The 496,835-nt window shown below is 51.0% G+C and overlaps 5 protein-coding genes and 7 long non-coding RNA genes across 33 annotated transcripts; 4 read left to right on the forward strand and 8 right to left on the reverse strand.

Annotated features, from left to right (window-relative positions):
* The first annotated feature begins 13,969 nt into the window (after positions 1 to 13,969).
* Positions 13,970 to 23,717, forward strand: LOC111771108 (uncharacterized). Of its 2 annotated transcripts, none has more exons than XR_011433729.1 (4): positions 13,970 to 14,199; positions 14,663 to 14,822; positions 15,383 to 15,437; positions 23,617 to 23,717. It is a non-coding gene; the product is annotated as an uncharacterized lncRNA (long non-coding RNA). The 2 variants fall into 2 exon arrangements; XR_002804765.2 differs by having other exon boundaries at positions 14,028 to 14,177.
* Positions 23,718 to 25,281: 1,564 nt separating this feature from the next.
* LOC138921281 (uncharacterized) lies at positions 25,282 to 32,896 on the reverse strand. The gene is made up of 3 exons (XR_011433730.1): positions 30,296 to 32,896; positions 28,733 to 28,825; positions 25,282 to 25,389 (listed from the first exon to the last, which is right to left on the reverse strand). It is a non-coding gene; the product is annotated as an uncharacterized lncRNA (long non-coding RNA).
* An 815-nt stretch (positions 32,897 to 33,711) lies between these two features.
* On the reverse strand, positions 33,712 to 41,071 carry LOC138921280 (uncharacterized). Its single transcript, XR_011433728.1, has 4 exons — positions 40,611 to 41,071; positions 39,625 to 39,782; positions 34,948 to 35,187; positions 33,712 to 34,194 (listed from the first exon to the last, which is right to left on the reverse strand). It is a non-coding gene; the product is annotated as an uncharacterized lncRNA (long non-coding RNA).
* A 5,000-nt stretch (positions 41,072 to 46,071) lies between these two features.
* Positions 46,072 to 55,106, reverse strand: LOC138921279 (uncharacterized). Its single transcript, XR_011433727.1, has 3 exons — positions 54,968 to 55,106; positions 46,780 to 46,859; positions 46,072 to 46,209 (listed from the first exon to the last, which is right to left on the reverse strand). It is a non-coding gene; the product is annotated as an uncharacterized lncRNA (long non-coding RNA).
* MPPED1 (metallophosphoesterase domain containing 1) lies at positions 54,905 to 135,023 on the forward strand. Of its 6 annotated transcripts, XM_070254478.1 has the most exons (8): positions 56,301 to 56,450; positions 58,188 to 58,368; positions 68,688 to 68,995; positions 78,018 to 78,199; positions 107,826 to 108,051; positions 127,797 to 127,912; positions 130,502 to 130,615; positions 132,666 to 135,023. In XM_070254478.1, the coding sequence occupies exons 3-8, from the start codon at positions 68,772 to 68,774 to the stop codon at positions 132,782 to 132,784; spliced, it is 981 nt and encodes a 326-aa protein (XP_070110579.1). In that variant the 5' UTR covers positions 56,301 to 56,450; positions 58,188 to 58,368; positions 68,688 to 68,771; the 3' UTR covers positions 132,785 to 135,023. The 6 variants fall into 6 exon arrangements, with proteins under 6 accessions (XP_070110578.1, XP_070110576.1, XP_023487640.1 ...); XM_070254477.1 differs by lacking the exons at positions 56,301 to 56,450; positions 58,188 to 58,368 and adding an exon at positions 54,905 to 55,171; XM_023631872.2 differs by lacking the exon at positions 58,188 to 58,368 and having other exon boundaries at positions 56,202 to 56,450.
* Positions 135,024 to 147,315: 12,292 nt separating this feature from the next.
* EFCAB6 (EF-hand calcium binding domain 6) lies at positions 147,316 to 379,555 on the reverse strand. Of its 6 annotated transcripts, none has more exons than XM_023631419.2 (33): positions 379,125 to 379,555; positions 377,631 to 377,819; positions 371,829 to 371,935; positions 358,462 to 358,610; positions 349,980 to 350,191; positions 341,443 to 341,531; positions 335,420 to 335,486; positions 317,694 to 317,830; positions 313,696 to 313,808; positions 303,498 to 303,622; positions 299,204 to 299,352; positions 272,281 to 272,391; positions 269,978 to 270,083; positions 263,978 to 264,145; positions 261,609 to 261,668; positions 261,359 to 261,519; positions 256,184 to 256,357; positions 254,441 to 254,609; positions 232,765 to 232,879; positions 231,182 to 231,312; positions 225,307 to 225,539; positions 216,547 to 216,643; positions 211,312 to 211,430; positions 202,269 to 202,463; positions 197,969 to 198,124; positions 191,925 to 192,120; positions 188,675 to 188,866; positions 166,871 to 167,098; positions 157,951 to 158,166; positions 155,460 to 155,628; positions 153,715 to 153,899; positions 150,155 to 150,304; positions 147,316 to 147,705 (listed from the first exon to the last, which is right to left on the reverse strand). In XM_023631419.2, the coding sequence occupies exons 3-33, from the start codon at positions 371,897 to 371,899 to the stop codon at positions 147,583 to 147,585; spliced, it is 4,566 nt and encodes a 1,521-aa protein (XP_023487187.2). In that variant the 5' UTR covers positions 371,900 to 371,935; positions 377,631 to 377,819; positions 379,125 to 379,555; the 3' UTR covers positions 147,316 to 147,582. The 6 variants fall into 6 exon arrangements, with proteins under 6 accessions (XP_023487187.2, XP_005606820.3, XP_070110269.1 ...); XM_005606763.4 differs by having other exon boundaries at positions 378,996 to 379,136; XM_070254168.1 differs by lacking the exon at positions 379,125 to 379,555 and adding an exon at positions 378,996 to 379,109 and having other exon boundaries at positions 377,631 to 377,761.
* LOC138921222 (uncharacterized) lies at positions 212,592 to 226,627 on the forward strand. 2 transcript variants are annotated; one of them, XR_011433632.1, is made up of 6 exons: positions 212,592 to 213,438; positions 214,224 to 214,446; positions 217,351 to 217,550; positions 218,253 to 218,407; positions 218,657 to 218,773; positions 225,937 to 226,627. It is a non-coding gene; the product is annotated as an uncharacterized lncRNA (long non-coding RNA). The 2 variants fall into 2 exon arrangements; XR_011433631.1 differs by lacking the exon at positions 225,937 to 226,627 and adding an exon at positions 224,454 to 224,773.
* A 13,867-nt stretch (positions 379,556 to 393,422) lies between the features above and the next one.
* Positions 393,423 to 428,351, reverse strand: SULT4A1 (sulfotransferase family 4A member 1). 5 transcript variants are annotated; one of them, XR_011433634.1, is made up of 10 exons: positions 428,026 to 428,295; positions 408,671 to 408,801; positions 407,233 to 407,313; positions 406,503 to 406,629; positions 401,983 to 402,077; positions 397,444 to 397,582; positions 397,142 to 397,322; positions 396,677 to 396,748; positions 396,427 to 396,560; positions 393,423 to 395,023 (listed from the first exon to the last, which is right to left on the reverse strand). XR_011433634.1 is itself a non-coding variant. In XM_023631138.2 (7 exons), exons 1-7 carry the CDS (start codon positions 428,192 to 428,194, stop codon positions 394,911 to 394,913), a joined length of 855 nt encoding a protein of 284 aa, XP_023486906.1. In that variant the 5' UTR covers positions 428,195 to 428,351; the 3' UTR covers positions 393,423 to 394,910. The 5 variants fall into 5 exon arrangements, 1 of the variants encoding a protein (XP_023486906.1); XR_011433633.1 differs by having other exon boundaries at positions 396,677 to 397,322; XR_002804510.2 differs by lacking the exon at positions 397,142 to 397,322 and having other exon boundaries at positions 428,026 to 428,264.
* A 7,614-nt stretch (positions 428,352 to 435,965) lies between these two features.
* On the reverse strand, positions 435,966 to 450,162 carry PNPLA5 (patatin like phospholipase domain containing 5). 3 transcript variants are annotated; one of them, XM_023631225.2, is made up of 11 exons: positions 449,909 to 450,137; positions 449,144 to 449,395; positions 448,567 to 448,799; positions 446,629 to 446,694; positions 446,144 to 446,353; positions 444,736 to 444,796; positions 443,427 to 443,612; positions 441,275 to 441,407; positions 438,912 to 439,028; positions 438,381 to 438,521; positions 437,126 to 438,240 (listed from the first exon to the last, which is right to left on the reverse strand). In XM_023631225.2, the coding sequence occupies exons 2-11, from the start codon at positions 449,334 to 449,336 to the stop codon at positions 438,156 to 438,158; spliced, it is 1,425 nt and encodes a 474-aa protein (XP_023486993.2). In that variant the 5' UTR covers positions 449,337 to 449,395; positions 449,909 to 450,137; the 3' UTR covers positions 437,126 to 438,155. The 3 variants fall into 3 exon arrangements, with proteins under 3 accessions (XP_023486995.2, XP_023486993.2, XP_023486994.2); XM_023631226.2 differs by having other exon boundaries at positions 438,381 to 438,518; positions 449,909 to 450,135; XM_023631227.2 differs by lacking the exon at positions 438,381 to 438,521 and having other exon boundaries at positions 435,966 to 438,240; positions 449,909 to 450,162.
* A 7,445-nt stretch (positions 450,163 to 457,607) lies between these two features.
* On the reverse strand, positions 457,608 to 462,638 carry LOC138921175 (uncharacterized). Its single transcript, XR_011433522.1, has 5 exons — positions 462,235 to 462,638; positions 461,003 to 461,189; positions 460,467 to 460,605; positions 458,251 to 458,436; positions 457,608 to 457,762 (listed from the first exon to the last, which is right to left on the reverse strand). It is a non-coding gene; the product is annotated as an uncharacterized lncRNA (long non-coding RNA).
* A 1,666-nt stretch (positions 462,639 to 464,304) lies between these two features.
* Positions 464,305 to 468,059, reverse strand: LOC138921174 (uncharacterized). The gene is made up of 3 exons (XR_011433521.1): positions 467,861 to 468,059; positions 467,595 to 467,701; positions 464,305 to 465,883 (listed from the first exon to the last, which is right to left on the reverse strand). It is a non-coding gene; the product is annotated as an uncharacterized lncRNA (long non-coding RNA).
* A 7,382-nt stretch (positions 468,060 to 475,441) lies between these two features.
* On the forward strand, positions 475,442 to 493,984 carry PNPLA3 (patatin like phospholipase domain containing 3). 4 transcript variants are annotated; one of them, XR_011433808.1, is made up of 10 exons: positions 475,445 to 475,730; positions 478,462 to 478,694; positions 479,860 to 479,925; positions 482,700 to 482,909; positions 484,025 to 484,085; positions 486,925 to 487,128; positions 488,608 to 488,740; positions 489,724 to 489,828; positions 491,185 to 491,534; positions 491,933 to 493,984. XR_011433808.1 is itself a non-coding variant. In XM_005606765.4 (9 exons), exons 1-9 carry the CDS (start codon positions 475,544 to 475,546, stop codon positions 491,300 to 491,302), a joined length of 1,317 nt encoding a protein of 438 aa, XP_005606822.4. In that variant the 5' UTR covers positions 475,459 to 475,543; the 3' UTR covers positions 491,303 to 493,984. The 4 variants fall into 4 exon arrangements, 2 of the variants coding, with proteins under 2 accessions (XP_014592422.3, XP_005606822.4); XR_011433809.1 differs by lacking the exon at positions 482,700 to 482,909 and having other exon boundaries at positions 475,459 to 475,730; XM_005606765.4 differs by having other exon boundaries at positions 475,459 to 475,730; positions 491,185 to 493,984.
* The last annotated feature ends 2,851 nt before the right edge of the window (positions 493,985 to 496,835 follow it).

The following is a 496,835-nucleotide window of genomic DNA, read 5'->3' on the forward strand; positions in this document are numbered from 1 at the left end:
AATAAATGGCCCCTCTCAGCCCCAGGCAGGACGCTTTGAGCAAGAAAGTTCAGCAAACCCCGAGGCCCATCTCCTTGACAACCACCAATAAGAGCTCCTTTTTTCTTCTCCTGCCCTCCAGGCCCGACTCAAAGACAAGGCTTTCCTCTTTTTGTCCACTCTGCCTGCACCAGTGTGCGCCCAACTTTCCTCTCCACACCAGCTCCCCTCCCTGCCTCCGACACACACACACACACACACACACTCCACACTCACACCTTCCAACACACACCCTCAGACATACAGGCGCATGCTCTCACACACACAGAATCACACCCTCACGTTCATTCACACGCTTCACACGTGCAGCCTCTCTCACAGATGCACACGCACATTCACACACACACACCCTCGCACAACCTTCTGTAGAGGGTCTCCTCAGCACTGGAAAGTTCGATCTGTGCAGCGTCCTTGTTCCCAATCTGACTTCATATTGTAAACAGCTTGTGACACTGTCCTGGTGGCTGAGGGGAGGGGTTCCCCAAATGAGGGGACCTGAAAGGGCCAGCCATGGCTGCCTGGGAATCAGCAGAAGCAGGCACTGCACTTTGCCTCCACTGAGCCGCTCCCCCCATCACCCCAGACATTTCCTTCTGCACGGTTGCTCTTGGCTGGTGGCTTAATTTGGGAGACCCTGTTATCAGGCTGTACTTTGTCCTCTTCCCAATTGTGTGGCTTTGGGTTTCTCGGGGCGAAAGCTCCCTCAGAACCACACATGTCTTATGCATTAGGTACTAGGGCAAGACACGTAAGTTTGAGGGGAGAGAGTCCTTTCAAGGGGGTCTAACCGACTAGAAACAATGTCCTTTAATGTGCCTTTTCATCGGGGACCCCCACTCCTGGCCAGGTGCCCCCCAAGCTTGATGGCAGCAGGGGAACCTTCTTCCAGGCTCTGTTCCCCCAAATCAAGGAGGGAATGGAGGCAGGGCAATGGGCTGCTAGGCTGGGGACCCCTGCAGCCCGGGGGCAGCTCTCACACATACCCAGTCCTAGTCCCCAGCCTGCCCCTTCTAAAGTGTGCAGACACAGAAAAAGTGGTCCTTCCGGAAGGAGGTCATGGTCTGTGAGGAGTTGTTGGGGAACAGGGGAGAAGGGAGGTGGAGAGGAGAGGAACTTGTAAGCCCCCCATGAACGCACTAAAGGAGTGGCTTACAGGGCAGAGAAAGAGGTGGTCACTTCAGCCCCGGGGCAGTCAGGGAGGCCTTCCAGGGCACGTGACCCTAGAGCTGGGCATGAAGTGTGAAGAGGAGATTTTCCTGCTGGACAAGAGAATGTGCCAAGGTCCACGGGAGAAGGGGGGGGACCGAGGAGTGAATGTTCTCGAAGCGCTTTGCAAACTGTAAAGCACTGCATGTGTGTGCCAGTGACAAGATGGAGGGCTGCTCGCAGAAACTGTGGTCTGTGCGGGTGGGACGGGCTGGCGGGGTGAGGACCCGAAGGCCGGGGCTCCAGCCGTGCGGTCTCGCAGCCTCTGGAGACTGAGCTGGGAGAATGGAGGCCCAGGGATGAATCACTTTGGGAAGGAACACTCTAAGCCTCCCCATCACCTTCAAACAACCTGTGAGCACTTTGTGGGGCTAACCAGGTGCCCCATGCCCTCCCCAGCGGTCCCAGCTCCACAAACCACTGGCAAAGAGGGTCCCACAGACATCCTGCTTTTCACATCCCTGAGCCTTTGCCTGTGTGTCTTCCTCTGCCAGGAGCACCCTTCATTCTCTTCTTCACAAGGCTCACCCCTCCTCTTCGGCCCACACCCCAACCCCTGCCCCCAAGCGGGATGTAGGGCCTCCTCTGGGCTCCCCCATCAGACTCCAGCTCACCCTGGGTTTCACATCTGCTTCCTCCCAGACTAGGGGGAGGTGGGACCTGAAGGTGGGACTCATAGCTGATCCGTGTCTGGGGCCACAGCTCCTAGCTGGAGCCTAAGAAATGATAGTTGAATGAATGAGGGAAGGAATGGACAAAGAAACAAGACGGACAGCACTTGACTGAGAGTTCGTATTATTCCAGGGAGTGGGTCAAGATTCTTCGGCTGTTTGACGGGTCCCTGGGGAGTGCATCCAGCTGCCCGCTCTCTCTGGCCACCTCCATCCTCTGTGCCCCCTGGGGAAGCTGAGCCGGCTGGCAGGACCGCTGTCCCTCAGGGCCCTTTGGCTCCCCCTGGTGACGCCTCGCAGAGGTCTGGGGAAGAGCGGAGGGGAGCGAGGAGAGCTCCTCTCTTCCTTCCAGGCACACACACACACACAGACGCGCACACACGCACACATAGACACACATGCACACGTAGACACGCACACACACACATGGCCTCGGCGACCCCAAGTCCAGCCTGCTGACCCCAGTCCTCAGTGTAAGAATACCTTACTTTTTTTTTATTTCCTTAGGAAGAATTGTCTTGATTAATAACAGTTGTGACAGTTCTTTGAGAAAATACAGTTCTCTGAAAGCATGAAATGTCATTACAGGGCTGTTAAGCCTCAGTCTTGACGACTTTACAGGCTTCTATCATTCTTTCTTAATAAAAATGAACTTTCACAATAATACACTCATGGGCGCAATTTCTTTAATCTTCGAGGGTAGTCTTTTTTGCAATCGTTTGGTAACCCTGGGTCCCACAGGCCAGGTCTCTTAGCTTGGGCCCCCACCTATCAAGTGAGGGTCTCTGTCCCTAGGACCCTGGGCATCTCCAGCTCATGCTCCAGACTCCTCCAAAATGAGTTTCGACACTCAGTGTATTCTGACTCCTCGCTGCCTCCTCCCCCAGGTCCAGCAATAGCTACCCCATGTTGAGTGTCCCTGTGTGCCTGGCACTGTGTTCAGATGTCTGGTGTACTGCATCATATAATTCTGAGATGCAGAAACCGCCACCATCCCCACTTGACACCTGAGAAAACAGAGACTCAGGCCGCTTGCCTGGGATCACAGAGCTAGCAAATGGCAGAGGTGGGATTTGAACTCAGGTCTGTGTGACCCCTGAAGATGCACTCTTCACAATCACCCATTAACGAAACCCCTTCGAAGGCTCACAGGGCCTTAGGGCGCTCCTCATGTAATGCGCAGTTTCACTGTTGTGGTTTCAATATTGAGAAAAGTGGTTTTTATATAGCGGCCGGAATTGTAACAGCTCACAATTCACATGGTTGATTTTAGGAGATATCCAGTATTATGTTCTCTCATCTTTCTAAAAGGTCCAAAACACCTTTTTTCCCGGTCTGGAATGGTGACACTCCCCTTTAGGAGGGGTTGTGTGGAAGTGGAAGTGGGGGGTGATATGACACACACATGCGCCCCCACACCCCGTGCCGAGAAGGCACGTGAGATGAGCGACACGGAGAAGGGCTTCTCAGAGCCTCCTAAACAGAGCTCGAGCCCCGGACGGTTTTCCCCATGCCCGCGCTCGTGCCGAGCTCCGCGGTTCAGCAGGCCTGTGCCCACCCGGTGTCCTGGGGAGGACTGACTGGTGCTGCCTGTCCATGGGCGCATGGACAGGAAAAGCTGCAGATGAATCCTGGAGACGGCCCAGCCCATGCTTCTCGTTTTGCAGATGGGGAAACTGAGGCTCAGCCTCACAGATCTGCTGCTCCTTGGACCTGTCCACCTGGAGCCCCTCAGGCACCTCGAACTCCACCAAGTGGGTCGCAGCTCCTCCTGCCTGAGCCCGCTCCTCCCAGGGCTCCCTGTCTCGAGGCTGCAACTCCCTCACCCCCTCACCCAGTCGTGTCAGCCACCGCTGCACGCGTGACCTCTCCTCTCCATCCCCTGGGCCCCCGGCTCTGTTGAGATGACTCCAGCTCTCACCCAAATGACTCCACGGAGGCTCAAACTCATCTCTGCCAGGGCACCTGGAGTCAGCTCTCAAAATGCTGACCTGACCTCTCTACTCCCTGCCGCTTACAGAACACAGTCCACTCAAGACTCTGGCAGATGGGGCCCTGGGGACCTCTCCATTCTCGACCCTCTGCCTGGTAAATTCCCGGGCTTCCCCTCCACTCCATGCTGCCTCACATCTCTGAGCTACAGCTTGCTCCATCCCCTCCTCTGGAAATGGCCTTCCCTGTCCCATGTGCCTGGCAGGCCCAGACTCAAGGCTCAGCTCAGGTCCTCTGTCCTCAGAGCCCATCCCTGCTCAGGGCCGTGAGGGGTGAATCCAGCTGTCTACTCTCTCCCGGCCACCTCCATCCTCTGTGCCCTCTGGGGATGCTAGGCAACCAGTAGGAATGCCATCCTCAGGTGCCCTGATCTAGGGCCCTTTAGCCCTGCCTGATCCCCCACCACGGGCACTGGTTCAGCTTTGAAACCTGGAACTTACTTGTCAGTAGATCTGCGCTCTGCTGAGGTGAAGATGTCGGGGTATGCAGGTTAGTTAAACCTCCTAGTCCCCTAGTATCCATCCTAGACCTCAGCCCAAGGCCTCAGTGGTGAACAGGTGTCCCTGGCTGGGCCCGTATCCCATGTCTCTGGCCCTATAATTGGTCCAGGCAAGGACATGTGATTAGGCCAGGCCAGTCAGATGCCTTCCCTGGGATTCTCTAAGCGAGGCTGGCCAGATGTGTCTACTTTCCCATGTGGGCATGGAGCAGTAAGGACTATATGAGCAGGATGCAGTAAGTAAGTAAGCAGGACAGAGCTGCCTGTCACTGTGGCTCTATCATGGTACAGACAGCTGGCCTGAGAGAATGGGTCCACCAGTCAGAGAGGAGGAGAGGCGAGAGACAGAGAAGGAAAGAGAAGAGAGAGAGAGAGTAGAGAAGGAGGGAGGAGGGGAAATGAGGGACCTGACAGTGTTTGAGGCCCTGGTTGAGTCATCCCTTCTCCTCTTAAGGCAGTTCTGTTGGTTTCTGTCTCTTGAAGTCAAAATAGTCCTATTTAATCAACAGGCAGGTTGGGGGTGTCTCCATGAAACGATACTGTCGACAAATAACACATGCCAGGCTTTGTTCCTAACACTTCGCATATGTTAACTTATGTAATCCCACAACCACCTCGTGAGGTAGGTGCAATTATCCTCATTTACAGATGTAGAATGCAGCACAGAGACGTTAAGAGGCCTGCCTAAGTTCACACAGCAGAGCCAGGAATGAGTGAAAGAATGAATGAATGAATGGGAAATGTTTCTCTTGGTCACCCAGCGGATCAGAGTCAGGATGAGAAAGAACTGTGGGCTCCTGGTTCCCTGTCTAGGATTCCTCCATCCTCCTGTCCTGCAGTCTTACATGTTCAATGGTGGGGTGGAGGGAAAGACCAAGGCCTTGGTAGATCAGGACTTCAATCCCTGCCGTGCCTCTTGCTTGCTGTGTGGCCTTGGGCAAGCCACTGTACCTCTCTGGGACTCAGTCTCTTTACCTGTGAAACCGAGCTAAGAATGCCTACCTCACAGAGTGGGTGTGAGAATCTCATAAGATCACACCTGTAAAGTGCTGGGCACAGGGTTGGCATTGAACACATGGCAGCCAAGTGGTCCATTTATTCAAAGGATGCTGGTGGGCACCTGCTTTGTGCCAGACTCTGTTCCAGGTATTGGGGATACGGCAGTGAGCGGGCCAGACATTCCTGCCCTCCTGGAGCTCACAGGCCGTTTGGGAGGGACAGGGGCAGACAACAAGAAACAAGGAACAAGAAAAGCCTAAGGAGGTGAAAGGGCTGTGTGGAGGACTAAAGCAGGGGGTGGGACGCAGGTGACGGTGGGTGGGGCCACTGCAGGGGATGGGGTGGTCAGTGAAGGTCTCTCCCAGGAGCCACCGTGCCAAGATGGGCTGGGGGCGGTGTGTCGGGGAGCGTTGGAATTCTGTCTCACGGAGTCACAGGTGAATTTGGTCTCCAAATTCTCTTAGAATTTTTTTTCTTTTTTTTCTTTTGCTGCAATGGAGCCTGTCCCAAGTTGCCTGTACCAGGTTGACATGTGCATGGGGGCTGGGGCTGGGGGTGTGCCTCCAGTGCAGGCATGAGTGTGTGCCCACCACAGGCCCTGCGAACGCCGGCTGGTACAAGCATACCTTTTCCACAAAGACTATGAAAAGTCATATCTGCTCAATATAGAAAAGACCCAGAGAGGATGACAATCAATTTCCTGCTATATTTCCTTCCAGTCTATGAGAATATAAATTTTAAAAAATAAAATTAGATCATGTTAGACACACAGCACATTTTTCTGACCTCTAGGTTTGTTTTAAAATTTTATTTACATGATCCTCATAGAAGCATATTTCACATCCAATGCACCATTTTAAGTGCATAGTCGTGGAGTTTAAAAATAATTTGTGGTGAAATATACCCAACACAAAATTTATGATGTTAACTATTTTTAGGTGCACAGTTCAGTGGCTTTAAGCACATGAGCATTGCTGAGCAGCCATCACCACCGTCCATCTCTAAAACTTTTTCATCTTCCCCAAGTGAAACTCTGTTCCCATTAAACACTAAATCCCCTGCCCCAGGCCCGGGTAACCACCATGCTACTTTCTGTCTCTATGAATTCGGGGCCTCATATAAGTGGAATCATACAATATTGGTCCTTTTGTGTCTGACTTCTCTCACTTAGCATGATTTTTTTCAAGCTTCATCCATGTGGTTGGTATGTATCAGAATTTTATTCCTTTTTAAGGCTGACTGATATTCTATTCCATGTAATGCCACATTTTGTTTCTCCGTGGATGGACTTTTGACTATTGTGAATAACGCTGCTGTGAACATAGGGGTACAGCATCGGTTCGAGTCCCTGCTTTCAAGTCTCTTGGCTATATACCTAGAAGTGGACTTGTTGAATCATGTGGTAATTCTATGCTTAGTTCTTGAGAAACTGCCGTAGTGTTTCCCATAGTTGCTACACCATGCAAAGAGTTTGACAAGTGCACACACCTGTGCAATTTCCACCACAGTTAAGGTAGAGAGCATCTACAGCACTGCCCAGATTTCCACCTGCCCTTCCTATTCATTGCCCCTAACTCAGGCAACCACCGGTCTGATGCCTTTGACTCTGGGTTAGTCTTGCCTGGTCTAGAATTTCACGCTATGGAGTCACGCATAATGACGCGCTCTTCTGTCTGACTTCTTTTGCTCAGCACGCTTTTCAAGTTTCATCCAACCCTTAAAGCTTTGCAACCTGTTTTCTCTCATTTCCTTCAAATGAATAAGCATTAAATCTTCTTTTAAAATGTGATTTTAAAATTAGCTATGTAGTATTCCATTGCACGGATTCACTACAATTTATTTTCTATAAACCAGTCTAAGCTGATTCTAATATTTTGCTGTTATAAACACGGAGTGGAACATCCGTGGACCTAAATCTTTGCCTGCATCTCTGATCATTGTTTTGGAATAAATCTGTGGAGGTGGAATGGCAGAGTGGAAGGGGATCAGCAGTTCTCATCTCCTTATACCTATGGCTAAACTGCTGCCCTGAAGGGTTACCACGCCCTGTTGATTTCTCCTAGGTATCCCTCCAGCCCATGGCTCCTTCGTTGTCTTGGTCTCCTCTGCCCTCTGGGTCACTACCTGGCACTCTTCCCAGTGCTGCTGCCCAAGGAGGCCCTGCCTGATCTGCGAGCAACTCTCAAAACCCGAGACCTACACAGTCCTCCGAGGAGCAGAATCATCAGGAAGCCAGGCAAGGACTTCACGGCTGCAGGCAGGGCAGGAGCCTTGATGCTATGTACAGAGCGGGCACCCCATGAATGAATTCGGGGCTCACTAGTCTCCTTCCCTCCCTTCCACTGCCCATGCCCAGCGAGTGTTCTGGCAGAGTGGGCACTGAGAATAAGTAGGGCCCTGGAGACCTTTGCCTGGAATCCCCTCAAACGTTTTCTCCCAGGCTCATTGGTGGCAGCGATGATATGCAATCAGGAGGCCATGATGCTGGTCAGCGACATCCCAGGGTGAGTCTCCCAGGATCTGGAAAGAAGTCATGGGTTTTCAGCCCAGAGACCCACAACTTTCCCATCCTCTGGGGCCTTGCCCTGGTTTGTCGTTTGAATGGAAGATGCCAGACCTTCTCCCGTCCCAGGCCTAGTCTAGTTCAACTCCAAGAACGTCCCCAACACAAAGGGAGAGGGGCTTGTGTGACCATGATAAAGGTCTTCCCACAGCCACCCACGCCTGGCTGCAGACGGCTGCAGCTTCCCATGCACAACCAGCCATTATGGCATTCTTGCCTGACGTCCTTATCTCCCAGGAATGTTGGGGGAGTAAAGGAGCCGGCCAGAGAGAGCTTGACCAGGGGGCTTGAGCTCTCTGGCTCTGCCCCCAAGGTCAGCTTTGCTCTTTGATAACTAGCCTGTGGGGCAGGTCACGGTGATGGTGACAATGCGCATTTGTGCAGGACTTGTTTACAAGACCCATTCACACCCATCATCTTGTGGATCCTCATAGTCAGAGGCTGAGATCAGGCATCTCATATCTTCCATCTTGCAGGCAGAGAAACTGAGTCCAAGAAAGGTTAAGTAGCCCCCTCCCTAGGTTGTGCCAGTCCTACCTAAGTTGTTAGAGAAAGAAAAAGAGCTATTCAGTGGTCAGGCCAGTGCCTAACAGAGAAGGGGGAGGATTCATTTCATTTAGAAAGACATTTACTAAGCAACGATTCCGGCCAGGCCTGTGCGGGACAACAGGGACAGAGAAAGAGACCTGGCCCCTGCTCATGATGAGCCCAGGCTGGAGATGGAGACTCTAGCACACAATTTCTGCAGGAAGTAGCTAAGATCCAGCCAGAGGGGCCTGCCTCTCAAAGCTTCCCTTGTCTCTCTTTGCTGTACTGCAAGTCTCCTGCAACGGACCACAGAAAGTGGTTTTAGACCTGAGTGGACACGACTCTGTAACCAGCTGTGTGTCCTCAGGGAAGTTCCTTAGGTTCTCTGAGCTTCGGCTTCTTCATATGTAAAATGAGAATAAAAAGCTCTCATCACGGGGGCCCGGAGAGGGAGAGATACGATACATGTAAAATTCATGGCATGGTTGTTGGCATACAGCTGGCACTCAATAAATACTGATATAAATCTTAGAAAGGATAGAGTAAGTGCCAAGAAACATACGTAGAGAAAAATGTAGGGAGTGCCATCCTGGGTGGGATGAGAAGCCTGGCTTAGAGGTCGTTGGTTGCAAGCGACAGGGTGTGGCTCTGGATAACAAATGACACAAAATCTGTTGGAAGGAGGTGGACATCTTACTGAAGAAAAAAAGGACGATCTAAGACACAGGCCTCAGAAGGGACAGGACCAGGACAGCTCAGGATTCAGGCAGCAGGAACTAGGGCCGTGCTCTCCAGGGCCGGGACGGGTCCGCTCCAATGCGTCTCTGTCCTTGAATCAAGATTCCAGTCCCCAGGAGGGGGTCTAGTGGGTCAAGCTAGGGTCGTGTGCCCACCTTGGGCGGGCTGGTTCGGATGCCTTGTCTGATGAACCCCCCAGCCTGCAGGCCACAGGAGGTTGGTGAGTTTCCAAAGGGAGTGCCATGGCCAGAAGGGGTCCTGGAGGCCAGGTGCAGGCACAGCAGCTGTCTGCTCTAGGAGACAAGGAAGAAGAAAGGAAACCTCTGCTGAGAACCTGTTGTGTGTCTCCTTGAGGGCTTCTTGGAGGAGGTGGCATTGACACTAGGCCTCGAAGAGCAGCCAGAACTCCACCCTCCAAGAGTGGGGCATAGGAAAAGGGATGCTGTCCTCTGCTACCGTGACATTCCCAGGAAGGACTTGCTGAAGGACGCCGCCTCACCGGAGCCTAAGGGACAGTGGCATTTTTGGAGATATCTTCTCTGCCAGACCAATGGGTGGGCTTTAACTTCCTCTTCGCGTTTCTGGTCCTGAATAATCGATTCTGCAGAGTTCAGTGAGAAGAGAGTCACGTAACTACCATCAAAGCACTGTGCTTTTGTTTGGGTGACATTGTGTTAGAGCAACGTGCGCTCAGTCATTCAACAAACATTTACCAAGCACCTGCTGTATGCTGCGCACTGTTCTGGGCACAGCTTCTGCCCTGTGGGAGCTTAGAGTCTAATCAGGGACAGAAATGAGTAGGTAGTTACCTCTCGGAGAGATATCTGAGGGCTGTACAAGGTGAAGTTTTAAGATAAAGGAAGGAGGCGTCAACTCAGGCCTGGCGAGGTGAGGAGGAGGGCGTGTGTGAGGGTAAAATTTCCCAGAAGAGGTAAGTCGGGTTTTGTAGGATGAAGAGGAGTTCAACAGGTGGCTGGGGATGAAGAGCGTTCCAAGTGCAAAACACACCAAAAGCAGAGGAAACTGCAAAGGGGTTGGCGGGCCTGGAGGCAAAGGCGTGGAACAGAGAGAGGCTGGTGGGTTACCCAGTGCTCTGACTTCATCCTGGAGGTGGTGGGGGCCACAGGGGGGCTCTAGACAAGGGAATGACAGGACAGATTTGTGTTCTAGAAAGATCCCTCTGGCCTGGGTGGGGTGCTGCAAACAGGGTTAAAGCATTTGTTTAACTCCACCCGAGTCTTCTCTGCAGGCAACTTTCTCTGAGAGAGTCCAGGGTCAACCCACCTGGGAGCCCCCTCGCTCTACCTACACCCCATCCTCTTGGAGGGTCCTCCCAGCTGGTAGCATTTTAAGGGCTCTGGGAGATCCTGCGGCAGAGCTCTCCTCCGTCTTTGCCCGGCTCAGGGTGCTCCAGTGGATCTGACCAGATTCCCCCACCTCCTCTATTTCAGCCATGTGGTGCCTGTTCAGGCTCTTTGGAACACTCTGGGAAACAGCCTAGACCTTTTTCTTTTTTTTTTTTTGAGGAAGATCAGCCCTGAGCTAACATCTGCTGCCAATCCTCTTCTTTTCGCTGAGGAAGACTGGCCCTGAGCTAACATCCGTTGCCATCCTCCTCCACTCTATATGTGGGACGCCTGCCACAGCATGGCTTGCTGAGCAGTGCCGTGTCTGCACCCCGGATCTGAACTGGTAAACCCCGGGCCGCCGAAGTGGAACATGTGCGCTTAACTGCTGCACCACCGGGCCAGCTCCCAGCCTAGACCCTTTTTTGATCACAAGGGTCTGAAAGAACTGGTTTCAAGTAAACTTTGGGGGCCTCCCCACTATGGGGCCCGGAGCCTCTAAATCCCCAGTCCTTCCTTGCCTTCTGGCAACAGGAATCCAATTCCAGGGCTCCATTTTGGAACCAGAGACAGGGCTGGGAGAACCCGGTAAAGGCTGGGCTGGCCACCCTTCCTGCGGGTACTGTTCACTAAGTTCTTGATACTGGCCAGTCGTTCACAGCCTCACTCCACTCCCCAAACACGCTTGCCGTGAGGATGTGACTCTCCCCATTTTACAGCTGGAGAAACGGAGGCTCAGAGAGGGGAAGTGATGTGTCTGAGGTGTTTCAGGGTAAAAATACCAGCAGACAAAGGAGGACATTTAAATTCTTCTTTAACTCACAGGGTGAAGAGTTTGGACATGTGAAGCAGACTGCGGGGAGCGGAGGGACTGAGCCCAGCCCCAAGCTTCTGGGTGGCCAAGACAATAATTCTTCGGGGACTACAGTAAACGGGCAAAAGATGTGAACTGGCAATTTACAGAAGAGGAATTCCCAAAGGGTAGAGTATTGCTGGGGAGAAAAAAGTCCAGCTTCACTCCCACCGAAAGGGCCATCTAGGTCAATAGGATCAGCAAAAAAGACCATGGTTAGTAACACCCAGTGCTGGCGAGCTTGTTGGGAGACAGACAGTCCTGGACACTGTTGTGGGAGGTAAACTGGAGCAGCCTTCGTGGAGAGTTTATCTGTCAAAGTTTTAAATGTGGGGCCAGACAGTGGAATAGTGGTTAAGTTCGTGTGCTCTGCTTTGTGGCCTGGGGTTTGCAGGTTCGGATCCTGGTGGCAAACCTACACACCGCTCATCAAGCCATGCTGTGGAGGCATCCCACATAAAATAGAGGAAGATGGGTACAGATGTCAGCTCAGGGCCAGTCTTCCTCACCAAAAAAATAAATAAATAAATAAATGCTCCTTCTTTACTTCTAGGGTGGGGGATGGACCGGGAGGGAGCCTTCTGGAGGTGCTGTAAATGTTCTGTATGTTGGTCTGGGTGGGATCACACAGATACATTCCTGTGTAACATGAATGGAGCCGAATAGTTAACATGAGTGAATCTTATGCACCTTACTCCATAGATTGTATAAAAAGGAAAAATAAAATAAAATGCAACTACCTTCGAGTTCACGGTTGCCCATCCAGCGATCTCTACAGAAATACTTGTCCATGGACAGAGACACCCGTTTGAAGGTACGCAGCACATGATCATTAAGCCACAAGGGAAACCTGAAGCCACCTAAATATCTTTCAGTAGGGGAATGGCTGAGTAAATTATGGTGACATACAACGGATTATTAATGTCCAGCCACTAAGGACCATCTTGAAAAGAGGTTCCTGCTCCATTGTGACGAAAGCAAGCTTTAAAACAGGATCTGCCGGTGACCCTGTGTTTGCAGAAACACAACAAACTGAAAAACCTCTCTGCTGGCGTGTGTGTATTCCTCAGAAGTCTCAAAAGGCGACACAGGGACACATGCAATGTGAACAGCAGTGTCCTCCAGGGAGCGGAATGAGGAGGACCCCAGTGGGAACTTTGACTTTTTATTGCGTCCCCGTGTGTGTCATGGAATTGTTTTACAGTCACTGCTTTTGCAATTTAAAAGAAAAATCCATAAAAATGAAATGATTCAGTAGAGACACCCAATAGGTGCTCACCGATTGCTGAAGGCGGGGAGTCGAGGCTCGTGGGCTCTGGTGTCCCCTGCCTCAGACTGCGTGCTCCCACCGGTTGGGCGGCCCCGCGTGATCCCGTCTGGGTCCCTCATGCCCCCCGCCCCGGGGCCTCGGGATGTCGCTGGAAGGGACGTTAGCGGAAGCTTGAAGCTGGCGAACACATCTCACTGGGGGACGGCTCCAGGGCCCGAGCTCTGTGTGGTGGACCCCCGTTTTTATTTGTGGAGAGATTAAGAAAAAATAAAATAAAACATTTAGAGCAAGCAGCCCTGCCTTCCGTCCAGGCGGGTGAACGGGGGGGCTTCAGCGGGCGGCCCCGGCGCCTGCAGAGTCGCTGGCCGCAAAACAAACACGCAGATGGGGCACAGAAACAGGCTTGATGCGCGGCCCCCCTCCCGCGGTCCCTCCCGCGCCGCCCGGCGGCCCGAGACCCCCCCCCCACCCCCACCCCGGCCACCCCGCTCCCCGCCCCCCGCCCCCCGCAGCCCCGCCGGGACTTTTTGAAGTTGATCAATGAAACATGTTTTATTTACGGGCCCAGCCTGAGCAGGGCCGCTGCGAGGCCTTCATTAGTTCCACATAATGAAAGAATGGGCCGATTCAAGGGGGCTCGGGAGAGAAAAGGGGGAAAATTAGAGTTCGGTCTGCTCACTTAAAAAAAAAAAAAAGAGGAGGGGGGGTGGGGTGGAAATTGTGGATTTGCTAAATAAAGCTCCGGGCTGCATTAAGAGCCCGCGGAGAGGTCCCCCGCTCAATCCTCTTAGTCCAGACAATGTCGGGCCGGAGCCCGGCCGGCCGGCGGCTCGCATTCCAGCCCGGGATGGGAGGGCAATGGCTGTTTAAATTGCTACTTAGGTTTCCAGCTGTTTTACCAGCGATTTGCCCAGCTTAATAGCTCTTTAAGGCTTTAAACAAGAAAATAGCTCTTCTCACGACTCAAAGAAGCGGCCCTGGTTAGTTCAGACGGCGCCCATTGTCCGAGGCTTAACCCCTCTCTCTGGCCGGGTCCCCTCCCCCGCGCCGTCCCAGACTTTGTCCGGCTCTTGGAGACTCTTTATTTATCCTTTTAACATTCTGGTTTTCTGGGCCTCGGTCCAGAGGACTTCTAAATAAGTCCTTATTTGAGGGGACTGCCTGTCCGCTGCCTTTTAGCATCCTCCAACAAATTAGTAACAAGTAGCGATAAGTATTATGACGATAGCGCCTGTGTATTGAGCGCCTACTCGGTGCCAGGCCTTGGGTTCAGCGATTTTCTACACTCATCCCATTTCATTCTCACACTTGTCTAAAAAGGAGGGGGGTCTACCATGATGGCCATTTTAAAGACGGGGAAACTGAGGCACAGAGGAAGGAGTCCCTTGGCCAAGTTCACAGAGGGGCAAACCGCAGGGTCAGGGCTGGTCTCATTTCCAGGGCCAGGACTGCTAACCACCACCCTGCTGCCAGGTAGCCCCAGAAGCTTGCACAGGTGTGGGGAGGAGGCTCCTGGGAGGTGGGGTCCTAGTTTGGTGCTGACCTGGGCTCTTGGAGGCAGGTGTCGGGCCCAGTTTGCAGGGAGGCTGCAGGGGTGGGGGTATGAGCAGGAGAGGAGGGGACCATGGGGAAGTTAGGGGGTCTGACCTCATCCGTCTGAGTCCAGAACCTACCTTTTAATTGCATGAAAATAATTCTCCATCTATCACTATTTAGCGTGAATCCTCTAAAAACGAAAGTTGTTCTTCGGATTATAAAAGTCCTACGTGTAAATTGTAAGTGTCAGCTATCCTTGTCATCATCATCCATGTTATTATTATAAAGGTACTCGAAGATGAGAGCATTTTGGTATACTGTATTTCCTTCCGATCTTTTTTCCACACATATATACGTACCCAACCTTGATGGGAATTATACTTTGCCCTATTATGAATATTCATGCTTTTTTTTTCTCTAAGGTTCGCTAAGCCAAAAAGGTTTGACGAAGGCTTGTGGAATTTTCCTGTGGATCCTGTGCCCTTTGATTCTTATGCCAGATTACACACCGCAGATTACGTGCAAGGACGCAGACAATTGTGTCAGAGGAAGTCGTTAGAGGTACACAGGAGAACTTCGCAGGTGAGCCAGCACAGGAGGAGGGAAAGTCCCAGATAAAGTGTGTGTTCAAGGCTCAGTTTGTGGGTGGTGGAGACCGTGTGTCTGGCCAGACCACAGAGGGAGGTGGGGCCGGAACCTGGAGGCTCAAGGCCGGAATCAATCAAGGGGTTTAGCTTTCCTCCTGCAATCACTGGGGAGCCACCGATGGTTTTTGAGCAAGGGCTGTGACCAGATCAATGCTGGATAGCACACACCTGAGACGCCGGGAGAGCCAGCCCTGCGGTCCAGCCTTCCTCCTGGCAGAAAAACAATAACCTCTCTAACAGAGTAGAAATTGGCTTCCTGACCTTCCTCGTCCACAGATGGAGAATGAGACCCAAGCCCTGTCTGCCTGGGTGGGCTGTGCTGCAGACCCTGAAGTGGCTGTGTCTCTGGTGTGTGGGATGGAAGAGTGGTCAGGGGGCACCTCTCACCTGCCTCACCACCCCGGACACTCACAGGGAACACTGACTCGCTCCTCTTCGTGATAGGACGAGTAGGCTTGAGGAGCGTCAATCTATTTCATTCCTCTTATTTTACAGACGGAGATACTGAGGCCCAGAGCAGGGGGGAGACGCCCCAAGTATCTCGTGGCAGGTAAGTGGCAAAGGCAGAACTAAAAAGAAATTTCTTACGTTTGTACCACAATTTGTAATTCCTGTCCATTCCTGCCCTGTTCTTTGTTTTTTAAAAACATACTTAACAAAACAATCTTTGTTTCCTCTCTTTTTTCTGTTGAGATTGGCACCTGAGCTAACGTCTGTGGCCAATCTTCTTTTTTGTTTTCCTTCTTCTTCTCCACAAAGCCCCCCAGTACATAGTTGTATATTCTAGTTGTGGGTCCTTCTGGTTGTGCTGTGTGGGACGCTGCCTCAGCATGGCCTGATGAGCGGTGCCATGTCCATGCCCAGGATCCGAACTGGTGAAACCCTGGGCCGCCAAAGCAGAGTATGCAAACTTAACCACTCGGTCATGGGACCGGCCCCACAAAACAACCTTAATGTTATAATTCTAAGTGCTGGAGAAGATATAGGGACACAAATGTTCTCACACACAATTGGCCAGAGTGTAAATTGGAAAAACGGTTTGGCAGTATCTATCAAAACTTTTAATGCAAAGGTCCATTCATTGAATAATTCCATTGCCAAGAATTGTTCCTACAAATATATTCACATATGTATGCAAAGATGTGTGTGCAAGGATGATCATCATAGTACTGCCTTTTATACCTAAAAAATAGGGAAAAAAAACCCACCCCAGCAACCCTAAATGTCTGTAAATGGAGACTCAAATAAGATGTGTGACATCCACACAGGGAGTATTATACAGCCAAGAAAAGGAATGGAGTAGACCAATTTATACTCCCTCTAACAGTCTTTGAGTATGGCTATTTCTCCATAAATTTAGGTATTTTCAAACTTTAAAATATTGGCCAATTCGATAGGTAAAAAAGTGCATCTTATTGTTTTTACTTACATTTCTTAATTATGAGTGAGGTTGGACATTTTTCATATAGTCCTTGTTCATTTTAAATTCTTTTTCTGGGAATGTCCTTTTCATGTACAGCTTTTGCCCATTTTTCTGTTAGGCTTTCACTCTTTTTCTCACTTACTTGTACGAGAGGTTTCTAAATTCAAGCAGTCCAGCCTATGAAATGTCCATCCCTGTTTAGCTTTTGTCATGACTTTGCTTATACTTTTTTTCACGTAGAAATTTAAAAATTTTATATGTCATATTTTAAAAATTTTGATTTGTTGGTATAGAAGGTTTTTTTAAAAATAGTTAAATCAGTCTCCTTTCCCTTTTTGATTTCCTCAGTCATTTTAAAGACTGGAAGGTTCTCATCCCTCCAGAGAGCTGGGCAATATTCACTTATATGTTTGGCCGGTCTTTCTAGGATTTGATTTACATTATAAATAATTTATTCTTCAGCTACGTGAAAATGGATTTAAACTTATATTTTTCCCGACGTGGTCTCCCAACTCCATTCATTCAACATTCCTCCCATTGTTCATTAGCTGGAGAAGACACTGTTATCATGGTTTGAGTTACTTTATGTAGGAAAGACTGTTTCTCAGCTCTCGGTTAATTGTGTATGTTAACATCAAACGGGCTTTTTCCTTACCTTTTTTTTCTCTCCCCAAAGCCCCAGTACATAGTTGTACATCCTAGTTGTAGGTCATTCTAGTTCTTCTATGTGGGATGCCACCACAGCATGGCTTGATGAGCAGTGTGTAGGTCCGCGCCCAGGATCCAAACTGACGAAACCCGGGCTGCCGAAGCGGAAAGTGCAAACTTAACCACTAGACCACTGGGCCAGCCTCTCATCTTTCTGAAAATAGCCTTTGGCTTTCTCACTCATTTATTTCCTCAAATGAATTTTATTATGGATTCTGAGTATCCTGTTTAGGAATATCTTTCCTTTCCAAGATTATAAATAACTTCACCTATGTTTTCTTTTAGAATTTTTAGGGTTCATTTTTGTTTGTTTGTTTAAATCTTGGATCCATCTGGAATTTATTTGGGTAGAAGGGGTGAGGCAGGGGTTCAACTCTATTTTTCCCAGGTGGCTGACTACCCAGTCATCTCAGTGCCGTGCTTTGACTGACACATCTCTTCCCTCTGATGTGAAATGCCCTCCCTTTTTTCACATGCTCAGTTCCCACCTTTCCGTCGATTTCTCTTCTCTGGGCTGGACTGAGCATCCCGTTCTTTTCCAGCACTAAACTTTGACAATGATTGCACTTTCGTAATACATTTTAACATCTGGCAAACCCAGTCCTCCGTCATTACTTTTGTTTTTTCTTAGAATTTCCCTGGCTGGTCTCACATGTTTATTTTTCCAGAAGAAATTTGGTATTATTTTGTCAAGTTCCAAAAAATAAAAGAAAACAAAAACCCTGTGGCTTTAAGGCTTTTCTTACCAACGAGTGTAGTTTTTTGAGAGATTATTGTTATTAACCTTCGCCCATTTGTTTGGTTGTCAGCCTATTTTTCTCCCTGCTAATTTTTTTCTGTGGTGCAGAAGACTTTTTGTTTTTATATAATCAAATCTGTTCTCTTTTCCTCTTAAAAAAAAATCTCCTCAATGATTTTAAAGCTTGGAAATGTCCCATTCCTCCAGAAATATGGTCAATATTCACTTGTATTTTTGGCCAGTCTCCCTAAGACTTTATTTGCTCTGTAAACCATCTATTTCCAGTCTCTGTGAAAGACGGGAAGAATGCATCTAAAGTGACTTCATGTGCTACTCCTTCCATTGTTCCTTGTCTCCTGAGAACAACTTTATCATATATTAAGTTCTTTTATACAGGAAGCCTTCTCCGCTCCATTCTGTTCTGTCTGCGCCGGCTCTGCTGTTTAATCTGGGGCTTATTCATCTATTTTAACATCTGAGAGGGCTGATTGCTTGCGTTTCTCAAAATATTCTTTGGATTTCTCGCCCTTCTATTTCCCAAAATACCCCAGCCTGAATGATTCATGTGGCCCTCACAGGAGCCCTGCGAAACAGGCAAGAAGATTTAATTCCACCAGCTCGGCGTCCGCTTGGACTGTGAGGGGCCAAGGGGCAAACTAGAGGACACACAGTTGTCACAGCTCTGAAGGAACCAAGGTGCTCCTTTAGGATCTGAAATGCCCCTAAGGAAGGGAATCCTCTGGTCAGCAGCAGCGTCTGTCCGTTGTTGAGTTTGACGCAAAGAGGAAGAGCGGGGATATGTATGCAGCAAGCATCCCCTCCTCAGTCTCCGATGACCAGGGGGCCATCACCTGGGGATCTTCAGTAAAAGCTGCCACCCACAACGATGAGTCTGCGTGGGGGCGTCAGGAGAAAGGCTCAGGGAGTCCCATCTGGGCTGGGGTCGGGGCGCGAGATGGGATGAGGTCTCCTGCCTGCCTGAGGCAGCCCCCCCTGGATGGATGCTACTTTGTCTCTGTGACCTCAGGTGCTGAGCGTGTCTCTTGAGAGTCTCTTGACGTGTCAGCCTGTGCCTGTGTCATTAGTGTGTGTCGTGACAGCCCTCGGCAGCCTGGCTTCTTTTAGGGTTCTGGGAGGAGAGGCCAGGCAGGGCGTCCCTTGGAGGATCCTTCATTTGCAGTCGACGTGGATCTGTCAATACGAGCAGCCTCTGATTGAGCTGGAAGGTGTATGCAGCTGGGGTCTCGGCAGGCGACTCCTTGCTGGGGTCTTCAACCATAACTCACACGGGGAAATGGCCCTGATGATGCTGGAGGGCCAGAGGGGCATCTACCAGGTCAAAGGCAGAGTCAGAGAAACAAGGAATAAAGGGACGACTCCCCACCCCAGGCCCCACCCTGGCAGCCCTGGCGTGCAGGCTCTGTCTAGGATCAAGGGACGTTGTTTATTTCTTTTCTTTATTTTTAGCTTTTATTTTGAGCCAACTTATACAGGCAAATAGTTCTAGGGGGTTTGTTAAGAAAAACAGCAGTTTCCTGCCACTTTCTCCCCAACTCTCTCCCATATGCCCTCCTCAGAGGCAGCTGTCTCACCTCCTTTAACTAATTATTTTGGTTTTTACCTTTGTGCCTCTGGGACTGAATCTTGATTTTTGTACAGATGGTCTCCAACTTGCGACGGTTTGACTTACGATTTTTTGACTTTACGATAGTGTGAAAGTGATACGCATTCAGTAGAAGCCGTACTTGGAATTTTGAGTTTTGATCTTTTCCTGGGCTAGCGCTGTGTGGTACCAGACCCTTCTGATGCTGGGCTGTGGCAGCGAGACGCAGCTCCTAGTCATCAAGGTGATCATGAGGGTGAAAGACCAATATGCTCAGGACCATTCTGCACCCGTACAGCCATTCTGCCTTTCACTGTCAGTACATGTTCAATACACTGCAGGAGATAGTCAACACTTTATTATGAAATGGGCTTTGCATCAGATCATTTTGCCCAACTTTAGGCTAAGGGAAGTGTCTGAACACGTTGAAGGGAGGCTAGGCTAAGCTATGGCGTTCGGTAGGCTAGGTGTATTAAATGCATTTTCGACTTACGATATTTTCAATGTACGATGGGTTTATCAGGACGTAATCGCATCGTGAGTGGAGGAAGATCTGTGGTTGTCAGCCTTATGGGTTGACTTCTCATTCTGGAAAGTGAGGATTTTGTTGTTTCCTTCCTCCCCCCCGCCCCGCCACACCTTCCCGTGTCCTCAGAACTCTCCAGACAGTCTGAGAACGTCAGTCGCTTCCATTTTCAGAAGACGTGAGTCGGGAGCCACCTGCCTCATTCCAGTCCTCCCTCTGCCCCCTCCCTGCCGTGTGATCCTGGACAGGTTACTCACCCTCTTGGTTGATAGCCGTGGCCCCAGCCTGGCTGGGCTATAGCTTTAAAAGAGTCAAGTCATATAAAATGTTAGCTTCAAACAGGGCCGGATAGAGAAAGTGCTACACAAGTGTTAAGACGGAGAAAAGGCCGTACCTATGACACCCTCCCCCACACAGTGCTACCCTCGCCCCAGCTCAAAATTGTCGTGTTTCTTCTTTGCTTAGTTTTCTATGCGATTGACAATAACTCAGCCCCAAACTTTCCTCACAGGACTTGCAATGCACCAGGCCTTCTCCACTGCTGGAGGAACCTGTGTCTGGTGGACTGGTCTCTCCCCAGGCCTGGGGCATGGCTGCTGTCCTGGGGTCTCCTTCCCCTAGCAGCCTGGGGGTGCCCCTGCCTCCCTCCTTTTTCCCGTATCCCATATTTTCCCCTTTCTTGACTTACTCCCTTATCTAACGCACATATTTTCTCCATACAGCACATCACAGGCTTCTTGTGCTTGGGAACCCTAGATAGCCCTCAGTACTACATGTGAGACCAACTTCACCTGCGAAATCACCCACAAAAAGCACAAAAATGCAAAAGCCATGGCACTAAATAGACTGTGAGAAGGGCTCTGGTTGACAGCATGAGAGCTGAAACAAGAAGGCAGAGCATTACCTGAGGTGTCTCAAATTTTTTGCCCTCTGCCTGTGTCTGTGAATGACCACAAAAATCACCGTATCGATTTAGAGGTTACATGTGAATTTTAGGGAGTAGATGAATTCTCAAATAAGGAATCCTCGAGTAATGAGGATCGACTGTACATGTTTCAAGACCTGGCATGTATAAAAAGATCTTCATTCTGTCCCCACATTGGATTGATAGCTTGGCTGGGTAAAGAAGTCTAGCTTGGAAATACTTCTCCTCCAGCATTTTGCGGGCTTTTCTCCTGTGCCTGCCAGCTGCTAGCGGTGTTGAGGACTCCAAAGCTCTTCCTAACCCTCCCCTGTGACCTTTTCCTCTCCCTGGAAGCTTGTGGGATCTTCCCTTTGTCCCCAGGTCTCAAGTTTTACCATGATGTGTGCCTTCGTCTGAGTCTCTTTTGATGCATTGCCCAGAGGGGTGCTTGGTGGGTCTCCTTGAAATCTATATTTTGTTTTGGAAAAATTTCTGGAATTGTTGATGAATTCTTTCCTTCTGTTTTCTCTGGTGTGTCTTTCTGGAAGTTCTGTTAATTGGATGTTATACCTCTCCATTTTTTTCCTCCTGTCTTATCCAGAGAAACAGAACCCATAGGATCTATATCTATAGCTACATCCATCTTCATGTATATATCTTATTGGCTCACTCTCTCCCTCTATCCTCACACAATTATGGAGACTGAGAATTCCCACCAGCTGACATCTGCAAGCTGGAGACCCTGGAAAGCTCGTGATGTAGTTCCGGTGCAAGGGTGGGGCAGGAGAAGATTGATGTCCCCGCTCAACAGCCAGGCAGAGAACAAATTCTCCCTTCCTCTGCCTTTTCATTCAATTCAGGCCCTTAACGGATTGGATGAGGCCCACCCACACTGTGAAGGGCCGTCTGCTTTTCTCAGTTTACCAACTCAAATGCTAATGTCATCCAGAAATGTCCTCCCAGACACATCCAGAAATAATGTTTAGCCAACTATCTGGGCACCCTGTGATCCCGTCAAGTTCACACATAAAATTCACCACCACACCTCCTATTTTCCACTTCTGTCTTTTTGCTCTACTTTCTAGAATATTTCTTCAAATTTAAAATCCAACTCTTCTACTGAGCGCCTAAATCTCTGCTGTTTTTTAGTTTCCAAGAGCTCTTTTTGAATTCTCTGAATGTTCATTTTTCATAGCATCCTGTTCTTGTTTCATGGGTCCAATATTTTTCTCTAAGAATGCCATTCGTAGATTTTTTTTTTTTAAGTTTTCTTCCCCCGAAATAGTCTCTATTTCCTCCAAGTTGCTTTTCTCTGGCTGTTGCTTGTTCGGTCTTCACTGTTCAGGAGCCCTGCTCTCCTCCCACATCTCACACAGTTTGGTTGTCTGCTCGCTGGGGCTGGGAGCTGACTGGTCTTCCTGAGCGTGTGGGGCCTGGTGGGGTGAGCTTCTCTGAGCCCTTTGGCTGGGTTGCTTAGTTTGGGAAACATTAATATCTGTATCTAAAAATCTCTGCCCTTGGGTTGGTCAGATTACCCAGAGAAAGCACTTCCAATCTCTTGCCTGGAGGGTGAAGCCAGGCTGCTACTAGTGCGTGGGGATGAAATCCTAGGATTCGTAACGTCCCGCAGACAGCTGCCCAGAGGGTCTCTGTCTAACGCTCCCCAGAGGACAAACCCCAAGGCTTCTGCCGGGGAGCAGTCGTGGGGGTTTGTTACTTGGTTTCCTAGAATTCGGGAGAAGATTCTGGGTTTTTAACTCTTCCTTGAGCAGAGGACCGATCCGTGCTCCTCTTCATTTTAGCCAGGACCCACTCACTTCCCGGGACTTGGGATTAAGTCCAGTCGGCCTTAACTTTCCTCACCCTCAGTTTACGATTCGGATTCTTCACCCGCAAAGTCAGTCCGTCTGCTTTCAGCTTCCTAAATTTGGTTAATGCTGTCTCCTCTCCCATCTTCTTTGGTTTTCTGAGTCTCTGGCTTTTAAAGAAGTCCCTTTACTGTCCTTCTAATAGGGTTTTGGGAGGGGAAAAAAGTAGATTCCGGTGTTGAATCCGCCATGTCTGTTGGAAGCCTCTGTTTATTTCTTTAATGTCTGTCTGGCCTGTTAGCCTGTGAGCTTCCCCAGGATAAGGAGTGGCTCTGGTTCATTTCTGTGTCCCTGGAGTGAGCACAGGACCTGGCCTCAGTAAATATTAGTTTGATGTTTTAGAAGAGAAGAGCAGGGCTGACCTTCCCACAAAGGAGGCAGCTCTTGAGCCAGGAGATCTGAGTTCGAATCCCAGTTCTTTTTATTTTTCCTTTTTCTCCCCAAAGCCCCCCAGTACATAGTTGTCTATTCTAGTTGTAGGTCCTTCTGGCTCTGCTGTGTGGGACGCTGCCTCAGCATGGCTTGATGAGCAGTAGTAGGTCCGCGCCCAGGATCCAAACCAGTGTAGCCCTGGACCGCCAAAGCAGAGCACACGAACTTAACCACTCAGCCACACGGCCGGCCCCCAAATCTCAGTTCTGATGCTGACTTGCTGGAATTGGACAAATTATTTTATTTCTCTGTGCCTCAATTTCTTCATCTGCAAAATGGGTATACTGAGATTCTGTCACAAAATCGACATAAAATAGAAGCAAGAAGATGTGTGTAGTAAGCAGTAAGCCACTTTAGAGGTTTAGTTAATGGTAATAGTAAAAGTATGACTACAGTATTAGAAATGGGCAGTGGTGTTCAAAATACAGGATTGGGAGTCAGGAGAGCTGGGCTGTCATCCTACTTCTGTCGGGAAGCAGCTGACTGCTTTTTAAAATGGTTCCAATTACATCTCTTTCTCTCTCAGGTTCAATTTCTTCTCCGCCGTCACCATCATGATCATCTCGTAAGTGTGGATACAACAATAAAAATATAGCGTGTCTCACACAGTGAGCACTTAGCTTGTGTTAGAGTTTCACTAAATGCAGTCATTATATACAATTACACGTATGATGTTACTTGATTGTTCTGACAGCATTATGAGGTAGGGTTATTAACATCAGCTCTGTCTTGTGTTTGGAAATGGAGACTCAGAGTGAGTGACTAGCCCAGGGTCGCACAGCTGGGAAGAAGTGAGGATGGCCTGGCCCGGTTTTGTCTGACTCACAGACTTGCTCTTCACTCCGAGGGTCGCTGTCCCCAGGGCCCTCTGGGCCTGCCTCGCTCCAGTGTTTCGTGATTCTTCACGAGCCCTGAGGCCACATGTTCACGGGCTGAGAGGCGGCCTCACATTATAACTGGTGAGAGTTTCCTTCCTGACCCTCGTCTTCGCTGGTTTTACGTTGCGAGCGTTTTAAGGTATTTTTTTGTGAAGGGAAAATACGCTTTTGCAAGGTTGGCGGATCTGATGCAGACTGTTCGACACTGTTTGGCTTGGCACAGCTTCCGAATGTCTCCCAGCCACGGTTGCTCTATATTTCTTTTTGCCAGGACCAAGATCAGAAATAACTTAGCTGTGAAAAAAATCTGTCAGCTTGCCGGCAGCCCTTGAAGAAGATGAATTGCTGGTGGGTTATTTTTCCCCCTTGAGTCAGAAGTGTGAAGGTAGGTGGGAGAGGAGCAAAGTTTTGAAAGACCCGTGTATATTTAGGTACCAGGACTCGTTCCATTTTAAGAAAGATGAGGCTTGAGGCAGTCACCCTCCATCAGACAGTCCAGCTTATTCTCTGCCAGGCTCTGACACCCGTCGGTGGGGCCTTCTGGTTAGGGCTGCTAAAATCCACAGGCCCCAAATTTGGTTGGTGTGATTCCAACTGGCAAAAAATATTTTCATTTTGTGGCATTAAAACTTATTTTTTACTGTCCAGTTTTGAGGCTCTCTGTGACCATATCCTGGTTGAGACGTGGTCCTCCGTCCCAAGGTGACGCTGTAATTAACAGTAAGTGACGTGCAGATGTCCTGCACGCATCCCATGCTTCCTCCCAGCACACTCGGAGATCCCATGAGACAGGCCTAGGGCACTGGTTGTACCTGAAATCCAGAGTGTGCCGATGAAGCCGGTTAGATGTTATAACGAGGATTCATTCATTCATCTATTTGTTCAACTTTCTCCACACATTTCTCAGGTGCCTTCCTTGTCCATGCCCACATCAGCATTGAGAATGCTGACCTCCCCTTCCTCCTGGCCCTTGAGGTGCCCGTGGTCTTGAGGGGAGCACCACCACCACAACAAACCCATGGATAGTTACAGTAGGCTGTAGTGTATATTAGTACAGAAGAACTGGCTAAAGGCCAAAGAAAGTTCTGGAAAGTGCTCAGAAAGAACTGTTTCTGGCACTCAACCCAATTAGATACCTTTAATAGCTCCCCTGACTATAATTAACATGCTGGATAAAATATTTTTGTAGAAAACTGTTTTTTTTACGTATTACTTACTTGGCATGAAAGTAGAGAAATGATGGCTCTCCAAAATGGAGTGAAAGTGGAAGCCTTTGACCTTCTGCTTCTGTGGCTGCATGAGGTGCAAGGCACAGGAGATACGCTGGGCGCCACGCCTGGGGGGGCCAGGAGACCCCTTCAGAGTTAGTGTCCAAAGGGCTGTGTCCAGAGTGTAGGAAAGAATGAAGAGTCAATGTCACCCTGCAGGAGAGAACAGGAAGGGAAACCTGCATGTTCTGACCTTGACGCTGGGTTGAGAGAAAAAAGATCTCTCTTGGGAATTTGTAATCACAAGCTGGCCCTCGTGTGATTCTTGGTTTGCATTCCTGCTACTTGCATGGTTCAAACAAACTCAAGTGGAGAATTTAAAGTGGCCCCTGCTTGTTAGAAGCCGGGTTGAATGGCAGAGGCAAGCCCTAAACCTCTTTCGAGGAATTCAACTACATGTCAGCCTTATAGAATGTCCACAAACAAAGTTCCAAAGAAAAAGAACAGCTCACAGTGGAAAATAGTAAACTTCACCAGGAGAAAAAGAGAACCAGCAGAAACAAGAGACGATAGAAATAGATCCTTAAAGCCCTGAGATTTGAAATGATCATACAGAGACTACAAACACATTTAAAATAACTATTTTTGTGTTTTTAAGGAAATAAGAGAGAAATCTGAAAACGTGAGCTGGGAATAAGAGACTATAATGAACAGTCAGATTTGAAAATGAACCAAAGCAAACTGGCAGAAGTGAGAAATACAATACTTGTAACTTGGAACTCAATGGACAGATTGAACAGCAGATTAGATACAGCCAGAGAGGAGTGGTAAACTGTAGAGCCAAAGCAATGGTCCAGGAGAATAGAGTGAGGGGGCCTAAGGTACACCTGTTCAGAGTTCCAGAAGTAGATCATGGAGTAGGGGAACAGGCAATGTATGAAGAGATAATGGCCGATAATGTTGTAGAATTGTTGCAAGTACCAAACCTCAGATCCAGGAAGCCTGGCGAATCCCAAGCAAGGTAAATAAAAAGAAATTTGCATCTAAATACATATTGCTGAAATTGCAGAACATCGCAAAAAAAGAGAAGATGTTAAAAGCATCAGAGGAAAAAGGGTCATCTCCAGGGGATCAACAGATCTACAGCTGACTTCTCACTGTTATCACTGGAAGCCAGAAGACAGTGGAATTATGTCTTCAATGCCCTGAGGAAAAATGACTGTCAGCATAGGACTCTAGAGTGTCCTTCGAGAACGAGGGTGAAATAAAGACTTATGCAGACAAATAAAAACTGTGAGATTTTACCATCCAGATATCCTCACTAAAGAAAAGTCTAAATGTAATGTGCTTCAGGCAGAATAAAAATTATGCCAGAGAAAAGGCTAGGTACATAAGGAAGTGTGGGCAAAGACATTGGCAAATATTTGGAGAGAAACTAAAAAAACATGGAGTGTACGACTCCACAATAATAGTGTCTAATTTATGGTAGGACAAAAACGGTCAGTACTAAAATACTGGACACCACCATGTAATTTGGGGAGGGATGGTCAAAATTAAGTTTTTCAATCCCTCCCATTACTTGGGAGGAGGGCAAATACATTGATTAAGTTTAAACTTTGTTAGTTAAGTGCTCAGTGTTGAAACAGCTAGGAGAAGCAGGAAGAACTATTCACAGAATGCATAACTTCTAAACAATTAGACAGAAAAATTAGGATAAGAAAAGGTGATAAAAATCTCAAATGACTGAAAGAAAGGCAACGAAGAGGGCTGGGGGCAGAAACAGTTAGAATGAATAGAAAATACATTATAAGACTATGGAAATTCTTCTAGATATATAAGCTATATATTAGTACACATAAAAAAACTGGATTTTTCCAATATCTAGATTATGTTCTGTTTACAAGAGATATACCTGAAACATAAGGACCCAGAAATGCTGAAAGTCCAAATATAGAAAAAATATTCTAGGCAAATAGTAACTCAAAGAAAGCTGCTGTGGCTGCATTCATAAAAGATGAAAATAGACTTTAAGGGAGAAAAACGTTGTTGGAGATAAGATGCCACTAGGTCATGATGGCAGACTCAAGCCAACCTGAAGCTGTAACAGTTCTCAATTTATAGCTACCTAATATCACAGCTGCCAAACATACAAACAAAAATGGAAAGGACGAGAATAGACAGATGTACCTTCAAGAGGGGGTCCTTTTATACCATCTCAGTGAAGACAGAGAAGATTTGAGGAACACAATTACAAGTTTCATATAATTGACATGTGGATATGGAATCCCAAACGCACTCTTTTCAAGCATACCTAGATCATTCAGAGAAGGTGATAGACTATAAAACGAACCTCAGCAAACTTCAAGGCTTGGGGTCACAGATTGGACTCTGAGATGGAGATTAGGGTGCAGGAAGCTTATACGGAACGCTCTTGGGATTGGCCCCTGGGGAAGGGAGGGGATGAAGCAGCTTCACACAGCTGGAGGTGTTGAGCTGCAATGCAGAACCGAGAGAAGCCTTAGCCAACTTCGTGGAGAGCTCTGGAGTTGGGCCGGTCCTTCCGAGTTGTCTTGGGTTGGGGCCTTTATCCTCCCACATTGACTGGATGCAGGCTGCTCACTGAAGGAGGCATGACCTCGGTCGGGTAAGGCAATTCCTTCAGCCCAGGCAACTCCCAGAGGCTGACAGCTGAGGGTCACCTTCCAGCAGCTCCCACAAGAGCTGGGGGAATAAGTCCTTCATTCCTTCAGGGGGACTGGGGCAGTAATCACAGCATCCAGCACAATTTTTACACAGATTATATTCTCTGATCACAATCCAAATAAGTTAGAAGTTGATAACCAAAAAGATAACTAAAAAAAGCTCAAACTTTTGGGAACAGATACCTAAATGACTCACAGGCCAAAAAAGAAATCATAACCAAAGTTAGAAAATACTTAGTATGTACCAATAACAAAAATATTTGTATCAAGACTTGTGAGATGCAACCAAAGCAGTATTTAAGGGAGAGTTTATAACCTGAGATGCTCATATTAGCAAACAAGAAAAGCTCAAAATTAATAAGCTAAACATCCAATTTAAAAATTTAGAATAAAAAGAGTAGAATAAATCCAAAGGCAGTAGAAGGAATGAAATGATTAAGAGTAGATTAGAAATTAATGAAATAGAAAACAGACAGAGAGAGAAGGAAGACTGAAAACGAAAGATGATTCTTTGAAAAGACTAAAAATATTAGACAAATTGCTTAGAAGATTAATTAGGATAAAAGAGAGAGCACAAATAAACAATATTAGGAATGAAAGAAAGGATATAATTATAGATGGAACATACTTTAGATGGGTAATATAAGAATATTATAAATGACCTTTATGCCATAAATTTGAAGTCTTAAATGAAATTGTCAAATGCCTAGAAAAATAGAAAACCTGAATTGTCCTATAATTATTAGATAATTAAATTAGTAGGTTAAAATCTTCCTATAAAGAAAACGTCAGTTCCAGATGCTTTATAGGTGAATTCTGCTGAGCATTCAAAGCACAGATAATTTCAAGCTTACCCAAATTTCGACTCCAGGGTGGAGAAGCAGTCAACACTCTTAACTGACTTTATCAGGTTAGCGTAAGCTTGGTAATCAGATGACGACAGTACACTAAAGAGAAATTTCAAGTTAATTTCATTCATGAATATAGATCCAAAATTCTTTTAAAACATCAGTGCAGTGAATTCAGTAATAATAATTGAAAAATATAGTGCTTTATGATTAAGTTGAGTTTAGCTTATGAATGCAAGGTTGGCTTGTTATTAGGAAATTAGCGTAATTCATCATATTAAGAGTTTTAAGGAAAAAACATTAAATCATTTCATTAGATGAAGAAAATTCAATAAAATTCAATATTCATTCATTATAAAAATTCTTTACAAACCAGGAATTGAAATGAATGTCCTTAACTCGATAAACGGAGATAGAGATAGAAGTGACATCAAACATAATAATGAAATAATGACAGTATTGCCTTTGAGATCAGAAACAAATCAGTGATGCCAGTTCTTTCCAACATTGTGGTTAAGTTCTAGCCAGGGTTGTAATACAAGAAAAAGAAACAAAATGACATAAAGATAGGAAGGAAGAAGTAAAACTAACCCTATAAACAGCTGATAATCTTCTACACAGAAAATCCTAAAAATCTACAAATAAATTACTAGAATTAAGTGTCTAGCAAAAGTCAGTTGTATTTTTATCCATCATCAACAGTCAGTCAGAAAATGTAGATACCATTTAGCAATAGTAACAAAAATATAAAGTCCATAGGAAAGTATCTAGCAAAGGATGTGATAACACTTTATAGAGACAATGATAAACTATATGGCAAGATTTTTAAATAAAATCAAAATAAATGCAGAGATATACCAAGTACTTGGGTAAGAAGACTAATTATTTTAAAGACTCAATTCTCTCCAAATTAGTATATGCAGATTTGATGCAATTTCAATCAAAATCCTAAGAGAATTTTTCATGGTATTGAAAAGCTGATTTTAAAACGTATGTAGAAGTAAGAAAGTCTAGGGCTAGCCAAGACTTTCCTAAGATGGAGAACAAGGAAAGACTTGCTCTATCAGATAAAAAGTTATAAAAATTAAGAGACTTCCAGTGTTGTTACACAGACAAAGAGACCAATGTAACTGAATACAGAGCCCAGAAACAGAACTACGCATACATGGAAAGGATAAATGGCAGAGCTAGGATTCAGGTCATTGAGGAAATGGCACTGGGACAATTGGGTGTCCATATGGAAACAAAAATGAGTTGGATCCCTACCTCACACCATACAGATCTGATGTGTTGTACTAACATGTAACAGGCACTTATGTAAGAAGACAATAAAAGAGACCACCTTTCCAACTTTGAGTAGAAAGGTAAAGGAAAAGTTGATAAACTTGACTACATTAAAATTAAGGATTTTTTAAATCAAAAGACTGTAAATAGATGGAAAAGACAAGCCATGGAGTAGAAGATGCTTGTAATATATAAAATGAACAAAAGGGTATTATCCAGAATATATCAAGAATTCTTAAGAACCAATGAGAAAAAGTAAACAACTCAATAGAAAAACAGGCTCACAGTGAAGTGTGGAGCAAGCTTCACTGGACTAGGAGCTGGGTCCACCATGGTTCCAGCCTGGGTTCCAACATTTTCTTTGCTGTGTGTCCTTGGCCACATTACTTGGTTTCTCTGAGCCTAAGTGTTCTCCACCATAGCCTGTGTCTTGCTGCTTTGGGGTGAGTGGAGCCCGCTCCTGGTCCTGGGCTGTGGGGCAGCATGTGGTCCGACCATTCTTCCTTCTGCTTCCCCAACACCAGAGCCGTGATCGGGGTCAGGTCTCAGACCTCCTGGCTGGGCCTTGACCATGATCACCAGGCCACTGACCTTGAGTTTCCCCAATCCTCGGCCACAGAAGGGACCTCCTGGGACTGTTCATACTTTCCCTCCCTTTCACTGGGGTGTGTGGTGTCTGCTGGCCTGGAAGACCCTGTCTGGACTCCTGAAGGCCGGCCTTAGGCCCCAGGGGTGGAATGTGGGGGCTTGTTGGTGGCAGTTGCTTCCTTGGGAGCTAGGGCCCAAGGAAAGGCTAGGTCACGGAAGGCCAGCTCCTCCGTCAGACTTTTAGTGTCCTCTTGGGGGAGGACAGGCCCCAGCCTGTCCTGGAGCTCATGGTGCTGGGGGGTGTGGGGCAGGGGTCGGGCCTGCAGTGAGCTGGAGCAGGGTGGCTCCTGCAGTGTCGATGGTGGGGGTGCTGTGTGACTGGCAGGAGAAGGTTCCGAGTTGGGGAGGCTGCCCTCAGGACTTCCAGGGTGAGTAGCCCATGGATGTCCCTAGCAACACTGAACTGTGGGAACCTCTCCAGCCACTGCTGTCCTTTGCTCTAAGCTGGTCCATCTGTCTGTATCACGGAACTGTCTCCTGGTGCCCTTGCCTGGGTATGGGGTGGGCTCAGTGACCCCCACCCCATGCTGTGTCCCTCTACCCCAGTATTAGGCACGCTCTGCTGCAACCCCACCCTACACCTCCAGACCCCGGAGTTAGGAGGATGGAAGGGCACTGGTCCAGCTCGGGCCCTGGGGTGGCCCTGTAGCTCAGGGACCTTCCCAGAGGGGTGCTGGCAGTGTTTGCTGGTTCTGCGCCTGGAGGCAACCCATGCCTTCTCCCGCTTTCAAAGGCTCGAGGCAGTGTCCCCAGGGACATGGGCAATGTCTGGAGACAGTTTTGGTTGTTATAACTTGGGGGTGTGGGTGCTGCTGACACCTTTCAGCATGCAGGACAGTCCCCAGACACCAAAGCGTTATCTGATGCTCAGTGTCCATAGTGCTCAGGTTGCGAAGCTCACTCACAGGACAGCACCGCTGGGGAGCCCCCAGGGTCTCAACCACAAATGCCTCCTGAAGCCCAGGGGCCACATTAATGAGTGTGTGTGGGGAGGGGACAGAAGTGCCCATGGGGATGAAGCTGTCCAGTCTAGCTCGTGGCTTCCAGGCAGCTAGAGTGGGCTCCCAGGGTTGACAGATTTTCTGGGTTTTTCCAGAAAGCCTAGAAATCTGGATTTGGGTATGAAATCTTCTGATTTTTAAATTCCAGCAACCAGTTATACTTTTTTGAAAGACTCTGTGTAGATTAAACAAAGCTGTAGGCTTCTCCTGTGCCTGGTCCTGGGCAGTCTGGGTTCCCCTGCCGGCTGACGCTGTGCTCCAGGCGGGGCGGAGGTGGGAGAGCCGCTGCACAGCGATGGCCGGGACGCTGCTGCCCCCCTGTGGCCGCAGTGAGAAGGTGCACGTGTGATGCTGATCAGGGGATCTCTGATTTTCCACCAGGACCCGGGTCCAGGGTCAGGCTGCTCCCCTGGTGAGTTGATGCTGACATTCCCCAGCGACCAGGGCTTGATTCTAGAGCTTCCAGGTTTGAATCCAGCACTACCCCAGCACAGTGTGACCCCGGGAACGTCCCTCTCCCTCTCTGGGCCTCAGTTTCCCCAACTGAAAAATGGGGATGGAAGTGGGTTTTGCTAGGGTTAGGTGAGATGACGGATGTAAAAGTGTCAAGGGTTGTGCAAGGTGATTGTGCAAGGTGTGTGCAATCAATGTTTGCCCATCCAGTCTTCATTGCACGTCTGGGGAGACCAACACAGGCCGGCCTGGGCAACACTCACCATCAGACTAACTCTTGGTGAGCACTAATGATGCCCAGGTGCCCTGCCCTCTGTGTACAGGGTCATCTCACCTGGTCCTTCCACCGCAGGGGCCAGACACTGCCATCATCCTCGTTTGACCAGTGATGAGATGGGACACCAGTGGACATTTTTGGGAACCTGCCCAAGGGCTCTCAGCTATTAAAACAGGGGCGCCAGGATCAGGAGCTGGGTTCCAGCCTGCCCCCTCCCACCACATTTGTAGAGAACTGCATGATTTACCCTCAAGGGGGCTTCAGATACCAGCTCAAAGAGCGTCTGCAAATGGTGTGAGGGGCCAAAATTCAGAGAGGGAGGGGACCTGCCCGGGAGCCTGGCCCATCAAGCCCTCCGGCGGCTGGCGGGTTGCGTCACTGACCCAGAGGGAGGCAAGGCTGTCCTGACTGCCGCATCCCTGAGCCGCCATGTGGCAGGGAGTCCAGTTTGCCTGTACCGTCTCCAAACCATTTTGGCTTTGGTCTCCCAAGACGAGTCACCCTGTGGAAACTGAGGATGCCCAGCATCACTGAGAGGTCTGTGCGTCTCTGTGCTTGCTGACGAAGGGAGGAGGAAGGCTGGCGAAGAGGATTTTAACACTTCAGATCAACCGAGGTCTTCAGAGGAGTCAATCTGACCTCTCAGTAGACAGGAGGGGAAACTGAGGCCGGGAAAGAGATGGCAATTCCCAGGTGGCCCAGGGACGGCCACATCTTACTGCAGGGCCCTCTTCTCTCCTGAAGGATGGTGGGATCATTAGACGAAAGGAGGTGGGGGGAGGGGAGAAGGTCTGGCTGACGGCATGTGAGGACTCGGGGTTCTGTCTACTTGTCCCTTTAGACGGGAGAAGAGCGCAGCTCTTGCAGGGGGCCAGGTCTTAGTCCTAGCGATGGCAGAAACCCATTGAAACCAGGCTTTGGAGACACAGCTGCTCTCTGGGCCTTGTTAGGAAGGGAGTTGGGGACCATTTCTGCAGCCTGGCAGTGGGCCTGCGGGGGAGCCTGCACCCTCCCGCCTCCGGTGGCCTGGCAGCCCTGGGTCCCTGTCTGAGCTGCATCTCCTCCTGCCGCGTGGACCACTCCACCTCTCTGAGCCTCGTCTGTAAAGCAGCAGTCACATCCGTCCTTGCAGAGCTGGCGAGGGGGCAAGTGACGCAACGTTCCCCTCTCCGCTTCCCCGTTAGCCGTGATTACGCTTGTCACTAAATGGGCCCTTTGTGACAGTGTTTAGTATTGGCCTCCTGCCCTCAGAGCCCGCAGGGACCATGGCTATCTGGCTGGTCACCATGTCACCAGTGCCTAGCACAGGGGCCAGCCCTGTACCACGTTTGGGGAGTTTATGAAGATTTATAGAGTATCTGACACACTTCTGACATGTAAAAACATCACGTCTATGAAAAGCACGTGAAGCAGCTATTTGGAGAAACTCGTGGGGAGGAGGATGTTGTGCCTCGGGTGGGAGCCCAGGAGTCACCGCCCAGGGCTTCAGAGTCCGGAGCACGGGCTCCTCCAGAAGGACCAAGTGGGCACCAGGTGCACTTCTCATCTGTGACCAGCAGGTGGCGCCCACCCCTGCCCTCAGGCCACTGGCTGTCCTGCTGCTCTCGGTGGCTTGTCCTGGCGCCCATCGCAGTGTATTTGTTTTTTGGGGTGTGTCTGCCCACAGCTCCCTGCAGGGAGTGGTGGACTTTGCTTCTCCTTCAAGGCCCAGCTCAGGCCCAGCTCAGGCCCAGCTCAGGTGCAAGCAACCCTTCCTCGGTGCCCAGCCTGGGGTCTGTCTGGGGAAGGTGCTCGGATGTTGTGACCTGAAGGATGGAATGAGACAGATCAGAAAGGAGGGCTCCGGTCGTGGGAAGGAGGGAGGAGCCCTGGGTCACACGTCTCATTGGTTAAAAATGAATAGATGCATAAATGTAGAAAATCATGTTTTTGAGTAAGTAATGGGCAGACATAAAAGGAAGGAAAGAAGGAAGGGAGGGAAGGAGGAAGGAAAAAGGGAAAGAGCGAAGAAACCCAAGCAGTACAAAAGGGTAAAGTAAGCACTGGGTCTGTCTGTCCCCACCACCTGGCTCCCCACTCAGACCCCGGTGGTCCTGCCTTCTCGAACATTCTTCCAGAGACATCTACCCAGATCTCTGTGTGTACACACACGTGTGCGCATGGAGGGGGGATGCCCAGAGCCACAACCGTGTGGGAAGACATTGCCTTATCTGGAAAGGCCCCTTAGCCAGAAAGATTTGGGTCCAACTAGAGAAAGAGCTCCTTGGCAGTTTGTGGGGGTGGGGAGGAGGGTGGAAATCAGACCCCCAGTGGGTGCTTTAGGGTCTGACTCCCAGCGCAGGCACACTCCACGGGGCACAGTGCCTTGTAGTTGGCAAAGCCCCCCCATTTGCTTTATACTCAATATTGGGTTTGGGGCTCCCAGCCGCTCAGGATGGAGAGTGTTATGGTTTCCACATTGTACAGATGGGGACCAGGGCCCACCAGGTAAGGGACAGCCCCCTGCCACACAGCTGGTGACAGAGAGGCTGGAGTGCAGGGCTGGGTGTTCCGATTACCTGTGTCAGGACAGTGACTTTCCAGCTTCCAGATGGTTCAGGAAAGGGCAGAGGACTGGGGGGCTCTGACCTGTGTGACAGTCTGTGGCCCAGCGATGGGCGGGAAGGTGGGCACCAAACCAGCTGACCTTGTCCAGGCCATTCTGGCTTAGTGGTTCCTAAAGCCACTTAGAGACCAGCCTTCAAAATATTTTCCTGTTCTGCCTCCTCCTCGTCCTCCCCGCTCCCGCTGTCAGGAATCTGGAAGAAGAGTGGAGAGCGGATTATAATTGCCCCCCGCAGAACTCACCTGCCATGTAAGGGTGTTAAATAATACGCAATTTACATGTCTTCCCTGTAGGAAATTATAGAATCAGAGCTTTCAAATTAGCAATAGATTTTTCTAATTGAATCTCTTTCCCGTACGGCAGGTGGAGTGAGAAACGCTCAGGTAGTTCAGTTTCCCCTGCAAATGGACCACCAGACAATTGAAGGAGTTAAATGCTTATTAAAAGTGCAGGTAAAATTGATATTATGTTTCTGGGAAATATGTCTGCAGAACGGTATTGCGGGGGCCTTCGTGTCCATACGATCACTTTTGGGACAAGATAGACGGTGTCTGCACCCAGGGAGGAAAGGGGAGGGATCTGAGAGGAGAAAGGGAAGTGGGTGGTTGTCCCTGGGTCCCCTCCCCTTTCTCCAGCCAGCTCTGAGCACACAGCCAGGCTCGGGATGTCCCAGGTGTGTTAACCTTTCCGAGTCTCTTTTTTATCTATAAATGATAACCGTGAGATGGTTGTGATGAGTGTGAGGGATAAATAAGACAATGCGTGTGAAGCATTTAAAATGGTACCTGGCACACAGTAGGTGCCCAATAATGTATCTTACTACTATGACTACTTCTTCTTGTGTTTGCCTGGCGCATAGTTGTCTACTGCTGCATAATATGTCACCAGCTGAAGGCTCAGCTGGAGCAGGATTAAGTTCCAAGCACACAGCAGCTCACAACGTGGCAGCAGCCATCGTCATGGCCAGCCAGGGAGGGAGTTTGCTAGCAAGACAAGTCACATCTTGCGTAGCCTCACCACAGAAGTGGCATCCCATCGCCTTTGACATAGTCTATGGGTTAGAGTCGAGTCACGCGTCCCGCCTGCACTCAAGGGGCCTTCTTGGAAACTGCCCACCGCAGCAGTAATCAGGGGCCTGAGGCAGAAGTTCGGGCAGAGAGGACCAGCACCTAGCTGGTCGTGGCTCCCCGCCCGGTGGGGTGACCCAAACCTTCATTCCTAAAGGTCCGGGCCATTAGTCGTCCTGCCGGGGCTGGGCTGTTGCCATTGGCCACGGATGTTTTCCCAATCCTCACTCTTCTGTCAAGGGCCTGGGCCACCTCCAGGCCCAGGCGTTTGGACCTCCGGGGTGTTCTGACCCCACCACGTGCCTTGATGGCCAAAGTTCCTTGCAGCAAGGAGTCAGATCACAGCCTGAGCCCTTTCTCCTGCAGGAGAATTCTCACCCCCAGATCGACCCCCCGCTCAGGGAAACTTCTGGATGTAGGGGTTGATGGAAGCCTCAAACCTTTCCAACCCAATTGGGAACTGGCGATATTGATTCAAGGATCACTGGCCTCGGCAGAAAAAAATTGCCACCAAAGAAAACCCACAGCGGCAGAAGTGATCATGGGCGAAACCTGACATGGCTGAAAAAGCGTTAGGAAGAGGAAATCGTCAGCGGAGATGTCGTGTGGGAAGATAGTGGGTCCTAATGAAAACAAGTTCAGTAAAAGGAAAATGAAAATAAAACAATAAACTGAAAACAGGTTAACCGCACTTGATGGAAGACCCACCAAGAAACTAAATTAACGTCAAGAGCTTTAATCCGGAATATCTTGCTCTTAAAAATTATATAGTATTGATAAAATTCCGAAGAAAATGTTCAACAAGGGGTCAGAAGGCTGGACCAGACACCCTGTTGTCCCTCACCCCCACACTCTGCCCCGCCAAGCCCCACGCTGTTCCCCCAGCACGCTGCTGACCCTGGCGCTGTCCCCATCCCAGAGGGAGGGACCTGATGGCAAAGAGAGGTGCTCCACTCCTCAGGGACCCTCAGGTAGGGGACGGGGCGTGGTGCTCAGGGCTGGAGCAATAACCAGGGGCCCAGGGCAGAGGTTCGGGTGCAGAGACCGGGCGGATCTGCCCTCGGTTCCCCCATGAGGATGGAGGTCCTCCTGGGCCCACCCGGTCCTGAGCTCGGGAGCCCAGGAGGTGTGCTGGGGCCCCAGCCCAGCCGGGGGACCCTGGAGGAGGGGCCCTGCCAGACTCTGGGCTCCTGGGGTCAGCGCTGGAGTGGGCAGCTTGGGGGGTGGGCAGCTGAGCTTGGGAGATGGGAGGGTGAGGAATGAGGAAAGTCTAGGAAAGAGGGTGGGGAGAAATGAGCATTTACTGAGTACTTACTGTATGCTCGGCACCTGACATCTGTTATCTAGTACAGACCCGTGACGATCCTATGTGGACGGCAGTATTATTATCTGGCCATTTTACATATAAGGACACAGGCTCGGGATGAGGAAGTCACTGGTCCAAGGCCACACAATGGGCAGGTTTCAGGCCCAGGTGCGTCTGTCTGTCTGTGTCTCCAAAGTCCTGCTCAGGCACGTGGCCTCCTGTCCCAGGCTTCCCTCGGGGTCCTTTCTTATGGATTAATCCCCCCACCCCCACCCCAGTTATTCTCTTTAGTGAAAAGCACCCTTGTCTTACCCCTGAAACCCTCTCTCTCAGGAAGAGCTTCAGCCCCCGGGCCCTTTGTCCCAACCACAGCTGCCAAGCTTTTCCCAACCTGGGCCTGGCCACCCCCCACCCCGGGCCCCATCTCAGCCGGCCCGGTGAGGTCATCCCTGAGTCACGGGAGCTGCACAATAGGGCCGGGCCTTCCTTTCTGCTGAAGAGGGAGATTCGGGGTGGGGGGAACAGGGCAGGAGACCGCAATTACAGGTTCCACAATGGGGCGCCATCAGGGGGGCTTGGCCAATTAGGGCTGCTGCTCTGGGAGGGGGAGGGGACGGGGAGGGTGCAGGGGGCCAGGCAGGGCCTGGGAGGATCGGGCCAGGTAAGTTCCGACATTCATTGTCTGTTCATTCATTCATTCACTCATTCCTTCCTTCCTTCATTCATTCATTTATGCTGTTAACATCCTCTGCGCACCTACCATGAGCCAGGCACTGTGCTATAAGCAAAAGGGACACAGCAATGACCGAGCCGAGGAGGCCTGGCTTCGATGGAGCAAACACTGTGGGAGGCTAGACAGATAATGAACAGATAAAAACACATGACAGAGAAACGTGTGTCACACAAGTAGCGTCGAGTGCCTTGATAGAAATAAGACGGCATAAAATCACGAGTGGCAGGGGTGTGTGGGTCAGGGAGGGAGAGCAATATTACCAAGGTGGTCAGGGCAGGCTTCTTGGAGAAGGTGACATTTGAGCTGAGACTTGGAAGGCAAGACAAGGCCAGCCATGCCACAACCAGAGGAAGAGCATCCGGGTGGAGGACACAGTACGTGCAAAGGCCCTGAGGCAGGAACATGCCTGGTGTGTGTGGGGACCAGAAGCACGGCCGGTGTGGCAGGAGAGGGGTGGGTGAGGGGAGAAGAAAGGTGGGCTGTGGGGAGCTGTGGTGTCATGGAGGTGGCTCTCACCGGCTCCCGAGAGCCAGCTGTACACAGCTGTTCCGAACTCTGCGTGTAGGTTGGTAGCTGGAAATGGATCACGGTGGAAGTATTTGCACCATGGAAATTGGCACGTGTCACAGATCAGGGCTGTCCCCCTAGAGAAGCCCTCAGCAACGGCTTACCAGCTCACTGCTGGGGTTGGGGGCGCGAGGGGCCCCTGTGTGGTCATGGAGAATCAGGATTTTATTCTGTGTATTTACCTGATCACCATCCCTGAGGCCCCCCAGGGGCTCCTGCCCATTGCACATGAAGGAAGACCGAGGCCCAGAAAGGGAAAGAGCCCTCCAGGGCGCCCACTGCCCCCGCACCCTGGCCTCTGGCTGGGGGTGCCCCTGGGAGACCAAGGCTGCTGTCTTCTGCGCTCTCAGCACCTCGCCCTCCTCCCACCCGAACCCCAGCCTCTCCAGAGACTCCTTCTCGGTGGGTCCAGGCAGGTGTGTGGCTTCATGGTGTCTTAGGGCCTTGGCAATGGAAGCCGCTAGTGGACACTGACCCTCTGTCTTCTGCAGCACTGGAGGGACCTACGTGTGCAAGTGCGTGTGTGCACGTGTGTGTGTGCATGAGACAGAGAGAGAATGCATGAGCGAGTGAACGAGCATCTTTTCCCAACTATTCACATTTCAAGGAGTGAAGTGCTAATGAGACTGACATTCATGAAGCTCCTACTGTGTGCAGACACTCCATCGACCTCTTCCTACACTTTTTCCCATTTAATCCTTGCCAAGAGGTTCAGAGAGGTTAAATGACAGGGCCAAGGTCACCCAGCTTTTACATGATGGAGTCAGTGCTTGAATCCATGTCTGTCCAACCCCTCACCTGGGCCCTTCCCCTTTGCCAGGCCTCTGTCCCGCATACCCACCCTTCTCTGTAGCCCCTACATGCACCACCGCATGGCCACAGGGCTCCACCATCATTTCGCAGGAGGACTCAGGGAGCGAGGACGACAAGCGTAGTTCATTTCTGCTGAGCACTTACCACGTTCCTGTGACCCCACAGTCCCAATGTCGGGCATTTCTCTCTGCGGTCCTGTGACATGGGCCTGGAGTCATCAGCCTCGGTTTACAGATGAGGAGACTGAGGCTCAAGGTGGTTCCCTCAGGACCCTGGGGCTCCTGTAGGTGCTGTGGCTCTCGCTGCACGGACGAGGAAACGAGGCTGGGTCCCAGCTGCTCCCAGGCCTCGGGGCGGCCTGGGCTCCTTCTACCAGCACCTCCTCTTTGTTTCTGCTTGTCAGAGATCCACCACCCTGCCGGGTCCTGGGACTCAAGACACCCAGGGGGACTCGAGATGGGTCTAAAGGGAAACCTGGGCAGGAGGCCCTGGGAGGGGGCTCTGAGAGAGGACAGGAGTTCCTCGTGGCTGCCTCCCACGTCGTCTGGTCTGAGTGATGACAGAGATGACCTCGGCTGAGACACGTCTCACCAGCCTGGAAGGAAGGCCTGGAGGGCGCTGTCCTTTGGGGCTGGTGCCCTGGGAGGCTCAAAGGCCTCTCCGAGGAGGAGGGGACAGTTGGGCCAGAACCCGAGGACCAGTGGGCAGGATGGCTGGCCTGGTCCTGACCGAGATGAGGCCACAGGGCTGCCGGCCTCCTAGGACACAGGGACACGGGGTCCTGCAGAGCCCCCAGGAGCCCCCTCTCTGACAGCGCACTGCCCCCCTCATCCTGCCCCATCCTTATCACCGGGCTAGGTGGGTCGAACACAGGCTTCACGCACAGTGTCTGGTGGCTTTGGTGTGACCTCAGTTTCCTATTCTATTCTCTGGGTCTGACAGTGGCCTTCTAGCGGGGTTGTGAGGATGGAAGTAATGAGCATAAAGCAGCATTTTCTCCTCATCTGGACCCACTGTCCCAGCACCGAGGGTGACAGCGATGGTACCAACAGTGACACCTACTCAGCCCGCATGCTGGGCCCAGCGCTTTCTGAACACTTCACCTGCCCTGACTTATATTTAATACTCACACTGGTCCCACGAGGGGGAGGTTAGGGTTGGCATCATCCCGTTTTACAGATGAAGAAACAGGCCCAGAGCAATGCAGTGACTTGCCCGAGGTCACCCAGCAGGGGAGCGGCGGGGCTGGGTGTCTGGCTGCTGGCCTCTTCTTACAGCTTCTGTCTCTCCCTGCACAGGGACCCAGCTCCTTCACCTGCACCCACTGGCTTGAGCACAGGGCTTGGCGCAAGGGCCAAGGGATGTTAAAGGGATGAGGGATGGAGCGGGGTTTGCTGGCGCAGTCCGGGGTGGTGCTGAAGGAGGGAGGCAAGGCCAGAGAGGGAGTGGGGCTGATGAGGCTGGAGTAGCAGGGCTGGGAGCCGGGCTGGCCCCGCATCTCTGCTCACTTGCTCAGCAGGGCCAGGAGGATGCCAGCTCACCGAGGGACGGCACAGGCTGCTCCCCCAACAACATGGACATAAAGTGTGTCTCTCCACGTCACACTGGGGGAGAACAGATAGAGACAATCAAGCTCTGGGCTGTGGGAGGTGGCCAGAACCCCCGGGGACCAGGACAAACATGCTGCCTGGCCCCCGGGCGTCTGTAGCTCCCCAACGCTGAGTCCCCAGCGCAGTCTCCCCTCAGCCCCTGTTTGCAGTGTAAACACCCGGCTTCCTGCATGGGGCTGCCCGGTCCTGCCCGCCCTCCCTCGGTGCCAGGCAAGAGCGGTGGGGGGTCCCCTTGGCTCCCTAGGGCCTCCCAGGCCCGTGGGTGGCTGCTTGTTTGGAACATGAGCTTCAAAGGGGCCATCTGTGTGGTACCAATGACCCCCGTCAAAGAGAGAAGCTCAGCTGGAACAATGTGACTGTCTCCGTGTTAAGACATGTCAGCCAGAGTGTGCAGATACCGGCCTCGAAGGACAGGTACCACCCGGGCACACCAGCCCAGGGCACAGCACGGGCAAAGGCAAGGAAGCGAGGAGTGCTGGCTCATATTTATAGGAAAAGGTGGGCCCTGGAGGTCCCACTGCACCGCCCAGCTTACTGTTGCCTCCAAGTGTGCGAGTCTGCTGCAGCTGTGCGAGGGCAGATCCATCTTCATCTCTCTTGCTGGTTCTTGTTGGTCAACGCCCAACATGAACAGGCTCCTCCCCCTGCTTCCAGGTGACTGTTCGAAGGGCAACCTATCTAATCCTGCCAGCAGCCCTGGGAGATAGGCACATCGATCCTCTACAATACAGATGAGGAAATGAAGGCTCTGACATGCGGTTCACACTTGTCTGAGGTCATTCAGGTAGCAAGTGGAAGAGCCAGGATTTGAACCTGGCCCCATCAAGCTCCCGGAAGCCATGACGGCCCTGGAATTGTGCCCATCTGAGAGCCTGTCTGCCCTTGTGCCTCCTTCCTGAAGTTGCTGGTGTGTGGGGAGTCTAGATGCTGGCAACTGACCAGAGTGGGCATCCACCCAGGACATCCCAGCCCTCGCCGGGAGAGCTGGGGCACCTTCTTGACCTCATTGGGTGGATCCAGAGAGAGGGCATCACGGCCAAGCAGAGGCCCAGCTCAGGCTCCTGGATGGAGGGGCTGAGGCCTGGGGAGAGGAAGTCTAACCAGAGATGCTCTTACTCCCTTGTGGCGGTGACCTTCACTCCCAGCATCACCTGGAGCGCGGACAAGGTCAGGAGGAGACAATGCTGGGTTGGCTACCAGGGTCCTTAGCCCTGGTCCCAGCTCTGCCTCCCATGTGCTGTGTGTCCTTTGATGAGCTGCTTCTGCTTGTTTTCCCTTCTGTAAAATGGGGTAACCTCGGCTTACTAGGGAGCCCTGGGAATAGAAGGTGGCTATCTCCCAACATGTTTCAGACGCTAACTGAAGAAATCTCTGCCCCGATGGACATTGGGGTCATTATTCTCAACACAACGGAGAATTGCTCCCAAGTACAGAGAATCAGGGGCACAGAGAGATGCCCTGTTTGGGTGGGTGTCTCCTGTCTCACTTCCATAACCCCAGCCCCTGTGAGGGGACCCTTCCTCAAGGCTTCCTCTGGCCTCCTGGTTGTCAGGTCCAGTTCTCTTCCTGGGGCCCTCCCGGTCTAGCCCCCTGGCCTGACTCTCGCCCCTCCCCACGCTCCTCCGCTTCCCCACTGCTCCTCCGGCACTCCTCTCTTGAATGCTGCGTTCCTCAGGACTCAGTCCCGGCCTCCCTTCTTTTCCAGGCATCTCCCATGTTGTCTTGACCACTCTTCTGACCTCGCAGGCCACCTCTGTCCATGTCAGTCCCCCCCAGTCCCCAATGGCAGCCCAGGCCTCTCTCCCCTGTGGCCACCACCCTCTCACCTTCTCTCCCAAGTGGACCACAGAACCTCGGGCTCAAGATGTTTCAGACTGAACTGTTGGTCCTGCTGCTGGCTGGCTTCCCACTCGATCCTCTGTGTCACCCAGCAAGCACCATCGTGTGTCCTGGAGCCCTGGCCGGTGGCTCCTCTCCCTCCACCTGACCCGGATGGCCCAGGTCATGCTCTTAACCCTCCTCACCCTGTCCTGCATCCACTCCCTCCGTCCTCCTGGATCAACTCCTGGCCTCATCACCAGCGTCATTGCTCAAAACAGGGACCTCATCTTACCTGCCTGCTCCCTGCGCTGGGGCCCACCTGGGAGCCTTGCCCCACCTCTCCTCCCTTCAGGAGCACACTGGCTCCCTCCCACCCTGGGCCTTTGGGTTGGTCCAAGGATTCCGGGACACATTACCGAGGGACAGTTGCCCTGGGGGCCTGTCTACCTCCCACCTGTAAAATGAGGAGCCACCTGTCAGTGGCTGCCCCGCCCACAGTTTCTCCCCTCTCTGGGATTGGCCAGGCTCACTCTCTGCTGTGTGACCCCAACTCCACCTTGGTTGATTGGTGCAGGCTGGACACATGACCCAAGCGCAGCCCAGTGGGATTCTCTCCCTGAAGCTGAAGCCGGAACTGGGAGACCCGGAGTCTGGAGTGGGCCGGCCTGGTGGGCACTGATGGCTGCAGGGGCCAGGGCCTCGGAGCCACTAGGGTCTCTCCCTTCCACATGCTTCTTTCTCACTCTTCCTTCAACTTACTGTCCTCACACATCACAGCCCTTTTCCTTAGCTCCTCAGATGTGGTTCCTGTTGCAGACACTCCCTCCCTCGCTGCCTGGCCAGTGCGGCCAGCCAAAGACCCCTGCCGCCAGGAGGTACCCTGCCTCCTGCCAGTCTTGGACTGCCTGCTTTTCTCCATGACGCCCGGAAGGGGCAGAGGGAGGCCCCAGAGAGGACAGGCTGGCCACCTTTGCCTCTCTCCAGGGGCTCTCACCCAGCTCACAGCTTTCTCACTCTGAAAGGAGGGCAGCAGGAGGGCGCGGAAGGGCAGGGCCTGTGTCTATCACCTTGGCTCACCTGTCAGCAGCCTGACCAGGAAGAATCAGAATCCGTTTGGCAGAGGAGGAAGTGAAGGCTCAGAGACCCAGGACGGACTCTATGGAGGTGATCCTGGAGCCAGGGCTGGGCTCTCTTATCCTCACCTCAAAGCCAAGGGCGTGGGACAGAGTTTCCTGAGGCCATGGGCATCTCCGTGGAGTTGGGTATCCCCCTGCCCAGCTCTCGGCTGCCTCTGGGTGCCCGGAGTCAGGATGGGGACAGGGGTCCTGCCTCCAGGAGCCAAACACGGAAGTCCTGGAAGGCCAGCCTGTGCCCACATGTCGGGAGGAGCAGGACCACCAAGTGGACCCACGGGGAGCCCTGCGAGGTCCCCCGTCCCTCCCCCAAGCTTCCTTAGCTTAGGTGCCCATCTGGGCTGACAGCCAGGCGCCTGGGCTGGGTGCTATGAGTGCTAAGAGGGAGCTTGGCCCTGGGTGAAGGTCAGGGCCTCTGAGGAAGGGCCTGCCCTCGCTGAGCCCTGAGGGGCTGGCCGGTGGGGGAGGGATGGAGAACATTCCAGCAGAGGGAACCGCCTCCCATGGACATCTGATCGCCACTCTGACGGGCTGATTTGGCTAGACAGTTTCAAAGGAGGCCTGGCTGATCCCCAGCCCAGGTTTCCTGACGTGTAATGAGGGGGCTGGGTCCCCCAGTGACCCTTCCTTGTTGCAGCCGTGGGCTCGGAGCTGGGTGCCCGCCCCGCTGGGCTGGCGTCTGTGTCTGAGAACACGCCGGGAGTGGCCGGAGCGGGCGTGTGCCAAGGCTGCTGCTGGCGCTCCCTCTGGCTGCCTTGGGGCGATGAAAGGAGCTGACGGCTTGGCAGCGGCTCCCGGAGAGACAGCAGCCAGGCTGGCGGCCCGGCGGTGGGGATAGTCTGGGCTGGGGGGGGGGCGCCCAGGGAGGAGAACAAAGCACTGAGGGTGCTGGGATCCAGGGGCAGCTGAGGGGAGTGGGAGGTGGGGGGTGGGCAGCGTTGGGGCTGACTTGGAGCAGGTGGCCCACAGGGAGGCCATGGCACGGGGGCAGGTGTGGATGTCACACGTGGAGCCCACCTCATGGCTGTGTGAGCCCAGACAGGTCACTTAGCCTCTCTGAGCCTCAGTTTCCACACCTGTACAATTGGAACAATAATGCCTACAGCTCAGTTGACAGCCGTGCCCTAGTGCTTACAAAGGGATGCGGCACATTGTAGATGGTCAGTGAAAGTTTCTGGAGTCAATGAATAGAAGGGATTGATGGAGGACGGGATGGGCTAAGCTCTGCTCACCACGATGCCCGGCCCGCAGTCGTTCTAAATAAACCGTAGCTTATGGTTGCTGCTGGGGTTGTTTCCCAGGGGGGCAGAGGACTGAGCCGGCATGGAGGCCCAGAGCCAGCGAGAAGGAAGTCGGTAGGTGTGTCTAGAGAGTAGAGTGAGGGTGGGGCATGGGGATGTCCCCAGGATTGGGACAGGCAGAGTCAAGGGCCATGGCTAGGAGGCCGGACTCTGTCCTGAGAGCAGGGGGAGAGGCCCACATGGCTGGGGACGAGCAGGACCGCGGTGGACACCAGGAGGCCATTGGTGACCTGCCTTGTCCAAGGAAAGGGCTGGGATGGCAGCAGAGTGGAGATGGCACGCGTCAAGGCCTTTCTCAGGAAACTTGGTTGAGAAGGGGGAGGAGATGGCCGATGGCTGGAGGGTGATGTGGAAGGGGCAGAGGTCTTATCTCTTAGGTCAGGAGACACGAGCAAGTTTGAATGCAGGTGAGGAGGAGCTGGTCCGCCGAGGGTGGGGAAGATGTGGAGGAGGGGCGTGCTGGCTAGAGGGGTCCCTGAGGGAGGCAGAGGCTGGAGGGGTGGCCTCAGTTTTGGCTTTAGGCCAATGGGGGTCTCTGTGGTTCTGTGGGGTACCAGGAATGGTCATCTTCAAGGTGAGGAGGTGGAGGCCCCAGAGAGCTGTGAGGAGAGAGAGAGGGCATTGTGGGTGTTGGGGAGCTCTGCTGGACCACGGGGAGTCCTGGGTCAGCTCCAGGCCCAACCCTGCGGGAAGTGACTGCCTCTGTTACCCGGCAGGGCAGAGATGCCTGTCTCGGTCCTGTGGGCAGGTAGGAGCTTAGCGGGTCCAGCAGGTCCTTTGGAAGAGGCCAGTAGATGATGTTTCCAGGGCCAACCCTTCCCAGTGGCTGCCAGGAGCCCTGTGCCAGGATTCTGAAGCTGCATCCTGGTAACAGGAGAGAGCAGCGCAATTGATCAGTGATGTCTGCTCTGGGCACACAAGGGAAGGAGTAGGGCTCGAGCTGTTTCCGGGGCTGCCTTGCTGGCCCAGGCACAGTAGAGCGCCAGAGGCCCAGGGATGGAACGGTGCCGGAACAGGGTGTCACTCCAGTCCTACCAGGGACTCAAGGTGTGACCCTGGGCAAGTCCATTCTCTTAGCCCCCGCTTGTCATCTGTAAACTGGAAATAATGCCACCTTTCCCGGTGGTCATGAGACTCAAAGGCAGGCTGTGTGTGCTGGAACACAGCGGCTTCTGTCGTCTCCGGGAGTGGCTGCAGCGCAGGGCGGCGCAGGGTGCCCCGCGTGGGAGTGAGGAGGAGGCCGAACAGGTGATGTTCCATCGGGGCGGGGGCCTGGGGACTGCACGTGCACACACATCTTCCTCTTCCCCCCCACGCTGCCTGCGGAGCCTGTCAGGGCTGGAAGTGCCTGGAGGTCGGGGTCACGAAGATCGAGGCAGTTGCAATGCACCTTTTGGCCAAGTCACTCAACAGCTCCGACCTCACTTTCCTCACCTGTGAAATGGGTGACTATCCTGATGAATTCGAGCGGTAAGGTTTATCGGCAGCCCCTGTGGTCTCTGGCATCCACGATCCTGGATGGAGAAATCACAGAAGTCTGCTTTCGGCCTCCTCCCCTCTACCCTTGACCCTCCTCTTCAGGACCGTTTATCCTTCTTCTAATCTGGGGACAGAGAATTCCCTCTCCTCGGTTCCTTTCTCAAGCTGGGCTTTGTTTCCTATTCGTACAGTGAGGGAATAGGGTGAGGCTGGAGTAGAAGGGCCTGAGATCTCTCCCTACCTATCTGTGATGATTCTGAATCAAATCTACTGGTAGGAAATGGCAGGAAACATTCAGACTAGGGTGTGAATGACTGCCACACAGCAGCAGACACTACTTAGCTGGCTTCTTCCCTTGCCTCGTGCCCGTGTAAGAGTTGCATTTGATTTCAGTGCCAGTCTGGATGCCACACCTCGAGGGGAGAGAGAACGTGGGGCTCATCTGGAGAAGGGGACTGAGGTGGGCAGGGGGGTGGCTGTGTTAGCTGGGGGACAGCTGCAGGATGGGGCTGTGGGTCTGGGGGGGAGCAGACTCAGGGAGTTCTGCTGACGGCCCCAGGCCTGCTCAGGGCCATCCTGGAGAGAGCCAAGGGTGCCGTGCAGCCCTGGAGGTGGGGTGGCGAGCAAGGGGGGAAGAAGCTGTGAGCTCAACAGAAGGAAGAGCCTTTTGACAGGTAAGACCCCAAAGATGGAACAGGCCCCTGGGGAAGAGGGAGCCATGGGCACGGGAGACACGCAGGTGGAGGCCTGAGGGCCTGCAGGAGTGCCGGGGAGGGGCCTCCTTTCCGAAAGAGGTGGGCTGGGGGGCGTCTGCAGGAGGAGGCTGGCACGGCCCCCACGGTCCCATAATGCCTCCCTGGGATTTCCCCTTTCACCAAGGATAACGGGTCCAGTGGGGGGTTTTCAGGCACCAACAAAAGTGGGGGGTGCTTCCTGGGGTTGCTGTGTCTGATGCATCTGGTGCATCAAGTGTCTGCTGAGCGCCTGCTGGGCGGCGGGAATGAAGCTGGGGTCCAGCAGTGAGTAGCATGGGGACAACCAGTGGTCAAGGAGGGGCTGGGGCAGGGGCCTGGGGGTTTCCTGGGGACTGGCACTGGTTTGTACTTACTGAGAGTCATAGCCAGCACTAGGCAGTTCACACTCCTTATCCCAAGTGATCGGCACAGACTAACGGGGCAGGTAACCCTTAATCTTTAACCCTTAACCTTTAACCCTTAACCCTTGTTTCACAGATGAGGCAACAGGTCAATTCCCCTGCCCAGGACCCCAGTGGCAGGTCTGACACCCCTCCAGCCCTGCTCTCCCAGGTGAAGGGTGCTGGGGAGGTGACTTCCAGCAGGAGGGAAATGAGGCAGGGCTCGAGATGCTTCAGGAGTGGGCTCCAGGAACGCACCTGGGGGTCAGGAAGCCCCAGCCTCGCCCGCTGCTGCACCGCAGGTCTGCCCAGCTGCCCCCTTGCTTCTTGAGCCCATGGGAAGTTCACAGCTCAGGGTCCTGACACTGGCCATGGGCCGAGGTAGAGGGCAGAGCAGTTACCGTCCTGGGGGGTGGGTGGCGCCCAGGAGAGGTAGGTTACTGGCAAAGTGCATCCTGGGCGAGATGGGCAGAGCTTCCCCCAACCCCACCCCCTGCCAGCAGGATACAGACTTAAGAGCAATGGGGAGCCATCGAGGTTTGCAAGTAGGGGAGGTGACCTTGACTGCAGTGTGGGGAGCAGGGAGCCCAGGGAAGGCCGTGAGGATGGGAGGTACTGGATTCAGGAGGCAGGTGGACAAGACCTGGGGTGCTGCCTGGCACAGGAGTAGGGGACTGGAGGCAGGGCATGGGGATGCCCAGGTTTCAGGTCTCGCTGCCTTTGAAGCAAGTGCCCTCTGAGCTGCTGCCTAGTGCTTGTAGCTCCCAGCTCTCTACTCCCCAGGCCATTCTTTCCGGGGTCTGGCTCACCCTGGGGCCCTGTTATCTGCTGGGTTCGGGCCGGGATACCTGAGCCGAGACCCAGGCCCATGCTGTGAGCATCTCAGCGTAGCCTCCCACAGGCCTCCTGTGTGGGCGGGGGCAGCGGAGCTCTGCATCTGGGCTTCCCCGTCTGAGCTGGGACCTCTTTCGCTTGTCCCTTTCCTGGGTCCCAGGAGCAAACCCCACGTTGTTCCCTCCTCTCTGGGTTTGATTCCAGCACTGCCATTGACCTGCCTCGGAGGTCAGAGAGCCTGACTTGAACCTGGTACTCCTGCTACTGGCTGTGGCACCTGAGCCCCCTGTGGGGTCCTTGTGGGGATGGGGTCACCCACATCCTGGTCCCCTTAAATCCAAGCTGCTTTTGCACAGTTATTGGGGTGGGGCAGTTCCTGAGAGAAAGGAAGACACAGGGGACCCAGAAGATGCCAGAGCTGCCCTGAGAGAGGTCTGGTGAGCACCAGCAGTGAAGTCAAATGTCCCCAAGGACAGAGGGCCTGGTTTTCAGGGCCCACGGACAGTCCACTTCACCTGGTCCTCAACAGGACCCCACGAGGCAGGCAGTACTCTCACCTATTTTCCTGGTGGGGTCACAGAGCTCAAGGACATTGAAGGAATCATAAGCTCAGCTGGAGGGGGATGTTGGCCGCCTGTGGACCCCACTGTGCCGGGATCCTGCCACCTCTGCCCACCACGCCACACTGCATTGGTGCGGGGGCCATGAGGATTGAAGGAGGACACGCAAAAGTGCCCAGGACTAGCTGTTGTTTTTACTATTGTCAGTAAGTCACGGAGCCCTGGTCGTACTCCCTCCAGGGCCCCTCTTCACTATCCCTGTCCTGGCTTTGCACCATCCACTGTGAGGGATCTGGCCAGGCCCCACTGGCCTCCCCTGGGGCTCTGCTCTGGGCTCACAGGTGGAGCTGGGAGAGGTGCTGCCTCTGCTGCCCCCTCTCCCTGCCCCGCTCTCCCTAGGCTGCCCTTAGGCTCCTACCTCCAGGCCTTTGCTTACGTGGCCCCCCAACCCCAATGCACTTGTCACCGGGCACTCTCCGAGTACCTCCCCTTCTCTGCCCCCAGGAGGGATGGGAGGTCCCCTGCACTCCCCCAGCCCATGTCCCCCTCTGCTCAGCAGTGTGTGGTCACCGTCAATTTCCAGGCCCTACACCATCTGGACTCCTCGCTCAAGGGCAGGGCAGGGTCCGAGTCCCTCTGGGTCTCTGACTTTGCCTGGCCCAGAGGAGATGGCCGTGCTATCTTTGGAAGTTTATCGAATATGAACCACCTCCTGGCCTGCCCCACGTTGCACCCATTTTCCAGAAAAGGAAACCAAGGCTTTGAGGTTGAAGTGAGGTATCCAAGGGCCCACAGAGAGTGCAGGCACGGGAGCCCTGGGGTGGGCCCAACTTCACCTGTTCCCACTTCTCTGAGATCCAGGAGGTGAGAAGAGGTGGCAGTCTGGGGAAGGATGAGAGAAGGCTGCTGGGCAGGGCCGGGCCTGGCCAGGACCCTGGACAGCTCAGCGGAGCTCAGCAGCCCCTGGCAGTGCTGGGATGGTTCCTAGATGTATTGGGGGCCTTTAGTCGTGCTGGAAGGAGATGGACTGGCACCTGGATGGGGGCAGGGTGGATGGGAGAGAACAGGTGTCCTAAAGTCTGAAGACTGGCCCTGCAGTTCCAACTTGACCATATACTGGCTGGACAGGTCTTGAAATCTCTTGGGACCTCAGTTTCTTCATCTGTAAAAGGGGCCTGCTAGTCTCCCTGCACAGGGGAGGTTGCCCCCAGCTGAGGTCCCACCCAGGCTGTTGTAAGAAATAAACTAGCTGCAAGGAATCTGGAAAAGTTCTCTAAAAACAACAAAGGCCTGGCAGGCAGCGTGGAGGGGCCGGGCCAGGGGTGTTGGGAGCCTAGGCCACCCACACTATTGGTGACCAGGAGTGGCACCAGGAGCTGACCCCTTCCTCAGGAAGGCTGCGGGCTGCAGCATCCTTCTGGCTCCTGCAGCCTGCAGGGGGTGGCTGGCCCTGCCTGAGCTTGGCCTCTGTCCAGCTCCTGGGGACGCCAATCCTGGGGCAGTCTCGCCTGGGGTAGGGGACACCATTTCTGAGACGTATCTTGGGCCACTTGTCCAGTGACAAATGCCTCACCCTCCAGGCCACCTGCCTGGGGCAGACCCCTGTGGAATGATCAGCTAAGTGTCCTGGAGCTCACTTGACGCAGGGCCCTTCTCTGTACCTGGCTTTCTGGGTCCTATGGATCCAGAGGGTCTATGGGGGGTTGTGCCCTGGAACGGATCGGGGCAGGGGACTCATCTGGACAACAGTCTGGGCAGAAGCTCTGCTAGGAGCAGGAGGAGGGAGCTCCTGGGGTCTTCCCACATCTTGTCATTTCGTCTTGAGCAAGCCTGGGAGCGAGCTGTTACATCACTTTTCTCAAGTTGAGAAAACAGAGGCTCAGAGACACAGGAGAATGTCCCAAGGTCCCAAGCAAGTCAGTGGCAGAACTGACTTAGAATCCAGATCCCCAGACTTGGTATCTAGACCTGTGACAGTGTTAACAGCCACCACTTGCTGAGTGCCAACTGTGTTCCGGGCACTCTATGTGCACTGCCCTCAAGGCAGAGATTGTTGTACCAACTTTACAGTGATCAAGGAGAAGAGACTGAGGTTCAGAGTCATGAGCTGTGAGAGGCAGAGGCAGAGGCAGGATTTCAACCAGTGGTCAGGGCCTGGTGCAGGAGCTGGGGCAGTCATCCGAGGCTGTACTCGAGCCCGACCAGAGGTGGGCAGGGTCTGGGGTCCCTGACAGGGCATGGCCTTTCCACCTGGGCTCTGGGCCTAGATGAAGGTCAGGGATGAGGCCCATGCCAGACAGCTGCATTGAAGTTGACCCGCCTCTGGGCAGTGTCAGGATCCAGACAGACCTGGGCTGGCAGACAGAGACCCTGAAGGGAGTAATGGGGCAGAGGTGGGGATGCAAAGCCAGCTTCATCCGTCCGGCCCAGCCCAGGTGACCTCCTCCGGGGAACCTCTCCCAACCCCTCCGGCCCATGCAGACTGCCACCTCCCTTGAAATCCTCTGGCCTCCCCTGCCACGTGATTTCCAGGGCCTGACACAGCACCTAGCAGGGTGTAGGAGCCCAGTGAATATCTACTGAATAATAACTACATCCTGCATGCCAGCGATGAGCCAGGCACCATGGAGCACCCGAGGACAGAAGGAAGACCTAAGATCTCTGTCAATGAGGCACTACAGGTCCCCCAAGGCCTGGGCCTTGCCCAGGGCTCCAGCTCAGCCCAGCTGCCCTACAAGCACCCCACACTCTCCTCACACCCCTCCCTGAATGTGGCCCTCCATCCCTCACGATACTCTGATGATCATAGAAAACCTGGAGACAAGAAGATCCTGTAAATAAAGTTAAAATTCACCTAAAATCTTACCCCCACAATCTTATCCACCATCTTTTCTCATTTTTCAAAACACAGAATCAAGTGTTGTCTTGTGTAGCCTCCTTCACTTGTTCACGAGATGTGTGATGAGCACGGATATCATTTTCCCGCCATATCACATTTCAGCAACGTGATTTGGCTACTTGAAATTCCCTGGACATACCATAATTTTTGAAACTGATTCCCTCTGGCTGGGCATTTAGCTTGTTTCCGATTTGGGGCTACTATAAACAGCCTGCAGTTACTGACTCGGGGCACCTTCCTGGAAGGTGAATTTCTTGGCTAGGGGATATCACACCATCTTCCTTTGAGACTCTGAGGCTTTGCACAGGCTGGTCCCTCTGCTGGCCTGTTCCTCTCACATTTATCCTCACAGTAGAGTTGTATTCCTCTGGGGCACACACATCGCCTCCTTCTAAGTGTCCCTGGGCCGCATCTGCTGCCCGTCCCCCTGCCTCAGGTGCCCTCTTCTCCCTGTGTCACGAACATCTGCCAACCTTCCGCCTCTCTGAGGCTGACAGTCTGGCTCTCCTCTTTCTCTCCCCCGCCTCCAGCACATAGTAGGTGCCCAGGAAATGCATCGCAGCGGAGGAGCCATCCCCTGGCTGGTTTCGCAGTGTGGAATTGGGTAGTGTTTCTATTAGTCTCCAGGAACAAGTGCCACTGTGTTATTAAATTTTTCCAAAAGCAGAATGTCTGCTGTGTTTGCCAGATTGGTTGCTCTTTTAGGAGTGGGACCATCCTGCTCACCCTGCGCTCCTCGTTCCCCATCTTTCAGAGCCCATTCACTGGGCACCTGCTCAGCCCCAGGCCGTGTGTGATGAGTGGGGCCCGAGGGAGTCCGACCTCCAGGAAGCAGCCCGGACCAGGGTAGTGTGGGTCAAGCTCAGAGCTCAGTGCCTGGGACTGGTGATGCAGGCAATGGCAGGCCCCTTTGGTGGGGAGCTCATGCTTTGTTCCAAAGGAGTGCTAGAGTGCTAGACACACAATAGGTGCTCAATAAACGCGTGTCCCGGGAAGGTAAGCGATGGTGTTCTGGGAGCTGAGGGGAAGGCTGGAGGGACTGGAGGTGTGGTGAGGAAGCTGGCCTTGGAGGATGGGTGTCACAGGAACTTCTGTGCTCTCGCCCCGGGGACCAGGACCAGAAATTCTCCACTATCTCAAACCATGTGTCCTCCGGGGGCTCCTGAGACCACGGCCAAGCTATGGCTCTGTCCTTGGCGGGCAGCAGGTGGAATCCGGTGGGCCACTGAGCTAAAGCCCTGTCTCCCAGGACAGCATGGTGGTTTTCCGTCACCTCCCTCGGAGACATTGTGCTCAGGAGGCCTGCAGCCCCGGGAGAGAAAGGTGCTCCCCGCCGAGTTGGGGACGGTCCTTCATACTCCACATTCATTCATTCATTCATTCACTCACTCACTCAATAGACAATGGCCTTGTCCTGGGCACTGGGACACAGACACCATGGAGCACCTTGCCCAAATGTCCTCAGGGACTCCCGTGGCCCACTGAGTATGGCATTCAAGGCCCCATGTGGCCTGCCCTATGGCATGCTCCAGTCCTATAGGGGTCCGCACCTGCCTGTCCTCCCCGTGCTTCTCCTCCTGGGCACCTGCAGCTCTGACTGTCGCTCCTGGCAGGCTCATCTCCCCTGTCCACCTTCTGCCTTTCTTCCAGGCCCAGCCCTCACGCCCGCTTCCAGGATGCCCTGCTCCGCCCCCTCCACCACCCCATACTTGGTCCAGGCTGGGCCCTGGGTCTGTCTCCCCTTTGGCCTTTCACTGGCCACGGCTGGATGGTAGGGGCTGCATGAGGGTGCCCCTTGTCTCCCTGGCCATCCAGTGCAGGCCTGGCACTTGCAGGTTCCTAGGACGACACAGGTGCCAATGGACGCTGCAGCCACCTGAGCAGTGGGGCTGACAGTGGATCTCTCCTCAGTAGCAGTCTGGGCTTTGTCCCCTAAATTCCCAGGTGGCTCCTCTCGCCCTCCTCTCTTCTTGGTTGGGAAGTCCCCACCTTGGGGCTCTGACACTCACAGGGCAGGCAGACCCCAGCTGGGCACCTGCAAAGGTCAGGGTGGCTCCTGGGGGCAGAGTGAATAACTGTGGGGGGACCTGTCTGGCGGGGTGAGGGCACTGGGGAATCCGCTTCCCAGGACTGACCCTGGGGGGAGACGGTGTGGCAGCTCCATGCTCCAGAGGAGAAATGCAGGCCTCCTCCCCTGCATGCTGTGCACCCGCCCCCACCAGCTGCTCCACCACTCCTTCCACTAGCCTGGGTAGGGGTGCATTTCCAGCCTGGCCCCTTCACTCTGCCCCAGAATTGCCCCAGCACGGGGGGATAGAAGTGAGGTCCACAGACAAGGAAGAGGAGGAGGGTGCCCGCCGGAGGCTCCCTCGGCCACCTCTGCCCCCCTCTCTGGCCTCAGGGCCGCAGCCCAGGCCTCCCTCCGCCGCAGCCCCAGCCCCTCCACTCCAGCCCCTCCTCCTCCTCTGTTAGGGCTACCCGAGCAAACTCCAAAAACATAAACCTGACCATGTCATGCCCCTGCTCAAAAACTTTCTATGCCTCCCCACTGCTCCTAATAAAGTCTACCCCCTTAGGCAGGCAGCCAAGGCTCCTCCTGACCTGGCACCTGCCCCTCCCCCCACTCCTTTCTCCGGCACCGCTGAAGCTGCCATTCCAAACATGCCAAGGCCTTTGCATGCACTCTTCCCCCTGCCTGGGATGTCTTTTCCATACCTTCTCTCCTTGGCAGGCACTTATTCAGTTGGGCTGTATCCACCTTCAAGAAGACACCCCGAGTAGCTGTCCCCACGTCCCCTCTTGCACCCGTGAGGGGAATTTTCTGCCTCCTTGTCTGCCTCTCTACCAGACTGGGCTCTCCCCGAGGGCAGGCCAGCCTGAGGGTCTGGCACAGGGGGTCGGGGGACTGCCTCTGAAGCGGTAATGAATGTGGGGCGGGGTGGGGGGGTGGTGGGCACGGTGCGATGTGAGTGTGGTGGGGGAAGGGGACCCGTAAACATTTGTTGAGGTGCCTTATATGGGCCTCAGAGGGGCCATGCCCCCTTCTCACCTCCTCTCAGTAGAGGGGCCGGGCCTGTGTCCTGACTACCTGACTACAAGGCTCTGTGGACACTGCGGCCCCTCCCTCGCCCCCCTCCCCGGTGGCAGGGGGACAGAGGTCACCCAGGCCTCTCAAACTCCTCGGGTGGGACCCTGCGGCCGGGGTGTTGCTCTCCCTTCCCCCATAAGGCAGGGCCTTCCTCAGGCCGGGGTCTCAGGTCCTGACCTGCCTCCCTGCCTCCCTCCGGGTTAGGCCCCAGCCTGCCACCCACTGCACGTGGGGACTGGGGACCTGGGACCCCCAGGCGGAAGAGATGGGGGCGCAGGAGGGGGCCCCGGGCCTATTCAGCTTAGGAGCTGGGGTCGGCGTCTCCCCAGAAGGGGGCGGAGGGGGTATTCTCAGAGCCCCGCGGGAGGGGTCCGGAGCAGGGGGCCCTCGCGACCCCCGAGAGGGTCTGGGCCGGGGGCGGGGGCCGCGGCGCTCCGGAAGGAGCCGCGCACGCCCCAGCACGCGGGGCCCGCTGCGGCGGCCGCCGATCCGGAGGTGAGGGCGCCCCCGCCCGCCCCCGGCCCACCGCGCGCCGCCGCCCGGGGCCGGGGCCGGGGCCGAGGCGGGCCGGAGGGGCGCGGGGCGTGGGGCGCGGGGCGGGCCACCCGGCCCTTTTCCGCAGAGCGGGCAGCTCCTCCTTCCCCGTCCGGGCCGCCCGCCCCGCGCCCCTCCCCTGGGCGGCGGGATGCGGGCGCCGGGCCCGCGCGGGGGCCGGGGGCCGAGGGCCGAGGGCCGAGGCCTGGCCGGCCCGGCGGGGGCCCCGGCGGGCGGCGGCGCTGGGCCCGGGCCCGAGGGCGCGAGCGCGTTCCTCCCGGCGCCGGGGCGGGCGGAGGCGGGGGGAGGCGGGAGGGAGGGCGGCGGCGGGAGGGGCAGCCGGGGAGGCTCGGAGGCGCGCGGCGGGCGGGCGAAGGAGGGGGCGCCGGGGAGCCCCCCGCCCCCCGAAGGAGGAGTCTGGCTCCCACTTGCTGCCTCGGCCGCGCGGCGAGGCGGCCGCCGCCGGAGGAGCCCCCGCCCCTGCGCGCCGCCCTCCCCGGAGCCGGGCCCCTGCCTCCCTCCGTGTGCGCTGCTGCTCGCGGCCGCCGCGGCCGCCGAAGACGAGCCCGGGGCCAGGTAGGGCCGGGGCGGCGGGGCGCAGGCCGGGGCGCGGGCGCGGGGCGGGCGGGGGCGCGGCCGGGACCCTCTCCAGGCGCGGGGGGCCGCTCGCGGCGCGGCGCAGGGGCGCCCGCAAAGTTACTTTGGCTGCCTTTGCCGGGTGCCCGCGCCCCGGCCGGGCACCCCCGCTGCCCTGACCGCCGAGCGAGCGCCGCCGGGAGGGGGCTTGGTCGGGGCGCTGGACTCTGACTGGGGCCGAGGGGTCAGCGAAACTTTTCCCCAGCTCGCCAGTCGCTGCTGGCTGCTGGCGGAGTAGCTGGTGGGGAGAAGCGAACTGGTGGGGTGCAAGTGATGATGGTGGGGATAACAATAGCAGCCTGTGGTCGTTGAGAGCCTACTGTGTGCAGCGAAGCCCCTCTGGTACTTGGGGGCAAGGTAACAGGGGACTAATGCTGGTCTAGTGGCCACTTCTGCTAGGCATTGCTGGAAACTTCATCCATCCATCCATCCATCCATCCACTCACTCATTCCAGACATATTTATTACTGTCTGCTATGTGCCAGGCACACATAGCACATACATGCCAGTGGCTAACCAGGCAGGTCCTAGCCCTCAGAGGCAATATTTCATGGAATGCCCCTGCTAAGGAGTCCTGTCTCCTGTGTGTTTATTCTGGGGCTTGTTACAGGAGAGTGAATTTATGCAGTCTCCCGTGCCCAGGGTGGAGACAGAGAAGGGTCAGTCTGAGAGCTGATGTGTCCAGGGGCAATGGCAGGCCATGGCTTGGGGTCCTAGGTCCACCATTCTCCATCCCCTTTCATTCCCTCTCCACTTGGGCTGGGTGGCCCGAGGTGGGATGAGGAGGCCCCACCCTGGAGCTGGCCCCCAAGTCCGCCCAGCTGGCCTCTCTGGGATGTCTCTCCCCCAGTGCTGGATCCGAGCCTCTCTCAGTTCCTCTCCAGGAGCTGGTTGCCTCCCCCTCCCCATTTTCAAGGCCCCTGTCAAACAGCCCAGAGGAGAGCTTGTTAAGTGGCAAATAATTATGAAATTAAACCAGGGAACAAAAGTGGGCCGGCTGGCGAATGGTTGAGCTGGCTCTACAGGGCTTGACTGGTGGTGGAGCCTTGGCAGCAGGGCTCTGCCACGCTGGGGGGCTCAGGCAGACACCATCATTGTCAGTACCCTGACTGGTCTTTGCAAAAAAAAAAAAAAAAAAAAGAAAAAAATTAAACCAACTTCATGAATAATTTGTCACGTCAGCTAAAATGCTTTGGGGGATGTCGAAGAGGCCACCGGCTGAGTGCCACATCCAAGTTGGAAGCCAGGCCCTGGTCCATGGAAGCTAAGGCACTAGGAGGCCTTTTGGGGAGGGGGTGGCGGATTTGGCTGGGCTGAGGCCGGGCTTCTGGCGAGGGGGAGCACACGGGGCTTTCGAGCCAGCCGGTGGTGATCCGGAGGCATTCTGGAGCCGGCACAGCGTACAGGGCACCGCTGTGTGGGAGCCATGCATAATAAACTGCTTCACGACGCCGGCTCCCTGCAAATTGGCTTTCCGAGTGGCAGCCCCACAACACTTGTAAAATCTTTTTTCTCAAGATGGGTTTCTGCGAAATGGTTACATCTATTTGAGTGCTCGCTCGCTGGAAGTACATTAATTGGCTGATGGCTAGTCAAAAGGCCGTAATCCAGTCACAGAGGTTTAATTGTGTATTCGGAAGTAGTTCAACTGCCTTCCTATTTATTTCTCCGCCCCAGGAATTTCAGAAGACCCGGACTGAAGTAGATCTGTAATGTCGATGTGGGGAGCCTACATGTGGGATTCGGTATCTCGGATGTCACTGCGGTATGTGCACCTAGAGTCGTGCACACCCCCCACCACCCCAGCCGATGCCTGTTGGGTTGTGTTTATGGACAGATGGAACAGTTCTAAGTTTAGGTAAAAAACAGGCTTTGGGGTCTTTCTGCTAGTGCCCAAACTGTGTCAGGAATGCATAGACCGACAGATAGAATAGCCTTTCAAGAAAAGCTTGCTTTTTAAAAATTTCCCAGTCCACCCGTGAGACTATTAAATCTTCAATGAAAGTAATTTAAGTTCATTTGTTTTTCTTGAACTTGCTGCATTCCCTTGCAGGCAGTGATGGCCCCTCATGTGCTCACCTAACCCAGGACACATCTTTCTGTACTTGTCTGAGGAATTCAGGACGGTAGCAGGAATTCCCTGAGGGGTGGCACTCAGGGAGAAAAATCAGCATTCTGGGAGCCGGTTCCGGACGAGTGGAAAAAAGAAAACCCTCCCAGAGTGCAATCCTCTTTTAATCTATCGAAACGATTCCATTTTTCCAATTTCAGGCCTGTGAACTGATCATGAATAGCAGGGCAGAGGAATGAATTGGCCAGGCAAAGACTTTTAACAAGTAAATATTATGCACAGCAAAGCATGCAATTAGTGGAGGTTACTTAATGCTTTTCAAGTTGCGGCGAGCTGCAGTTAGGGGTGGAATTTCTGCGTTATCCCTGAATTGTCTGTCAAAATCTTTAATGTGACAATGTGACATGTCTCTCCCATCGCCCCTCCCTCGCCGGGAACAGAACAAGGGTCTTTTCAAGCATCCCCCCGCTTTCCATTCTTCTTCTCCCTGAGATCTCTCCGTTCGGCAATTGGTACCTTTGTCTGCCTGCACCTCTGGAGCAAGGGACCCTGGGGAAAGGGGCTCCCCAGATGCAGCAGCCCAGGAGTGGGTTCTCAGGCTCGCTCTGTGGCCGCAGAGCACAGTTAATGGCATCTCAGATGAGAGAGGGGCTGCTTGTGGGCTCTTCCTTCTGGCCAGATGTCTCACCCTCTAGGATAAGATGTGCCAAACACTTGGGGCGCAGGAAGGTGAGGGGCAGCAAGGTTTCAAGTAGCAAGAGCCATTGAGATGATGCTGGGCCATTCTGAAAGCAATTCCCTGGTTCCTGGGGTGTGGGTGTCCCCACGGAGTGAGACCACCAGCTAGCTTTCCCTCCAGACTGCCAGTGAAATTGTTTGACTTGGGTCTGAAGAAGTGAAGAAAATGTAAAAAGCAGAAGCAACCCCAAGGAAAGATGAAAACGAGAGGCCCCTTTTCGGGGGGATGGTGTTGGAGGGGAGGCATAAATAGTCACTCGGATCATTTGATTCAGTGTGGCTCTCCCTGGTGACCTGGCCATTCTGCTGCCAAAGCAAATGTTTTACTTTATTTTGACTTTTCCCCCCCCTAATGAGACAAGATTTAGTTATGTCCTTTTATCATTTAAAATATCTATGGCCCTTGAGGGCAGCCCGTCTTATGAAGAAAAAAAAACCAACCACCTTAACAAATTAGGATTATATGTTTTAATTTGGAACTCAGGTAGTGACTTGAGATGTTCTTTGATCTTCCCGTGCCTTTCTGTGAATTACTCTTTGGGGGTTTTCTTGCATGTGAACTTGGCCAGCTGAACGTCACAGCCTGGTCATACATCATAAATAGAAGCAGCTACAATAAAAAAAAAGTCTGCCTCTGGTTGACTGTGCTACGGGGTGAGTTCAGAGCCAAGGATGGAGTAGGGTCCCTCTCTCCCCCATCCAGTCCACGCCGAAAGTTTCCTTCTGTGACAGGTCTTCCCATGTTCATCCCCTCCTCCAAGACACGTTTGCGGCCCAGCGTTGATGCACACGGAAAGACTCTTGGCATCGCCTGTGCTAATTTCATCACTTTAAGGAGACCCTGATGCCTGATTCCGGCTCCCAACACCCCCGTCGCTACCCCTTCATTTCATTCTTCTGCATTTCCCCACAGCACCGCAGCCTGCGAGGCTGCAAAGCATATTGCACCGGCTACCTGAGAAGTGAGTCCTTCCCCGCACGCTCTGCCTTTCCCCGTCACAGCGAAGCGCGCTTTGGCGGTGCCGTGTTCGTAGACAAGGCAGGCCTTTTCTCCCCCACCCCACGCTCTCTGCACCCGGCGGCTGTGGGGGGCGGAGAGAGGAGTTTGGCTCGTGTAAGTTTGTCATTCACACACCTTAGTTAATTGATCCTCCTTTGGAGGTTTAATCCTTAATTGCAAATTCCCACATGATCACAAAAAAATACAACTTAAACTGATCATAAAAATGGCAAAACCCCAATCTCAGAGTTAAGTGTAGGATTACCATAGTGCCGATTTGATTATGCTTCAGTGACATCTGTTTAATAGATTTCCATGAGAACTGTAAATCCACGTTCACTTTCTTTGCAAATTGTGTTTGAACGCTGTGCCACCAAGACCCGCTTGCTTCCTCCCTCCCCACCCATGTGTCCCCCAAATCCCCGTTAGGGCTGAGTGTGACTTGACGTGTATGTGGGAAGGCGATGCAGAAGGCTGATTTTTACACATCTACCTCTTATTTCCTTTTGTGTGCGGGCATCTCCGTGTGCATGTTTGAAACAGATCTGAGCAGCTCCGTATTTCGACTCCACAGATACGTGAATCTCCGGGTGCTTGATTTTTGAAAACTAGGACGTAGCACTTTGCAGAAGAAAAATCAGTCTATTCACTATTATTTATGTGATTGCTGATCTGCTAGACGGATATAGAAAAGCACCAAGAATTATAATAATTTATGGAGCAGAGCGCTGGTTTACAAACATATTTCTCAGCCTGAGCCTTGTAGGTTTCTTCGCATCTTGGGCCTCACTGGGCGCTTTGGGAATGGAGAGGGTTCAGAATCTGAAGACCAGCCGGGCGAACTGACTGCCTTCATATCTAAAATTAAAGGAATAAGTGAGCAGCTATTTGTGGCAGACAGGACGTGGTCCAGTAAGTAGTGCTCTTCATCATTCTGAAATAAAAGTACATAATTGGAAAATGAAGCGGCAGCGACTGCTGGGGGGGTGCGGGCGAGGAATTAGAAAGTGTAATTTAAAATCATGTAGTCATAATTCAAAATGGGCCCAGCTAAAAGGTTTTTAAGTGGCAAATGCTTTAAAGTCACTCGTGGTTGATCCTTTTTCAAGGACTATGGTCTGATTTTCATATTTGTGGATTCCTTCATTGACTCAGCCCGTCAGCTCACTCACTTGGCTGCTGAGGCCAGGGCGGGCCGGTCTTTCTTTCGTCGGAAATGCCCGGCTGATGAAGAAGGGGTCAAACACGAGGCCTGTCATCTTAGGGACATGTGGGACTGGCTCTGATTTTTTTTCCCACTGGACTATTTGTTCTTTTCCCTTTTCTTTGAGTTCTCTGTTTATTTTTTACCATTTATGACATTTTCAAGTGTCGACTCATCAATTGCATGTTTTCAGGCTCAAGCAAAACATGGAAAAACAATATCATTTTAAAGTGATTTTGAGCTTGTATGGAAGCCTGGCTTGCGAAAGAATTATTCCCAAACCCCCACACCTTGAGACTTTTCTGTTAAATATTATTTCTCCTGCGTTTTGCTTAGAGGGGACTACTGAGGAGGGGTTAGCGTGGTTTTTGGGTGACATTTCGCCACATTGCAACTAAGTTCTCAACAAAAGCCTCCGTGAGCAGCGCCTTCCGCGGAGCTGCCTTTCTCTCAGCTCTGCTCTGGGTGGCGGCCGGGGACAACCGCCTGCACGCTGGGCTGGCCAGGTGGAGCGGCTGGGGCTGCCGGCTGCCCCCACTCACAGTTAAAGGAGGAGAGGAGGAGTTGGAGAAGAGATGCGGCTGCAGTCCTGGAGAGAGCCTGCCAGGCATCGGGCTCGGTCGGAAGGCCTGCCGCTGGAAGCTGTCGGGACAGGGGTTTCTCTGTGGCTTCTGTTACTAGACAGTTGTCCCCGTGCAGTCAGTGATTGTCATCTGAGTTTTGGACTCAGGACAACACGTTGTCCTAGCCTCACAGTTACAGCTACAAACATGACAATGACAGGAAGAGAAAGACGGGGTGCCTTTTGGGGGTGGCTGCCTCAATGGGGGGGGTTGGCTTTGATTACGGTCACCTTTCCCCTTTATGACATTTTTGACTGTTGAAATGGGGGGACTTTTTTTTTTTTTTTTAATACAATCCAACCTGTATTTATTTATTTATTTATTTATTTTAAAGATTTTATTTTTTCCTTTTTCTCCCCAAAGCCCCCCGGTACATAGTTGTATCTTCTTTGTTGTGGGTCCTTCTAGTTGTGGCATGTGGGACGCTGCCTCAGCGTGGTTTGATGAGCAGTGCCATGTCCACGCCCAGGATTTGAACCAACGAAACACTGGGCCGCCTGCAGCAGAGCGCGCGAACTTAACCACTCGGCCACGGGGCCAGCCCCTGAAATGGGGGGACTTTTGAGAGCCAGAGAGGATGTTGGTTGTAATGACAGCAGGCGTTAACTGGGACTGTCCCGGGCCCACCCTGGCTTTGAATAGCCCGTACTGGGTGGACGTGGGTGCCTCATGCTGCCTGGCAAAGGCCATCTCTCTGGCCGGCAGATCAGCAGCACGTGGCAGTGCAGACGCTCGTGGATTTCCCTGTGTGTCTGGTGGACGTATTTGCGCTCCTGGAACGACCCAGGTCTCACTTTTGCAAAAATCCACCTGCTGTTGAGATGCTGCGTGTCAGCCAAGGCCCTGTCAGCCCCTCCTCCCTGGCACGTGCTGGCTGGCCACAGAGTTTGGTGGGGCCTTCCTCTCGGAGACGACCCTCTCCTCAACACCCTTGTCACAGGCTTCTGAGCGGCGCTGGTATCTGTCTGGCTGCTCCTGCTGGGCCCCAAGCCCTCTGAGGGTCAGTTTCACATCTGAGTCATTTGGGTCCCAGAACAGGGTCTGCTCTGGGGTGGGGGCAGTGGATGTTTCAGGCTGACCGGTGCTTTGCGGTGCCCTGCTAGGGGGTGGTGAGGAGTTTGTCCAGAAAAACTAGTCAGGGGCAGGTCGTCCTGGTGGGTCCGATCACAGCACCCTGAGAAGTGAAATGACCGGTCACTCACCCTGTCACGGGCTGGAGGGAAGGGGCCTGGAGCCCTGGCTTCCAGGCGGGGAGGAGGGGCCCTTGATTATCTGAAAGTCTCTGCTCCATCAGAACTTCCTAAGCGCATTGGAAGAGGCATTTAGTGAGCACCTGCTGTGTACTGGGCCCCGGCCAGGTGCCTTGCAGGTCCCATGTACTGTTGTCATCCCAGTGGCTCTGGGAGGGCGGTTTTAGCATCCTCATGTTTAGAGATGAAAAACCCGAAATCCAAGGAGGGAGGCTGAAGCCGCTTTTGACTCCTGGTGTGAGACTTGAGGGCCGTGCAGTTTCTCTCTCTCCCTCGTTCATTCGTTCATGGATGTTTTATTCTCTGGCTTCTTGTTCAGCTCAGAGACGGGATGAGACTCTGCTGGGAGGCTTGGCAGGAGAAGCCCTGGGGAGTGTGGGCAGAGGTGCCGGATGCAGCCTGGGGAGGGTGGGGGAATAGGTGTGCATGCACAGAGGAGGGGGTGGTGCAGAGCCTTCCAGGCAGAGGGAACAGCATGTGTGAAGGCTCAGAGGCAGGACTCCCGGTGTGCCAGGGAAACCCAGAGTGGCGAGCTTGGCTGGAGTGGTGAGAGGGAGGCTGAGGGCCGGGTGGGCCTCCTGAGCTGGTCTAGGGAGCAAGGCTTCCCACGGGGCAGCAGGATGCTCCTGACTTGTGCATCCCCACGTGTGAGAGCGGATGGCTTGGTCAGAAGCGCATTTTAGGACACTTGTCCTGGAGGCTGGTGTGGCGTGTGGCCTTGACGATGCAGCAGGAGGAGGCCAGCCAAGGTGGTGGGCACGGTCAGAGAGATGGGCCTGGAGCTGGCCTCTGTCCTAGACAAGAGCTTTCCGGACAGTCGGTCCCGGAGAGCTGCGTGCTGCTTGGTGCCCCAACCGGTGTCCACCTTCCTCTGCGAGAGCCCTGGCCTGACTCAGCTCAGTGCCCGAGGACTGACAGAGAAGAGCCTGTGAGGGGAAATGGAAAGAGAAACCACCTTGTGAAAGAAGACGACTTTTGAAAAGGGAGCCCTGAAAAATAGACTTTTTCAACAAGAACTTTTCAACCCTCCCGATCTGGGCCAACTGGGCCTTCGTGGAGGGGCAGGCACAGGCTAGTTCATCCCATCTGTTACCGCGCGGTGGGCCCAATGAGGAGGTGGAAGCACAGAGAGGTTAAGTGACTTGCCCAGGGTCCCCACAGCTAAGCAGCACCGGAGACCGAATTTGAACCCCACTTCCTCTGATCTCTTCTTCAGGCTTTTCTCCATCGCAGAAGTGTACCAGTGGCCAAGTGCAATAACAGTAAAAGTGAGATGTTTGCTTATTGATGCTACCTCTGCCCCAGGGCCTTTGCACTTGCCGTTCCCTCTGCCTTGGTTCTCTTTCCCTGGATTTGGGCATGGCTGGCTCCCTCTCAGCATTCACATTTGAGGTGACGTCACCTCTTCAGACACCCCTTTCTTGATCACTCGGTTTTAAAGTAACCATCCTCCTCCCCCCCATTGTTCCTTGTTGTGTTACCCTGTTCTGTCTTCTTCCAGGTACATATTAGTATCTGAAAGTATCTTTCTATCTATTTATGTTTTGCTTCGTTGCCCGCAGTTCCTTGAGGGGTGCGACCTGTTTATTTCTTTGCTGTTCTTTCTGGGACCTGGGACAGTGATGGCATGTGGGGCCGTAGTAAATGCTTGTGGAAGGAGGAAGTGCATGAATCCATTCATTCCACCTTCCTCTTTGTAGTTCCATTTCCTTCCCACCCGCTAGCACAGAGGAGGCACCTGTGGGCCGGCCAGGATGTGGGACTTGCTCAAGGTCACTCTGCTGGCCGGAGAGCCAGGACGGAAGTGCAGGCGGTCTCCCCACGCGGGCCCCAGCGGGTTCTGGCACGCCCGCTGCCTGCTGCGTTGCCTGCCTGCTGTGTTGTTTTGTGGACCAGGTGTAAATGTTTCCCAGCTAAAAGCCGTTTGTTTGGGAATCGCTGCCCCCCCCTCCGTGGATCGGCTGCATTCTCCGCACCGTGGCTGACGCTTACTGCGGCTCCATAAATATTAAATGGGTATTAAAAGAAGGCTCCGCGTTCCCAGTTTCCTGATTTCTCCGAGCAGGGCCCCTTGCGAACCCCCTTTATGTGAAATGCAGCGTTTCACTGCAGAGAGCCTCCCGGGAAACCTCGCCGCTGCCTTTTCTAGCTGAGTCCCCTGGTGTAGAGCGGCTCTCCCCCCACTGCGGCCGACTGCAGGGCAGGCAGGCGCCCGTTTCTCGGGGGAGGGATGGGTGGAGGCCCCTGGGACCCTCTTTCACAAGGCCTGTGCCTGGTCTGGCCAGCCTCCTTGCAGGGTTGTGGGGTGGGTAAGGGGGAGAGGGTGGATGCCTCTGCAAACTTCAGCTGAGCCCCCTTGACACCCACCCTATGCCAGGCCTGTGCTGGCCACTAGGGAAGGAGACTGGCAAGACACATGCTCTATCCCTCCCTCCATCCCTGCATCCATCGCTGCCGCCCCCCCCATCCCTACCTCCATCCCTACATCCATCCCTGCATCTCTCCATCCCTGCATCCCTCCATCCATCCCTCTGTCCATACATTCACTAATTCAGTATTCATGAAGTATCTGTGATAGGCCCTGGGGTGATAATAGCTAACATTTACTGGGCACTTACTATGTGCTGGACTCTGTGATAAGCAGTTTATGTGTGTCATCTCATTTAATCTTCGTGACTGTATGAGGTAGCTCCTATTTTTCTCTCCATTTTGCGAATGAAGAAACAGAGCCCCTGGCAGGTTAAGCCACTTGCTCAGGGCTGCAGACCTGGTGGAGGCTGGAGCTGACAGACCTAGGTGAGTGAGGGAGACCCAGGCAATGCCCCCAGGGGACATCCAGGCTCTTCCTGGGACCCTGGAGCAAGGATCCCTGATCAAGCCCTCTCTGAGGAAATTCTGGCTTTGTTGAGGGGTGAAGGGTGAGTCGGCTTTAGCCAGCTGGTGAGGACAAAGTGGTCCACGAGGAAGGAGCCAGAACCCTGAAGCCAGGCTGCCTGCGTCTAGATCTCAGCGCCACCCACTCTCTGTTCTAGGCTGGGTGAGAGGCTTCCCTTCTCCATGACAGACCTTTCTCCTCTGTGGTGCCACCTGTCTCAGAGGGAGGTGGTGAGCCTTAACTAGAAACTTAACTAACTGGAAAACCAAAGTCTTTGATTTCGGTGGCTCTGAACAAGCACACAGCACCTGTTAGCTGAAGGCCTAGGCCCCTAGCACCCGCCAGGCCTGGGCCTGTGTGGCTGGAGTGTGGGCAGGGCCTAGGGGCCATGGGTCCTCATCAGAGGAGCCATGGCAAGGATTTCAAGCAGGGGTGTAATGTGGTCAACTTGCATTTGAGAAAATTCAGGTTCTCCAGCTTTGCTCACACTGGACACCCCTGTGCCACAGATGCCCCGGTACCCGGGCAGCACTTGCTCACAGCGGGCCCTCGATACACAGGTATCAAATTGAACATCACAGTGATTATGACAGTTACAGTGAATATTAGCTGACACTTGGTACCTGCCAGGCACTGTGCTCAGGATTCCCCTTCGTTTAACCTGCGCAGCTGCCCTGGAAAGTGGTGTCACAATTATCAAACTCATTTTCCGGAAGAGAAAGCTGAGGCTCAGAGAGGTTAGAAGTTGGCCTAAGGTCACGTAGCAAGTCAGTACGACATTGGGGCTCAAACTTTTCTTCAGATCCTGGCCTTTGGAGCCCTGGACCTCGGCATCTGCTGCCCGAGGCCTCTCCCAGGGTTACAGACAGGATGGATATGGGCCCCAAGGCCAGGACACCCCGACTCACCCGGCTCAGAGGCCTGGCATGCTGTATCACTGTATCTGCCGGGAGACCCCAGCAGGACAAGGACAGGAGCAAGTGCGTCCTGGAGGGAAAAAGCAGATTTGTCCCCTTGTCTCCCCAAGGAGAGAAGAGAGAGATGAGTTGTGAATCAGGATGCTTTTCTGAGGGGTGGGGGTGGGGAGGAGAAGGATATTGCTATTTATTGCACCTCGTATGGGCATGATTGTCTAGATTTAAAAAAAATTAATAATCCATTTCTCCTTTGCACATAATTAAAATGTTCTCCGGCCTCTAATTTTTGTCATTTTCCCAATCTAATTTGTTTTCTGACTGTGTCGATTCTTCTGTGCGCAAAGCAAAGGGGGTTTTTCTTCGTTGACCGTGACTGGGGTACGACTGTCCAGGACTAGTTTAGGTTATGTTATTTTCTCCTTGGTTAAATGCAGTGCAAATGGAATCATGGAGGGTCTCAATGCCCAGAACCCAAACCAAAGCAAAGCAATCTTCAAGGCCTTTCCTATGTACACAGTTAAAAAAAATAATTGTGGAAAAGAATGAGAAAAATAGGTGGTCCTCGTAAGGAAGCCGTGGCCACCGCATCACGTGTGTGAGCGTGTCGGGGGAGGATGTGGGCTTTCCCAGGGCCCCTGTTTCCAGGATTCCGCATAGCCGAGTTGGAATCAGTTAAAGGGACATTTTATTCCAGTAAACAAATGCAAACCACGCTTTCCAATGAAAGAAAGGAAAAAAAATTGTAGCATTTGCAAGCTGCAATTCTAAGTGGACTCAAGGTTTGACTGGGAACATCAGAATTCCTGACATCCTTATAAGGCACTGGGGGAGGTTTTTTTTTGAAGTAGATTCCCCACCTCCCACTACCCCCTCATGGCCACCCCCTGAGCTGGTTGGTGTATGGCAATCTGTCGGGAAAATCCCTTCTCCCGAGGCTGCTAAAAGATATCTTTAGGCAAAATTGATGTTGAGGAAGGAATCTGCGCGGTGCTGTCTCCACCTGCTCGGGCTTGCAGGGGGTGGGGCTGTGTGGGAGTGGGCGTGGGGGGGGGGTCTGTGGGAGGGCTGGGGTTGGAGGCGAGTCCTTCCTCTTCCCCAATTCCGAAAAGTAAAACTTACCTGTTTGCAGAATGCCAGCCGTTGTCTTGCCCCATCTCCGGGTCCCCCTGTGGGCCCTGGAGAATTTTGTCAAAGGACAAAAAAAAAAAAAAAAAAAAAAGTGCCAGAAGTATTTAAACACGTTGGACCATGCATGCCTCCGTCCACGGCCTGGTGGGGTTTTTTTGGGGGGCCTCCCCCTCCTCTTCCCTTTTTCTTTTTACCAAAGTATATTCATCAAACTGCTGAGTTGGAAAGATTTGTAATGAGTTTCTGAGCTGTACGACTATGTTTTTTCCCTCTCCCCCCTCCCTCTCTCTCTTTCTAAATCTTCATCTGACATTAAATAAAGCAAATCCCAAACAGATTAACTGTCGCATGGTTCTGCTCCGTCTCCTCAGTCTGTTTCCAGGTCTGGCGCGGGGCCAGGCGGCGGTGGCAGCGGTGGCGCCGGCGGGAGATGCCCGGGCGGCCAGCGGAGGTCCATGTGGCGCGCTAGGTGGGACCCCGGCGTCCTGAAGGCAGAGGCTCTGGCCCTCCTGCCCTGCGGCCTGGGCATGGCCTTCTCGCAGTCCCACGTGATGGCCGCTCGGAGGCACCAGCACAGCCGGCTCATCATCGAGGTGGACGAGTACAGCTCCAACCCCACCCAGGCCTTCACCTTTTACAACATCAACCAGGGCCGCTTCCAGCCACCGCACGTGCAGATGTAAGTGGGCGGCTCGCGGGGGGACCGGCTGGGTGCCAGGTGCGGGCGGTGACGGCTGCCCAGGGTGGGCTCACGGACCAGGGGTGCCTCCTGGCTTCTGGGTCCAACCGTTTCATGCTTGTTGGCTGAAACAATCTGGAATCCCAGGATCACTGAGGATCCGAGTCGGGAGGGACGTGGGAGAAGTTGCAGCGTGATGGCCTGTGGGCCGATTCTGGCCCGGAGTCGTGTTGCATTTGGCCAGGAGAATGTTTTACAAATATTTAAAAATGAGGTGATTGCACATAAAAATCTAGACTTCTGGCTTTGCTTTACAAAACCAAAAGGGCTGGCAACCCCAGGCCCACACGTTCTCATGGCAACATCGGGGCCTGAGTCCCAGCTGCCCCCTCTTGGTGTGTGGGTTGGTGACCCCAGGTCTGATGCACGTTCCTCGTTGTACAGATGGGGAGACTGAGGCCCGGAGAGGGGAAGGGACTTGCTGAGGGCCCCGTGGCGTTAGGACCTGCTCTTGGGCTGGCCGTCTTCCCTTCCCTCTGCCCCTCTCTTTTGCCCAGACCCCCGTGCTTCTGTTGAGAAGGCAGCGATGCTCTCCAGAAGGACTGGGGAGTTCTGCCACCTGCCCCTTGGGGCTGAGGGAAAATACCAGGGTGCCCCAGCAGTGAGGCCATGGCGAGAGCGCAGACTAGGGACCCCTCTGTGCCTGGGGGAACCTTTGGCCTCCCTGGATGTTTCCTGCGCTCTGGAGAGGTACCAGCCATCCAGGGTGGAGGTGGGTAAATTCCTGGCCCTGCCCCGGGTGGCTCCCTGCGTTTCTAGAAGACCCTTCTCCTCCTTTATCCCCCTGCCCCTCCCATCAGCCCTGCACTGCAGGGCTTACCTGTTGAGGAAACAGAGGCCAGGACAGGTGAGGTGACCCACTCAAGCCCAGACAGCTGGTAAGCGCCAGAGAGGACTGGAACGCAGGCCACCTGCCTCCAGTCCAGGGCTCTCTGTGATGTCTGTGGATGAACATGTGTCCACTTGAGAGTGTCCACATGAATCCGCTTCCTCGCTGAAACTTCTCTTGGCCCCTGTGCTGGATCTGGGTCAACGACGAGCCCCTGAGTGTGGGGGGGATTGGCAACTCCCCAGTGACAGCACAGGGAGGTCAGAGCTGTGATGGGGACACTCTGGGGCCGTGGGGCCCAGCACAGGCCCTCCTGGCCACCAGGCTGGGTCAGAGTCCTCGGGAGGGCATAGTCCTGGACTTCCTCTAGGGCCCTAAGCACCATCTCCAGGGAGCAGTGCTAATGTGGGGTCCTAGCGGCTGTCCCTTTGGGGAGACCAGAGAATCTGGCGTGTGGACCCACCTAGAGCAGGAGACGTGGGGGTCTCCAGACCCAGGCCTGGAGGTGGGGGGGGCGGGTCGCTGCCTCTCATTCTGTGTGGTTCCCTCAGGAGCCGTGCTGTGTTGTAAAGGGTGGGTGCAGAGAGGTGATTTGTGGGAGGAGGGGCTCTGGAAGGCAGGCGGGTGCCGGGCCTGGGTCTGGGAACTGCCTCTTCCTGTGGCGCCTGCTCTGGAAAACGCTTGTTTCCATGGGGGCCGCGGGGCTGGCGCTGTTGGCAGCTGCCTACTTTACTTTTCGGTAGATTTCTCTTTGGGAAACTGCCTCTCGTTTCCATTTCGGAGTCAGACTGGTGGATCTGGGCGGGATGGAAGGCCCTGGGTCTCGACCACGCTGTTCCTTCGTCTCTGGACCTTGAGGCCTGGCAGGGCTGCTGCAGGGCGGGGGGCCTTCACTGGCTCAGTTTTCTCTTTTGTTGATGGGCTTAGTCCTCCCCGTGTGGAAGTGGCCATGTCTCAGGTCCCTGGATGCTGGGCTGGACTCCTGCCCCGGCAGGAGTGGGCGAGAGCACCGGGCCCTCAGGCAGAGCAGGTGGGTGTGTGTCTGTGCCCCCGTGCACGCCCGTTTGGAGGGGCCCCCCGGGCGCTGTAGGGAATGCCGCGTGGTACCAGGTAGAGCTGTGACCTGCAGCGTCTCAGGACAGAGCTAGGGCAACAGGAAGTCAGGAGGGAGGAGGGCCAAGGGGCTGTGGAGGACCCTCTGGAGAAGAGGACTTCTAGCTGGAGATCCAGAGGAGGAGGAGTGGGGGGCAGCGAGTTGGCAGAGGGCCGGGAAAAGGGGGCATTGGAGAACGGCAGAAACGCCCAGGTGGGCAGAGGTCGCCCCGGGTGGGAGGCCAGGTGGCGTCCTGAGGAACGGCTTGGACTGACGGGATGAGGGGGGGATGGCCCCCGTGGAAGCCAGGAGCATCTGTGGGTCGTTTATCCATCCATTCAGGACGTTTGCGAGCAGTCGCGTGGCACGGCCCGCTGATTGGTTAGGAAAACGGGCTCTGAGCTAGCCTGCCTGGGTTTGAATCCTGCCTCTGCCACTCACTTGTGGAGTGGCTCTTCATGCCGCCGCTTCCCCATCTAGAAGATGCCGCTCTGAGTAATGCTGAGGATTAAATCGGTAAGTCCACGTAACACAGGGCCAGGTCACAAATGTTTGGCGGTGGTAGTACTCGCTGGGCTGAGCTAGGTGCTCAGTGGTGATCAAGACGCACCCGCTGCCCCCACCCCGTGCTGAGCTGCCGTGCCCAAGTGGTGGCCGACAGTTAGCACACATGTCATAAGAGTGTGTAGTCGCATATGAGGCTGCTGGCAATAAGTGCTACGGAGAAAAAGCTTAATGGCTTTCTTGTGGTCACTCAGCTGGAGTGAGCAGAGCAGATCCACAGTGGCAGGCCCCACTCCCATCCCTCCCGGCCGGCTGTGCCCTGCCCCCTGCCCCCCACCACTGAGGCCAGGGTTCCGGGCTTCCTTTGCCACTGGGGCTGGGAGGCAGCTGCGGGTTTGGGCCAGGCCCTGGGAAGAGCATGCACCGAGCCCCGGTTCTGGACTCCTCGTCCAGTGCTCCCTCACTGCCCACTTGGGCCACCCTGGCTTTGAAACACAACTTTGCACAAAGCTCAGTGAAGCCAGGGCTGGACAGCGACTCTGGGAGGCGGGGTGCTGCCTCCCACCCTCCTTCTTTCAGGCTGTGGGGCCGCGAGTGCGGGGGAAGGGTGCGTGAGGCGGCCGTGTGCGGGTTTCCATGGTGAGGAGTCTCCACGAGGGAGGGATGGGAGGATGGAGGCCACTTCCTGACTCGTGATTTACCGCTGCCCTGGGCTTCGTCTCTGGGGTGAGGGAGCGAGGGGGCCTTATTTCATAAATCCACAATTTATATTTAATAACAGCAGCGACAGGCTGAACATGGCCTCCGATGGAGCCCGTGACTCATGCAGCGGCCCCCAGAGACCCTGGTGGTGCCGAGGCTGCCTTTGCCAGAGTTATGAATCTTGGGATCTGGGCCCCCAGATTTTGGGCCCTTAGACCGGAGACCCCTCACTCTGGGGGCAGAGAAACCCTGCGGTGGCCTGGGGAGAGCCCCTCTAGGCATCAGCCCTCCCCCCCCCGCCGTCCTGGGTGGGCAGGCGGCCGTGTGGCCAGTGGTCAGCAAGGAGGCAAGTGAAGTGTCTGAGGGACAGGGTTATCCTGGGGGTCTGCCTGGTGGGGGCCTTGGGGGCTGGTGCCAGGCATAGCGTCGCTTCTCTCTGGCCCTTAAAAGGAGTCCTGTTGGTGGAGATGTGAATTATCCCCTTTAAAGACCCTGCTAGCCCGTCAGGCTGTGCGGGGTCCTTGAAGAAGGTAACAGAGCGGGAGGCGCTGCTGTGTGCCTGTTTGGGCCCTCCCAGCCTGCCAGATGGGTATGCTGACCCCTTCTCTGGATGAAGAGACTGAGGCTTCAGAGGGGACCCCGTGGCCCCTAGCCCTCCCGTGCACTGAGAGGCCTCCAGGAGACAGTGAGGGTGAGCCTTGAGCCCGGGGACGGGGATAAGGGGGCAAGGCAAGAGGCGAGGACTAAACCTTGAACCTTCTGTTCTTCCTCCTGCCTCAGGCCTTTGCACATGCTGTTCCCTCTGCCTCCCTTACTCTTTGCCCTGCTAACACTGACTCATTCTTCAGCTCTCACCCAGATGTCACTTCCTCAGGGAAGCCTTCCCGGACCCCTACCTAGACCAGGTCTCTCCTCCTCCCTGCGCCCCCCCGCCCACACTGTACGTGCTGGCTCATGCTTCAGCCTGTGGGTATACCTACAGTCTCCCTTCCACCAGCACGAGCTGGTCCCTCGAGCCTATCACAGCAGACAGATGGGAAGAAGAAAGAAAGGAGAAGTAGGACGAGGCAGGGAGCACGGCTCAGGAAGAGTGCTGGGATCAAGGAGGGCCTCCTGGGGGTGGCGGCATCCCCTGGGCTTGGAGGACCAGCACAAGCACAGACTGAGGTGGGAAGGAAGGGCCAGCACAGGGATGCAGGAGGGCAGTGTGTGGGGATGCAGGAGGGCAGTGTAGGGGGATGCAGGAGGGCAGTGTTTGGGGATGCAGGAGGGCAGTGTGGGGGATGCAGGAGGGCAGTGTGTGGGGATGCAGGAGGGCAGTGTGTGGGGGATGCAGGAGGGCAGTGTGTGGGGATGCAGGAGGGCAGTGTGTGGGGATGCAGGAGGGCAGTGTGTGGGGATGCAGGAGGGCAGTGTGGGGGGATGCAGGAGGGCAGTGTGGGGGGGATGCAGGAGGGCAGTGTGTGGGGATGCAGGAGGGCAGTGTGTGGGGGATGCAGGAGGGCAGTGTAGGGGGATGCAGGAGGGCAGTGTGTGGGGATGCAGGAGGGCAGTGTGTGGGGGATGCAGGAGGGCAGTGTAGGGGGATGCAGGAGGGCAGTGTGTGGGGATGCAGGAGGGCAGTGTGGGGGGATGCAGGAGGGCAGTGTGGGGGGGATGCAGGAGGGCAGTGTGTGGGGATGCAGGAGGGCAGTGTGTGGGGGATGCAGGAGGGCAGTGTAGGGGGATGCAGGAGGGCAGTGTGTGGGGATGCAGGAGGGCAGTGTGTGGGGGATGCAGGAGGGCAGTGTAGGGGGATGCAGGAGGGCAGTGTGTGGGGATGCAGGAGGGCAGTGTGGGGGGATGCAGGAGGGCAGTGTGGGGGGCCGCCTCAGAGCCAGTGCTTCCTGTAGAGAGCACTGGCCAGCTATGCGACCCTGAGCCCACCAGTCACTGCCCCTCCTCCTTGCCTCAGTTTCCCCATTTCTAAAATGAGATGAAGGGACTCGTGGGCCCTCTTGTCCTAAAACTCCATGGCTGATGCCCAGTCACAGGGGTAGACGTGTTGTTAGAACCTCGCTGACGGGATGAGGCTTTGGACCCCGCAGACCTACAGAGCCCCTGTTTCCCCAGAAGCAGAGATCGTGGGGGATGGTCTCTGCTCCCGATGCCCTGCAGTCTTCGGTGGAGACAGCGGCTCACGGGAGAGAGAGCCTGAGAAGGGGCCGGGGCACAGGAAGTAGGCTGCGGGGAGCATTCACGTTGGGGTTCTGAGCAGTGAGGGTCATGTGAGTTCTCACATCATCTCCGAGAGAGAGAGAGAGAGAGAGAGAGAGAGAGAGAGAGAAGAGAGAGAGGAGAGAGAGAGGGTCGTCCCTACCTTCCAGAGCTGGACTGGAGGCTGGGAGGGTCCGGAAGATAGCGAGCAGATCGCTGAGCCGGGTGCTGGCCTAGGTCTGGGCCCCAGGGGCTGCCTTCTCTGTTGTGCACCATTCCTGCCGCTGTGACTCCTGTGGCAAGACCCCGCGTTAGGCTGGGGAGAGGGGGGGATGGATGTCAGGTCTCAGAGAGAGCCACAGCCTTCTCTCCGGTCCCTACAGAACGTCACTGGGAAACAACCATTTTGCTTTGTTTTTTTCTTGTCACAAGAAGGTGTGGAAGTTACATACCCCAAGTCCTCTTGTGAAGACCCAGGTTGAACTCTTCTCTTTAACTTAGTAGCTGGGGCCTTGGACATGGGACTAACTTTTCGGGGCCTCAGTCACTTACTCCACAAGGCTGTTGTGGCTCAGGTGTTAGCCAGGGTTTTGCCATTACGAGTGTCAGAAACCCAGTTTAATTGTCTTAAGTATAAAAGAGAGTTTACTGGCTCATGTAATTAGCTGGGAAGTCCAGGTTTGGCTCCTGCTTCAGGCACAGCTGGATCTAGGGGTCAAATGATGCTGCCAAGCCCTCCCCGACTCTTGTATGCTCTCTTTCTCTTTCTCTTTCTCCATATCTTGACTCTTCTTGTTCTTTTCCTCACTTCCAAACACAGGCCGGGTTTCTGGGAGCCCCATGAGGTGGCCTCTGTGGGTGTCCTGTCCACAGCTCTATCCCTGGTGCCTGGCAGGTGCCTGGCATTTAGGAGATGCTCAGTCAGGATTTGTCCAAAGAGTGACTGGATGAAATGAACCAGGGCCTGCAAATAGTCCAGCCTGGTGTGGGTTCTGAAACCAAAAACCAGCTTCAAATTTGAGCTCCACCGGCTTCCACAGCTGAGAACTTGGGCAAGTCAGCCTTTCCTGAGCCTCAGTTTCCTCATCTGCAAAATGGGCCTAGCCACCGTACCCCACCCCGACGGTCATTGCAGCGTGGAGAGAGTGAATGCGTGTGGCATGCTGAGCACCCGGTGGGGTCTTCATCCACGGGCTCATCGATCTCGTTACTGTTATTGCCTCAAGGTTGAGCATTTGTTACGATCCAAACAGCCGGAGGACAGTGCAGAGAGCCGAGTCTTTATTTGTTTCTCTGGGGATTATTAGGTTTGCATCCTCACTGAGCTGAGAAGCCTCGGGGTGGAGGGAAGTAAGAACAGAGTTAATTAAAGAGCTGGGGCTCCGGCAGCAGGCCCAGCCCGATGAGAGCCTGGGAGCTCGCGCTGATCTTGGGGGGCTGACGATGGGGGAGATTGTTGGGACCAGAGGCGGCTCTGCAGCTGGCATCTCGCTCCCTGTCTCTCCCTTCTTTGTCTCTTTGACTTTGTCTCTGTCATCTCGTGGCACGCTCAACCTCAGTGTGTGTGTGGGTGAATGAATGAAGGGATGAATGAATGAATTTGGGGGGTTCACTCGTGTTCCTGTGCCAGGCCGATAGCCCCGTAGTGATTGGCTGCCCTTGGCCCAGTCGGCTGTATTGGGGGTGGGCAGGTGTACAGGTAGATTCACAGGTGGGTGGCCTGCGAACCTGTCTGTCACGTGGGGGCGGGACCCAGAGGACAGAGGATGGTGGGAATTACTGGGAGGGGTATTTTAGCTTCCAGACCAGCACAGGTATCACCTCCTCCTGGAAACTTCCAGGGGGCCCCAGACCAGGTTAGGGCCTTCTCTGACCTCCAGGTCCTCTGCTGCCCCATTAAAGCTGGTGGCTTTATTGTCACTGCCTGGCCAAGTCTGTCTTCACCATCAGTCTGGGGTCTCCTGGCTGGGGACCAGGTTCGGTTCACCCCTGTGGCACCAGCATTGAGCTCAGCGCTGGCGCACAGTAGCTGGTCGGAATGTGCTGTGTTGAATGAAGGAGTGAGTGAATGAATGAGTGAGTGGAGAGGGAAGAGGGGGTGCTCCCAGTGCCTTCCTGTGGGTCATCACTGCCCTCACTCGGGGAATTTTCCTCTTCTCCCTGGTCCCGCCCAGCTCCGACCTGCTGGCTTCTAACTTGGCTTAACAAACCCCGGAAGGGGGCCAGGTGTGCCCCCCTCCCGTCATGGCACCGTGATGGGGAGAGGCTGGTGTGGCGCCTCCCGCAGTAGCGGATGGAGGGTGCCAGTGCTCCCTGCACATTAGCATGCTGAACCCACGTCTCTCGTAAGGTGTTAATTAAATTTCTTCGAAGTATATTGTCTGAAAAAAAAAGGATAATTAGAAAGATGTCTTTAAAAGTATTTATGTAACTGATATGGTACTGCGTTTGGTTTGCCGCATAATTAGATTTAAACACAACTCCTCGAGCGGCATACTCATTTAGAGAGAGCTGCTCATTGAAATGTCATTGCGTTGTTTTTCAGAGTTTTGAGACTGGTGAAATCATTCCGCTGCGGTGGGGAGAGGCCTGGCGGCGAGCAGGGAGCTGGGTCCCTCTCCCGCAGTCTGCGTCCATTCCCTGCGCCACCGGGGCCCCTTGCTCAGTGTCCGCCTCTACGATGGCCCCCCAGGAACGACAGCTTACGTTTGTGCTGCTCTTTGTAATTTTCTGAGTCCTTTGGCTCACTGAGGGAGCTCCATTTTACAGACAAGCAAACCAAGGCCAAGTGTTTGCTGAAGGTCACACGTTAGTGACAGGTCGCAGAGCCGGGATTGGAAGCCTGGTCTCCTGATTCCGGGACCGTTTTCTTACACAGCCTGGGAGAACCTCATTCTTTGTGTGATCAGACCGTCTCCTAGTTTTGCAAAACTGCCTCTGATCTTCGGTGCCTTCATTCTGCGGTTCGCACGTGGCGCTCCTTGGATGCTGCTCATGCTCCGCATGGCGCTGGGGCTGGCGAGTCGGTTCTTTCAACTGGACCTCGGCCTGTGGTCCATGCGTTCTCGATGGGGCCGGTAGCACCCCCAAAGGGGGCAAAACCTGGTTTTTTTGGGGGGTGAAAAACGTACTCTTCTTGTTATAAAGCACAGATACACACGCAGTAAATGAACAGATAAACAACATATCCGTGGTGCTAAAATTTCATGGGAGGAGGGAGAAAACCTCTACACAGGCCCCTCGGGGGGTGATAGTGATAAGGGCGTGCTGGGGCAAACAGCAGGTTAGTCCTAGTGATCCCACGAGCTACATGCTGGTAAGTTGCCAGGCTCTACCCGCCAGTCCTTCCCCTTCACGACCTCTTTCAACCCTCACAACAGCCCTCCGAGGTTCCCAGGTTACAGAGGGGCAACTGAGGCTCAGGGGCGAAACCGCCTTGCCCGGCTAGGGACCGGGAGAGTGAGGACTCAGCCCCAGCAGGGCCCGCGGGAAGGCCGGGCGCTCGGTCCTAGTTGGGCTCCATGTGGTCTGCGTTGACAGGACCATGACCCGCGGGCCCAGCCGTGTGCTAGAGCCGCACCACCGCGCAGGCTCACGGCCCCGGGGCCCCGTGACCGCGGTGTCTTCTCTCCCCGCAGGGTGGACCCGGTGCCTCATGACGCCCCCAAGCCGCCTGGCTACACCCGCTTTGTCTGTGTGTCTGACACCCACTCGAGGACGGACCCCATCCAGATGCCCTACGGCGACGTGCTCATCCATGCCGGCGATTTCACGGAGCTGGGGCTCCCGAGCGAGGTGAAGAAGTTCAACGAGTGGCTTGGTAGGTGCTGGGTGGGAGGAGCCTTCCTCCCTGTCTGCCTGGTCCCCCTCCTCGGCCCTGTCTGCCTGGTGCCCCTCCCTGGGAAGCCTTCACTGACCTCCCAGACCAGGTCGTGTCCCTCTCACTCTCCTGTCACCCTCAGACGTCTCCTGCCCAGGCACTCATCTCAGCAGTGACTTTCCATTTGTTTGTGGGATATTTTTGGCCTGGGAGGCCCCCTCTCAAAGGACTTTTGCCCAGGTTTGCTTTTGTCCACTTGCATGTTCAGCCCCCAGGTACTCAATAAATAGTTGATGAATGAATGAATGAATGAATAAACGAGTAAGTGGCTGAATGGATGAGTGAATGAATGACTCTCTGGGAACCATGATGCCAGGTACTTAGCGGCTCAGCCGCCCACCACCATTGAGATGGCTTCCCCAGTGAGGAGACCCCCCCCCAGGCCTCGGCGGCCCCCAGCAGGGGCCTAGGGGACCAGATGTGGGCTCCTCCCGTGGGCAGCTGTGGGCGCAGGCAGCGGAGCGCTGTCCCATGTGATGGACGACCGTGGGCGATGATTTGCAAGCACGCCTCGAGGGTTTTGTCTTGGCTTTTTGCTTTCTTCTGAAATAAGGAAGGCATAAACCTGGTATGCCCCCTGGGAAAAGCCACTTGCTTGGAATCCAGGGAAATCTCACAGCAAATTTTCTCTGCCAGGGTCCCGGGGGACAGATGGATGACCCCTGGGCGGCCCTGCGCACTGGCCTGCTGTCTCAGATGCGTGGGTGTGGGGCCGGCCCACCTCCATGTGCAGTGCCACGCGGCCGCCAGACGTCCCCGCCTCCCCAGGGACGTCCCGCTGTGCAGTTGGCTGGGAGCTGCGCGAGCAGAGGGCCAGGAGCGAGGCGGGTAGCTGCAGTGAGCGAGAGGCCGGGCTTTGCCAGTCGAGACAAATATTTACAAGCAAGGCCTTCCCCTCCGCTTGGCAGGCTCGGAGCTTTAAATATTGATTTTTCAAACGGGAAATTCTAATCGAGGGCCCCCTTTGGGCAGAAACTTGTGAAGGCTGGGGTGGGAGAGGGCTCCTGCGGGCAGGCCTGCCCCAGCCTTCTCACCTGGCTGCGTCTGGGCTGTCTCCTAGGAGGGGACCCTCGCTGTGGCTGGCTTCTTATCCCCCCTGCCGTAAGGCTCAAGAGACGTGAGGCTCCACTTGGCTGAGCCGAGAGTCTGAGTCCAAGGCCGATGACAGGAGTTGCTGCTGGCCGGGCACCTACTGTGCGCCAGGCCCAGCATGGGGAGCTCCTTATTGCCGCTGCCTGGTTGAGTTGTGGGAATAGCTGTTTGGGACGGGTGCTGTTTCAGTCGCTGTTTGACGATGTCCGGCCTGTGCACGGAGGTTCTCGAGGGTGGGCCTGTTCTGACCTAACCCCTGGCCCATGACGATCCCCTCGCTGCGGAGTGAGTAAGTGAACCAGATGCTGGCAGGTGCAGTGGGGGTGGCTGCCGAGTGTCGTGGGCTGTCCGCATGGGGACTGACGATGGCCCCCTCCCGGGCTGGGGGCAGCTTCTAGGGGGGGCTGACTTTGGGCTGGGCCTTGTCTCAGGATTGGCAGTCTGTGCAGGGGACGGAGCCGCTCCAGGCCTCGGGTCAGCTGAGGCCACAGCATGCCCGTGGATACTCAAGAGGAGTCATGATGTGTTGTGGCCGGAGTAAGGGGTTTGGAGGATGTGGGGGTGACAGGCCTGGAAAGAGGGCTGAGGCCTGACCGTGACTCGGAAGGTGAGGGGAAACCAGGGGCTGGCAGGGCCAGCACGGCGAGATGGGCGTTTTAAGAAGCGCTCCCTACCGGCCTCTGAACAGAAGCCAGGCCGTGCGCGGGGGCAGTTGAGGAGGCCTGCTCCGTGGTTGCCCTGGCGGTTGGATCCATCTATGTGCCTGCGTTATGGTGGGCGGGAAGAGTGAACTTACAAAGGGGTCTTCCTTTCACAAAAGCTCCCTTCCCCGGGCCTCTCCGCTTCTCGGCCTTGAAGTGTTTGCAGATGTCAGTGCTTGTCACTCAAGCGGAGTGTGGGGGCTTCAGACTGAATAAGGAGCCGCTCTCCATCCTGCCTCAGCGGCAAGGAATCTGCATGGGAGTGAGAGCTGAACAGGAGCCGGTTTGTGGAAGTCTGTCTGCATCTGGCTTTGGGGGAATTTGTCTGAGCACGGTGAGGCTCACCTCTGTGGGCTGGCCCTTCAGGTCCCCAGGGCTGCGGTGGTCATGGCTGAGGGGCGGGCCGTGCGCTCCTTAGGGCTGTGTTGGTGCATCTGCGCGGGTGTGTTTCTATACGGAGCTAGTGTCTATTGAGTGTTACTATGAGCCGGGCTCTGTTCTGTGCCCTTCGTGTGCATTTTTAAATCATTTAATCCTCCTGATAACGGAACGAGGCAGGAGCTATTGTCATCCTCATTTTACAGAGGAGAAAACTGAGGCCCAGAGAAGGAAAGTGACTTGCCCAGGGCCACACAGCTAGTAAGTGGCAGAGCTGGGATTCACGCCCAGGCTGTCAGACTCCGGAGCCAAGATCCTGGCATCTCTTCTCTTGTTCTTCTCGTGGTGAATCCTCTCTGATTCAAAGGAAAGGCGTGGACTGCGCCGTTCGGGGCCAGACGTCCTGGGTCTGCTTCCTGGCCAGGTGACTGCGGCAGCCACATGGCCTCTCTGAGCCTCCGCAGCCTCGTTTTCAATGGGGGTGCTTGGGCTCCCCTTGCCCTGCCGCCTCCGGAGCTGGTTCCGAGGCTCCGTCGGGATGGAGGAAATGATCAAGTTTTGTATACTGTAAAGCACTGTGTAGATGTTATTATTGCCGCCGTGAACTGGCGTTGGCCAGATCAGGGCTCCCCTTGGGGTAGGGGTGGGGGTCGTGGGTTGATCCCACAGGAGGAGGGATGTTTAGGCTGGGAGGGAATATTCACTCCCAGGATGCCTCCCTGACGACTCCTATGTGTCCCACATGTCCCGGGCTCTGGGTGGCAGTGGGGAGTGACGGACAGGTATGCTCAGAAGCCATCAGAGAGCCGTTAGAGCGACACGTGTCTGTGGAGCCCTGGCCCAGGGGACGTGATGGTGACCGAGTGCCCGTTTAGCTTGGTGGTCACGGGAGGCCTCTGTGACGAGGGGACCTTGGGAAAGGCATGGAGGGTGAGAATGAGGGCATGTAGCAGGCACGTTCCAGGTGGAGGGCAGGGTGGCTGCAGAAGCCCTGAGGCGGGAACAGGGAGGAAGGGAAGTGTGGAGCCAGGAGGGTTTGGGAAGGCCGGCTGGCGCCAGTTCTCACGGGTCCCTGGGCCAGCGACAGGAGTTTGGGATTGATTCTCAGTCTGAAGGGAGCTTCGGGAGGGTTTATGGAGGGGAGTGACCTTTAGAAGGGTGTTCAAAGGCCTGGATTCCAGAGTAGAGTGGAAGCAGGGAGGCCATGAGGGCAGAGGCTCTGGAAACTTCTAGGATTGATGTCTGGGTGGTGGGATTGTGGGGGATTTAAATTTTCTTCTTTATGGTTCTGTCTCTCCTTTTCCTGCTGATTTTCTACAGGGAACATGTACTATTCTGGTAGCGTCGAATGAAGGCAACGCTAAAATCTCATTATTTTTAAAGAGGTGTTGGCCTCTCTGGTGTCTGGTGCACTGTGCGTCCCAGGATGGGGTGGGCAGCCCTGGCCTCAGGTCAGTCCTGGTGTCACCCAGCCCCGCAGATGGTCTCCATGAGCCCCTTCCCCAGGCCAGCAGGGCCCTGCTCTCCTCGTCCCGGTTGAGAATGTCACAGGTTTGAAAGTCACAGCCAGCTTCGTCCATGCTCACTGATCTCATGGAAAGCATGGAAAATCATATTCCAGGGGCCACCTCCAGACAGACAAGAGGAGAGTTAAAAAATTAGTACAGGCCCTATTTGTAAGACGGGATCAGGCCCCAACTGGGCATGTGCGTGGCTGGGTTCATGCTGGCTAATTTGCTGCTGGCACCTTACACTCGGTGCGGCTGCGAGCGGTGTCAGCGTCTTGCCCGTTTACAGGCTTCTGTCTGGTCTGTGTTCATTGAAGGGCTGGGCTGGGGGTGACAGGCCCCTCTGAACACACCTTCTTTCCCACTGGCCATTCATATCCCGAATATATTCATGAAATACAAATGCCAGCTTGGTTTGTAAATGTCCCAGCGAGCAGCTAAAACGTTGCTGAGGACAGGCTTTCCCAGCTATAAGGAATGAAAGGAAAAGCAAAATGTGCTGAAAATGGAAGAGAATGTGTGAATGTGCTGGAAGCTCCTTGCTCCTCCACAGCTAATGGCGTGATCATGGACGGGCAGCATGGCACCCCCAGACTGGTTGGCTCATAAGTCTTGTCTGTGCAGGAAGGTGGCCATTGGAGGTTAAGAGCCCCCGCCTGGAAGTCAAGCAGACCTGTCTTCACCCCTGCTTTGGCCTCTTAGTTGCTGTGTGATGTTAGCTCTGTCATTCAACCTCTCTGTGCTTCGTCTGTAAAATGGGGAGAATTGTTTACCTACCCCACAGGGTCAGGGAGGATTGAAGAATAATGTCCCTGTATGGTGCTTCGCATATTCAGGCCACAAGGAGAAGCCCGCAGGAAGTGGCAGCTGTTATTTATTGTGAAAACCCTGCCTTCTGCCTGATCTGAGACCACCCCCCCCACCCCGGCTCCCCTCTACAACAACAAACAGACCAGTCACCCAGCCTCAGTGCCTGCCGAGCCCGTTCCTTCTGCCGCACTGGCCGACTCCACTTGTCATCATAGAACTGGGTCCCACTCTGGGCTTCGGCTCACGCTCCATCTGGGAACGCTCTTTCTCCTCCACGAGGCAGAGTCCTTCCGGCCCCGAACATCGATCGCCTCCAGTGAGGCCTCCCCTGCCCCGTCCCGGGCTGCATTGGTCCCTCCTCCCTCTGTGCACCCGAGCTCCCTGCTCAGGCCTTGGTGGTGGCCCTCCCTCATGGCAGGGAATTATCTGTGTCCTCACGTCCCCCTGTCCCCCGACTTAGACCGTCAGCCCCTGGAAGGCAGGGTCGAGCCTCGTCCCCGGTGCCAGACAATGCTTGGCCCAGGGAAGCCCTGGACAGAGGCTGTGGCCTCGGGGTGGACAGGAGTGAGTGGCTCGCTGGCGTGCTATGAGCTGGTCGGGTGGGACAGCAGTAAGTGGGGGCTTCGAGGAAGGCAGGGCTGTGATGCAGACCAGTGAGTGTGAGCCATGGCTGTTGCAACACAGGACTCGGGAGGGTCTGAGACTCAGAGGGGGAGGCTGAACTGGGGTCTCAAGGATGAAGCGAGGGGCCGAGGCCAGCAGGTGATCTGGGCCCGACCAAGGAGACCAGGTGTTCCAGGCAGATGCGTGGGCTCTCCGCTGGAGGCCAGGGGTGCTGAGGGCAGGAGGAGAGGCTGAGTGACCAGCAGCATGCACCTCCCGGGATGCCAGCTGCAGAGGCAGCAGCTGACCCCAAGGCTGACTCCACCCACATCTTCCCCCAGGCAGGAGTGCGGGCTGAGTGACGGCCATGCCCCCTAGAACTGTCAGTTCGTGAGCTGCGACTTGCAAGATGCCAGGAAGCTTGCTCCCTGGGACTGGCAGGTGCCAGGCTGGGCTCCCCTCCCTGGCCGGGAGCAGCCTGCAGCCTCGGCAGCCCCGCAGCCTCAGACCCCTGAGCTGGTCTTGTAGTGATTGCCCAGAGCTCACAGGCCGGTTTGTTCTTGGCCCTTCTCCTCTGGCCTCTCCACCTGACTGGATGCCGCCCTGTCTAACTTGGGGTCTCCTCCTCAGCTTCCACACCAGCTTCCTCTGTGGGCTCTGCCTTCTCCATCTCCTCCTTTTGTTCCTTGTTCTCCTCCTGCTCCCTGAAGGTGGCTCCTCCCAGAGCCCAGCCCAGCCTGGCACCTTGGGCCTCCCAACCACCTTCTTTTCAGACTACAGTCAGACCCCCAGCTCTCGCTCCCACCCAGATCTGCAGATGCCTCCATCTCTCTCTGTAGCCCGGATCTCTCTTTGAGATCTAGCTGGTGTATTGTTCAGTCTTCTTAGAAGACACCTCCTCCTGGCTGTCCACCAGGATTTCAGACTCATTCTGCCCCAAACTGAACTCCCAAATCTCAGACCCATCCCCATGGGCTATGTAGTAAGGTGCAGCCCCCCAGCCTCGCATTTGAGACCCTCCCAAGCACATCGCCTGTGCTCCCTCCACATTCCCTCTGAGGCTGCTGTCAGCCGCTATTGTTATTCTGCCCCCGCCATTGTCTGTCCTGCCCCCCTTTGCCCCCTCCACTCACTTACGTCACCTGTGTAGCTGCTGTGGGCACCCGAGCAGGCCAGCCTGCCAGGGCCCCCTTCCTCCTTCAGGATCCTGTGGGCTCCTCAAGCGTGGGGACGGTGCCCGGGTCAGCGCAGGTTGTCAGAGCCCAGCCCCGCTTGTCACCCCGGGGAGCTCGGCGGCTGTTTGTTGGCTGAAGCATGGAGAGGCCTGGAAAGCACGCGCACCAGTTAATTAAGCGGCGCTCCCCTCGGCAGAGCCAGGCAGGGGCGGGAGCTGAGGGCCCGGTAATGGAGTATTTAGAAGTTATAATTAACTTTTTACTGGCGCCCTAGCATAAAACGATATATAAGACAATATAAAAGGGGTCCGAGGATTTAGTTAAATAGAGCTAGGCCTTGTAGCAAGAAAACCCTTCATTACAGTCTGTGCGGGCGGAGGGGTGAGAAGGGAAGCGGAGAGCCGGCCGAGGCGGTTTCTTCGCTGCCTCGCTCGCCACGTGCTGGGGGCCCCGGGCCGCGGGGGGGGGCCTGGCCACAGAAATGGGCTGCACTCATGCTGTCCCTTGGCCACTGTGACTCCATTCAGGAGCCGGCGGAATGGGCTCCAGGTGGGGGTGGGGGGCTTCGAGAAGGAGCTGGGGGGCCTCACCTCCCCACGCAGGAGCAGGAGGCTGCCCACAGGCACAGAAATTGTCATTATTTGTGGGAAGCAATTTTTTCAGATGCGGCTAGAGGCTGACCACCCTTCAGCTGCTTCTCTTCACCCCACAGGCGATGGCTTCCCACCTCCGGCTGCTTCCTTCCTCCTTCCTCGCTTCCTCTGCGGGAGGCCAACCTGATGTACACGGCCGGGGTGTAGGGGTATCGCTCTCCACCCCCCAGGGCCGTCCCCAGCAGCTTGTGCAAGTCCCTGCTCTCGTCTTACTCCTTCAATTTTTTTTGCCTCTGTCCTTCCCGCCTCCACACGCAAGGGGACACAGTCCTCTCGGTGTTCCTTATCTGTGTGCATGTTCTCAGGCCACACCTCACTGTCATCTCTTTATGCTCAGTGCTTGTCACACGGCTGTGGAATGGTCAGCGGTGGGCACCCCACGTTTTGTATCAGGCCCAGAGACAGTCCCTGGGCGGCCCCATCCCTGGCTTTCCAGGGCCCTCATCTTCCATGTCTGGTCCCTGCAGGACTGCTGGGGGCACGCTCCAGGGTGGGGCAGGACATCTTCTGGGCTTCCTTGGGCAGAGCCAGTCCACGCTCCTGCCCCATGCGGGCACGGGGCAGAGTGGAGGCGGGATGGAATTTTCCTGGGAATGGCCGCAGTACCTGGGGTGTAAGCAGCTCGGGCTGGGCGGGCAGGTCCGGTGTGACAGGCCGCACTGTGGCCTGTGGTCGGGACTCGCAGCCTCTTCACCAGAGCAGAGGACGGAGCCCGCGTCAGGGGTTCCTGGGGCCCACTCTGGCTCTGCCCCTCCGCAGCCCGGTGATCTCTCTTCTCCCCCACTGAGTGTCCACACCTGTAAGACGTGACATGTGGACCGTGTGCTAACTAAGCCCCTCCTAGTGCTCCTGCTGGGCCCCTCCTGGTCCACACCCCTCATGGCCTCAGGGCCTGGGCATGGGTTAGGGTAGTGTCCCCCTCTCTGGCCGGTATGTGACTGCTGGAGGACAGGGGAGGGGCCTACAGTCATCCCAGGCAACACGTATCTTGGGGTGAAGGGGTGCTCTGTTCACTGGCTTGAACGAAATGGCTCTGTTCACTGTCGGAGGTTTGGTGATGACCAATGCAGGTGTGGGCCCTGCCCGAGGGGCCCGAGGGTGAATGCAGAGTCTGGCAATTAACCATTAAACAAAGGCAATAGACAGGACCATTTGAGGTGATTGGATCAATGAATCAGTCAACGCACGGGGCTAGGTGCTTGTGCTGAGAGTGGGAGGTTTCTTGACATAGGTGGCCTAGATTCCCTCCGAGAGGGTCCTGAGCTGGGAAGGACACAGCCCTGAATTGCCTGGTGTGCAGCCGGAGGCCTGCAGGGTTGAGTCCAGTGGTGGCGGAGGCCAGGGAGGGAGGCCCAGGTCTGCTGACCGGCGGGGCCCAGCGGCTGGGGCGAGGATGTGGATTTTACTCTGAGTGTTAAAGAGGCCACTGGGGGTGTCAGCAGAGGAGTGGCATGGCCTGATTCAGTGTTTGGAAGGACCCCTTTGGCTGCTGGGTGGAGCATGGCTGCAGCAGACAGGGGAGGACGCCAGGCCACCAGGAGAGGCTGGTGCAGGCGCCAGTGAGAGCCGAGGGAAGCTGGGACTGGACCTGGAGGCGGCCAAGGGGACTGAGAGCAGTGCCGGGGTTCAGCCATAGTTTGGAGTGAAATGAACGGGACTTGCTGATGGGAGCTGTGGGGTGGAGGGGGAGGGCGGTTATTGATCTACAGAGCCCAGCAGGCCTGGCAGGGGGAGGGCATTCAACAAGTATTTGTTAAGGAAATGAGAAAAGCAAAGAAAAATTTTATGATGTGGTCACGTCAATCAAAATATCCAACCAAGGGGCCGGCCCGGTGGCGCAGCGGTTAAGTGTGCACGTTCTGCTTCGGCGGCCTGGGGTTTGCTGGCTCAGATCCCGGGTAAGGACATGGCATTGCTTGGCAAGCCGTGCTGTGGTAGGCATCCCACATATAAAGTAGAGGAAGATGGGCATGGATGTTAGCTCAGGGCCGGTCTTCCTCAGCAAAAAAGAGGAGGATTGGCAGCAGTTAGCTCAGGGCTAATCTTCCTCAAAAAAAAAAAAAAAAAAATCCAACCAAGAGGTGATAGTCATCTTCACTAAATGTGTCCAGTAGACCCAAGATGGATGCCGGTTCCTTGGCTCATTCGTTGGATGCAATGGCCTGCTTCAGATGTTTTCAGAAACACGTTATTCTCACAAAGATTCAAGATTGAATCTTTCGTACAAAAGTTTCTTTGACTCTGGCCCTCGTGTCGTTTCTGGTACTCTGCTCAGAAGCTGGTTGTGTCCAGGGACCTTGGTTGTGGGTAGTCACAATGGCCAGCATGACTGATGAACAAGTGGTTGCCTAGAGAAAGCGAGAGTGATGCTCGGATAAAAAAAGGAATGTGGAGGACAGCAGAGGTTAGGTTCATGGGAAAAATTAATTTTCTATATCCTTCATCACAAAAAAGTCTTCACAAAGCCAAAGTGTGTTTTAGGGGCTAAAAGGGAGAAAATTAACTTCTAATAAAGATGAAAAAATCTAGAATTCCGAGTTGTAGTCAAAGCGATTTTGGCCAGCAGTAATTACAGTATTTTCACGGTAACGTATAAACCCCTTGAAAGGTGTGCTTACATGCTAATTATCTATTTACAACGAAATGGCTTTGAACATGAAATGAGACCAGTGGGGGTGTGTGTGTGTGTGTGTGTGTGTGTGTGTGTATTTCAAACATGTTTGCAGTGGTGTTTCTTTTTTTTTTTCTTAAAGACCATCGTCCTAAAAATCTGCCTTAAATTAAAAACAAAATTGTTTTTTATGTTTAAACAGGGTAGAGATGCATTTCTCTGGGAGCTTGGGGCCCCCTGAAAGTTCTTCTTTGGTTTTATTTTGTTATTTGTTTGGATGTTTTGCTTGCTTCTTTGTATCCCGCCTTACGCCAAAGGATTAGAGATGGTTTATAAAAACAAAAAGAATAGTCAAATGGTAGAGTGGTGATGATAAATTAAAAGCTAGGATTGAAAAACTCCAGGAAATCAGAGCAGCTCAGAGGGAGGGCCTAGAGTATCAGCACCAGGACTCTGTGGGCCCTGTGAGCTGGAAACTGGAGTCTGAGCTTCCTGGGGGCCAAAGGGAAAAAGGGATATTTATTTGGCATGTGGCTCTGATCACTGGGAAGAGGAAATGTGTCGGCCTTTCTCACTGGCCCATCCTCTGTGACGTGCTTGGGCTCCATCTCGTTCAGCTGTCAGTACGTTGAGGCTCAGCCCTGAGCCCCAGTCAATTTGGAGGACCTTGGTATAGATTTTCCTACTTGAGTATAACAATGCCTATTTGTTTAGTGTTTCCTAGTATGTAAAACACGTCCGTTTCTGTCATTCACTTTGTGCTGTCTCCCCGTCTCTGCCTTCTTTCAGATTGATTGAAGTTTCTTTTTTTCCCCTCTGCTGGTTTGGAAACTCTACATTCTTTTTCCATTTGTTTAGTGGTTATTCATAAAATTTTAATATGCATATCTGACTTAGTCTCAAATTAATCAGCACCTCCATTCTCCCCGAGGGTCCCTGGCATGCACCCACCTACTCCCGTCTTGCCGCTTCTTATGCATCTCTGCTGGCTGGTGTCTCACTTCTAGCTGGTTTTTGACCCTGCCCTGAAGTAGTCATCGTCATCTTGATTTGCTTTCTGGTTCCCATTCAATTCTTTACTCAGCGGATGTTTGCTGAGCACTTTTTACCTGCGGGCCATGATTCTGGGCACAGGGCATGCAGCAATGAACAAGCGGAAGACAGGCCACGGATGAACAGAGCTGTAGCGTGCGGGGCTCGGGATAAGGGGACAGGGCGGGACCCTCTGATGAGGAGACGTTGGAGCAGAGACCTGAGTGGAGAAGCCAGCTGTGCCCATGTTTGGGGAGGGCGTTCTGGGCAGAGGCAGCAGCTCTGAGTCAGGGGTATTGATGGCACATGTGAGGACCAGCAAGGAGGCACGTGGCTAGAGTGCCACAGAGGGCCCGAGGGGGCGAGTGGGAGAAGCAGAGGCGGGATGGGGGGTGGGAACCAAGTAGGGGAAGTTGAGTGGCTGCATGTACGAAGTGGCAATTGAAGGGGACTTTGCAATTTGGGCAGTGTTTGGACAAGTGAAGGGTGGGTGCAGGCCTTCCAGCTAGAAGGGGCAGGCTAACCAAGGGTCTGAGGCGCAAGCTCCTCCTTGCCATTGGTTTTCAATCATTCACTCATTCAACAAACATTTATTGATCACCTGCCTTGTTCCAGACTCTGTGCTGGATGCTGAGGATACAGGGGTCTGCAAAACTAGCCAGATTCCTCCTCAACAGACTTATAAACGAGGAAACACCGTGACATGATGGAGACAGAACAGGGTGAAATGGTAGCCTGTGATGAAGCGGGAGCCATCTGCGTTTAAGTCACAGCTCACCTGCCTCCCAGGGGACTGACCTGCCCTGGGTCTCAGGTTCCTCGTCCGTACTGTGGGGATGATGCGTTCCTCCCAGGCCGGTGGTTGTGTGGAGGAGAGACAATGTGTTGAAAACAGCATGAGCTCTGAGGTTTTGCTGAGTTTCCCCCCACGAGCCTCCTCTTCGCCCTGAAGCGCATATTCGCCCGTTGGCTCTCGTGTGAGGCGATGGAACCCTCGGCGGAAATTGTTGGTTGGTAGAGAAATAGCTGGTTGGTCATTCACGAGTTGGGGGAAGTAAGATTTTCTTTTCTTGTGCTTCTTTTCTTTTTTCTACAAACATGGAGAGATGTGTTTGGATATGAAATAAGCCTGTGGGTTTTTTAAAATGTCATTTTCATGCTGGACTTTATTCCAAAACAGGAATAATCGATAAGCCAGAAAATCCTGGCCAGCGCAGAATTGTGCACGCAAACTCCTGAAATGTTGGGAAGATTCCACCATTTCCCTGTCCACACCAGCTTCCCGCCCCTGCCTCCCATACCTGGACTCAGCATAGACTTTGTCAGAAGCTTCCTGACTGTTTTGGAGTTTGGGATCACCACTTAGAGGGGTGCGGAAACCGCCCTGTCCGGCTGTCCTTGTCTGTGCAGATCTGCCCCTTCTCGTGGGGTGTCTCCCCACCTGGTCTCTCAATCCTCACAGCCAGCCCTCTTCAGAGTTCAGGTGCATGAGATCCCCTGGGTGTGTTGGGGGGTGTCTCATTAAAAGACAGATCCCAATTCAGCACGTCTGGGGTGGACCAGAGAGTCTGCATTTCCAACAGGTTCCCAGGCAACGAGTAGCAAGACCTTAGACCAGCACTATCTGAAAGAACTTTTTGAGATGATGGAGATGCTCTAGCCTGTGCTGTCTGATATGGTAGCCACTTACCTCTTATGGGTATTGCGCTCTTGAAATGTGACTAATGCGGCCAAGAAACTGAGTTTTGTATTTTATTCCATTGTAATTAATTTGAAATTAAATAGCCACAGTGGGTTAATGGCTGCTGTATGGGACAATGCAGCCAGACAACTCCTTATGGTGTCTGCTGTTACTGTCTTTACAGATGAAGAAACTGAGACAGGGAGATGAAGAGCTTGCCCAAGATCGTACAGCAAATAAAAGTGGAATCAGGATTCTAACCCAAGCTCTATGATCTTTTAAAAATTTTTATTATTTTTGTAGTACCGCAGGTGATGATTTTATGCCGGAACATCCTTTTGTGTATCCAGAAAATCCCAGCCCTTTCTAGTTAGCAAATTCCTCCTTTCCAGGATGATTTTGATATTCACGATCAGGAGTAACTTTATAGCAGCCGGGCCAACTAAACAAGGCCAGGCTTAAGTTGCTGACAAGATATGAGGGCTTCCCACATCCTCCATTTCATATGTGAAAAACATGTTTTGCTACAAAGCCTGGTATCCAAGTCGCACAGAGACTTCACGAGAATAATGACTTCCTCTGGACAGCACTTCACAATTTAAAGGTGCTTTCTTGTTGTCCACTTCTCCCTTGCAACAAGCAGCCTGGATCCTGAGTAATGTTGTCCCCACTTTACAGATAAGGAGATCGACACCTAGTGCAAGGCTGTGATTTCCGGGCTCTCAGATGTTACCTTCCCAGAGAGGCCTTCCCTGTCTGCCCTGGATCGATCAGCTCCCCCACCCCGATGCTCCCTGTCCCGCTCACCCAGTTTTATTTGTTCCATAGCTGTTATCCCCACCGGACCTGGTACTTATCTGTTTCTTCCTTTTTTGACAATATCTCACGAAGGTCGGCTTCTTGAAGGCAGGGATCTTGTCTGTCTCGTGCACCGCTGCATCTTCAGCACTACGGACAGCACCTGTAGGCACGCCATATTTATTTATTATTTATAAATTAAATTAAATTCCTGAAGTGAGAGAGGGGCCAGTGGAAAGGATGCAGACTTGGGAGCAGTTGGACCCCGTCTCCAGCCCTGCCTGGCCACATGCCTGCTGGGCAGCCTTGAGAAATTCAACACCCTCTTGTGTCTCAGTGTATCATTTACAAAGTGGGGGTAACACACTTTCTCTGTGGAGCTGTTTGAGGATTGAATGACACTGTGGTTGGGACCCTGTTTAAGATACCTCGGGTTTGGATCCTGGCTCCATTCTTCCCAGCCATTGGGCCTTGGGCATGTTATGTCTTCTCTCTGAGCCTCAGTTTTCTCATCTGTAAAAGGGGGCTGATACTGGAAGGGCTCAGCGAGCCAGGGGGTGATCTGGGCTCAGCAGAGGGCCTGGCATGGGATCAGCACACAATCAATGCAGCCTTGTTTTCGTTGTGGTCATTCTATGGGTGCGGTGCAGTGCCCCAGCGCAGAGCCGGTGCTCAGCGGATGGCAGCTTTAATTCCTATTATTAGTATCTTCCAAGGGTGCCTTCCTCTTTTTTTAATCAGATATTTAAAAGTTAAGACTTAGTTCTTTGAAATTTGTGTTAAAGAAACGAGATTTAAAAAAGCGTATAGGTTTGTTTCTTTGATTTCTCTTAAGAAGAAGAAGGATTTCACACCTTTCGGAGTGTGCACAATGCAAATGAAGATCTGAGAGCTCGCGGAAGGCCGTTTGGAGCTAATTCTGGGCTGGTTTGACAGCCACGACACTGACGGGGAAGCATTGAGCTGACAAAGTGGGGCTTTCTTTGATAGCGTCCCAACCTTTCAAAACAGTCACTGCCCAGACTAACATTTGTCATATTGGTGTTTGAAAGAACTTTTTTGTTCATTGCTCCAACTGTGCCCCCTCCTGCCTTGGCCCCCTTCGTTGGCTCCCTGCTGTGTCCTGGGTGAAGCCCAGACCTTTGCCTGGCAGTCAAGGCCCCTCAGGTGTGACCCCAACTGTCCCTCCCAGGCCTGTGTCTGCTTGCCTGCTCACTGGCCTGGGCTTCTAGGCAGTTGCCAAATACCTTGCAGGTGGATTTTCCCACCTCTGTGCCTTTGTGCGTGGGGGGTGCTCTTCCTGGATGCCCTTCCCTGCCTTGCCTGCCTGGGGTGCTGCTATTCAGCCATGACACCTATGTCTATGGTGATCCTCTTTTTCAATTTTATTGAGGTCATAATAGTTTGTAACAGTGTGGAATTTTGTTGTACGTTATTATTTGTCAGTCACCATATACATGTGCCCCGTTACCCCTTATGCCCCACACCCCAGCCCCCTTCCCCTCTGCTAACCGCCAATCTGTTCTCTTTGTCCATGTGTTTGTTTATATGGTGATCCTCTTTTATCCACTTTTTTGGAGTCCCTCCCTTACTCCTGGTCAGATAAAGGAGAACTCACTGCTGTTTATGATTCCCTGTGACTCAGAACCACTCCAACTACAGATCCCAAATTGCTTGCGTGTGTCTTTCTCACACTAGACAGCAGAGAAGGGGCCGTGTTGAGACCTCTCTGTTTCAGCTCCCGGCACAGGGCCCAGCGCTTATTAGGGCTGAGGGAAATGACTGTGGAATGAATAAACAGAGGGGGCAAGATGATTTCACTTTAGTGTATCTTAACATCCCAAATGTTTATTTAGCTTTAAAACACTTGGTTTTACTAAGAAAAGTCTTAAAAATAAGAACCTTTAGTTTTAATCATTTTCAAATACTTATTTCAGCTGCTACTGCAAAGAACATTGCTTAGGGCCAATTTCCCCCTTTTTAGATGGATTGTCTGTAGCCAGAAGGCACCTGCGAAACCTTTTGAGAAAATGTTTGTTCAGTAACATGAGGGCCAAGTGTCTGGCCTTGTAGTCATGCCTTTCATCCAGTGCTGTCAAAGCCCGGTGAAATCATGCTGGAATTTTCTAGTAAGGTGGGAGCAGGTGTAGGCTTCCTGGCCTGAGGCTTCTCAGGTAGGACTTTTTGATGAAGGAGGGTGAGGGGGCCAAGACTCTAGATGGCCACCTAGTCCCTGTTCACCTCTAAACCTCAATGACTTCTAAAACTCTAGAATTGTTTGCTTCCAAGATTAGAATGATTGGCGTCTGGGGTTCTAAGATTCTGAAAATAGCATTTCTCGGACTCTAAAAGCCCCAAGAACCTACCGTTCTACCTGCTCACGCTTCTAGTTGTCGAGGATTCAGGTCCTCAGTTCTCTTCTTCTAAGGTTCTGTTTTAAAAAAATTGTGGTTAAATATACGTAACGATTACCATTTTAACCTTTTCACGCATACAGTTCACTGGCATTAAGTACATTCACACGGTGCGACCGTTGCCACCATCCGTCTCCAGAACTCTTTGCATCTTGCAAAACTGAAACTCCGTACCTATCGAACACCAACTCCTCGTTCTCCCCCCAGCCCCTGGCAACCACCATTCTACTTTTGGTCTATAAATTTGACTACTCTAGGGACCTCATATAAGTATTTGTTCTTTTGTGACTGGCTTATTTCACTTAGCATAATGTCCTCAAGGTTCATCCATGTTGTAGCATGTGTCAGAATTTGCTTCCTTTTTAAGGCTGAATTCTATTCCATTGTATAGACAGACCACATTGTGTTTATCCACTCATCCGTTGATGGCCACTTGAGTTGCGTCCACCTTTTGGCTCTTTCGAATGATGGTGCTATGAATGTGAGTGTACAAATACGTGTTTGAGTCCCTGCTTTCAGTTCTTCAGGGTATATATCCAGAAGTGGGATTGCGGGGTCATGTGCTAGTTCTATTTTTAATATTCTGAGGAATTGCCATACTGTTTTCCACCGTGGCTGTACCATTTTACGTTCCCACCGACAGTGCACAAGGGTTCCCATTTCTCCACATCCTCATCAACACTTGTTATTTTCTGGTTTTTTGATAGTAACTCTTCTAATGAGGTGGTATCTTGTTGTGTTTTGATTTGCATTTCCCTAATGATGAGTGATGTTGACCACCTTCATGTGCTTATTGGCCATTTGTATATCTTCTTTGAAGAAATGTCTATTCAAGTCCTTTGCCCATTTTTTAATTGGGTGTTTTGTCTTTTTGCTGTTAAATTGCAGAGTTCTTTCTATATTCTGGGTGTTAACCCCTTAGGACAAATAGTTGCAAATATCTTTTCACATCCTGTGAGTTGCCTTTCACGCTATTGCTGATGTCCTTTGACGTACAGAAGTTTTTAATTTTGATATGCTTTTTCTTTCGTTGCTTGTGCCTTTTGGTGTCATATCCAAGAAATCATTGCCAAATGCAGTGTCATGAAGCTTTCCCCACATGTTTTCTCCTAAGAGTTTTATAGTTTTAGCTCTTGCCTTTAGGTCTTTGTTCCATTTTGAGTTAATTTTCATGTATGGTTTTAGGTAAGGGTCCAACTTCATTCTTTGGCATATGGATGTCCACTTTTCCCACCACCATTTGGCTTTGTTTCTGAGCTCTCTGTTCTACTCCATTGATCTGTGTGTCTGTCTTCGTGCCAGTACCACACTGTTTTCATTCCTGTAGTCAGTTTGGAAATCAGGAAGTGTGCGACCTCCAATTTTGTTTTTCTTTTTCAAGACTATTTTGGCTATTCAGGGTCCCTTGAGATTCCATATTAATTCTAGGATGGATTTCCTGTTTCTGAGAGAAACGTCATTGGGATTTTGGGAGGAATTCCATGGAATCTGTAGATTGTTTTGGGTAATATTGACATCCTAACAATATGAGGTCTTGCAGTCCGTGAACACAGGGTGTCTTTCCATTTATTGGTGTCTTTAATCTTTTCAGCAAATGTTTTGTTGTTTTCAATATACAGATCTTTCACCTCCTTGGTCGAGTTTATTCCTTAGTATTTTATTCTTTTTAACGCTATTGCAAATGAGAGTATTTTCTTAAGATCCTTTTCAGGTAGTTTATTGTTAGCGTGTAGCAACTCAACTCATTGTTTTGCTCATTGTTTTTGTATCCTGCACCTTTGCCAAATGCGTTTAATTTGTTCTCACATCTGTATTGCTTTTTAAAATGGCCTTTAAAGGCTTGTTCACAGTGGCCATGAGATCTTCTCCAAAATATTGTGTTGTTTAAAATAAAGTCATTGAGAGCTCCTCGTAACAGAGGAGACTTTGTAAGGACTCAAGTACATGACAACATTCTTTTTCTTTTTTTTGAGGAATGTTTAATGCAAAAACTCTGGCATACGTACTATGTCTTGGTGGTTGTGACAGGGCGAGAAATCATGGGCTTCAGCTACAGATGGGGGTTCAGATTCCCCCTTTTCTGCCTCTCAGTGGTGTGGTTATTAACCTCACTGAGCTCCAACTTCTTCGTCTGCCGTACACCGCCTGTTTGGTGGGACTATTGTAAGGTTAGAGATAGAGCATGAGGGAGCCCATCTCAGACTCTCAACAGGTGACACCTGTGATGTCATGAAGGGCTGCCTGACCTGCCCAGGTGAGGAGCTGCTTGCCCAAATCGCCTGCCTTCAAATCTGGTTGGCAGAGTATGCCAGCACTTAGACCCCCAGGACCTCAGAGGAATCAGCCAGTCCGGGCTTTCTGCCTGTTCTGTCTTTCCATCACTCTTACAGTGACCCAGTTGGATTTGGTTCTCGGTTTTGAGCAACAGGCGGGGCAAGTGAGAGGTCAAGTGGCCCTGGACAGAGTCAGGAAGTGGACGAGCTGGCTTCCCCAGGCCTTCTTTTTATTTCATGAAAATTTTGTTTGCGTTAAGGCAATCCACGTACACACTAAGTCACAACATGCTACAAGGCTTCTGAGGAAGCCAGCAGTCCCCCCACTCCCTCCCCGGTCCTGATTCCCATTCCCAGGGAAACTCTCATTGTTGATGCTCTTATTTCCACGATGTCTCTAAGGAACAACCTTGTGTTGCTATTTTTTGATTTCTCCACTTTAGATTTTACTTGTTAATTTCTTACAATGAAAAATGAAGATGCAGAGCCCTGGACCCTCCACCGTATGCGCACATCTCTCCTCCTATCCCTTTCGATAGCCCTAGCACGGTTTTTGGTTAAATATTCATTCTACAGCGTACTCTTTTTCCTAAAGTAGTTAATTGTTTTATTTGTTTGCTTGTTTTTCTATGTACCCGTTCTGGTTCATCCTCAAGTCTCCTGCAGAGCTTTAAATGCCCCTCAGCAGTGTGGTGAGCCATGCCAGGCCATCTGTGGCTGATTTTTCTCGTACCTCCTGGAGCCTCTGACCCCTGCCCCGTCTGGACTGGTTGACCTCCAGGCCTGCATTCAGTTGTCATCCTGGGACCTCCCTTCACCATCTTCTCCCTTTGCCTCTCTCCTGTCTTGGAGCCCCTGGTTCTGGAATCCCATGGCTTCCTTTTTCTTGGTTTACTCCCTCATTTTGGTGGAACACACCCTGTGGTATCTTTCTGAGAAAGAATGCACTAGAGATAAACCTTTGGCAAAGTTCCATGTCAGAAAAAGTCTTTATTCTGTCCTCAGTCTTAACTGATAGTTTGTCTGGGTATAGAATTTTGGGTTGCAAATCATTTTCCCTCAGAATTTGGAAGGAATTGCTCCATTTTCTTTTAGCGTCCAGTATCAGGATGGAAAATTCCACTGTTGTTCAGATAGCTCATCCTTTGTGTATGACCTGCTGTCTTTCTGGACAGCACGCCTCAGGTCTGGATTTCATTTCCTTCATTGTTGTGGGCATTCAGGTAACCCTTTTACTGGAGCAAATGCTGTCCTTTAATCCTGGGACTTTCTCTCATATAGTTTTTTTCAAAATTTTCTTCTCTTTTTTCTCTGACTTTTTTTCCTGTGACTTGTGGTTCTCAGATGTTGAACCTCTGCTTTTGTATCTTTCCTTGCCTGCTGCCTACCCCATGGTCTTTTTGCTTTAGTCTGTGGGAGGTCTTCTCCACTCCATCTTCCTGCTCTTTAACCAAATTTCTAAAATTCTGCCATGTTTTAATTTCTTTTGTTAAGAGCCCTCTGCTAGAATTTCTTGGGTGCAATATCTTCTATTATCTCACCAAAGGTGTTAATTATATATTAATTTTTTTCCCTGCGTCAGCCCCATTTCCTCTGATTTCCTTTCTTTTCCTTCTTTTGACCTCTGATACTGTTTTCAGCTGAGAGGTTTTTCTCAGAGGTCTGATGATCCTGTATGTTTGTGCGTAAGAACTGGACATCTGGAAGCCATTGGTAGCTGTGTGTGTGTGTGTGTGTGTGTGTGTGGGCAGGGGCAGGGATGGGAGTGTGTGTGTATGTGTGTATGTGTGTTGGCAGGGGCGGGGGTGGGAGACGTACTGTGACGAGGACCTGGCCATCTCTTTGGGGAGCCCCCATAGCGATATCTGTCTGTTTTCCCTCCTGGACCTGTCTTTCTCCGCAGAGAGGAGGTCCCAGTTTCTGAGTCTGGCTTCAGGATTTTTGAGCTGAGAGAGGAAGGGGCTTGGGTCTCCAGAGTCACTGTCTCTGTGCTTTCACTTTATCCTCCTGCTGTTCAGCCCCCGGCCTCACCGGGCATTCTCCCTCTGGCCTGATGGTCCCTAAACAGGGCTCTGGGGAGCCTTTATTTTCCCTCGAGAGTAGTACCCCGTGCTGCGCAGACTGGGGGGTGAAGAGCATGGTGATGGGTATGATGGGGGTGGAGCTGGGCCTACCTGCTCCTATAGGTCATAGGTCAGACCACCCGCCTGGGCCTGGGTCCCCAAGCTACCTGGGGCTCTGGCCACAGCTCGCTTTGCTTCTTTTGGCTCCCCGCTCCCCTAACCCCCTCCCAGGACTTTGGTTTCAGTTGCCTCTGCTCAGCTAAGCCAGTCCACTCATCTGTCTCCTTCCTGTGTCCCAACCTCTGTCCTTGGACACTTACCCCTTTTTATTCCTTACTGTCGATTTCATGGGATGTCAGCAGCAATCAGACAAACCCGGGCATTCAAAATGCCTCGTCCTGCGTAAGCACCCTTTTGGTCTTGCTGTCTGACCCTATTGACCCCCACCTTGGGGTACCTTCACCCTGGCACCACCTGGAGGGTCTCAGAAGGCTGAAAGGGCTCTCAGAGGTCAGGACCTCCAGGTCACCTCCTCATGGAACAGATGGGGAAACTGAGGCCCGAGGAGGGGAAGGCAGAGCAGAGGCTGAACTCGGGCCTCCTGACCTCCAGTCCAGGGCTCTTGCTGCAGCCTCACGTGCCAGCCCTGCGCCCTGGGCCTTGTGCCCGTAGACTCTTGACATCTGCTGGGTGAGTGAAAGCCTTCCAGAACGTTCTGTTACCGACTGCCCGGGAGACCTTTGGTGAGTCATTGGCCTCTCTGACCCTCGTCTTCTGTCCTAAGTGGGTGATAAACCCTGTGGATTCAATGAATGTGTGTGAACAACTACACTGTACCCAGCCCTGTGCTGGGTCGAAGAGGATTCGAGCGGGTCCCCATCCGGAAGGAGCGCCCAGGCTGGTGGGGAAGGAGATGACCAGCCGACAGCAAGAGCACAGGCCACGCAGGGCTGGGAGCCCCGAGTGTTGGGGAGCATCTGTCCCCCTGCTAGGTCTGGGGAAAGAGGATGCTCATGGAAGTCCTCTGGAGCCACCTGATGAAGGTGCGATGAACTGGAGTTGCCTCAGAAAGAAGGGCAGGAAGGGGGTCCCAGGCAGGTGGAACAGCATGAGCGGATGTCAGGAGGCCTTAACAGCCCAGAGGGGTGCATGGTCGTGGCGGGTGGTGAGAGGGGAGGTGGGCACCAACGGGGCCTGGCCTGGAGGGGGCGCCGTGGCCCCCAAGTTCTGGATGTGCGTTCCGTCCATGGTTACCAGCCTGGCTCCTCTTCGGGGCCACCGAGAGCTTCGAGGAACGTCTGTGGGCATGTTTGTCTGCCAGGCTGAGACTTCCTGGGAGGCTCCCACGGAATCCTTCTGGCTCCCGGCAGCCTTATTTGGGAGGAAGAGCGCAGACACCTTCCGGCCGTCCCTTTCAGCCTGAAATAAGCATTTAGGGATGATTAGGACTGAATGTTCCTGTTTTTAAAACATTTCCCAAGAAAAACAAATGTTTGAAAGTTAAACATTTTGGCTATTAGGATGGAACAGAAGAAAAATTGCATTTGCCTTGTAAATATGGGCACCGATGTTGAGCTGTGAATCCAGAACTTCCCACGCGGGACCCGCGCGGCCGGGCGAGGCTGGGCGGCGGGCAGCCTGCAGCTCCGTGGAGGGTCTGCTGCCCCAGGACTTGTCTGTCCCACACCCAGCAGGCGGCCTGGACGCCGATGAGCTGCTGTGTGACCTCAGGCAGGTGACCTGACTTTCCTACGCCTCTTTTCTCATCTCCGTCTTCCCAGCGAGCGTCTCTGGACTGCACAGCAGACACAGCATCGAATCCTGCTGGTGGCTGGAAAGGCACGCTGGTGGCTGCCGTCCAGGTTGTGTTATGATGCCTTCAACTTTCTGTGCTCTGATGCTGTGACCTCTTGGGGGCTTGCTGACCCTGCAGGGACTGCCCGCCCCCGCCTCCCCACCCCCGCGGTTAACCGAGTCTAGAGATGGTAAAGCACTCACCTTTCATGTGCAAACCGACCCATCCAGAGCCCCCTCCTGTGCAGGGCTCTCAACTCCTTCCACTGTCTCCCTGCCCTCGTCACCCCAGGGCCAGGGAGCAGACAACCAGGGACAGCCCCCGGGCCCCGGAGCCCACCTGAATGACACACACTGCCCGGGCCTAAGCCTGCTTACCTAGCCTGGCTGTCCGTTCCTTAGAAACAACACAAACAAGGGCTCCTGTCTGGGTTTCCCTTCACGCCCTCTGCCTCCTGACCACCCTGGCTCCCCATGTGGCCTCGTGGGCCTCCTGTTTCTGGGAATCTGTGCACGTGAACTTCTTCCTCGTGATGTCATGTCCGTGTCTGCATGTCTTACCACGCCTGATTTGAACAAATCCCAGTGCAGGTACAAGGTGTGTCTTCTCTGGTCTGATGCTTGCATGGACCTGTGAAACACCCCATGCATTCTTCTTTCATGGACAAGGACGCTGAGGCTTGGAGAAGTGAGGGTTTTCACTCCAGGCCAGGCAGCCTTGAGCGGGTAGAGCTGGGATTCTGGCTTTCAGGCTCCACGGTGCACACCCCTAACCACTTGGCTACACGGCCTCTCTGTGAGGTGGAGTGAACTGCCCTTGCTTTTAGGGGCATCTAGAAGCATCGCATGCAAATTGCGTATCATAGTGCCTGGCATGGGGCATTGCTCACGCCAGGGCAGCAGAATCCAAATCCTGCAGGCCCAGCCCGTGGGCCGTGTCCCCGTGACTTGGCTCTGGCTGTTGGCCTGGGCAGGCTACTCCCTCCCTCCTTGCATCTCCCGCCACCTCTGTACTCGCTTGGCGGTGTGACTCCACTGCTGGCATTTGTGTGCCCGAGCTGCCCGAGACCCAGCGGTGGCTTGAAGGGGAGTGGCGGAGCCTCCTCCATTCCAGCATTGTCCCAGACCGTGCGCCATACCAAGAAGTCTGCCGACGTGCCCCTCCTAGACACCAGCAAGTGTTTAAACACGGAGCTGTCAAGACGCCCTGCAAATGCAATCAGAGACGGCCCTGCCGGCTCCTTCTTCCAACCCCCTCTGCCGCGTTCGCGGGGCGGGAATGGGCGGAAGGAGCCGTGAGTGGGTATTTTCCTGATTGCCACTGCGTTTAGAGAGCACTGAAGCTCTGCGGGCTCGGTCTGCCATGCAGGGATGGCAGATTATGGAGACGCCTGCACATGTCTTGTTGAATTTAACAGATTATGCAGTTCCGAGGTGGCGCTTTCTGTTAAATGGGATGGTTGAGTGTTCGCGGTAAAGATCATAACCTTTTGGAGGCAGATTCATCTTGGAAGCACGAGTGGCAGGAATTTCCGTTTCCGTCCCTCTTTGTGCCCCGAACACTGTGTCCACATGCTGCCGTATGGGATCTAACTGTGGACGTGTCTGCTTGGACATAGATGGCAGATGCAAAGTGAGAACAATGTGGTCGTCCTCAAGTGCTCTGCTGGCTACTACCTAATGCTCTTTTTACCACCAAGATCCATGGCCAGCAAATGCCAGCATCTCAAATAATCTGGCTGAGAGGAAGGGAAGCACGTTGGGAAGACGGCCTGAACGTTATCACAGGATGCGCGTGCGTGGCAGTGCCCTCCAGTTCGGAAAAGCAGGCGGAGGCAGGCTGGGTTCCGTGAGGACTTGGTGCTTCTCAGAGATCCGGAGATTTGAGATTAGGAAATCCTGGCCCACCCAGTGAGGCCCACCTGGCCCAGGATCTAACCTGTCCCTAACTTCTGCACCACTTTTCCCGAATGTCCTCATATCTTTCCAGTCCCAGCTCGTCGGGCATGTCCTCCCAGAGGCTGACTGGCCACTGTTCGGCCCTCCCGTGGCGGGAGGCCGGGGCTCTGGTGCCGGTTCTCCACGGTCTCGCTCTGTGGCCTCAGGCAGGTCCCTTTCCCTCTCTGAGCTCCAGTTTCCTTCTCTGTCCAATGAATGGTGTGGATCGGAAGCTCTTGCTGTCACTTCTGGTGCTGACCTCATGACTGAGTCTTGTTCATCAGTGTGTCCCCTGCGGTGCCTTGTCCAGGGTCTGGAGCACAGTGTGGGCTCAGCCGGCCAGGGCAGGGGATTTACAGCAGGCCCAGCTTCAGGGAAGAAGTCGCGTTCCCGGCTTGCTGTGCTTTGGGGATAGGCCGACTGTATTCTTTGCTTCCGTTGGGCTGGTGAGGGGAGGTGGGTGAGAAAAGGCCTTTGGACCATCTGTCCCCTCTTGAGCCTCACGCTCTGGCACAGCTGCCCAGACCCCGGCCTGGAGAACACCCCCTCTCCCGGGTGCAGTCACCTCTGGTACCTCATCAGGGCAGGTGCTCCTGTCCGGGCTCGCGAGGCTCCGCTGCAAGTCGGCCGTCTTCTCTGCTGCCGGGAAGGACAGCAGAGGCAAAGGGAACAACAGACATTTCCTCTGTGCCGGCTGCGGGCAGAAGGGTTTGTGTTCATCTCCTCTTTTTGGCCCACAAAGCCCCTGCAAATCCATCAGTCACTGAGTTCCCCAAACACTGCCTCGTTCCCTGCCCGGATGCAGGAGGGGAAGCTGGAGCTAAGCAAGAACACCTGCAAGGACTGGTTGTCGGGTGTTTTATCCACAGGCAGGTTGCCAAGTGCTGCAGGATGATGTGAGCGCCTGAAGGCTAATGCAGCCTCAGGCTGTGACAACAGAGGTAGCAGCCCTAGAACAGAGGAGGGGACTTTTCCACCCCACTCTGAGAGTCAAGCCATACCAGAGCTTAAGTTCTGGCTCCCCCCCAACCCCCACCTGAGAGCAGTCCAATTGGAAAAGATTCAGAGATGGACAGTAAGGATTATGGGTGAGGGAGGTGGCTCTGAAAAACATGTCCTGCCAGGACAGTTGGAGGAAAAGTTCAGAGGGAAGGGCAGGATCCAGGGAGACAGAGGGCAGGTGGGGTGAGAGAGACAGAGCTCTCTCAGGGTGGGCTGATTGGTTTATAAATGCATTCATCTCTCTCTATATATATCCATCTGTCCAGCATCTATCCATCTCTGCCCATCTGTCCACTCATCCATCCATCCATCCATCTCTGTCCATACATCCATCCATGTCCATCCATCCATCTCTCTCCATCCATCCAGCATCTATCCATCTCTGTCCATCCATCCATCCATCCATCCATCTCTGTCCATCCATCCATCCATGTCCATCCGTCCATCTCTCTCCATCCATCCATCTATCCATCCATCTCTGCCCATCTGTCCATCTCTCCATCCATCCATCCATCCATCCATCCATCCATCCCTGTCCATCCATCCATCCATCTCTGTCCATCCATCCATCTGACCATCCATCTGTCCATCCATCCATCTGTCTATGTCCATTCATCTCTGTCCATCCATCCATCCATCTGTCCATCTACCCACCCACCGAGAGGCAGTGTAGCAAGATGGTTTGGAGTGTCAGTTCAGGATGAGTTTGATGAGGCCAAACCACAAAGACTATCAAACATCCGTGGCCCCCTACAGTTGTTGAGCACTTTATTATTGATTTGTGCAACCTTAGGCAGCCTCTCTGAGCCTCAGTTTTCCTAGATATAAGATGGGGATAGTAATCCTTAGGTGTCTGTGAAGGTTATACACAGCTGGAGAGTTGCCAAGTCCAAGTCGCCACCCAGACAGACGTGCTTGTGGCTGGACCTCCGGCTCAGAAAGGCACGGTGCTGGACAGTTTCGAGCCCCCTGCTTCCAAGCCATGTGGCAGCCACCCTACAGGGAGATACCAGACAATATTTGAGAGTCTCATGCCAGTATGTTGTGACTCCTGCCCCCACCTGGCTTTACGTACAGGAGCTGGTCCTTGTCCCCCCTCCACCCCTCCCTGGGGGTGAAGAAGCCTCAGTTATCCTCTGATCCACCTGGGAGGAGCAGGGAGAGCCGACAGCTTCCTGCTCGCTCTTCAGTCCCTGGTAGTCGGGAGCTGTGGAGATAAATGAAACTATGCAGTTGGAGTAATTTGCTAATTTGCTTAAGTAACACCCCCAGTCAGAGACATGACATAAACACATCAGTGCCGCTCCGGCTCCCCAAGCCGGGATGGCGCTCGGCGTGGGATGGATGGGTGACGTGGAGTGGAAACGTGGAGAGTCAGAGCTTGAAGGCAGTCGGCAGTGGCTGCCCCTCCCACCCCCCTGCGGTGTGGCCAGGGGCGCCGTGAGGGATCCGAGCTGGCTCTGGTCCGGTGGACTTGAAGGAGTCTGAGCTGCTGGTCAAGAGGCGTGGCATCAGCTGGACCAATGTCCAGCGTTGCCTACCCGCTCTCCTGCTGTGGGACCTGGCGGTGTGCTGACCCCGGAGCCTCATTTTGCTCAGCTATAGGGCGGAGATAACGCAGCCTACCTCGGAGGGTTCCGTGGGGATCCAGTGGCTGGCCTGCTGAGGGGGTCCAGGAAAGGCCGTCTTCGCTCTCTGTCCTCCACGACCCTCCCTCAGCCATGCAGGCCCAGGCAGACCTCTCCCCTCCCTCCCAGTGGCCTGAGCGTTGCCATAGGAGGCTGCTCTGCACCGTGTCACTGTGTCACTGTGTGGTGCTGCCGGGGGCTTCATTTGCCAGACGTCTGCTGGGACCTGCTGGGGCTGGAGGTGGGTGAAGCCCAGATGTCTAGCCCCTGCTGCTGCAGGGGAACAAGCAGACTGCTCAGCACCCCGGGTCAGGCCCAGCTGGGTGGGCTGTGATGAAAAATAGGTGGGTGGGCGAGGTGGGGAGGCGGGAGGGACTTGGAGAGGTGATGCTCCCCGCCTGATGGGCAGCACTGAGGGGCAGGGGACAGTTCTGTTCCCTTCATGTCTCCCAAAACTGTGGCACAGGCGCCAAACCCAAACGCCTGCCGAGAGTGAGCGGTACCTTAGAATGAGTGAAGTGGGCTGTGGGTGAGTCATGGGGACAGGTGGGGACTGGGGTGGACGGACGTCTTCATCCTAAGAGAGGTGCAGGTATGCAGCACTTCTTGACTGGGCCAGGATTGCGGGGTTTTAAAATTGATTGCTTTATTTTTAGAAAACAGGAAAGAATGACATTTTATTGCAAATTTCTCAAATTTTTCATGTTGGCAACAAATTCAAATTAAAAAAAAAAAACCACAAAAAAGTTATGCCAAACAAAATATGTCTGTGGGCAGGTCTGGCCTGCTGGCTTCTAGTTTGCAACTCTGGCCAGGGAAGCTGACATCTTTTGAAAATCAGACGTCTTTGTGCATTTCTGTTCATTATCATCGGTAACCCCAGGACAGTCTTGCGAAGCAGGTGATATTCTTCCCATTTTGCAGGTGAGGAAACCAAGGCACAAGGAGGTTGTCACACAGCTGGTTAGCAGCAGAGCCAGGTGTGCCACCCAGGCTGTCAGCGCCCAGAGCCCACGCCTGTCATGGTCCCCTGGCCTCCCAGAGTTGATAAACACCAGGGAAGAGACAACAGCGTTTTCTCAAACCTGTAAAGTAGTCTGGGTGGCTGGTGAGGCAGCGATGAGAAGATTATGATTTTCTGCCTGTTTTGCAGAAAACTTCCCCCTTGCTGCCGGGCTCCCCCGTCCTCTACGGCCAGGCTGGGGATCAGGGGGTCCTGCAACAGCCCTTTGCTGCAGCCCTGGAGATGCGACCAGACAGAATGTGCGGGTCCCAACTGTGGGGGGCAGTGGGGGAAGAACGTTTCTAACTGGGTTCTGGACTCTTCTGTTTCACTGCCATCAGAATACAATTGTACTTGCGGTTACGGTACACAGAACTTGATTATATGGCGCGCCCATGGAACTCGCCTGCCCCTTCCTGGAGCTTCTATAGGGCCGGGAAACACGCTTTGTCCTAGAACGCTCATGGGGAGCCGGGGCTGACGGCACGTCTGTCGCATCAGATCCGAGATCGTGGGCATCAGTCCCTAGTTAGGCAGACGGTCCGCAGATTCGGAGGCAGAGGCGTTCCTGGAACTGGGCTCCTGATGGAGCGCTTGCACGCAGAGGAGAGAGTTTTGGCTCCTGGTCAAGGGGGGGATGGCTCTGTGTTCCTGGACTGTTACGTCACCCTGGGGAGCCAGTCACGGACGGGGCCCGGTGGACCTGGGGGCCAGAGAAGGTCTTTCATCCCCAGGAAGGGGCTGTCCCCAGAAACGCCCCCCTTGATCACTGGGGAAACTGAGGCTCAGAGGGGTTGAGCGACTTGCTCAGAGGAGAGGTGATGGAGCCGGGGTCAGCTGGCACTTTGTCCCATGTGGGGTCTCGTGGGGGTTGTGGTCACCCAGGAACGGAGAAGATGCCCTGTGCCGTGTGGCTCTCTGCCGTCTCAGGCAGCCTCTCTCTTCCCCGCCCAGGAGCCGGGAGGTCGAGGACCCAGGAGGATTTCTGTTCACATCCTCCCGGGGCCCCAGGATGGGGGGCCAGAGCCGGAAGCCTGGCCGAGACCCTCGGTGCATCAGGACGGGGCTCTGCATCCTAGCCTTGTCCAGGGCACTTTCCGGGCTCTCCCTGAGCAGGTGGAAAGTTCCGGGTCACACAGGACTGGCTCAGAATCCAGCTCTGCCACCTCGAGGCCAGGCGTCCCCCGGCACGTCACACCCCTGCTTCCTGAGCCTGTTTCCACGTCTGCAGGATGGAGGTGATGAGCGCTAGCTGAGCATCTGGCGCGTAGGGCTCATGTGTGCACAGTCTAGGGACCTTCTGGGGTCATGCTGACTAGTCGTCTATGCTGCAGAATTCAGCACAGGAGAAGTGACCTTCTTGCTGAAACACCCAGGATGGAGTTTAGTCTCTCTAGTACCGGCTCCTTCAAAAACCAGAGTGAGTCATTTGGAAGTTCCGTTCAGGGGCCGTGGTTGCTTCTCTGTGAAATGGCTGTGGAATGTCACCATTCTCCTGCCTGACACCCGGTCCCCCCGAGGCCCCGTGCTGGGCTGGCGCCCTCACACGCCCCTTGGTGCTTCCTGCCCCCCGGGGCCATCCCCACCTGGAGGGGTCGGGGGAAAGTCTTGGGCCTCCAGGTTCACCTTCAAGATTTCATTTTTTATCCAAATCAGGGCTGACAGGTACCATCACGGCTCTTTCTCCAGGCAGGGGGAGCCCGGCAGCTCAGGCTGGTGGGAGGTGGGGAGTCAGGGGGCTGAGCCTGGGGTCAGGCAGGGCAGGTGGTGGTTGACAGAGGCTGAGGGGCTGTGGTGCCTTGGGTGGCTGTCCTGGAACCCAGCCCGCGGCCAGGTCACCGGGGCAGCGGCACACACATGCTCGGGGCGTCTGCAAGGTAGGGCCCCAGAGAAAGAAGGGGAGGAGGAGCCTGTGCAGGAACGGCACAGAGCAAAGCTGGAATGGCACTGGTGTTAATCCAGTGTGTGGTCTGCATAGACGGTTCTGTTTGATCCCACATAGACTTTGTTTGACTTTGAATTCCATGGCAGTGGAGGGGGGAGGGGGCACTGCAATTTTTCCCCGAGCACAGGGTCTGCAAAGCTTTGGCCTGGGCTCTGCAAAGGATTCATGATTCCGGGTGGCAGGTGGAGGCTAACGAGCCAGACCCCCAGGTGGTGGGGACCCGGGGCAGTGGGGTTAGGGGCTCCCGGGCAGGGTCTCCTTCTGGAGGAAAACTGGCCCAGACCGACGAAACGGAGCAGGGAAGTCCCCAGGACGAGGCCAGGCCCCCCGCATCTCAGAGGCTGGACCCGTCCGCCCCGCGCACCGGGCTCCGGGCTGCGCCGCCTCTGCTCCGAGGCCCCGGCTGGGCGGCTCCACGCGCGGGGAGGCGGCCCGGTGCCCGTGTCCGTCTGTCCGCCCCGCAGGCAGCCTGCCCTACGAGTACAAGATCGTGATCGCCGGCAACCACGAGCTGACCTTCGACCAGGAGTTCATGGCTGACCTCATCAAGCAGGATTTCTACTACTTCCCGTCCGTGTCGAAGCTGAAGCCCGAGAACTACGAGAACGTGCAGTCCCTGCTGACCAACTGCATCTACCTGCAGGACTCGGAGGTCACCGTGCGCGGCTTCCGCGTCTATGGCTCCCCGTGGTGAGTGCCCCCCGGCGGCGGACCGGGGAGGGGGGCGGGGCGCCAGGAGGTGGGGCCGGAGGAGCAGCAGGGAGCCCCGGACCAGGCCCGAATCTCCGCTCTCCCCTCACCCACTATGTGACCTAGGCTGGTCGCTGCCACTCTCTGAGCCTTGGTTTCTCCTTATCTAACTGACAAATAGTTATATGAGCTGTGTCCTCTGTGCCACGTGCAGACAGGTACTATTCTTGTCCCCCTTTTCCAGGTGAGGAAAATGAGGCACAGAGAGGGTAAGGACCTTGCCGAAAGTCACACAGCTAGGAAGGGGTAGAGCTGGGATTCAACCTGGGCAGCTTGATTCCAGAACCCCTGCTGTCAACTGTCATTCTGTAGTGCTGGGAACCTCCCTATTGCCTGTCCTGACACACAAAAGGTGCATGGGTGAGGGGCGATGACGGATCAGCCGACGGAGGAAAGGCAGTCAGAATTGTCATGGGAGGCCAAAGCCTGGGTTACTGTACTGGGGACAATAGTTGTTTAAATAACAGTTACGTGTCGAGCCCTTATTCCTGTTGGGGACACAGAGAGATCAGGCCTCGTCCTTGAGCTCACCTGGCTGGGTGGGGATCAAGGTGAGAATGGGTCATGACCGTTCTGTGTGGTGGTCGCTGTGTCCACAGGAGCCCCAGTGATGATGATGGTGATGATGGTGATGATGATGATGATGGTGATAGTGATGATTAAGATGATGCTGGTGATGATGATGGTGATGATGGTGGTGATAGTGAAGGTGATGATGGTGGGGATACCGATGGTGATGATGGTGGTGATGATGCTGATGGTGATGATAGTGATGATTAAGATGATGGTGATTATGACTGTGGTCAAAGTTATTCCAGAGCAATTACAGTAAGCTGGGCCCTGGGCTAAAGGCTCCACCAGCGTTGTCTCTGATCCTTACTCAGTCCTGTGAGGACTGATTTATTGTCCCTATCCTATAGGTAGACAGACCACTTGGCCCTTAGAGGCCCAGCTGGCCACAGTCACAGGGTACCCAGTGCTGGCAGGGTGACCTCTGTGTATGGTACAGGAGGGAGAGACCACATGTGCTTGAAAGTGTGACTTGATCCTGGAGGGCTCCCTGGAGGAGGGGAGTGATCTGAGCCTGAGGGAAGAAATGAGCGTCACAGGCGTGGAGGGGTAATAGCATGAAGCAGCCCCGTCAGCCATAGCCGTCCACAAGGGGGGCTGAGGGAGATCTGGGGTGCATGGGGCCTTAGGGCCCAGGGACTGTGGGGAGGGCTGCTGCTGACCCTGTGTCTGGGAAGGCCCTGGTGATGCCACATGGTGACCCCTGGTGGCTAGAGGCTGTGGGCGGATTAAGGACCTGGTCCCTCCTGCCAAGGCCTCACGAAGCAGAGGAGGTGCCAGGCCACCCCGCCTTCCCTGAGCCTCAGGAGGTGCCCACTGTCGTCTCCCGAGTCCTCACCACGTACAGGGTCTCCACAAGCCCCCCCTGCAGCCTGTGAGTCCCAGAGGAGGACCGGTGGGGCACTCAAGGAGGTGATGAGCTCGGGGCCAAGGACAGGAGGGGAGGCGGTGGAGGAGGCGGCCTGGCAGGCGAGCAGAGCCCTGGCCTGTGGAAGAAGTCCGGTTAGGCAGCAAAGCAGGAGGGCCTTCAGGAGGAGGAGCCAGCACGTGCGAAGGCCTGGAGGGGAGCCGGCCTGGTGGAGGGGCCGGAGCGTAAAGTGTGGTGGGAAACAGAAGGGATGGGGTAGAACGCCAGGAGGGTCAGGTACCAGACCGGGGGCCCTGGACTGGATCTCTGTGCCCAGTGGTTTTCAACACCTCCCTGCGCAACCCATCCACATCCGTGCACAACCCTTGGTGAACAGCATGGCTTTGGAACCAAGCTGCCTCAGCTCTAGTCTTGGCCTCAACTCTTATGGACTGTGTGACCCTGAGCGAGTCACTTAACCTCTCTGTGCTTCAGTTTCCTCCTCTGCAAAATGGGAGCGACAGTGCTTCTCCTCCAGAGGGTGGTTTGAGGGTCTCGGGCGGGTTCAGCCCGACCAGAGCTTGTACGCGTGGGTCCTCCGTGAATGAGACATCTTTCTTGTTATTTGCTGCAAGCCCATCCTTCCAACACAGCCTTGCTCAGAGCCCAGGATGTAGGAGGAGGGACAGCGGGGGCTGGGGGCTGGCAGGCGTCTCTCAATGTCTCCCCCTCATTCCCCATGGAGCAGCCCTGTGCCCCCCTCAGCTGGACCTGAAGAACCCCTTTGACAGCCAGCCCTCCAGCTCGTGGTCCCTGTGGTCCCCTCTGCTGGCTGGAGGCCGAGTGCTGGGGCTGCTGAGGCCCGAGTGAGGCCGGCGGTCGGCCTTGCTGTCGTCCAGCCGCTCCGCACTCCAGCCGCCAGTGGTCCCTGCTTTTGGCTTCTGTGGCTTCAGCATGGACAGTTGTGGACCCTTAGTTCCGGGCTGCCTGGGGCCAGAGTGCGAGGAGTGCATCCCCTCCCCCTTAGCCGTTGTCCCACTGTGTGCTCAGCCGCAGCCCCTGCCATGCCGGGCCCAGCACCGGGCTGCGGGAGTGGAGGGGCCGCAGGACAGAGAAGGGTGAGATCCAGGAGGGCCCCCTGTTGGAGGGGGATTTGAACTGGGTCAGAGGAGGTGCGGGGTTCCTTAGGCACACGAGGCGGGGAGGGCCCACATTTCTGAGCCCCTGTTTTGCAGTGGCCCCCCAGACTCTCTTGGGCCTGATGCTCTTGAATGGCCTTTAATGCCGATGGCTGGTGACACCTCGCCTGTACTCCACGGCGCAGCCCGTGAGCTGGCGTCCAGCAGCCCCCGGGGTCCTCCTAGGCCCCTCTGCGGTGGGAGCAGGGGGCAGGAGGCAAGACCTGGGCTTGTGTCCTGGCCCGTTTCACTACCTTTCCCACCGTGTGAGCCGGCTGCTTGCATCTACTTCCAGGGCGCCGTGGAGTTCACCCTGAGTGCCTGCTGCGCTCCCTGCTGGGAACTGTGTCCCTGCTGCCACGCCCTTGGAAGTCGCAGCACAGCAGTGGCTGGGAGGTCAGGTGGTGAGGGAAGGGCTGCTCAAATCAGGGCGCCACCACTCCTGAGCTTTGTGACTTTGGGCAAGTCCCTTAGCCTCTCTGGTCCCTCTTTATAGTGGGGAAGTGATACTCTTTGCCCTGCAGGGGGTTTCAAGGTCTGGGTGGGCCTGTCTAGACGAAGGCCCGGCCCAGACTGAGGCTCTGGGGGTTGGTTGTGGGTATCGTTACTGGGAGCTCCTGGGTGGAGGTCAGGAGGGGGCAGCCCTGTTCGGCGGGTACGGCAGTAGCCCCCGTGGCAGGGCAGGGCCTGCAAGTCCGTTTCAGTTCCACAGAAGGGCAAGGCGAGGCCCAGGTGAGGGTCCAGGGCCTTGCCCAGGGCTGCACAGGGAGTGGCTCTCCAGACCCCTGCTCTGCTCCGGGACGGAGACTGTCGAGTGTCCTTTTATGAACACCTACTGTGCGCCAGGTGCGGCCAATGCCTCTATGTGTGTTCCTCCATCCTCCCAATAGCCGTATGGGAGCACAGGCCTCATTGGCCAGGTGGGTACACTGAGTCCTGGGCTGCCTGTGGCTTGGTTAATTATTCATCAGGCGTTTGTTGAGGGCCAGGCCCGGATCTAGACGCTGGGGACGTGCTGGGAGCCAGACAGACACAGCTCCTGCCGCCCCGGAGCTTACATCCTCGTGGAGACAGTTGTCAACCACCATTTCCTTGGTTCAGGAAGAGCCGTGGAGAAACCCTGGGATCTGGGGTCAGGGACGGCTTCCATGGGAGCATGGAGGCTGAGGAGAAACAAGCAGCTGTGGGGGGCCAGGAAGGGTGTGAAGGCAGAGGGAACAGCCTGGGCAAAGGCCAAGAAGCTTCAGGGAGCGTGGGCATTCTGGGGGCTGAGTGTGGCCTTCAGGGCCTGGATGGGTCTCAGTGGGAGAGCAGAGGCCAGAGGCCAGAGGCCAGGCCGTGCTGGTGGTGACTGTAGCAGTGGCCGTCACCCTGGGCTCCCATCTCTCAGTGAGTTGCAGCTCCCTCTGCCATAGCCCTGTGTCATCAACCCTTGGGGACCTGGTGTGTCATACCTGAGGCCTGGGAGGGACACGTGCTCATAGGTGCAGGGCTGGCTCTCTGTCGAGTGCTTGCACCGCGGGCCCAGACACACGAGGGACGTCCCACTGCTTTGCCTCTCACTCCACGTCTCACCTTGGTGGGTCACGTCTCTCTGAGCCTCCGTCTCTCATCTGCACAGGGTCACCACCCTGCTGGAGTCCTCTCTGTGACACATGGGGAGGCGGCATTCACCAGCCCCTGGGAAGGTGTTTGTGGCCAACGCACCTCAGGCCTACCGCCATTCCTGCCTGGTGTGTGGGGCTGTGCACCCCTCCGTCTGTCGAGGCTCAGGCTGGGCCTGCTCGGCCTCTGGGCGTGTGGCAGCTCGTGAGGAGGGTACGGACGGCAAAGCTGATTGTGGCTATTGTTACGTTCAGAGGTTGGGGTCCCCCTGCCCTTACATGCTGACTCACACCGGAGCGGGTTATGGAGACGTTCTCTCTGGCTGTAGGAGCAGAATTACACCAGCAGGCAGGGATCAGGGGTCGAATGAACCACCAGCCCTGAGGGACCTAATATCAATGGCATCTGAGGTGAGTGGGCAGGGTTGACCCTGGACAGACCCATGGACTGACCTGGTCTGTGTGGCCCTAGGAGGCTGAGCAGGGACACAGAAGGCAGTGACAAGAGGCAGGTTCTCTTCAGTGCAGGAGTTCAGAGGAGAAGCACGTGGCCTTCCTGGGAGGTGAGCTGCCCATCACGAGGGGCGTGCAAGCAGAGAACCACTGTGTTTGGGCCCAGTGTCCTCCTGGCCCTGAGGGCCACTGTTCCTCTGCCTGCAGCTGATGATGCCCGGGAGCAGAGGGATGCAGGCGCACGCTCTCGGGGGATGTGCTGGTGCTCGACGTGAGAGGGCAGCTGTGCAACCAGGCGGGCCTTGATGCTGCGGACTCCCTGAAGCGAGCCAGGAGGGAGAAGCAGAAAGCAACTCGTGGTTAGAGCCCTCGGCTTTTCTTCAAGTGTTACCACAAAGAGATGCTCTGCTCGGGAGACTGGAGGGCCAGCTTCGAATGCTTCTCACTGGTTTGAATGGTCCATCCTGTGTCTGGCCCCCTGCAGGGGCCTAGAGACCCAGAGATGGGTCAGGCCTGGCTCTGCCCTCCAGGAGCTCAGGGTGACGCTGTTGGGGGCCTGTCACTACTGACACCCTGTGCTTGGCACGCCTCTGCCCAGGCCGCGCCCCATGCTTGGGTGCGTGTTCTCATTCAGCCCCTGCAGCCGCCCCGCTGCGACAGGGCACCGTTACCAGCCCCATCCTGCAGGATAGGGTGAGGCAGAGAGAGACTTTTTAAGATGAGTATGTCCCATGCTCTATTTGGGATGTACTTATACTAGAACAATTCTTTGTCATTTATCTGACGTTCACATTTCACGGGGCATGCTGGCTTCCATCTGGCCAACCCAACACACAGAGTTTGGTTCTGCCTGTTTTCGAACTTCATAACAACAGACTCAGATGGTATGTTGTGTCGTGTCTGCTATCTGCACCCCATGTTATATTCTGAAGATTCTTCCATGTCGTCACGTGCAGTTGTAATTGGTTCTCTTCTCTTTGCCATGTTGGATTTCATTGTATGAATTAATAAACACCCCAGCTTACTCATCCATTACCCAAATCTCGCCACACTTACTTTGGGGCTGTTGTAAATGACAGTGCTGTGTACATTCTCCTGCGTGCCTCCTGGTGCACATAGTGTGTACTCCTGGATGTGCACACTCACACACACAGGATGGAGTGGGCAGGGTCTAGATTATATGATTCTTTAGTAGAAGTGCTAAACTGTTTTTCAAAGTGGTTATGCCCATTTTTCCCTACCTGCGGTATCTTGCCTGACCCCCTTGCCAACACTTGGGATTGTCGGACTTTTGAACTGTATCCACTCCGGTGGGCTGTGCTGGTGTTCCTGCCTGGTTTGTGTCTGCTTCCCTGGATGACTGGTGAGCTTGAGAATCTTGTATTGGCCACTTGGATTTCGTCTTTTGCAAAGTGCTCAAGGCTTTTTGCCCATTTAAAAAAATAGTCGGGTTGTCTGTCTTTCTTGTTGGTTCGTGGAGATTCTGCACCTGTTCTGGATCCGAGGCTTGGTCACTGGTAATGAGACACATGGCATTTCCTCCTCTGCCACCTGCCTTTTCCCTCTCTGGGCGATGCCTTCGGATGACCGGAGTTCTTAATTTTGGTGTGGTCAAAGGTAGTCGTGTTTTCCTTTGTGGTAAGTGCTTCTTGGGTCCTATTTAAGGAATCTTCCCTCCCTGGCATTGTGATGAGGTTTCCATATTATCTTCCGGGAGCTTTGCTGTTTTGCCTGTTATGTTTAGGTTTTGGATCCACTGGCAGTGACTGTGTTGATGGTGTGAGGTAGGGATCCTGTTTGGGGTATTTCCATGTGGACCCCCACTTGGCCCGGCACCAAGTATAGAAAGTCTGTCCTTCCTGGCTGCTCTGCACTGCCCCCTTTGCCCTGCATATGGGGTCTGGCACTGGCCTCTCTCCTGCTCCTTCAGTCCACTTAGCGCCAGGACCACACTGCCTTCGTTACTCTGGCAATTGATTTCTTTCGTGGCTCTTTTTCCCGATAGAACATTTGAGGCTCCTCGAGAGCAGAGACCTGAATCTCTCTTTTTTGTGGACCTCACTCCTGTGCCTAGTACGGTGTCTGGCCCATCATAATAAATGACTGTTGAATGAATGAATGGATGAATGAAGAGATGGACAGATGCCAGCCAGTGGGGACTCAGTTAAAATTCAGGCCTGGCCTGGTCTCCCTGTGTCTGTCTTTCTGTGACCTCCTCCCAGGCCTGTCCCCAGCCCCCTTGCCGGCTGGCTCCTTCCTCCTCCTCAGGCTGGGCTCTCTAAAGCAGGGCCTGACCATGCCACCTCCTGGCTCACCCCACTGCCCATCACTCCAGGCTGGAGGCCAGACCCTCTTCCGCCATCCCTGGGTGCTGTTCCCTCCCTCTATCACTTCAGCCCCCAGTCCATCCGTCAAGGAAGGGACGAAAGTCTCACAAAGGCCGTGTGCTCGTGTGGCCATCCTCCCAGGGCGCCGAGACTTTCCAGGGCTCAGGGAAGCCATTTCTGTCCCCTCAGGTGCGGACTCGTCATTGAGAGCAGCTTAGAGGAAGGGGGCGGGAACAGCCGCGGAAGAAGAGGAAGAACTCAGCTGTTCCAAAATCCCAAGTGTTAAAAAAAAGATTCCGTATACATACCGTATTCATTTATGGGTTTTGGATGCATTTTTTGTTCTCATTTAACTGAAAACGGCCTTGATTTAAAAAAAAAAAAAAAAAAAAAAAAAAAGGAGCGAGGGAGGGAGTGAAATTGGCGTGCAGCTCGTCCATCTGTCTGATTACTTCTGGTATTCTGGAAGGGGGGACCAAACCTGCTGAGACAACCAACTCTGAGAAGCGGCTGCCGCCGGTAGTGCTGGGTGTCTCAGCGCCGTCCTCATTCTCAGGCCTGGCTGCCTCCAGGCGCAGTGGGGCCTTGGGGCTGGGCGGGGGAGGCAGGGGTGGCAGGGGTGGCAGGGGTGCCCTGCACCTCTCTCAGGGAGCCAGGGGCCTCGGGGACCAGCTCTTTTCAAACGCCAGGACTGTGCAAGGCCAGACCTGAACATGCGTCCTGGCGGGCAGGTCCCAGCTGTGTGATCTTGGGTCAGAATCTGGGCTTTCTGTGAAATGACAGTAGGGAGGGTCCCCTTGTAAGGCTGTTCTTTGGATTCAAGGAGTAAATTGCTTGGCACACAGCAGACATTCAACGCACGGTGGTCCCACTCATGGCACCCCCCTCCCAAACCCCCACAGTGTGCTGTCCCCGATTGCCCAGGGGGGAGGGCCAAGGTTGTTACGTGCAGCCAGTGGCTGCCCGGCCGCTGCCCGAGGGGGCGCGGGGGCAGGGGCTGGGTGGCCCCTGGACGAGGCTGGAGGTGGGTTCATGCATGAGTCTGGATGTCCTTGTCATCCCTTCCCTGTGTGCACACAGCAGGCCGTTGCAAGGGGTCAGGGTGGGAGCTGAGCAGCCTGGGACTTCTAAATCTGTGCCCTGCGGGAGCCCAGGGTCTGCTGGTTGATGCGACAGGAGTCGCAGTAGCGGTCTTCATCGCACTTTACTGCTCCAATCTTTCTCACCATCACGAGGCCTGGAGTCTCGTCCCCACTGTAGAGCTGGGAGGCTGGGCCTCAAGAAGCCACTTGCTTAAAGTCCTACCGTAGTTCAGAGCCGAGCTGGGCCTGGGAGGAAGGACGGAGGCCCCTTCCAGAACTGCAGACAGAGAGGTGCTAAGATGCCTCTTTTTCAGCTTGATAAAATATATCTCTCAGAGAAAGAGGGAGAGAGGATGAAGTCACGAACCCCTAGCTTTCCCCTGGCCTCTTGAATGCCTCTCACCAGACTGTGGTGAGGGTCCTGGGAAGAGAGTGCCCCGTGCCACGGGATCCTGGCCGGGCCCGAGACCGGAGATGGCCCCTGCTGCCTGGCTGGCCCCGGCCACAGCCACATGCTGCTGGGTGACCACGGTGAGGCCGGCTCTGCCCTGAGGACCCTGCCCCATGGCCGTGTCCCACCCTGGCCTCCAGGAGGCTCAGTAAACCCAGTTGGACTGTCACCCCCTCTGCTGCGCCCCTGGGCCCTCGATCCTTCTTCCTGGCTTTGCATGAGGATGGGTGGGTCTGGAACTCAGCTGGAAGCATCTGACCCAGAATCCTTTGCTCTTTCTCTTAAGAAAATCTTTTTAATCCTTTAAAAACTGTTTCTTAGTCTCTCCCCAGTAATTCTCTGAGGTGTTTGGGGGGATTGTAATTTCGGACTGCATGCTCCTGTTCAGCGAGGGTCTATCTGGGGGAGTCCTGGACAGCCCATTTTGGGGGTGTAGCCCCGTTTAGGGGTACTGCTCTGAGAGGGCTGTGTCTGTCTCGGTCTGTGTGTGCACAGCCAGGGACCCTTCACGTCCATTTCTTGGCTCAGGGCTTCCTGGGCCTGTGGGCCCGCCTGCCTGAGGACAACCCCTGGGCAGAGGTCCAGGGCGTCCTCCTCTCCGGGGAGGTGTCCTGCCCCCCTGTGGTCAGTGGGCAGTCTTCTCTGCTCCACTCTTTCCCCGAAGCCCTCTGGGGGCCCAGCTGTCAGAGGGCAGGTTGCAGGGCCACGTCCCTCCCTTTAACCACCCGAGTCTCCTCTCTCTGCCCGTGGCCATGAAGACCCACATTCCCTGGTGGGTCCCTGGAGGCTGGCAGTCCCTGCCCATCTAAAGCTGGGTTTATTACATTTTATCTCGCATTTCTAGGTGGTTTTAGCCTGAGGCTGTGGCTTGTTCAGGCAAGAGAGGCAAAGACGGTCCCTCGCTCCCCTTCAATACCTGAGACCCCTGTGACTTCACACGCAGCCAACTTCTTGTGAGCTGCCACAGAATTGTCGCATTTCATCTGCCTGGCAACATGGCGAGACAGGACTATTTTCACCCTCATTTTACAGAGGGGTAAGGTGAGGCGTGGGTAGGTCCAGCGGCTGGCCCAAGATCTCAGCCCGGGGCAGAGGCAGAGCCAGCTTTCCGCCTGGTGGCTGGACTTGGTCGGCAGCTCCAGGGCTGGCCGGCCTCCTTGGCTGCTGCTTCCCGGCCTGGCCCTGGCACCATCCGCCTGGTGGCCCATGTTGGGCTGCAGAACCCAGATGGGGCCGGCCCTCGGTGTCCTAGATTCCTGGCCACATCAGTGACGTGCTCTCCTTGAGCTCTGGGTCCTGCCTTTGTAGAAGCCGGCTTGTATCCTCCCGCTGCCCCAAGGCTGTGCAGGGGTGCGATGAGGGGGGCACGGAGCCATCGGTCGGGGCATCCCGGGGACGCTGGTGGTGTTCCCTCCCTTCCTCTATCTGGAGCCCCAATCAGTCTGGAACGGCCTGTGTCTGTTCAGGGGAGGCGGGGAAGCAGGCCTGTCGGGCTGACCACGAACCCCGCCCAGGCATCTGTGCCCCCTCGGTCCTGTGACGGTGACACGCGGGACTTGGGAGCCAGCTAGCACGCGCCACGTTAGGAGGGTCCCTGAGGGACCCGCAGTGTCCACCACTGGTCCTGATGCCACTCATGTTCCTTCTCCTTCCCCCACCGGGTCCCTACAGTTGTCAGCCCCACACGCAACAGGCAAGCCACGAATTTTGACATAGGGAAGAAATTCCTCAGTCTCGGGCCCCACACTGTGCTGCCTCTGCACACACGCACACACACAGCTGCACACGTGTACTTGGACACACACATACATCGGCTCGCAGGTACACACTCACACATGCACATGCACAACCTCCCACGCTACACATGCACCTATACATGCACACTCACACTTGTACACCACACACATACACACATGCACATGCGCACGCAACTCCACACACATAGGCACACAGACACACGCACACACTCACACGACCTAACACACTACACACACACACACACACGCACGCACACTCACACACATATGCACATGCACACGTGGACACACAACTGTACCCACATAGGCGCACACACCAAACAACACAACACAAAGGCACACACACACTCCCCTGTCTTTGTCACACACACATTCAGTCTTCCTTCATACAGTCTCGTGCACACAGACACTCTCTCACACCCCCCCCCACGGGATTTCTCTTCCCTCTTTCCTTGTCTTCCTTGATTTCATGTTGCTGTTTTCTTTGTGGAAGGGCCCTCCTCTCACATGTGCGCACTATTCTACATGTGACTAATGTTTGAAACGGATCCGCTGCCTTCCCCTCACTGCAGAGACCCCATGAAACAAAAGATGAATGATTCTGCACATCGGAAGGGTGGGGAGAAATTAATTAGGAATGACAAAGGACCCCACACTTCACTGCCACTTATCTTGCTGCTGACTTGCCGTAAGCGGTGTGTGCTGGGCCAGGTGTGTGATTGACAGTCCTCGGGGCTGTGTGGCCGGCTCCTCGCGGCCCTGCCGCCGTGCTGGCACCCCTGCTCCGACAGAGTCTCCCTCAGCCTCTCCGTCGGCCCCTGAGCCTGGGAGATGCAGAGAGAGCGAGTACACCTCTCTCCATCAGAGCCAGGCAGGGGGTGGTGGAGGCTCAGACTGTGGGACGTCCTAGGAGTCAGGAACGGGGACTGCCCGTGGGGTGAGGGGTCAGCATGAACTCGCTTGGGGAACCCAGGCACATCACCGACCTCTGAGCCTCAGTTTCTCCTGCTGCAGAACTGGGGCACAGCCTCACTGGGATGCCGGAATGTCCCAGGAGGCACTTGGGGCAGGGACAGGTGCCATTCTCACCTGAGACGCTCTCAGTCTTGGTGTCTGAGGGAAGGCAGAGGCTCCCGGGAAGTGGCCCAGGAGAGCCTGACCTTTTGGGGAGGGGAGGTGCCAGGGTGGAAAGAACAAACAGGTTCGGGGTCAGGATGTGTGTGCGGCCTGGAGAGGGCGGGGATGGACCTGGCCAGGCCGGCCTGAGAGCTGGCGGAAGCTGTGGGGAGGACGGGTCACTGCCCCCCTCTGGACCGCAGCTGTCACCCCGTGGAAGGAGAGAGTGCTGGCCCACGGCAGGCCCGCTGTGAGTGGCCGTTCCCTTCTCCCCCTGGGCACTTTCATGGGCTGAGGGCAGCTGCCCGGGCAGGTAGCAGAGCGCCCAGCACTCAGAGTCCCCCAGACCCCTGCCTTAGGGAACGGGCTGCCTGGGGAGGCACGGAGGGCCTCCAGGGAGGAGGGTTGGGGAGCAGCAGAAGGTGCAAGCATCCTGTATCTGGCTTCGCCTCTGAGGCCTCGTCTGTGAAATGGGCTCACGATTCCACCTGGGCAGGTCATGGGAGGATGAGCGGGAGTTCCCATACTGCTCTTGTTCTCGCTCGAGTGTTCGGGCTTTGTGACTGCCAGGGGCCCTGGGGAGGGCTCCCCTCAGGAGGGCGCATAGAGCAGAGGGTTAATGCTTAGTTCTGCCCACTTGCCTGCCTGCCTGCTGGGTAAAGCACCTGTCAGTTGACTCTATGATTCATTCATTCACTCACTCATGCACACCTTGAGCAAACCCTCCCTGAGGCCTGCCTAGCCTCAGCCGACTGTTGGGCAGGAGGGATTCAGGGGCGATTTGATCTGATCCTACCCTGAAGGAGCCAGCGTAAGGGCACACAGGGCAAGAAGGGTCACCTGTGCTTGGGGGACGGAGGTGATCAGGGGAAAGCTTCCTGGAAGAGGTGTCCTTTGAGCCAGGCCTTAATAAGTAATGGGTGAGGAGAGACCAGGAAGGGCATTGCAGATGGCTGGAACACCACCAGCAAGAACTTGGAGATGGGGAAAGGCCGGGCTGCGTTCAGGAAACAGAAAGCAGGTTGTTGTGGTCAGCAGGTGGTGAATTCAGCGGGAAATCTGAGCAGGACGGTCCAAAAGCGGGGCTGGGGCAGAGTCGGGCCATGAGGTCTTGGCTTGTCCTGGGGCCACAGGGAGCCCTGGAAGGCTTTGGAGTAGAGGAGTCACGTGGGGGAATGGATCAGAGGTGGGGCACCACGAGCCAGAGTCCCAGGCTGCTTCCTCCCTGTCCGGGCAGGCTCAGAGGGGGTCTGGCAGGGCCAGAGGCTGGGCTGGGACCTGGCGGGGGACATTCGAGAGCTGCTCAGACGCAGGCAGTTGCCATTGCAGAGGGGGAGCCTGTGGCCTGTCCACCCTAGGCGGGTCCTCCTGGTATCGGCCGCCCACTGGGCACAGGATGCAGGAGCCAGGAACGCTGGTCCAGATCTCTCTTGCCTCTTGTGTGTCCTCAGACACACTGCTTGACCCCTCTGTGTCACCATTTCCTCTACTCTAAAATGGGGGCCTGCCAGCAGTTTTTCCCTGAGGATTAACTGAGCTAAGAGGTGAAAGTGGGTGGCAAAGTGCAGTTTGCTGAGGAAGATGAGGCAGGATTCCTGGTCCTGTTTTCATAATTCTAGGATGGGAGCAGAGAGCACAGGCTGGAATCTGCTGTAGGGTTTGAGCCCTACCTGTGTCCCTAGGTCACCAGGTAACCCTGCACCTGGTGAACATGTCACTGCACCTCAGTTTCTGCATCTGTAAGATGGGGCAGTAATGAACTGCCTCCCTGGGCTGCATGTGGGCATGGGGGCTCGTGGAGAGCCTTTGGAGCTGGGCCCGTGCGGGTGTCCCCTTGGCATCCTATCGAGGATGCCCACCCGGCCCCCCCGCCCTCCACTCCCCAGGCATCGCGCCCTGGCCTGGGTGCACCCCTGGGCCCAGCCCCACCCAGGGGCATCCCAGGCCTCCTCTGCCCCCACAGCCCAGCATCCCCAGGAAATGGGGTGGCCGTACCCCAGGCTAACTGAAGGACCCTGGGTGCACCCCCGCCCGGGGGCTGTGCGCCTTACCTGGGGAGACGGAAAAAGCAGAGCAGGCCGGCTGCACTGCAGCCATTTGCTGCAGACAAGGATCTCCCCCTCCGTCTGCCGGGAGGGACCGGAATTCACGCTTCGGGGGAAACCGTTTAATGATTGGCCACGAGGAGGTCATTTATATTGGCTAAGCGGGCTTAATTAGACGGGATGCGAAGGTTACCATAAGCGCACAAAAAAGCTGTTAAGGGGTTAACCTCTGAGAGATTACATTGTATTCAGCGCTCTGTTAAAGTTTGAATTAATTTTTCCCATGGGTTTGTTCACATTCTAATTTTCAACTAAATGAGACATCTGTTTCAGAAAAGGAAAATTTGCTCTGGTTGTCATGGCAACTATCATTCTGTAAGAAAATTATTCCAATGGTTACTTTAGAACAGAAAGACAGAAATTCAGGACATAAAGCCGCTGCCCGTGCTCTGTCGGAATTCTGATTCATCCGATCTCTTTGGGGCCTGTGGCGTGGCCCGGATGGTGGGCAGACGTCAGGGCTCCTGGCCCTCAGGGTGGTGAGGCCGGGTCCGGGGACCGTGCCTCTTGCATCGCCCCAGCATCGCGTCTCGCGCATTCGTGGGTCTCAGCCCACGGCTGCACCCCGGTGGGTGGGGGCATTGAGGGCAGCAGAGGCGGGCTGGACCCCCGCTGCTTGGGTGAAGGGCCCTGTGAACCCCTGCCTGCTCCGTCCTCTGTCTGGAACCCCGGGCAGCCTTGCACTTCCCCTCTGGCCCAAAGGGCCTTGCTGGACGAGGAGAGGGTTAAGTGACCAAACTTGGGATGCTGGGAGCATCTGGGGCAGACTTTGTCCTGAGGAAGGACTGGTGCCACCCATGTGTCCCCTCTTCCCACGGCAGAAACCTGAGTGGACGTCGTCCAGGAGGCATGGAGGGTTTTCCGGGCCCTGTGAGCTGGTCAAATGCCCCTGGGGAGTGAGGGCACCCTGAAGAGTCCATCTCTCCCACTGCTCTGGGCCCCGTCTGCCAGCTGCCCACTGCTGGCCACCCTTGAGAAAGGCTGCCCAGCCAGTGGGCCATCCTGGGAGGTCCCCTCTGGATGTTTCCATGTGTGATTTGATCTTCCTTCTCCCCTACAAATTTCCCTAAAAGCTGGCATAGCACCTTTTCCCGTTGACGGAGCTCCTGGGTGTTCACAGGCATTTCACAGCGGTGGTACAGTTCAATCCTCTGAGACCTCCTCCCTCCCTCCCTCCCACCTACCCTCCCCTCTGTGTCAGGCAGTGGGGTACAGCATCAAGCAAGAAGGACTCCTCTGACCTCATGGGCTAAGGTCTGGGGACATAGGCATCATTGTCCCCTTTTACGTGGGAGGAAACAGGCTGGGAGGGGTGAAGTGACCAGCCCAGGGGCAGAACCAGGATGTCTGATGCCAACTTCAGTGTCCAGCCAACTTGAGCAATGTCCCTGGGTGTCCCTGGGGGCAGGGCAGCTCCCAGCTTCCCAGGATTGGAGGTGATGTCTTTCCAAGAACCAGGCAGGTGTGTCTACAGGGAAACACCACCCCAGAGGAAGGCTGGGTGAGGCGAAGGTGGGCCAGCCGGAGGCTCATGGGGGTCAGCTCCTGGGGGTCTGTGGGGTCTCTGATGTATTTCTAAGTGTCTCTTTCAAAAGGGCACCTCTTGCTGTGGCTCACGGAAATTAACACACTCATTCTCTCCATACTGATGAGGCCTCATCCCATCTTGTAAATATTTGATTAGATTTTTGAAAAATGGATCCTGTGTTTGGAAGGGGGCACCAGAAGCGCGTTGCTCCTCTCCCTGTCGGCTCCATGGCTGTGAGCTCCTGGGAGGACCACTGGGCTTGGCTGTTGGAGCGGCTGCCCGGCTGCTGCAGCCTTCCCACAGCCACCCCGCCCTGGCTCAGCCAAAGCCAGACTCCCGGCGTGCTCCGGGTCCGAGGGCTTTAGACACTGCAGAGCCACGGGCTCAGCGTATCGGCGGGTAGCTGCCTCGGCTTGCCGCTAGAGCCAGACTCTCACCTGACCAGGAACTGTGGTAGGAAAAGGATTTCACGTTGTGACTCAGTGCACTGGCTTGTGGGTGTCCAAGTAAATATAAATATATTCAGCTGAACGATCGCCCCCTGCTCTGATGTACTCTGATGTTTTCTTTTCTTTTTAAGTGCTGTAGCAACCCATCAAAATGTAGTTTGAAAAACCCTACCCTAGGCTGAAGATTCTGCATCCAGGGTCCATGGGTGGGTTTCATAATGATGATAGTGATAGTGATGGTGATGATGTGGGGATGATGGTGGTGGTGGTGGTGATGGTGATGATGATGGTAATGGTGGTGGTGATGGTGGTGGTGGTGATGGTGGTGGTGGTGGTGGTGGTGGTGGTGATGGAGGTGGTGGTGGTGGTGGTGGTGATGGTGGTGGTGGTGGTGGTGGTGGTGGTGGTGGTGGTGGTGATGGTGGTGGTGGTGGTGGTGGTGGTGGTGGTGGTGATGGTGGTGGTGGTGATGGTGGTGGTGGTGGTGGTGATGGTGGTGGTGGTGGTGGTGGTGGTGGTGGTGGTGGTGGTGGTGATGGAGGTGGTGGTGGTGGTGGTGGTGGTGATGGTGGTGGTGATGGTGGTGATGGTGGTGGTGATGGTGGTGGTGGTGGTGGTGGTGGTGGTGGTGGTGGTGGTGATGGTGGTGGTGATGGTGGTGGTGATGGTGGTGGTGGTGATGGTGGTGGTGGTGGTGAGTGACGATGATAGTGGTGATGACGGTGACAGTGGTGGCAATGGTGATGGTGATGGAGATGATGGCGGCTGCAATGCATTAGACCTCCCCCACAAGTATAAGGCAGGAGCCACAGCCCTCTTCCTCAAGGCTAGGACTTAGGCTGGTAGGGACTCGGGGAGATGGTGGCCTGGCATGTTCTGCCTGCTTTTAATAAGTTTTCCGGGGCAGCAGCTGGAAGCTCTCTTTTGAATGTGCGGGATCATTTTCAGCTTGAAGGTCGGGCTGCAATCCCAAGGCAACAGGAGAAGTCCTGTTTGACATCCTGTTAATAAATCCATTCGTTCATTCATTGTCTATCTCACTCTCCACCATTCATTACACAAACGTTTCTTTGGCCCTCCCCTGGGCTGGTGCTGGGCATTCAAGGTGAGAGGGGAAACTGGAGCAGACAGGGTTTTGAAGGGTAAATGTGGTGTGAGGGCAGGGGTGGGCAGGAGAAAGAAGGGAACTGGTACTCTTGGCAGGAGTCACAGGTGAGCAAGGCTGGCAGTGGGGGGGGGGGGATCCTGCACGTGTCTGAAATAGCAAAAGGACTTTTGACCCAAATGACGAGCGTGGTCACCCATCGACCTCCTCCACAAGCCCATGTTCCAGGACACAGCGCTGGAGGCTCGAAGGCTGAGGAGAGAAAGTGTCCGATCTGAGTTCGAAAATGAGTTCTCTCCTGATTCACTGGGTGACCTGGGCATCTCCCTCGCCCACCCACCCCCGAACCTCAGTCTTGTCCAGAACCTGCCATGGTGGGACTAAATCAGGGTTTTCAAATGGTGTGCTGTGGAACCGCCGTGGTTCCAAAGAGGTGCATGGGATGGCCTCCAGCAGGGTAGCGCCGTTGGGTCAACACCAGGGATGTCAGCCTGCCTGTGGAAGGAAGTGTGTGTGGCCCCGAGAGGGAGTTTAATGGCACGTGAGAGGCTTCGAAGGTGAAAGCCCGGCCCTGTTACTGATTTGTGCATTGTGTGCCAGCAAGCGGGCGGTAGTGAGGTGCCCAGCCTGGGAGTCCGTGCACCTGGGCCCACAGGTCTGAGCCAGCGCCGCTCTCTAAGCCTCTGCTTCTTGTCTGTGAAATGGTAATAATCCTAGTCCTTAATTCACAGGGTTCTTGTAACAAGCAGATAAACCCATCCCTGTAATGTACTTAGATGGCGCCTGGCAAAAAAGGAGATGTCCCAGAAGTGCTGGTGACAGCATTCGTGTTCTACTCGCTGGTGCTCAGCCTCCTCGTCCATCACTCAGCAAGGAAGAGACCCGTTTCCCCAGCTGCAGGGTGAAGGTCCCTGGTGGTGGGTGGGAGGTGATGGTGGGGATGATGATGGTGGTGATGGTGATTGTATCCGTCTCCTAGGGCTGCATAACTATTTACGACAAACCATGCGGCTTCAAACAACAGGAATTTATTCTCTCACAGCTCTGGAGGCTGGAGGTCTGGAACCAAGGTGCTTCCCAGGGCTGGTTCTTTCTGAGGGTCCAAGGGAGAATCTGTGCCAGGCCCCTATCCCGGCTTTGGGTGGCTGGCGATCCTTGGCATTCCATGGCTTGTAGACACATCACTGCAGTCTCAATGTCTGTTGTCACGTGACCTTTTCTCTCTGTCTGTGTCTCTGTGTTTTCACATGGCCGTGTTATAAGGACACTGTAATCTGGTGTGACCTCATCTGAGCTTGATTACATCTGCAAAACCTCTGTGTCTAAATAAAGCCACATTCACAGATACTGGGGGTTAATACCTCAACATATATTTCGGGGGGGGGACACAATTTGACCCACAATAGTGGTGATACTGATGATGGTAGTGGTAGTGATGGTGGTGATGGTGATGGTGATAACAGTGATGGTGATGATGGTGGTGATGGGGATGGTGATGATGGGTATGATGATGGTGGTGATAATGAGGTCATGGTGATGATGGTTATGGCAATGATGGTGATGGTGACAATGGTGATGCTGATGGTGCTGATGATGATGGTGATGGTGACAATGGTGATGCTGATGGTGATGATGATGGTGATGGTGACAATGGTGATGCTGATGGTGGTGATGATGATGGTGATGGTGACAATGGTGATGCTGATGGTGGTGATGATGATGGTGATGGTGACAATGGTGATGCTGATGGTGGTGATGATGATGGTGATGGTGACAATGGTGATGCTGATGGTGGTGGTGATGATGGTGATGGTGACAATGGTGATGCTGATGGTGGTGATGATGATGGTGATGAGGGTGCCTTTGTAACACTAAAAGGCTGTGTTCATGTGGGATCTTATAATGACTCAGGCCTAAGGGATGATGCTTAGGATGTTTTTGTTGCAAATAAAAATCCAATTCAAATGGCTTCCTATTGGCCCATAGCACTGAGAAATGCAGAGGTATGGTGGGTTTCTGGTGCAGTCTGATCCAGCTGGCTCCCCTGGGCCCAGCCACACTGGCCCAGCGTGTTCCAGCACTGGAGCACTCCCCAGCACTCCCCGGTGTTACCTCGTTCTCTCCTTTTGGGATAGCTTAACAGCTGCTGAAAGCTCCCGAGGCAAGAAGCTCGCTGTTCATACGCAGGGAGGACAGCATCCTCTTCTCTCATCGTGGAAGGAAATGTGTCTGTGACAGCCTCTGACTGGAGGGATCTAGGTTACATGCTCGCCACTGGACCAGGCGAGGGCAGTGGCGTGCATGATGGTCTCCCTCCAGGTTGGGATCCTGTTAATTGTCCTGGGTCCATCTGGCTCTGCCCTTAGAGCCGCGGATGGATGGAGCCCTCCGGAGTCTGGGGAGCTTCCGGTGGAAGCTGGCCTGAGCCTCCCCCACCTGGAACCCCTTCTCTCTTGGTTGGGGCTTCACCTGCCCCAGCTGTGGGAGGGAGGACGGAGGAGCATCTCCCACAGTGCAGGCAGGCGAGAATGTTCTTCTCTCTGGTTTCCTTAGAAGGGCTTGGAGCAAGAAAGGCCTATGGCAGAAGCTGATTTATTTGTTTTTTATTTTTATTTATTTATCTTTTGGTGAGGAAGATTGGCCTTGAGCTAACATCTGTGCCAGTCTTCCTCCATTTTGTATGTGGGATGCCGCCACAGCATGGTTTAATGAGTGGTGTGTGGGTCCATACCCAGGATCCACACTGGTGAAACCTGGTCCACTGAAGTGGAGCATGCAAACTTAACCACTACGCCCCTGGGCCGGCCCCATAGCAGAAGCTGATTTTTTTTAACTTCCACTTTTTTAAATTACATAAATAATACTTGTTCATCATAGGAAATCAGAAACTGTGGTTAAGCAGGAGGAAGAAGGGAAGAGACTGCCAGTGATGCCCCACAGCCCCCTAACTGGTCAGTATTCTGGCCGAGTTGGGCCCATTGCAGCTTTCCCGTGATGGAGTTGCCAGGTGTCAAGCCGGTCCTGAGGCCGTTTGGCCTGTGGCCTGTTCCTCTGCCTGGGCCTGCCTCGCCCTTTTGGCGGCCGTCTCTGAACCACCTGCTCTTCCCCGACAGGCAGCCCTGGTTTTACGGCTGGGGCTTTAACCTCCCGCGAGGCCAAGCGCTGCTGGAGAAGTGGAACCTCATCCCCGAAGGCGTGGACATCCTGATAACCCATGGGCCACCCCTGGGTAAGAGTCAGCTGGCTGCCTCGGCTGGCCGGGCCCCGCAGGCCTGCCTGGTCTGGGGGAGAACGCGGCGGGTGCGGGGCTGGGGGTGGGGGCCGCCTGGCCTGGCACTGAGGTCAGCCTGGCCTGTGGAGAGGAGCCCGGGACAGGCTCTGTTCTGAGCCTGGCTTGCGGGGCCATCGAGGACAAGTCGTCTCGTTGTCCCCTTATTTCCTGAGCACCCACTGTGTGCTGAGGGCTCACCTTGTTACCTCGTGGATGCATCACAGCCACGCGGGGAAGTCAGAGTTAGCTGCCCACTTTACACACGGTGCACTGGAGCTCAGGGGCTCAGAGGCAGGGCTGGCCTTGGGCTCTCAAGACCTGAGTTCTGGGTGCTGGACACAACCAAGGTCACTGTCACCAGGCTCCCTCTCTGTACCCCTCACCCGACCCATTCCAACAGTCCCCCGGGCCTGCGGATTCCACACCCGGCAGCTTTCCTCCTGCCCTCACTGCCTCCTCGCTGGTCCAAGCTGATGTCACCACTCGCCACCTCCAGGGCCCCCGCTGGCTGGCCCCTCTGGGGGTTTGCTCAATCCTCTGTTCCCTCTTCCCTCACACCCCACTTCCTGTCCATCAGCACATCCATCTACTCTGCCTTCAAACTGTGTCCCAGCTCCTTCCTCTCCTCTCCACGCTGCTGTCCCCACCTCGGTCCAGGCCACTGTCTTCTGTCTCTCTGGTGACCACTGTGACCTCCTCACCAGTCCCCTAGCCCTGGGTCTTACTCCTCAGTCCACTGCCCTCCCCTCAGTAGGAAGGAGCTCTCTGAATCGTCAGTTATGCCATGCCATCTCTCTATAACCTTTCGTGGCTCCCTCAGGCCTTAGAATGAAGTCCGGCCCCCAGCAGTCTGGCCCAGACCAGCCTCTTCCTCCCACTACAGCCTCCGCCGAACCTGCTGTCGCCCTCGGTGCTTGGGGCCAGGCTGGGGCTGGGTGATGCTGGACCAGGGGCTCACCTGACGCAGTGCTTGCCTCCGGGCTCACCGGCTGCCGGGTCAAGGGGCACAGGATGGCCAAGCCCAGCGGGACATGCTCGAGGAGGAGAGGCTGTCAGAGGAGGCCTGGGGAGGCTTGTGGAAGAGGCGACCTCTGAGTCGGGGCTGGAGAGCAGGGAAGGGAGGGGCGAGAGCGTGAGGCCCAGCGCAGCTTGAGAGTCATTCACTCACACACCTGTGGCGGGAGAACCTGCCCTGAGTACCTACTGTGTGCCACACGCCCAGCCAGTGTCCTCCGGCGCCCCCCTCCACTGTCACAGAATGCTGAAAGGAAGGCTTCCCTACCCCCATTTCCAAGCAGAGGGAGCCCTGAGTCCCAGGGTCCTTGACATGGTTTAGGGGTGACACAGCGGGATCGTCCCCAGCTCTGCTATCCCACCTGCAGCCTCCTGCCCGCTGGAGGAGCTCCCTTCAACATTCAACGTCATCGCTCACTTAGAGTGAGGCTGTGGGGCCAGGTTTTTGTTTCCTCCCTCCCCCGGCACCCCCGCTTGCTTTCCTCCTTTCCACCCCTCCATGCATTCCTGCAAACAGCATCTTTGGGGTTGCTGTTCTCTGGGTGCTCCACCACGCCCGCTGCACGCACAACACATACCTCCTGTTTTGGGGATGCCCGTGTGCTCAGCCCAGCCCTGCCCAGTTGTTGGATGAATTGTCGATTGAGGCACAGAGACGTTAAGTGACTTGTCCAAGGTCACAAAGCCAGTAGGTAGCAGAGCCTGGGACTTACACACCACCATCTGCCCCGGCCTGTTCCCTGCCCGCTACCCTCCTCTTGTCCTTGCCCCCCACATCTCTAAGTCCACATCTCCTGCAGCCGCCTGAATCTTCCAGTCAAAGGGCCCCTTCCCCTCCCAGCAGTTGCAGACACCTGTCCCGCCCACCCAAACAGAGAGGGGCCCAGATGAGCCCTCGGGGCTCACATGGAGCCATCAGTTGCTCTCCGTTTGTGAAGCCGTGCGAGGATAATAAGCAGCCGCCATACGGGCGGCTCGGGGAGGCCGCCGGGGAGCAGACCCAGACGCAGGCGTGAGCCACGCTGCAGCGAGTGAAGTTCGTTTTCATGATTTTGTGACGTTTGTTTAGAGAGTTTCTAACATGAAAATCTTGCTCCCAGGCTCCACTTTCCCGCCGGCCACTTGGGTGCCCTCCGTCCTCCCCTGTCCCTCTCCGGCCTCCGTTCACTTATCTCTGCTGTGGGTGGAGGCTCCCCTGGAGGCCACTGTCAGCACGAATGGCCTAGGGACTCACAGTTGTGCGGCACCCCCACCGCACGTGCCTGGCCCACTCTGGGCTCTCACGAGCGTGACTCCCCGTGCGGCCCTGCAGAGGAGCGTGAGGCCGCGAGGTCCCGGCTCTCCCTCCCTGGAGGCTGGTGCGGGGCGGGGTTGGGGGGAGCTTGCTGGGATGTGGGGGGGAGCTACGCCCAGGCCTGTGAGTCCAGGACCCCTGTGTCTCCGAGACGGCACAAGCCGCCACCTGTGGTCCGAGGGGCTGGGGGCTGGGCCTGCCCGGACCCCGTCATTGCCCTCTTACTGTCCCCCGCACAGGCTTCCTAGACTGGGTCCCCAAGAAGATGCAGCGGGTGGGCTGCGTGGAGCTGCTCAACACGGTGCAGAGGCGTGTCCAGCCGCGGCTGCATGTCTTCGGCCACATCCATGAAGGTCAGTGGGGGGTTGGGGGGGGTGGGAGAGGGGGTCCTCATACACGGGGGGCTCCTCACTGGCCCCTCAGAGGGGCCGTCTCGCCTCCCTTCAACCCAGTGGCCTCCAGCTGGATCTCTCAGCCGAGGGCGGTAGTCCATTTCTAACGTACCCTCTCTAAAGGCCTCGCCCACATTGGCTCTCAGTCAGCTGTTGCTGAAACGTTTAATAACAGGAGGACGGACCAAAGTCTGGCAAGACTTAGGGGTGAGTCTTACTTCCTCGGAGCCCCGTGACTCTGTCATGCCTCCAGCCTGGGAAGTCTTCAGGAGACGGGCAGGGGGCTTTTGAAAGGAGGGGCCTTTTGGACGTGACGTGGAGGATGCATTAGAATTGGCAGGCACACTGTGAGTTCCTTAAGGCTGGTGGCCCAGTCTTGTCACTTACATCCCTTACATTATTAAGCACCTGGCATACAGTAGGTGCTTAATAAATATGGGGGCTGCCTGCCTTCCTGAGATGCTCTGGTGGCAGCGCCCCCCTAACTCCAATTGCACATGCTCACAGACATGGCATTTTGGCCTGTCCTGGGGGCTGGGACCACATCATTGGAGAGATGGGGGATGTCCACTTCACCTCACGGGACAGTGGGCAGGGCAGCTGGTGGTGGCGGGTGCTGGTGGCTCCAGTCCGGACTGCCCACACCGCACCTGGCCGGTCACTGCACACGGGATTTTCCTCATTAGACCTCAGACGGCCTCTCCGCAGCCTGATTTCACCAGCTGGGCAGGCCCCTCCTTTCGCTCCTTGCGAGGCTTTACCCCACCTGCCCAAGGCTTCCTTACCCCAGCCCTCCTGCCTGGAAGCACATGGGCTCCCGTGGGGCCTGGGGACCGAAGTGTTCTCCCCTAGAATGGTCTCCCGGCCTTCGGAGCCTCCATCTGGGTTGGGCTAGGGCCCCTGGGCCTCACATGCGCCTGGTCCACATCTGATCGTTTTCCAGCTCAGACTGCTCCCTCTGCAGGGTGTTGTCAGGGGCGGGAGTGGTTGGGCCTCTCCTGGCCCCGAGGGCCTCCCAGACTTTTGGGCAGCAGACGAGCCATCCGAGGCAGAATCCGAGAGGTCCTGGGGGTGATGGACAACTCGTCTGCCATGGGATAATGATAATGGCTGTCATTTTCTGCAGCCCTACTACGGGCATGTGGTGCCATCAGATCCGAGGTCGTGTGTGATCCAAACCACACCTCTGCTCAACTCTCCAGGCAAAGTAGGGCTCTAGAGAATGGGTACACTGCACAGGGGAGAGGAGGTGTCCCTTCTGGTTTGGAGATGATCTGAGCTGAACGATGAGGAGGATCTTAACGAGGAGACATGGTGGGAAGAGGGTACGGTGGGGGCAGAGGTTAAGAGAAGAAAGTACATGACGATGATGATGTTGATGATGATGATGGTGTTGATGGTGCTGATGATGGGTGATGGTGACAATGACGATGATGATAGTGATGATGGTGATGATGATGACAATGACAATGATAGTTATGATGGTGATGATGACAATGATGATGGTAATGGTGATGATGGAGGTGATAATGGTGATGACGGTGATGATGATAATGATGGTGGTAGTGATGATATGATAATGAGGTTGACGATGACAGTGGTGGTGATGCTGATGGTGATGGTGGTAAAGATAATGGTGATGAAGATGGCGATGGCGATGATGGTGCTTCTGCTGCTGCTGTTGGCAATGATGATGGTGATGGTGGTAGTGATGGTAACGAGGATGATGGTGATGATGAATGTAATGATGATGTCTCACTGTGTGCTTTCTAGGCACTGGGCTGAACACTGTATGTGGATTATTGTCTCATTTGATCCTCACAGCAGGCCTGGGAAGAGCATCTCCCATTATCATCCCTATTTTAGACGAAGAGTTTCAGTAGCTTGCTGGAGACACATTCGGTCCATTGTGGCTGAGTGCCCTCTGACTACCACACCCACCAGACCTCCCCCACTGCCTGGGCTCCTGGCCTTACCTCTCGGCCGTGACGGGTGTGTGCTTACTTTCCAGGATATGGTGTCATGGCAGACGGCACGACCACCTACGTGAACGCGTCCGTGTGCACCGTGAACTACCAGCCCGTGAATGCGCCCATAGTCATCGACCTCCCCACACCCCGGAACTCCTGACTGGCCCTGTGCCCCAGCCCTGCCCGCCCACAGCAACTCCATATGCCTGGCCGAGAGCACGGACAGCAGCCACCTTCCTTCCATGCAGACCCCCATCCGGCTGTGGGGACCAGCCCAGCAGACGGGTTGAGGCCTTGGAATGAAGATCACCTCTGACTCTTCAGCCTCGTGTCGCCGGGAGTGGGGACCCCGCAGGTCCCTGTCGGGTTCTGTGCTCATCTCTGTTTTCTGCGTGTACCTTCCGTGCGTCCCTCACTAGAGGACCTGCCCAGCTCGCGGCCCCGTCCTGCTGGGGAAGAGACTGTCTTCCTCCTTCCAGTGGACACCGTCGTGGGTGTGGGGAGCCCCTGCTCCTGGACAGATTTTGCAAGTTCTTGCACGAAATCTGCCTCTAACTGAGGGTCTGTGTGGCTGCAAGACCCAGGGCTGGGGGGTGGGTGGGAGCTTCCGTAGGCTGGAGGGACCTTCCTCTCCGCCCAGACTGGAGAGGAGACGGGCCCGCCTCACGGCCAGGGCCCTCCGAGGGAGCGGTCAGGGACATCTCAGGAATTCGGACTGCACCTGGCCAGGCCGACAGGCTGTCGCCCCCCCGTTTTCTTCCTGTGGGCATTTTCGCTGACTTGAACAATGGCCTGAGCATCCCCGACAGCACTCAGAGCCTGGGTTTGGGGGGTGGGTTCTACAGAATGAGCCATTTGAGTGCCCAGGACCGGCTGGGGGCTTCCCAAGTCATGCTCGACCCCTCGCCTGGTGGGGGCTGCACTGCTCTGCAGAACTCAACAGCCCGGAGGGTCTGCAGCCCGAGGCGGCCCTGCCACGTGTCTGCCCCCACGCGGGTGTGCACACACACACGTGCATACACGCGCCCCCTTAATTTAATGAAGTGGACCCTGTGTTTCTCATTACTGTCCTCGAGTGAGTTCCGGCCCTCCGTGCGATTTCCTCGCACCTTTGGGGTCTGTCTGGCACGTCCACAGCTGAGGAAGGCTGAGTGGTCCCCAGTCCCTCTTGCCCCAGTACCAGCCGCCCCGTTAACGGGAGGGGGACACAGTGACAGAGTGGGCCATGGGCTCCCGCCGCTCCACCCAGGGAACTTCTTTTTCTCCTTTAAATTAGGACCAGGGGGCTTGGGCTGCATCTCTGAGGGAGAGGGAACCAGCAGGGCCTGAGGAGGGTGAGGCACGGGCGGCAGCGTCGGCACGTGCAGGGTCAGATTCTGTCTTCATTTAAAATTCTGGTCTTTTGTTCGTCATGGGTTTTTTCTGCATCAATTTTGATTTTTAAAAACATTACATCAAAATAGTATCGTTCATCTTGATTGCTGATTTTTTTGGACAGCCCCTTAAATTGTGTGCCCGAGAGGAGGGACCTCACTTGCCGCACCCTAGTCCTAGCCCTGGGAACCAGCATTTAATGCGCCCTCCGCAGATACCATGGCATTTCATCCTCAGGCAGTCCTGCAAGGTGGAGACTGTTGGCCCCATTTTAGAGATGAGGAGGCTGAGATCAGAGAGGTGAGGTAACTTGCCTGAAGCTGCACAGCACAAAAAGGGCAGAGGCAGGATTTGAACCTCCATCTCTGACTTCATAGTCCTTGCTTTGCCACCACCCAAAGCTCCGTCCCTACAAGGCAATGCATGGTCCAAGGCTCTTTTGTTTTTCTTAAGGTTCGTTTCTCATAGAGAGCCCCTGGAGGCCTGAGGGATCCTGTCCCCCTGAGCCCAGCCCTCCGGTATCCTGGGAGATCGTGATTTCTTCCTACTCGAATGGGGCTCCCAGTGGGGTGAGCGGCAGTGTCCAGGGAGCCTGGCGGGAACACTGCGTTGGCCGTGGCCAGCTTCGCTCTGTGGGGGCCGGGCTCCAGGAATCCCGTTTGGCCCAAGTGGTTCCTGGTGGCCGAGGATATTTCTAGTCTCTGGGGATGCCTCAGATGCAGGACGTGTGTGCGCATGCACGGGGTGGAGAAAATACACGGCTCTTTCAGTCGCCTCTACTGAATTTCTATGCGGACCAAGAACTATAAACTTAAATTTTTTTTTCCCAAGGTATCTTCAGAATATGGTGTATTTTTATGTGGAAAAGAAAAGTTATGAAGGCAGCTGTTACTTTAAGAGAAAATTCATTAAAAGTCCTCGAGGTATGAAAGATGATGGCGTGCTCCTCAATCATTTTGGCATAACTTGATTGTGGCTGTAATTTTTTTTGTCAAGCATGTCAGACAATAAAGTCTTTGTAAAAAGAAGAAGTCCGTGCAGCGCCTCTTCCTGTGCTTGTCTCTGGGTGTCGTGTGGGGCACGTGGGAGGAGTGGGGTCCTTCTGCTGAGTTCTGAGTCCTGGACAGAGTTCAGAGGCCGAAGACCTTCCATGTGGCAGTGACTGACGTCCCTGTGCTTGCTCCAGCTTCCCCGAGGGTGAGGGGGTCGTAGAGGTGGTTGGCATGGGCAGTTCTGTGCATTATCATCTTCAAATGTGTCAACCGCCTGGTTCTCCAAAACAGAGCACTCAGGATGGCCTTAGCCCTGGACTCTTCCTGAAAGCAGCATGTTCAACCCAGCCCCTGTCAAACTAAGGGTTCAGGTGTTGCCCAAGAAAAGCACTGGCAGGTGTAAAGACCCTAGTCTTACAGCTCCCTAAGCTGCAAAAGTTCTGCCATTTTCATCCATCCATCCATCAATCATCCATCCATCATCCATCCACTCACCTACCCAGAGACCCAATCCATCCATCCACCCACCTACCCACTGACTCCTCTATCCACCCACCCATCCACTCACCTACCCATTGACCCATCCATCCATCCATTCACCTACCCACTGACTCCTCTATCCACCCACCCATCCACTCACCTACCCATCGACCCATCCATCCATCCACTCACCTACCCATTGACCCATCCACCCATCCACTCACCTACCCATTGACCCATCCATCCATCCATCCATCCACTCACCTACCCATTGACCCATCCATCCATCCACCTGCCTACCCACTGACTCCTCTATCCACCCACCCATCCACTCACCTACCCATTGACCCATCCATCCATCCACTCACCTACCCACTGACTCCTCTATCCACCCACCCATCCACTCACCTACCCATCGACCCATCCATCCATCCACTCACCTACCCATTGACCCATCCATCCATCCACTCACCTACCCACTGACTCCTCTATCCATCCACCCATCCACTCACCTACCCATTGACCCATCCATCCATCCATCCATCCACTCACCTACCCATTGACCCATCCATCCATCCACCTGCCTACCCACTGACTCCTCTATCCATCCACCCATCCACTCACCTACCCATTGACCCATCCATCCATCCATCCATCATCCATCCACTCGCCTACCCAGAGACCCAATCCATCCATCCACCCACCTACCCACTGACTCCTCTATCCATCCACCCATCCACTCACCTACCCATTGACCCATCCATCCATCCACCCGCCTACCCACTGACTCCTCTATCCACCCACCCATCCACTCACCTACCCATTGACCCATCCATCCATCCATCCACCCATCCACTCACCTACCCATTCATCCATTCATCCATCCACAAACACTCACTGAGCATCTCCCCGGGCCTGGCTTGGACTAGGGAGGTGGTGGTGGTGGTGGTGATAGATTTAGGAGCTAGGATGAGGGATGGATGTGGGGATGAGGGGGGAGGGAGAGCCAAGGATAACAACAGACGTTGGCAGCCAGTCACAGAGTGGGAGCATGGGAGCCAGAAGAACAGGTTTGAGGAGGGATGTTGAGTTCCATTTGGGACTCGTGAGCTGGAGGTGCCCTTGGGATATGCAGGGGGAAGTGGCCAGTGGCCAGGGGGATAAATGGAGCTGGAGGGGAGGAGCCTCCCTGGAGACCTGCATTAGTGAGTCATAACGGAAGCCACAGAGCTGTAGGCCTTCCAGAGGGGCGTGCGGAGGGCAGGAGCAGCAGCCCGGGGCAGACCGTGAGGGAGTCAGCCTCTCCATGACCCTCTCCTGTCCCCAGACTGCCCCTCCCAGAATTCCCCTCCACCAGGGCCTCCCAGGTGCCCACGACCACCCATCCTGAGCCTCTGCTCCCCGTCCATCAGGGGCCTATGACCACCTGTCCTGGGCCTCAGCTCCCCATCTGTGGGCACGAGGAGGAGCTGCTCCACCGGAGGCATCTTGGCTACCGCCCTCCGCCAGTGTGGGCCCAAGCAGGGCTCCCGGGCAGGTGCAGGGACCCTGTGTGGCTGCTGCCACCTCTGGTAGTGCTGCCACGTTGCAGGCTCTGCTGCAGTGCACCCAACGATCTGCTGAGACGCAGCAGCTATGGAGCCCCCCGCTCCTGCTGCCTTCTGTGTAGACAGGCTCTGATTTGTCTGGGGTTTGCACCGAGGTGAAGGGGTCCCTCAGCAAAGGTGCCGGGGGGGCCTGGTGCCCTCGCTCTCGGTGGTTCGGTGCTCAGGGTGCACACACCCACAGCCGTCCTTCCCTAGGTGTCCCCGTGGCATGAGGGGTGATACAGGCCGGGGTCCCAGATCACCCTCCGCTAGCCCGTGGGAGTCCAGTGGGTCAAGCCAGCAAGCTCCCTCCCCGCCCTCGGCCTGCAGTCGGTCAGCTCACTCGCGGGGCCCCGCCCCCAGCTGCTCTTTCGTGCTATTTGGCTTCCACGGAGCTGGTCCTCGATCCCCAACGGGAGCAAATACCCAGGCCTTTTCCTCCCGGAGACCCCTGCCCGGCGCCCTGAATAAAGTAGTGGAGGTGACTGCTCTGTGGGCCAGCGCTCTCCCCTGATGCCACCCACAGCGCCCACGTGGGCCCAAACCGGTTTGGCCAGCTGGCAGTCTTGTCACAGAAGCCCTTCGACACCCCAGGGGGCCCTCAGTCCCACCGTCCCACTGAAGACACAGACTGTGAAGATCTCCAAGACGTGGGAGTCAGGCCCCGCTGTCTGGAAGCCTGGCAGGCTCCTCAGACCCCAGGAAAGAAGCTGAGCCCTTCAGGTCCCACGTGCTTGGCTCAGTGAGTGGCAGATGGGGCCAGGCCTGAGGGCTGTGAGGAAGAGCAAACCCCGTGTACAGGGGAGATCACGGAGAGCTTCCTGGAGGAAGGAACTTGGCAGGGCCCTGAACAACAGGATATGATTTCTCCATTTTAAAAAAAACTTTATATTTTGAAATCATTTTAGATTTACAGAAGAAGTGTAAGAGAGTCCAGAGGGTTCCTCTAAACCCTTCAACCAGTTCCCCTAATGTTAGCACCTTATATAGCCACGGAACATTTATCAAAACTGAGATTAGCATCAGCAGGACACTAGCAAACGGCAGCCTCTGTGGATTTCGGCAGGTTTTGGCCAACGTCCTCTGTTCCCGAATCCAGATAGTGTCATGCTGTTTGCTCGTCACACCCCTCAGTCTCCTGCATCTGTGACAGTTTCTCAGTCTGCCCTCACTTGTCACGAAGTTTTGAAGAATACTGGCTGAGTGTTTTGTAGAAAGTCCCGCAGGTTGTGCTAGTCTGATGTTTCCTCACGATTGGTCTGGGGTTGTGTCTGGTGAGAAGAGCAGCGCAGAGGCAATGTGTCCTTCTCGAGGGGGCGTGTCCGGGTCACATGATACCGCCGAGCTGCATCGCTGGTGATGTTAATCCTGACACGTGGTTAAGGTGCTGTCTGCCAGGTTTCCCCACGGTAAAGACACCAGTTTTCCTCTTCCACACTTGATTTGTTAGAAGCGAGTTCCTAGTCCGGCTCATACTCAAGGAGAGGGGAAGGAAGTCCCCTCCTGGAGAGAGGAGCGTTACAGATTTCGTGGACATACACTAAAATCCCATTGACTAATAAATATTTGTGGGCCGTATTCGGAGGCTGTGCAAATGTCCTGTGGCTCCTTGAAGTTTTGCCCACTCATTTTAGCGTCCGTCTGTGGACGCTGCCTGGAGCAGTGATGACTGCGGTCTCACGGTGCTTTTCTGTTTCTTCTTTCCTCCCACATTCCTCACTAGGAATTGTTAAGGAAGATTTGTCTCTTCTCTGCCATTTACTTATTTTTATCAGCATGGACTCGGGACTATTTATTTTATTCTTTAGGTTATAATCTAATGCTATCATTATGTTTTGTGGCTCCAATCGTTCTAACTTTGACCATTGTTGGGAGTTCTTTCAAGTTGGCTCCTGTATTCTTTTGACATATTTCTATCTTTTGTTTGTTTGTTTGTTTGATTTCCTTACTCTCTGGCACTGTCAGGTGCTCCAGGCTAATCTCTTATTTTCCTTGCCCCGGCCCTAGAATCATCCATCTCTCCAGAGAGTTCTAGCCTCTTTTATTTAGAATCTAAGGTCTGGGTGGCCGATGTGCTAGTTGCTCCTGGGCTATCAATACATCCAGGCCTAGCGGTGGCCAGAGCTAGGAAATACATGCCGTACACTATTCCATTCATACGCACCTACCTGTCCCCATCTCTACATCCATCCACCCATCCATCCAACCGTGCGTCCATCCATCTACTTACCCATCATTCGTCTTAAAATAAGCATTAGCTCACGCTGAGTGACACCCAGTCCCTGACTCTAACCCAGCAATGCAGAACCTACTCTTGCCTTTCCACCTGGCTTATTGGTAACTTTTCTCTGAAAGTGAGACGCCTGGCTCCCATATCTGCGATCTACCTAGGCATTGGTTCACTCTTTACCTAGAAAGTAGTTTCACAATTGCTGATCTGTATCCCGGTAAGAAACATAGCTCCTAGCTAGAGTACAGTGATTGGATGCAATCCTTTTTGTCTTTAGCTTTACAGTCAAAACTGTGTTTTCCGAGGTTAAATTGGTCAGCTCCTTCCCCCCACCCAACTCAGTGAGCTTGTGTCAGACATTCGCAATACAATCAGATTTTTTTGTCCCAGTCTGCATTCCATCCCGAGAGTCCCTGACATCCTGGTTGATTGTTTTAAATTTGCACACAGTAACGTTCACTCTTTGTAGCGTACACTTCTGTGGGTTTTGACAAACGCAGAGTCACGTACCCACCATACCAGTAACGTAGGGAACAGTTTCAGCAGCGGAAAATTCCCTTGTTTGCGCCCTTTTTAATCACACTTTTTTCCAAAACGGCTGTACGTTTGCAATCCTACAGGCAATGAATGAGTACTCTTGGTCCGCATCCTCGTCAGAATCTGGTATTGTCAATGTAAAAATTTTTACTCATTTGAATAGGTGTGTGTTGTATTTCACTGTGGTTTTAATTTTCACTTCCCTAATGACTAATGATGGTGACATCTTTTCATATGCTTATTTGCCATTCACATTTATTCTTTTGTGAACTGTCTGTTCAGCTCTTTTGTCTCCTTCCTTAAAAACTAGGTTGTTTGTTTTCAAGTTTTAAGAGTTCTTTACGCTCTGGATGCAAGTCTTTAATTGAAGACGTAATTTGCAAATCTCTTCTCTGCCAGTCTGTGAATCGTCTTTTCATTCTCTTAATGGTTTCTCAGAGCAAAAGTTTTTAATTTTGATAAAGTCCAATTTATCAGTTTTTTTCTGTTATAGATTGTGCTTTGGGCATAGTACCTAAAAACTCATTGTCAAACCCATGGACGTGCAGATTTTCCGTTGCTTTCTTGTAGAAGTTTTACAGTTTTACATTTAGATCTATAACACATTTTGAGTTAGTTTTTGCATAAGGTGTGGAGTATGTGTCGAACTTCGTGTTTTTGCACATGGACACTATTTCTCCATTGAATTGCCTTTGCACACTCACCAAAGATCAGTTGAACTTATTTGTGTGCGTATATTTCCGGGCTCTCTGTTTTGACCTATATGTCTGTCCTTTTGCCAATATCACACTCTCTTGATTACTAGCATAACTTTACGGGTAAATCTTGAAATTGGGCAGTATGAATCCTTCAATTTTGTTCTTTTCCAGAATTGTTTTGGCTACTGTAGTTCCTTTCTCTTTCCATATACATTTTTTTTTAATTTTTAAAATTTTTCCTTTTTCTCCCAAAGCCCCTCGGGTACATAGTTGTGTATTTTTAGTTGTGGCATGTGGGATGCTACCTCAGCATGGCTTGATGAGTGGTGCCATGTCCGTGCCCAGGATCGGAACCGGTGAAACCCTGGGCTGCCGAAGCGGAGAGCAAAAACTTAACCGCTTGGCCACGGGGCCGGCCCCTCCATATACATTTTTGAATTAACTTGTTGACATGCAAAGTAAATTTAGCTGAGATTTTGACTGGGATCGCATAGAATCTATAGATCAAGCTGGAGGGAAGTGATACTTAACAACGTTGGCCCTCACAATTCATGACAACCGTTCCTCTCTCCATTTATTTAGATCTTTCATTTTTTTCATCCATGCTTGGCAGTTTTCATCATACAGAGCCTCTACATATTTTGTTAGATTTATGCCTAAGTACTTCACTGGGGGGCTATATAAATAGTATTGTTTCTTAAACTTCACATTCCAGTTGCTCACTGTGGGAACATAGGCGTATGATTCACTTTTGTATACTGACCTTGTACCTCCCTTAGTTAGCTTAGTCAGCTTTTTGGTGGGTCTTTTTTTGACTTTCTTATGTAGACAACCATGTCTTCTGCAAATAGAGACAACTTTATTTCTTCCTTTCCATTTTCATTTTTCCTTTGGGTTTTTCTTGCCTTGTTGCACTGACTAGGACTTTCAGTAGGATGCTGAGTGAAAGTAATGAGAGAGAACATCCTCGCCCTGCTCCTGATCTTGGGGGAAACATCCACTCCCTCGCCATTCACTATAATGGTAGCTGTACCTTCTGTAAATGTCTTTTATTTAGTTAAGAAAGTTCCCACTCACAACAACATGGATGGACCTTGAGGGAATTCTGTTAAGTGAAATAAGCCAGATAGAGAAGGACGATCTCTGTATGACTCCACTCATATGAGGAATTCAAACATGTGGACAAAGAGAACAGACTAGTGGCTACCAGGGGAAAGGGGGGTTGGGGGGTGGGCACAAAGGGTGAAGTGGTGCACCTACAACATGACTGACAAACAATAATGTACAACTGAAACTTCACAAGATTGTAACCTATCATAAACTCAATAAAAATTAACTTAAAAAACAACAACAACAAGCCATTCTCTGCAAACTAACAAAATTGCTTGTTTTCTATATTGTGGTAATTCCCATGCTAAATCCTTTAATATACAGCCTGAGGAACCAGGAAGTCAACAATGCTTTGAAGAGGATTATGGAAAAGATGTGTTCTACTCTAAAATAAATGACCTATGGTCTAACCAAATGGCCTCAGAGTTGGGATGCAAAAAACAAAAGAAACAAACAAACAGAAAAACAGATTTCAAGTTTCTGCATTAGCCTACCACTCGTAATGTGCTTTCTAATGTTATATTAAACAAGTTATTATCAATACAGAAAAAAAAAGAAAGAAAGTTCCCTTCTGTTCTTAGTTTGCTAAGAGTTTTTCTTATGAATTAACGGTGAGTTTTGTCAAATGCTTTCTCCGCATTTGTTGAGACGAATGCACGTTTGATGCGCTGGGTCTGGGCATGCATCTCTTTGAGAGTTCATCCCCCTGGGAGTTCATGGAACTCCTCAGATATGTAGATCCATGGTTTGCTTCAAATTTGGGAAGTTTTTGGCCATAGTTTCCCCAATATCCTTTCTGCCTGTTCCCTTTCTCCCCTCCCGCTGGGACTCTCACTGTGTGGATGCTGGTACACTTGATGGTGCTCCACAGGGCTCTCAGGCTCTGTTCGTTTTTCCTTATTTTTTCTTTCTGTTCTTCAGACTGGAGAATCTCAAGTCACTTATCTTCAAGTTTTCTGATTCTTTCTTCTGCATCCTCAAATCTGCTGTTAAGCCTCTCTGGTGAATTTTTAATTTCAGTTATACTTTTCAAACTCCAGAATTGCTATTTGGTTCTTTTTAATACTTTCAATCTCTTAATTTAATACTTTTAATATCTTCTATTTGGTGAGGCATTGTTCTTGTACTTTCCTGTTGCTCTTTAGACACGGGTTCCTTTAGCCATTTGAATATATTTGAAATAGCTGATTTAAAGTTTTTGTCCATTATGTTCAACATCTGAGCTTCCTCGGTGACAGTCTTTATTGATTAATTTTCTCCCCTGTGTATGGGCCACACTGTCTTGCTTCTTTGCATGTCTTGTAATTTTTTGTTAAACACTGGACATTTGAAATAACATAACATGGCAACTTTGAAAATAGATTCCAAAAGTTTGTTGTTATTGCTGCTTGTTATAGCTGTTGCTGTTTGTTTCATGACTTTCTGAACTAATTCTGTAAAGTCTGTATTCTTTGTCACATGCGGCCACTGAACTCTCTTCTCAGTTAGCTTAGTGGTCCGCTTCTGACTGGACAGAGATTCCTTAAACACTTGAAGCCGACAGATCCCCGTCTATGCTGATGAGCTCTGTGTGCACGCTGAGGCATGCCCTCAACACTCAGCCAGGAGTTGACCACTCTGCCTTAGCCATCATCCCCTGCGTGTGTGGGGCCTTACGGTCAGCCAGAGGTGAGAGCTTAGGGCCTTCTCATGTCTATTCTGAGCATGTGCACATCCCTGGGCATGTGCCCAGCCCTACACACATACATGGCCTTCTAGATTCCAAGGAATATTTTAGGAACTTTTCAAAGCCTCTGTGAACATCTCATTCCCTGGCTTTTCCTTTTAAGCTTTCTGTGTAGTCTATTGGTTGCCCCAACTGTTACCCACTGTCTCAAGCAGCCACAAAGTTAAGACACTTGCTCGTAATTGTTTTGGACAAATGTCCCCCCCTACTCTGAGGAAAGGGTTTTTTGTACCTGAGCTGTCTCTCGGTCAGTTCAAATGCAAACAGTCTTGTAAGTGAGGTCTTCCAGGGGACCCGCAGGCAGCTCAAATAAAGATAATTCTTTGGGAGTGAGGCTCTGAAAATGCTCCAGCCCTGTTCTGCTCTCTGTAGAGGCTGCTAATCTGCACTGAGAATGCAGGCTGTTATCGTTCAAGGCTACTGGGGGTTGGAGAGTGGCTGACAGACTACGGCAAGTTAAAACGTTGCTAAACTTGTTGTTCCTGATAAGATTCAGCTGCTTTTCTTGAGGAAATGCTTCTTGAGTTCCTGAAACATTTGGTTAATTTCTAGAATTCTGAAAAAGTTGATGCTCACAATTTTTGCCAGTTTTCTGGTTGCTTTTTTGGAGAAGAGAATTTTCAGAGGCCCTTACTCTTCCAATTTTGCTGATGTCACCTCTATGTTTCCATTTTATCTCCTCTATTGAACTATTGTTTTGACTTTTTAAAAGTATATTTAAAAACATGCATTTTTCAATGGTTTCTCTATAGTTTAGAAATACATTTAAAAATAATCCAGGTCTCTCTCTAGATAATATCATACTGCTTCACATGTGGTGTAATAACCTTGTAACAGCACATTCTGAATTCCTCCTTCCCCTCCCTTGTGCAATTGTTGTCGTGGTTTTAAAAATGGTCTAAACACACAATACATTATTAGAGTCGTTGCTTTAAACAGTTATCTTCTAGAACAATTTAAAATATAAAAAGATTTTATTTTAACTTTATTTCATTTCTGATGCTCTTCATTTCCGACTTGATTCTGTTCCTTCTGCCTGTAGAACTTCCCTTAGCATTTCTTTTAGAGTAGGTCTGCCGACAATGGGTTCCCTCAGGTTTTATGTGTCTATGAAATTCTTTATTTCTCCTTATTTTTGAAGGCTATTTTGCTGGTTACAGAATTTTTGCTTGATAATTTTTCCTTTCAGCACTGTTATCTGTTACTCCATTGCTTTCTGGATTGCATGGTTTCTAAAGAGAATTTTGTCATAATTCTTATCCTTGTTCCTCTCTCCTCTGTACATAAAGTCTTTTCTTCTCTGTCTTCATGATTTTTTTCTTTGTTTTTTTTTCGGGAGTTTGAATATGATATGCCTAGGTGTGTGTGTGTGTCTGTGACACAGAGAGAGAGAGAGAATCTAGCCTGATTCCATGAGCTTCTTTTCTCTGTAGTTTAGTGTCTGTCACTAATTTTGAAAAATTCCCAGCCGTTATTTATTCAAATATTTCTTCTGCCTTATGTTCTCTTTCTTCACAGTTTCCAACTATGTGTGTTAGACCATTTCATATTGTTGCCCCTCTCTTGGATATCCTGTTACGATTCTTCTCTTTGCATTTCGATTTGGGTCCATGCCATTGGTCTGTCTTCAAGCTCACTCATTCTTTCCTTGATGTGTCCAGTCTACCGAGGAGCCTGCCAAAGGCGATCTTCATTTCTGTTACTGTGCTTTTTGTTCCTAACATTTCCATTTGATTCTTTTTTACAGTTTCCATCTCTGCTGAAATTTCCTATCAGATTGAGTGCATTGTCTAATTTTTCCACTAGAGCTTCAACATATAAATGTGTTATTTAAAATTTCTTTTCTAATAGTTCCAAAATCTGTGTCACATCTGAGCTGATTCTGATGATTGCTTTGCCTCTTCAGACTGTGTTCTTTTAAATTGCCTTTTGGCTTCGGGGAGAAGAAGAAGAAGAAGAAAAAAAGATTGGCAATAGATATTAGCACAGGTGCCAAACTTTTTTTAAAAAAGTAAATAAATAAAAAATAAATTGCCTTTTGTCATGGGTCATAATTTTTTACCATGCTGTGGGCATCGTCCGGCGGGGCCCAGCGGGCTTTCCTGTGTGAGGGCAGGAAGAAGCCGCTCCGGCCTTGCAGGCTGCACAGTCTCTTCTTCTTGCTCTTTCCCTTGTTCTCTTCCTCCTCCTCCTTCAACCCTTAAAACATGTAAAAACCATCCTAGGCTCAGGGACTGTACACAAACAGGCCACAAGCCCTATCGGGTCCCCTGGCTGTGGTTTGCAAACCGCCGCCGTACAGGCAGTAGACACCGAGGTAAGGATTTTTATGATTAGAGAAGAATACGCCTTTCTCCCGGTGGGGCCTCAGTGTGGGGCTTGGGTGAACCTCGTGAGGAGCCAGACTAGGTTGAAGTTTGCTCCAGCTGGCTGTGGGTCTTCCTCAGTGCTGCTCCCTCGAGAGGTGGTGTCTCCTGTGGCTCTCCCAGCTGTGCCCCACGTCACCTATTGCATGATTGTCGGTGTGGTGGTGGTGGAGGAGGGGGTGGGGGTCTCTGAGGTTCCGATTCAGCCTCAGTCGTGCCGGCACTGTAAGCACCCCCAAGTGGTCCTGTCTCCCTCAGATGGAGAGCGGATAGTGTGGGTTTCTGCCTCTCCTCCAGGAACAGAGCTTTTTATTGTCGTTTCTGTTCCCCCACCTGCACTGGGTTCGGACCAGAGCCCGCAGGCTACCGTTCTGTCATCCTTCTGCTGCACATTAAGCTTTCTGCTCCCTGTGAGAGATGGGGAGATGGGTTCTGGCAGAGTTTCAGCCGTGGCTGCTGTTCTCCTCTTCCAGCCCGCATCACGGAGGAGCTGGGAGGGAGGAAGCATTCTCTGGATTCTCCCTCATCTCTGTGAGCTCCTCGTGCGGCTCCCGGAGGATGCGAACACCCCTATGTCTGCAGCCCCTGGAACCTTCACATTCTTAGGCTAGTCCACATTTGGTCTTTAGCAATTTGCTAAAATTTTCCAGCTGAACCCTCTTACTGGCTCCTGCGGTGTGTGGTGGTGACTATCCCAGGTCAGCAAATGCTTGGGCGCATTTCTGCCTGCAGGCACCTGTCTCCCTTGGACCTTAGTGAGCTGTTTGTGGTGGCCCCCACTCTTGGGTAGGCTCAAGAAGTCATTTGTTTGCATTCTGTCCTGTCATACAGGTGCGTGATGCTCTTCTCAGGTCTCTGCATCTTGGAGTCAAGACCACAGGTGCTTCTCCCGCCTCTGCTGTGTCACGCTTGCTAACAGCTCATTGGCCCAAACAAGTCACGTGGCTGAGCTTGGCTTCAGGAGGGGGAAATAGACATCACCTCTTCAGAGACGGGAACTTCACGGTCCACAGGTAGAGGGATGCACACACCACGGGGGGACGAGAGGGACCATTAGTTCTGAGACGAGGGGCTCCGTGGGGCTGGAGAGACAGGCACTCAGATCTTCCAACACATGGGATCAGAGGATGCTGCCCCAGCTGGGTGGGGCTCGGGGAAGGCTGCCCAGACCTGAGACACCTGAATGGATACAGGCCCCGGAAAGAGAAGGAGGAGGGGCTGGTATGCCCATCTAGGCTTATGGTGCGGCCCCCTGGCTGAGAGTCTGAGGGCCGTGGAGCCCACCCCTCTCCCGACCCCTTGCTGAAATCCTGTCCTGTGGTCTGGCTCCGGGCTTCGAGCTTAGGGCTGGGGCTCTGCACGCTGCCATCGACCCAGGGCTGCCCGCACCAGGGCCCTGACCCCTCCCTCTCTTTTGATTGTCGGTGGCCTACTGTCTTGGGGGCTCCAGGGGCAGGTCTGTGTTTGACTCCTGGGCCTGAAATGGAGGAGGGGCTCCAGGCACCCAGCAGGCGCTCACGAATAAACGCTCCAGAAGTTCTGAGTTTTTACCTACTCTGTCATTGGCGGTTCTTTCAAAGTCTAGAGGATTGTTCCTGCAAAGATTAACATTTTTATTTGCTCAAACTAACCAGTGAGGGTCCTGAGGCTCAGTGGGCAGCCCCGATCCCTCCGGCAAGGCTGGCGCCGGTGCCAGAGCCGCAGGGCAGCGCGGAGCCCGCTTAGCTGCCGGGAAAGGTGCGGGCCTGGGTGGGTGGGGGCTGTTTCTGGAGACCCCCTGGAAAGTTCACGAAGCCCCGGCTACATGTGAGTCCTGGCCCAGCCCGCTGCCCTCTGTCCTTGGGGTGCCCTGCAGGCGCCTACTGGAGGAAGGCCCGGAGGAAGTCGTTGTAGGAGATTTTGGAAGTCAGCGTCTTGTCGTAATACTCCAGGATGTGGAAGAACTCCTCCTCCGACAGGTTGACGCTGTACTGCCTCAGGACCTGCAAGACGGGCGGGGCTGCCAGGAAGGGGCTGCGGCCGCACCCGCCTCTCCTCGGCCGGAGTCTGAGGATCCCACCTCCAGAGGTGCCCCCAGCACCTCGACCCCCTGCTTCTGCCCTCACCACCCCCGAGGGCAGCCCCCAGCGTGCACCGTGGGTGTGAAACAGGAAGAGGCCTGGGCCTGCCGTCAGATGGGGCTGCTGGGCCTCCCCACCCCCAGCCCCCCCGGAACAGGAGGTTAACCACCATCGCTCCCTGAAGGGCAGTGAGGCTGGCCCACATGTTCAGACAAGGCGGATGGACAGAGAGGAGGGGAGACTGGCCACAGGGCCCTGACTGGGGTGCGGCCTCGGGGTGCGGCCCACCCAGGAGGAGGACAGGGCTGGCAGGTGTGGGCTCAGGGAGCTGCTATGCCTTGACAGTAAGGCAGCCAGAGGCAGAGCCTGCTGGTTGCCCACCTGCGATCAGCTGCCCCTTCCTTCTTAGCTAACAGAACCCTGACTTTCTTCAGGCTGCTTTGCGTCCGCTGAAAGGGGGCCTTTCTCGGCCTCTCTCGTGGCTCGGTATATTCGGGCCAGTTGAACCTACGTGAGAATGTTATGGGGACTCCTGGGAAGCCTCCTCTAAAGAAAGGGGGCATGCCCTTTTTCTGTCGCCTTTTTCTCTCTGCTGCCTGGAATATGCAAACGATGCTGGGGCTCCAGCAGCCATCTTGGACCACAAGGCAATCTTGAGGAAGGAAGCTAGGTTTTGAGGCTGGTAGAGCAAAAACAATCATGTCTCTGATGACTGTCCAGCACCATGCCAGCTCTGGACGTCTTTTATGTGAGAGAGAAATGAACTTCCACCATGTTTAAGCTGCTCTTATTTTTGTGCTGCTGTTACATGCAGCTACAACAAATCCCAATAGATAGGTACCCTAGTAAGTAAAAATAAAGATTAGGTTCTAAATTTCCTGGCTACGTTTTGCGTTGTAATTTGTCTCTAAGGGGAGACTAGAAACTGCTGCTAGAAGACCCTGAGGTTCCCCCAGGGCCAGCAGCAGGCCTGGCCCCAGGCCCACGGGGCTGAGGTTAGCTGACCTGGTTATGGGGCCGAAGGGCTGAGAGCAGGAAAGGAAACAGGGCCCAGGTGTGGGAGAAGGGCCTCAGTCACACGCACGTGGTCTCCGATTCCCCCTCTGCGGAGGCCATGTCTCCATTTCTGCGGTTCCCGCCCACTGCCACCCGCCCCAAATTCCTGGGAAGCTGCAGGAAGAGGAGACCGACAGGGCCTCATCGTACTTCCGTCTTTGCGTGGAGACCACGGGACAGACCCTGGCTGAGATTTTTACTCGACCCCAAAGTAAAGACAAACGAGGTGAGTTGGGAAGCCACTGCGGGGCCACGGCGGGCGGACGACCGGGAGGCGCAGGTGTTCACCCTCTGGGCCTCGCCACCGCAGCCGCCCTCCCGCCCTGCCCGCCAGCCACCGCCGTTCATCTTCCTGCCTTATTCTTTAAAAGAAAGACTTCTCCTTTTTTTAATCTAAGTTTCCAGCTGAAGTGGAGAGGAACCCAAGGAACACATTTTCTGTAAGCGTGCTTTGAGGCCATAACCCTTTGTCTCTCTGAGGTCTTGACTGAGTTTTTTTTTCCTGACTGTAATATGTGGTTTTTTTAATCTAACGTTCCAGGCCTCAACTATCTTTTCAACCTCAGTGGCTGGTGGGGATGGGGGCGGGGAGGGAGTGGGGGCAAGAACCTGCTAATTCAAGGAGTTCCATGTTATTCTAAAAGTGGGCGTTTTAAGTCGCCCTGGAGGCTGGCGGTTTCTTTCCTCCGGGAGAACCACACTGCAGCTTCTGCACGGACAGTGGGGACTCCGCTCCGGAGGGGCGGCCACAGGGCAGCTCCACAGACCGCGCTTCCTCTCGGGGGGCCAGGCCGCAGCAGAGTTCAGACTGCAGGGGACAGCCGCTTAGCCACACTGCTGAGGGAGGGAGGGGAGCGGCCTCGCCACAGGGAGGGCAGCTGGGGGACAGGGGAGGGGTGCCAGCGGTGGCTGGGGTCTGTGGGCCCTCTGAGAGCCCCCTTGATGTTGCTGTTCTGCCCAGGGGGGTCTGGCGAGGCCAGGGGAAGGCCCTCCTCGGAGGGGCCCAGCCAGGGCTCCCAGCTCAGCAACAGCGCTAGTGGAGCCCTGAGGGCAGCTGGGCTCCGGGGGGGGGGGCCCTGGGGAGCGTCCCGCGGGGTGCTAGAACCCTTCAGGGAGGAGAACCGGGGTCTGCAGGTGAGGGGCATCAGGCTTTGAGACCTGGGGGCCCCGAGGAAGTGAGGTCTGGGAGACGGCCCACACCTGGGCCGTTGGCAGGTGCGGGGTGGGGTGGGTCCCCTTTGGAGGTTTTCTGACCACCGGCCTTTGCCAATCACTCCCTGTTCAGAGGCAATGGACGCACAGGAGCTGCGCTCACCTGCCTGAAGTCAGCCACGCTTAGCAGCCCCGTGCTCCCTTCGTCGTAGGCTTTGAACGTGCGCCGCATCGGCCTCCAGCAGTGCACAATTTTGGGTTGAATGCGCAGCAAGGTGGCGTAAAAGGAAGAAGTCTCAGCACCAGCTTCTTTCTGCAAAAAAACAACCGCGACCAAGAGTGGTGAGAAAAGGGCTTCTGAATGGGGAGGAGAGCGGGCGGGGCCCTGCGGCGGTGGAACTGGCTCTGAGCCCCTCCTGGGGTCTGCTCTAGGCCCCAGCCCGCTCCACAGGCTGCTCCTGGATACAACGGAGCCTGCGAGCGGGACTCACGACAACAACGGCACCGTCACCGTGCCCTCTGTCCGTCACCCGTCCGTGTGCGGGGAGTTTGAAAACACCGTCTCATTGACACCATCCCTCTCACCCCAGAGTCTTGATCCCACGTCATGGACCAGAAAACAGAGGCTGGGGAGCAGAAGGGCAGGGTGAGGACAGAGGGGCTGTTTGGCCCCACACCTGCCGGGCCAGGGCCCCTCCCAGGGAGCTCCGCCAGGCGCAGACACGGGCCATTTCAAAACCGTTTGAGGAAAAAAAGAGACCTCAGTTTGGGTCTTCTAGTGGGTTATTATAACAAACAGAGTCTCAAAAACCCGCAAGGTTGTAATTACAACTAGTCATTAGACGGCACACTGCACTGTGATTATTTCATTTAGGTGCTGTTAGATGGAAAACAAGATATTTTAGCATGATTTAGCCCCAACACATGTCTGACTATCACAGAGGTGAACGGCGGGCAACAATGTGGAACGCATTTTGGGAGAGTTTAATTCTATCAGGGTGCCACACAAACAGAGTAGCACAGAGTTAGAGTGCTTTCAAGTTTTACATCCTTTAGCTCCCATGATGGAGACTCACGACACACCCCACAGCCTCGTCGGCTGCCAGCCTACCCCGTCAGCGGGTCCGCATGCACGGAGGGGAGAGGATTCTGTGCTCACTGGCTCTTCCCACACCCAGCCTGGCTTGAGAAAGGGTTTTCCCTCCCAGCACAGTCCACGAACCATCCAGAAGTCCTCTGCCTCCCTCTCTAGCTTTGTCCGAAAAGGCAGCGCCCCAGCTCGCTTCCCCAGAGGGGCGTCTCTCTGCCAAGACAGCCCCCAAAGAACTAGAGGAGGAAACGGCCCTCTTAGCTTCTCTGCAGGGAGACTGCTGAGCTGAGCTCCACGCTTGTATGGTGGGGGCCTTGGCAGCCGGCAGCGGGGACAGGACTGGGACAAGGACCAGGCAGGGGCAGGCGCTTGGCGCTGCGCTGGCCCCTCTCTCCTAGGAGAGCTCCTGGGGGAGGAGGTCTTGCCGCCTGTCAATCAGGGTGGGGATCTGGGGTCCGGGGATGGAAGGTTCGACTGTTCTGGACCACACAGGGGCAGCTGTAGTTGGTTTTGGGTGAAAAGACCAGAGCTGGGGGGTGAGGCAGGAACACACAGGAGGTGTGCTGGGACATCCGCCAAGAGGCCCTGCTCCCAGGGCGGCCGTCCCAAGTCCCTCTCACTTCACGTAAACGCAATCTCAGTCCCACACTCCGAACAGGCCAGGCCAGCCTTTCTGGGCCTCAGGGAAGAAGGGCAGTGCGTCTGGAGGCAGGGTGGCCTCTGTGCAGGGGAGGGCTCGGAAGGGGGCACCAGGGTGCTCTCCCCAAATGGGCCACCCCTCACAGGGCCTCAGAACCCAGCAGATCTCCCCCTCGCTTATGGAAAGGGAAACTGAGGCCCAGAGAGGTGGAGGACGGCCGGAGCTGGCAGCGACCTTTCTTGTAGGCCGTGCAGTCTTCATGGTTCTCCAGCTACGTTCCTGGACCCGTGAAGATCTCATGACAAGAGCCTCTTTTCTGCTCACAGAGAAACTGAACTAGAGAAAGAACTGTCTTAATTTTAAGTTTTTCTTCCGTAACTTGGCCTAAGCCTTTGATGCCAGCTCTTGCTCGTCTCAACTAGAAGCTGCTTTAAGATGGTACCCAATTTTGCACAAAATTTAGCTGTGCAGAAGCTTTCTGCATGGACCCGACTGTTTGCTGGGTTACCCAGTATGCCCCTGTTGCTTCAGGAGTGCTCTGGGGCCGGGGCGGGGGCCTGTCAGGTCTGCCCCACACCTCTGGGCCCTGCAGCCGAGTCCTAAGGTGGTCAGAATCAGCTGTGTTCGTTCCCCAAATTGACAGCGCCAGTTGAACTTACTTAATTCAGTGGAACTTAATTCACTGTTACAGATGACGGAAGATGAGCATGAAAAACCCTATTTTTGCTTCATGTTTTGGAAAGGCTTGAGAAATGCAAGTCACTGAGAACACTGTGGGTGAGAATCATAATATTACAAATGATTGAGAAAAAAGGTAGAAATCCAGAAGAACATTGCCCTCCAGTTGCTATTTAAGCATCTTTAGGTTCTCACTCCTCTTCAAAGAAACAAAAAGAAAATTGTTGACAATGCATCGTGGGTGTAGTTTACACAAGAGAGATGATGAGACTCTATCCCACACCCCATACCCCACGCCCCACCCGAGCAAAGGGCCTGGCCTGTCTCAGGTGGTGCGTGAATGCATACACGTTTACGTTTGGGTTAACGGCGTTTCCCTCTGCTCTGCCCCCACCGCTTTGCCCTTTCAGGGAACCGACCCTTCGCTGCTCCTGGTGCGTTGTGTGAGCAGCGGACACTGTTCCTGACCGTCTGCCCTACAGATGCTTCCGGGTGCTCTGGGGGAGCCATGACAATCAGGTGTCTGCCACCCGAACGAGTTTGAGAACCTGGGATCCAGGCCACTGGTTCCCAGACTGGGGTCTCCTGACCTTTATGGGGCTCCAGAGGAGAGAAAGAAAAATCTTTGAATCATTTCCAAGAAAGTAACTCTGAGCTGTTTGCCGTGTTCCCACGGCCCAGTGGAGATCTGACCTTGACCCACGCCTCGCCCTTGCATGGGCTCCCTGACACACCAGGCAGCTCTGGGCTCATCAGACAGACCTGGTCGCCGAGCGCTCATCTGAACACTGCCTGGCACTGCGCAGACCCTCTAGGAACTGAGGGAACAGGGCAAGAGAGGATCGCTTGACAAGTGTGTACGCACACACGTCACACGTGTACATGCATGTTATACAAGGGCAACAATGCATAGTGCGTACACGCACATAGCACATGCATGCAGTACACATATCCCACGTGTACATGCAAATATCAATATCATACACGTGTGACACATATTGTGCGAATACACGCACATAGCATGCACGTGACAGACATATACATCACGTGTACAGGCATCTATCGCACACATGTGATACACATGTATATCACATGTATGTGGAGGAAATCTGAGCGGGGGTCCACGGGGAGGCGGCAGTGAGGCCAGGGACATTTGACAGGTGGGTCGGCACCGGCCAGCGGCCCTCCTAGAGCCTGTGTCCGCCGTATCCACCACCTGTATAAAGCAGGATGATCTGAATTTGTGATGAATTAAGAAAAATGGAAGGGACCCCTCTGACCCTGGCCCACGGGTTTCTAAGGGCGGCTTACGCACCATCTTATGGGCGTTCTGGATCTTCATCCTCCGCATCACGGAGGTCTCCTGGGCTTTCAACAGGAGGACGCAGCTCTGGACGAAGTCGCAGTAGGCAAACCGCCCGCTGTTCTTCAAGTCATACTTCACCAGGAGCTGCTGGCACTCCTCTCTGTTCACGTCCAGGTTGAATTTCTCCACGAGAGCTAGAGACAAAAATGCCAGTTCAGTTGGTGGGAATTCATTCATTCATTCATTCATTCATTCATTCAAGCCTTGCTGAGAGGCTTTCTCTGCTGTGGGCCCTGGCTGGGTCCCGGCTTCACAGGCTCACAGCCGGTGGCCGGACAGATATGGAAACAGACAGGGACACGACGAACTAAGTGCAGTAAGGAGGGAGGGGGACCCTGAATCCTGGGGGGCCCCCTACCCCGGCGTTTGCCTGCTGTCCTTGTTTAGCATGGTCATCACTGCTGTGGGCACGGCAGTACGGCCAGAGTGCTGTGGGGGCTGCGACTGAAGAGCAGGCAGGGAGCGAGGGAGGGAGGAGAGCCACTGCTGAGAGACCGGAGCTGCTGGAGCAAGACCGGGAGTCAGGGCAGAGCCGTATGAGGCGAGGGGCGTGTCCACGTGCTGGGCTGGGGCCCGGCTGTGCGGTGGGAGGGCAGACTCTGGGCAGGCAGTTTTCAACTGGGCTTCGAAGATATGCTCTCAACAGTCTGTCAGGCTACACGAAGTCACACATTTTGAGTTTTCGTTCCAATGACACTCTAAAATGTACAAAATCTATTCTGGAATCACGGACCACTCTTCAGAGACAACTGCTGTGCAGTTCCAGGGTTTGTGTCTGGCTTTCTTTCTTTCTTTTTTTTTTTGAGGAAGATTAGCCCTGAGCTAACTACTGCCAATCCTCCCCTTTTTGCTGAGGAAGCCTGACCCTGAGCTAACATCCACACCCATCTTCCTCTACTTTATATGTAGGACACCTCCCACAGCATGGCGTGCCAAGTGGTGCCATGTCTGCACCCGGGATCCGAACCGGCGAACCCGGGGCCACCGAGAAGTGGAATGTGCAAACTTAACCGCTGTGCCACCGGGCCGGCCCCTGTTTGTGCATTTTTAAGCCGTGGTTATCATAAAATTAATTTATATTAATATTGCAGGTTCTCAAGAAAAACATTTTCCTTAAAAAGGGGTTTATGCAGAAGTCAGGAAGTGGGGAGCCGAGGGGCTTTTGCGTAGAGAAGGGATGCGGTCAGACTGATGTTCCTGTAACGCAAATGTCACATGAACAGCACGCAACAATCACGGGCAGCACAGAGCCAACTGGTGCAATCTGAAAACTTTATCAAAGTAACCACGGTGGGAAAGGACACAGCACGGAGAGCTGATGGCCATGCGAGCAGAGCCTGGAGCTGTGTGGACGGCAGGCCCGTGTGTCCCCAGCCGTCCCCGCCCTCCCACACCTGCCCCACCTCCCTCGCTCTCAGTCTGTTAACGTTTACACTCTGCCCAGAGACGTGATTCTAATGCAGGAAGTCCTGGCACGCCGACTTGACCCCATGGGTGTGGACCTGCCCAGCAGGGGGTGAGGGTGCCGGGGGGCCTCGTCCCTCAACACTGGTGTCTACCAAGGTGCCCGGGCTCCGTCACTGCCCAGATGCTCCACTGGTTCCCTGCTGCTTCCGTCCCCCGCCCCCACACCAGGGATGGACTCGTGCCGGGAGGTGACACTATGTCATCAAGAGGACAGAAGCAGAACAGACCCAGGAACTCGGGCGCGGTGATCTCCCCCTGCTTGTTCACGTCCCTCTCCTTGCATTCTCTCAGGAACTCGCGCCAGCAGCTCTGGATTCCCTTCCGGAGCTTCGTCTCGATGGGCTCGCAGTTCTGCAGGGGCTGGGCACTCGGCTCCAGGATCGCACTGGCGGGGGTCTAGCAGGCAAGAAAAGAAAACGGTCTTGTAATCTGAGATTTAAAATGGAAGTAATAATAAAAACTTAAGATAAGACTCAGGTTTCGAGGTTCACCATTTCACAAGCAGCATTATTTCAGAAATAAAATGAAAAACCAAAACAGAGATGGTAATTTTACCATTTAATTTCTCTTTCCATCAGTGGGCTATATTTGTGCCAAATCATAATAACCAAAATAGTTTTGGAAATAAATACATAGCCAAGAATCAAATAAAGAGAGATGCTATTTAAATGTATCAATGGGGTGTGTGTGTGTGTGTGTGTGTGTGAAGTGACAATGACATATTTTTCACAAGAAGAGTCTTATCAGAGAAAGGGACTCACTTGTCATTTGCACGGACACTCTCAGAACATCTGATATTTTGAAATGTGGACCGAGTACAAAGCTGTTCTTTGCTTTGTCGTATCTTCCATTTAAAAACAAGCGAACGAACTTCATCTATCCCAGACTCCCCCCGCAATGCCTCCTTGACACGTGATTCTTTAACAGAGTAACAGACTCAACGGAATTCCTGGTCTTTCCCCCCAATCCTGCGCCACCCAAACTTTCCCCATGTCGGTTGATCATGACGCCCTTCTTCCAACCGCTCAGGCCAAAAATTCAGAAGTCTTCCTGGCCTTTCCTCCCTCCCTGTCAATCTCACAGCCCGTCTGTTGGAAATCCTGTTGGCTCCACCTCAAAGATCCATCCACTGGCTGGCCACCAGCTCGCCCTGCCCACCTGGCTCCCAGCCACCTGGCCTCTCACCTGGATCACCCCCGAGCCCCCGTCCCTCCCAGCGCCCCACTCCACCCACAGCCTCTTCCCCACACAGCATCCACAGTAGTCTTTTTAAAGAGGCACACAGATCAGGTCACCCCTCTGCTTAAAAGCTTGCAAAGGCCCCACCCTGGGAGGGAATGTCAAAGTCCTCGTCCTGGCCCCCAGGCCCATGAGAATGTCCTGTGGCTGCCGGAATGGCTATACAAACTCGGTGGCTTAAAAAAACACACACTTCTTCTCTACAGTTCTGGGGGTCGGAAGCTTGGAATGGGTCCTACTGAGCTCGCATCAAGGTGTTGGCAGGGCTGTGTTCCTTCTGCAGCTCTAGGCGAGAACCCATTTCTTTGCCTTTTCTAGCGTCCAGAGGCCCCCACATTCCTTAGCTTATGGCCCCTTCCTCCGTGGTAGAGCCAGCAGCATGAGGTCGAGTCTTTCTCAACTCGCCTCTCCCAGCACTGACCCCTCTGCCTCTGTTTCCCCCATTTACAGACCTTGGTGGTAGCCCGGGGCCCACCCAGACCCTCCGGGAATCTCCTGTCTGGGAGTCAGCTGATTAGCAACTTCAATTCCACATGTAACCTTGACTCCGCTTTGCCGTGTAAGGTGACACATTACAGGTTCCGGAGGTTGGGACGTGGACGTCTTTGGGGTGCTCCTGACGCCCCTTCTTTCTGCTCTGCTCACCATCTTTAATTTGCTAAATACTTATTACGTTCACTGTTTCTTGCCCATCATCCCCCATGAGAACGTAAACTCCACACGGGCGGGGACCTGTGTTCACTCTCAGTCTAGGAAAGAGCCAGCCAGCGCGCGGTGAGTGCGTGCTGACAACGAACGGATCATAGCTGCTGTCCTGGGGCGCTCGCCCGGCACAAGGCACAGCGCTGCCCGCATTATGGACACCATGGGGATCCTTTCACCCACCCTGCTTGGAGACGTGGTTATCCTGCCTGCAGATGAGGCCAGAACCTTGGTGAGGCTGGGCCCCTCCTCCACTCAGGCTGGGCGGCTCGGCCGGGGCCAGGCCTGCAGTTAGACAGGCCTATGCTTGGAATCGGGTCTCTCCGTGTCTAACTGAGGAGCCATGAGCACGTGAGCACACCTCTTAGAGCCTCAGTATCTTCAACTGTAAAATGGGTGTAACAACACCGCCCTCCCAGCGCCTGTGGTGTCCAGCAGGGAGCTCCGCACACAGTGGTATCTACCATGGGGCATCTGCTGTCCTGCTGGATGATGCTGGCAGCACAGCTGACATACAGCATTCTGCTCCCCCCTCACTTCCCGCCTCGTGTCCTCCTTATTCTTCCCTCCCACGTGCACTCCTCCTTTCCACCCATCTCCCCCACCCCCTTCTTCACACCCACCACCCTCCCAGGCAGGTGAATGCTAAGGACCCACCTGTGGGCTCACCCTGTGCCTCGTCCTCAGTCACCCCCACCCTGTGAGAACACTAGGGCCCCCACCCAGTGGGATTTGTGGTGCAAGGCAACACGTGACCCTGTGAGATGGAGAACTCACACAGGGATGGCTCCTCGGCTTTGACCCTGCTTTCGGGTCACCAGTGGGCGATGACTCTGCAGAGACGGTGGGGACGCTGCTCCCTCGCTGGGCCTTCGCCGAATCATCAGTGTCGGGCGGGGTTGCCGCTCTCTCCGAACTGAACCTGCTCAGGAAGTCCAGGTATTTCAGCCTCCCCTTGGCGTTGACGGGCATCTCGTTCCAGAGTCTGTCAAACTGGCAAAGAGGCAGCAGTCATTGCCCAAGGGTTAGTGTGACTCACGGGGACCCTCGTGGCGCTGACGAGGAGCGGGGCGAGAGTCGGCGGGGGTCCGAGGCCCACGTCAATGGGAAAAATTAAAAAGAAAAAAACTCATTCAGCCTGTGCTCAGCAGAAGGCTTCGGAAGACTGGAAAAGCAAAGACAAGAGGGTTATTCATGGCTTCCGCAGGATATTTTTTAATTGAATTGGGCCCTTAGTGAGCAGTTTAAGGCCATTAAATCTTGTGATTAGTCACAGTGACCGAGCTGCAGCATCTAAGAACATTTTAGGAGAAAATGCAAGTCAAACCCCGGGCCGCCTGGATCCCAGGGAAGCCGGTCAGACTCACTGCCCGTCCACCCAGATGCCACACCTGAGCTGTGCAAACAGCCCCTGCTGAGAGGCGGCCCTCGGCCCCCGCGTCTGCACAGCTCATGTCACGAAGGGCACACTGTCTTCTCCCAGGAGGAGAAGGGAGGCATTTGGGAAACTGGAGAGAAGTTTACGGCTTTCTCTCGGTGCTGTCTGACGTCGTGGGCTGTGTCAGAGCCACACGCAGCATGGACGTAGCAGAATGACTGAAAGCACCTGAGATGAGTCACTTTGGGTGACCTGAGCGCTTTCAGGGAGCAGTGAGGGCGAGGGAGAGAGGGGAGCGTCCAGGCCCTGAAAAACCAATAAGGGTTAGTTTGGGACAATATTCTTGATTCATGCTTTTAACTTTTTATTTCAAAATAATTATAGATTTGCAGGAAGTTGCCAGGATGTTACAGAGAGGTCTCCGGTCCCCTCTATCCTGTTGCCCTCAAAGGTTACACCTTGTGTAACAACTTCACAACCAGGAACTTGACGTTGCTGTGTAGTTCGAGGTGATTTATCACACATGCAGATCCACGGTGCTTTAATTTCGGTCAACGAGGAAAAACTGCTTGGTGGAGTGGAAGTGAGGGACCTTGAAAGGTGAGCATGCCGTCCACAGACCTCACGGTCGCCAGGGGCGGTAACCCGCCACCTGTCTCCTGCAGGAAAGTTCTCCAAATCACTGGGCAGACGACGGGCGCTCTTCTCTCCCTTCCCACGTCATGCTGAAGCCACCTCTGCAGGTGACATCTCTCTGCTGTGGGGACCTGGAATTGGCCACCCCAAGATATGTGGGAATCAGTATTATTTGAGGCTGATTACTTCTGACAAACTGGGACAGGGAAGGAGGCTCTGAGGAATGGAACTTGCCCTTCATTAGGACACATTTACATTTGTAAGGTAAATCTCTATCTGTAAAGGTGCCTCCCTCTCTGTACCAGGAAGAAGAAAGGAGATGACCTTCTCTCCAGAAACTCTTAATCAATACCAAAGGCAAGGACTTAAATCTGCATTTTATTGTGCTTCTCTGGCAACCTCCTGTAACTGACTTCCCTCCCCCTCCCAACGTTGGCATCTCCTTAAAGATTAAGCATCTTTCTTTAGGCTGGGAACCGATTGCGGCGCTCATCTGTGACCGCCCCCCAGCCCGAGGCAACACACCTGCCACCCCATGGCGTTCACTGGGACAGCAGACCTATCTGTCATTTCCATCAAGTTCTGTGCTGACAGAGTGGCCTTGTGACTATTGTAAAAGGGACATTTCAATCATGTGAAACACCCTGTTTGGGGGTACATAACCACTCTGTGCACCCCACTTCTTCGGCTGCCTTTAAAGGCCCCGGGCCATGGTTCCTCATAAGGCTTTGTTTAATTTTCTCTTGCTATTCTGTCTCATGTGAATTTAATTCGTTCTCCAGCCAGACGAACCCACATTTGGGAAGAGGAAATGTCTTCCTCCCCTACACTGCCCAGCCAGGAAGCTCCCTGAAGGATCCTCGGAGATTCATCTTTGAATGTGAAACGTTTTGCAAAGGGGCTGGCACACAGCAGGTGCTCAATAAATATTCAGCTGCTGGAGGTCCTAGATGATGCACAAGATAAGACCCATCAGACAATGGAACGACGCTTCCGAAAGGAAGAGGGACAGACGGTGCTAAACCACATTCGGATCACCTTAGTCAGGAAGGGCTTCAAGGACGAAGAGAAGGGTGCTGCTGTAAGAGGAAGGCGGGCTGACCGCTGGGCTCCTGTTTCATCCAGACTTGGGAGGCAAGGGGCAGGTCTTGTTATTAAGGATAAACACACAGGGTGGGCGTGCATGCCGAAGCAAGCAGTGAAAACTGAAGCACGGAAGGGAACACGTTCACAAAACTGTTAAGAACAACAGAAGTGTCTCCTGTCCGGGCAGGCGAGGCAGGGACCCACTGCCTTCCTGATTAAATCCCAGGATGCCAATGGAGTCAGGGCGGGACCACAGAAACCCTGGTCTCACCCTTTTTTCACCAGAAGGGCCTGGATGCCAAGGGCAGAACAAAGATCACTGGGAGGACATGGACCCGGGTGGGCAGGGAAACGGAAGCCCGCCCATGGCTCTTCAATCCTGACAGGTTACACCCCAGGACACCTAAAGACGCAGTGCAGGCTGGTGGCTGGCGGGGGACTGTGGGGACAGGGGAGACAGCAAAAGACTAGAAATGGGCACCACCCACAGAAGTGGATTCTGAAAAACCACAGGTCTGTGAGCTGAGCATGAAATCCAGGCAAAATCCTGGCGGTCTGAGGACGAGCTGGGAAGAAAGGAAGTTTCCACGTTACTGCAGCAGGATGTGATCTGCTGAAACGTCCCTTTCAAACGCAGAGAAGTAGTCAACTGCCTTCTGAATACGTAAAAATACACGACCTTGAGTTCCCCTTCTGTTTGTGATGTGGAAAGCTGCGGGAGACGCCGCTCCCATCCTAGTAACGAGGAAAAGCCAAGTACCTACAACATCAGAGCTCTTCTCGAGCCCCTCGGAGAGCTGAGGCTGCAGGGCGCCGAGGGGCCTGAATTCCACAGAGCCCCAAGTTTCCAAGGAGAGCCAGACACGCCGGCTCTCACACCGGGCAGAACTCGGGAGGAAGTGGGAGGGTGGGAAGAAATCAGCCGAAATGTTAACAAATTCTAAAGGCCAAGAGTGGGCTGGCACATCAAGCTGGAGTAACTGGGAGACCCAGACACGAGAATGCTGACACTCACCAGCTCTTCCCACAGGCCTCTGCCACTGCTCCCGACGGCTGCACGAGCCCATCAGAGGGGGATAGACGCAAAACACCACCCGCTTCTCCAGACCATCTCCTCACCGGAAGGAAAGCCTTAAACCGCTAGGAGGAGGAGCAAACCCACTCAAGCCCAGGGCCCCTGGGGGAGGGAGAGAAGCAAAACTCTTCACTTCTATGGGGTCGGAACCCTTCCTCCCACCTGCCCAGGACCCAGGCACAGATCCACGGCCCCGGGGAAGGGTACAAGCAAACCCCCTCCCACCCGAGACCCACCACCCCACAGACATGGCAGAGCTGGGCTGCCGTGGACGGGGTGTGGAGGGGCAGGAACATGGAGAAGGTGCTGCCCCTGAGGCCCAGAGGCACAGGCCCCACCTAAAACAGGCTGGATCAGGACACCAAGACATGCACCCACTCCTGCAGGAGCCTGGCACCAAGAGTATGGGAGAGACCCTTCCGGGGTCTACAGATGCGTACGGACAGCCCAAAGCTGAGGATGCAGTAGGAATACAGAGGAAACCTCCGGCGTCCCGGGGCCCACACCAAGCACACGGCAACAGTGATATTCCACACCTGACGCCTGGGCACACCCGGGCCAAGGGCAGCAGCAGCAGAACTCAAACGCAGCTCAGTTACCGACCAGAGGGACACTCAACAGCACCCAGCACACACAGCCTGATAGAAGAGCGGCGCCCGTTTCAGGCAGACGTGCTATTTACACCGCAGTCTCCACTCTTCGTCACCTGGTGTCTGGCATTCGATTAAGAAAAGTTGAGACACACAAACAAAGGAAAACTGACTTACTGCCAGGAGAGACAGCAATCAACAGACGAGACTCAGAGCTGAGCCCAGAGCGGGAATTACCAGACAAGGACTTCAAAACAGCTACGGCTAAGACGCTAACGGACCCAGTAGAGGGGGTGCGGGACATGCACGAACAGATGGGGAGTTTCAGCAGAGATGGAAACTGTGTTTAAAATGCACCGTCTTGTTCAAACACAGCAGGGGAATTGCGTTGAACAGAAATGGGAAAGAAATCCGTGACAGTAGATGCCAGTGGGGGTGTGGCCCACAGGAGCGAGGGTGTGACACAGGTGGTGGGGGTGGTACCCTCTCAGGAACAGGGACAGATGCCCCCGTGGGAGGTGGGCAATTAGTATCAAACCACCAACTCATTACTTGAGGTGGAAACAGAGGCAGCCAGGTGGAGTCGGAACCGGCCTGTGCTGCCAATGGCACAGAACTTCCCTGGTGCCTGAGGACAAAGCCCTGAGGCCAAGGCAGGAGGCGCCCAGCCCCTAGGACCAGGCCGAGGTTGCTCCAGGAGCACCTGGCAGTGGGGGCCGTGTGAGGGGACACGCCCAGGCGGCTGCGGGTGGGGTGCCAGGACTCATCAGAACACACTCCCGCTCCTGTCCTCCTCCTTGCACCTCCCCACTCGGCTCGTCACAGGGCTTTGGCAGCACGAACTGGCCAAAGGGGCTCACCCCTGCCTTTCTTCCTCCCTGGGCCCTGGCGCCCGGAAGGCACGTGAAGATTAGCAGACGTCTCATCAGCACCAAGAGATGGCGGAAGACAACTGAGAGATCTCTTCCAGGGTCAGGGGAAGACAACTTGGACCTACAGTTCTGTCCCCAGCCAAACTAGCTTTAAGACTGAGGGTGAAAGGGGGAGCCCTCAGGTTTACTCCTCCCGGGAGAGCAGGTGAAGACGCACTTTTGCAGAAAGAAAAGTGAAGCAGCGGCAGGAGCAGGATAAAGGCTGTGCTGTGGGCAGATGGAGCAGGGAAGCCCCAACGACTGACCTCCCTCCCCACCCCGTCCACCCGCAGCGCCCGCCTGTCCACGGCTCTTCTCTGCTCCGGGTCCTCATCCTCTGCTCCCACCCCCCTCACACCCACATCCATCAGCAAATTCTGTCGGCTGCAATCCTGAAACGCATCCACGATCCAAGCCCCTCTGCTCCCCGCGGCCCACCTGACCCAGCTCTTTATTCACGTTACCTGCTCAGGAGCCTCCCCGGATGCCCTGCTCGCGGGCTCCCTCCCCAGTTCCCCATCACTACCCTCTCTCCTGCTTTTTTGGTCTCTATAGCGTTTATCACCATCCAACATACACGTGTCTGACTTACTTGGTTTACTGTCTGTCTTTTCCTAAAAGAACGCAGACCCTGGATGGCAGTCTGGGTCTGTGGCGGGATGCTGTGACCACTGGCCCGCTGGCAACAGCGCCACCTAACACAGCACTCCCACTGCCCCTGCTTCCGGAATGTTCCCTCTGCCTGTGCCGCTGTCTCTCTCTCCTGTCTCCTCTCGGAGGCAACTCCCGCAATCCCAGCACCGCATCCTCAGGGAAACTGCCCCGACCGCTTGGTCCGGGCCCGGCCGTGTTTAATTCTCCCCGCGTGCTGCATGCCCCTTCACCCTCACAGCAGGGAACGGCATGTAATTACATAAATAATATACAGCTGGTGCGTGACCTCTCTCTACCTCCCCGGACGCAAGCTCAAAGGAAGCAGGCAGCAGGTCTGCCTTGGTCGCCTGGGACTAATGTCACCACTTTGCGCACAGAGGGCCCCCAAAAGGTGAAGGAGGGGATGCACGCTACCTTCTGGTACTCACTGCACAGCCAGGACAGCCAGCTCTGGCCAAAGGACATGCAAGCGTGTCCAGGGGCTTGGTTAGATAGAGACCTCCAGATGGAGTGGGGAGGGCAAAGTGGGGCGTGGGCAGCTCCCGGTAAAGTGTGGTCAGCAAAGGCTTCACTGGGCTTGAAGTGAGTTCAGAAGGCAGAATTGGCCTGGCCAGATACGGGGGGAGGGACAGAGAGACGGCAGCGAACAAAGATGAGCAAGGCTGAACTGCAACTGCTCAGAGTGGAGGACACTTGGAGGACCTGGGGAGTACGTGCCTTCTCATTTCACAGGAGAGGATGCTAAAGCTCAGAGAGGCTGAGTAATTTGTCCCAGGTGACACAGCTGGACTAGTGCAGAAGCAGGGTTGAAACCTAAGTCTGCCCGCCTGAAGGGTTGTTTTGTTCTCTGCCTGCATCGTTCTCACTTCCTGGGGGTGTCTGTTTTAGAAACCCCACATCTGAAATGTTCAGACATACTTAACGGTTCCTTTCCCTAATATGGCGGCATGTTCAGTCCTCACGCAGTCACTGGGACTGACCTAAACTGCCTCGCCAGGAGAGGCTCTCCCTGTAGGTCTCTATCTTCTTAAGCAATACCCAAGTGGACCCAGTTCCGACAGACAGCCTTTTATAACTCGCTTTATGCAGAGCCACGAAGACCCATCATTTTCCAACTCCATCTGCTCTGAAAGTTGCTCTCCTTTTTGAAAGGCTAATTACACCAAAAGATGTGGCACTTCCCCCACTTTAGAGCTCTGGCAGTCGAGAAAGCGGGCCCTTCAGATTCACGATGGTTGGATTTTTTTAAGATGAGTTACGTTTTTATAATGTAGATGAACCAAGTCATGAAACCTGTACTTGAATGCCATCTGACACGGTTGGGACTGTCCAGCTGACGGCATGGGGTCTACACATGTTGAGTGCAAATTACTTCTGCATCTTACTGTGCCAGACACTGTGCCATTCCACCAAGAAGGTCATTGGCTAAGTAACTCATGCGAGGAGAAAACATATGGATCTCTGGGGCTCTTGCTTTCCGTTTACCAGCCTGTATCCAGAAGCATCTTTCCCAAATATAGCACAATTTTTGCTAATCATCACCCAACTCAAACCACGGCAGTTACACCAGATTTTGATGCTGTCGATGATGCAGACTGTATCTGAGCTGTGACCACGTCTTTTTAGAAAGCAGCCTTTAAAAATAAGTGCTTGGTTCTGTCGGCGGTGGGGAGCTCGATGTGCTGGGGACGGTGAAGCTTTGTTAGTGGACAATTAAAATCAAATTCTCCATTACAAAAGCCAGATATGCCAGTGTGTCATTAATTTATATCTATAATTAGAGTAAAATTTTACTCATTTAGACGAAATAAAAAATCCTTATTAGTAAAACCTTTATTAGTAAAACCTTTGTAAGTTGGCCCTATAGGATAATAACTGCAACCGTATTAATTTTAAAGTCTCTATTCATTTATAGTAACAGAGCAGAATTTACAAACAGAGAGCCCGCTGGCTTGCGTGCTCCATTTGGAAACAGTACTTTATTTTGCTTCGCAAAAGTGATGATGCCTAAAAAAGGTGATATTTTAGGGAGGTTATATCTGACGTTCATATTATTAGCGCCTTTAACAAACTCATTCTTTAGGGTGGTGAGTTCAGAGGCCTGAGCGGGGATGGGGGCGGGCGTGACGGTCACCCGTCCCTGTGAATACTGTCAGTCTTGCCCTGCAGCTCTGAGAAGAGGAACCCTGAGGTAGGAGTGGCCCAGCCTGGGAGAGCGAAGGGGGACGTTCCCACGGGGCATCTGCAGGAAGCTCCCTGGGCTGAGCCTGGGCGGAACCAGGAGGAAGGAGGGAAGCTTCTGAAAGTTGCTTCTGTGCATAGTTTGGATTTCATTTTTCACGTGAGTCATTCTTGGGAATGGGGTCTCGAGTCATTGAGAACCGGGGGTGCTGCGGCAGTGCGTCTTCTGGAGTGAAGGGAGATCTGTTTCTGCGATGGGGTCACTGGTGCTCCGTATTATCTGGCTGTTCAGCCACTGGGCTGTCGGGGTGAGGGTGGGGAGCGTGGACACCATCCATTCACCGGGACTTGCTGAGCACCCACGAGGTGCTGGGTAGTTTTGGCGTTTGGGGCACAGTGAGGAACAAGCAATCCAGGGTGCTGGTCCCCCAACCCCGGCATTTAGCATGATTATTGACGGAAGTCAGTACGCAAGACAGGCCCTTGGGACGTCATTCCTCGGGAGGTGCTCTTGGCCTCCGAAGGTCATGAAGTGCCAAGGAGGCCCAGGGCAGCAGGTGGCCAGAGCTTTGAGCTAGAAAGAGCCCAGCTCAGTGCTTGGGGAGGAGAGACTCTGCCATGCAGTTCTGTGATGGGCAGGGGGACCTCAGAGAGGATGGCCTGTGTCCAGCCCGTGGACAGTGAGGAAGCCTGCTGGGGGTGGGCATGTCACAGAGCTTGGAGCAGTACCCCAGAGCATCCAGAAGCATCAGCAGCACAACCAGGGAGGGGAACAAGGGAGCTGGGGGTGGCGGGAGGAGCGGAGCCAGGCACAGGCGGCAGTCCCCTGCTCAGGGGCGGGCAGAGACTGGCCGCCTCCTTGGATCACACAGGCCCAGGGATGCTCCAGGCAAGAAGGAAGGAGAGTGGTAGCTGGAGCCAAGTTCAACTTGATTTTAAAAATAAAAGTGACATTATTTGTACCCTGATTGAAATGGTGCAATTCATGCCTGTTAGATAAACAGAAGGCTCCTGCGAGTTTTCAGGAAGATTTAAAACAAACAACAGCAGGAAGAGCAAAAACCCCCAAAAGCTTTCAAGTATTTTGAAAATAGAGGACAGCCTTCAACTCTTTACACTCTGGGGAATGGCCGGCCTGATGCTCATTCGACATTGCTTAAAATGATAAACCAAATGCATTTCTTACCTGTTCATCCGTCAGAACTTGGACGTGGCGAGTACAAATGGACCTGAACTCATCCCGGGAGGCAGTGTGCGTTTTCATGGTGTCGAAGTTCTCAAACTCCTGGGCGATGGTGTGGTAATGGGAAGTCACTGCTTTGTGGAGCCGTGCCAGGATCTCCTGGTTCGCCATTTCCTTGGAGGACCTGGGTGGCGGGCCTTTGGGCATTTTCTCAGCCCACTCAGCAGCAGTCTGGGCAAAACAGAATGGAAAATTGATCCATTTAATAAATAATAAATCATTTCTTGGCTCTGGGCCCATCACCCATGGCAAGACCCGGGAGGCCCAGCTTAGTGAGGAAGATAAGCCAGGAGACAAATGAGACCCAGCAGCAGGTCTAAACGGGATCCTGCTTCAGCTCAGACTTAGCTGAAGTGGACGCCTGGGCTGGCCTGCCGGGAAGAAGGAGGAAAAGCGAGTGAGTCCCACCGGGCAGGGCAACGTGCGAGCCAGGCCCTGGGCAGTGAGCGCCCATTCGCCCATTCAGTCTGCGTTTTGGTTCGTTTAACAAACACTTGGAGAGTGCCTGCTCTGAGTGGTAATGGGGATGGTACCCTGACTGCTTTCATTTCTGGACATCAGTTCAGTTGACACTCTCACAGCAGTTAAAATTTGGAAGGCAGTTTTGGTCACTTTTATTCCATTATGCTGCACTGTTGGTAAGTGTCCCCTTTAGTCTGAAGCTTTTGAGACCCACGGAGATGCAATCCTGGGCAGTGCCGAATGCATGCAGTGGGAAGCTGTGGGGTAATGGGGCAGGTCCTACACCCCTCCTTGGGCAGGTGCACCTGGGCCTTGGGAGGCGCGCTCAGGGCCTCGTGACGCTGTCCATGGTGCTGGGAGCTTGGGGGAGGGACAGCCTCAGCCTGGGCTCAGGGACAGCTGTCTGGAGGGAGGAGGAATGGGCCAAGAGGAAAGGGAGGCAACAGAAGGATCTTCGTAACGCCTGTTTAGGCTTATGTGCTGGCAAGAGGCCTCATGCGAGGTGAGCTAGGAGGGGCCTGAAGAGGACTGCAGCCCATGTTCAGCATCTGCTGATGATCACTGTGGTGGACACACGGGACAACAGGAATAACAGGCAAGAAGAAGTTCCTTAGTGATCGTCAACAGATGCTGAAGATGACAAGGCTCTCTGTGTTTATCCTGGAGCCATCAGGAGTGGGCAGCGGGGGCACTGGGCTCCACAAAGAAGTCAGGTTTGGGAGACTGGAGCTCAAAGGGCGAAGCCAGTGGGGGCAGTGAGTCCTGAGCCTCCTGCAAGGGGAATGGGCAGTGCCAGGGAAGCGGCCCTGAAATGCACATACTCGCTGCAATTAGAAAACGCCCTGTGGTTGCTGCATCAACAGATCGGCTCCTGAAGTCAGAGGAAAGGGTGTGGCTATGAGATATGGGAGGGGGACTCGGTTCCGTGAGAACCTAGGGGTGACAATACATTAAAGCTGTCCTTGTACCAGGCTGTATTGAGATACCCTGGGTTTCCCCACATGAAAACCTGTCGTGACTGTTAGCTGTAATAACAATTCTTACATAGTGCCAGCACGTGCTAAGACCTTTACCAGATTACCACACCTAATCCCCCAGCTAGTATTAAAACTTGGTCATGATTCATTTTCAGCAGTTTCACAGGAACATATGTATTGTATGTGACTATCCTTTAGGACAGAGAAGTCTGCATAATGTTACTTTATAAAATTGTATCAAACACAGTATGCTGCTGGGAATATCCTGAAAAACGTGAATACACACACTTACACTCAAACCACAGCCCATCGCATCCTCGATCACCCAAAGGTTAACAGAAGCTTTTAAATACGTCTGTTTGGAGCCATTTGCAAAGTAGGTGAGTGCCCTTTTTTTTTCATTCTAGAGAATAAAGTGATGTTCCTGATGCATCTTATACATTTTCAGACAGTTGAAAATGCAGCCCCCGTATCTAAATACACAGGCATTTCCCTAAACCTTCCAGGGGATGTCGGTCTTCAGAGACTGGAGGACCCTTTTCTGGATGTAGTGTCATGCTTGAAGCCCGTCCTCCCTCTTGTGGCACCTTTGGGGCCTGAGGAGGATGGGCCCCAAGGTGAACATAACCAGAGAGAACACAGGTGGACGCATCCAGCACGGGAAGGCGGGAGTCCCGGGTCCAGTCTAGACTCTGCCTCTAACTGGCTGTGTGACCTGGCACACTAACCACTTTCCCCTTCAGTGTCCTCATCCATCCAGGAGGAACGAAGGCTCACACGAGATGGTGCATGTGAGTCCTCCTTGAAAGTGTTAAAACACAAAACGAATCGGAAATACTATTATTCTAATAACAGAGATGGAAGAATTCTAACAAAGCAGTGTAAGCAACATTAGGTTAATATGCTTTAAACTCCAGAGGAAATGGAATTGTTTTCTAGCAGAATATAGATGACTAAATTTAACTTAAGAGAAAAGCCTGAATAGACAGGTGACCACAAAAGAAATGTACAAAGCGGTTAAAAGACCTACCATCTATCACTAAAGAGGTGTCAAGCCCAGGAGATTTTGCGGGCAGGCCGAATCTAACTTTTAAGAAATAGGTAATTTTTACATTAGTCAAATTATTCCAGAACACAAGAGGGATACATAGTATTATGAAAATATGGTAAAGAAAACGCTTGAAAAAAATAAACCAGTCTAATTTATGGACATTAACGCAAAGACATTTTAAAAAATAAAAAGAAACCCATTAGGAATATTTAGCATCATATTTAAAAATGACACACTGAGGGGCCGGCCCCGTGGCCAAGTGGTTAAGTTCGCGCGCTCCGCTGCAGGCGGCCCAGTGTTTCGTTGGTTCGAATCCTGGGTGTGGACATGGCACTGCTCATCAAACCACGCTGAGGCGGCGTTCCACATGCCACAACTAGAAGGACCCACAACAAAGAATATACAACTATGTACCTGGGGGCTTTGGGGAGATAAAGGAAAAAAATAAAATCTTTAAAAAAATAAAAAATAAAAAAAATAAAAATGACACACCAAAATCAATGAGGGTTTATTCCAATATAAGAATCCTTCAAATCGAAGAAAAACAAATCGTTCACTTCCTCACATTAGCAAGAGTCACATGTCAACAACGGCAAAAAGGCATTTAACAAAATTCAGCAGCCTGGTATAGAATAGAATAGAATGAATAAACTATATAGAAATAAAACGACCATCCCAAACATGAGAGCATTAATCAGACTCTACCTGCAAACACTGAATGGTTGAAACAGTAAAGCACTTCCATTAGTCAGAAACAAGACGGGCGTGCCCACTGTCAGTCTGCTGCCCACCTCTTTAGAGGCTCCAGCTTTTGAAATAAGACAAGAAGATGAAGCAAACAGTATAAACATTGAAAAACAAGATTTATCATTATTTGTGGATACAATTGTACAACTAGAAAATCTCAAGACAATTAGGAAAGTGGCTGGATTCAAGCCAAAAATATAAGAAAGCAATATCATTTTTTATTTTTATTTTTTTTTAAAGATTTTATTTTTTCCTTTTTCTCCCCAAAGCCCCCCAGTACATAGTTGTATACTTCTCGTTGTGGGTTCTTCTAGTTGTGGTATGTGGGACGCTGCCTCAGCGTGGTTTGATGAGCAGTGCCATGTCCGCGCCCAGGATTCGAACCAACGAAACACTGGGCCGCCTGCAGCGGAGCGCGCGAACTTAACCACTCGGCCACGGGGCCAGCCCCTACAATATCATTTTTTATAGTAATTATAACTAGTTAGAAATTGTAGGGCTGGCGTGGCTGAGCGGTTAAGTTCCCACGTTCTGCTTCGGCGGCCCAGGGTTTTGCTGGTTCGGATCCTGTGTGAGGACATGGCACCGCTCATCAGGCCACGCTGAGACGGCATCCCACATGCCACAACCAGAAGGACCTGCAACTAAAATATACAACTATGTACTGGAGGGTTTTGGGGAGAAGAAAAAAAAATTAAAACATTAAAAATAAATAAAAATAAGATTGACAACAGATATTGGCTCAGGTGCCAATCTTAAAAAAAAAAAGAAATTTTACTGCAAAAAAAAATCCACATTCACGTTAATGACAAAGCTATTGAATACCTCAGGATAAATTTCCTATGAAAGGTGTAAGACTTATACAAAGAAAGCGATACATATTCTATTGGGGGTTGTTAAAACAAGACTGGAATCAAAAGAGACACATACTATGTTCCTGGATGTGAAGACTCCATTTCAAAAGATAAAACCTAGCCCCAATTAGAAATAACTTTAATAAAATTCTAATACAAATCTCAATGGCTATTTGGAGGAATCATTAGACATTGAGATATTAAAGGTGATATAGAAAAATGAATATGTGAGAATTGCCGAGAAATGTTTGGAAAGGGCTAGCAACGAACTTTTTGACTCACCAGATAAAATGTCCTAAACTGGATGTAATCATAACAGTACCGCCAGGTCTAGAAATACACAAATAAGTCCCTGACACCTACTCAGGCTGGGAGTGAGTGAGAAGTGAGCCTCTCCGGTGGCCGAGCCATGACATCACAAGGCCTATTTGTTACAGCGTTTGAAAGCAGCAGAGAAGGGCACGGCTGACTCAAAGGTCACCTTGGGTAAGAGTGCCCTGCTAGGCAAGAGAGACTATCCAGGTTTTATAAAGGAAAATTCCTTCTTCTCTCGTCAATCATCAACTTCAAAACATGGTCCTCTGCTTTCCAGAAACTGTCCTTCCAGCAGCTTGAGCCTGGAGTCATCTGCAACATATCTTTCTATTACCCACATCCAAACCACCCACTGATGCCAACGGTTCTGCTTTCAGTATGCATCTAGAAGGTGACCACCCCATCCTCACCTCCTGGGCCAAGCCACCATCATCTTTTGCACGGGTTACTGCAACAGTCTCCCTGCTTCCACCCTCAATCACTTGCCTCTGAGGACAATCTTTTTAAAGCATGCACACTCATGTGCACACACACATACACACACACACACACAAGTATTAAGACTTGTTCTCTGGATGGAGGGGTAAACGAGGGCAGAGCCATAATCAAAAAGCCATAGTCGTTTTCTTCTGAGGATGGTCTTTTGAAAATGAAAATCAGATCAAGCAAAACTCTCAAATGGCTTCACATATGGCTCAGAGTATTGGGGAGAGCTTCACGATGGACCTCCAGCCTGCCCCCAACACTCTCTGACCTCACTGCTGTGGCTTTCCTCCTTGTTCACTCTGCTCAGAGCCACCAGGCCTCCTGCTGCACTTCATAGACAGGGAGCACGTTCCTGCCGCAGGACCTTTGCACTTGCTCTTCTCACACTTGCTTCAGCATTTGTAACATCCCTGGGCCCCTTTCCACATTCCCTCTCCCCTTTCCTTGCTTCTGTTCTGTTGCACTGACTGCTTTCTCATCTACCATACAATTACCACTTAAGTGTCTTTCTCATCCTAACATGAAATAAACGAATGGTCTTTCCTTCACTGTTGAATCTCCAAGTGCTTGGAACAGAACCTGGCGCACAGTGGGGTCTCGATATTTGTTCGAAGAAAGAATGAAGAAACAGTACATCCATACAATAAAAATGACACAACCAATAAAATGAGTGGGGTGGCAGCATCCTTGCGCTCTGCTCTGGACAGCAGCCCTGGATCTACTGTTAAAAATTTCCGGGACTGGCCCAGTGGTGCAGTGGTTAAGTGTGCATGTTCCGCTTTGGCAGCCCAGGGTTTGCCGGTTCACATCCTGGCTGCGGACATGGCACCACTCATCAAGCCATGCTGTGGTAGGCATCCCACGTATAAAGTAGAGGAAGATGGGCATGGATGTTAGCTCAGGGCCAGTCTTCCTCAGCAAAAAGAGGAGGACTGGCAGCAGATGTTAGCTCAGGGCCAATCTTCCTAAAAAAAGAAAACAAAGTTCCAACCTGTCCCAACACAAAGAAATAGAAAGGAAAACAAGATTCCGCTGTCTTCTTCTAAGAAACTGGCAAAATTTTGATTGATAATATCAGCGTTGGAAAAGGTGGAATAAGGTATCTGAAGCCATAAAGCTTTCTATCCTTTGAGTTAGCACCTCTCCTTTTAGTTTTCTCCTTAAGGAAATAAACAAGGCGAGCTCATGGAATTATGATCACTGCAGGATCATTTACAAAATTAACAAAATTTACAAAAAATAAAAAATTGGCAACAATTTGGATGTCTAGCATCAGGCGAATGGTTAACTAAAACATGATATTTCTATAAGATAGATTACAATGCAGCAATTTAGAATGCTTCAAGCAATAATTTAATAATACGGCAAACTGTTTGTGATGCACTAGGTGGGAAGGGACCACAAAATGGTCCAGATGATCACACTCATGGACACACACACACACACACACACTAGTATTAACGATATTCTTAATGGAAGAGTAAGTCAGGGCAGAGGCAGGCGGGTGACTAGGATTCCCGAGCTGGGGTCTTGCTTCCCTGAGGGTCAGGGTCAGGGGCAAGGGTGGGGTGGGGATAGTGTGGTTGCAAAGGATGCTGAGGAGAGGCTGGTCTGGGAGCCCTGCTTGGTGTGACAGCCTGGAAGTGAATCCGGCCCCTGCTCTCTACCCGTGCAGGGATCAGAGTCACACCAGAGTCACACTGGGTCCTGGAGGCGAGTGAGCACCTGTTCCGGGGGTGACACACATGCATGCAATGCCCTCAGAGGATGAACACGCAGTCCACACCCGTGATGCCTGTACTGAGTCATTCACAAACACCCGTGGAACATCTGCCGTGTGCCAGGAGCTTTTCTAGATACTGGGGAGGCAGAGGGAAGACGTCATCCTTCAAGCCTCTGCCCAGGTGGGGTCTCACAGGTGAGCAGAGAGTATAACTGTGACCTGTGCTCTGGGTAACGGGGGCCCTGTGCCCTGGACACAGCTGACCAGAAACAGCCCTCCTAAGGAGGGAACCACTGCTGTGGGAGGCGAAGGAAGTGCGGTGCGGGGGGTGGGGCGGGGGTGGGACTGTCCTCACTCAGCCAGCTGGTGGACGTGAAGGTCGGGAGGGTGAGCAATGCCCGGAGACAGGGAACTGACACAGGGCGGCACTCAGTTCCACGCTAGGGGCCTGCCTGCAGACCCAGCACTTTCCTCCGTGTAACCAGAGTCGTGGGCAGAGCCCAGGCTATGGAGAGGGCCCCTCCCCATCACCTGGGCCAGGAGGGGAGGCAAGGGGACTACAAGGAGAAACAGGAGCAACACCACTGCGTGGCTGGACTACAACTTCTGCTCATCAAGGCAGTGTTGCTGCCAGTTGGAGATACTCTTTTGTTGCTTGCAAGTAATTATTGTGCATTCACATAGGAAACTTAGAAACTACAAAAAAGGCACAAAGGAAAAACAAAGATCACCAATAACCCCACCCCCTGGCAGCATCACTGCCATCACCTTGGTGCACAAGGGACAAACCATGGACCTGAAGGTCCCCAGGCCCCGTGGACACAGCCACACCGCTTGCCACCCCCACCGCCCAGAGAAGCCACTGGCCTCGGAGGGCAGAGCCTCCAGGCTCTTCCAGCACCAGCATGAGGCTGGGATCTGTCAGGCGCCCAGGTTCTGGTTCCCATCTCGCTTTTTAGCAAAGCCGCTCAGCCACCGCCAGCGTCGCTCCGAGTGACTGGAGACGCCAGGGAGGAACAGATGGCTCTTGGTCTGGCGCTTTTGTGTCCCTGGCACTTCTCACGTGATCATTATATCTGAATGGGGAAAAATAGTGCTTCTTCTATAACTAGAAGAAATGTCTCTCCTAATCAGAAAAGACACCACTATCTTGAGATGCAAATGTCACTTCCAACGCTCACTACGCTTTACAGAAAGGCACCCTCAGGACAGGAATTACAGCTGTGACAGGAAGAGGGGGACTGTGGGAAGGGACGGGCCATCAGGCGCCACTCTGGTCCACACGATCCTCTCAACAGGAACCGCTGGGCCTGCGTCTGCCGTGTTCCTCCCCACCTGACAACTGTATGCACGGCCGTTCTGATCACTTTTTAAGTGCAAAACAAAAGATAGTGGAATCTTATGCACTTTAGATCTGACTTGATTAGAAAATGATTTACATGTTTCGAAGGAATTTTCTCTCATTTATTCAAGGGTGTTTATAGAACCTTGTTTGATCGAACAATTGACGCCCCCTGACGTCGCAGAGAAACACAGATCACCATTGCCAAAAAGAAAATTCCAGCCCCCATCGCGACTCCACCATAAAGCTGGCAAAACATGTAAGAGAGACAATGTCCCTATATACGGACTAAGCAATCATCCAACAGCCTCCCAGTAACGCCTCACTTTTATGGAGGGATTCTCAGTCTCAACGTCCCCACAGATCTTGTCTAGTAAAAAGCAAGCCACAGCTTCAGAGTGTCCACCTGTGGTTCTAAATCCTCCCATTGCGTGGAAGCACCCATGGGGCGGCCCCAAAGAGTGGGGGGTCAGAGAGAGGTGGCCTGGGTGGGGGGTCAGAGGGAGGCGGCCCGGGTGGGGGTCAGAGGTGGGGGAGCACCAGCCTGTGCAGAGCTCACTTTGAGCCTGCCCCTCCCACCCCAGCTCCAGGGCCCCTCTCCCTCCTGCGGCCTGATGTCTCTGGCACGGTCTTTGGCTCTGACCAGGTTTTCTCGCAGGGCACAAACATGCCGAATGACAAGCTGGGGACAGTCCTGCACACATAGCGCCGGGACCCCAAGCCCATGGCCTGTCCTCCAGCAGCTCAGGCCAGACCTGCCAACATTCAGTGCCTCACACTGCACGTGAGGAAGGGCAGATGTGGCCCGGGCTCGGGAGCACAGCCAGAGGGAGTGGCCCCAGCAATCCAGTCCCACCCCCCTGGATGAAGCTGAACTTGGCCAAGGGCCAGACTGGTCCCACAGAGGGGGATGGGCCTGAGGGTAAGGACGGCCCTCTAGCACCTGATGGCTTTGGGGTTGGTGAGAGCTGAAAGGAGCTCAGCTCCACCTCTTTCTGTGACCTTGGGCAAGACACACACCGTCTCTGCCTCACCCTCCTCATGGGGATAAAGTGGGGACGAAAACAGAACCATCTCCAACGGTGGGCTGGGGAGTTCAACAAAATGACACTGCACGGTGCTGGGCCCAATGCCGGGCAAACTTGGGCTGCCATTCTTACCGCTACTGCTGGCTACTTTTACGGATATTTTTGCCTGAGTCGAGAGAACCTGAACTCCTGTTTGCTCACATTCACAGTTTTATTGAACTCCTGTTTCAACAGCTCTATTAAAGGGATGATGCCAGAAAAGACTTTCTAGTCTCCTATCAACAAGTTATGTCCAGCCACATTCTTGGCTGACTTAGAAAATCAATTTGCCACTAAATCGCATCCTAAACAACTTCTCCAGATGACAGGGAGGAGAGCACATAAGAGGGAAGGGGTGGGTCGCGTTGTCAAATACAGTCACGCGCTGCTCAATGATGTTCTGGTCAAGGATGGACTGCATCCACAACGGCAGTCCTACAGATCAGTACCACATAGCCTAGGTGTGTACGAGGCTAGACCATCGAGGTTCTGTAGGTACACTCTATGATGTAGGCACAACAATGAAATTGCCTAACGACACACTTCTCAGACGGTGACCCCGTTGTCAAGCGATGCACGACTGTAATCCAGTAGGGTTGGAAATGGAGATGTGCATTTGCATTTGTTTTCCTGTGGTTTATTGCATTCCAGGCCCCGTTTCTTCACCTTTCCCTGTATCCACATCCTTTGCCATGTGACTTTGGGGTTCCACCCACTAAAGAGGCTGAGAATATCTCCCTATCCCTTGGCTTTGGGTTCAGCCACAATGACTTGCTTTGGCCAAAGGAACGTTAGCAAGTATAACGTGACCAAAGAATTAAAAAGCACTTGTGTGACTGGGCAGGCCGCCCTGTGCCTGTGTGCTGCTTTAAGCAGAACACACCCTGGCCACAGCATTGGTCCAGGGTGGAGGGTGAGAGTCACGTGGAACAGAGATGACCAGTCAAGCCCCCAGAGCTGAGCCAGCCTAGACTAGCCACCCTATTGATGTGAAAGCCAAATAAATTCTTACTGCTGTGGGGGTTTTGTGGTGGTTTGTTACATAGCAATAGCTGACTGATACAGTTCTGAATTCCTAGTTAGTAAGAAATAAAAGGGAATGAGCTCAGAGTACAGAAAAAAAGTAGGCTGTTCATGTGGATGGGTTTTTGGTCATCAGTGTTCCTTGATGGTGGGTACACTGCAAGGGGACTTTGTGACACCCCTCCTGTGGGTGTGCAAGGTGGCAGTCACCTGGCTGGTAGCAAGAGGTTAGACAACGTGGTTTAGCAAGGTCCATTCCAGCTGTCAGATCAGAAATATGTCAGTATACTAATTTAACTGTTATGAACGTTATCATTAGTTAACAGAGAGCACGAGGCTTCTAATAAGTTCTGTTCTGAATATTTAGGGAGACAATTACATAGTTTTTCCCATGATTCCTCACAGGAGGGAAAAAAAAAATCCTGAAAACTTCAAACAGAATAAGAACACAGCAGGTAGCAAAAACTCCTAATTAGAAATACTCAGTAAAGAATTCCTCCACTTCCTTTTAAAGAACAGTATAATTACTTCTAAGAATTGAAAAATTGCTTCATTTGATCAAATATTTTGATTAGCAAAGAAATTAATTGTACTGTATCTTCATTTGTATTTACAGTGAATAAATGAATGCTAAAAATAACAGCAGGAAAACTGCCTGTCAAAAGAAGAAAAAGATAAAACGTTAAAAAATCCAGATGAAAATAAAGTGGAAGCTGTGTGCAAGCATCCTGCCACAGACCTCCCGCCTCCGGATCGGGAGGCCGGCTTCCGCGACTCCCCGGGCCCTGCACCCCCAGAGGCCGACTCTCATCTGCTGGGGGGTCTCAGGGTCTCAGCGGTTGACGAATTGGCATCAGTAACCCAGCATGCTGTTTGCAGAGGTGAGGGAGTTATAGCACAATTCCAGGTTTCCTGGTGGCATGGCCTCGACCCGAGATCTCTTACCATGCAAGCATTCTTTCTGGGCAAGGAATGAGGGTGAATCTGAAGATTCCAGAACCTCCTTTGGAAAGGCTACAATCAAGTCAAGTTTCAAGTCAACTGAACGAAGGCTTACTGAGACCCAGTACTGGTGACACTGAGACCCAGTACTGCCGGCCATCCTTCACTGCATCTCCTTCACCGGGCGCTGGGCGGGGGTGTTACGGACGCTTCTCTGATGCTCACGTCACCCTCTAGGCAGCGGTGCTTCTCCCCGCTGTTTAGAAAGTGAGTGGGACTCGCCTCTGAGAGTCAGGGCTCCGCCCACCCTGGGGTCCCCAGGCTACTTCCCTGCAAACTGACGACAGAGCTCAGGATGGTCCGACCTGAGAGCTCTGCTCCGCCCCTTCTGTCACGATTCCAGCTGCCCGTCTACCACACATGAGCATGAGCACGCAAGAGCCCACCAGAAATAGGAATGTGGCACCTCATCGACACGGCCGGGGGGCCTCCCTACTGCGTGTCAGGCACTGTCCCAGGCACTGGGGTAGAGCAGTGAATGGCACGCCAACCCTACCCTGCAAGAGCCAACGCTTTGAGAGGCCCACCGAGGTGAGCAGGGAGGAGACCCACCTCACAGCCCTGCTCCTTGGTCTGCCTCCCAGTGCCCTTCACCATCCGGTCTCACCCCATCGCCCCCGACCTCTCCCCTCGCTTCATCCCATGCTCTAGGCAAGCCTGTGTGCGGCTCTCCCCACCCTGGGTCTCTGCACTCGTGGATCCCTGCGCCCAGGAAGCCCCATCTCCCAATACCCAGACCTGGCGCGGCTCATCAGAAACTGTGCCCATCTTTGCCCCTGGCCAAGCTGCTCCGGATCGCCGAGCTCACTTCTGTCATACAGCTCTCGACATTCACAAAGGATCCATCTGGGCACCTTTGCAAACACGCAATTCACAAATCCTTCGGTAGCGCGAAATTGCCATAAAATGCAGGGAAATAAAGAAAACATTTAAGCCATCCTTTGACCCTTTAATGATTCAATAAACTCATGCCTGAAGTCATTTATGAAACTGTTAAAACAAATTCTTCCGCCCAGGTAATTCCACACCATATAATCACATCATTACTAAACATTAAACATTAGACATGCATTCACTGAAGGAGGGTAAAATAAAGTGATAACGAATGCAAACACTTGGCGCTTGCTATGTTGGGTACCGTGCAAAACTCCTTCCACATCAACTCGCTGAACCCAACTACCGATCCTGTTTTACAGTGGGGAAGCTGAGAGCATGGGCCTGGCATGGGTTGGAATTCTAATCCCAGCTCCAGCCCTTCTAGCTGTGTGACCGGGAATGGATGCTTAACCTCTCTGTGCTTCAGTTTCCTCATCCATACAATATGGATAATGATGGTACCCACACCCTAAAGGGCTGCTAGGAGGATTAGCTGAGTTAATTTATGTAAAATGCTTGGAACGGAGCCTGGCTCATAGCATGTGAGCAGGGCGTGTCAGCCATCATTTTGGTGCTGGTATCTGAATGTGGGTGACAAGAAGATGACAGTGACTGGCCAGGCACAGTCACTAGACAGATGATTTGCTTCTTCCTCTTAATCTGTCAGCGTGGACCATTCAGATTCAGGCCTTGGTAAAAGCCATGAGATGGAACTTTCTGGCTTGTTCATGAATGGTCACAATCATTTCTGCTGGAGCACGAGTCACCTCAGGGGGAAGTGTGAGTGCTTCCATGTCCTCCTGCCCGCCAGGGCCCCAGGGCTGGCCCGCTGCCTGGCACACACTCTCATTCATGTGTGCTGAATGTGGAAAGTTAGGTTTCTTCTAGTCGAACGAGGCGTCTAAAGCTGGAATGCAAACAGCTCACCTACAAGTTAGACACAAAGGTATGTGATGATGATAACCAAGATACTGGTGCCGTCTGGATTTTGGATTTTCTCCGCAAGACTTACTTGGGACAATGACTTCTTGGGTAGACTCATGGCTTCCTGATACGGTCATGACCTTGTGGAATCAAAGGTATAGCTCAACTCTGGTGTTTAATTGATCCAAAGCTTGTAATTAAATTAGACTGTCAATTAGACTGCTGTGGCTCTGGAGGGACCAAATGAGTGGGGGGTCTGCCTGGACTGGCGGTGCCACAGTCCATTTATTTTGAACACACAGATAGTATCCCACTGAGGCTAGGAATCAAGAAAGAATGCCAATCCAGATTCGAGAGGCAATGCTTGCTAAAGCGTTTTGAGGATGCTGGAGTGGGTGACAATGCAAGATGGACTATAGGAGGATGGGTACAGGGATCCTCAAAGCGTCTCCCTGGAGACTGGCTGAGCACACTGAGGTGAATAAGACCCTGTCCCTCCCCTCTGGGAGCACAGAACATTTGGGTTTGAGAAAATTCACTCATTCAAATTTTGCTTTACTAATTTCCACAAATTTCTACTTTGCTAGAAATTCAGTTTGCACATGTTTTCTTCCAAACCTCACTGGATTTATGATCACCTCGGCCTGAAATAGCTGTGATTGAAAGGGGGTCTCTCGGGTGGAGGAGGGGGCAATGTGGCCACCTGCCACAGGGGTTGGGTGCAAGCCAGCCTGGTGTGGCCCCTTCACCTTTCTGCAAGAGGCATCAGAAACCAACCATGCTCCCTCGTGGCCGACCCGTCCTGCTTCCGGCAGAGCCCCAGCTGGCAGCTCAGAGCAGCAGGCGCCCAGCCCACCGACTGTCCACACTTCTGGAACCTGGGGTTGGTGGGGGGACTTCTACCCCTTCCCCAGAGGTGGCTCCAGAGGCAGGTGTGGCCCAGGATGCGTGGGTGGAGGAGCCTTAACCAACTCGGATTTGGGAGAATGTTTTTAACCTTGAAAGAATGACAATGCGTCATGTTAAGCGGTGGCCAAGAAACTTCTGCAGGATGGACACTAATTGCTCATCTTCCAGGATGATGTCATTTTCATTCTGTTGCTCTCATTGCTACAGTTGGATTTAAGTAGGCTATCATATCAGTGTGAACATTGGGACAGCGCTAGGACCAGTGTAGACGCTGATCCTCAGACGAAGCAGACACGTGCCTGTGCCAGGTGCCAGCACCCTCCACCAGCAGGGCTGCCAGCTCACCGCACTCAAAGGCCCAGAGAGGAGATGGGATGCGTCAGGTCGGCCTAGATCCCACGGGGCTGCCACGGACGCCTGGAGCCTGCTGGTGGGCTGCTGCTGATACTCAAGCCTGGGGCTGGCGACACTCCTTTTGCTTTAGCTTAGGCATGGCGAGCCCAGCAGCCCCTTGCCCTAACCTGTCACTAAAGCCACCCCAAGTGTCTAAGTCCGCCTGAGCTGTCCCTCACAACCTGTTACGTCCTCAATGGTCTCCAGGACAACAGGTAGTGAACGTTTTGTTGGCAAGTGGAAAGTGGGTGAAATTTAGAGAAAACATTCAAAAATCACTGAAATTATATCAAGAGGACCTAGCCTTTCTTGCCACCAGGAGCAAGAGTTATTAACAGTAATGATGTATCTTAACAATCTACTTAATCTATTTCTGATAATCTTAGGGCTCTTTCCTCAAAAGGAAACTTTCCCATTCTTTATAACTTTCATTAAAAATACATGGATACTGTTATATTTACAATAAAAAGAAAGATAAATCGAAGTAACACTGTTGGCAACTAATATAAATACAATGTTCATAAAAGATTACAAACATTTTAATGTGCTTTACCATCTCTTCTTCACTTGAAAACTACAATCTTAAATTCTCTCTTGGAAAAAAAACCATCGTCAAGTTATTTAACATCTCACTGAATGATTTTAAAGATCACATATTATACACACAAAGCAAAGCGTCATCTCATTGGCTCCGATAGCTAGAACGTGACAAAATAATTACTCTGCATTGAATAAGGAAGCGTTTTGTTAAAAAATTCCACTATTTCCATGGTAATAAAGTAGAAGGATTTTATATGGGTTTCTACTATGTCTTTTAAAAATTCTATTTCTGCTCTGAGCGTTATTTTTACATTCACAGACGATACTGAAATTGCACTTTAAGACTTAAAAGAAATGTTAAACAGGAACGGTTTTCTAAAAACAAGGTGCTACTCTATATTTTGAACATAGCATTTTGAATGTAAAATGTTTTTCCCAGAAGTGAAAAAGAGGTATTTGCCACGGACAGAAATGCAGATAATGTTTTCACCCAGTTTGTGAGAATCTTATGAAAAAGGTATTTAGTGCTGTGGTCCAGTACTTGTCCTTTTTTTTTTCACTTTTTAACCAAGCCACTTGGTAGCATTTCAGTTTTAACACCTCATTTCACTTCTTTTATGCCACATAGGTTTGTGTTTCTCATCTTGAATCAAGGAGTGACGGCTTCCAGTGGCGTGAGGCGACTTCCTTGCTCCCATCTGAAAAGAATGGCGTCACCTTTGTCTTCCATCAGCTCGCAGGCCTCGGGGCCGACTGGACTGGTTCTCAAACCATGCGTGGCGCACACGAGAATGACGTGGTGCCCATGGACTGAGCCCGTGGCTGCAGGCCTGGGACCTGCGCTTTGAGAAATGCTCTTTGACTGCAGATGAAGCCAGGAGGAGACAGGACGCCACGGCAGACCACACCCCAGGATCTGAAAACAACGTGGCGTCTGCTCTGAAAAGAGCTCACATGACTTTCACGTCATGTGTGACAGCCATACAAGACTTAAGACCAGGACGAGTTTTTGAGGACAGGTTAGTGGTGTACCAATATAAGACACGGATCGTGAGCAGGAGTAGAGTTGTCGTCTTCGTGCCCGGTGGACTCTGAGTCCCCTCAAGGCCCCACAGACGTGTTAGCTGCAGTTCCAGCTTTTCCACCTCCAAGAATGGATTCGGTTTTGCTCGGGATTATTCACGGTGAACCTCCTTTGTGGGGAGAGGCACCGACTGTCTTAATTACATTTTGGTAATCTCCTTTTAATTACTTGCCGCCAGTACATCCCCCAGAGGGAAAGGAGGACTGGTGTCATATTTAATGAACTTGAGGATGATGCATCAACCATTCCTATAATTTGTTACTTCTCTTCCTTCTATTAAAAACACCAGCCCAGGACTAAACTTTAGAAATCGTTGTGATGAACACAGTCTCGGTTCTCTCACAGCCTCCTTGCCACTCCAGCCACCCTTGAGTAAGTTAACCCGTGTCCCTGATCAGAAGTCTCAATGATTCTCCTCTTGCTCAGAGAAAGGGACCAGAACTCCGGAGCAAAGGGCACAGGGCCCCGGTGGTCTGCCTCTGCCAACACCTCCCCCCAAGTTGGCAGATAAACAGGCCCAAGAAAGCCCCCCGCACACCCTGGACTGCCAGCGGTCACCCCACAGCAAGGCCTCCCACCTCACGCCTTCACGCCATCCTTTCAGCCCGGAAGCCCCTTGCTCAAGCTGTCCTCCTGGTAAATGCAGCTCTGCTCAAGTGCTGGCTGAGCCTCAGCAAGGTCCTCCCACATCCTGCAGTCAATTTAGAGGCTGACACCCTTTAATTCCCAGCACTGACTGCAGGGGACCAGAGAAAGCGGGAGGAGGCAGCACAGCCGGCCAGGCAGTGCCCTCTCTGTGTCCCTGGTCCCCAGCTTCCTCCAGCCCCCTCCATGCCACCATGCTCACTCCTGCCTCTACACATATTTCCCACCATGACTCCTATTATGATTAATACCAAAACCTCCTCGCAAGAATGTTAGCAAAGTGCTTCCAGAGGGGAAGGCGACTCTGAGAATGAAATCAGGGAGGACTAAGGTTAGGGGACACAACTGGCAACACTTGAAGCTCTAGAAACATTTGCCCCTCAATCCAGTGATTCCAGAATTGGCAGAGACACTCACAGTGACCTGTGAGTGAGGGCGGTCAGGGCCACGCTGAGCCTCGCAGGCTGCGTGACCTCTGACACAGAACGCCGTGAGCATTGGATGCTGTCGGCCCGCTAGAAGGGTCTGGGTGCGTATTTGTAGGTATTCGAGACTGGCACGCCAGACTAATTAGAAGGCAGAAAACCGGAGCCGCCCAAAGTCCAACCACAGGGGATTGGCTAAATCAATTAAGCAGATTCCTGTCCCAGGACACCTTCTCCTTGCACCCTCTTCCCCACTTAAAGCAAAGAGCATGGCCTTCCTGATTCGCCTGTTCTCACGTGGCCTGTATAGGCCGTCAGCAAAGCCCGTCTGTTCCACTTTCTAAGTGTATCTAGAATTGAGCCACTTCTCTCCAGTTGCACAGCTACTCTGCAAGCTCGTGTCAGCAGCGTCCCTCCCCGGGGCGTGGCCGGCCTCCCTGCTCTGGCCCTGGGCCCCCACAATCTCTTCTTTGTCCAGCAGCCACAGTGACCCCTTTAAAATGTAAGTCGGGTCACGGTGCTCCTCTGCCTCAAGCCTTCCCTTGCCTCTCCTTGTTACTCAGGGTCAAAGCCATTACAACGTCTTCACACGGACCCCAAACGACATGGCGGCCCACCCCATCCCGCCCCGACCATAGCTCCTGCTCTCCCTCACTCGCCTCAAGGCGATGGACACCCTCCTGCCCAGAGTCTCCACACTGGCCGTGCCCCCGAGGGCAATTCGGCTCCTCCCCTCACCTCTGCCGGGTCTCGGCTCAAATGTCACCTTCTCACACAGGCCCTCCTTCTGCCCTGCTCAATTTTTCTCTGCAGCACGTACTGGAAACTGACATTTGAGATGTATTCGCATTCTTGTCCATCCCCCTCGTGAGGAGGCAGGCCTCTGGAAGGCAGGGACCATGTCCGTTTGGTTCGCTGCTGACCCCAGCAGCTGCTCAGTGCCTGCGCCACGGTGGGCCCCCAGGAAACGCTGGGTGATGTAGAGGGAATGAATCCACACAATGGGACAGTACAGAGCAAACGAAATCTACCTTTTAGAGAAAAATCAGCAACTGGAAAATGCCAACGATCTCATGGTGAGTGAAAAGGCAGCTATAGGAGAGACCACTCAGGGGGAGTCCCTGAGGGGAAGCTGGACCAGGAGAGCTGCCTCCTCATCTCTCATATCAGCAAGTCAGGGAACCATGCCCAGGGGCGGTTACTTAAGAGACGGAAGGGTAGGTAAATGCGGAGAGACAAGATGCAAGCTGGAGAAGCAACAGCAGCAGACTACGGTACTTGCTGGGGGCGAAGAGTGAGCAAGTGATCTCTACTTTTAAATCTTTTGCAACAACTCTACTTCCTTTGTATGCAGGCATATATTACTTTGATACAAATAAAAAATGTTTGTTCAAAAGGAGGCTTTTAAGAGTCGAGAGACTCCCCGACAACCTCCAAATTCCACAGCACATACACTCTGTCCTTGATCCCACTCCCCAAGGATATCTGTATAGAAAAAAGGATTGGAAGTAAATACACCAAAACGTTAGGTTGCCCCGAGGGGTGACTTTAATTCTCTTCTTCAAAATTATCGGTATATTCCAAATCATGCAAAATGGACATAAATGACTTCTACAAATATTAGCTTAAACCATATGAAATTGTCAATATTCAATTACTTTATGACTCTAAAAGTGGTCATTTAAACCAATAGAAAAAATTATTTTAAAAAATATGGGGCTTCTTTCAAGTTCAATAAAAGTATTCCTGTCCTTTGATCCCATTTTATTTCAAAATGCAGAGATAGATTTACATACAAAGTGTTCACTGCAGAGTAAATTACAATGGTAAAAGCTGAAAAACCCTAAATGCTTAAAAATAAGGGAGTTAAAGGAATGTTATATAGATATTTTACCTGATATTTGGAAGACCTTTAAGGAACATGGGGCAATTTAACATTAAGGGGAAGAAAGCAAGATACACGATTATATATACTCTTATCTTCTCTACGTAAAAGGATACATTATTTATACACCCATGCTCACAGCAGCGTTTTCACAATAGCTAAGACGTGGAAGTGACCCAGGTGTCCGCTGACAGATGAGGGATAAGCAAACTGTCGTCTATACACACAATGGAATATAACTCAGCCTTAAAAAGGAAGAAAATTCTGACACGTGCTACGACATGGACGGATCTTGAGGACATCACGATAAGTGAAATAAACCAGCCACAAAAGGACAAATACTGTGTGATTCCACTTATATGAGGTCCCTAGAGTAATAAAATTCCTGGAGACAGAAAACAGATGGGTGGGTGCCAGGGGCTGGGGGAGGGGGCGGGGGAGTCGTGTTAATGGGGACAGAGTTTCCGGTTTGCAAGATGAAAAGAGTTCTAGGAACGGATGGGGGTGATGGTTGCACAACAATGTGCATGTACCGAGCGTAACAGAACTGTACACTCAAAAATCGTTAAAATGGCAAACGTTATGTGTGTTTTACCACAATAAAAAAAATTAGGAGAAAATGCATTAAAAATAGAAAAAAAGATCTCCAAGGCAGTGTACCTCATAGAAAGAACATCAGCTCTGAAGCGGATCCTGCCTGGTGTCCACTCCCGGCTGAGGAGGCCAGGCGGGGACTAACTTCCCAGAGCCCGTCTGTTTCACCCGTGAAGCGAAAGCCGCCACCCCTCACTGGGGACGACAGCAGAGGACAGAGCGCACGGGAAGGGCCAGATGCTCACTGACCTGCAGGGGAGGCTGTTCTCGTCATGCTGTTATCATGGGGTTGAGGTTACTGTTTTCTTTTTACACTTTCCTGTATTTTACAAAACTTCCACAATTAATATGTATTTCTTTTAAAATCAGAAAAAGTATAATCATTAAAAACAGTGAGGGTCACCATAAACAGAGAGAAAAGACAAGTCACAGACTAGGGGAAGGCATTTGCGACTCACATACCAACAAAGGGGTGGAATCCTTGCAGGTAACTGGCAGACCACGGAACCCGAGCGGCGGACAACGTACCAAAGTGTCCGACCTTACTGACCTTCAGATTGGCAGGAATTAAAACGCCCGAGAAAACCAAGGGTTGGCAGGGATGCGGAGCATCAGGGACTCTCCTGTGAGGCTGGCGGTGGTGTACACTGAATGACACGACCTCGGTGGCAGGATCTGGAAAGCTGACCACATGCTGGTTCCCCGCCCCACCCACCTGTCCGGCGGTTCCGTGCAGAGGAACCCCGTGTGTGCACACGGAGACAAGCACAGAAGTGGCCGGCGCTTTGCTTGTAACAGAGAAACGACCTCCTACGTGCTCATTAGCAGGGGGATGATAAGTGACCGGAGTGCGTTCACTCAGTAGAATACCTTCAGTTAACAGACTGATTTTATAGCAGCTTAAGTGAAGGAACTCAAGCCAATGTAGTAACATAGGCAAATCCTAAACACGTTAGTCAGCAAGAAGAAGAAGTGCAGAAGACAACGTTCAATATAACACCATTTACATAAAGTTTCAAAACAGGAATGCAATGGTATCTGTTGGTTAGGAATGTCCGTCTAAACGGCAAAGATAAAAAATCACCACTCTCCCCAGGGAGAGAGCACAGCGTTTAGGGGCCTGGAGTCGGAGCGAGACTTCCCGGGGTCCACACGGCAGCGCTACCACTCGCCATGGGGGTGACTGTGGGCCAATGTCCTAATGTCTCTGTGCCCCAGTGTCCTCATCTATAACAGGGGATGTTAACAGCACGTCCCTCGTCCCTCGTAGTCCTAATGCCTCTGTGCCCCAGTGTCCTCATCTATAACAGGGGACGTTAACAGCACGCCCCTCGTCCCTCGTAGTGACAGGGAAAGGATTCCATGAGTTAATGCATACAAAGGACTGAAAACAGGGCCTGGTCTGGAGAGCACCACACAGTGTTTGCTGCTGCTATCATTATTACAGCGAACCTCAACCCTTAAAAACGTTCACACTATTTGCTCTAGTAATCTCATTTCCAAGACTCTATCCTAGACAGGTGGTCAAGGATTCATGAACTCAGGTGTTCGTTATACGCAATAGGTGCCATTGGAAAGGACCGAAGCTTCCGGCTGCAGGCGACAGTTGAGCACATTCTAGGACAAGCCTGCTGTGATTTCGCTGTTGCACTAGATTTGGATTTTTCACCTTTGTTTCCACCTCCCCTTCCGTGCAGGCAGGGACCGAGCACGGCACTGCGTGTTCTCACTCAGGCAAGAACAGTGAGCAAAGAAATCTGTGTTGGTTGAAACTAGGTTGTAATTGTTGCTAATGATGTCGGTCCATTTACATTTAGAGACCAAGCAATGGCCTGAGAACAAACAGCTTGTGCAGCCAGAGACGCAGTCCCGGGGAGGAACAAGAGCTCGATGGTCAGCCACTCACCCTCCTCCAGGAAGCCCTCGCTGACTTCCCCGGTGACCCTCCCTCCTGCTGAGCCTACCTGTTAAAGCCACTCTCTCCATGTCTACCTCTACCCCCAGCTTGGCCGATACACGGCCCACGGCCTGGCACATAGTGGGTCCTCAACAAATGTCTCCTGAGTGGGTCCCAGTTCCCTCACTTCCAGCTCAGGGCCTGATGCATACTGAGCCTCACTTCTCCGGACACCAGATCATCTTCGGGGATCTAAAATCCCTGAAAACTCTAAAACAACCAGACAAGAGCAAGCTCCCAAACTTCTTAGAAAATAAAAGAAAAGTAAATTCCAATGAAACGAGAGATACATATTTACCTCCAAATACTCTATGTAGAATTTATATCAGTTTTTCATTTAGAACGAGCTAATTACATGAAGTGATTGCCAATTTATCTGGCATGGTTTTAATCAATTATCCATTTTGCCAAAACTAATTTTAGCCCTTTTTCAAAGAGAGATGCTATGTGCTGCAGACATTCCTACCTCTTCAAGAAAATCGCCGAAGTTCTGGAGGAAGTATTTCCAGTTTACATGGGGGGTGAGATGAATCCTTAGTTTTCTCAAAAAATAATGATACTGGCTATCTGTTAGTTTGTAACAGAAATCCTTAAGGACTTGTCCAAAATCCGAAGCCTTTACAAATCCAGTGTCCTCTTTATCCAATGCAGAAAATGCCTAAAAGAAAAAAAAGGCAGATGCTACTGTCAAGTGAATATTTCAAAAATATTGTTAAGTATTGCTTTTCTGAATGCAAATGAAATCGAGTGTGTGCAGGTCCCCCATAAATTCCAAATTACTAGAAAAATGCACTGTGATTGAAAGATGAGACAGGGGAGGTGTGCGTACGGTTAAGAGCATGGCTGTTCGGAGGAAATCCGCTTCCTTCGCTCCTATTTGGATATGAAGAGGAAGAGGAGTGAAGAGGACCCCGGCCCCCGGTCTGCGAGGGACACCTCACTGAGCTCCCGGGAGGCTGGCTCTACGGAGCAGAAGAGACGCTCTGAGGGGTGAGGTACGTCGCCCCAGGTCTCTCCATCAGTAAATTCTAGTTTCTTTAAGCACAAATCATTTGTAACAGCAGGCTCGGGCACAACCAGCCGCCTCGGGGTGTGGGGCGGGGGTCTCAGGTGGGAGTCCCACGTTGGAAGTGGCCAGGAGGCGGGGTCAAGGGTCTACCCCCTCCCATTCCCACCCTGAGGCTCGTCCTTTCCTGACCCTCAGCCGGAGCTCACGTGGCCTCACACTGGAAGACCCCTGTCGCCCTATGCCCGTGCTGGAGGGGCTGGGCAGGCAGTGCCAACCCAGCGGTATAGTAATCAAACTGAAAAAGTGCAAAAATGCGCTATAAAAAGAAAGCACATTTTTTTCCATCTGTCGAAACAAAATCATTCATTTTCATTGCACTAGGAAATCTGTATCAAGCGGTAGGTTAAGATCTTTTTATTTTAAGCAAGAATTCAATGTGCTTGCAGACCCCAAACCAAATTCCATGCAGCCAGCGCTCACCCGGGTGACTGAGCACACCCCTCAGCCCACGGGTGGCGTTACGTGTAACCAGATTAACCTGAGAATACTGTATAGCTCCGACTTTCTATCTAGCCTACGGTAACACGAGGTGGCTTCCTGCACACCGTCAGGAAGTGGACCCTGAGCCTCGGCTCTGTGGCCCACCCAGCCCTCACCCTCTCTCATTCGCCACAGTAAAACTTAGAACAGCACGAGTCATGAACGCCCTCTTGTTATATCGAAGAAGCTGGTTCTCCTCAAAGTCTGCTGAGAGCTACTACGTGCCAGGTACCTGTCTGAGCATTTCGTGTCACGGGGCGTTAGAGACACTGTGGTGCTGTGAGGCGAGCTGGGGGCCTGCTCTTCCCTGGGTCTGTGTGGCTTCCCCGTGTGTCAACCCAGACTGCGAAGCCGCAGGGCGGGGGGAAGAGTCAAACGTGGAAAGGCTGAGGCACCCACAAAACTCTACATAAATAGAAGGTGTAGTTACATCACTTCAGAAACGAGATGCGTCTGAGACACGTCTGCAACGAGATGCACAAGTGCACAGACAGGTCCGGTGTCCTCTCTGATGGCTGTCCCGAGACATGGTCGTTTCTTCCTCTCCTCACTGCCTCGAATGCCTTCTCTCCCTCCAACTCATCGGCCACTCTTTTGGCCAGAGAATCCCCATCTGTTGCTTCAACCTCATGGCCTACGGAGTGTTCTCAGAGGTGAGAGCCATGATTCCTCCCAAAGGTTCCATGGACCTTAGTTTGAGAACCATCCTGATACATGTAAAGTGATGCCACCTAAAGCTAGAAGGGGGCAAAGCCTCCTGCAAATGATCTGGCCTGCACGGTGCTTTTGAAAAACCTGAACTATGTGCTGACATTTAGAAGTCAGGAGGTTTTATAGCTTCTAATGAAAAATGAAAAGATCTAGCAAGGCTGGGCCCATTTTCAGCTCAGCGACAGTCGGCTGGGGCAGAGAGAAGCTGCCCTTTAGACAGGGCTGTTGCCGCGGCCACCACCTGGCCCCCTTCCCCATTTATTTTACTCCTGGTCCCTGGGCACGTCCGAGTTTGCAGTCCTCACTGGGTGAACACTGGGGCCAGGCAACCTCAAGCAGGCGCTCTGGTGTTGAAAGGTGTACAGACGGTTTTCCAGATGACCCACGTGGTTTTCCAGATGACCCAAGACATATTCATACTAACAAAGACATCAAAATGTTAAATCCTCATGGAGAATTCCTAGATGTGAAAACTTCTGCTCTCCAGGATAAAGCCAGGTTCGCTGCATTCCAGAACTTTCACGAGCTGGCCAGGCTGACTTGCCTTTCCCCTCTCCTCCCTCTAACCCCTACGCTTGGCCCCCAGAGCCCAGCCGCCTCCCTGCACTGAGGGCATCTTCCCTCTGGGGACTTGGTGGACCCGTCCCAGGTTTCTGAGCGCGCCTGTAAGTACGCACGCCGCAGACATGAAGACAGCCCTGCTGCAACTGTGGCTGCCTGGGCTCTGCACGCCCAGCACCGCCCAGGACGCTCTGGATTCGCCACCTCACTGCACTGCAGGCCCCGCGCTCTGCAGACAGCATTTTCTCTCCTGGCTGCTGCTGTAGGGAACTCAGGTGTGGGCCAGTCTAGGGGACCACGTGGCCAAAGCACAGCTGTCCAAGGGTCTGGCACGGTCCACGGCCTCTTCCCTACACATGCCTGGGCTCGACACACTCCACAGTGTGTCATACAGACAATCCTAAAATGTCAATATGCGGGGGAGACCCCCTTTCTTATGCCTTCCCCTGGCTCCTGGTGGCCTTCCAAAGGAGTCTTTGTGCCACATCCCAGCCCTGGCCAACCTCTTCAAGGCCACCTGGCGTCACGCATCTCCACGGGCCCAGTGCTCACGGGATGTGCCGAGCCCCCCACCTGAGGGCCTCTGTCCTCTGCCCTCTGCGCAGAACCCCTTGTCCTCGCCCCAGACCCAGCATTTGCTAAACACAGCACTTCTGCCCCAGAGAACACGTGCTGGGGGCCACCATGGTAGCTTTTTACAGAGCAAAAACAGATACACATTTGCTAAAACGAACAGCGTGATCTTGAGGGACTCATCTGAGCTCCGAGGCCCTAAGAGAGTGGAGAGAGGTGGAAGGGGTCCCGGGGGGTGCGGGGCTGAGAGTCATCTTTCATGAATGACATGGGTGCCAGAACTTCAGTTTCCACAATCAAAGCGCTTTGCAGCCTGACGTACCATTGACAGAGCCGGACCGGAGGAGGCAACCACCTCCTGGATGCTCTTCAGAATGTCCTCTGGATTTAGTGTCGCGAAATTGATTGGCGTGCTCTCTTCTTTCTCTTCTGGCTGCGGCCTTGTTGGCTTGCTGTTCTCCACTGCTTTCAAGAAGTCAAGGTAATTGATGGAATTATCATGCCAGCTGATTCCCCAACTTGTGCCAAAAGAAAGAAAATACATTAGTTCAAAAAAACCCCCCTATCACTTATTCATTCAGCAAACAGTTGCTGAGCACAGAACATGGGGAATATGAATAATGTTAAGGCACTCTTTCCTGGCCTATAGGTACGTGCATGCCAATTAGCCATGCTCGTAGACAGACACACGCAAATCCTGCAATATAAGGGGACAGAGGAGGGGCTGTGGGGGGTGAGGGGGCAGGGCCGCTGCCAGCTGGCGGGGCCACAGACTGTCCTGGCCGGAAGCTCTGAGACCTGAAGGCTGGACGGTGTGGCTCACAGCCTTGGAGAGCAGAAGACGGGAGAGGAGGCCGCGCTAGGGAGTCTGGTCCTACGACTGGGGTGAATGCAGGCGCCCGGCAGGGCTGAGACATCTGCAGAGCGGTATTTGCAGGGAGACAAAGCCAACAGCGGGGTCACAATGGTCTGGAGGCAAGACTGCAGGGTGGTTGGCGTGGGAACTGCGGTCATTGAGAACTCAGCTAATGGGGGCCCGGCAGGGAATGTGAAAAGGAAGGAAATACGTCAACGACAGCGAAAAGGAAAAGAGCAACTGGGTAAAACAGACGTTAAATTCTTCTTCAAGAACGGTTGAAACTAGGTTATCAAGCAGAAAGCACTCAAAAAACATTTTTACAAAACCTATATAGCTGAGTATTTTCTCAAATAAAACATTCCATCTAAGTGTATGTCTCCATAAGGACATCCACGGAGAAACGGAGGCTCCTTCCTGCCCTCGACGCCAACACAGAAGAAAATACCAGTAAATTCCAAAACAATATATTGCGAGAGAAAAATCCACAAGTTTCATGAGAACGTAGAGCGTATTTATTAAAGGTGTAAAATAATTCAAAATAAAGTTTAATTGCTCTCAGAGTTCACATTTCTGAAACTCAAATTCCCTGGGGATCCTGACACTTGAACACCCCAGCCTTCTTTCGGCAGCGCGGACAATGTGTGAGACAAGGAGAGCTCGGAAGGTTGGGGAGCCGGGGAGAGAAGTTTCCAGGGACTCAGAGACCTGCTTCTAAAGGGAACGAGCCAAGAGCTGTGCTTTTCCGACTCACAGCTGCGGAGCTGTCTCCCCAGGCACCGCGCCACTGGCTCAGGCGGCGGGCGCACGGAGGAAAAGATAATCAGCTCTATTTCATCGGCAGGATAAATTGCCAACTCGGTATTAAAATTTAGTAATAAAATCAAATGCATATGCTAATCTCCTCAGTATTATTTAGAAAAGTCTATTTTGGACCTAGAAAAGAATAATCTACATATAATTACAAATAACAGAGATGTTTATCATCAAGAGGTCTTTGAGATGGGAGAAGCGGCTGAGCCATGGATCCTTATTAAGGTTTCAATTGCTAAGAAAGTTGATCACCCCCATTGAAAGGTGGACTACAGAAATTCCACAGTCCTTTTGTTGTTGTTTAAAAAGTATCAAGCCTAACTATGTTTTAACAAGACTCTCTTATAATCATTTAGTTAATTATTTATCTTGTGCTATTTTCCTGTGATTTATTCACTGAATGCATATGAATTCTTCTTCAGCTGGAAATAGATTTAGTGAGAGGAAACTGTTTAAGGAAGAAAAGAACAGACAAGTGTTTGTGGATTAAATGGTCCTTCTTTTCATCACACTGACACAACACGCACACACTGGCATCAGACTTCTCGCAGCTCAAACACAACGGAGCAGCGTCTTCCAAATTGTAAGGGAAACTCATTTTCCCCCTAGGAGTCTACATTCAGACGAGCTAGCAATCTGTTTGAGGGAGAATAAGAAAATTTTCAGACAAACACGAACTCGGAAAAACTGCTTCCCATGCACCCTTTCTTAGGAAATTACTTCAAAAAATGTGGGATGTAGGAAACAGGGGATCCAACCCAGAAGAATAGTGGGGGCCAAAGAAAAGAGAAAATCTTGAAAGAAGCCGGGGCGGGGGGCACTTATTTACAGAGGAACAAAGATAAGAATTACATGAGACTTCTCATCATAAAACACGCAAGTGAGAAAAAGGGTGGGCTGACATATTTAAAGTGTTGAAAGAAAAAAAATCACCAACCTAGAATTCTATACCCAGTGAAATTATCCTTCAAAAGTGAAGGAGAAATAAAGGTTTTCTCAGACAAACAAAAACGGAGGGGATTCATCACCAGTCCCCGCTCCTTCAAACAGTGTGACCAGACAGTCTGCAGAGAGAAGGGAGCCCACGCAGGCCAGAAACTCGGCTCTGCACAAGGAAGGGAAGAGCGTCAGAGAAGGAATGAGGGAAGGCGGAAGAACGTCTTTGATTCTTCTCATTCTTAGTCGAGCTAATAGATGACTGTTTGTTCAAAGTAAGAACAACAATGCATGTGGTGACTACAGCGTATGCACAGGGACGTGAACGACAGCCATGCTGTAAGGGACAGCAGAGAGGATGGGGGAATTCTCTGACGTAGGCACCCGCACTGCCCGTGAAGTAGTCGTGCGCCATGTGAAAGTGGGCTTAGGCTAGTTACAAATGGAAACCCCCAACTCTAGAGCAACCGCTGACCTTTTCTTTAAAGGGAGGGGAGAGGTGCTCATATTGCCCCCCTGCAAACAGAAGGCCGTAAGATTCAAGCACACGGTCACAGAACACGAAGCCAGCACAGCACAAGGATACAGCAGGATGGGAATTGCATGCCACAGCCACCGGAGGAGGGACAATCGACTCTTAGATCCTTCCAGTGTAAAATGAAGCGAGGCTAGGATTTGCAGTTAAAGTGGCTCAAACACACATATCTAGCTCTGTTTCCACTTAAAACCTTTCTAAAATGACAGAAGAGGGAGTTTTGAAAAGGTGTAAAACAGTGGTTCTTAAAGTGGGGTGCTCTAGTCCAGTGGCGTCAGCATCACCTGGGAATCATTAGAAATGCAGGTTCCCAGGCCAACCACAGGCCCGCTGAATCAGCGGAGACCAGGCCTCCCAGTGACTCTGAGGCTTGCTGGAGTTCGAGGACCAGGGGCATAAACCACTGAGGATGGAGAGAACGTGGAAGAAGACAACAGCTGCTGGAATTCCATGGATGAAGGAGAGTGGATGTATCAGCTCCAAGAAACCAACAGAGGGAACGCAGAAAGGCAACCTGGCGAACTCTGCAAATGCCCTCCGACGCCCCAGGACTGGGCTGCCAACCACCTCTGGAAGCGGGAATGAAGGTGGGGATGAAAATAGCAGGACTGGTTAAAAGTCTGTGTGGGAAGGAATCAGAACCCAGGCCTCTCCCCAAACTCCAGGTGGCCGGGTGCTGGTCCCCCCCCCCCCAACAGCAGCTCTGGAGGGGCTTCTCTGGAGCGGCTGTCTCTGCACTGGAGGCCTCTGTCCTAGGCCAAGGCAGCGAGAGCTCTTAATGAAAAGAGGGGAATTTAGTTAAAGCTTGTATCCTAACTCTACTAGTTTCCTATGGCTCTGTAGCAAAATACCACGCAGTGGGTGGCTTCAAACATCGTCCCTTTATTCTCTCACAGTTCTAGTCACCACAAGTCTGAGATCAGCCTCCCTGGGCCCAAGTCGAGGCATTGCAGGGCTGCACTCCCTCTGGGCTCCAGGGGAGAACCCCGTTTCAGCCTCTCTCAGCTTCAGGTGACGGTGGCAACCCTTGGCTTGTGGTCACACCACCCCAATCTCTGCCTCTGGGATCACTTTGGGGTGAACTCTCCCTGCCTCCCTCCTCTAAGGAAATTGGCAATCGCGTTGGGCCCACCCAACAATCCAGGATCAGCCCATCTCAAGACCCTGCCCTGAATCCCATCTGCAAAGACTCTTTTTCCATATAAGGCACCATCCACACATCCCAGATCATGGGGACCTGCACATCTTTGGGGAGGGTTATATTCGGGGAGTTCACCATATAGGCTGTTGAAGCTTCCAGCCGGCTCCCAGTGAGCTCCAGCATAGTGGCAGCAGGAGACCAGAGAGTGCTCTCTGATTGGGCTGCCAGGCGTAGAAAAAAACCCAAACCAACCACCACATGGTTACTCAGTTAAATTACAATTTCAAATAAACTATATATACATAATATTTAGAATAAGTATATCTCAAATATGGCATGGTATATACTTATACTAAAAAAAAATTCTGTTTATCTGAAATTCCAATTTAATTGGGCATCCTATATTTTACCTGGCAACTCTATTTTCTGGGAAATCTGACCAGCCCAAAAGAAAAGTTTTAAAGATACTGCCACTGAGGGGCCCCCAGGGAACGGCCTGCCAGATGACCATGGAGTTCAAACCACAGCCAACAGGCCCCCATCTGTGCAGAACTTCTAATCCACTCCTCAGTGCCTCACTCTAACACCAGCATATTTTTGAGGAAATCATCTAACGTGGAACATAGCAGAAAAAAGCAACACTGAGGAGAGAATTCTCAGGTGAAGAAAACTTAAAAAAAAATCTACTGCTAATATCTTCAGAGAAATGAGATAGTACATCTATGAAACAAGAACAGGATGCCATAAAAAAGGAACATTCTAAGAACAAAAAATGAGCTCTGGTGGGGGTCAGCCCAATGGCATAATGGTTAGGTTCACATGCTCTGCTTCAGTGGCCCAGGGTTTGCGAGTTCGGATCCCAGACGTGGACCTACACACCGCTGATCAAGCCACGCTGTGGCAGTGTCCCACATACAAAATAGAGGAAGATTGGTACAGATGTTAGCTCAGGACCAATCTTCCTCACCAAAGAAAAAAAGGAGCTCTGGTAATTAAAAATATTATAAGTATGATAGCAGAAATAAAGATCTCAAAAGAAGGGTCAGGAGTTAAAATTGAGGCAATCTCCGAGAAGGCAGAGCAAGAAGAAAAAGAGATGGAGGCTATGAAGATTTAAGAAACAGCTAGTTGGTTCAATATTCGGTGACAACAGGCATTTCATAAAGAAAAGAACAAGAGAGGAACTCACTAATGGAACAAATCAAGAGAATCTCTGAGAATTGAAGAACACGCAAAGGGCCATCCAAGAGATGAAGCTGGCAGATTAGCTGATGTGTCTGAACCCACTGCAAGGAGATTTCACAATTGGGGGTGAGCTGGGGGTCGAATTACTGATAATAAGTACAAAGAAACTAAGTAAACAGAAGAAAATCAGATAATCATTAACTCCAGGGAAAACAAAACACTATATAGGAAAGGAAAAGTGACCAGCGAGTCACAATAATATAAATCCTGAATACTGATCTACCCCAAATTGAGATGCGGCGATATGGGGAGGCTGTGGAGACCAGGCTGTGCGTGCTTCCACGGGTGGGGGAGGCAGGGGGTGAGGTGGCTGGTGGTGTGATGGGCGAAAAGCCTTAAATGCACATCTTCCTGGTAGGAGGTCAGTAGACACTGCCTAAAAGCGACAAATCAGGAAGCAGCTATAGAAGCCTGCCACGGAGAAATACGGAGTTAAGGACCAAAAGTTATCAGCTGGAAGCGACGGAACTTGTTCACTCCGGGGAGGGGGAAGTGAGGAGAGATGGGGGGCAAGGGGGCTCCTGTTTCTAACAAGCCTTGTGGAACAGTTTAACCCCTGCCAAAGGGCATGAATAACTTGGGTAAAATGAAAATAATGTTAAAAAAAAGGATGATTATGCTGCTGAGACATATCAGGAAAGTTATGCATTGGTCAAACTGCTTTCTCTTTTTGCTGCGAGTGACCCAAACCCACTATAATGTAGCCCAGCCAAAAGGGATCCGTGGGGGTTGTTCTAGTGTCAAAAGGCTGTTTGAGTGGACAGAGAAGAAGAAATGAAAGCAATGCGTCCACGCGGCTTTCAGGCCTGGGAGAAAGACAGTTAACTGAGGCAAGGAAACCTGCTGAGAAGGTCGGTCAGCTCCTCTTCCCGAAGAGGACAGCCGCATTCCTGCAGCACTTTCTGCATGCTGCTTAGGGACACGTAGCCGTTTTTAGATTTATCCAGTTTGGTGACTGCTTTGCTGATATCTTGATAATGGTCCTTAAGCTTTTCCCTGAAAGAGAATACATTTTAGACACATGCTAAAATGAGGAAAACAAGCAATTTCTTTAAAGCAAGAGTTTCATGATCATTCTACTGTGATGATTTGCTGGTTCATCTAAGAACTAATTTGGAAGACGTTCTGCAGCCTTGATGTAACATTCACATTAAAAGGTATTCCGGAAAAAATTTCATAAGTCTGCAGCGTTATCATTTTATTATTATTATCTTAGCAAAACAATGTTAGAGAAATTACAACCTGGTCTTTTTACTAGAATTGATACTTTAAAGGTGGAACCAAGAATTTAAAAATACAGCGATATTACAGACATGTGAAAGAACGCTTCATTCTCTGCATGAAGCCTGTGAGTATCGATTATGGGCCGGGCATGCACCACACGTCAGGAGACAGCTAGTGAACCCGGCCGGCCTTCCTAGAAGAATCTGCATCCCAGCAGGGGCAAGGCTGATGATGAGCAGAAGATATCAGTGCCGTGTGCAGTGGGCTAGTGGGTCCGTAAAGAGCAGGAGAGCAGGACTGGGAACGCCCACATGGCAGCAAAAGAGCGGCAGTTCCCAGGAGGGAGGTGGGGCAGGCCTCACTGGGAAGAGAGTGGAGGTGAAGGAGGCAGCAGGGAGTTACCCCAAAGAGCTCTTCCGGGGCCCAGGGACAGGCAGCGCCAAGGCCCTAAGAGGCAGGTGTGTGCGCTTGGGGCGCGAGGAGGGCGGAGAGGCCTGGGCCTGTCGGTGTCAGCTGGGGGGACCCCTTGTTTCATATCTGGTACTTTTGTTGTTAAGAACGCAGCCACCATTTGTGTGCATCAACTGGCAAACCTGAACGTGCGCGTCTTCTTTGTGCACACTCTCCCATTTCTTCTGCCCAACGACCCTGCAAGGGAGGTGGGTACCTCATCCCCATTTTACAGATGAGGAACAAGACAGCGCCAGCCCCGCGGTGGAGTCCGGGCCCGACCAGGCCTTTCCCTCCCAGGGACAGAGACGGCGAGCATCCAGCTGTAGCTCCTGCTCCACGGCTGATTTTCTTGCAGAACATATTCAAGTCTCTGATTCTGCTAATTCAAGTCTTTCGGCCTGGGAAAATTCTTCCCTGACTTAAAAAAAAAAAATTATTGCTAAGGGACTAAAAGTGTATGGACGTCTTTAAGAATGAACAATCTTACACTTGACTGATGGTGGATTGGTTATAAATTCCATAACCTTGGCTCACTCAGGTCTCTAAGAAAGATCTTCCTACCACACTGAACGCTATTCTTGTCTGACGGGCTCAGACTCAGAGCTCAGCTGTGGGGTTCTTACTCAGGGAAAAGAATATGCTAGAAATTCCAAACACGAAATCTTTGCTGGTAATTGTCTACCACCTCAAGTATATATTTGTGGAGAGGACAGTTCCTTGAGCACGCCTGAAAAAATAATCCGTAGGAACAGAAAACTCAGAGATCCAGAAAAGCGGAAGTTGAGTGGGAATCGTCAGGGCGCGAGAGGGGAGTGGCAATGACTTTGAAGCTATGTGGGTCGTCTACTCCCTTCCCTCGGTGGCCTCCAATTTGGAGCTGGCTGACTGGAGCATTTGAGCATCTGATATAAATGAGCTGCATTCACCGCTCTCTGAATGTATACCAACAGCAGCAACATTTTGGATTCCCTTACAGGTGTACATTGAATTCAGTCCCATGTTACCAAATGATTACTCGTCATCACAACCATTATATTCCACTTAATCCTTCAAAATGAAAGCAAATGAAGGTAGAAAAAAATCAAAACATTTTTTTGAGATACATATTTTTAGAAAATTGAGGCATTCAGCATTTCTTGGACTGGTTTCCAGGCAGTAATTATTTCCCTTGCAAAGTAAATATGTGCACAGAGTAAATGAGGGTTTAGAGCATAGATCACGCCATACTGCCAAACAGAACGGGTGTCAGCCGACACTCAGGGACGAGCTGCTGTTGCTCTGGGTCCGTGTCCGGTTCCTGGTCTGGACAACGAGACAGAAGCCTGAAGAGGGCCTGTCACGGCCAGTGGGATGGCCACAGAGCCCCTCCCACGCACGGCCTCGCTAGGCGGGCAGCACTGCCAAAGGCCCCATGGTCCGCTGGTTTCGCTCAGTCGCCTCTCAATTTGCATGTTAAAACGGCCCTGCTATGTGGCAGTTCCCTATGGTGGCTCTGATCCTGAATCTTCAACTCAGAACAGAGCAAGGCAGGGGAAATAAATATGAGCTTAAAAACAGATTTTCCTTAATTTTTAAAATGTATTTACTGCCCTCCAAACAAAATAAATTCCCTTAGATTTAAGAGGCAAATATAACATTTCGGTCACTTTAATGAATGTGACTCCCATCTGTCAACCTTATCAGAGTTTCAGGAGAAATGAAGAGGTAAAAAATCCTGGAAACGTGGAATCTTACGAACTATCTGGAAGATCTACCGACATCAAAATTTAAAGCAGGCCATCCCGAAGGGCAAAGCCGCTTGACAATTTTACAATCGGACATCTTTGAGAAAACAGAAGTCGGTCATGCATTTTTATGAAATCGGGCTTGTCTTCTTTAGTAAGAAAGTACGATCGTGGCAAAGAGGACGGGGTGAGTGTGAATTAGTTCACTGGGCTTGGTGATCTGAAATGCACGTGGCTCTTTCAGCTACAGATCCCTGCTCACACAATCAACAGAAACACAGGAAGAGCAAGAACGAGCCTACGAGCGCCGAGGATGTGAGAATCCTCTCTGAGCCTCATTACTCACAGCGGCAGGAGAGAAGAGAAGGGAAGACACGAGTGGGTAATGAGGCCAGCCCTGTCTGATAAAGATAAATTCCACTTTTTCATTAGTTTTATGGCATGTTTGATTTATACCAGTCCTGCACACATTTTTACTTTAAATTTCACAAACTCAATTCTCTGCCTTCAGGCTTTATAACTCAGTAACTTAGAATGCGGGGGGGGGGGGTGGGGGGGGGTGTTCAAACCGCTTTCCCCTTACACCCTCTTCAGCCATTACACTTCTTCCCTGTGTCCCTTGGAGTCCTTATTTCCTTTGGGGATTGTTTAGCAACAACCCATTCACTCAGGTGCTATTTGAGGTGTGGGGACAGAGAGCTGAAGTGACAGACAGACACACAGATGAGAGCACCATGGAGCGAAGGCAGAGCTATGGAGCGAGGAGCAGAGGCTGGCCCGGAGAGTGCTGACGGCCGACGCCCGCCACTGGTGAAGGAAACCCGTCCATTGCCTTATGGCCACATCAAATGCAGCAAAATCTCCATGTTATAAATTTTTAAAATATGACATTAGGAACTAGTTTTAAACTTTGAAAATAATCAAGCACAGCCCCTCCATCCGGATGTGACACATCCCCTTTGCAGAGCATCTTCTGGTCCTCACGGACCCGTACACATCTGACATGGTCCCAGTTGTGGTATGCACACTGTTTAAAACGTCACCTCCAATTAGCCTTCGATCACCAACATTCTCCAGTCTTCACGATGCCGACTGCAACAGGCAGGCACTGCTTCACGTCCTTCAGGGCCACACTTTGCAAGCCAGTGCTCTCCCGCGGGGTCAGCAGGTGCTCCTTCCGTTGCTGCTGAGGGCACACTGCAAGTCAGACGCTCCCACTGCTAAAGTGCTGGCCTCTTCTGCATTATTCCTTTGGGATAAAGTCCCCAAAGTGGAAATATGGAGTTAAAGAATATGTCTGTTCATTCATTCATTCAACAAATATTGAGTGGGTACCTGTTAGGTGTCAGGCTCTGCTTTAAGGAAGACAGGCCTGTCTTTACAGAACTTAGCTTCTAGTTGGGCCAGTGGAGGGGCGGGCAAAACACAGTGAACAAAGAGAAGGGACGTTCTCCAGGGCAACCATGCAACATGCACGAGCAGAGAGCGCGGCTGGGTACGGTGCGTGGGCTCAGAGCTCTTTACCTCCTTTATCTCCGTGACTTGGCGCCCATTCCCATCATTGACCGCAGGGAATGAGTCTGACAGTGTCAGGATAATTCTGCCAGCGCCAGAAGGTACCACGTTAAACAACTTTGACCACAAGGGTGAACATGGAGCACCCGGCCAGCTCCTGGTCCTACGATACCTGCAACTCACCGGGCTGGCATGGCCTTCTCTGTACAATACCTGCAACTCACCGGGCTGGCACGGCCTTCTCTGTGCTCTGCTGCAGCTCTTTGATCTCTTCCTGCACCTGCTGCGGCTTCGTGAAATGACCCATGAAGTTGAAATAATCCTCTGCATAGGGCTGGTGAACATCTGCTGAATAGCTGATCCCCAGTTTCTGCAAAAATTCTTGGTAAGTGATGTGCCCTCTTCCCTCGGTGTCATAGCTTTGAAGACAAACAAACAAACAAACTCTCATGAGTAGCTGCCACGGTGCGTCGTGCCCAGGGCTTTGACAGTATCTGCACTGTCTGCAAGGGGCCACCCAGGTCCTCATCGCTCTGTGTGCCGCAGACCAGCGCACTGGCTTCACCTGGGGGAGTCAGAAACGCAGCATCTCAGGGCTCGCCCCAGACCTGACCCCAATCCGCACTGAACCAGATCCCTGGGCGATTCATCGAAATTTGAAAACCATTGCTCTAATCAACAGAAAGCTTACCTCGTATGCTGTGACCCTGGCCCACTCCAACAGGCAGCAACTGAATCTGTCCACCTGTCATTCTGGAGAAATACGGTTGTGACCAGAGAAAATGAAAATCCACCCTTCCATTCATTCAACAGTTTTTTTATTGAGCACCTCCACATACGAGGAACCATGCTAAGGTTTAGAAGAAAATCCTTCAAAAAGCATATTCAGTCTTAAAACTCCAATAAGTGAATGCACTTGATTCAAATTCCCCATTTTCTCTTTGAAGAGATGCGAATTACATACAACCAATGAGAGAGACTAGTAAGGAAAACAAGATAAGAACTATGCTACGTGCCTTTTATGTCATTTTCTAATGAGATTTTTCTGAATTTAATTCATTAGAAAAGGCATAATGGAGAGTTTTTTTTTTTAATCTCCCAACATTATTCAAATAGAATAGAATTACTTCAATAAAAAATTTTAAGGCAAATTGCCAATCTTTTTTAAAGAAAAAAAAAGCATTTATTTCTACAGGAAGATCTCGGTCTTCATCTAATCAATAAAAACGGCGTTGGTGGCTGTGATTTTTCGCAGATGAACTCAGAGGCACAAGGACCGAGACGACACTGAAACAGCGTGCGGGCACACCTCTCCGCAGGCTGCTGTTCTGACGTCCGGTCGACCTTGCGAGGCGCAGTCCTCCTGGCCCTCGCTCCCTCACTGGCAAGATGCCGAGGAGCTGCAGAGCTCCACGCTCACCCCGAGCCTCCCACACTCGAAGCTCTCTGCGATCGTCTCAGCTGAATAACAATGAGGAAAATGCATTTATTTACACAACTTTATGTCCTCAAGGGGTAGGGTGGTGGGTGGAGGACAAGGGGGTAAGAAGTTTGGGCAAATGCTTCACGCACTTGTGCCACAATCTGCAGAGCGCTGGGAGTTGGAGTGCCCTCCATCCTTCCCCAAGGCCAAGTGGGCCTGTCCCCCAAGGTGCCTAGGAGCCCAGGGCCACCTCCTCTCCCCACCCTGTCCTTCTGCACCCTCAGGGCTGCAGCTTCCTTTTGCCCTGTGTCTGACTTCCACCCACCTTATTCAGCACCCAGGCTTGTTTTTAAATTTTTTTTTTTAAGATTTTATTTTTTCCTTTTTCTCCCCAAAGCCCCCCGGTACATAGTTGTGTATTCTTCGTTGTGGGTTCCTCTAGTTGTGGCATGTGGGACGCTGCCTCAGCGTGGTCTGACGAGCAGTGCCATGTCCGCGCCCAGGATTCGAACCGACGAAACACTGGGCCGCCTGCAGCGGAGCGCGCGAACTTAACCACTTGGCCACGGGGCCAGCCCCACCCAGGCTTGTTTTTAATCATGGACTCCATCTTAGAAGATAAGGAAATTCTCCTCTAGCGGGGTGGAGAGGCAGCAAAGGGTGGGGAACTCCAAGTCAAACAGCAGCTCACCGGCCTCAAGACCCTGGCAAGGCCCTGACCCACGCTGGGGCTCCGTCTCCTCATCTGCGAGCCACTGAAGGCGTTCCTAGACCTCTGGGCCGAGTCAGCGCGCTGCAGCACTGCTGACTTCCTATTATTTAGGAAACGCTCTAAGACCTTTCCGGTGTCTGTTATTAGAACGACCTTAGTACTTGCAACACAATAAAGGACCATGCTACCTTTATTCAGCCAACTTGTTTCTAAAACAAAATAAAGTGACACACCCACAAAAGGAGGCCCCTGGGGTCTGTAATTCCCAAGGCTTGTCCTGTTGGCCAGAGCAGAGCTGTGATGCTCCAGGAGTGTAGGGCACTGTCTGCTGCTGCTGTTCCCCATCCAAAGGCTCAACCACATGCTGCCTCTGCCTCCAGTCCGTGTCTCCTCTCCCTGCCAGACGGCGAGTTTCTTGAGGAGAAACCAAGCCTTGCTGATCTTTACCCGGAAACTCACAGTGCCCAGCAGCAGGCCTGCAAAGCTTCGTTGTCAGTACAAGTCTGTTGAGCTAACGAATGTGAAAGACACGTGTTCCTAAGGAAGGAATTGCCACCCTTCCCTGTTATACTCAAGGGAACACCAACGACAAACTCTAAATCATGACACTTGAACTGAATGAAAAGACACTTCTTAATTACTTCATTAATAAAGATCATAAACAGTCTACTCTCATTGCAAAGGAGCAGAAGACCAGATTGCACAATCACAATGGAAATATTGTTATGAATGTGAATAATCAGAGAGTTAATTCAGCCTACATAACCTCACCCCCATTACATAATCCTTTGTGCAACATTAAAAAAAATCAACTTGCTTATAAAGGTTGAATTTTAAAATGGTTCAGCAACAGATGTGCCAGGAAAAATGTGCACAGAAACAGAGGACCCATAAAAACTTGCATTTGCATATGGCAATGGCCACTAATTTATGACATAATCAGATTACTCTGCCCATTTATTGTATACACGGCAGTTTGGTCGTACACATGATTTGAATATGTTCCCATCGATTGCTTTGCTTTGCTTAGACAGTCTGAGTCCTTTAGGCTCAGTTAAAGCACTTGGTTCTTACATCAATGACATAAGTACCTTCTAATACCACTAACCCCAGAGTTAGAGGGTCTGGTGTAAGCCCCACGGACGACCCAGGCCATGCCACAGGGGTAGAGATGGCACCTTGTGCAGCTTGGGACACAAGGAATTCTCTCGGGTACCATCTGCCAGGGCGGTCTGATGGCTCAAACAGCTGCCCTTCAGAATGCAAAATGTCCACCTGCCCGAGTTGGCCATGACCAACGGGCACATCCACCAAGCCCTGGTGGAATCACAGAAAGTTAGACACCACCTGCTCCAGTCCCCATCCAGGGCCACAACCTTTCCTCCACGCTCCCCAGTAAGCAGCGGTCTAGCTTCCGATGAAGCCGTGCCAGGGAAGGGAAAACCGCTCCTTCAAAGACTGCCCACTGGAGTTCTAGACAACTTTAATCACCGGAAAGTTCTTTATGCTGAGCTAAGAGCCCACCCAGCCAGTCCTCTCCATGCCGAACCCCGCTTCACATCCAGCTCTTCTAAAACTCGATCCCCACCACCCCGTCCCGCTCAGTCTTCTCTTTTCTAAGTTAAAGACTCTGTGCGTTCAACCTTTCAGATCCTGTCCCAGCCGAGGCTCTCCTTGCCCAGGAGCTCCACCAGGACGGCACCCAGGAGGCTCTCTCTGGGCACTGCCTTGGCTGAGCCACTGGAGGTGATCTAGCTTCTTGTTCACCTAAATCCGTACGTCTTCTTCACATGAGCCAATGCCTACGGCACAGGCACTTTTTCGTAGTCTTTTTTTTTTATACTGGAATACTGACACACAACTTACCCACCCTATCAAGAAATGTGCCTAAATTGGGCATCATCTCCAAAATGTCCTGTAGAGTCCACCCGATTAGCTGGTTTTACACACAAAGAATCTACACCGAGGTTTCGGAGACTGCTGCCTTCCTACCCCAGTCCTCCTTGGGTGCATTTTTACAACACACTGTCTCTACAGTTTCTCAGCAAAGTTTGTTTTAGATGCAATAGCGAATGGCACCTGATGAAATGAGACTTCAGAAGATGCTCAGAATGCCGAGCATCCCCCTGAGGGAGGGCCTCCCGGGCCCTGGGCAGCAGGTCTGTGGGACACCTGGTGCTGGGACCCTGCCCCTGACGGGCTCTTCTGATCCAGGCAGCATCCTCCCTCTCCCAGCCCTCCTCCCGGCCCTGGGCCTCTCTGCTCACTGGGATGCCCTTCCCCCACCTATGACTCATGGCTGTTTATTACAACTGCGTTCAGGCGTTGCATCTCCTGGGGTCCTTCCCTGAACACCCACACTGCTCCCACAAGCCTGGCCGCCCACGCTTGTCTCTCCTGGCATGCTGTAGCTGTCACCACGTCTGCAGGTATGTCTTCCCTGGGAGCTGTGAGCAACTGAGGGTGGGGCTGCCTTCATCTCTGGAACCCCAGAATCTAGCACAGGCCCTACAACTTGGAAAGATTCAAAAAATTCCTGCTCAATGATGCTCAGATGAATGAATGAATAAATACACTTCCATCTTGTAATTTATTCTTAGCAGATTCTCCAGACATATTGCTCCTGAAATCTCATGCTTAAAGATCCTATTTTGGCTTCAGTTAGCAGGTTTCCTTTCACAATTAGCAACCTCCCTCAGGCTTGAACATTTTGTCCCTTTAATCCTCAACGAGCCAGCCTGTGACAGCCCCGCTTGACATTCACGTGCTCCCCACTCTGTCTAGCCCCTGTGCAGTCAACCAGGGCCACTGACCAGCCCTGGGCAATAGGCTGTGGGCAGAAGTGTGTCACTTCTTGGCAGAAGTCCGCCAAAACCCACATGTGATCCTGCGGCCTGCAGTCCCTGCCTCGGTGGGAGGGGCCCCCTGCCAGGACGATGAAGCCACCAGCTGGAAGCCAGCCAGACCCCCAAATCACCACTTGGAAGAGAACTGTGCAGAAGAGCCGCTCGACATGCGGTGGACGTTGGGTGAATAAGAAATACAACATCCATGTGCCAGGGCACTGCGATCTGGGGGTTAATCTATTCATTTACTTCCACAGCACAAACGAGGCCCTTTAGACCAGTCTTAAGCTCTACGATAGCGCACTTCACAGGTGCTTAATAAATGTTGAGTGAGTAATGGATGCTGACAAATTTTTCCTTGTCTGCATTCTGCCCTATTTTCTCATTTTGTGTTTCTGAAAGAACAGAATGTTATTTCCCTCCTCACTTCCACCTACCCAATTTTGAGGGGCTTTCCTATTCTGACACTTGGACCCCCTGAGCTGGCAGACTGTGTCACGCTGGCCCCAGCTGCCCCCTGCCTTCCCTGTGGTCCCTGTTGACTCGCACAGTGGTGGGAGAACGCCCTCCCTCGCTAGGGCACCTGCAGGAGGCTCCTGGCGCCTGGACCACCCCTCGCTGGCGGCCCCCTCCTGCTGCTCACTGCCCTGCTCTGCAATGCAGAGGTGGGTTTGGAGGGAGTGGCCCAGCGGGAGGTGGCTGCCTCGTCAGCGAGCACTGAGCCATTGAGAGGGACAGGCCAGGAGCGGCAATGAGGGTGACGGCGATTGGCTGAGATCAAGGAAACACGTAGAAAACCGATGAAAAACTCCACTACCAGGTTACCACTGCTCATCATCTCTACCGACCGGGTCACGGCTGCTTCTTCCTGTCATATTTTCTTTTCCTTCATGCTTTTCTGTATTTTCTGAGTCTTCTAAAATGAGTGTGTATTACTATTGCAATCAGAAAATAATCTTAAGTCTATATGATCTTTTTGCCACTGATTTTTATGCTTATATATGCCATACTCCACACACATCGTTTGGTCCCCATAGCCGTCCCATTTGACAGACGACTGAAGCCCAGAGAAGGTGAGCCACTGGCCCAAGGCCACCCAGCTCAGCCCAGGGTTCCAGGGACAGGGCGCGGGTCCCACTCAGAGCACAGCCCTTAGTGCAGGTGACTCAGCTGCCTCAGGCTGTCTTCTCGATTTCTGCGCGGGACTTGGAAGAATCTGAGGAGCATCCCAGCTCCTGCTCGTGCCGCCTCTCCTTCCAGGAGCTCAAGGCTAGTTTGCCACCCTAAATCTCTCTCACACCTATTACTTCTTCCCCAGCCCTCCCAGCACCACCCAGGAAAGCTCACCACCTCCTCTTGCTTAGGCCCTGAGACAGCCCCAAGGCACCTCTGTGTCCCCTGCCATTCACCCTCCTCCCTGTGGCCAGTGACCTTTCTAGAACTCGGGCCTGCCTAGGTCTTTCCCCACTAAACACTTGGCCTTCAGGACAGGGTCCCTGCCTTGTCCTGCCCTTCACGACGCAGTTCAGTGGACGCACGGCCTCCTCTCCTGTCTGTATCTCCCACGCTGCACGTGTTCCAGCCACCCCGGTGATCCCACAGGCCTGGAGTGGGATGCCCTCCTTTGCCCCTTGGCTGGATGTTCACCTGCTGGCTCTCAGCCCCGTGCTCATCCTTCAGCAGGTCTTCTGAGTTACCCCCCGACGTTCCGGAGGTGTGCCTGGTCAGAAGGTGGGAAGAGGACAGAGCAGGCTGCTTCCAGTGGCTCCTGCTCAGCCCAGCAGCTGAGATCCAGCAGATTCTGAGAGTATCTGGGGTGGAGGCAACTTCTTGATCTCTAAGAAACACCCGCTTCCCTTCTGCCCTCAGTCCCTGGTGGGGGAGCAGCTTCCTGATCTCTGGGTAACACCCCCCACCAACCCTGCATGCTCTTCCAGCCCAGGGGCAGCAGCATCCTGGCCTCTGAGCAATGCCACATTCCACTTCAGACATCTGGCCCTGCTGACATCTGGGCAATCAGTCACGGCATTATGTCCCACTGGCCCGTAAATATTGGAGAGGTTCCTGCTTTCCTGGCTGGACACTGGTGAACATACTCCTGGAGTTTTCTGTCTCTCGAATGCCCCCTTCCTGCTCCCTTGGACGTAATTCCAAGTGTGGCAGATGCCATGGTGAGTCCTGCCATCTCACTTCTTTTTCCCCCTGGACACACATCCAGACTGCTTCTCCCAGCCTCCTTTTCCGGGGGCACAGCCATGGGAAGGGATTCTGACCAGCAGAACGTGGGCAAAGTGACAGCCAGTGTCTAGGCTTGGTCCCTACAGAGCTGACCACATGGTCCTCTCTGCTCTTCCCCATTCTCGGCTGGCAGACACCAAAGATCCAGGGGGGTGATGGGACTTCTGGTCCCTGAATGATTTGTGGGTGGAGCCCCACAACACCCACGTTAGACTGTGACATTGTCATCAGGGCACGCTTCTGAGGTGTCGGCCTTGTTTGTTACTGCAGCTAGCCTACCCTGACTCAAACTAATTTAGCACAGCAGACGGAGGCCCAGAGGATGATAGCACGGGGTTGACATTTAATAAGGTCAGTAAATGTATAAAGAAAGTTCAGCCAAAAGCAAGTGTCTACCCCCCGAGAAAACGGAAACTCGCTCTGTCCCTGCTCCAGGAAGGGCTGAGCGCGCCCTGGTTCTCCACACGAGAGCCTTGCGGGGACACTTGACTCCAACACCCTCATGCCTACGGCCCGCACCCAGCTCGGGGGCTTGTCCTGTCCCACCCTGATGGAGACAACAGTCTCCTCGTGCTCACCCCCGTCCAATCTTGAACTGTTTCCTGACGCATCACCCTAAGGCGTCGCTTGATTCATGCCACAGCCCCACTCAAACTTCCTTGTCCCCGAAGGCCTGGCTAATAATGCCCGCAAACGATGACCACGGCAAGGGGAGCGCCTTCTCCGGCTTTCTCACCCTGGGAGCTCAGGCCCCTGCTCACGGAACGCCTCATGGACTGTCTGGTGGGTGAGGCCGTCCTCCTTCCCCACCTTGACCCTTTGGAACTATTTCCACATCACTCCTACCGTGACAGCCGCCCGCTGCCCCACGGCCCCCGCATTCCCGCTTTCATCGCCCAGGCTGCTCCACCTCGTCCCTTCCCTGGCATTTATCACGCTCAGTGCTGCAACCCAGGATTTCGGTGAATGTCTCCCATCCCCCGACGGCTCCCTGAGCATCGGGATCACACAGGCATCTTTGCATCATCCCAAAGGTCCACATAGCGGGCAGTCCATACATTTGCCTGCTGCACTCCAATCTCTTGATGACTCAGTTGTGCCTACTAATTTAATCTACTGAAAAGAACAGGAATAAGGAGTCTAAGTTGGCCCCGAGTTGGAACTGATCTAAAAAAATAAGGATTTTGTAAGAACTTCAAGTCGCTTTTCTAAATCAGACACAAAACAGCCCACCTAATTCTAAACTCAGCCCACATTTCAGCCTTCCACTTTGAACAGATGAAAAGCTAAAAAATTACATGAACTGCTTTGTGCGCTTGCCCCTGAGAGGACGTACAGTGTTGGTACACCATCCTGGGGGATGCAAGTGGCAACTAACATGTAATGAGGAAGGAGTAATTCAAAGATGGATCTGGAACCTGGAAACAGACCGCGTGGTTAGTGTACCTTGAAATGGAGACGTCTGCACAGGGAATACTGGGACTCGGGGCCCGACTCAAAACCAGCTAAATCTAAAATACATTTTGAAAAATGTAACCAATATTAGATATTATTTTCAGTTTAAGACACCCTTGGGAAACTACTCCAAAGTTGCTAAAAGTTTGGTTATTTTCTTCCAACAAACTACTTATCTATAAAAGTCGTGCAACAGTGATTTCCATCTTTAGCCAATGGGGACAGACCGTTTTTCCCTTAACTCGTTGCAGGTCTGTGTGCTGAGCCAGTTGTATTAGAGTTAAGTGTCTGGAGAGCGACCGAGTTCTCTAAAGCAGTCAAAGTCCGGCTTGAACTCCTCTCAAGCCTAATACAGGTGACGAGGGTTAACCCTGGTTGTCCATCTTCCTGAAGCCCCACCTGCTCACCCACTCTTATTCCTGTTCTCTCCTGCTTTCTAGGGAGAACAAGGACATAGGACAGACACAACTGAAGAAAACCATTCCTGGCCCCCCGCTTCCCCCTAAGTAGGGATGAAAGGTTGGTGCTGACCTTGCAGCAAGCAAGCCAAGACCACTGAAAAGGAAAAGAGCCAATCTTCAGATGCCACCTACCTCATCCAAAGCTTTTCAAATTCTCTCGGCGTGAGGGGGATGTCAAAACCATACAGCGCGTTCTTTATGTCCCGTCGTCGAAGAATGCCGTTGCCCTCATTATCAGTTTCTATAAAATTCTGCAATATTAGGAGACAGCATTCAGTAACATACCAAATGTGTTCATGGTCGTATGCAGGATTTTCAATAAGCAGCATCTGGAACAACATAAGACATTTCCCCCCAGCCGCCGGCTGAGTTCTAGACACCTCGTCGCTCCTGTAAGGAAGGTGACAGAGCAAACGTGACTGTGGACAGAAGTTCTTGGTTCTGGGTAATGAGTGGCCGCAGGTGTGCGGCCCGGATTCTTCTCCTGACCAATAGCTTGGGTTCAGAACCTATTAAGCAATGAGGGTCAACCAGAGCCGGAGAAATGAGACTTGAGGTTATCATCTCACCAGGCAGGGGATTGGACCCTCTACTGTAAGCGGGGAAACGAGGGCGTTAGACTCCAGCTGCTGTGACAAGAAGATATGGTACCATCTTAATGTCCCCGAGGGGTGCAAAAGGGACCTGGGGATGTCAGGCATTTCAGAGGACCACGGGCTAGAAGAGCCAGTAACTCAGCCCGGCACTCAGCACCACCTAAGTTATTTCCAAGAAACCGCGCATTTGACCTCCGCATAACGACGCTGTGAGGGTGCACGGCTGCCTCTGCCGCGGCTCTGCAGCATCACACCGCAGGGTGGAGGGTCCAGACGGTCCTCTCAAGATCAGGGGGACGAGAACATCTCCATCGCCCTCCATTCAACATTGTATTCAAGGTCCCGGCCAGGGTAGTTAAGCAAGAAAAGGAACAAGGGTCTAACAATAGGATAGAAAGAAATACAGTTGTCACTATTCACAGACGACACTACTGTATACATAGGAATACAAAGAATCCGCAAATTAGTTATAATAAGAGAATTTATCAAGAAATCTGGATTCAATATCAAGAGGTAAAATCATTCATATATTTATATATCAGACACAGAAAATGAATTTTAAAAATAATATTTACAATAGTATCAAAAACAGAAAGTCCCAGGAACAAGTCTTACAAATGATTATAAGACTTCTACACAGAAAAGTCTAAAATTTTATTGAAAGATATTTAAAAAGATTGAAATAAATGGAGATACACTATGTTCATGCATTGGAGGACTCAAAATTGTAAAGATATTATTTCTCTCCAAAGAAACATCCAAATAGGTTTTTTTATTCTTTGTGGAACTTTACAAATTGATTCAAAAGCTCTCGTAGAACACGGATGGGGGGCTAATTATGACATATGATTAAGTCATGGTGACTACAAAGATACGGTATTAGTGCCGGGACAGACAAGCCAACCAAGGGAACAGAGCGATGAGCCCAGAAACACGCAGGGCCTTGACGCAGGACAGCGGAGACGCCGCAGATCACTGGGGGATCTCTTATCCCACTGAATGGTGCCGGGACAGCGGGATCTCCAGATGGAAGAACTGAGCTGGTCCCTGCCTCACCACACATATGCAACATCCAGTGCGATTTCAGGACCGGAATGTGAAAGGTGAGACTGCAAAGCTCCCAGAAGAGAACGCAGGAGAGCATCTTCACAACTTCAGGGTAGGGTTTCTCAAGCAAGATCCGTGGGGGATGTGCAGATTTGACTGCATTAAAAGGAACTCACACTCCTCAAAAGACATTATACAAAAAGGGTGAAAACACAGAATACAAACTGGAAGAAGATATTTGCATCACATATTACTTATGAAAGACTAGTAGCCAAACCGTAGTATGAGTTCCTATTGACCAATGAGAAAAAGACAGACAGCCCAGCGTGAAAACTGTAAAACGTCTCAAGCAGGCACTTCACAGAAAAAGGAAAGCAGACTGATGAATAAACAAATGAAAGATGCCCAATCTCATTAGCAACCAACAAATGCTAATTAAAACTGCGATGAGATACTGTTACACATCCACTAAAGAGGAGGAAATTCAGAAGTCTGATTGTACCAAGTGCTACAACGGCCGAGCTGAGTAGTCGCGACTGAAGCCCTACAGCCCACAAAGCCAGAAAAACTTACTGTCTGGCTCTCTGCACAAAAAGCCTGCTGCCCCCGGCCTAAGGTATTGATGACACTCTGTTTCTTCCTCTGGATGTTGGTTACATGGTGGGATACAATTTGGGACACATGGCAGCTACTTATTATTATATACACATTATTATATCTGTTATAATATGTATATACTATATATGCATATAAAATATATACATATTATATATACACATAGTTATATACATATATTATTAGTATATTCCACTGTAGAGTCACAACTTAAAAAACTACTAAGTTAAAAAAATTAGGTCTGGAAGATTTCAAAGTACCTTTAAAAACTTAGAGCACATAGTATGACAATAACGTGAATGCATTTAATGCCACCAAACTGGTCATTTAGAATGCTGAAGATGGTAAATTTTATGTTAGGTGGACTTTACTGAAAAGTTTTTAAAAGCTTACAGCACGTAAGGCTGCTCTGGCGTGTCCCTGGCTGCCTCGCCCTGCAAACGCCCGGTGTGACCCTGTGGACGTGTCAGCGCTGAGCTATGTGCAGCCCCACTATGTGGTCAGCCCCGACATCCTCCCCATTCTCACCACCTCGTCCACTGCCTGCTCATCTTTTAAGTGACCTCTTCTTCTTGGGTCACTTGGGTACCCTCATCATACACCAGCCACTTCCACCGGAATACATACAATTCTTTACACTCTTTTTGGTGTTCAGACTACAAGTCTCTTGGGAGCAGAGACGATGTTTTTATTTTTTTTTTGTCATTGCTTCTTTAACACCTCGCAACAGAGCATAGTTAGCTCATAACAATGTTTGCTGAAGAAACCAACCAACTTATTTTCCAGAAGCACTGAACTGGAACGGAGCATATTAAACTGCCCCCAGACGGGATGACTCGTGCGTGCTTCTGAGAATTCGGCTGGAGGTGTCCCCACAGAGCACGGCTGAGCGGCTGGCCAGTGACTCGCTCTGAAGATGACTAGACAACTAAATACCCGAATCCTTGTTCAGGTTCCAAACGCGTTTTACTGGAGGATACACCCTTTCAGATGTTAGCCGGCCCTGTGGGTAAGTCCCCCCCAGAAATGCAGCAGAGGGAGACAAACCCCCCAGCCCCAGTCACTTCCATGGTCTCCAAACGAATGACCCAGAAGCACAGGGCAGGCGTGCAAGCGCCATGTGACAGCACTGTCTTGTCCCTGGGCGGGCCGCTGGGAATGCTGCTAGCCTTATCTATGTGCCATGCTAACTTTCTGCAGGTTGCGAAGTCAGAACGAATTCCTTCAATGCTCTATTCAGAATAAACCAAGGGAGTGACAGAGACATCTAATATAATAATAATAAAACTCACAGGGTCATTTAGTCCTCCGGGGGTCAAAGAGAGGTGTGGGGGCCAGTGAGGTGACAAGTGTGATGCATAACACTCGATTCTGGACAAAGTGGCTCCTTTCGCTCCCGCCTCCACACACCCCTTCAGACCGGCTCTGATTCCTCTCTCTGTAACCCTCCGCGTCTCTTCCCCTTCCCACACTCCCGCCAGCCTCAGTTCTAGAAGAGACCGAGACCTCTGTGGGACAGACCCGGGGCTGCTGGTTGAGCAGCACAGCGCTCCGGGGCCCCACGTGCCCTCTGCACACAGTTCCGGTTCTGCAGAACATCAAGCATAAAGAGGCTCTGAGAGGCTGTGGGAATGAAGGAGTGGAGGGGCAGGTGTGGAGGACACTGTCCGTGGAGTGAGAATCCACACAGACGGCGGGGAGGTCAGCCCACGGGATGGAGGGCAGGCCGAGGCAGGGAGGGCAGGGGGCCCAAGGGCGTCCTGGAGCCAGAGAAGGAAACATTTCAAGAAGGATGGACTCGGCAAGGCAGAAACAAAGACCCCTGCAGCCCTCCAGTCACTCCCCGACAGGCTGTTTGTTTTCTCCCGGGTGCCCATCTGCTTTGTTAATACTATGCCTCTGCTTGCTGACTGGCACCTCCCCTAGGCTGTGAGCCCCACGAGGCAGGAGCAGATTGACTTTGGTTACCACTGAACCCCTGGCACAAACCCACGGCACTCAGTATGTGCTGGGTGAGTCAAGTGGGGCAGGACGAAGCGGGAAGGGCCTGCAGGTGGCCCTCACGACTCCCTGCACCAGCAGGGGGGCCAGGGGGGCATTACATACGGAGTCAACAGCCTCGAGGGGACAGGAAAGAGGGAGGAGGGGCAGCATGGAGGGGAAGGTGGGCAGGCCAGCTGAGAGGAGGGATGCTGGAGAGAAGGGGCTCCTCTTTCATGGGTCAGAGGGAGTTTAAAGGTCAGAGAGGAGCCGGGGAATAGTGTGCTCTGCTCTCTCTCACTGGCTGGTGGAAGGACTGCTTTGGAAGGCGGGCCCAGCATCGGGCTGTGGGATTAGCTGGCCTGGGCCAGCATTGTCAATTCTAAGGGGACAGGGGACTGGGGAGAGGCAGCCAGGAGCAAACAGGACTTAAAGATACAACTTCACGTTGGGCACAGGTCAAGACAGAGCAAACACTCAAAGAAAATGACCAGACACAACCAAGTGGAGACCTTCTTCAAAGCAGTGTGAAAACACTTCCAGAATGTAGTTTTAAAAGCATGGTTTAAGGTGAGGTCACTGTGTCCTTGTTTCATTATGAAATGGGGGTCCCGCATCTGTGGCTTCAGGACGAGCCCAGGGTCACACACTGGATCTACTGTCCTGCAGGTACAGCTGCCACTGTGACATTACGTCTCCCTTCTCAACCACCATCACAATTTACAGACTGCACGTGGAGCGTACTCGCCTTCAAAACGTGCTTTCTGTAATTTTGGCAAGATAGGAAGAAATATTTCTTTAAAATGCATGTTTGTAACTGTCTAAAAATAAGTATGACAGCGTCTTACATTTTTCATTTAAATTTTTAATTAATATCAAACCTGAGATAAAGCCAGGAATTTCTGTCCATGTAACTCCTACAATTAGTCATTTTTATAAACATCAATTGACCTCGACTGTGAGAGTTTACTTTGAACATGTACACTAAGAATAAAAGGAGTCACCAAAGTGGGTATACAAAGTCACTTTTCCATCTCAGCGACCGGATCGAAATAGCTTGATCATCCCAATGATCTAGGAACACTGAAATAGATTTCCTTCCCTTTTAAGAAAATAATCATTTTCTTACCTTAGACAAGTCTGACCATCTGGTTTTTGCTTTGGTAACAAGGTACTGATGAGCCTGTTCACAAGCTAGTTCTGAATCTGCGACCTTCTGTTTTGGTCTTAAAAGAAAAAAAAAAATAATCAATAACTGTGTTTAAATTTAATGAACTCATTAATCTCCCAAGGGGCTCCCCTCCCCCTGTTGGTTTCAAAGATCCCGTTAAAGTCTGTGACTTCACGTCTGCTCTAACTGCCTTCTGAAAATACAGCCTTACTTCCCCAGCTGCGCGTTAGGGAAGTCTTCTTAAATTTTATAAGTCCGTGTTTATTTTCAGACAACTACTACTCAACTTTTTCTGCATCTCACAAAACAAACAGGGCTCATTTATTCTCAGAGGGGAAAAAACCACAATATAACTTTAAATGTCTTTGGAAGAAAATAACTAAAAGCTTATTTCTGAATTTACAAGTTAGAGTGATAATGAAGATTAAGGTAAACAGTTCAGGAACAATGGAGAATATCGCTAACAGACTTCTCAGCCTCAGCTAATGTTCAAAAGTTAGCTTGTAGGTTGTAAAATGATCAAACTCGTTTATTTACCCACAGGATGAGGGGCACTGAAGACACTTAGAAACAGACCCTGTGCTCACTGCCTTGGCCAGGCCACAGCGGGGCACAGTGGAGACCGTGGCTGAAGGAATTTGGGGTGCCCTGGATTTTTTCCACTCCCCAAAACAAATTAGGGATGTGTAAAAACTTGTAAACCCCCAACTTCTTTCTCTGTGTGGCCTTGCTCCCAGGGAGCATCTATTATTCCACTTCCAGGGCCTTGAGGTGCTCCACACCCAGATCTGCACCCGCAATATTTTCCCAGTGGATACGAGAGTACTTGAGGCAGTCCTCCAGCAAAACCACTGGACATGCGTCACCCCGACGGTCTCCTGAAATGGGACGACATCTGTACTCCTGCTTGGAACCGCACTTATTCACAGGCACATTGGGCGATCAGTGCCTCTTGGCCGAGAGTGAGTACGAGGGACCCCCACAGAGGCCCCATATAGACTTTCACACGAGTCTCACAGAGGTGAGGGCCACCTTTGGTGTTTGCTGTGCTGAGGATCCTCTTTCCACTTAACATTTCTATTTCGAAACTAGTACTCTAACCCACCTGCTTTTCCGTTCCATCTCTCTCCAACTGCCTACCGGACCTCACAGAACCACGGAATTTCAAGGGTAGAAAGGGATCCACAGGTCACCCAGTCTGATCTTCCAACACTACTTTACCACTGAAGGTCTGGAAGGTCGGGGGGATTATGTTGCATTTTCACGGTTGCTCAAAAGGATTTAGGTGCTGGAGTCATGTATTCCCCTGCTTTCACCTTGAGACTCCTCCTAAATCCACCTGCACCCAGAGGACTCACCTGGACTTCCCCAAAGGTGCTCCGATGGAGATCCCAAGGGGCAGGTTCTGCCTCTGCACAGTCAGTGCATCCCCACTGACCTCACTGTCTAAACACAGACCCAACAGCCCCAGCCGACTTCTCCTCCAGGCTCTTGGCCTGGACTCTCTTAGTGAGCCACACTCAGAGCAGGCACTCCTGCTGCTTATCCCACCCACTTCTCCCCTTGCCATTTTACATATTTGTCTCCTCTAGGGAGATCAGAAGGTTTTTCCATGGCCTTTTCCAGAAGTTTCTTATTTCCTCTCCTATGGTCTGGCTCTTTAGATCTCGATGATTGATCAGATCCAGCCTTCCTACCAGCCAGTCCGTCAGTCACAGACACATAAAAACTCGTTACACACGTGCTGCTCTGGGTCCTGCAGATGCCGTGACGAGCAACGCGGACAGAGCTCACGTCCTCAGGAGCTCACACTGTGATGGTGAGAAACTTACAGCAAATACTTGGAAAAATGAGTGAATCAGATAACTTCAGATACTGAATGCCACTATGAATAATGACAGCAGGGGACGTTTCAGCTAAGAAGGTCAGGGAGTGGCTCAGGGAAGCGTGAGTGATGAGGAGGCCCATGTGTGACCTCGGGGAACAGCATTCCAGCCGGTGGGAGAGCCCTGCGATGTGCCTCTGGTCCGAGCAAGAAGGACTGGCACCCTTCACCCTTTCTCTCCAGCTGATTATGACTACAAACTCTAGACAGAAGACAAAAAGAAATTCTCCGAGGACACTAAGTAAGCAACAGGAGGCTGGTGGAGAGGGAAATCAAACTTGAAGAATGACTGATACAGAGGTGAGTTTCATGGTTTTGTCCTCCCATATTCCCAGTTTAGGCTTAAGGGCAGCCTGATTTTGGAACTGTGCAGCAGACGTGGACAGAAAAAGTTCCAAAAGAACACCTGTTTTTCTGACCAAAGAACTAGGCAGGAGGGCCTGCAGTACAAAAAGTATGGGAATCCCTCCTTTTTTTTGTCTCTTTTTACATCCCAGTCCTGATCCGAGGCAAGCCCACTTAAAAAACTGCACTTTTGTGATGGCGCCAGCAATAGCAGTGACCAAGTAGTACCTAAAAGTGAACTTCTTCTCTCTAACCAGAGGAAGTGGGAAAGGGGGGGGTCCCTGCGATTCAAAGAGTGTTGGAGGAATCCACATTATTTTTTTCTTTCACCATGTTGCCCTAGAGGTGGACCCAGTCATGGGAAGTGCACTACAGCTCAGGTATGCTAAAATCTAAGATTTCCTAGCCAAAAGACAAAAAAAAGTGGCCCCTGGGGCCTGGAGAGTGTGGGGAGAAATCACTGAGAGGCAAGAACTGGTAAAAGAGATGCACAGATCTGTGCAGGAAGCTCCAGGTTCAGCTCTGATGTGCACATGTGTGAAACTGGCCTGAAGTAGTCAAGCGAAAGTTTGGGAAATTGATTACTGTATGGTTAAGACTGGGCTCCACACACACGGGCTGGCCTGATGGTGTACAGTGACTCTGAAAACCAAACTGACACCAAAGCCACAGAAGGCAGTCAGGACTTGCCATCTGAAACTAACTGGATTGGTTGCCTGCTAAAACAAAACAAACAAACAAATGAACACACTATAGGGGATTTTAACAGGACCAGAGTGTCATACTACAATATTAAAAATGTTCATGATACAATCCAAAATCATTCAATATACAAAGAACCGGGAGAATCTCAACAATTATCAGGATATAAGACAACAGACACCAACTCCAAGGTAATGCAGGTGTTGACAATATCACAATTTAAAGCAGCTATTATAACCAGGAAGTAAGAGTGAACATCCTTGAAATAAGTGGAAAGACAGAAGTTCTGAGAAAAGAAATGAAAGCTTTAAAAAACAAAAAAAGAAAGAGAGAGAAAAAGAAAAAGAAGAGAACAAGTGAAAACTTTAAAAGTGAAAAATATAACAACAAAAATAAAATTTTTACTGGATTGGCTCAATGACAGAATGGAGGTGACAGAGGGATAAGTTAGTGAGCTTGAAAATAGATGAATAGAAATAATCCAATCTGATCAACAGAGAGAAAAAAAAGAGGAAAGGGGACTCAGGGACTACAGTACAGAGATCTGTGACACAAAATCAAAAGGTCTAACATTCATGTCACTGGGGTAACAAAAGGAGAGGAGAAAGAGATTGGTACAGAAAAAAGTCTAAAATCTTGAGGAAATAAGAGCTGAAATTTCCCCAAATTTGATGAAAAACATGAATTTACAGATTCAAAAGTTCAGTAAATCCCCAAAAAAGATAAACTCAAGAAAAATCATGCGGAAACACACTAAACTAAAACTACTGAAAACCAAAGATAGAGAAAAAACTGTGAAAACAACCCGAGAAAAACGACCATTTCACATGGAGGGAAGCCCATTCGGACGACTGTGGATTTCTCACCACAAACCACGGAGGCCCAAAGACAATGGAACAACATTTTTAAAATGCTGTAAACAAAACATTGTAAAATGCTCCCACCAGAATTCTATATCCAGCAAAGATATCTGTTAGGAATGAAGGAGCAGGGAAGATATTCTCAATGAAGGGAAACTAAGACAATTTATCTCCAGTAGACCTGCTCTAAAAGACATGCTAAAGGAAGTCTTTAGGGGAAGGAAAATGATAGCAGACAGAAACTTGGAACTTCAGAAATAGAGGAGGAGAAGCAGAAATGGTGAATATAAAGACTATTTTTTTCTGAGTTTCAAAATGTATGAAGCATAAATTAATAAAACTGGAAGGAGAAACAGATAAATGCAAAATTATTGTTAGAGACTTCGACACTTAACAATTGAGAGAACAAATAGACAGAAAACAAGCAAGAATATAGAACACCTGAACACTATCAATTGACTTGATCTCATTGACATTTACGGAGCGCTCTGTCTAACAACAGCCTAATACACGTTCAAGTCTCCACGGAATAGTCACCAAGACAGACCATTTCTAGGGCCCTGAAATAAACCTTAACAAGTGTAAAAGAACTAAATCATACGAAGTATGTTTTCTGACCATATTAGAATTAAACTAGAAATCAGAGAAAGACAGCAGGAAACCAAGCAAATATTTTGAATTAAAAAACACACACTTCTAATAATCCATGGACCCAAGAGGAAGTCTCAAGGGAAATTAGAAAATATTTTGAACTGAATGAAAACAAGAACTGCAACATATCCAGATTTGTGTAATGCAGCTAAACCAGTGCCTACAAGGAAATTGATGGCATTAGGGATTATATTAGTAAAGAAAGAACTCAAATAAAAAGTCTGAGTTTCCAACCTAAGAAAACAAAAAAGAAGAGCAAACTATACTCAAAGGAAAAGAAATGAGGATATAATAAAGAAGAGAAATCAACAAAATTGAACCAGAAAAACAATAGAGAAAAATCAATGAAATGAAACGGTGGTTCTTAAAAAACATCAATAAAATTGGTAAACTTTTAGCCAAACAGATCAAGAAAAAAGGAGAGAAGACATCAACCACCAACATCAGAAATGAGAAAAAGCAATCACTAAAGACACTGCAGATAGTAAAAGAATAACACGGGAATACTATGAACACCTTTATCCCTGAATTTAACAACTTAGATGAAATGGACCAATATCTTAAAAGACAAAAACTAGAAAAGTTCACTCAAGAAGAAATCGAAATTCTGAATGATTCATAACTGTTAAACTAATAGGATTTATAAGTTAAAATCCTTCAAACAAAGAAAACTCCAGGACTTGATTTCATTGGTGAATTCTATCAAATATTTAAGGAAGAAATAACAATTCTAGATAATCTAGAAAGAGGATAGGCATTCACGACTTATATTCTTTCTTAGAGGTCTTCCAAAGAAACAACAAAAAAATTTATTTTCTTTGTGAAATAAAATTCATTCTCTCTTGCAATTATCCTATGGGTCCACTGAACCCTCTTACACGTCTGTGATACATTATGGGGTCCTAGTGATCTTAATTGTAACTTTACTACATCTATTTCATCACCCTAAGAAATATTCAGTCATTACTCATTGTCTCCAACTATGCTGAAAAAAAAAAGAGACGAATAATAATAGGAAAACAAAAAATGGTGGAATTGCTGGCAGGATGATATAATATCGAAAAGAATCCCCACTATTGCATCACCCTGCAGTTTTCTGATTGCACTGCCCGAAGTCTAACAGCTCCTTTCAAGAAAGTACAAAAGCAGACAGTGACACCATCTTGTAGTCTTATGTTAGCTTTCACTGAACACAGTTGAAAATTCAGAATTCTGATTTCATGCCCAACTAGCAAAGGGAAGAAAACTGAGATAGCAAGGTATTTCACAATTATTAGATAAACCAGAAGATAAATGCGGAGAGAGAAGAGCACTCTAGATTCCACCGATGATGGTGAAACTGATCGTATAAGCCAAATCTCTTCAGGAGTGAATGATCTATTTCTAACACAAAAAGGAAATTTGGTGTTTTCCTTCAGTTAGTCATTCATCAGGAAGGACTTGATCATACAATATTTTGTGACAAGAAGCTGGACCATCTAATTTTGCTAAAAGGACAAAGGACAGTATTCTTTCCTCTTTTATGATGTGTTGCACCAAAATGTACTTGATGTGGGTCGTCAGGAGACGAAGGGACAAGGCAGGTGAGTTTTCAACAAGGCGACTGGAAGGAAACAGATGATGTAGAAATGAAACAGGTCATTGGACCAATTAGTCTATTTGGTATTCATACATCTAAAAATGAAGATGTTTTGCAGTTATGAAGCAAACGAGGTCTTCCTCTCTTCAACAAAGTTCTGAACTCTCCAAGTTTCCAGAAGTATTGTTTTGATGACGCAGGTGGGAAGTGAAGGCCCGAAGGCAGAGGGACCCATCGGAGAGGGTAGGATGGCTTCCAGAAAGGGATGGTGCCCAGGTCTGGCTGGCGGAGAAGAGTGAGGCTTGGGAGGGTGAGTTTCTAGGCAGAGAAAGCAGCCCTCCCAACAGGCACCCTGGCTTCAAATCTGTGACCCGTCACCCACCACCTGGGTCCTTCCGGACAAGGCATTAACTTTTCTCTAGGCCCCAGTTCCTTCATGAGGAAAGTCAGGGAGTAATGCCTCCTTGTGGGCTGTTGGGGTATTGAAGGCTATCTCTTCAGGAAGCACAGGCAGGCGGTCTGGCCACGGCAGGGCTCGGCTTTCTAAAGCACTGCCTTGGCTGGCATCTCAGAGCTCTCTCTCCCCAGACCCTGGGAGCCCAACCTGGATCTCCCTGGGCTCCAGCCTCTCCTCCTGTATATCTACTTCTGCTCTAGGGCTGCTGAAGGGTCTTTCTACAGCACAAGGTGACCCTCTCACTCCACAGCACAAAATCCTCTCCTGCCTACCAACAGTGGATGAAGTCCCCAGCCTGACACTCACGCGCCTTCACAGCCGCCCGCCTGCCTCTCCAGGACTCCCCTCCCACCATGCCCCACCGTGCACGCACACATCGTGCAGGCTTCTGCACACGCATCCTCTCCCCATTTCCTGAATGTGCGCAACACTCCCACCTCTGTGGTTCTGTAAATGCTATTTGCTGGCCCTGGAGCACCATCTGGTAGCCTGCACCTGCTGAACTCCTACTCCCACCTCAAGATCCAACTCAAATGGCCCACTTTTTCCTGTGCACCTCAAGCAGGCTTAGCCTGTCCCCTCCCTGTGGCACTTCAGACATCCTTGTATTTCAACGTAGCTCTTTATTTTTGAATCTGTCCCACATTCGACCACAAGCTGCTCAAAAGGAATGTTCATCTTATTCATCTTGGTACCACCTAGTCCTGGGGCAACACATAGCACACGGATGACCCCCAGTGAATATCTGATGAACGAACGAACAGGTACAAATAAGAAAGTTGAGTCATTTGAACAAAAAGATTGTGTTTTGTGGTTGAAATGTTCCATGTTCATTCTGCATACATTCTCCATAAAATTCTTTCTGGAGATTTTTTTTTGTTTTGTTTTAATGTTAAGCAATCCAGTCTCACATTACAGCTCCTCAGAACCTACGCACCGGAAGCAGGCGTCCGCCTCCCGTGCTGGACGACCGGCTCACTGAGACAGAGGCTACGGTCGTTTTCTTTCTCACTGGCTTTTTTTAAGTATGGACAAAATAAATTCAACAGATTCAGGGGGGGAAATTGAAGTGCAGGATCAGAGGGCGTTCTGCAGCTGCCAAGTATCACACAGTAGGGCCCAGTGCCAGGGGCTTCCGGGGGCTCCCCTGCTAGGGGCTTGCCCTCGCCTGGTGGGGGGCCACTTTTCTGGAGCCCCTGGGGCTACAAGTGGCTCGAGGGCAAACAGCCTAGTGAATTTACTACCGAGCGGTATCACTGACGCAGAAAACACAGCGCTGCGTTATCACGGTGGAGGGGAACGTTTCCAAAATATTAATACTTCTTCTAATAATTGGTCAAGGAGGGGCTGGATGGCTACTTCATTCATGCCTGTCGGCATCCACAGATCTCAATGGGCAGCTGACCGTGACGGGTACTGGGTGAGACGGGAGGCCCGCTACTGCCTCAAGGAGCGTGTGCTCTTCCTGAGAGAAGCCCAGGAGACGACGGGAGTTACAGCCCGGCGGGACGCAGATTCTCCTCCTGGCCTTGAGGGAGGCCGGCCTGGGGTGGACGGGGGTCTGGGGCGGAGCACTGCCTGGGAAGGCCTGGAAAGGGGTCCTTGCCTCTCCCAAAGCAGTTGGCTCGGCTGACCCCAGATTTATAACAAGAAAAATGTAAGTATATGTATATATTTATGTGCCAAGAAAAAAGACTGAAATGACACTCAGTTTCCGTCAATTCCCACAAGGTGTTGTGTGGTTCCCCGATTCACATCCATTCCTAGGCTAACATTTCAGCGCCCAGAGGACGTCCACTGTTCTCCTGACAAGCATGCACGCACTGCCCTCTGCACGGCCCTGCAGCGGGAGCCTGCGAGAGGGGCGGTAGCTGAGACAAAGTGTGCTGTGCGGAAGGTCTGGGAAGGCTGAACAACATGCACATACATATGGCCTCAGATTTATAAAAAGAAAGGTATATGTACATGCTTATGTGCATAGTAAAAAGACTGGAAGGATACACAGTGAAACAGAAACCGATGCTCAGGTGGTCAGATCAGGCCGTATCTTCTCACCTGTGTCTGTGTTTTCCAGTCTGTCTACACTGTATACTCCTTGTGAACTGAGAAAAAGACAGAATAATCGCTCCTGGAGGCACCCCCATTCTTTGCAGCCCCTTTGTGGGCACAGTGGAAATGCTGGACTTCGTGTTACCAAAGGCCGGCACATACAAGCCGCTGAGCTGGGCTGCCGTCTTACCTAATGAGTCTTTGAGGCACGTCGTCTGTTCTTAAAGGTCTCTTCTCGCACAAATTTTGAAATTCCCGAAAGTTTAAGGTGGTGCTGAGTCTCAGGCCCAGCAGGCCCAGGAAGCGCTCGAACTCTTCATCCCTGAGGTTGAGCAGCAGGCGCTGGAGCAGCTGGTGGAGGTTGAGCATGCTGATGATGCCGTCCCTGTCGGTGTCCATCTCAAAGAAGGCAGAGTAGGGACCCTGAAAACAGAACGCACCCGTCAAAGCCCTTCCTTCTGAACCCAACGAGGACACACTTCCAACCCCCCGGGCACGCACGTCTCTCCAAAAGGACGAAGGGGCAGCGCTTTGACTACTGTTTTCTGGAGATCTCACTGCTCCAGGAATATCCTTGGCATGTTTTGCATTTCCCAAGAAATTAAAAACTATGTTCTCCAGTGTCCTTTTATAATGCAAAGAGTTGAGGAAAAGAGACGAGAAAGGCTTTTCTTTCCTTTCCACTCTCTTCATTTATGGTACCCGTACTTCCAGTATGAGAAGGAAGAAAGAGTAGGCCGGAGCTTCCCAGTATAGACAAAAATCTTGCTCTGGATGTTTTTCTATAACTTTCTTAATGTTTGGCAACTTCTGTCTACAGGAAAACAGCGCCGTACTGGATTTCACCCTGAAGAGCCACCCGGAGGCCAGGTCCCCGTCTTCGATGACTGCCCTGAAGACCCAGCCTTGCCTGAGACGGGCCTGTTGCATCTGAAGCACTGTGCACGGGTGCATGTGCTGTCAGTTCTGCCACACGAGGGGGCACAGCGATTCTCATTTTGCAGATGAGGAGACAGAGGCTGGGGGGGAACCTGCGACTTAGAGGCCGTGCTGCACAGTCGAGGGCACATTCTGGAGGCAGGCGGCTTAGTTTCAAATCCCAGCTCTGCTGCCTACCAGCAGCATGACCTCAGGAAAGATGTCTAACCTCCCATTTTCTCATCTGTAAAATGGGGACTGTACAAGTCCCAGCTTCCTGGGGTGGTTGTGAAGACTGAAGATGCTAACGTGAGCAAAGCACTGAGAAAGTGCCCCACGTATTTCATAAGCACTCACTCCAAAATGTTGGCTACTATTACGGTTGCCTGAGGTCGTACAGAAAGTGCCCAGCAGTCGGGATTTGAACGGGCTCTGTCAGGGTCAACACCTGCGCTTCCACAATGTGTACTTCCTGTGTCTCAGGCTCGACGAGTTGCAGATGTGGTCCCAACACCCCTCGTTTCCATCATTCCCTGATTAAGTCCAGGGTCTGCCATGAGAGATTACTTATAACATAAAGCAAGACCTGCTACGACCCAAGCGTCTAATGACAATGTTCTGAGATTTTGTGGAAAGATCTGTCTATATTCACTCATTCATTCATCCACCAAAAATTATTCAGCACCCAGTACGTGAAATCACTGTGCTAAATACCGTGGGAATCAATTTAAAAGATGCTGCCCCTGCTTCTCAGTGACATCACCATCCAGAGGCAGATGTGTAACCAGCTGGTGGCCTCTTCTCTAGTAGCACCACCCTTGGGGCCTCCTCCTCGGGGCCACAGGACCAACCATTTCGCAGCGATCCCCCCTCTGTCGCCAGCTCCACGGCCTCCCTCACCCTCCAGACTCACAGCTCCAACGGCTATGGGCTATCTCCTCTTGGACGTCAAACCCAACGAGGCCAAAATCAAACGCTTCACCCCCAACTCGCTCCTGCCAAGTCTTTCCTGTCTCGAGAAGAGGCAGGGCTTTCTTCCAGTTGCTCAGACCACAAATCCTGGAGTCATCCTCGCTTCCTCACTTTCCCTCACACCCCACATCTAATGTGCGAACACATCCCACTGGTTCTCCCTTCAGAATCAGATCACTGCTCCCAGCTGCGCTGTGTCTCCCCAGACCCAAGGCCCCTGATTCCTGCAGGAAGCCCGTAATGAGCCCCCAGCTCGCACCCTGGCCCCCATCCTCTGTCCTCACAGCAGCCAGAGTGACTCCTTCAGAGCTCAAGCCAGCGCATGCCGTTCCTCTGCTCACCGCACGGGCTCTCCGTCTCTTTCAGGGTCCAATCCCAGTGCCGACCATGGCCCCCAGGCCCCTCCGCCCTCATCTCCTCCCCTGGCCCCCTTTGCTGTTGTTTGCATACGTCAAGCCTGCCTTAGGCATCTCAGGGAATTCTCCACCCACCCCTGTACTCCGTTAGGTGTCTGTCCGAACGTCCCCTCTCCAGGGAGGCATTTCCTGACCCCTCTGTACAACAGCACCACTCTGATCAGTCTCTGGCCTCTGCTTTGTCTTTTGTCACAGCACATGACCCCCCAACATCCTGGAGATGCGTGTGTTCACAGTCTGCTCCCCTCTAGAAGGTCCATGTGAAACCTCACGCTCCTCCTGACAGCAGCAGCTCTGAGAGCAGTGCCCGCTGCGTACCTGTGGAACGACACTGTTGGGTATGAAGAACGCAGCAAACATTCCTGGGCACCTAGGTACAGGACATACTGATAACTAAAACGTGGTCCCTGACACCAAGGTCGTCACAGTGTGGTAGGGAAGAAAGACACGTAAGCAAACCACAGCACTTCGGTGTGATCCATGCAGTAGAGGAAGTGTGAAAGACGTGCTCAACGCCAGCCTTAATCGCTGGACTACAGGGACAATCTAGATGCCAGGGCACCCCATGTTTATAAACTTCACAAATTTATAAACTTTCATTGTTCCCAAATCTCAGTCTTTAACTTCCCAGAAAGAAGCCTACTAATTTTAATAGGTAGCACATAGACTTGGTAATCAAACAGATGTCATCTCAATTCTTGCTTATGACATTTACTAGATGTGTGGTTTTGGGTAAGCTTCCCTCATCTCCAATCCTCAGTTTCTCCATCCATAACATGGGACTGTTAGTGCCTACCTGATAGGGCAGTGGTGGGGATTAAAACAAATGAGGCCATACGTGGACACCTTCCAGTTCACTGCCGGGCATACAATGTGAATTCTTTCACTCATTCAACAAACACATCTTGATCGTCCACTACATGGCAGGCTCCGTGGGAGCCATTCGGGTTACTGTGGTGAATGACTGGGAAGACTCGGGCCTTCACGTCTCATCGAATTCCAGTTCCTCAGACACCGAGTGCTGGGAGGGGAATCTCCAGCAGCACGTGCCCCCGGCAGATCAGAGGGCCAGGGGAAGGCCCAAGGGCTTGAGAAAGACCAAAGCTTGGGGAGGGGTTAACTGGTCCAAGGGGGAGGAGCAGCAATCCCGGCAAAGGAACAGAATGTGCAAAGACAACAGGGCAAGGAAGAGCACTGGCTGGAGCACGAAGCGAGGAGAAGAGGGGTGAAGGTGCAGCTGGGGAGGAGGCCACGGCCAGTGCAGAGCCAGGGGCCTGTGGCCGGTCAGGCAGGATCAAGGGTTGTCCTAACAGCAGAGGGGACGCTGTGACCTGAGCTGTGTGTTGAGACCACCCGCAAGGTCACACGTCCAGGACAGACCGTGAAGTGAAGACGCAGCTGCAGAAGTGTGTGTATGGAATCCTCCTATTGGTGTGGGAGCTTTTTACACATGAATCCGTGGATACTTGCCGGGACACCGTCTAGAGGGTGAGCCCCGGGTTGAAGGGGAACCCACAGTGGCCACACAGAACCTGTCCCTAGGTCCCCAAGGGGGTCTCTGTGCCTCCTTTCCTCACCACAGCCAGGGAGGGAAGAAGTCCCCTGTCTGGTCACAATGAATTATCTCCTTCAACTGGCCACGGTCTTTGGCCTGGGCCGTGAGGGTGTGATTAACTAACTCGGCTTGGCTGTTGCCCACAAACCTAGCTGAGTGCTGAGATGGACTCCTCTGGCTACAGCAGCAGCAGTGATATTTTAATAGTATTATAGTTCAATAATAGTTTAACAGTATTTTAAATGAATTCACGGTTTTTCATTATTGATGAGGAGAGATGTTCGAGAATTTCTCACGAATAGGAACTTGATAAATGAAGTAAAGGGACTGAACCTGTGGGTTCACCTTCAAAAATCAAGGCACAAACTTTGTCCCATTCACATACACCCGTGGGGACAATGAGCAGATCCCCAGGGACCCCGGATGTGCCCTGCATCCCAGTACGAATCATGCAAGCCCTGGCGAGTAGGGCTACACTCTCTGTCTCACGCACCAGACCGTGAATTCTTGGTGTCAGTGAGTGGGTGTCGGTGAAGGCTTGTTGAGTCAATTCGTTATTTAAGTATTTAAAATAAAGATCTCTTAGGAAACACGGGCCACGTGCTGCAACAGGGCTGCACTGATAACTCAAGTTAGGACAACAGCGGTGCTGGCGTGGAGTGAGGCTTCCCCTCGGTGCCCCCCGGGAAAGGTGAGTGAGAGGAGAAAGAAGCCAGAGAAGGGAGTCTGGGTTGCAGGGGGCAAGGCAGCAGGATGATGGCAGCAGGGCCGCTGGCCTGGGACCTGTCCAGGCTCTCCGGTCCCTGCCCACCAGCAGGGAGCGCACGCTGCTCCGGTGCGTCTCTGCCTCCCTCAGCCCCCTCTCCCTCCTCAGAGATCCAGGCTCCCAACCCCCTAAGCGACCCCTGCCTGCCCAGCGTCCTTCTCGGCTGGGCATTAGAGTGGGCTCAATAAGGAAGACTAACCTTCTGTGCATGCTTATGGTGACGATGTTTTTTCAAACCAAGAATTAGGATGCATGGTCTGACAGCTGGACAGAATGGTCATAGTCAGAACCATCCTGCAAATCCAAGCCAGACAGTCATCATAAACCTGCTTATTTTAGAACGAGAGCTTGGTAACCAGCTGACTCTCCAGCTGGCAATCAGTGTGGGGGAGATACTTCAGAGCGCAGGAAACTCGGGCTGCCCCAGCCCCCCCCACCCGAGGGCCCTCCCCATCTCCTTGCCTGCGGCTGGTTTGCTCCTGCAGGCCCTGGGGCCCCCAGCCCTGGGTTAGGACAGGTCCTAATTCCCTGGTGCCCTCTGCTCTGTTTTGTAGCTACTATGGTCGGCTTATTAAATTGATCTTCCTTCCCACTTCAGTCACCCTTGTTTACCTGTCAAAGGGAGCTGAGGTCATTCTGCACCTGCCTCTGTGTTTGAATGGCAGCTATTTCTCCTATCTTATTGTTACGACTTCCACATGCAACCAATGCCTCGGTCACAGTGAGCTGTGAGCTTTCCCAAGCTCATGACCTGTCAGCCACCTCCTTGCTCAAGATCCCTCTTCTACTGTTTGCTCCCCTCTTTCTCTGGCCAGCACATGCTGAGGTTTAAGATTAGGTTCAGGGGTCACCTCCTCCAGGAAGCCCTCCTTAATGGGGTCTTCTCCCCATGCACCCATAGCACACTACCACTCCCTCTCCAACAACCAACCACGACGCGTCTGAATCGGCCGGTTCCATCTGCCTTAGACTGGACTGAGCCCCCGAGCAGGGCTCGCGTCTTTCATCCCAGCCTTCGGCAGAGATTCCAGCGCACAGGAACTGTGTAATATCTGTTCGGTGAGGGAGTGAGTGGAGTGAGTGGAACAGATGAATGGAGCCTAACTTCACCGTAACTGAGGGTGTCAGGCCCCTCTGCCCTCCGGTCTTGTGAGGAACGTCTCCTTACTCTTCCGAGGCCTTCGAGAGGCCGAAGGCAGACCCTGCAAACGCCAGCAGGGCAAGACCTCAGGGAGGGAGGGGACCACAGAGTCAGGCCCTGCCACCCACCCACCCCCGGGACGGGACAGGGGAGAGGGGCAGGCCTGTGTCTGTGGAGGAAAGTGCTCTGTGTCCTGTGACGAGCAGGACGTGATGGAACTCCGGGAATCACCCCCAGGTGGCTGAGTGGCTGGAGGGGGTTCCAGATAAAGCCAGCAGCAGACAGGTCCTACTTTACCCGGAAGGACTCCTTCAGTCTCTGGGGGAACTGTCTGAGGCACTCTTCCGCGGTCACAAAGCTGTCCAGGTTACTTTTGGCAGGAACCGGAGTCTGGGATGGAGTCACTTCTCGCTCTTGCACTCTAGCACCTGAAACAATTACATCAATCAGAAGGCCCCCGTTAGTGGTGTGCACACCTCTTTCTTTCCACTTCAACACTTGATTTCTTCCTGTCCCAAATCCTGTCAGAATACTAGACAGTAATACGACCCTGTGAATTGAATATGGCATTAACTTTGTCATAATCTGGTTTCTTAGAAATTCTCCTATCCTGACAAGAAGCGCTTGTTCTCTGGACTATGGGGACTGTGCTCTCGCCCAGCACAGATGCACCATCGCGCCTCTGCCTGTTTCCTTGCCCTGCGTCTCTGTCCCTTCTCCAGGGCAGGCATTACACCTTGTACATCTCTCCATTCCCAGAGGCACAGAATGAGAATTCCTGCCCCTTTTGTGTTTCCTAGAATCATGTCCTCAAGTCAGGAAGGTGTCATTCAGTCAGTGTTTATTAATTTCCCAGGTATTTCCTGGCTACGTATCTGCTCAACATTGTGCTGGGGCCCCCCTATATTTCTCAGCCCTTTCAACAACCCTTCTAAAATTCTATGGCTTCTCATGCTGCCTTTTCCCCACGGTGCAGACTTCTCTCTTCAGGAGATGAAATGGCAAAGGAAAGTCTGGCGGGGCTGGATGGGACCTGGGTGTTTTCCTGGTGAGGAGTCCCAGCTGCCAGTCTCTCAGGTGGAGGGAGACCATTACGTCACCCAGTCACCCGCCAGGCCACACTCGGGGAGGACGACAAAACGCAAACAGGGCTTCTGAGTTCTGCCTGTCCAGCCTGCAGTGCACTTACAGTAAAATAGAGAAGTACGCCCTGGATATATTCCTGTGATTTCTGCAGCTTTTCTAGAGGGCTCATTGTCTACATAAACTTCAGTGACAGTGGAGAGAGGACGTGGACAGACGCAGCAGCAGAGAGGCGGGAGGCTGGGGGCTGCCATCTGCCTGCCAGGCGTGGGGCCGGGAGAGCAGAGGAGTGGACTGGAGGACCAGCTTTGGACCTCGACTACACCGTATACGAGGAATTTCCTGACGACTGTGTGGGGCGGGGAGGGGGGCGGGACAGTGGCTGAGTGATCTTGGGCACGTCACAGAATCTTTTAGAATCTCTGTGTCGTCATCTGCCTTGCTGGTGTCTGGGCGTCACGAAGCGTGGACGGCCAGCGTCTACCTTTAGGAGGAAAACTTAAAGGACGTGAGGTGTGATGGGGAGCACAGGCTTCGGAGTAACTGTCACAAACCACGTGTGCTGTAAGTTCGCGGAAGGCTCTGTCAGGCACAATTCCGCACGCGTGAAAAGAAAAGGCCGAAGCATGGTCAGATAGAATTGAGTGGAAACGTCTGTTTCCAGTCTTAGAACACACACTGTTTTCAACATCCCAGCTTCCGCTACTTCAAGCCCCGCAGCCTCGCGGCCACTAGGAGGGACTTGTGGCGCCACTGGAGACGCGGCCCATCAGGGTTTGCACTTGGCAATTAGCTACCTTCAAATCCTGTTGCAAAATCAAGGTAACTCATCCCTTCCTTCTTAAATCCTATTTTTGCAGTTAGCAGAGCATACTGATCATCGTCCATGGGCATTCCATGATCTTCCAGTACCTGACAAGGGAGACAAGTGAGGGACAGGTGGTTAGGTGGTCCTGGGGTCCCTGCCTGGCCGAGCCCGTCCAGCCCGCTGCAGGCTCACCACCATGGCCCAGACGCTCCAGCCTTGATTGTTACTTGTCTGCCCCCATCCACAGGCTCCCTGCAAGCGGGGCCGGTGTCCTGGATCCCTGGCCCAGGACAAGGCTGTTTGTTGAGTGAATGAGTGAACAAAGGAAGCAGTGGGCACCCGGCCTGGGGGGCGGTTGGCACGGCCTTCAGGGCTGTGGCCCGCACTGCGAACCTTTCAAAGGCCATGCCATCCCAGATACTCAGATCCACGTTTGCCGTGACCATCGTGGCTGTCGAGCCTCCTAAGTTAGATTCACATTCACATAAATCCTAGGAAACACCAGCAAAATAAAGCAAGGAGACTTGAGGAGGGAAAAGCAAAATTTTGATTAAAAGTTTCTTTCTGGTCGGCAGTTTAAATTGTAAGCTCCTGTGGGTTTGGGGCGGAGGTGGGCAGGGCATCCATGGAGACACTCTTTCATCCTCTCCTCACAGGAGTCCACTCCTGAAAGTCACCCACGGTCGCTTCACCCCACCGCACATAACCTACTGCTTACGAGTGGTTTCCATTTCGTGTGCATGAGTGTTGGGGGGCACCTGGGCAAACGCACGTCCCCCCAGCGAGGCAGACCCATCCGGCCGAGTCTTCCTAGGAGACGACGCCTTCCCTGGGGAAACTGATAGGCTGGGTGTTCCAAGGCCGATGATGCCGTCACCCCTTTGGCCAATGGCCAGTCAGTCAACAACCTGGACAGAGCCACCTACCTGCCTGGAGGTGAGCCCCCCAGAAGGGATGCTGGCAGGGACATAGGCAGCACAGAAGACACCATCCCTGCTGCTCTCAAAGTATGCACAGTTTCAATGAGGAGACATGGCTTTTCTTCCAGAAAAGGACATTGGAACACAGTTCAAAATGTGTCTGTGTGTCTAACAGCCAAGACGTCCGGGATGATATCTCACCTGGGACAGATGCAGGGAGCCCGTCTGGGAGCACCGAGGCTGGAGGCGGGGTTTGAAGAAAAGATGTGCATGTGTGGCGGGGGGTGGGGAATACACGGACCAGCCTTAACAGATGTCAGGGTCCTGGTGCCACAGGAAGCCGGAGTGAGTGGGAGAGCAGAGGACAGCAGGGTCAGCCCTACACCAGCTGCATTCTGAGGCGGAAGCTGAATGGGAGAAAGGGAACAGGAGGGTGGGGCGAGATGGTACACATCCTCCTCCTCCTGAGGCAGCCAGGCCTATCACCTTTTATGTCCCAGGCATTGCGCTGAGTTCTTTAAGGAGTTACTTAAGTCTCATTTAATCCTTATCAGAGCCTTGAGAAATGCACTCTCACTAACCCATTTTAAAGATGTGGAAACTGAGAGTTTAGGTGACTCGTCTCAGTCACATAATTAGGAGGTGACAGATGGGGATGAAACCCAGCTCTTCTTACTAACCACTATAAACTCCACTGTTGGAATAAGGTCACCAGGGCCTGGACAAAGAACAGGGCGGGCAGCAAGGGAGAGGAAATGACAGCAGGAAGTGGGGGAAGGGCTCGCCATGGCGCCTGGTGCCCTCGCTTGTATCCGAATAGGCCGTGTAGACAAAGGCCGCTCTGGGTCTTGGCGGAACACCAGAGGACGGGAGGCCTCTAAGGAGCTGCTGTGAGTTCTCTCCCACTCGCCTCTTCTCTCCCCCAGGAGGCTGCCGCGGATGGCTTCTCCTCGCCTCCGGGTTCTGATGAGGTGGGGAGCCTTCGGCCCGGCCTCCTCAGACTCGAGCTGCAGAATATAAACCCACATAGCTGCAACAGGGTACCCATGACTCGCAGTGCAGTCATCACGCCCTCTGTCTTGGCTTCATCCTCTTCGGTGTGTGGGACTAGGACCCAGGGAGCTGGCCCCTTCAGCTGTCCATGTCGGTAATAAGCTGTCTGAACACGACAGCGGCTCATTGGATCTGTGCCGCCCCACTGCTCAGACTCCGGCCCTGGCTTGGCTGGCGTGCGTGAGTTGAAGTGACCGAGCTGCAGGATCTGGTTGGTCAGGATTGGAAGCAGAGCGAAGAGGGAAGGGAATGCAGGTGTTGTGGTGCTGCCTGGGGGACTCGGGGGGGTGCTGCGCTGGATTCCAGGACTATCCCAAGGGCCTGCCTGGGGACTTGGGCTGGCAGCACGTGCCTGGGAATTCTGACAGCTCCGCGCCACCTGCACATGCACCCATCCCAGTTCTGCGGAGGCGCCTGTCCCAGCACGGGATGGTGCAAGTGTTTAGACAGAAAGCCGGGCCCACGCACAAGTACCAGGCAGCAGGGGGCCTCTGAAACAGATAGATGGGTTGCTTTCTTTGAAAAATAACTTTACATTTTGAAAACAATTACACATGAATTATTCATCGCAAATTCTCCCGCTCAGCCCTTTCATAAAAACATATGTAATGGATAGTAAGAAAATGTCTGCAGGCAAATATTTCAGAGCCTGGAGGGTTGCGAAGCAGGGGGAGGGTGGCCAGGCCGTAGGCCGCCTGCCCAGCGGCTGTGGGCACAATCCCCGCTCAGCACAGAGCATCACCAAGGACACAAACCCAGACAGCACAATCCCCAGAAGGGGCACGAAGCATTTTGCAAACACAAATGCCTCTTCCTAATGCCTCCCCCTGCACTGCTCTCATCTCTGAGATGAACACAGCAGCAAATCAACTAGATTTATCACAACCCTCGGAGGCAATTTACAATACAATGTGAGGCTGAACTGCAACATTTATAAAACAGATTTTAAAATGTTTACCGTTCAAGTCATGTCCTTTGGTTTTTGCTCAAGAAATCCTCAAAGAGGGACAAAATGTGCGGGGCCAGCCCCCTGGCCGAGTGGTTAAGTTCACGCACTCCATTTCAGCGGCCCAGGGTTTTGCCAGTTTGGATCTTGGGTGCGGACCTAGCACCACTCATCAAGCCACACTGAGGCGGCGTCCCACACAGCAGAGCCAGGAGGACCGACGACTAGAATGGACAACTATGTACTGGGGGGCTTTGGGGAGAAGAAGAAGAAGAAAAAGAGTGACAAACTGTGGCCTGGCCTATTCTGATTCACTGGATAGTGACTTCTGCATTCTAGGATGTCCTTTAGATGGCAGACCACGTCTTCCTCATGAGGCCACACCACTGCATGGAGTCCTTGCTGGGCTTTCTCCATGAAGGCAGGTGTTCCCAGTGGGGCCCCAACAACCGGAAGTTGAGGGGGTGACTCAGTCTTTTCTAAGCCCAGCGACTGAGACGCATCCTGGGAGGGAAGCACCATGTCTCTACATGTGAGTCATACCTGTCTGCTATGCCTCTTTACACCATTTTTTTGGTGGTTGCTCTAGGGCTTACAACACACGCCTTTAACTTTTCAGTCTGTGTGGAGTTTGTACTGAGCCACGTCACAGAAACTGCAGGAAACTTGCGGCCACGTGGCTCCAGACCCTGCCCCCGTCCTTTAAGCTACAGTTGTCATTCGTTTTACATCTATATGTAGACCCCACAAGACCAGGTTTAAATGTTTGCTTTAAATACATAAATGCATTTTTTTAATGTTAAGAAAAGAAAGGTTTTGACTTGTAACCTGATATTTACCGTTTCCAGTGTTCTTCATTCCTTCACGAGCATCTGGCTGTCCCCCTAGGATCAGTGCCCTTCAGCCTGAAGAACTTCCTGCAGCGTTTCTTGCAGTGAAGATCTGCGTGCGGTGAATTATCCTAGTTCATTTTAATTTGAAAATATCACTATTGCACCTTTATTCTGAAAGAAGACTTGTGCTGGGTGTAAACTCTAGGTTGAGAGATTTTTATTTATTTTTGCTTTCCTCTCAGCCTCTTAAAAGTTACTGTCCCACTGTCCTCTGGCCGCCATTGTTCCTGACGACAGGTAAATGGTCATTCAAGTCGCTGTTCTCCCCCTCGTAATGTGTCATTCTCACATGCTGCTTTTAAGATTTCTCTCTTTGATTCTGATCTTCAGCAGTTTGTCTAGGATTTTCTTTCTATTTATCCTACTTGGCTTTTTCTAAGCTTCTTGAATCTATACACATAGGCCTTTCACCCAAAATTGGAAAATTTCAGCCATTATTTCTTCTTACATGTCTTCTTCTCTAGTCTTCCTCTCCTTCTGTGGCTCCACTTATACCTATGCTAGACCTTTCCATGCTGCTCCATGTGTCCCTGAGGCACTGTTCTTTCTTCTTCTCCTTCTTCTTTTTTTACCCTTTTCTCCCTCTCTTCTTCAGTTTGTATAACTTCTACTGATCTGTCTTCAAGTTCACTGCCTCTTCCTTTTGTCATCTCCATTCTGTAGTTAAGCCTATCTGGTGAATTTTTTTATTTCAGACATTTTATTTTTCAGCTCTGAAATTTCCATTTGGTTCTTTTCATAAATTCTATTTCTCTGCTGAGATTTCCTATATTTTCATTCATCATCATTATATTTTCCTTTGCATCACTGAACGTAGTTACAATAGTTACTGTAACGTCTTCGAGTGCTAATTCTAACATCTGGATCTTCTCAGATATTTCTCTTGAGAAAGATCACATGTTGCTATTTCTCCAGATGCTGAGTAATTTTGGATTGTGTCCCGGACGTTGTGCGTGTCATGGTGTGGCGATTCTGGATTCTGCTACATTTCGTTTGTTTGTTTGAGCAGGCAGTAGACTTGGTTGGACTCAAACTGAAAAAGCCCATCTGCTGGGCCGCAGGTTAAATCTCAGTTCGGCTTGTTGACACTCAGCTCGGCTGCTCGCGTCGGCCCTGCTCTCGTGTGGTTCAGGGTCAGCCAGGGATTCGGGCAGAAATTCTGTACAGAATGTGCAGCATCCACTCTCTGGCTGTTTCCTTTCCAGAATCTCCCTTTACTTTCCAATGGCATTCGTTGCCCAGACCTCCTTCTGCCCTCTGCTTCTTCAGGCTAGAAAGGCTGCTGGTTTTCTGTCAGTGTTCTATCCGTCCTATGTGGCATCAATTCCAGCCTTCACTTAGATGAAAACCGTAAAAAATGGGAATGTCACCCCATGCTATTCCCATTTCCGAGAGTTGACTCCTCTCCAGAATCTGCTCGCTTAGTTTCACTCTCCAGGGCCTTCAGGTCTTTGGCTATTTATTCATTTGCTTACCTGCTTATTTAACATTGTCCAGTGTTTCTAGTTGATACTCCTGGGAAGATCTGTCTAGTAGGAGCTTATCCAGCCATACTGGAAGCAGAACTCCCAGTAATGCTTGCTTGGATGCTGTAGCACGCACATCCTTAAAACACAGGTGTCACCAGCTCAGGGAAAGCCTTTCCAGTCCTCCCCAGGGTGATAAAACTCTTTTTTGAGCTTCTATAGCCTTTTCTGCTTGCTTCTATCATAAACTTCTATCATACGTTTGGGGCCTAACACATGGCAGGGATAGAGATATCCCCATTGCTGTGGGAGAGAAATGGCCAGCACTTCTTTTTCGCCTCAAGAGCACACAGCAGATGCTCAATAAATGTTGAATGACAAGAGGAGGAGGGGATGTCAGTGGAAGGGGCTGCTGGAGACTCACCTGACACTCACGTCACGTCTGCACGGATCTCGAGTCCGAGCTAAGAAAGGCCACACCCAGGCAGACGGGTGTGCAAAGTGGTCATTCAGCCTCGGCCCGGGAGGAGTTAGGATATCAAGAACACTGTGAGGCAAGACAAGGAGACACGGTCCCACGACACATACAGAAGGAACCAGGAGGAAGGGAAACGGGCCGGGAACTGAGAAGCTGCTCTCTCCACTGCGCCACAGACACTCCGGACTCGGATTTTCCACGGTCTGGTGCTGCGTCAGTCACCATATCTTTATTGTTCCCCTCCTAACCCCACATTTAGTGAAGTCCTCTTTTGAAAATGTCAGTCTGCCTCAGTTAAGGGGAATCACGGAAAAGACTCCCGTCTATGTTTAAGCCAGAGATTTAGAGCACACAAGCCGAGGAGAATGTGGGGTTCAGGCCACAGGATCTGGAGACCACTTTTCTAGCCATTCCTCCCTACTGCACACGCTCTGACCCAAGCTATTTGTGGCAAAACCAAACAGAGTTCTGGGTTTTATTTTTCATAAGAAATATTACATCTATTTTTTTACAAACCTATTCACAGACATGAAACAGGCAAAGAAATGTGTCTGCTATAGAATTTTGGACGTAACCCTTCTCCCCACCGTCCATTCTCCCATCCCCAGGGCATCTGCTCCTCCAGCTCCTCTCCCACTACAAACGGCCACAGGCGTCCGGAACGCAGGAACCACCTGAGAATTCCAGTCACTGAGATGAAATGACCACACGCGAGAAAGGGACTAGGGACGAGAGCCACAGCCGGAAAGGCGCATGGAACTTTCACATAGATTTGTGATTGGGTAGAAAGTTCAAATTCTTTTGGCAAATGCTTCCTAGAATAGTCAGATGCACATGTCTGATTGTCCACGTGGCCCCAGAGAAGCTGAAGCAAATAGACATGAGAGGCAAACAGGATGCTGTCAGCTACACGGGCCGCAGTGTGAGCTGTTCGAGATGCTGCTGCCTGTTGTGAGTGCAGATAAAGTAACGGGATTCCCTTTCCTAAATGGCAGCAATACTGTGGAGAATGAAATGCATGTTCAAAGGGTGTGGAGCATCTCAGACAAAAGCCCCTTGCATGAGAACAGACAGTGTGGGGTGTTCCAGAGACAGTAGCTCAGATACCGGAGTTAAAGCTGGCGAGTATCTCAAGCACAGACTCCCAGCGCTCACGGCCTTGTGACAAGGGCCAGGGCTGGCTCTGGAGCAGCAGACACTCCGTCCTGAGGCCAGATAGTAACGAAGCTTCACAAGTGTCACTGAGAAAGAGACTGTGACCGAAGATCTACTAGGTGCCGGCCACGGGACTAAGTGACTTTCACACATTATCTCACCGAAACCTCACAACAACTCCTCAATAAAAGTGTGACCCATTCCATCCTAAGGATGAGGAGACTGAAGGTTAGGAAGGCCTGACAAGCCACCTGCTGCTGGAAAGACACAGCTGTAAGTGGTGGAGCAGAGGTCTGAACCCGCGTCAGCCTGACACCACGAGACACCACCGTCTCAAGACTCAGAGCGCTGGGAGAGCCTGGAGCGCACCAGCTTGAACCCCACCTTTCACAGGGGAGGAGCCCAAAGCCCAGAGACGCAAGAGCCTGTCCCAAGGACCCGGCTGAGCAGGATGGAGACACACAAACAATTCCTCCGGGCCTTCTGCCAGGGATGCCTGCAGCCAGTGACCACGCCCGTGCTGGCGGTCGAGTCTGGATTGGCAGTTGAGGCTCTGGCTCCAGGAATGATGGGCAACGGTGGTTTGTTCTGCACAGCATTCACACGCTGGGAGGTGCGTCACTCCCACTCAAGCGGCCCAGTCTGGAGAGGCTGCAGAGGACACAGCGGAGACTGGGTATGGGCCTTCCCTAAGCCTTTGTGTACTACATGTTTGGAACAGGTTGCAACAGGGACTCTACGAGTCAGCTACCGCACGACAAACCTTCCAAAATGTGCTGGCTGACAAAACAAGCATTTATTCTCACACTCACAGGTCTGCAGGTCAGTGCAGGTTGGCTGATGTAAGACAGGCTCGGCTGGGTGTTGCCGACTCAGGTTGCAGGTTGGGTTTAGGCCTATTCCACGTGCATTCATCCTGGGGACCAAACTGAAGGGGCAGCAGCTGCCCCGGGCAAGCTCTTCTAATGGCTGATCGCTGGAGCACAAGCCAGGGCAAACCACACAGGCAGATCCAAGGTTGCTGCTCAGGGCACACCTGCCACATGCCATGTCAAAGAAAGCCGTGTGACCAAGGCCAGCATCACTGGGTCAGGGAAGCAGCCACTGAGATGGCGAGCAACGGAGGAGCCAGGATGGAGAGAGGGTAACGCAGGTGCATGAACTCTGTCCTTTCCAGCTCTTTGAATCTATGAGACTCTAGAAATCTCGTGACAAAGCTGCAACCAGAAGAAACATACCACGATCACAATCCAACCACTCCCCCAAATCTAGAAATTTCCAATCCACAGGCTGGATCCATCTGGTCCACCCGATCTAATTCCACCCGATCCATTGGTGATGGCACTGCACTACAAGTCCAAAAAGAGCTCTTCCTCCAACCTGAGCGCCAGCTCTGAAGCTTCAAGACAGACCGATGGTTTGTTAACAGCAATCGCCCAGCTGTAAAACAGTGGATGTTTTTTTCTTTTTTGCTGTAGGCATGATGATGACAATGGTGCAACAGTGATTTGGTTTAGTTTTTTCTTTTTTAATATATTACCCCCTAGAACCCAACAAGACTAAAGTGTTTTTAGATGGTTCAGGATGACAAAATGTTGAACCTAAATGCAACCTTCAAAAATCGTGAATTGAGGGGCTGGCGTGGTGGCGTAGTGGTTAAGTTTGCGTGCTCTGCTTCGGCAGCCTGGGGATTGCCAGTTTGGATCCTGGGCACGGACCTACACACTGCTCATCAAGCCATGCTGTGGCGGCATCCCACATAGAAGAAATAGAAGGACTTACAACTAGGATACACAACTATGTACTGGGGCTTTAGGGACCAAAAAAAAGAGGAAGATTGGCAACCGATGTTAGCTCAAGGCCAATCTTCCTCACCAAAAAAAAAAAAGAGAGAGAGAGACAGCCTCCATCTGAGAATAAAAGATAAGGTGATCTGACAGCTTTTCAATGTCAAGGGGAATTCCAGGTGTAACTAGTAAACCAACCAGACACATCTAATTTTAGAGGCAAACATCCAGAACCTAGCTAATTTTTGCACTCATGTAAAATTTTAGAGTGTCTCATGGGCAAATGAACCTAGTATTTTAATAGCAAATTGTGAAGATTGAAGATAAAAGCAGACGAGCCACCCCTCCTTCAAAGGATGATGTTCTCAGGTCCTGGAATCGGATCTGTTGTTCGAAGGGCATGTGGAGACAAAGCAAGATGCCCAAAGCCAAGTGTGAAGTCAAGGTGTCAGGAGAGGCTGCCACTGTGGCCACCCCTCTCTCAGGAACGACAGGCTCTCTGTCGTCTCCCTCTGCACATTCCTTTATGTTCTCTCTTCTTGATTTCGAAAGCAGATATGACTTTAGTACACAAACCTAATGCAAGTCCAATTGTGATCCTAATAATGCATTTGGGGGGTAATTGGATAAAATTTATGTGGAAAAATATAAACCTAACCTGAGAATAGCCAAGAAAGCATAAAAAGGAAGAAAAATGAGAAAAGATCTGTTTTACTAAATTAAAAAAAACCCATATTGCATTGAAATAGAAAAAGATGTATAGATCCGTACGATGAAATGGGAGTTTTCAGAGTCTAATGAGAATTTCACAAAAGGCAAAGGTAAGAGTCCAAGTCAGTGCGAAAATATAGAAGAGCTCCAATTACGCCACATACAAAAATTGACTCCATATGGTCGAAGCATCTACATTTTAAAAATAAAACAGTAACATTCTTGCAAGAAAGTCTAGGAGATTATCTGAAAAATATGGGAGGGAGACCGGGGGTAGAAGAATGACACCTTGTTGACCAAGACTGCAAACCGAGAATTTATCCAAAAACAAAAAGAATAAAAGAATAAAAGAAGGAAGACATATATTCGGTTGTGCAAAAACTTAAGACATTTTAATGGCAAAAGATTTAATAAAACAACAGCAAATGATAGATTTTGAAAATATATTTGTAGTGCAGAGGACAATGGGTCAATCAATTATTAATTCAACAGGTTGGGGGACACCCACATGCCAGGCCCTGTTCCAGAGACTGGGACACGAGAGTGAGCAGAATAGCCACGTTCCTGCCCTCTGTGCCAGGCCCTCCTGAAAGGGTTAGGTGTGGCACAGAGTTGAACCGTGCCCTCCCCAAAAGATGTGTCCACGTCCTACCCAAGGCTCCTGTGAATGTGACTTTGATGGAAACAGGTCTTTGCAGATGGAATCAAGTTCAGATGAGGCCACACCGGATGAGGGTGGCCCCTAATCCAATGCCTGGAGTCCTCATGAGAACAGGGAAATTGGGACACACACACAGAGGAGAACAGCATGTGGGGACACAGGCCGAGACGCAGAAGGAAGAGGCTGGGTACCGGAGGGACGGCAGTCACAAAGCCAAGGAACACCAGGGACTGCCAGCAGCTGCCAGGAGCTGGAACAGGCAAGGAAGGATCCTGGTCTACAACCGTCAGACAGAGCAGGACTCTGCGGACACTGATGTCGGACTCTGGCCTCCAGGACCGTGAGAGAATACACTTCTGATGTTTGAAGCTGTGCAGTTTGTGGTCATTTGTGACAAATCCCCAGGAAACTAACACACATATCTTAGCTCATTTAATCCCTACAGTCATCCTACGATGTAGGTACTACTATGATCTGCCCTTCAGGGACAAGGCAACCGAGGTACAGAGAGGGTAGCCCAGGGCCACATGGTTACTGCGTAACACAGCAGCCTGGCTCCAGAGTCAGTGTCTTAAACCAAGATACTATACTGCTTTTCAGAACTGATTGGGTTCATTGAAAAAATATTTCCTAAGTACTTATCATGTACTGGCCGCTGTTTTGGATGCTGGGGACAGGGCAGAGAAGGAAAAAGACACAGCTCGCTGGCACTGTGGAGTGCACGTCTCAGGGAGGGAGACAGCTGCAGGGGAACAGCGCCCTCAGGGGACACCAGGCTCTCGAGCCGGTGCCAAGGGGAAAGCGTCAGGGGAGGGCGAAGGCCGGTCAGACCGCGAGAGACACAGGGCCTGACGGGGAGAAAGTCCCAGGGGCCAGAGTCCAGAGGACGGGGGCGGGGGGGGGACAGGGGGGGGGGGGGGGGGGGGGGGGGGGGGGGGGGGGGGGGGGGGGGGGGGGGGGGGGGGGGGGGGGGGGGGGGGGGGGGGGGGGGGGGGGGGGGGGGGGGGGGGGGGGGGGGGGGGGGGGGGGGGGGGGGGGGGGGGGGGGGTGGGGGGGGGGGGGGGGGGGGGGGGGGGCGGAAACGGAGTCCTGGGCTTCCACGGTAAATAGGCAACTCAGAAGAACAAATCCTAACGGCCAAAAAAAAAGCATACATTCACTAGCAGTCAGGAAAACAAATGCAAATTAAAGCTACACTGAGCTATCACTTTAAAACTATCAGAGCAGCAAAAATCACAAAGAGCTATAATGCCATATAACAGGGGTTAGCCAAAAGGATGCTCTCACACAGCTATTAGAAATGTGAGATGCTATAGCGTTTTTTAAAAAAGCAAACAAGCAACATGTGTTAAAATAAAAATATACATTACCTTAGAGCTAGCAATCCTACGCCTGGGAATCCATGTCATACAAATAAAAGCATCAGTGTATAAAGACACATGAAGAAAGATTGTTTAAAGAGGAAAAAAAAGGAAAAAAGAAGTGAATGCCCATTATAAAGGGAAGGGCTGGTGTGCAGCTTGTAGAACAAACAGAAAAGCCAGACAAAATACAGCAAAGCATGTGTTTGACGTAGAGAGAGCTGCTGAGGCACCCAGGACTCGAAGGGACCAAATCTGAGAGGAGGGCGAACCCGAGGAGAAGCGAGCCATCACCCCTTCTGGGAGCAGGGCAGGAGGCCGGGGGCTGGGCGCTGGCCCAGGCAGACGGTCACCACCAGCAGACAGAGAACAGCGGGGCTTGAGAGGGGCTCGTGGGACCACACAGACCAAAATCAGAGACTTGATGGCCAGATTCCTAACGAGAAAGGGAAGCAGAGAACTGAGCCCGACACGGCCAGTTTCCCCTCAAGCTGTCTGCTGAATTCAGGAGCTTGTGGGGCAGAAGACCACGAACCAAGGCAGAAAGCCTCTGCGAAGCAGAAGGAATTCTGTTTGTCACCTTGTGGTCCTGAGGGGACAGGTGAGAGGGCAGGATTTCTCAGGAGCAGGGGCTCAGAGAACCCAGGCCCCAAGCTAAAAACTTTGGAGGCTACACCCTAGGAACAGGAGGGGAAAAAAGAGGAACATGAAGCCTTGAGACGCTGCAATCCAGCCTCAAGTCAACTCAGTCCCTAACTGGAGTAAGGCCATCGGTCCCCACGCCTTCTGCCCGGCCAGGGAAAGGGGGGCCATCATCTACAGCCTCTCAGTTTCCCCAGCACAACATCTGACGTCCAACAGAACCCGCGGGGCCTGCCAAGAGACAGGACCACGTGACCCAAAACCAGGGAAAAAGCGGATAATAGAAAAGGCGATCCAAATAGCGGAGGTAGCAGAAAAAAGATCTTAAATAGCTCTAAACATGTTATGTGGACATCCTGCCCTTACAGAGGTGGAGCACACGAACTCCCCACTCCTTAAGCGTGGGCTGTGCATGGTGGCTTTTTCCCAAAGAGTGCAGTATGGAAATAGAGAGTGAAAAAGAGTACGTTCACACTGGAGAAGCCTGACAGACGCCCCTCAGCCAGGTGACCAAGGTCAACACCGCACGGATCAGTCATGGTGACAGCACCTGCCCCGATGGGATGCCATGAGAAGGGCACCTTACCTCTGTGGTCCCCCTTCCAAAAACATCACCCGAGTCTGATCCTGAGAGAAATTTCAGATAAATTCCAACAGAGGGACATCCTACAAAACATCTGACCAGTCCTCCTCAAAACTCTCAAGGTCACCAAAAACAAGGAAAGTCTGAGAAACTGTCACAGCCCAGAGGAGCCTAAGGAGACACGACAACTAGATGTCATGTGGGGTCCTGGATGGGGTCCTGGACAGAAGAAGGATGTGAGGTAAAAATGAAGGAAATCTGAATACGGAAACACAGAGAGTTAGCTGCCAGTACACCTGCTTAAAAGAACTACAAAAGGGAGGTCCTTACGCAGAATAAAAACGAGTCCAGGTGACGCACAGACGTGAGCTGGAGAGGACAGCAGCAAGGGTGGAGCTGGGTACACACAGCAGCTTATTTACTCCAAAAATAACAGTGAGTGTCCTGTGGGATTTAACATATACGTAAAACTGAAATGCGTGACAGCAATAACACAAAAGATAAGATGGGGCAAGTGAAATTAAAGTATTTCTCAAAGCTGGCAGTGTTAGGGGAGTGGAACCGCTGCTATGTGACCACACACAACAAGACAGGACACAGGCCGTGGTCTCCAGGACCCACAGAAGAAGGTGCTCCCCGACAAGCTAATAGAGGGGAAAGGGAAGAATACAGATAATGGATAATCTGAAAGAAGACAAGAAGGTCAGAAAAAGAAACATGACACAGCTGGGTTACACAGGAAAGATTAAGATGACAGATAGAAAACCAACTATGTTAGTAATTTACTAAACATAAAATGGACTGAATACCCCAAGTAGCAGAGTGTCCTGCTATGTGCTGCCCGTGAGAGATTTACTTTAAACATAAGCACCCAGGAAGTTTTAAGTAAAAGGGTAGAAAAGGATATACCACGCTAACACTAATCAACAGAAAGCTGAAGTAACTATATTATTATCAGACAAAAATAGGCTTGAAGGCAAGGAGCATTTCTCTGGATCAGGAGAGTCGCGTCATAATGATAAAGGAGACAATTCACAGGAAGTTTCAGCAACTCTAAATCTATGTGTACCCAATAATTTAGCTTCAAAGTGAATAAAGCAACAATCAACAGAATAGAAAAGGATCTCACTAGACAAACCCACAATCAGATGGGCGACTTCAACACCCTTCTCTCAAGAGCTAACAGAACGCGCAGACAAAACTTTGATGACATCGAAGTTACGAAAAACACAACTCATAAAATCAACCTAATACTTAGGTTGACATAGTTAGAAAACTAAGCGTCTGTGATGGAGCACACATCCTTTTCAAGTTCTTGTGGAACTTACCAAAATTGACTGTATGTTGGGTCACAATCCAAGCCTCAATGTATTTCAAGGATTGGTCGAAGGCATTGAGACTTTAGAATCTATTCTCTGATCACAGTGGAATCAACTTTAAAATCGACAATAAAAGGTAAACTAGAAAATCCCAACTGTTTGGAACTTAAACAATATACTTGTTAAATAAACCACGGGGAAGAGAAGCAAACAGAAGGGAAATTATAGAATATTTTGCACTGGATGATTATGGAAATACGATATAACAAAACGTCTGTGGTGGGGCTAGATCTGCACCTGGAGGGCAATGTGTAGCCATCAATTCATGTATTAGAGACACAGAGGCTGCAAGCAACGGTCCAACGTCACATCTCAAGAAATCAGAAAAAGAAAATAAATCCCAACCAAGGAGAAGGAAGAAAATAGTCAAGGTAACTGCAGGAATAAATTCATGTAAAATGGATATACAAGAAAAAAATAGAAATAAAGTTGTTACTTTGAAAAGACTAATAAAACTGACAGATCTCAACTTCTGCTTCTGGATAGGATGGAGTAGTTCACAGCAAGCAAACATTCCCAAGGAAAACCAGAAAAGCCCAATCAATTACCAAATAGTCATGAGGCACGGGAGAGCCGAGGAAGCCCTGAGATCTGAAGGACTGAGACCCCAAAGCGGGAAGGACTCGTCAGAGGCCAACTGAGGCCACGCAACTGCGCTTTCCCTGGGAGTGGCAGACGACTCTGGGAGGGGACTTCAGACTGAGAAATAGGTTTGGGCCGGGCAGAGGGCCGCTCCAGCAGAGCTTTTGCTGGTTATGTGGCACTGAAAGGCCAAACTGGAGACTGAGGGGGCAGGCTCAAGGGGTGCCTGGTGTCCCCTTGCAGACGTGCCGACCTCTGGACCTGCTCGGGGCTGGAGCCTAAAGACCTAAAATGAAACCTCTGAAAAGCACAACGCAAGTCCCCAGACCGTGGCTCTTAGAAGACCGAGGCCCAGCTGGGAGAGAGGCCCCGAGAACACGAAGGCAACATTGGGAAGCCCTAGAGACGAGGTCACTGGCGCCCGAGGGTCTGCAGCTGCTCCGCCCTGAGGGTCGGCCAGTTGGGCACAGCCGGGTGCTGAGAGAATCCAGCTTTGGCCTCTGGCAGAGGGTTCTGACCAGAAGAAAGAGACATAAATATATACTTTTGATGGTTTTGCGGGGCTTGGACCACGTAAGACGTAAGGGACGTAGAACACACCGTCGCCTCCTTAGGATGCTGTGAGGTCAGGAAGCTCACGAGCTGAGTCCACGCGTCCTACCCCCGCCCGTCCTCAAGAACAGGCCCTTCTTCCGTTCTCCCCGAGCGTTTCTCAGCTGAGCCATACGCCCCCGCACAAGGACGGGAACCTGGGCTCCGCGCTGAGTGCGAGGAGGCCGCAGAGCCAGCCTCGAGAACTCCTCTCTGTGCGACAGTGGGCGACACGCGGGATGTTTCATCACGACGTTGAAAGCCTTGCCCTAAAAGGGCGAGGGGGGACACGACCCCGTACAGGCCTCGCGCTCTCTCTGGGCTCTGGCTTGTGTGGACGCACCTGTGTGTCTCTCATTACAACAGTGTCTGTTTGTCCCTCTTATTGCCCCCCTTGTTTTCGTGTTTTTCCCCTCACAAAACTGACCCTAACACATAATGAAGAGTTTTTAAAAAATGTCTGTTTTATTTACCAAAATTGTATGCTTCCCAAGGGAAGATTTAAAAGCAGGTGAATGAAAATATCGAATACTTGACTTTTTAAAAAACCAACTTCGCCCAGAGTCACCGCAGTCATTTGCTGCGCTCATCCACAGCCAAGGGCTGGGAGAGGCTCCGCAGTGTCCGTGCGGCTTGGGCTACGTCCTGGTCCCCGCCCTAGGTGGGCAAGACTGCATGTGAGCAGGAAGTGATGGCAGAGAGGTGGAAGGGGGCGTGTGTCTGACCAGCGCCAGGGGACATGAGGCGCCCCGAGGGCAGGAAGAAGGGCCACTCGCTCCTGCCAAACAAGGCGAGGCGTCCTTGCCTTCGAGCAGCCAGGGAGCACAGAGCTGAGGGCGCCAGAAGTCGGGGCTCTGGGGTGGGCTGTCAGCGACTGCCGCTCCCCTAGGCCGTGGCTCCAGGGCTCTGCAAGTCTGCTGAGCGGCCCTGCAGCCCCGCGTCTGTCTCCAGAGGCCTCAGCCGGGACTCGGGACGTGGGACTAGGAATAAAGGTGAGCCAAACAGCGCTCAGTGTGTTTACAGAGGATGAAGAATAACAATTTCCCACCGGAAGCAGCCGATTACAGGGGGCTTGGATGGTAAAGCGGCCCTCAGGTTCCTGATGGATGCAATAGCCCAATTAGTCTAATTACTCAATTAGACTAATTTTGACTCATGTGTCCTCGGGTGTTTCATCATTTCATGTTCCCCATGGGTTACTGGCCCCAGGCAATGAAACTTCTGCTTTATTCATGTTCCCCATGTGGCTTAGTCCTATAGGTGTGCAACAGGCCCCTCGAAACGTTTACTGAGAGAAAGGATGGCAGAGATGGTTATATATTTGCCTGCCTAATATATATTTATATTCTCTCCTTCTCCCATAGGAACAGAACCTTACTTTTTCTGGAGGTAGTAATGTACCCAGCCAAAAATCATATATATTTTATACATATCTATCTATCTATCTCCAAATAGCATAGTCCTGATCAATAAAATGTAAGTAGAATGTAAAATGTAAGGTGCCAGGGGAAGCTTTCAGAAAAGCCCTCTAAAAAAGAAAGATTTGTCTGGCTCAAGCCTTTTGCCCTTCATCTTTCCCCTTCTTTATGCCTGAAACGTGTGTGTTGGCTGGTGCTCCAGCAGCTACCTTGCATGCATGAGGACGAGACTGAAAGAGTAGAAAGCTAGAAACAGTCTGGGTCTCTGAAGACAGCAGAGAGCTGCCGCATGGGCCTTGAACAGACAACTTCTGAACTCCTTGTTACAAGAGAGGAAAACACCCCTCTCTCTTATTAAAGATACTGTTTTTGGGGGTTTGCTGCTAACAGCACATAAAGGAGAGGGAGAGGACAAGAAAAAGTATCTAGGGAAGAAACATAAAGATTCAAAACCACTCTAAAGTTCAAAAACAGTTTTCCTGCAACACCACCAGTTCTTGACTCATTATTTAAATAAAATGACACATTCAAAATATGCCAAAGTCACAGGCTATGTGGCACAGTGGCCAGAGCAACGAACTGGGAGAGGAGGATTTCCTGGGAGAAAGCACACGGCTTACAGGGTTGTTGCGAGAAAGGATTTAAGGTATGATGCAAAATACCGGAGCAGGTCTGGCACAGTTCCAGAAAGAAGAGTTCCCTCCCCCACTCCCCAGTGGAAATGACGCGTTGAACCACGAAAAGTGCACTGAGTCACCAAAACCCCAAAGGCTCGGCCTTGGTCAGGACTGCCAGCTCAGTGTGCTGCCTGGTTGTCTCACATAATCAGGGACTCTCATGTCGCTTACATTAAAGAGCGACAACGGGGGAAGACAGAGTGTTCATCAGCAAACAGACCTTGTCTAGTAGACAGAACCTTCCTGACCGCAGTGGTGAAAACAAGTCACAGCGTCCTGCGGGGACACTGTGGGGCCTCGACAGATTTGAGGACCCTGAGGTCCCACTGAGCTCTGGGTTCCATTCTTACACTTCTCCTTCATCACACGTGTGTAGCCAACCACCTTCCGCCCTGCCACCGGGAAGGCGACGCTGGTGAGAATAAATAATTAGCGCTTCTGATTTAGAGGCCAAGGCAGCCAGGACAGCGGCCAAGAGGGCCTACGTTCAAATGGCGAACAACTGTGTGCACGCATAATTGGGCACGCGGATATATGCGACCTAGAGCTCCTCTCCCACTTCCCCCGGGATGGAACTCTGCAACCAGTCACTATCCTAACGGGGGTGATACAGGTTTGGGGGAAGAGGAGGGCAAGAACGTTGCATATCCACAACCAAAGTGACAGGAACAGGGGCGTTCCTATCAAAATTAGTGTCCTTCTCACAAAACTCTGAGGCCGGATACAACCTCGAGTTGCCATGAGTTACACCCAGCCAGCCTACACTACGCCCAGCTGCCTGTATTACACCCGGCGAAGGGCCTGAGGCTGCTACAGACAGACGTGGGTTCAAACCCAAGGGCCTGAACAGCTTCCCAGCTGAGCAACGCGGAGCCACTGCCATAACTGCTAAGCCTTGGTCTCCTCGCTTGTGAAACGGGCATCACGGAACCTCTACCTCGCGGGGCTCCCGTGAGGATGAGGAGCGGCATCCGTGAAGCCATGTCCACAGCCCCTGATCACTGAGGGGCTCAATGAGTGGGAGCTGCAGTGACAGTCACAGCCTCATCTTGATTCCATCACAGAATCACTACCGTTGTCATCACGCTACAGATCTCTAGAGAAGTGGGCTCCAAGCTCTCCCTGGCGCCGAAGGCCAACCTTCCCAACCTTTCTCATCTGGGCGCCCCGCATTAGGTCTGACCTGAATTCTTTCTTCCTACAGAATAGGCCCGTGATTTTCTAGCTCTGACTGCACTGGCAGGAGGATTATCCTGATCTGTGAACAATCTCTCCAGTTAACAAGGACAATTTACATTGACATGATGCCTTGAAGTTACCAGCTTATGATGTTCAAAACCAGGTCCCTAGCAGACTGTTTAAATCACCCCACAGTTGGGGACCTTCCAGCTAAAGGGCTGGTCACGACAGGATGCTTCCCAAAGGTTAAACCCAGCAAGTCACTTGGAGGGAAACCAGAGGATAATCTGCCTAATTGGGTTCACAGTGAATCGGTCATTAATTTCCATGTTAAAACAACGAACTTCTCTCCTGGCATGTGGGTCTTTCGTGGCTTCCTTCTCCCTTTGCCCCTTCCCAGGCGCACGTCTCCGGGAGGCAGGGAAGTCTCCAGGAAGCCAGGAAACGGGGAGAGGAAGAGGCACGCAGGTGCCGCCGGGAAGCAAGCAGAAGAACATCTGTTCAAGGAGCTGCCCCTCAAGGTCGTCCCCAGTGCAGAGAAACTCAGGGGCAGGGAAGGGGCTAGGGTGGGTCTGGGGCTCTGCCACGGACAGGTGTGGCAACCAGCTTCATGTCTAGGAATCCCAGTGGGCTTCTGAAACCCCGCTTCCCTCAGCCCTCATCCATCTATCATGGCATCCATTCAGGGCTCCACTGGGCATTCTAGTTACTGCTCAAATTCATCTATTCATTCAACAAACGCTTACTGGCCCTACTAAGTGTCAAGCCCTTGGGATGCAGCACTGTCCAAAAGAGATAAAAATGTCTACCTTTGGAGCACATGTTTTAATGGAGGAAAACAAGAAACTAGCAAGATAAGGAAACAAACAAAAGGCTTACAAATACGATACCTATGGCTAAGGAGATGATGCTGCCGAAGAAGACTCAAGTAAAGGAGGTAAGGCAGGAGGGCAGGTTGGATTTGCCATGGGGCTCTCAGGGTCCCTCAGTGGGAGAAGTGCCATTGGACAAAGGCTTGAAGGAGGTGACTGGACAGCCAGGCAGATATGGGAGGAACAGCATTCCAGACAGAGGGGACGGCCAGTGCAAAGGTGGGAGTGACCTGTGTCTGAGGAAGAGCTGGGGGCCGGTGTGGCTGCAGTGTGCTAAGCAAGGTGGAGGGTGGCGAGACTTGAAGCCAGAGAGGTGATGGGTGGTTGGGTCATGTGGGGCCCTCTAGGCCTTTCCAGGGCTCTGGTTTTCATTCGAGTAAGGTGAGGAGCCACTGGAGAGCTCTGAGCAGGAGTGGCCCGCTCTGACTGACTCATGGAGGGTCGCTCTGGCGCCGGGTTGAGAATAAATGGTGGTGGGGCAAGGCCGGGAGCAGGAGACCAGGAGGAGGCTGCGGTAACAACCGGCAAGAGGTGACGGTTGGAAGCAGGGGTGGTGGGGGGGCGTCATCGTGTTCTGGGATGATTTTCAAAAGGGCCAACAGGCTCTATTGATGTATTGGATGTGGGTGTAAAGAAAGAAGAGAGTCAAGAAAGACGCCCAGGTTTTAGCCCTGAGGATTGGAAAAGAGGTTGTCCTCGACTGAGAACAGAAAGGCTGGGGCAGAACGGCTTTGGTGAGAATGTGGGCATCTCTCCGACACCCGCCTGGAGAAGTCCAGTAGGCAGGTGGGTACCTGAGCCTGAAGCTTCAGGAGAGCGGTCTGGGACGCGACCCAGAGATGTAAACGAGGGAGTCACTGGCTGGTCGACGGCAGATAAAGCTGAAAGATGGAAGAACCTGCAGCTGAGCTCATGGACCTAAAGGTGTTCTCAGGTGAGCAGGGGCAGGAAGCGGTCCTCGGAGTCACCAGTCATGGGTGTCAGTCCCTGCTGTGCCACCACCTACTGCTCTTCTCTAAGGTAACCGGTTCCCCTCTCTGAAAACTCAGAGGCAGACTAAGGTTGGTTCTTAGTTTCTGTGAACCCATGAACTGACTCTGAATCAAGAACGCCGAGCACCGTGATCGTTGGAGACTATTACGTACTAAGGGTCAGGACTGGTGCCAGGTGACTTGGGGGGAACCAGAACCTAGGACAAGGTGCCCTGGGAGAGTTAGATGATTCGCACCCACTTACCCTCATTCACTCCACAGAAATTGCTCTCATCAGAGTCATCAGTGACTAATTATCAGCCACCTGGTTCCCCAAACCAGAAACCTGGGAACCATCCTTGAGCCTTTCCTCTCCCTTACTCCCGAACTCTTATTCCTAAGTATTTCTTGAATCCATCTTCCTCACCACGCCCCACACGCTCACACAGCATCGGGTCCTGCACACCTTCTATTTCGCTCTGTTGGGGAGAGCAGGCTCCGGACAGTCTCGATAGCTATCTGATCCCACCTCTGTGCCTCAAGCCCCGCCCCCTCCTCCAGCTGTCCTCCAGGGGGCTGCTGTCAGCAGGCTTGGACACAAGACACGATCGGAGCCTATGACAGCACCTGGCATGGGGGCAGGCACTAGACAAACAGCAGCTACTAATACAATTATTCTCTTCTTGGAAATATATTTCATTGCCTTCTTCTGAATTTGTCCACATGGACACTGCTACACATTAGCTGAAATGCTTTCCTTAAAAATAACTGAAGATGATTACTAGAGGGATCATAATAGGAATTTTAAGCAATCATTTAAATGAATTCCCGAGAAGCCTGTGTCCTTTCTGGCAGACGCTCACCCCTTCCCATAAGCACATGCAAATCAGCGCTCTGAGCGTCCCAGATTTCACTCCCAGATTTTTGCCTCCGTCTCAAGGAACAAACCACAGCTGTGCTATCGCAGCATCACAGGGACGCCTCACTGGCAGAGAGGGGTCCGCGCTGCTTTCATTCCACCCCCATTCGGCCCCACGATGCACAAGCCAGCTCCCCAGTGGACGACCAAACAAGGCATTGATGAATCTGTTGTTTTGAAAGCTTAAGGATCAAAAACTGGCCACATCCACATCAAAAATATTCTCTTAAGAAAGTTGCCAAAGACATTTTTGGCCAAAAGAATCCTTTCAAAGTGCTGAAAGATGCCTAGAAGTGGATCTGCTCTGCCTGGGAACAGACGCTTCCTGAAAACTTTCCGGCTATCCTTTAGCACATGTTAGTAATAAAACAACCGAACTTCTTCAGGAGAGACAGAAACACAGAGAAACCCATTCTCTTACCTTCTTGAAGTCATGCGCATTAATTTTGCGATGAAGTTCCTTGCTGACGTCAAGAAATTGCCTTCTGAACACTGGGTCCTGCCGCCGTATGCAGCTTTTGAGTTTTTCGATCACCTCCTCCTTGGCCATCTTCCTGGTCGCGGTGATTTCGCTCTCAGCGGGCTTGGCTCTGAAATCACGAGCAGGTGTTCAGCTGCAGCGGGGCACTTCCTGCAGACCTCACCACAGGTCTAGAGGACCCCCACGCCACACGCCACACCCCACCACGACGATTACCACCCCCGCTTCTCAGACGAGGAACCAGACGCTCAGACAGATGGAGTGGCCTGGGGACTGGTTGTAGGTTCCGGAGCCAGAACTGCAGGTCAGCAGCTCTGCGTCTGGTCAAAGCTCTTCCTGCGGTGCCAGCGTGTGGGGGCAGGCGGGGTGGGGCACTCAGGAAGAGGACACGGGCTGTCCCTGTGCTAGGGCCTCCACTGTGCTCTGAGCTGCCCGAACATGGCGTGTGACTGGGCAGCCATGCTGAAACAGGGTATTTTTGTGAACTGGAAAATTAAAAGTCAGAGCCCATTCTGAAGCTTTAAATTAAACAGGCTGTTTGGTGGTAACGAGATCAAAGAAGTCATCGAACATCCATGGGCAGGAAGCAGGTCCACCATCATTCCAAGTAGATTAATAAAATATACATTTCGGGGGAGGTGCTGTGCTGTGTGTGGGTGTGAGAGCGTACGCGTGACAGGAGAACAATGATTTCTTCAGCTTTCCAGAAGTCTCTTGGGCCCCATTTTGAGGGGAGAACAGCCACGAGGGAGTCACTGATAGCGGACTCTGACTCCTTTCCTGCAGCTTCTGTCAACTTTAGGGGCTCCCCAGGAACGCCCACATTTTATGAAATGCTTAACTGCCATTATTTCTTTCACCAGTTCGAGAAGGCCGGCATATCTCATCATGAATATTTAACCTTTCTCTTAAAATACCATTTTCTGCCCATTTATAAGGCAGCTACTACTGAAATGCCCAGATATTCAAATTCCATTAGCACAGCATTAAAATACCCCATCACCCTCTGCTTAAGAACTTCTAAAAAGGGCTATGACAAAGTGAAGTCTGCTGCATAGCTCTCCATTTCACCTTTCCTTATGGATTTATTACAAGCCACGAACAAGCAAGTTAAAATAATATCTTTTCATTTGACTAAACCTATATTTTTCAAAACGAAGAAGAGCTAGCATATTCATCAGCCCGATTTTTAATAGATTGACTAAGTATGTTTTATTGTGACAATTCAATTTGGCAATCATTTTAATAATTCTATCATTCACGTTAGAAAATGTTAAGCAGTTTAACGGGTGTATTTTGCAATAAATACTACACAGTGATAAGGAATCTAGGTTTCTGGAAAAGAATAAATGTGCATACGGGTGTGTAGCAGTTGAGTGGCAGGCAGTCCGGGATTCTTGACCCGGGATGGCCACAAAGTTTGTGCGGAACCTGAGGCAAGTCCCCAAAGCTCTCAGACCTCAGTGTTGTCGTCTCTAAACTAACAGGTCGACTGAATAATTCCTCAGATCTCTGCTCGCTCTAAAACTCCCCAACTCTAGTCACTGTATTTACAGTTTGCCATCTTTCTTATCAAAATAATAAAATATTAAAATACTCATTTAGTCAACAAATATTTACTCACTACCCCTTCCGCAACAGCACGTGGTTTTCATAGGAGCTCTCGGTTTGTTTTCCTTTTACCTCTCAGAAAGATCCGGCTGCTGCTCTTCCTCTTTCTGAGGTTGTTCCCTTGACAGCTGATCCTTTGGAACAAGAACTGGAGAGATGGCAGGCGGGCCTTTAATTCCTAGGCATGTCAAAAGTTTCTTGTAAAGGATTCTCCCCGAAGCCATATCGTGAAACTTACTGCAGAGTCTGGATTTTCAAAATAATTAGAACACCCCCATTAGAATGGCTAAAATTAGAAAGACGGACCCCCACCAAGCACTGACGAGGATGCGCGTTCCTCCCGCCTCATCCACTGCTGGTGGGTGTAAAACGGCGTGGCCACGGTCGAAGACAGTTTCGCAATTGAGTCTACATTTACCAGAGGAACGAGACATTCCACCCCTAGGCATCTACCCCAGAGAAATAAAAATGGATGTCTGCACAAAGACTTGTACAATATGTACAGCTGCATTTGTAACAGTCAAAAAATGGAAACAGACCAAATGTCCATCAAGAGATGAATGGATCCCACCATCCGTGGCAAGGCCGTCCGATGGAATTCTACTCAGCAATGAAAAGGAACCAACTGTGGCTACACCTAACAACATGACCGCATCTCAAAATCATTATGCCTGATGAATAAAGCCTGACAAAGAGGAGAACATCTTGTATGCTTTCATTTCTATAAAATCCTGGAAAATGCAAAGCAATCTGTAGTGACAGAGCAGATCAGCAGTTGCTAGGAGGGTGGAAGAGATGAATTGCAAAAGGGCACAAGGAAGCTTTGGGGGCTGATGAAAATGTTTGACGTTTTGATTGACAGCTTGTGAGGGTTTCATGGATGCATACACACGATGGATTTCCTCAAATTGTATCATTTAAATACATGCAGTTTGTTGTTTGTAAAGAATATTGCAATACAGATATAACAAATGTAAAAACAGAAAAAAATTACTTTAATTGGAAATTTTGGTAGTCCTTATATTACGTACTGAGTCCAGAAAGGGTAACGTGCTCCAGCTTCGTTGTTCTCAACCCTTATGGAAGTACTTGTATTGGAATTTTGGCACATGCAAATATTTTAGAAAAATGTAGGAAACCACTAATATGGCAGGATCTATTTCTTTGCCAACATTTCATTTAATATTTTTCTCATCATAAAAGTTGCACATGGTCATTGTTGTAAACTTGGTGGAGCCTGAGGCCCAGAACAAAATGCTGCATGTTCATTAAAACGCACAAGGCAACAGAGCACAGTAGTCATGGGCGTGGGCCCTGGGACCGGCCGGCCTGGGGGCGAATGTGAGCTCTGTGACTTCACAGCTCCAGGACTGGAGGCGCGCACACGCGGGTGCCTCTGCGGACGCTTCCAGGGCACTAGTGGGGCCAAAATCATGTCAGTATTAATACTAAGATCATCTGTCTTTTCCCCCATCAGTCTCTCGCATGAGCAGTGGACTTCTCGAAGTCTGAGTACACAGCGCATGATCACCCCTCTCTCTGACCCCCGATGGGAGGCGTGCCCGTGTAGGCTGGCTCCCTCACATTTTCTAAGGCTGTGGAAACGTTTAAGATATAAATGAGGAGCTGGAGTGAGTTTTCAGGGATTAACAGCTTCTTTGCTGCACTTTATTAGCTCATTACTGGCTACCCTTGGTTATACCTGCTGTCATTTCTGTACCCTCATTACCACCCAATAAATCATTATTTTGAAATCCCAAAGTTTTCCTTGAGCCTACAGGGAAACACAACAAGGAAGCACACTTTTGTTTTCTGCAGTAACAGTGTTTAACTGTCTGAGTATTACTTTCTAATAAAGTAAACTCCAGTAGATATACTCCATGTGACAAAAACTCTTGCAGTCCTCGATAATTTTTGAGAGTCTAAAAGGGTTGCGAACCGCTGACCTGGGGCACTTTCCCTTTCTGTGCTCAGTCTCCTCATCTGCAAAATGCACACGATAAAAGTTCCGACCTCAGAGGACTGCTGTAAAGATCGAGGAGGAGGATGCACGTAGAGCTCCTGGCCCTGGGGCTGGCAGGCTGCGTGCGCCTGTGCTCAACAAGCCACAGCAGCAAAACAGGCCCAGGACGGCACACTGGCGGCTTACACACGACGCGGGGGCAGAGCACGAGCTCTGAAGCCATGCTTGCTCGGTAAGTATTCACGGTGATCATAACCGCTTCAACAAATACTTATGCTACTACGCACCGAGCACTGTGCTGCAGCTCTGAACAAACCAGAACCAGCCCCACCGCATGGAGCTTCAAGCGGCCGGGAGGCTGCTCATTCAGAACTGAGGACACGGATCATCTGAAAGCCCAGGGGCAAGACAGAGCTCAGAGTTTTAATAGGAAGCAGTCCGGTCCAGCTGAGCGGAGACCAGCGGAACAGCCCCAGCAAACGGCCACGAGGACTTCCTGCGACTCGGCGCCCGTGAGAGGCTCTACGTCCCCTCTCTCATCTGCGCTTCCCACAACTCTTGCGAGTCATTTGAGTGAGGAAGGAGAGGCTGGGAGCGGGTAAGTGAGCTGCCCAAGTTCACAGCTAGGCCAGGGTCGAGCCGGGACGTGAGTCCAGCCAGTCAGGCTGCAGAGCCCAAGCCCTGGAGAGGTGCGAGGACCACGAGGGCCTGGGAAGCCACGCTCCGGATGTTTTCCTCATGGCAACAGGACGCCCAAGCGCTTTAAGCAGGGTTTCAACGCCATCACGCTGCAGGTCAGACAAAGCCTGGCTACCTCATGGCGAATGGATCTCAAACAGCCAGTTGCCGACACAACCAATACACTAGAACCCTTTTCTCAACACTACATTCTCCAGACGCCTTGCAACTCCGGCATCGCATCTCCGTCCAGACTCCTCTCCGAGCCCCACACCCTCCTGGAGTCTCCCTTGGGTGTCTTCACCCTGACTTGCTGACTTTTCCTGTGTTTCCTAACTGGCAACGGCACTGCCTCTCACTCGGCTGCTTGAGCAGCCGCTGGCTGTCACCAGAGACTCCCTTGCCTGCTTTTCCGTCCCCTCCACGTCTGCGGCCACCTCTACTATTGTCCCTCTACTACCACAAAGCGGCCGCCCCTCCGTGGGGGCACTGCCACTACTCGTTTCAGGCCCCCGTCCTTTTCCTCCTCCCTGTGTGGAGCCAGAAAGACTGTTCTAAGTGCAAGTCTGAAACTGTCACCTGCCCCCACTGAAAGCCACCTCACGGGCTCCGGCTCCCCCTCGCTGTGCCTCTCAACTGTGGCTGCAGATCAGAGCCAGCAAGGACTTTAACATAACGGTGCCTCGCTCAGCCTGTGGACGGGGCACGGGCATTCGGATTCTCCAGGCGTTCCAGATGATTCTAAGATGCTGGTGGAGAACTCCTGCCCTGCCAGATGAATCCAGTTCCTCAGTAAGGTGCACAGTCATTCTTGCCTGACCCTTGGCATCATCCCTCTACTGTTCCTGCCTACAAAACGTCTTGGCCCAGTAGTCCCACATGACTTGCCACTCCCTGAATGTGCCACCTACCCCTAGTCCTCTGGGCTTCTCCCTGCTATGCCGTGTCCTGAAATGCCCTGATCTTTCTTCTCCAGACTCACGCATCACATCCCCAGGGAGCTCCTCACAGGCGGTGCCACCTGCCCCAGCTCCCCGGCATAGGGGAGCGCTCCTCCTCGGTGTTCTTCCAGCCTGTGCATGAGTTCCTATAGGGCTCATATGCCACGCTAGGTTTGTCTGCATCTATTTCCTCCATATTTGACTGCCCTGGAAATAATGGGATTCCTGTAAACCTATTTTGTGGGACCGGGTATGCAGTAGGCGCTCCCTGATACTCAATGAGGGAAAGACTAAGTGCAGGAATAAGTGGACTGCCCATCAGTGCTGGGCCCCTCTCGAGTGACTGCACACGTCAAAGGCCATGAGCAACCGAAGGCCCTGCAGACGGGATGTCAACGTGGCCTCTTGCTTCTCTCCCCTCAACCTCAGCCCAGACCCTTACCTCTCCCCTGAGCTCTTTCTAGAACCTTCTCTCTTGACTTGCTGTCACTTGTTTCTCCCCTTGCCTGTTTCGTCAACACACTAGCAAACTGATCTTTGTGCAAACATTTGACACACTTGGATGAACGCAAATGCGCAGCTGAGCACACCAGGCCCTCTGTGACCCTCTCCCGCTCAGCAAGTCTCTGCCTCGCCCTCCTCTTCTGAAAAATCTTCCTTTTCCTACAAAAACCAACCTGAGGAGAAATGGGCTCTGAAACACAAATGTCCACAGAAAGGAGACACAGGTGGCCAACAGCTACCAGTAGACCAGTTGTGTCTCAGGTCCCTTTAAATCACTGTCACGTCAACAAAACAATTCACAACAAAACAACAAAACAATCACGTCAACAGATACAATTTGTAACATTGCAATCAGCAGGACTGAAAGAGAATTAGAGTAACTTTCTCCCCTGTGAGTGGACTGGATTTCCACCTAGAGTAGTCTCCCAGGTCACTGCCCACGCTGGGGACCCTGGACCAAACAGTTGCTGAGGCCGTGCAGCCTGAGTCCTGTCCAGCGAGCCCGAGCGGACAGTGGGCGTTTGGGCACTGGCATTTGAGCATCAGCCTCTGCAGAAGGGCAGGTTCTCAAAGTCATCCGCAGAGAGTGAAGCCACCGGGCTCTAGGCCCCAAGGTGAGACGTGCACAGGGTCAAAGAGACACGTGGCAGGAGACCCACAGGGGCCTTCAAGACACTGTTCTCTCCTTTCTCTTAGTATCTCTGCTCCCCAGCTCCGGTTCATCCGTTACAAATTGTTTTAAACTAAGGTGAAACAAAAATATAATTCAAGCTACATTTACAGTATGGCTGACCATAGCCAGACACCTGGGAGGTCGAACGGGAGGAGGATGAAGAGCCCAGGGTCATGGAGACTCGGGATGGAAGCCAGGCTCCACTGCTCGCTAGCTGTGTGACTTTGAGGACGTGCTTAACTTCTCCAGCTCTCAGTTTCCCTATCCGTGGAAAGGAATAAGAGCTACCTCGTGTGGCTGTGTGAGGACTAAATCATGTAGCATACGCCGAACTCTCAGCCGACGTTCACTGTTAGTAAGGACTCCATAAATAGTAGCTATTAGCAATCTTACCTACTAATATTGCACACATACATAGAAAAAGATTTAGAATTATCAAAGACTTGATGAAAAACATGACGAATTAATTCTGTTACCAAAAAACTTACTTTATTAAATGCTCAGTCGTTAAAAATGGGCAGAATATGCGCAGGATTTTCTTGAAATTATTTCGACCAATGAGCCCTGTGTCTCCGAGGTCATATGACCGTAGCATATTATAGAAAGCTTGTAGGTTCCTAGTAATCGCGTCATGAACAATTTCTTCCACCTAACACAGAAAACAAACATGTCTACCAAGCCGCACGTTTCTAAGCTGGGGCAGGAGCACCTGGGACCACGCGGGAAAGTGTTACTTACTGAATCCCAAGCCAGGAGGAGAGGCGCCTTGGTGTCTGCACAGGAGGAGGTTCTTCCCGTCTAATTGGGAAAGAGAAAGGAAATAAACACAAATCACTCAGAAAGGCGGCAGGGGCTTTGCAGGCAGAGGACGTGGACTGTCAGCTTTGCCCCCGATGGACTAACAGCTTTGAGCCCTTGAGCAGGAGCGTGTGCCCTCTAATCCTCCTCTGGAAATGGGGAGAACAACATGTAACAAAAAGTACAATAAACTTGAAAAAAAATTGTCACCTAGAAATTAAATAAATGCAAAGCAAAAGAATAATGAGACGGCATGTTTGCTGATCAGAATGGCAAAAATGGAAAAGGAAGCAAGTCGCCAGTGCTGACAAGGGATAATATTAGTCACTTTGATTATTGACAGAGTCGAGAGTGACAGGGCCTGCTCTGGGGAGTGGTGAGGGCACAGGGCTGGAAGGAAAACTCGCTTTTCACCGTATTCCCTTTGCATCCTTTGCATTTTGTACTTTATATGTATATTCCTCTTTTAAAATAATTTAAATAATTAAAAAAATAAAGTATATGTTCTTTGACCCAATAATTCCATTTCTAGAAATTCATACTAAAGAAATAATCACAGAGTGATGCCACAAAGCAGGCAGCACTACACTCATTGCAGTGAAATTTATAAAAGGAAAACGCCATGAACACCCAGGTCATAGCAACAGGGAAATAGTCACTCGGTATCTTTTAAAATTATATAGCAGAATTTTTATTGACATTAAGTGTTAACAATATGTTAGTAAATGACTAAAAAGTCATAAATTATATGATCTCATTTTAAAATAAAATAGCTGTCATATATGAAAGTATGTATGCAACACATCAAATTGTACACATTCAATACTTGCAGTTTTTGCGTATCAATTATACCTCAATAAAACTGCCCTCAGAAAGTTTGTGTGTGTGTGTGTGTATAGAGGTTTGGAAAAATATACAAAAAGTATGAGTTTCTAACAATTCCTCTATTTTAGAATTAGTGGTGATTTTTATTTTTTTCTACTCGTGTGTTTTTCTGTGTTTTCTAATTCATTCACTTATATTAATTATTCACTCAACAAATCACTCTGTGAGTGTGCCATGGAGGTATGACCACATAGGGACACACAAGTGACACCATGACTCGACAGGTGTGTGGGGTCAATGACACGAGATAGGCTGCATCACAGATGTCAGAGAGGGTCTCTGGGAAGATGTCAGGTGCATTGAGACCCGTCACAGACAAGAGAAGCAGGAAGGGAATCCTGGAGGGAGCTGCAGCACACGCCAAGGATGGAGGAGGGAGCCTGAGGCCCAAGGAGAAGAAGACAGTGAGAGAGGCAGCAAGGCTGGACCACAGAGCACCTTGTCACGCAGGTCGGGAAGGTCTGCCTTATCCTACCAGTCCCGAAGGCACGGAGGCTGACGGGATCTGATGTATATTCAGCCAAGACTGTGCCACTGGCCCGTGGAGAGCAGACTGCTTACACGGCTGTATTTTTGTTTTTAAATAAAAAAACTGTGTGCAGGTTGCTGTGATGGTCAGAGGCAAGGGTTCTCGAGAGTCAACACAGGGTCTGCCCCACAGCGGAGTTCAGGAACAGGTGGAACAGGTGCAGTGATTCGTTTCTGCGTGTGAAAGGGCTCTGGGACTCGGGTTTGATTAGAGTTCAAGAAGGACCAGCTGATGTTGGTTTAGGACACGGTTATCACCTTGCACAAGGTGGGCACTCAGGAAATCATCATATTCAAATGAAAAGCTAATCTGTACCTATTAAAAGAAGTCCTTAACAGACGTTTCAACAAGAATTTGTTAATGCTATTGCATGATTATCTGAAACTAATTTGATTTTTTAAAGTTCTTAAAATTTTTAAATGCTAATAGGGAAGCATTTCTAATAGAAAACTATGTTAACTTTTCGGTCAAAAGAAACAAATACTTAAAGCAAGTGTCAGTCACTAGAAGCAACAAGGAGTTATTTTTTAAAAAGGTGAACTAACATAAAAACTCTAAAAATACTGACAAACCAGAGGGGTGATTCCCAGACACACCTCTTGTAGACATCGTCACGTGAGGAGTGAGTTGCAGCCCTGTGAGAAGAAGCCACAGCCTGCATATGAAGGATGCCATCCAAGGACGGCAACTACCAGCCTGCAATAAGACTTAGAGACTAAAAGTTAAAATCAAACAACCCCTGACTCTTGCTTAAAATGAAAATTAACTCAACTGAAAAGTGTGAAGTCATTTATTTATTTAAAGCCTATTTCATGAGCATCCCTTATTTTACTCAGAACACTCAAGTTTCCTGCCATAAATAGGAAATCAAACATGCAGTTATTATCAGACCTACCGCAGCCTTCTCTTCCAGCAGTTCACCCAACGTGTTGACGTTGACCCAGCCGGTGCCTCCAGGGTCAAGTATTTGCATTAGTTCTTTGAATTCCGAATCACTTATTTTTACAACCATGCAATTTAGAATACGTCGCAATTCTTCCCCTGTTATCTGTCCATCAGGTTGCTGAGCATGCGAGGGTATATAAGGGAATTTTAAAAAAAGGAAGGAAAAGCATTATCTATATTTAGCATCATTTGATAAAGAGTGAGCTTTGGCCAAACAGAATTATGATTTGAAACAAGACTACCTCAACTGATGATCATGACCTGGCGCGCGTGCCCAGGGCAGTGGGGGTGGGGCACGCCGGAACTTTCAAGTGCAGTTCCTACAGTGCTCCACCAGGACGCGGCAGGAGAGGGGGAAGGGGCCCATGTGGTGGGCATGGGCTGACCCCTTGGTGGGGACAGGCTAAATGCTGGCTGCCACAGGCGGCTTGAAGAGTTCCTTCTGCCCACCCCACCTGAGGGCTACGTGGTTCAGCCACATGGGGCACAAAACTTCCCGGCAATTCAATTACAACTTGCCAATTTACTAAGAATATTACTTATGCTTATTTTTACTACCCCCGACCTCATCAATTACCTAAATGGACAATTACTTAGCAAGAAAAATTTCAGCCACACTGCATAAAGAAAACGTATTATGAGCAAAATACTATGAGGCGAATTCTTCCACCAGAATAAAAAATTACCAATAAGTAAATTAAATATCAAAATTGAGAGAGACTGTTTACTGGAAAGACAGGGGAAATAAAGAACCTCTACCTCCTCATAGAGAGATACTGTGAATATCAATGCGACAAAAGGGCTTATTAAGTGATAAGGCAGTGTATAAATGTCAACTAGTACTTTGGGGTCCAAAATCTGAACAGGATATAAGAGTGTCCTGGAGAAAATTAAATAATTTAGAGGATATATGCATGCTTACTTTTTGGTTTGAGAGGGATAATCAAAATTTTAATCTCCAAATAGGAATCACTGACAAATAATTTTTTATGATTTTCAATAAATTTACAGCATCGTGCAACTATCTAATTCCAGAACACTTTCATCATCTTGAAAAGAATTTTTGTGCCCATTTGCAGTCACTCCCCATTTCCATCCCCAACCTAAGGCAACGAATCTATTTTCTGTCTCTCTATTTTCGCTTTTCTCTGGATATTTCATGGAAATAGACTCATAGAATATATGCATCTGTATGTGTCTTGCATCTGGCTCCTGTCATTTAGCATAATGTTTTTGAGGTTCATCCATAATGCAGCGTGGATCCATATTTTGTTCCCTTTTATTCCTGTTTTATTCCATTGTACAGATATGCCACATTTCATCTTGTCACAAGTTGATGAACATTTGCATTGTTTCCAGTTTGGAAATGATGAATAATATTGCTATGAACATTTATACACAGGGCTTTGTGTGGACGTATGTTTTTCTTTTTTCTTGGGCAGATACCTAGGAGTGGAACTCCTGGATCACGTGGTAAATTTCTGTTTAAAATTTAAAGAAACTACCACGTCGTTTTCCACAGCAGCTGTACCATTTTACACTTCCACCAGGAGTGTATGAGAGTTCCACCTTGACATCCTCGTCAACACTTACTATTGTCTAAGTGGGTTGACTGTAGCCATCCTAGTGGGATCTCATCGTGGTTTTTCCTTCTTTTTATTCTTTTGTGAGGAAAATTGGCCCTGGCTAACATCTTTTACCAATCTTCCTCTTTTTGCTTGAGGAAAATTGTCCCTGAGCTAACATCCATGCCAATCTTCCTCTGTTTTGCATGTGGGATGCCGCCATGGCATGGCTTGATGAACGGTGTGTAGGCTCACACCCAGGATTTGAACCCACGAACCCTGGGCTGTCAAAGCAGAACCCAGGAACTTAACCCCTACACCACCAGGCCAACCCCTCTCACTGTGGTTTTGATTTGCATCTTCCTAGTGTCTAACAATGTTGAGCATCTTTTCATGTGCTCATTGGCCATTCTCATATCATCTTTGGTGAAAGGTCTATTAAAATCTTTTGCCCATTTTTTAAACTGAGTCGTCTTCTTATTGAGTTCTGAGAATTCTTATATATTCTATATACAAATCCTTTGCCAGATATATAATTTGCACACATGTTCTCCCCGGGTGTGGCGTCTTTTTGCTCTCTTAATGGCATCTTTTGAAGCACAAAAGTTTTCCATTTTGATAAGCCCAATTATTGATTTTTTTAACAGAGCATGCTTTTAGTGTCATATCTAAGAGATCTTTGCCCGACACAAGGTCACGAAGATGTATACATTTGTCTTCTAAGAGTTTTCTCGTTTAGCTCTTATATTTAGGTTTGTGGTCCATTTTTAGCTAAGTTTTGTATATGGTATAAGGTAATTCACCTTTTGCATAGGGATACCCAATTGTCTCAGCATCATTTGTTGAAAAAATTTTCCTTTCTCCCATTGAATTTGTCAAAAATAAATTGACCGTAAACATAAGGGTTTATTTCCACACTCTCAGTTCTGTTCCATTGATCAATATGTCTATCCTTATGCAAGTACGACAGTGTCTTTATGACTCTAGCTTTACTAAGACTCAAAATCTGGAAGTTTAGGTACTCTAACTTCATTCTTCTTTTCCAAGGTTGTTCTAGCTATTCTGCAACCTTTGTATTTCCATATGAATTCTAAGATCGGTTTTTCAATTTCTACCAAAAAAGCCAGCTGGGATTTTGATGGGGTTTGCTTTGAATCTACAGACCAAAGTGGGGAGAACTGCCATCTTAATAGCATTGTCTTCCAATCCATGAACATAGAATGTCTCTTCATTTATTTACATTTTCTTTAGTTTCTGTTAACAATGTTTTGTAATTTTCAGTGTACAAGTCTAGCACTTCTTTTGCTAAATTTACTTCCTGGTATTTTGTTTTTTGATGTTATCATGAATGGAATTGCTTTTGTTTTCAGATTGTTCATTGCTAGTTATAGAAATATAACTGACTTTTGTATATTGATCTTATATCCTGCAACCTTGATGAGGTAATTTATTAGTTCTAGCAGTTTGTGTGTGCATTTGTCAGAATTTTCCATTACAAGATCACATTGTCTGTGAAGAAAGACAGTTTTATGTCTTCCTTTTTAATCTAGATGTCTCTTATTCCTTATCTTTCCTGATTTCACTGTCTAGAACATTAGTACAATATTGCAAAGAAGTAACAAGAGCTGACATTCTTGCATTTTTCCTGATCTTAGGGGGAAAGAATTCAGTCTTTTTACCATTAGCTATGCTGTTAGCTGTGGCTTTATCATAAATGCCCTTTGTCAGGTTAAGGAATTTCCCTTCTATTCCTGGTTTGTTGACAATTGTGATCGTGAATGAGTGTTGGATTTTTCAAATACTTTTTCTAAATCTATTGAGATGATCATATGGTTTTTTCCTTAATTCTATTAATATTGTGTATTACATTAATCGATTTTGTGGAAGTCAAACCAAGCTTGCAATCCTAGGATAAATCCCACATGGTCATAGTATTTAATCCTTTTTATATGTTGCTGAATTTGGCTCACTAATATTTTTTTGAGAATTTTTGCAGTTATATTCATGAAGAGTATTGGTCTGTGGTTTCCTTCTCCTGTGATCTCTTTTTCTGGCCTTGGTAATAGGGTAATACTGGTCTTAGAGAAAGAGTTGAGAAGGACTCCTTCCTCCTATACTTTCTGAAAGCTTGTGAAGGATTGGTATTATTTCTACAAGCAATCTTTGTGGTCTTCAGTAAGGAAATTTGCACATTTTTGTTAGATATATTTATAGGTATTTGATTTTTTAAACTATCAGAAAAGATTTTTTAAAAATTCTTTTATAATTGTTTGTTGCAGCTTATAGAAATATTATCAATCTTTGCATATTGACCTTGTATCCAATCACCTTTTAAATTCTATTATTAATTCTAAGATTTTTTTGGAAGTTCTTTTAGACTTTCTATTTATAAACTCTTGTGAGCTACAAATAATAACACTAAGAATAAGAGTGGGTGAATAGGCAGGGTACGAATTCTTTCTGGGTGATAAAAAGTGAACCACATCTGATTTAAATGAGAGTGACTGGGGTGCCTGGGCCCACTTAGGGAGATGGTGGCAGTGCATGGAGGCAGCACACACAGCTCCTTGGGATGCATGACTTGGAGCAGATCTAAAGGAGTCCTTCTTCTCATAATTCTGTCCCTCTCTCTAGCAGGAGAAGGACCTGCTTCCCATGGCTGTCCTCTGCAGCCAGGCACAAGGCCCAGCCCTGCCAACTCCTGGCTCTCTCCCTCTGCTCTCCTTCTCCTTCCAGGTCCCAGAACATGGTCAAGACGAAAGCAAACGGTGGGGGGTGGGGGGGTCCCCTGGGAAACCATGCCCTCTGCAACTCTCAGGCACTTGCTGGTCATCGCTGTTATGTGAAACTCCAGACTGCGAGCTCACCAGTTGCAGGGACCTTGCATTATTCGTCTCTGTGTTCAGCCTAAGCGCCCAGGGCAGGGCCCAGCATGGGGCAGGCACTCAGTTCCTCACCTACACTATGTGCTTGTTGATCAGTTCTGGTTGTTGAGCAGTACATCAATGACTATTAAATGCTCTAATTTTCGAAGTGGTTAGCATTATTACAGTCCTCCATTAACGGAGATGAAGAGTTCACTATTTTTAATTAAATTGCTTCTTCAATACACTAATAGAAGCTGAGGTGGGTAAACACAGAAGGGCTTTCATTTATCTTTAAGAGGGGGCCCAGCTAGCACACCGCGGGCAGCTCAGCCCTGGGCCAGCCCTGGAGCAGTGGGTTTGAATCCTGGCTCCAGCACTCACCAGCTGGGAGCCTCGGGCTGGTTACTTAACCCCATGCGCCCTTTCCTCAGCAAACGAGGATCAAATGAGAATAATAAGAGTGTCTCCCTCAAAGGGGTGCTGAGAGGCTGAAGTGAGTGAAAACAAGTAAATCACTGTAAGATGGTGCCGGCACATAGCGCTCAATATCACTGTTCTTTCAATGGAAGAGACCGGGTCATATAGGCCTAGGGATTAACTAAAACAGGTATGCCAGCTAAAATATCTCCCCCAGGAGGGCAGGACCCCAAATCTCTGAACCTTTACTCTGCTCAGAAACCCTCAGCAATGGCATGCTACACTGACAGAGGCGAGGAGCTGTGGCCTCCGGGACAGAGAGCAAACTGCCAAACCTTTAAGTGCCTCCAGGCCACACGGCCCTCCACCCAAGCGCTGCCCTCGAGCTCAGCCCGCCCCAGGTTAGAGGGCTCCAGAAGGCTGACGCGGAAGCCAAGGAGGTTCTCTTTTGTGCGCGGTCATCTCTGAGTCTGAGGCAAAGGAACTCAGGGCCCTCCTCCCTATTTACCAGGAATTCAGTTACGGAACTTGCTTAGTAAACAACAAACTTGGGAAATGTCGCTGTGTATCAAAGTATCCAAATGTCGCTTTCTAAAATAAACGCGAAAGTGGGACAGGAGCTAATGTTCAAAGCAAGTTGTAAATTCATGAATAAGCCTCGCTTTGCAGTACAATTAAACAACGAAATAGGCCATTTTGGAGCTAAGAAAATGTTCCTGTTATGGCTACAAGTTGGTTGAGAACCCATCAACTCTAGGCTGGGGCGGGGGAAGTTTCAACAGGTCTGAATTATCCGTTAATTAAACAATTAATGACTAGTCACCCCATTCTTAACGATCTCACCACACGTTGTTCTCATCACCTGGCATCTCTCTTACTGTATCGCAGCAAATTTTCCTGTCCTCCCAACTAGACCCAACTCTTGAGGTCAGGCCTTGTATCCCTAAGCACTCAGAATAATTCCTAGCATATGACAGGAACTCAAAAAGTGTTTGTTGGATGGATAAATGAATGGATATAAAATTTTTACTGGTCTCGCCCTGAGTGTTAGCATTCTTAGGAACAACAAGTTTTCACCAGAGAAGGGTTTCAAAGTCTTACAGCGTTGGTGAGCAGCAGTGCTTTCTTCAACAATGCATAGCGATCTTCATGTCTAAATAATTTTGTGATAATGTTTTCCTTGCAAGATTTATTTCTAGAGTTGATGCTACAAGAAGATTAAGAGGAAAACAGGAATAAGATTATGTTCTTGAACTTTATTCTTTCTTAGTGCAAAAAGAAAAAAAATCACCCTCACAACAACTCTGATAACGCTTTACTTGTGGATAGCCCTTTTTCCTGAGAGGCTAAGATGCTTGGGTTACAGACACTGTTAGTGTGATTCCTAACAAGGGAGATGGCCTGGAGGCAATTCCCCCACCGCCCCCACCTCTGGCGTGAGTTAGCTTTGCTGCGCCATCACGCTCCTCTCCCCCTGCCGACTAGCTGTGGCCGGCCATCTTGCCAGTCTGTGCCTTTGGTCTCAAAAAACACCAGGAAGGAGACCACGATCACCGCTGAGATCATCCCCTCTCTGCATGTATGGGCTGCACACTGTAGCACACTCACCCACATGAGAACTCAGGGACATCAACCTTTACAACCCCGCCCTCTCCACTGGCAATGGCCAGGACCACACAAAGCGGCAGACCCCGCTCCCTTTCTTGCCTCCTGCCTTCCTCCCCTGAGCGCAGGTCCATCTGCCTGCACATGCGCCCCTGGAGGCCTACCATCACCCACTTTGGAGATCAAAGCCTTGGGTGCTCTGATCAGAAAGGGGGCTGCAGCATCTCATAACAAAATCTTCCTGTTGGCCTCCCCTTTCCAGTGTTCCATTAGAAAGTCTGACATTTCCTACCAGATAAAGAATGACAGTGTATCAGCTTAGCTGCTGAAGGATTCTCACATTTGTTTGAGGGTTTTATTGCTGCATCTATTCAGCCATCTTAATAGACAGAAAATTATCTCTGTACATTTCTCCAGCTGTGCAAAAATAAACACACTTACCACCACCACTTTTAAGCAACATACAAACTGGCAAAATTATTGAGTCTGAGTTCCTCACGTGACTCGTTGGAACAAGGTTTTCTAAAGACCACTAGCACTGGCATCAACAGATACTTTTTGCAGCAGTTTCTTTCGACCTCAGTACCACTGACATTGGGGCTGGATAGTTCTTGAGTGTGTGTGTGGGAGGAGGGGCCGGAGGTGCTGTCCCCTCCACCGTGCGATGTTTAGCAGCATCCCTGGCCTCTACCCACTAGACATCCGAAGCCCCTCCACCCCAGTTGTGACAACCAAAAATGTCTCATGACGTTGCTAGATGTCTCCTGGGGGCCAAGAGTGCCCCTAGTTGAGAACCACTGTTTGAAAGTAAATAAAATTCATGCTTTAATTCCTACAGTCCTGGACAAGGTGCTATCAGATAAGAAAATTATAAAGAAAGAGAAGTAATGTCACTCAAGAAATGAACTCATAGAGTTGCATCCCAGGAACGGAGTTTAGGGGAGCTCTGAATACATGGAAGGCTGGTAACCAGGGCAGCTCATTAAATATTCACAAGTCCGTGAGATGGGGATAGGACCTAGTGAAATGGGAATTAACTCCGTGGTATATTTAACTTTACAGTAGAGCGTAGTGCTTTCAATGAACGTGCCGAGATTTTAAAGCTGGTCTTTTTCTTTAAGATTTATATAGAGTAATCGATACAGGACGCGCATCAACACAAACAAAACGCTTCCTGGAGCAAAAGTCTAAATTCTAAAATGTCATATTATTAAGCACTTTTTTACATGTGGGGGCCCCCACCACAATTTATGTGATAATGTAAATCTGAAGTCATCACAGATGCTAGATGAAAACAGAAATAATGGCGCTCAAGGCAAATAGTCCCTGTGACCCAGAAACTCTGCGCCACGCACAGTGGTTGGGAAACAAGCTAGCACGTATTGCTCCCTTCCATAAAGCACTGAGCAGATACGCATTTATACACAATTTCACAAGAATACGCTTAAAGCTCAGAGAGCAGTGCTGGCGGGGTCGGTGTGCACACCCAGAGCGTGTGAGCTCCATTCCTGCCTCCGCAACTCACTTAACTATGACCTAGTTAAGACCCCTTATAGTCTGATTTTTTCATCTAGAAATTGGAATAACAATTATGCCTACCTTATAGTTTAAGGCAATTTTAAATAAGAAAAATGTATGGAAAATGATTTACAAACTAAATCACTATGTAAAAGGTGGTGACTATTCAGTGAAGACTAACTTCATTCAATAAATGAAGAAAAAGTAATTCAGATATTCTCTAACCTTTTACATATTATGATAAGTGTAACTAAAATGTAGTTCTTTTTTTTTTAACATACCTATTTCTTTTTGTCGGAGGAACTATATTGTTAACTTCCAACCATGGAGACTCATAAAGTGATGTTAGAAATTGCTTCCAATTGACTTTAGCAGTGGTTTTAAGTCCAAATCTGGATTTAAAAAAACACAAATATTATTTTAAACAGTTTTTCTGCATAGGCTAGATGCTTAAGATTGAATTGAAATGGTGGCAATGACCTTACATGAAGTTTCAAATCTAAGGTAAACAAAATAATTTAGTAAAACAGTACTATAAATTGATTCTTAAAAAGCAAGGAAAAATCAAACCGATTATACATCTCCATGTTTCTACATTCTGTTAGGAGTAGCACACAGTGAATGAAGAAACAAAAGGGTTGGATTAAAATTCTAACGTCCATGAAATAACTGTTTCAAATTCATTATGTGAAGCGCTCGATTGCCGTGGTGGGCAGAATAAAGGCCCTCACAGTGTCCACATAAATCCCTGGGCTCTATGAATACATGACCTCATGAGGCAAAAGGGACTTTGCAGATGTGATTAAAAGGGACTCGTATGGACCTTGGGATGAGAAAGAACATCGAGCTGGGCCCAATCTAATCACAGGACTTCTTCAAATCAGAGACTTTTTCCCAGCTGCAGACTGAAAAAAGACGTGATGACAGAAGAAGGACCAAAGAGATGTGCCATTGTGGCTCCGAAGATGTAGGAAGGGGCCACAAACCAAGGAATGCAGGCAGCCTCTAGAAGCTGGAAAAGGCAAACAATGGATTTGCCCCTGGAGCCTCTAGAAAGAACGCAGCTCTGCTGAGACTTCCATTTTAGCGGCATCAGGCTCCTAAGCTACAGAATTTAGCAGCCTATCTTTGTATTGTTTTAAGCCATCGGGATTGTAGTAATTTGCTATGGCAACAACAGAAATCCAGTACAGATTTAAAGTCTTAGCAAGAATAAGTAATTGGAAAATTGTTCAAAAACAAATTGCCAAAGTTAAAATGATCCCACGACCCAGGGCCCAATAACCTCAGAGTGCCAAGATGCAGAGCAGGAGCAACCTGATGTGAACAGAGGTTTGGGATCCAGAAGCGCAGCGCGCAAGTCCCCGCTCCTTCATGTCCTGCCCACGGGGCCTCAGACAAGCCCCCTACTACTCTGACTCTCTACTTTCTCATCTGTCAAATGGGAACAATCATATCTACTAGGGGTGTTGCTACAAGGGTTAGACCAACAGGTCAGAAAGCCCCTACTGCAGTGCTCATCACCAGCAAGTGTGCAATTGCACACCCGTCCCTACTGTGTATGTGACTTACACACACGCATCACCCATGCTTCCACAACAGGACGGCAAAAAGCATTCGGGCTGAAATCCTTAAACAACAGCTATGAGACGCCAAAGCGGGTATAAGACAGACTACCCTGTTCTGATTGCTAAAAACTAGTGGTTGAATGAGAACTGGTTAGACAAACTTAAACTCTTTACCTACATCTAGGTCCAGAAAGCAGAGGAGAGGAGAATATTTTTGGAGAAGAGCTTCTGATAGGCTGTGAGCCCCAACCCGAGCACCAGGTGGGGTTGGGGATGCCCACTCCTCCCCTCAAGCCCCCTGAGCCGCACTGGTTCTACTCAGGGAACCTGACAGACACCCCTGCAACTGGCCGCCTGATGTATTGGTGCCTGGCTCCCAAACAGGAATCCTGCAGATCAGAGATGAGCTGGCTAACCACTGACCAAAAAAGGTGTGTGTGTGTGTGTGTATGTGTGTGTATGTGTGTGTGTATGTGTGCGTGTGTGTGTGTGTGTGTGTGTGTTAGCAGGGGGTCATGAGGACTGTTGCCTCACTCCATCAGAATCATCAGGGAAATGTGGATTTCATGTGAATCAGACGTGGGCCATGTGAGAAAGAGCAAGTGTGTGTGTGCGTGTGTGTGTATACATGCAAACACACATGTGTGTCATCTCAGTTCCTGCCCCAGAAGGCCACCTGGGAGAATGAACAGACATTAACAGAGAAGGCTTTCCTTTTCTATTTCCAGAGTCCCAGGGACTGAAGATGGAACAAGCAATCAGTCGAGATGGAGACACACTTGCCCTCATCAAAGAACTATGGGATGAGATCCAAACCCAACAAGGGCTCTCATGGAAGGAAACCCTTCAGACACGTGGAAGGCCCATGGATGCAGTTTCCACCTCAGGCAGTGCCGGTCAAAGAGGAATTTTCATGCTCCTCTTTCTTTCCCTCCTTCCTCTGTGCACTCCAATTCCTGGAGGAGTCAGGAACTGAGTTTGCAAAATGAAGAAGGAGCGAAGTGCCAAGTGGGGAAAGGGAGAAGCAGCCATCTGTGCCCTGTTATTACTCTTGCCTGCAACGGGCCCTAACTGCGTGAGGGAACACGATTCATTTGAATCAGGCCTACAGCTTTGACAACTCTGTGGGACTGGCTGTTGCAGTTACTACGCTGAGGTTCTCTGTGTGATCCAAGACAAACCAGAAACACCAAGGTCGGCTCATGTTTTCCTCCAGGGGCAAAAGAACAAATCCAATTGAGCAAATTTAAAGGGACAGTGGGAGACAGGATTAAGTTGCTTTAAGATCACAGTCCATGAGTCTTGCCAGCTCAACCTAGATTACACATCACTGATCCATCCAGTCATCCATCCCTTCATATATCCACATATGGTGCCAAGCCATCATCTTATTTCACTGGAATTATTGCAATAATCTCTCATTGGTCTTGTTATACCTACTCTTGCCTTCCTCCAATATACGTTCATACTTTAACAAGCCTGCTCTTTTTCAAATGCAAATGTGATCAGATTACTCTCTTGCTTAAAATCTTTCCATGACTCCCCATTACTCTTAGGATAAAAACTAACACCCTTCTGTAACTTACAAGCCTGCATACTTTGGTCCTACTCACCTCTCTGGCCTCAACCCACATCCTGCTGCCCCTCGCTCTCTAAGCTCTGGCCATACTGGTCTTTCAGTTCTCCAAAGGGTTACCCTCTTCCCTGCCCTGGGTCCCTCACATTTCTTGCTTCTTTTGCCAACTTCCAGGTTCCCTGTCATTATCTACTTCCCATAGTTTATGTAGTTAATTCTACTCCTCCTTCAAGCCTCCACTTAATTATTACTTTCTCAAGAACACCTTTTCTGATGTCCATAACCAGGGCTATTTGCTCCATTCAACTCTCTCGTAGCACTGTCTCCTTCCTTTATAGCATTTATTACTATCTGAGTATTAATATTTATCATTATTATAGCCGTTAACACTTCTACAGCCCTTGGATTATGATTACAATTATAGCAGCTAATGCTTGATAATAATTATTACTTCTACTTCTGCTGTAGCACCATTTACATGGTCAAGAGAAAGCGAGAGAGAGATTGACTGATTAATTAATTCAGCTAGCCATACATGGCAACATCTAAAAAGTAGACTGTGATGGTGGTTTGATGTGTTGCTATTCACAAACAAAACAAAGTTTCATCTTTCACACTCAGCCTTTCTTCCCCAAACTTTGCCCACTATTTTGATATAGCTTGTTAATGCTATATATTTTCACCTTAAATTTCAACAAGTTAGAAATTAATTTTCCAAAATGAAAACACTGTGATTACTATTAAAAACAGGATCAGCTTCACACATTATATTTAAGAAATTACCTTACTCTTTGGAAAAAATAGCAAATTAGATCTTCACTCCACACCATATACTAAAATAAATTCAAAATAGATAAAAGTTAAATGTACAAACTAGGACCATTTAAAACATAGAAGAAAATCTAGCTATATATTCTCTTATATTTGAATAAGAATGGATTTTTTAAGGGGCTGGCCCCATGGCTGAATGGTTAAGTTCACATGCTCTGCTTCAGTGGCCCAGGGTTTCGCTGGTTCAGATTCTGGGCACGGACATGGCACCACTCATCAGGCCATGCTGAGGAAGCATCCCATATAGCACAATCAGAGGTACTCACAACTAAAATATACAACTATGTACTGGCGGGCTTTGGGGAGAAGAAGAAGGGGGAAAAAAGAAGATTGGCAACAGATGTTAGCTCAGGTGCCAATCTTTAAAAAAAAAAAAAAAGGATTTTTAAGCAAAACTTAAGAGAAGAAATCATAAAGTTACCTATTTAATTACATCAAGATACAAAATTTCTATGTACCGTAAATATTAAAACAAAATTTAAAAACCAAACAACAGACTTACAAAGTTATCTATAACAAATTGTTAATCCTATTAAAACATAAAGTGCTTGCACAAAGTAATTTGAAAGTACTAAAACTTGAATTCTATTTCCAGTAATGGCAGAGTAAGATCCTACTAGACCATCACTCCTGCAGATAATCATAATAAACTGTGGACATAATACCAAAAACAGCTACCTGAAAGCACTACAGAGTGAACAGAAGCAGACAAAGTCTGGTGGGAAATCCATACTGAGAGGAGTGGAGCTGTGAGTATTGTCAATGCCTTTAGCCTGGGCCTAGGCACTGTGGCATGAGGAGTGGCAAGGGTACCAGTACAAAAAAGTAAACAAATAAAACTGTAGCCTTTATGGCCTGGAAAACTAGAAGACCAAACCCAGGTAAACCATGGCCCCTAAAGAAAAAGAGGAAATCCTGGAAGGGAAAAAGCCAGAAAGGGAACCCCAGATTCTGTCCCACCACATTTCTGACTGGTCCCTGAATCTCATAGTCAGAACATACTCAACAGCCTAAACACAAAAGATCTGAACTAAGATCAGAGCTGCCACCCAAGAAACAGAGTACGTAGTTTGAGTCCAACTAATAAAATTGCTTACTAAAACAAAAGAAACAACATTCATTAAAAAATAATAATAACAGTCTCTACAATTTAACATTCAAAATGTCTAAGATAGGACCTAAAATTACAGGACATATGAAAAACCAGGAAATGGAACATTATTAAGGAGAAAACAAAATGAACAGAGATGAACCCCAAATAACCCAAATGTTGGCATTAACAGATAAGTATTTTAAAAACAATGACTATAACTATTATCAATGAAATAAATGAAAATATGCCCACAATGAGTCAAAAGATAGGAAATCTCAGAGAAAAATGGATGTAATAAAAAGAGCTAAATGGAAATTCTCAAATAAAAAATATACTATCTGAAATTTTGAAAAATCATTGGATGGAGTTAACAAAAGAATGGCGAGGATAGAGGAAAGGGTGAGTAATTTTAAATATAGATCAATAGAAACCATCAAATATGAAGAACACAGAATAGACATGTATTTATAAAATGAATAGAGCCTCAAACACCAGATGGTCTAAGATACATGTAATTGGAGTCAGAGAAGGAGAAGAGAGAAAGAGTGATAAAAAAATATTTGAAGACATAAAGGCCAAAATTTGCCCAAATTTGATTATAGATATGCATTTATAGTTTCAAGATGCTCAGTAAATACTAAGCAGGATATGTGTGGAAAATGCCATGATAAGGCACATAATAGTTACAGAGCTGAAAGTCAAATTCAAAGGGCAAATCTCGAATGCAACAAAAGGAAAATGACTCATTACATAGAGGAGGTCAACAATTTAACAGATGACTTCTCATCCATAACAGTGGAAGCCAAAATGGGTGGAACAACATCATGAAGTGAAAGAAAAAAGTCATCCAAGAACTTTCTATCTAAGAAAATATCCTTCAAAAATGAAGGAGAAATAAAGACATTTCTAAATAAAAGAAAAGAAAGGGATTCCATCTTTAGCACACCTAAAGCTCAGTAAAGGAAGTTCCTCAGGCTGACGGAAAATGATAGCAGATGGAGACCTTGGCTCCTCAGAAAGGAATTAAGGGAGTATCAGAAATTATAAATATCTGAAAAAAGTAGAAAAGTTTATTCTTTTTGCTTTTCTCCTCTTAATTTCTTTATGATTAAAGCAAAAAATAATAACATTGTCTCATGGGGTTTACAACATAGGTAGATATAATACCCATAGTATAAAGGATGTCGGGGCCAGGATATAGATTTATATGTTACACAAGTTCTACATTTTTATGTGAAGTGGCACAACATTAACACTATGTAGACTGGAAACAGTTAAGGATATATACTAAAATAACCAGAGCAAACATTAAAAATTATGCCAAGAAGTATAGCTAAAAAGACTATAAGAAAGTTAAAAGAAATTCTAAAAAATATTAAAATAATCTAAAAAGAAAGATGGAGAAAAAGAAAAAACAAAAAGCAAACAGAGAAAAAAACAGGAGATCCAAATTCAAACATATCAATAATTACATTAAATGTTAATGGAATAAACACTTAAATTAAAAGGTAGAGGAGAGTGATGTCAGTATCATGGTGGGGTGAGTTGTTCCCTTTGTCTCTCCCATCTAAGTTACAACTAAATGGACATTCATTAACCAATAGAGGATTCCCTACACAGCACAGCAGGACATCTGAGAGATCCACTCAGCTGCGCATCTGAAGGTGGGTGGACTGAGTACCCGGGAGGCAGTGGAACTAAGCGAGCACACCCCTCCCTCTCCCTAGAAGCAGCAATCTAGGTCATGGGTCCTCACACAGTGGCCAGCAGGACTGTAAGAGGAGGGGGGGCAGCAGCCCAGCCCATCTGAATGCTTTTGGAGTTGTAGCCTGGCCCACAGCAGTGCCCACCATGCCACGGCAGCCCCGGCCGTGGGGATGCTCCCCACCAAGTGCAGCACAGCCCCCACAAAGGAGCCCCCACCAAGTGCAGCAACTCAGCCAAGCTGCCTGAAAGTGCAGAGCTGGCTGTGTGCAAAAGAAAGTGCCCCTCTCCTACCACCAAGTGCACCAGCTTGACTGGTCCCCTGCCGAGCACAGTGGTCCTGCACCAGAGTGATCCACCAATGGAGTACAGAGGCCCCACCAGCACATGTGTGCATGACCCACCAAGTGGCTGGAGCCAGCGTGCCAACACAGAGAAGCCCTACTGGCACGACTTCTAGCAGAAGGGGCAGATTAGAAAATACAGCTCCTGCCCCACCCCTAGGTGGCAGGAGGAGTCTGTGATCTGACCCTACCACAAATGCACCAGCAAAGGATCACTTCATCAAACACCACGGAGAACTACAGTAACACTTCAGAGGAGAAGGAAAACGACAAGTCTCTAGAAACCAGTCCTGAAGTCACAGAAATTTACAAATCTAAATGACAGAGAATTCAAAATAGTTATCATAAAGAAACTCAATGAGTTATAAGAAAACTCAGAAAGATAGTTCAATGAGCTCAGGAATAAAATTAATGAGCAGAAGGAATACTTCACCAAAGAGATTGAAACTCTAAAAAAAAACAAACGGAAATTATGGATATTAAGAACACAACTAATGAGATAAAAAATAATCTAGAATCCATAAAAAAAGCTGATTTTATGGAAGACAGAATTAGCGATTTAGAGGATAGAACTATAGAAAGGCTTCAGGTGGAGGAGAGAGAGAACTAAGATTTCTTAAAAATGAAGAAATTCTTTGAGAAATATCTGACTCAATTAGGAAAAGCAACTTAAGGATTATAGATTTCGAGAGGGAAAAGAGAAGGAGAAAGGAGCAGAGAAGTTGTTCAAAGAAGTAATAGCTAAGAATTTCCCAAACCTGGGAAAGGAACCAGACTTACAAGTACATGAAGCCAATAGAACTCCTAACTACATTAATGCAAAAAGACCTCTCCAAGGCATATAATATTAAAACTCGCAAAAATCAATGACAAAGAAAAAATAATAAGGGCAGCAAGGCAGAAGGAAATAACCTACAAAGGAACCCCTACCAGGCTTTCAGCAGACTTCTCAGCAGAAAACTTACAGGCCAGGAGAGAAGGAATATTATACATGTGAAATACTTAAAGACAAAAACTTTAAGCCAAGAATTCTCTATCCAGCAAAACTATCCTTTGGATATGATGGAGAAACAAAAGCTTCCCCAGATAAACAAAAGCTGAGGGAGTTCATCACCACTAGGCCTGCCTTACAAGAAATGTTTAAAGTAGCCCTCCCATATGAAACTAAAAGCAAAGGTTTACAAAAACTTGAGCAAGGAGATAAATAGACAGATAGAATCAGAAAAATGTCGCTCTATGTCAGAATAGGTTAGTAAACATTTAATTATAACATAAAACACAAAGGGAAGGAAAACATTAAAAATAACTATATTCACTTCAATTTAGTTATGAACTCACAACACAGAAAATAACAATTTGTGACAACAACAACTCAAAAGGGGAAGAAGAGAGGGATGGAACCTGCTTAGGCTAATGGAGATAAGAGGCTATCAGAAAATGGACTATCTAATCTATGAGATCTTTTATACAAACCTCATGGTAACCACTAAAAAAAAATCAGAGCAGAGCCACAAATCATAAATAAAGAGAAAACTGAGAAAACCATCATGGAAAACTACCAAACTGAAATGACAGTCAGAAATACAAGGGAAGAGAAAAAATGGAGATATAGAACATCCAGAAAACAAGAGATAAAATGGCAGTATTAAGCCGTCATTTATCAATGCTCATCTAAATGCAAATGAATTGAGTTCTCCCATCAAAAGACACGGAGTGGCTGGATGGATTAAAAAACAAGACCCAACAATATGCTGCCTCCAGGAAGCACATCTCAGCTCTAAAGACAAACATCGGCTCAGGGTGAAGGGATGGAAGACGATACTCCAAGCAAATGGCCAGCAAAATAAAGCAAGTGTTGCTATAGTTATATCAGACAAAGCAGACTTCAAGATAAAGAAGACAATGAGAAACAAAGAGGGGACTATATAATCATAAAAGGGACATTCTACTAAAAGGACATAATACTCACTAATATATATGCACCTAATATAGGAGCACCAAAGTATACAAAGCAACTATTAACAGACCTGAAGGGAGAAATTAACAACAATACAATAATAGCAGGGGACCTCAACACTCCACTTACATCAATGGATAGATCATCCAGACAGAAAGTCAACAAGGAAGCAGTGGCCTTAAATGAAATACTAGACCAGACGGACTTAACGTGTATATATATATTACATTCCATCCCCAAACAGCAGAATACACATCCTTCTCAAGTGCACATGGAACATTCTCAAAGATAGACCATACATTGGGAAACAAGGCAAGCCTCAATAAATTTAAGAAGATGGAAATTATATGAAGCATCTTTTCTGACTGCAATGCTATGAAACTAGAAATCCATTACAAGGAAAAGGCTGGGAAAGTCAGAAATATGTGGAGACTAAACAACATGCTACTGAACAACCATTATACCAATGAAGAAATCAAAGGAGAAATCAAAAAATATCTGGAGACAAATGAAAATGAAAACACAACATACCAACTCATATGGGATGCAGCAAAAGCAGTGCTATGAGGGAAATTTATACCAATACATGCCTACCTCAACAAAGAAAAATCTCAAATAAGTAACCTCAAACTACACCTAACAGAACTAGAATAAGAAAAAAAAAAGCCCAAAGTTAGCAGAAGGAGGGAAATAATAAAATTACAGCAAAAATAAATGAAATAGAGACTAAAAAACAATAAAAAGGATTGATGAAACTAAGAGCTGGTTCGTTGAAAGGTTAAACAAAATTGACAAACCCTTAGCCAGACTCACTAGGAAAAAAAGAGAGAAGGCTCAAATAAATAAAATTAAAAATAAAAGAGGAGAAATTACAATGGATACTACAGAAATACAAAGGATTATAAGAGAATACTATGAAAAAATATACACCAACAAATTGGACACCTAGAAGAAATGGATAAATTCTTAGACTCATACAACCTCCCAAAACTGAATCAAGAAGAAATAGAGAATCTGAATAGACAAATTACAAGTAAAGAGATTAAAACAGTAATAAAAAAAAAAACCCAAAAAACAAAAGTCCAGGACCAGACAGCTTCTCTGGAGAATTTTACCAAACATTCAAAGAAAATTCAATACCTACCCTTCTCAAGCTATCCTAAAAAAATGAAGAAGACAGAATGTTTCACAACTCATTCAATGAGGCCAACATTACCCTGATACCAAAACCAGACAGGGACAACAAAAAGAAGGAAAATTACAGGCTAATATTACTGATGAACATAGATGCAAAAATCCTCCACAAGATCTTGGCAAACCAAATACAGCAATACATTAAAAGGATCATACACCATGATCAAGTGGGATTTATAGCAGGGATGCAGGCATGGTTCAACAAGAAAACAAGAAAAGGCCATGTTAGACAAACATCACTCATTTTTAAAAAGATGCAAAAAAAAAAATCTTAAAAAATTTTAACAAATAAAATCAAACAATATATAAAAAGGGTAATATATCATGACCGAGTGGGGTTTATTCTCAGGATGCAAGGTTGGCTTAACATTTGAAAATCAATCAATATAATTCACAATAGAATAGAATAATGGAATAATGAATAGAATAATGAAGAAAAGCTACATGATCATCAGAATAGATACACAAAGAGCACTTGACAAGATTCAGCATACATGATAAAAAAAATTCAGCAAAATAGGACTAGCAAGAAACTCCCCTAATCTAGTAAAGGGATCTACAGGACACCACGGCTACGACCACACGACGGTGTAAGATGGAATCCTTTCTACCCAAGATCAGCGTCAAGGGAAGGACGTCTAACCTCACCATTTCTGCTCAACATTGTGCTTAAGGTACCAGCCAGTAAAATAAGAGGAAAACAAAGAAAGAAAGAAAAGGCATTCAGACTGTAAAGGAAGAGGTAAACTAGCCTTTACTTGCAGGCAACGCGACTGTGTATTTAGAAAACACTAGGGGACCTACAATAAAGATACTAGAACTAGTTAATGAGTGAATTTAGTAAGGTCACAGTGTTCCAAGTCGATATAAAAAAAGTCAATTTGGCTTTTGGTGGCAGAGTCTGAGGAAGGAACAGCAGGTGCCATGTCCAGTGGTGAAGGTGGCAAGAAGCTGCCCAAGAAGAGGCCAAGGAGATGGACGAGGGAGATAGGGCATTGAAGCAGAAGCAGGAGGAGGAGCAGAAGGAGCTCTGGGAGCCAAAAGCAGGGGTGGTGGGGGAGGGCCCCCCGGCCAAAGGTGGAATTAAGAAATCTAGGAAAAAGTAAGCTGTTCCTCGTGCCCGAAGCAATGGGGATCCTTAATTCCATCCCTCTTTAAATATCTGGATTCCCTGCCATAACATCTGTTGCCACCTATAGTTAGAATGAAGTGTTGTCTTGGAGCCTGTTGTACATTTAAGAATAAACTTTTGCAAAAAAAAAAAAAACAATTGTATTTATAATTCTTAGCCATGAATAGTTGGAAAATTTTTTTAAATTCCATTTACAATAGCATCAAAAAATAAAAATACTTAGGAATAAATAATACATGCAAGATCTGAACATTGTCAATAACAAAACCTTGCCTAGGGAAATTAAAGACCTAAATAAATGGAAAGATATACCATGCTCGGGGGAATGGGAAACTGAATATTATTAAAGTGGCAATTTTCCCCAATGTATTCACAATCAAAATCCTAGTAAGCCTTTTTTTTGACATATTGACAAACTGATTGTAAAATGAGTATATAGAAAGGCAAAGAATGTAGACTAGTCAAACAATTTTGAAAGAGACGAACAAGCTTAAAGGACTTACACAACCTAATTTCAAGACTTAACCATTTAGCTACAGTGATCAAGGCAGTGCAATATGGTGCAAGAACAGACCTACAGATTGACAGAAGAGACAAGAGTCCAGAAATATACTCACGCTTCTATGGTCAACTGATTTTCGACAAAGGTGCAAAGTAATTCATCGGGGAAATAGCCTTTCCAACAAATGGTGCGGGAACAACTAGATATCTGTACAGAAACAAAATGAACCTTGACCCTTACCTCACACCATACACAAAAATTAACTGGAAATAGACCTAAATGTCAGAGCTAAAATTATTAAACTTCTAGAAGAAAACATAGGATAAAATCCTCGTGATATTGGGTTAGGCAAAGATTTCTGAAAATGGATCCCCCCAAAAATTACCCATAAAAATTTTTTAAATGGATAAAATGGACTTCATCAAAGTAAAAAAAACTTTCGTACATCAAAAGATAGAGTTAACAAAATGAAAAAGCAAGCCATACTGAGAGAAAATATTTGAAGAATATGTGTCTGACAAAGTGCTCATATCCCAAATATATAAAGAACTCTTGAAAATCAATAATAGGAAAAAAACCAATCCAATAAAAATGGACAAAAGATTTGTAAAGATACTTAATGGAAGAAGATATACGAAAGACCAATAATCACATGGAAAGAGGCTCAACGTCATTAGTCATCAGGAAAATGCAAATTAAAAACAGAGTGAGATAACTCTACACACCACTAGAACGGCTACAATTAGGATGACTGGCAACATCTAGTGTGGGTGAGGATGTGGAGCCTCTGAAATTCTTAGATTGCCGGTGGAATTGAAAAATGGTACGGCCACTTTGGAAAGTAGTTCGACAGTGTCTTATAAATTTAAACATATACTCATCATACAATCCAGCAGTTTTACTACTAGGTATTTACCCAAGAGAAATGAAAACATATGTCTACACAAACACCTGTATGCAAATGTTCATAGCAGCATCTTCCACAATGACCCGACTGAAAACAACACCAATGTCTGTCAGCTGGTGAGAGGATGAACAAAGTGTGGCATGTCAACACTATGGAATACTACTCAGCAATGACAATTAACGAGGTGTTAAGACATGCTACGACATGGATGAATCTTAGAAACATGGTATGTGAAGAAAGTAGTCAAACACAGAAGACCACATGCTGTATGATTCCATTTATGAGACTTTCTAGAAATGGCAAAACTATAGTGACAGCGACAGAGAGCAGATCAGCATTTGCTGGGGCTGAGGGTCAGGGCAGGGACTGGTGACAAGGGGCAAGAGTAGGATTTTGGGGCACTGGAAGTGTTCCATACATTGACTATGATAGTGGTTACATAAATACACACATTTGCCAAAACTCATGAAAATATACACTTAAGAATGAATTTTATTTTATGAAACTTATACTGGGGTAAAAAAAGTTTTTAAAAACATAGAAAATGGGGGGCTGGGCTGGTGGCATAGTGGCTAAGTTCACATGCTCCATTTTGGCAGCCTGGGGTTTGCCTCAAGCAAAAAGGAGGGATTGGCAACAGATATTAGCTCAGGGCCAATCTGCCTCACCAAAAAAAAAAAGGGGGGGGTGGTCAAAGGACCTGAACAAACAATTGTTGGCAATGGAACTACACATAACTTTTAAACATGAGAAACGTGCAACCTCAACAGCAATCAAGGACACGCAAATCAAAACAACCACCAGGAACTCTGCTTTCACCCATCAGATGAGCAAGGATCTAAAACTGGCACGTTAAATACTGGGAAAAGGCAGTCTCGTGAACCTCGCTCATAAGAATAAATTAACACCTTTCTGAAGTGCATTTTAGCAGTACGTAATGTAAACCTTAGAAGTGTTCAAACCCTTTGACTCAAGGGTTAACAAAACATTATGCAGCCATTAGCAATTAATTTCAAAGGTTTTCTTAATGATATAAAACTGCTCCTGATAGAATATACCGTGAGAAAACAGAACATGATTTATACTCATATGGTCTCAACTCCGTTAACTATGTACGGAGCATGTGTACACACATACACAAAAACTTCTGGAAGAAAATATACCAAAATATGAACAGTGGCTATGTCTGGCTATTACAATGATGGGTAATTTATTTTTTTCTTTATGGTTTCCCCTATTTTCCAGTTTGAGCCTGTACAGCTTTTATGGTCAACACAAACAAACACAATTTTCAAAAAACAGAATCAGCACATAATTTTGCTAGAAATCACATGAGTAACCATTATTAACCAAAGTCACAAAGATAGATATAGATAATTATTTTTACTCTTAAAAAGGCCCCAGGCAGGGCTGGCCTGGTGGAATAGAGGTTAAGTTCACACACTCCACTTCAGTGGCCCAAGGTTTTTGGGTTCAGATCCCGGGCACAGACCTACCCACCATTCATCAAGCCATGCTGAGGCAGCACCCCACATACAAAACAGAGGAAGATTGGCAGAGATGTTAGCTCAGTGACAATCTCCCTCACCAAACAAACAAACAAACAAACAAAAAAAGCCCCAGGGGCTCCTTTTATTGCCTCAGGCAGCTATGCTTCTGCATTCTGATGTGGGAGCCCAATATCATTCCCAATCCATCTCTCCCATCCCATGAATCCTGGTAGAGATTTATAGCTGCATGTGACACCATCTGTGGGGAAGGGAGAAGAAACATATCAATTTGTGACACTCTTCCAAAAGACTCCCAAATCCAGTCAACAAATGGGTACTGTCAGAGGAGGCAGCAAGGAGAAACAGGCTGAGAGACTAATCACATGAGCCACAGGGACCAAGAACTAGGGACCAAGAAGGCTCAGCCAGGAGGAGAGTGGTCTGAGCTGGAAGGATGGGCAGACCTGCGACGGGGCGGACGGCAATGATAAAAGACAAAAGGAGGCTGTAACACGGGCGAGAAATTAACCGCCTCACCGGCTGACTCCTTCTTCTGTTTAGGCCCTAAATGCTAATAACCCCCATCTCACTTCTCTACCCACATGCCCTCCGCTGGCAACCTCCCCCCTTCTTCTGGCTTTAGATGCCATCTATGCCCATCTGCATGCTGTCGATGCTCAGATTTATATTTGTAGCCTGGACTTCTCTGAGCTTCCAACAGCATACTCGACATCAATACTTAGATTTCTCACAAGCATCTCGAACTTAACACATCCAGGAGTAACCCCCTGATTTCTGTCCGCTAACCTGTTCTCCTCGCTCCTGTCTTCAAATAGACTAGGTTCCCTCTTCTGTGAAGAGCCCCGCATGGCGCTACTGGCCTGGGGTGCTCTTCCTCCCACATGAACACAAGGTGGCCGGTGCTCTGCAGGTTTGCCCCATATGGCAGCCTTCCTTTCCTCGTCTCTGATGCCTTGGTGCAGAGCTCATCTTAAATGCCACCTCCCCAAGAAGTCTTCCGTGACTGTCCCATCTAGGGTGGCTCTGCTCCTGCTATCCTCTGTCCCCCAAGCCTATCTCATTCATGGCCCACATCGAGATTTCTAATTGGTTTATTTGTTTCTGATATAAATAATGTGTTGGTAAGAAAAAAGCTCCTTCAATGATTCCAGCATCCTCTTCTCCAAACCCACCAACACTGCATTTCTAAGGATCTTCTGAAGCGAGATTCTGGGGGCCCCACCAGGAGCCACCAAGGACGGCAGCCATAGGGTCAAGCTTCACAGGTCACAGAAGGGAAACAGGACACAGGGTGGACTCACCAATAAAATAGAAATCCCCCAGAAAGCCAAATAAATTCTGGGGGAGAGAGGGAAGGTGCGGATGACCAAAGTACGTGAGACAGAGGCTCGAACTGCTTCATGTAGGAATGAAAGGAAACGATGGTGTGGGGCTTGTCGAGCCTCTGGCCGCACTGCCACTGCCCTGTCCGAGCGGCTCCCTTGCTGGATGGGTGCTGCCACCCCGCCTCCTCCCTGTCAGAAGGAGCCCTTACTCTCACTTCCCACAACAATCGTTCATCTCACCAGCTTAGTGTGAGTCGTGCGCATGCACACCTACTGCCGAGCTTATAGGCACGTCCCAGTGGTTCTCTTTTCCTGAGATGAGGGCATGCCAGTAACTGCAGGTGGGGCTACTTCCGGGACAACAGCTGTACTTGACCAGAAAACAAAACCGTTTCCATGCTTTAACTTTGTTATTGGTAAATAATAAATCACTTGCAACACATTGCACTTTTCACAACATATCACCCAATCCACCGTGCCGTGACACGGGAATTCAGAGCCATGGGTCTGGGAGAAAAGAGGCGAGGGCCTGAAGTGGACTGGTGGCAGTGGGAGCACAGAGGTGAGCCAGACACATTGCTACGATGACCATTGAGGGCAGCATTGTTCTGCAGACAAAATGAGTTTGGGAAATACTGCATATCCCCTTCGTGGATATTCATGGTGTTCAGTTAACATGTTAATAGCTATGAATATCCTACAGACAAGAAACCTACTTGACATTTCCCAAATGTATTTAATGTTGGAACCTGTTTTTAGCATTCCAACTGCACTTGAAAATATTCTAGAGAAACATCTATTCTCAATTAAATTGTACTGAGAATATAATTATTGGGTAGGAAATAATGAATAACAAGTGAAAGTAAGAATCACATGAACAGGGTGTTTTTTGCAGATTTCATACACATTTCAGAACATTTGAGAAGCATGCTGGTTCCTAGCCGCCAGGGTGTTAAAACACCACCCAGAGATGCCTCCCGACTTGCAGTCCGCCCTCCCATGACCTGGCTCGCCATCTTCGCTCTCTACCACAGGGATGCGATGAAGAAACCACCCGTGCTGGGTCTTCTGCGCGCCCCTCCAGCTCCTCTCTTCACCCGGCCTTCTCCTCCACGCTCTGCGCCCAGGGCTGACCTCTGCAGACTGTATTATTTGGGTTCTCTTGCCCTCGGCTTCTAGCTAGGTTCATTGGTGAGAGGCACTGAAACCTGAGAAGGGGTTAAAAGACAGCTTGGGGTATGTATTCCCCCGGCGGCTTCTGTCGGGCCACTGACAGTGACCGATTCTCTACCAAAGCTCTTACCGGGAAACCTTCTCCCACGGCGACAGCTCGGGAGTGCTCACACAGTGTCACAGCGTAATCAGGGCGTTCCGACCCACAAGGATGCCTGGCACTAGTTAATCGACCAAGGGTCCTTAGGAAAGACTAAAGTGCTGCCTGATACGTACAGAATATATAGAAAATTCTGGGTCTGATGGGCAGAAGCCTGACTTGAGTCATTAACGTTGGATTCACAGCCTCTTGCCCAGGTCACAGACCTGAACCAGTTCACAAACCCAGAGCTCCTCAGTCATAGGGGTCTGGATATCTTAGAGGACAACCCTGCGAGGCAGCCATAGACACATACTGAGAATTTCCCTTTGAATCTTGCCCAGAGGGTCCAAAGAATCTTCATTCAAACCTTGCCCAAAAGATCCTTCAGCCATTTACCAAGGTGGCTATGCATTAAGGGAAGGAAAATACCTAGACCATTCATGGTCATTAGACAGTAGCTCTGAACTATGATAACCCCTGGAAAACCAACATGCCAGCATGGTCTGTTGGTCAGAGTGGAGGCTTCTGGAGGTGACCAACAGAGCCCAAGTCCATTTCACAGTGGATCCAGAGAAAATACAGACTCAGAGAAAATACTGGTTACTTCTCTAGGCTCAGAATACACAATGGGCATAAATACTCCTAGTCACTGCCGAATCCTCACATTGGTTCTCTGGTCCATGGAGCAAGGGCTATGACGGTCGGAAGGACCCACAGAAGACTCAACCCTTCACAAAAGAGTAAACAAAAAGTAGTACCACTCCCCTGGAGTAAACGCAGAGATGGTGCATTTGACTTCTCCATAGTCCCATTCAAATCTGCTGTCTGCTGATGCAAAAGCTACTTAGGTATTGGAAAATGACTGTGCATTATTGCAAATTTAATCAGTGATGATGCCAGTCACACATGCAAATCGACATAGCCCCTGGCATCTGGTATGCAGTGATAGTCATAGAAAATGCTGATTTTTCCATTCCTATCAGCAGATAGGAATTTCCCTTTACACAGCAGGGAGATCAATATACCTCCACAATCTTATCTCAAGGTTATCTCCACTCACCTGCTTTCTGCCTTAAGGTAATGTGAGGGAGCTCAGATCAAGGCTTGCCCAGAGGGTTCTGCTTGCACAGTTATGATGTGCGTAAGCATCACACTGGCGGTCATCCTGATGATATTATTAGATTAACTAGATCTAGTGAGGAGGCAGAGGCCTCAGAAACATATGTGTGTGTCAGAGCGAAGGAGATAAAGCCCATGGAAAGTTAGGGGCCTGTCATTCTGGTATTTTCTGGATCCAGAGGTCTGAGGCGTGTTGGAATAGTCCCTCTGAAGTGAAAGACAAGTTGTCAGGCCGTGTGCCACCCATCACAAAGAGAGGCACAAGCTAGAAGCCTGTCTCTGACTTTGAAGACAACATTGTCCTGCTATTCGGATCCAGCTTTGGATACCTCACGAGGTTGCCAGTTTTGGGTGGGGCAAAGAGCAAAAAAAAAGCAGCTGACAAGACCCAGGCTACAGTGTAGACTGCTGTCTCACCACAGAAAATAAGCACAGCATGTAAAGGTATTTATGGCCCAGGTAAGTGCCCACTAGACAGCATCCCTGGTGGGCAACAGGAGGAGAGGGCACCTGGCATGCCAGTCAGTCATCTTCCCCAGGCAACTCGGTGCTTCTTCATGGGCTTCCACACAAAGCGGTCACGGAGGCAGGGACGGAGGCTGGGCATTGTTTAAAAATAGGGACGTCTCATCACTAAAGCTGAGCCCGCTACTGCCCAGTTAAGGACCCAGCCTGCCAAGGGCAGCACTCCACTGACGACCTTATCCACTGCTGGGCAACCCTCTCCTTCAGCTATCCTCTGTGCTCCTTTCAGTAACTGCTCCCTCTCTTTCCCCTTCAGGCCTAGAGCAGATAAATGCTTCCCCATATACTGACGTCACTTAATCCTGCCCCCACTTAGGTAAAAGATCCTTCAACAAACCCACGTGCCATCTCGTTTCTGCCTGGCCCCTGACCAAGGATGTCAGGATTCAGAAGACCACAGAGGATGCAGAAGAGCTCCGTCACCCCACAGCCCCCTGCTGCTGCCCCGCTCGAGCACAGCCTCGCCGGCCCAGCCCTGGCAACCTCAGACCTCTCCTCCATTCCTATTATTTTATCCTTTCCAGAATGTCATATAAATAGAAGAGATCCTAGATGCGTGGGTTTAAAAGTATTGGGCAATAACTGAAAATACATCCCAGGGTATTGTTTCTACACTTCCTATAATTTGGGCTAAATGGCTTATTTCTTCTGTTTGCATGGCTTCTGCCAGGTTACTAATGTTCCCAGCGTGAGTGGGAGAATTCTCCCCAGGAGATGCTTCTGATGAAGACCTGCTCACATGACAGATGGACGAAGGACAGTCTCTGGTGAATACTCAAGTCACAGCAAGTGACAGCATTTATCCCAGCCTCTCGACTGTCCCTCAAACCTCATTCTTCATGTTTCAATGCAGGTTTTATTTTGAATAGATCTATTTTAATAAAAGACTGGGCAACACTGAAAAGCACAGCGTGTTAGTAATAAAGGTCAAGTCAGCTGTTCAATTAAAGACTACCGTTACATTAAAAAAGAGAGAGAGAAAGTAGCTTCTAAAGTCTCTAAAATATCATTTGGATCAAGATTTTATGCCTCATTACCAAGCTGTTAGGGTTTTAATTTAGGCCTGAAACCTGCAGTATTTAAAAAAATATAACAAACTCCAAAAGATACCTATGTTTTTCTGTACTATCCATTAATAAATTGGATAGTAAGAATAATTTCTCAAATCATTTTGTTAAGTGTAAGAATTTAGATTTTATTTTACTTCCTTCTTTATTCTTTCCTGTATTGTTTGCCTTAATAAAAGAAGAATGTTGGGGCCAGCCCAGCGGCGTAGTGGTTAAGTTCACGCACCCCGCTTCAGCGGCCTGGGGTTCACAGGTTTGGATCCCAGGTGCAGACCTACACACTGCTCTTCGAGCCATGCTGTGGTGGTGTCTCACACACAAAAGAGAGGAAGATTGGCACAGACGTTAACTCAGGGACAATCTTCCTCACAAAAAAAAAAAAGCGTGTGTTTTAAAATTTATTTCTTCAATTAAAATGCAGTAAAATGAACTGTTTCTTTTGGTGTACACTCTTATGAGTTTTAATATGTGTATGGACTTGTGTGCCCACCACATTCAGGATACAGAACAGCTCCGTCACCCCACATCCTCCCTCATGCTACCCTCTGAGGTCACGTTCTCCCTGCCCTTGGTCCTGGCAACCACCGATCTCTTCTTCATTCCTAATGGCTTCCTTTTACCAGAATGTCATATAAATAGAATCCTACGCAGCAGCAACCTTTGAGACCAGTTTCTTCCACCGTGGAATATCTCTGAGATTCATCCATGTGTATGCAGCAATGGTTCAGTCCTCACCGCCGAGAAGTGCTCCATTGTATGAATGCACCAGTGTGCTTAAGCAGCCATCTACTCAAGTCCACGTGAGCTGGGCCCAGTTTGGGGCAATTATGAATAGAGCTGCTATGAACATTCAGGTACAGGCTTTCTAGTGAACTCTTAAATCATTTTTTAAATACAAAAGTCATACAGAATTTTCCCAGTGCAATCAGGGACTCATGCTGGTAAGTTAACAAAAATATTAAACCTAAACTTAGAAGATGGATTATGGTTCCCTGTGATGCTGTGAGTGTGACCGTCAAGGGGAGTCAAGGGCGTTCACTTCTAGCAATACCAGGTCTCCTAACTGTGTCACCTTCTCGGGGGCTTTAGAGGACAGCAAAGGAAAGAGGGACATCAGCACCACCCCGGGGCCAGGCCCACCCCCAGTGCCACTCGCCGCAGGACACCAGTCCCGCCTCCAATGCATTTTCCATAGGCCCCTGCTTCCATGGTAAGAGCCAGGAATTCTCTCTTCTTAGGCCTTACCAGTGCTGAGTCCTCAACAATCACCAGCTAAATTCAGCAAATAGGTGAGAAACAAGTAACGGTGACAGTTTGGGGAGCCCAAGGTTCTCTCTAAGTATATAACAGAAGATAAAAGGGCAACTGGATGGACAATTGTAGACAGAACACTATACGGAAACATCCACGGACAAGAGAAGTCTAGACTGATGGAGTACAGTAGAAACACTCATTGGACCAAATCATGGATAGAATTTAACATACGACAAGGCAGACATCAAAAACAAGCGGGAAAGAAAGGATCATTTAACAAGTGGTGATGGCAAAATAGATGATCTATTTCAAAAAAATATTTTAATTTGGATACTTACCTTACGTCAGGATGGATTCAAGTGTTTTGTTTTCAAAGAATAAGAAAGACAAGCTAAGTAGGAAAGAATTTTTATCAAGCCTGGGTAAGAATGATGATTTATAGCTTTCTAAGCAACAGAAAACATTCCAAAAGAAGAAGATTAATGCATTTGATTATATTAAAATGTAAACTCTGAAACAATGAGGTATCACGTGAATGACAGGGAAATAGCAATCTGGAAAAATCGCTGCAATGCCTACGACAGAAAAGGGTTATCTGGTGATAATTATCTAACTATGAAAAATTATTAACCAAAAAGTGATAAAACTGACTTAAAAAACCATCAGTGGGGCCATGAACTCATTAGGACACAAAGAGGCTTCACGTCAGGGGAGACACGATCTGTGCACAGGCTCATGGAAATGTCCAACCTCAACACCCCTCCAAGGATATAAATTAAAACCATCACAAGGCACCATTTCACACCTCCTAAGTTATCAATATTTTAAAATGACATTAATATGCTGGAAAGAATATGAAACCAGAACACTCACACAATGCTGATGGCAACGTCAACTGCCACTATCTTTAGAGAGAACAATTTGGCAATCCTTATACAAATTCGTGAAATCGTTCACACTCCGGCCTTGGGTCTGACCTTTAGAAACACACTGTGAGAAAGAAGCGCCCGCCAAAGGGAAAGGCAAGTGCCTGCGGATGGGGCCTCTAGCAGCAGGGACGACGCCATCCCCCAGAGCCTGCCTGCGACCCGCACCCACTAGAACCCCAGTCCTGCCCGGGCCCGGGCCTCCTCTCCTCCCCACCTCTCGCCCCTCTTGCCCAATTGCCAACTCGGCTCCAGGCACGCTGGCTTCTGCCCCAGAATGGGCCACATGGGGCTCTTCCCGTGGCTGCTCCCCCGACCTCTCGGGTCTCTGTGAAACCTCGCCTTTTCAGGGAGGCCTTTCCAGAGCATTCCTGACTAGCCTGAGCTCCTCCCTGTTATTCTCCATGACAGTCCTTGCTGATTCTCTTCACAGCACCCCTTGCACTGCATGTTTTATTTCTTTTTTTTTTTTTTAAAGATTGGCACCTGAGCTAACAACTGTTGCCAATCTTTTTTTTTTCTGTTTTATCTCCCCAACCCCCCCCACCCCCACATAGTTGTATATCACTAGTTGCAGGTCCTTCTAGTTGTGGGTTGTGGGATGCCGCCTCAATGTGGCCTGACGAGCAGTGCCACGTCCGCACCCAGGATCCGATCCCTGAGCCACTGCAGCGGAGCGCGAGAACTTAACCACTCAGCCACGGAGCCGACCCCGTATGTTTTATTTCATTACTGACACGTTCATTGATTATCAGTCCCCCCAACCCCGCCCCACCTGGCGGGTAAAGCTCTTTGAGGGCGGGGATCATGTCTTATTCTCCAATGAGCTCCTAGTCTCTAGCACAGTGCCTGGTACATAATAAGTGCTCAAGAATTGTTTGTTGACTGACTGACTGAAGAAATGAACAAACAAACATATGTAAAATTTTAAGAACCTAAAGACTCAAGTGATGGTAAATGGTTGAAACATTCTGGCATATAAAATTAAAGAGCCCTAACAATTGATCGTGACCGCATCAGACCAGCCCCTTTGAAAATGCTGTTTGCTTTCTCTGGATGCAATGTCTCTCTCCAACTACCCATGTAGGAAATTCCCGTTTGCCTCTCACAGGTTTAACTTTGTTCTGTTTACTCTTTGAAGACTTTTCTAACTTCTTAGCCAGCATGAATACATTAAAGAGAGGTTTCTGGCATCATAGGGAATCTCCCCACGACCTCCTGGTCTAATCACACAGAAATATATCAAATATATCAACAACCACTGGGATAAATATATCAATAAGTTATTTTAAACATACAGCTGAAGTTGAAACAAGAAAGGGAAATCCACAGGAGCTAGAAGCAGGGAGGGAACCCATTCTGGAGCAGTAAGATCCTGAGTTATTTCCACAACCTCCAGGGTTTACCAGACTGGACAGAGCAGTGCCTGCTAATGGCAGCCCTGGGATTTAAGGTAGGCTCTGAGGGCGGGGGTTTTAATGTCCAGCGGGGTTAGGAGACCTGGGATTGTGCAAGACTGGGAGTAGATATGGCACAGCTGAAAAGAGCTAATGAACCAAAACCGATTCTAGGAAAATAGTCAGAATGCAGCCCAGAGAGAAAGAGACATGGAAAATAAAAAGAGAGACTAAGAGACATGGGAAATGGAATAAGAAGGTCCATCATATATCTAACACGAGTTCCAGAAGAAAAGACCAGTGAGAACAGGGTGGAGTCAACATTCAAAGAATAATAGCTGAGAACGTTCTAAAATCCATGAAAGAGACTAATCCTCAGAGTGAGACAGTATGGGTCGGGAAGGTTAAATAAACAGACATCTTTACCAAGACACATTGTAGGGAAACTGTAAAATAACCAAAATAAAGAGGAAATCTTAAAGGCAACCAGAAAAAGAAAAAAAATCACCTATGAAGTATTGGCAATTAGACAGCAGACTCTCAACAGCAATGGTAGAAGCCAGAAGACCATGAAGAACGTCTTCAAGGTGCTAAGAGAAGATAAATCTCAAACAAGAATCCTATTCCCTGTGAAATCTTCATTAAAGAACGAGGGGGAAATGGACATTTTTGAAAACAAAGACTGAGCTTACCACTCACAGGGCCTTACTAAAAGACCATCAAAGGATGCACTTCAGGAGACTGACCTCAGAAGGAACGAGTGGCATTAAGAAGCAGCCTGAGCAAACAGCCTGGTAAACAAGGGAAAAGCTAAACAAGCACGGACCGTTTTAAAAAAATAATAATAATAATGACAAATTCAGGTCCTGTCAAAACAAGGCCGGAACAAACCCTAACCAGTGGTAACACGGTAAGTTGAAGGTGCCTGTTTTATTCAGGACAGTAGAACATTGATAAATAATTTAGAACACATGTTCAAAATTTAAGGGTAACCTCTATAAGAATAGAAATAGAATGTTTAAGTCTCAAGGCAGTGGAGGGAAAAAGAGTGATGAGGAAAACGCTGACAGGACCAAACACAATAGAGAAAGAAAAAAGAAAGAGTGGGGGAAATCAGAGAGTAAAAAATACAGTGGCAGGTGGGGCTGGCCCCGTGGCCGAGTAAGTTCGCGTGCTCCGCTGCAGGTGGCCCAGACATGGCACTGCTCATCAAATCACGCTGAGGCAGCATCCCACATGCCACAACTAGAAGGACCCACAACGAAGAATATACAACTATGTACCGGGGGCTTTGGGGAGAAAAAGGAAAAAATTAAATCTTTAAAAAAAAATAAAATACAGTGGCAGGGGCAGAGAAATCCAAACATTATCCATCACAATGAACGGAAAAAGACTACAGTTGACCGTTACAGAGGCAAAGATTTTTAAAATATAGATGTATGCTATTTTACGAGAAACACACCTAAACATGACAACAAAAGAGTGAAAATGAAAGGTTGGGTAAAGATAGACCTGACAAATACTAATCAAATGAAAACTGGTGAGTGTTTTACTACTAGACACGACAGACCATGGACACGAGAGGGGAAGGGGGAGCGGTAATTACAGGGGAGCACTGACCAGGAAGATGCGACAACCCTTCACTCACAGGGTGCGCCCCTGGAGCCATATGTAATTTATGATTCACAGTCCTAGCACTTGGGCGTTCATCTCACTGCTGCCTGTTGTGCCCTGTTCCACTGGGAATTCTGGGCAAATGCAACAAACGGCACGACTCAGATCCCCCTGGGTCCCTGGCCAGAACAGGGTGTACACCAGCATGACCCTGGCCCCCTTAGCCTCCTAATTTGCTCACTCTATGCGCCCACCATAGTCTTCATAGCCACCGTCACTCTGGTAAGCCACTCTGGCTTGGGACCATTTGTTATTTATTTCTGCATTCTTAGCACTTCCCACAATGTCTGGCAGAGAAAAGCACTCAATATGCATCCATTAAAATTATAATTTTGAAGACTATGAAGCCAATATGAAGAATGTCTATAATATGCATTCCTATTTAAAAAGCACAATATAAAACTGTAGATGCACTTTGATTGCAAACATTTAAAAATTATAAATGTATACGGATACAAAGTGGAAGACAATGTGGAAAAATGAAAACAGTAAATTTGTTATGCAAGGTGGATGGTGACTTTTTGGTTTTGATGTTTATTATTGCTCCTATTACTTGCATAATTTTGAAAATGAATTAAAAAAGAATTGGTTATATAACTTTTAGCTGTCCAAGAAAGTAATTTCTAAAAAACTTCATCATCTATAGGCAGGACAACGGAGCTGTTTTCTAAGCCATGGAAATATTTACTCCTAGGGCCAAATTTCGCTTTTCACTCTAGAAGCCGTGGTGGTAGTTACAGTGATTCTCTCTGGACAGAGACAGAGACGAGAAGGAAAGAGGAGTGCGAGGGAAAATGGATCCAGCTTAATCCTGTCTTCCTTCTCCTTCTCTCGTGCCTTTCCCTTCTAGGCAAGCCCGAGGAGTCCCCCAGTTGTCCAGGTTTCACAAGACAATCTTTCTACTAGCCTCAACCCTACTCCCTCTGAGAAAAGGGTCTCTGAGTTATCTGGACAGGAAACCAGGTAAATCAAAGACAGTATTCCTTGCCCAGAGCTCAGTCTATAGATACCATTTCCAACTGAAAGGAAACAGGGATCCTTGGAGAAATGGCTGACTCCACGTTGGGGGCACGAGATATAGCAGAAGAGCCTGGAGCTTTTTGTCACCCCAGAAAGCAAGAGAGTTACTAGAGACTATTAGGGTCACAACAACAGGACTCAGGAGCCAAGACAAAAAGGCTCCCCCTGGTCAAGAGGGAGCAAATTCAGCATCAATGAGAGTAATAACCATAATGAATTGAAACACGTCAAATACGTTTACATTCATGAGTTCATGATAATATTTTTTAAGGAAAATCACTCATTGCTCACTTTTGGAGGATGCTAGGGAACCCTGAAAGTACCAAGTGAAGGCAAAGAACCAAGGACAGCTTGCCCTCTCTGTACTAACTGTCTCATTGTTACCAAATAGTTGGAGAGGGCAGTTTTCATTGCAGAAGTACTCAAACCAAAAATGAGCCGTGGACGTCAGCACTTTCCAAGCCCTAGCGAATTAATGGATATAGGTGTGGTCAACAATGGCTACTAACAGCACTAAAAGGGAGACAACTAGTCCATATTTCTATGCTTGTCACCACCTATGAAGTATTCTTGCCAAAAAACTGCACATGAGTTTGGATGTCTACCACTTCAGGGGGAGGGGGCTGAGGGACATGGGAGAACACATGGAATGTCGCTGTGGGCTGCAATCAGTCAGACAGAGATTGTAAGAAACTCCAGATAACGAACAATCGAACTTCTACAGACACATCATAACAGAAAAATTAACAAATAGAGAGGGACCCGATTGATTCAAAAAGAATTGCAGCAAATCAGTCAGTTGCAATGTACAGGTCTTTCTTGGATTCCAAATCAAATAAATTGTAAAAGAAAATATGAGACAATGTTAAATTTGATCCCTGACCGGATAGTATTATTAATGATAATTCTACTAGGTGCAAAAGTGGTATTTTCACCATGTTTTGAAAAAGAGGTCTTATCTTTCAGAGAGACATAGTGAGAACTTTTCAGTGGAATATGATGTCTGGTATTTGTCTCAAAAATATCTGGAGCTGAGGAAAAACGGGCAGGAGCAGAAATGAAATGATTGACCGTGAGCGGAACGTTGAAGCTGGGTGGTGGGCACATTAGTCGATTCGTTACATTATTCTCTTTACCTCTGCATGTGTTTGAAATTTTCAATAAAAAAGTCTAAAACATTAATAAAAAATAAATGAAGCTGTTCCTTCTTCTCCTGGTTGATGTTTGGGGAAAAAGATGTCAGGGAAACAATGGGACGCTTACCTTTTCATTAACTGGATAAAAATTCTCCTGGGTAATTGGTACACAAAGGTGTCGAGGACGACCTTCAGGTAATTCAAAGAGACGTGGCCGGCTTTGGAGGGGTCACCTGCACTCAGGGCCTTCTCCACCTTTTCGTAAGACTTGGAAAGCTGCAAAATTAACACGAGGGGCTGCATTCAGAGAAAGCAACTTCACGGAGCTATGCAACCTTTCTTTTTTTTCTCTACCGAAACCTTGTCACATTTTCCTCTCCAAAAACTGATCAAAAAGGTTACTATGGCATGTACTGAACTTCAAATGTTTAATTGATGAGCTCACTATGAAACAGCATCCCCAGTCACAGCGACTCAGTTGACAAGGCAGACAAGTTTCTCAGGGGAAACCAGCACCTATAATAGCTCTACCTCAAATTTTGGAGCTAAAAATACTCGGTGGGTCTGCCAGTTTGATGCATCTTTCTTAATATACTTTCAAGCTGCTCCTACGGTGAGCCCACGCCACGCTTCCCCTGATGAAGTCAGGCCAATCAAACAACAACGCTGGCAACACTTTATTAAAAATAGAAGCAGCTTTAACAGTAAGCCAAATTATTAATATAAGGATTGCATAAACACAGCACACTTTGAGCATTTCTTTAATTATTCTTTTTTTTAAAGGGGGAATGACAAAGAACCAGGGTGAATGAGCTTTGCTTCTGGGACTTCTAAAATTCGGTAAAGCAAGTTAACCACGGATTTTTATGACTCATAAAAATACCATGAAGATTGGTTTTGCTTCCAAAGGCTTTCCCGCTGTTTATTATTGAGTAATAATATTCTCCAATATTTCCAATACTCTCCACTTTGTCTGAATTCAGTTTTTCCTGCTAACTGGGATAAGAAGATAAACAAAATCACCACCAACTTGGTGGAAAGGGTGACTTTTTAAAAAAGCTGCTGGGACGTGGAAATATATGTACAAGAGTCTCTATCCACTAAGGGAATAAGAAACAGATTCATTAACATTTCCTTTCCTTAGAGTGCACAGGAATATTGGAAATCTAAGGGGAAAATCTCTAAAAATATTTAGAGAATCACAGGGCCTAAGCTTCTTAGAAAGTTGCATAAAATTAACCCAAAATGCAGCTGACTCTGCCCATCTCTCTTTCAGGGAAGCAGGTTGGCTGGGGGAAGATTCTCACAGAAAGAAGCCAGGCCAGACGTGGAGGACGGTTTCAGTGTACTTACTAGATTAATGACATCCACTTTTAATATCTTAATGACATTTGGTCTCCGATAAGGTTTTTTCCAGGGGAGTGTCTCTGACTGTTCAAGAGCTTTTAGAAAAAGAGCAGGGAGTGAAACAGAAACAGTGCCTTTGCAAAAAAAAAAAAATATATATATAATCACCTGCAAAGTTTTCATGCCATAAAAAGGGATTAAACAAGAAAATGAATTCATTAAAAGAAAAGCTTGAAGACAAGATGATAAAACAATCTAAGAGATGAGAAGGGGTATTTCAAGGCTAAGAAAATAGAAAACAAAAATAACAATTACAGGACCTAATAAACAAACTAGCATGGCAAGAGAAAGAGACAAGGCTGAAAGTAACATTAACAGTAAAGGAGCGGCTTGAAAGAACCTCAGTGAAGGCAGAGGAGAAAGGATTAAAGCAATGTGAGAGCAGACGAAAGATGAACCAATATAGGGACACCTGGGAATACTGCTGAAGGAAGGAAAGACAGAAAGGAGGAGGGTGGGGAGGAGAGAGGGATGGAGAGAGGCAGAAGATTTTAGTGACACGATACAGGGGAAATTTTCCTGAAGTGAATGAAGAACTGAATCTGGACACTGAAGAGCACACGGTGTCCCAGGAAACTGTGACATACTGCTCCGTGCCAAGACAGTTTAGTTTTGCTTTTTAATTTCAAAGATACAGAAAAAATACTTGAGGCATCCAGGTTAAAAAAAAAAAATCACCTACAAGGGAAAAAAAAAATCAGTTGACCTCAGGCTTCCTCTCAAAAAAACCCAATGCCAGAAGACAATGGAAAAATACTTATAACATTTTGAGGAAAAGAAAGTACGTTTAGGCTATCTTTTAAGAATTATACCCAGCCAAGGCCTTGTTCTGGTAAAAAGGCAGATAGTCTCAAAAATGGGAAACAAAGGGAATAAAGCACCCATGAGCTTTTCTTAAGGAAATTACTTGACAATGAAATCCATCCAACCAAAGAATAAATCAAAATAAAAAACTCTGAAAGGGATAAACCATGGTAAGCATTGAATATAGTGATGCGCATTAAATCCATGTAAATATAAAACGAAGGCAAACAACTAGGGGAATTAGGGTAACAGCACAGAATGTAAATATCCCAAACGCTGACTAAAAACAAAATATGAACAGTGAAAATTGTGAGGTGGGAAGAGACCCAGGAAGAGCCAGTCACGAGTTTCATAGCAGAGAGTCAGCCCGCACTGCCTGTAACTGAGACTTCCTTCAGAAATACCATAATTTCTCCTACTCTTGATGGTTTTCTTAACTCTCTTCTGTTCTCAAAGTCCCTTTGTGGACCTAATATCTCTTGTGGTATAGAAATATTCATCCAAAGTTCAGAAGCATCTTCGGCTTCACTTGAGGACAGCATTGTGAGCAAGGACGCAGGGTTTAAACTTGGCTCCAGGATTGACTGGCATGGTGGCCTTGGGCAAGTCATCAAACCTCTTCGTGCCTCAGTTTCCTCAACTTGAAACTGGGATATTCATAGTGCCTAACTCATGGAGCTGCTGTGAAGACTGGAAAGGGGGTCACTTACAGCGCTGCCTGGCACACAGGCACCCAAAGAGGGTTCATTATGAGGGTGAGGATGACATTTCTTTACTTCCAGTAAATTCAACGACATTTAAATTAAATATGCCTGATTTGTAAAAAGGAGCATGATTCTCTTCTTAGAACATTATTTCTATCTATGTACCCACCCACCCCCCACCAATGCAGCCATCCTTCTATACATATGACTAAAGACAGGCCCGGAATTATGTTCACCAAATGTTGCCTGTGATTATTTCTGGGTGGTGGATTTTGAATAATGTACTACTTTCTTCTTTGTACTTTTCAGAGTTGCTTACATTTCTTGTAATGATCATGTATTATGTAAGGGTCATGTTTTTATGAAAACAATAAATTCATTAACAACAACAAAAGAAAACGAGTTTTACCAATTTACTAACAGTATATTCAAGTGCTCACTTCTCCAATACTCTTAGCAACATTGACTTTTGTTAATTTTTTTCTCACCGACAATTTTCTACTGAAAATTTTATATTAATAGTTTATAAAATTTCTACTTATGTTAGGAAGGGCTATTATTTATCTGTCGTTTACGTTGACATATTTTGCCAAGTTTACCACTTGTTTATACAAACTTTTGCTATACAAAAGCTTTTTCATTGTAACATGGTCAAATTTATCAACGTGGTCAAATTTATCAATCTTTTTCTTTATGGTTTTGGGGCTTTACTTCATGCTTAAAAAAAAGTCTAAATTTCAAGATTAAAAAATTCTCACCCATATTTTTAAATTTAAATAGTTGAGGCATACAGAATTTATTTTGGTGTGAAGAGTGGAAGGTTATAGGCTTTTTTTCTCTAAATGGCTGGCTAGTGAATTATCCCAATAATAATCATCGAATACTCCACTCCTTGTCCCCACTACACTTTATTGGAGCGCCTCCCAGCATATGCTGAATTCACATATAAATATTAGTTCATTATCCAACTACTGTTTTAAGTCAATTTGAACGTCCATTGCCGCATCAGTGCTATATTGTTTTAATTATTATATCTTTATAAAATACATTTTGTATGATAGAATAAGCCCTCTATTATAACTTTTCAAAAGAAAAAAAATATATATATACATATATATACACACATTCTCCATCCAGACATAGCCAGAGCAGGCGTTAATACTTAATCCTCCAATCCAAGAACTAAAAAAGATCACTTCATTTACTTGAGTGCTCCTTTATTTTACTCAATAAAGTTGTATCTTGTCTTTGTAGGTCTTAAAGATTTCTTATTAGTGTAGTATGTGAGTAGCACAAAGGAGTTACTTAAGAATCAGCCACTCAGCACATTACTGTTATCCACGTACGATTGTTATGAGGGGAAGGAGGAGGTCTCAGGGCGTGGGCGGGCGGAGGTAGGATCAAAGCAAATTTTGGAAATAATGCCCAGACCTAACGGTTTTCCACAGTTGTCCATTTTCTCTGGTCACACCTTAGACGGCCCTGGCACTAGGAAAACACTCTCACCTCTTGGCAAAAGGCTCTCTCAATCTCATCCAAGGAGTAGTCCCTCCAGACCTCTTCAGAGGAAATGGAACTGGGGAGGCGCTCCCTTCTGGAACTTTTGATTTGCTGATTCTCCCGCGAGACCTCTATTAAAACCAAAGAGCTTTAGGTTATTAACATTGTCAAAGGTACACTTAAATATTAAGTGTTTCCTTTTCATCATAACCTGTCTGATAAAAGGTAAGACTTGAGTAAACCAAAAACTTGATGCAGTTTGTAATAAATGATGTTGAAATAATTGGGTAAACATTTTAGAAAAAAGTAAAATCAATCTACTTGCTACCTTATTCTAAAGTAAAAGGTACACTAAGTAGACTAATAAAGCCATAAATGTAGTAGAAGAAAATTAAGATGACTATTACATAATATATAGACTTTGTGTGAGAAGTCCTTTCCCAGAAACACACTGGAGCCAGAAATCATTTAAATAATGGACAGGTCTGAGAATATGAATATTTAATTTTTTTGGTTAAAAAAAGCACACAAATAACAATGAAAGAAAAATGAGTGGGAAAAACTATTGTTAATATACATGAGAAATACAGGTTAATTTCCACAACATGAGAGTAGCTCTTATGAATCAACAAGATAAACGTAAATACTCAACAGAACAATAGACTAAGGCTATAACAGGTAATTGACATAAAAAGAACTAAAAAAAATCCAAAATGTGTAGGAAAAACTGCTCAAACTCATTGGTAATTTAAAAAGTCTAACTGAATGAAAAACCTGGAAATAAATTTAACCAAGGAGGTGAAAGACCCGTATATTGAAAACTGCAAGACGCTAATGAAAGAAATTGAAGAAGACACAAACAAATGGAAAGATATTCCACGAACATGGATTGGAAGAATTAACAATGTTAAAATGTCCATGCCAACCAAAGCAATATACAGACTCAATGCAATTCCAACCAAAATTCCAATGGCATTTTCTCATAGAAATAGAACAGACAACCCTAAAACTTGTATGGAACCATAAAAGACCCCATATTGCCAAAGCAATCTTGAAAAAGAACAAAGCTAGAGGCATCACACTCCCTGATTTCAAACTGTATTACAAAGCTATAGTAACTAAAACAGTATGGTATTGGCATAAAAACAGACACACTGATTAAAGAACAGAAAAGAGAGCCCAGAAATAAACCCATGAATAAGGAGCCAAGAATATACTACGGGGAAAGGACAGTCTTTTCAATAAATGGTGTTGGGAAAATAGGGCAGCCACACGCAAAAGCATGAAACTGAACCATTATCTTACACTGTACACAAAAATTAACTCTAAAATGGATTAAAAACTTGAAAATAAGACCTGAAACCATAAAACCCCTAGAAGAAAACATGGGCAATCAGCTCCTTTACTTAGCTCTTGGCAATGATTTTTTGAATCTGACATCAAAAGCAAAAGCAACAAAAGCAAAAATAAACAAGCGGGACTACGTCAAAGTAAAAAACTTCTGCACAGCAAAGGAGGCTGTCAACAGAATGAAAAGGCAACCTATGGAATGGGAGAAATATTTGCAAATCATATATCCGATAAGGGGCTAATATCCAAGATATATAAAGAATTTATACAACTCAATAACAAAAAAACCAAACAATCTGATTTAAAAATGGGCAGAAGATCTGAATAGATACTTTTCCAAAGAAGACACACAGATGACCAACAGGTCCATGAAAAGATGCTCCACATCACTAATCATCAGGGAAATGCAAATCAAAACCACAATGAGATATCACCTCACACCTGCTAGAACGGCTATTATCAAAAAGAATAGAAATAAGTGTTGGTGAGGGTGTGGAGAAAAGGGAACCCTTGTGCACTGTGGGTGGGAATGCAAATTGGTACAGGCACTATGGAAAACAGTATGGAGGTTCCTCAGAAAAATTAAAAATAGAATTACCATCTGACCCAGCAATTTCACTTTTGGGTATTTATCCAAAGAAAACAAAAACACTAACTTGAAAAGATATATGCACCCCATGTTCATTGTAGCACTATTTACAATGGCCAAGGTATGGAAACAACCTAAGCGTCCATCAATGGACTAATGGATATAGAAATTATGGTGTGTATACGCACGCGCGTGCGCACACACACACACACACACACACAAAATGGAATATTATTCAACCATAAAAAAGAATGAAATCTTGCTATTTGCGAAAACACGGCTGGACCTTGAGGGCATTATGGTAAGCGAAATAAGTCAGACAGAGAGAGTCAAGTACTGTACTATCTCTTTTACAAGTGGAATCTAAAAATAAAGAAATAAATAACCAGGCTCACAGATACAGAGAATAGACTGGTGGTTGGCAGAGGTTGGGGGTGGGGGTGGGAGAAATGGGTGAACTACTTTTGGGTTTTTTTAGTTTAAATAAATTGAGTAAAAATAATAAAACAAAATAAAAATTCTAATTAAAACAAGTTAACATCTTTTCTACTTCTCAAATAGGCAAGGATTAAAAGGAATGACAAAGAAAGAAATCAATTCTAGCTTGTGTATAGAAAACCTGGCACCTGAGTACTCTTAAATACCCTTCTAGAATGTTATACTAATGGAATAATGGGACCACTCAACAAACGCACATGGGTAAGGGTACTTTCTGCACTGTTTATAAGAGAAAAAGTTGAAATAATTTAAATGCTCATTATTAGAGATTGGTTTTATAAATTATGGTTCATCGAGCCTATGAAATTCTATACAGACATTAAAAACAAAGATGCCTGCCTAAATTAAGGGATGTGGAAAATTTTCCTTGAAATATACTGTTTCGTGACTGAAAGAAAGGATGACTAGCATAACATAATTTTCATTTTAACACTTATTTGTGTACTTGCCTGTCTACCCATCCATCCGTCTATCCATCTATCTATGCATCAGAAGAAAATCTGGGAGGCTAACACAAAAAGAATACAGCTGTAGATTCAGGTAGCATTACAGGGAATTGTTATTTTTGTTTTTGTGTTTTCTGGCTTTTTTGCAACAAGCATGTATTACTTATATAATAAAAGAGAATAAAATAAATCTAAAATATAGCCATTTTCTTTCTCAGAGTTGACTGCAAAGAATCACAAATGGTTTCCCAGATTTATTTCCTAAAATGTCTGCAAATAAGCTTCACTCAAATTAAGCACACTTATAACGACTCAGCCGCAGTTAACAAACTGCCAGTCATCTGGAATTCCATTTCCATCTCACAAAACAAAAAGAACGAAAGGGAAAAAAGCATAAGAGCCTGCCCAGTGGACCCCCCGGGCTCCATAACAAGATACAAAGCCAGTCCCTAGGATGCCGTCTGCAGCCTCAGTGGGCCGAGCACTGGAAACACGGGATCTCAGAATGCAGGAGCCTCAGTGCCTCCGTGAAGACGAGGAGGCCAAGCCGCGGGGCCAGGGGCTGACCTGGTTGGGCACACGGAGGTGTCAGCCCCAGCTTTCCATACTGAGTCCTGAGCCCACTCCGCCCGGGGGCACTGGTTCCGTTGTGGCGATTTGAGGAGCACACACAGCACATCTAGGGAAACCCATTCACACTCCGTAAACAACAGCCAGGACTGGGGGGAGGGGGGTTAAGGCGTGAGGCCTGCCCTCGGGGAGCTCACGGTCCAGGAGCCTGTGCAGCTATAGGGGCTACAACAGGCTGGCTGACAAACTCAATTCACACCCAATGACTCCTCTCATCACAGTTACACCAGGGTCATGCTCCGTGCAGCTTAATAATTCCTACCACCTTCCGATTTCCCCAAAATCTCCCCTGAAGGATGCTTGCTGATTTGAAACCGGGTAGAGAGGAATCCAAAGCTTATGGGGGCACTCATGTGTGTCTCAAGTGCGGCAAGGGGAAATCACCCCCGATTTCAGTTCTTCATGAGCCCAAACAGACGGTGCTTCTGACAAGCAAGGTGATGATGGCTCATTAGGACACAGACGCAGCAAAACAGAAATATGCACCAGTAATCGAGAATAAATCTTGTCCTATATATAGAAAAGTCATAGATAATGGGCCTCTGCAAATATGCAAACTAGAGACTCCCTCACAGAGGTAAGAACAGCGTCAAACCTACAAAGAGCTCTCGGTAATTAGTCCTCTTATGACACACCTTCCCAAAAAATAAACACACATTAGCAAATTTTATCCATCGTTCATAATTCATAGATAACAGAAAAGCAGGACTTCATATGAGAAGTAGAAATGGATAAGAAGAGGTATGTGGAATCATGTGCTTACTTACGAAAGTGAAATTTTTGGAACAAATGCAAATAGGTGACATATATTTTAAAATTATTGCTCACTTGAGAATATCTTCCAAAAATGCTCAAACCATCATATAGAAAATAATTATTATTAAAACAGTAGTAAAAAACCTCAGTGTAAAAAAATTGGAAGCAGTATAGAATTTACTCATGTGTCCACGGGCTTCCAGGCTGGAGCGCCAAGGAAAGCACTTCTCAGTGGGAGGTCCCAGGTGGGTAAACTTCGGAAACTCTGAGACAGTACAAAGCGAGGAGGACAGACTCTGGAAAGAGACTGCCTGCGTGCAGTTACTGACTCTGCCCCTTACGAGCTACGCGACCTGTGCCTTTGTTTCCCCACTGGCAAAGAGAGATGGAAACAGCATCTGGGCCACAGAGGTGTTATGAGGACGAGATGATGAATGAGGGTGCCCGGCACTCAGCAGACACTCAAGATATATTAGCTGTATATTGATTGATAAGGAAAGTTTTAAATGATAGGAGACATGGAAGAACAATATCAATCAGAGATAGAAAAGCTCAGAAATTAGATGATAAAACTCAGGAGCAGATTAGAAATAAAATTTCAGAAACGAAGACTAAACTAAAAGGAACACAAGAGCAAACAAACACAACAGTAATAGAAGGTGAAAAAGAAAAACTTATATCAGGTAAGCAAAAAAGGGAAGAAAGGAGGAAGGAAAGAAGACTTGTGAGAAAGTTGCAGTCTAGAAGAGAAGATAGGAAAAAAGTCTGAGATACACATACTATGAATCCTGAGAAGAAAACCAAACAATAGAACGGAACAGATACTAAAAACTGCAATTCATGCAGTTTTCCTGAAATAAGAGAGTCAAATCTGCTAATTCAAATAGTTCACAAATACTCGGGAAATCAATCACAAGTACCCAACATCATGGCATATTCTAGGAAAATGATTAGGTTTTAAATAAACGGAAAAAGAATTATCTAGATATTCAGGAACAAAGATCAAGTTACTAATAAGGAAAATAAAATTAGATTGTCATCAAACTTTTCCTCTGCCAAACTTCATGTCACCAGGCAATGGGTAAAAATATTTAAGAGACTTAAAGAAAAAAACCTGAGCCAAGGATTTTATCTCCAGACAAACTGTTTTTCAACTGTAAAGGCCACATGCAAACCGTCATGAACAGGCAAGAAATCAGAGAATATCGCCTCCATGAGCCTAAGTAGATTCCTAAGGAATTTACCAGAGAATAAGCTTCCAATAACCAAAATGACTAGAGAGACAAACAAGAAGGACGGAAGCAGCTGAGCAGATGTGACAAAGGTTTTCAGTCCTGATGTGGCAGCCTTACGGAAGCTGTGTCAGCGAGGCAGGAAGACCTACTTCTCAAGGGCTTACGCGGAAAGAAAGAAATCCAAACCTGGAAACGACCTTGAACCGCTCCAGATAACATCCTGTCTTCTTCGCTTGGGTGATACTCTGGGCAACCTGTCTGGATACCTTGGCTTTTCCCAAAACAACAATTAGCTAACCCATTGTCCAAATAAAGTAATTTCCATTACAATCCAACCCAGAAAGGATAAGCTGATAACGTAAGATTCACACTCTGGGGCTGAGGATTTTGAACTCCCAGGACGGCAGTGAGGACGAGGAGAGCTGGTGTCAGCGGTTCACCCTCTCCCACCTCACACCCATAAGCAGGCCTCTGTCTGACAGCCTCAGAGGAGAGCTTTAACATGGTGTGGCCCATAGCCCCAAACTACTGTATCTTTAAGAACATCAGAAGAAAGATTTTGCCTTCTAACTGAAGGATTTGTATTTCAATTATGAAAGTTATGAGATAAGTATTCAATGGGAAAATAAGTGTGAATAAGATTGTAAGGTGATCTCTGTGACTGGGTGTAGACAGACTGGAATACTCCCATGCTGTAGATGATGTAGGAACAGAAATATGCAGGACAACTAGGTACATATCTCATATTTAATCAGTCAAAGATGTCTTTCATTTTGAGATGTGTTATTATTTTATGTATCCCCAATAAAGTAAGCCTCCTGCCAACTACCAATAATGGAAAAAAATGAGATTTCTATGGCAAATTGAAATTGCATTATAGAACTTACCTTCTTAGAACACCTAATAAAATAAGCAAAAGAAAAAAGCAATAAAAATTAGCCAAAAAATAATAAAGTTACCAGCATAAACTGAAGCAAAAAGAAACTTAATATAGGCAGCCAGAAGGTTTTGCTTTCAATTGTGGTGGATTGGCTCATACCTAGCCTCCATAGCTGATAACAATCATAAACTCTGCCCAAAATATAAACAAAAAACTATCTGAAGACATTAGAGAGCAACCAACATAAACTGGAGTCAACCCTCAGAAAAATGGAGCAACGTTCACTGAATTTCCTCTTCTTTGGCCTTTTGCCTGAGGGAAGGCCTCAGCTGGAATCATACTAAGTGGCTAGTATATTGGATGTAAACCCAATATTGGCTTTAGGAATCAGCAAACAGAGTTTAGGACTACCACAGCAGCTGGAAAGTCATGAGGGAAAGCCCCAAAAGAAAGGCAGAGAGGAGCATCTCCAAAGCCTCTGGACAAATTTGCAGAAATCTCTGGCTAAGGCCTGGACTACAGATGAGCAGAGCAGACAATAAGAAGCCCAGCTAAGGCTAAAACAGCAGAACAAAGATTTCAGATGTTAACCTCCTCAGTGAAGACAAAGATCAGAGTTTGAGCACAGACAAGTAAACTGGCTGCTAAAACAAAAACGGAAGTTCTTCAGAGAGGCATAACAGAATCCCTAGTCTCTCCAACGCAAAATGTACTATATATAGGATAAATTCCAAAATTACTAGATATAGGAAAAAACCCAGGAAACTGTGATCCATATTCATGAAAAAAAGGTAATCAGTAAAGATCAACCCCTTAAATGACCTAGAGGTTGGACTTAGCAGATAAAGATTTTAAAGTACTTTAAAATTCAAAAATAAATGTTTGAGAATATAAAGGAAAGTAAACTACTAATGAATGAACAGATAGGAAATCTCAGCAGACAACAGAAACTGTAGCACTGTAGTCTGTGTTTGTAGTGTATGTAAAAGTATGATACGTGACAGCAATGTACAAAAGACAGGAGAGGAGAATTGGAAAAATACCATTGTAAAGTTCTTACACTTCATGTGAATTAGTAAAAATTATTTGAAGGTAGATTCTGATTAATTACATGTATAATGAAATAAAATGTTGAATTAATAAAAATTTCTTAAAATTATGTAAACTCTACAGCAAAAAAGTTGGGGAGTGGAGGTAGGTGGACAGAGAAGGAAGGAGTGGAGTGTCATGCAAAAAGGCAAAGATACCACTTTGGAAGACAATGTGATCAAGGTATAAAATTACATTACATAATACCTTAATAAGAACATAAATTCAATAAAACAAGAACTCAATAACAAGATGATGAGTCAACAAAATGAGATGGAAAACAATATGGCAGACCACTGGGAACACCATTATAGAAGCAATGAAGTAAACATAGCAAGGAATAGGATCAATCTTGCTGACAATCAAATAACATGTACAGATAGAAGACCTAAAATGATCATTCTGAATACAGAAGAAAAGGACAAAGAGAATAAAGCACCTGGAGACAATTTAATTGCTATAGAAGACAAGGACAATCCAACATAAGGATAATTTGTATCACCAAAGTTAAAAATCTGAAAACTGGAACAGAAGATTTATTCAAAGATATGTAATGTTACTAAAAACAAGCGAACAAAACCTTGAAGAAAGAATTTAATTTTCAGATTGAAAATATACTGTGTTCTGGAAAACTGATGCAGAAAGCTCAACACCAAGACGTATCCTAGCTATGTCACTGAAATTCAGGGACAGATAATTCCTTAGGCAATTAGCTAGAAAAAGCAAATCACCAATAAGGGAGAAAATTAGGCAAGCCTCAGACTTCTCCACAGACTCAGTACAGATGGCAAAGGATCCAAGTCTATGATGTTCTGAAGGAGAAAAGTGTGACTCGTGGAATTGTGTGCAGCCAAAAAAGAAACATTTTCTTCAGCTTCATTTCAAAGTCTGTTCTTCTGATGCCATATCTATGTATGGAAAGACGCCAGGAATAACGCTGACGGTGGCTATTTCTGGGTGGTAGAACTCTTTTGATTGGTTACTTCAATCTTTTTCCTCGTCTGCATCAGCGCCCGCCTCACAGGGCTGTGGGGACATGAGGAAACGGAAGAAGAACGTGCCGAGCCTAGTGCCTGGCATGGAATAAACATTCAATCAATGGGGTCGATTCTTATGGTTGTCACCTCAGGTATATAAACTTATTTGTGATGAAAATCTTCTATGATCAGGCTAGATACCATCTTATATCCCACTGGGGCCAAAAGCATAGCTCACGCTTCAGCCAAACACGTTCCCCTCAAGGGCCCTCGGACTAGAATGCTCTCATCCCCTCGGTGTTTGTCACACACACCCTGTGAGCTCTGCTCTAGCAAAAGTGCCTCCTAGCTCTTAACCAGCCAGCCCTGCTCTTCCTGTGAACACCCCACGACACCTTGTTCTTCTCTTACAGGTCTCTAAATAGATGTTTTGGAGGTGAACAACTCAGATCTCGACTCCACCACACACTAGCTATGTGACACAGGGAAATCCATTTAGCACCCTTGAATCAAGGTTTCTCATCTGAAAAAGCAAGATAATAATACCTGCTCCACAAAGCTGCTGAGAGAAATGAAATTAAAGTTAAGGTTTACAAAGTGTCGAGAGAAAACACAATAAACAGATGCTTTTATTATTATTTGTTCTTTACGTGACCTATTTTATGTCTTACCTGCCCTATTTTTTAAAATACACACACACACACACACACACACACACTTCTTAGAGACAGAGTACGTTACTTGGCTTGTATGCAGTGAAGGGCCTAGTAGTCCAGGGACTTGCACATGAATTAACAAAACATAAGGGATGAAAGGGTCCTTAGAAGATCATCTCGTCTAGGAATTCCCAAAATTTGGGAGGCTTTAAAAAGTAGAGTCCCCGAGTCTGCTATAAGCAGTCTTGATTAGTGAACCTGAGCTGAAATCTGAGAATTTTCATTTTTAGACTTGTTAAGGAGGCAGATCTGACAGTCATAGAAGGTTCTCCATGAATATGTGTTGCACTGAATTAAGTAGAAACCAGACACAGACAACCCGTCTTGAATGAGCCAGTCACAGGTGGTTAATCTCCGAGGCTAGACACCGCTCGCCTCAAAGGACCACAGGCCCGGAAGGGGGGATCTCCAGGTGTGCTCTTCATACGTCCATGCTCAAGGACGTGGACGCTGCTCTCCCCAAAACCAGCCAACAGGTGGACAACTCTGGGCGCTCTGCCGAGGAGGCTGGGATCAAGGCCATCAGTGCAAGGAAAAACGTTCCTTCTCAAGGTTACGTGCCTGCAGAAGCCCAGCTCCACATGGCTAATATAACTGTATCAACTACTCGACTATTGCTCTTTAACACTAAGATTCTTCCCATCATTAAAGAAATGACACAATTATTAAAAATTTCTGAAAATACAGGAGCAGCAGAAAGAAGAACAAAACAACCTTCAGAGACACATCACTTGAAGACGAATTTCTTTCCAATCAGTTTCTGATATTCCACGTACATTTTTCATGTTCTCATTAACTCTGTGGAAATCACTGCTCCTGGCTGCACATTTCACCCGTGTGGATACGCTGTGACTCGCTTAACCCTTTTCCTGTTGCTAGACGTTTATGTTATTCTTAAGAATAATGGTACCAGGACTATCTTTGTGGATAATGCTTTCTCCATTTTTGAAAGTATTTCCTCAGCACAGATTTACAGAAGAGGAATTACCATGCCGAAGGATCCTGCAATCTTGAGCAATATGCTGTAAAAACACTTACCTTGATCTCCCATATGATACCTAAGGTTCAAGGCATTATTTACACTGAGGTTCTTCAAAAAAGCATTATAATCCACTGCAGTATCTGTATCAATGTTGTAGTGCTTTGCGAACCTAAAATGGAAATATTCTTTAGTAATCAGAACCCATGATACAGAGACCCGACAATGAAGCAAGCTCGTTACTAAGGTCTCCTTTGCACTGGGGTCGGCATTAATTTTAATGTGTGTTTCTAGTTAGAGCTGGAATTGAAAAGTAGACCCTAGGAATGTTACCGTAAGATTATAAAATGCAGCCCCTTGGAAGAAGATCACTTTACTTGGCCTACGGATAGATGCATAGATGGATGCCTGCAGATTCCAACGGGACAGGAACCCCTCAGGAGCCGCCCAGGGAGTGCCCCGGCCTGCAGCATCTTCTCCTTTCTCTGGCGGGGGGAGGGGGCGGCCAAGGCTTAGGCTGCTTGGGAGCCACCTCTGCCCTCAGACAGCAAAAGCAGGTCCTACTGCCCTTTAAGAACTGGGGGGCATGGATCTGAGCCACGAGTCAGTTAGCCTACAATTTCTATAACCAGAGAAATCGAGAGCTGGGTGGAGTGGAGAACACAGCCCATCTTCTTGACCAAGTGTACCATCGCACAGAGGGAAACTGAGGCCCCAGATGGAACGCCCTTTCAAGGCAGTGAATGGCAGTGGGGGCAAAGCGTTTCTGGGATCATTCTATGATTTCTATATATAAAGAGAAAATTTTAAAACACTTAACCAATGTCTCTCCCTGAAATATACTGAGATACTCTTTTTTTAAAGTTAAGATAAATAGGATGTTTGGATTTTTTTTCCTTTTAAAGTGAATTTTCTATTATTCAAATCTGCCACTTGATAAATGGTTTTCTAGATAATTTCTGCATTATTACATTTATAAAAAATTGACAGTTTTTAAATGTTTGGTTATATTATCTCCATATGTGTTCGTTTCTATAATTATCTAATTTCATGCAGCTTTCTAAAAATTTAGTAATTATCACTTAAAGTATTTGTTATTTTTCTGTTTTCCAAATTTAACAAAGAGTAATGTCATGTATTCATTTCAATGCATACCTTTTTTTTCCACTTTGATGAATCTTGCCTATTGTTCTAATAAGAAAAATTATCTTGAGATATGATAGCTGCCAGATGTTAATACTGAAACTCCCCAAATAGCTCCATTTTTCATCCATAGTCTCTGTCTTGTGAAAATAAGGCCGTCGGCTCAGGAACCCAGAAGGTGGCACCTAACGTGCCCCCTTTCAAGTTGCCGACCTCTAGAAAGCGCTGGCAACTCTGCCGCTCCAGGAAGATGTCGGGATACTGATAAAAATCTCACCACCAACCTTCCTGTTTTCTGTGAAAATCCAGCATTCCTTCAAACTTGTATTTGCTCAGAAGAGAATCCTGACCTTCCCTAATGCCCAGCCCATCCACATTCATTAACCTGCTGCATCTTCACTGAGGACAGACAGACAGGATCCCGCGGTGATATTTCCTACAGATAAAATTTCAGACATGAAGCCTCAGTTCTACCCAAGGATGCAGCATCTCAAACGGCTTTTGACAAGGATAAAGGCATGGGAGACAGACTGTCCCTAACCTGAAACCACCAAGGCCGTTCTCCCAGGGACCTGAACGCTGAGCAGGACTCACACGTCCGCAGAGACCTACAGGCAGGTGGGTCACGTGGGAAGGCCGACTTCAGGGGTGAAGGGAATGACGCCAACTGGACATAACTGCCTCCAGCGTCACCGCCTGGAACTGTGCCTCGGGCTTCACTCATCTGCTCAGGCAGCAGGCTGACCTCTAGTGAGTGAGTTTGTTTTCCAGGCCGCTCAGAAATTATTTACCTGGATTCAAATACTTTGGCCTGCAGGGCAATGGCGGATAGGGTGGTGGGAGATGGGAAAGAAAGAACAAAACCCAACGGGCCTCAGGATTGTCTGACTAAGTATAAAATTTGGTGATGATTTTCTCTCTTGCCTCTTGTTTACATAGGCTGGATGGTATTCTGAAGCTTAAAGAGAACTGTTTTTTAAAGAGTAAAGGGCATCTGTGGAATCTTTACGATTATGATAGAGTCACTGAGAATCAAGCACCTACTGTGTGCCAGGTGCATCGCAGCCCACTTTGTGCGTTACATGGAATCGTCATGCCAGCCCTGCAAGGTGGGCTCCTCAGTCTCCACTTCCTTAGAAGAAAACTGAGTCTCAGAGAGGCCAGGAGCTTCCCAAGGCCCTGGAACAAGGGCAGAGGTCAGACCCGCCCCCAGCGTGCCTGACTTCAAAGCCAAGGCCATTCGGACCACACCGGCCCATAGGCTGATATTAAACAGAAAGCTGTCAAAGGAAAAAAAGGATTCAAAAATGCATTGTGTTTCCTGCTCAAAAACTAAAAAGGCAAAGTTAATGCTGAAGCAGCTTCTCAAGGAAAGAGTCTGTTCCTGAGCTTCAATAAGAAGAGCATTAAAGCAATTGAAGAAATGGGCTACTTTTGATCTTCCGCGTTTCTAATCTAAAGGAAAGCAATTCTATTATGTTAAGTTTCTCAAGCCTTATCGTGAAAACAGCATTGTTTTTGAGGCTTAAAAAATATCTCAAATAAAAATTTGTGGAGTTCTTTATTATTCAATACTTACGAGATGGGGAAACAGACAGTAACATTTTTTTATAGATTTACTAGGTTGGAGACTGCAGTGCCAAACACAAGGTTTATTGTCAAATAAAACACTGTTTTGTGTTTTGATTGCCTGTTTCAGAAGAGTGCTGATTCTGTTCTATAATTGCGCGCACAAAATTATTTAATTTGTTTTGTTTGGATCCTATTCTGGACACTTTCCCAGGCGGAAAGATGTAAAAATTAAAACATCTATTATGTCTTTTATATTCTGAGGTGGGTTATAAAGAGGAAAAAAGAAGAAAATATTCAAAAGATGGGGAAATATCCATTTTTTTAAAAGTCTCCTTTGCTTTTCTCCATGACACTGTCACATGCCCTTTTGACTTCCTTGCTATAAGAGCAAATTCCTCCACTTCCAATGGAAGCACCTCTGTCTTTATCAGACTATGTAAGCAACCACGGCAACCCATTTTAATGGCAATTTATAACTGCAGTGCAACGTGAAACTCTCAGGCTCAGAGTGAAACAATAAGGCTTGGTACTTTTGTTAATGGCCTGGAGGATTTTTTAAAAAATGGGAAAAGGCAGGAAGAGGAAGAGCACTTCTTGGCTGAGGACTGAGTCCTCTCTAAAGCAAAACACAGCCCCCCTTCTCATGGCTTCCATTCAAAACACAAGTAGCCACAGAAGCTAAGCATTTGGCTTCTTCTAAATGATCTGGAGTTTATTGGAGGCTCAAAAAAATGTCCATGCAGGCTTCCACATGCTGCCCTCGAGTCAGGAGCAGGTGGCAGCAGCTTTCAAACGCCAAGAAGCAGCTAACATTCAGTTATTCAGTGGCCCCCCCGCCGCAGCGCTCCCCCACCTCAGCAACAACAGTCCTCAAAGGAGAATCAAGCTTCTGTTATTACATCAGCATGGAGAGCCCATGGGGAGCATATCAGCTAATGGATGCATCCTGAAATGTTTCATTCTTCTCCTAACCCCAGGCTGTGAGTCAAAGTCAATTGTGAACTGGAAACGCAAGGGACAGAGGGCGTGTGCCAACCAGGAAAAGAGAGACAACTGGTGATGGATTACTTAAATAATCGAGATGTGTTCAAGTCTGCAGGCCAGATGATACTCACCCTAGGGTTCTTAAGGAATTAGAACCATTAGCTCTCGTTTTTGAGAACTCATGAAGAGCATCACAAATGTGGGAGAAATGCCGAATGAGTGCCTCTTTTAAAAACAGTCGAGACAGAGAAGGCAGGAAGGAGGATGACGCATGGATCCAAGGAACCCGACAGGTCCCGTTCTGAACCTGGTTTACAGTTCTCCGGAGCAGCCTCTCACCATACCTTCGTTTACTTACTTTTTGTATTCATCATCTTTCATCTTCAAACAGAAGGTCTCCAGAACCCTCCTCAGCTCACGTGCTTGGACCAGACCAGTCTTGTTAACATCAATGAGCTTGAGGGCTTTCATAACAGTTTTAATGTTTTTGAAAATCTGTGTATAAAAGTGATTTAGGAAAAGTCAAAAGATCCAGTGTCGAAAATCAAAATGGTAATAAAAAATGTGAAAGTTTTTAAAGGCTTCTTGTAGAATAAAATGTTTTCAGAGACTCACAGTCGTAGGATTGCAAAATGACATGTCTATGGAAAAAAGAACACTTTGCATTTATTGAATGTTTTCAAGGCAATTTTCTCTGTAAATGGTCTTAGTAAGTTTAAAAAAAGAATTCTTTCTGGTGTAAAGCAATAGGTCTCAGACACAATTCATTCCCTTTTAAGCCAGAGGAAAAATCTTTTTGTTTAATTGATACTTAAAAACTATAGTTCTGGCTTAGCTGGACTTGTACAATTTTTATTTTTCATAGCCATATGCAAACTATTTTTACTAGGAGCTGAAAAGCATGACTGCATATTTCAACCCCTCTGAATTTTTTAAAGATATTACAGAAAAGTTTTATAGAGATCTTCCCCAAATCCTGCCAATGCATATTTATTGGGCTCACAGACGTGAACGGCATTTGGCTAGGCCCTGTGGGGACGCAGAGAGCCCGAGCTGTGCGCTTGCCTTTAAACGACTTATATTTAGAGGGCAGAAACACGCCCTGGGCTCCCGTGTGCCGAGCCCCGAGCTGTGTGATTGGGTGCTCCTGACCCCCAGGAAGAAAGCACCATTCCCCATGTTTAGGGTCAGGGAGACGATGCGAGTCACCCAACATCACCCAGCTGGACGAGGATGACGCTGGGATTCAAACTCAGGTCAGTCCTTTAAGCACACAGCCCCGCAGAGAAGACAAGACATGCAAACAAATATTCACCCAAGTGGGAACAAGAGCCAAACAACAGAGACAAACGAGGAGCTGCGGCCTTCACAGGAGGGAACAGGCCCTTGCAGCCTCAGCCATCTGGGGGGCTTCCTGCAGGAGGTGGCCTCTGAGCCAGGAGAGGCAGCTGGGGTCCGACCTCCCGCTCTGAGGGGAGGACAGGAGGGATTGTGCGGGCAGGATACGAAGCCAAAGATGGGATAGCGGATGAAGAGTGATGAGCGTCAGGTATGACTGGATCCAGAAGGCCTGCTTCTACCGCCCGTACTGGACGAACCCACGTCCAGCCCAGATTCTGAGTGCACCTCGGGGAGCGAGTTGAGCGGAACTCTAGGACAAACAGGCTCGCTCCCTTTATATCAACACGCCTCCTTCTTCAGTGTGTTCTCTGACCAGTCCCTTCGCTGTCTCAGGCTGACTAAAGTCCACTGCCCCACCAGGAACCCTCGCAGCCGGCTTCTGGGTGGCTGTTCGGCTCACGCTTGAAGAACCACTGAGCTGGTGGGAGGATGGCCTCCTCCACACAGCTGCTTCCCTTCTCCCTGGCTCCTCCTGGCTGTGTTGTCTGGAAACCCTCTTGTGCCCGCTCATGCCCGGGGGCCCTCAGCCCCGGCACGCCTGTCCTGCCTCCAGCACCCGCGTGGTGCTCACGCAGACAACCTGACACCCCGTCTCTTGGCTCCTGGTCCTTCTCCCCTCCAGAGGGAACGGCTCCCTGCTCACACCCAGCACCTTGTTATACCCATACCTGCCACTCTCCAAAATCAAGCCCCACTCCAACCACCCCTCCACCCTCCTAGCTCCCTCCCTTGAGTGCCAAACCCCACAACCTTCTCTCCACCCGGCCCCACCTGCTGTTCTGGCTCCTTCTCTCTCTCCACTCCCCCTCCTCCCCACTACCCCCTAACCAGTCCATCTTCATAGTCACCCTGCATGTGTGCTGAGCCCCCGCCGCCCTCTTCCTTCACCCTCTCTCCGCAGACTCACCCTGGTTAAAGCCGACTCACTGCCCAGTCCGAGCACCTGATGAGGCTGGAGAGGGCGGGCCGTGGCGCACCTTCCTGGCTCCCCTCACTGGAGACCACCTGGCCCGGAGCAGGGGTGCACGTGGGAATCCCTCCCCAGGATCCACTCCCCACCCCCGTCCAGACAGCCGCTCCGCCTTCTCCAGTCCCCCACCTCCCTTCGCAGCTTCCTTCCTCATCTCCATCGGATAACCTGCTCCGCATTTATGGAGAAAACAGAGCAACTAGAAGACCACGTCCCCATGCTCCCCCGACATCTACAGTCTGTCTGACTCGATACCCACGCGATCGGCCTCCCCTCCTGTTCCGTGAGGCCACCCAGGTCACCCAGGTGACCCTGTCCCCTCTCGCCCACGTGAGGAATTGCTCCTGCACATGTTTCCTTGCTCCAGGTTGGTCCCCATTACAACGAGCCATCTGAGAAACGATTCCTCCCTCCCTGCCTCTCCTCTTCTTCCAGCCACTTCTTCCCTTTTGCAGAGATCCCCTCTCAAGAGCCATCGGTGCTTTCTATCTCCAAGGTGTCCCTCCCCGCTCATCAGTTTTGTCCCCACCACTCTGCAGAAACATCCCTGTCAGGGTGACCAACGGCCACTCGGTCCTCACGCGCTGCCCCGCGGCAGCCTTCCACACAGCTCACTGCTCCTCCTTCCTCGAAGCACGCTTCCCACCTGGCTTCCACACCCCACTCTCCTGGGTCTCCTCCGCCTTTCTTCCTTCTTCTGGTCTCCCTGCCTACTTGTTCCTCAATTCCCCAACCTCTGAACTCTGGGCTGCCTTACGACTCGGTCCTCGGGTCTCTGCTCCTCTGACCGCACTTACTCCTGGTGGTCCAGTCCTGTGGCTTTAATGCCCAGCTGACTCTCAGATGTCTGTCTCCAGCCCTGGCCTCTCCTCTGAGCCCAGGTTAGGACAGCCAGCTGCCTGGATGACGTCCACCTTGAGAGTCTAACAGACACCCCAGGTTTCCCAAACCCAACTGGCTCCTCCCACCATCTCCCCATCCCAATATGTCGCAGATCCACTCTGCCAGATTCTGTTCTTCTCACGTCCCACATCCAGGCCATGAGGAGAGCCTGGCAGCTCTCCCTTCATATGCTTCCAGAATCCAGCCACATCTCACCCCCCCACCTCACACCCTACGGGGTGGTGTAATGGCGTTCCACTTGGTCTCCAGCGGTCACTCGTGCCCCCACAGTGAGTCCTCCACACAGCAGCACCAAGGCATTCTGTTCAGGTCTGGGCACACCCTCCTCTGCTCCCAGCCCACCCAGAGTCAAAGGCAAAGGCCCCACAGCCTGGTTGCCAGCAGCCCCCGCCCCCCACGCCCTCACCCGGCCCCTGGCTCATTGCTTTCTGGCCACAGCAGACTCTGTGCCGCTCCTCACGAGTGCCAGGCTCCTCCTGCTTCAAGGAGTTTGCTTTTGCTGTTCTGCCTGGAACATTCCCCCCAGATCCCCACTGGCTCACTCCCTCACTTCATTCAGGCCTTGGCCCAAATGCCATCTTATCAGAAAGGCCTCCTGACCGTGTGTGTAAGTCAGGACCCACCCACTCTCATCTTCGTCAAAGCACTTCTCTAAGGTAACATTGGCTCTGCTGTCTGTCTCTCCCTCCGGTGGGTCCGCTCCCTGGGAGCGGGGTTCTGCCCGCTGCTTCACCCGGCTCTGCGACAGCAGCTGCAGGGTGTATGTGCCCAGGAAGCACCTGTCTGAGTGAACAAAAGGTCTTCTTGTCACCTGCTTGGAAAAAAGCCATACTCTGAGGAAGCCTTGTTATACGTCGGCAAAGACCTCCCCAGGGCCGATCCTGAATGTAATGACGATGACAGTCAGCACCAAGGTAATAAGGATCACAGCAACAAGATAACTGAACAAATATTAACTGAATGTCTGTTACGTGCAAAGCCCTGTGCTAAATTCTATACACATCTCCCACTTCTTACAACTGGAGGGCATTGGCTGACACAATCTTAATATCCAAAACTGGGAATACCAAACGTGGAAGGGCGGGAACAGCCTCAGGTGGGGTGAAAGCTGCTCGTGGGTGTCCGCCGTCAGCCTGAGCGCTCTATCTGAAAGAACAGAGCCCCAGCCATGGGGAGACTTGTTCCCATGGCCATATAAATATCTCAGCACCTTTTCTGCTGCCAAATCCCGATTCACCTCTTCGGGTAAAACGGAGGACAGGAGGCGATGCGCTTTTTTAAAACCCCAAAGCAACCCATATGGATCTCCAGCGTGGAAAGCCGGCAAGCAGCAGATCTGGCACAGAACTCACACCCACCAGAGGTATGTCTCCAAGTTTCTTATCATTTGTCAGACTGAAGTTTGGCAAGATCTGAATAGAGCTGCAGATGGTGAGGCTTATCAAAGGCAACATAGTTAGGGCCGTGGTCTGCGAGACTTGTCCCGGACATGACAGGCGAGAAGAAAAAGGTACGAAGGAATAAAGCGGCTGGGGTCACAACAGTGACCGTGCCCCTGCCCGCCCCATTTCCCTGCTCCCCGAGAAGGGTAGAAGAGGGCAGGAGAGGAAAAGGTAAAGAAAATGGAATTAGGTGTGGGCAGCATCCAGGTCTTTTCCAGCAGGCCAGACATCTGCCTGTTTAGTAGACCTGGGACAAGTCTGCATCGAGAGCCGACTGTCTCCGAGCCCCCTGCTCACGCGCCACGCCAGCTCCGACTCTCACAGGCACGCCTCCATGGTCCCGGGCCCCAGCCACACTGAACTGCTTCAGTTCACAAGCACGCCAGGCTCTGCTCCCGCAGGCTGCAAAGTCCTCACCGAGGCCGAAGCTCCAGGCCATCTGACCCCACTCTCCCCCCCTCACTGTGCTCCAGCTATGCGGGCCTCCATGTTCTTTCTCACACACGCTGAGCACACTCATCCTTTGAGACTTTTGCACGTCTGGTCTCCTCGGCTGGACGCCTCCCTCCTGGCTTTCATTCAGGTCTCAGTCCCAGGCCACCTGCTCACAGAGGCCCTCCTGCATGGCCTGCACAAAAGCGCACCCTCGTCCCTTTCTGCCCACTTGCTTCATTTTCCTTCTTTGCATCCATCCACACCTGGACCATTTCATGTCTCTTTCTATATATGCTCATTGCCTTTCTTCCTCCATCGAAATGGAAACTCCATGGAGGGGACTTGGTTTTGTCGGCTGCCGTATCCTCAGAGCATGGAACAGTTCCTGCACAGAGTGGATGCTCATAAACACTTGCAGAGTGAGTCAACATGCTGCATCTGCTGCCCAGAACGCCCTCCCTGGCTCGGCCACTGTCCCCTCTGGGGCAGGACTCGGTGCCTTCTCTTCTGGCTTTCCTAATTACACTTCCACTCCATCACTGGCTCCCTGACTGCCATCTTGACATCTTGGTGCATTCCTGCCTGAAAATGGTACCCGGCTCCCTCCCCTGCCTGGCCTCTCTCTCCAGGGGCTCCGGGCCCACCCTTCAAATCCACACTGCTTCTTGGAAGGAATGCTCTTAGAGAGGGTCAAATCCTCAGAGAGAGAGAAAAACTGGGCACCATTAACAAAAGAAGAAGGGCCACTGCCTCTTGCTTCCTTCCTCCAAATCCAGCTCACCTTCAGAAAAGAAATGTGCCCTTGCTGTGCTATCGCCCAGGGACGGGCCTGGGGAAGGCTGCTCTCCTGGCCTGGCTTCATTGCCCATGGCAGCCTGACCCTCTTCCCTGCATTCCAGGCACCGCAATGCCCGCTGTCTGTTTTCTTAGCCTGCAAGCTAAGAATGGTTTTTACATGTTTTAATGGTTGAAAAAAAATCAAAAGGAGGATATTCTGTGACATGTGAAAATTATGTGAATTTAGAATTTCAGGATCCTTGAGTACATTTTATTGGCACCCAGCCACGCCCATTCATTTACATATTGTCTCAGTTGCTCTCCCCTGCCAGGGTGGAGATAACTAAGTGGACAGACATGCGACCTGAAGAGATAAAAATATTTACTATGTCCATGCAGATAATCCATAATCAATCTATGAATCAAAACTGGGGTGAGTTTCTTATCTGAGCCAGCTTTGAGGTCTAGACCCTGGGAGAAGGCTTCTGCCACGGAAGGAAGCTCTCTGAAGATGCAGGGTGGACAAAGCAGTCATGCACTATCCTGGAACAAGGAAGAGACACCGCATATGACAGGAATGTCCCCCATACTACGGTCAGGAGATGCTTAGCTGTCACAGCAGGTCAGTGGTCACAAGGTGAACACAGCAGGTTGGTAATTAATCCTCGTTTGGGGAAGAGATGCTTATGAATAAAGAAATGCTGATATGGGGGAGCTACATCCCTATCTCTAAGGGCATCACCTAGGCTTTGGGACGTTGTAAATGCTTAAAGCAGATGTACGGTGCCTGCTCGACAGGCCACATCAGGCCCTTCTGGAAAAACAAGGCCAGGCCAAATTAGTTTTTACAAATGGCTTCCTCATAGACTCCGATATATCCTATTGCTTTTCATTTATTCATGGACTAGCCTCACAGGGAAAGTTCTCGAGCCCGTCCCCTCTCCCGAGCACCCCCACTGACAGCTGAGTGCGTGAGAAGTGTCAGGGGAGCTGCTGTGCATAAACACAAGTAGAAGCACCACAGATCTACAAAGAACACCACAACAATAGCTAGGTGTGACTTTAAATAAAGACTCAGGGGCCAGGAACCAGGCCTGAGCCTCTCTGAAGAAGCTGCCCAAAGTCTGCTCTTCCCCCATCTACCCTGTTCCCTGCACCAGGAGCTGCTTCCCTCCCCGTCTCCAAAACCCCTCGGGGCTGCTTGCTAGGCCCTGCCAGACTGCCTGGCCGGCCCAGCCCCTACGGGCCCAGACTTTCCCCACCCTCCAGTCCCCACTGCACCCGGGACCCCCACCTCTCCACAGACCCCCACCACACCTCCGCCCTGTACCGCACACTGGCCCCCACTGGAGCACCGCGGACCCTGCGCACAGGGCAGTATCTGACCCTCTCCATGTCCTTAGAGCCAGGTCTGGGCGGATGGATGCCCAAGGCCTTGAGGATGAAGGGTGAACCCAGCCATCCAGGGAAGGGAACCACAGTGAGAACGGACTACAAAGGCTAGATTCTGCCGTCTGGACAGCAAGGCCAGGGGAAAAGTAGGAGAGAAAGCTTTCAAGTTCTGAAGCGTGGCTACATAAACCAGGGCTCATTCACCCAACATTTCAAGAAAAGAAAAGAAGTCCTGTTTCACAGAGGAGTGAAGTAAAAGAAGGATGCGGTTACTGAAAACAAGTGGTAAGAGCAAAATTAAATCAAAATATTCCAAAAAAGACGTAGATGAATCTGCGGAGGGCAGACTCAGAAGCCTTAGTACAAGAAGCAGAGAATGTCTGACCCGAAAGAGTAAAGCCAGGGTGTGGGGAGGAGAAGCCTGCTCCAGGCGCCGTGCTGCGCCCACTGAGGACCGTGTGACCTGCTCTGGGCTGCAGCGACTCGCCCCGCCCCCTGCAACAGTGCCAGGTGTCAACGGCTCCTTCCCTCCTTCCTCTCCACAAGGGACCCCGGGCAGCATAGTGTGTGACCAGCCACAGACTCTGAAACGAGACTTTGAAGCCCAGCTGCACACTATTACTCAGGTAACGCTGGGTCAGCGACCTGACTCCTCTCGACTTCGGTTTCCTCAACCGTGAAACGGGAATGAATAAGGGCACAGTACTGGTGTGCGAAGATGAAACCAACTCGTGTGTGCAGGTGCCTCACAGCGAACACACTCAGTAAAGGGGGGTGCGATGGGAGCCGCTGACCAGGACCAAAGGCTGAGAGCAGAGTTCCAAATAACCGGACACCACACAGCCACGTCAGGAACAGTAAGTGCTGGACCAGCACTGCTGGCCCCACCCAGCCAACTCCTCCAGCCCCTCCACTGCCCCACCGAGCAGCCCAAGTTAACACACGCCTTGAGAGGGCTGGAGGCCCTGCACGGGCAGGAGGCCAGGGCCAAGAACAGGGCTCAAATCAAAGAATATCTGTTAAGTGGATGAATGTATGGGCAGGTAGGTGGACGGATGGACTGATGGATGGACAGATGGACAGATACGGTGATTGCAGCATTCACGGGGAAGTGGCTCTGGTAAGCCGCGAAACCCTTGGACAGACAGAACAAGTGCCTGTAAGAAGGGCACACAGGCATCTCACTTCCCAGCGGGCTCAGAGACCTGCTCTGCAGCTTCCTGAGGAAAGGACTGAGAACCAGACAGAGCCGGCAAGCAGGGCGGAGGGGCAGAGCAGAGCAGCCCACGTGCCTGCTGGTGGTGTGGACAGGACATGACACTCCCATGGGGCAAGCAGACACAGAGAAAGGTAGAAGCTTGCGCCGTCCTGCTTCCGGGGGCTGCTCATCAGGGGAGGGGACCCAAGCAGCCTGAGGATGGACGGTGGGCCACCAGGAGCAGAGCTGAGGAGCACAGAGGGGGTCAGGCCAGAGCTGGTCCTCCTCGCCAGGAAACTATACAGATCGGAGGCCCCCAGAGCACTGTCCTCTAACTCCCCAGATGCCCTGCAAGAGCAGCCTGTACATGCTACCCACAGAGGACCCCGGTGAAAGCAGAGACACGCCCTCTCCGCAGCCCTCATCACAGACCCCACAACCTGGGGGAAATGAAGCCAAAAGAGGGCGTGAAGGACGAGCAGCCCAGCAGGCAAGGCCCCTCCCCACTGCAGGTCCCTCAAGCGGGAAAGCGTGGAGGAGGGGGCAGCTGCACTGGATCCGAGCTCAGGGTTTAAATCCGGACTAGCCTGCACTGGACTGGTTTATACCAAGTGTGACCAGAAAGCCAGGAGACCAGCCCAGGACATGCTCAGGGGACGAAGAAGGCGGACGTGCCAGCGCCTGCTCGACAACAGTGAGGAGAGAAAAATCAGCCTGCTTCTGATTTGTACCCCACTGAGTTCAGACGGCTCAGTAAACTGCTAACAGTGGATGTTATTATTACTCTATAGTTCTTTGTTTAAAATGCTTTTTATAGCACTTTGAGCTCCAGGAAAGAAAGCTGTGAACCCAAATAAATACGACCACCTAGACTTTAAAGAAGGTGAGAAAAAGCCTAATATTTCCTCCCTAAAGCCCAGAATTCCCACTCAGCCTGCAAAATCACCCCCCCTGGGCCTGGCTCCAACGTGGCCCTTCCCAGAGGAAGGCCAGGCTTCTCCTGGCCACAGTGGGACCTGCACGGTAACTGAAATCGCCTATGATCGTATTCTTAGTGGCTCCTGTTTGCTGTTTTCTGTTTGGTTCTTCCCTCGGAGCCACCTTTTCTTGCCTGTTTCTAGCAGAAGGGGGTCAGGAACAGCCCCCACCCAGCCGCCGCCTGTGGACTGAACCCCAAGGGGAGGGCCCTCTAGCCACCTGTGTCTTGGCTCTGCAGCAAAATGAAGCATTGGGCATCCATGGTTGTCAGTGTGGCACCTTCCTGTCACCACGGCTAAATTCATTTTAAATTTAAGGAATAAGTTTCTGAAATGAAACCATGAAAAAGGATTTCTCTTACAATAAACACATCAATGCTCATTTTCCTTATTATTCTACTTTTGGCTATTTTGTATAAAATCTTTAATTAAAGTTTTTCTTTGAAATTGTCATTATCAACCCAGAAGAAAGGAAGGGGGGAAAAAAGAACAACACAGCTGTGCAGATATGAAGCGCTATTCAGGACTAAATGAACTGGAACGAAATAAGTAGCTTGACTGTTATGTTCTTAGTTTTGGCTCTGTATTCTCAGTAGCACAGTCTAACTTGTCACTTTATATCGATTCCATCTGTTTACACTCTGCAGAGTATTGGCTTCCTACCGTGAACATTTCCTATTTACCAGCTGGTAGAGATGAGCCAAACCAGATAGGAAAAAATTAGATACATTCAGAACCTCATAAACACAAACTTTCAATTTGGGGACATGTGGGAGGAGCTGCGCCGGGTATTGCTCACCTTTAACAACGGCTTCGCCTCCGCGCCTCCCAGGCTGACGCTTGCTCACACTGCTCTGGTGCTGCCCCCACAGGCCTAGGACCGTGCATTTACTTACTGAACATATGCAAACCCTGACTCTACCAAAACTTGTACAAGCTTACATAAAAAGACGTCTAAAGGAGATCCACAAAAACAGAAGAAAGGGAGCTGACTGAAAAAAGAGCTAAAGAAACCTAAAAGTCATAGTTACTATGATGGAGCAAAAATCCAAAAATCTGGCTTTGGGTTTCCTTGCAGCCAAGGTGAAAAGGGAAACTTGCTGTTCTATAGGCCACAGGCCATGTAAACTTTCCACTACATTCGATTTTCATTTTTAAAATGCTTACCTGCAACATATAGCTTAAAGACTTCTAATAAGAAATTCCAGCTACCCATCGAACTTCTGACACAGCTACGAAAATAAGCCCCAAGTCTAAATACCTAAGGCTTTTAAAAGGGTGCCAAATCTAGAAGAAGTATTTCCTATCTCTCCTTTCTTTCTTACCCAGCCCACACTCAGAGCACGGGAGCTCCACCCCAGGCACCACAGGCCAAGAATACTGGGGCCCTTATCACCCCGACCCCAGCTCGCTCATAGGACAGAGCTGCACACTAGGAGGGGCAAGCCAATCCCTTCCTGGGAACTCCATGGTGTCCCCCACAAACCAGAGGTGCTCAACAAGAGCAGGCTGCTGACGATGAATGTGACTGATCACATCCAAGGCCTGATGATAGGTACCCGACTCCAGCTGCGCTCTCATCGAATGCGTCCAATACAAGGCTGACACTGACCTCCTGAATCCCTCCCTTCTTGTGTCATAATCCCCTTGTCAGAAGCCTTCAGTGAGCCCCCACCACCACCCCTTGCCCCACACTTTAGGGTTAATACCTGACCCTCAAACGGTTCCATCTTTTTCTCTAGCCTACCTTTCCAAACCGATCTGCCCCAGCCTGCCTGCAGAAACATAACCCTCTGCACAAGAGTCCCAGAGCCCACCTGCTCACGGACCGGCCGCATCCCCACTGCCCCTCCCACAGCCCTTCTCAGCCAGACTGCGGTCCCAAAGCCACCCACAGCTCCTCCTGAGCACGCCCTGAAACCCCAGCCCCTGTCTCACCTTTTCCATGAGACTCTTCCCGCCTGTGCCAATTGCTGTGCACTGTTCCCGCAGAACTTACTTACTCACCCAGCACATATTTACTGAGTTCACATTAGGTGCCAGGATCTGTTCCAGGCACTGAAGTTACAACAGCGAGCAAGACAGAGAAGGTACCTACTCCCAGGGAACATATATCCTAGTGATTAACAAGTAAACTAACAAACAAAACTCTCAGAATGTTCTAATTGGTGAGGAAAACATACAATTTTAGGTAGTGTAGTGAAAAACCTCTCCCTGGCGTGCTCTCTCGTGCTGAGTGCCGTGAGCCAGACGTTTGTCTGAAGTTTACGCAATGTGTAACCAAAAGCCACGGGCATCTTAACTAGAGGAGGCTGATGAGATCTGACTTCTGCTTTGAAGAGATAACTCTGGGTGTCGTGTGGAATAGAGACTGTAAGGGGCTGGAGCGGGAACAGGACAAGCAGTCCAGGGCTGGTCTCCAGAGCACAGGGCAGAGACAACGGTGGCTGGGTCCGGGGCTGGGGTGGATGGAGAGAGGTGGATGGGTGGACGGCTTTCGGGACACAGCAGGCAGGACTTGCTGATGGGCTGGATAGGGAGAGGGGCCAGCAGGGAAAAGACAGGAGTCAAGGCTGGTCCTAGGTTTCTGCTTGAGTGTCTCAGTGAATGGCGGAACCACTGACTAAGATGGGGGAGCCCAAGGGCGGAAGGCTTCTCGGGCTGGGGCGAGGAGGACGGCCAGCAGCTCTGGCTGCTCGGTGGACGGCGGAGAGTGCGGAGCCTCAGACGGAGATGGAAATGTGGGTACCACCAGCACAGCCCTCTCCTCCTCCCCTCTGCAGCTTTAAACCATAAACGACCACGAGCCACACTTAACCGTCCACACGAGAACTCCTATGTCTTATCTCCTCTGGAGGCAAACTCTTAGCATTTTTAGTAACTTCCAGCACTATGGTAAGTTCATTTGATTTATTCTCCCAGAGAATCTCAACAATGCTGGGAAGACCACATGATAGTGTTGCCCCATCTCACAGCTGAGGAGGAGTCCCCAGCGAGGCCAGCTTGCTCAGGGTCACTGGGACAGCGAGTGCTGGCGCGGTGAGGCGGGTGCCCCGGGCCGCGCCCCTGCACCGCGCTGTTCTCAACACTCACCCCGTCGGTCCTATTTGGGCTATTGATTTGTAACATACAGGAAGACGTTATTAAAAAAAAAAAAAAAGATAAACTTAGCCTGAAATATTACAAATTCTGGTATAACAGAATCTTTGCTTTAGTTTCCCCATGAAGCCTTTAGTAAATTAGTAACAGAGCAACCAAAAATAGGTCCTGGGGTAGAAGTGTTTTCAATACAATTTTTTTATAAAATGGCAACTGAGTGTTTTGTTAGGTGAAGTTCTCTGGATCGGAAGGGAAGCACTCATCTTTGTCTAGCTGCACAGAGACGCGAACAGGCGCTGTGGCATTATTAATCGCCACGTTCAGTTATGACGGACGGGCTTTTCTGCAGGGATGAAGAAGTGCCTCAGACACAACTCTCCTGGCAGGTCTGCGATATGTGAATATTTCCTCAGATGAAAGAGGAGATGTACTCAAATACCTGCTATGACAGGCAATTAATGCCACGTGCGCCAAGGAGCGCTGATAAAAGGGGGATTAGGAGAATATTGCGAATTAACCGAAAGCTTGTCTGTTTTAGCAAATGGCCTCATTTCGAGTTTGACACAGTCTTTTTATTAGGCAAACAGACTGCATTCTGGTACATTCGTTCATGCTAATGTGGTGTTATAACATTAAGGTATGTTTATGAAACGGTTGCGATTCTGATGAACAACTGTTTCTTTACTCCTCGAGCAATAATTTTTTAAATTTCTTTTTTAGGAAAATTCACCTATTTAAGAAAATGAATCTACCCATCACTTTTGCCTCTTCTTCTTGAGGATATTACAGACCAAGCAAGCAGCGCAGTCCCTCTAATTATTTACTAATTGCTTCTGCAATGACTGAGGCTGCAGCTACATGACTCCAAGGCACCAGGGTAACCCCATAAAAACTTGCGTCGGCTCACTCGGTCTAACAGACAACTAGTCACGGCTGACTGCGTGGACCAGCTGTTCTGACATCATGGCGCACAGGCTTGACAGAGGGTCCCCGATTTGGACGGTGACGTGGGATGAGAGCAAAGAGCCTGGGGCTCTGGGTCTGTTTTTCTTTTTTTATTTCTTTAACTCGATTCTAGATTCTTGACTTCTAGTCTTGGGTTAAGAACAGCGTTTTTGGATGGGGGACGAGTCCTGACTTTTCTAGCCATATGCTGTGTTCTCACACAGACAAGAACAGCCTCCTGTGCTGGTCACGCCCTGGACACAGCTCGCGGTGAGCACTCACCTCCTCACAGGGCAGGGGGACTCTCCTGTGAGCCTCCTCTCTCACTTTCCCCTCACCCTCAGGAGGGGAGCTGATGAAAGGAAAAACAGAGCAAAAGACCAAAACTTGGTTAGCCTGGCAACACCCTGAAGCCTGGTTCTAGTCTCCTGTTTTCCCGGCAGATTCCTCGCCTGCAGAATGTGAAGAACACAAGTCTTAGGGCTCGGACGCTGCCCCTACTCAGGATGGAGCTGGGCCTGCGGGGCAGGCAGGCAGAATAAAGACGGAGGAGTGGGGAAGATGCGTGAGAGGGCAGGAGGCCAGAGAGAGAAAAGAAAAGGAAACTCCCAAATGCCCATTTGAAGTAGATGCTACAGAGACAAAAAGATGACTGTGGCTGGAACAAAAAACTCCATTCATTCGTACAGCGACGGTGAATAGGGAAACTTCTCTCTGCAGGACCAGGTCTGCCGACGGGCATAACAAAGTCACATCTGCTGAATGCAGAGTGCGAGTCAGTACCCTTCCCGAAGAGGCCCTCCAAGGGGCAGGGTAGCCTTGTGGTTAAGGGCTAGCACTCTGAGCCAAGCTGCCATGGCTGGAATTGCAGCTGCTCTGCCCTCCAGCTGTGTGCCCTTGGTCAGACTGCATAGCCTCTGTTCTAGTTTCCCCCTCTGTCAGTGGAATAACAATGGCACCTCCTTCAGGGGTTCTCCGGGGAATTAAGTAACCTAATGCAGGAAAGCACTTCGACCAGCTCCCAGTAAGTGCTCAGTCAGTGCTATTATTACTACTAAAGTTGGCAAAATAAAAATCACATACTGTCCAAAGGGTTAAGGCCCAGCCAGCCGAGGGGGTCCTTTCAGTGGGGGCTGAAGCAGACAGCCAATGGTTCACCTCCACCCCCTGCTCCTTTCTAACAAAACCCTCCATTTTCAGATCCCCACCCTCCGGGTGACCACGTGCTTTAGGGGAGGGAGCCCAGCCGCCACACCAGGGTGGAACCAGGGTTGGTCCAAGGGACCAAATCCACTGCCAGTGACTGGTTTGGGTGTGGGATGTAATTCTGGGCTGTGAGTCGGTGGGGGAGCTTCCCCTGGTTTATAAAGGGTCATATTGGAAGGAATAGCATACTGGAAATAGCTGACAGCGCGGTATCCGCATGTGGAGCCTGGAATGGTGGCAGCCTCCTGGTGACCAGAGGAGAGCCAAGTCGGCCGCCCCTAGACCTGTGCTCCCTCCTGGCTTCTGCTGAGATGAGTGAGAAGCTCTTACTGTCTCAGCCGGCTCAGCTGGGTTGTGTGTTTCTCACAGGGTAGAACCACCATCCCCTCGGCGGCCAACGGGGTGCCACCCGGCAGCAGGTAGAGCCTAGCACAGGAGGGGTTTCAGCAGTGCCCGACAAGGAGAACCGGCCTCCCCAGTAGCTGGCGGCGGGACTAACACTTACTGAGCATCTGCTGTGTGCCAGGGGCTTCACTTACATTATTCTCACTCATTCGTGTACCTGCCACCCCAATAGTTAAGCTTTGTTGTCTCCACTTTCCAGATGAGGAAACTCGGAAGGGTGAGAAACGTGTCCAGGGCCCCTGTAGGGAGCTGCAGGGGCTGGACTTCAGGCCAGGTGCGCCCGATTCCCCTAATCCCTCTGCCTCCCCAGAGGCTATGACAGCACAGGACGTGAAGACCAGAGAACTCAAGAACAGTCAGGGAGACGCCCAGTCAAAGGCACAGCAGAGGAGCCACAGGAAGCACAGACCTATCTGCGACCAAATGGAAAGCAGGGGCCAGAGGGTGAGGGCAGGAGGCAGCTGCAGGACGCGGAGAGCCCGGCCAGTGGGGCCCGAGTGCAGACTCAACCAGGAGCCAGGACCAGCTGGAGCCTGAAGACGACAGCCTCAGGACCTCCTGGGCCCTCTTCCCCAAACACAGGGCCCCACGGGACCAGACAGCAGCCTCTTCAGGTGAAGCCATAGATCACAATCATCAAAAGATGGAGAGACAGGATCTGGAGGTCACCCAGTCTGCCTTCCCCTTGACTGATGGAGAAAATGAGACTCGCGAGCCCGAGGGTTTGAGCGGACAATGGACATATGCTGGAGGCTCTAAGTGCGTGTAAGGAGGGGAGATGCTGAGGGACCAGTCATTAGACCCAGCCCAGTGCAAAGAAAACTGGGAAACACGAGCACTAGGGTTCGGTCAGTTTGGGGTGCCAACTGCTAATTATCCGCTGGTTTAGGAAGGCTAGACCACACATATCTTTAGCAAAGTCTGGCTCCCAAATTTCAGAGAGACATTTGCATGCAGTCTTGGCTCCAGTAAGCCATGCGGACTTATATTTAAAACAAACTAATTGGCGTTCTTTCATTCCCAAACTATAGATCCCCAGCAATGAGGGCATATGCATGAAGAGAGCCTTCCTCCACTGACTCCTAGGAGTTCTTCTCAGTCTCCAGCACTCGAGCACGGACCACGTGCAGGACCAGAGTCCTACCTGGAAACACACGACCGCACACAGCAAACAGCTGAGGAGTGCATTTGGTTTGTTCTGTTCATTTCGGGGGTGAATGGGAAGGGGCGAGATCATTGGTGTTCCTACCTCTACTTCAAAGGAAGCCGCAGGAATAATCATGGCAATGCTGGCCGGCATTGTCTAAGCGTTCCAGGGGCTTTATACCAGACATTTTTAAGCCACACAACAGCACTTCAACTATTCAGTTAATTATTCAATTAATCAGTTAGTTATTATCTCCACTAACAGATGAAGAAGCCCAATGACAAGGACTTGCCCAGGGCCATCCAGCTGATAAATGGCAGAGCCCAGGATGGAAACCCCAGCCTGACTGGTCCCAAGGTCAGTCTTGCCCCGCTCCACGCGCCTGCTGGGGTGGGGTCCAGGGAGAATGTGGGCGGCAGTGTAAGCTGGCAGGAAAGCATGGCAGAGAAAGCCCCGGCGCTGCCCTGGGACTGAGCGTCGTCTCAATCACCCGCTCCTCAGCCTTCTACTGGTGCAACTTTTTGTTCTCACTAGAAGTTGTGTGAAAGCAGCATCGGGTTAAGCTCACTCTTAATCGGGGGGAGCGCTTCTAGGGGCAGGAGGCTGGGGTGAAAAAGGTATATAAGGAAAGGACGGTTAGCGGTGGAGTTCCCTTTTAGCTTTCCTCATCAAAGCCCTACTTTCGGTAATTTACAAGGTGGCCTATGTCCATACAGTCCACACTAACTGTAGTGTTGCATTATTGACCCTGATGGTATTGCTGTTGAGATGATTGTCATAAGCAGCTGACCTTCCTAGGAGAATTTCATGATTAACACAGTTTACAAAGAGACAAATTAAAGACATGTACCATACATAATATCAATCATACCACATATTTCTTACAGAATAACAAATGGACCACAATGGAAGTAGCTAATAATTATACCAGGGTTCCTACTAAGACCAACTATAATGAAACCAGGTCTTTCGAAGCACATAATGCTAAAAAATTATCACACTAAGGCGAATGTTCTGGTGTTAATGCCATCAGCCAGGGAAACTTAGGCAAACATTTTGTGGATTTCTGGCTATTTTTGATCTTGAAATGTATGAAAATCTCAGAAGAGTTCAAAAAGAAAGAAAATTTGTCACATTTCACGCCGACACATTGAATCAAGTAAATTAAACCATGATTCTCAAACTGCTCATGTAAGTGACAGGCCCGAATGTGTTTTAGAAAGGGCCTGAGTCCCACCCTGAAAGCCTGTGGGCACCCCTCACTCCCCAGCTGCGTCCTCTGGTGTCTCACTGTAATCGGCAAACAGGAATGAAGCTACAGGCTGCTTTTCTAAACACACGCAGTAGCTTCTGTGGCTCCATTACTCAATGCTTGAATCTATATCACTCGAGGTTGACTGGTTATTTTTACCATACTGCCCCGGGTTGGCATTACTGCTGAAAAGAAGTTGTTTTCTCTTTCTAAAGAAAACCTTGCCTCAGTCTTAGACAAAAACAGAAAGGGCAGCCTGACTAATAAAGATCTAAAGTTAATACAAAAGTAATGAATATTCCAGGACTTCTGCTGGTGTCATTTCATTCATCAAAAGAGACGCCATCTGAGGGAGTCGCAGCCGTCTGAACACGGGCTTTCTCGGGAGTTTGTTCTAAGAAGATCAACTGAGCCAGACGACTTTGCCGTGAGAAGGCGGATGACAAGACGTGGCTCATTTTGCATCATCTGCCTCTGCTAACAATTACTGTTGATGAAGGGCGGGGGGATAAGAATTTTTAAAGATCTCTATTACCTTTTCTCCGACTTGGATTTCGAGTTCTCCTAATGTCCGACAGCAATTTGTTTCATTCCCATCTCCCCTTAAAATAAAAATAAAAACTTTCTGTTAATGTTTTAACCAAATAAATGTTTATGTGGGACATGCAGAGATCAAAACTATAAGGACTTGTAGGTTATCCATCTGTAAGTGCAAGGTGTGTCTTAGGCACTACCACCTGCCAGGAGTGTGAGCTTGGGCCCGTCACGCCGCTTCTCCACTCCTGTTTCCTCCGCCGTAAAATGAGATACGACACTGCTCCTCCCAGGGCAGTGTGGGAATTGAAGAATGATGGCCAACAACTAACGAGCACTTCCTGTGGCCAAGCCCTACCTCGTTTATTCCTCACAACAACTCTCTGGGTCAGGGGCCATCGTCACCCCAGCTCTGCAGAGGGACTGAGGGGGCCCAAGGTCATGTGTGGGGAAGTGGCGGGTTCAGACCCAGGTGGTCTGGCTTCAGAGCCCACCCCGAACCCCTCTGCTGCTGTGGGCTCCCCGTCCACTCCGCGGTGCCCTCTTAGCCGCTCTGTAAGGGACTTTGTGGTGGATGTGTGTCTATACACCCCTTGGCTCCGGAGGCTTTTTTCCTATTAACTATTTTTGATTTTGCATTATCTGTACATCTACGAAGCACTTCAGAGCCCGTGTTTGGAATGAGCTGTTGGGGTGGGGTAAGGAACGACAGAGGCATTCTGCTCCTCCATTTCACCATATTTATCCAGCGCCTCCTACGCTCAGGTCTGGGGCCGCGGTGGACACCAGGACACTGTTCCCAGTCTTGAAAAGCTTAATGCTAGTGACAGCAACAGATAGGAAATAAGCAAACAAGTAACGTAATTTGAAGTAATGAAAGGCGCCATGAAGGAAATAAAGGAGGCAGGGGATAGATTAGACGGGCTGATTCTTCTGGGTGGGGCAGACAGCAGTGCCATCTGAATAGAGACCCACAAGCTGAGGAGCCCAGAGCCATCCATTCGGAGGAAAGCTCTCCAGAAACAGCAGCAGCAAGAAACCCAGAGGGGGCGGAGTTGGCACATCTCAGGACTGCTACTGCCAGGAGGCCAGGGAGACCGCAGCCCACCCAGCAGGCACAGGAACATGGGGTGAGTTCTGAGATGGAAGCAGATGCCAGCTCCCACGGTGCTGTGGTCGTGATAGGAATCCGGACTTCATAGCAGGGTAAGGGGAAGCCGTCAGAGCCTTTTAAGCAGAAGTTAATCATTCCACGTAGGAGGAAACAGGCTCAGAGGGGTTGAGCACCATGCCCAGTTAAAGACAGAATCTCGCCAGGGATCCAGTCTCATGATTCTATGTCAAATGTAATCTTCTAAATATTGTTTTAATTATGTATTGAATAGATACAAAACGCTATTTGTAACATATGTTTAAGGGTTAAAGAATAAAAATCAGACAAATGCCTGAGCACCTCAGTACCTGTGCCTCGGGAGCCCTCCCGCCCCAGCCTCATCCTCCTCCCTCCCTGCTTCCCCGGTGGTCGAGGCTGCACCAGCCCGCATCACATCTCAACCTCTCCCTCAGCCCCATCCTACTCCGGGGCTCTGCCCTTCCCGGGGTCTTCCCTAATCTACACCTTGCGCCCCAAACTCCGTCTCAGTGTCTGCTTCAGGAACCCAGTCTATTATCTGATATTGACTAAGTATTTATTGGAATGGTATGTCTTATTAAATCCTGTCACTTTTAACCTTTCTGTAAACTTACATTTAGGTTTTTCTCTTAGTGGATTTTACTATTTGTTATCTAGTCAGACAGTGTTTGTCTTTTAAGTGGAACATTTACTATAATCACTGATATTTAGGATTTCCATTTGCCCTGCCTATGCTGCTTCTTCTTGCCTTCTTTTAGGTTGATTCCAGTTTTATCATTCCACTTATTTGCCTTTATAAATTTGGGGATTATTTACTCCATTTTTAATCTTGTAATGGTTGCTCTGGAAATTACAACCTGCATACTTTTCAAAGTCTAAAGTTAATCAAAACTTTTATCTTCCTACTGGACAATGTGACAACTCTAGAACATTTCATTCCAGCCCCTCCTCTCTCAATTTATATATTAGTGCTATCACGTATTTTAATTCTATCCTATTTTTAAATTCCAGCAATCATCATTATTTCCTAGAGTCACTAGTGTTTCCTACAGTCGATAGATATTTAGCCACATACTCGCTGCCACTTTTGTTCTTCATTCCTTTTTGCATCATCATTTCAAACCTTCCATCTGGGATCACTTTCCTTCTACCTAAAGTATGTCCTTAGAATTTCTTTTACTGTGTCTGTTGGGAGCCAAATCCGTTTTGGTTTTGTTCACTCTATGTCGTCAAGGGCATCAAGTTTTGGCTGATTTGAATGTGACCTCGTGAACCATATTTCCAGAAGAGAGGTGCTGTAACCACATTAAGTTCCACCATCAAAAACTCAAGGAATCTGAGCTGCAGCTTTGTCAGTGTCCTAGGATTAAATAAGCCCCAGTCATAAGGCCTGATCATTCAACGACTGCAAAGGGTGCCTCTTATTTTTATACAAGTCAGTGTGAAGAAAGTATGAAAGATCTAGTTGAAAGGCAACCTTGAAAACCATAGGCAAAGGTGCCAGATGTTTCTCCCTTGCCAAATACTCTGTCAGTGGATGAGCATATTCTGTGGCAAGAAGAGGAGAGAGTCCCAGGGGTTCCCACGGAAAAAGTTCTTATTCTTACAAATATAGAACAGAATTCTAGGATGGCAAATATTTTATTTCAGCACATTTTCCCACTATCTTACACTTTTCATTGTCACTGTTGAGACATCACTGTCAGTCTAATTGTCACTCTTCCGAAGTCAATTCAGTTTTCCTTCTCACTGCCTTTAATATTTTCTCTCTGATTTTGATGTTCTGTAGTTTCACTGTGATACGTCTAGACAGGTATTTGTTTTTATTTACCTGGCTTGAGATTCTCAGCCATTATCTTTTCAAATATTGTCTCTGTCCTACTCTTTTTCTTATATATCTGGAAATCCAATAAAACGTATTATTAGGCCTTCTTTTTCCATCTTCCATGTTTCTTATATCTGTCCTCCATATTTTGTATCTCTCTGTCTTCCTGTGTGGCATTCCGTATTATTTCTTCAGATCTATTTTCCATTCCACTGATCCTCTTTTCAGCTGTGTTTAATCCACTATTTTCACCCATCCACTGAATTTTACATCTACAGTTATTATGTCTTTCAGGACCAGAAGTTATGTTTTGGACATCTTAAAATCTGTATTTTTATTGCCTCTTGTTTTATATTCATATATTAAATAAATTCTTTCATTTCTTTAAACACTAGTTTTAGATTCTGTATCTGATAATTCCAATATTCCAAGTCTTGGGAGATCTGATTCTACTGGATGTTATTTCTATTGGTTTGCAGTCCTCATTCTTTTTCTCTTCATATGTTTTCAAGATATTTTGTGTGTGGTCTGATGTTACTTGGCACTTTATCTGTGGAAATTCTTTAAGGGCTAGGTTGAAGAATTATTCCTCCACAGAAGGGCACACCCAGTTCAGGACCAGTTTTAAGTAAATTCCTAGCCTGAGAGACTTTTCAGACCACACAGGTAGCATTATTTCAGACACAGACTTGCATGAAAATCAACTTGTAATTACAATTTTCCCCTATTCCCCCAATGCCAGTGTCAACACAGGCAGGTCTCCTTGTTGTGCCTCTCTGTGATGTAGGTTTATATCTGTAACTTACCCTTACTTGGGGTAGAGGTGTCCCAACCTTATAGGCACTGGGCCTCTGTTAGGTTCCTCCACCTTGGCAGACCCTCTAGGCTTTGTCTCTTGTCCCCTTCACTCCAAATAACCAACAAAACTGAAACACAAATTCACCAGGATTTGGCCGGTACCCTCAAGGCAAAAGCTGGTTTTATAGAATGCTCATGTCTCAGGATCCTAATTTTCACTCCTGCTTGGCCTCTAAGGATTACTTACTTTCTTGCCAGCTCAGTAATGTATTAAAATATTTACTTTTTTTTTTTAAAGGAAGATTAGCCCTGAGCTAACTTCTGCCACCAGCCTTCCCCTTTTTGCTGAGGAAGACTGGCCCTGAGCTAAAATCCGTACCCATCTTCCTCCAGTTTACATGTGTGACGCCTGCCACAGCATGGCTTGTCAAGCAGTGTGTAGGTCCACACCCAGAATTCAAATCAGCAAACCCTGGGCGGCCAAAGCAGAACGTGAGAACTTAACTGCTGCACCACCGGCCAGCCCCAAAATATTTTAATTTTTACCCAGCATTTTAGTTGTTTTCAGTGGAAGGGTGGTTCATGAATACAGCCCACCATATTCCTAGAAAGAGAAGTCTCTATTCACTATAAAGCATTGTCTCTAACAATAGAGAGAATTCAGCTTCAGAAGTAAGTCAGAAATCTTTAAAATTTAATTTTAACATTTAGCCTTTTTGTTTAAGGAAGTAAGTTATGACCTTTTTCATCTCAAATTAATTATTAGACTGAGCTTTCACAATTTAAAAAAATAAAAACAAAAAAAACAAAATGAGAACTCTCCTGCATTCAGTTTTTCCAGTTGTTTGGCTTTTTCAACAAAGAATATTCAAATTAGGTTACTGTCCACCCAACAACCGTATCCCACAGATGGGGATGGTTTTAGGTCAAGAGCATGAATATGCAGTTTATAAGACAACCAGTCCTTGTCTTGAATGAGCCTGGGAATTATCTTAGTACATCACGTACTGAGCACTGACTGACCAGAGCACAGAGACATCCCAGATCATAAAGAGGGTAACACTTCGTCATTCTCGTTGGAACTGCTGCCCTTTTTACTTATGGCAAAAACACATAACATGACATTTACCATCTTAACCATTTTTAAAATTACAGCTCGGTAATGTTAAGTATATTCACATTATTGTGCAACAGATCTCTGGAACTTCCTCATCTTACCAAACTGCGAGTCTGTACCCACTGAACAGCCGCCCCTGCCTCCCCTCTCTCTGCTGCACTCATTCGCACAACTAAGCTGCACCCACGATGCATTCGACCATGGACGCTGTTAGACCGAAATCTGCTAATATTTCAGCACCGAATTTGATTCTTATAATTGTTTACACAATTTCTGAGAAGATGAGGCTTTTTCATTTGGAGTCAGATAATCTGAGTGAATAATTTTTTTACTAAAACAATATTTCCCAAATCGTACACTAGAATCAAAGAACTTTATAGCTACAGACACTAAAGTCCGTGCTTTAACACTCTCGTTTTGCGGATACAGCATATGAGCCCCACGCTTATGCTAAAGCTGTGAAATACAAAGGAGCTCATACAAGGATCTTTTTTTTTATGTTTATTTTCTAGCTACGAAGACATGATCACTTTCCAAAGAAAGACATTAAAAATGCATAAAAATGAATAAATTTTAAGTTGGCATATTAATATTTTTACTTCAAAATTAAAATTCATTATTTTCAAATCTGAAATACATTGCATATAAAATACGTTGATCTGGTTTTAATTTGCTATGTTTCCACTGTTAATATAGTATTATTTCTCTTATTCTGAAATACATCCTATATAGTTGTTAGGACCTTCTCTAAATAAATTTTTTTTTAAAGATTTTATTTTTTCCTTTTTCTCCCCAAAGCCCCGCAATACATAGTTGTATATTCTTCGTTGTGGGTCCTTCTAGTTGTGGCATGTGGGACGCTGCCTCAGCATGGTTTGATGAGCAGTGCCATGTCCACGCCCAGGATTCGAACCAACGAAACACTGGGCCGCCTGTAGTGGAGCGCGCGAACTTAACCACTCGGCCACGGGGCCAGCCCCTCTCTAAATAAATTTTTGACTGAGGATTAACTCCATTAAATTCTATATGGATGAGCTTGAGGCAACACGTCTCCCGTCTGTACCTGGTGACATGATTAGCTGTAATGATCTTATGTCCTAACTCTTATCATTTCAAATCTCACATTTTCATGTGAGCAGAAAAACCACTTACCTCTTTATAACACTTATATTTAGGTCAATTCCACCGAACCTGGACAGGAATTCGTTGTAGGGAACAGCGCCGGAGCTGGTGAGGGGGATCTGCGTGCAAACAAGAAGGTTGACGGCCTGTTAGGGAAGTCGAGCCAAGCAGCGGACAGCACGGGGGCAGCACGATGTAAGGCAGGACACCATTAGCGGGGTGGGCGTTCTGGGGAACACAACTACCTAATCCCAGTGCCTGGGTTGACACACACCCTCAGCAATCCAGTACAAACAGGACGAACGCCAGGATGCCAGTCTGTGCTCAACTAAAAGTCAACAGGTTTTCTACAAAATGATCTAAAATCTAGATCTATCTAAAAAAATAAAGTGAAATTAGTAGAAATACATGCTAATATAAATTTTATATATGTATTTTGTATATATTTATACATATATAAATTTATACACAAATATACACATATATTTATATGTGTAGATACATGTACAAATATATACATGTATATATATATATTATATACAGTCATGTGTCACTTAATAGGGATACATTCTGAGAATACATCATTAGGCAGTTTCATGGTTGTGCAAACGTCATAGAGTGCACTTACACAAACCTAAATGTTAAAGCCTACTGCACACCTAGGCTCTACGGTACTAATCTTATGGGACCACCATCATATATGCTGTCTGTTGATGACCAAAACGTCATTATGCAGCACAGGACTGTATGTTTCCCGAGAGGCTGAGTCCACAGCACAGTTTTACCCTCTGAGTGTCATCTGAACTTTCTGTATATTCATATACTTTAAAGGGGGAAAATAGTCATTTTTAAATTTAAAAATTCTACAAGGGACATTACTGGGTCAAGTGAGTCAACACAGATGGCACATTAAAGTACTATCTCGATGTTTAATTTACTGCAGTTGATAACTGTCCTGTGATTGTGAAGAGAACAGCTCTCATTCTCAGGAAATGCACACTGACGTGTTTAGAAGTGAAGAGCCAGAATATAAGCAACTTCCTCTCAAACAGTCCAGAAAAAAACATCGTGTGTGCGCTGTTTGCGCCCATCATGTGTATCGTTTGCACACACACACCTAGACAACAAAGATCACGAGCGAAGCGAACGAGGTTAAATGTTCCCAATAGGCAGGTCTGGGTAAAGGATATATGGGCACTATTTGTCCTGTTCTTATTCTTACAAATTTTCTGGAGGTTTCAAATTACTTCTAAATAAAAAGTCAAATTTTTTTAAATGAAAATATTTCCCAGAACAGCATTATGAAACTAAAATTACAATAAATACATAATCAATATAAATATATTTTAAGCTTCACACAAATATACATAGTACGATTTCCCATACAGCTGAATGGCTCCCGAGTCTGCACAATCAAGTCTGATATTTACACAGCCCTTAAAGTTCCAGCCTCAAAGCCTCGCGTGGTTATCTCAGTCCTCCCCAGAGCACAAATTTCTCTCTACTACTTAAAACATGCATAACTAGGAAACAGGACCAGAGGGAGTACGGCTCACGGGGTGAGCCTTTGGGAAGCCTTTTCCTGGAAAGGACACCCTGACTTCTATTTATGACAGGGCGATTTTTGTAGATACGATTTTGGGTAGACACTTCAAAGTCTCCCTAATCTTGTAGAAGAAGAGCAAGAACAGACGGGACGTGCAGCTCCAAGACTGGGTGCCCTGGTGGTTTGGGTGGCGCTGAGCGCCAGCGAGGGAGGGGCTCACGTTCGCAGAGCTCACACTCTCTGAACGGGCACAGGCACTGCTCGGGGTGGTTCATGTGAGCTCACTCCTCCAGCCCGAAACCAGCTTCAGAGGCTGCTGAAATTTTCCACATTTCACAGAGCAGGTGTGACCTCGCTGCCATTAAGTGCCAGAAACCTCTGTTCACCTCACGACACTAACCACTCTGCCTATATGGAAAAAGAAAGTCCACCAGCCTATTGAAGCGTTCGTCACACTTCAGGTTGCTACTTAGGGTCCAATTCTAACGGGGCAGACACATTTTGGCAATGACCATTCTCCAAGGCTGATGCCTTAGAAAACCGAAGAATCTAGTCTGAAAGGAGAGGCTCTGCCAAGGACTCGCCTTTTCAGTATCTGTGATTCTGGCAAAAACGTTTAAGATTCAAAATCATCCATAGATGAATCGCTGAAAGCAAATTCTTAGACTGCGGCCGGAGGAGGGTAGTTTTGAAATCAACATCTACCACGTTGGTCAGTATCTTCAAAGACTTCTCTTTCCTCAACCTGACACAACCACTCGGACCAGAAGAGGACTTTGTTTTCCTTCTCTGGAATCTATTTACCAATTCAAATTCTTTTCAAAATGTTTTATTAATACTCAGAGACTGAGGCCACATTTTTTAAAAATTCACATTACCATTAAAGGAAAATAAGGTGCAGGGCAGGTTACAAGCAATGACTGCTCAGCATTCTTGCCCTGATCAATCATCAGAACAGCCTGACATTCAAACATTCGTCACAGGGTCCTGGAATAAAATTAAAGCTGAAGCACATTCACTATAACTGGAAAATTCTTTTCTAAATTTGTTGTGTGTGTGTGAGGAACATTGGCCCAGAGCCAACAACTGTTGCCAATCTTCCCCTTTTTGCTTGAGGAAGATCGGCCCTGAGCTAACACCCATGCCAATCCTCTTCTATTTGGATGTGGGTCGCTGCCACAGCATGGCTTGATGAGCAATGTGCAGGTCGACGCCTGCGAGCCAAACCCGTGAATCCTGGGCCGCTGAAGCAGAGCACGCGAACCCAACTACCATGTCACTGGGCCGGCCTCTCTTTTCTAATTTTAAGGGTGAAATTTCACGAAACATTTTACCAATTTGATATGTTTCCAGCTAAGCTTACATTAACTATTAAAAAAGAAAGGTTGTATCACCACAAGGATTAGTCATGAAAAGATCTAGAAAGGTCTCACATGCTGTGAACTCCAGGCATCAGGATGAGCAGCCTTGCCCTCACTCCCCATGAACTTGGCCAGCTGAAAATGCACCACACTCCAGCCTCCTTGATTTATGCACGGGTCACTGAGCTCAAGCTTCTAGAAAAACAAGCTTATTATTTAAGACAGACTACGAGGACCTGTTTTTTTAAAGTCTTTGAAGTTCTACAGTTCTCAGTGACTTCTTTTAAAAACAGATGTAGCTTTTAAAAACAGATACACATTTCACATTTTCTGTACTTTTCCTCTTCCTGCATAGCTGATTAGCTTGGGAAGATTGTCAAAATTTTAACTTAACATTAGATCATGAATATAGGGAGACATTAGCAGGAAATAATATTTTAACTCTCCATTTGTTATAGATAAAAGTATCAGTTAAATCAAGCTTATGAAGAAACTGATGTAATGTTTGCAAGGAAAAATGTTCTCTAAAAGCAAGAGAACATTACCATATGACACAACAATGCCACTCCTACATATGTACCCAAGAGATGCAAAAGCATATGTCCACACAAAAACTTGTACATGAATTTTCATAAAAGCATTGTTCACAGAAGCCAAAAGGTGTGAAACAGCCAAAGGTCTGTCAACTGATGATAAAGAAAAGGCAGTCTATCCACTCAATGGAATAGTATTCAGCCTTAAAAAGGAAGGAAGAGCTGACTCACCTCTAACATGGGTGAGCCTTGAAAGCATTATGCTGAGGGAGAGAAGCCAGACACAAAAGATCATATATTGTTTCATTCCATTTATCTGAAATGTCCAGAATAGGCAAATCTATTGTGACAGAAAGAAGATTAACGGTCGTCAGGGACTAGGGGAAGCTGGAATGGGGAGTGACTGCTAACGAATATTCTTTTAGGGGTGTTGAAAATGTTCTGGAATTAGATAGTGGTGATAGTTGTGTAACTCTGTGAATATATTAAAAACCACCAACTGGTACATTTTTAAATGGTGAATTTTATGATAAGTAAATTATATCTTAATAAATCTTTTATTAAAAATGTAGATAGAATAAAGAATGACATGTGAAAGAATCAATACATACTATTTGTGAAATTCTGGAAGTGAATAAAGGGGGAACATTTTTTTGAAAAAATCTCTTCATCTTTCTTCTCCCTTCCCTTCTTCCCTGTCCATTCCCCAGTAATTCAGCCCTAAAGTCATTCGATGGGGCAGAGAAAAATGGTGTCTGCAGTGCTGGGGGAGCCATGGTGTCCAGAGCAGCATGTGAGCCCACGCGGGGTGAAGAGGGCATCCACACTGCGGGGGAGGCGGTGCTGGAGAGGGGAGATGAGTCACATACCAGGGAGATGATCAAATAAGTAAACATACTAAGAATAATAGAAGCCAAGGTTCTCATTGTCTGAAAAGGTAGTTACAATAGGAAAAGCAAGAAAACTAGAATGAACCCGGAGGTGTTGGATTAGAATTGGCGGCACTGGTGTGAACTCGTGGTTCATTATACAGAGAGATTGACATAGAAACAAATGTAGATGTAAATACACGTATGTAGGGGAAAATGTATCCCCTAGACCTCTGCCCACTGAGAGGGCCAGGAGCAGCGACATCCCAGCGGCAACGAGCAGCCCTAGTGCCCAGACCCCGGATTTGAATATCTTCTTCCATTAAAAGGAAGCAGAGCTCTTTGGAGAAATGGATGATTCCGGGACCAAGGCAACAAAAGCACAGCGGGATGTGGAACATCTTCCATCAGAAAGCAAGGAAGTGCTCAGAGAGCGACGGGGACGCGTCCAAAGGCCACAGAGACCAACGTGAAGCGGCTCCTACTGGCCAAATTAGGGACAATTTAAACATCAAAATAAAGAATGAAAGTAATGGATCATAACCCACTTAATAAAAGAGGGAATTCTCAGTCCCTGCCAACATATAAATAAGTGAATAAATTGAAAGTTTGATGAGGAATGGAATATTTACATAGTTTCAAATTTTCTCCCACAAAATCCTTATTAATTAAAAAGTGCATAAAGAGTACCTTACCATGAAACAGTCTGACAGATCCCACCTCACGTGACTATCATCAGCAACGGGAGGAACTGAAATCATGTGCACCCTAATGAACGTGATGAGAGGAACACTATCATTTCTGTGATATTCCTGCCCAAAATGCAAGCCTGAATCTAGCCCTAAGGAAACAGCAGATAAACTCAAACTGGGGACAATCTACAAAATAACAGGTCTGCCATGTGTTAAATGAAAAAAGTGCTAAATAAAGGCTAAGGAAAGACTGAGTAACTGTTCTAGACTAAAGGAGGCTGGGGAATATGAACCAAGTGCAACGCCTGGTTCTGATCTGGATCCCACAAGACATGCATGGAGCGACTGGCAAACCTGCCTGGATCCTGGGGCCGAGACAGTATGATGAGCTGATGCTGATGTCCTTAACTGATGGGTGGTTATACAGACCAGTGTCCTTGTTTGAGGAAACGTACACTAACATATTTGGGGAGATAGAGCGACTTACTCCTAAAAGCTTCAAGAAAAAAAAATTGTCCTTTACACTATACTTCCAACTTTTCTGCAACTTTGGGTTGCTTTTTAAAAAATTACAAAGCAGAAGAAGTTGTGGCAGAGAAAGCTCATAAAAGACCAACCTTCCACAGAAAACAACTATAAGCTCTGGTCAAAATACAAAAAGTAACTATCTAAAGGCTCTGGAGAGTGAGCAAGAGCAGGCAGATTTTGGAAGAAGTCAAAACTTAGGTGACAAGTATGGAGGGAGTTTCCTGGTCTTAATGGTTTTAGCCTAAGAGCAGGCCTCAGTCAGGGCCCAGCAAACAGCGCCTAAACCCCAAAAGAAAACCCACTGTCTTTCTGGCCTGAAGATCCAGCACACAGAACCCAAAGCAACCGCAGCCACTAAAAATGTGAAGGGAGTCTCAGACGGGAGACAGGAAGAGGAGTACACTGTCTGGGTACTAACTCTGCCCACGTTTCCAGCCGCCGCCTAAACCACGCATGCGCAGGTCAAACCCAAAGCGACCCACCTAAAGATAAGCTCTGAACTGAGACACGTGTGACGGCCTGATGCCGGCGAGACAGTGTGCAAGTTAACTGTCTGCCAAAGGACAAGTATCAACAGTCTTCGGGAGAGCAGAACGGAATCCAGTCTCCACAGCACAGCATCCACAGCATTTAACGCTGCGCTGGCTCATAAACGGCCATAGCCATTCGTGGCTGTTGAGCGCTTGAAATGTGGCTAGTGCAACCGATGAACTGAATTTTCTGTTTTATTTAATGTTAAGTAACTTAAATTTTAAAGCTAATTCAGTTACTGGAAAACTTTTAAGTATGTTTAAAACAACTGGGTATGTGAATCTAGCATCTTAATTGTAAATTTTATGAAACCTAGATATAGATCAAGTAGTTCCAATGGAAATTTCGTGTCTGAATTGAGGTTTGCTGTAAGTGTAAAGTACACACCAGGTTTTGAAGACTCACTACACAGAAAAGAACATAAAATATCTTATTAACAATTTCTAATAGTGATTACATGTTGAAATGAGATAATATTTGAGATGTATTTGGTTTAATAAAATATTATTAAAATTAATTTCACCTGTTTTTTATTTTTATTGTAGCTACTAGAAAATATTAAATTACATGTGTGGCTCACATTACATTTCTATTGGACAGTGCTGGTAAGGGATAGTATCCAAATCTACTCAAATACAAAGAATGAGAGAAATGTGACTCTTCTCAAGGGAAAAAAATCAATGCAGAATAACCCTGAGATGACCCAGATGTTAGAATTATCAGACACGGACTTTAAAGCAGCTATTTTATCAACGCTTAATGAATTAAAAGAAATATGCTCATAATTGAAGGAAAAAACAGGAAATCCAAGCAGATAAATAGAGATTATTAAAAAAGAACCAAATGGAAATTCTAGAACTGAAAAACGCAACGTCTAAAACTTACAATTCACGGAATAGGCTTAATAGCAGAATAGAGATACTAACGAAGAGTCTTCAACTTGACGATAGATCAATAAATATTACCCAATCCCAAAAACAAAGAGAAAAAAATATTTAAAAAGATGCACACAGCCTCGAGGGCCTGTGGGACAACACCACATGTCTGAGAGAGGAGAGGATGGGGTAGAAAAAATATTTGAAGAAATATTGGCTGGAAACTTCCCAAATTCAGTGAAAGACAAAATTAAAGGGAAGAGAAAACCTTGCAACAGTACCACAGTATACTCAAAACACACAAACAACAAACACAACGAACACAACAAATAGATCTGCAAATATTTTTAAAAAGAAGAAAAAAAATCAGTGAAAGGAAGGAGAGTCAGTCCCTGAGGTCAAGACTGGAATTCAGGAACGCCTGAAATTCCCTGGGCTGGTTTTTTTCCTAATGTGTAATTCCCCTGTGGGAAAAGTAAGCAGCCTGGGGTGGGTTGCGGTATTCAACAAGTTCTAGAAAGAAATAGGCTTTCAAATACTATGAAATAGCATGCAGCCAGACTCTGATTAAGACCTAATGAATAAGATACATGTTTGTGTGTGTGTGTGTGTGTGCGCACACACACATGTGCAAACTCAGTTATTGGGTTAGTGGGCTGGAAGGCACGCTACTGATACTTCCACCCAACTTCTCCACTCTTGTATGACTAGATATTGATCCCTGTGGATTTATTCTGAGTGTTTAATTCCTACTGTATTGTGTATTTCTTTTTTAACGGCCCTGAGGGCACAGAGCACACCAGATGTTCACTGTTCATACCTCCCTGGAACACAACACCACCAGGAGGCCCAGGGGCCCATCCTCCACATCCCTCCCCAAGTAAACGCATTACCCCTGCTGCAAACCCTCCACTGGCTCCCTCCAGCCTCCAGGACAGAGGTCAAACTCCTGATGTGACTTCTCGGGACAGGCTCTCTAGCCATAACCTGACACACGTCTCCTCACTTCAGCCAGAAATGACTCCACCCAGTTGCCTGAAGAAACGTGTCATGCTGGTTGAGGCATCCAAGCTTCCACACAGGCCATTCCCTCTACATAATGCCCTTCCCTTCTTCTTTCATCTGCCTAATACCTAAAAACTAAATGTCCCTTCCTCCCCAAAGCCTTCCTGGACCACCATCCCTCAGATTTAGACAGCTCTCTGTCCTCTGACTGTCACTCCTCCCTGTAATCACCCCGTCCAGCACCCACCAACATGTCCGCAAGTCTCTCTGGACCAGGATCCCCCCAGGGCAGGCCTGCCTGAGTGCTCCACCTCGGGTGACCATAGTGTTGCCACAAGAACAAAGGCCGAAATACTCAGTTCCAAAATATAAGCTGACCAAATACCTTTTACATGGAAGCCTTAAAAAAAAAAATGACGGTAATAGTGCTACACAGAAAATATGACCCAAGAACGTGTTGATCGTCCCAAATCTGCCAGAATTTGATCAAACTAATTGTGAAAAATGAACAAAACTCTAACTGCTCGTTTGGGACAGTGGGGAAGAACCAGCAGGGGTCCCACACTCCCGTGACCAACTTCATCCGCTCCGCGGCCGGGTTATTCTAAGTCGTTACACATACTTTACCTGAGCCAGCACATCTTGGAACTGTTCTCTCGTGAGAGGCAGCAGGAAGGTTGTGATGACTCTCCTCAGGTCGCTCTTGGACACCGTCATGCTCTGACTGGTATCGAGTAGCTGAAAGGCTTTTTTCAACTCATCTCCTTTATTGGTAATTTTTTGAAATAAAATCCGTTTAACATCTAAGAAGGACAGTATTGGATTTGCAAGAGCTGTGGCTATAAAAGAGAAACAGCTATTTATTAAATGTGCTTAAAACCAAGCTACCAAACACCATTTCACTGTGTACTAGAATCCAACCAACTTCTAAAACAGTATTTCTTCCACTACACGTGGGGTCGCACGTCCGATCATTAGGTGACTCACGATGGTAAATCAATAGTCATTTTCCCACCTCTGAAATTTGGTCAATATAAAATAATAGTAATGACATCAGAAAGAAAAAGAATGAGGCAAAGATAATCTCTCTATGAAGGACTTATGTCACGACAAGTGAAAAACGTGGATATTGGAATAAAACTTAGTTAAGAATCAATATCATTTCAAACGAATCTTTCAAATATCATATTCACTTTCATCTTCTTGCCAATTTTTGAGAGGAAAACGTAAGTCTTGAATTTAGATCATTTCTTTTTCAAACACAAGGAAGAGGTGAGAATACGCTAGACACCAAAAAGTAGTGAAAGAATGTTCAGAATGCTCTAAATCAGCGTTCAGGGGGCCTGAACTTCCTGGGAGGAAAAGGAGCAGTGTCCTGGTGTCATGCATTATGTCCCAGGGTTCTCCGTGTCACCAAAGGAGAGCCAACACACCAGAGGCCTCCCTCCCCTCTGTCTAAGATGGAAACAGCTGCAGAAACAAGCAAATACAGCAGCTACAGATCAACTCACGGCACCAACCAGTATCCTAAGCGTAAAGAGCTGATTATTCCATCCGGATATTTTATGACCTACTAGGGAAAGAGGAGGCTAAGAATAATGGTAGTTTGGTAAATCTCCTCTATTTATTTATGAGATTGCGAAGGCTCGGTGACCACAGTTTATTTAGTAGCTCTGTCTTCCATAGTAAATTCTGGATGGGTGCTAAACGTCTTGAACGTTGCCTCATCTTTTACAAACTTATTCACAAGCAGGAGCTAGGGAAGGCTGACGCTGGTTATTTCCCTTCACACGAGAATTTCTTATCAAGCTATTGAACCTTCCCAGCATGAGGACAGTGGTGGCTTTAGTCTTGGGGTGACCTAGGCCAGAGGACAGACTCAAAGGACAGGATCTCAAAGCGCCAACTTGTGCCACTCAGAGGGCACTCAGGCATTTCCTCACGTCTGTAAGATGCCCTGAGCTGTCTTCTGCTGGGGGTAGAAAAGCAGAGAATGCGTCGGCGCCCTGGCAGTCACTCTGCTGTGGAGATCTGCTGTGTGCCCTAACCACAGCAGCAGCATGGCAGGCCCTGGGGACCACTCTGCCCCCTCCCAGGGACTGCGCTGGCCATCACCAGTGCTTCATCACCCGGCTGAGGGCCAAGCACACACAACCCATGCTGGATGCTGGGGATGTCTCTCACTCACGATGCCCACGGCCTCCTCAAGGGAGGGCCTTACTTAACTGGGACACACTAGAGATCCAGAACAGAGGGTGGCTGACTTGGGTGACAGAATGAAGGTCTCAGGAAAAGCTCCTTAGAGGAAAGAGGTGACACTTCAACTGCAATGTGGAGTCCCCAAGAGTGAGAGGGGCTGGCAGTGGAAGGTGCTGTGGAGGACAGCCAGCCCAGGCAAAGGGAGGAGGAGGGGGCAGCAGAGGAGGCACCAGCCAGGAGGCGAGACTGCAGACGGCAGCAGGAGCCAAATCCTGGGCGGTCCTGCCTCCATCCTCGTGCTCCGGCTACGGGATGCCACGGTGGGATGTTCATCACGAGACCGATACCACCCAACTTTCATTCCTAAACTCCACCCTGGTATCACATGGAGGAGGGACAGGAAGGGGAGGAGAGTGATGGTGGAGAGGGTATGTTGGGTAACTACGGCCTGCTCAGGCAAGTATTAATGGAGGTCGATGCTAACGTGATGGTCATGAAGTCAGAAGCAGGGGTGAATAAAAGAGAGGTTAAAATAGGCAGGGTGGAATCTACAGAATCTTCTGATTTGATGTGCGGGGTGAGGTAGGGGAAGAGGATAAAGTCTATGTATGCGGTATGGGTGGCTGGGCGCGTGGTGACACCCTCACTGAGAAAGGGAATACTGGAAGATGTGGCAGATGGTATTTTCCACAATGGACTCAACAAGATCTCCATCGTACATGCTCTTTTTACAACGTCACGTTAACCCTCCAGAAGGTTCCATCAAAAAGTGGGGCATATGCGCCTTCTCCTTGAATCTGGGTGGGCCTGTGACTATAGCAGAAATGACACTATATGATTTCCAAGACAACATCACAAAAGGTGTTACAGCTTCTGCCTGTTCCTCTTAAGACGCTCACACCAGTGGCCACACTGTGAGGAAGTCCAGAAGCCACACAGAGGCCACGTGTAGGTGTTCTGGCCGACAGCCTCAGCTTAGGTTCCATCCAAGAGCCAGCATCGACTGCTGGCCATTCGAGGGAGCCAGCCTTCAGAGGTCAAGTCACCCCCTCCTTTGCAGCTCCCCCGCTGGGACCTGCCCAAACTGCATATCTGTGAGCGAAATACGTGATTGCCGCTATTTCAAGCCTCTATGTTTGGGGGTGTGTACCTAGTAATAGAATCCTGGAACTGAAGAGAAAAAAGTTTGTGGGAAAGCTAATGAGTTCAGTTTGGGATATCTAAGTGGGATGTCTGTTTGAAAACTGAATCCATAAATCTAGAAGTTGGAAGAGGGTGGGGCTGAGACACAGGTGTGAGAACTGGCCACGTGGAAGCCACGGGGGAAGCAGGCAGGACAGGAAGAGAAGAAAGGAGACTCGCAAAACACTGACCTTTAAGGAAGTGAAATTCATTCACTCAAAAAATATTTCTGAGTACCTAGCATCTTTCAGCCACTGATCTAGGCACTGAGGGCACTACAGTGAAAAGACAGGCAAGGTCTGCTCCTGTAGAGTTTACGACCTGGAGCGGGGAAGACCGACCCCAACAGATAAATAGATAAATTGTACGGTGACGGCAGGCGGTGGGAAGGGACGCAAAGATGGTGAGACAGAACACTGAGGTGCCATGCGGCAGAGGTGGCTCTGCGTGGCGCCGTCAGGGAGGCCCTGCCTAAGCAGATTGAGGAGCTGAACCAGAAGATCAAATGAGCCAGCCAGTCATGAAGCTGGCGTAGGAATGTCCTCAACAGGGAAAGAGCCCTTCAGCAAGAATGAGCTTGACGTGTTCCGGAAAGCAGAAGGCCAGTGTGGACAGAATGGCGTGGGCCAGTGAGACGGAGGGCAGCGATGCTTAGCTCAGGTCGGGGATGCCTCGGGTGCCTGCACAAGCACTGGGGTTTTCTCCAAGCAGGGGGGTGAGCCTCTCGAATATATCTTGTTTTTTAAAAATCACTGGCTGCTACGGGGAGAATAGATTACAGAGAGGCAGGAAATGAGGAAAAGAGGCCAGAGAGGAGGTAATTCCAAGAGTCCAAGAAGAGGTGACTGTGGGCTGAACCAGGTGGCAGCTCTGGATGTGGGGAAAGGAGACAGATCAGAGATATAACCTGGAAACAGAGCAGACAAGCTCCTGCGGATAGATTGGCTCGGTGGGGTGGGGACAGGGCGGGGTGGGGCAGGGTAGGGGGCGGGCAGGGTTGGGGGCTGAGGAAGAAAAGAAATTAAGGACAATTCCTAAGTGTTGGACTTGAGGAACCAGATAAACGATGCTGACATTTACTGAGACGGAGAACACTGGGAGTCAAGAAATCTGTGTGGCCAGTTCATGTTTGAGATGTCCATGAGATGAAGCCCAAGCAGAAAGGTCAGGCAGGCAGCTGCAGGGTCGATCTGGAGCTTAGCAGGGGAGTCAGAAGAGGGCATTCACTTTGATTGCAGGTGATACGTAGGCACATGGTACCAGACACTCATCTAGGAGAGGGCGGACAGGGAGAGGAGGACTGGGCACAGAGCCTGAGGGAGAAGAAGGGGCTTAAATCTCCCACAAGGCTTCCCAGACGCTCAGGAGGGGCCGCTCCCTGCTGCCTTCTCATCTCTGACGGTCGCCTGGAATCTCAGAAGCAGGTGATTCACATGGAGAGGCCGCGTGATTCAATGTCGCTAGTGAACACTCGTTCTCCCTCCGTCCACCCAGCCTGGAATCCTCCTCCTGCTCCCAGTGTCACAGAGGGACCCTTCTTGTTAATTTATGTTTCCATCTTGAAATCTTTCTTCAGATTTTTCATGTATATTTTTAGCTGCTTTCCAAGAAGCCCCATCTTCGCAATCGATATTTCTAATTTAAAAGTATCAGAAAATATTGATTTGAAATTACTTGAAGGAAAACTTTTTATTTCATGTGCCTAATGCAACTTCTGAGATTTAAAATGAAAGCAGTTACCAAACTTGCATAACCTGCTAGTGGGAGTACAAATTGATAGAATCTTACTGGAGGGCAATTTGATAGAATTTTCTACATCCGTTTAGGATAAAGAAAGTCACAACAGACTGTCGCTCTCACCCTAACAAGGAGAACAAGTAGGATAAGCTTAAAAAGGTAGAGTTTTTGAAACCCACCGGTGAACCGAGGATGCAGAGAAACTAAATTCCAGAAAGGACAAGCCATTCCTCAGAGAGAAAAGACCCCTGATGCCTTTCATCCTTGCAGAGCCATGGGAAGAAAAGCAAAATCATTCTAGGGGCTGGCCCGGTGGCTCAGTGGTTAAGTTCACACATTCTGCTTCAGTGGCCCGGGGTTCGCAGGTTCGGATCTCAGGTGCAGACATGGCACTGCTTGGCAAGCCATGCTGTAGTAGGCATCCCACGTATAAAGTAGAGGAAGATGGTCATGGATGTTAGCTCAGGGCCAGTCTTCCTCAGCAAAAAAGAGGAGGATTGGCAGCAGATGTTAGTTCAGGGCTAATCTTCCTCAAAAAAAAAAAAAAATCATTCTAGACAGAGGTAAGGAAAAAACAACCAACTATTGAGCAGCCACATGTGGACTGGTGCAATGGATTTGCACACTGGGAGCCTGGTCACATGGGTGCATGAGCAGCACAGCAAAGGTGGGGGAGGCACGGGGCTGCACGATGCCCGAGGCCCACAGGGTCTTCTGCAAGCGTAAGACAGCCATGCACCAAGGCCGGGGAGTCCAGAGGGAAGAACTGAGGCGAGTCCCTGTGAGGCACATGGGGCCTCCCCTGAGTGCCCCTCAGTGGCCCACTGCAGACTGGAGGCAGGATGTCAGAGTGGAAAGAGACCTCCTGAGGTACAGGAAGCTAGGCTGGAGGACAAAGAGCGCTCCCCAGAGACCCTCCAAAACTGGCAGCCGGCCTGTGAAGCAGAGATCGCCCAGGTCTCACCAGTGGTCAGAGCTCAAGACCTGGTGAGGGAAGCCTCAGAAACCAGCAGCGCCCTCGACCCAGCTGCGACTGCAAAACGGCCCCACACAGCCCAGTTCAGAGATTAAGCTGAGCCAGCCCATGGCACAAAGCCGAGAAAAAAGGGCATTCCTTTCTCTCGTGGTAAATATTATTTACTTCTGCCTCTACTGTGTTTTACACAAATGTCTGATATTAAATCTTTTTAAAATTGCAAGACAAGTAAAGTAAGAAAAGGTGACGTAATCAAGAGCGAAAGCAATCAGATGACCCACAGAGAGAGCGGATGCAGAAACGATCAGGTGTGTAAATTAAGGACGATAAACAGGTTAAAGAGCTTGAGGGAAAAACTGACAACATGCTGAATGTATGGGGGGTTCAGTAGAGAAATGGAAACTAGTTTTTTAAAGCACGTGAGAAAGCTAGAAATTAAAAATACAATGTCAGAAGTGAAGAACTCATTTGATTTGCTTAACAGTAAACTGCACACGAAGGAAGAAAGGACTAGTGAATATCGAGTCAGGTCAACAGAAATTATTCAAACTGAAATATAAACATAAGCAAAAAACATTTAAAAAGGAAACTTTGGGGGTCTAATATCTGTGACTCACAGATTCACCCCATGAATTGCGCTCATTTAACATGAGTTATACAAGTACATGCCTACATATATATGTGCATGCGTGAAAGAAGCCAGCCAAACACTTACTGGTGGCCACCTCTGCAGAGGAAAATGGTGCTAGGAGACATTATATATATGCATAAAATTAAAAGTAATTTTTTAGGGGCCAGCCTGCTTGCATAGTGGTTAGGTTAGCATGCTCTGCAGGGTCAGATCCCAGGCGCGGAGTACACACTGCTCATCAAGCCGTGCTGTGGCAGCACCCCACATAGAAAATAGAGGGAGACTGGCAAAGATGTTAGCTCAGGGCCAATCTTCCTCACCAAAAAATAAAATAAAATAGAAAATAATTTTTTACTTTAAGAGAGAAAAAATAAATCAGTATGTTAAAAAATACCATCAGTAAAGATAAAAGGAAAGTGACAAATGAAAAAGAGACACTGAGGGCACATAGACAGATAAAGGATTAACACCTTAAATACAAAGAGAGCTCAGACAAGCCACTAAAATGACCAACCCACAGTGGGTAAATGGGCAAAAGATATGAAAAGGCAGCTTACAAAAGAAAAAGACATACACCTGATAAACTTAAGAACCAAAGTTAACCTTACTGTGAGAGATATGCAAATGAAAATCACATAGAATATTGTTTTTGCACACCAAATGGACTAGACGTAAAAGATACTATTCTGCCTTAGGATACTTAGAAATCAGCCCCTTTATCTGTTATTTGTGGGGACGTCCAGGCACAGCTTCCTACAGGGCCCTTCGGTAGGATTCATCAGGAGCCTTAGGAGTGTGAAAGCCCTCGAACACAGCAACCCCACTGCACTCCAGCCTTGAGCACTATCAGAAAGTCAGCTAATATCCAAGGTATATTGTAGACGTGGAGCTCCTGGACTGGAACAGATTTATTATTGACAATCAATTTTTAACCCCCATCCATTCTCCCCATTTTCCTTAGAAACAGAAACCCTGAGATTTGGGTAGACACGTGGCCGTCTGAAATAAAGGCTGGGCCCCCAGGCTGCCTAGTAGGTGCACGTGGCCACGTGACCGAAGTCTCACCAGCTGTGAGAAGCACAAGGGTCAAGTGTGACTTCTGACTAGATCACCTTCTCCCGCTAACAAGGCAAAACCCAACTTGTCCTCCCGTTCTGTCCCCTCTGAGTCCCTCTGGTTCCTTGGGTTGTGCGCTCACAGTGTTCTGTACGAGCTCACGTTGTGACGTTTGCCTCACTCCACTGGAATTCTTTATCTCCCTCTCAGACCGTGAGCTCCTCCAGGCCGGGCCCTCTACTGGATCCATCTCTTTATCCTCAGTACCTACGACAGTTCCTGTCACATACAAGGGCTCAGAAAATGTTTGGGAAGAAAGGAAAATATATATACTTTTGGAAAATTATAATGTCAAATTGTATTGCTTTAAAACTGAGTGAGTGATCCAAATGAGTTGAAAACTTACGTCCACACGAAAACCTGCATGCAAACAGTTATAGCAGCTCCATTCTTAATTGCCAGGACACGAGAAGAACCAAGATGTCCTTCAGTAGTGAACAGATACACAAACCATGGCACACCCATACAAGAGAATAACATTCAGAGATAAAAAGAAATGAACTATCATACCATGAAAACACACGAAGGAGCCTTGAATGCATGCTGCTGTGTGAAAGAGGCAATCTGAAAAGGCTCCATACTGTGTGATTCCAACTATATGACACTCTGGAAAAGGCAAAACTATGGAGACAGTAAAAGGATCAGTGGTTGCCCAGGATTGGAGGGGGGAGGGTGGAAGAGATGGAGCACAGGGCATTTTTAGGGCAGTGAAACTGTTCTGTATGATGCCGTAATGGTAGACGCGTGTATCTATACATTTATCAGTGCACTCTGATGTAAACCGCAGACTTCAGGTAATAATGTATCAATAATGATTCATCAGTTGTAACAAATGCACCTCACTAAGGCAAGATGTTAACAACAGGGGAAACTGGGGGTGGGGAACATAGGGGTGTATGGGAACTCTGTACTTTAGCTCAACTGTTCTGTAAACCTAAAGCTACCAAAAAAATTAAGTCTATTAGTTAAGAAAAAACTGAGTGAGGCAGGATACTAGATAGCATAGCAGTTAAGTCCATGGATTCTGGAATCACACCGTCTGGGTTCAAACCCTGACCCTGCCACTTAAAAACTACGTACATTTTGGGTAAGTGGCTTAATCAGGCTGTGCCTCAGTTTCCCCATAAAGAAAATAGGGACAATAATAGAATCTGCTGCGCAGCTTCACTGTGAGGATTAAATGACACATGCAGCCTTCGTACAGCCTGGTACTCACTAACCACACCCCAGCCATACCTACCACAGTATTATTCGCTCACGATACTCACTTGAAGAAGAAGGTCTGAACACATTTTGGAAACTATTCCTCAAATCCACTCTACACGGTGAAGAATGGGGTCTTAAAGACGTGAATTTTCGCGTGTGAGGATACGAAATTTGCCCATCTGGTATAATCGCCATTTTGCACATTAAATCCCTGTGATATAGAAGAGAACAAATTACATTATCTCAAGCATGGGGGGCAAATGTGGCCAATCTCCCAGCCACTCCTCCTCTGAAAAGATAGCCAGAGATTACAAAAATGCTGCTAGGGGCCGGCCCAGTGGTGCAGCGGTTAAGTGCACACGTTCCACTTCTCAGTGGCCCAGGGTTCGCAGGTTCGGATCCCGGGTGCGGACACGGCACCACTTGGCAAAAGCCCAGCTGTGGCAGGCGTCCCACATATAAAGCAGAGGAAGATGGGCATGGATGTTAGCTTAGGGCCAGTCTTCCTCAGCAAAAAGAGGAGGATTGGCAGTAGTTAGCTCAGGGCTAATATTCCTCAAAATAAAAAAAGAGAGAGAGAGAAAAATGCTGCTAGCCATGACCTTCTTGCCAGTGTTTCAAAGACTATTCTTAAAGTGAACACAAAATCACAATTTTAGACTCCTTGTTTTTAGCAGAGCCAATAATCTTCAAAAATGGGAAAATAAAGAAACTTTTGAATAGGAAAACCTGCCTGCATCTTGAGTATCACTGACTCATTTCTTTGGCAGGCAGTAAGGGTAGAAAGTGGATTCTCTGAGGTCTCTTGAAGTGCCTCACTGTACATCCAACACACAGCTGGAGGCAGAGCTGAGGACAACAGCACCAAAAATGGTGGAGAAAGCACCTCTGAAGATCCTCTCCTCCATTAAAGCAATGAGAACTCGGGCAGAAATTGTCAGAATCAACTGTTTCAGAACTCTGGACACTAACCAAAGGTTCACAGCCATCCAGGGGGCCCTGACTCAGAAAGAGGGCAGAATCTCAGTATGAACATCAAGTTTTATGGCTTTTCTTTTCCTGAGGAAGGTTAGTCCTGAGCTAATGACTGTTGACAGTCTTCCTCTTTTCTTTTTCTTCCCCTGAGGAAGATTAGCCCTGAGCTAACATCTGTGCCAGTCTTCCTCCACTTTATATGTGGGTTGCCACCACAGCATGGCTGACCAATGGTGTAGGTCTATGCCTGGGAGCTGAACCCACATACCTGGGCCTCCAAAGCAAAGTGCACCAAACTTAACCGCAAGGCCAGCATTTTAAGTTCCCCTATTCCCATCTTTCCACCCTGAAATCTTCAGCAGCCTTGAAACCAACAGTGTGCAATCACATTGAAAACCCAGCAGGCTGACAGCCAGTGGAAGGAGCAGACGAGGGCTGGAGCTCCTTTAAAGCCCTATTACCAGAAGATTTTCATTATGTGACCTACCCGATGGTTCCCTGAAAGAGTCAGTCACAAAGCTGTCTTTATTTGAACTGATTCAGAGCTTTCCCAGTAAGAACAGGATATCATCAAAAGGTATTTGTTGAAAAAAAATCAGAGGCAATTGTTATTTAAAATCTTAGCTGCCTGAGGGGTTGGTAACAGATGGAGCAAATAACAGACTAAAGAAAAAGATTAAAGGGAAAAGCTGGGGAATGAGATGTCCACAGGGGCTTTGAGAAGCTCCCACACATTGCTAAGAATCTAGAAGGCCACTTGCAAGCGTAGGACTGTGAGCATGTCCAGGGTTGTGTGCTTGACCAGGGAAGACCTGAGAAGGCCCCAAACTCTCACCTCTGGCTGACCTTGAGGCTCTGCACAGGCAGGAAGTGAAGGCTAAGGTAGAATTGTGAACTGCCTGGCTGAGTGTTGAAGGAACTCTCCATTACACACAAAGAGCCTCTCAGCAAAGATCAGAAGACTTTTGTTTCCAGGCATTTAAGGAAATCTCTGTCCAGTCATGAGCTGACCGCTAAGCTACCCAATTAGAGACTTCAGTGTCTACACATGACAAAGAATACAGACTTTACAAAGTTAGTTGAGAAAAGTCACTACACAAACAAAAAAACATGGAAAGAGAACATGATTTTAAGAATTGCCACATTATTAAAATGTCTAGTTTTCAACAAAAAATTTATGAGACATGCAAAACAAAAAAAAGGAAGTATAGCCCATACATACTTATCTTCAGAAGCCATACAAGGAAGAAAAGAGTGGAAATAAATATTTAAAGTGTTGAAAGGAAAAAAAAACAACACCAACCAAGAATTCTGTATCCAAAAATATTATCCTTCAAAAGCTAAAGACAAATAAAGCTTTTATCAGACAAAAGTTGAGAGAATTTGTCACCAGCAGACCTGCTTGTAAGAAATGTTAAAATAAACTCTTCAGAAAGAAGAAAAAGTCATACGGGTCAGAAACTCAGATCTACATAAAGAAAGGAAGAGCACTAGAGAAAGAACAAACGAAGGTAAAATAAAGATATATTCACCTAATAGGAGTTCCAATGTACATGAGGCAAAACCTGACAAAATTAAAAGGAGAAATAGACTCTTCGACAATAATAGCTGGAGACATCAACATTCCACTTTTAATAATAGGACAACTAGACAGAAGATCAACAAGGAGACAGAAGACGTGAGCAACACTGTAACCCAACTAGGCCTACTAGAGCTCTAAAGCACACTTGCCTAACAGAAGAAGAATGCGCTCTCTTTTCAAGGGTGCATGGAGCATTCGCCAGGACAGACCGTATGCCAGGACATAAAACAAGTATCAGTAAATTTTAAAGGACTGAAAACATAAAAATATATTCTCCAACCACACTGGAATGAAATCAGAAATCAATAACAGAGAGAAGTCTGGTAATTCACAAATATGTAGAAATTAACACACTCCTAAATAACCAATAGGTCATGGGAAAAAAATCACAAGATAAATTAGCAAATATTTTTAGACGAATGCAAATGAAGGCACAACATACCAAAACTTATGAGATGCAGCTAAAGCAGTGCTTCGAGGGAAATTTATACCTGTAAACACCCATATTAAAAAAGAAGAAAATCTCAAGTTAATAATCTGACAATCTTCCTTAAGAAATTATAAAAATAAGAGTAAACTAAAACCAATTTTGTAGAATGAAGGAACTAATAAAGGTTAGAGCAGAAATAAATGAAGTCAAGAAAAGAAAAATAGGCAAAACCAACAAAATGAAAAGTTGGTTCTTTGAAAAGATCAGAAAAACTGAGAAATTTTAAGTTAGACTGACCCCCCAAAAATGATAAATACTCAAATTAATAAAATCAGGAATGAAAGAGACGACATTACTACTGACCTTACAAAAACAAAAAGGATTATAAGGGAATACTATGAACAACTGTATCCCAACAAATTGGATAACTTACACGAAATGGAAAAATTCTTAGAAAGACACAAACTACTGAAACTGACTAAAGAAGAAACAGAAAATCTGAAAAGACCTACAATAAGCAAAGAGAATGCATTAAACAAAAAAAATTCCTGCAAAAAGATCTCAGGACCAGAGGGGTTCACTGGTGAATTCTACCAAATATCTTAAAAAGAATAGTCCAAGCTTATCCTTTATAAACTCCTCCAAAAAACAGAAGAGGAGAGAACACTTCCCAACACATTCTATGAGGTCAGTATTACTCTGATACCAAAACCTGACAAAGACATTAGAAGAAAAGAAAGCTAAAAACCAATATTCCTTGTGAATATAGGAAAAATTCTCAACAAAATACTAGCAAACTGAATCCAGCAACATCTAGAAAGAATTAGACAGTAGGACCAAGTGGGAAAACCCTAAAGTATTACACACACACACACACACACACAACTATTAGAAATAACAAACAAATTCAGTAAGGTTGCAAGTACGAGATCAATATACAAAAATCCACTGTATTTCTATATACCTGCAATGAACAATCTGAAAATAAAGTTAATAAAACAATTCCATTTGCAATAGTATCAAAAAGAATAGAATACTTAAGAATAAACTTAACAAAAAGTGTACAATTCACACACACAAACTACAAAACATCGTAGAAATAAATTAAAGAAGAACTGAATAAATGGAGAGGCACTCCATGCCATGGGCAAGACTGCAATGCTCCCCAAATTGATCTACAGATTCAACTCGATGCTCATGAAAATCCCAGCTGCCTTTTTTGCAGAAATTGGCAAGTTGATCTTAAAATTCATATAGAAACGCAAGGGACTCAGAATAGCTAAAACAATCTTGAAAAAGAACAAAGTTGAAAGACTCACACCTCTTCTTTTCAAAACTTACTACAAAGCTACCGTAATCAAGACAGTGTGGTGCTGGCATGAGGACAGACATCTAGATCAATGAAATAGAACTGCGAGTCCAGAAATACACGCTTACATGGATCATTAAGTGATTTTGACAAGGGTGCCGAGACCACTCAATGGAGAAAGAATAGTCTTTTCAACAAATGGTGGTGGGACAACTGGATATCCATATGTAAAAGAAGGAAGTCAGTCTCCTGTCTCACACCATAGACAAAAATTAACTCCAAATGGATCAAAGACCTAAATTTAAGAGCTAAAACTATAAAATTCTTACGAGAAAGCATAGGTGCAAATCTTTGTGACCTTAGATTAGGCAATGTTATCTTAGATATGATATAAAAAACACAAGCAACCAAAGAAGGAATAGATTAATTGAACTTCATCAAAATAAAACATTTTGTGCTTCAAAAGACACTATCAAGAAAGTGAAGACAACCCACAGAATGGAATCAATTATTTGCCAATGATATATCTGACAAGGATCTAGTATGTGGAATATATCAAGAACTCTTAGAACTCAATAATAAAAAGACAACCCAATTTAAAAATGGGCAAAGAATTTGAATAGAAACTTCTCCCAGGAAGATAGACGAATGGGCAGTAAGCACGTGAAAAAATGCACATCACTCGTCATTAGGGAAATACTACAATGAGGTCTCATTTTACGCTCACTAGGTTGGCTATAATCAGAGGAACAGACAATAACAAGCACTGGCGAGGATGTAGAGATATTGGAACCTTCGTACATTGCTGGTGAGAATGCAAAATGGTACAGCGGCTGTGGAAAATAGGTTGGCAGTTTCTCAAAAAGTGAAACATAGAGTTACCATGTGACCCAGCAATTCCACTCTCAGGTACATAGTCAAGGGAACTGAAAACACATGTCCACACAAAAACCTGTACACAAATGTTCCTAGCAGCTTACTCACAACAGCCGAAAAGTGGAAACAACCCAAAGGTCCACCAACCGGTAAATGAATAAATGAAGAGTGGGCCATCCACTCAGTAGACCACCATTCAGGCAAAAAGAGGAATGAAGCACTGATTCATGCTACAACACGGATGAGCCTTGAAAACATTACGCTAAGGCAAAACCAAAATACCATACACTGCTTGATTCCATTTATATCAAATGCCCAGAACAAGCAAATCTATAGAGATGGAAAGTAGATTAGTGGTTGCCAAGGGCTGGGGGAAGGGAAAAATGAGACTGCTCATTGTATGGAGTTTCTTTTTAGGGGTGACAAAAATTAGAAATGGTGATGGTCACACACCCTTGTGATATACTAAAGTCACTGAACTGTACACTTTAAAAGGATTAATTCTATTTTTTAAATTTTTTTGTGATGAAGATTAGCCCTGAGCTAACTATTGCCAATCCTCCTCTTTTGCTGAGGAAGACTGGCCCTGAGCTAACATCCATGCCCATCTTCCTCAACTTTATATGTGGGACGCCTACCACAGCATGGCATGCCCAGCGGTGCCATGTCCACACCCGGGATCCGAACTGGCGAACCCTGGGCCACCAAGAAGCGGAAGGTGCGCACTTAACCGCTGTGCCACCGGGCCGGCCCCAGGATTAATTTTATAGTATGGGGATTATAGCACAATTAGAAAGGAGGAAGGGGAAGGAGGAGAAGGAATAGGGGGAAGAGGAGGGTGGGTGGGGGGAGGAGCACTTGGTGGGCCAAGAGAGAAGTTGCTCCCCAGGGCGCCTTTGGCAAAGGTGCCGCCTTCTCAGTAATTGTTAAGGTAATAAGTTTACTTGATGGTTATTAGACTATGATTAAAAGACCTCAGAGGAAGCAGGGAAAAGCCAGACACGCAGATGTATCCCAGAGACAGTCCCAGGAGTGTCCTGTTTATCATCACAGGTCCCCCCAGGCTCACAGGCCCCGTTAGAGCTGAGCTGGCTGTGCGCCCCCCACCAACAGAAGGCCCTGGTGCTCAGCGGTCACCACGCTGTTACATGCACCTATGAATTTATAACTCACAGATTCTGCCAGTCTGTGGCTTGAGCATGTTTCAAAAATCAGGGGAAATTTTGTCTGACTCATTCCTTTCTGGCCACTCTCAGCATAAGAACAAGAAACGAACTCTCCCTGAGCTCAGTGCATGGGAAGCCCGGCTCCAGCCGCACGAGGAAGTGCGGAGACATCAGCCACCTGAGGCCCCGCTGCCAACCTTCTCGGCAAACAGACACAAAGTTCTCCCTGCCAGGCTTCACACTTAAATGAAAGTGCAGCATTAGTCGATATTCAAAGGTCAACAGATGGGCAGGGCACTATATGAGCACACAGAATCAGACTAGGCACCACCTCGAAAGCTCTTGATTTGAAGCAGCTCATGTTTACAGGGTTAAAGACGTGAGTGAGAACTTTCTTTAATGTGTAGGAAGGCCACATTGGCCCGTGCTCTGCTTCACCTCTCTTCCGTAGGCACTGACGGCCTGGCTCAGTATCCATCTGGACCCGTCTTATTTGCGCAGGTCCCTGTGGGCAGGGACCATACCATGCTGATGCCACACGATGTTGAGAATCTCAGCGGAGTCCCACATGCAGCCTTCTTCAACGAGATAAATTTAATGGAACTGAACCTAGAATCATAGCATAGGTAAATTTCCAGAAAAAAAACATGACTTGATATGTGTTCATGTAGTGAAAACATGTTTATTAAGCTGCCTTCTGGAAGTTTGAGGATCAATGAACTAAATTGGCCAAATCATGGACCTTATATTCTAGTAAAGGAAGACAGACAATATATAAAATAAGTAAATTATACAAGTGAATAAGTACTGTGGAGATAAATGGTGGAGGGGATAAACAGGTGACATTGAGCAAAGATCTGAAGGAGACCAGGAAGGGAACAATGCTGTCAGATGGACAAAAGGCAACAGGATGCTGGGCGGAGGAAACCGTGCAGGGTCCCCGCACTGTGAGTGATACGTGAAGCCACTGGAAGGTTATGGACAGACAAGAGAGCTGTCTGCAGGGCATGACCTGGCCTTTGCATTTGAAGAATCCCTCTGGCTGTATATCAAGAATAGACTTAGAGGGACAACAGAGGCAACAGGGAGACCAATTACCAGTCTACCGCAATCCAGGCAAAGGAAGATAGTGGCTTGGACCAGGGTGGTTTTGGAGAAAGTGTTGAGAAATGATCAGATTCCAGATAGGTTCCAAAGAAGAGTCAATTGTCTTTTCTTACAGATTTGACTTGGCATGCAAGAGAAAGGTTGAATGGAGTGGCCATTAACTGAGGAAAAGTTAATGAGAAAGGCTGCAGGTGGAACAGGTTTGGAGGGGAAGGTCAAGAACTCCATCTTGGACGTGTTGAGTTTGAGGTGCCTATTAGACAGCCAAGTGGAGATACTGAGGAGGCAGTCAGATAAACGAGCCTGAGTTCAGGGGAGAGACTGGGGCTGAAGATGTAAGTCTGAGGATTGTCAGCACATAATGCATATAAGGCACGGTATCAGCTCAGCCCACCAAGAAAGTAGGTGTAAAAAAGAAAAGATGCCAGGGCTGCGTCTTGGGGCATTCCATCATTCAGAGTTCAAGGAGATGAGGATGAACCAGCAAAGGAAGCTGAGGAAGAAGAGCCAGCGAGAGAAGAGAAAAACCAGGACGCTGGAGTATTCAGGAAACCAAATGAAGAAAGTGTCTCCAGGAGGAGCAGGTGATGTGTGTGTCAAATGCTACAGTGACAATCAGGTAAGATGGGGACCAAGAACTGCCCTTTCGATTAAGCCATGTGGGAACCACTAACGACCCTAACAGTAGCCATACTGGTGGAACTGGGTGGTTGGGGGGGTAGGAGCCTGTCTAAGTGAGTTCCAGATACATTCAGAGGAGAAGAAGTAGTGACAGTAAATAGAGACAACTGTTGAAGGAACTCTGCTGCAAGGCAGAGAAACTATGTGATAACAGGGGGAGGGACCGGGGTCAAGGGGGAAATTTCTTTACGACAGGAGAATCAGTAGCATGTTCGAATACTTGTGATGGGGATCCAGCAGCGAGGCAAAGAGAATGAAGCAAGAGAGAGGGAGAGAATTGCTGGTTCCCATGGGTTTGCCAGTGGACACTGGATCTCAGCCCGTGGACAAGCCTTTTGTAGGCTCACGGACCGTCCACGCCTAGTGACAAAGGAGAAGGCAGAGATGCGGTCACAGACATGGGGAGGAGAGCCTGTGGCAGTTCCCTTCTGCTGAGCCTCTTTTCTCAGTGACACAGAAGTCGGGTCATCAGTAGCAGTGAGGACGGGGACAGGTGTCTCCGGATTGAGCAGAGAGGATAAGGATGAAACGGTCGTCTAGAAGAGCAGGCAAGCAGGAGGTGGGGAGAAGCCGAGTGACTGCCAGGGAGTTTTAGGAGCCCGTCTGAGGTCCGTGGACATGAACTTGAGAGCCAGTCCTGGAGAGGCAGAGAGTGGGGTTTAATTTGGGTCAGGGTTTTGAAAAGTGAGTGTGATACAGCAAGGTGAGGGTGTGCACGAGGGAAGTGATGACACGTGGGACACCCAGAATGATGGGGATTAGTGGTGTAACTGAGATAATCGGACAAGACTGAAGAAGTCAAGAGACAAGAAACTCTAGCTTATGAAGAATTTTAAGAAGGGCAAAAAGTTATCCTAATTCAATCAGCATTTACCGGGGACTCACTTCGAGCCAAGTAATGTGCTTAAGATTTATGAAAACCTGTCATTTAACTCTCCGCATGCGCAATCACTTCGTGCTCTTCCCATTTCACAGGTGAAGAAATGGATGCTCAGAGCAGGCAAGCAATGTGCCCGGGATCACACGACCGCTAAACCCAGAGCTGGGTCCAGCGCTGGGAGGAGAGCTTCTCCCAGGTATCAGGTTCACGTGGTTGTCAAGGGCCAAGGCTTTCCTGTTGCTTTTTGCAAAATTAATCACAAGCTCCTTGAAGACAGTGGCAAGTCTCTGGCTACCCACGGCTGCCTGGCTGGCTGCGAACACTCTTTCCCGTCTCACCCGGCCCCTCGAGCGTGTGCGGAGGGTCTGCTCTCACCGCCTTCCTCGTGGCGCTTGTCGCTGACGCAAATAACCGCTTTCTTTATTTTACCCGTAAATTCACTTCCTAATAACAGTAAGGCATGCCAGGGCTTTGGCCCCATGCCTTATTACACCACCTGAGGAGTAAGATAATCACCCAGAAATGTACTGCCTGTTGTGCATTTTATTACTTGAATACAAAGTGATTCAATTCAAGACACACTTAGTTGAAGACAGCATAAAAAAAATAATAATCATATGAAAAGTAATTCCTTCTAATGCTACTGAGTACACTGCAGGGAATAATCCTCCTCCAGCGGGAGGGTGGTCTGGGGGACCTGCCGGGTCTTCTCCAGTTCTAATTTCTACCAATAGCAGGACCACAAAAGCCAGTGAGACTTCAATCACGATATGAATATTCCAAACAGCCAAATCCGGGTAGTTCTGAAAATGGCGCCTATTTGGGTGTTCGACCTAACATTCTTGGTGCGAGCGTTTTCCAAGCAACTATGCTCACAATGATTCGTTCTTCAGCAAGCACTGCAGGCCACACACTGGCCAGGGTGGAGGAACAGAGAGAGGAGTAGGACCCACCCGACCCTCCAGTAGCTTGCTACCTGACTCAGGATTTAAAGAAAATGGTAGCATGTGTCAAATGGATAGGAACAAGGTGTCTGCGCAGCATGTCCAACTCTGATGCTGGAGCATGCAGAAATTCAGGGGCACCTGTTCCCCTGGAGGCGGTGGAGTGTGAACTAAATCACCCTGTCTCAGGGGTTAGACTAAAGACTTCCCCAGAGATGCCATCACTGGTTCATCTCGAGGGGGGAAAGAGCTATTCCATCTGTAGATTCCTCAAACAGAAATAACATGGGTTTTTATTGTTATTGACACCATTGTTGTTTAAATGCATTTATTTTCCATTTTTAAAAGGCTGTTGAAGCAGACATGTAGCTTTAAAACAGTGTTTCTCAAATGTGGTCCCTGAGCCAGCAACATCAGCATTACCTGGGACCTTTTTAGAAATGCACATTCTCAGGCCCCACCCAGACCCACCGAATCGGAAACTCCAGAGGTGGGGGCCCAGCATGCTTGAACACACTGGAGGCCACTCTTTAGGAGAACCTGAAGTTGACTTATGAGTCTGAGTCGATGGCTTTTAGGGAGGCTCGTGCATCAGGCTCCTTGCCTGACATCAAAGTGAAGCTGACAGATCGGCAAACGGCCATTGCAGTGATTCTGCTAGATCCACGCCGCACGCACTGAGCGCCCATGTTGCTGGCTCATCGTCAACCTTGTGAGTGACATACCATTATCCATATCTTTAGAGGTGGAGAAATTAACCACCAGAGAGAAAAGCCAAATTTACTCATGATCCAAATTTAAAAGAACGGGACCCAAATTTGGCCAAGACCCAAATTTAATCCTAGGCTTTTTGCCCAGTTGTGCCAGGTGCGTATGCGTGTGTGCGTGTGTCTGTGCACTCGCACAAGTGCATGTGAGTGATCTGTGTGCATTCTCATATAAACACACAGATAATGAAGTTTGTATATACTGACAGAGTAGGAAGAAAATCTGTCAATCCTCAAGAATGGATAACTTGCGTTTGCAAAACAGTCTAACAATTCTGCAACCTACTCAACAGAACATGCAGAAAATTAAAAGCAAGTCCTCTACACAAATATCTAGTCAAATATTAGGATCCTGGAGTTCGTGCCACCCCCAATGGAAGCCCAGTCCCGCCTCCCCCAGCCCAGCTTCATACTCCATAATATCTTAGACTTGGCTGGCAACCCCTAGTCTACTGTTCTAAACATAGGAATCAGAAGAATGTAAGTTGATTTACAAATATATTCCAAATGACAGGGTTTCATAAAAAACAATTTAGCCAGTCATCTGAATTCAATTTAGCAGAAAGATCCGTCGATATAAACTGACCTGCCTCACAGCCGGCAGCCCCACGTGTCTGAGCCACGGCCTTCCTCCACCAAGGGTCTCCCCCCACATCAGGGTCTCCTCAAATCCCCATGCAGGCTCTCACCTTCCTCCCAAACCTCATCTTAAATACCTGCTCCTGCCACACAAATTCCAAGTCTACCCACACGCACTACAAGACACACCCACACAAACTCAGAAATCAAACTCAAAACACAGCACAAACCTCTCAAAGTTCACACACTTTAATGGAGCAATATATCACTATTATAAATGATAATTATAAAGAATGTGTAGAAACATAAAAATGTGTTTAGGACAATGTTAAGAGAAAAGGTACAGTGGGTACACATTAGGAAGACAATGATATAAAAATGTGTTTTCACATGTGGGCGGGGTCTAGATGTGACAGATAGCTATGTTGGGGTGGTGGAGACATCGACCTCTTTTATTTAAATGTCCTTTAGTGAAAGTTTTATCACAGCCTGTCAGATACACCCGGCCTTCCTGGCAGCCCATGACCCAGCTCTGCCCCCTCTCCGCTCCCACCTGAGTCACTCTCCCCACCTTGCTTCCCACGGCCGCATGGGTCCCTCTGCCAGATCCTTCCCCAACTCCTCACCGCCCAACTGGTCTCCCCTCAGATCCAGGGTGACTGTCACCTCCTTAGACAGGTCTCCCTGATCACCCCGTCCACAGCCTCCTTGTAGTCTCTCATCAAGCCTGTTCCTGCTCTGCGCTGCACTTACCACAACTGGAGCTTCTACTGTTATCTGGGAAATTATAAACTTGATTATAGGCTCCATGAAATAAAACAGTGTCGCCACACCACTGAACCCCAGCCCCAGAGGAGCCAGCACACACGACCTCCTAAAGTATTTACCAAATTAGCAAACGGAGGCTTTTCACAGCAGTCATTCAAACAGCACTCTCCCCTCAACACACACACACACACACACACACACACACACAGTCCTTCCGCTCCTGCAGCTTGTTTAGGATCGTCACTCTTTCCCGCCATCCAAGGTGGAAGTTTCGGCATCATCCGTGGTGTCTCACTCGTGTCCCCTATACTGAGACCTAGCGACCGGTGTCAGAAAGGTTTCCTTAACTAACACCCGTGACCCTTATGATTGTTCAATGTCTGTCTTCCCTGTTAGACCATTAGTCACGAGATCATGAGAGCAGGGACCACATCTGACCCAAAAAATAATGAATGTGGAGTTTAATTGAATTGAGTGTTGTAGTTTGGTGATCATTTATAGCAGCATGAAAGCTTTGCTGCTCCAGAATATAGAGCCTAAAGAAAAAGCTTATATTGCTTGGTTCGTAATGTGCTTTCTCTATCGCGGACACAAAAATCTAATCTCAGAAAGTGTCTCAGAAATTCACTCTTACCTAATGAACATTTTCAGGCTCACCGCCGCACGTAATGTGATGACAGATACAGCAACAGGCAACAGAAAAACAAGTGGTGTCAGGAACACTGACCGCACGTCGGCTGTCAAATGGTTGCTCCATCTCAAAAACTGTTTCACTGGCAGCCTTTTAAAATGTAAGAGCTGGAAACCATTACGCTCTCCCGGCTCCTGTGAGCAGACAGGCAGTGTTTAACACCTCCTATTTATAGTGCAGCCGGGCCCGGGCAAGTCCTCGGATGCTGGCAAATGAAAGTTGCGACGGTTGCCCAGCTTCGGAGTTCAGTAAGCAAAGATTTGCTGCTGCTGCCACCTATAGCAGGAAACGGGAACCTAGGGACTAGAAAACCTGCACTATTGAGTTGGTCCTGCTGGCCCTGCTGGATCGTTTTCTGAGTTCACCGTAGCTGTCTAATATTTGTAGGCATGTTGAGCACCAAATTAAGGACATTCATCTTTAAAACATATAAGCCGATGCTCGTTGATATGATAAATAGGTAAGTTCCTACACAATTTTGGCCCCCAAATCAGCATTTAATACGTGCTTGTTGTGTGAACGGCTGACACAAACCAGATGAAAGTGATAAGGGCATCGTCACCAACTCCTAAAGCCCCTTTCCCTCCGGCCTCGCGCCCCGCACGACAGCGAGACCTCGCCGCCATCTTCACCCTGCGGCTGACACAGGTGTTCAGGAAAGAGAAGCGTCTCACCTGGCCTTGGTGTTGGTCGATTTGCTGGTGTTGACTGGGGCGACATTTGTTTTGGCGATATTTCGCTTCATTTCCTTCAAGATAAACTATATCTGAATTTGTGAATTCTGAAAAATAAGAGAGCAATGGGGTTAGCACAGATTGGCAGACAGATTTTCTTCTTTAGTTTATCAAGCCACAAGAACGGAGCTTTCGGGTCTGCAAAATAAAGTGATTTTGCGAGTTACAGGAGAATTGTGTTGAAAACCTCAGGCACAGCCTCTACAGAAATTTCACGCTAAATTTTAGGTTTCAGGTGGAGATATTTTATGTCAACACTATATGAGCGCCACTCCTCCCCCCACATCTTGATTACACAAATACCCCCGCCACTCAGCCGGGATAATCATTGTAAAATACTGATCTGCTCATGTTACCTCCTTGCTTTAAAAACTCTAATTGCAGGGACCAGCCCCGTGGCTGAGTGGTTAAGTTCGTGCGCTCCGCTTCGGCGGCCCAGGGTTTCGCCGGTTTGGATCCTGGGCGTGGACACGGCACCGCTCACCAAGCCACGCTAAGGTGGCGTCCCATATAGCACACCCAGAAGGACCTACAACTAGAATATATAACTATGCACTTGGGGGGGACTTTGGGGAGAAGAAGAAAAAAAAGAAGATTGGCAACAGATGTTAGCTCAGGGCCAATCTTTAAAAAAAATAATAAAAAATTTTTAAAAATTTAAAAACTCTAATTGCTTCCTATTGCCCTTAGAACAAAGACCAGAGTCCTCAAAGGTGTCATGAGGATGTGTGGGATGGGCCCGGGCCTGCTTCTCCAGCTGTCTCCCTCTCCCGGGTCCTCCATGCCTCGGCCACACTGGCCCTCGGGCTACACCACATGGAAGCTTTTGGTCCATATGCTGTAGCCCTCAGCCTATGCCACCGCTGTCCAGCCCAGTGAACCAGTCCTTGTTCCAAAGGTCCCCAGTTCTCTGCCTTGAGTGTCCATCAGATGCCCGAGGGCCTGTTAGAAACACACTCTGGGGCCCCAGCTCTGGATCCTGAGGCTAGATCTAGACTCTGGTTAGGGGCTGGGGCCCAAGAATTTGCCTCGCTGACAAGTTCCCAGGCGATGCTGGCGCTGAGAACCGCTGCCACAGATCTCAGCTCACACGTCACTTCCTTGACACCCACACTAGGCCACAAAGACCTCTGTTGTCCTTCTCAGCCCTTAGCCCTGTTTGTGACGATGTAGCTATTCGTGTGAGTATTCAGTTAATGCTTGATTCCCGCTAGACTTTAAATTCCATAAAAGCCAGAGCCAGGGCCGGCCCCGGGGCGTAGTGGTTGGGTTCGCACACTGTGCTTCAGTGGCCCACGGTCCGCGGGTTTGGATCCCAAGCGCAGATCTAGCACTGCTTGTTGGGCCACGCCGTGGCGGCATCCCACATAAAATGGAGGAAGACTGGCACAGATGTTGGCTCAGGGCCAATCTTCCTCACAAAAAACAAACAAACGAAAAACCTAGAGCCAGGTTAATTTGCGTCATCACTACAGCCCCAGATCCTAGGCCAGGGGCTAGTGTTCAGAGCCACTGGAACTTACTGAGGGAATGGACGGATTTGTTTCCACTCCTGAACCTCGGTCAGTGAGGGCAGAAATGTCTGCCTCTGGCCTCCAGCCCTCTTTCTAAGCAGTCAGCAAGCACTGTCAATTTTTCTTGGAGAACGCCTTTTAAATCTCTTCCCTGCCCCTCTCCATCCCTAATGTCACTGCCCCTGTTCATCCTCACTCATCTGGATTACAGAAACAGCCCCTTAAATCGCTTCCAGGTCTGCAACTTCTGCCTCTAATCCATCCTCCTCTGTGGCCAGGATTTACACCTTTCTAAAGCGTAGATATAGTTCTGTTATTCCCTGGCTTAAGAATGTTCAATGCAAAACTACACGTGTGTTAAAACTTCATAGGACTCTGCATCAAGATAAAAAATGAGTGCGAGTCAAAGCTGGTGAGTAGGGTCTGCAGCTGAGTTACCAGCACTGTATCATTGATAACTGCATTATGGTTATTCTGTAAAACGCTACCACTGGCGGGGAAGCTGGGGGCGCACAGGAACTCTCTCTACTGATTCTGCAAATATTTTGTGAATCTGAAATTATTATTTTTTTAAAGTTAAAAAAAAAATGCAGTACTTCTCCAGGGCAGAGACTGAAGCCACACTCCCGACACGGAGTAGAAGATCACTCACATCATTAATAACCCGGCCCCGGGCGATGCTCCCAGAGCCCACAGTCCACGCACGCTGCGCTCTCACACAGGATGCTGAATACACCATGCAGTTCCTAACCTCTGAGTTTGGGTTCCCGCTTTTGCTAGAATTTCCTTCCTCCTTTTCCACCTGGCACGCTTCAATCCATCTTTCAAGGCTGAGGGAATAGCACCTCCTCCATGAGGCCTGCCCGTCCTCCTTAAACAAAACCCATCATGCCTTGACAGAGAACTTGGTCTGAAGCTTTGTTTGGCCAGTTGTTTTGTTTAATAAAGAAAAGGACAAAAAGGTCAAAGGTACCAGTAATTCCATTACTTTGCTGGGGGGCAGAGGGGGACACAAGGTATAAAGTAAAAGTGTGAATACCTCCCAGTCCATCCCTCTAGTCCTGTCTCGATTTTCACTTTGATTCTCTGCTTCCAGACTTTTCTCTCGGCTGTTTATCTGTGGCCCCGGCTAGTCAGTGAGCCCTCACAGTGGAGAGGATGGGCTGCGCGCATCTTTCTACGCTCAGCCCTACCTCTCGGCTGGCCCAGGAAGCACTCCATTGATCCTTGCTCTTGATGGCGCAGCTATCAACACCCAATACTGCGAGGGCAAGAAGCGTGGGTTGATCTTAACCCTTGATTTTGAAAGCTAAACACCATTCTGAGTGCGAGCAAGGCACCGTGATGAGTTCTCAGCTCACCCCCGGCTTTCCATGGTCCTCACTGTAGGTGTTCTAAATACAAAGAATTCTAGGATATTAAGGAACACAATCACCTCAGAACTTGGTAAGGGAGAAATCAGCAGGATTTCTAAAACCAATGCCCCCCAAACAAGCACCGAGTCACAGACCATCAAACACACTGCTTGACCACGGGCACAAACACAACTAGGAGGCTATTTCACTGATATATTTGTTTATTTGCCAGATAAGTAGTGATGTCCAGTTTTTAACAGATGCTATTTATATCAGAATCATAACAAAAGTGCCATCCATCTGCCTTGGCATCCAGAGAAAACATAACTCAACACAAGAGTGAAAAACGTGTGCAGCCAAACAGAAACAGCATCAGAAGCAAAAACTGTTGGAACTGGTATCGTGGGGGGAAAATTATCACTTGACTAAATTGGAAAAAGTTGCAAGCAACACAAAAGATTTCAGCAGTTAAATCCAAATGCTTGAGAAAAATATTCTCCTTGTCTATTCTGACATCAAATGGACGTTTTGTTACATTTTAGAACACATATACCACAAAGTTCCCCTTTCAGCCTTCCATACACTCAGTCATTTACCGAGAAGCTCCACTTTTGAGCAGTGGAAAAAGTAAAGGGTCTGAAGTCAAGAAGACCTGGGTCAATTGGCTCCACTATCTACTGTGCAAACCTGCAAGTTAATTAACCTCCTCCTGACCCTGTTTCCTCATTTGCAAAATGGAAATAATATTTCTCTTTAAGCAAGTATTCTTTTTTTTTTTTTTTTTTGCTGAGGAAGATTTGCCCTGAGCTAAAATCTATGCCAATTCTCCTCTATTTTTTTGTTTGTCAGACATCCACACAGCGAGGCTGGTGAGCAGAGTAGGTCTGCGCAAAGGATCCAAACCCACAAACCCAGGCTGCGGAGGCGGAGCGCACTGAACTTTAACCACTCGGCCACAGGGCCGGCCCCTTCTTTAAGCAAGTATCCTTAACCTGAAGCAAGTATCCTTAACCTGGAAACTAGGGACGAGGTCCACGTGTGTGCTTTTGTAGGCCTTCAAACTCTCTGAGATTAGACGTAAAAGTATACGTGAGATGATTTTTCTAGAGAGAGGATACATTGCTTTCACCAGCTTCTCAAGGGGCAAGTGACCCAAAACAGCGAAGTGTCGAGCTCTAAAGGCTGGGGAAGGATTACAGATAACGAACCTAAAAAGCCTGACACGCAGCAGGCTGTGTTCACTGTTTGGTAGCTGTTATTAAGTCCTGGGAATGTACAGAAAGAGAAACCAGACAGAGCCCAGGGCAGAAGGCAGGTGGGGAGTCACAGCGTAAGGTGTTGAGTGTCATCTCAGGGTTTTATAGGATAACAAAGGAGGGCACAGTCCAGAAAAACCCCAAGAGGAGAAAGTCCCAAGGCAGCAGGCCTATCACATATCAGGACAGTGACATGACCACCACTGCAGTGTCCTCGATGCTTAGACAGGGTCTAACATATGGCAGGTGCTCAGTGAATAACTGTTAAGTAAATAAGCAAATAAAAAATGACTGGAACCAACCCAGGGGACGGGATCATACCATTTACAAACTCCCAGGGGAAAAACAAAACTCAGAAGATATTACTAAAAACTGTTACTATTCAGAAGTCTTTCAATTCAAACATTCCATACAAATGCAATAGTCCACATTCTCTCCCTAAATTGTGAGGCGACTGAGCCTAGAACTCTGTCATTTGGCAGTCACCGAGCCCTGCCCAGGCTTCGTGATGAAGACCTAGGTGTTGGAAAAGCCTTAGCTTCCCAGAGGAATTAAAATGCCTTATTTGCCTGGACACAATGAATTTATTTTTTTTCTTTTTTAATTTTCTTTTTCCTTGAGTTCAAGAAGCTCAGAGCTAAACGTGCAGCCCAACTGTATTATAAACACTATGGACGATCTGAGTATCCTCTTCCTTCCAAATGTTACCTTCTCATTCTAACTGTATTTCTCAGGACCTTTATTTCTATTTTACCCTAATGTAGGTATTCTTGCAAGTCACCTCAAAGCCCTGGCGGGACTCACAGAGTACATACCTATTAGAGGGTGCCAGACACTGGGCGCGAACACAGCTTCTATCATCAGGCAGCCCTGGAGCAGATGCCACCCTCTACCACTTATCTGCTCTGTGGTCCCTTAACTTTCCACATCCCTGTTCCCTCATGTATAAAATGGGAATAGTAACTGTGCTTCTTCATAAGCAGACAGTGAGGCCTAAATAAAAAATGGATGTGAGGCCCCAAACTGTGCCTGGAAGACAGTAGCCGCTCAAGAAGCCCTGGCCAGGAGCAGAAGTAGCAGCATGAGCAGCAGCAGAAGTGGTAAGACGGCAGACAAACACATGGAGAGAAAGAACAACGGCACCTGGCACAAAGTAAACACAACAAAACAGCAGGGAATGGTCAAAACCAAGAGAAAAAGAAGTGGCACACGAAGCTCTTTAGTCCCAGAAGTGTCCCCTCTTCATATGTGCTCTCTAGGCACAGAGCTTTCTCAGACCTACCCCCTCCCTTTACGCCTCCTCTTCCCAATGGTGTGGATATCCTGGAGAGCACTGTGTCGAAAGCGAATTTGTGTTTAAATATTACAAGAATCCAATCTATGTGATTGTGCAAGCCTAGATTTGGGGTATTTTTAGACAAATATACTTTACAAAAAAGTGAGCTCACTTGTGGTATTTAAAGGAAAAAAGTGCTCGTTAGCTCCTTGTCTCACTCGCAATTTCTCACCTCTATTATACAGCTTATTTTTCAATCCTGGCAGGGGAACAAGTCATCCAAGAAAGCTTCGGTGATTTTCATCATCTACCAACCCCAAACATCCCCTCTCGATACGCACCTGTAAAGAAGCCTTCTTACAGCAATGGTCTTGTTAACAGCCAGTGGCCTCCTGGTAGATTCCTGCTCTGGGGGGGCACCAGACTACTGAGCATCCTCCTGGAGCTGGTCCAGTTTCCACGTGCCGGTCAGCTGTAGGAGGCACAGCACGGGTGCCATCCAGCTCTCCGCATGGGGAAGAGGTTGATGGCTGGGAAAGGGCACGAAAAAGGCAGGCAAAATTGGGAGAGCACATTTAAAGTCTCAGGTAAGCATTTTGTGACAAATATCTGTGAGTGCCCACCATGAGCCAAACGCTAAGCTGAAGGTGGAGGGCAAGGGAAAGCGCAGGTAACTAAAATGAAACCCTTGCCTTCAAGAAGCCTGTGATAAGGCTGAGTGAGTGGGAGGCAAACATGTTCACAGATCATCAAAGGACCCAGGCCTGATTCACTTCCAAATGCCCAGAATTAGCCAAGTGAATGTCCATTGAATTGAAAACAATGGATAAAAGAGATGACATAACGGCAGTTTTTTTTTTCTACAGCATTTCCATAAATTCACCCATTTAGGGGCACAGACAACTTAGAAAACATTATTCATTACTCTTGTTGAAAGTGAAGTAAGGATCCTCTTAACAGGGCCAAGGCACCCCGAAAGGCGAAGATTTCCAGGACAGAAGGAAAAGGAAGGCTAGTAGTGATTTAGGCAAGGGTCTCAAAAAAGCTCTGCCAACCAAACATTTCGCAAAGTGCTTCCAAAACGAAATTTCTGAGGGAGGCAGGGATAACCGTGCGCGGTCTGAGGGAGAGCAGTGTTCTAGAAAGACCAGAGGTTTGGACATGAGACAGAAGTGCTTAGTTCGAATTCTGGCTCTGCAACTCCCTCGTCGGGTGATGTTGGAGAATCCCCTTCACCCCACGGGGTTCAAGTCCTCACCTACAAGGTGGAGCTAATAATGGTAGTCAAAAGATTGCTGTGGGGACCAATCAAAGAAGGGACGTGAAAAGTTTTGTCAATCGGAGCGACTGAAGGCACTGCCACACAACGTGTCCCATGTGACCCTCCCAGATCCAGGGAGGGAGATGCCACCACTGTCCACGTTGTTTATAATCGGTCTTCCCAAATACCACGTAAGCCCGATAGGACTAGGACCGGACTCTGCACCGCGGTGGCCCGGGGCCGACAAGGGGCTCCACGCACTCGTGCCGCACGAGGGAGTGAGTCCCAGCCCCACGCACGGCTGGGCAGGGGAGGCTCCGAGTCCGGGGGTGGACAGCAGCCGTCTCGGGGCTGTGGGACCCTCAGCGGTGCCCGCCCGCCTGAGTCCTCCTCCGCCCCGTGGGCTCGCGCGTGGGGTCCGGGCGCCGAGGCCGCGCCGCCTTACCCGGGCCCCTACTCCATTCTCCGCCTCGAGGGGCCACACCTGCGCGCGGACCCCAGCCCGGCCGGCCGCAGAGGCCCAGCCCACCCGGCGTCTCTAGGACGCTGTTGCCCGAGCGACGAGGACACTCACTGATTGGAGAACGAGTCTCCGCGCCCAGCAAGAAGCGGAGCTCCTATTGGCCAAATAGACTACCGAATGAGGAGGGTGAAGGGGCGTGACCAGATCCGGCCGGTGGCTCCGCCCCCGCAGAAGGGACTTCCGCCGGAAGTCCTGCCCCTGGGGCACGGGAACCTGCTCGGAGTCGGGGCGACGCCGTCGTGGAAGCGCGTTCTGTTAGGCGGCTTTCGGGCGAGCGGGCGGCCAGCCTGGTCCCGCCGAAGCGCTTGGAGCCGCGTGGCCTTGGGGGTCAGTGCCCTCCTGAGCGGCAGACGCCCCCTTGTGCCAAGCACGTACCCCTCGGGGCTGGTGTCGGGATAGGGGGAGCGGATCCAGAGCCCGACCGCGTGCCGCGCGCTGCCCAGAGGTTCGCGCTCGCGGCGACGGCGATTGTTGCGCTCACTGACCGGCTCCGGGACCCGAGAGCCTCGCGGGGGCGGGGCGGGGCGCGCACGGGGACGCCCCGCTGGGTCCATGTCACCAGACGAGCCGGTTCTTACCCACGCTCCCAAGCCCAATGGAAGCGCAGTAGTCGTGTTGGGAGTAATAACACAGGCAGAAGTTGTCGCTGACCCTTAGCACTTCCCTTCACCAGGCACCCATCAAAGTACCTTACTCGTCATTTAATCCTCCCATTTTATCTTCGCATTTTACAGGTAGGAAACAGGCACAGAGAGGGTGTTTTGTCCAGTGACACACAGCTAGTGATGGTCGGACCAGAATTAGTACCGAGGCAGGCTAGGTCCCTCTTCCATGCTCTTAATCACCCTGCCATACATTCACTTGTGGGACAGAAGTAGTGACCCAGGAATTCCCTCCACACAATCAGTTACAGTTAGCCAGGACCAGCCTAAGGAGACAGGGCCATCTGCAAGGCCCCTAACCAATCGGCAGGCTAGGAGAATCAGATCGAGGCCACCAAGCTGCACATTCCACAGCCTCTGGACTTCCTTGGGCTCATGCGTGTGTCCTAACGCCCAGGAGTCCACTGAAGGTGACCCCAGCCCCATTAGCATAGTAAAAATCACACCCAGGGTGGAGAGCTAGTGCCAATGATACATGTGTCGCATGTAGTAGCATGCTAGTGACAGCGCAGCCACCTCTGCATGCCATGACAAGGCCCTCCTCCCCAGCCTTCGCCTAATAAAAGCCCCACAATCCCGCTCCCTAATGAGCCAGTCACCTGCCCCTTTCCTTTCCGCCCCGGCTCCCCTGTGCCTCCCCTGTGCACAAGCTAATCAACTTTTACTTTCTACTCTGGTTTGTTGACTCTCTTGATTTCCATCCTGGGGGACAATAAGAACCCAATGCGCCAGTAACAATAGGGTACCTTGCTGGGTGCTACAGAGATGGGTGTTTCGTGGTCCCTGCTCGGCAAACTGACTATACATCACTGGTTCCTGCTCAGAGAGAGAGTGATTTCCTACCTTCTCTCTCTCCGACCTCCCTCAGCCTTTACCTCCTCATCTGAGTGATGACCTCACCTCAGATCTTACTGAGAAAAAGAATCCAGAGAGTGGGACACACCGTTGTCTCACAACCACCTTGACATCCATCTCCCCTTCGCTGTTGTTCCAAGAGATGAGGGGTTGCATTTCACAGAAGCCAGTGCCTCCTCTTGTGCCCTAAATCCCATCCCCATCTGCCTTCTCTTGGACTTGCTTGCTTGGGTCAGCAGTTCTCAAAGTGTGGTCTGGGAACCACTGGGTGTCCTGAGACCCTTTCAGAGAGTCCATAATATCAAAACTATTTTCAAAGCCATGCTAAGATGTTACTTGCCTTTTCACTCTTATTTTCTCCTGAGTGTACAGTCAGGCTTTCCAGAAGCTACGTGATGTGTGATATTGCAACAGATTGAATGCGAAAAAGAAGATAGAAGAATCCAGCTGTCTTCTAGAAAGCCAGACATTAAAGAGATTTGCAAAAATATAAAATTGCCTTTTCACTACTTCTTTTTTGTCTTGGAAACCATAATTTTTCATTAAAATGTTAATATGTAATGAGTTTATTATTATTTTGAATGAATTAGTAAACAAATATTTTTAAATGTTATCAGTTTTACTTTCTAATAGGTAAAGATTGTAGTTATAACTCACAAAAACAAAAGCTCTTTGGGATCCTCAATGCTTCTCGAGATTATAATGGATCCTGAGGCCAGAAACTTTGGTCCTGAGACCAAAAGGACTCAGGTTATTGCCTCTTTGTCATAACAGCCAACAGTCTCATTCCCTCCCCACCCACTTCTCTCTCACTCTCACTCTTTCCCTCCCTCCTTCCCTCTGGAAACATGCTCTAGTATCTCACACCTTTAAAAAAGAAAAGATTCTTTTCTAGTTTCCACTGCATTTCCCTGCTTTCCTTTAAGCCACTTCTCAGTAGAGTTGTCCCTACCTGGTGTCTCTCTCTCAGTTACCATTGACTCTTGACTAGTCTTAACAGAGACATGGCTCTATTATTCTCTGGTACTTGGTCACTTTTCATCAATGTTTCTATACTTGACTTGACCTGACTTGACCTCTCAGTAGCATTCAACCCAGTTGATCACTCCTTCCGACCTGAGACTCACTCTTACCGACTCCTGTAATACCATACGGTCCCGGGTTTATCCTAAATCACCAACTACTCAATTCTCAGGCCCCACTGGTGACTTTCCCCCTCTGTATGGCCTTTGGACGTTAGGGTCCCTCTGACTCTCACATAAACCGTGCTCTTACACTTAACACCCAACCTTGACTCCTCCACTGGTATGTATCAGAGACCATTCAGACTTTAGCCATCCACATAGCCCTTGATCCGCCAACCTCCCTCCCTCTGACCCATGTCAATAAACAGCACCACTCAAACTAGGAATCATTGTTATCCCTTAGTGGTCATTGCCTCATCCCCCACATCTGGTCCTCAGCAAGTCCTGTTGGTTCCGATGCCAGAATATGTACACTGTAATCTCATTCATCCATTCTCTGCAGCCTCCCCAGCACTCCCCCGCCCTACGAGGAGAAAATGAGGGCAGAGCCTTGATTGTGGTTTCCGAGGGAAAGGCAAGGCAGCGTCAGCAGGCTCAGCATTGGCTAGTCTGAGTAATGTCAGCAAATCCTTTACAATCCGTAGGAACTGGCTCGCCCTACAGATCAGGAGGGTCAGTGGCTCCAGGCTAGCAGGGTTCCAAGATGTCAAAGCACCAGGAAATACAGAAAATAAGAAGCATGGAAAACCCATGTTGTTTATCCATTCACCTGTTCATGGACACTTGGATTGTTCTGACCTTTTAGCTACTATCAATAATGCTGCTACAAATGTTGGCATACAAGTATCTGAGTCCCTCTTTTCAATTCTTTTGGGTGTGTATCTAGGAGCGGAAGTGCTGGGTCATGTGGTAATTCCAATTTAACTCTTCGAGGAATCTCTAAACTGTCTTCCACAGTGACTGCAGTATTTACATTCCCAAGAGTTCTAATTTCTCCACATCCTCATCAACATTTGCTATTTTCTGCTTTGGGGTTTATTATTATTATAGCCATCCTAGCAGTGTGAAATGGTTATCTTGTGTTTTTGATTTGCATTTCCCTAATGACTAACGCTAGTGAGCTGCTTCTTGTGCTTATTGGCCATTTGTATATCTTCTTTAAAAAGTGTCTATTCAAGTCCTTTGCCCACTTTTTTAAATAGCTTATTGTCTTTTTGTTGAGTTGTGGGAGTTCTTTATATATTCTGGATATTAAACTCTTGTCAGCTATTTGTTTTGCAAATATTTTCTCCCAGTCTGTGGGGTTTTTGTTCATTCTCAATAGTGTCTTTTGATGTGCAAAATTCTATAATTGTAACAAAGTGTATTAATTTTTTAAATTTCTTTTCTAATTGTGTGTTGCTCTTATATAGGAACAGAATTGATCTTGTATATTGACTTTATATCCAGTGATTATCATTTACTAATTCTAATTTAGAATAAGCTTCTTTTGCACTTTCAACTTACACAATCTTGTGATCAGCAAATAATGAGTTTTATTTCTTCTCTTCTGATCCTTATACTTTAGACTTTTTCTTGACCTATTGCACTGACCAGGGTCTCCAGCATAGTGCTAAACACTGGTGGTGACCACAGACATCCTTGTCTGATTTCCAGGCTGTCAATATTTCACTGTGGAATATGCTGTTTGCTTTGGGGGTTTGTTTGTTTGTAGGTATAGCAGATTAAAAAGTTTCCTACTAATCCTAGTTCATTACAAATTTTTATTTGAAACAAGTGTTGAATCTTATCAAACTTTTCTCTGCATTTATTGAAATGATCCTATGGTTTTTCTCCTTTATTCTGTTAAAATGGTGAATTTTTTATGCTGAAACTACTTTGAATTCCTGGGACAACTCTTTATTACTTTTATGTATCACTGGGTTAAATGAGCCAGTACTTTGTTTAGGATCTTTGTCTATGTAGTGGGCAGTTTTTTTAATTGGACACTCACCGCCACGCTCATTCGTGTACCGCCTGTGGCTGCCTGCACTGCCACGGCAGAGTCGAGGAGTCGCAACAGAGACTGCGTGACCCACAAAACTTAAAATGTTTACATCTGGCCCTTTGCAGAAAAAAAGTTCGCAATCTTTCATCCTTTTCACGGGGGCAGTTGGCCAGTAATTCTCCCGTTTTGTGACGTCCTTGTCAGATTCTAACATTGGTTATCCCGGCCTCCGAGAATAACTTGGGAAGTGCTTCTACCTTTCCAGTTCTCTCAGAGTTTGTGTAATATTTGTGTGTTTTCTCTTCTTTATATTTGGGGAAACTCACTGGTGAAGCTATGTGGTCCCGGAGTTTTCTTTGTGAGACATTTTTAATAATTGATTCAAGTTCTATATTAGTTATAAGACTACTCAGATTTCCTGTTTCTTCCTGTGTCTATTTTGGTAAGTTGTGCTTTCCAGAGAATTTGTCTACTTCATCTTAGCTGTCGAGCTTACTGGCATAACATTGTTCATAACGTCCTCTTGGTACAGTGTCTGTTGGATCTAGGGTGACCAACTGCACTGTTTGCTGGGGAATAGAGGGTTTCCTGGCACACGAGTCTTTCAGTGCTATAACCTGACAGTCTGGGCACACTGGGACAGTCGGTCACCCTGGTTGGATTTATAGTGACCTCTCCTCTTTCTTTCCTGTTAGTGATTTATCAATTTCGTGAGCCTTTTCAAAGAAATCTATTATTCATTTTCCTGTCATTGGTTTCTGCTCTTTATTATTTCCTTCCTTCCTTCTTGGAGTTTAATTTGCTATCCTTTTCCTAACATCATGATACAAATATTTAAATCATTAGTTTTCAGCCTTTCACCTTTCCTAAGACAGGTGTTTAAGGCTATAAACTCCCCTCTAAGCATGGCTGGAGCTGCATCCTCTGACGTGATAGATTTTAATTAGCATCCAATTCAAAATCTTGCTTGAATTTCCATTGCAATGCCTTTTTTGACCCATGGATTGTATGGAACTATATTAATTTCCAAACATTTGGGCATTTTCCAGCAATGTTTTGGTTATTTATTTATCGCTTAATTCCACTGAGAACATACAAGTAAGATTTCAGTTTGCTGAATTTGTTGGGACTGGCTTGATGGCTCACGACAGGGTGAGTTTGGTAAACGCGCTGTGTGCACTTGAATATAAGGTGTATTTTGAAGTTGTTTAGTGAAGTTCAGTTTTTAAATTAGGTCAAGTTTGTTGATTGTGTCGTTGAAATTTTGCATTTCTCTGCTAATTTTTTTGTTGTCACTGTTTGTTCTTTCAGTTTCCACAAAAGATGACACTATCAATTGTATTAAATTATGTGTGAGTCTGCTGGCAAAAAATTAATTCAGTTTTTCTTTATCTGAAAATGTGTTTATTCACCTTCATTTTTAAAGGATAATTTTCCTGAGTACAGAACTCTAGGTTTGCAGTTTTTTCTGTTTTTTTTGAGGAAGATTAGCTCTGAGCTAACATTTTCTGCCAATCCTCCTCGTTTTGCTGAGGAAGATTGGCCCTGAGCTAACATCCGTGCCCATCTTCCTCTACTTTATAAGTGGGACGCCTGCCACAGCATGGCTTGAAAGCAGTGTGCAGGTCCGCACCCAGGATCCAGCCGCAAACCCCTGGCCGCCGAAGCAGAACGTGTGCACTTAACTGCTGCACCACCGGGCCGGCCCCAGTTTAGTTATTTCTGTTCAGCATCTTAAAGACTCCCTTTAGTTATATTCTGGCTTCCATCATTTCTGTTGCAAAGTCTTCTGTGCGTGTACTTGTTATTCCTTTGAAAGTAATGTGTCTTTCTTTCCTCTGGAAGCTTTAAAGAGGTGCCTAGGTGTGGTTTTTCTTTATCTTTATCCTGCTAGGATTTAGTTGCTTATCTTGAATCTGTGGCTTAATGTCTTTCATCAGTTTTGGAAGATTCTCGGCCAGTATCTCTTCACTATTGCTCTGCCACATCTTCTTCTCCTTCTAAGAGCCACAGGTACCTACCTATTCACTAGGACAGTGGTTTTTTAAAAACACATTCTGTGGCTCCTTGTTTGTAATCTCCAGGATTATCTCACGGTATCGTTTTTTTTTTTTTTTTTTTTAAGATTTTATTTTTTTCCTTTTTCTCCCCAAAGCCCCCCGGTACATAGTTGTATATTCTTTGTTGTGGGTCCTTCTAGTTGTCGCATGTGGGACGCTGCCTCAGCATGGTTTGATGAGCAGTGCCATGTCCGCACCCAGGATTCGAACCAACGAAACACTGGGCCGCCTGCAGCAGAGCGCACGAACTTAACGGCTCGGCCACGGGGCCAGCCCCTCACGGTATCGTTTTTTTAAGTACACTTTAGAAGACCTATTTCAAATAACATCTAAGACATCCAACACCAAAAAATGTAATGACAGGGCACTAGGAATTTACTAAATCCATGTTAAATTTCCCTCACCCTCTTTCTCTCTCTCCAGTTCCATCAGGTGTCCTCTTGTTCAAAACCAGCAGTAGCTGAGACAATCTGTTGTTCAAGATGAAATAAGAGAGAACAAGCTGCTACATGAGAGTCTCGGTAAGGATTTTAGTTTTTAGTAACACTATTCTGAGGGAAAATTTAAGGTGAAAAACTCTAATAGTTGGCTGTGTGAGCAAACATGGTATTCTAGCAGGGATTAGTAAGTGTCTTTTGAACTGACTGAACTTGACAGTGAGGCATAAGTGATGCATGGTTGGGTCAACACAGCCCAGAAACAGGAAACTTGAAATCCTCCCTTATCTCCTTGAACACAAGGATGATTTTCCCATGTGTTTAAATGGCTCATTAGATCAGTCTGTCATGAGGCTTTGTCGTGTAAGTCTTTTCTTTTTTCTTAATGGCATTTTCAATCCAAAGTGTTTTCCCTGCGCCTGGAAATTTTTCACTTCCCTGTGAAGAGTTAACTTGCATTTTTTTTGTTACAAGACCCTAAATTCACCTCACTTGTGTCTTGTCCTATGAGCCCCCAAAGTCTATTAGATTAGGTTTGATCTTTGTTCAAACAGACCAGAGTTCTGTGATGTGGCAGTGGCCCCCAAGGAGGGGTTTGTAGGAGGAGACTGTTGTCTTCCTGGACCATCCCTTCCAAAGCACATTGATGGTTCCCCTGGGTCCCCACAGCGGGTCTGCTCTCAACAGGACTGAGCGTAGGATACTACTCAGCATCATTGACCAGTAACACTTACTGCCCAAGAAATCGTTATGGTCCCTACTACTTGCACCCATTGCAGGAATCTGCTGCTCAAAGCCTTTGATGATAATCTGGAGACGGAAACCACGGGAAGCTGGGGCAAATATTTTTACACTTATGATATCCAACCGACAGCTCATTCCCTCAGGAATCAAGAAGAAACTCGGGGGTGATGGAGAGCGGCGTCCCACCCTCCAGGCTTGGAGGCCTCACAGCTGCATTTCCACCACATTTCCGTACGCCCAGGAGACTGTACCATTTCATAGTAATCGATAATGATGTTATAAATGGAAGTTATGCCTTCATGTGGAGAAATAAACAGCAGGAACTGATTAACCCCCAAGAAGTTAAGTACTGTTTTCCACCTTGTCTATTAATAAAGACAGAAGGAAGAGCAAGCACGTGACACAGACACATAATGCATCCAAACGAGAGCTGAGAATGTCCCTGGGAAATCTGTGAGGAGAGCTTTCTGACTGCTGTCCTTCTGGTGGCCTCCTAAAATGGAGACCAGACTCTCCTGAGCTGTCCTTAGGAGAAAAAAAGATTAAGTGAAAATAAATGAGGTATAAGTAGCTGTTTTGTAAAAGCTACTGCGGTTATTTTTTCCTTGCTAAAATAGATGCTTTCTCTCGCAGATATTTACCTTGACAGATGACGCAGCTGCTCATTTTAGCTCAATCAACCAGAAACTAAATTGCACATTTTAAACATTGTCACTGCAAATAACTGATTATCATTTGTAAACGGGGGGCCATTTTCGTCCCTATTTTAGGACTGTACGTGGGGAGAGACTATCTACGGGCTCCCTGTGGCCCTCCACGTTTCCATTCCCCGTTAGCGCTATAATACACTATTAAGCTGTTAATTTCCTTTAATAGTTACCGGTTGGCTCCTTTCATGGAAACAGGAATCAAAATCCACTTATCTTGCTCCTGAACAAGATTCCGTAGTGTAGAATACTGGTGTTTAGAATTTTAATGAATCCTGCTCTCCAAACACTATACGCAGCAATCTCAGCAGAACGGGCCGCCCTCTGGAACAAAGCAGCAGTCAGAAGACGGCAATTTCATGTTTCACACACCTGGGCCACTCGCAAGCCCCCAACAATCACAAGTAATTCTCTTTGCTAAGAGCCAGGATCTTGCAACAGCTGGTAATTAGTGCTGTTCAGCATTTAATTCACCTTTAGTTAGGTAACAGGCATTTATTGATTACCTGATAGGAACGGAGCCGTGCTAAGCACGGTAGGGACACGGTGATGAATGGGGCGCACTCTCTACTTACTGTCTACCTGCGGCTGAACATACCTGCTTTGGAGAAGAAACTTGAAAACAGGGACGAAATGTTTTCTCAACAATTGTAAACCAATACGCGATTAGAGGGAGTTACTACTCCTTCAGAATTCCAGGTTCTAATTCCTGGCACACTCATTCTAAGGAGAAAGGCACTTGTGCCACACCTTGTGCCATGGCAAGGATGGGACACAACAGACACTCATTGCCTGGGCTAAGGAAGGTTCTGGCCTTCTCCTCCTCTGAAGAGCCCCGAGAGTGGTAGGGACCCAGGACAGAGGTGGCCAGCAGCCACTGACAACCAGTCCGTCTGCCATCCCTGGCAGCCCTCGGAATGTCTTCAGTAAATATGGAAGCCCAGGTACCGATGGGTGGCAGCGTCCATGAGCCAAGATTAATTCGTGACAGCCTCCTGGAAACTGAGTTTTAAGCAACCTGAGGGAGGTGGTGCACCTGAATTGGCAGCACTTAGAAACAGCAAAGAAGGCTCTCCAAGAGGGCAAAATGGCCCACCGAAGGTGGGGAAGAGGATGTTAGGCATGGAGGTCAGGGCCTCGGTGTGAGCAGGGTGGCCGGGCCAGAGAGGGCCCATGTGACGAGTCATCAACGATGTGCTCACAGACTCTGGGACCGTTGAGATGAGCAGGTAAAGCTGAATTCAGCAGACAGTGGGAATGTCCGGATCACCAACACTGCCCTGACCATCTCTTATGAGCTAACTTCTTGACACCAAGGAAAGTGAGAGACATGGCCCTAGCCTCGGGAAGCAGACGGTCACTGGGTCTGGGATGTGTTCTGAAAGGCGCAGTAGCTGCCCCACCCCCAGCACAGTGGGAGTTGGAGGGAGACGCCAGGGGGTTCTTGGAGTAGACCATGAAATCAAAGCCTAAATCAGTGTGACACGGGTTAAGTCAGGGAATGGCAATCCAGGCCAAGGGAACAGCCTGAGTGGAGCCCAGAGCAGAGTGAGATGGGCTCCAAGCTACCAACTGTATTTGGGTTAAAAATATTTTTTCTGAAAATTGTATGTCCTATGGATTGTAAAGGGGAGAACTGAGAGGAACAATAGGAAAAAAAAGATTTGAACCAACTCCTTTAAGTTTTTTGAGGATGGGTAAGACCGGAGAGTCTTGTTGGCCCTGCTGGGACTGCTCCTGCAGAGGCAGCCTCCTTTGCAATATTTTAAGACTTCCGTTCCCAGCTGGTGCCCGTATTCCCACCCCGGGTATATGTAAAGACGACATCTTTAAAGAGGGTAAGATGCATTTTCTGGTTGGTTTTTCTATTTTAAACACATTTAGCATTCTCTAGTTTTTAAAGAACGCCTGTAATAGAGCACAGACTCCTTCGTCAACGGTGAAGGGACAGATTTAGGGGCTGCAGCTCAGACATGCGGTGCCAACTAGCTCACAGGGATCCAAGTGTGAGAATCAAATTGTCATTTGATGTCTAGATTTGGCAAAAGCTCAGCACGCCTTGGAGATGGCGGTTGTGGGCCCAAGCTGTGTGACAGGTGCTTCTGGAACTCATTCTCTTTGCCCTTCCTGGCAAAGTCCATCACCGGCTGAAAACTCACGGCCTCCCGCACTCATCAGAGCCTCTCCGGCCAAGGCTGACAGTCTGACCTCTGAAGAGTCAGAATCTTCGCGCTGGGTGAATTTCAAGACCCCTGGTCTGAGACTTCTTCACTAGATGAAAAGGGGCTTCTTCTGTGGTCCCACTAAGAGGGGCAGAGCTGCAGTGAGAACCGGGGGCCTGGCTCATTTTAGGGTACCCCGTTTCTTCCAACCCGGCACACCCCTCTCTGGCCCCTGTCCTATCGACATCCCACTGTTGCCAGCCACAGCTCACACCCTGGTTCTTACATGTAGCAGTTTCCCTGCTCTCCTCGCTTTGACCCTCCGCAGTGCTGGCTCTCTGCACCACTCCTTTTGTGTCCACTTGTCGCAGAGGTGTGCATTTCACTGGGCCCCAGCAGTGTTCCACTGGAGACACCAGGAAGCTTCCTGAGTCATATACTGGAGACTTTAACAAGCAGAAGAAATCTTAGAGACTGACTAGCACAAACTAGCCATTTGACAGACACAGAGACTAAGGCTCAGAGACGGCAGGTGGCTTGCCTGGTCACACAGCCAACCAAAGACAAAACCAGGACTTTAGAACCCAGGTCCTCGGATCCCCTACAGGCCTCTTTTCACATGTGTTTGGGTAACAAATGAGAACAGTCCCGAGGGAACAGAACAGCGGGGAGCTACACTTGAAGGGGAAAGTTGCGGAAAATGTGTCTCCTGGACCCAGCACAAGGCACTACTGAGCAGATGCTCATAAACGCAGAGGACAGAGATGGAGGGAGAGGATGGGCATGCCCAGTGAAGGATGTGGGGGGTTCTCATGGGCACCCTGTGGCTGGGCTTTGGGATACAGGACATGGCACCAGAAACAGCCTATCCCACAGTTACGCCTCAATCTGGGAAGCCAGCGACTGTCAGGAAGGGCGTCCCAGAGGAGGGGAAGGGCACGACCAGGGCACAGTAAGAATGAGAGGTGTGGAAGGAGGGGCGGAGGCAGAGTGGTCCCCGCCTGGGTCTTGCTGGGAAGGTACAGCCTCCAAGGGCACACAAGGAAGCTCCAGGGTAGATGGTTTGCAGAAAAAACGAAACCCACTCTAACAAGGAAAGGCACCACTCATTCAGCAATTATCAGGCGCTAATTACACGCCAAATTCCAAGGAGGAAAAGGCTGACACAGCTTGGCCCTGCTTTCAGGATGTCACTATCCGCAGGGAGACAACTGCAGAGCAGGGAGGCGGGCTGGATAAGAGACGGAAGCAGGGGAGGCCTGGGAGCAGAGTGGGGATTTCACCAGGTCAAGGCAGGGCTGGGCGTCCCAGGCAAGGGGGCCAGAGATGAGGGCAGCCTTGGGCTGAGGCTGGGGCGGGGCCTGGAGAAGTGGCTGGAGAGCAATGGGATGGCTGTCTCTGGAGGTGGTGAGCTTGCCAGGGACTGGAGGTCCAGCTGCCAGGATGTCAGAAGGCATTCCTCGGCTGGATAAGGCTGGACCATCTGGCCAACGTGCCATCCCAGTCCGAAAATGCTCGTCCTACCACAAAGAGTGGAAGATGCTGCTGCACACTACAAACAGCAGCAACCCCACTCAGAAAGGCGGTGAAACTACACCACCCTTGGGACCTCCCGGGACAGGGCCTTCAAGTCTTGCCTGTATCCCATGCTGAGGGCGACATCAGGGACCGAGGACCTCTCAGCTGTGCACTGAGGAAGTCGGCCACTAGGGGACACGCGCCAGCAGTGCTGGGTAGAGACGACATATCTGTGAATTTTATTTATGCTTTCAAAGCCACTTCACTCTTGTTGTTACAAGCATCCTATGAAGTGAGCAGGATAAAGATCATCTCCATTGTGTAAACTACGACACTGGACGGGAGAAATTAAGTGACTTACCTACTTAGGTGGGAGGGCCACCGAGCCTGTGCTAGGAAGGCCTTCCCGGTCCTCTCTCGGAGGAGGAAACTGGGCACATGGAGGGAAACAAATGACATGCTCCACTGGTACAGACGTCAGAGCCAGGAAGAGAGCACTGTGTGGACCCAGTCTGGTGAGGAACTGTAGCTGAACACTACTGTTTGCAAGTAAAACTCCAGGCTGGTCCCCAGAATAATTTCTGGAATCTTACTGGTCTGTGAAGTCAAAAGGACAGGCAACCGCGGGCGCACGGGAAGACCTGGCATTTGGGAATCCTGCAGCAGTTGTCATGACACTGGCAATGGGCCCGAGCCTCTCTCACCTTCTCTGTCTGTCCAAGCATTCCTCGCCCTCCTGGCACCCCTCAAATCCACTTGCCCCCCGATGCTGTTCCACCCGGGCACCCCATTCTCCAAACAGGCCCTCCTTGTAGGCGGCAGAGCACCTTTTGCCTTGAGTGAGTTTCCCCTGGTCTCAGCTCCGTGTGCACAGGCAGGGACCGCCGATCAAACTCAGTCCCAGCACACATGGCCCGTGAGCACTTGGAAGCAGGCTGTTGGGTCAGAGGGCACCTTGGACATGTCCTAACGCAGCCCCCTCCCCTCCCCTTGAGGAGTGAGTGACTCAAGCAGCCAGGAAAGTTTCTCTCGCCCCACCCCTCCCCAGCAATCCAGGCACAGCGCCACAGCAGGGGCAGCTTTTAAAAGCGCAAACCAGGCAGCATTCCTCTTATTAAAGCCTCCTGTAGCTTCCTATTTCTTAGGACTAAATCCAAACTCTTGTGACCGACCAGGAGACCCTCCAAGCCTGGGTCCCTGCCTCCCGCACCCCTGGCACACCCTGCACCCTCCGCCCACTGCGAGGCTCTCCCCTAGACGGATCCAGGCCTGGGTCCCTCACTTCCTGGTCTCCTTGCTGGCCTGCCCTGGTCCTTCACAGGCACGTTTCCGGTCCTCTGGAGCCTGAATTCACCTCAGGTCTTGCGATGGTGTTGTCTCCCCACCAGGTTGTAACCATCCTGGAGGCTGGGCCCTTCTCTGCCACCCCAGGGCCCACAGTGGCACCCAGGGCGTCATGGGTGCTCACGTGCTCACTGTGTGAACAAGTCCATAAAAAGAGGGGGGACGTTGGCCCAGCAGAGCGGAGGGGCCTCAGCCCATGAGCAGTGTGCCCGCGTCGCCCTGCCCGGCCCCTCCACCCACTGACATCTCACGTATTGCCTGCTTTATTTGAGGTGATTCGTGAATGACCAGGAGCAGACCCTCCGGAACACAGCAGACTGGACATCCCACTAAACTAACCCGAGGTCCAGGGTCGTTCCAGACACCAAAACAAATTCTGGGATTTCAGCTGAGCCCTAGGAGAACTAGGCCATTTGGAGACAAACCTGATCTTCCAGAAAGCCCAAGGTTTCTCAGGTAGAGCAGTGTCCTGGACTTGCCCTCCACAAGGAAGGGGGAAGGCAGACGGTGGAAGGCAGCGGCCAAGGCGGTCAGGCAGCTCCACCTCCCCACACCTCCGGACCCCACGGGGAAGCTGGGACCCCAGCCGCACCGAAAGCTCCCCCACGCTTCTCTCCTTCTCCCCATCCTTCCTCCCAGTGCAGCCTATCACAGTTCTCAAGCGGGAGGGGAATTCGGCCCTTGGAACGTCTGAATCTGAGTGAAACAGACAAACCCAACGTGCGCCTGGGACCCCATGCAGTCAGCCCCAGGGACGGGGCGTCAGCGGGGTCACACTCCTGTTGCCCTTAGATGCTGAGGGGACCACGTGGCCCCTCTCCGCCTGTCAGCACACGCTCGACACAAAGCATGGGACGTGAGTTTATTAAAGATGCAAGCAAGCACAGAAGGACCGTGTGTGGTGCTCAGTAATATCCATACAGTACTAAAAATAGAAAAATAGAAAAGAAATTTCACAGAAAGCAGCCTCCCTCCTAGATACACAGAAAAGGAGCTGCCAAGCCCACCATGAATTGCCACAGCCCACCCGCCCTGTTCACGTTGCTCTCCTTTACAAACCGCCCATGAGAGTACGTCCGCACCGCTCCCAGGACAGCAAGAAGGAACAGAGCCGCTCACACAGCAGTGACCCCTCTGAGCACCACTGGGCATGGCCCAGCCACAAAAATAACCGAGACAACCCATCCCGCCACGGGGCCACATGCACACAAGCTGGCGTCCCGCCCTGCCGCTGCCCGGCCGTCTGTCACTCCTCCAGCCAAACATGGGCCAGAAAACGAAGGCAGCGGCAAGGCAACAAAGACACCACCTCCTCCCTCAGACACACTGAGGGACTGAGGGACGGGGTGGACAGCGACGGGGCGAGCCTGCCAGCCAGCCTGAGGGACACAGGGCGTCCAGCTTGCCGATCCTTCTCCCACAGCTGAGCGCCTCGGGTACAGCAGACCACTCGACGACAGCTACAGACCCAGGAATCCTAGAAATTTACTCGCCAGCTCGCCGGCACGAGCAGCCGTCTGCTTCAGGGAACAAAGGCAAGGCCGTGGAGTGAGACTCCGACTCCGAGTGTTCAGTGTCTCTGTGGTGGGTTCTCCGGTGGCCGTGGCCAACTCCCGGCTGCTGGCCTCGCCCGGCCGGTTCCCTCGTGGAATGTTCCACAGGCTCCTCTGTGTCGGGCCTTTGGAGCCGCCCGCGGGAAGCCTCCAGCAGTGGGGCCTCCTTGCGGGAATGCCCCGGTGGCCAGCTTCTGCTGGATTTCCGGGAGGGCAGAGAACTGAGCCCCAGGGGAAGGAACGAGTTCCTCCCACACCTGAGCCCCTCCTCTGTCCTCACCTGCATCTCAGAACCAGGTGAGCTGGGCATGGCTGTGCCTCTCAGAATAAAGATAGAAAAGTAAAGAGTCAATCCTGAGATCTTTCTACCAGTCGGGCGTGGCTCGCTCCTGAGTCCCCTCGGAAATGAACATTTATTTGGTTTACTGACATTTATTTAGATTTCCAGTGAAAAGCTCTATAAAATACAGTGACTAATGTGGGGGAGTACAGGCAGACACTCTAGCCGCAGATGTCACAGACTCTAGACTATGGTACAGGCCGTCAGGACTCAATCTTTATCATGTTTGTAACCAGACACGGAGAGACGTCAAATCCCAGAGCCGGGACAGCTGCTCTGGAAAGGAAACCATCCCCCTTCCTCCAGCTCCTCCGGGTCCCCCCTCCCCCGGGTCTTACACGGACGGCTTCCAGAGTTTGTCCCGCGCGTGAGAGATGAGTGCCTACAGGACGTGCGCTGGTGGAGTGGCGGGTACTGAGCATGCAGGTTCGCTGTTGGCGTCATTATAAATAGAAGTCAAACATGAGGTCGCACTTCCCCATCTTCTGTTTATACACCAGGTCAAACTTCTCGTTCATGGAGACGGTGAAGATGTCCTTCCACAGCCCCACTCTTCCTGAAACACAGACAAGAGCAGAATGTGCTGCCTTCACTTGCTGCCAGGCCACCTACGGAACCAAAGGGAGCTTGGGAAATGGATCTGGAAGGTTCTAGATCTATTCCTGGACCCCTCTGAACTTGGCCTACGGGGGCAGGACAGGCCATCTGACCTAGACGAGCTGAACCCGCTTCCTGAGTCGGGCTGTCCTCATGCCCTTTCCTGCGTGGTGAGGCCAGCACCACGAATGCACAGAGCTGAGGCCGCGAGGAGGGCCTTCACCCCTTGTCCCACGCGGGACAAACTCTGGGGCACGGCTGAGTCCCCAGCACAAGGCACACAGCAGGTGGCTCACAGGCCCGGAGGACAGACAGCGTCTGGGGAACGGGTCTATGGCTCTGAGCATCATGTGGATCTGGGTCCTCTGGGACACCACCACTCACTCACAGCGCAACAGCTCCACCAAGGCGGCATTTGCTTCTGGAGAATTCAAAAAGGAAAAAAAATCAGCCAAAAAGGCAGAACATTTTATGGCGAGTAGGAAGCCTCCTGAGCAGGTCAAGGGCGAAGATTTCGGGAAGCCTGCCCATGCAACATGGGGAGAAATTTAAAGGGAATAAAATGGTCACGGTGTAAAGGAGCCTTCACGACCAGATGCCCAACGTGGCCGTGGCAGGACTCCGGGACTGCACACTGACGCAAGTCACGGGTGATCCCCACTGCTGGCACAGTGACAGCACAGGGAGGCTTGGTCAGAAAACGAGACCCTTCCTGGCAGAAGTGAAGGAGCACGGAGCCTGCAGGCTAATGTGCAGGCACAGGTCCACCGTTCACTTACAAAGGCTCAGGGAAAAAGAGGGCGCTCAAAATGACCCCAAAAGCCACTGAGCCCTCTTTCCTCGTTAACTACAAAACCTTCAGCCAGTCTGGTCAAACACAAGTGGCGACCATGAAGAGGCAGCAGCAGGCTTCTGCTCTCCCACCTGCAAGAGCTGTGAACACGTCCCCCCGAGGGCTGCCCGAGGTTTTCAGGAACCACCTGGGGCGCTGAAATGCTCATTTAGGATTCTTTTCACTGTCAGCATCTCTGCGACCAGAGCTCCGACCGTCTCCAGCAAACACCCTTCACTGCTCCGTTAGTAACAGTCGTCCTTGTCCTGGCAGGACCTCAGGTATAAAATTACTACCCTGCGAGTGCTGCGCTGATACACCCAGCGCAAGGATTTCCTCTTTGGTAATGAAAAATTATATGTCAGTGTTGGAAAGAAAAAAAAAAACAAGGAGAATTATTCTTGCTACCCTCTAATGATACCTAAGGGACAAAATTAGAAGCTTCTAGACCAAGCACACTATAAATATATTTTTTCATGATTATTTTTCTCAGCTGAGGCAGCTGAGAGCTCATCAAAGGAGTCACCCACCTGGTTTAGGATTTGGAATCAAGACAGTGCAATTTATGCTGGGACATGAATCAAATTTAAGCAATGCAGCTGGCTACTCAAGCCCCTGCATCCTCACCAACGCAAGGAGGTCTTCTGAGCAAAGAGGCAATGTGCTAAAAGAAAACAAAACCGAAACTGAAATGAAGCGAAACCAAGAGAAACAATGATAAAGCAGACACGTCAGAAGGAGCCCACGGCGCTACCGCAGGACGCTCAGGACGCCCCTTACCACACAAACGAACCGCAGGGGCGTCGGGGAGAAGCTCACATCCGAGGACAACAAAAGACAGAGAAAACAAAACTGAAAAGGAGCAAATAAATTTAAATAAGAAACATTGTGAAGATGCAGCCAGGAAATTAAATCACAAGGTACTTTGGGTTCAGCTATCTTCCTCCTAGAAGAGTCGACTGCTTTGCCTTCACAGGAAGGCACCTTCCACTTGACTTTCAGCCCTTTTCAGGGGAAGAACAGAAAGCTGGAGGAGCTCAGAGGCCTGACCTGAGGCACCCAGGACGCAGCCCAGCTGCCCTCGCCCACCCGGGAGTCTCCCCTGTATCTGAGATCTGCTGCAGGATCCTTCGGCTCCGGGCCTCCCCTGGAACATTCTCATCACCTGGGGAAGCTCCAAATCCACACAGCAGGGAACCAACTTCAGGTCTACAGCACCAAGCGTCACAGGAAGTTCATACTTACAAGAGGGTGGCTTATAAGGCCACAGCCACCACCCTGGGGGTCAGGGGCTTTCAATGCCCGAGCTCTCCACAATCCCCCGTCTGCACGGTTACAGTGCCAATACCGGGGGGAGGGCACGCCACTGCTCCACACAGGCACCAGCCTCCAGAAGACCTCTGTGCCCCTCGCAGAGCAGAGGGCTCTGGAGAAACAAGACACAGGGCAGTGGAACACCGACTAGGGGACAACAGACACTGCAGGGAGGGAAACGGGGGCCCCGGGTCCCTGGGCAGAGGCAAAGGGAGGTGGCCAGGGGCGCGTACCCCGGCCCACAGGCAGAGCCTCGGCGTTGCAGCACTGGTCCACCAGCTGGTGGCAGTGCTCGATCAGGGACTCCAGCTGGGCCTTGTCGCAGGACACCCCGAGGAACCTGGCCAGCTGCTCCACCATTGTCACCAGGTCCTGAAAGACAAGAAAGAGAACAGGCGAGCCCGTCACAGCTGGCGCCTTTACTGGCTGATGACTTTGGCCTGGACACCACAAGGTGCTGTGTGTACAATGCCATACTCAGACCTCGAGGCAAGCCTGACACTGGCCCTGTCTGGAAATAAAACCCAGAGGGTAGGAGAGTGCCCAAGGGCACTCAGCATTCAAGTGGCAGATCTGGAACTCAAACCCAGGTCCTCTGGGGAAGCCAGAAGCAGACTAAGTTCTTGATATAGTTGTGGTCACTTTAAACCAGCACCAAGAAGGAAACATTCACTTTGGAACTGTGCCAGGAGCAAGACCCAGCTTGCTCTCTTCTTCCCCTTCCTTCCACACCTTGGCTGGAATATGGACTGGCACCTGGGGGAGTAAGGAGGTTCCTGGTGACCCCGAGAGGCCCCAGGGCTGCGCCCGCCTCACTGACAGGAGGAGCTGACGTGATCTGAAGCAAGACTCAGTTACATGTGGCCCGGGGGACACACAGCCAACTCTGCGCCCTGTCACTCCATTCGTGACAGCCTCAGGAGAGGACCATGCACACCTGCTCACCATGCATAGCCCCTCCTGCCGCCACACCCTCCCTGGGAAATATGAGGGCACCTCATATTCTCAATCTGTGTAAGCCCAAATGCTCTGCCAAGAACCCTGAGCTGTCACGAGGCAGTCCCCAAACACGGGCAGTGTCAGGGTCAGACATTAGGAGGATGCTGGAGGCTGTCTCCTCCTTGCAGCTTTATAAAGTAAGTGAGCAAACGCAAGCCTCTGGAAGTCCTGTGGTAAAGAAACCTGCCCAACTCCTTTGGTTCACTCAACCTTAGAGAAGTTTCCTGTGAGAGCTGGTTTAAGTGTCAGCCCCTCTCTGGACTCCCCCGGTAATCACCCCTCGGCTCTGCGTGCTGCCTTCCCAGCTGTCCCCCCGTTAGGGGCTCCCGGGACAGGGAGTCCCGTGCACAGGACTTGGCCAGGACCGGGTGCCCGAGAGATGTCAGAACGAACAGAAGAGTAACGAGAGCTCCTCTCACGGCCCTGCCACTCGGCATTTCTATTTAAGAGAAAAAAACACCGAGAGATGAAAGACAGCTGGCCCTCGGAGGGGACACCAGAAGAGAGGGCTGCAGTCGACTGCCGACACAGACTGCTGGAGTGGCCAACAGAACCCTCACTGGGACGTCTCACTGGTATAATGTCCACCTTGGGAAGGAAGGCACACTTGCCAGTGTGCACCCAGCCACACGCCACAGGTCGGTTTCACAGCTGTGAAACCCAGCTCTGCAAGTCAGCTCTGCAAGCGTGGCGGCCAGGCTACAGACTAGCTCCGGACGCCTTGCCTGACCCCCGGAGCTCCACCCACAATCTGTGAACTCGGGGCCGCAGCACCAGCCTGCGTGGGCCATGGCACAGAGCCAGCGTGCCCAGGCCTCCCAGCACAGCCAGGTGGCCGCACTCAGGGCTCTTCCCCTGCAGCTGGGGAGAACACCCCGAAGGGCTGCGGCAGGATTCGCGGGGCCACACGCTGGGGAGCCCAGAGGGGGTGAGAAGGCGGGTGGGGGTGGGACCGCCCTGGGTGGCCACGCCAGGCAATGAAGGCACCAGTGCTGACTGTTAACGTGAGACACCGAGCGAGCACACGCCAGGCCCGCTCCACACGCCTGGAGACCAGTGACCTTCACTCAGGACTAGTTTTCTGGGGTAAAATGTAAATAAACAATGTGAATTCCTAAAAATGCGACGTGTAGTCACTTAATCTCTATGAAAGACATCCTTGGCCATTACTGAGGTTTCTGAAAAAAGCATATAAACTACTGCTGATTAGAAGCTAACACCTTGACCCTCGCAGGAATGCCATTCAGTCACTCGGACAGGCTAGGCAGGACAGCAAGTTGAGGCCGAGACAGGCGGGCAGGGCTGGCGTCCTCACTTCGAGGGGAGCCCCGTCCAGCCCTCCCCCGAGCCGCTCAGGCAGAGAACGGACATGCGCCTCTAAGCGCCTGGCGCGGAGGCTGGAGCAGCCAGGCAGGAGCAGTATGCCGGCTTTAAAGTTCCTGTAGACTTTGCATCCCGCTCCCTCGTGGTCAAAGCTGAAATCAAAGGCTCTAAGTGACTCATCCAGGGGTCAGCGAAGCTCCGGGGAGAGCCTGCCGCCAGCCCAGCCCCTGCAGGTGCACGGCACGATGGCGAGGGCTCCTCCTCCTGCACATGTGCACTGCTGTGTACAGGTAGGCACTACCCTAACAGCGGGGCCGCCGTACCAGTGACCCAGCATACACCCAACAAAAGAAAGACTTAAGCCCACTGAGACACAGGACTGTTCACGGCCCTTTATCCTGACCACCCCAAAATGGAAACAACGCAAATGCCCAGCCACACTGGATAGATAAGTGGTGGCACATTCCTGCTGCGGTGGAATACTACACGGAAAGGAAAAAGAACCAAACTCTGCTACACACGGCATGGATGAGTCTCACAGACCCCAAGTACATGCTGTGTGACTCCATTCACAGGAGGTTCACAAACAAGCAGAACTAATCTACAGCGACAGAGGTCAGAAGAGTGGTTACTTCCAGGAAGTGGGGGTGTTAACTGGAAGAAGCTAGAATGTTCTGGATCTTATCTGGGTGGTGGTTACATAGATATATACACATAAAAATTAAAGTCTTTAATCCACCTAGAATTCTCCTGTAGGTGTGCACTGAAGCAGAGGACAGGCATCCACCCAAAGTGACATGGGGCTGGAAGGGACACGATCTGACTGGTGTTGGCATCATCAGTTGTGCTGCTGTGCGAGAAAACAGGGTAGGCAGCCTGGGAGGAAGCAGGGGCCACATGGGCATCTGCTGTCATAATCCAGGCCAGAAAGGATGCTGACTCAGGAGGGAGGTGGGGGCAGAACGGGGGAGAAATGGTCAGACAAGAGAGAGGTTTTGAAGGTAGAGCCAACAGGATTTAAAAATGGACACAGGGTGTGAGAGGCAGAGAGAAGTCAAGGATGATTCAAGAGCCCAGCCTGAGCGACAGACCCAAAGGATGCAGCTGGCTGCCATGAACTCAGATGGGACAAAGTGTGGATGAACTGAGGGGGAAGCTCCAGAGGTTGGCTTGGACACATTAAGTTTGCAACCTCTCCCAGATGTCTAAGTAGAAAGGGGCGGTGGGCTGCTGGAGATGCAGTCTGGAGAGGCCCACGTCTGGCCTGGGGGCTCTGTGTCTCGAGAGTATTTAATGACCAAAGAATGGATGAGGTCACCAGGGGAGGGGGTGTGGATGGAAAGAGAAGAGAGCCGAGGACTGAAGGCTAAGGCCCAGGTGTGCTGTCAAGGAGAAGGAGCAGCCAGGGACGCGGGGACGCAAGACAGTGCAGCGTCCTAGAAAGCAGGGGAAGGGGCAGATGGCCCATCACGTGGTGGCAGGAGGCCGCGTGAGCTGAGACCCAGCAGCGACTGCTGGACTGAGCAACTCGGAGGTCACGGGTGACCTGACAGAGCAGCTGGAGCGGGCCCAGGAGTGGAGACGACTCTGAGGGGTTCTACAGTAAAGCGGGCGGAGAACGGGAAGAAGCGGAGAGGGAGGGGGTTGGGGAAGGCTGGCTTCCGCTTCTCGTGAGAAAGGAGAAACATGAGGATGCTCCTCCATAGACGGCAGCCCCAGCAGAGAGGGTGACACCGCTCTAGAATCAGCTGCTAACACACACACGAAGAACTTCAGACAGGACTTGGCACACAGCAAGGCCTGTAAAAGTGTTGATGACAACACTGCTGACGACATGGCATACAACACGTCGGCCCCCATTCCAGACAACGAGCTCTCGAGGGCACAGGAGGTCCTGCTTCCGTCACTGCTCCATCGTCACCGCCTGGCCGGGCACACTCATCCCACAACCGCCCACTTCCTTCCCACGCTCTGTGCCAGGCGCTCGTCACATGAATCGATCCACGGGTAAACCCACAGGGTCTGTCAGCAGTTCAAGAACTGCTGCTCTAAAGCAGACAGGCTGACAGGAGAGAAATGTGGACGCTGCCGTCTCCACCCTTTGCCCCGAGCTGGTCACTGGGAGAGGGGCCGGGCGGCAGCAGGGCTTCTGGCTGTTGCTCCACTCCTACTGTCAGGGCAGGAAAACGATGAACCAGGCTTTCTAAAGCCCCCGTTACCAACTCAGAAGCTGCCCTGGGGTGGGGGCTGAGGCAGAACTAGGGACCTGGTTGGGGGCGGGGCGGCCAGCACAGGCCGGAGGGAAAGCAGTGGCCCACTCCTGAGTCCCACTTTCGTCCCTGAAGCCCAGGGCCTTGGAGGGGCGGTGCTGGACACCGCGGTTACTCCCCTGCGGCGTTCACAGGGTGAGCAGGCCCCGCATGCCCTCGGGCACATCCCGCCACACTCACCCGGTGCATGTCTTCGTACTTGAGGAAAAGCACATTCGAGTCCATGCGGTGCTCCCAGAACTCCTGCACGTGCTCGAACCAGGAGCCGTAGCCCACTGTGGAGACGAGGGGACAGTGAGTGACAGCGCCTCGGGGGAGGAAGCACGCATGCATGGAGTGGCCTCACTCCCTGCCTTCCGGAAGGCTCCCCTCCTACTGCCCAGTGCCATGACTCAGGAAGGAAAGAGCAACCTCGTGCTCACAGGCAGCCCCACAGATGAGCCTTCTGAGGTCCCACATCGCCTCGCTTTCTGTTCCAGTCTCTCCTGCCCACAGTCCTCAGGCCCTCCCTGTCCCCTACCTTCTGGACGCCTTCAAGACCTGACTGTGTGTGAGGACTTCTGCTCCCCTGGGGTGTGGACAGCACCTGGCCCCCACGAGCTTCTCTGTTTAACACCTGGTCACTGGGAAGAGGATGCCCAGAGGAACAGGATGCAGGGCCAGTTCTGCTGGCAGGGCTGGGACGGGGTGCAGAGGCTCTACGACACATCTGGGCAAGGGGCCCCACCAGGCAAAGGGCGCCAGGCAGAGCCCCAGGTAGAAGCAGGACGTCCCAGTGCTGCAGGGAGGCAGTGCGCCCGTCCTAATGCCCGAGAGTATTTCCTACGCTCCTCAGCGCTTGGGGCTGGGGTCACGGGGGGTGACACACTGAATAGTGTGGCTAGGCTGCTTTGTGACATTCTTTATGAAGACTACTGATTCTCACCGCTCGTTCACACTGCGGCACCATCAGCATGAGGGTTCCTGTGGGAGTCTCCAAGGGGGCTTCCACCTAGCACAGAGCAAGGCCTCGGCCATGCTGCCTGCACCCTTCCTCACCCAGGAGTCATCTACCTAACTAGGCCCTGCAAATGCCACTGCATGTTCTAGGGTTCGAGGAGCTCCCGTCCTGGCAAGAAACCAACACAAGGACGGGCAATGGCAATACCGTGTGGCCAACTGTTGTGTGACCAATGCCCCAGAGGGGGCACCATGGAACAGGAGGGCCCCTCCCACACTGGGACAAGACCTGAAGGATCAGTGAGGGTCAAGCAGGTAAGAAAAAGAAGGAGGGGAGGGGAAGGGAGCGCAGGGAGGGGGCAGTGCAGAGGGGAGGCTGCGAGGGGTCTGAAAGGAAGGGGGGAGGGGAAGGGAGTGCAGGGAGGGGGCAGTGCAGAGGGGAGGCTGGGAGGGGCCTGAACAGCCTGGGAAATGGGAGGGCCGTCAAGGTTCAGAAGCACAGGGACAAGACCAGATAGGACGGAGGCAGCAGAGTGAAACGGCAAAGGACAAGGGCTCTGGACGGAGGCAGCCAGCCTCTCTGGTCCTTGAAAGGCTATGTGAGCTGGGCAGGAGGCTGGACCTTGCTGAGGCTCCGCCTGCACCTGCACCGTGGGTGCCGTAAGCGCCGAGAGCACAGTCCTCGGCAGGTGCCTGCAGGGCAGCACGTGCTTCCTCCACTCTGGCAGCACCCAGCACAGGCTCCGAGGGAGTCAGGGCAGGGCGCCTGCCAGTGACAGGACCTACCTGCACAGCCGAGGTACACTGAGGCCCAGGAGTGGCAGGGGACTGCTACTGCCCCTACCAGAGTCACACCTCAAGCACAGAATGCAGCCTCCACCCCCAAGCTGCTGACGACCTCTCAGACAAGTGTGTGACTGAGGTGGAGAAACGGGGATCCAGTTCTCCAGGGTACCTGGCCAGCCTAGTCAGTCTGCCATCTCACCAGCAGGTGGCAGCACGGCAGCAGCCTGGGCGCCAGGGCCCCATGAGGAGTCCTAAGGGATCCAGGTGTCAGTCAGGTCAGGGCCGCTCAGGGGTGGGCCACGAGGACCACTTGACAACAAAAAGGCCCTCATGGGGCCAACTAGGCTCTGGCCAGCGCTTTATAAGGGATGAAGCAGGGGCTCTGGACAGGGAGTGGGTAAATGGTGTAGCTGCCCCTGACGCAGGAAGGGTTAATAATCACTGGAAAAAGCTTGCCAACAAACTGTGACCTGGAGGTGAGAAGGCCGGTTAGCCAATGACGGGTAAGACCTCCAGGGGGAGGCAACCTAAGACAGGAATGGGTCGCCCAGGGGCACAGATGGAGACACGATATTGGGAGCAGGAGGGGCCGTTGCCTAGGAGGTCTTGCATGCTCCAAGATAAAATATACGAACACAGCAATAACATGATAATATCAAAACAGAGGCCAAGGGAGGGCTCCTTGAGAAATCACTAAGAATTCTTGGCATTCGCTAATTACTTCATCCAGAACACCTGTGTATGTTTAACAGACGTAAGCTATGTGTATATTGAAACGCTGGTTATAATAAACTCAGAGTGGCCATCAGCCCTCTCCGCATCTATCCTGATGTGTACATTGGATTGCGACACCGACAAATGGGCAGAAAGGAACGGAGCAAAAAGAACAAGGATTCAGCCAAAAAGCCTTGAGACTTGCTGCTGGGCAAACCCCGACCCGCCTGGGCCTCGCTCTCCTCACTGCAGAGGTTCCGGCTACTGGGCCCTCGACCTGGGCCTCAGCACCTGCCCACAGCCAGCCCGGCACATCCCGCTTTCTCCTGCACCCAGGGGGACACACACAGGGCAGGCCTTACCCACAGCCAAGCACACCCCCGCTTTAGGGAGGACGAGGGGGTCACTGCACTCGGGGACACGGCCATCACCGCGCTGACCCCAGAGGGTCACTGGGGAGAGGAACAGCTCACTCTGCCCCTCCAGGAGGGGTCCTGCCCACGGCGTATCTCCCCCATGCTTCTCCTGGGCCTGCGCGCACAGGCTGGGCGCTGCCTGGAGGGCTCAGGCCACCCCACGCCCCCTCCGACCTTGCTCCACTAGTCAACGCAGCATTTCACTGCCCCTTCTGCACCTTAAGTTTCAAATTCTTCACAACCTCGGACAGAAGGCAAGAAGTCTCCTTCGAGAACCAAGATTTGGTGACTGGCTGGGAACAGTGAGGGTGAAGAGAACGTGGGAAAGCTACATGCCCACGTGGAGACCATGGCGTGTGTGGCCTTGAACTTCCATGCTGGGCAGTGCTGTGACCTTCAAAACGTGGGGAGGTCTGTTCTGGGATAACTTCACTGCTCTGGCCTGAGCAGGAAGGTCCAAGCCCTACACCACGTGGCAGTCTGAACTCAGACACCTGCTCACTATGGTGGCGCTGTCCCCACGTGGGCGGCTGCTTCGATAGAGGCAGGAACGCGGGCTTTGGGAACCTGGAGAGTGGCTTTCTCCAAAAGCCTGGCAGACCACGAGGGCCTGAGCCAGACGGTGGGCAGGCTGGGGGGAAGGGAGGCTGGACCGAGAGCCTTCAGCAGGCTCCAGGGGCCCGAGGGTGCAGCTGCTGCCGTCTCCCACCCCCCGCTCCGACCCTGGGGCCCCACCTCCCCAGGCACAGCTGAAGCAGACTCAGTGGTAGGGAACAGAGAGCGGTTCCAGGACGGGAGGCCCTGCGGGCAGCGTGGGCTTCGTGCACTGATGAGGGTCTGGTCTTCACCAGGCTCGGGAAGCAGCCCTCGTTCGGCTGCCCTGAGTTCCACTTGAACCTGGGGCACTGAATTCTGGGATTTCCATTGTGCACTTTATCCTAATCGTGTCACACAACCTCACTGCAGAACCCCTGACGGGGTTGGACAAGCAGACAACGAGGCTGTTACCGGAGTTGGGAAATTAAACAGGAAGGGTATTTTCAGCCTTGGGTATCGAAGAGTCTCGTGCAGGTTTAACTGAAGTAGGAATGTGACCCATTTCAAAGCTCTTCTGGGTGCAAACTCTAAACCAGCCACTTGCAGTCCCAGACGGGTACCTTCTCTGCCATGGCTGGCAATGGGGAAGCCACCTCAGGCAGGGGGAACGGGACGGCAGGGAGGAGCTGCTGACCGCACCAAGGGGACAGGTTCCTCCCTAGTCCAGGGCAGCAATGTGACTGGCCCGCTCCTCCCCAGGGAGGGGAGACTCGGAAGGGCCCTGGCACTCCCAGCCCCGATTCACCCTTCTCCTCTGGGAAGGAGCCTCCAGCACACAGCACTGCCTTCCCCCTCCCCAAAGCATACCCCGCCCCATCACACTGGCCTGGGGCTGGGGGCCAAGCCTGCCCAATGCTTAAGTCAAGCCAGTGGCCATGTGGCTCTCACACGAAGCCACGGCCTCCACTGTCACCAATGACAGAGATGTCGGGACCCTGTTTTCACTGTTCAGAATCCAGGCAGGAAGATGCTTTTAACTGAGGAACCTCTCAGGACCCCGACGACGTGGGAGAGAGGAGGGCTTCTCAGCTGGGCGGCCACTCTGCCGTGCCCTAGCTACGACCTCGGACAAGCTTCCTGATGACCCTCAGCCCCCGCTGCTTCACCTATGCGGGAGAGCAGGCCCCACCCGCGTGGTCATGGTCATTGTAAGAACTGGGGGCAGCGTGAAGAAAGCTCGAGCACAGACGGGCGTTGGACGAGCACTAGTGTCACTACTGCAACGTCCGTGCAGACGCAAACACTTACGTTTATCATTCATGAACCTCCGGCAGAACTCCTGGAAAGTGCCTCGGTAGCTCATGGTCCGCAGGGAGCGGTGGAACTGGTAATAGGACACCACCAGGTCCTTGGGGTTCCGAGCCATGTATATGACCTGAGGCAGGAAAGAGGGAGGGAGGGACAGCGGGACGGGGTTAGGCCCTGGCAGGCCGCCCCGTGCGGTGCGTGTGACCTCCCTCCCACTCTCCTGCACTGTGAACCGGCACGGCTCCCAGCATCAGGGGCAGCCCCACGAGCGCCACGGCCCACGCTCTCTCGCTACCCTCTGTTCCGGCAGATGTACTCTTGTCCAAGCGATGGCATCTGCTAGGACCATCACTTGAGAGTTTTATGATGTTTCTGTCCTCCAGCACTTCTTTAAAATAAGTGAAAGAAAAATTACAGTCCTGACACTGATGAAAGCATTATGGGCCTCATAAACCTAACGCGACTGAGAAAATAAGGAAAATCAGAAACTGAAGCGGCTGCGAGTCCTCGGCATTGAAGGGACAAGAGGCTGCGCTCAGACAGGTCGAGCCTAAGGTCAACGTAGGAAAAGCCAAAATCAGAAACATGGAAACAGGCCGGCAGCACAGGCTGGAAGACGGCCTCTGACGGGGCCGCATGGCATCGAGGCTCTCAGGGAACTCGGGCCTGCGCCAGACCACCGTCTCATGGTTCTGCCTGTCTGGAGCTCAGCCCCGGAGGGGCGGGTTACCTTGGAATCACCGTTGTGGAGGTCGGAGGGCAGGAAGCGGTAGGGCAGGTGGCTTTTGATGAGACGGGGAGACGTCAGCTCCTGCAGCGGGGCCAGAGGGAGAGGAGATCAGAGGACACACGGCCGCTCACTTTGGTCTCGTCTCAGGGCCTTGTGAACGGTGCCCAGGCAGACAGCGTCAGGGCCAGCACCGCACCTGACACTCTCACCTGAGACATGACCACCCTCCAGGCTGGACCCTGGGGACAGACGTGAGCGAGACACGGTCCCTGTCGTGGGGCGCCCACAGCCTCAGTCAAACTAAATGGTCACAGGGGTCTGCTCAGAGGACTTGGGAGCCACTGACCCGGCCTGGAGTGGCCAGGAACGGCCCCAGGGACAGTCCTTAAAGGGCAAGAGAGGAAGCAGGAGGCACCTGGTGCAGAGGGAGCTGCAGGATTCCCAGACATCTCTGCACGCAGCCTGCCTGCTGCTCCCAGAACATGCCAGGCCCCTCCCTCGGCCAGCTCTGCCCTCTCCTCTTTCGGGGCCTTACTCAGACGTCCCCACCAAGAAGGCTGCTCCCACTCTGCTCCCCGTCTGGTGCTGACCACTTAACCACTATAACTTCTTACCTCCCCTCTCCTGTCTCCCTCCCTAGAATGACAGCTCTGAGGCTGTAACATCACGTCAGTTTCATTCTTGGCCGTATCCCAATGCCAAGGCAGCACGCAGTGGGTGCCCGGTGCAGCTCTACTGAAGGACCCAGTGGGCAAGCCCAAGAAGGGTGAATCTACATGGCCATACACAGGGGTATGAGGGGGCCAGGTGCAACAAGAGAGTTGGGGTGCAGAGACCGGCTCACATAGGACTGTGGACCTTATTTGGGGAGCAATGACATCAGGGGGCCCAATCAGAGCTGTATTTCAGATGCTCATCTAGTGGGAGAATGGACAGGCGGTCCACGTAAGAAATGAGGCCTGAACTAAAGAGGTGGCAGAAGGGAGGGGTGGAGAGAGAAATGGAACTGCCTCTGAGGGGTCAGGATGGACAGGATGCTGGGGAGATGCTCATTTCATTCTTGGTACCAAATATTAGACGCAAACACATCCTACCCAGCTCCCTCAACAGACAGGGTGAGCCCCAGTGGGGAGGCGGGAGGGCAGATGTGGCAGGGCCCCTACACTACCTCCCGTCCCCCGACTCCCGGACCCCCTACTCCCTCCTGCCTCCTTTCTACCTTGAAGTCACCCACGTCACCCGCTGATCCCACTCAGGGTCACTGTCACGGGCTCAGGCCTGTCAGTCTCTCTCCTGGTTGCCTGGGAGTACCGGGCACTGTGCTCTCCCTCCACCCACAGGGCCCCCTGAGCCCACAGGAGCAACTGTCACTCAGGCTGCAAGCGCAGCAACGCCCCAGAGGTGTTCCAGGGCTGGGAGCCGCCTGCCCAGAGAGAACCTTGATGACGTCCAGGCCCGGCTGCGGGTACTCCAAGACTGGGAGCTGCTCGTCGATGTTCATCAAGCCGATCTCGTCGGGGTCGGCCCCCTGGCTCACCAAGTAGACCACCTCCTGCAGCAAGCTTGTGCCTGGAGGGAGAGAAGCCGAGGTGAGGGGCGCTCGGAGGAGGCCCACGGGCCCGCCCTGCCCTCAGGTCAGCGCCTGTGCCCAAGGAGGGGCTGAAGGGCCACAGCGGGGTCCCAAGAGCGCCTGAGTCTAGAGGAAGAACACTGGCCGAGGTGCAAGACCTGGGCCTGAGTCCCACCTCTCCGGGTGACCAGGGCCGAGCCCGCCTCTGAGTTCCTCTTTTCTTGGCACTAAATAGGGGCAGGAGGTGTTTCTCAAGGTTGTCATGAGAAGAGAACAGGACTCGCCATACCTGCCACCCCAGGGGTGCAAGGATTGTAATAAACGGATGATTCTCAGTCCTGAGGCTTCCAGAAGCTGAACTTTTCATTTACCTAGGAGCCATGAGGGTCCAGTGGAATGATTCACCAGCCAGTTAATTATTCACAATGAAATCTATGTCTACCGGGTAACTACTAAAGCTAAACCTGAGTATGCCCCGTGATCCGAGGAATCCACTCCTGGGTATACACCCAAGACAACACCAGCAAGGACCAGCCCCACCCTGGCAGTTTACTCAGAACAGCCGAACCTTGGAAATAACGGAAATGTGGGTCAACAGTGGAATGAGTAAGTTGTGACACTCAAGCGGGGGAACCCAGACAGCGAGGAAGCCATGAACTGCTGCTGCGCACGTGGCCGAAACCCACAGACGTAACGCTGAGCAAAATGAGTCAGACAGCAAACGCTGTTATGGGATTTTCCATGTTTCCATTTATATCCGGTTCAAGAACGGGCAAAACTAAGCTACGGTGACAGAGGCGAGCACAGGTTCTTCTGGGGAAGGTTACGAACTCAGAGGACACGAGGAGGATTCTGGGGTACCGCGATTAGTCTTCGTCTTGGTCTAGTGGAGGTTACACGGAAGTATGGATATGCGTTATAATTCAATTGAAAGGAAAACCGCCTGTCTGCCCAGTGCGGTGGTCAGCATAACCTGCTCCCCCAAGGAAGACTGCGGGGGAAATCCAGCCAGCATGGAGGCAGTGCCCGTGTCAAGCACAGGACATGGGACAGCCCAGCCGGACACCCCAAACCATCGAAGGCAGAGAGAGGCCCACTAGGGGACAAGAGCACTCGTGTGTCCAGGACACCTCGCGCGCTCGCAGGCCCACAGCCTCCGACAGGGCTGCAGACCTGCTGACTGACTGCCCTCCTCACAGACCACCCCACAGGCTATCTCAGCAACGCGGCTCGGACAGGCCCCCCGCCCTGGATTTGGGGACAGCCCCAACAGGCCTCATGAACGGCACATTTCAGGTGCAGGCTGGATGGCCCCCGGCCTAAACCCTTCTGCGGCTTCCTACTGCTCATACATCAGAGTCCGGCCGTCCCACTGCCCACAAGGCCCTCTGAGTTCTCTGCACCAGCCCCCTGGGGTGCGGGCTCCCCCTCCTCAGAGGCTCCCTTGGGGTCTTCCCTCTGCTGGGCAGCCCTCCCCTCCTCAGCCTGTGCGCAGCAGTTTCACGCCACCTCCACCAAAAGCCGGCCTTCCCTGAGCCCTCAGCATCTTGCGATTCGCCTTCTCTCACGGCACTGCACCCTCCTCCAGACGCTTGCCACCCGTGCAGTGACCATGCCGATGGGGCAGTCGGCCCAGTCCGCACCCTGGCCGGCAGGTGCCCCACCATCTCAGCATTTGCCGTGGGAATGAGGAGCAGGGCCTGAGTCCCACACGGAGGGCCGACCGCACACTGGCCACGAGCGCAGAGCCCGAGCGGGCACCCCAGGCGCAGGCAGGACACCCGACCGAGGGTCTGCAGGGACAGGGTAACCTCCGGGGAGAAACGCGGCTGCCTGTGCTTCCTCGGCCCGTGTGTGCAGATCCCACCCCGGGCAGGCTTTTAGCTTGGGTCACCAGAGAACCCAGGGCCATCCCCGGTCATCACCCCACCGGACCCCTCAGAAGAAACAGACATGGCTGGCCAGATCCACCGCAACAAGCTCTGGTCCCTTGACTTCGGGTGTCCCAGTCTCTGTTGCCGGTTCCTCATCTTCCCACTCTGAAAACGCCAACCCCTCCTCTCCTGCTGCACACACTCCCTCGAGGCCCTCAGGCAGCCCCACCCCCAGGGCCAGCTCCACACCTGCCCCCGCACCCGTCCACCTCCCTCCCACAGCCCGCCCTGCCCTGCCCACCTGCTCAGCAGATGGCCTGCCCACCCTGGGCAGCTGCTCAGGCCCCTCCTCACGCCTCAGCACACCCCACTGGTTCCACCATCAAGGTGAGCACAGAGCTGCCCCTCTACCTGGTGACATTGCAGAGCCCCCCGCTCTCGGCTTCCACCCAGCTCAACCCCCCCTTTCAGTCTGTTTTCAACAAAGCAGCCAGAGTGACCATCCCAACAGGGACATTAGATCACATCCCTGTCCACTGAAGACCCTCCGAGGACCTCGCGTCTCCCGGAGTGAAGCAAGGTCTTTGTCACGGCCTGCAGGCCTGCCAGCGCACTCTGTGCCACCCTACTCTCCCCGAGCCTCTCTGTCCACCGGCCCCCGTGCTGCTCTGAGTGTGCTGTGTGCGCTGGCTGGTCCCCTGCCTGGAGCCCCTTGCTCCCCCAGGTCCTTCAGGAGTGAGGGTGCTCTCTCCTGACCAGTCACATAACTATCCTTCTGCCCTCCCTCCCTTCGCCCTGCCCCAGGCCCCCATGCAGCAACAGCCTCACTTTCCTCCATGGGCTCCCACACCCCCCGCCATCAGGGCACAAGCAGTTTGATCTGGTTCTTTGCTGCACCAGGAGAGCCAGCACACGGCTGTGCTCGATTCACCTTTTCCAAATGAATGAACAAACCCGGGGGACCTGAGGAGTCACCACAGGCCCCTCCCACCCACCTGAAGTGGGGACCATCACCCGCATTTACAGATGAGGCTCCTGAGGCCTATCTGTGCCCAAGGTCACAGAGCCAGAGTGTGGCTCCCCCCAGGTGGCCTACCCGCTCCCCCGGGTGAGCCTGTCCACCCAGCAGTTCAGGGCGGCTACCCTGGGGTTCCATGCCCTCAGAAATCAGACTGTGGGCAGAGTTCCCGAAATGGGCCTCTCTGAGTGACGTCTTCAGGACCTATTTTCAGTGCTCCTATCCCCACTCCTGCAGCCTCCATAGGCAAGGACCAGATGGACGTTCTAGCACGTTAACGTCTTCCACCAACACAGACACACCCATTCCACAAGCCCCATCCTCGCCTCCATTAAATGTCCACAGGGGAAGACCAGCCTCGTTAGAGCCAAACGGAAGTTCTCCACGCGCCAGGCCCACCGGCCTGTCCCGAGCGGCCTCTCTCCAGCCCCTCCAAGTCCAATTAGTGGCTGAGCAATCTCGGCCTTCCAGTCTCCAGCTTTCACCGGAACCAAGAGGAAGGCACACTGTGCGCCTGCCTGGTACCAGGGAGGGCGGGAACGGGGACAAGCCCAGGACACAGGACAAGCGCAGTGAGCTCGGGCTTCCTAGGGTGTAAGGCTGGCCGGCAAGACGCGACAAAGGAGCAGAGAAAAAGACCATCTACAGATGATGATGATGGCGACACTGCCCAGTCACTGCCCGGTGACAGACACCCTTCTAAGCACCTGACTGGACCCCACACAGCTCTGCAGTCACACAGCCCTGCTCTCAAAGGCTCCGGCAGGCGCCAGCTGCACGCAGTCCCCTCCCTGCTGGTCTCTCCTCTCCATGCCCAGTGCCTCTGCCCTAGTCCCACCCAGGGCAGCACCCTGGACATTAGCACAAGCCCTGCTCGGCCCCTCCATCCTCTCCTGGCTGCCACGGCCCCAACACCCCTCCCCACACCGTGCCCAGTGGCTCTCCTGTCGCCTCCAGTCTCCCCTCTTCAGCCCCCTCCGGCATTCTGTGCTGTGGCGGGGTCTTCGATGCCCCCCAGAGCACGGCACCCCCACAACCCGAGTCCTCAACAGTGTGCCCCTCTGCCGGGCCAACTCAGATTGATCTTTGGGCCCCCTAGTCTCATCTGCTGACCCCTCCCAGCCCCAGACAGCCCTGGGCAACTTATCCTACAGCACTCAGCACCCTGTGCACGACTGGGGAGCCAACCCGGGCAGCTCTTGAGGGCAGGGAGCGTGCCTCCCTTAGGTGTTACTTTTTACAGCTGCTGTAACAAATTACCACAAACTCAGCAGCTTAAAAAACAGAGATGTCATCCCACAGTTCTGCAGGTCAGAAGGCCAACATGGGCCTCCCGCGGCTGCAACCACGGCGTGGGCAGGGCTGTGCTCCCTCCTGGAGGCTCCAGGGGAGAACGGTCCTCTCGCCTTTTCCAGCTCCTGGTCACACTGCATCGCCAGACACCTCCTCTTCTGCCTCCCTCTCCCGTTTAGGGACCTGAGGTCACAGTGGGCTCACCCAGATGGTCCAGGGTTATCTCCCACCTGAAGGGCAGCTGCCAAGCAGCCTTAGCCATCACTCGCTGCTGCATAAGGGGAAACACTCTCAGCTTCCAGGATGAGGACGTGGGCACCTCTGGGTCTACTCTGCCAATCACGTTCCTACCACATTCCTAACATGGTTCCTGACACACAGCAGGCGCTCAACAAATACACTCGGCCTGAACGACTCCCCGTTCTCCACAGACACGGGATTGGTCTGGCATGCAGGTGTCTGTGACCACTGTTTCTCACCTGCAGCCTCCCACATCCTCCCCACCCAGGTCAACCCTCTCCTGCGCCGAGACTTGCCCGCCCAAGGTGCCCCTGCTCAGAGCGCCCTCCCCAGCTGCACAGGAAACTGCCCTCTCCTGCAGGGGCTACGAAACCCTGAGGCACGGGGTCATGGCCCACACCTGCATCCACACCCGGCGGAGCCCAAAGCACTGAGCAGGACCACATTGTAGTCCCCTCTGCTCGTCACCCAGGGGGGCCAGAGTGATGCTTTCTGCTGGAAAGACTGGTAACTAAGGGAGTGGACACAGCCTGCTCTGTGGCCACGGGCCCAGCACTGAGGTGGCAGCAACGCCCACTTCCCACAGCGGGGACGCCTATCAGTGTCCCCTGTGAGCTCATGGCTGGCTGTGCCTCATCCTGAGGGGGTGTGGGTGGCAGAAGACGTTGCTCCTTCTGAGTCGCTCCAGGACCCCCTCCCCAGCCCCCTGGAGGCTGTTCTGATGGGAGCCAGGCCAGGCGGGCAGTGCAGCGGGGCCAGAGGGCGGTAGTGAGGGAGGAGGGCACGCACATCCACTCTGTGCATCAGGGGCCCTGCAGGGGCTTCTTGTCCACATCTGGACGTCTGTACCATGCGTCAGCTTCAGCACAAGACCGTGGTACTCCTCCGAACGCAGAGCCGAGCCACCAGAGGCTTCCACCTCACCTCCTGCGAGACGGGACTATCATCCCATTTCACAGAGTAGGCAAGTGAAGGCCAGGATCTGAACGCGGGCTCTGGGTCTTTCTACAGAGGCCTCCACTCTCCCGCCTGGCGAGGTCTGGGGTTAGCAGGTCACAGTCCTCGCTCAGGATCCACTGGTCTGGCCATCCACCCGCCCCTTTGTTCTTTCAACAAGCCTGCACTGAGGGCTGCCCCGGGAGTTCCTGTCTCCCCTTCTGGAAAACGGAGGCAGCACCCCTCACTGCTTCACAGGGCAGCCGGGGTCAGGGCCACAAAGGCTCAACACAACTGAGCACTGCTCTGAGCTCCCAACACCATGACGGGCACCATCAACCGGGACCCTGCATGCACGAGACACTCCACAGCCTCCCGCCAAACGGGGCGGCCCTCATGCAAACACGGCACACGAGCCCTCCGTGGAAGCCGCGCCCCGGGTAACAGGTGACGTCTGGGGCAGCGCCCGACAGGCAGAGGGAGGGTTTATGAGCTCCTCCTGTACCTCTAAGGAGAGGGAAGCTCCGGGTGTAGGTTACTAGTCCAAGGTCACGGAGCTGGGGAGAGCCACGTCTGCAGCGGGAAGGCCAGTCTGCGAGGCCCCGCTTCCCTCCACGGCCTCCCCAGCGCGCACGGGGAGCGGCAGCGGGGTACAGCCCTGTGTGGGGCCCATTGTGCTGCACAGGAGACTGGGGGTGCCGCAGTGGCTATGACGGGAGCCCCTCCACTCCTGCAGCCACCCGCACAAGATGTACCAAAGCAGGTGGGGAAGTCGGGCCTCAGCCCACCCCCCTGCAGCCTGAACCCTCCGGGGGAGGCGAGGGCGGGAGACAAGGCCGCAGCAGGAAGCCAGCCTGACTCCCAGCAAGTCCCAGGCGAGGCAGAGGCCGGCTCCCCAAGCAGATAGGGCAGGCTGGCAGGCAGGACCGCGTGCAGGAGAACACAGCCATGCGCTTCCAAGGCGCCGTCGTCACGTCAGCTGGGTGCGATCACTCACAAAAGGGCTTCTGCTGGCACCAGTGAACTCACTTCTGGGAGGCAGTCAGGTCGCTGCCCCCACGGTGACGGCAGGGCTTTCTGACATCAGACCTCTTGGGCCGAGACCCATCAGAAACCACAGGCGTTCTGGGCAGAACTGCCCAGGAAATCTAGAGCCCGGCCTGTCCCAGCACAGGAGTGGAGGCCACCAAAATTCTCACCAGAACTCGGGGGACAGAAGGAACCGGCACTCGAAGATCAGAATTGATCGGAACGGGGCCCTAACCACCAGGATCCTGGGGCTGGAACCCTTTGGAATTCTTTTATTTTCATTTTTCTCACTTACCAAAGCCACCCACCCGTGCACCTAGTGTAGAAAGTCAACGACTATGAGACACGTAGCAGAAAACACGGTTCCCTCCCCAACCCCGCCCAGAGCAAAGCCTCGCTGATTCTTCTCTTACCCCCAAGTTTCTAACGTGCTCAGAGAGCTACTTCGAGATCCATACACTTCCGACGGTCTTCTCCGACTTTCGACTAGGACGAGAGCACCCGGCCAAGCTCCCTCACACAGCGTCCCTCCCCCAGAGCAGTCACGGCCCGGTTTTCAGTCCAACTTGGAGCCCGGGCGCTTCACTCAAAGCACACCAGGCAGGATCTCACGTCCCTTCTGGGTTTTCTCTCCTACAGGAAAACTCTGCTGGCTTGGCTTTCTATGTAGCTACTAATAATTCTAACCCAACCCTGTGGGAACCCTCTCCGGACAGCCAAACACACGGGCGCTCTCAATGCTGACTCCTCAGGGACGTGCCCCCACTGCCTTCCTGGAGCTCCCTTGGCTGGATGCACACATCCGTTATCCGCTGGCCTCTCGTTGGTGTCCCCTCACACCTTGGCGGGGCCCACCCTCCTGCTGGTCCCCGAGTGTGAGACCCGTCTGACACTGTACGTGACCACCAGCGTCCATCTCTGCCTCGCACGTGCCTGGCAGTCAGCCGGGTACAGAATTCCAGGCTGGGGACCCTCCCCGCCAGCACTGGGGAAGCGCCACGCCTGGCTTCTAGCAGCCAGTGTCGTGCTGAGAACTCTGAGGTCTGGTTCTTCTGAACGAGGCCCATGTTCGTCTCTGGAAGCGCTGAGATCTTCTCTTTATCTCAGTTTTGAAATTTCACAATAACATGCCTCAGTGTGGTCTTTCACTCATTCTTTGTGCCAGACACTGGCGGGGGGGGGGGGTCTTCAATTTAACTCATGTCCTTGAGTTCTGGGAATCCTGGCTTCAGTAATTTTCTCTCTTCCATACTCTCCATTCTCTCTATATGGAACTCTGAGATCTTGCAATTTTATCTTTTTGCTCTTATTTGCCATAATTTTGTAAAAATTTTTCTTCTACTTCCTGGGATGTTGCCTCTGTTGACCATCCACACCTCGTAACTAAGTTTTTAAAAATGTCAACTGTCACACTTTTAATCCCGAGTCCTCGTGATCTCCGCTTGCTTCTGTCCGGCGCAGGTGCTCTCCGGAGTGAAGGCGCATCCGTCTTAGCTCTCCGAGGATGTTACAGGGGTGGGGGGTGCTGTGTTTCATTCGTTTTCTTGGGGTCTGTACATTCTCTCTGGTTCCTTCGAGCTCCTCCTTCCGCTTTTTGTTTTGATTTGTTCTTGCAGGTCTCTGTCCTCCAAGCTGGAGGTTGAAGACGTGCTAACCTGGAGTCCATCCACTGGACAGGGCCGTCTGTGGTGGGCAAGGCTGGCCAACTGCAGGGCTCTGTGGGTCTGTGAAAGCAGCCTGGCCTGGGCAGCCGCTCAAGCTGGAATGGGAGATGCCCATATGCAAATATTTACAGGCCTTTTCTTTGGGGTCAATTTTTCCAGAAAAGATGCCTCCACTCTGCCCTGGGGGACCACAGGCATCCTGGGCCACGTGGGGGAGGGGCTGGGAACCTTGTGCAGTTCTCACGTGACCCCCATTTCCGAGAAGGCACTGCATCCCAGCCTACTCCTGCACTCCACATCCCAAAATCCACAGCCTCTCTGGACCAACTTCCCCAAGAAACCTGTCTTTGCAACAGCCTCCTGTTTTCAGCCTCTCCCATCACAGCTGCCACCCTCTGAGGTGCCAGGTGCATCCGACTCTCAGAGCTCTGCAGCTGGAACTGGTTCACGCATCTGCTGCCCTCCCCACCTGCTGGCACGTAGGCTCTCCACCTGCTGAGTCAGTTAATGCTCACCCACCGCATTGACCTTCCGAAATTCAGCTGCACCTCCAATCCCAGCGCCCACCTCTCCTTCCATTAGCAGTCCAGAGCTTCCTCCTCCTCGACTGTCAGGTACTGAGGTGGTAAGAGGAAGCGGAGATGAGCAAGTGTGTTCAGTGTGCCCCACTCAATCAGTGCACCCACGAGCACTCCAGAGTCACAGGACACCACCACGTCACACCCAGGACCTGTCCAGCTCCCTCAGACACAGCAACAGCTAAGCGCTGGAAGCTGCAACCCAACAGAGCTGGCCGAGCTGCAGGCCAGGGGCTCCTACCGGCCCCTCACCGGGGTGGGACTCACGCTCCCAGCACACGCTGGGAAGGCCCCAGGGCGCTCCCCCTCGAAAAGGAAAGAGCAAAGAGGAGCGACTCTCGTGAAGCCCCCACCCCAGGAACCTCTCACGTGCTGTCTCAGTGCTCACGACAATCCCCATGAGACACACTGGACGTGGAGCACACAGAGAGGTGTGGTCAGTGGCGCGGCTGCAGGGGATGGGAACTGAGACAGGAGCCCACTCTAAGGCGCCTGCTAGCCAGCCCATGACAGCCAAGGCAGCACACCATGTCCCAGGCCCTCTCACGGGAGCCCACGCGGCCACGTCTTCACCTGATTCTCACGAGCCCCTGGGCGGCCACTGTCACCCCACTGCACACACGAAGCAGCAGGCTCAGAGGTTAGCTGCCCCCTAGCTGGTCACAGACGCCAGAGGGCCTGAACCCAAGGCCCCAAACGTCATCTGACTCAGAACCAGAGTGCTCACACACACACCACACTCACGAACCATACATACAGATACACACACGCAACACTCACGAACCATACATACACCACACAGACACACAACACACATACCACACACAAGTACCATATACACACACCCCACACTCACGAACCATACACACGCACCGCACTCACGAACCAAACACACACATACACACAAACACCACACACAAGTACCACCGACATACCACACACACACAACACACATGTACCATGCACACACTACATACATGTACCATACACACATATACACAGGCCACACTCACGAACCATACACACACACACACACACTCACGAACCATACACACACACCACACACAAGTACCACACACACCACACACACAAGTCCATACACACCACATACACATATACCCCACACACGAGTACCATACACACGCTACACACATATACACACATCACATACATACCGTACACACAAACCACACACATACATACAAAACCATACACACAACACACACTGTACACACATGTACCATACTCACAACACACGTGTACATATGCTACGTGCATGTGCCATATCACACACGCATATCATACACACACGTGTACTATACACACACCACACACCACACGCACATAACATACACACATACACAAAATACACATGTGAACCACACACGCGACACACATACCATACACACGCCACACATGTAATATACATACAACATACACATGCCGTACACATATAACACAGAGACACACCACGGACACCATACAAACACATGCCACACAACACACATGTACCACAGACACCACATACACATATATACATACACCACACACACGAACCATACACACAACACACATAACACACATACACATGCCACACATGTACCATACAAACACCACACACACACATATATATACACAACATACACACATCACACACGGCTCACACAGCAAATGAACAGCAAAACCAAGGCCACGAGCCGCGTGTCCTCTCCTCCAGGCTAAAGCTCGAGCCCTAACCCACCACCTCCCAGCTGGGGGCAGCAAAGGCGCAACAGAGGATGCAGTGGCTGGGACCCACCCCCACCCACAGGCCTGGACACTGGGAAACAAGTGTGGCCGGCACTACAGCCACACACCCCCAGCTCTGGGCCCCTGCTGGACACAGACTTGGTCACTGAGGGCGATCGCCTCCTGCTGGGACCATTTCAAGTGGCTGAGGTGCAGCTGGTCCCACAGCCAGCTGGTGAGGCTGCCCGTCCGCAGACAGCCCTGGCTTGCCGCAGTCCCTGTCTGGCGAGGCCCCGAGCGTCTAGTGTCCAGATTCCCAGTCTAGCTCTACCAGCGACTCTGGGTGACCCGAAGCAGTCACCACACCACCGGCCCCCAGTTTCCTGGGGGTGACATTCTCCTGGGCCTTGAGCTCCTGAGCTCCTGGGATCACAGATGTGGACACACACTCAGGGCGCTGTACACAACCCCCAACCTGGAGGCTGCCAGCCCAGCGGGCAGAGCGTGCGGCTCCCCTAGGAGGGAGAGGCCGCGCCCTCCAAGAGAGCCCAGGAAAGTCAGGGAAGCTCCTCTGATACAGCAGCACGTGACCTAGGACTTCCAGGACAGGCGGACAAACCAGTGAGCTGTAGGGCGTCTGGGGAGGGCTGGTGCTCAGCGTCAGGGCCCCGTCCTCTGCCCGGCCCCGTCCACGATCTCTGCCAGGTGAGCTCACAGCCCTTCCCGTAAGACAGCGCCCGTCTCTGAGACCCCGGGCAGCCCAGGTGCTGCGCCGCGGCCAATGCAGGAGGGTAAGACAACCGACAGCAAGACCACACGGGCACTGGCTTCAAGGGGCGGCGACTGAAACCCCGGCTCAGCCACCTCCTGACACTGGACGCCCAGCAAGACGCAGCCCCTCTCAGTTGCCTCCTCCCCTGTAAGACGGGGGCCGCCACACGGACTGAACGCCACGACCCACGGGATGCTCTGAGTGCCATGGCTGGCCACTGACGATCTCAGCAGCGGCAACCGCTGTGCTGCCAGGGTGCTGTCCATCGGTGGTGGACGTGTGACCTCGGGGCTGGCCCACCCAGAGCCCAGGCAGACACCACCTGCAGTCGGGCCCACGTGGGCTCTTCTCCCAGGACCTGGGCCAGCTTCTCCTCAGCCTCAGTTGCTCACCTGAAAAGGGCCTTTCTCACAGTGAAGCTGGGAGGCTGGAAGGACACTCTCAAACACCTGCAGAGTCAGAAAAGCCCCATACCTCCTGGCCTGTCCGAGGCTTGAGAAGGACGAATGCAGACTCGAGCAGTCTCTGCCATCACCCGGGGGGTGGGAGTGCCAGGGGACCCCAGCTCATTTCAGGCTGAGCTGAGCCTCGAGAGCCAGCCGCGTGCCAGGGAGCACACACAAAGCCCAAGCTGGGGTCTCTGGCTCTGCAGCCGCACTGGAAATGACTTGTTTAGCTTCCAGAAAACTCCAGTAAGTCTGCAAAGCCTGCTTTGGGGGTCTTCCACCTCCCAATGGCCCCTTCACTCAGCCCAACACACTCTAGAAGCCCATGCTGGGTCCCTGCTCCCCCCTGCCATTGCCCAACACTCCAGAACACTCCAGAACACGCCCACCACCTCACCTGGCTGTCAAGATGCCAGGAGTGCCGCTTCACCAGAGCGCAGAGCTGGAAGGAGCACAGCTTCCACACCAACAGGGAGCGGCTGGATAAGCTACAGGACACCACCCCCACCCCTGCCTTAAGCCCAGCAGGGAGCTGAAGCTGCAGGGCAACCCAGAGGCTGAACCCCCACGAAGATGGGCCTTCCAGAGACAGGCCCAGGAAGAGAAGCCAGGCACCAGGCAGGTGGGAAGGAAGAACTCAGGTAGCACTTTCACAGGTTGCAAAGGCTGACTGTGGGTTTGCAGAGCCAGAGACACAAGGAGAACAACTCTCCTCTGCAGACCTGTGCAAGCTCACGGGAAAGCCTGGCGGGCGGCCGCCTGGAAACAGCCCAGCTCCTACCCAGCCAACTCACTGTCCACACTGATGGCCTGGCAGGAAAAGGCAGGCCCATTTCCAAGCATAAATACGCCTGAGCCCAGTCTCTAATGTCAGAACACTATGTCCAGCATTCAATCAAAAAGGACGACTCATTAAAAAGAAAAAAAATTATCCACTGTCAAGAGATAAAACATTCAAGAGAATCAGATTCAGAAAACTTAAAATAAGTCTAACTAATATATTAAAGACTTTCATGGAAAAGGTGGACAACATGCATGAACAGATGGATATTTCAGCCAAGAGATGGAAACTATAACAACAACGTTAGAGGGAAGATGAAAACACAGAACAAACGTAGAATGCTTTCGATGGGCTCATCAGCAGACCTGGCTCGGTAGAAGAAAGAATTAACCTGAAGATGGGTTGACAGAAATTACCCAAACTGAAACACATAAAAAAGTTCTGAAAAAAGGGAACATCCAAGAGCTGTGAGATAATATCAAACAAGCTAACACATAGGCAATTAGAATCCCAAAAGAAGAAGAGAGAATGGGACAGAAGAAATATTTGTGATAATGGCTAAAAATTTTTCCAAAATAATAAAAGGCATCAAACCACAGATCCAAGAAGCTCAGAGAACCCAGAGCAGGATGAGCACCCCCTCCTCCAAAAAAATCAACCTAGACACACCGTATTTGAGGTGCCGACAACCGGAGAGAGAGAGAAACTGCTGAAGGCAGCCAGAGGGGGAGACCCACCCCACAGCAGACCAAGGAATCCCAGGGGACTTCATCAGAAACTGCACAGCCAGGAGACACTGGAGGGACATCTCTGAAGTGCCGAGAGAGATGAGGAGGGAAGCCAGGAAGGATGGTGAGTCCCACAGTGCACAGGCGAGTGGCGTTCTGAAGGTCGGAGTCCCCATCAGGGCAGGGCAGGGCAGGGCAGGGCAGGGCAGGCAGGGGAGGGGAGGGCAGGGGAGGATTGGAGGCAAGAAAGAACAGGGTGTGATCAGACAGGCCCGCGGGGCTGAGTGTCAGGAGGCAGATCAGGTGAAATCCAGATCACAGGAGGACAGGCCCTGGACTTCAACACTGCCCAAAGGCAAGGGGGAGTCGGTGGAGAGGCCTAATGAGGGGTGACGGAGGCCAGATTTGTGTTTCTGAGACATCACTTAGCTGCAGTGTGAAAGATGAACCCGGGGGAGGCCACACGATACTCCAGGTGAGAGAGGAAGAATCCCAAGACCGTAGCAGGGTTGAGAGGGGCAGGCAGAGCTGAGAGCTTACTAGGCAATAAATCCACAGAAGTGGGCCAGCCCTGGTGGCCTAGTGGTTAAGTTCAGTGCGCTCCACTTCAGTGGCCCAAGTTTGCTTCCCAGGCGCAGACCTATACCACTCGTCTGTCAGTGGCTATGCTGTGGTGGCAGCTTGCATACAAAAACAGGAAGACTGGCAGTGGATGTTAACGCAGGGCAAATCTTCCTCAGCAAAAAAAAAAAAAAAAAGCCACAGAAACAAGTAACAAAGTGCATGTGGGAGGGAAGGCAGGAGAAGTCATCACTGTCTGGGAGCAATGAGAAATGAGGAACCCAGAAGCTCAGAGGGGAACTCAGAGCTCTTCCTATTCCACTGGCATCAGAAAGACACTCCTCCCAGAAGCCCCAGCTCCTTTCTTTCTCCAGAACCCTGTGGGTTCTTCCTGAGGCTTTCCCTTCCAAGCCCCGTGTAGCAATGAGGAGAACCGTTCCCCGAGCCAACCCAGGAACTTGGATCTGGCACCCTTCCCCAACGCGAGGCCTCCAGATCCTGTGGAAACAGCTGGAGGAAGAGCACAGGGGAGGAGAGGGAGGGAGGAGGGGAGCGGGAGCGGGGGCGGGAGCGAGGAACCTGCCGGTTATCCTGAGCAAATCCTCCCGCCAGGGTTTTTGGGCCTCTACACGCTCTCCTGGGAGGCAGCTAACGCAGTGTTGGAGAGCACCCGGGACCCTGACTGGTGAGGCTGGAAGGGAGAGACAGTCACTCTGATCTTGGAAGAAATGTGAGCTTGGGGTGGGTGACAAGTCCTTCAACCCCTTGTGGCCCGCTTTCCGATCCTGATCCGCGAACGCACTCCTCCCCAGGCTGTGGGAAAATGAAGTGAGACGCCCGCACGTGGGAGCCGAGGAGCGTCTGGCACGGCACCGAGGCTGGGTGAGGGCTGCTTCCCACCCCACTGTCTCTCCTCCGGCTCTTCCAGGGTGGTTCATCTACGAGTAACACCCACCCACTCAAATGCTGATACCACCCTGCCCCTCACTGGGCCTCTTTCTATCTCCAGAAAGGAAACAATCACAAGAACCCGGTTGTTCTCAGGCTCAAGCAACATAGAGGGTGGGACAGCAGCTGTAATCAGTAATCCCATCCAGCCCTCAGGGCCAGGGCCAGCCCACCTCCTCCATGCAGTCCTCCAGTCATCCTCCTCCTCTGAACCCTCCCTCCTGGGCCCCTGACCGACACTGAGAATGACCACCTGGCTGGCAGGCGGCTTCCAGCATCAGGAGCCTGGCTTCCCAGTGTCACTGTAAGCTCCTGAGGTCAGCTTTTCACAACGCGCCCCACGCCCACCTCTCCTGGGCACGGTGACATGCACAAACAAAGAAAACTAAGACATCCGTGCAGCCTGGGGCCCGTGCATCTCCCGCAGCCTCCCCATCCCCGAGGTATCTTAAAATTTAAGACTGAAATGAGTCCATCAGGTCCAACCCCCTCATTTTTCATGAGCAAAGTGAAGTCCCACGGTGACAGGGTGGAACCAGGGCCCAGATGCATTTCCTCCCGGGCTGCAATTCGCTTCTCCCCTCTGGTCAGGGACGGGAGACTGTGAGGCCCTCCAGGACCGGCGGGAACCAAAAGGAAAATAAGAGCAGGAGGCGGGCGCTCCGGCCGAGCCAAGGAGCAGACTCCAAGGCCAACACCCCAGAACTTTGGGGACCGTCAACCCGTTAGCAAAACCGACAGCAGCGCTCGCCACCACACAAGCGTGGACAGCCACAAGATGCTGCCCCGACAGCCAGGGTCAACACGACAATCCTGGGACCCAGGAGGCTGTACGAATGAATGACGATGAACAAGCAGTGAGGAGAAGGGTCCTCCTCACAGGCACAAGGGCTCCGGAGACCCGGATCCCAGTCTGAACTGGCGCCATGCCACAGAACTTCCCGCGATGATGGAAACGTTCGACATTCGTGCCGTCCAACACGGCAGCCATGAGACACACCTGGCACTCGAAGTGTGGCGAGTGCTACTGAGGCGTTGAATTTCTAACTTTATGTCACTTCCACTCGTTCCATTTCAGTAGCCACATGTGGCCAGAGACTACCGGAGTGGACAGCACAGTCTAACCTGTCGTCTGAGCTAAAACGTCAGAAACACACAAAAAATCCCAGAGCAGTGGGCTGTTGCGGAAAAAAGCAGGATCTAATTACTACTGCCTTTACCACCAGAAAGCCCCCAACGCTGGAAAGCCCAGCTCCCCATCAGAGGGGGCAGGGGTGGACAGGGACCCTCAGGCCCTTCCAGCTCCGACCACCTGAGAGTTCACCGTCATCCCCTGGACGTGGGCACCGGAAGCCCAAGCGGCCCCGTGGTCTTCCTGCTGTGGCACGAAGGGGGCCTCTGCTTGTCCTGGTGGTCTCTCCGACCCCTGCAGAAACCCCCACATGGCTCAGAGGGTCACGCCATCCGCCCAGGGCCCCCCGGATGGAGCAGTGAAGCTGTACTCACACCCAGGACTTCCAGCTCCAAAGCGGGCGCCTAACCTCTACACCCTGGAGCCTCGTCCAGACCCACTCCCGGTGGGGAATGGGAGGGCCGGCCAGAGAGGGGAAAGGGAATGTGACACGGGCCACCTGAAGGCCATGTGCTGAGGGCTCACAGCGGCAAAAACCTTAAAATCCCGACGTGCCTGAGCCTCCAGTGTCACAAAGCACACAGGGAGAAGGCAGGGTGCCCCCCCTCCTTGGGGCCTGAGTCTGGCTGCCCTCACGACCTTCCAAAGGAGCAGGGCACCCGCGGGGCAGGGGAGAGGCTGGCTGTGGACCAGGGGACCTGACAAGACCTGGCCCCATCCCTCAGCAGCTGTGTGACTCTGAGCAAGTTCTTGCTTTCTTTGAGCCTGCGAAAAGAGGCACGAGAGCCCCTCAAGGACTAACAGGGCAGAGCACTTGGCACTTAGCCACCCCTAAAGCATTGCAGGTCCCACCCCACACTGCGACAGGCCTATGTTCACAGGCACAGCCCCTCAAAGGATCCCGGCAGACCGGCCTCGGAGACCGTGCAATTTAAGCTGTGGATTTCACAGCAGGGCAAACGGAGCCTTGAGAACCCAGATCCGAACCCCAGACCTGCTCCTCCCGCCCTCCCACTGCAGACGACTCCCACGGCCCTGTTCCTCTGGCTGAGAAAACCGTGAGGGCAGATTCCTGGGGCCAGCGCTTCCGTCCTTCGGTCATTTCTCGTACTGACCTTGACAGCCAGCGGGGCGGGAGGGCAACAGCCTTCAGTAGAGCCGGTTAAAGCTGGCACAGCCACCTTTCCTGAGAAAACATCTCACTCACCCCGTCACATTCCCTGGGATGGGTGGGAGGATGGAGCGGGACGAGGCTGAGAACCAGGAGGCAAAGCCAAAAAGGAGCCGAAAACACTGGCCCGCACCAAACCCACGACTCTGCTCCTCCTTCACGCCAGGCGCACCGTCAGCTCAACTCAGCCTGTTCCAGCCCCGTGAGCCTGGGCAAGTCCCAACCCCCCGGACATGCACGTCCCCCCGTGAAATGGGAGCCCGTCTCTGACCTACCCCACAGAGCTCTGGGGAGAAGTCGCTGTGACAACGGACCCAGGGCTCCGGGAGCCACAAGGCACAGAGCACGGGCTGTGGTCACTTAGGCTACCTGCTCCCAGCCACACGCGGTTCTCACCAGGCAGCCGCAGGTGGAAAAGGAGCGGGCAGGGGCGGCCAAGAAACGGCAGGAGCCTGGAACGGCCATCAGGGCTGTGGGGAATTTTAAGTTTTAAAAAGGTGACTCTCCGGGGCTCTGGGTGAAGGGACCTCACACAAGGTCTCCAGGCCACCCCTGGGTTCCTGTCACCAAGGGAAAGAGCCACACGTTTGCCCTCCTTGCTAAGAAGTGCAGAGTTTGCTTCTGTTTGTCTGTGAAAGATGTGAGTTACAACACGTGAGCTCTGGTTATCTGGAAAACCTCCTCCAGCTCACAGCTCATCCCCATCCAGGGGCCCGCAGAGCGCCGCCAGGCCCCGCGGCAGCCCCTCTAAAGCACTGGCCACAGGCCTGAGGACACAGCTGTCCCAGGGAGCCCCAGGGTCTGTGCGTCCCCAACCCCGACAGCCACTTAACTTCTCACCTCCGTCTCCTCCTGTGAGGACACAGAACCACAATCCCTCATCTGTAGTTCCAAAATCCTAAAGAGCCCCCCAAACCGAGTTTTTCACCATGCATTCGGAGGCAAATCCTGTCCTAAGCCGACACGAGGCTATTTTTAATCTTTCTTGATCCCACTTAATGTGGGGGTCCAAGGTAAAGCCCCACACCGAGCGGGGGGATCCTACAGCATATCTGACATCCACAGCTCTAAAATCTGAAAAACTGGGGATCGCCGCACCCACGGGGCCCCGCAATTCGGGTGAGGGGCTGTGGGGCCGCAGCAGGGAACACACGCACACCTCCTTCCCGTCCCTCTTCCCAAGGACAGCCCCGCAGTTCTTCCAGACTGTTCTCCAAGCCCCCCACCCACCAACATGGCTCCCCACCGCTCCACTGACAGCCCCTTCCCCAACCTTCCTCAGAGGATCAGGTCAGGCCCTTGGGCGTGGGGGACCCTGGGCAGGGATGACAATCCAGCGTACAGCTCTTCCAGCAACCTGCCCCCTGCTGGTCCGACAGGACCTCAAGGCCGGCCGCCTCCTACACCAGGCTGCAGACGCACTGCACAGTCTGGATTCCAGCGCTCCCTCCCTCTCCAGTACGGTGGCAACAGGGAACCTCCCCCGCCACCACCCCAGCCCAGTTAAAAGAACAGGAAAGCTGCCTCTTTTCCCCACAAACCTCAGAAGAGGCACATGATAATCTCTCACATCAGGTCCTGGACACAGACCAGCCTGGCTTTAAATCCCAGCTCTGCCACTCATCCGCTGTGTGACCTTGGCCCAGCCACTTCCCCTCTCTGAGTCTCAATGCCTAGACTATAAAGGGGGGATGACCACCTTACACAGTTGTCAGGAAAATGACATCAATTAAGGCTGGGAAATGTGAATGCTCCAGGGTCCTGCCTGACCCCTGGGTGATGGAGGCGACCCTGAAGCAGGGGAGCACACCGAGCACCGGGCACTCACTCTGGGCAGGGCTGGTCCCATCCCCCACCCGAAGCCCACGCAGGAAAGGGACGTACACAGCCCTGACGCCCGTTTGATGCCCCTTCCCAGACGATCCCCAGGACTTGGCACCCGTCAAAGGCTGAACCGTGTCCAGAAACAGAGAGGTTAAGTGACTGTCCAAGGTCACACAGCCAGCCGGGTAATGGGAGGGGATGCGGGGAGGGGTGGCGGCCCTGGGCCTGTCCTCCTGGCAGCTTCGGCCAAACAGGCTCCATCCGCACGGGACGCCGTCCAGCCGTGGCCACCGGGGCCCACCCCAAAGGTCTCTGGCCTCGATTCCCCCACTGCGGGCCGCCCCGCCCTGTCGCGCGCAGGGCACCGGATGGGCGGTGGGCGCGGCGGCGAGGACGAGGGCGACCACCGCGCCCCCGACGGGCAGCCCCCGTGTCCGCGGGCGCAGCGCTCCCGCGGGGGCGCCGCAGGCCGGGCGGGGCGGGGCGGGCGCGGGGCTCACCGGACTTGGGGTAGGTGACGATCCACACGTCGCTGGGCCGCACGGGGAAGTTGGCGATCTCCTCCATCTTCCCGCGGCAGAAGGGCGGCAGCCGCACGCCGTGGAACTCGAAGTACTTGCTCTCGAACTCGCCCGGGGTGCTGGGCGTCTCGGCCTCGCTCTCCGCCATGCCGCCGCCCGGCCCGCGCCCGCCCGCACGCGCCCTGCCAGCCGCCCCAGCCGCCCCAGCCGCCGCGCGGCCTCCGCAGGCGTGACGTCACGGCGCCGCCCGGCGCGCCGGCTGCGCCCCGCGGCGTGACGTCACGGCGCCGCCCGGCCCGCGCCCCGCGCCCCGCCCCGGCCGGCGCCGGCGGAGGCTCCGCGGGCGTGAGGTCACCGAGCCGCCGCGCCCCGCGGCTGTGACGTCACGGCCCCGCCCCGCCCCGCCCCGGGGACCGCCTGAGACCCCTGCCCGCCGTCCCCGCCCGCCCGCGGCCCGCAGCCGCAGCCCCTCCATCGCGCGTTCGATAGTCCCACCGCGGATTCCGTCGTTCGGCAAGCGCTCGGCCCAGACTCCTGAAACGCTCCAGCTGGAAGGGACCCTAAAGATGCATTCGTTCGCTCAGCAAATATTTAGGGGCACCGGTCCAGGCGCCCGAGACGCGTCAGGAAAAGCCTGGCCCTCTAGGAGCTCAGATTTGTGAATACCCAAGATAATTTCAGGGAGCCGTAGGCGCTGTGAATATTGTGCTTTGCAACATCCTGGGGACAGACGGTGGGGAGGAGGGGTTAATTGCAGAGTCCGAGACCTTAAGAGACAGACTCTCTTGGGATAGTGCCCCCAAATCTGCATTTAATAAGCTATCTCTTTTGCAGACTACAATTTGAGAACAACCGAATTCTGGAGAGTTTTTAGTGCAAACCCTCATCCAATCATTCACTCAACAAACATATATTAAGCACCTACTACATGCCTGGGACTGGAGGAACGTGAAGATGAAAACAATGAAGTCCTGGTGTAGTTCTCTGAGGCTCTGCGTCCTTGACTGTGAAAAGGGGACCTCTACCCTGGGTGCTGTAGTCGGGAGGATGGACTGAGATGACTGCACCAGCAAGAATGGGGAGCAGAGCAGGTGGACAGGATCTGCCTGCTCTGTCTCCTTCTTGCACTGGACTGAGACTCTCGAAGTCTGGCAAGGGAGACACACACAAGGGCGGAGGGGCATGGGCCATGGGTACACAGTGGACAGAGAGGAAAGAGAGCAATGGACCCCAACTCCAGAGGCTTGTGGATGTCTTTACAGGAACAAACAAGGACATTCCAAGCACCCAAGACGTTGCAAAGAATGCTTAGGTTGTGGCACAAAGACGGCTAGCCAAAGGCTGGAGGAATCGAGCAAGTGCATGAATGTGCAGATGTTTCAGGTGAGGATTCTCACTATGAAGAAGACGAGGAAGAACCCAGTGAGATCAGAGTGGAATCTGAGGTATTAACACGAATTTATTATTTTTAAAAATATCTATTTCTTATCTTTGCTTAAAAGGCCTTTGACACTGGAATTCCTGTAATACCAGGCACACCCAGTGCCCACATCTTGGTGTCTAAATCCTTCCCCACCGAAAAGAACCAGCATGTCTTGGGAAAAAGGCCAATTCCAGGGCTGGGCGAAGAAAGTACGAGATGAGCCTAAAACATCTTGTTGGGCCAAAAAATAAAGTGCTAAAAAAACCCTGATGGGAATAGGTGAAAAGGACACAGGAGCTAGATTGAAAGGCCAAAGCAGGAACAATTTGTGCATGTGAGACAAAAACTGGAAACAACTCAACTGTCCATCAACGGTAGGCTGGATAAACTATGATATATTCATACGATGGAATACTTACTACACAGCGATAGAAAAGAATTACTGATATATGCAACAACACTGGTGAATTTCACAGTCAAATGATGAACAGAAAGAAGTCATACACAGGGCCCGCCCCGGGGGCCTGGTGGTTAAGTTCGGTGCACTCTGCTTCAGTGGCCTAGGCCCCATTCCTGAGCACGGACCTACACCACTCGTCTATCAGTGGCCATGCTGTGGTGGCAGCTCACATACAAAAAGAGGAAGATTGGCAGTGGATGTTAGCTTAGGGCAAATCTTCCTCAGCAAAGAAAAAAAAAAGAAAAAGCCAAACACAAAAGGCAATACATTGTATGATTCCGTTCATATACGGTTCAAGGACAAACAAAACTAATCTGTGATGATAGAGGTCAGAAAAGTGCTTAATTTGGGGCACAGGGAGGGGTTGAGTGGGAATAGACACAAGTACCCTCCAGAGTGTTGGAAACATTCTATCTTGCTCTCAGAGGTGGTTACATGATGAGATAGACATAGGATAGAGAGATGGAGATGAAGAGGCAGGGCCTTCCTGGTTGTGCATCCAGGGAGTCACAGAACGCCCTGTTCTCAGAGGGACCCTGCACCTGGGCTTTAATGCTGTGTGGTCACCATCTTGAAATTCTTAATATTTAATCTTTGAGCTTTGCTTTAGAAGTGGAGTCCGATGGGGCAATGGAGCACGTGCTGAGGACTTAGAACTTCGGCTCATGAGTGCTCCCACCTCCTGCCACATTCCCAGGACAAGTCCTTGACTGCCCACTCCTCTGTCCTCTGGTGTTGCAGCCCTGTCCAACCTCTCTCCTTACCCCTGCCCAGCGACCATGGGGCTTGGGCACCAGCGAGCAGAGGATCAGGTCTGACGCTCGCACCCCATGGCATCTCAGAGCGGGCCGTGCTCACAGCCACCGCTGTCATCCCCATCCTGCACTGGGCACCGCAGAGTGTTTGGTAAAGGAATCAGCAAACGTGAGCCTGTCCCCCACCACCATTTCAGGAAGCGGAAAACTGACGCCTTGTGCCTCCTGATGTAACGTACCGAGGAGGACACAGGATCACTTACGTGGTTTTCCTGCCAAAAATTCATATCCTGAATCGAATAATGAGGAGAGAACACAAAACCTCAGCCAAGGGACAGTTCATAAACAACTGACTTGTCTGATTTGTACTCTACAGAAATGTGAATGTCGTGAAAGACGAAAAAAACAAAAAGCTGAAAGAACTGTTTTAGAGAAAAGGAGACTAAAGGTATTTAACAACTAAATGCGATGGGCGACTCTGCATTGGATACTGGATCATGAAAAAAAGCCATAAAGGACATTACTGGGACAATTTGCAACATATGAATATGGACTCTATGTTAACTGGTAATATTGTATTAATTTTAAGTTTCCTGAATTTTAAAACTGTATTGGTTATGTAAAAGAATGTTCTTTTTCTTAGGAGGCACATGCTGAAGTATTTGGGGGTGTAAAACATGATGTTTGCAACTTTCAAAGGGTTCTACAAAAACCCCACAATTATAACACTAATGTGAGTGCACGTGTATACAGACATTGAGAGAGAAAGGCAATGTGGTAGAAGCCACAGTTGTGAAGGGAGGTGATGGTTGTGTTCATTGCTGTATTAGTTTTCTATTGCTGCTGTGACAAATTACCACACACTCAGTGGCTTAACAGCATGAATTTATTATCTCACGGTTCTGTAGGTCAGACGTCTAACGCGGGTGTCACTATGCTGAAGTCAAGATGTCAGCAAAGCTGCATTCTGGAGGCCCAGGGGTGACTCCATCTCCTCGCCTTCTCCAGCTTCTAGAGGCCGCCCGCAGTCCTCGGCCCCTTCCTCCATCTTCAAAGTCAGTGATGGCCGCTTTCTCACATCATGTGACTCTGACACTGACTCTTCTTCTGCCTCCCTCTTCCACTTTTAAGGACCCTTGTGACTATATTGGGCTCACCCAGTAACCCAGGATAATCCATTTGAAGGTCAGCAGATTAGCAACCTTAATTCCATCTGCAACTTTGATTCCCTTTGACATGTAGCAACGTATTCACCGGTTCTGGGAATTAGGACGTGGACATCTTTTGGGGGCGAGAGGGAGTGTTATTCTGCCTATCAAAGTTGTATTACTTCTTGGAGCTTTTCTATAGGTTTAAATTTTTTCAGAATAAAAATCTAAAGAAAAACGTCTGTTAACATAGAAAATCCTGACAACTCTGCAAAAATAAGCTACTAGAATTGATAAGTGAATTTAACAAGATCACAGGATACAAGGCCCACAAACAAAAATCAATTGTATTTCTACATACTAGCAACAAACAACTGGAAATTGGAATTTTTAAAATACCCTTTGCAATAGCATCAAAAAACATTAATTACTTAGGAATAAATCTGAGAAAATATGTTCAAGATTTGTAGAACAAAAGCTACAAAACATTGATGAGAGAAATTAAAGAAACGGAGACACACACCCTGCTCGTGGATTTGAAGACTCAACATTGTTAAGAGGCCCGTTCTCCTCCTTATCTATAGAGCCTATGCAAACCTAAGCAAAATCTCAGCAGGCTCTTTCATAGAAACTATCAAGCTAGTTCTAAAATCTATATGGAAAAGCAAAGAACCTAGAATAGTCAAAACAATTTTGGAAAAGAATAGCAAAGTTGGAGGGCTCACACTACCTGATTTCAAGACTTACTATATAAAGCTATTTACCTTAAAGCTATAAACCAAGAGAGTGTGGGATTGGCATAAGCATAGACAGATAGATAAGTGGAACCGGACAGACAGCCCAGAGATAGACACACACATATATGATGAATTGATTTTTGACAAAGCTATCCTTAAAGAGCAGAAAAGAAAAGTTTCTTATGAGCCAAAAGTGTCCACCAAGAACTAGTCTGCCCCGTGGGAAGTGAAGGCCCATCTCTGGAGGCGTGTGAGAGGCTGGGTAGCCCTCTGTCCTGACGAGACTCTTTTCAGTAATCGGAGGGAAAGCCTCTGCGCTCTGAGATCCCTGCGATGCTCGGGCGGCCTGGGAAGAGCCCGCGGGCCGCTGTCCGCGGTGCTGAACGCGCACAGCTCGCCAGATCCCACTGTCCTCCGGATCCGGGACTCTGGGTGGCCACAACTCGCGCTGGCCCTGGTTTTGCTTTTATCTTCCATCTTGATGTATATTTTCCCATTTGATGCACTACCAAGTGTTTAAGTTAAGTCCTCGTTTGTCATGGAAATGTCGAACATATGCAAAATTAGAATAGTATAAACTTCTACCTGGTCGTCAGTCAGTGTCAACTGCTATCAACTCATGTTTCATCAACTCTCGCCCACCCCTCCCCACCCGGATCATTTGGAAGCAAATCTCATGTATTACATCATTTCATTCATAAATATTTCAGTATAGATCCCTAAAAGATAAGAACTCTTTGATGCATTTCCATTTTACTTTTTTTTGTTTAATAATTATTTGTCAAAAGTTGTAATGTATTTGTGTTGTTTTGCTTACGTGCGACTAAACAGTGTACTGATAAATTAGTCCAGAAGAAAAAGGAAGTTACTGTCTAGAGACTTATGGTTCCAAGAAAATTCTTAAAAATTAACTCTCAAAAAAAAAGATAAGAACTCTTTGAAAACATATTCCCAATACATTAACACAACCAAAAAGTAATGATGATGCCTTAACATCACCAAATACCTGATTAATATACACAATCAAATTTATGGACGGGATGCAAAACTCAGAGGGGTTGAGGTAACTGCCTGGGGATCCCTAAGGTAGCCAGGATTTAGTGCTGGGGCAGAAGTAACCCCACTAGTATCACGTGAACCCAGCCACAGGTGGGCACATACCAACCTGCTTGCCACAGGTGACCTTAAGTCTGAGGCACAGGGTGCTGGCTCAGGAAGGTGGCCACACCCACAGAGTGGCCCCTGAGGATACCTGTGCCCAGGAACTACAGGCTCCAACCACAGTCCTGCGCAGACGGATCCACATCATTTACATCAGAATCTCTGCAGAAGAGTCCTGAGCATCACTATTCCTACCCAGCATGGGTAGGGTTGGGTTCTAGTGTGCAGACAGGGTGGAACCACAGCCTGACTTGGGCCCGAATGCTGACTCCACCACAACCGACTATGGGACCTGGGACAAGGCACTTCACCTCTCTGGCCTCAGATTCTTTGTCAGTTTAACTTACGATGGGCCACCGCCAACCTGCCTTTGCTCCTGCAGTCCCCGCTCCTAGAATGACTTTCTGCCAACCCAAATTCTAGGCTTCCATAAAGACCCTGTTCAGAAACCCGTTTCCTCTGTGGCTGGTCCCCTCTTGGAGTCATCTCTCCTCCCTCTGACCACGGTGGTGGTGATTGTCTGTGTTATGGGCTCAGGGCAGAGCTGGAGGCCCCTTAGAAACCAGCTAGTCCAAAACTAAAACCCTGATTTTAAAGCCATGGAAATGAGGAATTGATCGAGGAAAGAAGCTGCCCAGCACCACAGAGCAGGTGCACAAAGAAGCTGTGACGGTCTAGGGAGCTTCCTGCCGCCTGGAGCACAGACTTGGGCATTTCCAGCTCTACCACTTGCCAATGAACATAACATCTCTGTGCCTCAGTTTCCTTACCTATAATGGGGACAATAATACCTACCTCCCAGGGTTGCTGTGAGAATTAATTGAGGTGATGGGCTTTGTAACCTGTAAAGTGATGTACACCTGTGAGGGTTAGAGTCCCTATTCCCTCCACAGAAATACCAATAGAGACATGTGAGCTCCTTGAGTCAGGGATCTGCCTCAGGCATCAGGACATACTCAGTAAACAACTGGCACTCAGAAAGCCAGGCTGGGGGGCTTGCAGCCAGCCCAGGAACGTGGCTCAAGAATGGGAGCCATGGCTGTGCCAGGGCTCCAGAGCCCAGTGTCCCTTGGTTGGAACACTGGGAGAAAGAGGAGGGTGGTGGACCCACAACTTCAGCACACTTGTTGGAGGCTACAGCACAGGGTCCAGAGAGGGCTCTGACTTCAAATGGGTCCAGGTCCCAACTGCAGCCTGTTGAGTTTTGTCTGGACTATCTCCCACGCAGGGGCGATGTGAGGCTCAAAGGAGGCCAAGTGGTCCTCCTAGTCTGGCGCCTAACAGAGAGTGGAAGTGTAGTTAGTGTCCCTTCATGCCCTGCTCCCCCTGTCTGAGCAGTAATCCCTACCATTTAATATGGTCTGCAAGGAACATTTACTTTTCTCAAGTAAATATTCCATGAGCTATGTGTTATTGTCTCCATCTTATACAGAGGGAAACTGAGGCACTGAGACGAGAGGGGATGTCCCGGGGTCACATCAATGCTGAGTTGCAGAGATGGGACTCAAACCCAGGTCAACCTGAATTCAGAGCCCAGGACCCCTCCTCCACTCTGTAACACCCCAGAGCTCTGAGTCAGGAGGATGTGTAGGTAACAATGGGGGAGTCTGACCTGGATCAGCTCCTGGGCTATCTGCTGTGTCGGCTGAGCCATCGCCAGGCTCAAGGAAGAGCATGGCACTGTTGGTGGACGTGCCCCAGCAAAATTCGCGGGCGTTGCTCAGGCCAAGCTCATTCATTCTGAGGCTACATTAATAGAGGCAGTAACCGGGAAGTGGGAGGTCAAAGGCAATTTAGGCCCAGTGCTGGATCCCATGTCCTAGAGGGAGGTGGACAAACTGGAGGTAAGGGGCTGGAGGTGACGGAGCAGCATGTCTGGGTTGGGGGTGTCCTTAGGAGTGCTTACAAGGCACGAGCTGCTCCCTGTGGAGAAGAGCAGCCTCAGAGGGATCAGATCGCTGCCTTCCTATCCCTGCCAGGCTGTCCCCAGGCAGAGGGAGCACGCAGGGTCCACGGGCCCAGAGAGCAGAGCTGGGATCAGAGGGGAAAGCCATGGGCTGTCGGATTTTAAAGCCACATGAGAAAATGCCTAAGAGTTAAATAAGAGAGAAACCCAGAAAGTACTTGTAAACTGTGAAGGACGGTGGGCAATACTTGGGAGTAGTCTCTGCGACTATCAAGTTGTGAGCAGATGACCTTGAAGCACGCGCCACAAATAACAACGACTGAAGAGAATTTCTCAGAGCAGAGTATTATAAACAATGGAGACATTCAACCAAGTAAACCAGAAACATTTACCAACACGCTGCTCGGCGAAGGAGGAGGATGGAGAGGAAGGCGGGACTGGCCACCACCCTTCCCCATCTAAGACACAAAAGAGAGCAATGGGGACCAAGATGGCCCCAGAGCCAGCCCCAAAGAACTGCTGAGAGAGAAGGCAATAGAGGGAGGCTCGAGTGCCCATGGGAACAGAGGCCCCCGTGCGTGACGAAGGACGAAAGACGGGGAGCAAGAACGTTCTGAGAGGCCTCCTGAGCTCTAGATCCCTAACCTGGAGACCCGGGCAGCCAGGCCACCCCTCTCTGCTGCAGGAAATCCCCAACTCAGCAGCTGGGCGTGGGGATAGCGCATCCCAGCTCTGTGCAGAGAGGGTCACCTGACGCCGGTGGGCAGCCCCCTTCCTGCTGCAGGGGACACTATCTGTGCCTGACCCCCCCAAGTGGCAGCAAGAGGGGACAGAGGTCAGCTCAGCCCCCGTGCACCCTGGAGATGGGTGAGGAGGTGAGAGCCTCCTGCACGTCCTCACTCTGTCCCCCTCCTCCCCCTTCCTCAAGCCCCGCCCCCTCAGCCCCAAGCCCTCCTGTCCTGCACTCTCTGCTCTGCGCTACCTTGTGGCTTCCCTGCCCTCGACCCTCCAATGACGGCCCAAATCCAAACCCCTCCTTCCGCTGACACTGCCTCCTGACCCAGGAGGCCTCTGCCCAACCCCGACCGACTGCCCCAGGCTCCCAGCGTGCCCCCTTCTCACACAGCTGCTTCCTGTCTCCTGAACACATCAACTTCATCCTCGCCTCAGGGCCTTTGCACCTGCTGTCCCCTACGTTTGCAAACTCTTCCCCCAGCTCTTCGCCTCGCACCCCAGGTCTCACCCCAAATATCACCCTCAGAGAGGCCTCCCGCACCGCCTGGCCCAGTGCTGCTCCAGCCCACGCGGCTGCCGTGCTCCCCCTCTTTCGCTGTCTTCACAGCACTGCCACTCCTTGGGATGGTCAGATTTCTACATTTTCCCATTTGCTGTTCAGCATCTGCTCCCACACCCACCATTTTGTTCACAGCTGTGTCCTCAGAGCTATAACGTGTTAAGTATAAATCAAGTGAACGAATGAATGAATGAATGAATGACTCATTATCTCTTTTATGCACATACCGATTCCCTTGCTCCCTTTTTCTCCACTTCTCCACCCTCCCCATCCCCACCCGGGCTCGTGTCTCCAGGGGCGCAGGGTGGGTTCTGCTCTGAGGGCAGGAAGAGCAGGGACTCCCAGGAGAGGTCAGAGGAGGTCTGGTGTCCGAGCATCCTCTGTGCCTGAGAGAGGGAGGGGCCTAGGAAAGGAGGGCAGCCCCTGCCACACCATCAACCAGCCTGAGGAATAAGGGGGACTGTGGGGGTGGCAGCCGGGGGTCCTTTGGACACCCCAACAGAAGTACACACAGCTGGGATTCTGGAAAGACTTGAATCCCTCTGTCTCCTCCCACCCTTGCTGGGGGCTCCCACAGGATGGACCCAATAGGACGTCAGAGATCAAGGTTGCTGGGGTGAGGCAGACCATGAGGGTCCCCCCCGAGTGACAGTGCAGGACAGAGAAGGTCAGAGGAAGGATCTGGGAGGCCACCTCGCTCCATCATTTCCACTTGCCCCCGGATCTCTGATGGGAGCACACGGCATTTTCTCCATCTTCTGTAAAGTGCTCTGCAAGCAGCTCAACGACGGCGCCCGAACCTCCCTCCTCAGCAGGTGCCGTCCCCAGGTCCCCAAAACGGAAGCTCCGAACTGGGATGCGTCTCCGCTCCTGCCTGCCTTTCTCCCTCTGATGAGATGGGACAGGCTGACAGGGACACACAGTGACCCAGGGACGTGCCCACAGGCTGGGCCTCTCCCAAAAAGCGGTAGCCAGACCCCAGGGAGCTGGCTCCAAGGAGCAGGGGCTCCAGAGGGGCTCCTGGGGGCCAGCCACCCGCGTGGTCTGGGCCAAGCATCTGAGAGGAAGAAAGGGAGGCTGTCCCCTCGGTCCTCCAGCAGCCGGGCTCTGAGCTCCAGGAGAGGGGTCAGAACTCGAAGACTAGGGGAAGATACGGGCACACAGGACGAGGGCCAGGATGGGGTGAGGGGAGGCCAGTCACTGGGCTGGCCCAGCTGGGTGCCCCTCAGGCCTGATGGGCGAGTCTGTGTTTCCTGGCCAGGTCCACAGGAGAAGCCGCCCCAGGCTGGAGGGGGCTGGTGCCCGGCAGACTGCGGAGCAAGCAGAAGCCAGTGAGGGTGAGTTTTGGAGCCTGGGGTTGGGTGACAGGCAGGGGGAAGCCCTGTGGAGGCAGCCCCAGCCCAGGGTGAGTCCGGGGCATTCTCCCAAATCCACCCCCGACCCCACGCACTGAGGAAGGCCCGCGGCGGTCCCCTGGTGAGCTGGGAGTGGCCGGGGGGTTATGGGGATGGCCACTCGCTGGGAGCACGGCTCTGATTTTCTCGCTAAACAAAGGGCTGTCGAGCGGTGGGGAGCCTGCTGGCGTCTCCTGCTAGTAGGGAAGGCAGAAGTGGGGAGAGCCAGGCAGCGCTAACCCAGACACCACACGGGGCACGTGGGGACATCTCGGGGAACAGCAGAAGGACTGGCAGAGCAGGGAGACCTGCCGTCCTCTGTGAGCTCCGGCTGTCCCTGGGAGCAGGAACAGTGACTGCCCCCCGGCTCATCCCGCAGACCGACCAGTGTGACCAGCCGGCGCCTCCATCCAGGCTCAGCACGGGTCCAGCCCACAGCGGTGAGCAGACACCCGTGCAGGGTACTCCCCGGGCGGATGCGCAGAGGGCGTGGCTGGTGTGCACTGCCTGCCCAGAGTCCAGGAAAGGTGCCTCTCCCCACCCAGCGCAGCCACCCGCGCTCTGCCCCAGGCCGCCTGCATACTCACCTGACCAGCCCAAGGAGCCGGTCCTTCGTCCTGGAACAGACCTCGAGCGCCAAGCTCCTCAGCACATCCTGCATCCAACGCAAGTCAGCCGGCGCATCGGGCAGCCAGACTGCCAACCTGGAGAAAGCGGCAGCAACAGCTCCACCCAGCTAAGCCCGAGCAAGTGGCCCCGCCTGGCCTCCCCACGGGCCCAGAGCGGAGGAGCCGGGGTCTCTGCGCCTGAGGCCCAGGCCTAAAGGCATTGGAGGAGGGGTGAAAAGAGCCCAGCGGGGCTGGCTCCATCGCAGGCAGGGCAGACCCAGGGGGCAGCTGCAGAGGCCGGAGGGGTCGGGGAACAATTTGCGATGGACTCTGAACGCAGCGGAGGTGGCCGGGCCCTGAGGCGATTCCCTAGGACATCCGTGGGAAGCCCAGGGCGGGAAAGGGCAGGGCTTTGGGATCAGGCTGGATCGGGTGCAACCCAGCTCCTCTGCTCATTAGCTGTGTGACCTGGGCAAGTCAGGGAACCTCTCTGGGCCTCAGTTTCCTCCCCTGCCAAATGAGGACAGTCCCCTCTCCCGCAGTTCCTAACCTCCTTCCTGTCTCCATCCCTTCCTCTTGCTCCTCCCCAGACCGGCCCCTCTCTCCCCACTCACACCCCTTTGTCCACTCTCCTCTCAGCAGCCAGTGACCTTCCTGAAACACACATCCCCGCAGCCCTTTATGGCTGAAAACCCCCCTGGGCTCCCACATGGGCCCCACAGGGTCAGCAGACGGCCAGGGTGTCTAATTATGGCAGAGAAAGCGCCTGGCCAGGCACCTTCTCAGACTCCCTGGATACTGCAGGGCCTCGCCTACCACCCTATTGCCCTTAAAGGGGCCCCTAAACTGGGACCTCAAACTGGGCAGACAGTCCACAGAGCGTCATGTGACAAGCAAAACAGGCTGGACCGTCACCTCCCTTGTTCTGGACCTTCTGCCTCTGTTATTGTAATCTCCATGTTGAGCGTGTAGGTTACAGAAACCACCAAGTAGGAACTTCCCTGTGGTCTAGGCAGGCCTCCCCATCGGTGCTCAGACGTGGATTTTTCTTTTTTGTAACTGAAAAGGCTAGAATGTGCATTTATCCTTTGGATTTCAACTTGTGGTTTCGGCCTAACAGCAGGCACGAGAAGAATCTGTGCCAGCAGAAAGCTCTCTCCCAGCAAGTTAAACAGCAGAGCCGACCCCGATCAACTCAGCGTAGGGCAGGTCAGAGACCTGGGGCTCACCATCGTAGACCTTCATCCACGGAATAGGGAATTTTTTAAAATACGGATCTTCCCATGACATTTCTCCTGCTGAAACCCTTTGCTGCCTTCCCACCACCATCAGGATGAAGACCACACTCCACACATGGCTGCAGAGCACTGCATGTCTAGCCCCTGCAGCCTCCCCAGCCCCATCTTCTACAGCTTTGGTCCACATTTTGGCTCCAGCCACACTGGCCTCCCTTTCTGCTCCTCAAATGAGCCTTACTCCCTTCTGCCTTCTGCCCCAGGACCTTTGCACATGCTGTTCCACCCATCTGGAATGCTTTTCCCTTCCCTCTTTGCCTAGTGGGCTCTTATACATCCTTCAGATTATAGCTCAAAAGTTACCTCCTCTAGGCAGCCTTTCTTGACCCGATAGCCCCTAGTGGGAGCCATCCGAATTTACAACCAGTGTACACCTGCCTAGGTATCTCTAGGCAGAGCTGTGATTGCACAGGTGAATGTGTGATGATTTGTGGGCCGTGAGGCTCCAAAGGCCAAGGGGACTGGGTCTGGGTCAGTGCTGCTCCCCTAACCCCCTAGGTGGGGCTTGGCCTCTCATAGCCCTTCAGTAACTATTGGTGCAACGAATGAGCAAACGATGCAGAGTGACCCATTAAGCAGCAGAGTCAGAATGCTTAGTGAGGGCTTAACCACAGCCAGTCCACCTTGGGAGGACCTTGTTTTACAGAAAAGGAATCTGAGGCCCAGAGATGTCAAGACACCTGGCCCAGGCCACACAGCAAAATCTGAGCCAGACCAGCCCCTAGAGCGATCCTCAGACACAGCACCTGTCCTCTGAGGCTCTGACAGGTGGAGCAGTGGGCCAAAGGTCCGAGAGACAGGGGAGGGGCCAGGCGCTGGCCCAGAGGCCCCTGCTTGCTCACAGCTGCCACCTCACCTCCTCATCAGTCCCACTCTGCGAGGAGACCATGAGACCCCTCTGGGTCAGGCAGCTGCCACAGGAAGAGTGGGGAGGCCAGCTGGGCTCTGCCCACCCGGGGTGCCAGCCGCCCTTCCTGCCTCGGGCACCGGTCCCCGCATTGCCCCGGCGACACGCCGGCCCCTCCCGGGAGCCCCGGCCGGGCTCACCTTCGGCTCCGGAAGTAGACGTACTCGAAGGGCAGCGTGGCGGGCAGCAGCAGGTAGGTCAGCGCCCGCCCGGGCCCCGAGCGGCAGAAGCGGGCCCAGGCGCGGGGGTCCCGCGCACGCTGTTTCTTCAGCGCTACGAGAGAAGCCGCAGCGTGGCCGCCACCTGGGCCTGGAGCCCCAGGACCCCGCAGCCCAGCCCTCGATGCCACCTGGGGCGGACGGGCGGGCCGAGCCCCTCTGCCTCCCGCGGGCCGCCGCCTGCACCCGCCCCCGCCGGCCGCAGAGGGAGCAGCAGCCGGCCCGGCCCCGCCCAGGAGCCAGCCCCTCGCTCGTGCCCTCCCGTGTCCCTGAAACGGGCAGAGCGTGCCCCTTTCACGGACGAGGAGCCTGAGGCTCAGAGTGCAGAAGTGACTTGCCCAAGGACCGATGCCAGGAGGTGGCGGGGCCAGGACGGACCCCAACCAGTCCGCCTCCCCAGGCTCCTCCCGCCTCTCCGGCCCCTCTGGAAAGTCCGCTGGGGCCCCCAGGCGGGGACGGGCTCCCGCCCCGGAGCTCCCTCAACAGCAGTGACGCGAGGACATAACGACCGACCGAGAGCACCAGCCGCTGCGACCGCAACGACCGTTTCCCGAGCCCCCGTCCCCTGAACTGACCGCGTGGAAGGGACTGGCGCCTGGGCCCCAGACCAAGGCTCACCACGCGCCACCACCCACCATGCTCCCGCCAGCGCCGTGCGGACAGCCGCTTGGAGGGTCCACAGACAGCATGTCGAAGACCCGGCCCCCCATTTACCTGCTCTGTGTCCTAGGCTAGCGCTCCTCTACTGGGGGGTCCGGCGGGACCCACCGCCCTGGGCGTGAGGGCGAGGATGAAGGGACGACCGTAAGGGCGGGGCCAGATAACAGTACCCTTTCTGGTGGGTGGGCTGCAGAGTGGGCAGGGACCTTGGGGGGTGGGGGAGGGGGGGGTCCGTGCCCCATCCCGGAGGTGGCTCTCTGGTGCCCCCATGTGGCTTCAGGGATGCTGCCCCCGTTCCAGAGCCCCAAGCCGGAACCTGAGGGGCTGGGCGCAGATCCAGGCCCATTTCCACACGCGTGTGGTCTCCAGTGCTGAGAGGCGCCCTCCTCATCTCCCCGTGCCCTCCCCACGCCCACTGTCCCCGCTCTGGCCTCAACCACCGTCATCTCTCCTCCCAGCCTCCTGCCTCTTCAGCCGGTCCCCTCCCAGCTAGGTGCATGCAGTTCAGCTGGCCTAGAGTTCAGAGCAGCAGTGACCTCTAAAAGGGAGGTCACCCCCTCAACCTTTAATCCCCCAGGGGCTCATTTCTCCCCTCCCACAGCGTTCCAGGCCGCCTGCCCAACCCTTCCAGCCTCCCCAAGCTCATCTCCGCTACTCTGCACCTCAAGCACTATGCTACAGTCACGGGGGCCTCAAGCTCCCGCCTCAACTCCAGGACATTTGCACATCCTGTGCCCTCTGCCTGAATGCCCATCTTCCCCCTCTCTTTGCCTGGCAGAGTCCTCCTTACAAGGCTCCCTTAGAGGCTCCTCTAACTCGCCCCATCCCCACCATCACATGTGTCTGTGGGACCCTGTGCTTTCCTGCTATTGCAATAGTGACATTTAGGTCCCCTGGCCGGAGCAGATGAAATATTTTAGAGCAGAACTCCTGGTTCTGCCATTTGTGAGTACTGTGACTTTGGGCAAGGCACTTAACCTCTCTGTGCTATGGTTTCCTCATCTGTACAATGGGGACAATTCAGCACTGTCCTCAGAGCATTGTTGGGAGAGTCCAGACCCTCTGTGTGTCCCTCAGGACCTCCTACCCTTTCCTGGACAGTGGGCAGAGGCCTGGCTTTCTCAGGCACAGACTCGGGTTCGAATCCCCCTGTTGCAGGCTCTGAGACCTGGGTGACCCCTTTCCCACTCCGAGCTTCAGTTTCATCATGGGTAAAACGGGGTAAGAAAAAGGAGGAGTGAGTGACATGACACGTAAAGAGCTCCTGGCACCACGCCGGGCACTTAGTAGGTGCTCAAAAAATGAGTCTTGCCCTCTTCCAGACCATGAGCACCTCCGGGGCGGGGTCCCCGGCCCCAGGCCCCCGTGGCAGGGCACCTGCCCGGGGAGCGAGTGAGGCAGGAAGCGGCCGTACCAGCCTCCAGCTCTGGCGAGAGCTGCTCAAAATCCGGCACGTCCTTGACCAGCACGTTGGGCACCGCCCAGTTGAGACACAGGCCCGTCTGCTGGCCTCCGTCACGGCCAGTGTCCCGGGTCCCATCAGCTGGGACCGGGGGCTCCTTAGACACCAACGTCCACAGCACCGGCTCCTTGGTGAGTCCTGGGTCAGGGGAGAGGAGGGGAGGGACAGGTCAGCCCGTCTGGAGCCTCCGGGCGATAGCGACCCCCCGGCTCTCCACACCACCCACAGCATCCGCACCCCTCAACGCCCCAGCCCCGTTCTGGGGACCTGCTTACTGCAAGAGGGACCCATGGCTCACCCCGAATGACCCCTTCCTGCACCCCTCAGGCCTGCTCTGCTCCTGTTTCCTGTGCACTTTGTTATGGTGAATCAGAGCCTAGATCCGAAGACCCGGGCCGGGGTTCACATCCACCTGCAAGACCGTGACCTAACAGCTCCATGCCTCGGTTTCCCTCTCCGCGAAGGGGGAAAATTAAGACTCGCTTTATACGGCTGTTCTGAGAATCAGACGAGATGAATACACAAAGCGCAGGCCCAGGTCTGGGCCCGAGTTAGGTGCTCAGCAAACGCTCCCCGCAGCCGGGTGTTTCAGGCCATAGCATGGGGGGAGGGGGAGCCGAGGACATGGGTTCTGGAGGCCAACGGCCTGGGTTCGAATCTCGGCTCTACCACTTTGAAGAGCATCGCCCTGTGGGGTAACGTCCACGCTCTCCAGGCCCGAACTCTCCGGCCCACCCACTGCCTCATGAACATCCGCACACTCACGCGCACGCACACCTGCGACCAGAGCAAGTCACGTGCCCTCCAGGTGCCGGTCTCTCTTTCTTTGTGCTGGCTCTTCTTCCCTCTGCCTACAATGCCCCCTTCTTTTCTGTCTTCAACGTCTCCATAGTCCTCATAACTAGTCAAAACTCAACTTATTTGTCACCGCCTGCAGGAAGACATCCTTGCCCATGCCACCCCCAGCCCGGGTCGGGTGCCTCCTCTGGGCCCCCACAGCCCCGAGCACCCCTCCGTCCCCCTGGGGAGCTGCCTCTCCCTGGGCCTGTCCCCCTGCACCAGGTTGTGGGCAGCTCGAGAGCAGACACATGTGTGATTCCTCTCCGGGTCCCCAGCATCCCGTTGAGGCCAAGCACAGAGTGGCTGCCGAGGAGGAGAATGGGCGAGCCAACGTCCCTGAACTCTCAAGCACCCAAGAGGCAGGCCCGGCCCGGTGCTCACGTGGCACGTGACCCCGGCTACTGTGGGGGCGGCCACCTACCGCGTCTCTCCAGGAACCTCAGGGCGTCCAGGTACCCTTGTCTGCAATTGTCGGCCACCACCTGCCAACACACAGGCCAGGGTGGGGGGTGGGCTGGGGCGGCCTGGACCTGCCCCTCGAGCTGGTGGTCACTGACCAGAGACCTGTCTTCAACTGGAAGTGATCCCAGTCCAGCCTACACTCCCCGGGAGCCCCCTTGGCAGGGCTCAGGGACCCTGGGGGACCCCAGCCCTGGACGGGGAGGGCCACAGCACCACAGGCAGAACAGATCTGCCCGAGCTGCTTCCCTCTGCGCAGCCTCATTTCCCCCCCATCCTCCCAGACTCCCCGGCTGGCTGGCTGCTCTGGCTCCAGGCCCTCCCGTCTCCGGCCTCAGTTCCCTCCTCTGGAAACTGGGATGACAAGGCCTGGCACAGGATACCTGGGACACCGCCTGTTCCCCATAAGTCAAGGACGGTGGTTCCCTTCGTCCTTTCGACGTTTATTCCCAGGACCAGCCTGAGGTGGCAGAGGAACCCAGGGGCCCCCGCGGGGCCGTCTCAATCAGAGCCCCACTCATGGAGAAAAGGCACCTGCAGGCCCAGCCAGGAGCTTTGCCTTCACTGCTGTGTGACCTCAGGACGGCCACACCACCTTTCTGAGAGCCTTCGTTTGTCTGTAGAATGGGGCTAAGACTCTGTCCACTCCAGGGGTGCAGGCAGGAGCAGAGTAAATGAACACAGCCTCGTTTCATAAAGTGTAAAACCCTACTCAACAAGAGGTGTGAAGGAGGGAGGGCTGGGGCGTGGTTGGGGTGGAGGAGTGCGTTATCATGATAAACCGTGGTCAGATTACCCATTTTCCAGAAATAACAAGGGGCCAAAGGCAGGAAATGTGGGTCTATTGTCCATCATCTCTGAGCTTGGGCCTCACCTCCACGTGATGGCCAGTCATCTGGCCAGGGTTTAGGGCAGCGGTTGAAAGCGTGGGTCTGGGCTAGCTGAGGATTCGAAACGTGGCTTTGCCGCTTCCAGGCTGTGTGACTTTGAACAAGTCGCTTAACCTTTCTGAGCCTTAGCATCCCCATCCCGGGAAACAGAGATGACAACAGGACCTTCTGCAGAGCCTGACCCAGAGGAGTGCCAGCAGAGGCCTGGCTCAAACCCAAGCTCAGTGGGATTGGCGTTAACGTGCTCCCCTGGCCACAAACCCTTGACCACTTGGGGCCAGTCCTAACTCAACACTTGCTCAAGGAGGGGAAGACTAGCAAGGGCATGACCTGAGCCCCAGCTGTGGGTTCGAGGGCTTGGTGGACACATGTGTCCCAACCACCCTCAGACTGTGGGAAGGGATCAGGGCCACACAGTGTGACTCACGGGGCCCTTGACCATGGCCCCGGCTTCGAGGCCAGGCGCTGGGCCAGTCCTACCTCAAGATCGGGAGAGACGAGGGAGGCGAACCCCAGGAATAAGTTCCTGGTGCAGATCTGGAAGCTGGCATTGAAGGTGTTCAGCTCATGTATGTTGGCCGAGGTGCTCTGGGGGCAGATGTCCGCTGTCCCGTAGAAGGGCGACACGGTGATGGTGGAGGCGCAGTCCGCGAAGGGCAAGTTGTTGCTCAGACCCCCGTCAATGTAGCGCTGCGATGGCGGGTGGACAGTGGGCGGAGCTGCCCTCTCAGCACGCCGGCCCTCCTCCCACGCTGCCACGGAGCCACCGGTCGGAAGTGGGCTGCAGCCGGCGACCCCAGGGCTGCCCCTGGGTCACTAAGGCCCCTCTAGCCCAGGAGCAGGGGGAGGGCTAGCACACAGTAGGTGCTCAAAGAGTGCTGGTCCCTCCTTCGCCCCCCTCAACACCTCTCAACAGGAGGCACCTTGGGCTGCCCGGAGCATGGAGCAGGGGCTCAGCCACTTACCTCCCCTCTGAATTCGGGAGGAATCACCCCACAGTAGAAAGGAAGGTACAAAGAGCAGATCAAGGCCTGGGGAGACAAGAGTCAGCAGAAATACACTTGTCCGCACTCCTCACATTCAGAACCTGCTCTGAGCATGGCGTCTACTCCCAGGACAGCTTGTAGAGTGGGCGTTATTAGTCCCGTGTCCAGGGGAGGAAACTGAGGCCCCAGGAGGGTCATGTCCCGGCCGAGTTCTCAAGGTTAAGAAGGGATCTGATGCAGCCCCATCTCTGCACCCACCCTCCTCCTCCTCCTCCCAATGGGATCCTGGCTGACTCAAGACTGCTGCTGGAATTTTCTTTTCCCCAAGGACAAAGAGAGGCGCCAAGGACCATTTCTTCTTCATCTGCCTGGCAGGAATTCGTCACCAAGAATCTAGATGTACCCCCCAGAGTGTGTTCCTTAGACACAGATCCAACTAGATACACCTCAAACAAGAAACCCTGACCTCCCTACCCACTTGGAAAACACCATTTGCTCTTCCCAGTAGAGGCTCTGACAAGTCCTGCAGTAGAAAAGACCCTTAACATAGACCCTGATGCTATGGACATTTAGAGCGGGGTCTAGGGGGAGGGGCTGTCCTGTGCATCATAGGATGTTTAGCAGCACCCCTGACCACTACCCACTGGATGCCAGTAGTGTAGGCTTGCGTGTACACACACACATACACACACAGTTGTGATGACCAAAAATGTCCCCAACGTAGCCAAATGGCCCCAGACAGAAAGTCACCTCCTGTTGAGAACCACTGACCTAGAGCTTATGAAATTTGTGGTGTACATAACCTTGTCTCTCAAGCATTTGGAGACATCCACCCCTGGGAGATGCAGAGCCCATCCTGGCCCTGACTGTATGGAAACGCAGGTGACAGCCTCATTCCCACTGAGCCATAATTAATAACCGTGACAGCCGCTAAGGTTTACTGAGCACCTGCTCTGTGTCAGGCCCTGTACCATGTGCACACAGGCAAAGACGCTGCAGACACTTTGGGGCCCCCGGGGGGCTTCCTCTGGAGGACTTGACCAGCCGGCAGCAGGGGACCAGCCCCTCCCTGCGCACACTAAGAACTCCGGTCAGCAGAGGCGCAGAGCCAGGCCCTGGGCTGGGTGCTGGGGGCACCAAGATGAAGCAGATTCTGCATCGGGGACCCCAGGCTGGCTGGAAGGCACAGGCCCCGCTGGGGAGGGTGAGCAGGGCTGCCATGGGGGAAGCACGAACCGGCCGGCTGAGGCCTCAGAGGGTAGGGCCTTGTCTCCCCACCTGTCTGCGCACTCCTGGGAGCCTCCTGACCACCCCCCATCCTGTCCCTGGCCTCTCTCCCTGCCCATGTGGCTCTCTGTCATGTCATGTTCTATTTCAATGCTGAATTGTTTCTGAATTCATTACCTGCAGATGTGGTCATTATCTGTACCCTACACCCAGCAGACTGGAAGCCCCAAGATTTCTGTCTCTCATTCTGCTATAGTCACAGTGCCTGGCACATAACAGACACTCAATCAACCTTTGCCTGCTGGGTCAAAAAATGCCTGGAGGACTGGAGTGGTGTGGGGGCTGGGCAGGTACCCATCCGGAAAGAGCAGCCCCTTTGGGTGCCCTGATTACCAAGGCCTGACTTTGCCCCCGTCCCCAGCCAGACCCTTCTGTGTGCAGCCAAGGGGCCTCCCCATGGCTAGCCAGGAAGTCTCCAACCTCACCTTGCCTCCCACTCACCTGTCTGTGCCTCAACTCCCTCAGTTGTAAACACCCTTGGGAGCTTCAAGCCCCAACCCCACTACCCACCCCCACCCCTACCCCCACCCCGCAGACATGTGTGCCCCTGGGAAGCTCCGGGAAGTCACTCTGGCAGGAGATGGAGCCCACCTACCTGCCACCAGGCCGTGGGTCCCACCACCTGCTCACCTGGATGACCTCATCGCGGCTGGCAAAGTCAGTGACTATGACGTTGTGGCCATCAGGCCAGCGGGTCAGCGAGATGCCCAGCTGCTGGGAGGCCAGGATGTGAATGTCAGCTGGGAGATCGGCCTGCAGCTGCTGCTTGATGTGCTCGATGGGCGCGAAGGCGGGGTGGAAGACGCCCAGACTCAGCTGATCCACCTGCTTGACCATGTCCAGGAGGCGGGAGCAGCAGAAGTCTGCGGACACGCGGAGGGGAAGGGTCCTTAGCCACCCAGGGCCTGCCCACACTTGTCCCAAAGGCTGGACTCCCCACTGGGTACATGGGGCTAGAGGGTCCTCCCCTCTCCCGCTAGAGTCTGTGCCCAGCTCTGCGTTCAAAGGCTCTGTCCACCTTTTGACCTAGGCAACAGTCTTCCCGGCTCCGAGCCTGGGATCTGTCCTCTGCAAAATGGGGGTCACCACAGTCTTGGGTGCGAAACACCCTTCTCGGTGCCCACCCTCTCCCGTTGGAATCAGCTTCGCCTCGGGCAGGCGAGCCCGTGGCCCCCAGCCCTCCTGGCCCGCGCCGTCCCGGACGCACCGACCGACTTGCCCACGATGATGGACATGGCGTTGAGCGCCCCGGACGAGGAGCCATAGATGCGGCGGGCGCCCTGGAGGAGGCGCGGGGCGCGCTCTCTCAGGCACTGGGTCACGCCCACGTGGTAGAGGCCTAGGAAGCCGGAGCCCGAGAAGGACAAGTTCCAGCTGCCGTCTTCCTCGTAGCACGCCATGGCGGCGAGGCGGGCCGGGGCCGGGATGGGGCGCCGTTCGGGGAAGCGTGGCCGGTCGGCTGCGGAGCGGGAGACGGGGCCCAGAGGTGAAGCTCCCGCCGGAGCCAGGCCCCGCCCCCGGGCTGCGTCACCCACTGCCCCAGCCAATGAGGTCTCCGAGCCTCGCCCCTAACCCCCAGCCCCAGGTGTGCGCCAGGTTGCTCCAGAAGTGCTGGCACACTGTGGGCGCCGCGGCACCGCCCCCACACGCCTGCCCTGGGTTCGGGTCACGATCCGGGATTCCAGGTGAGGAGGCCCCGGGGGAACGGGACCAACTCTTCCCCTGACCTCTGATAGGGGTGACAGAAGCGTTATTCCCGCCCGCGTTTTACAGATGAAGAGACTGCGACAGCGAGGGAAAGTGCTGGCCAGGAAGCGGCAGCTGGACCCACAACACCTGGTCTTTGGGGCCAAACCAGACTTAATTCTCCAGCTGTGCTGGTTCAGGGACCGGGGAGAGCCCGTGGGAGGCAGGGGGTCTGGGTTCCACACTCCGCCCCCACCACCTTTGTGACTTTGCCCAAACTCCTCACCCTCTCTGGGCTGCAGTTTTTCAGCAGAATATGCCAGGCTTGGATGTCAGGACCTGTAGGGCCCCTTCCGTTCCAACCGCTGTGCCCCCAAACACAGACCTGCCATCAGCTGCCCAGCCCTGGGGGGTGAGCTGGCAGAGGGGGCAGCAGGCCCCCACTCTGGGCCCAGTGCTTCCTCTGCAGCCAGCCTCACAGAGCTGTGAGGGTAGGGACCGTGGTGCCCACATGCGGTCCAGGGACGTGAGCCCTGGAGAGGCGTGGACACCGGCTGGGCCAGGACATGCCTCCAAGAGAACTGCCCACAGCCCTCTAAACTGGGGCAGCAGTTCTAGAAGTCAAGCCAGCACAACGAGTGACATTAAGTTCCCCAGAGACATTCTCCACTGGGCCCATGGTGGGATGCAGAGGAGGAGGGGTGGCAGCATTGCCTGTGGCAGCTGGTTATAGATGACCCCTCCCCTCCTCCAGGGAATGGATAAGTAACCACATGGGACTGCTCATGGAACCTCACAGAGCCTCAGAATTGACCGGCAGAAGAAGAATGAGGTTTATTGCACGGCACCATTTATGTGAACATTTTCCAACACTCCCAAAGCGTTACTGGCTATTTTTTAAATAATATATTACCTGCCTGGAGATGGGTTGGAAGGTGACACATTACATATGTTAGAGGATGTGTCTATGGAGAATGGAAGGCAAAGGAGAGAGGAGATGAGGAGGAAGGGGCGATGAATACAATAGCAGAATAAAACAGATGAGGCGCACCTGAGGCGCTCATGGGAAGGGGAGGGGACACAGCTGGGCAGCAGCGGCGGAGCTGGACCCGAGCCCAGGCCGGTGGCCGTGAACTGGCGCTCAGGCTCTCCTGCACGGCCCCAGACCAAGGAGGGGGCAGGGCAGCGGGCAGAGCATCCTGGACTCGCCTCATGCTGCTCCAGGGTGCAGTGTGCCTGGAGGCCTCTTTCTGTGGAGGTGGGAGCTGGTGGGTCAGGAGAGGCTTTATGGGGGACCCTCTGAAGGTTGACAATACACCTTTGCAAGTATTTACCTCCTACCTGGTGCTAGGAAAAGTGCTTTTCCTAGGTCATCTCATTTTATCTCCACAACAGCCCTGTGAGCTAGACAGTATTGCCAACCCTGTTTTACAGGTGGAGGAACTGAGACATAAACCGGGGACCCAGGAGAGCCAGCCAGTAAGAGGCTGAGCTGGGACTCCGCTGGTGTCCTTGCTGCCCTGACAGGAGAGAAGGGTGGGGGCAGGAAGTGGCGCTGAGGGAGCCTGAGTTTCGGCCGGGAGGGACCACAGGGACCAGGCTGAAGGGCATGGGGTTACACAACAGAGTAGAGGCCTTCTGCAGGAATCAGGGCAGGACGGTACTTCTCGGAGAGTCCTGGAGGGCTGAGTGCGGGAAGCTGGAGGCAGGGGCCGACCGACACGGTGGGTCAGGCCAAGTGCACAGCAAGTGGGCCAGGCGGGCCGCCCAGGCTGGTGGGAAGGCGGGGCGAATGGGATTGTGCACCCTTGGGACTTCCAGGTGGAGGTGAACATGCGCTCCAGGGGCCCGGAGCTGTGGGGAGAGATGGGGCCGGAGATGGGGCTGGACAGGGTGAATGGGCATCTGGGCTGTAACAGAGGTCACAGAGATGCCCAGGAGAGGGTGTACCTCAGAGATCGTAGAATGAGGACGCACTCTGTGAGCTGACATGGTGCGTTTTCCAAATTTGTGGTTAAGTGACAGATGCAAAATGCAAGACCGTGTATGTAGGGTGCTACCTTTTGCATAAGAAATAGGAGGAAATAGGAAAATATTCATGTGTCTGCTTTTTTTTTCTTTCTCTTTTTGAAAAAAAAAAAAAAAAAAGAGATGCAAAGAGGATAAGACGGCAGTTACCAGGTGCGGGTGGGTACCAGTGGAGGGGCCAGGGAGCTGTACTTCTTTGAGTTTAACTTGATGCATAGATCTGGCTTTGGAACCAATTTAATCCTCTATACACTTAAAAAAAAAATCATCAAACATTAGAGGAAAAAAACTTATAGTGGAACATAAGCAGAAACAAATGAACCGAACTGTATTTCAAATTAATGACATAACCATAGTGAGGGGGGGCTTTGGAACACAAGACTTTGGCTGTATATCCTCCAGGCTACGAACAGCAGGACTGCAGATAAATATTGACCTCCGCTTTTGGCACTGGTGTGGGATGGCAATTCTGAAACTATTTTCTGTGATTTGTAGGAATGAGCCAGAAGAAAATAGACTGAGGATGATGGGAGTTGGGTTTCTCACTCTCAGAGAAACAAGTTACAAATATGGAAAGACAGAAGGCTAGAGTGGACCCAGAGCTAGAATTGAAGGTATCAGCGTGAACTCATGGTTTTTGATTGATACATAGATAGCTGGAGAAATAGGTATAGATATGTGTGTCTACTATTCTTACATATTTTTATTTATACTTTTCGGATCTGTCCTCTGAAAAGGGCTAGAAGCAAAAATACTCCAAAAACAATGAGCACAGCCAGCACCCAGATCTTGGTTTCTAAGTACCATTTTACACAAAAAGGAAAGAGCTCTTTGGGGAAATGAGTGATTGCTAGGGCTGGGCAGGACAAGAACAAGGTGAGCCTGTAACATCTTATGCCAGAAAACAAGGAAGTCTTCAAAAAACGACAGGGGCTTGTTAAAAGCATGCAGGAGTCAGCTTGAAGGGGGTTTCACTGGCTAAATCTGGGACAATTTGAACATCAAAATAAATAACGTTAATAACAGAATGTTCATGGAATAAGGAATCCTTGAGTCCATCAATGAAAGAAATGAATAAAGCAGTGGAGGAGACAAAGCTCTCCCTTACATAAAATGCTAAGTAATAACTGTAGAAAGTAATGTGGAAATGCAGAATCATTTTGCAAGATTCTCAGCAATAATCGATTCAGGCAGGAGCCATCAGTGGAGGCTCGATCTGGTAGAGACCAGGAACAGGATATTTACACAGTTTCAAAGTTCCTTCCTCACGTTTACTGTAAAATTACAAATTACAAAAGTAAAAATACTTTTACAAAAGTAAAAATAGATTACAGTGGATTAATCCTGCAAATACAGCCAGAACCAAATATCAAAGTTACCGTCACCAATAACGGGGACAGACTGACATCACAGGCCTCCTGAAGTGATCCCTAAGAATGACAAACATCACGTGATGAATAGTGACCCTCCAGAGACGTCCACACCCCGATACTCAGAACCTGTGAAGATGTTATCTCACGTCTTTGCGGATGAGATTAAATTAAGAATCTTCAGACAGGGAGATTATTCTGGATTATCTGGGTGGGCCCAATGTAAAAGAAGGATCCTTAAAAGATAGAAGAGGTTAGCAGAAGAGTCAGAGATTCTAAGATGCTGCAATGCTGACTTTGAAGATGGAGGAAGGGGCCACCAGCCAAGGTATGTGGGCACCTCCGAAAGACAAGGAAATGGATTCTCCCTACAGCCTCCAGAACGAACGCAGCCCTGTCACACTTTGACTTTAACCGGTGAGACCCATGTCAGACGGCTGACCTCCCAAACTGTAAAATAAGAAATTCGTGTTTTTCTAAGCCGGTAAGTTTGCAGTCATTTGTTACAGCAGCAACAAGAAACAAATATACATCCCTTCTGTAGTATCCTTGACAAAAATGCATAACTCGAATGTAATTCTGAGGACCCGTAAAATAAATGCAGATTATGGGACATTCTGAATAACCTGCCTGTTCTCTTACCAAAAAACTTAGAATCATGAAAGACAAAGAAAGGCAGGTGAAAGGAGACTAAAGTGACATGGCAGGTAAGTGCAAAACGTGGTCCTGGATTTGAGCCCGGCCTGGGGGGACAATTGGCAAAATGTAAGTGTGAACTGGGAGTTCCGTAGTAGTCCCATGTTCACGTTACATTTCCAGATATTGAAAATTGTGCTGTGATTACATAAGACAAAGTCCTTGTTCTTAGGAAATACTCTGAGATATCAAGCAAAGATATTTAGTGAAGAGGTGTGGTTTCTGCGACCTAATCTACGACGGCGCAGGGGAAAAAACCTCTCTCTCTCTTTCTATCTTGTATCTTTATTTATCTGTGTTTAGAGAGAGAGAGAAAGCAAATGTTATTGATGGGAGAATCTGGGGAAGGGGACGTGAGAGTTCTTTTTTTGCACAATTCTTGCATCTTCCCTGAGACTGTGAGATTGTATTGCAACAAAAAGGACAAAGCAGGGGGCTGGCCCCGTGGCTGAGTGGTTAAGTTCGCGCGCTCCGCTGCAGGCGGCCCAGTGTTTCGTCGGTTCGAATCCTGGGCGCGGACATGGCACTGCTCGTCAGACCACGCTGAGGCAGCGTCCCACATGCCACAACTAGAGGAACCCACAACGAAGAATACACAACTATGTACCGGGGGGCTTTGGGGAGAAAAAGGAAAAAATAAAATCTTAAAAAAAAAAAAAAAAAAAGAAAACATATGGACAAAGAGAACTGATCGGTGGTTGCCAGGGGAAAGGGGGGTGGGGGGAGGGCACTAGGGGTGAAGTGGTGTACCTACAACATGACTAATAATGATGTACAACTGCAATTTCACAAGAATGTTAACTTTCATAACCTTAATGAAAAAAAAAAAAGGACAAAGCAGACAGTATCCCCTCCTGGTCGGGCTCGTGGGACTTGAGAAGGTGTGGCCCCGCAGGCGCACGGGGGAGTTGTGTCCAGCCTCGGTGTTCTGAGGGTGACTTTGGACTTGCCGGAGAGCACAGATGAACCGAGGAGACGGTGGTACCTCCTTGGAGAGCCGCTCAGAGAACCTGACCTGCTGCCACGTCTCCTCTCTCAGCGATTCTGCAGAGAGAGAGGTGGTTGCTGAAACAGTAAATGCCCCAAAGTGGAAGTGAGGGAGTGGGGGTGAACGTGAGGAGGCCTCTCTAGTGGCTCCCCAGTTAAGAAGGAGAAGAAGAGGGGGCTGGGCCTGGGGCCTGCTGGCTGAGTTTGGTGAACTCCACTTCGGCAGCCCAGGTTTGGTTCCTGGGCCTGGACCTACACTACTCATCAGTGGCTGTGCTGTGTCGGTGACCCACATGCAAAATAGGGGAAGATGGGCACAGATGTTAGCTCAGGGAGAATCTTCCTCAGCAAAAAAAAAAAAAAAAATCAAAAAAAAAAAAAAAAGAAGAACGAGAACAAGAATAAGAAGACCTAGGCTGTGCCAGAGAGTGGGCATGAGCTGAGAGATGGGCTCAGGGACACCACCAAAAAGAAGAAGAAGACAAAAGTGGGGGAAGTGGTTTCTGAGCTGTGAGATGCTTTAAGCCTTGTGTCCTCTTGCTGTTGGAGGAGTGGAGCACAGGTGCCGGACAGGGTAGAGAGTTCCGGCACGTCTGGCTGCTACCTGAGACTTGGACCGTGTTACCTGGTGTGGTCATCCCATCTCGTCCTGCTTTAATAATATGGGCCACAAAGGAGCAGATGTGACCCCACTGGCTTCTCAGCTTGTTCAAGTTGGGAAGCCTGGCCTTCAGACCCGGCGCTGCCCAGCCGCCATCCGCAGGCCGTTCTCAACATCGTTGTCCTCCACTGGTTTGCCTTTCTCCCCGCTCTATTTTAAAAGCTTATAAAAATGAAATAAAAGCTTGGTGAAGTGGTGTAACAAGCCTGCTGTTTACTGGAGTGGGTCCCATGCCTCCACCTGTGCCTGGAGGAATTGGGGCTTCGTGAAAGTTTGTGGACTAAATGCTTGACCTGCTACCTGGATGGGTCATTTTCACAGGAGGAGGTGGAACAGCCTGCTTCCCTTGGGTACAAGGAGCCGGGAGTGAAGGTCAGCCTGCCCGTGTGGACACTGGGAACAGAGGCCAGCCCAGCCTCCCTCCCACAGATGTGAGTGATGCCTGCCTTTGCCCATCCCACGCCTGGGGCGTCAGGAGCAGATCCACCTCCCAGGTGTTCAGCCCAGCATGACAGAGGAACCCTGGCATCTGCAAGCAAGCAGATCCGGTAAGGACAGGTTCTCGCTGGCGCTGCCTCTGTGCCCTGCCCCTGGCCGGGTGCATGCCCGCAGGGATGCGGCTGCCCATCCTGTCTCTGGAGGAGCTGTGGTGAGAGGCGGGAGGAGGGCAGGCACGGGCGCCGCTGGGCGCGTTTCCTCCATGTGGTGTCTGTGTGGAAGCCTGAGCGCAGGGCTGCCAGCCAGGAGCAAGACATCGCCCCTGCCAGCCCTGCCCACCCCACCACTGCTGGACCAAAGGGCTGGGAGGGCCCTGGCATTCCGTGTTTTGTTGCCCACAGAGACATAGGCACCCCTAATAGAGGTCACATGGTAGGTGAGTAAAGGAGGCCCCTGGAAACGTCCTCCCCAGCAAGTCGTCTGAGGGGACCTGGCATCCAGGCAGGCAGCCCTGGAGAATGGAGGGGGTGAATTAAAGGGGCGTATCACTCAGGGCCCAGGCAGCTTGGCTGTGAGGCCCCGGGAGCAGAGGAAGATGCTCGCTCTTGCTATTCAGCGGGCCTGATCAGCCATCAGAGCTCCATGAGGACAGAAGTGACAAGAGTGGGGACATAGACAGCAGAGGCGCCCCAAGGGAGCTACTGTCCAGGCAGTGTGGACCCCCACTTGGTCACCCATAGCAGCCACAACACTCAACCCAGCGAGACCAGCAGGTGCATAGTCAAATTTGTCCCTCACAGAGTTGTCAAGGAGACTGGCTTTCAGGGGTGTAAATGCTCACAGAGAATCTCAGAAACATTTGGGGAAATAGACCTTCCTTCACACTGAGCAGATGGAAGTTTGGGCATCAAGGTCCAGATCTTAATGTAAGTGTGATCTCCACTGGACATGGCTCCAGCATGGAAGAAGAATAAGGATGCAATGGGAGGCTGGGACCAGTGCAGTAGGCAGAAGAGATGATGATGACAAGGATGGGGCAGGGATTAAGATGGCCACGGTGGAAAACATTTAGGAGGGAGAAAGGGCAGAATCTTTGTGTGACTGAGGAGACTAGGGGTGAAAAGCGGGGAACAGTCTGAATGACACCCAGGTTCCTGGTCTGAGTAACTGGGCGGATAGCGGTGCCATTGGCTGAGATGGGGACCTGGGAGCCACAGCAGGTGTAGGGGCAAGTGACGAATTCAGCTTTGGACATGTCTTTGGGGTCTGGAAAGCATCTAGGTCAAGCCCCTCATTTCCAGCTGAGGCAGGTGAGACCCAGAGAGCAGCGTGCCCCACCTCACACAGCAAGGGGCTGGCGAGAGCAAGGGGATTTCCTGCCCCACCTCCTCGCCATGGTTTAAAAGGTCTAATGAGAAGGGTGAAGTGGTGTTGCTTCTATTAACAGACCCCCATTCCCCTAACCTGCTCCCAGAAGCAGCCCCCTCAGGACACACGCGGGCCTCACAGGTGCATGAGGCCCATGATACCCAGCTCTCTACTTGGCCCATGTGTGAAAGTTTTCATAGTAAGTTCTGTCCAAACGTGTCTCGTGAGCGAGCAAATATCCCATTTTCCGCCCCGTGGGTCTGGCTGGAGTCCCTGCCTGGGTTGGACACTGCGTTTCTTGGGCTCTTCCTCTGCCGCTCTGCTCCATCCCACTCCGGAGCCTTGGGAAAGCTGGTCGGGCAGCATCCATGTGGCTGGAGCCCGTCCTCCACGGGCTGCGGCTCCCTGGGCTTCTTCAGTCTTCACTGAATTCTGCCTTTTTCTTTCTTTTCATAAACTTTTAATTTTGAATAACTTCAGATTTAAATAAAAGTGGCAAAGACAGTAGAGAGTTTTCACGGACCCTTCACACAGCGCCCCTGAGCTCAACCTCTTACGGAACCAGGACACATTCCTCAAAACCGCCCTTTGCCTGTTGAAGTGAGAGCTGCCATTGTACAAAACGAGTACGATGGGGCCTCGTCCTCCAAGTCCGCAGGTGCGGGGAGGAGAGACGGCCCCCCGCCCCCAGCTTGTTCTGCTTTGGCCAGACTGTGCTGTGAGGTGATGGGGAGGCAGGCACGATGCTCTGAGCAGGGAGACCCTCAGCAAGAGGAGGAGCCTGACCCAGGGCAAGGCCGGGGCCTGCTGGATGGGGTGGGGAGGGAGAGGTGGGCATGTGAGGGGGCAAAGGATGGTGCCAGGGACTCCCTTCCACTCCTCAGTGGTTCACAGCCATGGCTCTTGGCCAGAAGAGGGGAGTGGCTCTCTTGGAATGTCACGCCTTTGTTTGGGGACATCCAGGGGAAATAAATAGGGACCCTCTTTCTATGGTAGCGCAAGGAAGTTGCCAGCCTCAGGGCGTTCTACCTCTGCCACTTGTTACCTGTCAGGTCTTGGGCAAGATGCTTGATTCCTCACCTGTGAAGTGGACGTGACACCACACCCCATGTGGTTATTGCAAAACTAGGTGAGAAGCTCCGGGTGACAGATCATGCCTGGCACAGGAGGGAAACCTCTGTCCACGGTCACCGTCGTCTTTATGTAGCATCCCTCCGCTGCGCTCGGCTTTCTCTTCCACTCCTGCTTTTCTGTCTCCAAATGTCCCTATGGAGGCATCGAGCTTCAAAATGCTCCGTTCACAGAAGGGGAATTTAAGGTCAGATAAAAATAGCTTGCGTAGACTGAGTGCCCTCCATGTGAAAAACACTTTCCACGCATTTTCTCATTTAATCCCTCCACCATTTAGCCCTCTGACATGGGTACTATTGTTGCAACCTCCCCCATTTTACAGAGAGGTTGAGGGACTGGCTCTGCCGGGCAGGGCTCCGTGGAAGCATTTTCCCTCCAGCCCTTCAGCAGGAGGAGGCGGCATGGAGAGGGCGGCTGTGAGGCCGGAGCTAGGAGCTCTCAACTGAAACAGCAGCACAGGCTTAGAGTTAAAGAAATAAAAGAAACGTGCAAAGAGGGCTGCAACGTTTAAGAGGTCACCCTCCCCGCGCCCCAGCTGCCAGCTGTCCCGGGGACACCTGCTGGGGCCTGAGCCTTCGCATCCATGTGGAGACTCTGCCCAAGCATGAGCATGTACATGCATCCACGTCTGCTCTCCTGCTGTTCCTCACCCTTCCTTCTCCGTCTACAATACGCCATGGACGTGATTCTGAGACCACGGGGCGACAGGCGGGCCCCGATGTGTGATTAGGTCCCCCCTACAAGCCCTTGGAAAATAAGTAAGAAATAGCCCAGAATAATATCCAAGACACATGGCTAAGTACACATAACAAAGTGGGTGCTGTGTTTTCCAAAATGTGTGAGACATAAGAGCAGCTAGACCGTTGGTTGATGGAGAAGCTGACTAGCAAAGAGACCACAGAAGATGCATCGACAATTCAACCAACACTGATAATGGTGAGGACCAGATAGTGGCAGGGCTGTGGGGGTGCTGCTGAGTGGGGGGGAAGCAGGCAACGGAGGAGGCATGGACTCAGCTCCTCTGTGTACCCCGAAAGCTGAGAGCAGACCATGCCTGCAGCTCCTGTGTCACGTGCGATCTTCGACCCTCGTGAGAGTCCTGAGTAGTGGGCGCTGTCATCCCAATTTTACAGGAGGGGAAACTGAGGCAGGGCACTTGCCCCCAGACACAAAGCTTTGAGGCCAGGCTGAGCTTTAAAGTCAGGGGCAAAGGTGCAACGTCGTTGCTGATTTACCCTCAGTTTTTGAAAGTTTCCCTCCTGATTCTATGGCTTCGACAATTAAAATATTTTGAAAAAGGAAAGTGAGTCGTCATGGAAACCCTGAGCAGCATTTGGGCCCGTCTCTCCCCAGGCTCTCTTTTTAGGATCCTTGTGGACCTTGGGAGATTTGCTCGGAGGACAAGCTTTGGGGAACCCCGCCCTTCCTTTAAATCAGTGTGGTCCTTAGAGACATCCTGAACGACACGGCCCAGCCAACACTCACAAGCCGCTCTCTCTAGTGAGATGGCCGCCTCCCTCACCAGGGTGTCCAGCTGGAAAATCACCCTGGCATCCCAGTCTGCCTCCAACGTCATTGATGTGTCTTATTGATGTCCCTTAGTGACGCCCGCGGGCAGCAATCCAGGGCTTCCAAGGGCCTTCAGAGCACACAAGCCCATCTCCAATTTCCCTGGGCTGGTTCCTTACTCCCACACTCTATGGACAGTGGGCTGACAGACAACGTGCCCGAGAACAAGGCAGCGACCACCACCACCGTGTCCCCATCCTACGGTGAGAACGACATCTGCCCCCAAATCCTATCTACCAACTTCTTCCACATCTTCTTGCAAGACCACCTCTCCTTTCAGAACATCAGCCTTGAGATCAGCTGCTTCTTCCCCCGACATGTACAGGTGAGCGTGGCTCTGCCCAGCTGGCCTGGCCACCGAGCTCAGGTGAGTGCAGACACTGGCTCTGGTCTGGGAAGTGTCAGGCTGCAGGTGGACGCCACTCCCAAAGTGAACCAGGCAGGCGCTATGTGAGCCCAATTCATATTTTTAGCTGAATAAACACCCCAGGGCGGGGTCCAGTCTGAGCCCCGCTGGCTAAGTCTCCTTCATAGAACTCATTTAGGGTGTTGTCATTTTGATGGGGTTGGGACTTCCCCAGGCCGCACTCTCTGACCTTCTGTCAAGATGCAGAACAGTATCATCAGCCTGGAACAATTGCCATGGCAGCTGATCTTTTGTATCCTTTGTCGGTCAGTCGCTGACCACTGGCTGTCCCACTGTGGGGATGTGTAACTTCCTGGGTGAGGCGGCCCCTGTCAGATAGCAAAGAACATTTGCTGGAGAAGGCGGTAACCTGACCTTTCGGCTGCCAACACTCACGGGAACAGGGGGCCATTTGTACTGAAAGGGATCAGCTGGGGAACAGCATGGCCTATAGATGGTAACAGAGAGGGACATGTTGATTTTTTAAAATCGCGTGGGTGTGTAGTGATAGAAATAAAGAAGAGAGGGGAAAGAAAAGCACTTGTTTACAAAATGGTGGCCAATAAACACAGAAGGAATAGCAGGGTTAGAAAAGATTAAACCACTGCTATGTACCCCACAATGAAATAATGGACATGGACAGGGGTCATCGATGGTGATGAACCACAGAGTGAAACGTGGTTGGGGGACAGAGACAGGGTCTCCAAGGATCGCCCCATTGATTACCCGCCAATTACAAAGGGAAGACGATGCCTTGAATATCGATGGGCCCCGCGGTCCTGCCTGGACCAGGTGGTCACCCCGGGCATCTCTGATGACCCTGGAGACAGTCCAACAGCAGCCTCCTCGCTCCATATGGTGCAAAGTTCAGGTTCACTCTGCGGCTTCTCAGCAAAGACCTTTAACCTGAATCCTGTCATGGGGAAGCAATCAGACAAATCCAGAACAGGGAACCTGCTGCCGGACAATGGACCCGCACTTCCAAAAAGGGAAAGGAAAAAAAACCCAGCAGGCAAAACATTTGAGACAAGAGCTATGAGACGTTTCGGGACAATGAGAGAAATTTGAACATGGACCATCTCTCAGTTGATGGTGTGGGACTGACGTTAAACTTCCCTGGGTTGTGGCAATGTGGAGAATGTCCTCATTCTCAGGAAATACATGCTGAGTCCTTGGGGGTGGCGTGTGCTGACTATAATTTCAAATGGATTGGTGAAAAATAAATGGATTAGTAAAAACATAAATTTTTATTAGTAAAAGATAAATATAATACGTTCCCCACTATGTGTGTGTGGAGAGAGAGAGTACACAGGCAAATCAACAAGAGTTAACAGTCTGTAAACCCAATGAAAGGCTGCAGGTGTTCACTGTTCTTGTCTTTTCAACTTTTCTGTGGATTTGAACATTTTCTTTTAAATCGTGAAAAAATAAAGTGAGGAGAATACGCCCTCCCTCGCAGGGATGCTGTGAGACAGGACCGAGGGGACTTGAGGAAAGCTCCTCAGAAACCAAGCGGCGCTGGCCTGAATGCTGGTTCTGGGCCCCCGCCGGGAGGTCCCCGGGGATTCAGAAGGAAGATGACAGTCACGGCTAGTATTGGTCGAAGTTGATCAGGATTTCCCAACCTCAGCACCACTGACATTTGGGGCCAGATGACTTTGCTGTGGGGCCGTCCTGTGCACTGGAGGATGTTGAGTGGCATCTCTGATCTCCCACCGCTAGATGCAAACAGTAGGACCCTCCCCGCAAAGTCGTACAACCAAAACTGTCTCCAGACCTTGCCGCACATCCCCAGGGACAGGGGAGCAGACTGGCTGCTGCTGAGCCCCGGGGAATCACTGTCACTGTGTGGATTCTCAGGACAGCCCCAGAGGGCAGAATTTGTTCTCGTCCCCATTAGTGAGGATGAGGGAAGCAGGCACCGAGAGGGGAACCACCTTACCCGTGGTGTCACTTACCTGCAGGACCTGGAGGAGCTGTGTTAGGGATCCCTGGAAGCCCTGAGATTCCTGAAGGAGAAGGGCAAGTGGCTGGGGGAGCCCCCAACGATGGCGCAGGCCAGCCCTCCAGGGAAGCGCAGGGGCCCCTTGTCGTCTAGCCACCTGCAAACACACAAGGTGGCGCTGTCCCGGGAGGGTCTGCTCACCGGGTCTTGGCCGGAGGAAGACTGGGAAAGTCTGGGCTGATCTGCCTCCCTTTCTCCCCTGTTTCCCCAGTGAATTATTTGGGGAAATAATTTGGGAGGAAAAAAGCCCTCCCAAGAACGGCCCTTATCTTGTATGTCCTATGTGCTCCCAAGTTCTTGGCAGAGGGTGGGAACCCTCTAAGTTGCCTCCGTTTGCCTCCTATGGTCCCCAGCTCTAATTCATGCTTTTAAGAAACAAACTCACCTGGGAATTCTCACGGACAGCCACTTGGCCCTGAGGTCACCCAGATGCAGACACAGCCCCAGCCTGGATCAGATGTCCCCAGGGGCCCGCAGCGAGCACGCCCCCTGCTCCCCAGCCTCCTGGGCCTTTGTCCAGCGTGGCAACCACCGCCCCTGCAGCTCCTGCCCGCCTGCCTCTCTGGGGAACAGGGCAGGCCCGCCCTGTCTCGAGGCTATTTATAGAGGCAGAATCCTGCCAGAAATTCTACCCCAGAGGTCTCGGGTCACCTGGTACTCTTTATACTCTTTACGAGGGGGCAGCTATTTATCGTGTCCTGGTGACTTGGGTGGCCTAGTCCTTCACATCTGCTCCCTGCCCACTGGGTGAGCCTGGGGGCTTCTGTTTCCAGCTCCACCTTTTCTTCCAGAATGCGGGCCAGCCGTTCCTGCTCACTGTGCCTCTCCTGAAAGCCGGTCTGTGGCTGCTGAAAGTATTCCTCCCTCCCAGGAGCCATCCTGTGGATTTCCTTTAACGCTCACAATAAGTCTACGACATATGTAATCTTGTTACCCCTCTGTTACAGACGAGGAAACTGGGGCTCGGTGGTGGAGTGACTCGCCTGGGCCTATGGCCAGCAAGAGGCGGAGCCAGAGCTTGAACCTGGGCAGTCTGATTCCCTCTTCACTGGGGCAACAGCCACCTCAGTCAGGGAGGAGGGAAGGGGGTCAGGGAGGGCTTCTCGGAGGAGGTGACACTTTTGTGGATTTGCACATGCATGTCTTAGTTACCCCGCTTGCCCCCCTGGAGGCAGGGGACCCAGGTGGGCTGGTCCACATCTCTGTCCCCAGCAACCAGCGCTGGCCCTGGGGCAGGCCAAGGGGACTCAGTGACTCTGATAAATGAATGCATGAGGAGCGTTCATTCTGGTCCCGACCTCGTCCTCACCAACCTCTGGTGCTGCTGCTGCAAGGCCCTTTGTCAGCCCTTGCTTACCAGGACAGCCCGCTGCCCTTGACGCCCGGCAGCTGTGGCACCAGATCCTGCCTCCCCAGAGCCTGGCAGCGAGCCCCTCGGCAGGGTGGGCCAGGGAGAGGGCAGCCCCCAGCAGCAGCATGCAGAGCAGCAGCCCGGGGACAGGACGTGCAGGGCGAGGAGGTGGCCCACCTGCACCTGGAACTGCCTCTCTGCGGGATGGCTTCCCTCAGGGCTGGAGGGGAAGGGGCCAGAAATGCATATGGACAAACAGGAGGAGCCCAGCCTCCTGACCTCGGAGGACTCCACATCCAGCCCCCACCCCAGCCTCCCGCCTCCCCCCCCACCAGTCCCCGCTGTGTTTGGTCAAGCCCACCTCCTGCCTCTCCCCTCCCTCGCCCCGAGGGCAGGGCGGCTGCTATCCCTCACTTTTTCCTTCACTAGGAATCCCTGTGAGCATGGTCCCCAGCCCCCATCTGCTTCCCTGTGTCTGTGTGGCTCATCTTAGTGCTGATCACCAGCCAGGCAGGTGACAGGGCAGGGCCCAGGTGGAGGTGGGGGCGGGGATCCCAGAAGCTGTGTTGTGGGGGAGCACCCCAAGCGCTTCTGTTGCCCCTCCCCCACCTTGAAATCCAATTTTCAAAAACTGGAACAGCTTACCTTGTACTGAAAAGATTAGAATTTGTGTTTCCAAAATGTGGGTTGGTATTCAAACACACATAATTTTACTTAAAAAAAAAGGCCCACATCTGGTGAAAGTGACCTGTAGGTATTTATAGTGAACAGAGCAGGTCCCCCTTGAAGAAAGAGGACTGCGGGGAGAGGAGGAGGCAGAAGCAGGGGTAAGAGCACCCCCCCCTTAACAAAGGCCGAGGAGAACCGGCAGACTCAGCATCCCCCAGCGCTGCCGGCGGTGGTGCCCACAGGACCCTGAGGCCGGAACTCATGACCCCCATGCCCTCCGCCCCGCTGCGGCTGCAGGGCCCCAAGTGTCTGATGGAGGAGGTCACTTCTGGCATGAACTGCGCGTGACAGATCCCGGGAGATGGAGGGGAGTTCACCACGAACATCGCGCTCCGGCAGGTTACGATGATGTGCTGTGAAACACATCCTTCAGACTGCAAGGATTACCCCCACGGCTCCGTATTCAGTGGCTCCCTCCTCCTAAGCCTTCATTTTTAAGAAGCAACTGTTTTAAGGATGAATTCGCTTCCTTTACAAGTGAGACTGACCCTCGATGCTGGGAAAACTGGAAAGCCACATGTAAAAGAATGAAAATGGACCATTCTTTTTCACCATTCACCGAAATAAACTCAAAATGGATCAAAGACCTAAAGGTGAGACCTGAAACCATAAGGCTTCTGGAAGAAAACGTAGGCAGTACACTCTTTGACATCAGTATTAAAAGGATCTTTTCGGACACCATGTCTTCTCAGAGAAGGGAAACAATAGAAAGAATAAACAAGTGGGACTTCATCAGACTAAAGAGCTTCTTCAAGGCAAATGAAAACAGGATTGAAACAAAAAAACAACCCACTAACTGGGAAAAAATATTTGCAAGTCATGTATCTGACAAAGGCTTAATATCCTTAATATATAAAGAACTCTCACAACTCAACAACAAAAAATCAAACAACCCGATCAAAAAATGGGCTGGAGACATGAACAGACATTTCTCCAAAGAAGATACACAGATGGCCAATAGGCACATGAAAAGATGCTCATCATCGCTGATCATCAGGGAAATGCAAATCAAAACTACACTAAGATATCACCTTACACCCGTTAGAATGACAAAAATATCTAACTCTAATAGTAACAAATGTTGGAGAGGTTGTGGAGAAAAAGGAACCCTCCTACACTGCTGGTGGGAAAGCAAACTGGTGCAGCCACTATGGAAAACAGTATGGAGATTCCTCAAAAAATTAAAAATAGAACTACCACACGACCCAGCCATCCCACTACTGGGTATTTATCCAAAGAGCTTGAAGTCAGCAATCCCAAAAGTCCTATGTACCCCAATGTTCATTGCAGCATTATTTACAGTAGCCAAGGCATGGAAGCAACCTAAGCGCCCATCAACAGACGAATGGATAAAGAAGATGCGGTACATATATACAATGGAATACTACTCAGCTGCAAAACGGAACAAAATCATTCCATTTGCAACAACATGGATGGCCCTTGAGGGAATTATGTTAAGTGAAATAAGCCAGATAGAGAAGGATGATCTCTGTATGACTCCACTCATATGAGGAATTTAAACCTGTGGACAAAGAGAACAGATTAGTGGCTACCAGGGGAAAGGAGAGATGAGGTGTGGGCACAAAGGGTGAAGTGGTGCACCTACAACATGAATGACAAACATTAAAGTACAACTGAAATTTCACAAGATTGTAACCTAACATTAACTCAATGAATAAAAAAAAAAAAAAAAAAAGAATGACCCTTGAAACCAAGAGGACAGAGCCGAGGGAAGCTTGTGTGCCTGAGGTGGCTCAGAGCTTGGAGAGACTGGACAGGCTTCTAGGCTTCCAGGCACCCATCTCCCTGGGTCCTCTGTGCACAGCTCTGGTCTTCTTATCCCCACTTACAGAGGAGGGAGACCAAGGCAGAAAGGGTGTGACTTGCCGGTCACAGAGCAGGTCTGGCCAGGGCAGAGGCCTATGGTGAGGAAGCCTGGGTCCCGATCAGGCCCACCCCCACCCCAGCGATGCCCGGTCCAGTCCCCACCCCACCCTGTCCTGGGGTCGGGATGTTGGCTGGCCCAGAGACAGGCCTGGAGTTGGTACCTGTCCTGCTGACCCCCTCCCTTCCTTCTTTCACAGGTTCGGGCTCCGGATCCTCCATCTTCTGGATGACATCCGGGCCCTGCCATGGGCAGTGGGCTTTCTGTGCACCTGTACCAATGAGCAGCAGCTCCCAAGGGGGATGCCCCCGCATGGCCAACAACCCCGCACCGTGCCCAGCCTCCGAATGTCCCCATGGGGTGGGGCTGAGGCCCTGAGAGGGCACGGGGCTGGCCCGGACTTGCAGGGCAAAACCCAGGCAACCTCTGGGTCCTGCCAGATAGTGGGCATTGGAGACGCTTCTGTGAGACACTGGAGCGGGCTCTGGGATGGGGAGGCCCCAGGCCCCACACGGGCAACCTCTCTCTGCTCCTGCATGTTGCACAGCTCCTGCTTCGTGTCAGCCTCAAGGCGCAGACCTGGGCAATGCGTCTTCAAGCTCTTGGGATCACAGACCCCTTTAGGAGTTTGAAGAAAGTCCCAGACCCTCTGCAGGCAAGGACACTGTGCACAGACTCACAACACTGGGGCCATAGCATCAGGGACAGCCCTCGGCCAGTCTCCAAAGTCAGCTCAGAATCCCAAGTGTGCAGTGAGTCATCAGGACCCGCCTTTGATGACCATGCTCCTGTGTGTGGGAACCAAAATACCTGTGCCTCCTCTGAATATGTGTAAAGAGTGCTGGGGGAAAGAGGCCCCTGTTTTTCACACAGTCCTCTCTCCCACACTGGGTTTATGGCTTTCAACACCCTTCTGAAGAGGGAAATGTCCAGAAGAGTTGAATTGAGGATGTTCCCTCTTCCCACCCAGAATGTCCTGCACCAGTTCCTGAGCGGAACATGCATACCATGGATGCCAAGTAGGATTCACTCGTCAGTGGGACTGGGGTGTCAGGAATGGGGTGGGGTGGTGCCTTTAACACAAATCTTAAATACCTAATAAGATGCAGAACGTTCAGACATCACCAACGTTTTCCCACCAAATTCCAGATTTGAGGAGACCCAGGCCTCTGCACCGAGATGAATAGGCACCTACTGTGTGCTAAGCATACACCCATTTTACAGATGCGGACACTGAGGCTCAGCAAGGATGGGTGACTTGCCCAGGTCACAGTATGTTGTGGAATCAGCCAGAGAAAGTGGGGGTGCCCCGTCGTCTGAGATGTGCTTTACAAAGCAGAGCACTCACCAACACTGCGCCGAGGCTGGTGGGGCGTGGAGAAAATGAGGGGCAGGAGAGCAATCCTGTGATGGGTCCCAGGGCTCTGAGCCTCCTGAACGGCAGCTTTACTGTTTCTGTTAAAAGAAGGAGAATTTGGTCTCCAGAACTCACCACCCATCTTGACTAACACTGATACACCTGCCTCAGGCCCACCCCCTAGCAGGTAACCAAGCTCTGAGTCAGGGACTGCCCCTGCTTTGCTCTCTTTGACATCTAGAAAAATTGCAACCAACCTGTGCTCCTCTGCCAGCAGATCCTTTGCCCTGCTGAGCTCCCTTCCCACCCCGCCCACCCCTCCATGGTCACGAGCACCGCCTCCATCCTCAGCTCTGCTATTGCGCCTGCTCAGGGCATGCTGTCACAGAAAAGGCCACTCATGATGCTTGTTAACACGGCCAGACAGACTTTATCCAGGGCTATCCCGACAGGTGTAGGGACCACAACAAGGAAAAGGGATTTATAGCCAAGGAGGAGATTGGAGTGGAGGCGTCTGTGGGTGGAAGATGACTAGGATGGTCAGGCGATTCTTACTAAGCTGACCTAACAGGACTCTTGCTGAAAGGAGGCCGGCCTGGGGCCTGAGACACCCTGGGGACTGTGGGGGATGAGGGATCTGATCAGATATCAAGGACATCAGGTATCAAGGGTGGGGCGTTCTCACTAAACTGACTTAGCAGGATTCTTGCCCTTGATGACAAGGCCCAAGGACAAGGTCCAAGGGCGTAGGGGAGACTGACTAAAGTTCGGTTAAGGAGCGAGAGTCTGTCAACCCCTGAAGCCTTCCTTCTCTTCTTTCCACTCTGAGGCTTCCCCGCTCCTCCCGTCTGCCTTGGAGTCTCTGTCAGGTGCAAGTGATGCTGGCCCACTCCCTTGCTCCAGTCGGCTCCGAATAAGCAGCCTTTGCTTGTTCTCATGTGGTTCCTTTTCAGTGATTCCCACAGCTGTATCCCCTGCTCCTAGAACAGCACCGGGAACCAAGGAGATGGTCCATAAATATTTGTGAACTTCCTGACTGAATACAGGAAGCCTTCCAAGACGCCCGGCGAGGTCAGCTCCCCACCCGGTGGACCCCCGAACCCCTGTGCTTCCCTTGGACACAGCACTGACCCCACCCCGCTGTGGGGCCATTCCCTTTGTAAGTGTCTGACTCCTGTCCCCTCCCCCAGGCTCTGAGCTTCTTGAGGGGGAGCCCTGTCTGGTAGAGATGCCTGGTACCCCGTGTTGGAACCCCGCCCATCTCCTCGTGGCCCTCCCTCCCCAAGGAAGCTTCCAGCTGCAAGCTCCTGCCACCCTCCGCTCAGCCAGCTCTAAGCAGACCTCGGGGATGCCCTGGAAGCAGCCCTCGGCCAATGGCCGATGAGAGTTGAAGGACCAACACCTCAGTTCCCTCCCGCCCCCTCCCTGTGGCATGATGCTTCTCCTGGAGGACACAGCGGGATTGAGGCCCACCTGGTGGAGTAGAACCTGCCCACAGACTTCCCGCGGCCCCTGCCTGCTCCCCACCTAACACTCCCGGCTGCATTCAAATCCTGCTCTCTGGGTCGGCTTCTGGGAGAACCCATCTAACACAGCACCTAAGCTGCTAGAGCACAGTAGAAATGAACTTGTCGTTCAAATGTGGGTCATGAGTTAAGAAAATGTGTCAGTCTGTGAAGGTGGTTAACTTTGGAGGAGTTTCTGTGTTTAGCCAGGCATGGGGAAAGGGTACCACTTTAGCCTGTCTTCCTTCCTTCCTTCATTCAGTAAACACTGTTGAGGACGCACCGGGCGGCATGCTGCTTGGGCAGTAGAGAGCCTACCATCTCTGGCAGATGGGAGATGCACGTCCCCAGCGATGTGGCTGCTGGCATGAGCCGGGGAGTGTCTGTCTGACTTTCCCAGGGCTCAGTGAATTAGCCCTAAAGGGTGGTTGCTCAAGTCTTCGGTGCTGGCTCCACGCTCTCCCGGCACTGCCAGTGGGCACAGTTCTGTTCCCCAGGAGCCAGAACCCTTGTAGGGAACGCATGTATGACAGAGCACACCCTGGATCCTGTTTTGGGGGCAGAGCAAATCCAAGAAGGATCTCATCCCTGGGGACCAGCAGCCGAGGCTGGGGTTCCGAGGCCTGGGCGCAGCAGGACATCTGTTTATTCAGACACACAGGCGTGAACCACAAGAATGGATGAACACAATGTGGTGGATACTGAGGGCGAGGAGAAATATCTTTTTCCTCTACGCTTTTAAGTTCTCGACTGGGTCCCAGGTTTAACAAAAGACAGATGAACGAGAAAGGCATAGAAATTTGTTAATGTAAGTTTTGTGTGACATGAGACCCTGCATATCCTTATGAAGGCCTGAAGAAAAGGTTCAACCTGTGTTTTGACGCTGGTTTGAAGAGTGGAAAGCGGCGGAAAGACGTGACAGGACAAAGGGTATACGTGTACTGAGCCGTGGGAAGCTCAGCAAAGCCTGTGGCTCAGGTGCCTCTCTGTGTCCCTGTATCTCTGCAGACAAGGAGGGCACCTCGCACATGAGGGTCCTATGACCCTCTTCAGGGAGTCACACAGTCCTTCCTGCACGTGCTGTTTCTCACGTCCTTCAGCTTAAAAGATTCAATATGCCCAAGTGCCCTATTTTGGGGTAGCATGTCCTGAATCCCATCGATACACACGATGGAATAGTACTCAGCCTTAAAAAGGAAGGAAATTCTGACACACGGGACATGGATGAACCTTGAGGACATCATGCTAAGTGAAATAAGCCAGTCACAAAAGGACAAACACTGTGTGATTCCACTCACATGAGGTCCCTAGAGGAGTCACATTCACAGAGGAAGAAAGCAGAATGGTGGTTGCCAGGGACCGGGGGAGGGGGTGTGGGGAGTTATTGTCTAACGGGGATGGAGTTTCAGTTTTGCAGGATGAAAAGAGTTCTGGGGATGGATGGTGTGATGGTTGCACAACATTGTGAATGGACTTAAAGCTGTGGAACTGCACATTTAAAAATGGTTAAAATGGTAAATTTTATGTTATGTATATTTTATCACAATGAAAAAAAAAAAAAAAGAGTGAATTATACAGCCAGAACTGGGAAGCTGGGCCAAGGATGCGGGCCGACAAGATAAAGTGAGGCTGACACTGGGCTCTTCTGGGTGGCCTACCAGAGGCCATCAGTGGTGGTCAGGAAATGTCAGGCAAGGTGTGTGCACGTGGAAGGGTCAGACGAGCCCGGGGCACTGAGCAGGGACTGCGGCGGGCACTGTCTTTCTGTGAAAGGATGGAGGCAGCTGGCTGGTTGATGGAGAAACCAAGGCCTTCCACAGTGCCGGTCCCCAGGTGCTGGAATTTGGCCGTGGGCCTTGGCAGTGCAGGGAGGAGGCGAGTGGGTCCTCCTGGACACAGCATGCCCGTGCTGGCCAAGCACAGTCAGAGTGGGCCACTCTCTGTATTTCCAGTTCTACAGAAAAAAGGAACCCTAGAGCTCACGGCACCCACCTGCTCCCCTCCATGAAAGTCCAGTGACATTCAGTCAGCTCTCATCACTCGCAGCAGTTATGGTCTATGAGGTCACCATTTACCCTCCATTAGTGACTTCTGAATCGTTGCTCTTAGAGGAAATGCAGGGTTAGGTTCCTATGAGCTTCTGGTCACATTTTCATCAACTGATCCATACACACCCTTATGTTATGTGTGTTTTCTGCTTAAAGACCCCTTATTTGATATATACTGATGATTCATTAACGCTGAACTCGTGGCCATCAGCGCAATCACTGGTGCCTGAACAAAGCTGATCTAAAGTGTTTTTCTCTGCAGGGCCCATCACAGCCTGCTCGTGCTTGGGAACGCCAGATCAGCTCTACTCCTGGGGGCTGTTTGCAACAGCTGAGTCACCTACAAAAAGCACAAAAATGTGAAATAAATAAACAGACCACAAGAAGGACACTTGTTTGCAGCAGGAGAGCTGACACAAGACAGCAGAGTCGCCTGCTCGACCTCAGCTGGGAATGGGCATATTGGGCAACTCAGATTTTTTTTTCCTGCTCTAGGCATGTCCATAAACGACCCCAAAAGAGCTGTGAGTATTGACGTTGGAGTTACAAGTAAACTTTAGTGAGCAGGCAAATTCACAAACGCAGACGCTGTAAATAATGAGGGTCGACAGTTTCCATCCTGAGCTGGTCTCTCATTCTCATAGGTCTCTGGCCAGTAGTTGGGCCATTTCCTGTCCAATAAGAAGAACAGTGGCTGGGAATGTCATCTGGAAGATTATTATGGGCCCAGTAGACCTGCCTCTGACATTTGCAGGGCCCAGGGCAAGAGACTTGGGGTTGACCAACTGTCCCAGCTTGTCTGGACTGAAAGTTTTCCCAGGGTACAGGACTTTCAGTGTCCCAGGAAAGTCCCAGGCAACTGGTTCGAGCTGGTCACTCTACATGTCCTATGAAAACTATTTAAAAGTTTTAAATACAAACCATTTAATAGGACTGAAAATTAAAATCTTATTAAATGTTTTTACCAAAATAAAACGATTTGCAATTCTACTGTCTCACAACCAAGTTGCAAAGTAAAGAAGACGTGAAATTTAATGCATTATGGCCAGCCCTGTGAATATACAAGCTTAACAGCTTAATTTAATACAAACTTAATATTGCAAAATGCTCCTCAGCCTTTGTGGACAGCTACTGCCGATCTATCCCACGTTATATCACGGGCACCGGGTATTAGGACATAAAGGGCAGCAAGATAATGGACGCTTGCTGCTTATGGCAAACGCCACTTGATTATGCAACGCCCATTGCGTCCGTGCTGTTTGACAAGGATCTCACAAGTTAATTCTTCTTCTCTCTCTCCTAAATGCTCCACATGTCAGTCCTCCCCCTTCTTCCAAGCAGCATCTGGGCCTGATGTGAGCAGGGCACAACTACAAATCTTTGTGCCATGGGGAAGCCACCACCTTTTCTTTTGAGCAAATAAATCGAGAGATGTGGAGACATGTTTCTCTGGGGCCTGAACGGCAAGAGCAAGATGCGGGATGTTTATGGCTCAACGTGTTGGCAACTGAGGCTGGATCCTAACCAGAGGAAAGGCCATGTGTGGGCGCATGGGTGTGAGAAAGACAGACTCAGAGAGAGAGATGGGGACCCGGGGCAGGGACCCCTGCTGCCCAGGGCGCAGGGTGGTTGTTAGGTACTGAATGTGTGCGTTCCCTGCAAATTCATATGTTGAACCCTTAACTCCCAATGTGATGATAGTTGGTGGTGGGGTTTTGGAGGTAATCAGGTTTAGATGAGCTCATGAGGGCGGGGACCCTGGGTGGGATTACTGTTCCTGTAAGAAGAAGAAGAGACACTGGAGCGCTTGCTCTCTGCCATGTGAGGACGCGGTGAGAAGGCATCTGTCTGCAAGCCAGGAATAGGGCCCTCATCAGGAGCAGAATCAGCCAGTACCTTGATCTTGGACTTTCCGCCTCCAGAGCTGTGAGATGTAATGGCTGCAGTTTAAACCATCCAGCCTGTGGTACGTTGTTACAGCGGCCCGCGTGGTGCTGCCGGGCACTGCCCCACACGCTGTCTGTCCATCACGGCTGACTTCACAATGACCCTCTGGGGTATAATAAAAAATAAATATTTGGGTTCTTTTTCATCTGGCTTCTAGCACACAGCTCCTAAAACTCTTGGAATCTCTGGAGGGATGGGTGTCTTTTCTATGCTAATGAGATGGCCGGTGATCCCTAAACAGCTTCAGGATGGGGGCCAGTCACCAGAAAGACCAAGGCTTGATTAGAAGGTTGGAACTTTCAGCTCCACCCTTGACCCCTGGGGAGGAGAGGGAGGCTGGAGACTGAGTTAATCACCAACGACCAATGATTTGATCAATCATGTCTATGTCATGGGACCGCCAGAAAAACCCCTCAGTGACGGGTTCAGAGAGTGTCCAGGTTGGTGGACACATCGACGTGCTGGAGGGTGGTGCTCCCGGGGGGTGGAAGGAACATGGAAGCTCTGTGCGTCTTCCCTCTGCCCTGTGCATCTCTTCCATTTGCCCGTTGCTGAGTTGTATCCTTTTATAATAAGTGGTAATAGTAAGTCAAGTGTTTTCCTGATTTCTGTGAGCCCTTGGAGCAATGGGAACCTGCAACGTTGTAGCCAAGCTAGACAGAAGTGTGAGGAACCTGGGTCCAGGCCGGCCCCACAGGGGCACTGGGCAAGGGGCTGAGAGCCAGGCCACGGGAACCTGCCCAGTCCTTTCTTCTCTTTGTCTGGAGCAAGCGGGAGAGGCCACCTGCTGTCAACACGCGGCAGTGAGGTGAGCCCTCAGCCCTGCTCCTTTCCGGTCCACATCTGGGTCACACCAGGGAGGTCCGATGTCCCAAGCAGCTGACCATGAATGTGTGTCAGTGGACAGGAGGAGAATATGAATGCCTGTGGCTGGTGGCAGGATGGCTCCTCTGGGGCCTGCGAGCAGAACCTCTAATTCCTGGCCCCAGCCTGGCCTTCCCGTCATGAGTCCTGAGCGTGGTCATGCAACTCAGGAGGGCTGACAGGTACAGGATGGAGGGGTCCCGGGTGAGGAACAGGAGGCTGGAGACTGTCACTCCAGGTGCCCCTGCATCAGACTCAGTTCTCTCACCCAGAAACTTCATTTCTGTCCCGGCTCTGAGTGTGAGGTGGGTGTGCAGGACAGTCAGTCCGGGCAGGCCTGTGAGCACTGCCCCATCCGCACCCCGGCAAAGCCCACGTGGTCAGGGACAGACAGAGGGACCCGCTCCTTCCTCATTCTTGGCCTCAATCTATGAAGTGTCTGTGTGATGTGGCGGTTGGCCCCACTGGTCACTAAGGACCTGCAGCTCCCAGCCCTGGGATTCTGGTCCATAGAGCGCAGACAGAATGACCCACCCTGGGGTCTGCAGTCCCTGCAGCAGCCCAGCCTCTCTCTGCCGGCTCCTGGCTCTCCACCCCTCCAAGCACAGGCTCCGCAGAAGCAAGGAATGTCCGGAAGCTCCGAGAGGGACAGGGGAGTCATACACAACCCATGTGTCCAGGTGCTCACAGGTGACATTCTGAATCCTGACAACAAGTCCACCTGTCATCTTACAGATGAGGATACTGAGGCACAGAGAGGGCGAGGCCCGATTCCAAAGCCCACACTCCCGGCTCTATAGGGTGGAGACGAGAGGCGGTTCTCTATCCAGCCTGCAGAGGTAGGATGGCCCCGGAGACCCGGATCGCTGGCTGTGGAACTCTGGGCAGATGCCTGACTGCCCCGCGTGGGCCGCTGTGGAAATGCTCCGCGCAGCACCTGACGCATGGGTCAAGGAGCATCTGGGGACACTTCCCAGGGCACCAGGAATCGTCTAGGCCTGAGGCCCCCCAACCCCCACGTTCCTGCACTGGCCCCTCCCCGCTGCCAGCGCCTGTTATTCACAGTTTTTACTTACACGTGAAACTTAGAAACTTCGGGTCATTACCATTAAATGAAAAATCTCTACCACTTGCCATGAATTGAAGACATCACACATAAAAACCGCAAGAAAACAGACATTAAATTCTATTTAGATGGGGCGTCTGCTTAAGCCTTGCAGTCCCCGCGTAAAAAGAGAAAAGCATACAAAGGACCCAAATGCTGGGATGAAAAGAAACCCAGGACACCCGCTGCCGGGAGGTTACCGAAAACCTCCCTCCATCCTCACGGAGCACTGGGGGGCGCCTCCAGCTTCTCCGCCCCCGCCGGGACCTCAGGCCCAGAGGAGGGAGGGGTGGGCGTCCTGCTCCATGTGGGCCCGCCCACCGGCCCATCTGCATGGTCCCAGGGGGGCGGGCCGCCGGTGACGTCACGCAGGGAATACCTGCGCGGCGGGGCGGAGGCCCGGCTGAGAGCGCCCCTGCGCCGGCGCAGGCTCTGTGGTCCCGGGCTCCTGCCCCGCGAGCTGCCGTCGCGATGTACGACCCCGAGCGCGGCTGGAGCATGTCCTTCTCGGGCTGCGGCTTCCTGGGGTTCTACCACGTCGGGGTGACCTGCTGCTTGGGAGAGCGCGCCCCGCACCTCCTCCGCGACGCGCGCATGTTCCTCGGAGCCTCGGGTGGGGCGCTGCACGTCGTCAGCTTCCTCTCGGGCATGCCGCTAGGTACATGCGGGGCTGCCGCCCGGGCTCCGCACGGCAAGGGGGCGCCCCCGGGCCGGGACGCGGGCAAACTCTAGGGGTCGTGGGGCGCCCGGTGGAGCCGACCGGACATGGACACTGCGGGGTACATCCCGAGGGCCCCCTCCCCAAACATATATCTCCTTCTCTGCGTCCTCTCGCGCCGCGACGGAGGGCTCTGTCCCTCGGTCTGGGAGGGGTGTACGCCTAGGGGGCGGCTCCTCTGGGCTTGAGAACCCCAAGCGCACCCCCAGTCCTGTCCCCGTCTAGGGCCCGAGCTTGAAGGAAGCCTTCACCCGGCACTGAGAGCCGGGTCCTCCCAGAGCGACTGGGAGGAGGGAGCGGGACGAGGCGTGGGCGGAGGATGGAGCGGATTCCTGCGTTCCCCGACATCTGCTGGGGAGGCGCTGGCGAGCTGAGCTGCCGAAGGGAAGGCCCAATTTGCCCTGGGTCCGACCAGGAGGGGGGGGCTTTGGCGTGTGTCCCAGGGTGGGTGCCTTCTTCCCTCTGGAGTCGCCTCTGGTGGCCGCAGGGCCCTCCAGCGACTAGGTGCCTCTCAGGGCGGGGGCAAGTCTTTGGAGTCCTCCTGGGCAGTCTGGCTGGTTCGGAACTGGGGTGGTGGGGGTATGAAATTGATCTCCTCTCCTCCTCTTCTGGTATGTGAGACGCTTCCTGGGGGCTGGAGGGGGGTCCCTGGACATCCCCCATCCCATCCTGCCCCGACTCCCCACAGACACAACCTGCCACTGGACACGAGGTCCCGTGCATTTGACTCTTGTCCTAATTAAACATCTGTCCATGTGGGTGCCTGTTGGGGAGTGGGGTGAGGGGGATGGACATGGAGCTTGTGCCCAGCTGGCCCAAACTACTAGATTATATCATCCTTGGCCTGGGGTTCTGAGGCAGGGGGCAGGGCCTGGGGCAAGTGGTACCCTGGAGCGGTTGGCACCCACAGGTCCCCAGATGGAAAGATAATGCATCTTGTCAGCCTCTGCTTATCTGAGGTTTCTTAACAATTTGCTCTTTGCTCTACCTGGGGACTGCTGAGTTGGGCACCACCAACGGGGAGTGACGTTGCTTCTAGTGGCCAGGAATCCCCTACCAGTAGGTGCAGCCTTGCCATTGGATAGGATGAGTGAGCAGACCCTGGGCTGACCCGGAGGTGGGGATTTGGAGGGAGGCCACCCTGGCTGCCTTCTCCATTGAGGGGGAGTGGAGCAATGGGCAGGAAGTGTGACCGCGGGGGAGGAGTGGACTGACCGCATGGCCAGTGTGCACACCCTGGGTTTTAACACCTTGTATCCCAAGGCGACCTGAAGACACCCACATGGTGGAATGTTTCACTGGGACCAGTTTCATATGCACTGGCTCGGGGGCCTGAAGCACATGGACTCCAGTGTAGAGGGGGTTCCTAACTGGCAGAGGACAGCTGCAGCCTGGGACTATGCCCTGCAGGACTGGAGGAGGCTCAGGAACCAGCAAGTCCTTGGAAAGTGGGTCTGGAGGTTTCGGCAGGAGCTGCTCCCAGGTTCCTGCTTTAATCTCCTGTCTCACATGGGGACCACCAAGGAGCATTTCCCAAGGACTGCAACTTGGGCAGACCTTCTGAGGGTCCGTGGAAGCCAAGGCTGACTTGGCAGGAGAGACTGGCAGAACCTGCCAGCTGTGTGCAAATCCGCCCCTTCTGCCCACGCTCACTGGAGCCACGCACACAGGGAGAACTGAGCTGAGGTCAGGGGTTGGGTCAGGATGGGCTGGCGTGTGTCTGTCCTTCTGCATGCTGGAATTTACGACAGGCCAGGTCTTGGGCTGGGACGGGTGGTCCTGCATGCCAAAGCAGTGCAGGTCAGCCACAGGAGGCCGAGCCAGTGAGTGAGGTCAGATGGAGCATGAATGTGCCCCATGCCCACTAGAGGTTCTGGTAATTCTGGCTTTAGAGGTTAAAGGTTAAGTCTAGTTACTTTTTAGGAGTCTCCTGTGGGTTGAGCACCTCACCAATTGTATTGTATCTAATCCTCTCTGTCTCCAAAAGATAGGGAAATATCGTCCCACGTTAAAAAGTCTGAGACTTAGGCAGTGAAGTGACCTCCCGAGGTCACTCAGCTAGTCAGAGATGGAGGCTGGGTTCAAGCTGAGCTCCAGGCCCCTGCTCCTCCTCTGCTCCCCACAGCGTCAGGGCCGTCTGTGCCGCAGCTCTGGCGCGCAGGAGTCCGTGGCTTCTGGCTTTGTGCGGGATGGAGGTGAGGAGAAAGTTCACCTGGGCCTCTGGAGGCTTGTTCCTGTGGCCAGGGCCCGGAGCAGCCCTGTCCAGCAGAAATACAGTGCAGGCCACAGATCTCATTTTTCATTCCTAGTAACCGCATTGAAAAGGTAAAAGACGCAAGTGAAATTAATTTTATTTATCCCAATTTGGCCAAAATATTATCATTTTCCCGTAAATGTAAAACATTATTAATGAGATATTTGTCACCCTTTTTTTTTTGCACTAAGCCTTTGAAATCCAGTGTGTGTTTTACGCAGCTCAATTTGGATTAGCTGCGTTTCACAGGCTCCTGTGGCTCAGTGTGCACGGGGCTGCCGTGTTAGACGGCAAAGGCCTGGAGAAAGGGTCGGCAGCTTCCTTGGCATCAGGTTTCTGGTCTTGCCACAAAGCATTCCCATCTCCAGGGTGGCAAATTCCTTTGTGTATTTGTCTTCTGCCCCTCCTCCCCACCAGAGCTGAGGGTCCAGATCCTTATCAAAATTTCCCGGAGCGCCAGGAGCCGGAACATTGGGATCTTCCACCCGTCCTTCAATCTGGACAGGCAAATCCGAGAAGACCTGCACAGGCACCTCCCAGGCAACGTCCACCAGCTCATCTCCGGGAAGATATGCATCTCGCTCACCAGAGTGTCCGATGGGGAGAACGTGATGGTTTCTGACTTTCGGTCCAAAGACGAAGTCGTGGACGTAAGTGGTTTGCTTGTCTGGGTGTTGGCAAGGAAGAAAGACTGTTTCATTTTGGAAGCCACACAGAGAGGGCTGTCATAGCCCACCTGCCGTGTTTCTTAAGATGCAAAAGAACCTGGTGGCCCGTGATGCTGGTTGGCTTACTGCACCAGGGTGACGTGAACTCCACGTGCATCTGGTGGTCGGGTCCATAGCATGTATAAACCCTACGTGTTCCAGGACAGTTTCTGTTTCAAATAATGCCTCCCATCCTTCAAGACTCGGCTCATGACCACCTCCTCCAGGAAGTCCATCCCACGTGTGTCCCTCCTCCCAACATTCCATGTTCCTTAATGAGGACGCCTCGAGTAGAACCTGCAAGGGTGGGAACATTCTTATTTACCTCTGCCAGCAGGGTCTAGTGGGGGGATCATTTGCAATATCCAAATACCCTTTAACTTGGCTGATGCCTTTTATGAGAGTTACTGGGACGAGGTTTCACTTAACACAGGTCTGTATGAGACAGCAGCCTGGCACATACAACCAGCAGCCCCTCAGCAGCCAGTATCATCTTCCACTTAATCTTGTTTCCAGAAGCTCTTGTGGATAGCCAGCACTAGTCCGTTCCCACACGAGTCCGTTCCTTCAGTGTATCAGTGTTGCCTCCATCTTAATGCTTGCCAGCACGGTGCTGCTCAAAGTGTGGTCCTTGGACCGGCAGCGTCTGCAGCACCTGGGAGCTGGCTAGAATTGCAGATTGTCAGGCCCCACCTGCGACCTACTACATCTGCATCCTGGGGCGGGGACGCAGAGGCTGTGGTCCTGACAGCCTTCTGGGTGATTCTGACGAAGGTCAGCATTTGCGAAGCCCTGATCTAGTCCCTTTCTGGTCAGCGAGTCGACCACTCTTGGTCCTGTCTGCGATGGCCCAGTGCGACTCTCGTAGGGAGCAGCGGCGGGAAGTTGAAGTCCACAGACAATGTTGTTAAGGAGCTTATACTTAGGCCTGAAATACAAGTGTGTAGGTTCGTTCATCATTCATTCAACTCATTTATTAAAGCACCTACTCTGTGCAAAGAGCATTTTGAGGCTTGTTTCCCTACTCACTGGAGAAAGCTTGTAAAGGCCCAGGGGAATAAAGGGCACCTGTTGTAGCCTGTGGCTTCACCACCTTTTGTCTTCGCAGGCCTTGATGTGTTCCTGCTTCATCCCTTTCCTCAGTGGTCTAATGCCGCCTTCCTTCAGAGGCGTGGTGAGTCTGCTTTAAACTGTTGCACGGCCCCTGCCTGCGAGGCACTCAGCTCAGGGACCCTGAACCTGTCCCCAAACGCAGACAGCGGTTCCATGGCCCATCCCCCTTCCAGGCAGCCTGGGCAGCAAAACCAGCTTCATGTAGAATCAGTAGTCTGGCTATCCGTAAGGTAGACAGGTCCTGTCAATCTTCACGCTGGGCTCTGGAGACGGGTTCCCAAGGGCCTAGTTAAAGTGTGAGATGCTTAAGAATCGGCTGCTTGCTTCAGGTAGAGCTCATTCTCAAGGGGTGAGAGTTTCAGCCCCCTCTGGGTCTGGTTCTGTCCTTTTCAGCCCACAGCTTTGGGCAGAAGCTGCCGACAGTGCTGTGATTGGGTTCCATGCAACAAATAATGTGTTTTGACTGGTTCTTGAGCCCTGCCTGGGGTGGAGCAACCGAAGTTGACGTGTCTGTTCTGCAGGCTCTGGACTAGACGCTGGGCTGTGCTAGACCACCGGGCAGCCCCCTTGTGGGGCAGTGGTCATCAACTGGAGATGATTCTGCCCCTCCACTCGGACATCTGTCAGTGTCTGGAGACGGTTCAGTGGCCACAGCCGGGGGATGCTACGAGGATCCAGTGGAGAGGCTAGGGGTACTGCTCAGCGTCCCACAGTGCACAGGACTGCCCTCAACAAAGAATTATCTGACCCCAAATGTCAGTAGTGCCAAGTTGAGAGTCCCTGTCTAGGGAGAGAAGACATGACATCCCACCGTCTCAGAGCAGGAGGCACTTTCTGCTTTGAGCCCTCTCGGTTCCTGCTTTAAGAGCCGTGCCATCCTCACGTTGCACAGCAAGCTGTAAAGGCACGTTTATGTAGCCTCGCTCATGCCCCAGAGCAACCGCATGACAGACACACTGTTGTCCCTATTTACACATGAGAAACCTGAGGCCAGGAGCAATGAAATGGTCACCCCGAATTCTCAGCCTCTGTCTGGCAAACAATCCTGGAACTGAATCTCTGCCCTGGCACATGTCAGCTGGGCCACTTGGGACACATTGCTTAACCTCTCTGAGATTGATTTGCAAAATAAGGGGGCCAGCCCGGTGGCATAGTGGTCAAGTTTGCACCCTCTGTCTCGGCAGCCCCGGTTTGCCGGTTCAGATCCTGGGCATGGACAGACACACCACTCATCAAGCCAGGCTGTGGCAGCATCCAACATAGAAGAAATAAAAGGATTTACAACTAGGATATACAACTATGTACTGGGGCCTTGGGGAGAAAAAAGAAAAGAGGAAGATTGGCAGCAGATGTTAGCTCAGGGCCAATCTGCCTTGCCAAAAAAAAAAAAAAAAGGATATCTTAGGGGGAAAAAAATCAGGATTAAGAATAGTGCAATATCATAGAGTTTTTGTGGGAATTACATGAAATACTGCAGTCAAGTGCTGAGCGCAGAGCCTGGCACACGGAAGTCGTTGGTAAATGTGGGTTATTTCATCATTCTTGTTGTTGTTATCTTCCCACTTCCTTATACTGGGTACACAATCACCCATTCAGGAGACTCAGCAGAAACCTGCTGAAAATCAGAACAGATCATTCTCGAGATCTTACCAAGCAAACGCAGGACGTTACCATAGAAACGTCCAGAGTGGAAGGAAAAATTCGAAGGAACATCTGGCTTTAGACTATCCCTTGAGTGAGAAACAGTCAACCTGCTTCCTCGCTCCTCAGTCTTGACTCAAGATTCCTGACACTGGGTCCTGTGTGCCTTTCTGCCAGTGAGGTTTCTGATGGTTCCAACGTCTTCTGTGGACCTTGTGCGGCTACAATTTTGAAGATACTGATGTGCACCCATCTGATCATTTCTGGAGTCAAGAATCTCTTGATGACCAAGGCATGGCTGCACAAGCCTGATTCTTTCCTGGACTTGTCTGAGGCCAAGGGGTGCCCTGAGATTTCTGCCTCCGGAAGGGTGGCTGGGGAGGGTCTTCCTGCTGTCATCTTTGAAGACCTTCTTCCGTGGGCACTGCTGGCCGGGCTGTGATGGTCATCGGTTTGGGAATTGTGCCGACGTTGGCTTGGTAGACGCAGACTCGGTCCAAATTGTAGCGGAGTCTGCCTGCCGCAGCCTGAGCTCCTTTAAGGATATGAATGCAGGAAAACTGATGCTCACGGGAACTTCTCCCAAATGCCGCTTAGCTGTGGGATAAGAGGACCTTTTCTGGGGCCTGTCTGGGTCTCAGGGTCACTGTTGCATTCGAGTCCCCAAACTCCTCAAGGTGTTGGTTCTCATTTTGAGAGAAATGAGAAATGTGGGGAGATGCAGGCTCACAGGTTGAGTATCCTGCCCCCGGTTTCCCCAGCAACAAGGGGCTCTGGAATTGAACCCATGACCATCTGTATCCTTTAGGACACTGTCCCCAGTGCACCCAGCATCCCTGGTCTATATGGCCCCTTTATGCAGATTACAAGAGTGTGGCTATGGGTGCTTGCCCGGGCTTAGGACTTGGCCAACACAACGTGGACTAGACTCCACCTTCCATCTGCCTCTTTGCCAGGCACTTTTTGTGCAGTGCACAAACTGCACAACAGTGTGTAGCAACCCTACATGCCAGCGTAGAGCCTGGCCTGGCACGGCACAGAAATGCTCAATAAGGATTTGTTGAAAGAGTGATTCCAGAGATCCCGTGGCACCAGCCTCTGGCTCTGGGAAGCCTCAGCCCAGAATCTGAAAACCACGTGAAACACCTGCCCAGGGCTGCTGACCATATGTCCTTTTTTTTTCTCCCTTAAAAGCGATACGTAGATGGAGGATTGAGTAACAATATACCCTTCTTTGATGCGAAAACTACCATCACAGTGTCCCCCTTCTATGGGGAGTTCGACATCTGCCCCAAAGCCACATCCACAAACTTTCTTTACATGGACTTCGCCAGGCTCAGCCTGCGCCTCTGCTCGGAGAACGTCTACCTGGTCATCCGAGCACTGTTCCCTCCGGATCTCAAGGTGAGGGGGCGGGGGGCTGTGTGGCCTGGGGGCGCCGCTCTTCTTTGCTTCCCTCTTTGCCGGGAGATCTCCCAGCTGTCCTCTACACGAACGAACAGACCCCTCATTGAATAAGAGCTTGGAGAAGAGTGGCTTGTTCCGGAAGCCGAGGGCTGCCCCTGCTTGGGTCATGAGGATGACTGGGGGACATTGAAACAGCGTCTGCTCAGATTCCACTTCCGGGGCCTGTGGTTTAAGTTGGGTGCAGCAGGATTTTTTTTTAAGTGACCCTGATGATTTTTTGTTCTTCTTGGGAAAAATCCGTCCTGAGCCAACAATTGTTGCCAACCTTCCTTTCCTTTTTATTTCCCCTCCCCAAAGCCCCAGGACATAGTTGGATATTCTAGCTGTTAAGTCCTCGTTCTTCTATATGAGCTGCCGCCACAGCACAGCCACTGACAGATGAGCGGTGTGGTTCTGCGCCCGGGAACCGAACCCAGGCCGCCGAAGCCGAGTGCACCGAACTTTCACCGCTAGGCCATCAGGGCTGGCTGTGATGATTGCTGTTCGCAGCCACGGTCCAGAACCACACTGCATTTGGTGGTTTAATCTTTCTTGGCTGTCGTCGTTTCAGTAGGCCTGACCGCCCTAACATAGTAAGACTGTGGACGCTCACAGTTCCCCGGGGAGGAGGAAGGCGGCCCCGTGCAATGTACACCACCGGCGTGTGCTCCGGAGAGAGGGAGGGCTGTCCGACAGAACTGGTTTGCCTGTGTGGTTCGTGTGCGGACGAGGCGGCAGCTGTTGTTGTCCCGGTGCCAACTAGAAGAGGCCCCGATACTTGTTAGGGTGGAGGCCCCTCCAGGGACCAAGGGAGACCTGCCCCTGTCGCGTGGGGCGCCAGCAAAGTCTCCGTGGAGGGGATGTCATTCCAGCCGAGTCCCGCAGGAGAGCGGGGCTGCTGCGTCCCGGGAGCACAGAGCCCTCTGTCGAGCCTTGCTCGGCTGTTCCCGGCACGCGGAAGGGGCTCCAGGCCTGGTGGCGTCCTCGGTCTGTCTCGACCGTTCTCAGGTGACCTTGAGCTGAGTGGTGCCGGTGAAGCACCCCCTGCAGTTAATGTGCTTATCTGCTTGCAGGTGCTTGGAGAGATATGCCTTCGAGGGTATTTAGACGCAGTCAGGTTCTTGGAGGAGAATGGTACGTACGGGCGAGGGGAACATAGGCCCTTTGCACGGCTTCTTGGTAGCAGTCCTGGTAAACCAGAAGCTGCTGTTAGTGATGTCACTCCGTGCTCAGCACCTTGACCTACGGTCCTGCTCAGCCGCTCACTCACTCACCCCGTGAGGCGGGGAATCTTTGCCCCATTTTACAGACCCGTTTGTTTTTCTGTTCTACTTGACCTAGTGAACATTTTGTTTAACGAGGGCTGATGTGACACAGGGTGTCTGAGCCTGGCTCCCAAGGGAAGCAATCAGAGTGGCTGTCACCAGCCAGGTGTGGGTTGCACCCACTAGACCAGTTATCCTTTCTGGGGCAGGTTCTTGCCTTTGAGTCATTCTGGTTCATCCAGGCTGCGGGGGTTGGGTTCTCAAAATATTAGGGTGGAACCAAATAGCAGATGTGCCTGGGACCAGCTTGTATCAATACTAAAAGGTGATTCATGTATCGATCCTCTGAATTAGTCTTTGGCTAAGACCAAGGAGACGGTGTGGTTTAAAGGGTGTCTGTGTATTTCTCTACTCAGAAAATGGCGACTGTGTCGTGCTGGGCACTTGGCTCTGTGGCAGGGATACTGCAGTGGACGGACAGGTGTGGCCGTGCTCCTCCGGGTGCATAGTCCTGTGGTGGCAGACAGATGAGAAAGGAGGGTGACGGTGTGCTGAGTTCCCTGCTGGCAGACAGAGGACGCTATAGGACCACATAGCAGGGGTCTGCAAGGCGTGGGGGAAGTAGGGCTTCCAGAAGGATGTGAATCCACGTTGAGGCTTTGGGGATGACTAGGAGCATTCTGGCATGTGGGACCTGGGGGTGAGTCCTGCAAGCAACAGAGTGCAGTCTGTTGGAAAGAAGGCCTGTGTAGGGGGCTGGACCGGTGGCGTAGTGGTTAAGTTCATGCTCTCCACTTCTGTGGCCTGGGGTTCATGGGTTTGGATCCTGGGTGAGGACCTACACACTGCTCATCAAGCCATGCTGTGGTGGCATCCCATGTACAAAATAGAGGAAGACTGGCAACAGATGTTAGCTCAGGACCAATCTTCCTCACCTTAAAAAAAAAAAAAAAAAAAGAAGGCCTGTATAACTGGAGTAGTGGAGGTGGGGATGCTGAGAGATGGACAGAGAGGAGAGGGGCAGGGATGGTGATATATGAAAGGAGGAGGGGCAAAGCTGGGCCTTGTGGACGTGGTGAGGGGTTTGCATCCCGCAGCCATAGGGAGCCACTGAGGGCTGCTGAAGCAGGAGTGAGGGAGGTCAGAGGACAGCTTTGGAAGACCCCCCCTGGCTGCAGTGCGGAGAGGGTGAGACCAGCATCGAGCAGGCCAATGAAGCACCTAGAGACCTGGCCAGGGTCAGGGCAACAAGGGTGGCGGAAGGGGCGGGAGGGTACAGGACTTGGAGGTGACTAACCGGACATTTGGGAAGAGGAAGACTCAAGCCTGGCTCCTGGCTGTGGGGGGGAGCGGGGGGCTCTGCTCCCAGGTTCAGGGCAGTTGGGAGGGAGCAGTTGGGAGGGAAGCTGGTGAGCTCTGTGTGGGACACATGGGTGTGTGGTGCCCCAGGGTAATTTGGGGACTGGTTGCGCAAGAGACAGCCCAATGCCAGAGTCCAGAGTTCCGGAGAGCAGTCTAGACTGGGGATGAAATTGGGGGCAGTCCAGGAGTAGACGACCACAGCAAACTCCGTGGGGCTGGACTCGGCTTACTCCGCGGTTTCCTGCCTCCCCGGCTCTTATCGAGCCGCCTTCCCTCCCTGGCCCCCCCGTTCCCACATCTGTAGCCAGGGGAGCTCAGAGTAAGTGATGTCGAGGTGATTCTCAGTGATTTCAGAGACTGCTGTGTGGCTGAGCCTGTGCAGCGTCTGTGTGGGGTTTGGGTTTAAAGATCTAAGCCAGGTCCTTGTCCAGACTGGCTTCCCCGGGTCCTGCAGAGGACACGCGGGGGTGGGGCAGAGGTCCTGTGGGAACAGAGTCTTTGAAATATACCCAAGGGAAAGTGACGTCCCCAGAGGGCGACCAGCGTGTCTAGTAGAGGCCGGAAAGATCCAGGGCGGTAGAAGTGGGAGGTGTAACCTAGGGAGGAAGGTGCGGGCAGCCAGGAGCAGCCCCTGGTCTTTTTAACCTGAGGTTAGAAGCAAGAGGTGAGCCTGGGTCAGCTGTGGGCATCTGAAACTACCTGTCCCCTGTCCCCACCCAACATGCCAATTCCATGAGAGCAGGAACCACTCACTCTATCAGCTACTGAGCCCCAGCACCCAGGGCAGTGCCTGCACAAATTCCCTCACCTAAGGCTCCTTTTGAGGCTTGTGATGGAAGCGTGCTACCTCAGACGTCAGACCTGGGTTCAAATCCCACTCTGCCATGTACTGGCTGTGTGGCTTTGGATGAATCTCTTAACCTCTCTGTGCTTCTGATTGCTCGGTTGGAAAGTGGAGATGATGATAATGCTAGCAGTGGAATGGCTGCTGCAAGGCCTGACCGTGAAGTTCCTAACTCAGGGCCTAGAATGCAGGCCGAGCCAGTGGTTCAGTTATTATCGATTAGTTATGATCCTTATATTTCCATCTCATGAATCCACATGTTGCTCTGAAGCCCACACAGCCAGTGAATGATCGAGCCAGGAGCCAAACCCACATCTCTCTGGCTTCACAGCCCCACTCTTCTTTCTCCCAGTGATGAAGTCCTACCTTTGTCCCGTCCTCGCCTTGTACTTAGCTGCGAACGGCCTGCAGCCTCACGTGTCAGTCTGTGGGTGGGTGGGCGGTGAGTCATGACCTCTGCTGCCCAGATGCGCCTCACGGTTGCTTCCCGTGCCCTCCATAGGCATCTGTGACAGGCCCCATCTATACCAGAATTTATCTTCCGAAGAGCCGGAGGTCCTCGCGCCCCTCTGGGAACACATGAGCCTGGGGTCTGCCCCGGGGGTGACGAGTCCTGAGGGAGAAGAGCTGCTGGACCACCTGCGTCTCAACATCCCGCGCTGGGACGAGAGCATCCTGGAGACCCTGTCGCCCACGCTCACCATAGGTGCTGACTCCTCACGCGGCAGGATGGCAGAGGGTGTCGTTCTCTGGGACTGTTCGAGAGGCTGACAGGGCTTCTCTGCTGTGTGTTAGGAAGGAAGAGAAGAGGCGGAGCGGCAGGGCAGGCCCTTGGGACCCCCCAGCTCCCGGCACAGGCCTCCCATCCACTCAGGCATCTTGCTCAGTTTCCCTTCCCACAGGGTCATGGCCAGAGGACAACTCCAGCTGAGCCCATCTGGAGTTAACCAGGCATGCTCTCGGCTCCTGGGGTCCGGGCACACTGGATTTTGGGGGCCCCAGTGGCGGGCTCGTTCTTTCAGAACACATTCTCTGCCTGTCCTTCCATCTCAAAGCCATCTTTTTTTTTTTTTTTTTTTGAGGAAGATTAGCCCTGAGCTAACATTTGCCACCAATCCTCCTCTTTTTGCTGAGGAAGACTGGCCCTGAGCTAACATCCGTGCCCATCTTCCTCTACTTTCTATGTGGGACGCCTACCACAGCATGGCTTGCCAAGCAGTGCCATGTCCGCACCCGAGATCGGAACCAGCGAACCTCAGGCTGCTGAAGCAGAACATGCGAACTTAACCGCTGCACCACCGGGCTGGCCCACGCCTTTTTTTTTTTTAGATTGGTGCCTGAGCTAACATCTGTTGCCAATCTTTGCTTTTTTTTCTTCTTCTTTTTCCCAAAGTCTCCCAGTACATAGTTGTATATTCTAGTTGTAGGTCCTTCTGGCTCTGCTATGTGGGACGCCCCCTCAGCATGGCCTGATGAGTGGTGCCATGTCCGTGCCCAGGATCTGAGCCTGCGAAACCCTCAGGCTGCCAAAGTGGAGTGCACTAACTTAACCACTCAGCCACCGGGCCAGCCCTCAGAGCCTTGTTTCTCAAGGGGCCTCTCTTGGTTCCCCCTCCCTCCTAACCCACAATTTTGAACCTTCACTGAATGGTCATATATTGTATCATGTCCTCAGCTGTTAGATGGACAGATGAGTGCACAAACCAGCTTCCAACTGGCATTCGGAGAAACTCAAAGGTGAACGGGACACCATTCCTTGCCCCCAAGGCCCTGACGCCCTAGGAGCTGCACAAACCAGCAGCTGCCCAGGTTAACGTGGTTTGAGGCGTCATGAGGTCCTTCAGGGGGGAAATAGAAGGCTGGGGGGGGTCCCAGGCAGAAGGAGATGGAATCCAGCCGAAGGTACAAGGAAAAGCTAAGAAAGCCAGTGGGATGTTTGAGAAGTGTGTGTACTCTTCCAAAAATAATTGTTAATTTAAAAGGGAGTCGATAATTGGGAACCCTGTACCCTGTGGCTATCCAAGGGCTGTTCTGGGCACGTTCCTCGTTTGATCTCATTTGTGAAGGGTGCTGATTCTTTGGCTGCCAGGATTTGTGTATTTCATAGAAATTCCCGGCTCCCCCTGGGTAAGGTGGTTGGGTTTTTCTGCTGGAGGGAGACAGACCTCCAAATTGTCTTTTTCAGCACTGAGTGAAGCACTGAAACCCCAAGGTGGATACATGAGCAAGTTTTGCAACTTCCTACTGATTAGGGTGATGTCCTATGTCATGTTGCCCTGCACGCTGCCTCTGGAGTCCGCGATCGCTGCGGTCCAGAGGTGAGCGTTGCATGTGGCCTGTGTCTTCCTCACAGGGTTGGGTGGCGACTAAGTGAGAGATTCCTTGCCAGGCCCTCAGCCTGGGGCTGGGCTCCTTGTGCCGTGGGGCTGCGCGGAACACCCGGCAGGAGCCCCAGTGACGAGCACCTGCCCCGCCCTCTCCACTCATTGCTGCTCAAGGTTTGTCGCTTCTTGTAGGTCCACACATTTCTTGGGGGGGTGTTATTCACGGTACGTTGGGAAGGACGTGAGGCACACTCCTGTGGGTGCTGGAATCCCGGGCACCCGTCTTACCTTTTACCGGGTTCCGCAGATTTACTCTGGTGTTGACTTTGTTTTTAGCGAGTTCGTCCAGCTTGTCCTTCAGTCCGTCTTTTAGAGCCCACCCCATCCTTCAAAGTCCAGCTCAGCTCTCCGGCCCTCGGTGGACTTTCCCAGATCCTTTCCTCACCCCCACCAAATTAGCCGCCTGCGCCCCACACCGCCTGGCCCTGGGCGAGGTCTGTTCAGGCATTTATCAAAGCCCAGGGTGTGGGAGGCTGCGGAGGGCAGCAGTCAGGCCTCCTCTGTGCTCCCTCTGCTGGGCCTGCGCATGGCCAAGCACAGCACTGCTGCGGGGAGGGGACGGTGTCTCCACTACCAGAGTCTCTGAGTCTCTGCGTCGGGGCATCGTGCCACAGACACGTAGAATCCTGGAAAACCAAGACTTTTTCTTTTACTTCCATGTAAACCCTTGAGCTTCCCTTCCTCAGAATTGGCCTAACCTCACTTCAGGGCTTTTGGGTAGGCAGGTTTTAGGCGTAACGTCCGGAATCCACCTTCCGGAAATTTATCTGATTGAGGTTAGAAGTGAGCCTGGCCTTTTAGCAGACAAAGGGTATTGTGGTAAGAGATCTGCCTTTGGTTTGGGTGTTTTCTTGTTCTGTGTCAGCTTATCTTTGTGCTGATGTGAATGTGTGCGTCTCTTGGTTTTATTCCTGCAGACTGGTGACCTGGCTTCCAGACATTCCTGATGACATCCAGTGGCTGCAGTGGCTGACCTCCCAGATTTGTTCTCAAGTGATGACACGTCTGCTCCCCGCTTCCAGGTAAATGATTTGGCTGTGGGTGTGTGGGTCTGCCAGGCACCCCTTTCCTCTGATCAGGCCTCATGCGCCATTCTAGAAACATCACTGAGCGCCCGACAGGTGGGAAGGAGTTTATCCTTTAGTGCAGGGGGCCCTGTCTTGGGGGAGGTGGCTGAGTAAACCAGAGGTCCCCATGAAAAAGCTAAGCAAGGCCTGCCCGCGGGATGCTGTGCAGTGGGGAGGGGCGGGGAAGTGTGTCCACTGGAGCCCAGGGTTGTTGGCAGAGGAGAGAGCTGGATGAGAAAGCAGGAGAGGGGCAGAGGGGACAGCAGCAGGTCTGGGAATGGCAGGCAGCATTGGTTGGCCTGAGGGAAGGACCTCTGGATGCCTGCACCCCAGGGAGGGGCTGGGGCATGGAGCGAGAGGCAGGACCAGACTGGCTTCTCCGTGTGCCCGGGGCAGGGGGTGCCAGTTAATGCCAATTCCCGGCTGAGCTCAGACTCGGGGGGGAATCCTGCCATCTGCCTCATCCACGTGGCCCACGTGGTGCTGCTGCAGCTTTCTGAATTCTGCAAAGTGATTCAGAGCATGAAGGGCCTTGTTCCAGGTCCCAGGGTGGGATCTCATCCTGAAAATCGGGGGCCTCGGCTTCCTCACCTGTTCAGCAGGGCTGACCCTCATCTGCTCACTGGGCTTCTGTGAGGCTTTTGGGAGCCCCTGGCACAGTCCTGGCTACGTGGTGGGCACTCAGGAGATGGGGCCTCAGTGGCTATTGTTATTGGCCGACATGGAAGGGTTTAAGTAGGGAGCAGAATGGTCGGTTTGCGCTGGGAAACGACCCGAGTGGCCGTGTGGAGGAGGCTGCATCATGGGAGCCGACTGACAGCGGGCTCCACAGCGAGAGGGCAGCTGCACCAGCTCAGCCAAGGACAAGGGGGCCTGTTCTCACTGGAACCTGTGGGACTGAGAGGCGTCCATAGGCTCCAGGGCCAGAAGGAGGTGCCACTTGCAAGTCCTGGGGTCTGCTTTTGTCCCAAGGGAATGGGGCAGCCAGTCAGGAGGAGGAGGCCTGGGGGATGAAGGCGCAGGCTGCGGAAGGACGCCCTGGCGGGTGGCTGGTGTGTGTGGAAGAAACTGATGGGCGCCATCGTGCCTGTGGATGTCCAGTGGGAAGTGTCCAGGTGGCTGGGAGGGTGACATCAGCCCAGCCCTGGGTGTCAGAGGAAGCTGTGGCTTGGAGCTAGGCTGCTCTGCAGTGCCCGGAGTGTGCAGGTGGTACACTCAGCCTTGGCCAGTGGTGTTCATCCGTCCTCGCTGAGACCGAAGATCGCAGAGCCGCAGGACAGCGGCTGAGGTAGCGTTTTTCACTTGTTTCAGATCCCAGGCGCCGGTAAGCAGCCAGCAGCCCTCTCTGCAGAAACCAGAACACAGTGGGCACTGCTGGGCTCCCCACTCGCCTGCGGACCTGGGTACCGCCCTGCGGACTGTCCACTAGAGACCAAAGCGGAGGCTGCCCGGTGGTCCATCTTCCAGTGTAGCCTAACCTTCTGGGGCAGCGGTGTCTGCTGGGGCGGGGAGGGCTTCCTCTTTCCCCGTGTTTCCAGGAGAGAAGAGTTTCTGAGTCATTTGAGGAGGCAAGTCTAGCATGTTCTTTCAGAGGTGCCAGACTATCCCCATCTTTGCGCAGCCACCTCCGCGCTGCCTTTAGTGCCCCAGGTCTGCAACCTGCAGGATCCGGCCTCTGCTGAATACATAGTTTACTGAAACCAAAGGCAATCAATTTGTAATCATGAAAAGCTAGTAAGCTCCGTGGGGTGTACGTGGTGGTCCAGAGCTCGAGGAAACCTGCTATTTCAGCATCTGAGTCTGTCAGCTCGGTTGGTTGAGAAACGGCTGCAGGAAGCCCAGCATGGAGGGCCCATTGCTGACTCGGTTCGCAGTGTCTCAGCTGTCATCCTGTTTCTAGGGTGGTGGCCGGTGTTTGGATGGAGGGGGACCTGGGGCTGGGGCTGGGCTGCCCTTTGTGCAGTCAGGGGGTTTGGAAGGAAGAGAGAAGGGCGCCCCCATCTACCCGTCCAGGAATCATCGGTCAGTGCGGTGGGAGGGGTTGCCCTCCTTCTCCAAGGAGGATCCGGCCTCTGCTGAATACATAGTTTACTGAAACCAAAGGCAATCAATTTGTAATCATGAAAAGCTAGTAAGCTCCGTGGGGTGTACGTGGTGGTCCAGAGCTCGAGGAAACCTGCTATTTCAGCATCTGAGTCTGTCAGCTCGGTTGGTTGAGAAACGGCTGCAGGAAGCCCAGCATGGAGGGCCCATTGCTGACTCGGTTCGCAGTGTCTCAGCTGTCATCCTGTTTCTAGGGTGGTGGCCGGTGTTTGGATGGAGGGGGACCTGGGGCTGGGGCTGGGCTGCCCTTTGTGCAGTCAGGGGGTTTGGAAGGAAGAGAGAAGGGCGCCCCCATCTACCCGTCCAGGAATCATCGGTCAGTGCGGTGGGAGGGGTTGCCCTCCTTCTCCAAGGAGGGTACTGCCGGGGAGGGGGCATTAACATAACTTGTTTGAATTTGGGGACACCTTCTTGACCTAGCCTAAATATTTGATAAAGAGTTTTGTAGGAAATGTAAGGAAATCTTATGATCTGTTGAATTACGTATTACGGGAATCACTGAGATGTTAACAGAAGAAGCCTTAGACATTCACCCTGGCCTCCAGGCCGGGCCAACACAACAGAAGAGCTTCTGCCTGTGCTGCTTTTGTCTCACCCCCGCCTTCCCCTTGTCCTCTGTCCTCGAGCAGCCTTAACAGAGGCAAGCGCGGCACAGGGCCCTACCCTCTCCCCAGGTGGGGGGATGTGTTGGCAGGCACCGTGGAATATGACTCAAGGTGAAATGTGTGTGTCTGTTTTTCTCACTTAAGCATTCAAATTTAAGAAGTATAACAAAAAGGACAATGATAAGCTCAAAATCCTAAATGTTGGCACAGAAAGCTGCTCCTTTCACCTACATTGTGTAAGTAACCTAGAGTCGAACCAGTAAGTTCAGACCAAGTGCTTTATGCAAAGTAAAGAATGTGGCTCTAGGAGCAAGCTCTATATAAACCGCGTGCTCTTGTGCCATGCTGCCATCTTGAATTCCCAGAGGGCAGGGACTGCCTGTGAAAATACAGGGTCGTCACTTAGTGCCTAGAAGCCCTGCTTCAGGGCTCCTTGCATCTCCAGGGGCCTCCTGTTCTGGCAGCACATGCCTCCTATGTGAGGTAAGGGCTGGTGGGTGGTGGGCTCCTCTGGCCACCTGAACCTCAGACCTGTCCCCTTGCTGAGCTGGCCTGGGGGTGGGAGAGGCCACGCCTGACACCCACCTGGACTCCTTGGGACACACCCTCACACCCTCCCCTGAGCCCCTGACCCTCAAGTCTGCCAGTTGGCTGTCTTCTGTCGGAACCACAGCATAGGTCACTAGCACATAGAACCACACTTGAGCTGTATTTCACAATAACCAGAATATTTCTGTATAGACATATACACTAGTTCTGTGATCGCTGTTAGGAAAGAAATATGTTAAATGGCTGATAGGATTACATGGGACTTATTTTCCTACTACTTTCTGAAATTGTTCAGCCTTCTTACCATGAGCATATATTTTATAATTTTTAAAAATGTCTACTAAGCAGGTATGATACTCTTAGAAATGGCCAAGGCTTCCTCCCCATCTGTGCCTGCAATGCCACCCCATCCCCACTCCCCCTGCACCCACACCTCCCCAGCTCTGCTGGGCTTTCTTATCAGCAGAGAAGAACATTCTTAAGTTCCTCCTACCTTATCAAATACTGCCTCCCCCCCCCCCCCATTTATGGTAGATTTCTGCTTTGGACTACTCCACTATCAGGAATAATCAGTGTGTGGCCTATTTAATGCCAGGGAGCAACAGTCTTTATTTGGTAAATAGCAAAACTTGGTGCAGAGCACGAGCCCGGTTAAAAAAATAAATGCGTGGGTATCTGTGTATATACAGAAGACAGAGGATGTGAACCAAAGCGCTGACAGCGGTTATCCTTATGCCATTATCCATAATTATATTTTATTTGTTGTGCTCATGTATGTTTTCCAAATCTCTATGGTCAACATGGATTACTTTCATCAGAAAATAACTCATAATAAATGTGATTTTTAAAACGCTTTTCCTTGTCTCTACCTCTTTTCCAGGGGCTGCAGGGTTGCTTCTCTTCCCTCACCACCTAACTCCCTTCAAATACCCCCTTCTTCAAGGTTCCCAGCCCTGCCAGACCGGGGCCCCCGCATGCTCTGTCCTGAACACTGGGCCAGACCCTCTGAGAATCCCTCTCCTTCTGGGACCCCAGACCCTCCTCCATCCTGACGGCCAGGCTCTCCCCAAGGCCCACACGTGCCTGCTCTCCTGAGAGTTCACAGCTGCTCCTGGGGAGAGCTCACTCCAAGGAGGGCCCCCTAGTCTCTGGCACAGGTGAGGGTCGGGCCCACCTGCTCACCAACCCTCTCCCCCACCCCCGCGCCAGCTCCACCTGGCCGTCTGTCAGCAGCACCCCAGCGTAACCCATCCAGTGCAGGGCTCCTCAGCTCTCTGATCAGCTGCCCTGTACCTGTCAGCTCCCAAGTCACCGGAGCCAGGAACCAGGGACTCCCTGAGCCTCTCCTTCTCCCCTCTGCCAGCTGGTCCCAATCCTGCCACACCACCTCCATCCACTTAAGGTCTCTGGAATCCAGCCTCTTGTTCCCAGCCAGCCGCCCTTGCCCTGGCTGCTGCAACAATGTCCCAGTGGGTGGGGCACCGCCGGTACCCTGCCTGGGGCAGTCCTTAGGCCCAGACCTCGTCCAGGTGCTCCCACAGCCTCAGCCCCCAGAAGCTGCCTCCCCAGGCCACAGCCTCCTCTCCCACACGTCCAGTGCGCAGTCCCACCGGAGGCTCAGAGCCTCGTCCTCCAGTCCCCTGTGCACGCCCTGGGCCGCCACCTCGTGGAATGCCCTCACTGTGCTCTTTCCTCTCGCCGGCTCACCTTCACTCCTCGGGTGCTGGGAGACAGGTGAGGAGGAAAGGGACAAAGAAACACAGGTGGTGGCCCCTGGGAGCACATGCCACAGGGTGTCCCAAACCAAGGGGTGGGTGACCTCTGTGGGCATCCATGGGAAGACCCAGCATCCCTTCCTTGTGACCTCCGACACTGGGGTTTGATTTTATTAGGGGAACCAGGGGAGTCACTAAACGGCCTTGCCACTTGTGATGGGACCAGACCACCACTTCGTAAACCAAGTTTCCTAGAAGGCTGGCATCTTGCAGATGATTTGGTCAGTTAGGACTGGTCGGGTTATGCTGAGTTTAACAAAGACTCCCAAAAGGCTTATTTCTCACTCACGCTACATGCCCATCAGACGTGGTTGGCCCAGCCTGAAGCTGTCCCACCATGTGGAGGGGCACTGATGGCTGTTGGGGGAGGAGGGAGGAGGGAGGAGGGGAGAAATAAACGCTTGAAGGTTTTCATCCAGAAGCGACACCTATCACTTCTGCTCACAACTTGTTGACCAAAGCGAGTCATAAGAATGGGGGCTGGGAAATGCAATTCTACCTTTTGCCCAAAAGAGGAGCACCAGAAATGCTGGTGAACAGCACCACTGAAGGCCACAGAAAGCCTCAAAAACCCCAAACCAAAAAGTCTCTGACCCAGTAAATTTAGGAAATACTGGGTTAAAGAAAGTGAAAAATGAGGCTGGCCCCGTGGCCCAGTGGTTAAGTTTGCACGCTCTGCTTTGGCGGCCCAGGGTTTCGCCAGTTCGGATCCTGGGCACGGACGTGGCACCGGTCATCAGGCCATGTTGAGGCGGCGTCCCACGTGCCACACTAGACGGACCCACAACTAAAAAAATACGACTATGTACCGGGGGGCTTTGGGGAGAAAAAGGAAAACTAAAAATTTTTTTAAAAAGAAAGTGAAACAAGTCTACATACTGCAGGACTTCTCAGAGCCTTTAATATGTTAATGTACATTATGACTGTCAGAATGGTGTTTGAGGGTAAAGCTGTGACTCTCTTCCTGATGTATCCTCTGTCACCCTGGCCCAGTGCCTTAGACACAATAGCCTCTCAAATATTTGGCTCAGGACTCTTGTTGCAATCTGCAGGTCAACCTTACAGCTATCTTTGAGGAGAGGCATCCTCGATAATGAGAGAGAAGACGCAGGAGGATCATCCAGTTTATTCAGTGTTGACAGTGTGCCAGGCCCCAGGCTTTGTCTCATTAAAGCCTCAGGACATCGTTATGGCTTAGGAACTGCTATCATCCCCATTTTACAGATGAGGAAACCGAGGCTCAGGGAACTGGCAGAATGAATTTCAAATAATATCCAGCTTCTGTGATTTGGGCTTAAAATTTGCTCAGTCTCCTGAATTATCTTTGGAAATCTCCGTGAAAGTTTTCACACCTAAAATAGCCTTTTGGGTCTGAGCTAGGTGTCAGCGAGATCCCAAAAGCCTCACTTTGGTGGCCAGGAGTAGGTTCCGGGTCTCCAGGAGATGGGTGGATAGATCCACCTGCAAGGGGTGCAGTGCGGGAAGGACAGGGCCCTGGCAGGTGCTGACTTCTGCCTGTTTCCAGGAAAGAAGGGAAATGTGGACTTTGAATACCGCTATTTAAATAGAAAAGGCTGTTGAGATCTCTGGGCGGGGATAAGAGGGGAGGAGAAAAGCAAGCGAAATGATACTCTGTCATCAGCAGGGGCTGGAAACATTAGTCGACGTAATACTGACAAGCCCTCTTTCATTTTCTGCCTCTTGTTTCTCTCATTGCATTTATCACAATGTAACTATCATTTATTACATATTATCATACATTGTTTTTTCTGAGGGGGAGTTGTTTCCCCACCAAAACTTTCTCTGCCGTGAATGGCCCCCATCCGGACCTCTGGATGCCTCTCACTAATATTAATGGCCGCAGCTGAATGGATACTGGTCCTTTAGCCCCTGTTCGCTGAGTGCCCTTCCTGTGCCAGGCGTTTTTACA

Source organism: Equus caballus, chromosome 28 (genome assembly GCF_041296265.1).
Source record: "Equus caballus isolate H_3958 breed thoroughbred chromosome 28, TB-T2T, whole genome shotgun sequence".
In the NCBI taxonomy this organism is placed as follows: Eukaryota; Metazoa; Chordata; class Mammalia; order Perissodactyla; family Equidae; genus Equus; species Equus caballus.

What these genes read in the sequence shown, in the direction of transcription:
- PNPLA3 (XM_005606765.4), top strand. Translation starts at nt 475,544, where the DNA reads ATGTACGACCCCGAGCGCGGCTGGAGCATGTCCTTCTCGGGCTGCGGC. An exon ending in GCGATCGCTGCGGTCCAGAG is followed by an intron (nt 488,741 to 489,723) that starts GTGAGCGTTGCA and finishes TTATTCCTGCAG; the next exon opens with ACTGGTGACCTGGCTTCCAG. An exon ending in CGTCTGCTCCCCGCTTCCAG is followed by an intron (nt 489,829 to 491,184) that starts GTAAATGATTTG and finishes CACTTGTTTCAG; the next exon opens with ATCCCAGGCGCCGGTAAGCA.
- PNPLA5 (XM_023631225.2), bottom strand. Translation starts at nt 449,336, where the DNA reads ATGGCGTGCTACGAGGAAGACGGCAGCTGGAACTTGTCCTTCTCGGGC. An exon ending in GTCTACTTCCGGAGCCGAAG is followed by an intron (nt 439,029 to 441,274) that starts GTGAGCCCGGCC and finishes CGCTTTCTCCAG; the next exon opens with GTTGGCAGTCTGGCTGCCCG. An exon ending in ACCGCCGCGGGCCTTCCTCA is followed by an intron (nt 438,241 to 438,380) that starts GTGCGTGGGGTC and finishes CTTGCTCCGCAG; the next exon opens with TCTGCCGGGCACCAGCCCCC.
- MPPED1 (XM_070254475.1), top strand. Translation starts at nt 56,026, where the DNA reads ATGCGGGCGCCGGGCCCGCGCGGGGGCCGGGGGCCGAGGGCCGAGGGC. An exon ending in CGCGTCTATGGCTCCCCGTG is followed by an intron (nt 108,052 to 127,796) that starts GTGAGTGCCCCC and finishes CTTCCCCGACAG; the next exon opens with GCAGCCCTGGTTTTACGGCT. An exon ending in CTTCGGCCACATCCATGAAG is followed by an intron (nt 130,616 to 132,665) that starts GTCAGTGGGGGG and finishes CTTACTTTCCAG; the next exon opens with GATATGGTGTCATGGCAGAC.
- EFCAB6 (XM_023631419.2), bottom strand. Translation starts at nt 371,899, where the DNA reads ATGAAGCGAAATATCGCCAAAACAAATGTCGCCCCAGTCAACACCAGC. An exon ending in CACTGCTGCTCACCAACGCT is followed by an intron (nt 264,146 to 269,977) that starts GTAAGACTTTGA and finishes TCGCATGCTCAG; the next exon opens with CAACCTGATGGACAGATAAC. An exon ending in TGCTGGAAGAGAAGGCTGCG is followed by an intron (nt 261,669 to 263,977) that starts GTAGGTCTGATA and finishes TTTCCCAATTAG; the next exon opens with ACGGGAAGAACCTCCTCCTG.
- SULT4A1 (XM_023631138.2), bottom strand. Translation starts at nt 428,194, where the DNA reads ATGGCGGAGAGCGAGGCCGAGACGCCCAGCACCCCGGGCGAGTTCGAG. An exon ending in TCCACAACGGTGATTCCAAG is followed by an intron (nt 406,630 to 407,232) that starts GTAACCCGCCCC and finishes TTCCTGCCTCAG; the next exon opens with GTCATATACATGGCTCGGAA. An exon ending in GAGGTTCATGAATGATAAAC is followed by an intron (nt 402,078 to 406,502) that starts GTAAGTGTTTGC and finishes TCGTCTCCACAG; the next exon opens with TGGGCTACGGCTCCTGGTTC.